At 39.8% G+C, this 491,064-nt stretch overlaps 1 protein-coding gene and 2 non-coding genes across 3 annotated transcripts; all 3 read right to left on the bottom strand.

Annotated features, from left to right (window-relative positions):
- Positions 1-37,915: 37,915 nt before the first annotated feature.
- UTRN (utrophin) lies at positions 37,916-437,811 on the bottom strand. The gene is made up of 75 exons (XM_087817673.1): positions 437,374-437,811; positions 432,605-432,747; positions 352,331-352,392; positions 339,037-339,129; positions 337,544-337,621; positions 337,102-337,194; positions 335,011-335,183; positions 334,150-334,265; positions 333,293-333,453; positions 328,687-328,890; positions 327,606-327,787; positions 326,743-326,893; positions 325,461-325,580; positions 323,493-323,594; positions 320,700-320,807; positions 320,238-320,417; positions 319,242-319,411; positions 317,228-317,351; positions 315,349-315,436; positions 312,419-312,648; positions 312,078-312,258; positions 310,014-310,159; positions 309,170-309,382; positions 299,928-300,041; positions 299,144-299,299; positions 295,316-295,486; positions 293,086-293,265; positions 289,716-289,850; positions 287,091-287,240; positions 286,001-286,162; positions 285,445-285,573; positions 284,638-284,811; positions 282,813-282,968; positions 282,223-282,393; positions 277,924-278,103; positions 276,496-276,624; positions 276,016-276,186; positions 275,402-275,563; positions 274,847-274,984; positions 273,235-273,426; positions 272,198-272,370; positions 266,320-266,470; positions 264,953-265,128; positions 260,700-260,835; positions 259,215-259,364; positions 255,820-255,895; positions 253,626-253,840; positions 251,774-251,891; positions 248,590-248,795; positions 246,900-247,054; positions 234,329-234,518; positions 167,335-167,507; positions 155,842-155,998; positions 138,928-139,057; positions 126,029-126,297; positions 121,007-121,153; positions 117,950-118,028; positions 114,778-114,838; positions 102,433-102,494; positions 100,253-100,327; positions 92,471-92,672; positions 86,655-86,740; positions 82,222-82,379; positions 80,054-80,220; positions 75,168-75,279; positions 62,704-62,840; positions 57,254-57,292; positions 56,963-57,028; positions 55,807-55,872; positions 51,975-52,133; positions 51,355-51,595; positions 48,555-48,663; positions 47,290-47,379; positions 42,099-42,121; positions 37,916-39,930 (listed from the first exon to the last, which is right to left on the bottom strand). The coding sequence occupies exons 2-75, from the start codon at positions 432,681-432,683 to the stop codon at positions 39,922-39,924; spliced, it is 10,287 nt and encodes a 3,428-aa protein (XP_087673799.1). The 5' UTR covers positions 432,684-432,747; positions 437,374-437,811; the 3' UTR covers positions 37,916-39,921.
- On the bottom strand, positions 94,870-94,972 carry LOC148093144 (small nucleolar RNA U13). Its single transcript, XR_015714615.1, has one exon. It is a non-coding gene; the product is annotated as a small nucleolar RNA U13 (small nucleolar RNA).
- Positions 437,812-478,602: 40,791 nt separating the features above from the next.
- On the bottom strand, positions 478,603-478,685 carry TRNAL-UAA (transfer RNA leucine (anticodon UAA)). Its single transcript has one exon. It is a non-coding gene; the product is annotated as a tRNA-Leu (tRNA).
- Between the last annotated feature and the right edge of the window lie 12,379 nt (positions 478,686-491,064).

Here is a 491,064-nt window from a genome sequence, read left to right as displayed (position 1 = left end):
TAAGAAGAAATTTAGAGTAAAAAAAATCACATTTCTAAGGGCAGAACTCTCAGAAATAGAAAAGTGATGGGCAGAAGGAATGAAGGCATCAGGGAGGAAGGAAGATAATCAAAGGACGGTGGTGTTGCAGAAGCCAAGGGAGGACCCGATCTGCAGAAGGAGAGGATCTGTGGGAGGAGAGGCCATTGACTGCATCAAATCTCACAACCCTAATGAGAAAGTGGCCTTTGATTTGTCAAATGGAAGATTAAACATCTACTTCTAAGTGCAGAGTGAATAGACTCTGAAAAAGTGAAGATGGAAAACAGGGACTTCTTTTTCAATAATCTTAGTTGCCAAGGGGTGTAATGAAGGAATATATGGGTATAAATGAAGGAATACAAAAGACTGATCACAGGATTAATTTTAAAGTGAGAAGAGCTTTAGCATGTTCCCAAGGTGTTGAGAAGCCAGTGAAGAGGGTAAGTTTAAATAGACAGAGGAGGGATAAATATAGAAGAGATGGGATAGGATGCAGGCGCTCACTGTCAGCTATGAATAGCAGCTTCCCTTCCTAAGGCTGGAGAGGAAGATGCGGTGAGCGTGGGGTTTATCCCACTTCAACTTCAATTATCTTTGGGATGCGGATGGCAGCTCCACCCGCTGAAAGAGGAAAGGGCAGATGTGGAATAAGGGGCTTGAACAGAGTAGTTAAAATCTGATAATCACGGGTGAGCAGGAAAGGAAATTGACCAGGGGCAGATGAAGGCCTTGATTAAATGGTCCGGGACCACAGACTTGGGCAAGCAAAGCTACTGATTTTCCCTATTTACTTCGTACCAAATTTTTCACTATTAGCAGACACGGCTACAGATTTTCACCTCCTTCCCCAAATTGATTCTTCCTCCTCTGGAAGTAAAGCTTTTGGGTTCTGTGGCCATTTCCAAACTGGTAAATCTATAATTCTTGCCAACTGCGCTGCGTGGGAGAGAAGGGGAGAGTAGTCCAAGCAAAAAGCCCACAGAATATTGCTGTTCTTACCCAAAACACTCTTTTAAAAAATAATAATAATAATACATACTTGTCAAATTGTGGTCTACACACAAAATTTGGGCTCTGTGGTCCAGAGCCCTGATATATTTTTCCTTTTAAAATTTTGTCCAATTTGTCTGAAAGAATTCATCACCTTCTTCATACTGTCCTAACTGGAAGTCCCTCTTCTTTTAAAATTACTTTAGGCTGACGTCACCAGTCTGGCTCCCACATTTGGTCCCTAGAACTCATCCACTCTGATCTACTGCTGGAAGAAAGGCAGTTCTTTTCCAGACACAGCCTGTTTCCATGCTACCAGCTGCTTTAGCTTTCTCAAGTATGAATCAAGCCCCACTCATCTGGGTCCTACAGATTCCCTGTCAACCTCACAATGTAACGTCCTTAAGGTTCCTTTCATTAGACTTGGGATCAGGAAGCATCTGCCCCCTGCATACAGACACTCTTAGGGAAGGCGGACTCAACAGGGTAGGTGTCTCCAACGAAATCCTCTCCAAATTCTTTTTATGCCGAATAACTGAACACTTTTTAGACCTTCAATGTGGTTTAAGAATGAATTCAGCCCAGATATCTTGACTTACATTCATTTTAGAAGGAAGAATCTATTGTCTTTGGCTTCAATTGCAATTGAGATAAGAAAAGCTCTATTTTAAGATCCTGTTACAACAGCAATCTGATGAAATACTTGCAAATTCATAGGGGAGGTTACATGGCAACAAAAGTGCTATAACACGGGGTCTTATACATTGAGGGTTTACTTAATCCAAAAAGGAAGTGATTCTTCCCATTTTGACACCTGCCACCCTTAGAAATTCATTAACATTCCCTTTCCCTTGTGGAGGGAGGCAACTGTCTTCTGTCTTCATGTGCTGCTCCTGGGGAGAGCTAATTAAATGAAACATAAGTGACCACAAACACAGAAAGTTTCATCAAGGGGCCCCTGTGGATGCTTCAAGTGATTAAGCCTGTCAAGGGAAGACACTGTAGGAAGGGTGTTACGTTCAAAGAGTACACAGTGCTCTTAGTGTTACATTTTGGCGGCCTGAGACCTGGCGCACCCTTAATGCATCGCTGCCCTTCCAGGATCAAAGGAGAGGGAGCCTCTCTGCCTGCGCTCTTCACAGCTTAGAAGACATTTAAAAATGGAAGAGCTCAGTTGTAATGCAGTAAGTGAACAAGGTTATAAGAACCTAGTCATTCCTGTCTTTACTTTTTTTATTCACGTAAGAACTCATTAATTAGGCAAAGGCAAGAGCTGTATCTTTCAGAAGGCCCTGCTTCAATACCACCCGTGTTGTCAAGAAAGGTTTATTATGTGAAATGTGTCTTCAGTTTCCCTGGGTTTATTTTCAATCAGAAAAAAACGACTTGAGATAAACAGTCATCTGTATGTGTAGGGGCAGGGAAGATGTTAGGGGGGTGGCCAGCACGTTCACAAGAATGTTTGTTTCACACACATGGGCATTCAGCTCTCTGCTTGGGTAGTTTTGACACCCACTGAGGACACTAAGCAGACTGTTAGACAAATCAATTTTCAGGGTCTCAGTTTCTCCATCTCTATAATGAGAAGTTTTAACTAAAATCACAGATGGGAAATGAAGTTTACTCACTAAAACTGAACAGGGGTAGATATATGAGTATCATAAAGAAAAGGATTTTGAGGCTATAGAAGGGCTTAGTGGATCAGCAATATTTTCCATGGTCAAAGGATAGGAGACTGGTAGTTAAATTGTAATTTTGCTATCCTTGGAACTATATCTAAGGATTCTTTTACTTTAACATCCTGTAATTCTATAACTCTACGTTGCAGTCTATGTTATATCTTCTGGAAAAAGGCAGTCCAGTTTTGTAAACAGAAATAGAACCACTCCATAGACTACTGAGGATAAAGCTGGTTTCATTTGTAGATAGATTAGTCACTCATTTATATAAAGAGATTTGGGGAAGGAGAATGGACAGAGGTTCTCTTGCATCATTAATTCTAGACATGTTTTCAATAGGTAAAGTATTTTTTTTCTACAGTTTATACACAATCACCCTATGAAATTAATTCGCCACACCAAAATGTAACTGAATAATCCCAATCTACTCATATACTCTTACTGAAATTTTTACTCTATAAAATGCTTTCACAGTCATTCTTCTCTGTGTTGTTGTTATGTCCCAGCAACCTTGTAAGGCAAATATCCTTACTCTTATTTCAGGGGAGGCATGGAGGGTAAGCAAGTGGGTGGCCAAGACCCCCTGGCTAAAGATGGAAAGCGTTAGAGAGGGCACCTGAACTTGCCATAATTTAACACCAAGTCCAGAGATTTTTATACAGCACAGCTAAAAACATTTTAAAAGTAGTTTTCAGTAAGAAGATGAGAAATGGCAGAAGAGCAGTAGGTACTGACGAGGCAGGAGGGGGTGCTAGCCGTGAGAGTATAGTCAGATGTTTAGGGGAAAAAAGAAATCAAAGTGTCCAAGCCACACACTACTGACTCCCACATTTGTATCTCAATATCCTTTACCTTGATTTTTTTAGATTCATGTAGCCACCCACTAGCTTCCAAATCTTGTCTTCAGCAGGGCCAGAATTAAGGCCGCTGCCCATAGTTTCTGTTCCACATTAAAGTACAGTCCAGTCCAACATCTGGCACTATCTGGTATGGTAGCCACTAGCCACATGTGACTATTTAAATTTAAATTAATTAAAGTTAAGTAAAATTTAAAGTTCAGCTGCTCTGTCACATGAGCTACATTTCAAGCATTTAATAGCCACACGTGGCTAATGGACTATGAATTAGGTAGTGCAGATATAGAACGGTTTTGTCATTGCCGAAAGTTCAGTTGAACAATAAAAGAGATAACAAAATGCTTTTACAACGTTGTTTGTTAGCCTTCCAAACAGCTCTAGGAATAGGCAAGCACCATTATCACCCTTCTGGAAAATTTCCACCTTCTCCATTCTCCCTCTGAGTCTCATTTATTCTGTTTTTCACAACTTTACATTCTCCATTCTCTTTCTTAATAACCAGACTGTGCCTTTGCCCTCTTGAATGCTTTCCCAGTTTGCCGGGCTGATGCTTTCCTTTTTTCACAAATTTGAAAAGTTCCTCTAGAGAGCACTTATTGAATTATCTGACTAACCCTTCTTTCCTAGAAATACCCCTTTTCCTCTGCTACCCACAAGGTTATCCTAGGAGCTGACACCCTCTTACAGCGTGTCACCCTCACCTCCACATCCTCTGGTCTTACTGATTGGGGACCTGGCACAGCTGGGCAATCCGTCTCTTCCCCGGGAATTGGAAAGCAATTCCTTAGCTTAAGGGAGCAAGAGCTCTGTTTCCTACTGAGTCACCAGTCTGCAATAAGTAACTATCCTTGGGAGAGGGAGGTGCCAGCCATTTTCTACCAGGCCATGCAGCTAATGAGAAAGCAGAGAGAGAGAGTAATGAAACAGATGTACACACAGGGAGAAGCAGAAATGAGAGAAGGCGCTCTGGGTTCCCTGCAGCACTGCAATCCTGACTTTCCTAAGGTTTTCAACTGCTTCATTGTCTTCAAATTCAATGACATAGTCCATTATCCCTCCAATAAATTTTCTTTTTGCCTTAGAGTAGTTTGAATTGATTTTTCTGTTATGTGCAAGCAAAAGAGTTCTAATCAATGTTAACTATAATCAAGGGAAATTGGAACTTGCCTATTTAGACCCATTTTCCTTCTCAGAACATCACACATGATTACCAAGCCCTCTGTTACCGCTCACTGGTACAAGATGTGTTATGGTTAATGGCTAATCTCTTGCAAAGAAATAAAGGAACACAGGACATAATATGCAAAGTTAGATAGAATTGGTTTTAGAATAAAGTAGCTCAATTAATAATGTTTACTTCACAATTTCTACCAGTACAAATTGGGGAAAAAAGGATGGGTTGGGAGTATAATATTATGTAAATCATTCAAGTTCCATAATCATTTCCTGAAAATAAATAAAAAAATTAAATTCTTATCTTTTTATTTATTTATTAGTTAGTTATTCAATAAACATTTCTTGAACATCTGTTATGTGCTAGATACTATGAAAGATACTGGGATTTCTAAAGTTTAATTTTCAAAAAGCTAAAATTTGCCTTTTGTATACAGACATACCTCATTTTATTGCAGTTAACTTTATTGTGCTTCACAGATGTTGAATTTTTTTAATAAATTGAAGGCAAGACCCTTCACCAACAAAAACGTTATGACACTTTATTGAGATCTTTGTTTATTGCGGGGTCTGACACCAAATGCACAATATCTTCGAGGTATGTTTGTATTTATAAAATGAAGAGATGTCAAAGATGTTACTTAGCTCATTAATGAGGGAATCGATGTTGACAAGCCCCTTATTCCTATACCACGTGAGCCTCCTAAGCATTGAAATTGACATGCTGTAATGATAGAGTGTTTCCCCGGAACCATTTGCTTTTCCCATTTTAAGTGTATTGTACATGAGTTCCTTGCCTCCTTTATGGTAGAGGCATTGGCTCCCATACAAAGATTAAGAAAATTGTTCTTATTGTTGCCGATGGATGTGGGGTTCTTGTGGTGTCGTGAGGAAAAGCATTTCCAGGGACTCACAAGAGGATAAGGTCTGGTGACAAGGTTTATTCAGGAAGCAAAATTAAAGGACTTCCCATCTGTCCATCTGGACATGGAAAATCAGGGCCAGAAATAGAGCCGAAGTCCAGAGATCCTGTGCCATATTAAAGCTTAGCCCCAGTCCAGCAATTGGTGAGCTTAGCTTGTGTTCCTGGCTGCAGTCCGTTGCTTTGCTGCTATACCCAGGCTCCCACCTGGAGCATGTGCCTGGGGGCCACGCGGCCACGTGGCTTCTAGGCCACATGGCTAGGCAGAGAGAATAGGTAAGCACACTCAAATGTGAGTCACGAGGAAGAGAGGGAGATCTTCTTGGTTCACCTGGAGTTACGTATTCTCGGGCTTGGGAGGAACCAGAAGCTTTTTCAAAACAACCAATCAGTTTCCCAAACTTTCAAGGACTTGCATTGACTCCACCCCTCTTGCCAATGATCTTTTCCCCAGGTTAGACTGACAGGCCTCTACGGTCCAACACCTCCCCCTGCACCATTTTGACTTTATTGCACTGTCTTTATCTTCCCATGTTTCCCCCTCCTTCACACACATTCTGGTACTGGAGGGGTGGAAAAAGGGGTGTCTACCCCCTTGGAGGGGCAATGCTAAGATTTCTTGTGGTGTGACGCTGGCCTCTGCTCCCCACCAGAATATGTTCAACAATGTCTGACTCTCCCTTTGCTTCCTTTCTGTTCATAACTAAAGGGTAGAGGCCAAGAGAAGACTCACCCACAATCTGAGTAAAATGATCGCTCTCTTTCTCTACAGGGCAGGAGTAGAGGGTGTTCCAGCTCTTACCTAAGCACCGAGATTCATAGTTTTGGAGTTTTCCTCCTGTGCTACCACCTCCTGCACGCATTGGTGCACCCATCTGACTCTCAATACATCACCCACAAGGTGTTGGGCACGAGGAACCAGTGCTATACCATTCTTGCTCTGAATAACAAAGGTGTGACTTCCTATTCCCAGGCAGGTGTTTCTGCAAGTAAGGGGACAGCTCAGACCTTCCCAGTTTCTGACTTAATAGGAAGTAGCAAAATGTTAAACACAGACTTGAAAGCGATTTGAAAAATCATCATAGATATATTATCTATATGTATTATATATTATGTACTTATAACATAAATAATATATAAGTACATTTATATTATCCATAATATGAAGACAAGGAAAAAAATTTTTTAATTAAAAAAATTTGGAAAATCATGCAAATTATAACACAGTGCATAAAAATAAGTTATTATTATTATCTACATTAGGACAGAAAAGGAGTCATAAAGAAAAAGAGCAATGCAACTGGGACACCAGCAAAGCCGTAGGTGCTGCAGGGACAGGGCAAGGCAGTGCGGGAACATGCTTCCTTTCTCCGCAGGCCTCCCTCCCTGAGCAAGTAGGTTTGTAAAAAGCAATCGTCTATCAGAAGCAACTGAAAGAGATCATTTAAGGAGGAAAGCAGGAGTAGGAAACTCAATCTTGGTTTAATTACTTCAAAACAAAAGCCTGAGAGGAGAAGTCTCCAAATGAATGACTAAGTATGCATTCGCAGTCCAAGTGTTAAGGGCCTGCACAGAATCCTTGAATGGGTGTAGTTGCGGTAGCCTGTAGGCCTGATGTTATTTTGAAGTACCATCCTACTCAGCCTTTTCCTGGGGAAAGAGCATTTCACCATAAATGCAAACTCTGAGTCCTTGGCTAAAGCTTCTGCAGAGTAGTCTCTTTTGAGGGCCAAACGTTATTTTATTTTTAAGACGCAGTATTATTAAGTGAAATAAAAGTTATAATATCAGCTCTCCTCATGTGTACAGCACCACACAAAATACTTTCAAACTATTAAACAAAAAACCACAGGCCCCAAATGGCATCACTCATGCTAAAGGCTCATGATACCAAACCTAGATTTAATACCTGATCTAATTGCAGTTTCAACCTCTTCTAGAAATATAATCTTAACCAGTAGGGAATCTTCTGGTCAAGTAAATTAATCTGTTTTGTAGGCCCTCTCCATCCCCGCTAGAAAGAAGAGGCAATCTGCATAATAAAAACCCTTCCTTATCCCCGCCCCCCAAGAAAACAAGCATTTCTTTTCTTTTGTTAATAGCTCCCTTGCCCCACCCTTCTTCTTATATAAACCTGTCCTTCTGTTCAACCCCTCTGAGTGCCCTTCTAGTTGCTAGATGAGTTGCCTCCCATTCACGAATTGATTAATAAAGCCAGTTAGATCTTCCAATTCACTAGTTGAATTTTGTTTTTCAACAAATCTATTTTATTTTAAATATTTTTATATTGATTTCGGAGAGAGGAAGGGATAGAAAGAAATAGAAACATCAATGATGAGAGAGGGTCATTGATTGACTGCCTCCTGCACACCCCCTACTGGGGATCAAGCCTGCAACCCAGGCATGTTCCCTGACTAGGAATTGAATCTCAACCTCCTGGATCTTAGGTTGATGCTCAACTGCTGAGCCATGCCAGCCAAGCAACAAATCTATTTTTAACCAAATATGTGAAAAATATATAACAATTGTACACACACACACAAATCTTTTTTTCCAAGTGCGAGCCATTCAACAAAAAAAGATGTACTGTGCCCTCTCCTATGTGCCAAATGCTGGGAGCTCAGTCTTGGGCGGAGTAACCAAGCAGATGACTAGCAAGGGTATTCCAACCAGAAGAATCTTTTGGTGAGAATTATTAGAATTAACATGACTAAACTGCTTTGAAAGCAAGAGTCTAGGACACAGACCAATAGAATAAGCAATTGAAAACATTGCAGTGTTTGACTTAGCTTTCTCCTGGTTCCACTTTTCCTCTGCAGTGATGTTCATCTTTTAAAACCCTCAGCCAAGCCATACTTTCAACTAGCTCTTGGAAAGGACTTACATATTTTTTATAGTTATAAAACCGGTGTAACTTTTTCTATTATATTTTTTCATGTTATGGATGGTGTAATGAAACATTGAATTCCCTGTGTTGTTGAGCTCGCTTTTAGACCATAGAGTTTGCCCATTTATTCTCTTAATTTGTTTCTTAAAGATGCAATATTTTCAAGTAATTTTACCTTTTGCTTTCTGATCTTCATACCCATCATTTCATCTCTCTTTCTTATCAGAAGGACCAGGACCTACACTTTGATAGTAAATAATAGTAGGAATACCAGGCATCATGTCCTATTCCTAATGAGAATCCATTCTAACACGCCCATTCAAAGTCATGTTTATTTTTAATATTTTATTTCCTTCACTGAGGTAAGAAAATCCCATTCTGCTCTTGATTTGCAAAGAGATTTTATTGCTACCATGTTTATCATTGATTGATGTTGATTTTATCAAATGCTTTTTTTCTGCATGTGGTCCTGAAACTGGACAAAATGGGTCTGAGGCCACCTGTCATTACTTGAGCCAGATTAAGCAGAGTCAGGGTTGAATCTTGTGTGAGCGTTTATTCCATTATTGCCGGCAAAAATGGGAGCAGTCAGTCAGTCACCCTGGAAATTCTGCTCTGACTCCCCTTGCCAGTTGGTTGATTATGTACCAGTGAGGGAGAAGGTGAATCCATGCAGCTGGAGCTACACGTGTAACAGAGAAAGGGGAGGGGAGGGTCTGCAGTCTGGCCTTCAGGAGCTCAAAGTCTGATAACTAGGTGGCTAATCTTCGATGATGCTACAAACAGCTCAGCCAGGTCCTAGGACAGAAGCATGGTCACCATTCCTGAGGCAAACTCCCGGAGGGGGTCAGGGTCCAGGCACAGCAACCAACTCAAAGCGTATCCTGTCCTTGGTCTGTTCTCAAAATGTATTTCTTTTCTGAGTAATGGACCCGCCAAGGCATCTTATCTTTTTACAGCCTTGTTTTACCCTCCAGTTTCCCAGGGCCTGTAAGAAAACTTCTTATCTATAGGTAGTAAGGTAAATACTTATTAAACAACTGTGGTTCTATTCTTATTAGTGCCCTTCCCTGCTATCGGTTCTCCTTTATTAACCTCCAGGTAATGTGGTGCATTATATTGACAGAAATTCTAATGTTGAACTGTCATTTCATTCTTCAGTTGACCAACTCTTTTATGATTATTATTCGTAATAGGTTGTCAGATTCAATTTCTTGGCCTATAATTTTATTTTCTTGTACTGTGTTTTTCCAGGTTTTTATTTTTATAAAATAAAGTAATAAAAATGAGTCAGATAGCTTTAGCTCTATTTATATTGTCCAGTACATTTTCTATCAGCTATCATCTAACCACTCTTTGAAAATTTGCAAAAAAATGCCCATAAAATGAGGCCTGATGTATTTTTGGGGGTGGGTGAATAGGTAAAGGAGAATTTTTGGTTACAGTTTTGACTTCTCTAATGGTTATTAGTCTATGCAGGTCTTCTGTTTGTTTCTTTTAAGCCAATTATGCCAATTTATCACTTTCCTTTAAAAACTGCTCATTTTGCCCAGCCGGGCATGGCTCAGCAGTTGAGCGTCAACCTAGGATCCAGGTGATCGGGGTTTGATTCCCAATCAGGGCACATGCCCAGGTTGTGGGCTCAATCAATGACTCTCTCATCATTGATGTTTCTATCTCTCTCTCTCCCCTTTCCTTTCTCTGAAATCAATAAAGATAAGTTTTTAAAAAATAAAATAAAATAAAATAAAAATAAAAAATGCTCATTTTATCTGTTTTCCATTTTTTCACAGTCTTCTTTCATCTGACCACAATAAACCTGATCCGTGTCTCAATGTTTGTTCTCATGCTGTTAGCAGATATTAAACTGTGACAACTATCTAGCTGAGTTTTCTCTTGGTCTATACCCAATATTAACCAGTTTGTGTTTACTGCTCACTGCTGGTTGTCTGACACACTGGCTTCTTCCAAACCTATGGGTGAATGTTGTATAACCCAACTGTTGTCCCAGGATTTGTGACTGTAAACCAGAGAGCTTCTTTAAGGAGATTTTTAGTCTCCAACTACCAAAAGAAGTGATGTGGCTTCAACTAAGAGAGAAAACTTTTTTTCTCCACACTTTTTTATGTTTTGCATTTACAAGGGCACATTGATTTTCATGAGGCAGGTCAAAGGCAATGTCACACATTTTATCAATAATATGCAGATATGCAGCTAACCTATGCTTTACATGCTCTATATTGAATTTTAGTTTGAATTTTTGAAGAAATCAGAGCTCTTAACTACTTTTGGGGAGTAATTTGGGAATTTAAGAAGACCACTCCTTTGTATGACACATTTAAAAAGAATTGTGACCTCAAAGGAAATGTAATGAACCCAAACACAGCGTAAAAGTTCTTAACTGGACCCAGAGAGATGCATTTCATTTAGAATATTAATTTCATGGAAGGATTCAACTAAGAACAAACAGTAAATACATGCCAAGATGTCGTCAGGCGAGAGTTCCTGTTTTCTTCTTGGAAACAAAGAAAACAAAGCAAAAAATTCCACTTGCTCCCTAAAACTGAATATCAACCTAAAACAGGTAGAATAAAATGTTCTAAATATTGCTCCTACCAGAACAAATTGCTCCATCGAGTTAAATCCTGCCAGAACTGTGGCAGTTATCAATAGGTAGCTATAAAACAATGGTCCAGGACCTAACATGACTTCTTTTAAGTTTGTTTTTCAGATCTAAAGCCAAGTCACAAACCATAGAGACAAACTCAATTCTTACTTAGGAAAGTCCCTTTCTGCACCCCATAATAAATCTTACACAATCCCAGAATGCCTTGCTTTGCTGCCACGTACTCAGACTTCAGTGGGGCCCCAGTGTTCTGAAGAAGAAAAATGCCAGCCAACCTACACTCTGGTTAACCCCGGCAACTTCTGTGTTCTGAAGCAATAAAAACCCCAAAGTCCCACATTTGCAGCACAGGACCTGGGACCCTACCTCAGTGCCCTCTCCCTCTGCACAGCCTCAGTAAATCCGCCTTTGCTTTTACCAGTGTCCCTCGTCTAAATTCTTTTATATCGGGAGACACAAACTCAAACTCACTGGTAACAAGCCTACTTCAAAACCCCTAATCACTCCTAATTTGCTTCAAATATGACCCCTTAATTACCAGCACCTGCCCCCCCATCCCCATGCTCAACAATGATTTTACAAACTGCTGGACTATCTGATTTTTCACCACTATTTATTGTGATTTCGAAATCCACTTTAAACACTTTTTAGCTGCAATAATTCTCCACTCAGTCCCACCTCAGCCACGTAACTCATGGCCATACCTTGTCAACTGCACTGTTTCTAATTATCATGGCTTAATTTTTCTCTTTCTGACTCTCAGCTTCTGTATTTGAGTGTATCTAACTTCATTCCAATAATGTTCTGACCTCGCCAAGACCGCCAATAACACTACATTTTTATTAAATAATATGACATCATGCCCTAACTTCTCTGTAGCAGTTTAGGATTCAATCCAGAGCAAATGCTATTAAATTCTTTGTGCCCCTCTCCCTCCCCTGAACTCCCTCAGCGGTACCTGGCTGTGGTAACGCCCAAGCAACCCCTTCCTCTTCACCTGCGTTACTGATGGACTCACCTTAATTTTTTTTTTTAACCACAAATCTCAATTGAACGATTGATTTGGCAAAATAATACTACTGTATAGCCTTAAGAAAGTTTATCTCCCACACTTCAGAATGAACAATTTCATGTCTTCTCCCCGGGCAAAGACTCCCTCCTGACCAAACTTTAACCAGGCTCCTCTGGGCCTTTTCTCAACTTAGGCCTTGTCCTCACGCCAGCATAGCCCAGTTTTAGTAAGAACCCTGCTAAGTCAGCTGAGTGAGAATCTCTTACTCTTGATGTCTGATCACCCTCAATATCTGATCGAATAGCTCACCCTCCATCACCCCACAGTGACACACGTTCACAATAGCCTGACCTTAGCAAGGATCCTGCTGGGTCGAGTTAGCAAGAGCTCCCCCTACTCTTGATGTCTCTTTTTAGTAACTTTCTCCCACTGACCCTTACTAACCCCAAATGTTCTCCTTGGCTATAAGTCTCTCTTGTTCTTTTCATTTTGGAGCTGAGCCCACCTCTATACTGAGGTTTCTTTCCTCCTACTGCAATAGTTCCTGATTAAAATCTGTTTTTACCACTTTAATCACTCTGTGCCTCTGGTTTTGTTCAACACCTCTCAAAATTTAACATCTCATCCCCGTGTTTTCCACACTCTCAGCCGATGACAGCCCTGGTTCATGCCTAATAGAAAATTAGTTGCAGTGCATGTAAAACAGAGGTCTGCAAATTATAGCCCGCAAGTCAAATCTGGTCCCAAGCTTTTTTTTTTTTTTTTCCTGTACAGACTATTGACTGAAAAGAGATTTTATATTTTGTAAAGTTTGGGGGGAAAAATCCAAAGAAAAATTATTTCATGACACCTGAAAATTCAAATTTCCACGTCCATCAAGCAGACAGCCACACTAGTTTGTCATGTGTTGTCTGTGACTGCTCTCCTGATGCGATGGGGGGGTTGAGTAGTTACAACAGAGGCAGCGTGGCCCGCAAAGCCTGAAGTATTTACCGTCTAGCACCCTCCAAAAAAAATAAAATGTGCCGACCTGTGCCTTAGAGCAATTCCTTTCTCCCACAGAGCTCCCTGTGACACTCACTCTCCGATCGCTTTCTTCTTACATGAGAGAAACGCCCTCCTCCAGTTAACACTCCACTTGCTACGGATGCTCTCACCTTCTCGGGGATGTCACTTTTAAATTAGTTACTTCTTACTTTTTTATTAATAGATTTTTCTCTACTGGATTTTTCCCGTTGGCATAGACACACTTTCACATCACCCAGCTGGAAAGAAGAGGCCTCGGCGGCCTTGCGCCCTCCCCCAGCCACCCTTCCTCTCTGCGCCTCCTGGGGGGGGGTTGCTCCCGAGGGCTCTGGCCCGCCTGCAGCCCCGGCCCCTCCCCTCCCCCTCCCGCTGCGGGAGAGGCTTTGGAACTCAGCTATGAGCACTTGATCAGGCCCATTCTGAAGAATGAGCCAGCCCAGGAAGTCGGCTCTGGAATGATGAGCGCCTCAGTCATTCTGTTACAAAAGGCTGCACTGTCCTGTTCCCGCGTCCAGAAAAGGCCCTGGCAAGGCCAGCAGACATTAGCAACAGGGTCTCCCGCGGCTAACCATGGCCTCCTGCTTTCATTCTGTTTGTTTTTCTCTACCTGGGTTAGTTGGTGGAGTCAACAGCCAACACCTTAATCTTTTGCTCTCCAACTAATCAGTAAAATAAATAATGCATCTTTGCTTCCATAAAAAAAAAAAAAAGGCTTTGGGCCTCCCTCCCTCCCGGAGCAGCCCTTCTTGAAGCCGGCAGAGACCAACGTCTCGCCAAAGCCAAGGCAGCACCTGCGCTTTGCTCCCAATGAAGTGTCGCGTCCACTCAGCGAAACATCAGTTTGTGGTTTCGCCTTTTGTTCTTTCCTGCAGCCAGTTGCGGGCTCGAGTGACAGCAACGCTTCGCCTGTGTTTATGTCTGAATCTCGAAGTACAAATTAGGGAGTGCGTTTAACGTGTCCTCTTTTAACAACGGCACATGGAATATTATAAAATGCATTGCGTGTGATAATAGTTTTGTAGTTGTCTCAGTGAATGTTCTTTCTTTTTTTTTTTTTACAAGATTCATGCTAATGTATCTAGACATTACTTTGATATAGTTCATTAAAATATACTGTGTGTATTTGCAGGGGAGAAAAAAAATATTTCTCTTTACTCCTCTTGGATTCTTTGGCTAGGGATCTGTAAATTAGACCAACAAAAGGCAGGTTAACGAGAGAAAAGCAAATGGAAGTTTATTAACATGTGCATCGTAGGCACGAATGGGAGCACTCAGCAGGGAGTCACCCCAAGGGGTGGTTAGAACCTGTCCACAGCACCTGAACAAAAGAACAGTCCATTTTTAGAGATGTAGCAAGACAAAGACGGAAAACGACTTTGAGCTTCCAGCAGGATGGGTTGTGGGAAGGACAGTATATGGGGAAACTAATAGTAGATAAGGGAGAGTTTTAGCAAGGTTTACGTAGATTCCTCTGGTGCTGTCTTTGGGCTCATGAAAGTCTAAAGTTTTCTCCAGGGATTAACTTCTGATAGAAAGGATAGAGGAGACACCTTTACAAATTGATGTCTTGCTTTAGGGCAATAGTGGGGAGGACAGCAAGCTTTTCTTATATGTGCTTATTCTCAATTACCTTCAACTCAAAATAATCCTATGCCACAGTAGCATATTTTGTGATGACATAATCTGCTACCTGTCATTTGTGTGTGGGTGTGTTTGTGTATGTTTATGCGCACAAAGGAAAAGAGAAAGACAGACAGACAGACCCAATATGTAAAACGTTAACTAACACAAATAAAAGATATACAGCTGCTCACTAAATTATTATTTTTTATTTTTTTAATAAAATTTTCCATATAAAAAGTTGGGGGTCAGTTATATCATGGGCATCTGTATTCATCTCAGAAAAATATAGTTCAAGGAGAGGAACAATGGGGGGGGAAGGGGGCACCTGTAATACTTTCAACAATAAGGATAAATTTTAAAAATATATAGTTCAACTTTAGAAAAACTATCAATATGATTCTCAAAATCCAGATATTAACAGAGAAAAAGATAATGATTTTAACACATGCAGGAAAAACATGTAATAAATTCAAACCCATTTCTGATTTTTTTTAAAAATCTTAAGAACTTGAGATTGGAAGAGAACTTTCTTCATTTGATTAAATAAATCTACCAAAAAAATCTATATTCATCATCATTCTGAATGATAAAATTAACATTAAGTTCAAGATTGAAGGCCCTGGCAAATTAAACCATGAGAAAAATATATATATATATTTGAAAGTAAGAAATAAAATTGTCATCTGACACAGAAAATATGATTATCTATGAAAACCCAATCGACATCAGTTTCTGGCAATGCAGTATGTGCTACCAATAACTGGAAACACTCTCTTCCTTATAAAACACTAGAAATTCTGGGAAATATAATAAATATCCTCAAGAAATAAATATCTCTCAAGAAATATACATCCTTAAGGAACAAAACAAAGAGGAGACTTACGAACAAGCAGCAAGCAGAAGTTGGTGCTGTGGCTATGTGGAGTGGAGGTACTCTTCCCAGTTCCCAAGGGACTTGGGCTGTAGCAGTCACACAGGGAAAGGATTTGAGACCTTGAGCTCGTGTGAGGCAACAGGGTTGGAACAAATGACCTTCTCATGAAGCTAGGACTCTTCATGGGATAAGCCCATTAAATCGTGGATTAGAAAGACATCATCCATCTGTCCAGGGAGATGGCAAGCTCTCTTTTCTGCCCAGGGCTAGCATCGAGGTGGAAAAATAATAATTCTCCCCACAGAACTTAGGCCTCCTGTATTCCCACATTTCAAATTTGAATGCATACTATCTATGTCATCTGAGAGCCCCTAGGGTGAGAGATCGACATAAAAATTTTCCCAGATGGTGATAAGGAAATATGCATATTTGCTAGAAGAAATGACCGTCTTCAGAATACGCAGGGTCCCACAAATCATGTCCTGCCAAACACGTTCACATATAAGGAAGGAGTTTTTCACAAACAGAAGCCAGCAGGCACAACCAAAACAAACTTCATGCTTTAAGAACTTGCGATAAGCTCTGACCGGGTCGCTCCATTGGTTGGAGCACTGACACATACACCAGAAGACTGCGGCTTCAATCCCTGGTCTCAGCTCTTACAGGAGGCAACTGATCGGTGTCTATGCCCAAAATACAAAATTGTTAGTCCCATAAAATCGCTGATAAATTATGAACATCAAACAACTTAGCCATGCAGATGCTGTTAAAAATAACTCAGTGTGCCTTTTTTTTGTGTGTGGGGGTAGCAACTTTTTGCTGTGAAGCATATTTTTAAGGTAACTGGAGATGCACCACTGACAAAAGCCGGGAACTAATATTTCTGTCAATTGGAAAAATAGAAAGAAAAAGGCTTTCTTTGGAATAGAGGCTCCAATTCTCATACTGCAGGTGATTTTCAGAGTTGCGATTTGTTTTCTGTACCTGGAATGCTTTCTGTCAATCCCAGGCTATTGAAAACATTTTCAAACTGTACCTTACTATTTTTACATCATATTTCAAGGAATTGTCAAAGGGAAATAACAAGGTTTTATTAGCCCTTAGAATAGTTATGTGGATGTAGGTTTATAGAGAGGTGTATTAATTTTTATATTAAAAAATGACACTTATTTTGGATGTTAAATATAATTTTAGTGAGTGTTAAAATATAATTTTAACCTTGGGTTAGGAAAAAATTTCTTAGGACAAAAAAAGCACAAAGCATAAAAGAAACATTAATAAATTGGACTTCATCAAAATTTAAAACTTCTGCTATTTGAAAGATTACGTTAAGAAAAAGAAAAGACAAGTTACACTCTGGGAGAAAAGATTCACACTACATATATGTGACAAAAGACCTATACCTGGAACTTATAAAGAAGTTTTACAATGCAATTAGAAGATCACCTAATAAAAACGGGCAAAATATTTTAACAAACTAATTATGTTAATAAGCACATGACTAATAAGCACATAAATGACTAATAAGAATATGAAAATATGTTCAAAGGACTTAAAATAACTAATAAGCACATGAAAAGATGCTCAACATCAGTGGTCACACAAAAAATTAAAATTAAAATGAGATACCAATACAAAGCCACAATGACTAAAATTTAAAAGACTGACAATACCAAGTGTTGGTAAGGATGTGGAACAACTGGAACTCTCACACATTGCTGATGGGAATGTAAATGAAATCTTACAACCACTTTGGAAAACAGTTCACAGTTTCTTATAACATTAACTTACTCTCACCATATAACCCATTAATTTCACTCCTAAGTATTAACCTAAGGAAAAGGCAAAGATTTGAGTGTAGCATCTTTATTCAAAATTGCCGCCAAATGGAAACAACTCAACTATTTAGCAACATGAAAATGGGTTTAAAAAAAGGGGGTGGGGTAGCAATGTACATCCATGTAATGTTACTCAATATTAAAATGAAAGAAACGTTGGTTGCACATAACATCATGGAGGAATGACAAAGAACCTATGCTGTGTGAAAGAATCCAGGCGCAAGGCTATATACTGTTTAATTCTATTTATATGAAGTCTGAAACAGACAAAACTATAATTACAGAGAGACTGGTGTTGGGTGTTAGAATTAATTGCAAAGGGCAAGAAGAAACTTGGGAGATGATGAGAAGGCTCTAACTTGATTTTGGTGAGGGTTGTACATGTCTACACATTTGTTGAAACTCATTAAAATCTTCCCTTAAAATTATATATTTTATCTTTTGCAAATGATGCCTCCACAAGCTTGTTTTTTAAAAATAAGAAAAGCAGTAAGACATACATATTTAGTGCTATTTATGTAGTTAGGGCTCCCAAGAATGACTGTTTAACAAAACTATAGAGGGAGATATTTTTCCCCCCACGGTGTCTTTGCCATTTCAGGGAACCCAGAGCACTTCTCCCAGACAGACAGAAAGGAGCAAGAGGGAGGGGGGCTTTCCTTTTCATAGGTCCTTGATTCCCAACTACTTCATCAGTTACGAGAAATTTCCAGGAAGCCCCAAGAGTAGAGATCACAGTCAGATCCAAGGTTAACTTCTAACTCATCATGAAAGAAGACCTCACAAAATCAGTTTTGTCTGTGAATAAGAAAGAGTGCACTGGGACCTAAGTTACTCTTTTACTAATCAGACATACTCAGAGACTCTTTTTTGAATATTGTAACTCAAAGGTGAGGGCTATGGCATTTCAGGAAGAAAACCTCTGCATTACTGTGGAAATAACAGATGCTAACCACAACAAGCTTTGACCTTCACCAAGATCGAAAACCCCAGTGACTGAGTCCCAAGGAGCGTAAAGGACACCATTAGGTCAATAGAATCATGACAACATCCAGATGAAAACAGAATTCCTCCTCTATGCTTCTTCTCAAAAGAGGTGAGGCATTTTTGTCATCAGAAAAAGAAGAAATTATTCTGTATCCAATTGACAAATCAGTTGATCTAGTAGACGTAGAGCTGAATACATGTTTTAGAGATCTGATGAGACTTTTGAGGATTATGAGCAGAGGTGTTATTCATTCCAATTGATTTCAATCATTGATTGGTAGTTACATGGGGTAAAGAAAGCAGGGCTGGACTTGAGGCAGCACTCAGAATCATGGCTCTGTCACATGCTAGAGCTTAGGGAACTCAATCTCTTTTGTTTCATTTTTCTCATCTACAAAGGAAATCTTACTGGGCTGGGCTCTGCAGAGAAGGAACTAGAACCTGCAACCCCAGGACACACAGCATGTAGGAGGGTTGGGTTTGTAGAGCCTGAGGTCACGGGTGAAAGATAGGGCTGGAGAACAAGAGGGGCAAAGTGAGAACTGTGGCTCAGAAAGAGGTCGATTGCCAGAAAATTTCCATAGACAACCATGTGGGTGATCAATGGATGGGGTGGGCTGGATAAAGATGTGACCAGGTAGACAATCAGTACTACCATTCAAGATCATGGTGAGGAGCATGCATGCCTATCGAGCAGCTGGCACAAAAGAATACTCAGAAAAATCCTTAGGTGTCTGCTACAGACTGAATTGTGTTCATCTACCCCATATTTATATATTGAAGCCCTAACCCCTAGTATCCCAAAGTATGACTGTTTGGGGAGGTGGGGACTTCAAAGAAGCAATTAAGTCAAAATGAAGCTGATAGGGTGGGCCCTAGTCCAATCTGACTGGTGTCCTTGTAACAAGCAGAGAAAATTTGGACACACAGACACCAAGGATTCACGAGCATAAAAGAAAGGCCATGTGAGGACACAAGGAGAAGCAGCTGTCTGCAAGCCAAGGAGAGAGGCCTCAGAAGAACCAAACCTGCCAGTATTTTGGTCTTGGACTTCTAGCCTCCAGACTGTGAGAAATACACTTCTATAGTTTAAGCCACCCGGTCTGGGATATTTTATTATGACAGCCCTAGCAAACGAACACAGTGTTCGATCTGAATTGATCTGAAAAGATGGGCTGGTGTTCAAGCCATGAAGAGTATATATTTGTAAGAAATGCGAGGCACCGGAAGAGCCACTTTCCTGTGGGCATTGTGGATTCTGTAACAACAAACAAAAAAAAGAACATTCGGTGATGTTCCCATCAATAATATACTGTAAGACATAGAAAATTCCATATCCCTTAGAGTGTTTACAAGCAATGCAGGAAAGCTTGCCTTCTGGGGAGCAGTCTAAGTCATGAAAGGTAAGAATCAAGGATGAAATCCAGATTGTTTTTACAATATGCTCTAGAAGGGGTCAGGGGTTAGGGGTCAGGGTGAGCCAATCTCCTGTGTCCCAGTGTGTCCCCATGGCGTTGACCAGGTTTGTCCAGGAGCTCAAAGGTGTTTGGAACCGGATGGTGTCAGGATCTGGAGTGTCCTTTCCATTTTAATTGATGGACCAGTAAACACAAACAGTTCTGCCTAAAGAATCAAGAAAAAAAGGGGGGAGATATCAGAAGAATCCAAACCAACAAATGCCCTGCTTTTATTGAAACAAAGAAATGAAGTGGATTTCAGAATTCAAAAGCAGCTAGAATAAATGTTGATCCCTTGCAACCTCCTAGAACAGAATTATTTCTGCTTTGAATGCCAGGCCTTTCAAAGAGAACAGGAAGAGTAAGTGGGACAATTAGGCAGAGAAGGACCCTGCTGAGAACAGTGAACCGAGCAGGCTGGCAGCCTCCTTGGTCCAAGGTTGCAACTCTGTTGGGCTCTCTCTCAGGGGCGGGTGGGGAAAGGACGTCACAGACTGTCCTAGTGCGGAGGCAGTCCTGGGTCGCTGGAGACAGCTCCCTTGGGGGAGAAACGTCTGCTTCTGGTGCTCCTGCTCTGAGTGTGCCCCCAGCTCTCTAATCATGCGCATCCACAGCGCAGGCAGGGCGGTGCAGGTGTCTGGCGCTTTCCAAACCGAGTGGGGCCGGTGAAATCGCCACCTATCCATCATCCGTCCAGCCTGCGAGATAACTAATTTCTGTGAACCTGAGGGATGTTCCTTCAGAGGAATGCAGGTGACAGAAAAATACAAATGACCTGTTTACAGATGTCAGTGTCGAGCCGAGCAGCCGGCTAGGTGGCCAGCATGAAAACATTGACGGATTTTAATATCTTGCTGTCTAGCCGTGGGAGTGCGTACACGGACTCAGATTCACCCATGACCTTGGGGGGGCATCTTCTTTGTTCCTCAGCCTTCCTTAGTGTGGCGAGCAGAATAGTACTTATCTATGATGCATTTTTTCATTCTTCTCTTCAACAAATATTTGGAGAGCCAACTGTGTGCCATACCCTGGGCTAAGTGCAAAGGATCCAAACATCAATCGTCCCAGCTACTCTGCCCCAGGTGCCTAAGAAACAGCCAACATATCTGGGATATCCATAGGGTCTTAAGGACAAAATAGGAGCATCTTCTCTTGTCTTGGAGGAGAGTAGAGCAAGTTTTAATGGATCTGAGACATCCAATTTTAAAACTATCAGAAAGGGAGAAATCTTAGCATCTTCAAGAATACTGCAAGAGCCGGATCACCTGAGAGGAGTGTAATCTATTTCCTTTCATGCTCTCTTCAGTGGGGCAATCCTTGGATTCACAGACTTCCTGGAGCTTGTACCTTGTAGCAGGCATTGTGTTTCCCTCACTGGTATGCCAGGTCCTCTCTCTTCTCACCCCATCCACCAGAATGGCTCCTGGGAAAGGCTCACATGGGGAGAGGCTCATCCTTGCTAGCCCTGCAGCACAGCACAGGGACAGATGTGGAACAGACGCTGTCCTTGCTCTGAAGCTGACCCTGAGGAAAGTGGAAAGAGAAAGCAGCAGCCTGGGTCTTCAGTGACATACTTGAGCCATTAAATCCACCTAAAACAAACTCCACTCCTGGACTTGCCGTTATTTAAGATAAAAAATGTCTTTTATGTTTAAATTTGTTTGAGTTGGGCTCCTATTACCATGTAGAACCTTAGTAGGAGTTTGGCATTTTCCTTTCTTTTCAGTTCAACATTTATTATAATGATGATGATGGGGGAGTTTGGGAGCCACTGGAGTTTTCCTACAATGGGGGCCCTGGCATCCTACATCCAGGCCTGGTATTTCATCTTCATTGCGTCAGGAAGCAGGTCAGTTTTCTGGTCCATATCATGACCTTTGGCCTGAGGCTCCAAGGAAAGCACCAGTCAGTGGCTGATGCACAGGGACCACCTGGAGAGGAGCACTGTGCACATGCATCCTTCCCGGTGGCTGGCCATCCACTTAGAGCTTCAGTCCTGGGATTCATAGTAGGGACCGTGCTGAATTCAAGCGACATGTCAGTCCAGAGAAAGGGGACATTTTGAGGTCTCTTTCTCATTTACACTGAAGTAAAATATGAATTTGTGATGTTTGCTTTAAAATGAGTTTTCATATGGTAGAGAGAAAACCAGAAGGGAGAAAGCAAAGGAAAGAAAGTCCCTGATAAAGGAAAGGTATCCATTTGCTCAGGCTGTTCTAACAAAACACCACAGACTGGGTGACTTAAACATCAGAAATTTATTTTCTCAGACTGCTAGAGGCAAAAGTCCAAGATCAATGTGTCGGCAGTCTCACTTCCCTCTGAGGCCTCTCTCCTTGGCTTGCAGACGGCTGCCTTCTCCCTTTGTCCTCATGGCCTTTCCTCTGTCTACACACCCCTGATCTCTCTCTCGCTTTTCAAATGTCTTATTCTTTCTCTTTTTTTTTTAAGTTTATTTTTTATTGTTGACAGTATTACAGATACCCCCTATTTTTCCTCCATGTCCCCCCTCTACCCAACCCCCACTCCACCCCAGGCCTTTTTCTCATTTTATAAAGACACCAATCACATTGGAGTAGGGCCATCCTAATGGCCTCATTTTAACTCACTTCTTTAAAGATCCAATCCCAAATATGTTAATATTCTGAGGTCCCTGGGGGTTGGAGCTTCAACATATGAATTTAGGGGGACACAATTCAGCCCATAACAGGGAAGGAAGGAATTTGTGGCACCAGTGATAAAAATCCTTTGTGGGCACAGATAGATGACTGGGCACCTGAGACATTTAGGAGATCCATGCACATTCGGTAAGTGAGAGTCCAGGAGAGTGGCCTGAGGATCCCCTGGGGTGGCTCTGTCCAAGCTGAGCTCAAAGGCTCTGCTCCTCTCATGGTCTGCACTGTTCGTTTGTGTGCTCAGACCCCCTGCTCCTTCCCAAGTGCAATCAGCTCCTTGGCCCAGAACCACAAGGATTATTTTAAACTCATGATTTTTAACAATAGCCACTGTCAGGCTTGTAGGATTTCCTTCTGTGTTTAAAAACCATGGGCTTATTCTCTGACTGGCCAAGACACTGAACTCTGCTAAAAATGTCAGGCTCTTTGGACCCCCAGGGTCAGGTTTTGTCCCCACACACTGGGCAGTGCTGTTTCCCTAAATATTTATCAGTGCAGATGAACAACATTCAACCACGTGTCTCATTTGAAAATCTGTCTTTTGTGTCAGTTAAGCAGGATTTCTACCAAGGATTCCTCTAAGCAGGACAGGCTGACCTTGAACTCCACGAGATTTCGGAAAGCAGTGGGGTGCTTCTTGTTGGCAACCAGAGTAAACATTTTCAAAAACTGTCACAGTCTGTCTATCACGCTGAGACTCCTGGTACTGTCTCATGTCATCTGTCCCTGAGAAATCTGGTAATGACTCACATATGGAAACACTGAAGGAGGACGATTGTGTTTCTATCCGTTTATTTTCCAGTTTCTGAACACTTCATGCTGTTTCATCCATATGATATTTGCTCGGCTGTGCTTTTCCTTTTGTGTTTCCAACGAAGTGTTCAGCTCCAGGCCGGACTGGGCTTGGACACACCCTTTGCCTCAGATGTAGAGAAGAGGAGCCCCCTGGAGAGCTGCAGGGAGCCGGGCTCAGAGACAGGCAGCCAGGCGTGAGCTCCCTCAGGTCCGTCTTCCCCTTCCCCAGCTCTGCTTCGCCCAGTCCTTTTGTGGGTCCCTCTGACACTGTGCCTGTGGGCCGCACCCACACCCCCCAGTCATACCCTCCCACCCACATGTCCTTTTGGCCATCATGAGATGTTTGAGAGCCTGGTGACAAATTTGCTGTGAAACTGTGCTTTCCAAATGACCCACAACTTCATTTGAATGGAGCCGGTTTTCAGAATGTTTCTTTCTGGCTGTCTCCACATTAATGCCTCCAGAGGATTCTGTAAATACTCCCAACTGCATGTGCCGGCAGGAGAGATAACACCCGAATGTGTTGATTTGCCTCCAGGGAAGCGTCGGCTCCCCCAGGCCCTCTGTCCTTCCGCGGGTGGGCTCCAGGCAATGGCCCTAGAGAACCAGAGAGAACATCTAGCCCCATTATGTAAATTCCCATCTCCAATTAAGTAAATTTAGTAAAGAGTGGAGATAAGAGTGTAGCAATATGAGAAGGTTCCCCGGGTACTTCCTGTCCACTGAAAATGAATCATAACACTTCTGTGGCAATGAACCTGAATTGCTTCATACCCATTTCTGTCACAGCCTGCCTTGGGCCTCCGCCTCCAGGGGAGTGTGTTAAGAGAGTGTGACACGGGGAGGAAAAGTGACATTCTCATTCAGTTCTTATGCAACCCAGGCGTTGCTCCCCTGTTTTTCCCCCACATCTATTTTCTTATGGAAAATTGATAGGGGCTGAAATTACTGTTAGAAGTGAAGAGGTCAGACCACCCTCTGCTTGCAGAGGGGGCATTAGAGGCAAAGGAGAGACACTGAACAGAGACACTGCCTGCCACACTGTCCTCCTTTCAGGCATTAAAACCTGGACAGCACCAAGAGAAGGCACCAAAAATGAAACTGGCCCCTCAGCTCTCAGGAGCCTCAGAGATGGTGTGTGTCTTGGTAGGTAGCTCATTGCAAAACTGCCAGTCCCTACACCCTTGCAGTCCTTTGCATTCTATTTTTCTAATGTTTAAGATGATGCTACCATTTAAAATGTATGCTGTGTTATATAGAAGGAGAAGCTGAGCCAGGCCTCAGAAAATTGCTGCTAGCAAAGGAAGGAGGGGAGAGTAGAAATATCCAGGGTAGAGATGCATTTTCTCAGACTCACACCTATGGCCAGTCTGCTGCCCAAGTGTCTGAAAACTGCAGGGTTCTGTGCTCGCCACAGCCCTGGGCAGAGTGAAGGATTCAGGAGCTCGGAGCGCTGAGAGTCGGTTTGAACCTGCCCACCGATGGTCACCGCTGCCCAGCCCTTAGCTGTCTTCTGCAACTCAGGCTTCTGTAGAGCCATTTTTGCATCTCCTTGACTTTCTTAGTTTCCTTTCCTGCAGACGGACACGGTCCTTGTTCCTTACCTTGCCTCTCCTGGCCTCAAGGTCCCTGGGAAAGCCGGCCAGGTGGAAGCAGGGAGCTAAAGCGAAAGGAAGGGCGAGGGCGCAGCAGAGGTATTTTGGCAGATACATTCCTCCAAATTCCATTCAGAAGTTTAAGAAATTTAGGGCAACTTGGCTTTCTCCTACTCATACGGTTTGAATGTCCACTAGGGTCCTTACAGGCCAACTGACTCAAACGCTCCTGTAGGAACCCAGAGCCCGCACGTGATTCCTCCCAGTTCGTGACGGTTGGCTCACACAGGATGCCTTCTGTCTGCCCTGTGCCCGGCTGAGCTGACTGCCAAGGCTAAAGCTTCATGTTCACACGAGGCCATAACAGATGCACTCAACCGTACGGGGATCTGTCACCTTGACTGTAGCCATGGGGACTCAGGGAAGAGTCTTATCACACAATTGGCCTTCAGCAAATCTCTCATTGACTCCAGTGGCATTTTTCCATTGTCCCCTCCCTCCCCATCCCTTTTCCAGAACAACAGACACGTTTCTCCTTTTGTCTTCTATGAAACAGTTGTATTCCTTCCAGGAGACCATAAGATGTCACTGGCTATCCCTAAGCTCTGACAGGATATTTTTCCAAACACGAAAACAGTTCTCTTCTAAAGGGAATTCTGGTGCCAAATGTTTATTTAATAACATTGGCTACTTTTTACCAATTATATCGGCCATCCCAGAAATGACGTGTGTGTCCATTATGCGATGAGGCATCAGAGGGGGAAAAAGAAATGAGTTAATCCACGGCCTGCTACCCAGCCAGACTTTTCTCAGATCTTACGTTTTCTTGTTCTAGGTATTGAAGAGCAACAAATGGATTGTCTAGAATGCTGTGTTATTCTGTTGGGACACATTCTAGGAGGAACAGCTGTTGAGTCACTGGTTCTTATGAGCTACCCTCCCTTCTGGATGCTTTACCACCCTCCTGGCAGCCCTGATTCTGTGATTCGCTTCCAAAAATGCCATTTAGTACAATTATGTCCCGTAAAATGCAAATTAACTTCAAATTGAGAAGGTGTTATCATTCCAAGGTGTCAGAAACATGCAAGGGTTGGGAATTATACCTTTAAAGGTGCTCTCTTTGCATCTAAATCACGTATTACCGAGGAGTGCCTCTGTAATAGTCTGTTCAGGCTGCCATAGCAAAACACCCCAGACAGGGTGGTTTCAACAGCAGAAATTAATTTTCTCACTGTTCTGGAGGCTAGAAGTCCAAGATCGCAGTGCTGTCAGGGTTAGTTTCTGTGGGACCTACCTCTCTCCCTGCCTTGTAGTTGGCCACCTTCTCACTGTCTGCACACGGACTCTTCTCTGGTGTCTCTTCCTCTTCTTATAAGTGCATCAGCCCTATCAGACTAAGACCGAACCTCGTTAAATCTTTACTACCTCCTTATAGGCCTTATCTCCAAGTACAATCGCTGTGAGGGTTAGGGCTTCAACATAATGAGTTCTGGAGGAGTGTAATTCAGTCCATAACAACATGGAGTCAGATGTCTCCTACATGGGCCAACTTCAGCAAGTGGCCTTACTAGGACAGCTACCATTTTTCATAGCACACACGATTTCTCATATAAAACCATACATGTGAGCTTTATAGCTTTAAATGCTTTATAGCTTACAGCGTTTTACAGCTTAAAACTGTCTATAGAGTCATTATCTCATTTCCTTTTTACGATGACAAGAGGCAAGGTAGCCTTATCCTGACATTGAGATGAAGGAGCAGGATCACAGATAGCTGGCCTTGGAAATGCCTTTGGCTGCGAAGAGGCAGAGGCGGGGCTGGAGTCCACATGCTTGGCCTCTAGGATGTTTCCAGTCAGGGTCTTTGCCTCATGGTGGGGCCTGAAAACATCCACGCACTTGCACAGAAACCACAATAAGGGATTTCAAGAACATATAAAATAAGAAGATACCCTCAGACACATTAAAATGTTTGCCTTGGTTGCAGGGGGAAGACAAGGGGAAGGGGTGAATAATGGCCATAAAGGAAATAATCAGGCAGATGAAAACAGGAGAGGCTCTGGCACTAAGCTGGGCAACAGTGTGACATGAACCAGAGAGGCTGTGATTAACTCAGCCCTCCACATATGCCTAGAGAAGGAAAGAAGTGGCTCCATGGCTGGAATGACTCTCAGGTGAGGGAGTTGGGGACAATCCTTGGAACACCCAACCTGCCTTATCTAAGCCACCATCTTCTAATAAGCATGAAGGAAAACGTGAAGATTTATTAAAAACGGTTGACATCCCCTTACTTTGTGATGTCCCTGCCTCAATGGAGTATTCACCTAATTGATACTGAATTACCTGTGGCACCCTTGTTGTTTCAAGAGGCTGTTTTTTAAGGTAAGACATACTTTGGAGTAAAGCACATCTAGTTTCACAGCCCAGGCCTTCCTGTGACCTTCTGAAAAAGCAGCCTTGCTGAACAGGTTCTCTCATCTGTACAGTGGGACCAAATTGCCTACTCACAGGGTTTGGTGAGGGCTGGAGCAATGAGAGCAATGAGTCTAGCACAAGTATTTAAGATCACAGAAAGTGGTCAATAAAGGCAGGGTTTGTTATTTTACTTTCTAGTTGGGAGGAATGCATTGAGGAGCTTAGAGGTGATTAAATGAATCTTCCCGATACCAACAAGTGACCAGATCTAGTGACAGGTTTACATTGGGATATCTGCCACAATTAAATGGATTTGCATGACTTTAATAGTAATATCCCATGTTCTCTCTTAAATTTTTCAGAAAGTATGTTGTCAAGGAAATGATCTCATGGTCCCCTGAAGAAAACACCTACTTCTTGTTAATCACAGAGAAAATGGTGACCTCAGACCAAGAAATGATCGAATATGGAAGTCCTGTATTGCTCAGTGGGGACTTACTAACTTTTAAAAATGGCCAAATAAGAAAGTTTCCTCTTTAAAGGGTCACAGAATATTCCTTGCTTGAAACAAAATTTTAAAAAAAGAACCCTCTTTTTTTTTCTTTCTTTTTAAATTACTGTCCTAGCATTAGTCATTATCACCTTTTCCTCCCATTTTCCATTAAGGTTTATGGTAAATGGGGCCAAGTTGTGATGATTCCAGATAAATAAGCATTACATTTTAACTTCTATGTGGAGGGGTTTTGTTTTGTTTTGTTTTTTTGTCAATGAGAGAATTAGATCCAACTCCCTTTTACCTTTGAGTGTATGTGAGTGTGTGTGTGAGAGAGAGAGAGAGAAAGAGGGAGAGAGAGAGGGAGGGAGGAAGAGATTCACCAGTAGAATAGATAGAGGTCAACTCTCCATTAGAGAGAAGACCTGGGTCCCCAAAGCGAAGTTTCAGAGTTGCTTCTTCCTTTGCTAACTGCAAAGTCAGCAGATTCAGAATTTTCTTAAATTCCATGCTCTTCATGGAATTTAAATTGGAAGGCAAGATGCAGTCTCTCCTGCTCTGAGTTTAGCTTCTTCCTTGCCTTGGTGCTTTGCCCTTGCAGACCAGAACCCTCTGAAATGCACACCCCATCTTAAAGCAACCCATGGTTCCTGTTGCTGCTCTGTGGTTTATATTACATTTCTCTTCCCTTCTACAGTGACACTTCTTAAATGAGTTACTACAGACCATTTCTCATGACTCCCTTATTCAATTAGTCCCTGGTATCTGCATATACCTTCTAAAAATGTACTCTTGAAGTTTCTGATGATCTCCTCATAAATTTTCATGTCCATTTTTGATTTGTAATTTCCTTAAATGCATCAGACACCTATTCTTTCCCATCTATGCTTTCTCCTTCAAAAAAGTCATGAATCCACATATTTCTTAATGGCAGATCCCTAGTCTTAACCTTGTTGCTTTTGCCTCAGTCCGAAATATTCAACTGCATGGTTTTAACATCTTCAATTCTCTCATTGATTTAGTGAGTTTTATAAAAATTTTGAAATGTGTTCTTTTTATATTTGTTATGAGACTCATAATTTTACCTTTAAAAAATTGTAACAATTGTTTTCTAGCTCTATGGGTCATCAGAGATCTTTGAAAACATTTGTAAACTATAATTTGTTAATATAACAGAATGTCTCCCAGCCTCAGTTGGCTTTCTGATTGGGCTCTTCAGTCCCTGTCATCTTTGGGACCCAGAACATTCTGAAGAGATGTGTTGATCTGTGTTTCAGTGCAGTTTGATTCTGCCCTGTAGTAGGGGCTCTCAAAGTGAACCTGTATTAGGTCTGTTAAAGCAAGATCACTGAATCCAACCTGAGTTTTGAGATGGTAATTCTATGGAGGGGACCAAGAATTTGTAGTTCTAACAAGTTGCCTGGAGATGCTGATGCCAAAGGACCAGAGATAATACTTTGAGAACCACAATCTGAAATGAAGCACATTTATTGACTATATTGTTTAGAAGGGGTATCTAATGCTGGTCTGAAGACTCCACTTTACCAACAATAGCTTGTTTCCCCCCATACATTTGACAACCATTTTTTCATTTGATTAAAGTTTAATAGGATTTCTCTTAAATATATTAGACCATGGTTCCCACCACCTTCACTAAAATTCTTTATATCCAAAAGTAAGTCAATGAAATTTGTGCATTGTGTTTTTAGTATGAGTTGGTAAAATAAAATAACCCTCCTCATTCCCTCCCCAACCCATCACCCCTGACAAATAAATTACCTAGTCTATTTCTTATCCCTGGACATAAAGCTTCCTTAGATTCAAAATATAAAAATCACAGTGTAATTCTCTGGAAACATTTTTATGATGTGGAAGATGAAGGAATAGTGAAGATGTGTTATTTAAAGGCTATTAATTTCAGACTCGCTAGTTGATTTTAATATCAATGTTGCTGAGTTTATAGTTCATTTTTATCAATAATATGACAATTGCATGTGCCATCAACTTTGGATATTTATATTTTGTGTTTACGCAATGCTCTGAGATGAAGTGTAAAAATATATCTTCAAGATCTGTGTATGCACACACAACTTACTGTTTATATGACTGTACTAGTAGGCTGTCTTCACTAACATAACTTGAGCATTTGACACTCTTTGTTAATATAGTTTTACTCTTCCAAGAATCTCTTGACCAGGAAGATGAAAGTTGCAAATAACTGCATTGTCTATTCTAGGAACTTCCCCAAACACCATTTAAACGAGCATCAAACTGTTCAACTCTTCTACAGATAGCATTAAACATCTGTTTACTCCTCACAGCTCTTTCAAACCCTTGCCTTAAAATACTAACCTTGCTGTGCCCACAAATACTAAGCTATTATATCATGATACTCATCCAATCTTAATCAAACACTTGCATTGAAAGAGCCACCTTAAATCAGACTCCAAAACTCATTTATATCACTATCCAAGACTCTATCAAGCGGTGTTCTTTCTTATTATGATAAAAATTAACTCAGCTTTGTTTTAACAATAAGTTATTTTAGTGTGGTTTTTTTTCTTTCAGGGAGCCAGCATTTGGCAATCTTGGAGTTCCCCCCAACATCCAATCTAAACCATCAACAAAATGAAAAGACATCCAACAAAAGCAGAAAATTTTTGCAAACTGTATATCTGTTAAGGGGTTAATATCCAAAAAATATAAAGGACTCATATAACTCAATAGCAAAAAGCAAGAACCCAATTTTTAAAATAGGCAAAGAACCTGAATAGACATTCACCTAAAAATATATATACAAAAGGTCAACAGTTGTATGAAGACGTGCTCAACATCACTAGTCATTAGGGAAATGCAAATTAAAACCACAATAGATATCTCCTCATGCCTGTTAGAATGGCCTTCATCAAAAAAGACGAGAGACCACAGTTGCTGGCATGTGTGTGGGAAAAAAGAAACCCTTGTGCACTGCTGGTGGGAATGTAAATTGGTACAGATATTATGGAAATCAGTGCAGAGGTTTTTTAAAATATTAAAAATAAAACTACCATATGATCCAGCAATTTCACTTCTGGGAATGTATCCAAAGGAAACAAAAACACTAACCCAAAGAGATACCTGCACCCCCATGTTAACAGCAACATTTTTTACAATAGCCAAGAAATGAAAACAATCTAAGTGTCTATCAGTAGAAAAATGGGGGAAAAAGCCATGATATATTGATACACACACACACACACACACACACACAGGAATATTATTAGGCCTGCATTTTTAAAAAACAAGGAAATCCTACCATTTGCAACAACATGGATGAACCTGGAAGGCATTATGCTAAGTGAAATAAGTCAGAGAAAGACAAATACTGTATAATTTCACTTATACAGAGGTAGGTGAAAGTAGGTTTACAGTTATAAATTATTCATACAATAATTAATAAATAATAATACAAGAATAAACTCTGTGTTTCCTGTGCTCACAACTGTGGAATCTAAAATAAACAAACAAACACACAAACAAAATCCCAAACTTAAAGAAAAATGAATCGGACTTCTGGTGATGACCAGAGGTGGAAGGTGGGAGGAAGAGAACTTGGCAGGAGATGGTCAAGGGCACAGAGTTCCAGTTATAAGATAAAGAAGCACTAGGGATGAAGCGTACAGCGTGATGACAGGCTGACTCTGCGGGGTCACCCCTAGGACAGTTGGTGAGAGAGTAAACCCTATGAGCTCTAATCACGAGGATAATTTTTTTCTTTTTTTAAAATTGTATCTGTATGAGAAGATGGATGTTAGCTAAGGTAGTGTGGTTATATTTCACAACATCAGTAAATCCAGCCATCATGCTCCACGCCTTAAATTTATACAGTAACGCATGTCAATTATTTCTCAGTATAACTGGAAAAAACCAAGTGAGACGCAGGATCAATTTATGGCTTTACAGAAAACAAAAGGAAAGCAAAACCGAAAAACACCTAGAGGCTCCCACCCCAGGCATTCTGTCTGGGAAAAGACAGCCTCTTGATGAAGACGTGAGTAGTGACCCTAAACAGAAATTCATTGGAAAACAAATTATCCTGTGTTAGCCAAGAAACTAGAGAAATAAAATGAAGTGAATAAATCAGTTAAGGTGCTCCAAGGGAAAACTGAGCACCTGATTTCCTGTTTTAGCCTTAAACTACCAAGGAGAAATTTCTCTAATATTAAAGGAAAAACTTGCAAATTTTTTATTGATACAGGTGCTGCAATGTCCACCTGAAACTACCACTGTTCTACACCTCAGTTTTGCAGCGAACTATTTAGAATATATTAAAACAGAACCCAGAACCATTAGAATACTCAGGGGTGGGTGTCTCTGATAATCCTCAGGCACTCCCTGTGCCCCAGTCCTTACCTGTGGCCGTCAGATCTTTGATCAAGGAACCCCCTTTCCTCCCTAACGAACACACACACCTGCTAACTTCAAAGGGAGGGGCCTACTGTGCAAACTGGATCACCAGGCTAATAGTTCTTGTCTTGAAATCCCCAAGGGCCCCTTATTCACCACCTCAAATTGGGGTGAAATGATGGCTTGCTCGTGCTCCCAGATATTAATAATCTACCCTTCAGCTCAGGCTGAAGAGCTGAGAGCCGAGAGCAGCTACACCCACTCACCTTCGTCCACACCGTCACGCCCTCAGAAGTCCATTGTCCTCACGAACAAAGCCTCGGTGCTCCTCTGTCTTCATCACCATGATTTTATTAAACTTCATCGTTCTTTCGAGAACCTGCCTGAAAAACTCACTGATATGAACATCAAACAGTTCAGTTCTTCAACAGACATCATCAAACAACTGTATTCCCCACAATCTTCCAAACCCTGGCTCAAAGCCTTCCCGTTGCGGTGCCTACCCGCCCTAAGCTCTTGCATCACGCACCTTCCGCCTCCTAATCAAGCCCTTCGCCTCGGAGATGCCGCAGAATCTCTGTCGAGCAATCTCTCCCTTACGCTTTTACAGAGACACTCGGCTCTGCCTTGTCAACAGGTTACTTTGGGGTTCGGGAACCCAGCAGGCATGCTCCTCGGAGGTTCCTGAACTTGACCTGCAGAGCTTCGTATCCAGGAGATCTCGGGAGGACCGAATCAAACTCCAGGTGATTCCGAGGAAGGTGGTGCAGGGACCATTTACAGCTTCAATAGCCAGCTGTGTTTCATTTACAAAAACCAGTTAATCAACTAAATGATTCGTTTTTGAAGCTAGGCCAGCGACAGTGGCCTATTATTCTGGGCTTGGTCCTAAACTGTTCCGACCCAGGAATGCCACTTACACAGTTTGTGTCTCTCTCTAAAAACCTCAGAGCATGGATACTGGGTAACAAATCTCGAGAGGATCCGTTCACGTTCACAGTGCACATTTCCAGTGACTGCTACCGAGGACTCCTCTTCTGGCTATCGACAATACGTGGGAAATGAATTTAATAATCAGTGAATGTTTGCTCAATACACTAAAAAAATAGACTTAGGAAATCAAACAGGCTGTGGCAATCTAGAGCAGCAACTTTCAACCCTTTTTGTCTCAGAGCACACAGAAGCTAATTACTAAAATCCTGCGGCACACCAAAATAAATACATTTTTTGCTGATCTGACAAAAAATAGGTATAGTTTTTATTGATTTACAAAGAAAATAATAACAGGGATTACCTACCCTTTCTGCTCCGAAGTGACTTTTTAAAAAGCCAGGTGCCTATACTTGTATATAAAGGTTTCGGTACCAAGAACTGACCAATCAGAAGCAACCTTATGCGACATGGCCAATAAGGCGCAACCCTATTATGTGACCTATACATTTCTGCTTCAAAGCAGGGCGTCCACACTGGGTGGCTACCGTTGTGCTGGCTCTTGTCATTTTTAAAAATTTGACAATCTAAGGGAAAAGAGGTCAGTGCCCTTGACTAGTCAGGTACCGCATGTTTTAAAAATTCCTGCGGCCCACCAGTTGAAAATCACTGCTCTAGAGCATTGTTTTGCTTTATAAAACATTTTTATAAATAGTCCTGGGGGGAAATATGACAGTTTTTACCTGCATGCAAAGGAGTCAGATTTTAAAAGTGTTTTTTGGAGGAGAGAAAAGAAGTGGTATTTATAGCTCCATTTATTACATGGCAATCACATTCTGACTGCATGATGTTTTCTTCAGTTGTTTTTTAATCCTGATCCGAGGATATGTTTATTGATTTTAGAGAGAGAAAAGGAGAGAGAGAGAGAAAGAGAGAGAGAGAGCGAGGGCAATATATGAAAGAGAATCGTGCATCAGCTACCTCTGGTAAGCACCCCAACCTGGATCGAACCCAAACCCACACCCCAGGTATGTGCCCTGACTGGGAATCGAATCTGCAGTCTTTTGGTGCTTGGGATCATGCTCCAACCAACTGAGCCACCCGGCCAGGGCTGTTTTCATCAGATTTAGCAGAAACCAGAAATTCCCATTATTAATTAAGTCAAGAAATAAACAAACAATAGTATGGGAAAGGCGGGTGGGGGAGGCAGATTCAGGGTGGAGGGGATCAATGGGGGAGAAAAGTGGGACATCTGTAATACTTTCAACAATAAATTTTTTAAAAAAGAAAGAAACAAAAATGGGACCTCAGGGAACACGTTTGGATGCCCCAGCCATTCCCAGATCCTGCTGTTTCTGTAATTCATGCCTGGTTTGTAGTGCGTGCTATGCATGGCTCATTTAGGAAGACATGGATTTTAGAGATAGAAATTGTTTTTCTCTGGAAATATACATGTTTTCTGAGCCAAGGACAGAGCTGAGCTGAGGGCAAACTGTCTTGATGCTGACCCAGGTTTTAGCGTATCTCTTCAATGATAGGAATATATTGGTTGGCACACGAGATTACTTTCCATTTTAAAATCCTGAATTAAGACTGATAACTGTTTTACTACCCATTTGTCATTTTTGTTCTAGGCTTCATGGGATCATTGACTATATACATTTGCAAGATTAAAACCTATGGCATTAATTCAGCAGCCAAAGTACACACTGCAGGATGTTAACAGGTAAGAAGCAAAGGGTTCTGTGGTTAAATGCTTTAGAAATAAATGCAGACTGATACACAGTTTCGCAGGTTGCTTCCCTTCAGTATTTCTCAAAGCTATTAATATATTCATGTGCGTTGTCAATCTCCAAGGGCACTGGAGCATGCAGTGTTTCTCCAAACCATTTAACCAGGGCGTTATTTTATTGGGGAAAGAGTGCTACATCCACTGCATTTTAAATGATCACACTTTTATCTTCTTAGGACCCTTGACACCATCAGTAAGCACACTGAAAACATCACAGTGGAGATTCGGGGATGTGCTTCTATAGGGGATGGTTAATTCCATACATTTTTTCTTGAACTGGGTCCCTATATTTGGGTACACCACCTGTGGGGACCTAGAGTGCACTACGTGTTCTTATGGGGACCTATTAATCCGCCTTCCAGCTTCGTTATTACTGCTGTAACCGCGTGTTTACGTTGGGCTCACCCATTAGGTAAACACACTCTCCCCCCGCCACCCAGGGATTTGTTCCCTTACTGTTTGCAGCAGCAGTGCCAGGCACTTGGATATTTCGTTGTCCAGCCTGTTATAGCCACTAAATTTCAAGTCAAGGCAGGATTCTGATGCATAGTTCACATCCTCCAGTTAATCCTAAAACCCTGATTACCTTTTTAATTTTATTAATTCCTCATTGACATTTTGGGGATCTGGTGTCTAGCATGCTTTTTCTTTTTTTTTGGTGCTCAGAGGCACACATCTCGAGTAGCATGTACAGTTGACTCATTTCCCATGGGGTAAACGCAGCTCATGAGATTCAGACTATAATGAAGGAGAATGTTCTAGATTTTGACAGGCTCACTCAGGTCAGATTTACACTAGAATGACTCAGTTCTTCTCAACAGTTTTAATTATAAGAAAAATAATTAATATGAGTAAAAATCAATATTTTAATACCTCTGAAAAATGGTCTAAAAAAGTAGCATCTGGAAATATTTATAACTGCATACCATAGCAGTCTGGGAACTCTTATTTAATTATAAATTGAACATTTGTACTTTCTGGACTGAAGACAGCTAAGCTGAGGGCAAATTGTTAACTTTTCCCTTTTTTTGGTATTTTTTTTCTTTTTTAAAATTATGGAATGCTTCATAAACGTGCACATTTGAAATTCAAAACTACCAAAAATAAGCTGTCTGCAAAAGAATATCTGAACTCAAGCATACACTGTAAGTATTCTAAAATATGAAAACTATGCCAGCAATTAGAATGCCTTCAAAATGAGAGCTTAGTAACAAGCGGGTAAGTTTACAGAAAGTGAAAATAAATTGTATGCTTCTCAACAAATACTTGGCAGGGAGAGGATATCACATGTGCCTGCTCATTTGGTCAAAGTGAAGAACCTCCTACGTAATGTGTGTTTTTCCAGCTACAAATTTGCAATGAAAACAATACCCAAGGACATGGATGCTTTAGTATTCTGGCCAAAGCCCCCTCCTTTGATTACAAGTTTATATGGTGAAACCTGAGGACCCCTCTTTGAAGCTATACCCTGTGTCTTGCATCTCTTGTCTTTCTCACTACAGAATTGGAATCTGTTCCCCATGCCTAGCCTTTTAACATGCTCTGACCAACAGAATTCAGCAGAAGTGACGGTGTCCCAGTTCTCAGCAAAGCCCACTGGCATGCCCACTCATCTGCTATTGCATGAGAACATACCCAGTTAGCTTGCTCGTGGAGGAAAGAACCCAGCCAAGTTGTAGTCATCCCGGTCTCCCATCCCACATCACTCAACAGTCTGTCAACCCCACACATGCGAGCAAGTCCAGCTGGGACTAGAAGGGCCTCCCCAGATCAGCTGAATCCCAGATCCCATAGGCTAAAGAAATGCTTATCATTGAAGTTTTATGGCTGTCATGCAGCATTACTGTGGCAATAGAAAACTATTACCACAGGCAGTGGATATAATGCGACTGTGATTGGTTCCTGGCCTCCACTAGCAAGCTCACTCTTGTCACTGAATTGACCTCACACCACCACTAGCTGATGTTGTATGTCAATGAAACAGTCGGACTCTATTTACAGTGTTAGGTGGTGCGGTGTTAGTGGTGTTTTGTTGCATTTTCATTAAATTCTCAACTAATGAATTAAGAAGGATCTCTACAAAACTTGGTCTACTGAAAGAGTTGAATGGTGGTGGTGTGTGGGCGGGGAGATCCAAGAGCAAAGGTTACATTTTTCTTTTTTAAAAAAAGTAATCTCGATAGGGAGAAGTAACTGGCTGAAGACTTAGCATAAAAACCAAATGTTTCCATTTGTTCTCATTTCCTATTTTGCTGGAAACCAACAATTATTTCCTTAGGAATGCTTGATGTGAATATTACTTTGGGTTAGAAAGGGTGTTGAAAATGTGTGTTCATTAAAATGTATCAATTTTATTTATTTTAATAAATTGTATGTTTTGGGAGTTTTCTATTTCATAGATAGCTTTTACCTTTAGAATCAAGTAACATGATTCGTGACACTACTTCCCTACAAGGTGGCTTTAGAAGTAAACTTACCAGTATGGTTAAAATCCAGAGCATATATGAAAAGCACATTCTTTAAGAGCATGAGGCTGAAAGTGGATCTGAAAGGTAATCACTTAAGTTATTAAAACAAAAAAAAAGCTCAGGTACGTTTTTAATGTCCAACATTATTTTTTCCCTATTAATAAAGCCTTTCATCTGTATAGGAAATTGATAATTTTATATATATGAGAAGAGGGGAACACAGTGAAAGAGAGAGAGACAATGAGAGCAAGAGAGAATGTATGAGTGTGTATGCGAGAAACTGCAGGAAAATATGTGGATCAGGATACAGGCTCTCTGTATATGTTATTTTCATAAATGTGCATTCAAACCTCAGATTCTATCAGAGAACACAGCTGAAAATATCTGAGTCATCTTGTGTTAAAATTACTTTTATTCAGGATGAAAAATACAACATGTAACCACATTAGATGATAGTCTATGGTTAGTTCTTGACCACATATTTCCAAAGAACTACATACTTATTTCCTGTTGCTGTTACTGCAATATATTTCTCTTTACTTATTATTATTTAGAAGGTTACAATGTAGTGTTTTATGTAGCTTTTCCTTAATAGCAGATAGAATAGACATGTTGCACACAATTACAGGCAGGAAAAAATTAATACATAGCTTTTCAAAGAACAAGGAAGACACCAAATCGACAACGTGTAGTTCAGAGTTCAGGGAATTTTTTTCTTTAAATAGGTGCTTTTCGTGGGTATCATGTGGCCTGATAAAAGCTCTAGGTTTTGCAGACTGTAGCGGCGTAAAGCTATTTCTGACACGATGGATGAAGACGGGTCTGAGGTAGAAAGGTGGTCATGGCTTTCCTCTTGTATAAAACAATCTTCTTCTCAAAATATCTATGCTGCAAATAGACACCCTTGCCCCCCAACCCACCCACCATTTTCACAAAGAATAGGAATTTCTAACTTTAAGTCTCCTTCTGGCCAGATCCCAGCTCAAGAGAGCCCAAAGTTAAAATGTCCTGATGTCTTAAAAGCGCATGTGCTTGAATCAAAACATGTTATTTTAACTCTTTTTTTGTTTTGTTTTTTGGTTTCTCTACATTTGGTAATTACGTAACATGTCTAAACTGAATGAATTAAGTGCTAAATCGGAAGCTGAACCAAATGCCCAGTTGAATGCACTCGGAGTTAGGAGGGCACCACCACCCAAGCATCAGTTTCGTTCTTCGGCAGAAGCAGTGACCTGGGCTTTATCCCCAAGTGCACGGATCACAGAAGGGGTGACAGCACATCTGCTATTCACCCAAAGGGACAATGCGACGTGCACTAAATTTGTGCCTGCTTTCCAAAGAAAATAGCTGGGAGTTTCAAGAATTATAAAGGGCTTAAATATACATGAAGAACAATAAATGCTCTTCAAAGGGAACCAAAGACGACAATGTATCCAGCATTACAATGGGGTAAAGGCCTGCTGTGTATTTAACAAAGAAAATCAAGGCCTTTGAACTAGGAAAGGTTGTACCAAGTGTCGTTTCTGTGCCAAAATGAAAATATGCTTAAATAGGCAACCTTTGGTAAAATGACCTGTGAGATTGTTATAATCCTACTTTAAGTCTCCTCTATCCTATAAACTGGGGTGTGAAATAAATAAAGAAATCAAGAGCTACTTCTATAGAGCAGGGAAATAAAATGCAGGGGGGGAAAAAATCCCAACGGAAATGCCAGTTAGGCCCACAGGATTTTTATTGTGGTTATCCAAGTGGTTGCTAAAAAAAAAAAAGTAAGTGTATGGTGTCAAATAAAGTTAAAAAGTATACACAGCGCTATGGCCTAATCCATACACATATGATATAAGTGACTGAAATATATGAACTTATCAATTGGCCAAATCATGAAAACAAATATAGGAAATCTATTTGGTCATGTGGCTGATGAGTTTATAAATAACCAAAACGTAATGGTAAAAGAGCTGAAGAAATAAATGAAGTTATTGTACAAGGTTAATATAAAGGAATGTAAACTGTAAAACTGTCTTCTAGTTCTTCTGCAATTTTCATCACGGTTATTAAAAAGGTGTCACGTTAGAAAGTCCCCACCCACCTTCCCGATGCTGTGTACAGTATACAAATCTGTGACAAATGCACCACCGATCCCCAACACCGCTCTGTTCATTAATTTACAGTTGCATAGAAAGGGAAGGAGAAAACAATACTAAATGATTATTATAAAACAAAGTATCCTTCTCTCTTTGGATAGTCAGTGTTTCCCCCCTTCAGTAGGACTCGTGCTCGGTGCTCAACGGCCTGTTTCAGGGAGCCATGGGGCTTCTGATGAAATGGAGCTTGGAAACTGGCATTTGCTGGAAAGGGCAACACTGAAGGTCAGGAAATGTTTGTTGGCTGATGAATGCTTCACATTGCCTGCGGGGAGGGAAACCGTGCTGTCAGAACAACATTTACATAAACCATTACAGGTAGCAGAGGCCTGTCAACTCCTCAAGGAAACACAAGTGCCTCTCTCAGAATGAAAACCCTATTTTGCTATGTTCAGAGGGGGACCCTTTTCTCCCGCGGGACTCTTGCTCCCGGAGATGAGGTCCTTTCCTCTCATCCCGCATCACCTCGTCTGCTCTTTCTGACTGCAGCCGGTCTGGAGGAAGCCTGCTCACGCCCAGGCGGGAAAGCGAGCTCAGATTGAGAGGACTTGTCCTTTCCTGCTGGAGGTACCAACGGTGAGCGAGTTAGGCTGGTGCAAGCACCCAGGGCTCCCACAACCTCAGATACTGGATAAGTCCGTCTAGGTCCTCCTTGTGTTTTCAGGGCATTTTTTTCTCTCTCTCATCCCGGAAAACAACCATCCAACCTTCTGACAACCACCTCTACCTTTCCTGCTTACTCCCACCAGGACCCCGCTTCATCTATCCTTTGATACTACAGTGCATCGAGTCTCCTGCCTTTTTTCTGTCCCCACACCTAAGCCATCCTCACTTCCCTCCCTACACGCTTAGACACCTAGTTCAATCACTATTATTACTCCTTTGACTCCCCCCTTGAACTGCTTGCTGTATGCACTCTCTTGGCCAAACCATGACTTGAACTTCGATTAACTGCAATCCTCGCCCTACTCTGATGCCTGGGATCATGAACTTGAATGTGGCTAGAGAGCAACACACAGCCCCACACCGGCTTCACGTTAAATTCACTAACAGGCACCTAAATTGGTGCCCTTTAATGCTGCCTGGCAGTCAGTCACACTATTCCAGGCTCGACGTGCTCTCCTGATCTCCAAGAGCTATGGCGCCTTCTCTGGTCTTACCTCACACCTATGACACTCCCTCCCATCACGCTTTGCTCAAGTCTCGGCTTCTGATTCATGAAGACAACAGAAGCAATCAGAAGAGGAATTTTGCTCCCTGGGGTGAGGTCCTTCTGTCTCACCAGCTCTCATACCATACCCACTTATCTGCCTTATGTTCCTTGTCTTTCCTCAGGTTACTAAAGACAAACTGCCTGTGCTTCTCATTAAGATCCCAGCCCCTCTTGCCAATAAGACAATGGAAGAACTTTCAATGTTTCAAAAAGATTAATAAAAAAGTTCACGGAAGAAAATGTTCTCCAAAGATCTGTGGTCTTGTGGCACATTATTACTAAGAGTATCTGATAAGGAAAACACTGAAAGGTATAAGGCTGTGGCTGCCAACAGTCCTCAGCAAATTTTTAAATGAAAAGTCGACTCTCCCCACCCCCGAAGTTACAAAACCACCTTTGTGTATTGCCTAGTCACTGTTTTTAATCAGCCTTCTGTGATCACTACCTTGAGTAGGTATCTGGGAGAACAGAGGTCACCAAACCTCTCCAGGCTAACCACACATAGCATCTACGAGGCTGTTAAAAAGCTATGAGAACACAAAAGATCAGGTATCTGGGAGAACTGGTTTGGGAGGGGTCCCCCTCCCCAGACTGACAAACTGTTGTACTAAATCAGCTAACATTTAAACGTCAGGTCAGGCAAGTGTACTTATTTACATGGAAAATAAAGTAGCACTAAAATTGATAGCGGCACTGGGTTGTAATCAACACATGAGCCAACCAACCCGAAGACTTATAGGAGCTTTAATATAATTTGTGGCCCAACCGGGATTTTTGCAGTTTGAACTCTGCACCTTGGACTTGGAATGAACAGCCTCTCTGTGCTGTCTGATTTTGGTTGGCAAGTCACCCAAAGCTTTCATCCTACAAGCCTGAACCTGAGCTGGGACACTGACAAATGTCTAATCGTGTGACCCATCGTTCTCATCTCACAGCCCCACTTGCTGACCAGCGTCAGGCACCCATGGAAAGTCCAGTTGCCCCCACCAACCAGAAAACAAATAATGTTAAGTCTGTGGTCTTGTTTCTCTAGCAATCCATCCCTTTGATGGTCAGCTCCTTGCGAGTTTCACCTTTAAAAACTTTGCCCATCTCCTTGATGTTGGAACATGTCCTTGGTTCATACTGAGGGCTACATTCCTGATTTGCAAATCGTATATGAATAAAACTCTCTTTTGATATCTGTTGGAATTACTGTTAACAAAACCATGAACTCTTACCTGTGGCCTGCTGGGGACGTTTGCTGAAAGAGAAAACAAAAGAAATAAATTGAAGGTGGTGCCGTTGCTTGGCTGGTTCCCCCGCTTAGGCATGCAAAAGTGTACCGTTCCCAGCTTGTTAAATGGATGCTAATAAAATAAGAAACAGTTTTTGTTTTTTGCTAAATGCTTTAATAAGGGCTAGTTTCCCTAGTTTCTCATATTCCAAGTGCTTTAAAATACACACACTCCACCAAAATATGCAAAGCATATGCTGGCTCTGTTAAAAAGTGTACAATAAAGCATTCAGTGAATACTTAGTTTCGCAAAAAATCTCAAAATTGCCCACTGAAATCTTGCCATGTATTTGGTTTATGAATCAGAACAGAGCAAATTCTGTATATTTTGCCAAGTAGTACCAGTTCTGACCAAGAAGTCATTAGGGAAATGAAGGTGCGTGAGTCTTTCATTTCTGCCACCCTTGACTCACACTTACCCCCTACCCTGAAGACCAGGAAGATGGCGGCGACATGCTTACATCACGGAAGGGGAAGGACAGTCTCCCAGGAACTTGGGCTAATAGCTGTGCCTTCCTCGCCCCAGTTAAGAGCATCGGAGAAGTTAGAGCCTGGTGTCTAATTCACCTTTGCAGCTCGAGTCCTTCCTGGGTACAGAGAGCACTGGGCTGTACAGCTGCTCAGGTGGGCACTGTGAGGGCAGCCACTAGTAATATATTTTTTAAGGCCTCTGCTTTTCCATCCCTCCCTTTCACTGACAAATCTCACACTCAACCCTACTGCAGAGGGGGAACCCCACCCCTCCAATGATGGTAACAGCTGCTCTGGGTCAGATGAGAATTGTCCCTAATCAGCTAGCATGCTTCTCTCCTTCCCGCTCTCATTTTTCTGTGCTTAGGACAGAACAGAAGGTACTGATGACCACACAGTGAGTGCCAGTAGCTTTGTGAGAAAAAAAGAACAAAGGAGGAGACCTCCTTATAATGCCTGGAGGGAAAGTGAGCCCCAGGAGTAGTTGGGGAAGAAGCGGGCTAACACCGGCCTAGTCCTACCAGACACGTCGGTTACAACAGGGAGAAAAAGAGTGGACCTCCTCCACCTGAGCCACACCGGGGGACAGCTTTGCTGCATGAGTATTAAGCACAACATAGGAGAGTCATGCTTCTCTTCCAAGTAACAAATAACCAAACCCAAACAAGTCTAATCTATTTTGCCCCAAACCAACATTTTAAACCCTACAGCTTTTTATCAAATAAAAGGCTATGGATACTCCCCTGAACAAATCATACAAATGTATTTTTTAAAGGAAATCATTGCACTTTTGTAGGTTTTGAGCTTTTGATAATGTTGATCAAGCTTAATAATCAGGCAATTCACAGTGAAAATATGCCTAGAGGTAAAAAAAATAATTTTAAAAGCATTTGTTGCTTTTAAAGCAAAAAAATACTCAGCTTACTACTAGTATCCCACATATTTAGATGCGAAAAAACTAACAAAATATTTTACACTAAAAAAAATTGTTACATCAGTCAGTGGAAATTTTAGTAGGTACATTGGTTAATAAGCAACATAATTAAATTTCCTTCATTAACTCCTTGTCAGAAAGAGATACCTGCCTCTTTGCTCTGAAAAGTAACATAAGTGAGTAAAATATGACTTTGGAGGGCCATAATTCAAGGATGCTATCAGGACCAACTGAGAGATTAAGACAGAAGAATTCTAAAGTGTTATATGCAACAATATATAGATACAGCAAATTAAAAAATTCATGTTTAAGTAGGCAATTCATGCAATGAGAATTGATAAATACAGTTTCATTTTAATTCCAAGATTGTCAGGAGTAGAAATTTGCTTGTGACCATGCTAATTTTTAACCCACAAATGATCAAAAGTCAAGACTAACATGCAGATCAATTCATTGTATGCTAGTGACAAATAATTTTAAAGTTCTCAATAGTTTCAGGGGCTCATGAGATTGGCTCGGCCTTGGGAGGGTGCCAAGCCAATTTGCTTAGAAAAATTCTCCAAAGGTGGTCGGTAAGCTTTGGGAATTTGAAGACTTATTAAAATATTTGCTAGCTGCGCAACTTAAAAGGGAGAGCAAAGCAAATGAGTCCTACAGAACCTTCTGAGTAGCATCTGGGGAAACTTCAACAACTTAACCTTCCTAGTGAGAAAATGAAATCAGCCATCCATCCACCCACCCATCTACCCATCCATCCATCCATCCATCCATCCATCCATCCATCCATCCATCCATCCATCCATCCAATTTAGACACATGTATTTGACACCAAGTCTATGTCAGGTGCTCATTTCTATTCTACATCAATTTTTAAAAGGCTCAATCACTTTAGGCAGAATTTTAAAATTATGTATCAATTTTACAAATAAGTCAATTAAGCCTTTATTTTATGTATAGCTGCCCCTATCTTGGAAATTTTTATATTATCAAAGGAAACACAGAATATAAATACCAATAAGAGCAAACTAAACCTAAACTAATAGCAGAAATCATAAGTAATAAGGTCTAAATTTCAAAGGATTCTAAAATACACTATTATCATTTCTTACATGGGATGTACAGTGCTGGAGCTCTTAAAAAAACACACATGACTAGTAAGGCTCATCTACAGAAAACTACACATATTATAAATATCTGTGAATGAACAAACATAAGACTATGAGAACATGGGGCCAGTGTCCCGGTAATAAACCTCGGGACTCTATATCCCACTCACAACACAGAACAACACAGGAGGAGCAGGCATCAATGCAATGTAGATGCTTAACCTAGTATGTGGGTTCCACTGAAGATACACTCTCTTCTCAGGAACCAATAAAATCTATTACTAGGTAGTAAGATTTGTCTAATGGAAATTTTACACTTGCCTTTAAGGGAGGTCATAAAATTAGATGAACACACTCGCCTCTTAAGATTCATTTTTGCCCTATAATTATAATTATTATTTATTTTTAATTACATGCTCTCCTAAATTATGATAAAGATCACTCTTTTACAATATCAAGGCATAAGAATATACTGTAAAAAAAAATAAGAGTGACTGCTTTAGAAAATTAAACTTTTAAAAAGACATTATGAATTTTTAGTATAAAATTTTAAATATGGAAATTATAATTTTTATATCTGCTTATAAAGCATAAATTTAAGCATTTCTCATCCTAGCTCTCACTGCCAACTGACTTTTATTGAAACTGTCCATCATGACATTTTCTTTTTAATTTTTTTTTTTTTTTATCCTTACCTGACAATACGTTGGGTTTTTTATTGACTTTTAGAGAGAGGGGAAGGAAGAAAGACAGAAAGAAAGAAAGGGGAGAGGGAGGGGGAGAGAGAAACATCGACCAGTTGCCTCCTGTGCAGGCCCCAACCAGGGATCAAACGCACAACCTAAGTATGTGCCCTGACCAAGGACAGTCCACAATTTTTTGGTGTATGGGAAGCTGCTCCAAACAACTGAGCCACCACCTGACCAGGGCCTCCGTCATGACATCTGAATGAAAACTTCGAATTGGCTTTGACTTACATAATTTGTTTTTAATTAGTTATTAATGTATTTGGATTTAAACTGACCTAAAGGTAATTTCATTTAGAAATTTAATTTTGAAATTCTGGCATAGAAAGACTATATCTAGTCATTCAGTAACATACAACCTCAGTAACCATTTCCCTAGAAAATTCAACCTTGAAGTATAATTAATATAAAGATTTAATCTGTTCATCTTTCATGACTGTTACAAAGCCTAGAAAAAAGCAACGATCCGATAGCCTATAGACTTAATGCTTCTGTAAGTCTCTACGGGGCCAAAAATGTGTGTGTGTGTGTGTGTGTGTGTGTGTGTGTGTGTGTGTGCACACTTACATGCTCTTTTGGGGGATGAGTGTGGGGACTGACATAGAGTAAATGTGATTCAGCAAACTTTGAGAAGAACTACAAATAATAACCTGGAAAATGACACACTCCCAAATATACATATATTATGTGCTGTAGAAACTGTAATATGTCCTTCAGGCAAATACTTCTAAAGATTCAGAGATGACTATATTTCAAATAGCTGTTTCCAATTCCTGCTAGTGATGAGTTTTGTAAACTGCAGATTGGCATAAATTGAAGGATACTTTTTAAATGAAGTCAATATATCTTATTTATCCCTACTCCTGATAATGTTTTTCCTCTCATTTAGGATAGTATTTTCCAGAGACAGGGTGGAAAAGGGTAAGATGAGAGGCTGTTTATATCTGTATGTGCCACACATAAATAATATATGGCAAATAATAGTATATACTTACTAAAGTCTTAGTTTAGTGGCCACCTAGATTTAAAAATCACTTATAATTTATAAAAATTATAAGTCATATTCATATTCCTTTAAAAGAGTTTTTTAAATGTAATTGTGGTGTTAAGTAGTTTATATGCGTATTCGAGTCAACCGTTACTGTGTGAGACAGAAGTGTCTTTGGTGAGCACTCAGCAGAAACTGCAAGGTGGCAAGATGCTGAAGACAAAATGTGGGAAAAAAATCAATAACTAAGAATTATTAATAAGTTCCCCTAGGAATCGAACTGCTTCTATTTTGCTATTATGTGGCTCTGGCTGTTCACATGGAAAACTCACAGGGTGCTAATCTGGATGCCTTAAATGGCTTGCCCTCTCAACACTGACCACTTCATCCTACAGGAAAGGAAACCAGAGGAGAAAAAGACAAGAATCTGAAAATAATCCCTTTCGGTACCTGAATCTGGTGACATCAGACATTAGAGTCTGCCGAGGGAATTACACTGGAAAAGGGTATTTTCCTGCCTTTTCTAGCATACCACTAAAAGCTCTGTTTTGAAGTAATAAAATTTCTTACTTTAGCTTGCACCGAAGAGGATAATTTCTTCTTAAAACCAGCCTTATTTTATTTGCCTTCACGTTATCACTCATAAGGCCCACGGAAAAACCTTAAGGGCAAGACTGCACTGTCACTGCACCCCAGGGATGGGATGGTATCTAGGCTGAGCTTCTTGTGCTTTCCTCACATATAGAATGTTTGATTTATTTTCAAGTAATATTCAATCCGGTTTCTAATATAGGTTTTTGTTATCTTATCCAAGAAGACAGAGGGCCCACGCTGGAAAAAGAAAGGGAAGGAAAATCCGCAGTGGTGGTGTTAGGTGCAGTCATACTCACGGCAGCAGGATGGAAATGAACTGTTGATCTGCTCCATCACCTCTGTGAGGTCCGTGCTGGTGTCATGAGGCGGGGCCAACAGGTCTTCCGCTGCGGGACAGCGATGAAAAGAACAGACATTCTGAAATTAATGTCCAGCCTTTCACCAAAACCCATCTTCAGAAGAAAATACTAGCTGTGGCCTCTACATATCAATGGGAAAATAATTCTCGTACATAATGACAGTTATAGGGGAAATACCAAAACCACTTTTGTATTAATTTGCTGGCAATATAATTTTATACATAAATAAAATGTACTAGGTGTTTCTGCAGGAAAAAAATCCACATGCTAGGGAAAATTCATGAGTGAAAAATACATAATGTAGTCATATTATTTCAATTTATTGGTTGGAATTTTATTGTTTTGCATTGCAAATACTTTTTTCATATGAGAAAAATATTCTACCAATTTCTTTTTCCTTCTTTCTTTATGGAGACTTCAGCATAGGCTTGCTTATGCTAGCACAAAACCAGAAGTATCTTATAAGAGACTTCGTACTTTCATGTTTTTATTCTATAGTCAGCAAAATAATACTCTTATTTTTAAAAAATAAAAGAATATTAATATTATAGGTTTTCTTCTGATTAGTGTAGCAAAAGATATCTGATAAGCAAATTAATCTGGTTAAAGTATGTGGTCCTCAGCAGAATTTTGGAACTTGAATTTTATCAGTAACAAAATGTCATTCGGAATGCCCGGCTGACAGGGTCCTTCCTAGCAGCACTGACAGATCCTCTCTGTGATCAGTGACAGGCTGGAGGGGCCTCTGCTTCAGATGGGGTCACAGGGGTGGCAATATCTACGGGTACTGGGATGGAGAAAGCAGAACACTGAGTTCCCAGACCTGGGCAGAGAAAACCATGTTTAATATAATGTTATTTAGTATTATATTCTGAATATGTTCAAATAGGAAGTTTAAGTTATTCCCATGGCAAAAAACTTAAATTGTTGTTCATCCCAAAAGGAAAGAGCCGTTTTCCTCATCTTTCACCAAAATTCAACCCGCTGCTACATACTATATACACATCTGTATCGTAGCTACTATACTAAAATGTTTGCTTTCTTGGAATTGTTAAAATGGTTCTGTACTCATCTGAGACCACAGAGAGAACTCCTTTGAGCCCTAAGGCACCCACGGGTAAGAATGCTATTTAAAATGAAAACAATAAATGGCACAGACCAGAGCAGTGTGGGGAGGGCAGCCACGTCTCGGGGACACTGACCTGCTTGGTGGAACTGTGGGCCGGCGTCCGGATCGAGCGAGTGGCTCAGTGCAGGTCGCTGAGGGGAAGCCCAAGGGGAGACACCATTGATCCGGGGATCAGGTTCAGGCTGGAGTCACGTTCAGAGGTTAGGCCAGAGAGAGAACGAAGTTATTATTCAGGAAACCATTTCCTTTTCCCACTCCCCCTTCCCCAGCACGGACAATTAAACCAGGTGGAGTTCTTTACCCTCAGGCATTCCCAAATACATTTTACTGCCACAGATGCTAGAACTCGCTAGAACTCGCCTGAGCCCTAAGTGGTCCTGCCGTTTCAGCCTGGGCACCTGGAAGAACTCACCCGGTTTCATCCCTCAACAGTTCTCTCTCCTATTTTTATGTCAACTGAGTGAATTCAGAAAGAGGCTTAATTCATCTTTAAAAAATCAGCACTGCTTGTCACATCGTAAATGGACCCAATTTCACAATCAGCTTCTTTTAAAGTTCAAATCGATATTTAAAGACAATATTGGAGAGTGGTCCGGAGCACGATTTTGAATTCAGATGCTTAGATTTGAACTCTGTCGCTCAGAAGCTGCGTAGTTCTGGGCAAATTTTTAACCTTTTGCGCCTCGGATTCTTGATGAACTGGGGGCGCCGACAGGAGCACCTGCGTCAGGTGCGAGGCGGTCACTGAGTATTTCTGAAGCAATCGGCACAGGACCGGACACCTAGCAAAGCCTTGGTAAGTGCACTCTCACCGAGAGCTTTGAAATGATGACAGACACATTGATAAGTACGCGGTCAAATGAGAAAGTGTGACCTGTTGTAGAGGGGATGCAGGAGTTCAAATGTGTTTGATGTCAAGTTTTTCATTAAATCTGTATCAGCTGAAGCCTGGTAGTTTTGCCAGTTTTTACTTTCAGAGTTGAATTTTCTATCTCCTTCTGGCATTCATGCTGTCATTAAGCAGAGATCAGAGCCCTAGAGTCTGGGACATACTGAGACATTCAGATATCAGATATCTCTAAAAGCATTACTGTGTAATTCTGAAAACATATGAGCCATTAGGAGGCTCTGTCTAACTGATGGAGAGAGTGAAGGGGGGCGGGGCAGGGGAACGGTGAGCAAAGAGCCTCAGTCCTCCTAAAATCACCAACAGGCCATGGCAAATGAAGCTTTCTTTCGGAATATGGCTTCCTTCAGCAATGATTGTTATCCATGACTAGGTTGTTAATACTTCACATTCTAAATATGAGCTTTCACGAGAAATTTCACCCCTTTACACAGGAACCATTCAGAAACTTCAGAGTCATAATACTAACAATGCAACTGCTCCCATGTATGTGACTGGCACAGAGGTAAAAGTCAGACATTCCGGAAGACTTAGAGAGCACCAGGCCTTGGGCCATTCTTGGGGAACTATTATTTTCTACTGATGCACAATTTGGAGGCTCCAAAGTAAGCTGTCCCCAAAATAGTCTCACACCAATTCTGAAACAATGGCAGACACACAGAAAGATATATGGACAAAATATAAGGGGGGATCTTTGGCCTGCTGAGTAGGTAATGCAAAAATTACACTGTTTTGAATGATTCTGACATGTTAAAAGATACTGACAGCAAGTGTGAAAGATGGTTTTCTAAAATTTGAGAAAATCACTGAAAAGAAAGTTGTTTCTGCCTTTGATTCAAGAAATCATCTCTGGAGAAAGGCATTCCTAGTTGCTCCAGGGGGTCCCTCACTGCAGAGGCCAAAGGCGGCGGCAAAAGATGACATAAATGGTGACGTCAGGGGATCAGGAGAGAGAAGTTCCAGGCCCATCTGCTGGGATTCTCCACCCTCTGCACCTGCTGCAACGGCATCTTCATCACTAGTTCTGTGACATGACTCCCATTATTTACCTGCTAGATGAACACTAGTACTTAATTATCTACAATGTATTGTGTCTTTATATAAGAAACCATCGTGTTATATATCATACTATCTGTTACAGTCTCTAATAAGGCTGCAGGCACCCAAAAGGCAGAAAAGTCTGTATCTCAAAGAACAGTGTTGTTCAAAATTGCAGGTTATTGTCCACTGATGAGTTATAAAATTGATTTGGTAAATCAACTTGTTGATAAGCACTAAGAAAGATAGGAGAAAAATCGAACAGAGGGAGGGGAGAAGAGAGACACAGAGGAAGAGAGAGAGGAAAGAAGGAAGGAAGAAAGAAGGGAGAGAAATAGGGAGGGAGGAAGGAAGGAAAAAATATAAAAACTAGGAGAGTATTTTTAGATCAGCAATTGTTTTATATTGACCATACACATATGTATTCATCATAATGTAAATTGTATTTCTTATTGTCAAGAAATTCTGCAAGCAACTTCCATAAGACACGGCCTGGTGTCTTATGGAAAATAATAGTAGCAAATTAGTAAACATCTGTTACTTAATTTCTTGAAAATAGTTCATTGGAAGGAAGGCTTTAGAATGAAGAGTTCAGGTCACTTCCTTTCCCTTAATTGGCACAGATGTTTCCCTGATTTAATTTATGCAGACATATGCCATAAGATCTTTTTCTTTAAACTGTTCAGAGCTGTGACAGATTTCAGTGTTAGAGGAGAATGGGGAATTCCATCTGAAACTGGGCAAGCACATTTTTTTTTTGTGCCAGTGAGGATTTATTCCTCACATTGGAAGAGAGATTTCTAAGCAAGTCTAAGTTAATAATAAACTGAGAAATTGAAACTGAACCTCCCTGGTGACACTGGGACAAAGCCCGTGGGACTAGGACAAAGTGGCGTGGACAGGGGTGACGCTGAGTTCTGCATTCTACCTGCTCCAGCAGCTGTCGAAGTCGGTGGAGCTGAGACTCCAACTGCTTATTGTGATCTTCCAAAATCTGCATCCTAGCCTCCAGCCGACCTTTGTGCTGCCTGAGGAGCTTTGCTTCGGCTATAAGTTCTGAATCTTCAGATGTGTGATGAGGAGAAACGATAGAGTCTGGAGGTGAGCCGACAGGCAGCCCCCTTCTCAGGTGCTGCTCCTTTAGCTGCTCATATTCCACCTGCAAATTTCTAATACAGAAAAACAAAAACTGAAATTACCATTGTGTACGACATCTTCTACCCAAAACTGTCTATGCGCTCCTGCTTTAGCGAACGCTATTTATTTCCTCCTAGGTAAAACATTTCTCAACAGCGAGATGAGCAAGCAGGACTAAAATGGTACTTGAAGGAACTGTTCTAATAGACACCGTCCCTGGACCCAAGATGCAGCTGTAACCTAAGGCCGGCAGGCCAGCTTGGTGAAGTCCTCTAAAACTGTCACTCCCCCCTGACTCCTTGGACAATAGTTTGAAAAGAGAATGGGTAGGAGCATGTTGAAGTTGCTGTGGAAAGTTTTCCATTCCAAGTTCCCAGGATGACATGTCTTCGCCTCCCAGATCCAGCACACCTTTGTTCTTCCTCCAAGTCAGCGATGATCCGCTCCAGTTCTCCACGTTCTTCCCTTTCTACCGACTTCAGGATCTGAGCTGGACTCTGCGGCTGGCTCACCGGGGACTCCCCTCCGAGGGTCTGGCAGTACTGCTGGATGAGGGCATGCTCGTCCTCCCTGGGGAGACAAATTAAACACAGAGGCTCATGGCTGGACGTTGGTGTCCCTGAACATGAAGGGAGTAAAAGCAGTGATGATCAGGATGGCTGCCGGGCCAAGTCTGCCTTCAAGCTCAATGTCCCTGTGAATGGAAAGGAGCGCTGTAATCAATTTAACCAAAAGTGACCCCACGGGGTGATCTGATCATAAATTCCTTACTGGGCAAGTCACAGTGGGTAGTCATGCTTCAGGCCTATAAACGTCTTTAGTTAAAGGTTTAAGCAAGCCCGGCCCATTGCATGTAGGTTAACACATCTTTGAAATCCTGGAAGTAATGCTCTTTTCCAGGCCCCTCAAAAGCATAACCACCCTCAAGGGAGCACTCAGTCTTGTTAACTATCCTATACCTTGCTTTGTCCCACCTTCATGTAACCTTCCTTTGTTCCCTCCTTAATTCCAAGGGTATACCAGAAATTGCAAAACCATCATTCTCTGGAGCACTTGAGATCTTGCTTCCCAGCATGTCCTCAGTTTGGCTCAAATAAACTATTATAAAAATTCTCTACAGGTATGGATGTTTTTGACATGCAATGACATGTTTCTATGACATCCACGACCTCCTTTTAAAAATCAAGGAAGATATTTAACTAACAGTGTATGTGTACTACACATACTATCATTTCATGCTTTGCCTTATTCTAACATGTATTTATCACAGAATATAATATAGATTATATGAAAATACTATGTATGCATTTCATATAAGGCCCAATCCACGCATTGTGGGACCAATCCCCTGAGAACACAGGGGACTGTATTTGAACACGGGGCCTCGGGAGGTGATCAGGTCACAAGAGGGGAACCCTCATGAATAGAACTAGTGCCTTTACAAGGGACTGATGAGACCAGAGTGCTCCTCTTCCGCCACAGAGGAAGACACGGCAAAAAGGCCATGAACCAGGACGTGGGCTCTCATCAGAAATCGTATTTGCAGTGCCTTGATCTTAGACTTCCTGCCGCCGGAACTGTCGGGGGTAAGTATTTGTTGTTTATAAGCCACCTGGTCTGCAGCATTTCGTTACAGTGGCCCAAATGGACTAAGACATAAGCTGATGTCATTGTCTTCAGCATGTGGTTGAAAGCCACTTTATAATGCTCTGTAACCCATAGATAGGAAAATACAACCCTCATATTCTTTTATTTAAATAACTCAGCACAAATTAGAGTTATATTTAAAATTATCTACAGATATTTTACTTAATATTATCAGCATGTCATTTCTGTGATCAACCATTCTCCATTAAAATAAAAAACTATAATGAACTCACTTGGATTCTCTCTTTTCTAACTACTTGTCCAATGAACTAGACATATCAATAAGGGGGTTGAATCTAATGGCTGACAGAAACAGAAGCATAACAAATTAGACAAAGCTGATGTGTTTGTGAGAAGAAGATGCTCATGAGCAGGCCTAGAATCCCTTCGCTTCCTTTATGGGGAGATCCAGGCAGATCTCCTTGTAAACGGGCAAATGACAGACCTCCCGGCTAATGCTAGCAGGAGAGTCCTGCCATGGAATACCTTTAGCAGTTTGGACCTGGTCTGTTTCGATGGCTTTTGGGCAATAATCTAGGGCTTTATAGCATAGGGCTTCAGAAAAACCTCAGTGAAGCAAACATACACACATATGAAACAAAACTAGACTAGAGATACATTTTGTTTTCAACATTTATATAGATTCATTTCTTTTGGGAAGCTGATGGGGTTTAACACATTATTATAATTATCATCATCACCACTATCATTACATGTTTTCATTAAGGTACCCTGGAAGGGAATTAAGGCAGCTTCTATAAAAAATTGTTTATTAGAACCTATAATTTTAGTCTTAAGTGTTTTTTCACAGATTATTAGGCTGAAAAGTTCAATATAAAAATGGACACAGTCAAGTTCTTAATTATATAGTGAAAGCATATCCTTTAGATACAGACAGTACATGAGGTACCAGATTAGGGTCATTCAATGCCAATAGTGTGCCCAGTGCTAAAACAGAAAATGTTGTAAAAATACAGGTCTGTACCAACAAAATACCATTAGACGGAATATAATTACACTATGTTTAAGTCACACAGACTAGATGCTATCTAGCTACAAAATTAGTACATATCAGATGGCAAAAGAGCTGTGATTCAACCAATGAGCCTTTGAAAGCAGTGAAAACATAAATAAAAATAATCTCCTTCCTTTAAAGGATTAATCTCCTTCCTTTAAAGCATGTTTCAGGCTTCAAACATGCAAACAGCAAGGCCAGTGCAAACCATACTAGCCTACCAACTTGACCCCCACATAAAACAGTGTCACTCTAGGGCAGATGGTGGATGGAGTGAGACACCCTCCTGGCAATGGCCTTGAGTTCCTGCTACTGAGAGTCCTCAGAACTGCCCTGGGTCCTGTCTCTCTTTGAGACATGGTTGTTCAATTCCTCCTTCAAAGAAAATTAGTATCCTTAAGATTAATGCCCTTTAAATTGTCCAGGGTCAGACTTTCAAGGGAGTAAAGAGCGTTGGGATTTGGGTCTATGTGGGATAAAGAGGCGCAAGACTGAGTCAGGTCTAGGGTGGGAAAGCAGCAGCTCCTGATGCAGAGAGAAGCAACGACTAGTTAACCAGCTTCACAGAAGATGAGCGCTGCGGGGCCCAAACCACTGGCTCCACAGGCCAGTCTGAGGGGCACAGAAAAGCTCAGACTGCTTCCGAAGACACAAATGACGGAAGAGCCTTGGTAACAGAGAGAATTACAGGTTTACATCTCAAAATCCATACCTCAAAGCCTCGTGCTTTCTTTTATTGCCTATGGGGAGATCACCCAAACCAAATATAGATTGTCTGGCAGATGTTGAGTTACAAAATCTTTTACCTACTATATACTTCCTGCTACAACCTCTATTACCTACTTATCTATACTTCCTGCTGCTATAAAAGGTCCTGAAAGACACAGACAAGCTTTGACTGTGAAGCTGGAGCATGAATGGGCAATGGGATTGGGACAAGGACAGTGATAACCTCCAGGAAGACTGGATGGATCTTCAGATGCTCTGACCCCCTCCCACCTCCATCTGGAAAGCTAGACAATCCAGGATAATCTTCTCTTTTTAAGATCCTTAACTTAATTGCATGCGCAAAGTCCCCTTTGCCATATAAAGTGACATATTCAGAGAATTTCGGGGATTAGGATGTGGAATCTTTTGAGGACCATAATTCTACCACAAATGCCCTCACCATGTTCTTCCCCTGCAGGGGCACTTATCTGTCTTCCATCTAGCACATAAGAGTCACGGACACACACTATCTACATCTACAGACCTTTATAGCATTGGGGGCATGGTGTGCTGGTAACTGTTTAACAGCAGGTTCTTGAAAGATAAATAAAAAGACCCTGATTTGCAGGATTTTCAATTTTGATGATTAAAGTACTTTCATCATGGCCAATTTAAACTAATGACTTCACTGAATGGGAAGTTGGGAAAAGATACCCTGGCTTGAAAGCATAAAATCTATGTAGACACTTTTGTAAACACACATCAATCTTGATTGGCATCAAAATCCAGAGCCATGATCAGGGAAGATGATTTTCGAAAGCCATATACAAGAACTAGTCTACCCGGGCAGTGCTGATTTCATGATTTACTTACACACTTCCTGTGGTAGAGCTGCTATCAGTGAGGAAAGACCCATTGGTCCTTTCCATTTGGGCCAGTCTGAAAAATGAAAATAAGGAGGTTAGGCGATACAGCCACATAGGGCACAGTCAACTGGAGGTATAGCCCCAGTCATTCTTAAACTGTCACAAAGTCAAAATACAGAAAGGTCCAAATCTCCTAAGGAGGCTGTGACATTAAAACAACATCTAATGTTGAGTTATGTTTCTATCACCACTGACTTAAGACCTGTAGGCTTTTATCTTATACCATGTTCTATATTTTCCCAATGGACTTAGCCTCCTAACTAACCTCCCAGGCCCTCAAGTCCATCTTCATTCTCGCACAAATCTGACTATGCTCCTTTCATGCTTCAAGACTCTCCACGAAGCCCCATTACCTCAGGACACAATCCAACTCCTTAGCAAGTGGGCCCTTCATTATTGGACTTCAGCATTTGTCCATCCACTCCTTGTCCTTGACCTTTTCCCTACTTGCAGGTCTTCGAACGAGCCATTTTCTTTCCCAGCTGAATGCTTTTGAGAATGTTTTTCCATTAGTCCTTGCCTGGCTTTTCCCAGAAATGCTATTTGGTCAAGACCCAGTTCAAATGTTACAATTTTTATGATGCTTAAACTAACCTTTTTAGGTATAGCTAGTACCTAGCACCACAGACACCTATATACCTGTTTTTTTAAAGTTTCTGCACACCATCAAGACCAGCCTATTCTTTCTATTTTGGGGGGACTCTAAAAGAAACCCTGGTAATAACGCATTAACATATATTAATTACATATTGTAATTCATATGTGCACCATCTCCTGAGAACACTTTCAATCACTATTTTCATTCAATGACACTGGGTTACACTGTCTAAACCCTGCTTGTGCAGTGTTTAGATTCTCAAAGCTCGATAATCACATGCTACTGAGTAATTCTTCATACTCCTTATAAAACATGTAGCAGGTGTCTGGTACAGTGAAAATTACAACATGGAAAGATGAGAGCCCCGATTCCAAATATAATGGAATCGTGACTCCTATAAAACAACAGCCCCTAAGTCAAGGCACATTAATGGTATAGGATTAATACAGAAATCGATACACTCTAGGAGGCAGTGCAGCAGAGGGCTCTTATCAAAGTTGCTTACCGTGTGGCATACTGTTCTATTCTTGAATGGGTATCGTCATGAAACAGCTGAGGAGACTGTGAGGGGCTATAAAGGGAGATGCAAACAAACAGTTTTATACCCACATATTGCTAGCTGTTCCTATTAGAAATGTTAGCTTAGTTAAATAATGAATTTGCCATGCAAAGAAACCACTAGGATTGTTACCCAGGAGGCAGGACTATTATTTTAGAACAAAAGTTTAGTAATCACCCCCATGCTAACAAAACTGATCAGAACATCCTCTTTGCATATGGAGCCGTAAATACTCACTCATAATGCTCTGGCCACATACTGATGAGTGTGATAGGACTGCAGAGAGGGGAGAGGGAAACAAAAGTCACAGAACAAACACTTTAGAGCAAGTTAAGACAAAAGCCGTGGGAGGTGAGGGTGGGGAACATTCTCAATTGTCTTCCTCTGCTCTGTGAGGTTCTACCATCGGGAAATTAAGTCACCGAAGTCACTGTTTATTCTAGAGAAGATGTTGATATTTATGTGCCTGCCAGGGTCTTTTCACAGATATTACAGGTATTTGTACAGGAAGCAAACACATCTTTAAATATTCTTATTGAAAAAAGAGACAGAATGCTCCAAAATAGCTCAAAAGTATGGAAAAATTTTAAAGATAATATTCCATAATATACTGAGTAAAAATGCAATCATATTTTTCTTTATGTTTCTGACCAAGGAACTTAAATACCAAAGACTATATTATGTATTGATGGCAGAGCTGCAATAAAATAAGGTTTTTCTGATTCTCTGTCCAATTTTAAATGTAAACATTCAAATCCAGGTGTACACCAAGTCTCTCAACCTCATAGATACATTATCAATAAAACTGAAAACTTTTTTAGATCATGATACACTTTATTTATACAAAATTTCATCCATATGTTCACAGTATGAAACTGATAAAGAAACTTGCTCTGCTTGAATCAGGGCTTTAGTCTGGAGCATGATCATTCAGTATTACTCCTGGCCCTGGGGGTACCCTCCAACCTCACAGCCCTGCCTAGAAATCCCCAAGTCGCCATGAAATACCTTTTGAAAACCATTGATCCTAATTAAAAGCTAGTTCCAACCTTAATTTTTTTTTTTTTTTTTTTTTGGTGGGAGAGGAGAGGTACTGGTGAATGTAGAAATTTAAAAGTCTAAAGAAAATCAGTTCTCTATTTAATTAAGTCTCCTACAAAAGTTGATGCTGATTGAAACAAAGAAGGAAAGTTGAAATGATTTTAGTTCTACTTGATTCTCCTGTATCTATTAAACATATACACATAAGAAAAAGTTAATGATCTCACCTCCTACTGGGAGGCACAAATTCATGTCTAAACAGCAAAGACTAAAAAGGGATGGAAAGTCATCTTATTGGGATGGAAAACTAAGACTCTTTGGATCTACTTTCAAAAACAGGCATTTACTCAATCTGTGTTTGTCAGAATATCTATCCTGTAAATAGACTTAGTTATCCATGTATAAAACAGATACAAGAACAATGAAACAACACTGTACTATTCAACAGTCTCTTTATATCACTACTTTTCATTAACTCGGAAATATGGGTGTTAAATGTCAGGTGAATGGTTTGCTCTACACATTCCAAAAATTGTAACGGCTTGAGAGATCATTTCTAGGATCCAAGGGTATCATAACATTTACCATGAACTTTAAACACAAAGAAAACACTTATTTTTTTAAAAATCTTAATTGAACTTGGAAAGGCTTTGTAAACCTGCTAGGCTGATCCTTGTTAATTCAGTGAGCACAAAAGTAGTTCATTGAAATGAGATAAGAATGGCAAAGGAAGAGAGCTGAACTGAAGAATTTCTCAAAAGAAAACTTTTTTTATATATTGAAACATTTTCTAAGAAAAGAAAGATTTTAAAAACTTAAACTTAAGGCTTCATTCACTTCAAAGTTTTTGATTTGTAGGAAAAAAGGAAAACACCTTTAAGTGATAAGCTTTCTCATTTAACTCTGGAAGGGAAAAAAAAACTACTAAGGCAATATTCTCACTGCACAGTTAGAATCTTTGATTAAATGGAGTTAAAAATAAGATCGATCTGTGTGTTAGCCTAGATTTAATAAAGCCTTCCCTGCTTTCCAGAGTAGTGGCTGAACAGGGTGTTCTGATTAATCACCCACTAATATGCAAGGAACCACACTCTATTAAATATACTTAACAGTATGTGAAATATAACCCAGACTTTCTTTGAAGAACTTTGTGGCTCTTTTAGTCCTTATGCTTCCAGTCTTTTGCTTTGTTAAACCCATTTGTCCCAGAGCAGGGTACGTGGCGTCCTCTCGTCCTCTAACACATACACCTTCAATGGCTCCCGGGGGCTCTGAGGATAAACTCCAAACACCCTGGCATGACGTACAGGGCCCTTCATTTTCTGGTTCCTGCCTCTTTCTTCACTCTTATTTCTCGCCACTATTCCCAGCTTCCCGTCCCAGTTTCGAAAACGATCTTGACTCTGAGCCTTTGAAAATGTTTCCCTTGACCCAAAACTCGCCCTTATCTCCTCCCACATCAGTCACTGAATGCCCTTTAAATCTCTCAGGTCACGGTTTAGCTGTCACTTCCTCTTGGGACAGTGCTCCCAGGACCATCATTACATTTATCGTGAGCTGGTTTTTGCTACAGTAAGAATTTAAAAGTCCATGCAATTTATCTATTCAACCTTAGGTGTCTATATTAATTCTTTTTTAAGGTAATTTCTTCTTTTTTTTTAATGTGTCTTTATTGATTTCAGAGAGAGGGAGGGAGAGGGAGAGAGAGAGAAACATCAATGATGAGAGAGTCACTGATTGGCTGCCTTTTGCACGCCCCCTGCTGGGGATCGAGCCTGAAACCCGGGCATGAGCCCTGACCGGGAATCCAACCCTGATGGCCTGGATCCTAGGCCGATGCTCAACCGCTGAGCCACGCCGGCCGGGCTCCATTATACCTCTTATACTTCTTTCCACAATCTTCTCTACTATATAATGTAAAATTTAGGGAAAGCAGTCTAACTTTAATCAATAAAAATCTCTCACAATTCTCAAATTCCTTTTGCCACTATTTTAGATTATTTCTCAGGATTATATTCAATGGTAGCTTTTAAATCAAGCTCTCCTCATTTATTTTGATTTATTTTTTGAGAAATCTTGCAGGGTTATAAAATTAATTGAACACCTAGGCATGGGTTTGTTTACCTTCTTTTAGTAATAACTCATTTTTCCCATAAATGCCCTCCACTCATCCAAGTATAATTACTGGATAGAGGATAAGACGTTACATTTTGCAGTGATAAAGGAGAAAGAAGGAAATTCTAATCAGCTTCATAAATAACTTCAAGGCATTTACCACTTCGCTGGGCTTTCTCCAATGTTCTCCTCCCACAAATAGCAGGATAAACGAAATCAAACTCTTTTACTACCCACTCACATAAATTGTTACACCAGAAGATTAACTGGCCTTGTACTACGAAGGGCTCAGCAGAAAAATGAACTATACCAAGTACAAGAACACGTTTCAGGATTTAAAAAAAAGAAGAAAATCTGCCCACTCTAAACAGCATCTCATAAATCTTTCTCAAAATGCATCTTGTGACATCTGATTTAATCTTCTACTCTCTTTCTTTCTCTTGTTTTCCGCTCACTGAAAATGCTGGTAAATTTGTGTGAGGTGAAATGAAGCATCTTCAGAGTTACAGCCAAAAATCCTTGCACAAAATTATTGGAATGTTTTTCTGATCTTTTTCACTTTAACTGAGTCACTCAGAATAGAATGATGGATGCCAACGATTATTTTGACAACTGAAAGGCAAATTATCAAAACGACTTAAAAGGACTAGAAAAGATCTATCTATCTCCACGATTCATAGGAAGGACATGGATATTTGAGGCACAAAATGGCAATGATTTAGCAAAGGAGTGAAATGCATATCACCAGTTCAAACCTATCAATTATCCTGTAAATAAAAGCAGTGTCATAATTCTATGCTTCACGCAGCTACTCCAAAGGTGAGTTAAATCTGATCCTAAGAGTCATAAAATTTTGTCTTTCTCCTGAGGTGTTCAGCTCAGTTACACTATATATTAGACACTAAAACAAATAAGAATGTATTGTCATACTACCTGATGAAGGACAAAAACATACCCAAAAAACAAAGAGAAGACCAAAAATCTACCTTTCCTATGGATTTAAGTATTTGAACAGCTCTCTTGGAATTGGAATTGCTTACTAAAATTTGTTCTAATGTGTAGTGTGGAAGAAATGACTGGGAGCCATATATCTTAATTGTACACAGTTTGATATCAGCAAAGTTATCAAAAAGTTTAATTTTTTCACATGCTTTCAATGTGTACATGGTATTTTTGGACCTATTTACATATACAGCTGCATTATATTTCTATATACACATCCATAATACTGCCTATAATGGGATAAAGACGTCCACTATGCTTTGGCTGTGGTCTTTCTTTTACTTCTTAGCAGTTCCACAAATAAAAAATACATTTGCACATAAATGTATCAAAGCCCCTGGCCTGCAGGGCTTTATATGGAAATAAATTCAGACCAAATAGTCTATCCCTCTTTTTTGGCATCTTTGAGACATGGAGTGGCCTAATACACTGGCTATTTACTGTTCTCAGATTATGTCTCTAGGAGTTGTAAAGGTTCGAGAAAGTTTGACTTCACAAAAATTGTTCTTGAAACACTTTTTATACAATCTTCTCTACTGTGTAATGTACAAAACTGCACACTTCCCGCTTCTGAGCTTGTCAGTAGTCACTTGGGAGGGCGTGTTTCTGTAACGAGAACCTCACTATTCTTTACGACTAGGAACTAAAGTTAATTTTCCCCAAGATTCAAGCACACACACACGAATATGCCATAAATTATATTTATGCTGATATTCTAAAGATTCAAAGATTTAAATCATATCCATTTTTGATCTTTATAAATTAAAATTACTTCTTGTTTGATAATTTAAAATGACTTCTTGAATTTGTTCCAGCTCATTTTCAAAATTCTTCTTTTCATTTCAGGCTATTAATTGTTATTTTTCTTTGCTTTAAAATCCAATAGTAATTTTGTTTCCTTGAAATTTTGTTTCATATATGCTTGTGAACTTAAATGATAACATTTAAAGAAGTTGTGTCTGTTTTATGTATTCTGTAAAGCTATCTCATTTTGCTGCCTTTGTGTTCAAGACAAAAGAAATTAGAAAGGTAATGTTAGATTTTGATGAAATTTTAGAATAGGTAGCTATCTGAAGCAAGAGATTAAGTATTATTAATAAATTTATATTAAAAGTATACAAAATAAGTGTGAAACACACTATAAGAAATAGTAAAACATCCCCCAAAGAGGGAAAATTGAAAATAAATACAATAACGAAAGAACATATAATACCACAATTTGCTTTCAGTATTTTTAACAGGAAAAGAGATAACCAATGCAAAGGTTAACACATTAACACATATTTCTAAAGTTTAGGAACAAGTGCAAAATTAAACCGGAAATTTTAGCTGTAACACTGCTCAAAGCAAAGAGTAAAAATTCATGTTGTGAAGACTGATCCTCAGTTTAATTTACCTCCTTTAAAATGAAACATTTTACCAAAACACAGAGAGTTTTTGGTGTCAAACAATTTCTCGTGTCACTCACATAATAAAAGAAACTATCAGATATAAGCACACAGAAGTTCTAATATTAAAATTAAACTTACGTCTCTAAGTTGTCACCCTCGAGAACCGTCTGAACAGGCAGGTAGCCAAGCCGAGGGTGTTTGGCAAAGTATTTCTTTGATCTGAATTTATTCTTCAGCACCTTGGTGAAGTCCCGCACATCTTCCCCAGATGTTGTCTATGAGGTTGAAAAAAATGACACTTCTCTCATTAAAATGGAAGGAGAAAACTTTCTACAATAAATCAGACCAGGTGTAAGTGAAGGCAGTTAAATGACAACACTTTTAGTAGCTTTATGGATTTTTGGGGTAACACAAAATGTCATGAAAACACATGGTAACCAGGACTCATCATTAAATATGCCCAGCAACTAGTTTATAATTTTTTATTTCCTGTTAAAAATAAACCATAACCAGCTTCTTTGCCCGATATTTTAAAAATTGGCCTAAAAATTAAAATTATTTTTGGAAATATTATTGGTTGATTCCTGTCTATAAAAAAGTTGCAGTTTACTATTAAACATTTAGGGGTGATGAAGTACTATGGATATTATATGGTTTTAACTAAGGCGAAGGAACAAGGGTGAGCTTTATAGCCTATGCTGACTTCACACAAGCTGGTAAATACTGTGGTCGGGAAAAAGCGAAAGCACTAGTAAGAGACAAAGCAGCATCACACTCCTACCCTATATCGTCAAAAAGATTATCGGTTTCTCTGTCCTTTCCCAACCATACAAACACATCCAGTTTTGACATGGACTAAATTTTTACTTAGTTTTCCACTCTCTATCACCAACTCTAGTTTTTATTTGCACTATGTCATACAGACACCAACTTCATTCTGTCTTTCTGCAGATGTGTTTAAAATATTTGCATTAATTACCTGCACAGAACTGAATTAAAGCCTAAGCTGTTTGGCTCCTTGTTGGCTGTCCAATCTACAACTAGACAAACCTCACTCCAATCTCTTTACAAAACAGAACCAGAGAACTTTTCCATAATAACAAACTGAGTGCTAAACACATTGGCCTACCTGCTGCCTGCCCCCTTTTCTTGCACCCTCCCTAGTCCATCTTTTCCTTCATGACCAGCATGCCCAAGACTCATACAAAACTGTTTTGCAAGTAGAAGCTTAAAAATATATAATTATTATTTTTAAAAAACTAAATTCTGAGTCAGCCTTTATGTAGTTGTATTAACTGCTATCTGCTCCTACTCTACCTAAATATGTCTGCTTCTAGTAAACCGTTAAGGGAACTTTTGACTTTCTAGGCTTGCAGAGCAGAGAGAAAACATGAATAAGTCCCAGCTATTCATAACCTACAGTTCATCAATTTCCACTTTATTAGAAAGAAAAGAAGTATAGTGAGGACAGTCCACAGTATCACTAGGCCTGACCACCAGACCCACAGTGTCAAATCTCTTCCTGAGTAATTCTGAGAAAGAACTATATAATAACCTATAGTTCTATGGATACGGATCTTCCTAAATGTAAATAGAGAAGGACAGAAAAGCAGCTATTGACGAAAGGAAAAGGAATGTGGGGCCCTGTGCAGAGGAAAAGGGCTGCTATGCGAGATGACCGTTTGGGGGTGTTAAGGTTTAACCAGGCAGAACAGGAGGAATAAGCAGAATACCGTTGGGAGTAAAGAGGAAGCTTTTAGAAAAGAAAAGCCTGGGACTGAGAATAACAAGAGGACACATCGCCTGCCCTAAAGGACATTTAGGCCTTTTATGATGGATATGCCAACTGCAGATCATTAAGTTTATGAATATATTTACCCCGAATGTTTTGGTAAAAAAAAAAAAAAAAGAAGCTTTTCATGATAGAAATGTAAAACAAACAAACAAACAAAAGGCCCCTAAGCAAGAATAAACATTTATGACCTCATTAATTTCCATGTCTGCTCTTAACACACTGTTAATATATGGGGAAATAATAAAGTAATGGGCTCCAGCCTTTACTTGGGCCATCTCCATCTGGCAGCATATAGGTTTTCATCTCTTAGGTCAGTGGCTTTCGAGCCATATCCAGGTTTTCAGCTCAGGCGCCCCTGAGACAGGGAAATGGGGAAGGAAACGCCACGTGCACAAGGTACCAGGCTGTTCACCCCGTCTGGCTTGGCCAGGGCAGTGCACAATACAACGGCCTTTAGTATATTCACAGAACTGTGCAAATATCACCACTATGTAATTGCAGAACATTCTCATGACCCCCAGAGAAATCCTGTACCCATAGCAGTTATTCCCTCTCACGCACTGTCTTCTCCCCTCAGGCCCTTGGCAACCACTCATCTTTCTCTTTCTATGGATTTGTCTATTCTGGGTATTTCTTATAAATGGAATCATAATATATGGGTTTTTTTTTTTAAGACTGGCTTCTTTCCCTTGGCATAGTGTTCATCTAGCGTATCTATATTTGGGATTCAACATGAACTCCTGCGAGGGAAAAACATGACACACCATTCAAGAGTGCAAGTCCGATTCCACATGATACACTCTTTGGCCGAATAAACTTAGGACATGGAAGGACAAAGCAACATCAACCCATCAACAAATAAACCCCTACCTGCCTCCCAAAACGTGGTAGCAGAGGCTGGAATGAAATGTGAGTGCCTGATACAACGCCCACATTTAATATTTGAAAAAAAATTAGTTCATCATTCTCATACAGAAACGGCACATTATTTTTTCATCAATTTTCACATCACGGAAAAACAGTACCACCAACAGTTGTACTCTAAAGGCACCAAAAGCATTGCCATAAACTTTATGCAATATTAAAAGAAAAAGCGAAACGTAATTCATCCCGTGGGAACTAGATATTATATTCAGTTCAGCAGAATGTAATTCTTTCGTTGGGATAGAGCCAAGAAAATGAATTAAGCCTATTTTCCCACCAAAAAAATTAAAAGCTAGTTATGCATATTTGGTCAAATCTGCTATGTGGCGACAGTTCCTAATATTTCTCCGCTTTGAAGGGCTAGAGCAATGGTTTGTGAAGAATGAAAATGAGGACCACCCACTTCTCATAAGCACATAATCAAACTCAACTGTGTCCTCACGCGAGGTGCAAGACTCTGTTCTTTTTCTCTTTTAAGCAAGTAGCTGTTTACATTACGGCATGAAGATGAACTTGGAAGGGCCGCTCCTTACTACACAGGTTGCCCCATACTTTAAATCTATGCATTTCTTGAAAGACTAGGTCTTCATATATTTCTGTACAAAAAAAAGAAAGAGCAACAGGTTTTGCAGCTCTCCTACGACGAGACGAGGGGCGCGCACTGGCACAGATGCCCGCGCCTCCCAACAGCCCTCCTGCCATCTCTCTTTTCCTCCAAGGGCGCGGGAGCGTCATCACTTTTATGAGCCGCAGGAAACTGACTTGAGGCGGTCAGGGGTTCAGACCTACAGGCTCAGCCAAGAGAAAGCTGCTCTCGCAAACCCGAGGGGGAAAAAAAAAAAAAAAGCCATTGACTGAAACATCTGGGATTACACTCTGCATTTCCCCTTCAGTTTAAATCAAGCGCTGCTAAGATACCCTGTGGCTGATTTCTGCAAAATTTATATCGAAATAGCCAGTCTACAACTAACTAGACAGACCTCACTGCCTAGAGAAGAAAAAGGGGAAGCAAAAATTTCTAGCTCTTTGAACGTCCAGAAAGAACTACAGTCAAGTTCCTGACTGGGTCTTCTTACTTCCGGGCCTTCTCTCCTACTTCCGGGCCTTCCGTCCTACTTCCGGGCCTTCCGTCCTACTTCCGGGCCTTCCCTCCTACTTCCTGCCCGTCCTTCTGTAGCCCGGATGCAGCCTAGGAGCAGACGGAGCCAAGATGGCGGCGGCCATGGCCACGACTCCAGGTACCCAATCCCCACCCAACCCCCATGCGCATAGACGAGTCCCCAACCAGATGCTCAGCTTCTCCCCAGCGGCCTGACGAAGCTGTTGCCCCACCGTGGCCCTCGGGGTGGAAAGGGTGGATCGCTTATTTTCAAACAGCATCTTACCGTTTGGGCCTGCTCAATGAGCACCTATTTCTGTCGTGCTCTACTTATAGTGATTTTATTTTGTTCCCTTTTTCTTACAGTTGCTCTAGGTGAGATTGGATCTTGATGGTTTTTGTTGCTCCGTGTATTTTTCTCTGAAATGAGTTTTGCTAAACTTTTAGAATGAAGTGGAAATCAGAAAAGCCTTTCTAACTTCTTTTGCTTTTGTGGGGTCTTCGAAAATAGGGCAGTTGAGTGTGGGGATTCCCTGGCGCTGCCCCCCCACTTTGGACTCAGCCAGTTCTTTATGCCATCGCCACAGCTCTGACCTGCGGGCGCTGGTGCGAGTCCTAGGCCCGCGCAGTGCGAGGCTGCCCCGGGGAAAGGCCTGGGGGGCGCGGGCGCCCCAGCACCCCGAGGCCTCCCGGGCCCCGCCAGGCCCCCAGCCCTGCCCCAGAACGGGCCCTGCTAGCCGTCCACGGAAAACCTGTGGGCCTGTCTTGAGGTTCTCCAGCTCTCAGGCACCTTCGCTTCCTTCTCTTTCCTCCTGCAGGTTTTGTGCCTGCTGGGGCCTGTCCCACCTCAGATTCATGCTGGAGATACCTTGTTCAGTATCTGTCCACAGGTTCGGTTCTGCTGTCTGGTTGCTCTTTCTGTGTAACTGCTTTGCAAATGGGAGGAAAATGGCCAAGGTAAAAGAGGCTGAAAGGCGCCAAAGCCACCGCCCTCGCCTCTTCCCCAGGTCCTTCCTCGTTGGTTTTTAGCAGCTGAGGACTCACACAGCCGACCAAGAGTGTTCCTCAAACTGTCCTTTCTGGAAAACTAATGGTGGTGAGTCACTGTGAAAAAGCATTTCAGAATTAAACCCTCACATCCAGGTGGGCATGTGAATACTTAAAATTATACTTCCCTCTGCTATGCTGTTAGTAAGTAACAGTGAGATGATAATGAAAATTTGGATAATAAGAAGTGATTAGTTCTTGACTTGCTCCCCATAAACTAATACAAATAAATGAATAAAATATTTAAAAACTGTTGCTGAATTATAAAATCTACCCTGAGGCAAGTCTATCCGTGTAACTCTCTACTAAAACCCTCAAAACTCCTGTATAAGCTGGCATCAGATGCTTTTTCTTGAGTTACATTTTGCCAACTGAGGTTGGGAGTATTTTAAATTTTCCTCCATTTTATTATTTGATTGAGAATAAATATAGACACCCTATAGAGCAAAATGTAGCCTATCTTTTGCTTGTGTGTTTGTATATCTACATATAAATACATGTGTATTATTCTACATCCCTGTTCATATTTCAAACTGTATATTCTTGTCACATGCACTATTAAACTTCAGATACTGATATATGAATGAAAGTCTTTTCGTTCTCATTAATGCAAATCACAAGGAGCAATAAGGCTAAGGCGCAAAAAATCTAGACTTCAGAAATGCTAACCCTCACAGTCTTAGATCCAAATAGGTTCTTGAATAGACTGATTTACTACTTCAATCAAAAACTCCTTCACTAGAGATCCGCAAAGCAAAACATAAAAAAGGGTATTACAATGATGCCAAATAAACTAACGGCCAAAATCTCTAATTACTTAGCAGTTTAAGCAAAACACCAAAAAAGAACTGCAAATAAAGAAACAAAACCATGTTGATTTTAAACCTCCCCCAATTATTCCTGTTTAATGCATAACTTAGGATGGCAGTAAGTACTATCTAATTCCTTAACAAATACTTCTAACATTATATCTTTAACTGTTAACTATAGATATGAATAAGTTATGGACAGAGGAAAACAAGAAAGAGGAAAGTCAAGGTTGTATAAGAAATGACAGTCATTTGGCACACGAGTAGAACAATGAAACTTCATTATTTGGATCAACATAAGTGCAGAAACCATTGTTGAACAGCAGCCTCGTTAGCAAGATTTAGTTCTTAAATATGGAAGTCAGTAGTCCTGAATGGTATATGCATACTACTAAGGAGTACATTTCATTATCATAGAACTTAGTTTAAAGACATTCCAATAGTTTTTAAAAATTGCAAAACTACTTCTGAGTTTTAAGTTTCATTGATTTTAACAAGTTGAAATTCAGATATATTAAATTCCATGGACACTATGAGATCATTAGGATAAGCTCGGAGCCTTTTTACAAGTTCTAATGGGAAAATATGGAACCAAAAAATTAGCATTAATTAACAGAATTACCAAGGCATCAAGAATAAGTGGGGTAATAAGTCATCCAAAGCAAAATGGATTTGGGCCAAAACTCTCCTTAAAACCTAATGGCACACTCTAAATGAACTCAACTTATGGGGAAAACAATGTAGAGTGGGCATGAACTGAAAAACACTTCTGAATGCTGAGGTCAGAGAAATCGCAGTGATGCCGTGTTTTTAGCGTATTGGTAAACATCTCAAGTCTCATCCAAAGAAGCAAGACTGCCAAAAACAAACTACTAAGTCAGTGGAGAGCTCGCCAAAGGATGAGTCAGCACTCTCTGATACTTGATTTGTACAGCCTTACAGCATTGATGCCAGCAGCAGTGGGCAGAAGCGGACAACACAACTATTTCTAGTTTTTCTCTTCGTTCTGTGTTTCGGTTTGTTTCTTCCCAACAATATATAGCTGTTGTTTTTTAAAGATGTGATTTTACTTCACACAAAAAGAAAATCTTTTTCCCCCAGTAGCGAACTGTGATTTTTCTACAGTTTCTGCAAACCTTGAAAATATTTGGTTTATTTCTCCACATAGTAACCAATATCGTCAAGAATATGCTTGAGCCTGTTGCTTTAAAAGTACCATGCATTTGCTTTACAAATGCAATACAAATCTGTCTTAGGTGTTATTAACTTAATAAGCTGTTTCCCATTGAGGTCATTTTCTCTTGCCCTCCCCTCTTCCCACCAAAATATTAACCACACTGTCAGTACAAACTAATCCCATCCAAAACAAGCGTGTAAGTAGCAAATTGTGCAGTGATCCCACCCCAACAAGATGAATGCTGGGAGTAGCTGCTGCTGCTGACCTTTCTGGCAGTAAAATTTTGCAAATACCCCATCCCTTCTCCCTGAGCTAACGGAGTTAACATGTCTCTCCGACCACCCTCCTATGCTGGCCAGACCAGTTCCCGACTATGTACTGACCAACGGGGAAGTTCTCGACTGCTTTCCCCATTTCTGCTTTTCCCTGCGTGGATCGGGCCACTCTCTCACCAGATGCTCACAGTCTTTGTCTGTTTACCCTCTGTCCCTGCTATCGTGGACTCTGTTCGTCCTAGGAACACATTTCCCTACCTCTTGTTCATAACTGGAATTTGAACCTTTCTCCTTCAATGAACCCTGATGCTCCCTTGATAACACCCTCTCCCCTACAATCATCTCAATCATAGGCTGTATAATCTTTCCCTCACAAACGCCAAGAACAAAAAGTTCACCCCACTTTCCCCTTAGCCTCAGCCTGACCACCCATTAGTACTGACTGTACTTGACCAGGCACAGTATCATCTGTCACTTTTAGAGACTGGCGATCTTCTAAAGTCCATCTCATCTCTACAACCTTTCATGCCCCACTTCAATCACACACTGGGATATGGCCATGCCTTAGGTCTCATCATAACTCAACACATCTTTCAGTCCCAAATCTCTATCTTGGAGAAATCGTTCACTGACGAACCTTCTGACCCTTGCTCCTGCTTTTTAAATATGGGTAAACCCATTCTTGCCCCCATGATCTCGATCTCTAGCCCCTCAACCCCCTTTGGGATTTCTTCAGCATGGGGGTAGCTCAAGTCCATTCCGGTATCACCCCTTTGAACCATTTACCCCCTTGGACATCAACTATACGTACCACCTTTTAATTCCAAAGCAGCTGAGCCATGACGGAGTCACAGACTGCAAACCCTTGCCAATTAACCTCAGCTGCACTCTGTGGCAGTGTAGCAGTCAGTTTACTCAATTCCTAGTGACTCATGCTTGCCCCCAGCAGCAGTTCCAACCATTTTCCATTCCCCACCGTATTTAACCCTATCCAACCCTGAAAGCAACTGCAAAAACTCCTATAAATCATATGTAACATTCACCCTCTCATTTAAAGGACTATCGCGTGTTCTAACATACAAAAATGTTTCTAATTTTAATTCAATTTAGGTTATTTGTGACATCAAATATAGGTGATTTTTTAAAAAGACCCAATTAGGGTAATTTTCATTGTAAAACTAAATGAAAATAATATGAAATGTAGCTATTTTTAAAATAAGTGATAATCCGCAAATTCAAACATGGAGTGCACAGGTAAAAAGAAAGCATTCTGACTGTTATCTTGATCAATAAGCTTAATCATTTTAAAAAAATATTACAGTCGTTTGTTGAAACTCTCCACATAGAGGTCTTCTCTCCTTCATTATATTTTCTCTGTATCTCCAGTCCCAACATGCCTGGTATGGAACAGGGTCCCCACTGAATATAATACTCCAGCAAGCATACAGAAAACAGTGTTTACTTACGTGCTAAATTGTGTATATATTTGTCCAGTGGAGTTAAATCATAAATCTATGCCACTAACTTTGAACAAATTACCTTCTGTAAGATTTTGTTTTTTCTTTAAAATGAGAATGAGTTAGATGACCTCTTAGATCCTTTCTAGTTTTAATATTCTATAATTAGTATTTATAACAGCAGATGTGAGCTCATCTAGCTTTTATGGACCAGAATTATCAAGCGTAGTAAAAAATAGAGTCCTCAAGGAATTAAAAAGACATTTGAGGCAAAAGTACCACATGAAAAACAATACGAGATAACAGAGACTCAAATATTAACTGGTGAAGTAGGGGCTATTAGTAGAAATCACAGAATAACATCGTTTTGGTGAGGGGAAACTAGAGGAGCTTGGGGAGATTTCACACACAAAGTAAGAATTGAGCTCTTTTTGTGAAAAGGTGGGATATAAATGAATAGAGAGAATGGTGATAGGCATTACATATAGTCTATGTCTGTTTTAAACTCGAGCCTAATGAACTAATTCTTAAATGAACAAATTTGGAGTACAGAATGATCAGGGAAAATAAGAGTTAAAAAATTATTTCTCAGAAAGAGAAAAATTCCACTTCATTACTATATATAAATGTTTAATTATCAATTTCACAAAATACCTTCATAAATTATGATAGCTAATTCATACACCATTAGTCTTCCTACATCTAAAGACAAACATTGCCATAGATAATAAGCTGATATGTTCCAAGAACTATTTCTGGAGCTCTGAGGGTTTAAGATAAGGCTTATAAGCTTCAAAAAGCTTTTAACACAGAAACGTTGAGATTCAGCTAAAAAAGGAACTTAAAGGGGAAAGAAATCAAGTCAGTACTAATGTAATTAGAGCACTTTCTAGTTACAAATGTAGATGTGCTATGAGAATTGCAAACATGAAGATCTGTATGGAAAGGTCTAATGCATTTAATACTCAAGTGGTGTTTATTATCATTGCACTGAAAATTTTACATTGGAGTTCATTTTCTAAAGCACACATCAAATGCATTTAGGGAATGCTGAGTAAAAGATGGATGCACCATAAATAAAGTTCACTTAAAAGAAAAAGAAAGAAAAGCTGTTAAATCAAGTAATTCATTACTATTAAATTCAAGGCTATGCCTTTCAAAGTCTCAACTTACATGCATTTCTAATCATTTTATCAAAAGTTGTGGGATCAAATGCAGAAAATAACCAATCATAAGAGATGATTTTATGAGTAGGCTGCTGATTAAGATCACTATGAAAACTTCAGAAATGGGCAAAGGACTTCCCAATGCATGAATGCAGAAAGGGGGCCAACCTGTACAATGCAGGGCAAGCAGTAATCTTAGATATAAGAACAATAACTCTGGGAAGACTATATAACAAGAAGGGCTTTAGGTAATTTACAACTTTAATTTAAACTGATACTTGGAGAGTGAAATCCATCAGTGTATCAGTGCTACTCAAGCATGCCCCCACTGGCCAATGACTGACAGGGAAGAGAGGTAGATTTCAAATTCTGTGGGTATTTTGCAAAATCATTAGGGATTACTATATTTAAGACCAAGAAAAATATTATACATATTTTCCATCTTTGTAATACTATACATCTTTGCTTACTTTATAAATTTTTGAATATGTAGTCATTTTATACATCTTTAACATATACTTGCTCTAAGATTTTTCCTATTTTGACATCAACTTTTTATACGGTTTCCTAAATTTCTAACTTTGATCATGTAAATATTAATACTGTCTTTCTCCCCAATCCAAATCCCTTACAATGACCCACAGGGTTCTGCAAATCTGATACCTGCCTTTCTTTTTAATCCCATCTCCTCCTACTTTCCCTTTTGTGATGGGAGAAATTCACTCTTCATGAAATCCACTCTAGTTTCTTGTGGTCCCCAGGTCATTTCCACCTCTTTCTGACCCTCAGGGCCAGCTTCGTGGATGTGTGACCTCTGCAGGTGCACCGGGTCCCACACCCAGAAGAGATCTGAACTTGGCTTAATACTCTGCTTCTGCCATCTTGAAAATCGCAATAATTTTTTAACAAGGGCCCCACATTTTCATTTTGCTCTGATCACTTCAAAGTAGACAGCCAGTGCTGCCTCCTACACTCCCCTGTGGAATATGCTCCCCTCTCTCCTGTGCCCCAATCATGCCAACCTCCTTTCCACCTCCAGACCCCCTCGTATGTTGTCTCTTCCCTCCACTAGTTCTTTACACAGCTGATTCTTCCTCTTCCTTCAGTCTCAACACAAATGTTAACATCTCAGAGAGATTCTCCCTGATTTCTTTACTTAAAGTGCTTCCCCTAATCTTCTATCTCATTAGCCATTTATTTCTTTAAAGGCACTCACTACAATCTGTAATGATCTCATTTGCTTCCTTGCTTATTGTCAAAGGCCCCCTCCTCCTAAATGGAAAGTATCAAGAGACTCATAATCTTGTCTGTTTTGATACTACACTGATGAATTATCAGAGCTGGGAACAGTGTCTGACACATGGTTAGTACTCAGTATTTTTTGTTGCATGAATAAATATGTTAGTCATAATAATAAATGTCGCTTCACACATTTTCTTGAGGGAATTTTTTTCCTAGTTGAAGTTAGTGTACACTGTGGGTATTTCATCTGTATAATTCTGCTACATTGTCTAGAGGCTTCCTTTCCCCTTACAGGGCACCTATTTATTTGAGAAGATACCTAAGAATGTGAGTGAGATTTATATGTGTATATTTTATAAGTATTGCTGCCTTTCTGTCAATTTTTGATACAAATAGTAACTCAATTCCTTAAACCAAAGAAAATGTATAGCTCTATGAATACATTTTGGTTTGCTATTTGGGAGGAAGCTAAAAAATAGCTGTTGACAGAAAACGAAGGTAACTTCAGAAAGCATAGCTTTAGATCAAAGGAACAATATGAATTAACAGCCAGCACTAGTGAGGCTGTGGTAAAATCAGGACATTAACAAAATAGGGTAATAATATAGCCTAAACCTCTTTTGGAAAAGAACTTGGCATGAAGTATTTTGGCCATGAAAATACTCTTATTCTGCCTGGCCGGGCGTGGCTCAGCGGTTGAGCATCAACCTAGGATCCAGGCGATCAGGGTTTGATTCCCGGTCAGGGCACATGCCCGGGTTGCAGGCTCGATCAATGACTCTCTCATCATAGTTGTTTCCATCTCTCTCTCTCCTTCTCCTTTCCTCTCTCTGAAATCAATAAAGATATATTTTAAAAAAAGAAAAAAAAGAAAATACTCATATTCACCCATTTTTAGTACTTTATTCTATGGAAATGTAATTTATGTAAAATATGGAGTTATCTTCACAACCATATTTATGAGTGTTGTTTATAATATCATATAATTGAAAATAAGCTAAATGTCCAAATTGAAGGGAATGGTTAGATAAATTAGAGTAATTTACTGATTTAAATAATCTGTTACAAAGAAAAATTATACTGTGTGACAACAGAGGGGAAAACTTATACCATATGCTCACTGAAAACACCAGGATCAAAGTTACATAAATATAAAAATAAAATCAGAGACATGGAAAAATATTGGAAGGTAGCTTATTCAGGAGCTAGATTTATAGATTTTTTTACTCTTTTCATTTTCTACATTTTTGTTAATGTAAATACATAACTATAAAAAGATATTTTAAATATGTCTGAAAGAAACATTATTTCCCATCACATAGTATCATTTTCAATGTAGGTCAGCATGAGCTCTTAAAAGAGTTTGCTGCCAAGAAAGTTATTTAAAACCAAAACACAGATATAAATAAATGTAATTAATTTTTCTGAAAAATGTATAACGATTCTGTTAATGAATACAATATAGATATTTACTTAAAACAACAAAAATCACTAAGACATCTTAAAAATGATTTTCCCCCCAAAAGTTGTCTAAACTGAATAATTTTTGATGCTAGTTAATTCAAAAGCAGTATATTAAAACAAACAAACAAACAATGGCTCAGTACTCACAGGTATACAATATTCCACCATCGGATAATGTAATTTGTGACCTTTTGCTGTTCGACCTGAAAAAAAGCAGCTCTGGCAGACATCATAGTTAAAATGCTTCAGGCTTCTGTACCTAGAGAGAAGAAAAGAAAACTCATTGGCTTGCATGCCTATATTTAGTCCAAATCAATCACCTGTGGAAGGAATTTCATTCATCCAAATCACCACAAAAGTATATTGGCCACCAATGTGCAATTTGCTTAGTGACAGTGTACCTTGTCCTTCATTTGAAGAATGACAGATTTGAAGTTTCTATGGGTCAGAGGGGAAAACATCTCCCAGATCCCCCATCTGCCAGAATGGCAGGGAGTAACTAAGAACATACGTATATTCATATCCACAGAAAAAAATTAAAGAACAGGATTAACAGAATGAAAATGGAAACAGAATGCAAAGGCTACGTGAGATTAATATTGTAAACCATTAAGTGCTGAGTAGCTTCTAAAATGACCTGTGAAAATCACTTGCAAATCGATCTCAAGAAAATAAATGGGCATATACTACATCTAGCTTACTTTGGCAAGGGAGCAGCCTGGTCTGAAACATTCACCTACACTAATAATATTTCTTGACCTATCAGCACGGCTTGACAAATATGACTGACATCTTGCCTTCTAAATGGAGTTTTGCCTGTTTCTGAACACTCCTTGGCAGAAAGCCACTCTTTTCTTCATTTGGTGCCAGACCCTTGTACTATTAGTGGGCCCTGCACCCTGCTAAAAATATGTTTTTCAGATTCTCTTGCTGATTGATGGTGGTGACCAGTGGAATACAAGTCAAAGTCACTGAGTGGGATTTCTAGTCGGGATTCCAAGGGACTGACTCAGTCGTGAAGGGGCACAGTTCCACTTCCTCCTTCCTGGAAAATGACCCTGCCATCTAGAAGAGCCCTTCTGATAGGGGGATAAAAGGTGATGGAAGGAGGCTTCCCTTGGGTGGTGCACACACAAGGCAATATACAGATGATGTATTATACAACTGTACACCTGAAACCCATGCGATTTTATTAACCAATATCACCCCCAAAATTCAAATAAAAAGGGCCATTCAGTTAGCATGGGGCAACCTTGAAGATGGAAGCCACGTGTTAAGGATAACAGAGCATAAAGCCAGAACTATGAAAAGGGGGGTGTTGGTCAAAGGGTACAGACTTCCAGTTGTAAGAGGAATAAGTTCCAGGAATCTAATGCGTAGCATAGTGAGTGTAGTTAATCATACTGTATTATACACTTGAAAGTTGCTAAGAGAGTAGATTTTCAATGTTCTCATCTCAAAAAGGACATGGTGATTATGGGACATGATGCAGGTGTTCCCTAACACCACGGAGGTAATCATTTTACAGAGAGTGTATCGAATCAACAGGAAAGAAACTTTAAATTTACATAATGTTATATGTCAATTTTATCTCAATAGAACTAGAAAAAAAGAACAGTGAACTCAGATGTCAGGGAAGCCACCATTCAGTCTTGGATTCCTATCTTTGGACTCTTCTTTTTACATGAAAAGTAACTAAACTTCTATTTTGTTTATGCTTCTATTAAGCAGCTGAACGTAATCCTAACTGAAACAATTCCTAGTTTGTAAAACATTCTGCAAATCTGAGATTTCATTAAAATTTAATTTGGAAGTAATTACAGAAAAACTCTAGCAGTATGTATAAAAGTTCAGGGGAAATAAATGAAAAAAAAAAGTATATAAAGTGGTAGCAGAGTCAACCAGGACAAAATTAGCATCACTCCACAGTGCCCATACTCCTCTATCTTTAGTTCTGGAGTTGGCATTTCCTTCTTCCTCATAGCTCAGAGAAAGAGAGAGCCCTTCACCTGAGAGCTAATCAGGACCAGCTCTCTTGGCCCTGCCTTATTATTGGGGTGTCCTTGCTTTATTTCCTCTATGGGTAATCTTTGTGCAATCATTAAGTTGATTAGTTTGAAGAAATCTTTGCTTGGTCTCATCCCTAAACCAGATACCCACTCTAGACCTGTTTCCCCTCCGTTCAGAAATTAAACATTTTAAATGGACTACGTTCTCAAAATAGAAAACTGGGAAATACATATGCAAGTAAAAGGGAGATGATAATACTGACATAATTTCTTCAAGTTACAGCTAGCCTCCTCGAGCAAGTGTACCGCACATGCTAACCTGCTTATCTTCTGAGCCGGAGACGTGCCTTCCAACCGTATCATGACATGGAGAGTTCTTTCTAAAATAACCCATGACTTCTCCTGAGTCAAGGGTCAGTTCTCGCATGCGATGCTTAGAATCTCCCTGCTGCACTTAACATCTCTACCATCTTTCTAAAGCCCTCTTTCTGATTTCTGCAACACTATGATTCTTTGCTTCTCTTGAGAACCGTGATCATCTTTCCTATCTCGCCTTCTCCTGAGCGTCGTCATTGCTCAGGCTGTTCAGTAAACAGTGCCCTATCACCTTTAGGCTGATCTCCTATCCCACTAATGCTTATTAGTTATTGGTAATGAGAAAAAGATCTAATATTAATGAATGCCTGTTCTTTTTGTGATAGGGACTGCCCTAGTCTCTTTTCATGCATTAATTATTCCCTGGGCAGGGGGGGAATGCTCGCAGGATTTGAAGTTGAAGATACTCAGATTCAGGAAGGCCAAGTAACTTATCCAAAGTCACACAGTCAAACGGTAGATTCAGGATTCAAACCTAAGCAGCCGGACTCCAGAGCTAGTTCTCAGTACACTACCTCCTGCACGTCCTGCTATAACCTTGACCTCTGACCACCCACCTGGTCGACTCCACATCTTTTCATTAGAGACATCTACATATAAATTTTATATTAAATACCTGAAATTCAACATTTAACATCATTCACCTTTTGTAACTGCTCTTTCATTTTTCTCTTATGAAATATTTCAAGCTTATTCAAAAGTAGAGAGTATAACATAAACATCTATGCATCCATATCTCAGCTTTGTTGAATATAATGTTGTGCTACAGTCGTTTCAGGTTTTTGTCTATTTAAGTAATAAAATGTTAAAGGTACAGTCAAATGCTAATAATTTTTAGTCTTTTGTCCTGTCCTTCACTCTCCATATCCACAGCCTTTGAGAAATCTGGTCCCTCTACACCTCTCCGGGCTACAGCAATGGCTGTATGTGGCCTGTTTCACATAAGCCAGTCTTCCCAAATCCGTTAATCTGGATGTTTCCTGTGGTGTCACATTACTTTTTATATACAGCATATTACTTTTGGTCTAATAGTCAATGTCCTAAACCACTTGTTCTGTTCAGTATCATCTACTCGCTTCTTAATGTCAAATCTCACCTCTTCTAAAAAAATCTAATCTTTTTTTTTAAAAAAAAATACCCTATTGACTAAGAGCATGAACTCCAAGGTCAAAAACACTGTATCTGAATCACAGTTTTGTCTTCACTTATTAGCTATCTGGCCTTGGGCAGGTTGCCTAATCTCTGAGTCTTAGTTCTTTCATGTGTAAAGTAGAGATAATCCTACCAATTTTACAGGGTTTTTATGGAGAGTAAATGAAATGACAAACGCAGAATGTTTCAGCACAGTGCCTGGCATCCAGTAAGCACAGATAACCAGCAGTGATTATTAGTTCTGATGGTTGTACCTCATCTGGATTATCTTCCCACTCGTATCCTGAGCTTGCTACATTCCAGCTTTTCCTTTCCTCTCCGTCCATCTGTCTACCAGGTGCTTCAAACGCGGCCTCGCTGAGAAACCTGCTGCGTGTAAAGGTACCTTTCCCATCGTTCCCTTCCAGGGCTGGGCCTCTGACTTGCACTGGCTGTCAGGCTCATGCTGATTCTGCCTCCCACGCACTACTTGCCTTTCCATCTCTTAAACTGCACAGCCTCGCTGGCACAAGGCACTCGGGACTTGTCACTCTGTAGACTGGCTCCCCTGCCAGGAAATTTACATTCAATTTCTTAGTTTGCCATCCACAGAAAATACGATACTCTTTCAAAAACCTATGCTGGCAAAGTCAGTCAAATGAAAGCAACTTGTTTAGTTCAGGATATACTGACACAGGTACTATATACCACAAAACCAATCCTAGCCACCCTGACTGGCCTCCATCAGCAAATCACCATCTTAGTTAACTCCTCTGAGGGATGAATGAAAGGCGCATACAGAGCCTTGAGTTCCACTGCTGAGGAGGCTTGTGTTTTTTCATAACTGATTCCCAAATGAAACTGGGGTCATTTTCTAGATTCCTCCCCAAAGAGAAACTTACACGTTCTAATGTATATCTATCTTAAGAAAAAGAGGCGACAGGACCGTGACAGCCAAGACACTTCATCCTGGGGCCAACCAGAGACCCTCTCTGCTTTGGGGCCACATACTGATGAATCCGACATTGATTACATTAAAGTGTGGTGCTGAGCAACGCTCCTTGTGTGTGGATAAATAGGGTTTACCTACTTCACACCAAACCTGGCAGAAGTAGAACAAAGTAACTCAATTACTTCTCAGTTATTATTTAAATTTTGCTCTCTGCTTACCAAGTTTGATCCCAAAGGCTCAGAACATGACCCAATCCCATCAGGGCCATAGATATATAAGGAGCTGTGCAATTAACATGCATGAACATTTCTGTGAAGTGTGTGATAGGAATTCAGAAAAGTCCTTGGTTCCAGAGCAAAATAACATTAGTAATAATAATATAACAAGCTTCATGTACTGGCTGAAGAAGAAATGCCATTTTTAGATAGATGGAATATGCTGAGCATCTCACTGACTTAGGAGGCAACCCCTCAATGGGAATGAAGGGAAGGGATGATACACATACACTGAGATGACATACACAGAGCAGAAAATCGTCTCCTGTCACCACTGGCGGTAGATCTTACCGGAATCCAACAATCGGACATTCTTTACAGATGTTGCATTTGGCCTGATGTTTTGCAGTCTCTGCTGCTGCCACTCGGTGTAACACCGGCAGCCAAACCATGGACTGTGGTTCCAGGCGCATCCAGTCTATAAACTCCTTCACACTTATCTCTGGCTTGTTGTTATTCTGGGGATGAAACAAATACGTGAAAAGTGAAGAACATTTCTTCGTTTAAATAGCAGCACATGTTGCTGCTTCATAAGCTTCTGAAAAATCTGTGCACAACTAAAAGTTATGTAGTACTTCCCAGGTCCATTAAATCATGACGTATCTAAGGTTTTTCAAGGAAAGAAAATTCTAGAATTTAAAAAGATAAAAAGCAGAAATTGTCATATAGGAAGAAGAAAAAAAATCCCAATATCTGCATATACTCAGATTTAAAGAAAACTAAAACAAAACCTACCCTATTCCAGTTCTTCTTTTCACATATATACTTTAATCCCATAAAGTTCACTCATCTGACACAGTAAAAATTTGTGAAACTAAAAACTCCCTGATTACTTTCCAGACTTGAAGGCCATTATAAATGCTACTTAAAAGCTGTTATTGTTGCGTCCTGCTCCAGTCCTGCTCCAGCATCATGCTGGGGTCACAGTACCATGAATGGACCTGGCAAGATTTCAAAATTTATAACAAAATGTATGAAACATCTTAGTCCCCCTGTAAATCTTACCACTAATTTATTTTCATATGTGCAAAATTAAATTTGTACCAATGCCTTTCTTCTGCTGTTGTCAAGGTCATTCTATGAACTGGCACACGGGAAATTACATTTAGAATTTTCAATTGGTATTTTTTTTTCCTATCTCTAAAACAAGAAAAGGGGCCATTATAAAACGTAATAACCCGTAACATCAATTCGCCTTAAAGAGAGGGTGAGAGCATTTTTTCTCCCTGCAATGATGAATCACTGAATTTGCTCTGAGAAAATATCTCTAGTCTGTACTTTATGTAAATGTACAATATCAGTAGTAACAGTTCTAACTAAAATGCTTTATGTACAGTGAGCCTTAAAAAGAAACAAAAATGCTTTTCCAGTTTAACATTAGTTACAGACCAGTATAACACTCTACATATATCATTCCCCTTTTGTACATAAGCTCTCAAAGAAAAGATCTTATTTTAGTAAGTTTAAATTTATATTTTTAAAAATCTTGCCTCCAAGGAACTCAGGGCTTTTTATTAATTTATGAGGCAAATATTTATTAAGTAGCTGTGATGTTCAAGGCATTGTGCACAGGGATACAATAATAAAAAGATAAAAATTATCCCTGTTCACCATGCTTAGGTTTATATGAAAGAAAAAACGAAACAGGCAATTATACAACTTGGTACATAGTTATAACTGTAACGAGCATCCCAAGAAGGCAGAGGAGATCCAGGTGAATACAGTGAGATGCACAACCTCACCTGAAGGGGCAGAGAAGGATTTTCAGAGGGGGTGAGATTTAGGCAAAGATCTAAAGAATAAATAAGGTTAGCGATGAGAAGGGAGTATCACATGGTGGGTGGAGGGTATGGAAGAACATTCTGAACAGAGGGATATGTCCAAAGGCGCTAAGGCAAGAATGGAGGAACTAAAACAGTGTGGGTAGAAAGCAGGGAGCAAGGGGACAAGTGACAAAGGATGAAGCCAGGGTAAAGGCAGGGCCAGATCACAGCAATCTGATAGCACATGTTAAAGATTTTGGATTTTATACACTGAGAAGCGGTACGTCTCCTTGAGGCGGTAGCTATTCCTTGAATCAAATATGCCTTAAGAAACAACATACAAACTTAACTGAGATGGGACCCAATGTCCTCCACCATTTGGCTCCAGCACAGTCCCCTGTTCCATTTCTTGGAACATTCTCAGAACCCTATATACCAGTGATCCTAGCACCCTATATACCAGTGATCCTAGCACCCTATATACCAGTGATCCTAGCACCCTATATACCAGTGATCCTAGCACCCTATATACCAGTGATCCTAGCACCCTATATACCAGTGATCCTAGCACCCTATATACCAGTGATCCTAGCACCCTATATACCAGTGATCCTAGCACCCTATATACCAGTGATCCTAGCACCCTATATACCAGTGATCCTAGCACCCTATATACCAGTGATCCTGTGTGTTCACCTGTTGGAAGCAGCTGCGAACACTGGGTTCAATGTTACTGCCTCCAAAAGCTGCTACTTCTCCCAGCTGCCGGGGGATCTGGATGGCATCGTGGAGTAAGAGGCCAAGCTGCCTCTGGTCACACATTTCTGTTGGTCCTGCCACTTCCTTAAAGAGATCTGCAAGGAGGAGAGGCAAGAGGTTAACTTCCATCTGCCCGCAGCGTTCTTTTATATCTTTGATTATGGGGATTGAACAATGTAGATTAAGAAAAATTCATGGGGTCGTGAATCAATTAGTCGTCTCCTGCATCCTGACCACCTTGATATTCTGTGCATCTGTAATCAGGAGCTGGTTCACCACATGCTTCTTAGAACAACCTCCTGTTGTACATCAATACATTTAAGTAGACCAGTAACTACAAATTTCTTTTACAAATGGTACAATAAATGCATTGGGTTTCACTCAATGGTTTCAATCGGGATTTCCCTTCTTATTGAGAAAGACAGTGAGCCACACAAAGTCTCATCATGACTTGTCAAGGGAATGAATGTGCCTTAAGGAGCAAATCTTTACATTTTAACAGATTTGTTTACTAACTTTTTGTGTTCACTTCTAGATTTAATATTCTATTAAACATATATACTTCTTTTAAAGATCACTGTACTCAAATCTATTTTATATATCAAACATTAAGAAGTACAAAGAGGTATATTTTATTTTTAGGTTTGTTTCCTTTAGGTACAATCAGTCTCATTCCTTATTAACTATAAAAATTATTTTTGTTTTACTTTATTTCATGTAGTAAAATACATTTATTCAAATTTTAAGGGCATATTAACAAAATTCATGCTTACTTTCACACAGTTCTTTAGGCTTTTCTATTCATTAAAAAAACACACACAACACTAATTTATTTTATAACTTGATTCAATAAAATTAAAACTCTTCTTTCCATTTCAACATTGGCTTATCTTCTATTCACCACTTGAAACATTTTGAAGATTAAAATTATTAGCTTGTTTCCAGCAATAAAGCTAATATGTTGAAATAAGTTGCTTTAAAAATAGGGAGAAATTTCAGGTAGAAACAACCCACTTTGTTGTAGAAACTAATACTTTTTGGAAAGAAGTTTCCAAGTTCTGAAAATTCATAACCACACAAACTCTAAATGCTTTTCGTGTTATGTTTCCAAGAACAGAAGAAAGGAGAGTAAATATTTATTGGATCCTAAAAACCATTTTCAAAAAATACCTGATAAATGAATATCAGATCAAAATGTATATTCCCTTTATTTTAAAGGGGAATAATGCTGGATCTAACACTGTCAACAGTGAATTTTCAAGCAACTGAACCAAGCTTAGTGATATTGACACCATAATTATAATGAAATATGACTTTAATCATAGTATACACAGGGAAAGCAAATTCAATTAAGATAAATTTAATTTTTATTATCATTTGCTCACTTAGATTTGGTTAGAGTTCTACTTGTTACTTTTCATTTGTCAAAAATTAGACTATCATAGCCAGAAAATATTTGCCCAGGATTCTTACTATGGAGCTCATTTTAAACCTGTTCCTGGGAATTGGCCTCTTAGGTAAATAAAGTTGCATATCATATGTATAATCTGTACAGAGGAGTGCACATTTTCAACAAGATCCATTGTGCCCAACTTTCCTCTTTTGAGGCAGGCAGCTACACTGCTATGCCACCATTAAGGTAAAACTATACACAAAACATAAAAGATAATGTTTATTAACATTAGAAATTTTGACATATTTCTAAATTTTTCTAGAAGTTCACATTTTTGATGTTGTAGTCAGAAATAAAAAGGGGTGTCAGAATGTGGGAATGGGTCAGAGAAAAATCACAATCTAAATCCCAAGTTCCAATAAATTAGGACAGAAGAAATGCAAAAGGCCTCTGAAGAGGATCTTTGTAAATGTGTTTTTTGATGAGGCAAAGAAGCCACCAGCTATAAACAGGAAGGCCAGGGTGTTGTTAGAACCTAATCAAGGGATATTCTCTGGAAGGTATGAAGAGAGAGGGAGGTGTCACCAGGCTAAAGACACAGACATTAGTCATTGCAAAATCCAGGTTCAGATAGATACCAAATAACCCAGGATGGCACCTTTGCCATTGAGTCTGGAAAACAAATTGTCTTGAATATTAATTCTAACCAAGGAAGTTATAATGAGGAAATGTTCTGCTATTATTGGAAAATCATAACTGGAATCAGAGTTGCTAAGGACCTCAAGGTAAAAAATAAAACAAAACCTCAGAACATTTCCTGAGTCTCAAGACTCCCCAGAAAGATTTAGACTAAAGATTTCAACCCAAGGGGTTTCTTATTAAGTCCTAAAATGGTGTACTTTCAGGGATTCAATCACGTATCAGAAATTTTCAGGGGCTCCTGCTTTTCCTGCATAATCTGAAATTTTAATGTTAAATTGTACACTGTATTACGTTTCCCAACATTTGTAGGAAGTGAGTCCAGTGCAGTACAAGTGTCTGAGTATGTGTACGCTGAAACACCCTCAATTTAAAGACTGCATTTCACAAAGACGTTTGAAGGTATATGTAAAGATAAAAGACATCTTTTATACATAATATTGTGTAGAGCTTGTTTGTTTTTGTTCTATAACTACAGCCACTGTGTTGTAGCTCTTTCTTTTGGTCTCGGGTTACTCCCTGATAACCAGCTTCAAAAAGAGAGGTGGGAATGAAAGAGGGAGGAAAACAGACCACACTGCTGTTCACGGTTCAGGATAAACTGTGAGGCTGAATCTGCATTCGCTTCAGAGCAGGTTGAGCACCAGGACGTAACTGTTACCTTGAGAACCCCCCATCCTGTCAGGAGCAAGTGAAACCCCAAAGCGCAGGCGTGGAAAAAGCCCTCTTTTAATTTTGGTACCCTGATGCTTTCATTCACATTTTCCTTTCCCACTCATTATAGAAATCACTTTTTTCGCTTTGAAAATGGTATCTTTTGACAACTATGATGCTGAAGATGATTTAAATTCCGGGTGAAATGCCAGCAAACAAAAGCCTTGTGCAAAGCGCTGCCCTGCACTAGGTTCGGACTCCACGAAGGCACCTCGCCTGCCCATCCTGCCGTCAGCTTTCCCTCGCATAGAATCTACGTCTTCTGTCACTGACATTCTTGTAAACTGTGTAAGAAAATCGGCCTTCATGGTCTAGACCTAAAACTGAAAATCAAATCATACAGCCATCCCAGAAAACAAACTTTTTTTTTAAAGGTATATTCACGTAAGATGCAAAACTTGAATAAGTTTATAGGACTTGTGAGCAAATATCCTCCTGCTTTCGGAATCTCTCCATTCCTGAAGAATCCCTGTCCCTCTCTCCCAAATGTATGGACACGTCTGTAAAGAATCATCTGGGAATATATATGGCAGGATCAAGTAACTCACATTTTATGGACAAAATTAAATCAAAAGATATTTTAAGAGTCTTGAGACAGCAGCAATTGCTACCATTTATTCAACAACGATTTCTAGGTACGTTCCAGATATTATCTCTAATTGCTTTCAAAGCAAGAATTACTAGCTTCATTCTGTAGTTGAAGAAAATTCACTAGATTTCAGCTTCCCGAAGCATGAAATGGAAGTAATATTACCTCTTGGCTGCACTCAGCATTCAATGGGATCTTGTAACCTGCCCAAAGCCACTCAGCCACTAAGTGGTAGAGCTGAGGTTTGAAGGCAGGTCTCTCTGGCCCATGAGCCTGTCCGTTTCCAAATGGCACGATGCCCTTTGTTAACTAACAGATAAAGGGACACCACTAACTTATTCGATGAATAGAAAGAAACATAAAATAAAAAAGATTTTTATCATTTTATTTTTTCACACTGTACAATTATTTGTCTAACTACATCTACAACAGTCCTAGTCCGTCTTGATTTTTTTTTTTTTTTTAAGTATTGGAAGTGCTCAAGGTTCTAGTATAAACTATAGTATAGAGGTTCTAGTCTATCTTAAATTTTTTTAAGCATTGGAAGTATACAGAAATAGAAAAGGCTTGGGCTTAGAGTCAGAAAACTCAGTGATCTAATTCTAGCCCCACGATTATTGTCACTACAGTCTTTGACTAGGTTTTTAACCTACCTCAGCAGCAATTTTTTTCATTTGGAAAATGGATGTCACAATGCCTACATCATCATGGGGTGATTCTTCTAAGAATTAAGTGAGATACAACTTGTAGTTGATTCTCACTTCATCAAGGCACCTCACCTCTTGATCCTATTATCAGCTCTTCATTACACACAAGTCCACTACTTACTGACACCCTCAGTCTAGCCTGGACATGTAGAGTAAGGGTTAAAAAAATGGGAACTTTTATTACTAGCCAGTCATCTAAAGTAAGTCTCCAACAAATTATCATTACCATTACTAAACACACTATTGGTATAGGAACGGTCTTACATACATCTGTATTTTTCTTCTAAGAGGCCTTTAGAGAGAGACATCAATCCAATCTTCAGACTCTGCACTCTGATTTTTCCAGTCCGACCCCTGAAATTATAAGAATCTCAATGCGTTACATGAATTTAAAACAGTATGTAAAATACTTCTGAATAACTATTTTCTTGAGGGTAAACCATTAAAAAATAATTGCATCTTAACGATATAACTTTTCTATTCATGTCTAATAATTAATGCTAAACCCACACCATAAGTTCATGACATATTGTAATAGTATGTTCAACCTAGTCCCAAAGAATATACAGCCTGAAGTCACATTACACACCACATATGAACCAGGAAGAACAAATTAAGGCAAAATAAAAACTTTAATCATAAAGCTGAAAAGATTTCATTTTTATAAATACTATGAATTAAAATGTATTTGTTAATAACTATAAATGCAAGATTCAAAACATACATATAATATGCACATGAGTTAATTCAGCAAGATCTAAGATCAAATGTAAGAAAACTGACTGAAAAATTAACTAGTGAGGGCTTATAACTGCTGAATACTTAAAATGTATTGTCTTTATTGATGGTCTCTGTCAATGCAATTTTTATATTACTATTGCAATTATTATACTAGTCAGTGATCTTTGACAGGTGTAGACTCTGTATTTGGGGAAGTAGTAAATTATAATTAAATTTAAATGTATTGATTAATCAACAAGGAAATAGCTTTACACTAATGAGAGACCATTTCAATTTCACTTATAAGCAGACTAAAGGAAAAAATTTATTTTATTTTAAAGCAGAAAGTTGTCTTTGTCCCATCATTTATCAAAGAATCACTGAGTTATCTATCAAATGTTAGTCACTATACTAGATCCTGGGGATGGGGAGAGGTAAATGTAGAAACTATAAAAATTAACAATATTATGATCCCTGCTATGGAATAGTACACAGTCAAGAAAAAGTCCTTAATGCTATCTTTATTATTTCATACTCAGAATCAGTTTTCAGTTTAATTTTATTGTTAATTTTCTTAAAATATGTTTTTAATTTACAAGTGGAGTACAGTTAAAACCTATAAATAAATTTTTGCATAATTATATGAATAAATAAAATTTAGTAATTCATGCTATTTTTAAAAGGTAAATATTTGTATTATGAAACTTTAATTTTAGGTAGTCTTATTGCCAAACTGCATTTAAATCTTGATCTTATTGATATTTTTACTATTAACATTCCCTGATATCTTCCATTCTCAAACTATACTCAGATAAATTTCTGTATACAAACCATGACATATAAAGTACAAAATACATTTTATAAAACATGCTTAGGGATTGGTAAGACATATTTTCAAAACAGTCTTTCAACAGTTTAGAGTCAATATCTGTATTAAATCATATGCAACAAATTTCTTGAACCCTTACTATGTATGTGTACAACATTCAGAATTGACCTATGAAATAAGTAATACTTACATTTAAAAATAAATATAGCTATTACAAGAAGAATTTCTAAGTTAATATATACAGCATATTCCAGTTTCTCACAATCACAGAAATACTCATTTCAGAATAACCTTAAACTGAGCTATGCTGGAAATTTTGTTTCTATTTCATATTTTTTAGGCATTTCCTAATTATCACATAAAAATAGACAATGTCTCTTTTCTTTCCTCCAGAAATCAGGAAATTTTATTTTTTGGACACAATGAGACAGTGGACTTGCAGAAGATAACAAAAGGCTGTGAATAGACTCGTACATGAATGTAGCTAAGGACAAAGCAATCCCTACAGGGAAAAGATCAAAATGATAGGCATTAGAGGATGACCTCTACTCTGTGGTGTCAACACAAGAAAAGAAAATCATCAGAAAGACTACTGAAAATGTCAGTCATCCGTCATCACACCATCAACGGTTATGAAGGCTTACTGTGATCCTAGCATTGTTCTCCGTACCACAGGGACCCACAGAAAGGCACGAGACATAATCCCTCCCCACGATATGCTCACACTAGCTGGGGAAGCGAGACAAGAAAACAACTAGAGAATCGTAAGAAAATATACCAACCTTTATGTGTGGAAATAATCAAGTACAAGATAATTGTAGATGACTAATTAATGATTGGTGATTCATCTGAGTAGTCCTTAGTGTAACAGCATTTGATAAAGGAGATAAGTCGGACACTGAAAGCATGACACGGCTCACCTGTCCCAAGTAGGAGAAGTATCACAGGAAAAGCTTAGGCGAGGGAACAGAGGGAAGTGTGTGAGCACCAGCGACAAGACTCATTCAGGTAGCAAGGACTGGCATCAAGGCTAAACTGTTTATAAAGTTCTCCAGGTGATCTGGGGCCAGATGATGTTAAAAAAATGTATTTGGATGTGAAAGACAATAGGGAGCTAATGAAATTTATTACTGAGTGATAAAGCCCAATACTTAACTATTTGGTTCCCTGACAGTTTTCATAATTAACATCTGACATTAGTTTAACTGGAAAGCTATGCACCTTACAAATTATATCCTTCTTGGAAAAGTGGGGAAAAAGTAACCTCACGCTGCAGCAAGTGAGGTTAACATTTTCTGTAGAGACAAAAGAATGTGAACCAAGTATTCTAGATTACTGCATTAAATAATAATTTAAATAATTTTGATTTCCATTAAATCTAGAAGAAAGATTGTGCAATTAAGACTTTTTACCTTGGGAAGATACAGACTGAGCAAGGCTGTGAACTCATATAAATGGAATCAATTTCACTTTTATTATTTATAAAGACCTTTCTACCTATTCGTTTATTTGCTTTTTATAGTCATCTATGGATGGTAAACCAAGCAGGTATTTTATCTGTTTTTCAGATGAGAAATTAAGGCGTCAAAAGTGAAGTGGTTACCAAATCACACAGCAACCAGAACCACATATTTGGATTCTTGTTATCCACAACAAAAGAGAACAGATTTTTTAAAACAAAATTTAGAATATTAGGAGAAGTGGGGTACATGTTAAAACTTAAAAGAAACAGTAACCTTAGAATAATTTACCAACTACTGTTTTTCTTAGGTATGGCGATATGGTAAGAGTAATTGAGTCATTATAAAGAAAAATGGAGTATTATTGCTACATCTACCACTAATATGCAATCGGTGGCCAAGGATAAGTTGTCTTGTCTCGCTGGGCCAGTTTCTCAATCAGTAAAGCAAAAAGGGGAAAATGGTAGATCGTCAAAGTCCTCCTAGACTTCTGTGACCTGCTGCCAGTGCTCACTCGTTATTTCAAGAGCTGGATGAACAGACTTTAAGAGCTGCAAATGCCAGTGTGGGCTGCATCATAAAGCAAGGCAGGCAAAAAGATATGGCTCACGAATGAATGTCAGATAGCTGGCATCTAATCCTTTGAATGAAGGGGTTAGATCATGGTGCCATTTCCAAGGTTCAGAGACTTCTTAGGGGTCCATTATTTTGGTGCATTGGAAGGAGTAGGTTATAATTTCTATCAGATTCTCAAAGGGAGCTAATAGCCTGAAAAGAGTTAAACAGCCTTGCTCAGATAAATGCGTAAGTCATAGTTATTAGAGAAATTCGGGCAATCAACGCTGGCCATCGGACATTACCGTCATATAAGTGACCATGTTTTTTTCCTAAGGTTAATTCATATTTCTCCCCAAGATGGAAAAACTAGACACATCGTCTGACCCAGCATGGTCTTTGCTATATTTTTTGACATGAAAGGGAGATATATCCTAAAAGCTTTTTTCCCTTCAGAATGGAGAATTTCAAGATATTGTCTTTCTAAATAAGAAACAGTATCTTAGTTGAGCATTTCTCATGTGTTCATATTTGATGGTGGAAAATAGAAATATAAAAACATGTAACTCCCTAGAATATGAATCACAGCATTTCGCACACTGCTTCCTTCCCATCTAAGTGACACTATTCCCTTTGGGCTGTCCAGTGAAAACAGCACATATATGGGTCATAGGCTGAATTATATATCTCCCTAGAATTCACTCTTGAAATCCTAACCCCAGTACCTCAGGATGCAACGGTATTTGGGGATAGAATCTTTAACGAGGTAATTAAGTTAAAATGAGGTTATTCGGGTGGGCCCTGATGCAGTCTGACTGGGGCCCTTATAAGAACGCAGGAGATTAGGGCACAGACACACGCAGAAGAAAGAGCATCTGAAGACGCAGCGGGGAGACAGCCTCTATGAGACAAGGCGAGGGGCCGCGGGAGAAGCACCCAGCTGCCACCTTGGTCTCGGGCTTCCCGTCTCCAGGGCCGTGAGGAAAGAAATGCCTGTTGTTTACGCCGCTCGGTGGCGGCGCTCTGTATGGCTGCCAGGCGGACTAAAGCAGTGTGGAGCCACAGACGGTCCGAGGCTGCGGTCTGACGTCTCCGCCAGCTCTTCCTTTAAGCATGGCTCAAGATGTGCGCCTCTACCACACTCGACCGGGCTTAAGAAGGTCCTAAGTATCCTATGCATTCAGCCTTCTTCCTGGGATGTAAAATTAAGTTATAGGCTTTGTAGTTAGCATACCTAATTGACCAGCTATGTTGGTGAATTTACTATAGAAGATGTCTCTTTTGGAGGTTTGAAAAAATTGACTTAACAGCTCATAATTGCTCAGTTTTCTTTTACCATGGGAGGATAGGTTTGCATTAAAATGAAATGTATTAAAACATGTCAGATAGGGATTTAGTAAATCCCACGTTCATTATGGTAATTGAGATTCATGCTATCTGTTCTCAGGGCATTTCTTAAGAACCCTCTAGCACACAAAGGCTATTTGAGTACTTAAAAAACAACAACAATTTTATGATATTTGTGAATATTAAAAAAGAAAATATTTTTATAATCAAAAGTCTAAGCAAATTTTAATTAAATCATCACTAGAGCTATTGTCACCACCATTTACTTATACAGAATCAGCGGCTAAATGTGCGCATTTATGAACTATCACCTGTCTTCTTTTTCTCTAAATCAAATGAAAGGCTGATAAACACACATTTCCATACAGCTAATTAATGGAAAATAACTTTTAGGGTCTCAGAGAAGAACAACGGTCCTCATGTTCTTATTTCATCTTTGCATATTTTAACCCCCTACCAGAAGAATGAATAATTCCGAATGTTTTAGAAATGTCAGCCCACAGCAGGTCTTTCTAGAATGATTTCACAAATGCATTGTCACATTCAAAACATCAAATCAGTGGCAACTGAGTTATTCTGTGAGTTTAGCGTGCTCTTTAGGTAACTGTGAGAATCTAATTACAGGTATTAGGGCCCTAGAGCATAGATTATTTAAAACACCATATACACACATAACCACTAAGTAAAATCAATACCAAAAGAGACATTAAATGCCTTTAATTGCCATTCAAGTTGCTCTTGTCACACAAAAATCGCAGAGTACATTATTATGAGCCAATAAATTATTTTAATAACAATAACTACAAAATATTATCTTTTGAAAAATATACTGTAAGAAATTCCAGAAAGAGAAGGAAATCGAACTTATTTATATTATGTTTCCTCTAGCACTGTGACAATAAACAAACAGAAAACCCTACAAATTTGAAAGCTTTTGTAACTGAAGCAAAATCTTAAAATAGTGGATGGACATTCTTTTTTGTTTTATTTTTGGTTAATTGCTCAATTTTTGGAAAGTTATTCATTTTTTACAATTAACATAAATATTTCCACTGGATAAAGCACTTTGAAAGTAGTACTTTTAGAAAATTCACTTTAAAACTGTGCATATTTTATATTATTAACATATTTCATTCAATAATTGTACTTTAATGGGAACAAATAAAAACTTACGTGTCATAAACATTAAGCAGCCAGTTGAGACACATATCCACACAGAGCGGGACATTGACCAGGTCCTTATGCATTTGTTCAAGGCCGTCGTACGTGGTTGTCAGACAGTTGATGACATCTGGGACACTGAGGAGCTGATCATTTTGGTTCAGCTTGTGCTGTTTGAAAACTTCATTGGTTGTATTCAACTCTAAGAGGTCCACTAATCAAGTGAGAAAAAGGGGTATGTACAGTCATGACATTATATAATAGCATTGGAACAAAAACATTTCTAGTCTTAAGTATTTGGCTTGTTCTTTAAGAATCTAACCTTTTTAGCTAATTTCAGTTTTTAAGTAATAAATAGCATTTCCATTCTTACATTTCTAACCTCTTCTTTTATCCACATTTCCATGCTTTTGAATCTGAGCTCTGTCACTTTTCAACAGGATTCCATTTTTACTCTTTGGAATATCAATTTTTCCTGCTTTCTTGTTCTGGCTTTTTTTTTTAATCTCTCCCAAGTTCTTTCTACTTTTAAATATAGAAAGGCGTAAATCTCTAAATCTCCTCCAAATGGTAGGAAGCCCCAGATGTTACAATGCTTTCTTTCTCTTAATTCCTGAGAACAGCCTGCTCATTACCCTCCCAAGTCATCCTTTCTATCACTGTCAAACTAGTCATTTTTAAACAGTTCCTCAACATGTACATCATAAGATACAAAGTTGACTAAAGATGTTCAGTTAAAAAAAAAAAAGGCAGAAAAATGGGCTTTGCAGTATGCAAAACAGCATGATCATTCCTCAACATATTAAGAATAGAATTACTATATAATCTAGCAGTTCCTCTTCTAGGTACTTATCCAAACACAATAAAAACTCTAATAAAAAAGATATATGCAGCCTTGTGTTTATTGCAGCACTGTTCACAACTGCCAAGATATGGAAACAACCTATGTGACAATCAGCAGATGAATGACTAAAGAAGATCTGGTATATACATATATAAAACGGAATGCTACTTAACCATAAAACTGATGAAATACTGCCATTTGTGACATAGATGCATCACGAGATTATGTTAAGTGAAATAAGTTGAAAAGAACAGGATAAAAACCATATGATTTCACTCATACATGGAATACGAAACGAAAAGGAAACAAACGAAAAAACAAAACAAAAACATAGATACAGACAGACAACAGATTGGTGGTTACAAGGGGGAAAGGGGGGCAGGCATTGGGCAAAGGGGGTAAAGGGGGGAAAATATATGGTGACAGATGGAAAATAGACTTTAGTGGCGAACACACAAGAGTGTATACAGATATCGAAATATAATGTATATCTGAAACTTATATAGTGTTATACACATGTTACCTCAATAGAAAATTAAACAAGCAAACAAATGAGCTGTGTAGAAAAATATTCGTTCTCCTCTGCCTGCCGATGTTCAGGGTCCTCCTGATCGGCCCTAACTTCGTCTGCTTCCCATGAAGCCTTGGCATACAGGCAACTTGCTGTGGGTAGGCTTCGTGGGGTTCGCCCTGAAGGCCCATCCGCGTGGGGCTTCCCGTATCTGCCCCCGCCCTTACTCTTCATGTTAGATCATCTACAGTGGGCATGGCCGGAGCCAGAGCACAGGGTGAGCAAAGAAGGGTGCCCTCGAGGATGGGCAGCCTGAGGGCGACCAGCAGCCTGGTCACTGCTGAAAGGAGTGGGGTGCCCCAGGAGAAAAGACATCAATCTCCATGGCAGCCAATCCTGCAAGGGAGTGGGAGGTCAACTGGAGAGGGCCCTGTGAGGGTGGGCACGAAATGGGCCTCAAGAATAGAGCAGGCACAAGAGAGCCATGTAAAACAAGGAAAGAACTCCAGGACGACAGAGCTGCTTGAGGAAAGGCAAGAAATCAGAGAGCTCCATGGGCGGGATGTGGTCACCGTGAGCCAGACGCACAGGGCTCAAGGGGCCAGGCAGCATTGCCCCAGCGGAGGCCCTCAAAGGCCAGAAGTAAGATTTTAGACAAAAAAGAAATGAATCTTACATATCTTTCTTTTACATCAACGTTGAGTCATTCACTACCTAACTAAAAACAGGGAAACATAGATGATCAAACTACCATGTAATTTATATATTTATTAAGTGTGGAGACGATTCCTCTAATTCTAAATTCTAAACAAATGGGTTTAGAAAATTACAGAATTTAAGGTCTGCCCATGGAAATTATGGCCTTATAAAATTCTTCCCCTATCTCCATATTTAACTTGTAAGATGAAAAGAAATCAGCTTAGGGAACTTTAAAAAATAATGTAACCAACTAATTCTTCTTTGCCAGATGCAAAACTGTCCCATCAAAAAATATAATGACAACTCTGACAGTTAAATAAAATGAACAGCTTCTTTTGTATTTACCTTTTTTTTTCATGTCAGACAAATAATGAGTTGATGTCATAACAAGGTTTGAGGGAGGCACAGCTCACACAAGAGCGTGAACACCCAACATCACTCTTATGAACTACAAAAGGATTGTATTTACTTATTTTTAACTATTGAATAACCACTAATTTTGAAATGTTAAGACATTTATGAAATGCGTCCACTCTAGCTGTTTAAACACCACAGAATGATTTATTTTTTCAAGGTATCTACAACGGCAAAGAACTACTTTAAAAAAATACAGATTAAAATTATCTCTAAAACAACTCATTATTTAGAAAGAGAGAAAAATATAAAACACAACTGTGGATAACAGGTCAACCCATTTCCTTCAGATGCCAAATATATCACTGGCAAAATTTCAGCTAATATATAAAATAACTGTGTGAGGTTCACTTGAGTTAGACATGGTGTCAAAAAACAAAACAAAACTGAGACCCATCGAAACTTTCATTGTCTCATTTTCTTGGCACGGTTTTCAATGATAAATTCCAGGACGGCAGAACAAAATTCAAATTCACTCTTTCTAGGGCATGATAAAAGGAAGGGCTCAGTAACGATAGTAGCTACAGAAGACAATTCCACTCAGATACAAAGAAACATATTCAAATGCTGCCAAAGTGCTCTAAGTTTCTGAATTTCAGCACTAATTATACCAACACGGCTGCTGCTGTGCTCTCCCGCGTGGCACACAGTGATCGTGAGACCAAATTCCAAAACGATGGTTTCCTGCATGAGGCTGTCCTTACATTCCTTCCAGAAAAGTCTCCTTTGTAATACACGTTGTAAATATGACAGTAATTTGCCACATCCCACAGCCTATGATGTCTTCAATTTTTGGCGATTTGCTCTAACACTTTGTCTTCGTGCCTAAGCAAGGCATATATCTTCCTGAAGTGCGTTACATTTAGGTACCTTTAAAAACTGACTGCATTCAGATCACAGAAAATTACGATCTTCTCTCTTCACAGGAAGACGAATGACAGCTCAGCCATGTGGCAAATGAAACAAACAGCAGAATCATTTTCTAACCAGCTTTTTCTTTAATCCCACATAGGAGGCACAGGATATCAAATGAAAATGGATCATAATCCTCTGTAAAAACACATACTGTACAGCACCCGCCCTTGGGCCTCTGTGACTCCCCGGCTCTGGAACTGTCTGACCATCCCTGATTAGCACCTTTCCCACCCCCTCTTCCCCAGACATGGGAGAAACACAGGTGGCGCTCGGGTCTCCTCCCTGTAAGCCTCACCGACTTTCATCACCGCAGTTATTCCTTCCCTCTGGATGCCCCGCTATCCTGTTCCCTCCCGCCTGAACTCCTGATCTGATTTCCGCTGCTCTGTTCCCAGCTAGAGCTGTACTATTCCCTTTCAGGAACCTCCACCTTAGTATGTTCCAAGCAAAGGTCTTGCCCTCTTATGATGCTGAAATCCAGTAACAGAGTTACTACCTTCCATAGATCATCAGTCTGCAAATCCTGAGCTATCCTAACACTCTCCTTCTTTTACCCTCTGCAATTTGTCAACCACCAAATCCCCCCCGTCATCAGTTCCTCCTCTTCACAGATCCGAACCCTCATCTCCCCTCCTCTCCCGGCAGCCAGCTCAGCCCCCGCAGTCCTTCACCTGCACTATTTCTTGGTCCTCTGCTCCCTCTGTTTTTTGATCTGCTAAAGATATTGTCGAAAGCATCTCCTAAATTCCGTAAAACAGGACATAGTTATACAGCGCTCTGCTACACACACACACACACACACACACACACACACACAAAATCCAAACATTAAATACAACATTAGGAAAGCTCAAGGAACAAAACCCAAAAAAAACCCATCAGAACAGGTTTTATAAAAGAAATGACCTTTGAACTGGGCCTAAACTGATTTTAAGAGCATTTCTGATGACTGGACAAATAGCTCATAAGCTATTCCATTTAGACTCTACCACTGGCTGATGTCTCCTGAACTCCACCAGGCCTCTGAGGGCCGTGCATGTAAGTCCTTCCCCTCACCCTGGAGTGCAGCCGCCGCCGAAGTCCTGCGTGGCTTCTGGGCCTGGCTAATGTGCTTCCTACTCAAGGAAGCTCCCTTGGTCCTTCATGGTGAAGGGGATGTCTCCCTCCCCCAACAGCACTTCCCTTTGGATTCTCTGTTATTGCCTATCACATAAAGCTTTCTAAAATCAAAATACAAAAGAATACATATAACACATGTGTGGTCTAAAGAAAAAAACAGAGCAAACACCCATCAATCCATCACACACTTGAAGAAACAGATTGCTACTCACATCTTGGAAATCTCTTGGAAAAACTCAATTTAATCCCCTCACAATCACAGGAGAAGTAATCTTTTTAGCTCACTTTCAGTTACTGAATGCGTATCTGTGTCCCTAAATAATAAAGCATTTAGTGTGCATGGTTTTGAACTACATATGAATGAACTAGAACTCTGCGATTTCTTCTGCTATGTGATTTTTTCATTCACTTTACGGTTCTAAGAGTCAGCCACGCGGATGCTGATTACTCATTCATTTGTGTTTGCGGCTGTGTCATATCCCATTCGGGAATACGCCAAAGTTGAACAAATTTTACTATTAAAAAGTGCAGCTATAAACCTTCTGATACATATTTTCTGGTGCACCCCTCTAACTTTCAAACGCAAATCGTTCACTCAACATGTCCTAGCAGAATGCTCTGTGCCAGAAGTTGTACGAGGCCCACAGCTGAGAAGAAAACAGATTCGTCCCCCACATGAAAGCTTAGTTCATTTAGAGAGATGGACCATAAACAACCAGAATATCACGCGCGATGGCAAGCGCCGCATAAGACCTGCATCCCCGAGATGAGATATCAGGGGTGACCTCCTTTAAGTAGCCAAAAAAGCCTCATGAAAGCCAGGCAACAGTTAAACAAGGACCTAGAGGAAGAAGGTAGCAGCCAGGGAAAGGGGACAAGCACAGAGAGCTAAGACAAGAGCTCTTTGGCCCGAGGAAGGGAATCCGAGCTTGGCCTTTCAACCGGGAAGAGCCACAGCGGAGCCCAGGGAACAGGGCGCATGGGGGGAGAAGCCAAGGCCAAGGCCAAGGCCGCTCCATTGGAGGGCAACCGAATCAGCTGTAAGTAGGAGGGAAGTGTCCATAAGGTGCTCTCTCCAAGTTTCAGTTCCTCCAGTGTGGGAAGCAGTCTCTTTATTGCCTCATCTCCTGCACAATCTGGGAGCCCAATGAATGAATGAAGAGCGACACAGAGGACGGTGCGCCCTCTACTTCAGGACATTACGGCGGGGGGGAGGTGTACACAAAGTGGAAGACAGCCCTTGGCCTAAAGCAGTTCTCTGTGAAGCCGGGGCCATGGTCCTGACATTATAGTGCAAAGGTGCACACACTCACTAGGTGAGACGCAGCCGCCACGAGCCATCACAGTGCTGGAAAAACTGGCTGCCGGTGGAATTACCTTGTAAACGTTTCCAAAGGAGCACATTTCTAACAGCGTTTGGGAGGAATAAAGGGTTACAGACCATTGCCGAGGGAGGGTCAGGGAACTGCAAGCAGACAGAAAGGATGGGAGAGGAAGGAGCAGATTAATCATGAACAGGCGAGCTTGACAAACGGCGCAGAGGCCCGGGGCGAGGGAGCAGTGGGGGTAGAGCCGGGGAAAGTAGAGGCCAGGGGCTCTCAGAACATCACCCCAAATATTTATAATCCGGCACAAACCAGCACTTTCCTAAGTGTTACTAAATGCCGTTGTTTAGTTTATAAGTGGGAGGCATCGCTCTTCTGCTCCTCTTAGGTTTGAAGAGATGAGCTGAAAGGGGGCAAGTTTTTCTTTGGGAGTTAAAACAACAATAACAAAACACCAAATGCATTAATGTTTGCCCACCCAAAAGCATTAGTGAAAACGGGGCTGTGCTCATAATGAACTTGTACAAGGCAGGCTCTTGTCAGTGGAGATTCTGCGGCTGAGTCATTTGTCCCTCATTTCATAGCTCATCAGGCCCGAGAAGACCTTCCAGATCTGTCAGCTGGATGCTGGACCTGCAGCTGAGCCTCTTTCAAAACTGCTCTCACCAGGGACTCACTGGGCTCAGAACATCTCTTTTGTGTGTTCCTAATTCACTTCCTATTTCTTCTGGCTCAACACCCAGACCACTAGCCAGAGTGCTGGCTTTTTTTTTCCCACCGATAATTTTGCAACCCTTGCTGCCATCACTACAACCTGCCAGTTGTTTGGGGCTCCCTGAGCTATGTGATGTGCAGTACAGTCAGCTCATCCTTTCTTCTATCGCCTAATCTAGAGGTGTTTTTCAGCCCTTCACAGGCTTTTCTTCCACACGTAGCTTACGCTTTTCTTATTTTAAAGCTCTGCATTGCTGTATTTTTTCTGAGTGATTCTACACTGTATTTCCTCAACTCCTCTCAGGTCACCAGCTTAAAATGCATTTCCAATTTCTACTGACTTTTAAGGAGCAGATTTTTAACCTTAACATATCATTTTCCTAAGGGTTATTTTCAAAGCTTCACTGAACTGCCTAGACATATAACAACTGTTAGCAAAAGGCAGCAAATAAGAATCCTTGGAATTATTCAAATTACCCTCTTAAAAGTATAGGCAAATGCCACTTTCCACATTAACCATATGATAAGACCTAAATGGTCTTTGAATAGACTCAATCATTAAAACTACAACCCCAAATTGAATCCAGACAGCTTAAATCTATACTCAATAATAAGTGTTATATTTCATACTTCTACTTAAATTTCAGTTATTTGGGGGGAATGGCCCTTTATTAAAATGATTATTAAAAAAATCACTCTGAATATACTCTCTGTAGGAAAAGTTCATATTGATAACACTAAATGTTTCAAGACATATTTAAATGAACACAGAGCCTTTTATCTAATTTTCTAAAGTGACAGTTCAAATTTGGATCTGGAATGCAATTCTTTTAGTGTTTACCGTATGATTGTATTGAATGAAATTGGTTCAAACTCTACACTTCCAAAGAGATACAAAGTCCTAAAAAGGCAATGATCTACCACATACATACTTTGATTCCTTGCTTTTAACCCTTTTAAATTGGGTGGCAGCATACTTTTTTGAAAACGTGTTACTTTTATGTTACTGCTGTATTTTGGTTAATTTGGTTCTCCAAATGAGAATGGCATACATTCATTTGTTTATGACTGTGTTCATGCTCATGGGGCAAATAATAGAGCATTTATAGAATCACAGCTAACTCCTTGACTAAGTCACGCTGAAAATCAGATTAACTCTACAAACACATCACCCTCTTCATTTATCTTTGTCTAAAAAAAAAAAAATAGGCAACTCAAAGAACAGAGTGATTAGCTTTGGTAAAATGACTCACAACACAGTGCTTTCTGTAGTCTTCGGATTTTGATGGCCGTACGGTAGGCCGAGAAACGTACGTTATTCAGGTCAGCTGTAAAGGAAAAGGGAACACATTAAAAAGCATGCTGATTACTTAACTTATATTACATGGCAAGAAGGTATTTGTTTACTTCAGATGTGTATTCACATTAAAAAGTTTTCTCCTAAAATCCATAGCCCTTATTTAAGGAAATAATTAAATGTTCATTAGCACTGTGGTGAGATATATTCCAAAGCAGTGAACAGAAAATTCCAAGAAAGGAAAAGGAAGGAAATGAGGGAAAGGAAACACACCCAGCCTGTGAGCTTTCAAGGGCTTAATAAACACCTGGCATTGTAGAGGGCCCTTCCTCTGAACAGCTGGGAGGAACTCTCCTCCTGGGGCATTTTCCCCAAGGACAGTTCTGCCAGCCTGGCCGTCCATGTCCCTACCTAGAAAGCGAGTCTTATTTCTATATTCCTCCATTCAGATCTATTTGCTTCTTCTGCCCTTTCATAGATCTGGTCAAAATTATCCTACAGTCAATATTCAAACCTTTGGAAGTAACAAATACTGCAATTTCTTTCTCTGTCCCCTAAAGACAGAGTATCAGTATTAGAGAAGAGTGGAGTTAGAAGAAAATTCAGAAACCATCAAAATTTACCCTCTCCTTTTGCTAACTAAACAAACCAGTGGCTTTTCTCTCACTTGTTCAATCTTTGAAGCCATCCACACTCACCCAAATGAATATCCACATAGGAGCCTGATATTTAAAGAGATAAAAAGGGGTCAAACCACTGTAATGAGCTAGTTATTAATAATAGGAAAGGGGCAAAAGGGAGGCCAGGCATTTTAGGCATGTCATTTGGGCAGCTTCACCAGGAAGATGCAACTTTACACTCCCCAGGGAACCACTGGTCCATTCCCTGCAGATTACTGGGGGAAGGGACTGCACAAAGGGGAAGATGAACACATGTGCAGTGAATGTGGGGTGACAGAGAGAAGGTGCCTGTCAGTCAAACCTGGGAACAGAGAGGGTGGGGCCACTACAAGCCTGAGAAAACTTAGGACTACATAATTCCCAAAACAAAGGAGTTCACACTCTCTCTTGGCTCTCTGGTTCCTTTAGCTTTGCTCCTGCCCATGTTCCCTCCATAGCCATGTGGCCAAACAGACCCCACATGCCATGGACTGATGGACTACAGCGGGGAACACAAACTAAACTAGCCTGATGCTGGATGGGACTGTGAAAATAGGGAGCAAAAACTCTGGGAAACAGCTTTCATCCTAGCTCTGCTGAAGCCATAGCTATACTTCTTCTATGGCAGGACAGAGGGAAATGGACCCTGGAGACCCAGGGGTGTAATCCCACAGAAATAAAGCTTTTTACAATATTTCATCTTCCTTGCGAGTCTCAGAAAACTCCTTTTCTCAGAGTATCGCAAGAAACCCACTCCCACTAGCAACTGGTGGGAACAAGGAGTTCTCCCCGCCAATAAAAGGGGTGCTGTGCTCCCCACTTGTTAAAATTGGAGTGGGCATGGGAATCTTAGGAAAATACCCTTCCCTCTGCAGCAGCCCCTCTGTTCCCCAAAGAGAAAACTCTTTCAAAACGACTGGACCAACCAAGGAAGCAGGATATATATATCATCAAAGTCATATTCTACCTGAAATCTACAAGGTCAAAATTCTTATCTCACGAGTTTTCTTGCATTTTTATATTAAAATGAATTTAGCTCTTCATCTCAACTTAGGAGAAATAAAATTAAGCTAGCTAATTTAATAAGGTTTATTAAACAAAGAGTGAGCTAAAAACAAATGTAAAAGCAGTGGATTAGAGGTTGCTGTAATGTAACTGTTTTTGTTTCTGTTTTCACACAAAATTGGAGATTAAGATGACCCAATATGAGGGAGGTAAAACCTCCAATTATATTCCTCCTTTTAAAATCATGCTTTTTGGGATCATGCTATTTCAAACTTTACATTCTCTTTTAAGAAGAAAGGTAAAACCTGTTTACTTTATTGCCCTTAGAAATTCAACTGCTTTTATATGTCACTGTAATGATTCTGTAAACATAATGTGCCATGTAGAAAAAAGCTGGTGATTAGTTTTCATTCAAGAATATGCCCTTTTCAGTTTAAGTTAACTCATCACTATTAAATAAAACAATACTCACCAAGGGATTGAAAGAGTTCGGTCATTTTAGGATGATCCCAACAGGTTGTCTGTGTCTGATGGCTGGGGAAAAAAAGGTAATAAATTTAAATAAAACAACATACAAATAATACGTTACACAGAAAATACACAAGTAGAAATTTATTCAAATTTTAAAAATACATGCAAAATATCCCCATGATGGATCACTCAGAAACCTGGTGCCTAATTATCACCTAATATTTGAACAACAACAACACATTTTTATCTGGGCAATTATATTGTGAAAATGTAGAAGAAAAATTTTGTTTTATTTCAAAAAGAATTACAACTAAAAATTAAAACTTAGATATAAAGTGAGACTGTCGTGGACACTGGGGCCTCAGGCTTGATAAAGCCAGGTCAGTAGAGGCTCCAGAGTCATTCTAGTTGTGTTAGGAAGATGTAGGTTCTCATTCAGAACAAATCCTCCAAGAGCAGCAGTGCTGTGAAGAGTCTTTAAACTTTAGGAGTCCTAACCAAATTCCCGAAGAATGGAGGAATGAAGAGTTTAACTCTGAATAGCATCGGATCACAATCGACTGAGCCTCCCTCGCCTTCAACCTGAGTCTCTCCTTCCTCTGTATACATTTTCTCCTTTCCTCTGCAGGGACCCACTCAGAACCCTAGTGTTGGGATAAGAGTTATTTTAAGCCACAGACTTTTGCAGTTCAACAGAGGTAGAAAGAAACCTTCTCACAGCTCCCTTTATCTGACTAAAAGCAGCAGCTCCTGGGAAATGAGGCTGCCATAAACTCCCTCTCCGATGGGGAGTTTCATGGGCCTGAAGGCAGAAAAACCACCCGCACCTGCATAAACAGGCATCATCACAAACTTTCTTTTTTCATGTTTGTTCTCTTTAAAAAGAAAAATAGTCTTTCCTAAAGAAACATATCAGGTTTTCTCACAGGAGCCTGTTCTCCCATCCCTCTCCCCTTCTCCGTTAAGTGTACAAGCCCCAAATTCTAGCCCCCCTTTGAGTGACCTACCACTGGGCCTTCCTGCAGGCACGTGCACTGCACGCAGGAGTGAACACTTTCTTTTCTCTTGCTAACCTGTCTTTCCTGTTTAATTCACAGGCCCTCAGAAACTGAACCCATGAAAGCAGAACGAAAGATGCTTCCTTCCCAGACACCCTCTTCATTGGTATCTGGAGTCCCCACTCCCCTGAGGTATGTGTCTCTCTTTTGCCAATTTGACTTCACCACCCTCCCTCGCTCGGCCTCCCTCAGCTAACCAGTACTGGGTTTTTTTAAAGTATAGATATTGAACACTTTTTTCTCATGATCCCTATTCTTCACTTTAAAAGAGAGGTTCATGTTTTCTCTTTTTCTATAAATTCGAAAACCAACAAAGAATTAGAAGTCTTCGGGGAATGAGATGGTAAAAGAGATCAATGTAATGCTTAAATTGGGTCCTTTGAGTGTGCATGTGAGCTGATTAGCTCTTAGCTTCAATGGGCCAATGGCCTTATATTTAAAAATAGTTTACTGTCCCTTATCTGGGTCAGAATAGAGTAATAACATTTTATAGTGCTCCAAAGACTTCCTGGATAACACTCAGTTCTTATAACTGTTTAGTAAGCTAGGTGAAATGGCACAGGGCACGAGAGAGAGATATATTAAAATATTCATACAATTGCATTTAAGAGCAATTGTTTTTGAAACCTGTGTAATATATCAAGAGGTGGGGCATGTCACTGGGAAAGGATGCAGTTGCTGTCACGTGCACACAGGTAACAGAACCCCCACATTACTCATGATTTGCTTTGAAAAATATTAGCTTTGAAATTGACTTTGTAGAATATACTGGAAATTCCAAAATCTCAAATAAAATCTCATACCTACAATGTGAAGATATGTACTGGAAGAGTTGGAAAGTCATCTGGCTCCTTACCTGGTTCTTGACACTAATGCAGAAGCAAATACTTCCACTTCGTGTTCTGCTACTGAACACCAACAAAACCACTCTAGCCACTTACTATCTAAATTGCTCCAAAAGCACAAAGTAAGTACTGGAGTTGATTCACCTAAGGTCCTCACTACTGACAGTATGGCCCAGAGCTGGACAGAAATGCAGAACCTTGGACTCCTGCTGAATCAGAATCCTTGTCTTAACAAAATCGCAGGTGATTCATGTGCACATTGAAGTTTGAGAAGCACTGACCTAAAAAGCTCCTATAGCATGACTGAAAATGAAAACCAAAAAAAATAACAAAATAAAGAAAAACACCTCCAAATTTTGCTAATAAAACAACTGCTTCCCTACCATCACAAAGAATTAAAGAAGGATTTGCTGAAAATAGAGAGTAATTCCAACAATTTTATCATGGGCTTCTCCGACAGTCTACCAGCATTCACTTGATCTCGTCTCTTCATGTGATTAATTTCAATCCCCATGGCAACACTACAGTCCAGAGACAGACAACCCATCCTGAAGGACCAAGCCAAGGCTCAAGAACCAGACAAAGCTATGAGTAATGCAGAGCCACACTTTATACTTAAGCAACAAATGTAAATAATTACGCTTTCTCTAGTGGGTGCTTTGGCCAGCAACCCCTATGGAACCATGAGAGGAAAACACCTCTGTGCAGACAGGCAGTGGCCTGAGAATTCAGTGAGAACAAGGCTTGCTAATAGCTCTTTTTAGTGAAACCAGTAGTAGGAGCTCAGGGAGCACACACATTTGGCAAACAGATGGAGGGAGGGAAAAGGCATCCCCCTTTGTGAATTCAATACCAGTTGATTCATTAGGCGGAACTGCCAACACTGAAAATAAACACAGCCTCTGGTTGCAAACGTATAACTGCGGCTTACCAAACAACAGCTACAAAAAAACAGTAGTAGACGCAGTTGGCTGTTGGATTTTTCTTTCTTTCTTTTTAAATTTTTTTTTTAAGTGGGGGGAGGATTTTAAAACAAAATCCACAATCCACTCATAGGCTCAAAGTATTTGAACAGCTGCAGATTGCTCAGCTCATGGAGCCAAAATGCTGCCAGTCAGTCCAGAGTAGGCAACCAAACAGAAACATAAGTAGCATTTTTCCTCCCCAAATACAACAGGTTAGGTTCTGGCCAATCTCAAATAGGAGAGAGGAATGGGACTTAATATTACACAGCTTGATAAACTGTAAAATTAAAGTGTAATTCTGTTATAAAAATCCTCTTTTTAAGAGGGAACAGACACAGAATAAAACAAAAAAATGTAAAACCTAACAAAGCAGCAATTAGCAGCTAAATCCAAAATCATAGGAAGCAACAGTAATGAGAATCTGTGACATTAACTAGGGTGCCCAGCCAGGCCACTTTTGCTTGTGTAGGGAAAACGGTGAAGACTTCTGACATGGACAAAAAATTAAGTGTGTGTCCTGTGAAGTTAAAATTGTTTTTGAGCTATCTGAAACTGGAACACTAAAGAAAACGGATAGTAATGCAAATGATATTTTGTCCATAGAAATGCAAATTGTGTCCACTGGAATGCAACTGATTACTGTCCAGTGGATACTGACTAGCTTTGCATCTGCCTGTCAATTCATTGAGCAACCCTTGACTATAAAGATGCAGTTCTCAGTATTCTCCTTGGAGCCTGTCATAACTTCTTGCTCATTCCCTTATTAACTAGTGGGTTAAATGAAATCTTTGACATGTGTTCTTTTTATATTTGTATGAGTCGAGCTTTTATCCATTTTTATTGTATTCTCTTTACTTAATTTTTAAAATTTTTATTTTTTGAGATAATTGACATATAACATTGTGTAAATTTAAGGTATACACCCTGTTGATTTGATACATTTATATATTGCAATATGATTACCACTGTAACCTTAGCTAACATCTCCATCGCACTACATGATTACATTTTCTTTTTTGTAGTGAGAACATTTAAGATCTAGTCTCTTAGCAGCTTGGAAGGAGATGACACAGTATTGTTGTCTGTCATCACTGCGCTGTGCATTACATCTCCATTCCCTATTTTTAAAGTTATTTTTCACCATCTGGGACAGTCCTGGTTCAGAGCTGCTATCCTCCATAATCATTAGAAGTGTCCCTTTTCTGGTGTCCCAGTTAGGATAACCTGTGGTCCCTGTATTAAATGGGCTTTAATGAAAATTAATCAATAAGACTAATAAGTAGTATATCCTTCTACCTATTATGATCCATAATGTATTCTGATAAGTCACACAAAATAAAACACAAGGTTATACACCACCAAATAGAACACAAAAATGCTGTTTCATAAAACTGTCCAGTATATGAGTTAATGAACCAACAGCAAAGTACATGCAGTTTTGATAGATTAATAACATAAAATGGACCCTCAGCCAAACACACTTACTTGTTACTTATCCAGCCAGACTTCTACCTGAAACTGAACTTTGTGAGTTTTACTATTTATCATTCGATTACAATTATAATTATAAAGGCGTATAAAAGAAAAAAATCGAAGGTGAGTTCATTAAAAATGCAAATGTGGGAAAAAGAACTATGTATGCTGCATCGTGATAAGACAATTTCGGAAAGAGGAAGATTTCTTCTTTGCTGTGCAGAGTTAAAGACGCCACGCACTAGGTCAGGGTGTAGAGTGGTAATTATGGCAATAGCCTATTATTTCAGTGCTCAGTTTCTACCAGGTGATCTTCTAAACCAGTGATTTTCAGTCGGGGTGCTGCAAGAATTTTTACAACATGAAATGCCTGACTATTTAGTCAGGGGCACTGACTTCTTTTCCCTTAGATCGTCAAATTAAAAAAAAATGACCATGGCCAACACAACAATAGTCGTCCAGTGTGACTGAATCAAAATTATACCCGGTTTGTTTTATGTCAGATCAGCAAAAAATATATTTTTTGGTGTGCCGCAGAATTTTAGTAATTAGTTGATGTGTGCCAGGAGATTAAAAAGGTTGAAAATCTCTGTTCTAAACTCTTTCTATGTGTAAACCTAACCTGATAACTCTATGAGTTACATGCCAATATTATCCCCATTTTTCGCTTAGATCACCTGTTCGAAATCACATAATTAGTAAATGGTACAAATGGGATTTGAACCCAGATGGACGGATCATAACCCTGATTTCTTAATAGGAAAGTATACTTGCATGACTGAGGTTTTAAATGATTTCTGATGAAATCTGTCTAAGTTTGAGCCCATCATTATAATCATTACAAACAACCTCATCTCCCCGGCTCCTCTCTCCCTCGCGGCAAAACCCAAGCATGGATCAGCTCAATTACTTGCCTTCTCCAGATGCGATCAGCTGCACATGAACACAGCTGGAGAAAACCGCTCCACAGACAGACTGAGTTTACTCTAAACATGTGACTTCAAACCTCACATGTCCAACGGCTGGCGACTGCGCTGCATGGCCTAATAAGCGGGCTTTCCCAGGCCCCAAGACAACAGTTTCCTGCTGCCTTCTTTTCCCCGGGCCTACGTAGGTGTCTCTCCCCGCCTTTGCATCCTTTAACTTGATCTCATGCTTTATTGAAAAACCAAAAACCACCAGATTAAAATTCCTTCCTCTTCCTACCATGAAATCAATACCCCTCTCTCCATCTACCAGACTGTGCTCTTCTCTCCTCCAATAACCGAGGAATTCGTCACAGGGATTTCTTAGGAACTCCTGCACTGCACTATCAACCCCTCTTTCAATAACTACTTTTACTATATAAATATTTAAGGATCTGCCATCTGCACGCACACTCACACGCACACACACACTTTGTCACCCCTACCTGGAATCTCTATTCCTGCAGCCACAGGATTCTCAGCTCAGTAAGCACATCCTTACGTCCCACTCACTACTCGGCCCGCTCCTACTAGGCTGCCGGTTTCACTCCTCCACCCAAACTCGTCTGTCAAAATTATCAGTGAGCTCTGTCGCTGAGTGGAATGGCTGCTCCCCTTTCTGCATCTCATTAGACCCCTCTCTCCTCAGGGCGGGGAGAAATAGGGACGAGACCCCAGACTTCTTAAGGAAAGTCTACAGTGTGGTAGAAGCTGAGAGGTGCTGTGAAAACAACCAACCTGCAGAAAATAAAGACGACACAGACAGAATGCGGGCTCTGCCAACACCCTCTTCACAGATGCTTTGAAAGTTATATATAGCAGTCAAGCAGGGGCTCCCAAATAATCAAATGTGCAATCAGATGACTAAAGTATAAAGAGTGAAGACAAATCTTGGCAATCTGATGTGACGCGGTTTATCGAAGTTGTATCTTCTTAAAGATGTAAGAGGTGATATTTTCATTTTGGAATTCAGAATCCCTTCCATCTTTGTTTCACTGGAGACCGGAATATATGAAGAATATGGCGTATTTCCATCAGTAATGTTGATTATGCCTCTGAGTGCGTGTGTGTGCGTGTGTGTTACGTGTGTGTCTGCGTTGGGGCCCCTGGGGAGGGGTGGGGGGCAGTAGATAGGAAGCTCTGTGGGGAGTAAACCTCTATGTTTCTCTGGTCATATGTAACTTCATGAACCTTCACAAACACTTTCTACCATAATCTAGGCTTTTAATGGCAAGAAATCCAAGGTTATACTTTTGGAAACAGAAGCATAAATCTGAGGGAAAACAAACCTTTCTGTTCAAAATCCAAATAAGATATATGTTCCTACTTGATAACAGTGTAAAAGCATGCAGTCGTCCTTAAAAGGGCATTAGCTTGTCATAATAATGAAGACACAAGGCAAGAAAACCAGACTGTAAACAATGGATAACCCCAAATCTGTTGGATTTGACTATAAACTGCACTTAAAAATTTCACTCATCAGTAGAGACAGCATGTAGGGGGCTGCAGAGAAACAGAGGCTACAGCACACCCCAAAATACAATGTCAATATGCCAGGCATCCTTGATAGAACATTTGTTACGAGACAATAAGGCAAGGCTTGTGCATGTTTATTTTTATTTTATTTATTTTTTTAAATATGTTTTTTATTGATTTGAGAGAGAGAGAGGAAGAGAGAGAGAAACATCAATGAGATGAATTGGCTGCCTCCTGTACCTCCCCCACTGGGGATCGAGCCCACAACCCGGGCATGTGCCCTGACAAGAAATCAAACCAGTGACCTCTCGGCGCATGGGATGATTCTCAACCAACTGAGCCACACTGGCCAGGGCTGTTTGCGTTTAATTTTGTAAACAAGTAGAATCAATGACGGGAATGGATGTGCCTGGGTGTGAGGGGAGGGATAGGTGATGCTTGCTTTGAGGGCACCGAAAGATGGTCTGGAAGAATTAAGATGCATACCTTCAATAAACACAAGGGAGCCTCCATCTGGTAGCACCTCTACTTGGGCCCAGAACTCGTAGGGAGCTCTCCACCCACCCATCTCTCCCTGGAGCTCAGGAGAATCAGGCCATCAAGCAGCACTGCCACAGGTCTGTGGGTGCACTGGCCCTGGGAGCCCTAGATGCCCCTGCCCGGGGGTTTGACCCCAGTATTACGTTCCCACCAGAGTTCAGCTTATGACAGTATCCCTTTAGTTTGTTTTTCAAAGTTAATTTATATCATTTAATTTTTTAAAACTTTACTACTTAACTGTTTCCTCTATATTTTAAAGGAGGAATTAATTCTATTTTTTTGCCTATGGCTGTATTGGCTCTACTGTATTATTTCACTTTACAATCAGTACAGAAAAAGATATTCTATTTATCTCACAATTTATTTGACAATTATTAGTTCTGTACTTTTGTTCATTTTAAAGACTATTTTAAAAGTATAATCTTTATAAATTAAAGTACAATTACCACTTTTCCTCCCTTCATGGCCACACAGTGATCCTTTCTGTACCTTATGGTAGACTTTTATTAATTGCATCTCTGACCCTAAAAATCACACTGTACAGTAGGGCTGAAGGTGTTATTATAATGCAATGGAGCTGAGTCATCTAGAAGATTCCAAGCCAAAATTCCTCATATTAATAATAACTCTGGCCCCAGCAATGTACAGATAAAAGGCAGGAAAGGTAGTGTCTTCTTAAGTCTTGAAATGGTGAATATCTTTCTAAGACAATGTCCACGCCACATAAATTATCTCCATAAACCAGGACACTGGTAAACACACTAGAAGTTGGCCTGCTGCGGTTTGCGGGCGTCTGGCTGCTGCAGGGCCGCTGTCTGCGTTAGTTTTCCAGTTGCCGCAGTGAGCTCCTGTCTGAGGCCGCCTCCGAGCCCCGGAGGCTTAGTGATCCCAAGGTGCTTACGTTCTCTCATAAAGCAATTTCACTCTTACCCCCTCATCAGCAGAGTTGGCCCAGTGAGCTTTAAATATTTATTTTCAATAAAGATAGAGCCACAGACCATTTCTTGGAAAAATAGACTCTCCAGTACGTCTCTTATGCTTCGATTTCATTTATTTCTTTATCATTAAAGTTCCACTTCAGGAAATGGACTCAAAGCGTGCCCCCAGAGCTCCAGTTAAAAAGCCAGGAATCGATAGGATGCTGCTCCTCATTTGATGAAGGCAGAAGAGAGAGAAGATTTCTGCAGGAAGCCTTTCAGAGGGAGCTACATTCACCTTTCATGGTTAATTACACCTTGGTGTTAGGATTTATTTGGCTCTGGAATGAGCTATCTGTAAACTTTAAAGATAAAACACTTTATGTTCATTTTTTTGGTTAGTGTTTCATCTATACCTCTGTTAGCTTTGACCTTCCTGTTATTTGGATATCCCATTGCTGCCTCTTTCCTCTGCTCATATTTAGGGAGTGACTGTTTCCCCTACATCATCTAAGTGGGGTCCATGATTCCTCTAAAGAAATAAGCATGAATACCCTCCTCTGGACTGCACATGTACACCCAGACTGGTATGTGCAGTTTATGCAAATTGATAGCACGAATGGATAAAAAACAGCTACCTGTTCTCCAAGATTTCATTTACAGCCATAAACTTAATTTTTTTCAGCAATTGATGGATTAGAGCCGTAGAGGTGTCCTTGGCAGGCGAGAAGGGTGTCTAGGAGAGTACTGCGGGGTTATCCATAATGCGCACAACACCAGAAAAGGAAAACTACAAACTAGATCTTGATTTAGACCTGCTCCTAAGGGGAAGTTCGAGCACATCAGAGAAGGCGAGGTAGTCATGTTTGTGGAAACAGATTAGTTCATTCTGGTTGGTGCATCTGTAATACTAGGAAATGTCAGCTTTGGAGAATGTGATATGTGTTGTTCGTATAATCAGAGATTACAAATATGTCCATGTCAAAGCCGTGTGTGGGACTGCAGTTGGGATGCTATGAAGAGCTGAGGTTTGCACTTCAGATTCCAGGGGGGAAACAGCCATAGAACTGGGAGGAGGTGAGCAGGGAGCCTGTCAGGGGGAAGGAGTAACCGTTTGTACCAAGACAAAGGCCTGCTGGAAAGTTGTGCCCTGAGGTTTAGAGAAGACACTGTAGGGGAAGAAAGGAACACCTATTTCTTAACTACACCTTAGTAAATTCTATGAAACAGTGTGGCTTACCAACAAGCTGGGCCTGTGTACAGAACCATCTACTCGAAAAGCCCTGGGGACCCATGAGCCAGCTTCATCGACAGAATGACAGGACCCTCCCGACCATGAGAATGAGGAAGGAGAATGGGGGGCCATAGGTTGTCTCCCCAGCTCAGGACTGCCAAGATCTGCTGGGCCAGGCTGTGGAGAATGGCACCTTCCCATTTATAGGAAAGCACCTTTGTCCGTTACCAGACCACACTGTATATGTTATATCAAAATGCACACCTAAATACTGAAAATATCTAGCACTTCTACCTGAATATTATTTTCTTTGTGGTCAAATTAATTCATTCTAATATGCTCCAAGAAATTCTAATTGCATGAAATGAATGCTAAAATTGTTTTTAAATTTTTCTTCTATTTACTTGTGCAGCCATGCAAAGGGAGGTATATATTAAAAGGCTCTTCATTCATTATTAACCTGCTAATTAATTTGTTTGGAAATTACATTTTGTTTTCAAAACAATTCTTCATCTGGAGATACTGGCTCACATAATGCTACCTCTCAAGATTGATGTTAATTCTTTATGCGGAAATAAACTGATAAGTTACACAACAGAGCAAGTAATGTAAAAATCTCAGTAAACAAGCTTTCTAAAAAAGAAGAGAATTCATTCTCTGCACGTGGGGAGATTTCTAAATATTTGAGAGCCATAAAAGACATTTAACACTAAAACTATACATATTTCAGAAAATCCAATCTTTCACTAATGATGTTGAAGGTATTTTAGGATGCTACAATGCTGCAGGTCATCATTAAAAATATTCGCCATCATTATATTATACTCAGCCAATGAGATACCAGATAAGCTAGCTTTTACTCTACTGATCTGCCCCATAAAGGATGCATAGACTGAGCGAGGATATGATCCTGCTACATCCCACCAAAACTATAAAAATTCTGAATTAGTGAAATTCTAACTTAGACAATGTAATTCTGTCATATATATCAACCTGGACATACAGAAATCCCTTTTAATAGTAGTGCTAAAATTAAGGATGGATTTTTAAAGTGCCAAATCAAACAGATAACCATTGTAGTACATAATCAAGCAAGAGATTTAATATTGTCTTTACCTAGTAAATAAACAAAAATATGCCTTACTGGATCTAATTTACATTTTTTAAAAATCAGATGATGTGGATTCTAGGTTAATTCAGTAGGTTGATTTCAATTAATTTGCATGGACTTCTAGATTTTATACAGCATATGTATTAGTTTTCTGTTGCTGCTGGAACAAATTGCCACAATATAAAATATCTCCTTGGGCTAAAATCAAGGTTGTCTGGGCTACATTCTTCTCTGGAGGTTCTAGGAGAGAATCTCATTTCCTTGCCTCTTCCAGCTTCTAGAGGCTGCCTGCATTTCCTGGCTCACACCTCCTGCTTCCATCTTCATGCAACCTAACATAATCCCATTCAGAATGTGGGTCGTCTTTATGTGGCCATGATTCTGCCTACATCAGGTTTATGCCTAAACCTGTACCACTTAAGTCAATATTCACCCAGTAAATTAAAATTCTCCATTGTTATTATTATTACTCTTATTATTTTCAATGAAAATTTAAAATTAAGAAATGTAAATCTGGATCAGATTATCACATCTCTCTCAATAGACGTGTCCATTTTCCCAGCCTCTAATTTCTTCCCATTCACGCTTGCACAAAGTTGAACTTTATCCATAATTTTATCACAACTCAGTACATTATAAATTGTACAGCTATAAAAGTATTAAATTCCCTTAAGACAATGTAACACATATTGCTTACTATATCTGTTATGTGTTATCGCAACATTGCTTATCTCTGTTACCCTGAGGCTACATCTCAGATGCAGTAAAAGCTTCATAAGGAAATACTCTTCCAAAAATACTGGCTTCACACACAGGTTTTTCAGGAAGAGGGAGTCAGGAAGAGTCGATTGTGCGTGTTGGCATGGATTCCGGAGACTCACATGCTGTGTTAGGGTATAGAGGAAACTTGGCCCAGAGATCTTCACCGTCTTGCTTGAGGTCACTGGGCTAATCTGACACAGATCTGTCTCCTGATAAAATAAGTCAGCATTTCCCTCCACAATTATAATGACATTCATGTTGATGGGAAATAGTCAACTATGACTCTTCATCACCTTAACACGTTGTAAATCAAGCTCTGCTAACTTACACCTCAAGGGACTGAAGAAGTTGTATTTTATCATTCTGTCCTGTGACAACATGTAGACTACCCCTAAAACCCTAAGCGGACCCTGTGTAAATCATACAAAATTTATAAAACGTTCACCATAAGGAGAAACTTAGTATGTGAAAAGGAGAAACTGTCAAGTTGACAACAAAAATGAAGTATCAGAAGCCTAAACTGATATTGCAGATAATTTCCATAAATCAAAGAAAAACTTGAAAATATTGAACTTTTTCATGATAAAAACACTGTTTCTTTTTGGTGGATTAAAATGAGAAGCGTACAAGAGCTTTTGAAATGGATTTTCTTGGAGGAATAAAAATGCTTTAGAATCAGTACAATTTCAGCAACATCATTATGTCAAGAGTATTATAGAAATTATGTCATTTTCCCCAAATATTTTAAAACCTGCTCTTAAAAAAATCAGCTAAACACAGCCATAGCCCTAACTTAATAAACTACAATTATCACTCTGGTTTTTAAACTAATTTTGTTGAAATATTAAATATATATTATCTCTATAAATATATAGATATATAATTTCCTTCAGATAATAGCACTGAATTCCACTTTTAAAAGTTATAGGATAAAAAGCCTCTTAAGCTATCAACATAACTTTATTTTTTGGTTGGTAAAGGAGAATTAAAATCAACTTACTTGATGTAATAGGGCACTTTATTATGTGAAATGGATCTTTGCCACGGCAGCTGGACTGAAGCTGAGGAAACAAAGGGAGGTTATTGGAAACACTGCTAACTCCACAGCCTCATGCCTTAATGCAAAACAACTGAACACATTTTACAGCGAATTCAGTGAGAACTGCTCTGGTTTCTGAGCTGGGTTCCTATAATTATGAAATCTGCAAGCCCAAAAAAACAATCACTTTAAAAATTCACTCAAAGCAAGGAAAGAACAACACAGGTTCAATTTCCAATGCCACCCCTTACTATTGGACCTGTTGATAAAATACTTTTTAAAAAATCAAGTCTTATTGTTTATAGTCAACACAGTTTAAAATTTAGTGCTATTTGGAAACTGTAATATATATGTTATATATATTATATATGTATATAACATACGTCCTATAAAGTTAAAACCAAAGTTAATTTCACCTGGTATATCCAGACTATAAACTAGATTTCTCAAGACTGAAATTTCCAAATTACCAGTAACATTCTTTTCTTTGCTTTATTTTATACTCACAGGAATAACTATTAAGAACAGATGACATTTAAACAAACTCAATTATATGAATTTTAAAATAAACATAGGTAAAGGGTTATAAAGAATCAAGGCAATTATATGGATAGAAGAATCCCAAATATGTATTTTCATCTTAAATGCACAGAAAATAGAGTTTCCTACTTTTTACACTCGACACCACTCTCATGGAGACTTTGTGTTTTGTTTCACTGAGGTAGTCTTTTTTATAATTCCAGTTACTCCCGATTTATAAAAATATATTATCCCTACATTAAGCCGATTATTTTAAGACTTATTTAAGAAGAGTTACACATGTGAATCTAGAGCTCTTAAGGAATTTTGCTAAATGAACTAATAAGCAAATTTGAAAAAATAAAACTTTGCAACTATCACTAGACTCTCATGTAACCAGTTTTCATCAATGATTCTTTTCTGAATTTCATGTCATATTACTACCTTGAAAACATACAGCATTCTCAACTTTGCAGAGCATTTGCGAATATATCTGTAATAAGGAAGCCAACAAGATAGATATTAATGCCCTATTTGATTAATGAGGAACTAAACACTCAAGAGATGGGATAACATGCCCAAGTAAAGGGCTGGGCGAGCACAGGAATCTCCGGATTTCTGACTAGTTCAGCAATTTTTCTGTTCAGTGATTCTTCCTCTCTTCATAAGATGTGAGGACTCCCTTCTCCAACTACGTCTGTGAAAGTATAAAAAGGGGATGAAGGTGTGGAACAAGGTGTATTACATTTCTCATTAGAGCCAACCTCACCTCATTGTTGGCACCAGGCTATTAGGTCAGTTTCTACTTTGTGCCTAACTAAACAGGCTCCTTTTATAACCACAGCTAATGTCCAAGAAATATAATAAAGCCAAAAATGCCAAGCAGCAAGGGATAACAATTGTTAAATTTATCAATTGGGATTTTGTTTACACATCTAGATTCATTTTCATAACTGTTCTGATTTGAATAACTTTGACCTCCTTGGACTGTCAGTGCCAGACAATAAAAGGCAATAGGCAATGTGTGTGAGGTTCACAATTTTTATAATGTTTTTTCCCCCTAGAAACATGAGTTTGATTTTTATTATGAAAGAATGGTTGCTAAGTGTAGAGTTTCATCAGTACTAATAGATGACTAATCCTTATAACAGAACTGTAAATAGAGTCTCAGTTCCTTATTAAATTCCTCTTTAATTTGATCTTAGTACATGGCTTTACATTCTATAAAATTAACTTTAAGAAATCTGGAGTGCTTCATACCAAATGAGTGGACTGCGAGCCTATTTACTTCATCAACATTGATGGTATCCAAACTTTAGAAATGCATCCCGGCACCCAGGCAGCCAGTGTCTTCCAGGAGGGCCTACAGATCACTCCAAGATGGGCCGTCTAAGGGCTCGGGTGTGTGAACCTCTCAGTGGGAGAGGAGGAAGGGGGTGGGGGCAGAGAGAGCTTGGGCACTAGGGGGGTGTAGGGCAGGAAGGGCAGGAAATGACTGATTAGGATTGTTCTTGAAGTTGTGAAAGAAAAGCCTGACCTTGAGTTGAGGTAAAGCAGACAAAAGATTAAGAGAAAATAGAACTGCAATCAATTTCGTTGGAAGACATGGTAATACTTCAGTGTCCTCAATGGTTCTACATACAAAGAAGGTATCATAATTGGGAAAGAAGCTTTGCCTTAACTTTTTAAACTTCACTTAAATTGAATTAAACAAACTGTTTTCTTATATATCTTTGCCAGGAGCAATGAAAGGAAAGAAATTAACATTTAGTGAAAGCATCTGTGCCAAGAACTGTGTTAGGTGCTTCGTGTAACTCAGTATGTTTTCTCATTTAATTCTGACAGTGATCAGAGGAACTGAGTATTATCATAGTAATTTTAAAATAAAGAAATTGACTTTCAGGGATCACAGGTCTGGTAAAAAGCAGAAATATTATTTTAACCCCAACCTGGGTGACTATGAATCCTAATTTCTCTAGTTTATAGTGAATGATAAAGTAGGGGTTCCAATTATTTATTCAAGATCTCATGAACAGTCCATAAAATTTTAAAAAATTCAGTTGGGAGAATATTACATAAAAATCTACATATGTGCTTTGGCTAAGTCTGCAATACCTGATCAGCAGAAAAGCTAAATATAATTATAGTGAGCCTAATAAACCCAAATCTTCTCATTTAAAGATTTGTGGGGAATAAAGTTTTACTTTTAAAGGTACAGGCGCATTTTAAACTAATAAGCACTTTTTAAGGAGAAAAATTAATTTGAAATCATAAAATACAAAAATGGTTTCTCTGTTGTGAAAAAGTTCATAACCTTTGCAATATGACATAGCAACGATGGTGTGATACTACGGTAGTTATCCCAGCAGATGGTTCCGGGCAGAGCCACAGCTACAGGCAGCTTCCTGTGGCTCCACTTCAAAGACGGACTGATTGTGGCCAGGTGATTACAAATAAGGAGCAATAAACAATACTGTCATAAATGTTCATACATCCTTTTATATACTTATCTAATACAATTAAATGTATTTATATCGCAGAATATGGCTTCTTGAGTGAAAAAGTATGCTGATTCATTCATTCACTGAGAGCAGTGAGGTTGATCAGTACTTACTCGAGAGAAAATGCTGAGAGGAGGGTCCAAAATCTCTATGGGCTTCCTGAAGCTGCTTAAGGCGATCGTCCACAGAAACCTGCATATCGTACCCCAAAAATAATTTTATTTCAAAACAATCACTTTAATAATGTCCTTGATTTAAGTATTATCATAAATAACATCACTGTCCAAGATATGAATGCTTTCAGAGACTCTTTTTCTATTTCTGAAATCAAAACACTGTGACGGAAACAGACCCCTTCTGGCACCAAGTGACAGCAAATAGTGCCAGGCACTCTTCTGAGCAATTCATATGAATGAACTCTTTTAATCCGCACAACAACCACTCTGGCATCATTTATTATGATCAGTATCTTACAGATGAAGACACCGAGACATACAGAGGTGTCCAGGACATAAAGTGCGTAGCAGCAGTGCCAGTATTCACACCCAGCTCACTGGGCACCAGGGTCTATGCCTTTACTATTGTTCTGCTTTGCCTCGAAAGCAGGAAAGGTCTAAAACATCTTAAGTCAAGATGTGGCCATGGGGTCAGTGGCTATGCTCATCTCTGTTTTGTAAGGAAGGCAGCAAAAAGCGCTACAGGGAGTAAATGGAAGTCTAAAATATTCTAAGGGAGAAAACAAATAGATGGACATGTAGAAAGGTGGCTGGATTAGATGACAGAAGACAGAGATAGATGATAGATGATGATAGATGATAGATAGATAGATAGATGATAGATAGATAGATAGATAGATAGATAGATAGATAGATAGATAGATGATAGATAGATGATGATAGATAGATAGATGATGATAGATAGATAGATAGATAGATAGAGAGATAGAGAGATAGAGAGATAGAGAGATAGATGATAGATGATAGATAGATGATGATAGATGATAGATAGATAGATAGATAGATAGATAGATAGATAGATAGATAGATAGATAGATAGATAGAGATAGATAGATGATAGATAGATGATAGATAGATAGACAGATGATGATAGATGATAGATAGATAGATGATAGATAGATAGATAGATAGATAGATAGATAGATAGATGATAGATAGATAGATAGATAGATAGATAGATAGATAGATAGATAGATAGATGATAGATAGATAAATAGATGATGATAGATAGATAGATAGATAGATAGATAGATAGATAGATAGATGATAGATATAGATAGATGATAGATAGATGGTAGATAGATGATGATAGAGATAGATAGATGATAGATAGATAGATAGATAGATAGATAGATAGATAGATAGATAGATAGATAGATGATAGATAGATGATATAAGGAAGACAGATTAGTATGGAATATGTTCTTTTCCTCCAAGTTTGTGTCCAATTATCTTGATTTGGGGGTATTAATATACCAGTAGATTAATATATTCTATATATTTGTTTGCACACATTATATGGTTAACTCTCTACATTATGAAAATGCAAAGAGTTGGTGCACCTAGAAACTACTGCCAGTCAATAACGATTGCACACAGCCTACTGACATTTCCCTGTCTTTTTCCCGGTCTTTGCCTCTGTAGTGCTAGTAAGCTGTTCCACTTAGACTGCCGATCTTATTTTCAGCCGCCTTTAAATGAAACGTGTATATCTCTGGCTCACTGGGCAGCTTGAGTTCCTCCTGGTTGGCTATTTAAGTTGCATTAGCAAGTTTGTTTTTTTGGTAAGGCCAAAAGGCATTCAATATGTCACACTTTACATTCGGGAGGAGAAAACAAGCTGCTACTTCTGAAATTGAACACTGTCGCCTGGCAGCACAGATTTCCCCCTCTCATTCAGACAACAACTAACATCTGAGCCCTAGCGGTCACCAGGCTCAGAGACAAGGGAGGCAGGACACATATCGTCCTTTGGGCAGAACAGACTCCCTGACTCCTCAGCTTTGCAGATGGTGGCAACAGACGCAGAATGGGAAGGAAAGCAAGACGGACCACAGGGATGCCTACATAAAAAGGATGAATTAGAGAATTAAAGCAGAAGAGAAAGGGGTAGAGGTCAAACATTTCCGTCTCCAGTCACCAGAAAAGCAAGTTTGAGTTTAACATCTCCTGCCTTACAAATCTCAGATTACTAATACTCTTTCAACGACAGAAAAGACTGTCTAATGCTATACAACTCACTTTGTACCACTTCAATTTCATGAAGAAAACAGAAACCCATTGTGTGTTTCAATGTTTGAATTCATTCAGGAAACCTATTATACCTTAAAAGGTTTCTGTGTGCCACCTTGAAATTACATATTTATCTTATTAAATATCACATTTTAGGCCCAGAATATAGAGAAATTAGTAAGAATTATTTTTTTTTCAATCTCCCACTCAAATTATCCTGCTAGTTTTCTGGGGAAAAGAAATGTTATTATGACTCTTGGGAACTGGCCATTGAATGTGACAAAGCTCCACAAAGATGAGCCAAAAATTATTGATTAGCATGAGCAGCAGCTTGAAAATGCTGATACCCAGTAACACTCAGAGGGTCCTTCCTGGTTGGGCTCTATTAAATCTGGGACAAGCAAGTAAGATCTAGAGTCGTTAAAATAACTGCATTACATCAGCTAAGATCTCAGAGCTAAAGGCAAACACCACAATAATATCAGTGTGTCGGCTGGAAAAACTGAGCAAGACACCTAAAGAGCAAGCAGTTGGAATAAGAAAGGTGGAGACTTTAACGTTTCAAAAGAAATAAAAAATGCACGATTAAAGTAAGAAAAATGACTCCTTTGTAAGCCATTATGGGGGAAATGTTTCTGTGACCTACCATACGTTTCAATTACTGTGATTTATTTGACTTTTCGCAACTTTCTACAAATACCATACGAGCAGTACATCAACAATTACATTAAAACGTACACTCATAAATAAATGAGGCCTTTGGGTTCAAGATACTGAAAGACGACTGACGTCACACGCTCTGAATCCGTGACCAAACACAACCAATAAAAGAAAAAATGATGGTGGGTGGTAGAAGAGTGAGGATGGGTTAAAGGCCCACCAAGGTCTAACCCTGGACTCAGAAGAGGTCCAAGCTGATACCTGCAAAAGCTTCCAGCGCATATTGAGGTCATCTAGCTGGCGAGACATCTTCAGGGATGGGTGCAGGTCAAGCGGAGACAGCTGGCTCGATAAATCATTCACGGTTTTAACTTTTAAGTTGATCGGCGCAATTTCTTCTCTAAATGCCTGGAAGAAAAAGACAGTCATAATAATGTCATCAGAAAAGAATATAACCAAAGTAGCATTTTGAACTTTGCTTCAAAAACATGACAAGATCAGCTGAGAGGCCAACCACAGTTGCTCAGTCAACAACGGCGGGCCGGACTGAGCCCGGGTTTCAGCGACCAAGGCCACCAGCTGGAGGGTCTCCCTTCGTATCGCAGACAAGCTAACGTGGAGCGTGAAGAGAGAAGTTACAGTGATGCAAACGCATGTAAGCGGCTGTGTTTCCTTCCAGGTTTTCATGATACGCAACTCAGTCTGGAAAATGTTTGCCACTGGGCTAATTTCTAGTCTTGATTCTATCTTTAAATTTCTGTCCCATTTTCTTTCTTCATATGGCTGCCTGAATATTTTTTCACCTGATGCAACGACTCGATTTCTGCAAGTTTCCACTTAAAATTAAGTTTCAAAATGGCCAGTAAAAACATCTTCCCTAGCCACAATACCCGCGCCTATATTCCTGGAGAGGTAAGGTGTCCCTTTCGAAAGCATCTGTGACCACTGTGGTTAGAGGTGGGGCAGGAGGAGTAGAGCCTAGAGGAAAAGAGGTAAGTGAAGCTCAGAACTGACAAATGCCACCCCTGGCACAGTGCAGACCCGGTATGGGTTGGGATGGGCAGTGTATGTGAAGAGGGGGAGGAAAAACACATACACAAACACACACACAAACACACATTCTTGGGGCCAATGACAGTCCTGTCCTGTGACAGCAAACAGAACAAGGAAAACATTACATTTTCTACATTCTGCACATAATTTTACCGGCCTCTATGTTCATGTTCTCTTTTTCCAACATCCCTGCCTAGATCCTTTAAGACTCAACTCAGGTGCCCACCCACGTGCCCCATTTCAGAAAAGATTTCCCTGAGGCCCCTGCCATGGGTTCCCCAGCATTATCTCCGCCAAGACATTCGGTTGGCATACGTCAGACACACAAGCTGGGTTTTATGCTGGAGGCCACTCTGGTTGCCTGGTGCTGTACCATTCAGTTATTATGTGTTTTAAATATAATTCCTTCTTTGAGCTTTCAGTACATGGCATTATAAGCATTCATATTCTTGATGTCCCCCACGCAGAATGGACGCTTCTTGAGACAGACACCTGGCAGTATTCAGCACAGTTTGCAATACAGGAAGAGCAGAATTCCTTTCTTTTGACGAAGGCCCACAAAAATTATATTTGAGGCAAGATTAAGCCAATATGGAATTGGGAACAGAATTGGGTTCTAAAACAGAACTGTTTATTTTTATCTTTTGGTACAGCCCAAGATTAGAGGTGCTGTGAACATCCTACTAGCATCAGCCCTCAGGTTTTATCGTTGCTACAATCCCCCCCCTTAAGACCCTAGGCATTCGCCTGTGAGCCCCCTCTCTTCTCCTCCTTCGCCACTCCAAGTTTAATGAAGCGACATATATTAAAGTGCTTTGGGTACTATAACATTTTATTAAAACACTACAAGTATTAATTTGGCTTCTGTCTTAGGAGTATAAAAAGAGAGCCCCTTTAACCACTTAACTCCTTCCTTCTCTCCTCCAACATTTTTCTAGTTAACCTATATAACTGCCTTATATAACATATACAGGCTAAAAATAATCATTATGACTGATAAACATCAAAATAATATTAAGAACATAACTCTTTTTAAAAAGAAATTAATTCTAGGTAAATCAGAGAATAAGCTTTAGTGTTTCAAAATTCTTAAACATGCCCAAAAGCCACACACAGAAGCTCAAGGCGGAGAGTCAGAAGGGAGAGTTGCGACAGTTCTCTCCATGGCTGACGTCGGAAAGTGCACACGACAACAGACGCACAAATACAGCCCAGCTAGAAAAGCAGTTATATGATAACAAAGGCATTTCACTAACAACACAGGCCTGAGGGACGAATCATCAAAGCAGAAGCATGGGACAGAGAGAAGCGGGTGGGAAAGAGAATTTTGCAGCCTGGACTTTGAAGAGACCTGGTGTCCCTCAGATTCAGTTTGAGAATAACTGTAGAGAACTCAAACCCTTCAAGCTTTCTTCAGTGATGGTTTTAATACTTTTTATACATTAATATTCTCTCCTCGAGCACCTTGGAGGACTCAAGAATTTTAATCAGCTTTTAAAATCAATATCTTTGTAAAATACCAAACTATAGATATTGAAGATTAAAAATGAAATGCTAGAAAATATTCTCAAATTTATAAAATTTTAAATGACCAGTTTTCCTTCAAAAGATGATTTTTAAATTTTAATTAGATTATAACAATTTTTAAATCTTCTAGAATAAAGGATTTTTCATTTTTCCTCTATAAAAATTTTTCTCTTACAAGCCACAGGTAAGAACATGAAAAGACCTGTGACAAACAAGGTCTGTAGGTTTTGTTTTGGTTGCGGTGGTCAGTGTTTTATGGGAACAAGAAATCTCTTAAGGAAGCTTGTATTTTGGTTTGTAGGCACTTCCGAATGAAGGAGCTTGAAATAAAGCAAGTTTTAAAATGACCTCAGATCTGCCATGTGTTCCATTATAAAGAAGCAATTTATCACGTTCTGGCTGTGCTTTCCTATAGCAGAATAAAAATCTATGTGGTCTTCTTGCTGGAAAAACAGAAACATCTGCTAGTATTAAAGGCACTGCCTGGCAGCCTGTTGGCAGATGTGAATCCCAGACTGGTCTCCTGTCAAGAGGTGTGCATTATGCAAATGAGAATGACAAGATAATTTTAGAAAGTTAAAATTATTTGATTACCCCAAAGATTTAGTTTCCCACTTGCTTTGGCATATTTAATAATAGTTAGCAATAATCAGTACTTATTTTCACCTGCCTATAGCTTCGATGGGATTGGGGGTGTATGTCAGAACACACGTAAAACACCCCAGATTGTGAATCCATTTTATTTGACTTAATTAGATTTGGGCTTTTCTAATAAGATGTTAAAGTATTTTAATCCACAGTTTATTCCTCTCTCTTAAATATTAATTGTAACTTTCCTAGCTTTCCAAGTAAGCAGAGATTTGAACAAAAGGATTTGCATATAGCGATGGCTACTTTCGTTAATCAAATGGGGTTAACAGCTCCAAAACAGTTAGGCCTTTAATAACCTGTACAAGTTTTTATTTTCATCCAACACTAATCATCCTATATTAAAAACTTACACTTTCAAATTCAAATGGATACATTCTGGCTCTAAGCAAGAGGCATCGCAGTTCAAAAGAACATACTTTTGTAAACCACTAACTTGAAGATCTTCAGTGTTTAAAACCATCTTTGAAAGTCCAAGAAGTAGGCAACTTCCAAAGAAGCTTTATTTTCCGTTGATTATTTGAAACTCAGATCCCCCCAGGCTAATGGTTTTTAGGAGACTAGAGTTATAAGCCTACTTAATTCTTAGGGTTGCTGGAAACTTATGTTTATTTAAAACATAAGATGTCAGGCACCAATACTCTTTCAATGATATGTTTAAGTTTAAAATTTAATCCATAACTTTTAAAACTCTGAATTGAAATAGATGATCAAAATTGTGCTTAATTACATTATTGTGAATGAGGTCTCGACAATGAGAGAGAAGAGCAACAAAGAAATCACGAAAACTCTACCACTCGCTAGCCGTGCAGGCTTGAGCAATATCATTGATAAGTGGGCATCGTAATAACACCTATCTTGCTGTTAGTGTGAGGATTAAAAGAGATACGCATGCAAACTGTGAAGAACAGTTCTTAGCACACAGTAGGCCTCAATAAATGCTACTATGTTATTCGTATACACACACACACATACACACACAAGTAATTTACCTAAGCATGCATTTGATTACCTGGACCATTCTTCCCTCCCTGTTGAGCCACATGCATACGAACAAAGGAAAGCACTGCCCCATGTCTATGCACAAAAGAGGGATGTCTTTTGCAATAAACGTCCCAGTCATGATAGGACACTGTCAGTCTAACACCTTCCGGTTTTTCACTGGTTTATTCTTTGATTTGATTTCTAACTACCTGGTATACAGCTTACTACGCTATTACAGACTGCAGGATACTCGAAATCAGTTATTTGTATCTCTTATTGTCCAAATCTCATTAACTTCTTTCCTGGATGTTTTAGAATACTAGAGCCAGAGGGAGTCCAGAAGATAAGTCTAACATCCTTAACTGTGGGCAATTCCTGACTACAAAAAGAATTTACAGCTAAACTAATCATTAATATAATCAAATCCATATTTGAGTATATTACATAGTATATTTATACTATTTATAGTATATTTATACTATATAATATACACAATATATAGTATACCTATTGTGTATATACAATGAGAAAAAATGTATAGATAAGAATTCCCAGTAAAACAGTATACGTTTGATTAAAACTTAAACTACCAATTTACAGGAAATACAAAGTAGACAGGAATCTGCCAGACTACACCATGTGGATGACATTCTGCAAAATCCAAGCTGTGAGAAACACTACAAAACAAACAATCAACTGTCTTAACAAATGCATTGCACACAAAAAAAGGAAAGGAATATTGGAGATTAAAAGGGACTTTAAAATATTTCTTAAAAACCAAGTAAGTGTTTAGGAATGCAAAGTTAAGTGAAAAATATATAAATGAAAGTAAATTATTGTAAAAGTCAGAGTTGTTATTTGGGGGAGGGATTCTGATAGTGAAGGGCACAGGAAAACACATGTTGCTACTGGAAATCTTCTATATCGTGATTTTGGCATGGGCTGTAATGGCATTGACCTTTTAACAATTCCTTATATCCCTTATGACAAGTTATATATTTGGCTCTCTTTCCTTGTGCTGTATTTAATAATAAAACATTTCTGAAACTCCTTTATCTGGGTGATGCTGACCATGGTTTTTTCAATGTGGTCCTGCAGGGAGTCGATGAGTAAGTCGCCCACGGGCTTCCAGCCATTCCTCACGGCCTCCGCCTCCTTCATGTCAGCATCCAGGTCATCCATGGCTCCCTGCAGGTCTCTGAGCTTCTCCAACGCCTTGTCCACTTGCTTCTGCCAGTTACTAGTAACAGCATTTAGACTTTCCCACTTCTCTTTAACTTCTGAAGACTGTTTGCGCATGGCTTTGGCAATCTTTTGGGCTCTCTCCTCGGGAGTCAATTCTGTGATAAAAAAAAGAATTTCATAAGGCTGATCAATATTTTACATATATGTTTGTTTTAATTGACTTCAGAGAGAGAAAGAGAGGGAGGGAGATAGAGAAATATCAATGATGAGTCATTGATCAGCTGCCTCTTGCACGCCCCCTACTGGGGATCGAACCCGAAGCAGCTGCCCCTTGCACGCCCCCTACTGGGGATCGAACCCGAAGCCCAGGCATGTGCCCTGACAGGGAATCAAACTGTGATCTTCTAGTTCATGGGTCAACTCTCAACCACTGAGCCATGCCGGCTGGGCTCAACTTGACAGCCAAGTGTGAAGACCACCTTTTGAGAAGACGTTACCAGGGTACATGGAGACAGAACTACACTAAACAGGGGAAGAAAAGTTTCTCTATCCTTCTTCCACTAATGCCCTGCTACTTCTCAAAAGAAGAAAACAGTTACAGAGTAATAAGTGGCCCAGTGGTTTGGGTGACTTTTGAATTTTAATATATTTGCAAACCTTGAAATGTCACAAGATAAGTAAAAACATTAACATTTTTTCTTTTACATAAATTTAGTTATGTAAAATCCAGAGACAGTTTTTCATTCCATTGCCCTCAAGAGAAATGGGGAGTATAATTAGGAGAGAAATAGCTTTAAGTTATGAGGAATAAACTCTGCAAAAATAAGATTAATGTATCATGTTCCTCAAAAAGAAAAAAAAGAAAACAGGGAACTGAAGACCAGTAAATTATCTTAGCTGAGTTTGCTTGGCAGTTCATTGTTAATGCAGGGTGTTTTCTGTAATCCAGAATGAGTGTGGCACATAACAAACATTTCAAGAGAAAGAGCAAGATTTCAAGGACCATCCTAAATACTTAATAGACAAGTGGGCTTCCAGAATGTCTCAAGTAAAGTTAGATTTTCAGACAGGAAAGGGCAGGTATGTCAAGACCAGCCATAGGACAGGGGCAGGAAGGCAGAGTAAGAGTCTAGAAGGCAAGGAAAAGATATCGACAGAAATGAAAGTTAAGTTCAAAGCCCAGGGTCAGAAACATAGAGGAATGTGATGGACACAGAGCAGACCCTCTTAGAGCAGGTTAGAGAGACCACCAGCTGAGCCCTCCTGGGCCTCACTGCGCTCGGCACCCGAGGATGCCTCCTTTCCTATCCAGCTGGTTCGATGGTTTTCCTGCTCGTCCATTCGAAACCGAGAGACAGGTTAGAAACATACAATCAAGGTGAAATGTAAATTAATCTGATAGACATGCACATTGTTCTTTGTGATAATATCCCATCTTTTAGTATCAGTCACATTAACAACTTCCTCTTCACCTCAAAATATTTCAGATCACTATATAATGAACTGAAGTTCATCAAACTTCCTGGTAAGATAAATTCAGCAAACTCTTCTTTACTACAACTTTCATATTCAACATAAATTTGTCTGCCTATCTTTATTTAAATATTATTTAGAAGTCAAGTTAAAGGGGACAGAACACATGTTTTTATCTATCTAAATTTCCAAATATTCTACATATCAATACTTAGACTTAAAAGCAGCTAGAGTAAATCTCAGGGAACCAAAGAGACTCAAGAATTTAGTAACCACAGGACTTTGAGTTCTACTGCTTAAGTGCTATGAGGCTGTAGAGAGAGACTTAAAAAATCCCTTGGCAACTAGATTGATCATAAGAAGAGAATATGTTATGATAGGTAGACTAAATATACTGGCACATGTAAATATGGAAAAGTAAGTGAATTAGAGAGCCAGCAACACATCAGGATTTCAAGGTTCCTGAGAAAAAACTTTGGAAGAGACATGATGTCATTAGGCAAACCTTATTGAAATCTTTACACCTTCAAGATACTGAGAAAATGGTAAGCATATAATATTTGTATTATACACAATTTATTTTTATATAAATATAAAACTATTTGTGAGATGAAATAATCATTCATAAATGGCCTGATGAGAAAGGGAGTTGGCCATTTCTATAATGGCAACACCTGTGTTCGTTAATAAGTCACTTGGGCTTTTTCAAAGATAAAATTTCATTGCTAATGATTCACTTTTATAAAAAGACAATACAGTACCAATTTCAGAAAAGACAATCTAATTATGATCATTTTCCTTGGATAAAATAAAAACTGTGTCTGAGTCAGTCACTGAATTACCTGACGCAGCTTCTTTCTCCTATGACAAAAGACCTGACACTGGCTGTGACTTTTTGTCTTCTCTTAATGTAAAATCTTTTGATGGAGCAGTCCGTTTGTAGTATACATTATAGACTCCCTACTCAAGCAGCTACTCAGAAAAAACAGAAAAGCTCTATTTCACCATCTGTCTGCCAGAAAGGAAACATATTAACTAATAACAAAGTCAGAATAAAAGTGCCTCCTACTGCAGCAACAAACTCAGTTCATTATTATTATTATTTTTATTGACTTGAGAGAGAGAGAGACAGAGAGAGAGAGAGAGAAATCAATCAGTTGCCTACTGCACTCGCCCCAAATGGGGACTGAACCCTCAACCTAGGTTTGTGCCCTGATTGGGAATGGAACCCGTCACCTTCTGGTGAACTAGACGATGCTCCGACCACCTCAGCCACACCGGTCAGGGAAACAATCTCAGTTTAATGAAGACTTTAAACCAAGAACAGAGCGTGGTATCTAACCAAGCAAAAGCTTTCCAGAACATCTGTGAAACAGGTAACGAGAAGCTGCATGTGAAGCACCAACTGATGGCAATCCAGAGTAAGAAAATAAAACAAACCAAAGCAGCGAAATAGCAGAAAAGACGAAAATAAAAAGAAATGATTACATTTAAAAATCCCCTCGTTTTCAGAAATCAAAGAACAAGAATTTGTTTCAAATGTGAAGAGCTATTTTGTGGGAAATTCCAAGAACCCTCCCGCAGGACCGGAGAACCCTCAGGCCCCGTGGGTCTGAATGCTGCTGACGGGTTAGAACCCACCTGTGAGTTCGCGTGTTTGTTTTCAAAGGCTGCCCCCCTACCCCAAAATACTAGAAGACCCTGACTTGGTCACGAGTGAGTGTCCCCACAGACATATTGCCAAAGCCCTGCAAGTGAATGTAACGTGTTACTGGGTCAGAGCTTATAGACTGACCACTCTGGTGCCTGCTGCTGACACTCGACAGACTCTCTCGGCTCCTGAGCTGTGTCCTCCCACTGGGGGCAGCGCCAGGGAAACAAGGCCCGAGAGCAAAGGCCCATTTGCATTTGAAAAGGCAGCATAGGGGCCAACCCCAGGCGCAGCAGGCGCAGGGGAAAGCCGAAGAGGTGTACTGACCCTTCTCACAGGCGCACTCTTCCTGCCACGCTCAGCTCGCGCGTGCGTGCGTGCGTGCGTGTGTGTGTGCGTGTGTGTGTGTGTTTTGGGGGAGAAGCACTTTGTTTCACTCGTCACTCTTCCATTCCCCTCCTTTCAGGTCTTCCATTTAACTGGCCAGACATTGAGGGTGGAATCACATTTAATTTCTATATTTATATCCTTATATGTATATTATGTACGTGGCATACTATATTGTAAATATTACTACATTTATTTTATATTTATATATTTTAAAACAGCAACTTATTTAGTGTGTTACGGAGCTCTCCGAGGAAGGACACCTTTCAGGAAGAAGGCAGAGCAAAGGAAAGGGAGGAGAGAGGGCGCCAACCCCGGCGCTGGCTCTCGGGTCCAGCCGTCTATTCTTCCACTACGCCACCAGCCGGGTGGCACTTACACCACGCTTTCCTTTACCTCGGGGGACAGTAATAGGGCTCACTGGGACACAGGGAAACCAGCGGGGCCAGGAGCAGAGGCTGGGACTTGTCATCAGCCCTGCTCCGGCCCTGACCTTCTGGAAGCAAGCTTTATGACCCGCGCTTCCCAGCTGCGTCAGGTGGGAGCCCTATTTTCTCACGCTGGGAAAGCATTTTAAACCAAGGGACACTTTTACCTCTAAAATTCAATTATATAAGAAAGGCAAAGCTGCCCTAAGAAATCTTAACAGTTGAGGGGACAAAAACATCTCCCCTTGTGTGTTTATGCAAAGTAAAAATTTTTTAATTAAAAAAATGAAAGTATATGTTTCTCCCATGAAATAATGATAGAAATCTCTTACAATCAGCCTGTGTTGTTTTTAAGAAAGACGTCCCATGTTTATTGTACTTTCTTTCTCAATTGTGGCACTGGCAATTACTATCTCTGTTGTGACTTTTTACTTGATAGGTAGCAAAGCTTTATGTCATTCGTCTTTTATTTGTATCCATCTTGGCTGTGCAGGCCTCAGTCTAGAGACTGATTGTCCTCAACATATAATTACTGCATTGAGTTGAACTGAATGGAATTTTTAGCTTTAGTCTTTATTGAAGATGCTCAACTTCATAATTTAAGTGGAAATCTTCCTTCTTATTTTTTGTTCCTCCTCACACCCATGTAAAGCATTTATAAAAAATGTTTTACTGTCAAAGAGAAGGTTTTAAAAAGTATTTCAAGTGTGGTAATTTCGACTGTCTTGTTTGTACTATTTGCTTTTTATTACATGCGTGTATATTCTTACTGTTGTATTTCACCAAGAGATTGAAAAAATGTTAAGAAAAACACATACAGTAAAAAAAATTCTTCAGAGTAGCCTCTTCACTCCTGGATAATTTGGAGCAAGAAAAGATGCGAGATTATATGCTAGTTCCAACACTAACGAGTTATGTAATCAAAGGTACATCCCTTATCTCTTTGAACCTCAGTTAATATCTATAAAGCTATTGGCCCATACCTGGCAGCAGTAGGGCCTCAAAAGAGTTAATTTCTTTCATTCCTTCTATTGTTATATTATTAAGTGTAGGAAGCTTATTTAGACATCTGTAGAGATTTTCAGGTAAGCAAACCAAGTTAATCAGCCAACAGGAATTCAAGGGCAAAAACAACACATGCCCATTTCTCCAGAGCCCCGACCCGCCTTGCTGTCTCTCTCTCTCTTTCTTCAGCCCCTCCGTCCCTCCCTGCTCCTCTCTTTCTTTCCTTCCCCTTCCTCATGACCCAAAGATGCTTCTGATTAAAATAATGGGGAATAACGTCTTTTGAAATTTTCTTCTGATTACATGATTAAGATCAACTTAATTTCTTTGAAATGATCGGCGTTTAAGAGGACCCTGCCCATTGCCTATTCTGTATGGTGACAAACGACAACAATTCATTATGAACCTGAGTACAAGTCCAGCAGCAAGCACCATTAGCTGATTACTTTAATGCTTCTAATTGCATTCATCTAATAAATTGTTAAGATGACAACAGTAAGAGGCTACCCCGAGTAGATTAACCTACTCGTGTGCAGCCCAAATCTTTCAGCAGGGATATGATAAAGATGATATGCATCCATCCAGCTGCCAAGGGGTTTCTCAAAGCGGGGGGTGAGGGCAGTGAACATGAACAGATGCATTTAGGAAAAAGAAAACTCCAAAGAAAACAATGTTTTCCACAATACCAAACTGCAAGGTATCCATGTGGGGGTGGGAGGAGGGAGGGAGAGGAAAGAGTGCAGATCACGCTACGCAGGGAGGTAAATGGCATTTCTGACCAGAAGTTAATGAAGGCAGAGAGAGAGAGAGCAAACACTTGCAAGTTATGCTCTTCCTGTAAAGTAGGCCAAGTAAATAAAGCCAGCACCGCGCTGAGAAAGCAGGAGGAACAGACTATTAGGAAGGTTAACCTTTAAGGGAAGGAGCAGGAACAGCAGAGAGGCCCTGGAACAAACCCAGCTAAGCAACCTGAGATCCAGCTTTCAATTTTCTGTAACTGAATATTCCTCAAACTTCCTCACACTAAGGGTAGTTTGGTAAGTCATTCAAGCCAGGGATTTGTGCAAGGCAGCAGGAGGCAGGTCACGGGGGGCGGGAGGGTGACACCGAAAGGGAGGAGGGGAAGCTGGCGAGGAAAGTCTAGGACGGCAAGGATATGTTTCGCCCGCTGCTCCATCCTCAGGATGTATCTAGAATATCACCCGGCCCACGGTAGGCATTCCGTAAGTACTTGCTAAATAAATGAATAAATTTCTGCATAATATGAATGACTTGAAAAAATAAATTCTGTCCCTCCTCCTTCAAGAGTCAAAGGGCAAGAGCCTTAGATTAAAAGTCTTCCCTTTCTTGCTACACTACTGCCCATCTCGCCCCCGGCTGCTTCCCCGACCGACACGCCAGCTAACGACTGAGCGAGCTACGAAAGAAGTCCTAAGCTTTCTACCCAAGCTTAGCTTAGCTTAGCTTAGCTTAGCTTGGCCATTGTCCTAAAAGATCTTGAGTATGTCTCATATTTATGAACTGCCCAGATAAGGAGCTGAATTTGGCAAACCCTCTAATACACTCAAGAAGAGCCCACATGCCAAGAGGAACAACAAAATAAGCTCACCACAGCATTAAAAGAGTTTAGCACCCTCCTATTGTTTATGTTTAAATCTGAAAATAACATCCCAGATGTTGATTACAATACAATACATACATGTAGATTATTACCATCTTTTTTATTAGACAAATGTGATTTATGGATGGTTGTAACCGTGATTAGAGAACACAACAGATGTGAACAATTAATTTAAAATGCTGTGTCCATCAAACCAACCTTTGTTATCATACCATTTTTCATCAAGAATTTGTTTCTTTAAATCGGATTTCATTACTAAGGTATTCATTAGCAGGCCAAAAAGGTTTTGCAATTTTTACCCAATCAATGGGCTTACTGAGCTGGCTCATTATATTAAAGACTCGATTTATTACATCCACCCATACATTGTAGAACTTTAAATTGGGAAGGAACACATTGCTGCTCTGTAGTTAAGAACACTGGGAAAGAAAGCAACAGTATATTTTTTTCTGTGCTTTTTCACGCATTCCATCTTTACTAATCTAATTTGGACTTGAGGAGCTAATTAAATTATTGTCTTGGTCTATGGGCCTGAAAGCAATTAATATTCCAAGTTCTCATGTGAAAATTAAAAAGACAAAGTCTAATATTGCCTAAACGCCTTCTTCTTCGGTGCTAGGAAATCCGTAAACTGGTATGTCATTCTGTTAAGTAGCCTGATATTTCAGTAAAGAAAAACAACAGTAAGGGCAAAGCAAAGAGTTATAAACATTTAGTTATTATTATTATTTTTATACTCACTCAAGGATATGTTTTCTTGCTGATTTTAGAGAGAGAGGAAGGGAGAAAGAGAAACATGGATGTGAGAGAGAAACATGGATCACCTGTCTCCCGTATGAGCCCCAACCAAGGATTGAATAGCAACCTGGGCATGTGCCCTGCCCAGGAATCAAACCCACAACCTTCTGGTGTATGGGATGATGCTCCAGCCAACTGGACTAAACAAAATCTTATTTCTACGGAATGTCTAGAAGCATTTATGATTATTGGGGTAAATTAGTATAAGACGGTGGTGAAGAGCAGCAAGTTTAGTGACAACTCTGAGCTGGTGTTCCAACTCTGTCACATGGGTGACAGTATCTTCCAAACCTCTCAAAAACTCAGTTCTTTCATCTGTCAAATGGGTGGTAAGAGTATTCCCATTTCAAAGAGTTATCATGATAATTAAAGGAATCACGGTGGGCGAGGTGTCAGCACTGGATCAATGTTGGCTCGTGAACATCTATGTTTACAAACATTTCTCTTCTCTTCCTTTCTGGGTGTTGATTCTTCCTCCATCTAACATCATGTTGACACAAGGGGCCTGCCAATCCCACCGGTCTCTCAGCTCCATGCTCCTCAGGCTGTCGGTGAGAGCCCGGCCTGGAATGTGCTGGATGTAAACAAAGGCTCTCCCTCCCTGGTAGGAGGGTGTGAGTAAGGCAGATGGTGACAGGAAAGCAAAGCTAAGTACTGAAAATGAAAACCTGGGGAGAGAGGCAGAAGGGAAAACATGAAGAGGCCTCTCGGTGGCATTTCTGCGGCTGTGGCCAGCTGTGTCCTTGCCCTGACTGTAATTTGGTTACGGGGGTTAATACATTCCCCTCATGCCATGATTATAGAAGCAGGGTGTCTGTCATTCACAATGAATGGGGTTCTCATTAATCAAGCTGTTATTAGTAAAACAAAAAAATGCAGTGTGGAAACATGCCCATTAGTTTTACTAGCCTAAATACTTAGGTTATGTGTAACTTGGTCTCATTTAATGAGATGCAAAGAAATAATTACTGCCATCTTTTTCATGGAACCTTAAGTTATAGTGAGAATCAGTACAAAAGCAACTTCTACTAAACTATATGTTAATTTCATATTTTTACTCACTTAATGACCTTGAAATTTTATTTGCACAAGTTTGCTAACACTGGCATAGAATGGACTGACATAGTAGACTAAAAATGTCATTTATTTCTTTGTTATACCGTAAAATATATGAGATTTCACATAGGAGAAAAACAGTTCTAATAATTGGCTTTCTAAAATATCATGAACATTTATTAATTAAGCATTTAATAGTTAAACGTTTAATGATTGAAATAGTATACCCTGAATTAAAATATTAACTACTAGTAAATATACACAGCCAGCTGTCACAGACAAAAGAGGAAAAACAATAGCCCATATATACTATTTTATCTGAAAAGATGATTGTTATTAACCAGTAATCACAGGTACAACCATATGCAACTATATGAAGTTGTGGGTAAATAAACACATACACAAGATACACATTACACGTAATTATAAAAGCATGAACGCACTGAAATATTATTCTATTATTGAAATGAAGCAAAGTAAACTAATCAGCTACACCAGGCTAAAAAGAAATAATGTTCAGGCAGCCTGGAATAAAACAATAGTCACAGTTACAGTAAAGCCTTGACTGCCAAGTGTCACAAAGACCAGGGGAAAATTTATGAACAAAATAATGCAAACTTTTTTATCTTAAAAGCAAAAGCTGAACAAAGTAGAAGAGCTTTCCTACACCTACCTATACCACGGGCTGTACAATTTTCTGAACACTATTAGAGGTGAAATGTCTTGTTAAGGTATTAGCACTTTTATTTAGAAACTGATGCCATAAGCTCAAGTCATAAAATGTGTGTGTGTGCACGTCCCTGGCAGACGCGCCTGCTGCATCTGTATGTGGCGTGGAGAGCGACGCAGGCCTAAAGCTCTAATTCCTCTATGCACATTTGACTTTTAACCTGAGCTGTAGGTGATGAAGAGTTAAGAAGGCACAAGTGTTCCCTGATAACCTCAAGAGGTTTGGGGCAGGAATGGGCTAAGGCTGACTGTGGCTGGGTCCCACAGAGCTCTTGCTATACAGCTGTGTGTTTTTCAAAGGAATTCAAATTCGGGATTAAGAAGAGCAAAGGGAGGTTGGAAGAACACGGGAGAAGCCAAGAAACATTGGTGCAGGTTCAGGAGATTCTTGACACTGAAAGTCAAGAAGGAGCCAGGAGGTCAGCGGCCAATGAGCAGAGAGAGAGGAGATAAAAATGAAGGGGTTTGTTAGAAGCCAGTCAAAAAATGGGGGGTGGCCGGGCCGGGGAGTGGCTCAGCGGTTGAGCGTTGACCTGGGATCCAGGCGATCGGGGTTCGATTCCTGGTCAGGGCACATGCCTGGGTTGCGGGCTCGATCAATGACTCTCTCATCACTGATGTTTCTATCTCTCTCTCTCCCTCTCCTTTCCTCTCTCTGAAATCAATAAAGATATATTTTTAAAAAAACAAACAAACAAAAAAAACGAAAAAAAAAAAACGGGGGGTTAACAAGGTCACCAACATAGATTAGTGCTCTCTTCCTGGATCTACCCGACTTTAGCTGATGACCTTGCCCAGCACACAATATTTTATTGGACTTTGTGATTTTATTTTTATTTTTAGAAGAGAAGCCATACTGTAGGATCTGCCCAACTCATCGAAATAGTCAGGAGAAGCAGAAAGCAGTGTAAGAAGTGCAAGAACAATACAAAGGATCAGGAGAGGTTTACTGTCCTATTGTTCCACTTTTAACACATAAATCAGGTGATGAAAATAAAATGGAAACAATCCGATGGCATTAAATGTGGTACACCTTGAAACTTACTCAACTTTACATATCAATTATGTGTCTGTAAAACTGGGGAGGGGGCATACTAGCAAAGCGTACCCGATGGGATTCTCTGTCAGCAACGAATCATTCAGTTGAAACAGTTTGCTTGTTTTTAATGGTATTTATCAATTAACAGATGTCTGAGAACAGTTCATGCTTGTGCTACTCAGTAATAACCTAAAATTCCATAGGCTACCATTAAAAAATATAAACATACATATAACACTATAATTGATAATAGAACAAATGAAGGGAAAAAAAAGAGCTGGAAGAAAAAAAGACACTGGGAAAGAATAATCATGGCAGGAAGTATTTTCTGGAATAGTTACTTACAAATAGATGGCTCCATTTTGGTGTCCCCCATGGCACAGAACACATAGCACATACTCAGTAAATAAATGCTTACTAGAAAGAATTTTTTAAAATCATGATTTGATTCCATCCCCTGTAACAATGAGTGCCCTAGGCAGCATCACCCAAGGTAACTAATGTGTCAGAAATGCTCTCTATTTCTGATAGCAGTGGCACGGAGTCATGATAAACAACAAAAGTATAAAAGCCATTATGGATAATTTTCTTTCATTTACTTTTAGCAGCAGGTAAAATCTGCCAGCATTACAAAAAATAATAATAATACCAGGAAAGGAGAAAGTATGAAAATTGCCAATCATAAAAAACCAACGAAACACACAAAAATGTCATAGTTACAGTGACATGACTTTCTTCCTTGCCTCCCAAAAATAGTATGTGAAATTGGGCTAGAGACATCCAGAATGGAACAGCAAAATAAGAATTCAAGAAGCAATTTTTTTAACCCTTTAAACTGATCGCTGAGGAGGAAAATTTAGAGTGAAGCTTTAGTGATATCATAAGACTTTTTTACTGCTATGAATTAGCTTATTGTGAAAACGTTTCCTCTACTCTCTGGAAAGTTCTGGGGAAGCAAGGAGATGAGAAAAGATTGAAGGTCGACTGGAAGTTGGATAAGGAGAGACGAGTGAACTTCGCATGTTTCCTTCCAAGCTTAAAAACATTCGGCGACGGTAGCACCTTCTTTCTCGCTGCATTACCTGCGCGTGTTGTGCTGTGCTTCCCAGGGCCTCCGTCATCTGAGCCAGGCGGCACGGCCAAGCTCCGCGCCTCCGGCCCCGGCACGAGCCCTGTCCCCCAGGCACCTGACTGTCCCCCGACACAGCCGCTCCGCCCTCCCCGCTGCGCCGCTGCTTCTGATGGTGCCCAGCACGGTCGCCCCTCTGCCCTGAACCTGGTCACTTCCCACCCACCAGACAGTGCTCAGCTCAGGCCTCCACCGACGCAACAGCTACGCGGTAAGCGCCTACTATGTGCGCGTCTGCACGTGCACGTGTGCACATGTGTGTGCTGTGTGTGTGTATGACTCCTATCTAACTGAGTCCTCAGAAGTAGTAATTCTTCAAAGATCAACATAACAATGTTGAGTGATCTGCAGACTCTGGGGGTTGCTGAAAGGTGGAGACTGGACAACGACTCAGGTCCCCAGTGGGCTGAGTGGAAAGAGTGACATCACCAGCAGCAAATACAAGCGAATGCTAACAAAGATAGCAAGTGTGCTTGCTGCATGTGTGTCCCACAGACACACATACAAAACTAGGTTTAAAAGAGTCGAGAAAATCATGACCTTATGGGAAATTTATTCAGACTGAAGCAGAACTTCGCCGAGAAAGGCTGAGTAGGAAAATGGCTGTCTGTCCAAATGTCTGATCCAGCTCCAGCTGCAGTCAAAGAAAGCATTTTCCAAATGTACTTCCCTCACAAGAAAAAAATGCTCTTGAATCACACTGCTGGACACAGCAGGAGGCAGGCTCTCAGGTCTGCTTTTACTACGTGAATGGCTGAGAACTATTTTGAATGGCCTGTTTATTTTTAAAAATGCATCAAAATGCTTTTATTGCCAACAGTGAAATATCATAATAAAGACATATGCTGGCGCCAAAATTTATGTGATTTATTGCTACCTGCTAGTAAGGTAGTTACTATTTCAATTTTAAACCAAAGTACATAAATGGTACAGCTTGTTATTTTTAAATTAAATAAATTCTGTTCTGTGCTTGTAAAAGAAAAGCACTTTAATGTCTTATTTTAAACAGTAATCTTGAAAAACAGAAGTTTAAAACAATCTTATTTTATAGATATTTAAATATTTCATCTATGTACTATTGTATTTAAATACCATTTTTCTACTTGCAGTTATTTGCCATAGAATTTGTTTAAATATAAGAAATGTACATTTTTATTTCTTAAAGAAATTATTTTTAGCTCCAAGGTGCTTTTTAATAAGTCAAACTTTCTGCAGTTACTTCCCTTTTAAAAAAATGATATTGAAATATATAGGCCCTTCATCTTGTAATTTACAGCCTAGACATTTGTTAAATAATAAAATTTGATTCAATTATTTCCAGAAGAAAACAAATTAATGTCAAATCCTGAAATACTGGAAGAACATTTTTAACTATCAGATGCTGAAATGCTCTAGGGACACGTCCTACGTGATTTTGGTTATGTGTCCTCAGGTGGGTTTTCACGGCGCACGGAGGAAACCAGTCTCACCTGCTTTCGACTGCAGGTTTCTTCTTGGCTCTTCAGGGGCCTCGATGGGCTGATCAGCCAGGAAAACTCGAGCTTGGTCTATGGCGTTCAGGACGGAGCACTCTTTCTCCTTTAACTCACGTCTCAGTGCCTTGGCAAAGAGAAGCAAAAGTTGCATTTGTAAACTAATGTGCTCAGCAAGTAATGAGGCATCCTGAATTAGACCGCTTCCCACCACGCTCGTCCCGGGGATGACTAATAAGCAGCATTTAAGCAAAGTCAGAGGTGAAAACTGTAAATTTTACACATATGAATGATGAAATACATGAATAAAAGCAAAAACACGATTCCTGTCGAACTTAAATGTGCAAAAAACAACAACCACCACTTTGCAAGAAATTGTGACAGTGTATTTGAACTTACACAAAATGTACTTTTAGGTCAGATTGCTAAAATATAATAATAGGCTGTTCTAGAACACTTTTTCTAATAAGACTGACTGACAAAAAAATTACATGCAATGGCACAGAAGAAAGCAATTTCATAAGTAGTAATGAGATCCTCAGAAGTGTTTTACATTCTTTAGAATATATTAAGAAAAAAAATTAGGAGATTGAAACAAATTAAAGTACATGAAGTCAAAACTAAACCAGAGAACACATAAAAGACAGTCTCCAATTATCTTAAAATATGTTCCATTTCTCATGCTGAGGCAATTATAGTTTTTCCCCAGTGAGGTTTTTCATGCAAATCTATGATTCTCAGTAAAGTCTGTCTTCAGTACTTTTGTTCTTTTAAGTAGGGTTAAATAAACTTTCACCATGCTCCTATAAAATGTTTGGTGATTAAAACTCTAATCGACTAAAAACAACAAAACTCAGCCCATGGCTATTGCAAAGTAAGAGTAAATGAAGATTTCCTCATGTGCTATCTGATGCTGTAGCTAAATAAAAATTGTTGTTAGTGTTGTTATTCTCTTAAACTACGCACGTAAACACCTCCCGGCTCTAATATGTTGCTTTCAATGCAGTTCCCTGGCAACACATTATGAAAATTTATTTTTTCATTTTCTAAGATATCACACTCTAGTAGTATTTTAGAATCAATACAGTCTTTCCTTCTAAACACAACTGTTGTTATTAATAGCATTTGACATACTATGTTGCGACGATGAAATATTTCCAGGCTAAATCCACACTTTTCCACAGTAAGTAAAAAATAAACATTAAAAATCAGAATATTCGTCTGATGTCAAAAACTGGAGCTAAACACCTGAAAATACTGGTAATGAAGCTGAAGAAGACCATCAGGTGGGGAGGGATGAGAAGAGCTGGTGAGGAGTAGACTGAGATGGAGTGACAGAATATTGGTTTTTTGTGATAAGCGTTGTAAATATTTTTGACTTCTAAATTATGTACAATTATGACTTTAATATTTTAAACTGAAAGAATAAAAGTGAACACCAACCCACACCCTAGACACAGTAATAATGTACAGGATATGAGATGAAATAAAACTTTCTCTAAAATCCATAGATAACATTTACGTGTTCTTCCCATCATTTATATAACCAAAGACTGACCATTAAACAAGCACAAGACAATAAATTCCAGATCAATTATCACCTATGAGCATGAAATGACTACATTGGGGGGGAAATGATAAAACCTCCACCACCTCATTTAAGAAATGCAGGTTGCAAAGAAGTCCCAAGGTGTGACACCCAGGAAAATAAGATGATCTTCGGACATTTAAAGTTTCTGATATACAGAAATAAAGGAGACACAAGAGAAACGGGGAATATATATTTGCAATCTAGAAATATATATACACATTCATGGGTCTCAAGTCAGTTATTCCTTTAACACAGATTATTGTTAGAGCAAGAAGCTCCAGATGAATGCAAATACCAGTATTTACTTCCAAAACCAAATGGAAATGTAAAATGATGATATGAGAAAGTATGCTACCTAAAAGGTTGCTAGCAGTGAAAACCAGTAGGGAATATAGAAGTATTTCTAAAAATTGTAGTGGTCAAGAGTATATATCTCCCAAACCCAAACCTAACCAGTAAATGTGGGAGCAGTAAAGATTTTTACATGATGTTCAAGGGCTGTGCTAGATTTCTTCTTTCCGAAAGGGAAGGACCAGGAATGCACCTACTGAACACAAGCTGCTAGAAGGAGCTGGTTTATCCAATAGTATGGAGGATTCACAGACACTATTTAGAGACTTGGCACAAATGAGAAAACAGGAAACACCAACTGGTTGATGATGTGGAAGGAAGTTTAAAGCTAAAAGAAGACAGAACATAAAGGAATGTGACTGGAGAAAGAAGAACAAAAGCAGGACTGGTCCCAGGGGAACAATTATGGGGCATCTATTTCGTAGAGGCTGAATCCAGCTCTGTGGAGAAAGAAGATAGGATTCACAGGATTCCAGCGTACAGAAGTTTCTCACGGGGGGGTTCTAGATTATTACTAGTTCTCAAAGTGTACATTGGGTAGGGGTGTGGGGTAGGGAGATGGCAAAAAGAGATTTATCTTGAGACTCTTTAGAATTTCAAAAATCCAAATGGAAAAATATATTTGTCTACAGAAGGGATACTGGGGAAAGCTGACCGGTCAACTTCCTTGATGGCTGGAATTTTACAAATTTCACACGGATGCTGTCACCATGGATCTTCCCACTGGCTGGTAGTTGGCTCTGCCTGGAAAGCTCTTTCCTCGGAAATCCACATGGCAGATCCCTCATCCGTGAGGCCCCAGTGAGGCCCACCCACCCACCTCATTCAGCGGAGCATTCTACCTTTCCACCACCTGTCCCATGCCCGTCACTCTGCGTCACCGTTAGTGTGTTTCCTACACTTATTGCCTGTACTGTGCAAGGCAGGTATTTAGTTATTATATCTATTGTTTATTTTCTGTCTCTCAGATAAAACGTAATCTCCACAAGGCCAAGGATCTTTTCTGTTTTTGTCCACTGCAGTGAAAAAGGCACCCACATCGATGCCTTGGGACCTAGCAGAGCTTGGGCGGCTCTGAAATTGAGCCTTGCAGAGACAAGGGAACTCCCAACAGAGGACACTAGACACGAGCAGAAGAATAAGGCCGTGTGACAGTGAGCGCTCAGGGAATGGCAAACATTTAATGCAGATAAAGCGGCAGCCGAGGTTGGAGAGGGGAGCAGACGATGCTCACAAAGACCACTGCACAGTGTGCTGCGCACTGAGACCCACCCAGCAATGGGCACTGGGAAGCCACTGGAGAGCTGGGCAAGGGGGCTGGGGAGTGACTGTCAGACTTGCAATTTTGTTTTTTATAATATCATTGTCAGGTCTCCTAGATTCGTGAAAAACAAATCTGAGTCTCAGAAAGCTGCATGGGTCTGGAGAATCGAATTTTCCTTCCTGACCACATTAAACTCCAGCACTTCATAAACAATGTGCTCTAAACAGGGTGTTGTCGGGAGCTGTCTCGTGAACTCCTCTGATATGCCAAGGGAGGTAGGGAGGTAGGGGAGGCAGGTGTGGGCAGGTGGGAACCACGCCAAGTAGGAAAAATGTTGGGCTCGAGCCCCATTGCCAACTCAGTACCCCAATACCCGAGAGAACAGCATACACAGAATAAAATCTGCGCATACCCTATTTGGCAAGTTTAATTTTGTTATTGAATTTGTTCTGTCTCAATTATATTTAATTGCATGTCAGAAATGGGCTTAACTTTCAACAGCATTACACATAGAATCATTTCACCACCCTTTCCCTCTCAATTAGACATGAAAAAAGCAGCATTGCCTAGCCACCTGGTGAACATTAATGATAAGACAATTAGGCTCCAACAGAGTTGTTTTGTATACAGAGCTACAAAGTGGCATTCAGCTTTAGGTTCTGATATCACGTGACTTATACATGGGTTGCCTTCAATGAGCATAACATAAACTAATTGGAATTTTTCCTATTTTAATGACTTTGTATTTTCATTCAAAACAATTCGGTCTCAGACAGTAACAATCATTGGCGAGGATGTGAAGAAGCTGGAACCCTCATATGCTGCTGGTGGCATGATGCAGTGGTACAGCCACTTTGAAAAATAATTTGGTAATTCCTTAAAATGTTAAAAGTAGAGTTACCACATGACCCAGCAATTCCACTCCTAGGGTATATGCCCAAGAGACCTGAAAGTATGGGTCCACACAAAAACTTGTACATGAATGTTCACAGCAATATTACTCATAATAGCCAAAATGTGGACACAACCTAAACATCCATCAGTTGGTGAATGGATGAATAAAATATTGTATATCCATATACCAGAATCTTACTCAGCAATAAAAACGAAATACTGGCACATGCTACAACATGGGTGAGTCTTGAAAGCATCATGCTAAGTGAAAAAAGCCAGACCCAAATGCTCATTACTACGACATGCCCAAACAGGTCAACGTAGAGAGACAGAAAGTAGACAAGTGCTTGCTCAGGACAGGGAGACAGGGGGAGGGAGGAGTCACTGCTCATGGGTATGAGGTTTCTTTCTGGGATAAAGAAAATGTCCTAAACTAGACTGTGAGGCTGGCCATACGACTGGAAATACACCAGGAACCACTGCTGTACAATTCAACAGTGTGAATTTGATGGTTGGTGAACAACATCTCAAAATTGTTCTTAAAATAATTCTGTTCTTTCTTCTACAAAGGTGCTGTAGGTAATGTTTATTTTCTAACCTCTATGCCCACCCACCTGCAAAGTAATGGCTCACCCCATACATTTAGGATGCTCTCACCTCAGTGTTTCCAGAGCATTCTGTATTCCTAACACAGCTTGTCCTGATACATTGTGAGTTCTTCCAAGGTAAGGCTCATGTCTTAACCATCCGAAGGTTTCCTCAATGCCTGCCTATATATATGTACAGTACTCAACATATGCTTGAGAAATAATGAATAAAAGAAGGAATGCTTTCGGGATTAAGTACTACGTAAAACCTTAAAATGTGGCCAAGCAAAATATGCCAGAGTCCCTGAATCTTATTATTCTATATTGGCGTAACTATTGAATTCCATGGAATAACTACTGATCATCTGAACTACCTACTTTGCAAATTATTGATAAATAATTTTCAGATGCAAAGTTAGTTTTCTACTATCATCTGTCAGCCAATAAGTACTAAGTATTTCAGTTTGCTGAAATTTTATTTGGCCACTATTTTATTAATAGCAAATATCCTTTTCTTTCCCTAAAAAAAGAACTGATCTCACTAAAAAAACTGGTATGAGCTCATTCCATCTGCCCTCTTTGTACCACATCCTAATCATGAGGTAACTGCATAGGGCATAGTTTCAAACAGTTTCAAAACTACCACAGTGATTAGATTGAAAGTTATATCCATTATCACTATTGTGTATCAAACTCATGCAAAATTACTGGCTTAAAACAATGATGGTTTATTTTTCATGATTCTATAGGCTGGCAATTTGACCAGCAGCCCAGCTGATGCCAGCAGTGATTACTTCTGAGGCTGTAGTCATCTGTGGTTTGAATGGGGTTGGAAGTCCAAGATGGCCTTACTCACATGTCTGGAAATTATCACTGGACAGTGGCTAGAGCACCTGGGTTCCCTCTACATGGTCTCAAATTGCCCAGTAGGCTGGATTTGGGCTTCTTCAAAGCATGGTGATTAGTGTTCCCAAAGGGCAGAGTGAAAGCTGCAAGATTTCCATGGCACAGGCTCTAGTACAGCTCTGCCCAATAAAACTTTCTGCAGTGACAGATATGCTTTAAAACTATGCTGTCCAATATGGTAACCATTAGGTGCTTATGCTGTTTTGAACTTGAAATATAACTAGTACAACTGAGAAACTAAACTTTAAGTTTTCTCTAATTGTAATTAAGTATAAACAGTCACATGTGGCTAAAGGTTAGCATATAAGTTAGTGCAGTTCTAGAATCGGCACATCACTTCCACCACATCCCACTGTTTGAAGCAAGTCATGAGGTTCAAGGCAGTGAGGAAATATGGTGACTCCCTTGAGGAGGGGAATAGCAATGATCCTCGGCACAGGGTCCTAGAGACAAAGAAGCATGGTTCGTTATTATAGCAATCTACCATGCAGGATAAGAGGGAATGGGAGGGTTTGGGAAGGTGTGGGGATGAGTAATATTTTATATAAGTGGTCACAAAGGCATCTCAAGGACAGTGGTATTTGAAGAAAGATCTCCATACAGCTGACATCTGGCTCCCTTGCTGACTCAAGCCTTGGCCATTGACATAAAAGTGCTCTGTGTGGCAACCTGTCACAAAGCTCACGCATTTTCCCTTCTAGTGCACCTAGATGGAAAGAGCTTCAAGCCTCCTGTGGACAAATCCATGTAAAATGAAGCTTTGGCCACAAGCGGTAGACTATAATTGATTTAACAGGAAGAGAGATACAAAACAATTTCAAAAAATAAAACTGAAATTCTGTTTTAACAGTTGTATGCTCTAAGGTGTTTCATATAAGGGAGTATAGTCTCAGATACCTCGGGAGCCAAGAATAATAAATGGAGAGCACCATGATTGTCCCATGGCTGTAAGAAAATATTCCTCTTCTCTCCTATCCTAAGGTGGCATGAGAGTGTAACAGAATTTTCCAACAAAGATTTCCACCAAAATAAAAATTTCAAGACAGATACTAAATTCATACAGTCTATAAGGAAATATGCCAGGCACAAGAGAAACAACAATTAGTAAGCCATGATCCTAACTCTTAAGGAATTTATACTAAAGAGGAAAGAATAATGCTAGTGAGGATGCAGAAAGTGCCACAAACCTCTGAGAGAGTATAGACAGGGCACTGGGGAGAGAGATACACAGGGCAGGGAGGGAGGCGGAGGGGGCCGTGAGCTACCTGATCAAAAATATGTGCGCTGCTTATGACAAAGAAATTGGAAATAGATTTAAAGGTAATTAGGGGAAAAGCAATTGAAGTAAACAGAATAAACAGGCGAGGTAATGTGGTCTCTCATTGTTTTCCCTGCTACAAGTGGTGTCTGCATGCTCACTGAAGGCAAATGAAGCTCTGAAATATCGGCTTAGTGAAGGCCTGATTCCAATAGCAGAATTTAACTACACAAAATCAGAGTTTTCCTTCACAACGATTCCTAGGAGCCAGCCTTTAGCAGAGCCCACTTTTCCTGCCACTTCTCTGCCCCCTTCAAAGTCAGACAGCAGAGAAAATCAGCCCTCATTCAACTCGAACTGCCTGAAGAGAGATTCTCAGTGATCCTTCTGCAGTGGCCTGGGGACATTTCTCAATTTAGTGGGAAAAGCAGGGAATTAAGGGATAAGAAGGTATATAAAGAAGCGACTGGCTGTGGCTTAAGACAGAAAGTCTCACAAGTCAATCAGCTGCTCTTCGTTTCCGCCATGAACATGGCACTGGCCCAGCAAACGGCCGTAATGTATCAGTTATTCCTGTGAGCACCGAAATGGGCGGATCCTGCAAGTCTCTTAGTAAGAAAGTGGGGTGTGAGGGAGCCTGGAGGAAGAGGCGAGTCGGTGCCATCTTCTTCCAGCCTAAACCGGCAGCCTGTCACACTGGACAAACAGGGAAGAAGAACCGTGAGGATGTAGATGTCCTAAACCCTGGTGCCATCCCCTCTTTAAATCACACCTGTCTCCTCTCCTTTCTCTAACCTAAAGCCAGCACCCAAGTTGTCTGCATATCAAGTGCCAAAATCAACTGGGAAGCACTTTTCTTTACATTTTCCAGATGATATTAAAATTATAGATAAATCAGATCCTTTTGCTCTTTTGCCTAAAACCCTCCAATGGTTGCCTGGTGCACTCAGAACAAATTCTAAACTGACCAAGATCTGGACCTTCCTTGATCTCCAAGCCTGATTTTTAGCCTAAATGTCTTTATTTCCATTCCTAGAATATGCCCAGCTTTTGCTGCCTCATGGCCTTTGCAATTCAGAAAGCTTTTGCGTCAAATCTCTAATGGCTGGCTCCTTTTCATTATTTAGATTGTAACACTCAATACATATATCTGTTGGGTGAAGGAATGAAGATGTAAGTAAACTGACTTGAAAGAAAAAGTGGGAATCAAGGAAGAAAACTCCTGGGGAATGGGAGTAGCTCATATAAAGCTGATTTGTAGAAGAAATCAGCATGAAATAACTCTGAGCAGTAAAGCAGAGAAGTAGCCATCTCCTAGTATCTCTTTATAGAAAAAGTTATTTCTCAGGACACAATATCTGTGTGCTTTCTTAGCAATGTCACTGACACTCACTGGTCAAAGTCAAAGAGATCCACTAGGGTCATCCTTCCTACCAGTAGGGACCCAGCTCCAATACTACCTCACTATAGTATAAACATCACCGGCTCCCCTGCACAGCCAGCCCTCCCTCCCCTACGCTTCTACAGCTCCTGGCATCTGCTTTGCTGGAACATTCAGCACGCATGCCTGTCCTGGCCTCTCTGCAGACCTGACTCCTACATCAGACTGAACCTTCTCTGAAGGCTCGCATCTATGCCCCGGAGGGTAGAATGGAAACTCAATGTACTGTATTTGTGTATAAAACAGTAAGGAGACAGTTAAAATTTTTTTGTAGTGTAGTAAAACCAGAGAGAAATTGCAACCCAAAAACTTGTGTTACAGCCCAGTAGGTACCATGTAGGCACACCCTTACCCACCATGAGTCCTTGGGTTTGCCCCATAACTTCTCTGCATGGTAATAATGAAATTCTCTCACTCTATGTAACTGCACAGGTGAGACAGTGAATTTAAACATATGTTAAAACTATTCAGTGCTGTCGAATAACCAGCTACTGTTAAAACACACTAATCTAATATCTTACCATCATTCTCTGAGCCTGAATTTTTCTCTTCAACCTCTATGAAGTTACACGTGGAGGAAAGTTCTAGCTGTTTTATCTAGTTTGAGTACCCAACCCTCCGTTAGCAGCAACAACTGAATTTAACAATTCTATGAGACAAATTCTTTCTTTCTTTTTCTTTTTTTTAATATGTTTTTATTGATTTCAGAGAGAGGAAGGAAAAGAGAGAGAGATAGAAACATCAATGATGAGAGAGTCATCAATTGCCTGCCTCCTGCACGCCCCTGACTGGGGATGGAGCCCGCAACCCGGGCATGTGCCCTGACTGGGAGTCAAACCGAAATCTCCTGGATCCTAGGTCGATGCTCAACCGCTGAGCCACGCTGGCTGGGTGGGGCAAATTATTTCTTTATGAGAAAAATGGAATTACGTGATCCTCCAAGATTAAGCCAAAGTATTCATTAAGCATAAAACTGAGTTGCAAGACTCTTATGTCACTTTTGATTTTTAGATTAGCAAACAAATAAATGTAGGATCTTTCTGTAAACCAATCTGTACCAGAATAAAATAATAATGTTAATCTCTTTGGTGGTAAGGGGGAAAAAAATAGCCAGATTACATCACACACTCTAATTTGATATAAATACCAAATTTCTCCAACTGATCATTCAACAAACAATGGACCACTTTTTCCCTACCCTTCTAGGCCCAACTAAATCAAAGCACCCAATCAGTTCACCTCTTCCTTCTCTTTGGGAGAGAAACTTGAGTCAGACATCTGACATCCTAAACCTGCTCTCTAAATTCCCATACTGACATGAAATACAAGCATTTTTAATCCAAAAAATACAACATGCACCATAAAGTGGCCCCAAAATGAGAAACCACAGGCAAGAATGGAGTGAACCTTCACTTTCATATGTTGCTGGAGGCAGAAATTGGTTCAATCATTTGGGAAAGTAGACTGGCAATATGACAAGAGTCATTACTATGTGCATATTGTGTGAAACAAGAATTTCAGCTTTGGGAATATATCCTAAGAAAATAATCCAGAAAAAAGCTACAAACACAAAACTTTTCATTATAACATTATTTATGATTCATAAAAATTGAAACCAACTTAAATACCTAACACCTGGAAAATATTTAGGTTCACTAAGGTATGGCTACACTAGAGACCATTATGTAACTTTGAAAAATTATTGTAATAATGACTACATAGCAATGTGAAGAAACAGGAATGACATATATATCTAAGTGAATATAAGTATATAGAATAAAAACCTATATACTCTATTAAAACTGTGTGAAAGGTGAATATGCAAAAAAGAAATAATGCAAAATGAAAATATTTGTGTTACAGTGGTAAAATTATGACCAACTTTTTGTTCTTGATATTACAAAATCTATAATACAATATTATTTGCATAATTAAAAATTATACTTTTAAGAAAGGATTGCCAAATGAAATCAAGATCATTTATCATTGAACAAATTACTACTTTTCAAGAACAGCATTATTAAGAATTGCAAATATGTTTAGAAGCATACTTCTATTATCTGTAACAATCATAAAACTTTTCCTTATGTTTTACTTCAGTAAAATCTCTGAAGCTACATTATTTATAAATTGTAATACATGACACCATAGTTACTGAGTGAGAGAGTCCATGTGTTTAAGCTACACCCTAGGTTTGTTAGGAATCATAAATCATCAAGTTCTCAAGTTGTCAAATTTCTACATAAGAGAGAAGCACAAACACTGGGAGAATCTGGCAGTATTCAGCACAAAAAGGTAAAGTAATAAGCTACATTTTAAATGCTATCTCAGCAATCAACACATGCCAATTCTTTCCCCTTCATACAAAAATCTTTCCATCTCTTGTTCTGAATAATTTAGGCAGTATTAAGACAGGGAAATAGATAACCCCTTAGCTGACAACAATATTAAAGCATAAAGTATAATGGTGTTGATTAATTTTCTTACAACTTCAAGTATGTCATGTAATTGAAATTAGGTCTAGCTCTTGAGAAAAGACTGCTGCTTACTTTTTTGTAGGCTTTTACCTTTATTAAAGATTCAACTATTTAAAGTAGAAATATTACCAAAACGTAATATATTTTCAAACATGAATAAGTAAAAAGGGATTAAATAGAGATGAAAAGGAACATTCATACCAAAGGACATATTATCTTTGGGTATATTTCATTCATCCAACATTCAACAAATATTTCTTGGGCATCTAGAGTACCAGGTGTAGTAAAAGAGACAACAGAAAATAAGTAATTATATTAGAAGATGACAAATGCTAGAGAAAAAGAAAAATGTAGAACAGTGTCAGAGAGATTAAGGATGCTGGGAAGGGGGTTACAATTAAATAAAGAAATGTGGGTAGCATTCATTGGGAAGGTGCCATGGAGGAAATATTTGAAAACACTGGACTTAATCATGTGGATATCAGGGAAAGAGAATTCTAGACATAGAAGGCACCGTGGAGCTATGACTGAAGGCACACCAAGAGGCCAGAGTGGCTGAAACCAAGGTGTAAGAGAGGAAATAGTAATAGTGAGGGGAGCAGATCATGGAGGTAGGTCAGATCATGTAGTGTCTGAAAAACCATGAGGACTGTGGCTTTTATTCTGAATTAGACAGAGAACCACCAAAGACTTCTGATTTACTTGAATGGGAAAACTCTGGCCGTTGTGCTAAAAAACACACACAAACTGATCACTGTAGCTATGAAGAATTTGTCATAGGTAGTAGGTAGTCAAATTCAGATTCTGTACTTTGAACATAGAACCAATAAGATTTCCTAACAAACTGAATATGAGAGGGAGACAATGTTGAAGTAATTATTGTTTTTTACCTAACAATTGGAATAGAATTCTACCCATGGAAATGGGGATGACTGGGTAAAAGAAGTTTTAGGGGCAAGTTCAGGAATTCGGTATGGGCATATTAATATTAAGTTGGAGGTGCCTATTAGGTTTCCATGTAGAGATGACATGTAAATAGATATAAATTTCGGAGTGGTTGGCATATAGATGGCTTAGAAAAAACCAGGGGACCAGACAAGTTCAAAAAGGAACAGGAGGAGAGAAGTTGGCACGGCCTGACCCCCGGCGCATCCCAATTTTAGGCAGCTGAGGGGAAAGGGGGGAACCAGCAAAGGAGACTGAGCAGGAGCTACCAGTGAGGTGAGAGTCCGGGCTGGCGTAGTGGCCTAAAAGTCAAGTAAAGAGACAGAACAGAAGAGTCAGTGAGTCAACAGGAAAGGGGGGACCAAAAAGAAACCACTAATCACAACCCAGCCAGCACGAAGCTAACAAGGAGACATCGCAGGTCACAATGAGGGGCATGTGGGTGAGCGTGGGGCTCGGATGGTTTACTGACTTGAGCAGAAAGGCTTTCGTTACAGTAGAAGTGCTGGCTCACGGATGCCAAAACATACACGTGACCTTCTTCCCTCCTGATGCAAGCAGGTCTGGCTATCTCACTTGCAAACCCTGTGCGAAGTGAAATCACAGGACCCCTGGTCCAACAGTGCTCAGAATTTCAAGATGCTGGCGGCAGAGCAGAAGGCTGAGCACAGGGCCCTTCTAAGGGCAAAGCCTGAGTGACCGTGACTGCATGGGACACACCCATGAAGCTGGCCCTAGATGCAAGGCCTCTGAGCTAGAGCAACAGAAGTGTCGCTGCTACGGCAGGCTTCCTTAGCTTTTGGGTTCACAAAAGCACTGCTTCTCGAAGCACGCAAGCAATACATAAATAAATAAATGAGACCACCATAAGGAGAATCTGTTAAAATGTAATTGGCTTTCTCTTCCAACTTGCTTTCAAAGCTAAATCAGCATATATGGATCTGAAATCATTATAATATGACAGTAAAAAAAAAAAAGGGGGCAGAAGAGTCATTAAATTTGATAGCACTAGTAAAACCACATGAAAAAGAGAATGAAAACAGGCTTACTTTTCATCAGTATGCAGATGAAATGTTTTAAAAAATCTCCCTTCGTAGTGCTTTAGAAGTTTTGGTCAATGTCCCTAAATGAACATATAATGTATAAATTTATTTTGGTTCCATCCCATTGACATAAAAAATGATGCCTCAATCAGAATACTAAATACGATGCTAAAACTAAGGCATCCTCCAGTTTCTCAGGGTGATAAAGAAGTATTCTTCCCTACATATTTAAAATGCATGCACACATGAATGTATTTCTTTACCCAGCAAGTATATTCAGTATTCACTACTGTAAAGTATGGTACTAGGTGCTGAACTTGTATTTTCTTTCTCTTTCAGTCTTGTTCTATATATAATGGAAAAGGGAAATGAGCAATACCTCTTCCTCTACTGCATACTCCAAGTCATACCAGGGCTCACTTGGAGGATTTTCCTAACAGAAGTTATGGTAAAAATCTGTAGTGAATTCTTATTCCACGGTCTCTCTCTAGCTCAAAGGCTACTTGCTCTACGGAGTGCAACCCAATCTTCCCAAGTACAAATAACCATGATTCACCTGTGCCTGCTTGGCCTGTGTTCATGCTCACATTACAGTGCTTTTGATATCTACTGTCGTTACTTCTTTCCAAACTTTTCTCTGCTGCTAGAGGGTGACATCTGTGACAGCAAAAACAGTCACAAACTGATGCATGCCCAGTACCTAGCAAAGTGTCTGGCAAATATCAGGTGTAACATAGAAGTTTCCTGAATAAAGAAATAAACTGCTAGATAAATGACATTGTCTCTGGGCTAAATAAGTCCAGAGGCAGTTGATCAGCAATGGGCTGAATAAAGGGGTGGACTATACCTCTTGGTTTTACAGACCTCTATCTCTTGACTACACTTGTGGTCCACTGTTAATTTCACCACCAGCGGGTGACTGCTCTTCAGCTGCCTTGATTCTCCCTCTAGACTTAGATAAACCCTTTGGGGTGAGGTTCCACATATACCTATCAGGTTTAGGTGACAGGCTAGACTGCACACAACTGAATGGAGTGTGGCAGGTACAGAACTGCTGCTTCTCTTTACTAACAGACTGTATGGGGCTGAGCATTTGATGTTTGATAAGAAGGAAGTCAACATAGATGGAAAAGTAGGAGGGGAACCTGGAAATTAATTTGAAGCAATTTTAGCAAAAAGCCAATTTCCCACATAGTTAGCCTTGTAACACAGCAAGACCTTGAAATGACAGGTTTGTAGGAGGAATCTCAGATTGCTTTACCAGGGAAAACACACAAACACACACACACACACACACGCGCGCGCACGCACACACAGAAAATTTTATTGTGGAGTGTTGCTGTTTTAAAGAAAATGTTCACATTTGTTATTTTAATGAGTAAGTTTGCTTATCTCTCTTGGCAATTCAGTTTAAGGCCCTAATATAATCTTACATAATGAGATTTGAATATAGGAATTACAGTGCACTAAGGAAACAACAGAGCAGTCCTGAGGGAATGGACAAACACACAAGAAATTTTACATTTTCAATTATTCTAGGTGGTTTACTTTTTACAATCAAACATGCCTCCTATCGGAGAAAGCGTGTTAAATCTCTGGTAACTGCCCCCACGTAACTTACTATTTACATTGGTATGAAAGTGAAGTAAAAGCTGTATAGCAAGACCTGCACCTGCAATTTTATCCAAACTTCAAGTATCTGACTGAAGCAAATCCATAACATCACACATGAACGCTACACACGTTGTAGGCACTTTCCAAGTAATTGTTGATTGAATGACAATATCACACTCTCAAAAGTGAACCTGTGTATAAGTGACGCTGATTTCTATAAAAGTTTTAAAATACTAAAATTTTAAGTCATTATATATAAAATTCAACTACCCATTTATTCCAAAATAGCCATTAATATTATATATTTTAAAGTAGTAATTTATTTTTACATTCAAGGGAATTAAATATGTACTCAGATGAGAAAAAAATGACTGTGTTATTTACAAACTAACATTTGTAAGGACTGGAAGGTGACCACTGTCTAATTTAACAGGTTAATCCTAGATGGTGAGGTGAAGTTACTTCTCCTGGGCTGTCCTAGATGGTAAATAACAGGTATTAGTACCCTTTTATTTAATTAAAATAACTCATTTAGCCTTAGTTTTATACAAAACAAAAATGATCAGAACTGTCCTGACAGCCCAGCTGGTGTGGCTCAGCGGTTGAGCGTCGACCTAGGATCCAGGAGATCAAGGTTCAATTCCCGGTCAGGGCACATGCCCGGGTTGCGGGCTCGATCCCCAGTCGGGGGCATGCAGGAGGCAGCCGATCAATGACTCTCTCATCATTGATGTTTCTATCTCTCTCTCCCTCTCCTTTCCTCTCTCTGAAATCAATAAAAATATAATTAAAAAAACAATCAAACAAAAAAACTGTCCCGACAGATTCACTGCTTACTGAGAGTTTCCTGTGTGCCAGGCCCCATGCCGAACATTTGACTGTCAGGGCCCTTTGACTTACTATTATTATTATTTAATGAGTCTGCCTAAGTGTACATTTTGTTAAATATTAAACCAAGTATTTATTATTGTTGTTGCTGAAAACCTATAATGTTCTGAGTCACTGGTTAAGACATCCAAGAAAGTATAAGCATTTAATTAAGGATTCAAAATACAGTGATGCTTCATAATATCAGTCCCTGAGACACATTACAGAAGGAAATGATGCCATCACTCATTTCAATGTGTAACAGACTGTGAGGCTAGGCTCTGCTAGGGGCTTTCTGCTTACTCAACACCCAGGACAGCTACAGCTTTTTACTCCATACACAATGACATCACTGGACATTTTAATGTAAAGCTTAAGTGCTTATTCATGTAGTCTCCACACAGGTGGTTTTTAGATGCCTCTATGGATGTGTATTTGTCTTTCCACAGCTGAACGACATATTGCTTTTTAAATTCATCTCTAAAAAGTTGTGTGCAATGACATTCAAGGCTTGCATTTATGTGACTATATTTCCCAGAATAATTAGCAAATCAGTGTTAAATGTCTTTGTCTCCTTAAAAAAAAAAATCATCTCGTAATCTGTAAACATTCTGATTTAGCATTAACTTCTCTAAATATTACTGTGTGGTTCAAAATAAAGTAATTCCGATTCAGACAGCTACCTGTTAAATGGATGAACTCTTTGCCATTCTACTGAAGACCAACTGCTCCACTTGTAACTGGACCCACCCGTCACTGTTCCCGGATGGTACCCTCCCCCCGGCATCACTGACTTTTCATTTCACTTGTTACCATGGGACATATTATGTATTTATTGTTTGTCTATTGTCTGTCTCCCTTACTACTCAGAATGAGGCAAGAACTTTGTTCATTGTTGCTCCACCACTGACTGACAGTGCCTACTGCACACTGGGCACTCAATAAGTCCTTGCTGAATGAAAGAACCAACATTGTCATCACAATCATAATTGATATTGTCTTTATTAACTAAATGCCTGGGTCTAAAGGGTCGAAGGATACCAAATGCATACAGTGCTCTAAGATAGACGGAAACAGCATCAAACAGGGTGACCTTGCTGGGGGCGGGGGTTGGCGTGGAAAATAGCTAGACTTATTGGAAATGCTGAGATGCACCTTACTTGCTAAAGCCAGACTACAGTAGTCATTTCATACCTTAAGATTGCGGTTTTAATAAAAAGTAAGACTTAAGTCCATTCTGTTTTCTTACTGCCACAAGTCCTTATTTTTTTTTTACCTTCATTTATTATAAATTTTGTTAAGTCTTTATGACTCTATGGCTTTTGAATTTAAGATTAACTTGTAGTACAAAAAATTTCCCCAATATAATATATTAATATCTTAAAACTATTGGAAAGTTAGATAAATTTCATAATTACTTAAAAACAATATTATGCTTTAGATATCTGTAATTTTTTTTAAAAAAAGTTTAGTTAAATATGAAAAGAATAATTAATTTGAAACAAATGGAAGCAATGGATATAATTTAAAATAAGTGCCTAAATACTGAAATTTAGAAGTGGGGGCTGTGATAATTGGTTCAACTGACATTTATCTAGAATTTTATTCTCATTATTTACTTCACCAAAATAAAAATTAATTTAAAAACTACCCACCATATGCTGTCAACTTACTTTACAATGATCGTACTGGAGCTGTAAGGCCGGAACATCCCCCCCAATAGGCATTTGGTTTTTGATCTCTTCATCTTTCACATTCAGCCACTTGATCAGCTCTTCCAAGGACATCAGCAACCTGTTCCACTTCTCAGCACTGGCCTCCAGATGGGCCCTGTTGAGAGAATGCTGATCACATTTAGATGTTTGAGTTGCATCCAAAAAATTACATATTTTCTTTTAGCCTAATAATTTTGTACGACCGACTGATGTTCATGTCCAAGAAAGAGGCTGACTCTTTGTAAAAAATAAAACTAATAATAAAATTATAGTTATTACAGTACTATCGAATATATTATTTCCCTGTGAGAAAGTTATTTTGAATTCAAAGGGTATGTTGGTACTATCTATCAAAACTTAAAATGTATAGCTCCACACCACAAAAGCATAAACATGAGACTTTCAAGAAAAATGTCCATAATAAAATGTAAAATTATAAAAACAAGTTTCAGTAGTTTATGTGTAGTATATATGCATATTCAGAATAACATTTTCTCATTTCATCTATTAACATGAAGAGAGGGATAGAGCAGAAAGAAATTATATGTATAAACAATGTTTAGAAAGATATATACCAGCTGTGGTTACACTGAGAACACAGTAAACACTTATTTTTTATGTGTTTTTGTACTAACTGAGTATTTACAACAGGCAATATTATTTTTCTTTCCAAAAAAAACTACTTAATTTTTAGAAAAGGAAATTACCAATGTCCTGATTTCTTTTGCAACCAAATAAATTACTGAAAGCAGAACATCACCAACAATGACATCGAAAAGTTGGAAAACGATAAGGCATTTCTTGGACAGAATGCTATTTGGCTTAAGGCTGACCGACATCCAGTGACAAATGTCCACTGTAAATAGAAACAATTGAGCAGAAATCACTGACTGCAGTACTTTATAGTCTGATGTAAAAGTAAGTCTTTGTTTCAATAATAATTTCTGTTTTTCACACAGAAAAGTACACTCAGATACTTAAATTATGAACTTCATAGTCTGGAAACCATGTTTAAGAAATACATCTTTATATGATGAAGACTCCAATAACAGCCAAGGCTTTTGAGAATAGCAATGCAAACAAAAGAACAATTCGTTAGTTGTTCCTATAAGGGCCTTGGAGAAATCCCACTTATCCAGTCTCCAGCCCATACCACATGGGCTGGATTTGAAATGAAAGATCCATTGGAAACAACTGCAGAGACTCAAGAAATCAGCATTTACTCGATCCTACTTCACCCCAGTGGGCAGACTGAATGTGGACTTAAGCTCTAAACTGTATGAAATGGAATTACCTTGGCCTTTCAGATCAAAGGGGCAAGGCTACAGAGACAGACATGAGCCTTGTTATGCAATAGTTTGCAAAGACTAAAGACATGATGAGAAAAGATTTGGGGCAACTCCTGGTGCAAGAAACCTCTGTTGATCAGTCTTCATACCCTCTCAGACAACAATTCCCACCTTGACATTGGTATTAGGATTCCCACTTCCACAAAGCTGCTTTTACTGAGTGATACCAGGCACGGCCACTACTGTCCCTCAGGCCTACCAGTGATTTTTTTCCATTTTTTTGGACATCTGATCTACTTGAGGCTGTCTCATAACTCAGCTCTAAATAATTCAAACACATATTTCCCCATTGATCACATTAGGTGGTACTCCCAGAAACAGAGCAACAATATCTTAAGTCTTTGTTTAGAAATTCATAATGTTTTCAGAACTATAAATCATTAATCTCTAGTTCATCTGCAATTCAAAAAATAATAACCACAGTCTATCAGCCAATATTCTAGGTTAAAAGAAAAATCATGGAGTTCTGCATATCTCTAAAATAGCATGAACCAGCTATTCAGTCACATACAAAAGGCCAATTGTCCTGTAATCTATTTCCAGTTCCATTGTCATCTGGCTAATAGAAAAGAAATTAAAATTCTATGTTTTATTCAAAGGAGCTAGGTATAAAAGAATAAAAAATAATTTTTAAATACAAAAAGAAGTTTGAGGTATTTTACAATTCTTTGACAATTACGTGATTAAAAATTTTATTCTCTTGCACTTAGTCTTTTCTATTCATTCTACAGATGCTAAAATTGACCTCATTTTACAAAACTGTTCCTTTCTTTGAGTCGCCTCTTTTTTATAGTTGTCTTTTTAAAAATTATTTTTCAATTATAGTTGACATAATTATTATATTAGTTTCAGATGTAAAACATAGTGATTAGACATTTATACACCTGACAAAAGTGGTCACCCTGACAGGTCTAGGACTCATCCGACACCATATATAATATTTATAATACTATTGACTATATTCCCTATGCTGTATAAAATTGTTCTTTAATGAGATTCCAATTCTGCTCAAGCACCAGCTTTTCTGTGTTCATATTGATTAATTTTAGGCCAAATATGTAATTACCTATCCCTGATAAACAATGATTTTACTCCTCACGGAGCAGAACTAATTTCAATTATATTAACTAGAAACTCTCTCTGACAGTTAAAAAACGATTCTGCCAATAAGTATGTTTGACTGACCTGATGCAATTCCTTTCCAGTATTTTTAAATGCAAATTTTTTAAAAAGACCGCTAGAAATCAGAGTGGAAATCAGAGGTCTTTAGTAGATCAGGAAGTGCTGGAGTTTCTCTGTATGAAACACTTATGCATATCCCCTGCCTCTTAGTTTAGACTTGGCCCTGCATCTTCAATGTCTGTAGCTTCGCTCTGTAATCAATAACAAAGCAGGCATTCCTTTTATTTCCAGTTACACACTCATTGTTTTTGGAGAGCATGCAAATGTCTTTTTCAATGCAATTAACTCTTTTGACTAAATAGAAATAATGAAATCGACCATTGAAATCTAAGGCACTCAGCACCTGAAGAACTATTTATAAAGATGAAGACAATACTTTTATAAAAGAGATACTGAAGTGACTCTGAAATTTAAAAAAAGATGACATGATATATGTACTTTCCTGCATCTTTCTTTTTCCATAGTATAAAGCAACCTGATCTGGCAGAATCTCTGCCTGGAAATCTGTCTTGGTTACCCTCCAATAGGCTATAACTGTGTCTAGTGGATTACTACCATATGCCCAATTAAATGCGTGCTTCCTTAGTAGCCTTCAGTGTTCTAGTTTCGATTTAATTCTTTCATCTTTCAAGATGAAAGCTTTTTCTTGGGCAATGGGTTGAATGCTCTGCAAGAAGAAACCTTAAATGTGTGTATGGTGTTAATTATACTTTCTCAGTTTGACTCTAAACATTTTAAAGCTTACATTTCCCATAGACTTTAGAACCAGTCATCAATCATGTTTCCAGAATCTTCACTTAAAACATTTCTTCATTCGACACATACCCGTGGCCCACTGACATCATGGATAATTGACTCGTTATCTGAACTCTCACCTGCTTCAGTTCATTTTTTGGGCACTTGACACGGGCAAAATAATAAATACCCTCATTGAATGTGTTACCAACCTAGGATGATGTCTACTGAACAATATGCTTTCTAAAAATTCTCTCTTTGGGGGTTGAATCATATATTTTACAACTGTCTAAACATTTTTAAGTGACAAATTACTTATAAAAATATGCAAAAAGTTTTTAGAAGGTGAAGATTCATAAAAATTATAATTATTTAACTATAGTAGAATGTCTCCTGCCATTTATTTTTAAAATTTGTTTTATTTTTCAAATGCAGATGACATGCGATATTATATTAGTTTCAGATGTCTAGCATAGTGGTTAGACATTTATATGAAGTGACCCCCCCCATAAGTCTAGTACCCATCTGATACCATACACAGTTATTACAATATTATTGACTGTATTCCCTATGCTATACGTTATGTCCAAGAAATAAAGAAAGAGGGAGAGAGCAAGAGAGAAAGTGAGAGAGAGAGAGAAAGAAAGGATGGAAGGATGGAAGAAACGGTGTATTATTTATTTTAAATCACCAGATGCCTCTACCTTCCAATGCTTTTTCAAATAAGTTTTTAGTGCTTCTCCCAGTGTACAGATATGAAAAAGTAAAGAAATTTTGTGAGTAAGAAGGGAAATTTATTAAAATAAAACTTTTTTTTTTCATTTATTCAATACAAACAAACATTTATGGAGCAACCACTCTGACATTGGGTACTACACTGCTTCAGAGATAGAAAGTTCTGGGGTGAAGTCAGGGAAAATACTCTGAAGCAGGAAACCTATCAACAACTCCAAGAGGGAAAAATGGCTCAGAGAAGGAAGGAACTTGCTCAGGAAGCCATGGTGAGAATTTAGAATCCAATCTAAAGTCCAAGCTCTTTCCACTACATTGCTTCCATCACAGGCAGCCCTTAAGAGAGCGCATAGAAACTACCCAGAAATGTTTGTAGACATTTGGGAAGCAGGTCTACCAAAGAACAGAATGACCCAAAGGTAAGAGGCGCAAAGACATACTATCCCCTACTGTGCAAGGACTTTAGAATTAGATGTCCAATTCTCACTACAAATCAAATTTAGTTTTAGTGTATGTTGACACTCATAGATTATAAGTTAAAGATATAATAAAAGAAAATACCTTTGTTAGTACAAGAATAACCAGCAACATTAAAAGAGGATTACTCCTGCTTCTAGAAAGAGAATGAAGGCCCATTAGGAGAAAAAAGTGAAGTCCTCAGAATTCAGCCTGTGCAGAAGAAACAATAAAGCTGGGCTTCCAATATGGTAGCCACCGGCACCATGTGGCTATTTCAATTAAATTTCAGTTAATTAAAATAAATGCAATTTGAAATTCAGTTCATCAGTTGCACTAGCTACATTTCTAGGGCTCGCCATGCCACACGTGGCTAGTGGCTGCCATACTGAATGGTGCTGACAGAGGACATTAGCATCACTGTAGAAGGTTGCACGGCAGAGCACTGAATCAGAGCAAGAAAGAAAGGAGCTCAGCAGAGCCTTCCTCTACCAGATCTGGGAAAAGGAAATTTTAGTAGTTTTACAACATGCTTAGCAAAATCAACTACCTAAGGTTAAAAGTGGAGTCAGTGACATTGTAAAATGTGATAACATTCAATGTAATGATGATGTTAAAGGTTAATCTTCTCTAACGGCTTTTTAAAAGGTGTCCTGAATTTCTAAGAGGCTCATAAAAGAATAGGATGATAGAATTTTGTCTTTGAACTCTGTTTTCATTAGATTTGACGATTCCACTGGCCTTTGAAACCATATGTTAATAAGGACTTATATTAAACATCACTAAACTGATAAGTGGATATTTAATTAACACAATCCTAAATTAAATAAATGTCATATAAAAATTTAAGCCATGTCATTCCCATTATTGAATTTATTAGTATATTTCCAATTCACATTTTCCCAGGGAGAAAAAAATATTGTTAAAATTCCTAAGAGCGTATCTTCTAACTAAGTTTCAAGTCATTAGCTATCTCTTCTTACGCTGTTCCAAGTATAATATACAATACTATGTATTGTGTTTTGATCACAAAAGAATATTTGGGACCTTGGATTTTAGTATTTAAAAAGTTTAATCATACTCATCCAAAAAGACTGCAAAATAAAGTTTAAGATATTAACCAAGGTATTGAGCCAAATACTATTACATAGTTCAGTGACCACACCATGGTCAAAGGAGGTAATGTCTCTAAAGCACTTAGTGCAGGTTTGGCACATGAATGTTCAATAAATATTAATTGTTATTATGATCTCTGGCAGATATTCTCTCTTAAAAATGATGATACATTAGAGCAAATGGCCCCTGCTTGAGAATATTAACATTATCGCAATTAAAACACAGTTGGAAATTGAGAACCCACAGAAGGGGCATTCATCAGATGGCCTCACTCTCAGAAAAATTAAGCAAGACCACCCACAGAGGGGGAGTTTGGGGAGCAGTTTGGGAGCTAACGAGGAGTCAAAATCTTTTCAAAATAGGCATGGTGGTGAACATGATAGAAAATCATTCAGAATCACACACCAATTCTAAGCAGAAAGGAACAAACTAGAGTAAAGAAATGTTATTCTTTTTCACTTTCTAGTGTAACACTAAGTAGACCAGAATTAAGAGCAGGGGGAAAAAGAGGGTGCGGTCATCAGAGTGTCAGAGATCTGAAAAGCAGACAGAAAATTCAAGGGGGGGGAGGAAATTCAAGATGTGTGTTTTTAAAAAAATCTAGTTGTAATATGTTAGGTGAATTACATATACAGGACAACACTATCAAGTTAGATAATAGTATAGAGATGGTCCTGGTATATAGTAAGGTAACGAAAGAAGGTACCCTCTTCAGAAGATCCAAAACTTTAATGTGATGGAGAGTTGATTTATCAATGACATTGTAAGCAATTCGTATTTGATACAACAGAGGGCTCTTCTCTACCTAACATGGCAAATCAGTGGCATTCGGATGCAGGTGGCCAGGTGGAACGTAGTAAAATAAAACATGTGCTCTTTTTCCTGGAGATCAGTCATCTCAGGGATGCCAGGATGACATGGGGCATTAGCTGAGTCTCAGGTAGGGCCAAGTCTCTGGGACGTGGAAACAGGATGGGGTAAAGGCTTTTCTTTTTTAAAAATAAATCTTTATTGATTTCAGAGAGAGGAAGGGAGAGGGAGGAGAGAGAAACATCAATGCTGAGAGAGTCACTGATCTGCTGTGTCCTGTATGCCCCTGACTGGGGATCGAGCCCGCAACCTGGGCATGTGCCCTGACCGGGAATCAAACCGAGATCTCCTGGCTACTAGGTCGATGCTCAACCGCTGAACCACACCAGCCAGGCAGGATAAAGGCTTTATCTCTTTTAGAGATAAAGTAAAAACTGAAACTTGGAAGTGAAAATATAAAAAGTTATCAACATGGATATCGACATCAAGAATGACAACTGAAGGAAAGATGAAGGAGGGGGACGTCAGATGCTCGAATCAGTGAGGAAAGTAGAGGAGGGCCCTGCAGACAGGAGGAAGCAGGGATTAGCTGGTGCGAGCGTAGACTAATGGATGCTCCACTTCTAAGGAGAAGCTGGGTGCAGATGGCAAAGCAACGCTTTACCAGCTGCGTGGCAGGGCTCCTGTTCAGCCAGCATGCCAGGGTGCCACAGCAGAAGTCTACGGTTGCCATTCTGATTGTTTGGTGTCCATACCAGTTGTTAAATATGCAGATTATTCCCACAGTCTGCCAGGTGAGGAAAATGGGCAAGTTAAACTTAAATTTAATTAAATTTAAGAAAACCGGGCAATTAAGGGGAAAGCCAGCTTTCAATTATAAAGAAAAGTGGTGTTAGAGCTTATGGAAATATTAAAGGCACAGGGGACTTTGTTCAGAAGAGAAGCCAGTGTTAAGGGTAGACTTTAAAGGAATGAGAGGGAAAAACAGAGACGCAGAAATTCAGTGTGCTTAACAGGCATCATTTTCAGTAAGGACTGAAGGGGGCAGGTGGCTGGGAGACTGGCTGTCTCTGCGTATTTGCCAATGAGAACAGTCCCTGCCACAGGTAGGGGTTTTCTCACTAAGCACCTCCCGGCCTCTTCCCCGCCCCTTTACTCTCTCAGTCCCTGTAGAGGTGGAGGGAGGGGTCTGATCTGTAATCTGGGGATCACTGATGTGCTTAGCTCAGCCCACCCTTACCTCCTGATAACAGGTGTGCAGATGCTGAGTTCTCCCTATTCTTCCATGCAGGGCGCCCCACTCCGGAGACCACCTTGACCAGTGACTGCTGGTGATTTCTGCCTCATTCTGGGGTGCAGTGAACAGCCCCATTTAGCTCTTACTCTAACCTCTAGCCTCCAAGCTCAGTAACTCACATGGCACTGTTATTCTCTCTTGGCCATACTTTTGGTTCGTATTTGTTCAGGATGCAGTCTTCTTGGGGACCTTCTCAGAATTTCCCAGTATTAGTGAATAAAGACAGAAAAAGATGGAGTAGAGAGAATTTCTATGTCCTTTGAACTGCTCAGTGCCAAACAGAATGGTAATCAATGGGACCAATAATAGGCTAAGCAACCTCCCCACAGTGCCACGGCTGCTAGGTGGCAAAGCCAGGTTTAAACCCAGGCAGTCTAGCTCGGGAGTATAACATGAAACACTGTCCTCTACCGCTTCTCTCTGAGGTGTGCTTCCTACATGAGGGTCCACTACTGAGAATAATAAACCATTTTATCTTTTATAAATGTCTACGTAATGATGAATATGTTCATAAAATTTATCTTGTCCACTTTTTGAAGATAAAAATGAAGACTACATTACTCATTACTTTGAACATACTTTATCTGTATGAAAGCAGAGAAAGGTCAATAGAGATATAGATGTAGCCTGCCAGCTGTTACACACTTACGATAGTGTTATGGGTAATAATACAGTTATAGCAATGTGTTCTCTCTCTCCCCTTCCCTTCAGGGCAGTTACTTGAGAAAAAGAGACTGTGCTCACTCAGTTCTGTTTCCAGTGCCTCACTTCCCACTGACTCTTTAGTCCCCTGCAATCAGATTTTTGCCTCACTCACAAAATGACCTGGCAAAGAGTCATCAAAGCCCTTCTACTTACAGCTGGACTCTGCAGCCCTGATCTTACTCGACTTCTTCAAGCAGCCGAGCCCCCCTTTCTGAAACTCTCTCCTCTTGGCTCATGACAACACCCTCCAGGTTGTCTTCCTTCAAGGATGGACACTTCTCGGGTTCTTCGCTGGCTCCTCTTTCCTTCCCCTATTCCTTAGGCATCGGGTTTTCCTGGGATTCTGTACTGAGCCCTCTTCTGTTTTCCACCCTCTTGCCTACTCACAACGCCTACCTGCCTCCTCTACCTGGATACTCCCCACCCACCATCTGTTTGGCCTACAGCTCTCTTCTGAAGGTATCTCCATCCAAAGGTGGCTGGCTATTTGTTTCTAGATGGTCCACCAGTGCCTCAACAACATGAATTAAGTATCTATTCAGTCTCTCTTTTCTTTCCTGGAGACTGAAAGGATCTCGTAACAAGTCTCCCCGTCTTCAGAACTGTGCTCATCTAATGCATCCTCATAATTGTGTGGGAGGGGTCGTGACAAACTCAAATCTACTTATGTCTCCCTAAAAGTGTTCAAATTCCATTAGCGATGGAATGGAGCATGGTGCACACAGGTGTTCCAGGGTTTATGTCTTACCTCTTTCTCTCCCTTTTTCTCTAGCCACAATCTTTCCTCTCTACACCAACAGCAAATTCTGTTCTTAACCAGGCTGAACTTTTTAACTGCTCCATGAAAGCACAGTGCTACTTCAAGCTTCCTGCTGATAAGCCCTTCTCCAGTCCTCTCCCAGTCCATAGGAGAAATAACACACATCTTTCAAGGCTCGACTTAAGAAATTGCCTCTTTTGTGAAGCCTTTGACGACTGTCTGAAAAAAAACATTAACCTTCCTCCTTTGGGTCCATCTTAATCTGGACAGAACTGTGAATCCCCTATGGGCAGGGGTTATATCTTATTTAAGATTAGAAGTGCCTTAAATATAGAAATGAGTTCTTACTAAATGCGTGAATAAATGCCTGAATCTCCAGAGGCGGGTAATAAAGGTAAAAATTGTTTTAATTCATCATCACATTAATCACACATTTTACTGGAATGTGAGCTCTACTGTGAGGCAGAAGTCCACTGACAAAGCTTATTCTCCCAACAACATTAAGTTATGCATGAGACAATAATCCAAATGAAGTTTATAATGTAATTTCTTTCTGGAGTAGAAAAAAATGTGAATTGATAGGCTTGGGCAATAACAGCCATGGAAGGCCAAAGATGATTTTTTTTGTCTGTAGCTTTCTATTTGACCTGTATGTACAGATGCAGCCTTCCTTAAGTTCTCTTTCCTAAAGAACTCATCCGCAAGACTCCCAAAATTCCACCACCATGTGCACAACTGTCACCGGGGCCACCCCTGTGACTATTAGCTCATTAGACTAGATGTCGGTTTCCCTAGAACCTCAGTGAATGTCACTGTATTAACATTGAAAACCTTTCCACTAATTTGTATTTATGGGGAACAGAAAAGTGCAACCAAATGGGATCTGGCCAGTTGAAAACTCACATCTTCAACAAGCATAAGTATATTCTCTCACTCTACAATAGTCCATAATTTCCCTCTTATTAAAAAATAGTTGGCTGACACTGACATGGTTTTCAATGAGATCCTTACACAGAGGCTTTCATAGTCATGCTACATGTTATATTTAAGTATAACAAGAAGTGCAAATCTCCCTCTATAAACCCCAGAAAAACAAACACCTTTGGACATTTCTTGAGAAAAAAATGTTTTCAAAAATTAATTCACAATAATAATCACTGAAGATTTCCACTCTCTATAAACAAGTTCTATGAAATCCAGAAACCAACTGAAGCAAATCAACTGAGACCCTTTATGTAAAAACTTAAAATCAACTACATGCTATACTGAATGGGTTTTATGTAGATTAAGGAACTATCAGATTATTCTATTCAATCTTCACAGCAATCACATAAATTAAATATTTTTATTCTGTAAATTAAAAAAACTAAGGCTCAGAGAGACTAAGTGACTTGCTCAAGACCGGTGAGTAAAGTTAAAAAGTCAAATTCAGGATCATTTGGTTTAAGGTTGCACATTTTTCAATATGTCATATAGTTTATGAATTTAAAAAAAAAACAACTCACCCAGGTGCAAGATCTCGATCTTTCCCCAACATTTTCTTTTGAATCTTTGCTCAGCAACATGATCTCAGTTTTCTCTAAACTTACATTCACCATCTATTAAATATAATCCTAAAGAATTCTTGGCTCCCAATAATATTAATAATTGTCACAGCAGGTAATTTCCCGAGGCCTTTTCCTAGTCAGCATTCTGATCCTCAGACTCCTCCTTACTTAATTTCACTCTCTCCAAATGCAGATGTGAATCATCAGTTTTCCAATTTAGTGTCCATAAGCAATATTTAATTTCTATAAAATATCTTCAAATTGGATATACAAATAGCATGATGAGGCAAAACCTGTTCACTGCCAAGAGTCCAAAAGATCTAGACTTGAACCCTGGCTTAGCACTTATTAGCTCAAATTCTTGGTAAGTTTCTCACATTCATTGAGCCTCTGTTTCCTCATGTTAAGAAAGAATTTTACTACTCACTTTACTAGAATGTTCTAAATATTAAATAAAGTAATGTTTGCAAGGATTCTAATACAGTACTTGGTCAAGGTAAACAAAAATCATCAGGTGTGGGTAACATTATTAGTAGTATTAGGTTGAATAAATTCAAATTTGTAAATAGTCAAGAACAGATGGCAGGTGGCACTGGACATTAATGGAGCTAAAAGTAGAACTTTAGGAAAATAGTCTTTGCATTTAAATCTTAGGGAATTTCTGGGGAAGTAGCATGGTGATAAGGCTTCTTGTTCTCTGACATACAAGATTCATAAAACCCCCTCCCCCATTAGTTTTATTCTGATATTGACGATTCTGACCTGATGCTAGCAGATTTTGCTTTCAAGTCGTTCCATCTTTGGTTCATATCATCGAGTCGATGCTGAAGCATAGTAGCCTCTTCAGAATTTCCCAGAGCTTTTACCATCTTCTGCCTGTTTCCATCAATACTTTTAAATATGTCATTGTGGGCATCAATTTCTGCCTGGATGTCCTAAAGAGGGAAACAAGACAGTGCAAATGTTAGGCATTAGTGTCAACATTACTTGGGATTGCTAGACCAAGTTCTATCTTTTTATATTCCACAGGTGAGGGGTTTTTTTAAAAGCAAAATATTTAATTTCACCTTAAAGGATAACAAATTCAAGTGTTTCCACAATTCTTGCATTAAAAATAATTATCTTTAAATCTTCGATACATTGATTCCCCAGTTCTCAAAAATAAAATGTATTAGAATCTGAATTTCATGTATCAGCTAGTCAGATTCAATCAAATTCTTTCTCTCCTTTACACATGAGTAAAACTCCCCTCAAAATTGAAGGTTGCTAGATATCACATCATTTTAGTTGCTATTTTTTTACATTGAGACAAATTTAATAATTGTTCATTCTTTCAATCTAATAAAGTTTATTTCTAAAATTTTTAAAGAACACTTTCATAAAAATGTCCTCATTAGAAAATAAACACTCATGGCAAATTAATACTTCTCCTATTAAATAGGAAAATATTTTGCTTATTTATATAAAGTAAATTTTAGCATAGTAAAAGTAAAATAATAATTATTATAAATTAATAATAAAAATTGGTTCAGACTTTGAAGAAGCATTTTGGCAATATGTATCAAGAGCCTTAAAACTGTAAAATTGTGTATCCTAGGAAGCTTTATTAAGAAACACGTTTATCACATTGATCATTTTTAAAGTAAGAAAGTGGAAGCAATCAAGTAATTCCAGTTCTGGGAATATATCCAAAGGAAATGAAAACACTAACTCAAAAAGATATCTGTACCCCCATGTTCATAGCAGCATTATCTGCACTTGCCATGACACAGATAAAACCTAGGTGTCCATTGGCGGATGAACTGATACAGTAGTTGTGAAATATACATACAAGTAATGTTATTCAGTCATTAAAAAAAGAAGAAGAAGAAGAAATCCCATCATTTGTGGCAACATGATGGACCCTGAAGGCGTTATGTTAAGTGAAATAAGTCAGCAGAGAAAGACACATACTGTACGATCTCATGTGGAAGCACAAATTAACTCATGGAAAAAGAAATCAGACTTTTTCGATTAGCAGAGGTAAAAAGTAGGACAAGGAGAAATTGGAGGCACAAAGTTCCACTTATAAGACAAGTACTAGGGATGCAATACACAATGTAATGACTACAGTTAACACTGTGTGTGACACATAGAAAAGTTGAGAGTAAATCCTAACAGTTCTCATCACAAGGAGAAAACCTATCCTTTCTCTTCCTTGTATTGTATCTATATGAGAAGATAGATGTTAGCTTAACCAACTGTGGTCATATATTTGTAAATCAAACCATCACACTGTACACCTTAAACTTACACAAAGATGTATGTCAATTATTCCTCAATAAAACTGAAAACAAGTGGAAACAATTATAACACATAATATCAAATTTAAAAATGGAGGTTACAGAACTATATATTATGTTAATGTTAAAGTAGGTTTAAATCAGCACATGTACCTCACATCACTGCATACACATACATGAAAAAACAGTGAACAATAAACCAAAATACTGTCATCTCTGTATAAGAGGATCGACGGTGATTTTAGTTTTCTTCGTTACCCTTCTCTGAGTTTCCAAGTCTCTACAAAAAAATTAGTTTCTTTTTGTAACTAGATAAGCATTAGAATTTAAAAATTTAAAATACAGAGGGTCTTTTCAGTTTTTAACAGTCTCCCGTTATAAGGCTGTTGACGTCTGTACTAATTTGGCGATCACCGTTTCTTCCTGAATAAAAAGGAAGCAACCTAGTTGTAGCTCATGTGACAGCTGCCAATCGCAACACGAGTGTGAACTTACAGACAGAACAGGCACCCGACGGGGCCGTGACGGGGGAGGGGGGGGGTGTAAGTCCCCACCACACGGCCTGGTGACTTACTGCAAAATATATTTCAGGTAATGAATCTGAATTAGTAAAGGGGGAACAAACCCTTAAACACTGTAGTTTTATTGCCCTTCTTATATTTGGTTTTCCTTCATAAGCCTAATTCTTCTAAAGTTTCTCTAGTTCTAAAGGAGCATGACAAAAATTTTAATTTAGAAATTATTTGAATATTCAGAATGCTTTTATTAACTTGGAACTCAACCCTGATAAGCACCCTGTGTCATCCATCGAGAACAGAGGCTTAGGGACCAGCATCTGGGTGATGGTTCTTCCAGCAGCTGCAGAGCCACGCTGACCAGGGGATGCATGGAAAGGCCTCTGCACCTCATTATCTGTCCAATCAGCACGGTAGGAAGGCACCACTTGCATAAGGTTAAGGGGCAGAACAGCTTAATTACAGTTTCTGAGGAGATCTGTGACATCTAATATGTCACTAATTGGATCACATTTGTGAGGTGGGAGAGATGAACACCAAGTCTGATAGACAGCTTCTGCAAATTTATGCTACACATTTGCAAAGCCCTTGGTCTCTGGGGTTACCTGACTCTAATGACCAAGCCAAATCAGGTTCACCTGTAGAGGGTGATCTGGGTACACCCAGAATTAGGGTTAACCACTGAACAAAAACTGAGAGTATTGATTCTTCTGTATTTCACTAGCAAATATCTCAAGAGCTCCTAAAGGTAGAAAATCATCGTAATATTTCTTCTGTGTCCTTCACAGTCTCTGAGTCTAATATAAAATAGATACGAAGAGAAAAACACAGAGAGGTAGACAGATAAATAGAAAGATAAACAGATGACAGACAGATGGGTTGATGGATGTATAAATGCATGAATGAATGTATGGATAAGCTCATCTTGACTGTCTGGCATATTAGCCACTCTAGTGCCATGAAAAATCAGATAATTAAAGAGTTATAAGGGAATGTAGTAATCCTTTTGTTTAATCTCTTCATTTAAAAAATTTAACATGGGAAATCTAAAATTATTTAGAAGCCTGTACTGCAAAGTCTTGCCTAAGCATTTTGGGAGAAATTCAGAATTAAACACAATTAATGCATCATGCTCCTTCAGAGATCACTATGCAATGATGCACTGGTTTTAAAATCAAGACACCAACATGAGAGGCTGTCCGATTATGGCCCTGATGTGGCATCAAATTCTAAAATAATGTTCCATGAAAGAGGGTTTACTCTCACTGCGCAGCTGGGAGACTTGCCCCAGTAACGCTTACCTCTGTCCCCCGAAAGGCTTTCTGAACATTACACAGCACAGGATGGTTGCTGATAATTCGTTATGGGAATGGGATCCATCCAGAATCACAAAGTGATGCTCTTCCGAGCATTTAACATAAGCAAGTTACATGCACAGAGGGGCCACAGCAAGGTATTCAAGCGGTTAAATTAACACTTGAAAACAGAAGAAATATTTTAAAGCTTCACTTGCGAGGCTTGTAACCCACCTTCAAACAATGTAAACAGAATATGGAAGGTTAAGAAAAGCCAGGGGTTTAGAATAAAAGAACTACATATTTTTCTGTAAGTCAAAACACCATCAAAAGCCTAAAATGCGCCCTTTCAGAAGAATCTTCCAGACGACGGTTACAAAACCTCATATCGGCACATAATCAACGATTAGTCTTTCTGTATACAACATCCAGTACTCAGGACAAAACAAATTCACAAATAAACAAAAACATTTATTTATTTACTTAATTCCTTAATCATTGATATTTGAATACCAATTTTGCCCTTAACTGGGCATTTCTTTAATGATACAACCCACAGAGATAATATAGGCAAACACTTTATAATGTATATCACATACATTTCATTTCTTTACAATGTTCTCTAACCAAGTAGTGGCCCTAACTATGGAAGCAAAAATATTTCTTTAGATTATGATAAACAGGACTATTTGAACCCTCTGATAGGAAACAGATTTAGAAAAGTACCACCAGGAAGTCTTCAGCAACTAAATTGGTGCTAGAATGGATTCATCTTCTCTGGGCCTCGTTGACATAATTTTGGTTTATTTTTGCACAGCATGTTTACCTAACCCTACATGGACACGGCAATGTTTTCCCTGAAGGAGTCCTGACCCTTTTCCTGAAGGTGAGTAAGTGAGGTCAGCAACAACTTCCCTACTGTACCCCAAGGCACAGGCTAGATCAACAATGTTGACCATTCAGGGAAAGCAGATCCACTGTTCCTTTCAGAGTGAAACTGGACTTCAAAGACAGTCAGGATTGATGATCAGGAGCTCGGCAGGATTACAACCAGAGGTTTAGGTTTTGAAAACCAGGAATCACAACATTTACACAAAAAAAAAAAATAGGTATTACCTAAAAAATAATCCAACCAGATAATATCATCAAGGGTCATTACTGATATGCAAATATGCTTTGAGACAGTTTGTAAGGCATCTGGTGAGTTATTGCAGTTAATTAGTCTATTCATAATTTAATTTATTGACTTCAATGAATTATTCAATTAATAATTGATAGACTACATATTCTTTCAACAATTAGTCTCAGAGGTTTTAACTGCTCTATTAATAATTATGAAATCACCACTTGGTCTGCAGCAGCATTTACTAAGTAAGAAATCAATGCCAGTAATGTTTTTTCCCATTTTCTGTGATTATAAATAGATGTTAGACAATAGAATAGAAAAAAAGTTTAATTACTAAGTGGAACAAGTTTACAATTAACTGCACTTTCAAGATAATTTGAACAAGACAACTTTCAATGACAAAGAATCAATAAATAAACAAACGACATTTTAAATTCCAGTGTAGCAAACACTGCTATTGACAAAAATATTTTTCACAGAAAAAAGTTCCAAATTCTTGACTCTATACCAATTGCTACTAAAACACACAAACATCCTAGTGAATTAAAATAACAGTGGCTTTCCTTCCAAGATGCACTTTATATAAGCAGGTCTAATCTGCATACGAACACAAGTTTCTTAAAAGCAGTTGTTAAACGTTACCTATGGCCAAACTATTGCCCCACCTTAATTATCAAAACCAGATAGTATAATCAAAACTGAACAGGCCTGAAAACCTAGTCAGGGATTTTGCATATTAAATGTTTGAATTGACAATCCTGGGGCACCCAACTCCTCAACTGTGTAAAAACAGTTCTTACTGTCCAGAAAGCTCTCGATTTTTCCCCCAACACACACACACACACACACACACACACACACACACACACCAAACACAATCTCAGTTATTTTAATATTTTAAACTCATGTTTTAAAGGTAATTTCTTCAGGAAAGACTTCACCATACCCCAATTAAATTAGGGCTGCCTACTATTCTATAGCTCCTTCTACTTTGCTGAATCACATCCTTGGACTGGAACACTTTCTTGTTTAATGTCTGTGTCCTCGCACTAGGCTGGAAGCTCCATAAGGGGAAGCCTCCCTGTTCTCCGCTCCAACCCTGAACTCAGCCCAGTGCCTGCTACAAGCACCTTATGAATATTTACTAAACATTGAATGAAGGAATGGGCCTTGAAATTGAAAGTTTACTGTGTCTTCAAGGACACACTTGTTTTAAAATTAGATACTGCAAATTGAGCCGTAAAATATAGCTTCAAATTCTAATTTTAAGTTAGTCATTGTAAAGGAGGTAAGTGCCATAAAGGAAATTTGGCACTGACTGGCTTCTCTCCCTGTGGTCACTATGGGAAGCATCTTTTCACAAAAAGAGTGGTATTCAGATTCAGACCCGTGTGCGCACACACCCTTAAAGAACTACCATTATCATTTATCATCTAGTAGCAGAACTACATAAATTAATAAAAGGCAACGGTCACTCAAAATGTCACTGAGCTAAAATTGCCCATGACTCTATCTTCTTTGACTACTAAATAAATGGGACTGTACACAATGCCAATGGCTGAAGTAGGACAGTATATCAACGGCCACTGAAGCCATCAGATACTCCCTTTATGAAGCAGTTTCAAGCAGAAACTTAATTCATTAAAGTCGGATGGCAATAAAACCAACTCAGGCTGGATTTTGGAGAGGCGTGTTGGTGACCAGCTTCCTGTGTCAAGTCAACTTTGAGTCTGAACTCTTCAGACATAGTCGCCTGAATACACTGTCCAGATGCTCACCCCCCATCACTGGGGTAGGTGATTAGGGCCCGGTTGTTGGCAGGTGCTTGTCACAAGGTCATCCTCTTCTGGTGAGAAGTTCATCTCAGCCTCCCTTTAGGACCACTCTGGGTACATGTGGTTCCTATTAATTGAGGTTTCCTGATCCTTGGTGAGCTGTCACCTTGAGGAAACAGTAGAGAACATTCCTGACTCCTGGATCCCAAGGACTCCCAGCACTGCCTTTCTTGGTCCTAGGAGATTAGGAATGAGAACCAAGTGCAACTTATCCTTCCTGTCTATGCTACCAAATCACAACCCATGCATCACACATTTTGGGACTAGATGACCAAATATAGATCTCAACCATTTGCCAAACATTCATTTATGAACAAATACCCAAAATCAATCACAGCACCACTGGGTTTCTCTAAAACTCAATAATATCAACCATAATTTACCTCACAAACTTCTGTCTAGAAGGTCTAGAAGTTAGGCTGAAGGTCTGCTGTCTCTGGGAATCTCAATGATCGACGAGTCTACAACTTTGCAGACTAACCATCACTGGAAGGCCACCACTATCCCAACCTTGGACCCTAGTTTTCTTAAAGCCTGAAATGGCGTCAAGAGTCCAGCAAACTTACCTTTAGGCTAAGACCACCTAAACATCAGACTGAACAATTACCACTGCTGACATGAAGAGCAAGGTGTGGAATCACTGAGGTTAGTACTATCTCTAGAAGCAGGTCACCAATACCAGGAAAAGACAGGACTAAGGGAACTGAGAGTAAAGAGACTAAGGAAAGACTGTTACTCAGCTTCTGAAGGTGTCGCGTGGCTCTTGCATTAAAGCAGTAAGCCTTGGCCTTTCCCTAGAAGTGGCATTACTGCTTTCAGAGGTGGGGGAAGGTGCGTAGCTGAATTGGAGATTGTGAGGCGCCAGTACCTCTCTGTAATACCAGCTTTCCTGGCAATGAATCAGTGTAGCAAGGGCTAAATATAGGAGACGGCTTTTGTGAAAATACACAAAGGATTTTTTTTAATACCTGAATTGAAAAAAATACATTCATGTCTGACAACTTCCTACAAATGAAATATGGCAAAGAGATTAAGTTTCACATAGATTTTTATAACGGCGTCTAAGGCAAAAATAAACACATGAGGAGAACTTCAGACTGTGAATTGCAGCATAATGGTTTCTTTAAATCGGCTCTTTGTCTCCAAAAAAAACCAAAAAACAACACAACTAAAAACAATACAGGTCCCAGATCAAGCCTTCGAGAGGAATAGCCAGGAACCACTTTTACTGTCAATACAATGACTAAAATAAGGATAAGAAATACGCAGATACTAAGGTTTGGGAGTTAAAAGAGGAAACATACTCATAGGACCAGAACTTGTCACTTTGTCAATAAAATGGCCAACCGGCGGTGGCAGGTTCCTAACCTCTGGTATCTGACCTAGGCTTTTAAGACTACTAGTGGCAATTACAATACAAAAGTCCAACTATTGCCCACAATTACTACCTCTCAGGGGGTCTATGTAATGAATTATTCATGTAACATATGCCCTATACCTTTTTCAGGAAGAAACAGACAAATCCATACAAACCAAGCTGACAGACCTCCTTATGGTCATAAAGTCTGTCACCTGCTGTTACCAGCTGCCATAAAGAGGATATTCTCTCCCTCCTCCACGCCTTCTAAACTGTGAACAAGTAGACCGGGAGCCATCCTTTACTCTCAGGAATCTGGGTGCTTAACAGCATATTAAAGTGAGAGGTCAAAGAGCACCCTGCTTTACAATCCTTACTCCTGCAGTTAGGGGCTGCAGGGAGAGATGGGTGCATCCAACCAGAAGCTAAATTCTTCTTTCTCTATATTCCGCCCATACACCCCTTCCATCATCAGGAGGCAAGCAATAACTGCAACTGTTTTGGAAAAGTTTTCAAAGTTTTCAAACCTTTCAAATGACGTGGTTTTACGCCTTTCTCCTCTGACAACTGCAGTTTTGTAAGAAAAAGCCCATTGATTCCTTTAATGACTTCACACGGTCTTGCTTATATTTGTTCTTGCAATGAACCACAGAGCATTCGCGGTGAAAAACCACTGAACACATTTTTAACAACTGATAATTGATTTATGCCCATAACGACAGCCCTTTGCCTTTTCCCGTTTCTTTAAAGACTGGAAGTTGAAAGAAGATAGAGGCTTGGCATCCAAAGTCTAAGGCGGGCAGGAGCCCCTGAGCTACACGTTGAAGTTTTCTGTTTTGTTTAACTATAAATGTAAGGTAGCATTTGGCAGGCTACGCTCAGCCCTAGAGTGTGCCAAGAACTTTCCTATGGAAAAAGGAGCTAAATGCAAAATTAATGATCCAAGCACTCAATCTCCACAGTGCATGCAAGCACTGTGTTTAAAACAGACACAGGGGGGAAAGAAAAAAAAAGAAGGGATCTAAGGTCAGATGTGCCATCGTCACTATGAGGCATCTTCTCCTGACTCTCAGAACTGAATCTTCAGGAAAAAGGGCTGGAAGAGGCAGTGCTGGGCCACTGCAGGGAGATAAAGCTGAGGGGCAAGGAAAACAGAGTCCGTGCCTGATGAAGTCAGACTCTGGCATGAAAACACGGTGTTGTTGCTGCTCTTTTTTTTTTTTTTTTTCCTCCAAAATAACTTTCAGTTAAATTACCAGCGGACTTGAGTACAAAAGATCTCTTCTGATGTGGAATTCTGAAACTGACAGGCACCCTGAGAAGCCTCCTGACCAGAGGAAAGAATTGCTAATTTGCTCTTTAGTTGGGAAAAAAAAAAATTCTAAGCAGATATCAAATCAAGAATGCCTTAGAAATTACATTAAATAAGCAGAGTCAGTAGAATGTATGCCATCTAAATGTATAGTTAAAAAAAATCAAAAAAGACAAGAAAAGGAAGAAGGGAGGAAGTACATTTAGGAAGTCGCCTTCTGCATACCTTTTCAAATTTTGTCAGCAATTCCCGTAAGCTGAAGTTCAGACCAATCATCGTCCAGTAGCCCTTGAAGTTTACATCTTTCCGGCAAACTTCCTTCAGACAAACAGCGTTCAACTTCCACAAACCGTATCTTTTCTGGCTATACTTTAAAATCCTTTGTAAAATCCTTTACAAGCCTTGCCCTTGAGCTATGGTCCATGAGCAGCAGCAGCTTGCGCTGGGACATGTTAGCTACCCCTCAGAGGGTCCCTTCTTTCATGAGCTTTGGAGTTTGCAAGAAATAGACCTGCTTGTACAGTTCCTGGGAGCTGAGACCCACGAGGCTGGCATGCTCTCCCCTTTTTCTCTGGGAAGCCCAGGATTCCCTTTTGCTCACCTCACTAATGACCTGCAGCCCACAACTGGTCTCTCCTGGGCCCCAAAGCTTAGAATTTGGTCTCAATTACACACAGCAAAAAGAAGCTATGTCCTGGAAACTTGCATGAGAGAAGGCAAGAAAAAAAAAAAAAAAGAAAAAAAAAGAGCCAAGTATTACCAACTTCCTCCATTCAGACTGGTTTCAGAAAGAACAAGAGAGGGAAAAAAAAAAATCCTGTGTAAAGAGCCAGTTTTCAAAGAGCATGACTTATGTGGAGTTCGAACAGCAAGGAGCGGACTCTTGTCTGAAGAAACACCCAAACCCGGGACAAGAGGCCACCGGTTCGCACTCTCCCAGACACCGCAGCCGGCGTTGCTATGGTGACCACCAAGCCGGTTTCAGCCCATTTCCCCAGGTCAGGCTGTGCCTAAGGGATGCTGTCAGTGCAGCAGAGCCGAGCCTCGGAGACTCGTGCTATCTGTCCCGAGAAAGCTGCAGCAGCGGGTCTCGCGGCAGGGGGTCATGTGCAGAGTCTGCGGCAGGGCGGCAAGGGGCCAGCTCCAGCAGCACCCCTCGCTGCTCTGGCAGTGGCGTGGTGATCCACTGCTCTTTCCAGCAGTTGTTTATTATTTTAATCAGCATCCTCCCTTCCACCACCCCTTACACAGTTTGAAGTGAAGCTCACTCCCACTTCCTGGAGGCCTCCTGGCCCCAAAATGCAGAACTTAGCTCTCAAATTGTCTCGATCCTGAATGGATCCCAGGATTCATATTCCAATTTGGAGCCCACCCATGAAAACAAAAGGGGGTAGGTGGACAAGACAGTACCAGTCACAGAACAAAATATGTGATCAACTGGATTATTTCTGAAAAGGTTTTGAACAGTACGAGGATGGGGAAAATAAAGGGAAGTTTATTTGATCTCATTGATGACTCTAAGAGCCATTCAGACCTGTTTTCATGTGGGGAGTTGACTTGTTTGTGAAATAAAACTTAAGTGAAACTACTCAAAATGTGAGTAATAGCCAGTTACTTTTAAATTGTTGTTATTATTGGTGCACAGAGAAACACTATCTCCCACAAAGTTTTAAGTGTAATTGCTTTAAAAGGAAAAAGCTCAATCCAAAGGATATATTCTTTGCTCTGCTATCACGGACATCATGCCAAGGCAAAACTGTGATTCTGCTCTTTGCATTACACAGCTATTTAGTGTACCAATAAAAGTTAAGTGTGACAGACATGTCCATATGAAACATATTTCTCTAGCTGTGTGCAGAATGTTGTTATAAATATATAATGCTTTTAAAAGTGACACCATCACAAATGGAATGCTAATCTTAATATAACTAAGTTTACTCTTTGCATCAGGGCATGGAACAAAGGGGATAAAAAACCACACCTGAAATTAGAATATCTATCTCCTGAAAAGCTATTTGAATTACTTAAATATCAAATTTGTTAGCATTCATTTAATCACATATAGAAAGAGATTCCACTAACAAAGTAAAGAACTACACCCTATCAGAGAACAGTATACAATAGGGTCACTACTATTTGAATTTACACACCATTTTCTTTCCATTGCATTCCCAACTTATTTTCATATCAGCATTTAAATGGCATGTGTTTTACATATGCGGATCTATACAAAATTTAACAAGCTTTTAAAATATTTTCATCATTTATTCATAAAACTCAACATGCCCCCAGGGGCAAAATGGCTTTATGGGGTTTCTAGCAGAGTGTGTTCCACCTCCAAGTGCCCAATTCAGATTTACGCACAGACACTGTTAATTTCCAAAAGCACGTGTTGTAAACCAATGATAACCCAGAAGTTTATAAGTAAAAACGATCTGTACACTTTGGATAAAAATAAAAAGCAAAAGACATTGACATCAGCATGAAGACCAATCATCAGAAAGGTGTGAAGAAGCCCACAGAAACTGACCAGGCTGACCCTGTCTGGGAGGGCTCTGGGGCCACATGCTGAGATCTTTCAGCAGCAACAAATAAACTTTTTACATAAATACAAAACAAAAGGAACCACCAGCACCACCACCACCAAAAATAAATAAAGGAGAGAGAAAGAGAGAGGGAGAGAGAGAGAGAGAACAGTCTTTCTCAGCTGGGCAAACTTCCAGCTACCACCCAGGGTGCTGGATGGCTGTGATCAGAGACTTGTGCAAACACGCAATCCCCCATGCATGTATCCGAAGACAGAATTAAATAAAAACTCTGAAACAGCAGAGACTACCATAGTCTTTCTCTCTGGTACACTCAGGTTTAAAGGGTTCTTGTGCCAGCACAAGGAGGACGTGTCTTTACTAGAGCTGCCACTATCCTGTATCCTGGTACAAGGCGGATCTTTCTGAGGGAAAAGGTTTTGAACAGCATCCTACACGTGAGGGAGTCTTCCCAAACAGATAAGAGCAAGGCCATTTTTATCACAAGATAGGTACCTGCGCTCTAGACGGGACAAAGACAGGGTGAGGAGAGAGTGGAGGAGTATGTCCCCACGTGGAATTCGGGGGTGGTGCCCAGGAGTCAGTGCCCCTGCAAACTACCAGCTTCCCCGGCATCCGGCGAGTGCCTGTACCCATTTCTCAGAACTCGGCTCAGGCAGGAAAGAACGCAAAATAAAGCTTCCTCACTGACATTCCTAAAATATCAAGAAGGAAGGTATCCATGAACCTGGCTATGATCACGCACTCTTTAGGAGAATTAGGGGGAAAATACTTTGTGGATCTATAAGGAACCATCCAAAAATAATTTTTTTCTTAATTCTCACCTAATTTTAATAACAGCGTAATTATACTCTCAAGAAAACACCAGAAAGCAACTAAAACTGTGATTTTTAAAATGTCAAAGACAAATAGATTATTTATGTAAAATCCAAAAATATTCTACAAAATTCAAGTAGCTAAATATTTAATGTATTACTCTGAAGTACTGTGCTCTTTGATGCCCGAGTGACATATTAAAAGTGAGACTTATAAAATGCAAATGCGACTTGCTTTAATAACAGTGAGCACATTTTACTATGCATTTGTGTTTGATACTTATAAATAAATAAACTTTCTAAGCAGAAACTCTGTATACAAAATATCACCTTGGTAATATACTTTACATCTCCACAGCCTCTTCTTTTTAAAACCAAGCACCTCTGTGATACATTATCTTCTGTAATCATTAAAACAAAAAATAGAGGCTTCTAGCGACAGCAACACATCACCGGAGAGACAATAAACTGAATGACAAAATTTGAAGAGTTGGCATGTTGCAAGTCTACACTAGTGTGTAAATAAATAAATGAGGGACTAATCTTCAAGAGGTAGAATAAACATGATCCCTAAAACAGATCCCAGCATAACCCCTACAACACTGAGTATCCTAAGATTCTATAGCAAAATGAGCCATGTCTCAAACATAGACACCTAGATGCACAGGGAAGTGAAGGTTACAGAACCATCAAGCAGCACAGAAAAACTCAGCAATGGAATCAATAAAATCTAAACCTAAATGACTTAATAAAAACCATACTCCACTGCCCAAAGAGAGTTATATGTCTATATGGCTTTGGGAAAAACTTTCAAAGGCCAGGCTAATTTTAAAACTTTTTATGCTTAGACACTGTATTTCACTTAACTTTTAAAAAATGACTTATTAGCAATTTCATCGTGACAATAAGACATGTTTAGGGTTCAGTCAAATATAAGCAAAAAGAACAGTCTCAAGGCTCTGTTGAAAAATAATCTATGTCTCACCCATATGGTGGATCTTAAAGTACCTTTCCTACTACACATAAAGCTAAAATTTTTAAAAACTGTAAAGATAAAGTATGTATTCTATTCAAAACCTAACAGCTTTCTTTCTCTTTATATCGGTCAATATGTAGAAAAGAAGAGAGAAAGTAAAGAAAAAACTTCTTGGGAGCCTCTAAGGCAAAGCATATGGAGGTCAATAACTGATTACAAATAAATTGGTACATCATGGCCTTATTGAAAATGAAGCGCTTCAGGCACGGGTAGAAACATTTACTTGTTATAATCCCATTCTGACTCAAGGAAAAATCATTATAATCTTTTAAAGGTTATAATGCCTTTAAAAGGAATATGCACAATTCTCCTTTTCATAACGTTTCTAGATCGGCGTTTATAATTCAAAAATAAAATAGCTTCGAGACCTTAATCACGATCTGAAATTTCAAATTCGTTGTCTACTGCCGCGGTAGTTCTATTACGGGAGACTACGCAACACATTGCAGCTTTCTAGTTAACATCAGCCAGCAACCAAGTCTGTCAGCTGGTAGCTATTTAAAGTAATATACAGCCCTAAAGGGCAGAAGGTTCAATCTGAAATGGAGCCCCGAGCCCCCTGATGAAAGGGGAGCTCTCCTTTTATCCCAGGAAGCTCAGACAATGCGCTTTGTACACAAAGAATTATTCTTAATGTTCATCTCTTCAATAATGTCATCTATTTTGATAATTACACAGGTGGCAGTTGGGAAAAATTGTAATTCAGAAGGAAAAAAATTCAACAGTTTATATATTTCCATAATCTACAGCCAGAAGATTCTACTAGACATTTTAAAGGCACAAAGAGCTTTTTCTTCTAAAGGGAGTGGATGGGTGGGGAAGGGAAACCCCAGCTGATCTGCTGCTGAATTAGCCAACCAGGTGCAGGGGTCAGCGTTCAGCAACCTTCGAAATATTTAATGATTCAGAGAGCACTTTATTAGGTGACTAAAAATAATGCCAAGACAAGTTAATGTTTCAAACCCATATCCCTCCTAAGAAATATGCAGCATGAGACAAGAGTGAAACCATCTCAGGCCGCCAAGCCTCACAATTCCAGATGTCTACTGACGGCACAAGCCTGGGGGATACACACCGAAGTCACACAGGGCTTTGGAGAAGGTTAGTGAAGGCTTCGAAAGGGTTTTTTCCCCAACTTTCCTCAGTTATCCAGATTTAGACAAATTAAAGCCAAAATTAAAATACAAAATTGTAATAACGAAGACAAAAGTGTCAAGATAAATCAAAACTGAAGGTGCTGTTTTCACTCACAAGTTAAAAAAAAAAAGTACCTTCCCCAGGGGAGCATTATTCCTATAATCTGCATGTGTGTCAGGAACTGGACATTGGGGGAACCCAGAGGAAGCTGGCACTAAACCCACACTTCTGTGTGCAATACTAGCTTTTCTGATGCCAGCCGGCCAATCCATTCAGAGCCCACTTACTGCTTCAACTCTGATCCATCCCAAGTGGAATTCTCTGCAAAATCACAATGAAACCTTCTTCGACACTTTAATCACGATTTGCCTTCACTAATCACACCAATAACCAGTCAATACACTCAAACATGAACGCTATATACTTACAAATACGGCTTCCCCAAAGTCATGGGCATCATCACCTTTTTCCCTATGTATCTTTAGTGATATATACTTTCTGTACCTTTATCTCACTTTCCTCATTTGTTTATTCTGAGCATTGAGTTCTGTGATGACTGTTCCTTTCCAAAAAGTTTCGAATAAAGTCATCTATAGACAGTGAACCCAGACAATGTATTGTGCAGGTAATAATAAAGTCAGTAGGCTGACTACAGAGGGGGACTTCCTATGTTTGACAGAGTTAAGTCAAGTCATTACATTTCCTGGAGATCGTGAGAAGCAGCAGAGTTGACTTTTAAAAATCTGCCAAATTTGAGGATAGAGTTAGAAATTCTATCCCTAGGAATTTAATTTGCAAACATGTGTGCAGACATAGGTACAAGGATGCTCAATAAGTTCTATTTGACATAGCAAAATGCTAAAAACAATCTAAATGTCCATCAGTAGGTAACTATGTAAATAAATTATAGCAGATTCCCACAATGGAATGCTGTTGGGCTATGGAAAAGAGGGAATGGTGCCTACATGCTGATAAGAAATAATCTCTAATACATATGGATGTAGTAGGTAGGTTATCTATGTAGATGCCCCAAAGGGGGATACTGACGTAGATGCATAAAGGTGCAATATATGGAATACAAACGATATTTCTGGAGAGACATAGAAGAAGATAAATGTAGCTACCTCTGAGAGAGGGACTGGAGAGGTGTGTCTAGAATGGGACACTTTACGTCTTTTATACTGTGTGAAAATTGTATCACAGGAACATGGTACATATTCCACACAAAATTACATCAATCAATAGATGGAAAATTCCCAAGTAAAACACACTTATCTTTCTAGGTAGAAATCTATTCCCCCAAATGGTGGCATCATTAGATTTGGAGGTAAATGCCACCAGGGACCATCATTTGTGTCTGAAAGATTCAGAAGTTTTGAAGTGCCAGATGGTCTGACATTACAACAAATCAGCCCTCAACAGAAACACGCCTTCAGCACAGTGGGCTGGTCAATGGTAAACTTTTCTAAAGGGGACAGAGACAAAACCTTTTTGTCCTCTTAAGTTACTCTATAACTAGCCATTCCAGTTTCTTTAAATAATAACTTTGTGTCTAAATAGGCAGTATATAGTTTAAGTCATTCTCATTCCAAGGAAACCAGCACTGCTCTTTTCATCTAATACTGTGACATTCAATGGTATACAATTTTTCACAATATTTATAAAATTAGTTGATATACACCAAAAAAAAAAAAAAAGAATAAGTAACCTGATTTCTTCAAGACAACTGAAGTATGGCTTCATCATTCAAGTTGGCTAAGTGAGCGGCAGAGGGAAAGCACCAGGGTCTACTGAAGAGCTCAAGAGAGGCTGCAGTTCCAACAGCAATTTTGTTAATGGGTCTAAGTCACAGTAGTGAGAGAGAAAACACCATGGACCCTGCCCTGCTTGTCATGTCTGGAGAAGGTATGCTTGATGTATGAAGGTTGCTCTAACAAAATACTGAAGGAGATGCACGCTACAGGTCATGCAACCATTGGACACCAAGATCAGGTACCTTCTTATTTAGGTCTGTATCAAATGGTAGAAGGAGGTTTATAATCTCTAGCTCTATACTAAACATTGTCAAACCAAGGAATTCAAAGCACAATTGAAATCTAGAATTTGTTCTGGCAGATGTTTTAATGTTAAAATTAGAATATGGGATGGCTGTAGTAACGGAGCTTTTAAAAACACAACCTACAAAATAAGTACATATCAAAGTCATAACCTTGGGAAGCTAAACCCAAGTGATGTTACTATTGCACAAAACCTTTTTGGAATATTACTTCAGAGATACCTTCATAATTAATTAAAAATCCATATAATAAAATGGATCATTTTTTTTCAATTATATTGCCACTTTTACCAAAATTATTAACACTCATCTTGATCACCAGCTTAATAACTGCTGGTGATGTGTATACTTATAATACACACTAAGAAGTCTAATACCTATCATTACTAGGTGGATTTACAACACAATGTATGTTATTAAGGATGCTGCAGACTACATAATATTGAAAAATATGAAACTAACTTAGAAAACTTAAATGCAACCTAAATGTGGCTACAAAATAGTTTGAAGCATAATATATTCTTTGACACATCCTACCCCACCTCTAGTCTCACTTCCAGAGCTATCGGTGGCTCCTTTTTAGCTGTGGCATTTTTAAAATGCCTCTTCATTACCTTACAGCCAATAGTACAAACTCTTATAGAAAAGATTATATTTCAGAATGTCAAGATTTAAATCATTAGAATATAACTTTCTCATTAGAAACTATGAATCACATCACACTACCACTATGATAGTCTGAAAAGCGATATAGAACCTGTTCAATCCTATGAGAAAGTAATAACTAACATTACATAAGAACTAGATTACTTGTTTGTATTATTACCTCCAGCTCTGTTATATTATATCTTTCATTGGAAAAATAAAAGAGAATAATATTCTTGGAGTCAAGGGGCCTGGGTTGTGATTTCATCTAGAACACTTATCTAACTGCTTGACACAGAAACAAACACTTGAACCCTTGTCTGGACTTTGACTTTCCTTCGTAAAGCAATCCTGTGACACTTCAGCAAACACTCAAATGCCCTTATGCAGAAAGACATTCACTAGCACTAAATTATTGATTGGTCGTTAGGTTCAACAAAAATTCACTGATAGCTAAATAATTTTATTTATAGCACAATTAAGACTTTCATACAATTCTATGCAACACCAGTAGTACACTGGGTTTTCTAGGAGTGAAAGTAAGTGTTCTACTAAGTTTTCAAACATTTCCAAAACATTGATAAAAACTCTGAAAAGTATATTATTACCATAGAGTATTTTGAGAAGCATGTGTAAGTTTTCTTAATATTTCTGCATATTTTCACCAAAAAGCTCATAACATGTTAAGTGTTAACATAGGCTATCATTAGCATAAAATTTTTAAAATATAAATTATTTAAAAGTTCATCACTAATCACTAATTATTAAAAATCAATATTATATAATGAAATATTTGTCACATTAGTGAAATGGTTCATGAAACTGCCATATGCTATTCTATTTTGTTTACTGATATATCCCAGAGATTACAACAGTCCCTGGCGCATAGTAGACAACCAAAATATAGTCATTGAATTCCTGAATCAATGTCCTACAGTCTCTACAGAACCTCATAAAATGTTGAGACTTCACACAACTAGGAATCACCAATAAATACACCTTAATTACCAACTGTTTAAATATCAAAATCTCTTAATATTTTTGGTACTCTTACTTCAGTCCTCTCACTCACCTCCTAACAGAATTACTTCAAGCCATCCAAACCTTCTTGACACCCTTCTCTCTCCTCAAATTATCTTCTGTATCCTAACAGCATGACAAGCCAAAATAAATTCTTTTCAAAAATGACTTTAATTAAAAAGTCACTTAATCTCACCCTCTATATTCTCATCTATAAAACTAGTATAATAATAGAAAATCAAAAGTAAATTAACCATGACTCGTTTTTAATTTATTTTTTTAGTTTTAAAAAACTGGTATTACATTTGTTGGGGTGTCATTGGTTAATAAGATTATATAGGTTTCAAGTGTGCAGTTCTGACACATCATCTGTGCACTGCACTGTTTGCCTACCACCCTCGGTCAATCTTCCATCAGCATATACTTGACCAATTATGACAAGATTCTCAGAACACGTATACACTTAGTACATCTGGCAAGCTGCATCTGGTCCATATAAAGCACTTAATAATAATAACAATAAATAAAAAGTTCACTCCCTGCTTACAGTTTTTAATTTCAAAAGTTCTTGACACAATCACATCAGTCCCTCTGCCTTTCCTTAATGGCTCTCCACATCCCAACCCCAAAATATCTAAACTGCAATGTAGCCCTGTCCCACTGAACTTTCTGCGACAATGGAAATGTTCTTTATCTTTGATGTCCAACAGAGTAGTATGGTGATTGAAATGTAGCTAGTGTGACTGAAAAACTAAATTGCGATTTTGTTTCATTTTAATCAATTTAAATTTAAACGCATATAGTCACGTGTGGCTAGTGGCCTTGCTCTACACTCCAGGCATGATTTCCTTACAATGTTCTGAAGGATAGGGTTTTCTAACTTTCTCGAATACACACTCTTACTTTTTCTCCATTGATAGACTTCATTTCTCTTAAATAATAGCCTCTCTTTTTTTCTATCCATTCAAATGTTATCCAGGCATTGAGGTGCAATTCAGTTTCCACCCTGTACTAAAACCCTTGTATGGCAGCTTCAGTTCAAGTTTCCGATCCACATTGGTCATCTCCATTATTTACATGTTGCCTTGTTTTGTTTACAAGTTGTTTTGTCAGTTTGTTTTACCTTCCCTCGAACCCCACTAGGCAGTAAGCTCTTCAAGAGAAGGAAAGAAAGTTGAATTTATTTGTCCCTCAAACGACCTGAAGAATGAGACACATAGAACTATTGTTCAATAGTTTTTCATTGGCAAGAATAAAACAATTGGAATGTATTAAAATTTTACATCCTTACTGTGATTTTACAATTAAAAAAAAAAGTACCATGATCTTGGCAGAACATACATTTACAAAGTTACCGGAATAGTTCATCTAATTCAACTTTCAAGCAAAAAATTCTAGGGGTTATTTTAATTATTTTTCCATTTCCTGAAAGGATTCCAAGTTACTCTAAAGTTTGCACGTATCTGACCCATACATTTCTCCAAAGAAAGGGGTTTCAGTCCTTCTGTAAACCACTCAAGCTTAACTTGACAGAAAAATTAATTTAAATATATTTTTTAAGAGTCACACTTTAAATTTTAAAAGAAAGTGCTGCCCTCTTGTGAAATGAGGTAGAAGATTTATCATTTCACTGACTATTGAGTAAATATCGCAAAGGAATTAAAAGTTAAAATTTAACATTACAACTAAATAGAGTTTATCTCACAGTTGTATGTGTTTCCCCTGAGGTCTATCCCTCATGCTTTTGGTTAATTTTCCAACCAAATGAAGAATGGATCATCAGGTTAAACTGCTCACAGCTGTATAATAGCTGGAAAATAACGAATGACTGGAATATTTTCACTATAATCGAAACGAAAGATGTAGTTTTTATACTGTGTTACTCAGGAGGCAATGGGAGCAAAGTCAGTGAAGAAGCAGATGAGCCAATGACAATATGAGAAGTCACAAGTCAACTCACTTTCTGACCTTGGGCAGGAGTTTAAGCTAAGCGCCTTCAGTCCACTTATTTACATATAAAGTGAGTATTTTAATAATACCGCAAACTACATAGATTTGCGTTGAGATTCAGTGACACAGCAGAGGTAAAATCATTAGTATAGTCCTTGTCACATGGTAAGTGCTTATTGAAGATTATTGAACCAATAGTAATAATATTACCATATATAAGATTACATTCGTACAGGCATTTAAACAATACAGTTCCTCAGAAAGTCTAACAATTGCGTTATATGTTGTCCTTTATTTGGGCATCTATTACGTGGGACAGGTATGAGGTACCATGAAAAAAGACATGAAAGTATTTACTTTCAAGAAATTTGCATTCTGAGCTATCATGAAAATACATGGAAGAAAACACACAAAATATTCCAGAATCTCATGAAGAACATATGTGAGCAGATTTACAACTCACAAAAATGACTACTCTAAATACAATAGGCCTCAAGGATCCAATTAGACATCAGTTTACTAAAAACTTACTTGAGTGACAAACAGTAGATGATCTCAATGTTAAGGATACCAAGAGCGAGAAAACAAACCCCACAAACTTAGCGTGAACCGAGCGTGTGCTCTCGTTCCACAGAGCACGCCTTCTAGCATGAGCCTTCCCGCCCGTCCTCTCCTCGGAGGCTGGAATGGGAAAGCTGAGAGGCTGGCTGGACAACACAGTACAGCAAGAACAGACTAAACCACCTTGGCTATTTCTCCAATCAGCAAACAGAAGTATTCACAAGCTGGTTTCATTTACCCACCACTTTGGGACTCACAGGTAAATAGCCACCATTTACATATGAATATTAGGAGCAGGTGTGCCTATAAAAGAATGTGTTTAAAATTTAGAACATTCTTGGATTCCATTCTCAGCACTCTAATCCTCAGGATATTCTTTTGTCATGTAGAGGATCTTTTGTCAAATTAAAAGCCACCACCAACCTGTATTTTTAGCAGTTTGAGTTTTTATGCCTGAGAGGTTTCCTCCACTCTTGCCACATCCACTTCTAGATTGAAATTACAATAAAGAATTAAGGTCGGATAAAGACGTGGAGAGGTGCCAGGCAGCAGAGTGCGAACGTTTTATTTAGTAATATGATACAGTTTCGGTACAGCTCCCTTTAAAGAGAATTCTCTTTTTGCAAAGGCCTGTAAAATGCAGGGATGACAATCATGCTGTTCTATTATTCTAATTAGCTGTCTCTCTGTTCAAACAGCAGACAGCCACAGAGGAGCCCAGCAACACTTTGGTGAGCTGAGAAAACGTTTCCAGTTAAATGTTAAGGGAAGACTATTATCATGCACATGATTTATATCATTTTAAATGAAATAATTTGATTTTACTGCATTTACGCAAATGAAATGTTGATTCATCATACACGCACGTAAGGGAAGCCTTCCAAACAAATAAATGAAGGTTTAAAAGGTGGGAAAATACATGCCTCAATAACTTCTCAAGCTGAACAGAGTTGCATTACACTGTAACCACGAATTTTCTTAATCTTGTAGAGGGGGTGGAAGTTTGACAAAGTGAACTGTTAAGTGCAGTAAAACAGAAGTCCTTGACCTAAGTCTTGTTACCATTTATTTAATCAGGTAAAACAAATCTGTTCATTGACCCATATTAAGATCAACAAGAGCAAGTTTTCAAGTTCACAGACTAAGAGAAATGGGCCCCCACAGCGTGTGCTAAATAATCAGTTTTCAGCAAAGGTGTGTTGATTCAATGTGAAGGCCCACTGAACACCATTTTGACATAAATTTTTTTAAAGAGGTAATTCCTCCCTCCTCCCCTCACTAGCAGTCAGTGTTTCTGTGGCATCTCCCACTTGCTGGCAAAGTCAGAACCATGCTCTGGAGTAGCTCAGAACACAGTTTTCTATACGTCGCCTGCCCCTTCACCCACCGCCCCCTGACTCTGCTAGCCTTAAGCTCCAACATCTCCTGCGTTCGCACACATCTCTTGATCAACAAATTTAAAGATGCTTTCTCTAGCTCATTTTATTTTATTTATTTTTTCATATTTTCATATATTTCCTCTAAACCTTCAAATTCTGTCTCCAGTTGTTAATCAAAGATCCAGGGTCAACCTACCTGTAGACATGTATTAACTACCTTGTTAATATTGTAAGGCACCATTCTACCACATAGATCACATTTCCATCATTTAACTAAATTTTTGTATTTTCTCTATACTTTTGACCTAGAAGCAAGGGCCAAGGAGAAATACAACAGCTGTTCTTGGAGCCATTACATCTAAACATATCTTCAAAATAAAATATTTTATAACTAAACAGTATCTAAGTCCTATGATTACTTTAAAAACGTAAACTACAATTTTATTGCACTAAATAAACAAAACTACTCATAGTTACTAGGACAGACAAAAATAACTATTTAAACTACAGTATCCTCAAGAAAAAAATTACATGAGAATAAGAATTCTAGAATTCAAGTTGATGATCACTGGCATATCTATATTTCCAGGGCTTTAGAGAAATCAGTATCAGCTAGGTTTGCATTCATTATCACTATTTACTAAAATTGAGATGAAGTTTTTTTTCTGAAAAACTAAGATTTATAAAATGATAGTTATTCTTTTTAAATAAAACACTATGAAAAATATAACCAAAAAACTGTTAGAGAAAAATAAAAAGAAGGCCTCTAAAAATAAATGTATGACTAATACATAACCAAGTACATATTTAAATATATACCTAGTCGTCACAATTTTCTCTTTATTTTTAAAGCCTTTTTGGATTATTAGCATATTAACAGTTTGTAAAACTGAATATCACATTATACATGTCATGTTACCCTCCCCCCCGAAACCCTGTTATTGAATCAGTGTTTTATCTCACAACAGATGGTGTCCTATAATTAAGAGAAAAAAAAAGAGTGCTATCATGACACCCAATTTAAGAATAATAGCCATATACAAATTTGTAGGATTGGCTGATAAGAGAGTTTTTTACTGGTTTATTATTCTTAAGTGGATTAATAATATATGTTTTGTTCTGATATCTTTATAGGCATATTAGAAATCACCTGTATTATGCTGTGTCATCTAATCCAAGGGAAATAAAGCATGGACATTTGTAGGCTGAAGGATGAAGATTGGGAATTTTTACTAAAGTATTTAGTTTTGTACATGGTTGCATAGGATTTTGCCTTTCCTAGACATGCATTGCTATGCTTTAGCAACTGGGGAGCCATGCTTCCATTCACATACACCTCTCCTTTGCAAATGTGAACACAAATTAGAGTCATATGTGACACAATATTGAGGAGAAAAATTCCCCACTGATTTTGCCCTTTTCAGAAATATGGTGAAACTAATTCACTAAACCACAAATATGGCAAGGCATAGATACCACAGACTCAGTGTTACATGTAAAACATCATTGTAAGAAACTGTGTGCATGTGTGTGGAAGTACACAGTAATACAATTTTTAATCCAGTCTCAGGAACACTTCAGCAAAATTAACACAAATTTTTAACAAAACCCAATTATTTACAAAATAAACAGAAACTTCCAAATTTCCATCAAAACTATTCAATCCAACCCACTCTCTCTCTCTGAAGAAAATTAAACTCATTTCCTTCCTGTCTTGCCCACATGCAACACTTTAAACCTTAACCTAGACTGAGTATTTGTAGTTCCCTTATAATAATACATTATTTTCCAGCCCATTCTGATAAATCAAAATGTAAATGTCCACCTTTAAAGCCTCCTCTCCACTTCTTCCATGAAATTTCCTCTCCTTCTAAAGTGCTGATCACTCATGTATTTTACTTTCTAGACCCCATCACTCCCTGATAAAGACAAAAGCCCTTTGACTCAGTATCTTTAACTTTTGCCTTGGACTTTACCTACACGCATCAACAAATTTTCCAGGGCAATTATTTTTCCCTAAAGCTACGTGATTATGTTGGATGAAAGGAGAACTGAGACAGAGTACTCTGGGTGCTGGGAAAATTACTTTTGTCTGTGTAAACCCAGAAGGAGCCAAAAAGTACTAAATTAGGCTCAGGGTCAAAAATGTCCTGATTATATAACATCTGTTTAAGAACCACATGCCACAATACAATGCACAGTTTTAAATATAATCCAGGCGGGGATAGCAATATAATAAAACCATACTAATATGTATTCCCCTAATCTAGGGGAGGCTACAATTTATATTCAGAATAAAACAACTGCCTTGTTGGAAAAAGATCTCCTCCTTCGTGGCTGGGGATACCGTATCAGTATGTCTTTAATTTTCCCAAAACAAAGAAAGCATTTCCAGTTAGAAAGAGTAAAATTTCAGAAGCTGCAGAGTTCCTTGAGAGGATGGAAGAGATGGTAGATTTGTGACCTTATATTTCTAAGCCAACCTGCTGTGACTATTGCATAAAACAGTTGGGATTTGGCCATAAGCAGAACAACTTGTCTGAGCAGGAAGAAAGCAAGCATGTAACTCAGAAATTAAGAAACGTCCCTCCCAAATCCCTCACAATATATCAATTTTGCGTCTTAGGATTGGGTTAGGAGAATAAAAGATCACATAAAAACTGATTATGGTGAAAACGATGTCGGGTTAGCAAGAAAATAAAGAGAAATAACTGGAAAGAAGATCTAAAAATGACTAGGACAACTAAGAAAAAAAACATGAAGCTGTGTACAACCTGTAAGGATCCGCATCACAAATTAAAACCATGCCTGTAAAAGTTCCTCGCTCATAATACAGGATATTTGTACAAGTAGTATAAAATTAAAGAAAAATTAGCCACTATTAAAAAAAAGAGTTCAGACCATGCTTTGGCAGCCTTTTGAACTGAGTTAAAATTGGCTAACCCACACACAGGCAGTAATTAGAAAAACAGCATCATCTTTTCAAAAAGGAACATACACTCTGCCTTGTTGGAGATCGCATTAACTGGGAATAAGTTCCAGTCAAAGACCAACAGGTTTTATACACCTGCCCTAGATTCTAATTACTGCTAAATATGGTTGATAATTTTATATTCGTGTAAACACCTGCACTTCCTGTGCCAAGATTCCTGAGCAATAAGATGGCTGTGAACCTAACAGCATAAAATCAACCAATCACAAACTAATTACCTTACTCATGGAAATAGTAGTCATGCCTTGAGTATTTTGTCCTTAATAACTGGGTTCTGCTCATTGAATTTACTGAAAGCATAAGAAAACCTCAAACTCTAAAACTAGTACTTTGCTATTATATCACTTAATAAAAGCATGGTATCCAAATCCACAATTATCTTAGGGCACAGGAGCAATTTCCATAGTGAGTCATTACCATTAGTGAGAATGTGTTAAGATCACTAGGACAGTAACATTTAGGGGCATTGGTATTATTTTATTAACTCACCTTCTTCAGTTCCAAAGAAATCTTATTTCATTTTATTTACTTATTAGTAGATATTCTTTATCCAAGAACTTCGGGTCTTTAAATAAATGAGGGACAAAACTGGCAATAGAAACTATTTCAACTACATTAAAAGAAAATAACTTTAGTACGTTTTGGATTTTAAAAACAACAAAGATCACAGATGAGAAGCAGCTCTTTTCAAAACATTTTGATCTATACTATAAATATTGGGACCATGTTGGCAGACTTTCATACAAACCCCTGATAACAACAGTTGTTAAAACGAGTATTTATTTAGTAATTTAAATGAGACCAGAGCTTTGAACAAATAAATATAAACTGTACTCACGATTATATACCTTCCTGTCTCATATCTGTATGTTACAAGATATTCTTCAAGCAATATAAAAGCTAAATAAGACATTTTTTTTCTGGCAATTCAAGAAACTGTAAGCTAATAATCCTAGAGAATAAACAGATGTAAAACAGAGTTGAGACATTGTTTATTGAGTAGCATATTCTTACAAATATTTTCAAGCTTAAGAGTAAACTGTACATTTTCTGAGGTGTTTTTAGTTTTATACTGACAGATACTCTCAATATATTATGTTTGGGATGAACCTTAGAGTTCCTCTAGTTTACTTAATATAATGACTCAATTAGCACCATGGTTCCATATTTTATTATTATTTTAGTTGCAGTATGATCACTATAATTATCACTATAATGATTCCATCTATAAATACTTGCTAAGTAATTCTTCCATTTTCTCTATGAACTTTGACACAATGAAGAATTGCCTCTCCATGCGTCAGATTCCAAAATTCCTTCTCTATATTAAAGCAGGAAAAAAGTGCCTCCATCGTATTCTTACCTTCTTCCCTTTCTGCTGATATCGCAGAACCTATTTTCAAAAGATGGTCCTTTCTCTATTTGAATGTAATGTAACTATCATGACTCCTTAGTTTTCTCTCTTTATTTTTAAGCCTAAAGTACTTTCACAAAGCCATTTTCCCCATATTCCTTTTTAGTGCTAGGTTTTATGGCTTTATCTTAATGTTGCCTGCACAGTCTCTGGCACAAGCTGAAGCCTCTCCTGGGAACGGTCCTTCTCCTTCCTTCTGCTGATAATGCTTCAGGCCTCTTTGGCCAGGATAATGTCAACACATTCTTCGGAACTGTCTGCCAGTGATCACTTCTGGGAAGTCTGTTCTGGCATCTAAAAACTTGGTTAAATGTCTCCCTTTCTTCCACACAGAAACTCCCACAGCAGCATCCTACAGACAGCCTTACTACAAAATACACCTGCCACCTTGTCTGTTTATATGGCTTCATGATTCAAGAAATATTGATGGTAAAGCAATAAGACAAGAAAATATAAGTAAGAAGCAATAGGACTTGGTGTCTGATTGATTGAATGTGGGAGTGATGGAGAGAAAGTATTTAAAAATGATACCTAAATTTCTGGCTTGGTTAATTGGACAAGATTAACCAAACAACAGAGTACAAGAAGAGAAATGGATTCGGGTTTTAAAGGGTCTGTGAAATCACCAATGTAAATTTCCATTAAGCAATTAAACATAAGAATATAGAGCTTGCACCATCCTATATGGAGGCCAAAAAGGCCAGTACAAACTGGGATACGCTGTAATTGTAAAATACAGGCCAGATTTCACAGACTGAGTGCACAAAAATAAAAATCTCTCAGAAATAATTGTTATGTCACATGTTCAAGTAAAATTTCAGATACACTGGGTCAAGTAAAACATATTAACACTTAAAATTTTTTGAGATCAATAAAAATACAGGCTGGATATAATAACATAAAAATTTGGGAGTCATCAGCAAATAGATATTTACAGAGGCCAGGGAAGAGTTCATCAAATGAAAATAAAGAGGTTTGAGGACAGAACCCTGGGAAGTTAGTTAAATATTGAACAAAGGGAAGAAAGCCAACAAAAATAAAGGGAAAGGATAGCCAACTGCAGCAATAAAATTAAGAGTATGTGATACACCAAAAGATGAGAACACTTGAAGGAGAATATCATCAGTGACCCTGGCAATGGCAATGTGGTTGTAGCTGAAGCAAAGGCTAGACTGCATTATGTTGAGGGCAAATGGAAAGTGAGAATGTCCAAACAATGTGAGTAGAAACTGTTTCAATAAGTTTGTGAAAGAAATGATGAATGAATGAGTGAATAAATATTATAGACCAGCTTATTCTGACTGATTCAGAAAACACTAAAAACTACAGTTGGATGAGTTAACCATTAAAAAATGTGAGAATTTAAGAACAGTAATTCTAGTTCTAGCTCCTTTAATTAAACAACTGGAATCCCAGCCCGAAAGTTCCTTGATAGTGATAGACTGGCCAGTTCACCTCATCGCCCTCAAACCAGATCACAACCAAGAGCCACAATTTAATGCATGGGCATTCTGTCACATAAAAAAATGAAAACAACACACACACACACACACACATAAGTTAAAAATAACTTTTAAATACCATTGGCAATCCAGAGCACTAATTAGTAACTCTGATTAACTGAAAATCACTTCTAATTTTCCAAACAGCTATGTCCTAGGCCTAATCTCCTTGCTAAGAAAATGGATATGTGCTACTAAGAAATTCTATATACAATGGCAAACAAGGGTAGATCTATAGTAAGTGACCTCTTTCATTGCTGAACAAACATTCTAGCGATTTACCATCTGTGAATCCATGTTTAAGGGAAGCACCTGGGGTTTAGAGATAAGCAGTCCTAAGGGTAATGACATTAATATTTACAACATTCAAAATAAGACACTGCAGACTGAGAAAACAACAAAAACCATGAAATATATTTTCTATTTAAATAGGAAGCCAAAGAATAAAAGTAGTGTAATAACATCAATAAAGATGATGACAGATGCACAAGAGCTTATCTTAAGGAGAAATGGCCACTGCCTTTGAAAAAAATTACCCTGCACTTCAAAACTATTTTAAATGTTTCAACTAGAAAATCTTTAATGTTATTTTTTAAAAATAGTGCACTTGTTAGGTAAAAAGCTTTCCCAAGTTTATGAACTACATTAACCCTGTGGAGTATTTCATTACCAACTGGCATGTTGAAAAAGGAAATATCTTGATATTTAGAGCTTCCAAAGTGCCAAAACTATACAAACACAGAGTAGCATCTGCCACGGTCTGGGGCATAAGGTCAATTATATCTCTCTTATTAATCATAATTATTAAATTATCCTATTCACTAAAACAGTTTCAATAACTCACATACAGAAGACATAATAACTGCTCCCACCAATTTTTTTTTTTTAAAGAGAGAGACAAATTAAACCAGAAAATTGAGGTTATGGTAGGCATCTGAGCACAGGTCTCCTTGGCTGCCATGGCAAACAGAAAAGCAGAAAATTAGTTACATCACTATCCAAAGTCAATGATAGGGGTGAGCGGGGCAAGATGTGTATGTCATATATAGAACAGTGTATGTAATATGTAGAATAACACCATTTCTTTTTTTGAAAAACACATATATTCCTGAAGATCATATAGGAAACTTGTTGTTCTGGGTTGTGGTACTTGGAAAATAGAGAATCTGTGCAGGAGAGATTTCACTTTATAATATCTATATACTGCTATATTCATGTTTTTCTTACAAGACATATGCATCAGTTTATAATTTAAAAATCTAATATAAATAAATGCAAAATGATAGCGAAAATAGTGGATGCAAGTAGAACTTAAGGGCCAATTAACTGCTTTAGCTTCTGAACATGACAATGCGATAAAAATTTTAAAAGCATGATTTCAACCACACCATTACAGAACAGTTACCATCAAAAACTCCACGTTACTCTCTTATAGTTTGGAACCAAATTTTAAAATGGCTCAGAGCAGAAACCCAATCATGTTCTTTCACAAGACGAGCGAGAGACAGAACGAAAGAAGAGCGAGGAGAAAAGGGAGCGGCCGAGGGGAAGGAAAGGGAAGAGTCCTTCCCGGAATCACGCAGGCAGCGAAGCAAACCCACAAACAGAAAAGTCCAACAGCGATGGGCCAAGTCACGGCGCCGGAGTAAACCAGAAGATGGCCATGGAAATGTCTGGAAATATGGAGAAGGGGATAATCCTGCTGCTGCAGTCTACCTTTTTTATTACTTTCATTATTAAGGGGAAACTCTGTTGGAGAAACTAGTGAGAAATGATTAATCTCAATACAAGCATAATAAAGTCACAAATCAAATCGAAAGAGTTTGCATTTCAAGGGAAAGGAAGTATTTATTAATAACTTATAGTATGCCAGAATTTTCAATTTTTAAAAATACTATCACATATATTATCATTTTGAAGATACTTAAAATTCATGCATATAAATTACAAGCGAGCACCCAGATACGGTGCCAAAAGTCATCCCATTCTTATGTAAAAAGTAACAAAATAATTGTCTAAGAGGTCACCGGCCAAAGAAATTGAGAGCTGGGCTTAAGTATTTTAATAAGTTGAGGAGAAAAAAGCTAGCTCTTAATAGTAGTGAGAGGTCTATCAATTCAGAAAACATTATTGTATTAAAAGAAAAATGTAAAAGCATTTTATTGGCAACCACAATCAACTGGAGGTTTTATGTTTTTAATTGTATTTAAAAGCAGTTTCACACTAGCTGACAATGTTCCCAAATATATGCAAAAAAATGAAAAACATATTAACTGGCCAGCACTTCTACTCCTAGGTGAAATACCCAAGAGAAATGAAAACACATGTCCACACAAAAACTTGTCACAAGTGTTCAGGGCAGCATTATTTATAATAGCCAAAGGAGGAAATAAAACAAATATCCATCAACTGATAAATGAAATATGGCATATCCATACAATGAAATTATTATTCAGCATTAAAAAAAGAAATACTGTTACAAACTACAAGATGGACATATCTTGAAAACATGATGCTAAGTGAAAAAAGCCAGCCACAAAGGACCACAAATTGTATAATTCCATTTATATGAAATATGCAGAATGGCAAATCTATAGAAACAGAAAGCAGATTTGGGGCTGCCAGGGGCTGGTGCATTATGGGGATTAAGAAATACTGGCAAGGGGGTATAGGATTTCTTTTGGGATGATAAAAATGTTCTAGAATAGACTGGTCATGGTTAAGCAAATCCATGAATATACTAAGTACCGCTGAACTGCACGATTTAAAAGGGTAAGTTACACTGTGTGTGAATTATAGCTTATAAAGCTGTTAAAAAATAAAAGACATATTAACAAGTCAAGAGTCTCTGACGTTGCGTTCACTGATCTCAACCTCATAAACCCTATTCCTGAGCAAACACTGCCAGTCAGGAAGACTCTAAACCAGCCCAGTCATGAATCTCTGGGGAATTAGTGTCACATCCTCTCGTGAACACCCACACGGCAGGTCTAACCAGGGATGATCGGCAGATTCCCCCAGTGCAAAGGCTCAAAGTGACAGGTACCTGGAGTAATTCCAGCTGATAACAGGGCCCTGTGCCCAAAATCCTCAGTGCAAGATACTTCTTGGTACCCCACCTGCAGGATTTTCCTAAACACCAGTCCTCATGGCCTATTTACCCTATTTATGGGCTTGAAATTCCTGAGTTCTTGAGCACTGGAAAGACTGCCCATCCACAAACCCCATGCCTGAATTTGTCCCTGTATCCCACCCATCGGCTTGGGCACTGTTTCCACAGTGTGATCCTATACTCGGCCTGAATGTGGCCGGGAGAAGCAAGTTCCTACAGGCTACCTGATCTGACCGCCACGCTCGGCCTCTATGCTCCTCCGTGCTGCTGGACATCCAGAAGAGGACAGAATGCCTATCCCTGCGCTTTAGCCCCAGAACCTTCCACCTAAGGAGGAGACACCACACTGGCAAGGGCTGAGATTACAAGACAACCAAGACTTGATCAAACATTTTCTGACAAACTGCAGAATGAGATTTTTCTTTCATTTATTTTCAGTTTCATGGGTTTGAATAAAATAATTTTGAAAGAATTTATCATACTGAAGGGAAGAAAAAGAGTGAAAATTGTCCTCAAGATTAATATAAATACCCAGTCGATTCCTCAAACAGAACTGAAAAGAACATTCTTATAGCACAGCCCGTTAAATGGTGCTGCTTTTCCTTTAATGATTATTCTGATGACTATCTGGAAAAAAAAGTGTGATCACTGAGATCATGTCCTCACTACAAAATAGTGAATAATTCTATACCACTCTGTAAAAAAAGTGTGACTAAAACGGAGAAGCAGCAGGTTATATTTCAAGTTTCTTTACTCCTCAAGAAATACCTTATCTGATTGAACAGGTAAAAGAATTATAAATATGCATCCCATATATTTTGTTCAATGCCTCATTGTAAACAATTTTTAACTTAAAATGGTAAAAATGTGGAATATAAAATGATGTATATTCTTACACAACACTTCAAACATTTGCAAAAACTAATCATTAGGATGCTCTCATTATTATCAGAGGGTGAAAATAAGCATGTAAGACTAAGTAGTTTTAGACATCGAGAAATGAGTTTCCCTGGTTCAATATTGAAAACAATATAGAATTTCCTGAAGCTGCTGTTAAGAAACACCATTTTAAGGTCTGAAGACATGGGAGCCATGTTTGCTCTTACTTCATTCATATTTCTGGAACTTTCCAGGGAAAAAGCAATTAAGATGAAAACCATACCTTAATCTGTCTGCAAGTTTCCATTATTTTCTAGAACTTATATCTGGGGAGATGTCCATCTCTTACTGAGACTCTGTAACTATATCCACAAATGTTTCTCAACTCTTGATTTCCTCTTAAATTACAATATATTTAGAAAAGATTTGTTTAACTGTTAGATACAATTTTTCATACAGAATATAGGCAATATTAATAACCAAAAACCAATTTTAAAAAAAGATTCATGCCCGGCTGGGTGTGGCTCAGCAGTTTAGCATCGACCTAGGATCCAGGTGATCGGGGTTCGATTCCCGGTCAGGGCACATGCCCGGTTGTGGGCTTGATCAATGACTCTCTCATCATTGATGTTTCTATCTCTCTCTCTCCCTCCCTTTCCATTCCTCTCTCTGAAATCAATAAAGATATATTTTTTTAAAAAAAAGATTCATTTTCATATCCTTCAGAGCAGTTGAGATTTAAGTTGTTTTCAAACAGCGTTAAGGGGAATTGAGTTTTATCACTGCAACTTTGTTTCTCAAGATACACTGAAGGCTGGATGATCCCCAAAGAACTCAGGCAGTTTTGGGGGGAGGTTCTAATGAATTTCTTTACATACTGATGTATTCTGGGGCCTCCTCAGGCCCGTCAGAAGCCAAGGCATCTGAGAGACTTCTTCTTAACATCTGGATGTCAGTCCTTTAGGATGGCTGGGAAAAGTCCAGGATTACTTCACCATGGGATATTTAGCTTGTATTCCCTCTACATTCTTTTACTCTTTTTGTTTTCTTTTCAGAGTATTAGTATGCCACAGTGAAATATAAGCCACTATTGTCTTACCAACCCTAACTGGAATATCATTTAAAACAAAACAAAAGGACTTAATTTTTTAAAAGAAAAAAGCCCAAAGCCCTCACAGACAAGAAATGGGAGAAGAGAATTAGAGAACTACCCACAGTGAGTGAACTGAAAGAAAATATTCCACACACCCCTAGAAATCACAACAAGCACCTCTCAACACTGTTGATTACCTGCTATGGTAATTACCGGGATTTTCCGATCCATATGCCAAGCTCTGCTCTGCATGCTCCTCCTTTCCAGCACAAACCTTTTTCCCCTTAATTATTTGCTCCCACAAATTACCCAGTCATTTTTAGAATTTAAAGAATGACAAACCAGGAATATTTTACAAGTTCTGTAAAATGAAATTTCTTTACAGGCTTCTTCTCTTTGCTCCAACATTTGGAACAAGCACAAGTTTGTGGTAAGATATCCAAGGATCGGCATGGCTGGAGTTTGCCAGGTGAAGCCAGTGAATTTCTATAAGATGGTACTCGGAAACAGTCCTGTGGCACCTTAAAAAAATAGTTATAAACTCACGCTCACACTTTTGTTGAGATGGATGGTGGTGATGGTCACACAACAATGTAAATGTACTTAATACCACTGAAGCTGTTCACCTGACAATGGTTAAGATGTTAAATTTTATGTTTTGTTTACTACACACAAATTTTTTTAAAAATCAGCCAATATGGTGTCAAAAGCAATTATTTTGTAGCATACTTGTTATTAAAATTATATGTATAAATTAATATATACATAAAATCTATAATAATTAAAAATAGGTTTATTTCCTCTGGTGGCTACCTGCAAAATAAATATTAATATATTTGGTGTTTAATGTTAAAAAAAGGAATGAAATTCTTAATACATGCTATAACATGGCTGAAACCTGAAAACATTACGCTAAGTGAAATAAGCCAGACACAAAAAGACAAACATAGTATAAAACCACTAACATGAGGTGCCTAGAGTGGCCAGATTTATAGAGACAGGACATAGAATGGTGGTGATCAGGGGCTGGGAGAAGCAGGAATAGGGGCTATGATTAATGGTACAGACTTTCAGTTTCAGATGATGCAAAAATTTTAGAGATGGACAGTGGGGATGGCCGCACAACACTGTGAATGCACTTAATGCCACTGAACTGGACACTTGGAAATGGTATATTTTATATTATGTGGATTTTACCAAAATAAAAAACGTCATGTTTATAGTCAGAGTAACCAAATAGAGCTATGATAAAGGTTTATAAACATTATTCAAAATATAGATCTTATTTGAAACCAAGAGTAAAGTAAAGAAAGAGTGTAAACTGATAATTAATGCACAAGCTATTTGTCTTGAACAAGTCTTTGGTCTTTACAACGGGATTGTCACCACTTAGGTGTGATGCCCTTGCTCACGGCACAACTGTAGCCAACTGCCCTTTTCCTGGAGACGAGCCCAGCGCCAACTCCACCCTCACTCATTCCCCCCCATGCCTGCGTGCACGCACACAGGGATGGAGCAAAAGATCGCTGACACGAGACTGAAACTGGGTCAGTGTTCCATTTGTGCCCATCAAAGTTCCTTTCTCAGTGAGCTACTCGGACATGAGCTATACACCAGAGGCTGCAAACTGAAACACAGGTACCGTAGATGCACAAAGTGATCTATGTGTAAGAAAAACAACAGCACAACCTTGGTGTTAAACAGGTGACAACCTCAGTGTTGGGGAAAACACAGTGGCTGGAGCAGCAGTCCACAGGAACCATCTGCTCACCTCCAGGCAGTTGCTGTCTTGTATCAGTCCACTGTTACCCAAACTGCCAATTTTCTAAGATAAATTATATTGAACTATTGGAAACGAAGCTTCTCATAAAATACAGCCCTTGGGTTTATCTTGAAGGTGAATTAGAATTATAGAAAGTGGAGAAAGAGAATAGATGACATGTTTGAGGCAGGACACCCTTTGGGTACCCATAAACCCTGGTGCTTAACCTAGTGGGAGATCCTGAGTTAGAGGAGATAGGAGAGGGGTACCTTGTGGACAAAAAATCTGCAAATGTTCCTGAAAGCCACGCTAAGAAGAGTGGACTGTTTGTTACTGACGTATCATCAGGGTTTATCAGATTTAGAGAAATAACTTTTGTAATACCATGCCAGAAAAACTGAAAAGGTGAGAGATAATAGGGAGACAGGCTTAAAAATGCAAATCATGGTTCTCATTAATTCTTTAAATATCCATCACTTAACATATATTTAAATCAATAACTGTCCAAATCCATATTTGCATTTCAAAAGCTTGAAGCAATAAAAATGAACTATTTACTGGCCACTGCTAGGCCTCTGTATCTGTAATGCAGCTACAGAAATACTGTCTGGAAAAAAATTGTTTACTTGGCCCAGTGTCAACAGAAAGATTTCCAGCCAGGAATTGATTTTTTTCCACCAACTTCATTTTTAGAAATAGGCTTTATAAATCTCCAATTTTGTTTATATTTTCAAAATAATTAGCATCATTCAATGCTGCTTGGTCATTTTTGACATATGTGCACACATAAAAGGAATGTGGAATATATCCTATACAATTGATCCAGAGAAAGCAAAAAGAACCGGAGCTGAGTTGTGCATTTAGATTTTGTTCCACGTTACATAGGGTGGATTTGAATAAGCAATAGAAAACTAAAGAACATAGGAAAAATATTTAGACCACATCAATTCATAAACATTTTTACCATTACCTTTCCTCAAAAATTTGGCAGCTTTTCACTGAACAAAGTACACCAGTTTCTTTACCATAATCTTCAAGTTTTTCAACCATCTCCACTGAAGCATTTAAGAGAATTCTACAACTAGTGATTTTGCATCTGGTATTCTTTACAAACTAAAAATAAACAAAACACTTTCTTAACAAAGATGAAAATTTTAATTCTGAAAACTAACAAAGTCAATCAACCACAGGTAAGCTAAGAAATCAAACATACAAATAAATGCTTCACCAATTAATTATCCTATCAAATTTCTCCATGGAAAGTATAAACCATTCAAATACAACTCAGAATTGTACAATTATGTAGCTTTTCATTTGCCAAGCAGTGTACGGGTATCTGAAATACCTGATGAACATTTCCTATTTCTGTAACTTGCAGGCTACTAGAACCTCTAATACCCAGAATTTCAAACAGCTGAGTTAGTAATCTACCTAAAAATGGGACTGTACTTTTCTTCCCTAAATTCTCTGTGCCATAATGAAATTTTAAAACCCCTTCTCCAGTGCCCTAAAAAGGATCCATCTCCATCTATGAATGAAACAAAGTAATAGGTACTTAGAATCATTTCATGTCATTTGCAAAACATGCTTAAATACAATCACCATCACTTACAAACACAATGCTCTGTACAGAATTTGAAAGGCATATTTTGTATCCAAGTTTCTTAAATGACTGAAATCATGACTGTATCGGTTGCAGCTTTACCGATGTCACTAATGTTTCCATTAAGGGTGACAAAATGGGAGTGCTAAATCAATGATTTCATGCTTTCTCCTCTGGGGCTCAGAGAACTTAAGTGACTTGACCCAACTCATGCAGCTGGTAAAGTTGCCAAATCAAGACAAACACCCACGTGCTCAATCCTCTATTCAACAGAGCCACTACTTCCGGTGATAAAATATAAGAGTAAGAAAACAGTTTATACGGAAGATTCCTTTACAATTTTCTGGAAGAAATTGGGCTGATTGAACACACTGTCCACCACAGTATTTCTTTATAATGCCTCTCCTACTTGGTGCTCCAAATATACTTTTATACTAATATTCATGGAGTTGCTAATAAGCTTACTCTTACATACCCATATTACATTACTCTTACATACTCATATTAGTTTTATCTAATATTTATATAGAGGTGATTCAAAATGAAAACAGATGTCACCTGCAACGACCATTGGCCCAATATGAGAGCGAAAGTTACTTTCCAAAGCAGATGGGAGTTTCTACAGCCTTTCCTGTTTCCTAGAGCTAAATGGCCTCTACGTGAGGAAACATATCTAAAAGATCCATTTATAAATAAAAGCCTATAAATGCCCATGCTTTATTTCCCTCAGATTAGATGACACAGCATAATACAGGTGATTTCCAATATGCCTATAAAGATATCAGAACAAAACACATATTATTAATCCACTTAATAATAATAAACCAGTAAAAAACTCTTATCAGCCAACCCCACAAATTTGTATATGGCTATTATTCTTAAATTGGGTGTCATGATAGCACTCTTTTTTTTTTCTTAATTATAGACACCTTCTGTTGTGAGATAAAACACTGATTCAATACAGAGTTTGGGGGGGGTAATATAACATGTATATATAAGTAGTTTATAAACAGAAAATACTGAACCAGTTATTCATTCAAATTTCATGAAAAATATGATAAAATATTTCATGAATATAATGAAAATCTATTTATACTAAAATTAAATAAAATCTCTAAATGGATGAGCAAAAATAAACAGGAGCTTTAAGTAAACTAACTGTACCCATCCTACCACCCACCACCTTCCCCCCACACCCCCTTCCTTACCCTCCCCCCGAAAGGAGGAAGGGCAGCGAAGAGAAAGGAGAGGAAGGGAAGGAGATGGAAAGGAGGGAGTCCGGAGGAAGGGCAGGGGGAGGAAAAATAAATAAATATTTCTCTTCCATAACTACCCAGATCAGCTTCCCTGTATTTCCTAAGAAATGCAGCAGATATTTATAACACTCTCGAAATGGGATCTCACGTGCAGGGTAAAAGGCAGGGAGGTGATCCAAGTATTAGGAAAACCTTACCTGTGAGCACTAAGAGAATCCTAAACCTTCCTAGTCAAACATCAGTGACATCCACCTGTTTCACATCCCAGACTACACAGGTTGATGATTAAAATGATCAGACCCTGTATCTGTCCCCAAGGTGGGAATACACACCTGTAAGAAGATCATCTCACTGTAATGAGATAAGTGCCATATTAAAGATATTAACTTCGTAAGTGCCACGGGGTCGGGGGGGGGGGGGGCTAATTCTGCCTGGAGGCATTCAAGAAGAATTCACTAGGAAGATGGCAGTTGAGATGACCCCTCAATAATGTTTCTAGGAGAAAGGCATTCTAGTCAAAAGGAGAGGCCCAAAGTCAGAAAAGTACATGGTTTCTTTGGAGACCCATAAAAAGTTTGATAACCTATATGGTCTGTTCACATTAGCAATAAAAATTCTATTTCTATCTAAAATGGTTCCTAATGCTTGTTTTATAAAACTTACCCACATTGCTATTCCCATCCTAATAAATTGCTATTAAATATGAATATTAAATTAAATGAGCGTCTAAGCACTTTCCCAATAATAGCTCATTTACTCCTCACAACAGCCCTAGAGGTAAACACTAGTATTATCCCCATTTTACAGAAGACAATGAGGCCCAGAGAGATGGACTGATTGGCCAAGGTCTCCCAGCCTGACTTCAGGACGCCCTTAGAGCAATGATTTTCAAGCTTTTCCATCTCAGGGCACAAATAAACTAATTACTAAAATTCTACAGCATACTAAAAAATACATTTTTTGCTGATCGAACCAAAAAATACGTTAAACTCTGATTCATTCACACCGGATGGCTATTGTTGTGTTGGCCGTTGTCATTTTTTTTGACAGTCTGAGGGAAAAGAGGTCCGTGCCCCTGACGAAACAGTCCGGAATTGCACGTTTTAAACATCCTTGGGGCTCACTGGTGGAAAGCGGGTCTTAGAGCCGCGTTACAGCCCACGTCCCGAGGCATCAGCCCGAGTTCAGGGCGCCGGGGGCCCCCACTCCGCACGCATCTGCTCGTGCCTGCCAGACCTCGGTACACACTGGACCGAGAGAAGGGCCATCCCAGGTCTCAAACCCACCTTCTGCCGCCAGCTGAAATCCTTCCCTACGCCTCCCCCTTCCTGCTTTCCTCCCAGTTTCAGACCTTAAAGCTCCCATTCCGCTTACACGAATGCCTCAGTCCCCCCTCATTCTCGTGGTAATGTCACCAACAGGTGACAGGGCACAGCAGGAGTAAGAAAGAAAGAGTAGAGTCCGACTGAGACAGGTCAATCCCCAGAGCTCTCGCCTCCAGCTCACCAAGTCTTCACTGAGAAGGCAGGTTTCCCATGAAATGCAGAAACCGATGCACACAAGATGGGAAAAGGTAGTAAAAACACCCAAAACAACAAACACAGCATTGTTTCGGACGCTATTTCTCATTCACTACAATTCAGCGCATCAGCAGCAGAAACTGAACATCTCCCAAATAACAGGTTTGAAAGTGTTACAGTTCTTCTTGCTCTTTAGAAACCATGCTTTTTTAAATCGATGTTTAAAGTTGGGAAGGCCTGATGGTGACAGATGGTTACTACACTGATGTGATCACTTTGTAAGGGATATAAATGTCGGATCGTTATGTTGTACACCTGAAACTAATATAATATTGTAGGTCAACTATAATTTTAAAAAATTTCTAATAATAAAAATTTTTTTAATTTAAATAAAATAAGAAAGGCGTATATGTCTAGCAATTAAGCAGCTGGTGCCTTTATTAGAACAAGAATAGAGGCTGAAGGGCAACAGCACACATCCCCAGATGAGTTTACCTACCTGTGGGAGTTAAAGGAACTGAAGCTGGAGTGAAAACATATTAGCCAATAAAATTCAAATGGAGAGTTCAGCAGCACAGGTGGGTACTTAAAACTGATTTAAAGGAACGGGCACGTAGTAGTGGCATTTTCCAGTCTGCAGTCATGGCTGTCACAATGTGTTATGATCTTATTAAATTCACAAGCTTAACCCCAAATAAGCCAGGCTCAATATAAGCAGAAGGTAACTAAACTAATGATACAAAAGGAATTCAATATATTACATTCCTTTTGCATCATAGCAAAAACACAGAGAGACAGACACTCATATAGACATACAGGATATCTGGCATAGGGCTCCGGCTGAAGGGAAGTCCACACTTAAACAATACATGTGATGAGCTACTCCAAGTTGAAAGACATTTTTTTTTAGACACCAAATGCCTTTTCTGGGTGGTCTAGAGTTTAATCACCCACAACATGCTTCCTTATTTCTAGGTCAACTGTAATATAAATATTAATTCACAAAATCACACTCAGAATTGGGAGAGATCTTAAGAGGTCATTTAAATTCTCTTCTTTCTATGAAGCCAGTCTAACTTTGTCTTCTCCAGATTATGTGCTACAAATCATCGACATGAGATAATTTACAATTTTGGTACACTTTGGCAAACTCAACCAAAGCCAGGGCAACTTCACACAGGTTAAATAAACTCTCTGGAAATAAATTATGTAGAACGAGAAATATATTCACCATTGTGGACTCCTTGAGAAATGTCACAAGGCACATTAACACTTTTTTCCATGTAGACACCAAAACAGTTTAAAGGTAAACTGGACTTGTCCCATATGCTGGCTTAAGAAGTAGTAAAGTTGGAATCTGCCTCAATAAGTAGTTATTCTATTTCATCCTATAATGAGTTGCATTTCGAGAATCACCAAATTGATAGGAAGAGTTTTCAAATGATAATAGCATCATTTAAAATAGAAAGTACTGCATAAATGCCAAATTATCCTAATGGCTTAAAACACAATGGTACTTTATTAATGAATATAAAATTGTGGTCATGCTTCCACTTATTGATTTAAAAAACGAATAATAATAATCATAGTAACAACCAAAAAGCTGATCGGTCTATTGGCACAGTAATAAAACGTGTGTATTGACCAATTTAATATGAATTGGCTGTGCTCATTTAATCACATAGACAGCAAATTTGTAATAGGCTCTAAGACCTTGCGTGAGTCATTTATGATTTTAAACGTACTATGATTACAATGGGTTATTTTCTAAGTGTCAAAATCAAATGGTTCAACTTTTAAAAACTAAATAGTTGAACTCCATCAAGAATTGTGTGTGGTCAATTTCATGCTCATCTTAATGGTTTTTCTTAAAAGGATATAAATTCTGATAGAACATAAAACGTATTAAATATTACATCTAAATATGTCATATTAAATCTTTGAGTAGAACTAAAACATATTTGGTGCATTCTGCCCTTTTTTGGCTAATTGTGTTTGAAGATACAGCTTTAGGCATAGCTCTAACTAATAAATGTGTGTAAGCATAAAGTATTCTAATCTCTAAACATTAAATAATTATTGCAGAGAAAAAGAACTGAGCAAGGGTTTTCATAGTGCCAGGCACATAGTAGGAACAAAAATAAATATTTGTAAAATGAATGAACAGCTGGACAAATAAAATTGAAATGGGTGTCATTTTTTAAAATTTCCTGGTTAACCATTGAGTACTAAAGTTATTTGGAGCAAGTGGAATTCAAAAATCAACTCTAAAGATTTTTAGTCTGTAACAAAAATGCAGTTATTAATTTCCTATGTTTTCTACTTATCTGATTATTACACAAAAGTATAAATTCATATTTCAAGTAGAACATTGGCTGTAGCACAGTATTTACATAAAGTGAAGAAATTTTTATTAAGGAATATCATATGTAAAATGCATTCTTCCCAGCAGTATTAATAATTAAAAATGAATATAATTTAAAAATTGGAAGAAAAATATTCAGCCAAACAGATTTCCAAACTTTGAAGTAGTGTGATATTACACAAGGAGAGCACCTCCAATTGATGTCCCAAAGTTTTTCTTTTCCAACGTATGACAATGATATTAAAAATTATGATCCTAATTATAACTTTCAAATAGTGACAGATGGCTTCTCTAAATAATCGCTATACCTTTTAATTTAGTTTGCGAAAAAGATCCATCTTCTGAATTACAATGTAAGTGCATTTACACTCATATATATTCTCTTTTTAAACCACCAAGGTCCAATTTAATCAAAGCAAGCTTTTAGAGGACAACAGGATACAGTCAAAGTAGGGACTACCCAAGGATCTGCTAAATCCAGGGATAGATTTGGGTTATCTGGAGAAATGGTTGGACTGCGTATTTCAGAGGATCCTCCCTAAATTCTCAGGCAAGTTTTGAATGGTACGGAGTGGGTGGCAATAAATTTGAGATCATGTTCCCCTGCAAACCTGGGTACCAAACTGAGACAACTTGCTTTTTCAGACTTCCAGTTGAACTAGTAAATACAGGGAGGGAACATCAAGTGGAATCACAACAATGGCTTTAGAACAGTGATTTTCAAATACAGGGAGGGAACATCAAGTGGAATCACAACGATGGCTTTAGAACAGTGATTTTCAAATACAGGGAGGGAACATCAAGTGGAATCACAATGATGGCTTTAGAACAGTGATTTTCTACCATTTTCTTCTCACGGCACACATAAAGTACTGACTAAAATTCTGCAGCACACCAAAAATATATGTTTTGCCAATCTGACCAAAAAATAGATGTAATTTTGATTCATTCACACCAGACAGCTATTGTCATGTTGGCTGTTGTCATTTTTTTATTTGACAGTGAAAAGAGGTCAGTGCCCCTGATTAAATAGTCAGGTATCACATGTTTTAAACATCCTTGCAGCACACCAAGGATGTGCTGCAAACAACTGGCACACCGGTTGAAAATCCTGCTTTAGGATAATGAATCGATGGCAGGCCTGGGACAGCTAGGTCACAGTGGACAATCAAAAATATTCATAGTTTCTGTTACTAAACATGTCATCTGCATGCTGCAGAATGCTTCCCTTTCTATTCAGCAGAGTAGGGATGGAGTGGATCCGATTCATCCAAAAGTGCTATTAAATCATTAAGAACTTAAAACATGTGGAGGCTGGAAGAAAGAACCCGTTCCTGTCTAATCCCATGAGAATGTCCCTCGGATTTCTCAAGAGATCATGGCTATTGACCCTGAATGGAACCAGCAGTACAGCCGTAGATGACACTAGTTCTGCTTGGAAATCAATAAATGCAGAGTCTGAACTGAATTCATGCTGTTTCATTCAATCATGGGTTTCTGGTCGTAGATGCAAAGGCAAAGGGACAGTCTAGATAAGCCGCAGCAGTCTCCTGTTCCTGACAGATTTCTTCACCAGGTGGTGGAGCGCCCGGGGGTGGGCTGCGCCGGGCCCACCTGCGCCCGGAGCAGGGCCTGGCACGAGAAAGCGGGCTCACGAGTTACAAGGGCAGAACTGGCACGGATTCAGGCAGACTGTCCAATGAGCCAGTGGGCATATGATTTGGGGACGCAAAAGAATCCCTCTGAAACACTGGAAACACATTCCAGTCTTTTTAGAGACTCTGAAATAACTGTAGCAATAAACACGGGAACCAAACTGTAAATCCTATCAGAAATGTTCATTTTGCTTAATTTTCTGTTCTGTGAATTTCACCTCAATTTTTAAAACTTGAAAAAAAAAAGGCTCTCAAAGAAAAACCTAACAGAGAAAATGCAAACATCCAAAGCAACCGCTGATCCATGACCGGGTAAGAAACAAATATAACTGATTCACAACTGTGATTAGGGTTATAACACCTGCTGCAGCAAATTATTATGGCCTGCGGCCTAATTCAAGGAGAGTTGCTAATAGTTCTCCCGCTCATCTGTGTTACTCATTTTTATGATTTGAAGATATCCAATACATCGTCTTTAAATCTTAGCCCCAAACCTTGCATTCCTAAGCAGTTCTTAAACAACAATGCTAATTACAGTTAACTGAGGATTAGTTAAGTGATAATTGGGAGTCATAAATTTTTTTTAATGGTTCAAGATTTCACAGTGTATGCTGCACGGCCCATTGCAGATCTAGTTCAGAAGAACCGAATTAAACACAATGAAATGGTGACATCGAGGGCCCCAGGCTACTACTGATGAGGAATTACCGAATGAAGGTCAGTGAAAACTGCTTCAGGATAAGGGACAGTGGTGCCGAGGTTGGTGGTGGATACTCTGGGGTGTGCAGGAAAAAGCAAAAGGGTCGCTGTGGCCCAGATGTGGCACGGGTGTGATTTTTGTAAATAATGAGGTTGGAGAGACCAATGAACGCCTGACCAAGCAGGGCCTGGCGGGGCAGGTGAAGGGGTTCGGCTTCATTCTGTGTGCCAGGAAGCCTGCGGGCTGTTTCAAGCACAGCACTGGCATGGCTTGATTTATGTTTCTAAAAGGTCACTGAGGCTGCTGGTCAGACTGTGAGGGAGCAATAACAAAGCAGAAAAACACCTAGGTGGCTACTACACTTGTCCAGTTAAACGGCCTGGCTCTGACCGATGAACAACGAGGGTGAAGAGAAATGACTGAGAGCACACTGTGGGCGCTGACCAATGTGTGCTGATGTGGACGAACAGGAACGGAGCTTAAGACGGGTGAAAAACTCAGCAACTGAGCATCGCTCACAGGGTTTGGTTTTGAGCTGAAAGTTTCAGAAACTAACCAAGAGAAAGATGACAGGGTGGGAAAAGGTGTCACGTGAGCCCAGAGAAGCTCCTAGGCCAGGTGTCTAAAGGGGAAGGCAGCTGGGATGGGCTTCCTAGAAGTTATATCTGAATTATCAACTGAGACAATTAGACAAGAACCCTCTAAAGAGAACAATCTACATGGACAGAGGGAGTAATATTTATTATGGCTCAGAATTAAATGACGAGCTCCATACATTTGAGAAACTGAATTAATACATGATTATAGCTAAGTAGTAAAGGAAATGACTTCTGGAAGGAAACCATTGAGAAGTGTGCAGTTTTATACAATAGATACACTAACTCCTCACTGAAACTATAGATCTCCCAGTTTGGCACATTCCTTCAATAGAAGTATTTCTGAATAATTATAAGTGTTTCATAAACGGAAACACTTCTGATTGATTTGTAACAATATTTTATAACAACTTAGATTTTTTTTCCTGTATCTTAAATTCTCTATCAAATAGTTTACACCCTGTAAATGAACACCAGGAAAGAGCACCCCCCTATTTATGCTAACCAAGGTGAAGCCTTTGATTAAAGGAAATAAAGTGCTCTAACTTGGATTGCCTCTGGACCCGAGTTACAGGGTTTCCTAAAGATTCACATATTGAAAGATTGAAGCTATTTTTGTTTATATCAGAATTGCTTCTGAACTCTTACAATTAAACTCCCCTGGTAGGGACAACTTAGAAGGTTATATTTCTAACCTTGTACAGACTTCATAGGTCAAAGTACTGAGAGGAATTTATCCTTCATCACATCTCATATGTTTTGAAGAAGACATTCAACTACTGTAATTCATTTACGAGTGACTTGGTAGGATGCATCCTGAGCAACCTGCCGCTGGTGATGGAAGCACCACAAGCCAAAGGAAGCTGACAACCAGGCTCCTTTCATTCATTCACTCACTCAATCATTTATTTATTCATTGCTTCAGGAACATGCAACTAACAGATAATCTACATATCTGAGAAAAAATATAACTATTTTTGAATTTCTATTTATTTAGGAGGATTGGCTGAAATAAAATAGCATATTTAACTTAATGGTTAGGTTCAAAACTCAGGGGAAACCCTCCCAGGAATCCTTCCTTGGGGGAGGGTTCTGAGAGCCTTTTGTATCTTTTCACTCATTTTTCTCCATCATTTGTTCATTCTGGAATCTGTTGGCTCTTTTCTCCATGCTTTATTGTTTCTGTTTTAAGAAAACATTTGAATTTGTGTTCCTGTTTACCATCAAGAGTCTCATTCAACACATTTGAAAACAGCACATTTGGAACAGGCAGAAAGCATTAAATACCAGCATTATACTATATAATATATTATATATATATATATATATATATATATATATATTATAACCCATTAAAAAACTAATGATGGGCAAAGCAGGCTGCCGAGAGCACTTCTAGTGCTAAGACATTATTGAAAATTCAGGGAAAAAAGAAAAAGGCTCTGGGTTCTAACAAAAGAGCCCATTTCTTCCTATAGTAACCAGGTGGGGGAGGTCAATCCTGCCACAAAAATGTCCTCAAAATCACAAAGAGTGGAGAAGCCCATTACAAGTCGGACAATTAACCTTTACCCAGAAGCCCTTTCTGCAGCCTTCCACAAGCATGAAGCTGTGGGATGGCCATAACAACATTTTCTAAACCGGTTTCCATGATAAACTGGTTCAGGAAAAAAAATGTTTCAAAAAACAGTGACATGAACAAAGTTAAATATGTTCCTTTACTGCAGGACTCTTCATAGCCTTGAACATATAATGTGAATCATGCAACACCAAAAAAAGACATAACTTGCAGAATTTTCCAAACTAATTGGACCACAGAAAGCACTTTTTAAGGTACACATTTTAACACCACCTAGAACAGGGTTCAAAAGGTAACCAGTTTGTTAAACACAGGACTAACAAGATATAAATAAATGGGAAATATTTCAGCTCATCCAAGTATTTCCAGAAACATAGTTTCTGGCTCTGCATTTATTCTCATAAGCAATTACGCAGACTCCAGTTTTGTTTTGTATCTTAGCATATGATTCACATGGTGATTCACTGGTGAGTTCCACCTTTAAAGAAAATATGGATTGCTTTTCTCTGCTCGCTTTGACAAACTCCCAAGTCAGCAAACAAGTGTCCAGCAAAGGCTACGCAATGAGATTAAGGACCCCACAGGCTGGAGCAGAAGCCCCTCACTTCCCTCCTCCCAAGAGAGGCTCGCCTGAGGCTTGGTGGGCGCACACCCCTCTACAAGTGAGGAGTCACAGGTCAGGGTCAATGTGCTACCTGTGGAATTAATCTAACGACTCATGCTCCACTAATTAAACCTCAAACAGGAACTCTGAGATGAAAAAATCAAGAATAATAAGAGAATAAGACTGGAGGAAAATGTGTGTTTCAGGTTGGGGGGCATTTCTAACTCAGTGGTGATCTAAGTCAAGGAGAATCAAATTCACAGCGAGATCCATTCATGGGTGTTGGATAATATATGTCTACGACAATTCGCATCAACATGACTTTGACCCACTGGAAATACAAGCTTCAGCCCCAGCTCAATTTGGAGACGTTTGAAGAACATTTCTAATATTATACAAGGCATTCATACAAACTCTAAAACACATATTTATTGGAATGAGAACACGCAAAACTAGTAAAAATATTGAAAATGTCAGTACATTGTGTGGCACTTAAACTGAGCATTAGCTAATTTTAATGATTGCTTTCTCCTACAATACTGCCAATATTGCCAGCAACAGATGTTGTTACTGAAAAATGCTAATTATTATATGCCCTAACCACCATCTAGCTCTCACTCCCTGTCTTTCTTTTTTGGCTGTATTAGTAATTACATCTGTGCATGTATAAACTGCATGTGATTTGAAGTTGTGTTTTGTGTATGAGGATGTCACCACACCAAAATAGCAGAGATCAGTTATTTTATTTCCAAATTTTAAATACCATTTTTATAAATAGTACTGAATAAAATAAAGTTCATCTATAACTTCTGTTCATTGTCACATTTCAGGTCGATGGATTACAATCAAATTCATTTCCATTATGTTCTAACAAGCAAATACCTTCAATTTAAGAAGACATGAAAAAAAAAATCACAAAAATATACTCTATGTTAACTTTCCAAGAAAGTTAACTGCACTTCAATACCACTAAAACAGGATTACTACTTGAGAATTTTTCTTTTTAGCAATTTTCACAGGCAAACACTTACAAAGAAAGAAAAGGGAGATCCAAAGTGAGAATAAAAGCTAATCCTCAAAATAATTTCTTCAGCTTAATTTCTAAACATTCTAGATATCAGGAACCTTACCTTTACCTGAATTTATACTGATGAAATATGAAAATGAGTAACTTACTTCATATATTAAGTTCAGTTGCTAGATATAAAAGATGGAAGGCAAAAAAATCGGTACACACACTAAAGCTACATAATTCTGAGAAACAGTTGCAAGAAACAGGGCTGTAGCCTCTCAAAGTAGAGGCAACACAATAAATAGAATATCGACTCATTTCTATGTAATTTTCTACAAGTAATTGATAGGTTATCTCTTTCCAAACTGATAATAAGGGAAAAGTTATTCAGTCACAATACAAGAAGAGTGGGAACAGATCTGGAATTGGACTTTAACAATGACTTACAAGGGAAGTTCTATCATCAATGCCCTGCCTTGCAAACTGATATTCTATCCTAATTCATTTCATCAAATATTTTTCGATATCTTATGTACCAATGCTGAATATCAAAGTTGTGATTTTCAGTGCACAGCAAACCTTTGACAGATGTGCTATAGAATTCTGATTGATGGAAAAATCTATTTTCATTAAAAAATTTTGTACCTTGCTGTCAGAAATAAATGATGAATTGAGTAGGTCCTATAAGTTTGTACAAAGGCAATACAATCAAGTCTAAGAACCAAGAAGTATCCAAAGAGAGATCTTGCATTCACTGGGAACTTGGGAGAACTCTTCCAGAATGGCAGAATTTTACCCAATAGCAACAAAGCTATGGGGGAGCCAAGCACAGACTGTGATGAATGGGTCCCTCCAAACATTACAAGAGATCAGCCTCAGATAAAATATTGTCAAACTTTAGTGATTTCATCTTTTGTCTTTTAAAGCCTTCAAACAGCCCACCAAACCATAATATTTTAAATTGAGCAACAATTACAAAATGTCCCACTCATTACACTAGGGAAGCACATGGTGGAAAATGACAAATTCTCATAACATAAAGACCTTTCCTTGAGTGGAAAACAGTAAGTCACTTGTAGTGCTGTATGATCTCACTTACATGTGAAACCTAAAGACACTAAACTTGCCAAAACCGAGAGCAGAAAGATGGTTGCTGTGGAGTGGGGGAAATGGGGAAATGTCGATTAAAGGGTACAAATTTCCAGGTGCAAGATGAATACATTCCGGGGATCTAATGTACAGCATGGTGACTAGAGTTAACAACACTGCATTTATACACTTGAAAGCTGCTAAACGTACATAATGTTATATGTCAGTTATATCTGGAGATCAGCCTATCATTTTATAAAGTGTTCAAATAACATTCAATTTTTAATTATTTAACCTCTTAAAATCAGGTCATTGATTTCTGAAGATCATTCGTAATTGAGTAAAAGTTACTTCCACTTTCCGCTCTTCTTTCTCTCTCAGCATCCTGTTTGGTCTTCCTGAAGACCATTAAGGTGGGTGTAACTACAACATGGGTTACTTCCTACGTGTGTAAACAGTGTGTTATGCAGGTTATTACCAGGCACAGTCTATCTTATGGACAACTCTCAGAGATATGAATTATTGTTTCTACCACACAGATGTAAAAAAAGAGGGTTCATCCAGTGAAAGTGACAAAATATAGTGTGAAGTAGTGTCCAACTTCAAAGATTAAAGGCTCGGAAGTTACATGGAAACAGAGGAGTGGAGATAAAGATGCAGAGGTGGACATAGTTCATATTCGGGAAAGTCTTCTATTTCAAACACACCCCAAGTCATTTCATTCAAACATATTTTATTTATTTAAATCTTATGAGAATATGAATATCGATACACTACTGCTATATCAAGTGGATTAAACCCTTTTGGAATGAGTTAAAAATATAATCATGAATTCCTCAGAAAATATTAATTATTTAAGTAATGCTGAGACTATGTAACTTCTGGTTTCATTTTGGGCACCAATGAACATACCTGTGAACTGGCATTTTTTAAATAAATCATTGGAATGTCTGATTTTTTTTCAAAAGATATCAAAAATAGTTTACTATAGGGTCTATGACTTGTTATTTTGCTCTCACATACTTAGGAAAATATTTATTTCATAATTTCAATGACAGAATCACTTCCTAACTAATTTGAATTCTCTAGGATCAAACAGATGCTGATGAGCTGTAAAAACATCAAATGGATGTACACCAGCTCAAAAAAAATTAAAATTTTGTCATAGAAAAAAAAGCTAATAAATACAATAAAAATATTCTTACAAGTAGTCAGTGATGGCAATGTAAAACTATCGAATTGACAAATATTTTAAAATTATAAAATCCAAGGCAAACAAGAGTATGATGAAGCTAATATTCTCATACACTATAGGAGCATGGCTTGGGACAGTCTTTCTGGAAAGCCCCCTGGCAGTGCAGAACCTTGGATCCAGCAGAGCTACTTACAGAAACTCAACCTAACAAAAAGAAACTATGAGTTATAGTCAAAGATTCATACACAAACAATCTGTTGCAGCTTTATGAGGTCAAAATGAGAAAAAAGTTATTTGTCTATTTTATAAAATACAATGGAATACTTAACACCGCCATAAAAATCTTAATTTTTAAAATAAAGAAATATAAAATACTGTTAGGAGAGGTGGGCACACTCGGTACTCAAAAAGGCAAAAAGCTTTCTGTAAAATGATTCCAAATTTGTATAAATATGCTTTTATACAAATAAATACATATGCCACAAAGAAGAGCGAAAGGACATAGAGAAAGACATTAATAGAGCAGAATTAACTGATGAATGTTATGTTCTTCTTCCTTTTTTTCAGCATTTTACAAAAGGAGCACTTTGGGTTTAATATATCTAGGAGTAAAAATGTAAGTGCCAGTTTTAAAACTAATGAAATCTGATTTAACTTGCCAAACAAAAGATGATTTGAGACACATGCATATTCAAAAGCTGACTGTCATTATACTTCTTTGACAGTATAATTCACAAATTTTTCTAAAAAACACTTTTTTATACCAACTTCAAGATGCAAAACCAAGGCTCAGCAATGGTAAGTGACATCCCATTATGCTCAATACAGTTGAAGGTGTGTCCAGAAAGATGACCTCACTTCCCACTCCAGGGCCCCCTCCCCTACCATTCACTGCTTCCCAAGCACCTTCATTCGTTATTTAACCTCCCAAGGGATTTTTTTCAATGTAAAATGATATTACAAAAAACTATTTAAATAAGCGCCCTTGCTCGCTTCCTTCTGGCACTAATCAACCCGCCCACTCCCCAATACAGAGCTGTCCCCTGACAGGTCCCTGTCTGGAGGACTCCACTCTTCCATTTCTGGCTTCATTAAAGCCAACCTTCTACTGCTCTATACAGTGCTTTAAGCACTAAGTGAGGTTTCTCCCAGACTGCAATAAATATTTGTTAATTTTGATTTAATTTAAAGAGCAGGGAGGTTCATCAAGAGCAATTAATCAAGAGCACAAGCTATATGTTATAAACAAATACACACATTTTGAAATCTCCCAACAACTCTTTCAGTTATTTACAGTCTCAAGAATATGCCATTCCAATTCATTCTTGGAAAACAGCATCAAATGTGTTCCCTACAATTTTCAGTAAATACGAACTCTAGGTTTCAAATATTATAATTTCTATCACTCTTTCACCAATGAAAAAATTCAGTTTATCTGGCAATGTGAAAAGTGTTATATATATTGTTATAAAAGACTTAAAAAGCTTAAATATACTAGGATGTGTCCTTAAAAGAACCACACCATATAGGACTAAGTCAATTTATAAAACAGCAGCTTTACGTAGCAACTCAGAAAAAAATGGGAAAAACAAAAGGATGAAATAAAAATGGCTTTTGCAGTAACCTATTATGAGCAATTGTTCCTTTGGCAAAGCTTATGTTTCATTCCTAAATAAAGACAAGGAGAGTCTCAGAGTTGAAGAATTGTGTCTTGATAAATTTCTACTCACCTCGACAAACGTGAAAGACAAAGACATTTTATCAACACGCCAAAGAAAAGAGTCCCTTAGCCTACTGGACAAAATTATCAGTTCCAAACAGGCTTTGGAAAATCTTGTTAAATAGTGGTGCAAGCCAAACTTTGCTATTATATTGAATTTTAAATAATGAATGCTTTCACGAAGGACATTTTTCTTTCCAATCTCTGCAGGAATTAGTAGACTATAATAAATGAAGGTATCAACACTGCATATTTCAGAGCTGGGGAAGTCACAAACCTGAGTAATAGACATGTGCAGCTTTGTAAAGGAAATACAAGTTTTTAAAAATGACTTTTGTCCGATTTAAATGAGCTAAAAGAAAGAAAGGCTACAGACTCAGTAAATATTTATCAGCAGGTAAGTCAAGACACTTTTAAACTATTTTTGCATTAGTCATAGTCTTAAGTTAACAAAACGTGAAGAATACACAAAGAGGATGATTACATTTTTTTATGATTCTCAACAGTTAAGCTTTCAGAGTTTCAAGTCATCTCTCCAACATTTATCATAGTCGAGTTGCTATTACTTTGGAACATTTTATCATGAAAATGTTCGAGCACACAGAATAGTTGAAAGATAGTTAAATAAACACCCATATACTGACAACCAGATTTAACAACTGTTAAGACGTTGCCATGTGGGTTTTATCTAAGAGAGATATTTTATTTATTTATTTTCCAGAACCACCTCCAAATAAATCATTCACATCAACAACTTGATTCATTTGGTATTAATAGTCCATTTCAGAAACCTATAAAATACACTTTTATAAAATAGTCCCCTAAAATCCAAAAATAGAATATATCCTTATGAAAGCAGTTCAGCCACTGCCACTATTAATACATCCCAGGACAGGTCACTTAACCCATCCAAACCTGTGTCCTCATCTTTAAAAAATGAACTGAACTTGAAAATATCCAAAGTCACCATTGGTAATTAAGTTTGATGAGTTCAATGCCCACAAGAAAACTCTACTCTCACTGTCTTGTTCAATCTGCAACATGGAATTCGGAGAAACCATAAGACACCTGCCCGAACCAGCCCTCTACTCCACTCTCGGTGCTCTACATGCATTTCTAGAAATCACTCCAGCTTGTTAAATAACGATGATGACACTGGCCAAGTGAATTACTGAATTATTCAACTGTCGTATTGATTCTCAACCACATGGGACTTCCTGAAATTTTTGGTTTACATCATAATTTCTCAGATCTTTCACTAGCTTCCTATCAAGCTTTGCTGCTCAACTTTTAGAAATACGCATTTAGATCATTAGGCTTCCATTAGAAGCAATTATTTGAAAAAGAGCAAATGTTTCCCTTTCTTTCCCACCACACCAAGTAGGGATCTTCCGCAATGACAGGCCATGTAATGAAGTGATTTAGGATTCGCTTCGAGAATTAATGGAAAAGAGCACTCAGCCCTTATGGTCATTAATTCAGGTTATTCAGATCCTATCAAAACCTCTTTCTCCAAATAGAGATTATTAAATTATCATCTTGGAATTACCGGAATGTTTAATTATTATTGAAATTCAAGAAAGATCTTCAAGATCTTTCCAAGTTTTACATGTGCTCACCAGCATCCAAGATCAGTAACATATAGATTATAAAAATTATGGCTGCCCTAATTTTAGATTAAATAACAATTCAATCTAAATGGGTGGAGGAAGGCAAAGGGGGGAAGGGAATGGGGACATCTATAATAGTGTCACCAAGAGAAATAAAGAAAAGTATTGTTCAGAATATTTCTTTTGACTAGATAACTGTCCCTCAGGGGCCATTAGTCATGTTCTGAAGATATAGTTCCTTTCATGGAGCCCCAACACGAATCTCAGTTGTTTGGAAATTGTATGATTTGACTGGCAGAGAATGTACCTTAATATAAAAGCTGGCTTGGTGCCTCAGGAAAGAAGAAAAATGAAATGACCCTGCACTGCAGAAAGACATGAGATGGTTGGTAGTCAACATTCTGCTGCTTGAATTGAGACAAACAGCAGCTTTTCGTTAGTATGTTCTGCTGTTTCAAAAATTATTGCAGCAGCAAACTGTGGTAAAAGCATATGTGAATAAATATTGTCATTGTGCTTGTTTGGCTGGGTTAGAGAACAAAAAATTACATAAATTTTAATATTTTAATTTTAGTAATACCTTAGCCCCGTATAGCAAATTCAAAAACATCAACTTATCGGTCCTATAATACCTTTCTAAAATAATAGAATGCGTAGTATTTTCACTGTCCAGATGAAGAAACTGATGATTGATATGTCACTTGAGCATCACAACAGATCAAACAGCAAGTAAGACAATCAAACCCAGGTCTTCTGATCCCAAATTCAGCATTTTCGCATTATACTTGTTTTTATGGTACTCTAAAAAATTAATATGAAAAATAAACTGCAAAATTTATAATGTTATGAGATTTATGAATCACTTTAAAAAAGCTATCCTAATTAATATTAATAACTAAAACTCAAAAACTATCAAACTCTATGAGATACAGTAATAAATTCATCACAGTAAATTAGAATTATTTTTCCATCCCTTTTACCTAACACTTATATTTTCAAGTGCTTACTCTCAAGCTCATGTTAAAAAAAAATAGATCAGTGCCTGCCGAGGGCTGGGAGAGCAGACAGGATAAAAGAGGGAGCAGCTCTCACTGATGTAGGGTTTCTCTCGGTGGCGTAACGACAAACACGGTCCAAAACTTAACTGTGACAATAGTTGTGCAGCCCTGTGAAAATATTAAAGACCACTGAACTGTACACTTTCAAAGACTGAATTCTATTGTATATGAATTATATCTCAATAAAATTATTTTTAAAAGACTACATGGGACCAAAGTATAGCATTTCTGCTATATTATAACATTGTAAATCTAAAAAAAAAAAAAAAAAAAACCTTAAAATTTGGTTAATTTATTCAACATTTACAAACATTTGCTCTGTTCAAATGACTCTTCTAAAATAAGATATGGCCCCAAGTTCATGAAATTGACATTGAAAAATAAGAAGCAAACTATAATTCTGGGGAAATTTAAATGCAAATCCCCCAAAATTAGTACAATAAATAGAACAAAATGCCATGAACACTGGAGCAATCTCCTGCCAGTACCACTTGGCTGTGTGACCTTGGGCAGCCTGAAATATTATGTAAAAGCACAGTAAGAACAGGCCTCCACAGCAATGTTAAGGCATCATTTCCTCATTTGTAAAATGAAGCTGGTCAAATAATTTTCATAATTTCTATCAATTCTGAAGTTCTATAAATCTATAATTTAATACTAGATTGACTGACCTCTCCTGGGAATTATTTTCCCTTTTTTGCCTGAAATACTGTGTCTTTCACTCAACGTTAATAGCATAACATTTTTTTTGTCACTCATACCAAAATGACTTACATCCAAAGGAAGGTGGTTCTGTTTCAAGGAGGCATTCAGAAGAATTATGTTCCTATTTCAAAGAATTCACTTCAGGACTCCCTTTTGGAGATGCTCTCTATGTTTGAAAATCTCAAGATTCATGAACATTTTTCCTTTAAAACTGGACTAAATTTTGGAAATAGTCAAAGGTCATTGGTGATCTGGCGTACAGAGCTGGCACTCAAAGGGGTAATTTTTTATTGAGAAGAAAATGTAAATGCTAATGAGTGATTTTCACAGCCATTTCTGATAAACAAGGACTCAATGTTCTCTGATACAATGAGCACACTTTGTGCCCTATGTCTTTGTTCATTCAGTTGCTATTCTCAGAATTATCTACTCTATTAAATTCTACCTGCTTCTTAGGATCCCTAACTATCTTTTCTCTAAACACTCCCCTGACATTTTCAAGCCAGAATTGACTTTCTTTCTTCCGTGTTCACACAACTTTTAGCTTTATTACATGGTACTTGTCACATCCCATTTTAGACACTAGTGTTTGGCTTCCCAGCTCAGCATCTGGATTTCAGACACTTTTGAAATAGACTGTTTGGTCCCACACTTTAGGGAAATCAGTTAAACTCACTAGGTTTTAGTTTATAGTCTACAGCATGGTTGCATTTTTCACCTAACAATTTCATAAAATATTTTTAATTGGTATCACCTATTTTCGGGGAGGGTACAGGAAATTAGGCATTCAAGTTGCTACTGGGTATGTAAATAGTACTGCCTTGTAAGAGAGAAACTTGGCAATAGATAGCAAACATCATTAAATGTTCATTTGGTCCAGTTAGTGAATTCTAAAAACATATCCTGGAAATCATCAGGATGCACTCTATGATTTTTTATGATGTTCATCAAGAAACATTTATCATGAGAACACTGGTAACAATGCAGCTATCGAACCACAGTGGATTGCTTAAATTATCCTGTAGCCATTCAATAGAAATTTATTTACACTATTAAAAATCTCATATAAGAAATGTTTAATAACATGGAAAAACTTTCATGATGTGTCAAGTTTAAAAGGAAGGCTATAAAATCCCAAAAGAAACCTAATTGCAAACAATACTTCCTTGCTTCCATATCACAGCCATTCAATACATGATCTTGAAGTTTAATTGTTCTTCTGTTGTTATTTTATTGAATTTATTGGGATGATACTGGTTAATAAAATTACATAGGTTTCGAGTGTACAATTCTATAATACATCATTTGTATATTGTGTTCACCACTCCAATTAGAGTTGAATTGTTTTTTAAAAATTTCTTAATAGAAAAGACCCAGTCTAGCAAATTAGTTAACTGACTTTTCAATTTATTTTTTAAGGAGCTATTATGCCCTTTTACATATAATGATAAAAATATACATTTGAGTATAGAGAATTAGGTCATTGAATACATAACTCAATACTTGTGGTATGGAGACTTAAACCAAACTAAATTATGACTCAAACCAGAACCAACAATATTAATTTGCATTAAGATGAATCAATCTATCTTTTTTATAAAACTGAAGAATGAACCCATTAAAGAAGCATCCAATATATAAGTTTAAACTATAAGAAAATCTTTGTTCTCTTCAAATTATGTAGCCAGAACTCAAATATCAAGGTAGTTTTGAAAATAACATGTTTCCATTATGTTTAAACTTCCAGGAGAAAACAAGTACTCTCCACCTCACAAAACTAGAAGCGATAAATATTCCTAAAACTGTCTGAAATTAAGTGTAAAGAGGCACTGGAGCCCGGCCAGGCCTGGCTCAGCAGTTGAGCATCGACCTAGGATCCAGGAGATCGAGGTTCAATTCCCGGTCAGGGCACATGCCCGGGTTGCGGGCTCGATCCCCAGCAGGGGGCGTGCAGGAGGCAGCCGATCAATGACTTTCATCATTGATGTTTCTCTCTCTCTCCCCCTCTCTTCCTCTCTCTGAAATCAATAAAGATATATTTTTTTTAAAAAACTTTAAAAAACAAAAAAAGAGGCAATGGATCTAGAATCAGAAAGCCTATGTTTAGTCCAAGCTGTGCCACATACTAGCTGAGCAATTAATGACATGTTCCCGCACCTACCAACTTACAAAACCCATCTCACCATTTGTCCAAGGGGAATAATGACAATTTCTTTGCTATCTATCTCTTAAAGATAAATAATAATATAATTATTCATTAATACTCTATGTATTAATGATGAAATATATGAGAAAACACTCCAAAAATTAAAGGAAATTGTATCAGTGGTAACAAGACTTTTTTCAGTCATGAAAGCTTGTGGTTATTTTATTGCTGTATTTGGCCGTTTTTCTTTCCATTTTCTTAAAGCAAAGTTAAATATTGTATTGTGAACCAGGTCAATGTCTTCTTTATTTGCTATTTTTCCAAAATTCTTGCTTAAGCTCTATCAAGTTATACTTTCATATCTGCTTCTTATTTATTAAGGAGGAAAAGGTCCCGCCTGCTTTTATAGGTGAACTTTGTTATGAATGAATCATCTAGAATTCCATAGGACTGAACGAACTAGAAGAAAAAATAAAAGAAACCCTTGAATGCACTTCATGTCCCTTCCAGTTTCAGTTATTTGTACTCATTTACCTTGTCCAGACATGAACAGACTTTGTAAAACTGAGGAAGATACCATAGCATGAAATTTTCTATATTCTTCTATCTCTATGGTACAAGTTCTACTAATTGCTTATTTTAGAGAGCTACAAATAAAGTGCCAAGTATTCTAAGAGAAGTTGACAATGTTCACAGTGACTGGTAAGAGGACGTGGATAATGTCTGAACGTTCAAAATCCAGCTGTACATTCAGCTTAGAAATTTCCCCTTGAAATTTAACAAACTTTACCCCTAGGTAAACATACGTCATTAACATGTTAGTCACAATTATCAAATTATAAAAATAAAGGACGTCTTTTATCCATGCCCATAATGCTATTCTAACACTAACCTAGACTTAAACGAATATTATCTTGACTGTTAAAGAACTATTTAAAGTGCAATCTTGTACAACAGTTTTAATTATTTTTTTAGCTAAGTGACAACACATTATATCACATCTAATTATACAGCTTTTAGCTTAAAGTCATTGATAGCATGAGTTTTCTGATTAACAAAATGTTCGTAAATAAGATAATTGCTTTTTTAAAAATAATTTTCAAATATATATTGTCTTGGGAAGCTATGGCAAAATAGAGATCAGGGGGTCATCTAAAATAGCACTGCATTTTTTGGAAGCCACAAGAAAATACAGTAGACTCTCCTTATCTGCAGGGGATAGATTCTAAGAGCCCCCAGTGGATTCATGAAACCACAGATAGTACCAAAACCTATATATTCTGTGTTTTTTTCTGTACATTCATACCTATGGTAAAGTTTAATTTATAAGTCAGGCACAGCAAGAGATTAATAACAATAACTAATAATAAAATAAAACAATTACAACAATATACTGTAACAAAAGTTATGGGGATGTGGTGTCTCTCTCAAAATATTATACCGTATGCACAGCATGGATATGCTGGACCAAGGGATAATTAACCTCCCAGGCAGGGCAGAGTTGGATGGTGCAAGAGTTCATCATGCTACTAAGAATGAAGCAAAATTTAAAACTTATAAATTGTTTACTTCTGGAGTTTTCCATTTAATATTTTCAGACCACGGTTGCCCGTGGATAACTGAGAAAAGCAAAAGCACAGATGAGGGGGATTCCCGTACCTGATAACAAATAGGGATGCAGGTGTTGTCTGTCTTGACTCACTTACTTTTATCTGTAATCTCAACCCACTGAGGGGGTGCAGAAATAGGGGAGTAAGGGATGGCACCTACCCAGGCACCCATACAGCTCTTACACAACAGGCCTAAGGCATCGACGAAGACACATGAGATGTAGCCAAATCCTTACACACTTGGCTTTTTTTTTTCTTTTAAATACCTCAAGTTGCACAAATGTTCTGAACTAACCAAAACAAGAATTTCTCATAAAACCAAGAAGAAGCAATGTTCATAAGATCAACTAGAGTTCTAAGTCCAGGCTACGGACCATGATTCTGACCATTTCTGTGGTTCAAACAATATGTGTGATTTGATTATGGAAAGATGTGGAGGGAGTCTGAGAGCTGACCTTAAAATATATACATCTCAACATTCAGATGATGACAAAGAAAAGCCCCAGTGCCCCAAAACATTTGAGGATTTAATTATTAAAGATAGGATAGTTTTCCATCTAAAAAAAAACGGGTGGGGGAACTTGGGGAAATAAAAAATACAATTTAACTATAGGGTGCAAATCATTCGAAAACACACCATTGCATTCTGTCTTGTTTAAAAACACCCTCAACCTTAACTGCCTCTAAATAAAGAGGCCCACATGTAGACGAAAAATGCCGTGTGCACTTACTTCGCCAGTGAGTCTGAAAATCTGTTCGGAGACTGGGCCATGGTGGTCGCACACTCAGCCTCACATAGCTCTCTACTTTCTCTCCGTGGGAACACCCACGCACGAACACAGCCACACGCCAGCACACGCCCACACGCCCACATTGCAGGCATGGCCGTCAGTCGGACTGGCTGGTGGCACCCCCTGGTCTACTTCCCTCTTTCAAAGAGCGCTCAGAGGCAGCTGCTCTGCACACGAGTTTTCAGGCATGACTCTGGGATCAGCACATTCACTGTGTGTGTGAATCAGAAGTCACCAAAATGGCATGTGTACACCACACAGAGAAAGAGACAACCAACGGGGGTGCAGGAAGAGGCCAGCAGAAAGTAAGAACAAAACTGTGCTCTACTAATATTGAATATGTGACTTTACCATGGCATATGTGTATAGTTTCTAAATGGACAGAAGAAAAGATGTTTAAAATATGTCTTACTGATAGGACTACATGATCAAAAGAGTTTGGAGATTATTAAAACCATGCAAACTAAAGCAATTTTCATATACATGCAGGCAAATAAAAGTTATATTACTTAAATATGCATAACCCATGAACACAGACCATAGTGAGGTGAAGGCCTGGGGTGGGGGAGGGCAGGAGCGGGGTGGGGGGGCTACTGGGGGGAAAAAGGGGGAACATCTGCAATACTTTAAACAATGTAAATTTTATAAAATAATAACATTACACTTGAAAAAAATAAAAGCAAGCAATAAAAATTCTTTTTAATGTTTAAATCACGAGAAATTCAATTTATAACACTAATTTTATATTTTTCTCAATTTTGTTTAAGGGTTCATATCTCAATCTACTCTACACAAAGCTGCTTTTACCATGTCCTCAGTAAATAAATATTTTATGAAAACTGGCACTACGAAAGAAATCTGGACTTACAAAATTCCTTTCAGATTCAACATAATTCAATCAGCTTTTAATCCAAAGCTTTAATGAAAAATATCCCAAAATAAACAGACAATAAAAACAAATTAAAACCAATTTTGATTTTTTTTAATCATTTACTGTGCTGTATTTGATGAAAAATTATTTTTAAAGTCAATATTTTAAAGGAGCTAAGCAATGAAAACCAAATCTGGAAAAATTAGCATCCAGCATAAGGTAATTTTAGGTCATCAGGGCGATTTCAATGCTGCTAATTATATCTCCAAGAAAGCAGCACTTATGCTTCCAAATTTTATGGGATGTATAATCAGGAGGAAATCTTTTTAAAAGCAAAAAATACAAGTGAATGTGTGAATAGGGTGAGAGGGGAAAAGCATATTTTAACTCTATGAGCTGTGAATTCCAAGGGCCTCTTTTCATTTCTCCCCTCTTCAAAACATACAATGGGGGGAAAAACAGAAAATGAGAGTATTCAACATGAATTTTCAATTGTGTAACACATAAACTATTTTCTGACACTCAAGACAAGTATGAAAATAAGTGAAAAAAGACAAGGTGCCACGAAGGAAAAAGCCTGATAAAAGACAGAATTTCCCAATAAATTTAAATTTTTAAAAAGACAGAATTTCCATATAATATGTAAAATGAGAGAGTCTAAAAAGAAAAAAGGGATAGATTAAAATGCCAATAAAAATTTAAAAGTCATGTCTCCCTTAGATTATGCAACATTTTTTCTCATTCATGTCAGTCTGTAATGTATTTATGACAGACTGCCTCTATGTTTTTATGAAGAAACACTGAAACTTAAAGCATTTCCTTTCTAAGAAACTGAATTTAGAGAATGTAGGAGGTATAGGTAGAGATAAAATCATTAGAGCATTTACAATTTAAGAACAGAATTTATAGTATCTTAAGGCAAATAAATGCTAAACTTATTTAAACCTTTAAGTACTACAATTAACTATTTGTAGTTGGTATAGATATCTGTGTCAGTATTTGAGATGGCAACTGTTAATATTTAATTCTGCAACTAAACTTTTATTTATATCATATGAGTTAACACAGTCAATAACTAAGATCAGTTTTCAAAATATAACCAAGCAAATAAGTTATGTACGTCATGAGCTGATTTATTTCATAGTAATTGTGCCACTTCCTATTCTGGATTTGCAGTTCTTTAGACAAATTCTCATATATCATTGCCTTATATCGACACCTGCTGGAAAGTACTGGAATTGTATATTTCCCATTTCATTATCTGGGCACTTGTTAATTTTACATCTGTGAAAAGAAATGTGGAAGATATCTTTTCAACTCAAATTTTAATTTTCTAAAAGAAAAAAGTACCATCTATTCTAAACATTTTAATTTTAATGGTTTCTTTAGGAAATTGTAAATCTCAAGAAGTCTGCCCAAAGAGTATTTCTAATGGGAATTAATTTTCCCAATGATTTCAGTAACTAAACTTCTGTTTATTTGGGGTATAATTATGAAACAAATTACACAACTTTGTCCAGTATTTGAACTTCTTCTGCTTCATACCTCAGACTTTGGTCACATGACTTGAGAAAAAAATACTTGATTTTGTGAAAGTATGCATACAAATGAATTGGAAAAATGACCCAGCTAATAAAAAAAAGGATGTTTTACACATTCACATTTGTAGTTAAAAAGATAAAATAACATTCATTAGCAAATGTGCTTTTCTTCTCTATTATCAAAACTACCTGTTTATATAATACGTAAATGTTTTGTCAGAATAAATTTATTCTCTAAAGTGGACCAAAACACAACACATTGAAATAATTAATTTACAAATTTTTACAACTAAATTATTAATTCATTAAGTTTTCATTAACTTCTTATGCAAACAAAACACATCTAAGTATTTCTGCAAATACGCCACTACCTTATTCTGTCGCCTAAAACTTTTCAAAGAAAATAAATTTTCAGACAGAAATACATTTAATTGACCAAACTGTAAGAAGTAAAAATATGATATGATAAAGTTAATAAAATACTGCCTTCCTCCCCCACCCCCTATCTGCTTCCATACAACACGCACTGTTTAGGTGCTTGGAAATGTCATATTTTGCATCATCATGAACATAATATTGTCCTAGAGACAGTTGTTCCAATTATAAATGAGTTTGGGAAGCTAAGGGGACAGTAAGCTACATTCTTGGAAATGGCACTAAAACATGACATGAAGGAAAAATATTGTACTGAGGTACCACATAAAATGCATTAACATTCCTGTTACAATTCCTCTTATACCACATCGCTCCAATTTTTAACAAAAGTAATGAGCTAGTGTAAACATAGTTCAAGTAAACAAAGCAATGACCAAAATATAACAGCTAACTTGAAATAATACAAGCGCTCCCTCAATTGTTTATGTTTAGGATGACGTAGTATCTGAAATGTGCACCTGTCAAACAAGTTGTCTCCTGCCAGTGCGCTTAATCCACCTGTCCAAATAAAATTAAGCTCTTTAAGGAGGAGAATAAGTCTAAGAGTTTTCAAGATGTGCTTTCATTTTTCAAACTGAAATAAAACAATTAGCTGCGAAGACATGGACAGGTTTTAAGTAACGTACTGAAAGATTATTTTAAACTCTTCTCTAATTTACTGGAATTTCCATAAGGCTAACGGGTCCCTCAGTCTTAAGACACTGCAAAGTGTCACAGAGGTAACAGGTCTTGATGAAGGTAGTTTTGCTGTATTCTCTTCAAACAGTTCACTAGCCCTTCTCAGAAGACAAGGTTTTCAGTTGCAAAATAAGATAAGCACAAAACAGAACTTGTTCCTGATTCTTAAACAAAATGTAATTAGCAAGTCACTTTACCGGCTTTAACGGTCACTACGAAAAGGAGTCCCTGCTGGGTAAGGACGCTGGAGGATTAGTTCTGAGCGCCTGGCGCTGCCAGACACCCAGAGACCCTTATTTTCAACCACCAGTCAGTTACCTTACAGAGCTTCTGATACCGAGGAGAAGAAACTGCCATCCTCTGCAAACGATGTAACAAAACCACAACTTTCTGCAGAGACGTTCTCACCACAGCCATCATTTTAAGTTTACCACACTTCTGGAGACACCTCAGAATTTGCATTATAAATGAAGAGCAATGATCGTTTCCTCCTGGTCACTGGACAATGATTTGCCAGTTCTCTGAGCATGCTCGTTTCCAGGAACGCATTTGAAAGATACAGGGGCTCGGGCTCTTGGCAAAAGGACGCTGCAATTCCTTCAACTTCTTCCCAATTTAAAAAACGTATGCAAACGCCCCCAGAAAGCCCCCCCGCCCCCCAGATGCTCAGAGCCAGCGCTCGCTCCGCCCGGCGGGGCCGGGGAACCAGGCAAGTTGAGCAGCCAAACGCGCCTGCTGCTGGAGAGGAGCGCGCTCCGGAGCCAAAACGGATATTAAGTGAAACATGAAAGCTGCAGATACAAAGCAGACATCCCCTGGGAACCGAGACTGAAGCATCACCACCTCGGTGCAGGCCTCCTGGCGGGTTTCTATTAAGAGATCAAGCAGCATTCACTCTCTGGCGGCAGAGAGGGATGCGATGCGTTCACCCCGACTAAACGCAGCTCTGGCCGGCTCTGAGCGATGCGTGAACAGACCCTGTTATAAATCGGGAGCCGGGCAGAAGGGTACCTGACCCTAATGATATCGGCCCATCCGTTAAGTGCTAATAAATCAGCTCCAGACGGGTCTCAGAACAAGATCATCTAAAACAAAACAAAACAAAACAGAAATACCTGCAGGGGGCATGTGGCTTTACTCAGACACCCTAAAAGCAGAGTGGAAGATGCTGCCTAGGAAGAAAGCCATTCAAAATCAAAACCTAACTTTAGGTCAGGACCCCTCTAATTAAACAAAGTTAATACAACAAAAAAGCCTGTAACTGACTACTGAGCATTCTAAATGACCACATTTCCCCTTAGACGGCATCTTCATGATCTCATTTTATCTGTCATAAAGCTGCTTTAATTTAATCAGGAAGAAATGTAAGACACGGTTATATGATGTAAAAACCAAGCACCGAATTTTTGAGTTTTATAGGCATGTGTACAGCTGGAGATGCATTTTCTCAAACTGCAGCTGGAAGATCACTGTATGTATCCAGTGGGAGAAAGTACTATTAGGAAGTCAGCAAAATAACCCAGAATGATTAAATAGCTGAGTCAAAGGGCACAGCCAAAAATAGAACCCAGACGTTCCTCATTATCAGTGTCCTGCTCAAACTAATAACGCAGGGAATGTCGCATGTTCACCTGTCTCCATTATTATCATGATTCTTTACAAGAAACACAGTATTTAAAGTGTGTGTTTCTCTTGTAATACTTCTTCTGCCTTTGCAGTCCTTGATTTTAGCCTGAGTTAAAGTCCTCTACTGGGTCTTACCGAGTTGTGTTTATCAAGCAGTGTTTTGGTGGGCTTTTGCTTGTGATTGGTTTTTCCCCTGTAGGTCTATACTGAGAACCTACACTGCCTCCTTCTGGATAGGCTAACAATGTCAAAATAGCTACGCAAAGGCAAATCGGAAGAGGTAGTTAAATTGATGATATAGTTAAAAATATTAAGTTATTAAGCAAATATATAGAAACAGAAAGTAGATTAGTGATTGCTCAGGGGTGGGGGATCAGGGAGTTGCAAATGGGAGGTTGATAGCTAAGGGGTGCAGAAGTGATGAAAATGTTCTAATTTGACTGTGATGATGGCTGCACCACTGTGAATATACTAAAAATAAATTGTACTTTTTAAATGGGTGAATTGTATGCCATATGAATTATATGTCAATAAAGCTGTTATCAAAAAAGATGTAATTCCTATCCCTAAACCATCAGGCACGTTTCCATGGTACAGGTATGTATGCCCTCCCCCCTTCTCAACACTATGCTGGGGATGGAGCTGGGTACAGGGGAAGATTTGAAACAATCTAAACAATCGAAGTATGAACTTATAGAATAAGAGGATGAAAATTAGACTGAAAGAGAGTACAGGAGATGAAAATTTAATAAGCCCAAACACATACTGTCAAGGAGCAAAAACAGCCACCTGGTATAACACCACCCCAGAAAAGCTCCAGGGCGGTGTGATTTTACCCAGGAGATAATCAGAGCATCTTAGACCATTGGTACTGCTAAAATGTAAAACTCACATTAAAAAAAATTATTAAAATGATAATGTGTTAGAATGTGGGTGTGAAAATCATGAATAAATGCATTTGAATTAAGAGATAAACTGGGAAGTCAATAATAGACTTTCATTCAAAAACAACAAAATGTTTCTGCATCTTAGGCCAAGCCAAAGTCTCTCATCTGAATATCGACCCATAGTGACAACTGCATTTCCTCCTGGATATCACTCATGTCAACATAGTCAGAATGAAATGTGCCAGCCCATCACCTTGCACTTCTGCCCTGACATTTCCTTTTCCTGTATTCCCAATTGCAGGCTCTAATGTCACCCACAATCCTCTTTGTCTCTACCTCCTCCCCTTCCCTCAGTGGACCCATACTATCAAGTCATTAGGTCTATGCACCCTGCTATTGCCTCATTCCTGATCACTGTCACCTCTGACCAGTTGGCTACAAGCATATCCTAACAGCCTGCTCTGGTCAGTCCTGCCCAGGTCAAACCCATTCCTCATATATACCATCAGCTAGATTCCTATAAAATACAAATCCATTGCATTGCTCTCATTCTTAATATCCTTTAATGACTTTTCCCCATTGCCACCAGGTCAAAATATAAAATAGCAAGGAGACTTCTCCATCAAAATAGATTTTAAAGCAAGTTCTAAGTGAGAAGGCCTGTGATTGGCAAGAGGAGGTCATTCTACACACACACAAAAAATGGAAGTTCAAGGACACTACCCCAGCTGTACTTGGGGATAGGAAAGGGAAGCAGATGTGCTTTATAAGAGTCCTCATAAATTTTTTAAAGGAAATATTTTGTATTACCACATTTTGTGTAGAAGGAAAACTTGAACCTCAGAATGAATGTCATATTATCAAGCTAGAGACATAAAAGTAATACCTTCAAGCCCAATGTTCTTAGTTGTAAACTGAGCCATAGAGCCTTTACAGCTTTTATATTAAGTATTTATAATAATTGGAGAAAAAAACAACTTCATATTAAGAGGAAATGTTCTTATAATGTAAGATTCAATAAGGCTAACTGTAATAGAGCTTAAAATGACAGAAAACAGAATAGCTATGAGGCTGGAAGTCTAAATAAACAATTATTACTTGCATAAAACAAAGTGTTTTCCCCCAATTATTAAGTAAATGTATTTTACAGATCTTATTTCCAGAAACCAATTCTTTACAGCAGAGGATGGATATCATAAAAGAAAAAGGTGACAACCTTACCTGTCAATGGTAATCAATTTTAATGGTAAATAAAGACTGGTTGCATTTTTCTGGGCACTTGCCTGCATCTGCTGTGTGAGTTCCTTGGCCAAGACAGTGTCCTGAAGAGCATTCTCGCGCTGAGAGGCATCCGCGAGCACATTCACTGTGGTTTCTGCTTCTTGTAGCCACTTCAGGAAGTTCTCCAGGTCCCTGCGAGAGGCCTGCACTGTCCTCAGCTCAGCCTCCAAGGCGCTCTGTCTGTCAGCAATGCTGCAAGTAACAAGACAGACACATTTCCATTACTTACAGTGTGACAGTCCTCATCGTACACACACTGAAGAAAAAATCAGCAGACGGCATCAAAGGACCTGTATTTATTTAAGCACTGAACTGGGAGATTTATTCATATGTGTGTCTTGAATAATCCTTAATGGAGGGCTATTGTGAACTGTGAGAAGAGGGAGAGTGACATATAACTATTAACAAAAACCACATCCATATCATAAAATAATTACGACTATATTTTATAACTCGTAACTGTATGTTATACCCCATATGTTTTATTTCAATACCTTGGTATGATGCCTGACACTCAAAAGGCAATACCAGTAAATATACACAGAACAAGTGACTAAATGAATTCTAGAAGAATAGCTGAAGAAACTTTTAAGGTAAAATAAAAATAATTTAAAGGGTTTACTTTATATATTTTAAATAATTTAGATCAATACAAACTGGTTTTTTAAGTTGATTTAATTATATTATTTTCAGAAGACATTGGGTAATCAAGCTTTTATAAACCATTCATTAAAACTACATTAAAATTAAAACACAGGACTATCCTGGAGATGCATGATTTAAGAGATACACACATCTGTAACCTCAACCTTTAAAACTTTATATACCTCCATAATAAGAAGACAAACAACTTAATTTTTTAAATGGGTACAGTTTTGCTCTCAGGTATTTAAACCCAAGAGAACTGAAAATATATGTCCACTCAAAAACTTGTAAGCAAATGTTTATAGCAGCATTATTTATAATAGCTGAATGGTAGAATTGACCCAAATATTCATCAATGGAAAGGGGAACTGATATAGAAAATGTAATATATTCATACAAGAAATATTATTCAGCCAAAAAAAGGAATGAAGTACCGATACATGCTACAATGTGGATGAACCTTGAAAACATTATGCCAAGTGAGAGAAGACATAAAAGGCCACATATTGTGCAATTTCATTTATATGAAATATCACAAAAAGAGGTGAATCCATAGAGAGGCTGATTAGCTGTTGACTAGGACTGGGGGATAGAGGCAATAGAGACTGACTGCTAATGAGTGGTGGGTTCCTTTTAGGGGTGATAAAATATACAAAAATTAAGAGTGTGATGATGTTTTTGCAACATGGTAAATATACTAAAAGCCACTCATTTGTACACTTAAATGGTGACTTTCATGATATGTAAACTACATCACAATTTTTAAAATTAGCACATGTGATATCTCATTTATAAATATTTTCTAATTGTCCATACACACATCCATCCATTCATCACCATCCATCCAATCCATCCATCTGTCTTCCTATTTGCATGTTAACTCAATATTAAAATGGTTATTTCTGGGTGCTTCAACTAAGGTGGTTTACTTTCTTATTTGTACTTTTCTGCATTCTTTGAATTTATAATGAACAGTTTATCATTTTTACATATCAATAAACACAATCTTTAAAAAAATGGGTAAAAGATTTAAACAGATACATCATCAGAGAAGATATATGGATGTCAAATAAACACATAAAAAGATGCTCAGCATCATTAATCATGAGAGAAACGTAAATTCAAACCACAATGCAATATCACTACATATTAGAATGGCTTTAAAAATCAAGTGCTTGTGAGAATGTAGAGTAACTGCAACGCTCACACATTGCAAGCAGGAGTGGAAAATGGTACTGCCATTTTGAATAACAGTTTGGCATTTTTAAAATAAAATTAACCATGCACTTAAGATATAATCCAACAATCATTTTATCAGAGAGAAATGGAAACATGTCCACACAAAACCCACATGCAAATATTTATAGCAGCTTTATTCACAATGGCCCCAAACTGATACTAACCCAAAAGTCATTAACTGGGAAAAGCTGAACTGTGGTACATGCATATAATGAAACACTGCTGAGCAATGGGAATAAACTACCGACAGATGAAACACACGATGCAAACCCCAATGCATTCTGCCACGTGAAAGAGGCCAGGCACAAGAGCTGCACACCTTGATTCCATTTATATGACATTCTGGAATATCAGTAACCTCGTCTCCGCGTTTACTTACTAAAAACCTCCCACAGTGCTTGGCTGCCTGCAGAATAAACTCACATTGCTTCTCCCGGGACTCAGCACCCTCCACAGTCTATCACTAATTTACTTTTCCAGCTTTATCCCTGAGTTCCCCCCAATACTCTTTGTTCAGGTCAAGGTGGTATGCTCCTTTTTCTCCAGAATATTCTTAACACCATGTTCACATAAAAAATTTATGTCCACATATAAATGTCATTCCGATCACCTCCACTTATCAAAATCCTACCAATCCTTTAAAGGTTAATGACCGTCTCCTCCAAAACATCCCAGGCCAATTAGGTTTCCTAGCTCGGAGTTCATAAAAGGTCAGCACTCCTCCTCGTACAGAAATTAATCACAGGTATCCTGGGAAAGCCCTTGGACTGTGACCTTATTTCACTCTTAACTTTAACTTTATTATAGAGACTTCTTGTCCGTCCACCTATTCTGTAAACTCACTATGGGCAGAAGCAGTCTTTTATGTCTCTGTTTCTCAGTCCTTATTACAGCGTTATAATAAGCATTTATAAAATAAAAATCTATTTATAATATGCCTTTAAAATTACTTCCCAAACATCATTTTTCCAGAAGCTACTAAGCAACGTCCTCCACAATACTCAGCCTGCAAATCCAGAAAGAAGATCCAAGCAGCATGAAAATGCCACCAGCACAGGGAGGGGCTCTCACACTGATGGTGAGAGGAGACCTCAGAAAAGAGGGTGGTGAGTCGGAACTGGACCAGATGCGGCCGGCAGCACCACTCCGACTGCCGTGTTTCTTGTTTTCATTTGACAAAGTTAACAAAGGATACACCCTGACAAAGCGAAAGAATAACCCAAAATAGGAAAGGAGGGGGGGAGGGAGGGAGGGAGGGAGGGAGGGAGGGAGGGAGGCAGGCCCATGAGGTGCAGGAAATAGGGATTCCAGACCAGGAGGAAGGCACAGGCACCCCCGGATGATGGCCGTGCAGCACACCCAGAAAGCATGTATCCTAGTAAACACATTAGGAGTGACAGAGCGCTTAATACGATTGGCTTTGTGGGAAATTGTACTGTCAGGCCATCCGAAAATGCGGGAAGAATTAGCAACAGGTGCAAAGAGAAGCAAGCATATAAAAACAAAGCAATTATTTATTTCGGGTAAAACAGAGGAAACAAAATTATAGTAAACTTCAGTGCCTGGCTGTTAATGATATTTAGACAGACATAATAATGTCAACACTGAATATCTGCTTATCTGAACATTCAGTGATGAGATGGTACAGCCACTGTGGAAAATAATATAGTAGTTCCTCAAAAAAACAAATTTAATATATCACCCAGCAATTCCACTTCTGGGTATATACCCAAAAGAATTGAAAGCAGGGTCTCAAAGAGTTATCTGTACACCTACGTTCATGGCAGCACTATTCACAACAGCTAAAATGTGGAAACAACTCAAGTGTCCATCAATGAATGGATGCAAAACAAAATGTTGTATATACAAAGGACACAAATTATTCAGCCTTAAAAAGAAAGGAAATTCTGACAGATGCTACAACATGGATGAACCTCAAAGACATTAAATCACTAAGTATTATATGCCAGTCACAAAGGGACAAATACTGTAGGATTCCACTTATATGAAGTACTTAGAGTAGTCAAGTGCATAAAGATAGAAAGTTGAATGGTGGCTGCCAGGAGCTGGGGTGAGGGGAGAATTGAGAGTTAAGTGTTTAATGGATGTGGGGCTTCAGTCTACAAGACAGAGGGATGTGGGGATGATGGTGATGATGGTTTTGCAACAATGTGAATGTATTTAACACCACTGAACTGTATAATCAAAAACAGTTATGATGGTAAATTATATGCTATGTGTATTTTACCACCATAAAAAAGTGGAAAAAAATCAGTGATGAGGAAGGGAAGGGAAGAGAATAGAATGGTGGCACAGGACAGCTATATCCTAGGTACATATTTACCAGAATACGATGCCCACAGACAACGTCTCACACTGATGAGTTGGAATACAATGGCACACAGTACTCATTTTATTTAGAACATGAAAATGTACAAATGACATCAGGAGAAGCTGAAAGAAGAGAACGTAGTTGCCCCGATGGAGGGGAATGGTGGTGAGTAGTGAGAGAATTACAATATTCTGTTATAAACCTTTCAGTAATTTTTAAATTTGGGGTAATCATGTGCCTATATTTCTTTAATTTTTAAAATTTAGAAGTTACCTACCAGAATTTGGGTGGTTCCTTTTGTTCGTGGTTTTATCTTCCACCTAAGCCTGCCCACATTTACAATTTTTAAAACATTAGAAATAGCCAAATAAAGGCTGTGCAAAACATCAAAGGAGTACACATGTGCAATTAATCAACCATGAACTGATGATTCTTATTTCAAAAACACTCTTATAAAATTTAATAATTATAAAACTTAGTCAAGTCACACACATTCATTTTACATAATCAGTATCCTTTATTTTTAAGAATTTTCATATGCACATAATAGGTTATGTGGCAAACAGCTAATGTAAAAACAGATCATTATACATTAGTTCTATTAAAACCTAAAAATGCCCAGTCCAGAGATAAATATGCAAATGCCTGAGAGCCCCATGGGTGAAGTCAGAGGATTCCTTAAACACAACAGACAATCATACACCCAGCAAGCATCCAGCACCAGGCTAGCAGGGGAGGTGGAAACCGAAAGTGATGCGCAAAAGGACAAATTATCTACTGGTCATCAGTGGGAAAAGAGATTCTGCTTTAAAAATATTCACTTTGTAGGAAAATGCAGAAAACAACTGTTAGATGATGAAAGAAAATTCTACTTTGTCAGTTAGGAAAGGCAAAGAAAAAGTGTTTTGGATCAAGGCAGACAAGGCTCCCCCAGGGACTAGCTGCGGCAGCCTGGAGCTGGCTGCCCGTCTCCTCAGCACCAGTTTCATTAACCCTGAACCCTGCTCGGCACAAGGTTCTCCGTGGTGGGCGTCTTTGCTTACCTCCTCAAGATCATCCCAGCACTCCAAGCCTCATGCTTTATTTACCTAAAGAATGAATCAATTCCTAATCCTCAAAGTGGCCACTGTTTCTGCCAGATCCAGAGCTTTACTTTTTACTCCTTTTACCTTAAATGCCCCCCTCCACCCCCCATGACTAACCTTCCTCTCCACGTTGTGTTCATTTTTACTTACCCTGCAGAACTTGCTGCAGACACCTTCCAAACCTGTATGGTCTGAAGATGGAAGAAGAGGCCATGACACCGCATCCCGGAGCTCCCGTGATTTCCCTTACCACGGCCACTGCCCTGTAACAGAGCACTAAAACCGAGCGCCTACAGCAACCACTGTCTCACAGTGCGTAAGCTGGTTTCTGAGGGGGGCCTCGCTGGACTAAAATCACGTTATCAGCAGGCAGGACTGTGGTTTTTCCCGAGAGGCTCCAGAGGTGAATCCATTCCCTTGCCATTTCCAGCTTTGAGAGGTCGCCCACATTCCTTGGCTCGTGGCCCCTTATTCCATCTTCAAAATCAGCAGTAGAGGGCTGAGCCCTCACACCGCATCTCCCTGACCCACTCTTCTCTTCCCTCCTCCACTTTTAAGGACCTGTGAATGGAACTGGCCCACCCAGATGATCCAAGATAGTCTCTCCACCTTTGCGGCCATGATTCTGCCTGCCTCATTACACTGTACCTCCGATCACAACTCAAAGGGACTGCTTTCTTGTGTGTTTAAAGTTTCTGAATCATCAGTTCACCTGGTACCCCCAGGACCTACACAGAGTAGCAACACAACAAATATTTGTTGAATAAACTAATACCGAAATAGGAATAACATCTCCCTTCCTGCAATATTTTAATAAATGTATCAAAACATAGTAAACACTCAATAAATAGCATTTTCCCTAACCTTAGATAACAATTTGGTGAAATACTGGGAAGTTAATTTTGCTTATAGCATACAAATGTGCATTTCAATCATAAATGTCCTTTTTAAATTCGCATATATCTGGTGTCAGATGTTTTATCATGAATATAATCAACTACTAAAAATAATGAACATACTAAAAACTAAACTCATTTACAGCAGTCCAAATTATCTTCATGTTATTATAATAAATGCACATTTTAAATTTTTATAATCATAGTATATAAGTATATTAATTTATAGTTTGATTTTTGAAATTAATATAATTTTATGTGAAATTGCTAATAGAATACAGCTCAAACGTATCAGTTCTCCATACCACCCATTTTTTGTCATTTTAAAATTTAGATCTAATGCTAGAGTATGTTATATTAGACACCACAAGAATCTTTTATCCATTTTCAAGGAATTTCACATGATGTATAGTACTACCATAAAGCCAAAATTAACTGCTAAAATTAGAGACTCAGGAGTGTGTGTGCACACTTTGCTAAACAGGCTGATAAGTTACCATTCATGCCATTGGGGCACTGCTCCCAGAAGAAAACCTAATTCTACACCTCTGCCATTGACTAGCTATAAGGCTTAGGTAAAACATTTTAATTCTCCAATTGTTTTTTTCATCCTTAAAATAAGTTGTTTGGACTGGATGACTAAAGGACCCATTTCAGATTCTCAAGGGTCCTTTTATGACTACAAAAACCATCACATCCCAGAGATTATAAAACCCGCTAGAAGAGTCCCTCCATTCTCTCCCCCATCTCTAGCTTCAAATTCAGCTTCATTAACAATCCCTGCAGGTAAATGAAATGTTACTGACGGGAGTGGCTGAGCGGTGTGCAGAGAGCAAAAAGGCTGGGAAGTATGAAGGTAGAAGTTTCCTGAGATGACACCCAGCACTGAACTGGCATTAGTAAACGGTTCGCAGAGTTTATATCTGGCAGTTCCAGTTGCTGCATCTCAAGAAAGACCAGGGCAGAGTGAGAGGAAGCGCTGAGAAATGTAATGAGACAATACAGGGGAATGAGCACTATTATAGAAAAAAGTCACTTCAAGTTTAGGAAGTTGTGGCTTCTGGACAAAGGCAGAGAATTTCGTAAAAATCTTTTATAACCTACAAATCATAAAGAATAGGAACAGGCTGAAAACCTAAAAGATAAAACACTTGAAGTACAAGGGGAACTTTAGCAGAAATAAGATTTTTTACTTCAAACAGAAGTGACAAACTATAGAATTCTTTAGAAGAAAAAATGCTACAGACTAAAAATATAAATAGCTTCTCATAAAAGATTAAAGGAATTCACTGGTGACAGATTTATAATAGTTTACATTAAAGGGAACTGGGGTTTTAAAAATGTAAACTCTTAGCTTTTAAAGAGATTTATGTTATAAAAGCAACTGATATGTTATAAAATAGCTTATATTGATCAATCAAAATATATTTATTTTGTAGCATAAAACATGGCCACCCACATAACTGCCTTGTTTAAATATTATTTTAAAGATGTTAAATAATACTTGACATTTTAAGCTATAAGATATATTGGTGAATCAAATGTGCATGTGATTATAATTGGTCAAGGGAGTGTTTGAACATAAATAGATATGTCTTCTTTTTAGACTTTAAAAGAAAAGAGCATCTCAGAAAAACCACAAATATGTGTTACTCAATTTTTGTATACTTAAAAGGTGATTTAACGTACATGAGATTTAAATATATTTATCTTTTTTAGAGCAGAAAAATGGTAGCATCAGTAGTTTGAATGGCATATAGAAAACTTTCAAGGAAACACTATTTAAGCTTTCCAACGGTTACCTCTCACAAGGTAATTTTGTTATTTGGTAAATAGAATAAGATTTAGCTGGGAAATATATTAAAACACCCTTTGGGGAAATGCAGTTGATTTAATGAAGAATCAGTCACTGCAGATATCCCCCTCGTTACACAGAGACTGGGTCATCATCGAGCACTTTAAAAATTCACCCCATGGGATTTAAATCTGTTCTAAGCTGCTAGCCCTGCCCCCTTGCGCGCCCCATGATGCCTGCCCGTGACCTTATATAACCCAAAGGAGCAGCTCTCCCTCGGGCTGCCATTGACAGCAAGTAAATATTCAAGACCACAGAGCTATTCTCGTGAGAGGATTAATCTCACCACTTCCTAGCTAAAAGGGAAATTCTCTTAGCTAAGTCACTACCAGACATTCGGTCTCCGTTAGCCAAACAGTATCCGGCTGTAACTCTAGCACTACTCTGCCCCTTTCCCAGTTTGCCGCAATCCACCCCCATACCCTTCAGTGAGGCCCGGAACTCTAGGCCATTGCTAATGCCAGGCCACTGTTCCCTCGTCCCCAGGCAAGACCCTCCCCTCTCCAAGCAAAAGACTTTGATCCTCCGTGCTCACATCCTTACCTCCAGGTCCCTGGTCACCGCACAGGGACCACCACACTCAGCTCTGTCCTCGCCTCCCCAAGGGTTCCCTGCTGCCTTCACAATCTATCCTCCGCATAAGGCTCAGAAGGAGTAAATCTAGTGCTATGAATTAGTGTCACTCCCGTGCTTCATAACTCCAGTAGCTTGCCCTGTACTTCCAATATCCGAACTACTTTCCATGTGTCACTGAGTCCAGTGCAACCTGGCCTTTGCCTCCCTCTTCCACGGCATCTCGAGCCCTCTTACTCTTTACATTTCAGCCGCCAGTTGGGTTTCAGAATTTAAAATTTTTTGGACATTAGAAACTATTATGAATGTATCTAAGTAGAGTGTGAATCAGCAAGTACATTAATATTTGTGCACATAGGAACAAGGCTATTCACACTAAGCAGGAAATAAAGGCTATAATAAATAGTCTGTCAACTCAAAGCTTTCTGATATCTCAGCATATTGGATTTTGGCCTTGCAGATAAGGGACTGTGGACCTAAAACTATGAATGGCCAAATTACTTAGGCCAATTGCAATTCACAGAAAACATTTCCTTTGAAAGCTGGTATTAAACTTCACACATTATCCCGCAATAATAGTATTCCATTGGCAAGTATTCTAACCCTTCACCCCTCCAGCACTTGGCTGCCAATGATATATATTCAGAATACAGCGGAAATCTAATGAACAAAATAAATTGACCAACAAAATAGGTCCCGAGGCATGGAAGCATGGAACAGACTAACATATCTCAGGGGGGAGAAGGGAGTTGGAAAGAGATTAACCAAAGAACTTATATACTTATATGCATAGTCCATGGACAGACAATAATGTGGTGAAGGCCTGGGGTGGGGTAGGGGCTTGGTGGAGTGGGGCAAAGGAGGGGAAATAGTGTGTGTGTGTGTATGTATATATATATACATACACACACACATATATATATGTATTTTTTTTTAAAAAAAAAAAAACATCAATCAACACCAATCAAAAGAATAAAAAAAGAATACAGCTGGTAAGAGATGAGCCATGGTACAAAACCTCTCAGCAGCCATTACAGTGGCCACATACTGGATAGTGTTATATCATTCATAACAGAGGCACTGTATCTTTAATCGGATCTGGCTTCTAAACTCAACAAGATAAGAACTGGTAAGTGGAATCATGGGCAGATCCAAGAGGCGAGTACACAAAGCCGTCACCAGTGACAGTTGACATTCTGACAGCAAAGAAGAAAAGTAAAACTCTTTGTAAAGAAGCTCAGAGCCTCGCTGCATAGACGAAAGGCTTGGATTCCAATTCCAGCTCTGCCCACGTGAGTTGGGTGATTTTGGGCATTCCCTGACTTCTCTCTGCTCAGTTTATTCATGGACATAGAGTGGAGGAAAATGATGCCGGTCACCTATGGTTGTTGTGAGGATTTAATGAAATAATGCGTGTGTAGAGCTTAGCACAGTGCCTGACAATGAGAAGATACTCAATAAAACTTATGCACTAAAAATAAAGCACAAAATATCACAACACATAACAGCCTGAATAAGTTTACTACCAACTCTTCAGAACTTGGAACATGATCATAATTTAGTATAGAAAAATATCATCGTAGCTATGCTATGGGACTTTAAACATGGCACGGAAACTTCTCTGAGCCTCATGGCATCTGATCAGACCACGCTTTCTCCACGAAGGCAATGAGTGATTCTGCTGCAGGGCAAGGTGGAGGGGGAGTGGGGAAAATGGACTCTTTATGTATAAAGCACAACCATAAAGTACAGCAACAGACACATAGTGTACCCATGGTATTAAAACTTCACAAGGGCAGGTATCTGAAAAGGCTTCTTAGGGGGTTAATAATATAAAAAGAAAGGTTTGAGAAATACCAATTTAAATTCATCATACGGTTTCATACAGCTCTTAATGTCCCTTAAATCTATCTTCACAACAGTAATGCCAAGAATTCAAAAAATGTTTACTGTAAGTTCACACACTTTGTTTAAGAAGGCAGGGAAAGAGTTGTATATTTTAGAAAGATCTCCAATCAAAACAGGTAAAAATTGTAAATGTCATTGGTTAAAACAGAAAATCTTCTCAATACATAGAGACCCCAGCTGGCCCTTGTGAAGGGACTCTGTGAAACACAGTTCTGTTGAATTTTCCGTGCTTTCGAGATAAGAGTTTACCAAAACCATGTCTAGATGTTAGTATATTTAATTCTTTCCCCCAAAAATGGAGAAAGAAAGTAGCATAAGGACAACTATTTGTAACCACCATAAAACTGGAACAGTGTGCTGTCTTAGCTATGATAAATGAAAGATCACCTTGCAATATAATTCATTTTTAATTGCCTCTTCCATCTAATCTAACTACTGCTGTAGTCTGTCATAAAATATTTACAAAGAAAAACCAAAAAAAGAATCGGGAGTGCTAAATAAAGCAGGGCACACATTTCTACATGATCAATTTTTCGGGGTATTGTTTACAACAAAAACAAAGTCATAACTTATACATGAATTTTTGAAAATGGATAAAGTATGATAAAGGACCAGCTCTCTGTGTTAAAGCTGTGTGTGTTTTTTAAACTCAGACATAATTGATATACAACCTTGTATTAGTTTTAGGTATACAATATAGTCATTTGATATATGCATATATTGCAAAATAATTAGCATAGTAAATCTAGCTAACACCCATCACCACAGTTACAGTTTTTTTCTTGTGATAAGAACTTTTAAGATCTACCCTCTCGGCAACTTTCAAATATACAATACAGCATTGTTAACTATAGTCACCATGACGCACATTACATTCATTTTATAACTGTAAGTTTGTACCTTAAATCTGTTTTTAATTCACCTTCTTCCCTACCTTAGTTTTGGGATCCTTACTATACCCAAATAACTTGTATAAAATGCTAGGAAGATCAGTATTATAGCTATGTTCTGCTTTAACCGCGTAAGAAGTTTTGTATTTGCTACTCCAGTCTTATTTCCTCCAGAACCCTAGGTTTTTTCATGCTCATGGACTGCCCTCATAATTCTCTCTGAGTTTTCCAAAACTCCACTTTAGAAATTCTAACTGAAGATAGCATTCTAAAAACGGATAAAACGCCTCCATGTCAAACTGTTATTAAATGCTTGGCCATACTTTATTACTCGTAATGTATATCAAAGAGTGGTCTAATATTACCCATTTCATTCACTGAAAAATAAATGTGTTCTGATATCCTTGATAGCTTTTAGGCAGTGCATTTTCATACGTAAAGATGTGTGTGAAACCAAATTCCCTTAGACGCAGGCACTCCCTGTACTATGCAGGAGGCGAACACGTTTTTTACTGATGGTGAATATAAATATGCCATCTTAAAAAGATGCTAACCACTGTTTATAGGTCCTCAAATCCTAGGTGTTTAAGTGACAGAGAAATCTCTCTTATAAACTCATATGTTATTTTAGACTGTTCCAAAGATACTGACTGGACAGAGTAACAGAAAGAAAAAAATAAATTAGTTAAGCCCTAAATACACACAGCATATTTCAGGAGCCCAGCGTTGGATCCACGTGTTCTCAGCCTCGACTGAGGAAGATCCGGCCACACAGCACACATTTTACTTACCATTAGGGGTGATATCACCCCAGTGCAGCTGTGAATACCTAAGTGTCCCTAACCGTCACCGTGCTACAAGATTTACTCTAGGCAACACCAAGACGGTAAAAAAAATCAGAGCACATCAATGATCACTGGCAAGGTTTAGACTTATTTTTAAAAAAAACTCCATTGAAGAAATTCAAGTAGATATTGTATAAACATATATTCTGTATAAGTATTAATACTTGGTAGAGTGTAAAAAAGTTTGTAAATCGTAATAAAACGTACTTCCAGTAGTTGCATATCGCGGCATGTATCCATGAGAAAGTCAAAGCAACCGAATTCTCAACTTGACACCCATTCGCCGGCAGGGCCCCAGCACTCACCTTTGTCTGAGGCTGGCCCAGGACGCTTTCAGGTACTCGGTGGTCTCCTTGACGTTCCTTGTGTCGTCGCTGCCATAGTCCTCCAGGAGCTTCTGCAGCACACTGTCGAACGCCATCACGGCGCCATCGCCAGGCCCCAGCTCCTGAAGCAGCGTCTGCGGTGAGATTTCAGGCGTAAGTGTTAGACTTGGTTTTAACATCTTTTAGACACAGATGTCAAAAGAAAACAAACTATTAGACAAACTCTTGCATGGAAGCTTAAACCAAAATAATCATAGATGCGAAAATAAAAATGTCTGAGAAATGGATCAGGTACATAGCAGTTAAACAAATGATTATCCTTTCCTCTCTTAGATATTTTATTTCCTGCAAACATTTGTCTTTTTTCATTCCTTCTGCTGTACGTCTGATCCTAATAGGAACGTGCACTGTACAGGAATGAATTTACTATAGAGTTCCCCATATATGCTGAGAGAAAGGGAAGGGCCAACAATACAGAAGTATTCTGTCTCTTGCCCCCGGATCCCTGGGCATGTTACAGGAACCGCTTGAGTGGATCAAGCCCTAAGCAGGGTTCACCAGGAGTTGCCTGAATAGCTAAACTGAGGCTGAGTATGTCCCCTGGCATCGGTTCCTTGACACACTTTTTCAGTCTCTGAGAGTCCCTGGATCAAGACACTCCCCATGAAATCTAACGGACAAATGGAAGTTCCTATAGTGTTTTTTAGTAGCAATTGAGAGGAAAATCCACCCTAAAACTTTAGAAGAAAATGAGCATACTTCTGATTAGAAAAGAATATTCTGAGTACGATGACCGATACCACTTTGAATTGTATTCCTTTAGTGAAGTGCCAGGGTCTTTGCTGATGTTACTTTTGATTCACCTGGTGAAAACAATCAGCAGATGTCATAAACACAGAGAGCGACCCAGGAAATCAGGAGGCCCGGCCGCTTGCTTTCTACACGGTAATCACGGAAAGTCCATATGTGCGCAGAATGAAAACATACTTTCATGTTTTAGATTCTGACTCCCACATATTCATTATTATATTTTGCACAAATGTACACTTTCACCTTAGGCTATCTGAAGGGCAAGTAAATGTTACACTAAAATATAACCTGACAACCATAACCTCCAATTCAAGAACATTTTCCACGATCGCAGTGAGACTTTAGAATAACACCATACATGTTCAATATCATCAGCTCTGCAGCCTAACTGATCACAGAAGGTATCTGCTCTGATGACATTGATAAATCAGTTTGGTTATGGAGGTATTAAAAGAAAAGAAACTTACTTATTTTCTGATTTATTCTACTATAGTAGCCCTCAAATGAAAGTCTCAAGAAATTCCATAAACAGAAATAACCTTCAGGGTAGACATGAAGGGGACAAAAGAAGGGCTCTTGGGATCCTGAAAATGTGCTCTTCCTAGATGCTGGTTTGTGGGTGTGTTCCATTTGCGAGGAGTCAGTGAGCTGTAAATCTAAGATATATGTACATTTCTATTTACTATGCCTCCAGAAATCTTTCAGAATCTTTCCTGGTCGAATTCTTTACGTCAATTTCAAAGTGTAGTCTAAGAACTCGGGAAAGCATCATGACAAGAGTCCTAAAGTTTACAGTTAACAGAACAAAAAAGTACATCCAACAAATCGACATCACCAAGAAACATCTAATGAGTCTTACTTGATTATCAGAAATTTGCTTGATCAGCGGATCCTTTCGGGCTTGCTGAAGAATATAGAAGCGAGCCTCGTATTTTCTCATAAGCTCTTCGGTCTCCTCCCTGTGGTCATCCCACTGCAGGCTGTCGATCACCATGTCCTCCAGCTGCCGCTGACGCAGCTCGACGCCATGCTGAGTGCCGTCCCACTGGGTCTTGACCTTTTCCACTGGGGGAAGCGTTGTAAAAAAGAATTCCAGAAAGTGACGCTCAGGAAAGAGGGGAAACACCTGATACCCAATTTATTACAAATAAGACTATCCATAGAAAAGAGAAAGCGGCAAGTTGATACACACATTTTAAAGAAATGTCAGTATGTCCATCTCTATACAGTTGATATATTTCTGAAACCATTCTTGAGGAAAAACTCTTAGATTAAACTCTATTCGAAATGCACTAAAATACCTCACAATAAAAAATATCTACTGTTATAAACTGGTAAAGCAAAAAATATATAAGAAAAATAATTTCCTCTTATTTTATATTTATAGGACCTAGTTTGAGGAAGGTAGGCTTTAATAGCACTTTATGATAGGACTTGAAGACACAGACTGAGTTACTTGACATCCTCAAAGGAGATGCTCCGAAGCAGTCTTGATTGTAAAAGAAAACTCCTTAAGAATACTTTCACATTTGTTTTACTGTAGCATTACACCTCTCTAAAAGGAAGTATTTTCCCATGTTCAAGTTCAAGAGAAACACTAAAAGTAAAGTAAATTCAAGTTCTGTGTATCCAGCAGCTCTTAATCATAAAAAAAGTCCATACTGGCTCTTTTCTGCTCTTTTTTATTGTTTCTTCCTATTTCTCTTTCTTTCAATCTCTGTCTCTCTCCTCTCCTCCCCTCCCCTCCCCTTCTTTCCTTTTCTCATTTTTAACATGAAGTTAAGAAAAGAGAGATCTAAGGGAATAATTTCTGATTAATTACTTCAAGGGCAGTGTATGATCTTGAACTATAAAGTACCAGCAAGAAACTACTTTGACTATCTTCAACAACAATTGATAATAAATAGGTACGTAGAAAGTTAAAAACAAATTTATAGAAGATATTTTGAATGCCAGACAGACTGAAGGGCTGTAGTTAGGAACCAGGCCAAGAAGAGCGTAACTACAAGATAACATTTCTTTTGGTAAAATCCTTGGGATAAACCGCTAAAGCTATCAACTTAACATTGCTCAGAAAGCTACAAATTATGCTTGCATGCAATAATTCTAAAAAAGTGTTTCAATGAGATGACTTATTTTATACTGTCCGAATCAAAGTTTAAATAAATTGCTTAAGATTTTAACTCGAGAGGACGAATCTATCATAATGTTCTACTTGTCAGTTAAAAAGTTACACAGAGTACTTATGACCAAGTCTGCTACTAACAGAATCCTGAAATATCAAACAAATAAAACTAAAGACATCAAGTGACAGCAAATACCACAGGTTTATCATAAAAATAAGCAAAGTATCCTTTTATTTGTAAGAGCTAAAAGCAGGTTACTATTGGAAGTACACGCCAGCTGAGGATGGTTTTTCACATAATATTTAGTGACAAAAACCATGCAGCCTCTTTACAAGAAAATGGTGAGAAAACAAAGAGGGAGTTAAATTAGAAATGGAAGATATCTGGGAGAAGGAAAGTCTTTTTAAAACCTTATAAGAAACTTTGGACAAATACAGAGGTGGGGGGGGGGGGGAGTAAGATGGCAGAAAAAGCAAAGTGGAGATGGGTTTGCAAAGAGCCTGGTGTCACTAAACCAGAGAAGCTCCCCTGCCACGCGGTGGGAAATGGGGTCCCTCCAGAGCCCCACAGCAGGCCAGCGGTCCATCAGTTCACAGTGGGAAGGGGGAAGGAGCAAAGTGGCTAGATGGGTAAAATAAACCAACACCGTGAGACACTAAAAGTTCTTTGCTAACGCACCCCTTTAACAACCTGGCTGCCGCACTCATTTTGAAGTCGAAGCATATTTTTTATAGGAGAAGGAGTTGAACTTCTCCCCTTGAGAAATATTAAACAATGTGATAAAATGCATTCCAGTTTATATTCTGCCACAAATTAAGTCCATCCCTTGTATCGGGCACTGTGGGAGGCCCCGGAAAGGTGAATAGTCAAGGTCCGTGGTGCCGAGAACATTTATGTAACTGTGAGATCCACAGTGAAGTTCTGGGGGAGATCACAGCAGGAACTAAAGGTAGAAAACGCCAGGGACCAGAAGAGGGGGAAAGACTTCACAAAGGGGATGACATTTTACCAGCTGAGTAGAATTTCACCTGGGGAGAAAAGGCTGAGGGGAAAAATAATGCGAATAAAGGTACGGAGAGTAAGAAATGTCAGGGTGTTTTAAAGAACATACGCAGTACAGCGTAGCTACAGGAGGGGCGGAGGGCTGCAGTGGGCGAGTGATGATAAAAGCAGACTGTGACTGTCCCTAGAAGTCCCTAAAGTGTGTTTCAATTTCAAAATAAATGTGGCAACAATGAGGCTATTGTAACAGATGAGTTAGCAGAGCACTCTTAGTGTGTCACAACGTGGGGTTATTTTTCCTGAATTAGCCATTTCACTTCTTTCTCCCTCCTTTTATTAAGTATTAGGTGGCTTGTGCCTATCCATTCTCAAGAATTTAAATTTTGTTTTATATGGCATACAGATGCTTTTAATACAGAAATTAAACTCAAAACAAAAACCATGGCTGTGGTTGTTTTGTTTTATTTTGTTTTTAGCTAAAGCATTCCCAAATTACTGCCAGGCTCAGCGGTACATAGTCGTTCAATAAATATTTTTGGAATGAATTTTGAGAAGATAAGTTAAAAGACATGCTAAGATCTGGTTTTAATGAATGAATTATAATGGAAGAATGGATTTGCATCCCTATGGCTTTCTCTAATTTGTTTTCTTGGTTACTTCAAAAGGAATACAAAGTTAAAAGCCAATAATTTAATGAATCAGTAATTACATAAAAATAATTATATTAATACTTTAAAATTCATAAGGGAATTCTGACAATGTTCACAAAAAATAAAAAACAAGGAAAAGCTGTATTCATAAAGAGTATCAAATATTAAATAATATTAATTTCTGGATGAATAATCTTTGAAAATATGTGTATGTGTGTGTGTAATCAATTTCAGTGAAAGTGCATATAAATTTTTTTTAACTTACATTTTTCTGTGATTGCTGTTCTCACATCTGAACTGGAAGCTTTATTTTTCAAATTCTGAGCCAGAGTAAAAACATAATCAAGTTGAGGGTGGCGCTGTTCCAAGTCAGCCTTTGTGATCTGTTTAAGAAGAAATGATTTTTAAGACAGGTTGATAGGCTATACGATCCAAATACTAAGGAAACAAAACTGGTGTGTTGACATCACAGCTGTCTGCCTCCTACAGGGGATAGTGAGGCCTCTGCGATGTGGCAGAGAAAGCGCAGGATCTGGAGTCAGAAGTCCTAGGTTCAAATCTCAGCTCTGCCACTTATCCCTCTAGCTCAGCAGGCACTTCACCTCTCCGTGTTTTTGTTTTCACAAAAAGAAACAATAAAATACTTACAGCTCAGCTGCATGAAGTCTGAGCAGATTAAATGAAAGTCCCTTTAAAAACTTAAAAATGTTCTGCAAACGTTCACAGTGATTTCTGCAGATACCCTGCATATCGGTCCTACATCAGGTACGAACACAAACTAATGTCACCTACAGGGATGGGGGTGAGGTCTGAGGAAAACGCTAATTGGAATAATTGTAAATTAAATAATTTTAGACACGAGAAACTGTTGCTGAGAGCTTGTCTTAGTACCAATGAATGTTGGGGGAAAGTTCATGTCTGGAAAATGGTGTGTTTTAAATCTAGAACTAATAAACAGCCATCAAGACTATTTCCAATAGGTACAAATAGTCTGGCAAAGATTCTCTCCCGGTTTTTCCTCTTTATGAATTCACTGATTTTGCAGGCCTCAATTACTCCTCCAGCGTCAGATGTTATTTCTAAATGGACTGTTCACAACTTCCAGTCGTGAGTCCCACATAGACATCGCAACGAATGCTCAACATTTCCTGCTAAATGGCATAAAGCCTCTCAACACCATGTACTCAAACTAAATCTCTCCAACCCTCACCCACGATTCATTTCTTCTGTTCCTGGTTTCTGCTCATTGCCACAGGGGCATCTGAGCCGCCTGGAAGGCTCTTTTCTTTGTATTAAGCAGCTCTTGCACTATTCCCATTCTTCCTACTAACACAGACCAGTGTTAGCATAGTTCTCCAGCCACGATTTAAAAAAGCAAAAAGCAAAAGGCAAAAGGATGCCTGCCCTTGGCTTACAGATGGGAAGGCCAAGGGGCTCTGCGCGTGCCCTGCACGCTCCTGCAGTGACCGCGAGCCGCCTCGCTATCTGACTTCCCACTACACTTCTTTGCAGCACAAATGTCGCCCATGTCCCTCACACTCCCTCACTTCATGTCTCTATTCACTCTGCCCCCCACACCACGAAGGTCATTACTTGTCTCTAGATGTGAAAATCCCACCCTGCCTGCCTGGCACCACTGTGGGAATAACTCACAAAAGAACTTTACAAACGCATGACATGGTAGCTTGTGCGTGTGTGTAATTTTACATATACATGAGATTATAGATTCTTATTTCTAATGCCAGCAATTAAACAAATAAGCTCATTATGAAGTATAATTTGAAAAGGCACTTCGGGAAATTCTCCTCCATCACACAAGGCATGAACTGTAACACTAGTTTACGTTTATACTGATGGGGCTGGATTTACACTATCCGTTTCTAGATCTTAAAATACACAGAGTCTACAACTGAAGTTGGTAACGGTGATCTTGCCAAAACAGCATAAATGCAAGAAAAGCTTGACTCCTCAGAGCCCGCCTGAGATGGCAGTTGGACAGATAAAGTTTTTAAAGCTCCCTCTCCTGGAGCTCAGGATAAACAAAGGGGAGCCAAACAGGCCGCGTCTACCCGTGTGCTGCGGTGTTCCCGCGACAGGCCTTCATGCCGTGCACCTACTTTCATTCTGGAGACCGTCTTATTGATCTCCTCTACATCCCCGACAGTGACGATGTTGGACTTCAGCATCTGGTCGATCAGCACCAGCCAGTCGGCTAGCTCGGTGATGGTTCTATCCAGATCAGCAGGGACTGAAATTTCCGAAGCCCGAGGAGGCTGAGCAGGCAGGTCTGAAGCGGAGGATGCTAGCACCACCTTTAGGACACTGGGATGAGCTGAAATGAAAAATGCAGCCAAGTGTTGCAGTGTCAACAGGAGATTCTGACTGTGGTGTTGCAGCGGTGACAGGGGTCTGTGGCTTTATGTGAATTTCAGATTAGGTTAAAAAATGGTAAGAGTTTTTATTTTTTCATACGGAAGAGGCAATCGTATTTCCTGCAGTATCTATGTCTTTGGTAGCAGTAAAGCCAATTAAACACACAGTCTCAATATTCTAGGGCAGCAATAACTCAGAAGTAGCTAACACTGATACCAAGAGAAGATAAAATAAAACATGCATCCACTGTGAGAAAATTAGCACTGCTATTTTATTCTGTCAAGATGCTTGCCTTAATCGTAAAGCCAGTTTATCCAGTTTTCTGTTCTTTTTCACTTAACTTTATAACATGAGCATTAGGAGTAATTCTTCAGACACGCCACTGTGAATACCTACGCAATAATCTGCGCATATATTCACTGACTGTGAGTTAGCTCCTTCCCTACAGCTGGACACTTAGATGGCTCCTTACATTTCACTTTAGAAAAGAACTTGCAAGGAATATCCTTTTCTGTAGAGTATTTTACACATTTCTGATGAAAACTTTGGTATCGATTTGCGAAAGTAGAATGGCTGGTTCAGAAAATATGAACATAGTTCATGTATTTAATACTTATTGGCAAACTGCTTTTCCTTAGAAGTTGGAAACTGAGACTTGCAGCAAGAAGTGTGGCCCCTGAGCATCCCATATGCACACCAACGACATTCCTTCTTAACGGGTGCGCACACAGCCCTCACCATTGTGTTCATTTACTGGCTTTTGATTAACAGTGAGAGCAAACATATTTTGTTTGTTAGCCAAATACGGTATAATTTATAACTGTGTTCTTTACCTGCTTCCTTATCAATTTGAATGAACTCATTTTTATAGGAAAGATGAACCCTTGCCACATTGCTGAAAACACTGTTTCTATTTTAGGATTTTTAATGCGTGTGTTTTTTCTTTTTAACATATAGATGTCATCCAACTTGGGTGATCAAATCTACAAATCTTTCCTGGGAGATTGTTTTTCCAAATCTTTTACTTAGAGATTCTTGTCTTTTGGATAAATATTTTTTCTCTCGGCTCTTTGTGTTTGTCTTTTGTTTTTAATGATGGAAGATTGGTTGTTTTTCTTTAGTGTTACATGAGGCCGTTGAATTAATTATCACACCCATCTGGAGCCCACATCAGCATGTGGTGTATTAGGTGAGGCTTAAGTAATTTTCTAAGAAATATAGTCAATCTGTAAATTCAGCATAATTCAAATTAAAAACCTCAACAGGTTTGCATATATCTTGACAAAATCATATACTGAAATTCCTGATTCTAAAATTAATATAGAAAAGAGCCAAGAACAGTCAACAGAAAGAGAGCAGGGCACGGTGGTGCAGAGAGCTTGCCAGGCAAGGGGCAGCAGCTATGGTGCCGTAGCCCACACTCTAATCTGGACATGGAGAGAAGAAAATAGAAAACTCTGTTTCCTCCACACCTAAGTGATCAGCATTGTCAGTAATAGCTTCCCCGGGATGGAGGACTCTTCCAAATGCCCATCTCCCCCCTGGTTCCAGGATATCGAACCCTTTGCTCTCAGCCACGATCTGCACCTAATTACACACCCCCAAGGACATGTTAGCATAATGGTTATAGCTGATTTTCTAAGAAACTGCATGTCCCCAGTTTCCCCACCTTGCCCCATCCCTTCCATTCCGCAGGCTCTCTGGAGGACCATGTCCCACTCTAGTCCCAGGAAAGGCAAGAGGTCTCATGTCCCGTGAGTGCTTTGCCCACACTGGGCCGTCAAATACGCGTTGGGTTTAAAGAAGACGTTCCTTTCAAATCATTGAAAACGGAGTAACAAATCACAACTGCATTGTGTTTTCAAGTTTAAAGTTTCCTCATAATCATCATATTTTTCTATGTTTATAAAAATGGTTACGGAATAAACTGCATCTTACCAGCGACTCTGGACTGAGAAACAGAACAGGGCTCCTGGGCGCGCTCCTTCAGTGCGCTGGGCACTTCTCTGCACACCTATGGCACCCGGCCAAACACAAGGAGGAGAGCACCGTGTGAGTGACGATCCTGCTTTCAGAAGGGGCACCTGTGCCGCTCGGCTTTCCCCTCGGTGCCTAGGCTTCTGTTCCCACCTTCACTATCCACCGCAGTCTTGCTTAAACCCCACTCTACTGACGTTACCATCAAGGACGCCACCCAGTCCTTAGCTGCCCTGGCCCTTCGCAACATCTAATGCTGCCACTCCCCCTCCCTTGAACTCTGACTAGTCTGTACTCCCGACTGTCTCTCTGGCCTTCTAAGCATCCTTCATCAGCTCATTCTCCTCTGCCCACGCATCAGATGCTAACATTCTGCAAGGTAGGTTGTTTTGCTCTTTTCACCATTGACTCGGGCCTCTCTCCCCGGCTCCTGATTTCTAATGGTTTCATCTGCCACACAGAGTTTAAAGATGCAGAAGGCTCCCAAAAATGTATCTTCAGTCTGACTCTGTCTGGTGACTGGATATTCAGACATATCCAAATCCAAAGTCATCATCTGTCTCCCTGACACCCCCTTCACGAAGCTGTTTAATGACTAATTGATCTTTCCAGATCGGTCATCCTGATCTGGATGGTGGGTTTTGCTCAGAGGAGTTCCTTAACATCCTGATATCCTAGGGACATCCATCCTAGGATCACTCCATCCACTTCTCCAGTTCAACTACAGTGAGCTTTCAAAATGTAACTTTCTCCTGCTTACCCTTTGATAGCTGACCACTGCCCTCAAGGTGATGAACTGTTCTCAAGATGGAGCTTAAATTCCTGGTAATGCACTGTGGGGCCTCTAGGATCTGATGTCTGCAAGCATCACTGGTTCTTCACTTCATACTGAGCTACTTCCAGGACCCAAGTCTGCTGTGCTCACTCGCGGTCTCTTCTAGACCCTTCACTTGCTGCTGCTTCTCCCCACAATGCCCTTTCCGCATTTTTCATCTGGCCAATTCTGACCCATCCTTTACAAATGAGCTTGGGAATGATCTCCTCCACAAAATCTTCCATGGTTAATCCCAAAGCCGGGTGTGTGCCCTACTTTTATATCCCTATGGATCCCTCTGTGTTATAATTGCTTATTTACTTGTCTCACCACAATAAGCTCTTTGGGCTAGAAGGAGTGACATACTCTTTGCCATATTCCTAGTCCTTAAAATAGTGCCCAACCTAAAAATAGAGTCTAGTGAAAACCTGTTCAGTGAGTGAATGACTGCATGAAAGAATGAAATGCCCCAGAGTAGTAGTTCCCAAAGTATGGTTGTTGAAATTCTCTGCACCATCAGCACTGCTTGTTCTTGGACAGCCGAAATTCACATAGGTAGCATAAAATCGTTGTGAAGTGCTGGCTGTATCTAACATAGTGCTCCCAAACTGTCCACCACGCCCTACTCTACACAACACCCACTGACATCCTCTGAGCTAAAGAAACATGTGTACTCTGATTGACTGCACAAGCTAAGCCTGGCATGTGACACGCGGCCAACATGTCTGGAAAAGAGTGTAGGGGTGAGAGAGAAGCAGATGAGGCCAGAGAGAGAGCAAGAAACCAGAACATTTGGGGCCTGATAGGTCATAGTAAGGACTTTAGCCTGTACTCTGAGTGAGATGGAAAACCATCTGGGTTTTTTCGCAGAGGAGTTACTTGATCTGAATTATGTTTTAACAAATACGTTGACTGCTTTGTAGAGAAAAGATTGACAGAGGACAAAGAAAGAAACAGGGAGACCAGTGAAAAGGCCTTTGCAGTGATCACAAAAAGGACTGATGATTGCCCTGGCCAGTGGTTTAGTGGTTAAGAGTGTCAGCCTGTACACCAAAGGGTCTCGGGTTCAATTCCTGATTAAGGGCACATACCTGGGTTGCAGGTTCCCTCCCCACCTCTGGTGGGGGCACATGTAGGAGGCAACCGGTCGATGTGTCTCTCTCACCCTGATGTTTCTCTCTCTCTTTCTCCCCCTAAGCCCCCCTTTTCTCTCTCTGAAAAGCAATGGAAAAAATATCCTCATGTGAGGATTAACACAAAAAAAATTAAGAAAAGGGATGGTGGTGGCTTGAAACAAGTTCGTGGAAATGGAGGTAATGAGAAGTAGTCACATTTATGAAATTTTTCAAACCTAAGAAAAGTTGAAAGAATTTTACAGGGAACACCCATGTGCCATCCAACATCTATGATTGTTAAAATTTTGCTATGTTTCCTTCATCATGTCTAATTATCTAGCCATCCATCACACCACACACCAAACTAATATGTATTTTGAAGGAGAAGTTGATAATGGTGACTCCAAGGTTTAGTTTTTACAAATTGAAATATAATCCACATGCCAAAAGACTGACTCCAAGGTTTTTGGCCTAAATGATAATAAAGATATAATTGCCAGTAACTGAGGTGGGAGACGTATATTAATGCACAAGGGGGAGGTGGAGATCAGGGGCTCAATTGTTAATGTGATTCTGAGATGCCTATTAGACATCCAAGTAGAGCTGTTGAGCAGGCAGATGTACATACAAGTCTAGGGCATGGAGAGAGGTCTCGGCCATAGATACAAGGGTGTGAGTCATCAGTAACAGTGACTCATCAAGACAGTAATTATTACCCAGAGAGGCTAGATCAATAAAGCACCTGCATCGTTAGATGTACCATAATGGCTACATTTTACGGGGACTGAGGGGGAGGAAATGACTGATACGGAGTCTATCCAAACCAGGGGCAGATGCATCCATTCAATGTCCCAAACAAACCTCATACTCTGAGACGGTATGTGCCAAACCAAAATAAGTAAAAATCTATGATTTTATCTGCCTTTAACTATTTCAACTGCGAAATAATAATAATAATAATGGTATGAGAAAAAGGCCTTATCTCCATCATATTTGAAGCCACATGCCATTACATTCCACATGGAACCTAAGAAATTTTGTTGAATGAATAAAATCATTAAGATTTACCTACATACGTGACATGTCAAGTGCAACATCAGGAAGTTATTTTCATGTCTGCATTTTCAAAATAAAACTATTGGCATTCTATTGTCCCATTCTGATATATATATTCAATATTTAATGTAGTATATAACATAGAAATCCCATAGGTCAAAAAATATAAGTAAAATAAAAAACATTCTTTGGAAATATATGCTTCTGTCCATGACAGATGCAAAAATAATAACTACAAACATTTTATTAGTAAGCATTAATAAAATGTGCCCATATTTGGATATCCTTAAAAGTAAAATATATGATCCTACTTCTTTGACAACAAAATCAATAAATATGAGAAAGATGTGACAGTACTTCTTAATGCACACCTTATTCCATGTTGAATTTACAGTTCTTAAGCTTTCTGAAGTCTTCTCTCTTTCATGTAAACTCAGACTTTTATCTGAAAGCATTTCCAGTTCAGCTCGATTCAGCCATTTGAGCTTCTCAGCTTGTACGTCCATCTCCTGGCTTAAGTCCTAAAGGTGTCAGGACAGAGGTTGTGATTAGAAGGTTGTCATACTCGAGAAAGTTCAAGAACTGTATTAGAAAGTGACTTAGTTTGGTAAGTATTTTTCAAATGTGGACTTTGAATTTCTTAAGTAGAAAATAAACTTATAAGGAGCCTGAACTTGTGTGAACAAACTGTAACTGACGTGAGGATGACCACCCACCTCAGTGTGACCGGGTGCTCCCACCCCCACCCTGTCTCTTAACAGGGTCATATCCAATCACATCGCCATTGATAATTTAACATTCTGCTCTTAGGTGATGAAAATGGTGTCTGTTCTAATGAAAGGCCGAAACAAACCAAAGAAACCCAGCTGGAGTCTTTTATGCATCTATTCCTACTTTATCTCTGTCTACCCTACTGTGCTGTCCAACCCTTTGCAATGGCCCCCGAACTGTCTACAGAAGGGATATTCCAAGAAAACTACTGAAATTTTTAGTTAAAACAGGAACAAGTTTGTTAGATATTTGTTGTCGCATTTTGAAAATAAAACAATAATTGTTTCCGACATAATATTTTTTTGTCATTACTAATAGTTTCCCAAAATGCCTCAATCTTATTCCTTTAGAGAAAACCTCTTTTCGAATCAGTGGGTAACCTTTTAGGCTACTTGGATACAGTCCCATGTGTTTATCCACATACACACCCAATTTCTTTTTTTTAAATAAAAATATGAACGCATCATGCTTATGTTCTGCAACAAGTCTTTTAACACAAAAAATATAAAATTTATGGATATTTGAGTATACTTATATGTCTATATATCTTTATGAATTTTACATATAGCATAAATAAACAACTATAAACAATCCTTGTAGGTTGTAGATCAACAAAAAATTTTGATTAATACAACCATGACACTGAGTCTAGACTAACCTGTGGTGAGCACTCTCAAGTCACCTAGAGTTTCCTCTAGTTTCTATAAAACTCAATTTTATAGATAGTAATGAGCAATTTACTCCACAGCAGTACTGTCTTCTAAATCTAAAAGCAAAAACTTTACTTCACAGCAGTATTATATTCTACAATGATGAAGTCTGTTTAAAATATCTTAAGAACCTTAGGTCTAATATCAAGACCACGTGATTTATCATTTTTGTGCGAAGGAAGCCTTACCTCTGCAGGGACAAAATACAGCTGCTCTTTAAAAGAAAAGGAAATGATATTCCTCTTTAAAGTGCACCACATATACCACAAAGTACAAAGTTTCTTCCCCTTTTCTTCTTCTAATATTTTATCTTATTTTTAGTGTAAATGTTCATGCATCAAAAAGTATTAGCAAATATAGACACAACGCACTTACTGTTAATTCTTTCAGGTTTTCTTCCAGCTCAGTGGCTGATCTCTTCTGCACAGCATTCTCGGCCTTTGTTAACCAGCAGATAATCTCATCTAGTCTCTTTCTATATTCCATCACCTGCTTACTTTCTCCTTTTAGCCTAAAAGAATATATTATTGAAAACTATTGAGAAAAATTTTCCAATTAAGCAGAATGTCATATATTTATTTTGTATATCTGCACTAAATAAACCATTAAGGAAATGACTCTTAATAATTATTTTAATATGCATCTCAAATGTGTCAATAATAATATACATTCTGCAATACCAGAGATTCTTTGATAATGTAAGAATTCTTCCTTCATTAAAGTGAAAAACATTGAAACTAAAGACTATTATCTTCTCTCATCATGAAAATTACATAGACATTTAATAGAAAGAATTTTTTAAGCGAGATACCACTGTACAACATAATAAACTTTTAAAAAAACATGAAAAGGGTCTTGATCTAAGATTATAATACAAAGCACATAATTACTCCATGGAGACATCAAGGTATCATTATATGACATATTATTCACATTAGGTGGCAACTACTACTCTACTTCATTTACAGGAAAGAAAGACTAAGATCAGGGCAAGATACTGAGAATGGAAATTTTTTACAAGTATTAGAAAATGCAAGAAAAATGGACATTTAGTTGGTTCATTAAAATAAAGCACATTTGAATATAGACAAGTTATAAAAAGAGATCTAGAAAATAAAGCAAACGTTTTAAAGGACATAAGGAAACAAAGAGTCATTAGAGTATAAAAAAGGAACTGCCTTAATTAGATCTTTTAAATGTTAAAAGAATAACATTTATAAGTATATAAACCATGTGTCAGAAGATGTGAATATGACTAGAACCTATATGATAAACAGATTATGTATTTTTTAGAAAGGGTTTGAAAGCTATTTAGAGCTTGGCGGTGGTACCACTATTTTTATAGCTGCTGCTACTAGCTGATGATTTAAAAATAGAATCCAATTTTTTAATAAATTACATTGTGTCATCTCCTAATAAGAATTTACATTTTTATGGCTATGACTTTGTTTTTTTAGTCACAAAAAGACTTAACATATTGATATACATATATAATAAAATGCTAAATAAATACTTATATATTTAGTAGAGAACCAGTAATATTTGGAGGAGAGTATTTTAATATTTAAAAAAAAAAATAATGAAAATCACAAGTTTTCATTTTTAAGTACCCATCAGGAGAGAACACTGCTTCAAAATTAAAAACAAAAAAATCAAGTAACAGTACAGATTGTTAAGACTAACCATACCAAAACAGGTAATTTACCGTCTGTATCACAGAGTATTTAACTAAAATAGCAACTTTAGAAACACCTAAAATGGTATTCTAGACTTGTATTTCAAAAAAAAAAAGAAGCTGGAATTTAAATTTTTCATGTTTCATAATCATGACTAATCTGGTATTTTGAAAATCTATCTATGAAGGCGAAAAACATTATCAAGCAATTTCAATAACACATATTCAAGTCACGCAAAATTTTCATCTGCAAACTAGCTAAATATAATCTACATTTTAAATGTTATCCCTAAGAGTAAAAACAAGCTTTAAATTCATGTTCAAACAGTAGATAACAATTGCTCATTAAGAAATAACACCACGAGTTGTTGAACTGTGCAAACAGATTGAACTGTGCGCTATTTCTCTGTGACTATGATAACAGTACACATATAAGCTCTCAAAGTGCCAACGTGGCCCCAATTTAAGATAAATGACTCCGTGAAGTGAAGTCAAACATGAATTTATGAAAACAAGCATTGCTTTAGTTAAAATATCAGATGCTGGAGAAGGGGTGCATTATTCTTTTCTCTCCCAAAAAATGACTAAAATATGTAGTGGCTTCCCCTTATTAGTTCTGGGAGCAATAATTAGCACACTCCACAGAGGTCCATTGAAAGTCTTTAGGGGAGTTTCTGCATTATTGCTAACACCATGTCAGCAGGTACATCTTTATTCTTAAGAACACCTGGGAGATATGCCATTTTCTAGTCAGAAAGATTCTCCATGCAAACTCATCAGCATGGCTTAGAAGATTCCATATGACCTCCATTTTCAATCCTGGCCCTGGTCCCTGAACCTTCCTCCCCATCTAACCTTGGCAGATCTCTCACCTGGCCATACTGTTTCATGCCCCCCACCTTTTCTGTTCCACTTCTTTTCCCTAGAAGGCCCTCCCTCGGAGGGATTTATGGGAAATTGCTATAAATACTTCAAAACTCAGTTTCAGATCCCTCCCCTTCGATGCCTAAATTCCACAGCCCATCACCCTGCCCCTGAGACAACACTGCATCTTCTTAACAATGTTCTTTAATCAAAACAGCATTTTTCCCATAAAATATTTTCTTCTTAGTTTCTGAGTTTCTTTGTCATATTTGTATCCCCAGTGCTAAACACAAGGCTCAAGAAATATAGATCAAATCAATCCATCAGTCGTTGGCAAAATTCAGCAATAACATGAGTGAAGAATCAGTTCTACATTAACTTGCTATTATAAGAACTAGATATTTTGAGTTTTACTATGAGTAGTCAGGGCATATGCTTTTTACAAACACTATCTTCTTTTATCCTCATGACACTCCTTTGAAAGATACCACAGTTCTCATTTACAGAGGGAAAACTTAGCCAGATGGGGTCTTTTCAAGTTTGTACAGCACAGTAGTTGAGACAGCAAGTTAGCACCATCGCTAACAGTATTAACAGTTAGTACCATCACTAACAGTACTTGTGAGACCCTGGACAAGTTACTTAACCTCACCTCTCTGAGCCTCAGTTTCCAAAGCTGTGCAATGGGCCTAACAGTCCCCTAGAGGGTAGCTGTGAGCATTAAATGGGGCAATGTGTGCAAGGCGCCTAACGCTCTCTCTGCCACGTGGCAAGCTCTCAACCAAATCACACAAGCTACAACTGCCTCTTATCAAAACACAAAATAACAGATAACTTTATTTTATAACAAGCAGCCAATGCCAATAATCATACTTGAACATTTTATGGTACACTATAATACAGGCACACCTCATTTCATTGTGCCTCACTTTACTGTGTTTCACAGAAATTGCATTTTCTTACAAATCGAAGATAAGACCCTCAGCCAGCCAAAAGATTATGACTCACTGAAGGCTCAGATGATGGTTAGTATTTATTAGCAATAAAATATTTTTAATTAAGGTTTGTAATTGGTTTTTTAGACAAAATGCTATTGCACACTTAATAGACTATACAGTACAGTGTAAACACAACTTGTATATGCACTGGAAAACAACAAAACCAAAAATGTGTGGCTCGCTTTATTGTGATAATTGCTTTATCATGGTGGTATGGACCCTAACCTGCAATATCTCCAAAGTATTAGATTGTCCTTTAACAAAACATTAGCATATTTCTAAAATAATACATCATCTACAGAGTTAAAATTAGCAGAAAAAAATATCTGGGGATTTTTAACTCATAATTACCATTAACTCTAAAACGGGTAATTTATGATATGGAATATATTAAGCAAAGTAGAAATCATCCATTAATTATGGATCATCTCAAAAAAAAACTTCAAATAATTTTAAATATGTAAAATATGTATAATGTTGAACATTATTTTCACTGGTAAACATATTTACAACCAGAAGACACCAATAAAATCTGGGGAACTGTAACATAATTTGACATAAGAACAAACAACAATTCATCATATGTATTCTATTACCTGGAAGAGGAGCTGTATTATTTACCGAGCACCGACATAGTATATGAGCCCAGCACACCCTCTGACTAAGAATGACCAAGGGAGAGGATTAGTAATGAAGACCCCAGGGCCCAGTCAGGAAATGAGCAAGTGAGGTACCTGACCCTGAACCCAGATCTTCACACTGGAAGTCCAGAGTGTTCTTTCAACTAATTTGAGTTCCTGCCACATGGGCACCATAATCATAATAAACAGTCAAGAATAAAAGCAGTGAGGCATTTTTTATGTGTGTGATATCTGCGTAGAAAAACGAGACTTTATGGACAGCATGAAAATACAGTAAAGGAAAGTGTTCTAAACTGCAGAACATGGACAGTGGAGGTCTTAAATGTCAGTAAAGCTCGCATCATAATATCAGACAATAAAAGAACTTTGAAGTCATCTGACTGTATCTTAAAAAGCCTCAGCCCAAAATATCTCTACCCTTGTGCCCTTAAATGATTGAGGCTAAATCACCTTGGCCGCCGATCCTTCACTTCTGCAAGGATCGCACTCCAGCGCTGGTTTAGGCCTGCCAGCTTGGTTTTGAAGAAGCTTCCATCTGTGGGGGAGAGTTTCTGGACAATCCCGTCCCCAGTTCTGTTTAATGCTGCAAAACTGGGCTGGTGGCTGCTGATCCCCTCTTCGAGTTCCTGCAAATAGTGGAAGCCAAGATTAATTCTACCACTAAACTAAGATGCTCTGATGCAGCGGGTCCCCCAGGTACCTGGCGCCAATTTCAGTGTCAGAGGAACAAAGCCTGGGAGGGTACATTATGTTCATGAAAAAGGCTCTTAAAAACGCTTTCATTACATTTCAGTAAACATGCTAAACAAAATCCATTTGGAAATCCCACCCACGCTTGTAAATGTCATAGAGTGAAACAGGACAGAAAAATAACATAAAATAAATAACAGCTGTTTACAACTGAGGCGTAAGCATCAATGAGGTCTGATTAAAGTGGATTGCTTGTCTTCCTCCAAATACGTGCTTGAACGCCTCTCTTAAAAAGAAAACCAAACCCATGTACCCTTATGTCCTATCATGTATAAGTAAAGCTCAATACGCATTTTCTTGAGACACTGCTTCACTGATCTCTAAATTTTTAAGCAATGAATTTAAAGAGGATATCTTAAAGTAAAATTTAAGCACTCATCTATATCTCTAAAAATAAAAATTCATTAACATGTATGTGAGGCAGATGAATGCATTTGTTAACTCCTCATTAACCTTCTACATAAAATATATTTTAAAATTTAATAAAAGAAAATATTTTCAACAATGGTAAAATTGAAAGTTTGCTCATTTTGACCATCATTTTTAAAGACCTGTTGTTATCAGCAGAACTGATTTTGCTGCTGTGTCATATTTTCCAATACTGAATTAGACTCACATGAGCAGCTGCCCTGATATAGCCCATGAATGATTTACTTTTATGATAATTGTCAATAATACAAAGTGGAAATGAGATGCCTAAGTGTTTTAAGTACAGAAAACAGAGGTGAGGTATGCTGATATCTTTCCGCCATAGTAGTGGGTACAAAATTTTACAAATGTTATTCTAAATATTAAAATTTTTAAATAAAATTGTTTTTCATATTAGTCACTAAGAAGATTTTTAATTTAAGTTTTGTTAAATTCCTAATTAAAAAGTGTAAATAACAAATTTTCTTAAGCCCTTATGACTGGAAACTAGAACTGGAACGAAAATTACAGATTGTCTGTATGCGCCTAAAAAATTAATATATTTAGCCCCTACTTTCGAAATATATCTTAAATGTCCCACACTAAACAAGTATGCCGCCTTTTTAGCAGATCCCCAGCCTCTGACAGTGAGCATTCACCTGCTGGTGTATCCTGCCTTTCTCTAAGTCCAGGCCACCATCTGGAGCCAAGGAATCCGCCAGTAACTCTTCAGCTTCCGTTATCCACTGGGTGAGGTCATTAAGGTCACAATGGAATTGTCTCCACTCTTCCACCGTCCTGTCAAAATGACTAGAGGACAACAAATACATAAAATAGGCTTCCAAACTTTCCAGGACTGTCTAAGAAGCAATTTTTCTAAGTAAGTTCAAATCTCATTTAAACTGAAAACTCCAAAATCAGTGGATTCACAGATCACTGCTCCAGGATCACTTTTTGTAATGATTACAGTTAATGATTCCTTTTAGAGAAACATGCGTCATACCAAGAGCAAAACAGTTGCACACACACCATCCTGCCCACCTCTCTCTCACATGCCTGCACACATGCACGCACACAACAGGCAGCTTATCAACTGAAAAGATAGCCTTTTCCTCCAGCTTGGAAAATTAAGATTGATTAGCTGCAGGCAGTTACCTACCCAACTTTAAACACTTAACATTTCAAATACCATGAAATGTCAAATATGATTAATTACTCTATTCTCCCAGGAAAAAATTGTGATGTTTTACTTCCTGAACATTTAGTTCCCAGGTAGAACAAAACCCAAAATGCCAAAACACTTCAAAATTTCCTTTCCCTCCATTATTCTCTGTGTGATGGACTAAATTGTGGCCCCAAAACTCATATGTTGAAGCCCTAACCCCCAAAGTGATTGTAATTGGAGATGGGCCTTTAGGGAGGTAATTTTTAAAATGAGGTCATAAGAGTGGGCCCTAATCTCACAGGTCTGGTGTCCTAATAAGAAGAGGAGGAGACACCAGCGATATCTTTCTCTGTGTCTGAGAGAGTAGAGAGAAACGGCCATGTAAGGACACTGGGAGAAGGTGGCCATCTGCAAGCCAGTAAGAGAGGCCTCAACACAAACTAACCCTGCTGGCACCTTGATCTTGGACTTACAACCTCCAGAACTGAGAGAAAGTAAATGTCTGTTGATTAAGCCACCCAGTCTGTGGTATCTTATTATGGGAGCCCTAGCAAACTAACACTCTTTGCAATGACTAATCCAGAGTGTCCCATTTATCTGAACACAGCACAGTATGGAAGTGACTGCAAAGCCCAGCTCAGACAATGAGACAAGGATTACTGAGATGCCTATTTAAACCTCACTCCTTTAGAAATGAGATTGGAAGTCAAAGTCTGATGCTTGTCATATTTGGAACATATAAGTATAAAAGAGCATAAGCTGTATTTCATTCAGATCCTAAAGAATTTCCTTCTGCCTTTTCATTTCAATAAGTGGTGCTGGGAGAGGTTTAGGAGACACCTCTGAGATTTTAATATTAATAAAATTTTTACTTTATATTAAAAAGATATTACTATTTTTTTAAAAAATAATAAAATGATCCCTGACATCTCTAACTCAAAAATAATGTTTATATTTCCTTCTCCCATGAAAATCATTTTGAAAATTTAGTTAATATTTGTTGAGTGCCCACAAGGAAGCAACATTCTATTGGGCATGACAAAAATAAGAGCATTTCAAACAAAACACTATGAGAAAATACTAAAACAATCTTTATTACTTTTGGTAAAAATGTGCAGTAACTAAATAACAATCACAGATTTCAACTTTTGAGATGCTGCAATAATGAGAAAATGTTGCTAGAAAGGCTGCTCCAAAGATTTAAAGACTCTGAGAATATAAACAGCAAGCCTAGTAAAGATCATCATCGTAACAGAACATAAATTTCAAATAAATCTCAGCAGTATAACCATAGATTAAATAGGGGGGGGGGGGGCGCGAGGGACTGGGGGGGGAATGTTCAGCTACAATTCACTAAGCCATCACCTCCTCTCTGAATACGGTCAGTTCATATGGGAGGCAGCAAGGAATTGTGAAGGACTATGAACTGCCTGAGAGTCAAAGGATTCAAAGTCAAGCCTTAATCTAGAAACATAAAAGTTTGCTGTCTTTAATATCATAACCGGCATGGATATCTGCCCCCCAAAACTCTCACCACCTATGTTCCTGGTCTCTGGCAATGGTACCATCGCCTACCTGGATCCTCAAGCCAAAGATTTGGGGTAATTTTTACTCCTCCCTCTTCCTTCCTCTAACATCCCACCGATCACCACATTTTATTGATTCAACTACTTAATTCTCAGATGTTTCCCTAGTCCCCATTTCCAGGGCCACTTTCCTAACCAAGCTACCATCATGCGTCAGGCACAGATGGATCACAGAGCTCTCAGCTTTGTCCTCTGCAAATCCCTCCTGCAAATACAATCAGCAACCTGTCATTCCCTTGTTAAGACAGGGCAACAGCTCCCTACTGTTCTCAGAGTAAGCGACAGGCTGCTCAGCATGATACGAAGGTCCTTCTGATATGGTCCCCGTGGGCCTTTCTGGTTTTCTCTCTGCTATGAGTTTCCACCACGCACCTCTGGGCCCGGGGGAAGAGAGGCCGCATCTACTGATCGCCTCTTCCTTTCAGTCCTTTGTAGCCGCTTCCACGGGGCTGCGTGGGCCTGACATCAGCCGCAACTCAACAATATGCCTGAAGTGAACGACGCGTGTGTGGATGCACAGGTGGGGACATACAGGTAGGCGGGTGGGTGAAGTGTTTTCGTGATAAAATTGAATTTCCAAAACTTTTTAAATGATGGAGAAATTAAGAAAGAAAATGACTCCTGGAAGAGAACTGAATTCTGAGTAAGAATCGGAAACCAAGACAGTAAAGAAAGCAAAGAAAATTGTCATCAAGTTTAGACGAAATGAATGAAGAAAACTTTTTATAACAATATGCGCAAGATATTAGAAATTAAGCCATCTGTTAGAAAGCTTGTAAGTTTAAGATGAGAAGACTGAACTTGGTTCACACAGCAGTGAGAGTCACCAAAGAGGACACAGTATAAAATCTGAGCCATTCTTAGAAGATACATAAGGATCCAACATGAGAAGGAAGAAATAAGTGGCTTAAAGCAAGGGAAGAAATCTGACTGGGAAAGGGGAGCTCCATTATCTAAGATGGTTCTAAAATTGCTGATTTGGAAAAATATTAAAGCGAATGCTATGAACATTAGCAAAGCAGGCATACGGGAGTTCTCAAAGAAAGATGATCTGTTTTCATGGTATTTATCTTGCCTTTCCGACAGGCCCACAAAGATTGAAAAGTTTTACAGGCAAAAAAGCGCGAAGATCTGGTATAGACAAATGGGCTCGGCGGTGACCCCTGCTGGCTCTGACTGTTTCCGCACAGGGTATCTGCCTTTGCCTCACTGCTTTATGAAAAGGACAGGACAGAAAGAAACTTCTGGCTTGTTCAATGCAGATAAATAGAGATGATGAAAAATAAACATTTTGAAACTGGTCACCGAGATTGGGAGAGAAAAACAAAGGAACATTTAGGAATAAGAAAATAACCAATTAATGCATCCCAGTACAGGGACAAATAAAATAAGAGAGACAACCTTCCAGCAAAGGAATGCAGAAAACAAAGAAAACACAATAATAAAATAAAAGACATGATAACGTAAGAGAGTCCTGTGCTTAAAATTTTGAAAACTCCCATGGAATAAACTATTTCCTAACAGGTAACATTTTTATAATCAAGAAAATAGCATAAATGTCTGCAATCAACATTACAAATCGACAATGTCCTTGAAGTTCTATCCCATCGCCAGAGGCATATATGCAAATAGGGTAACTGAAGAAAAAGTTACCATATGCAAATGATGTGTGAGATTACTGACAAAGGCTAAATAAACCCATTTTATATGCAAACACACTTGCACACACTCACAGGTACACAGACACACACAGTGCAGAAGAAAGCTACCAAATACCAACTCTACAATAACAAACAACAATAAAAGCACAAAACTACCAGGGGTGAAAAGTATACACAAACCATCAAAGCTCTTCTGAGGACACAGAAAAGGACCCAAGTAATGAGAGAAAGACTACATTTCAAATTGATCATTTTTTAACCAATTATTGAAATTACTAAAACTTTACTGGAAGAAGAAATATAGAAAAGGAATATGAATTTTAAAGACAGAATAATTACAGGAAATGTACTGTACTGAATGAAAAAAAATTATAAGAAAAATGTTATGGTAATAGACTAAAGCTGATTGTGTCATAAAACAGAATTAGCAAAACTAAATAAATATGAGATAGAAATTCATTTAAAATGATGAGAAAGGAAATATCACCAATAATAAGAGCTAAATTATTCAGGAAAAGTATTGAGAAAACTGATTGTTCACTTAAGAAAAATATAACAAAATAGAACAGATTAGTGTTTTTTATCTCAGGATATACAAAAAAATGAGCCGAGGAGTATTTGAAAAGTAGAGATGCATGAACCCGATGCTTGATACTAAAGAGTGTATAGGACTAACAACCTGGAGCCTTAACACAAAATACATTTAAAAATAAAATTCAGGTGGCTTAGTTATTAAATGTAAATTTTAAATCAGACAAAATTGTTTTTAAAGTACACATAAATATTTAACTAATATCACAAGAAAAGTAATTTGTATGCATAAAAGCAAACCAAAATTACAAAAGGAAATCGACTAGCAAGGTATAATTATATAAAATTAAACCTATATGTCAAAAGAACACCATTAACAAAATTAGACGGCGTATGAAAAGCTGTGACTAGGCAATAAACAAGAAATATGAATAGGTAATATCCTTAAAATAGAAAAAAGCTTTTGCAAGTTAATCAGAAAGTGGTAATTCCATAATAGAAAACTGAACAAAGGACATGACCTAACAGTTGACAGAAGAAATAGCACTGAGGCCAATAAACACATGTAAGAATATTGAAATGTCACCGATAATGAAAGAAATGAAAATAGCGTTGAGATGCAATCTTCGCTAGACAATTGGCAAAGGTCTTAAAAGAAAAATCCAACCTTTCACTGTTAACAAGTGCTCAGTTAACTTTCACATATACTGTTGGCAGGGGTATAATAACCAATTTCATAATGCAAGGCAGAGCCTTAAGATGTTGCTTTTTTAACAATTTCGTCTTTATCTAATAAGAAAGTCTAATTAAATAGAAGTATGCATAAAGATGTACTTAAAACAACATTCTCTAAATGTACAGAGACGGATTTAAAAACCCATGCAAAGGACTATACCAAAAGGCCATTAAAAGTTACCTTTTCAAGAACTGTATAATCACAAAAACTATGTATGCTAAAACAAAACAAAACAAAAAAGATGAAAGCATGATGCCTAATTTTTGTGTGCGTGTCTCTGAAGTTTTCCAATGCATTTTTCTGTGCTAACTTTCCTCTTACATGGTACTTTATCTTGGGCTATTTCATATCTTATTTGCCTTTCCACTACATGCCCGGCTACTGCCCAAAATCCTCTCATTGTTTCATTTCTACCTATTAATAGGCCCGGTCAAAATCTAGACAGAAGAATGCTCAAACTCATTCTCTTAAACAGAAGGTAATTTTAAAAAGGGGTTTGTGGTTATATATGGATTCCAGTTCTCTGTGCCTGTCTCTCACTCACATTAATCATCAACATGTGGAGAAAGTGAACATTAATGAAAACCCGTAAGTTATTTTAAAGAAAATGGACACTATTTAGATTTTAAAAATTAAGGTGCTTCCTTTAATTATTAAGATATTATGCTGCAAATGATCGTCTATATGTAATCTCTATTGTCTTTCTTTAAGAAACTGCACTCATCACAATACAGTAAACAAGCCTCTTCCAAGGATATGAAACATAGCCTCATTAATCTTAGTGTACATATGACTTTTGTCGTGGCTCATGAGCTTATGGGGTCTTTTCAACTAAATATTAGCTTAATTTACACGTACCCTTTACGATCATTGTACATCCTATTAATTCTGTCCCATTTTGCATTCAGTTGAGTAAGTGTATCCCGGATCTGAATGGCTTCAGGTCCAGAAGCTTCAAGGATAACATCTGGTTGTTTTTCATGAATGACTGCGATCTGCTCTCCCAGTCTGTCCAGCTGGTCTTTGGTATTCTACAAACATTCACAAAATCCAGAAAAGAGATAAAAAGAATGAAATCACAGATGAAAATTTATATTGTATAACACTTATTTAATAGGAAATGAAATATAATAATTTTTGCTATTCAAAACTGGAAACTTTAAAAAAAAATAACACCCTGTATTGGCCAAAGTGTGAGGAACACAACATGGTATGCCAATGGTGGGGGGAAAATCCTCACAGACATTCCAAGTGGCATTTGTACAGGGCATATACAAAGCTTCAATAACATTCTATAAAGGTAATAAAGTGTTTGAAGCTAAAATTATTTATATTTTCATATATCTAATAATGCTAATTTAAATGACAGAAATGAGCTGTCAAGGCTATCAAATCTATCAGCAATGCTATTGTGACATTACACATAAGTACAATCAGATTATATGAAAAGGCCTTGATGATATTTAATACTTTTGTGAATTAACTAAAAACTTCCAGATCCCTGATTAACTTACAATGAGGATGCCATCCCATACCCTAACCATTGGCCAATGTTAAATTGTTATAGATGGCAAGATGAAGGCTGACCTTTCACATCCAACTGGCAGTCAGGTTAATAAGAAATAAATATGGTTTGTGCAGGTTTTTGATTTTAAAATGTCTCTGATGATGGAAAGAATTACCTTCCCACTAAAAATCCATACCTACTTGTAAAAATTTAATTTTTTATATTATTTCCTTGGTGAATACAGGAGAGGTTTATTATTCATACACATTATTAATTCCCTGGCACAAATTTTAATAGCTATAGATCAGCTAAGTAGGCACAGTGACAAATTCCTTGTATTATTCCTACATTAACTGCAGCTATTCAAATGTCCCGCCTGGAGATTTACCTTCAGAGCATCTTCCTGAAAAGAGAAGTCTTCATACACAGCAGTGCTGAGCTCCGGAGTATTAAGTGATAATTCAGCATCATCCATGGAAAGTAAAACCTTATTAATTTCAACCAAATACTCTGCAGGGAGCGGTGATGATTTAATTCCCGAAGTTAGTTGGCCTGTTCTCCTCTGTTGAATAGGGATTGCCTGTAAAAAAAATCATTAAAAATAATAATAATGCACATCTCTTAAAATATCCCCACAATAAGAACAGCAAATTGAAAAAAACACAAGGCTATTTTGTGGAGAAGTGCAATACCCTGAACCAAATTTTTAAAAACAAAGTCTTCATTTTTTATATTTCTGCCCTGCTTTGCTAGACCCTTAACAGTCTCTATTCTAGTTTTTGCCTGCAGCTTGCTCTTAAACAGAAAGGTTTCACTTTAAGACCTATGCCACCTGAACTCACTTAGCAAACTTTATTTCTTAAAGTTCTATAGGGAATAACACATTTTAATATCATAATTATTTCACCCATTTTTTAAATCTCACAATTATATTAAACACTTCTAGGCCTCGCTGTTAAAAATGTAAATAAGCTAAACATGTATTTATAACATAAGAAATTCAATAGGGATTTTGATTAAAATAAGCTGCAGTTAATTCAGTATATAATCTTAACCTTGGAGAACAGTATTATAGAACATGAATATCCTGCGTAAGACAACAGGTCCAAACACTCTAAATTCAGACAAATTAAGCTAAGCTGAGTGGATTACTTCTCTGTCCTAATAATTGCATTTTCTGTGTCCTCTAATCAGAGCTTTCAAAATAATAAAGCAGTCTCTGGGATGGGCCACTCATTAGTCCCTAAGGAGTTGAAGTCTTTTCCTTCTAGATGGGTACAACTTAATAAATGCTGTCTGCTACTTGCAAATAGCCAAAGTTCATCTACTCACAAATTAAGGTAGCTTCTTTCATAGTTTCACTATATCTCTATGTTAAGCTTCTAAAAAATGATATTCCTCTGTAAATTCAGAGGTGATAGTAAAATAATCATAAATATATGTTTATTGAGTTAGTGACCCTGAACACAGGTAGGATTCCTAAATGAAACCAAAACTCAAAGCTGAAATCATTGAGTCAATAACATGGTGTTTAATCTAGAGGTCTGCATTCATCTGTAACAAGAGCAGACCTCTGGGGACACCAGCACATTTACAATGCGGCTGGGGATACAGCCATTGAACAGGGAGCTGGCAGTGAATCTTTTCCAGAATATAAACCATAATTTACCAATTTCACAAATTTGGTTATTTGTAAGCCAGAAATTTTTTTGATGTGGTCAAGCCTCTCCATAAAATACAGATCCGAAGGAGGAAGCCACTCCAAAAGAAAAAGATCCCTGTTAAGGTTTAGTACATTATCAGAAATCCAAGAGAGATGCCCAATAATAAGGTCTTATATTGCTATTTTCTCTTACTCTTGCCCCACCTAAAAATATAAACATATCTAGCAATACACACTAGGAAGGAGGAGACAGTATTCCAACCGCTGTGTTCTGAAGTGTCCATGGATAAAAACCAAACATCTGAATGACGTGGACAGACACTCCCCACGACAATACCTTAGTTTTGTTGTATCTTGTGTGCAAAAGCAGTAACTGCAGGCGGATCTTTTCCTTTTTACTATCCTCCGTAGGATGATGTAACATTTGTTCTCCTCTTTGTAGAACTTCCTCAATCTGGGCCCTTTCCTCATCCACCTGAATGTTTAGAAGGAAAAAATTTACTCAAAAGGAGAACAGGGTCACTTACCATCAGTTCCTAAGTGGGAGAACGAACCTACGAAGTATAAGTCAAGATATGTTCATCTAAATTATAGATAACAAAAAATTCATGTTTTCCCTAAAATATTTCACATTGGATGTTAAAACATAAAGAATGCTAGTTTAGCAGAACTTCGATAGCATCAAGATAACACTACTACTACTTTTAGTCAGAAAGTACTGTCTATTATTTTAAGCATTACATAAATCACTTACATTGGCACTCATCAGAAAATCATATTTGGACTGTTCTATCATGTTTGGCAGATATTTAGGTAAACACCACTGGTGTAAAAATATAATTAACAGAGAGGAAAAATAAGAACATTCTGGTTTTGAGAATTCTGAACCCACCTTTTCATCTTCATTACTGGATTCCAAGTGTTTTTCCACAACTTTTAACATATTTTCTATGTCATTTTCTAGTTTTTCCAAGTCAGAGAAAGGCACATCAGCTTCGAATGCTTCAGTGGTGACCAGATGTTGGTATGATAATGGTTCCTGGCCAATTAGCAACTGTGGAAGGAAAAGTGTTCTTTGAAAAGATATTCTTAAAACAAGGTAGTAGCTTTCCACATGAGGTCTAAATTGTGAAATTACCTGTATCGTTTAGAAGCATCAACACAGAAAAGCAAGTTCAGAAGTGTGTAGTGTGCACAAATGTATAAAGTATGACTATAAAATCAGGTTAATATGTATGCCTAGCTTGGGAATTAGTCTCATTATTTTAATAGCCAACTTTAACAACCCATCGAGACTCCAAAACCTTTGCTCGAATGGGTTATTTTCTTCAATACTCATCTCATATTTTCTCTCTTTCATATGCACACTCACAAATAAACAAAGACAAATGCTCCATTCAAAGAAAAACTTACTTTTACAATTATTTACTTATATACCACATAACCATTTATAATTTAGATATATAATTACATAAAATAGTTTTATATAAAAATAGAATTACTCACGTTGGCACTTTTGATGTGTTGGGACACCTTTTCAAAGTTTCTATTCAGTTCTGCTAATTTTGGTTCCACAAGCTCCCTGCTTGAGCCTCCACGCGCATTCACCAAAACGACAGCTTGATCGCGGACATTCTCAACTTGGAGTCGGGCATCATCCAGCTCAGACAGTAAACGCTGGTTGTAAGAAAACGCAGAAAAATCCCATGGGAAAACGGAAGCCAAGCATGGGTGTGATGCTAACTGAGAATTAAAGGCAGTTTAAGTAAATGCCTGGGATTCCTACTAAAAGATTTTAATACGATCAGCTTGCGTAAGAGCTGTTCACATATTAAGGCTCATGCAGGACTTTGGCTTCTCCCACCAAAATAAAGGCTGATGAATCTACTGCACGGGAAGGACGTGTGAGCAAGTAACCTGGCGCGTTCCCCAGGGGCCTGCAGCAAACCTTCCACCCCAGAAGCACTGCTGACCCCCTTTTGCTACCTTCACAACTTCTTCCTGTTTACTTGCTGGTTTTTTTTCAATCTCATCCAACAGAGCTTCAGCTTGATAAAGCCAGGTACTTATGTGAGCAACATTTCCATCAAATATTTCCAACTGGTTCTGATGGCTCTAGAAGGGAATTAAGAAAACGTTGATACAACCCTACAGAATATTTAAGATGAAAATCTTCAAAGAGATTTAAAAGACCTTCAAAGAGCTAATTATATGCTGAATTTAAAGGGTTTACACCTTACTGCAAGGCTCTTCCCAGCAAATAAACCCTCAGTCCTAAAAATGCACAGCTATGCCTAAGAAGTTCTTCAGTCTGTTGGGTTTAGGCCTCAGTACAATAAAAAGCTGAAGAACAAAAGGTGAAAGTTTCTTTTTCAGCTCGTTTTCTTTGCCTCCCCTATTCTTCATCTTACGTTGCAAATTATCCCATTTGCCTCTTGATCATATTTGTTTAAAACTCATTTAAGAAATAATAACATAAAAGGATGGTTAAAATATGGGTTGAAAAAGATTCTGCCTGTTCAACAGACTAACATCTTAGAGGACAGGGCCTGGGTCTCCTCTGACTGATTTCAGTAACTGCTCAAACACTCAATAATGTGTGTGTTTTTCCTATCTCTATCCGCTACCTAGTAATTATACAAATTTGGGGAAAGTCCTAGCTATGATATGAAAGAATAAAATAATAATTTCTACTAACAATGATTCATTGTTAGTAGAAGAGGAACAGAAAACAACAATGAAAATTAGGTGGTCACTATATCCACGAAGTAATTAACAGTGTAGTGGTATAGCCAAAGACTAACATAAAACCCTTAACAATTATCACAATCATCATACTAAAATCCAAAATTCATTGTTTTAGCTATAGCTATATAAGAGTACTATATGTTTTATGTCGTATAATCATCACAATAACTGTATGAGGTAGAAATAATAATAATGCCCATTTTACATATGAGAAAACTGAGACTTAGAGAGGATTTATGTAACTTGATCAATGTCACCCAACTAGTCAAAAGTTTTATTTAGGTCATCAGATGCTAAAGACTGTGGTCTTAACTAGTACCCTATTATTAGAACATTATAAATAATATATATAGTTTATAATAATAGGAAAATTAAATATAATAATAAATCATTAAAATGTAACAAAAAGGTACATTTACTAAGAAACTAAAGTACATATTCTATGTATATCAGAAATGGTTTATTATGTATTACAGGTATTTCAAAGTCTTTGCAGTTATCTTTTCAAAGGAAAAAATAAAATGTAATCTAATGAAATTAATTCACAAGGAACACATGATTGTGACACAGAGAAAATAGAATTTGGAATTCTAATCAAAGCTCTCTATTCATGTTTAAATAATTAAAGGAGAGAAGATTCCATCATTCACTTTTTCCCAAACATACCATTAAGGTGTTGCACCAATCCTCGGTCCAGGTGCGTACTCGGCTCCACCCGGCGTTGAGGACACAGAGCCTCTCTTCTAAAACAGGCTCGCTGCCCTCGATCAAGTTCTGGAGGGCAGCACTGCTCTCTGTGATGGAATTTAAATCAGCTTTTCTCTTTTCCAGGTCCTTCAGAATATTCTAGAAAAAAAAATACCAAGACCCTCTTGATCTTTCAGAACATTATAAAAGTTTATACAACCTTAATTTTAAAAAAATTTCTTCCACATATTCCCTTAGAAAGTTTACAATCACCAAAGGTTTACAAAATGCATAACTTATTAACATGTGAGAGTTCTTAAGTAGCTAATAAAAATTAAAATATTTAATTATGCATATAAAAGGAAATTATTAAATTCTGGTATGAAAAAGGTAATTTATTTATTTTAAGTATAAATCCATGTGTCACACACAAACATTAATTATTTTCAACATAACTCCAGATGTAAACAATCTATTTCATGTTCTATATCTATAGGCTGGCAAAGCAGAACTTTCCCAGAACTCACAATTCTAAAAAATTCATAATGAACTTATCTCCTTGATTACTTCAGGAGACAACTGGTGTGTACTATAGGTACTTGCAAGGGCTACATCCTATAACAAGATGACTTCACATATAATTTGCTGTGTAAGCACTACAAAGAATATTTCATCTTAAGTAAATCATAAGAACTAGCACGTGTAAGCTTTGGTCTCACAACTGTCATCATACACAAAGGTAATAATCTGGATGGTACGATGACAACTTGACTCTCACCTTCATAAGTCTGAGTAGGCAAGGTGTACAGTCAGAGAGTTCTCTCTCTACAGAGAACACTGGATTCCAAAATTAAACCTACAGTGTTCTTTCAATCATAAAGTGACATGTGAATATCCAACCTCCTGCTGCTGCACCTTTTTAAACCAACATGAAAACAAATCCTCTAAAGAAGCTCAAGTCTATATTTAATCTCACATCATTAAATCACATTTTGGAAGGCATAAAAATTGCAAATTCACCAGTGAGTCAAGGTTTGAACGCTTACTTGGCTATGTCAATTACTGATATTTTTAAAGACACTAAAATGTTTCTCTCAAGTGTCCTTCTCCATCAGGGAGAAACAAAAATAGAACCCACAGCCACGCTTCCTGAAGCTAAGACCTTCTGCATTCCTCCGGTGGGTATGTACCGACTGACCAGCATTGTCCTTAAGAACTATAGGAAAAAATTAACTACAAGTGGTCAAGTTAAAACAGTACCCATGCTATTTATGCTAACAGATTTTATTGTAAAGAAAATGACTACATTGAAAATAATGGCATTTAAGTTATGGAATAAAAACACTAAGTTCAGCAACAAAAATGCTATTTAAATTTTGCACTGAAAATAATGTTACCTATTTTTACATGCAAAATACATACTGATGTTTCATTCTATTTACTCTAGTGAAGAGAATGTGAATTCATGACTTATATATACTGTCTTCATTATTTCAAATCTAAAATAAGACTAAATGGGAATTTAAGAGTGAGTAGTTTCAGAAAAGACAAGCCTATTATTTAGTCTTTATCTGAAAAATTAATTGAATCTCTGTGTACAAAGATAAATGAATAAAAATTAAATGTGCAAAATTCAATAATATCTATGTACCAGCTATAAGCAATTAGTGAAAAAGAGAAAAGGCATACTTTATAAAGTATATAAAATAAATAAGTATAAATAAACTTCTTTGCATATATATGTGTGTGTGTGTGTGTGTATATATATATATATATATATATATAATGTTTATGAAGAAAATAACCAAAGCATTATGTAAGGATTTAAAAATTTTGGTGAGAAATGAGACATACCATGTGACTAAAAAGACAATATGAGAAGATGTCAATTCCCCTCCACACAAATCTATAAATTTAAGGCAATTCGCATAAAGATTTCTAACAGAACTTTTAAGAATTTGAGAATAATAATTCTAAAGTTCATATGAGTGTATACAAAAAAAGCATAAAAACAGGGAGTCCATTAAGTACATGTTCATATATATTATAAAGTCACACAGTCAAACAGCTGAAGAACATTTCAGAGGGTCCAATCAGTGAATCAGAAAACAAAGAAAATCAACAGCCAAAAAGAAGAGATGAAGTTAGCATGTCAAATCAGTGGGGAAGGGATAATTACTCAATAAATAGTGCTGAGATAGCTGGTTAACTACTCAGAAAAAAGGTTAGAGCCTTACCTCATTATATACACCAAAATAAATTCCAGAAGGATTAAAGCATTAAAGATAAAAAGATGAAACTATAAAAGAGCTAGAAGAAAATATAGTAAATAATTACAAAACCTTGGAGCAGAGTTGGACTTTCTAAGCACTAATGACATAAATAATGAAAGAAAAGATGATTTTATTGTTTAAAAATATATAATAACAGTATTTTTAAATATATATACAGAACATAAAGGGAACTGCAATGGCAAAAAATATTTTTGCAACAATAGACAGCAAAGCATTAATAATTGTAACAGGTAAAGAGCTCTAAATTAAAAGACCTAACGTAAAAAAAAAATGGTCAAAATTACAATAAAAGGGAATTTTTTAAAAATGAACTACAAATGGCCTATATACTGATGGAAAATGTTCTAATTAAATAACCAGTACATGACATTTGCCTACTGTTGTCAAAAGTCTGGTTAAAACAAGCAAGTAGGAATTCTCACTCGGAGCTGGTAGGTACAACATTTCTGTAGTACAATTTCATAATGCATATAAGCCTTTAAACTGGATACATCCCTAGACCCAATATTGTAAGGTCTAAGAATTTACCCTTGGAAAATAATTATGAATACATGCTATGAATTAGCTACCAGTATATTCATCATAGCATTTTTTACAATAGTGAAAATTGGTAATAAATTAAATGGACATGAATGGAGAAATGAAACAATAAAAAATAAAATATGCAATTAAATACTACACCTTTCTCCAATACATGACACAAAAACACCTGTAGGTAAAGGAAAATGTTAAAGATATAAGTTTTTTTTAAAGAGAGTCATGAAACACTAAATATAATACAATTCCTTTAGATACATGTTTGTGCATGTCCATATGTGCCTGTACAAAACTGGAAAGATAACAGGGTGTTCTTTGATTATAGATTATTTTTGTTCCTGTTTTTTTTCTTTTTGTATTACACTATAAAAATGGCATTCAATTAGCTCATATAACATATGTTACTAATAAGAAAACAAGGTCTTTCAAAGTGTATAAGGAAGATCATATTTCCTTGAAAAAGCTAAATTTAACAAAAAGTCTCGTGCCTGTGCTTTGCATTCATCCACAATACGCTCATAAATGCCAACATCCTTCATTTCCTTCATATATTTTCTTTCACTTCACATAGCCCATAGCATAATTATGCTTTTCCTGAACTATTTTTTAAACTAAGAATACTCTTTCTAGTGCCTAATATCTTGGCTTTCATTCAACTGTTATTCAGATTAAGAAGTTGTATCAACCTACAATCTCAAATCACCTCCTCTTCACTTCCCACAGGCTAACATGAGTACAGGATGCCAAAGCTGATCTTGTGGACTTTACAGAAATTTTTGTCACAGTGTTGATAATTTATTTTCAGTACTTATCTCTAGTATGCACGCCTCTTTCTTGGAAAATAAATTAGGGAAAAGAAAATGCCTTGGTAAAAAAATAAAAGTAAAAACTACCCTGTGTTCCATTAAATTATTTATCCATCTCAAAAGATAATTGGTAAATCCACTCTCTAATCTCTGTAATTTCAAAGTACCTAAAGGGCTAAAGAAAATTCTTGAATCTTTTATTGATTCTTTTGAAAATTCTGTTCCTACGCAATTTATATCAGTTTACAATAGAAAGATTAGTAACTAGTGCAACAGTTATTATAGAAGAATTAACAAATATATTCAGCACAATACTTTGCAAAGAATGAATACTTTAAAAAATGCCACCAACTGTGAAGGTGATAACTATCATATTTTCAAGTGCCACATAAGCAGAACGCTTATAAAGGCCAGTTGGTGATCCATCTGAGTTCAACCCTTTTGGAATCAAGACAAAAATAGCTTCTTAAAGTAGTTGTTTTTAAAATATCCTTATTGTTTTCCTTAGGACAGAGTAGTAGGAAAAATAATAGGGAAAAAAGAAAAGGCTATATTTAATATGAAATGGAGAAAATGCACTGAACAAAATGGCCCAGGTCACACTGGCGCGACGTTGGCGGTTCACCTGAACTACAGCTTACCTTAGCCCAGGAAATCTCTGCATCCAAGTCACCGAGCAAACCTTCGGAGGTGGATTTCTGCACCAGTTCCGCTTCAGTCACCGAGAGCCATTCCGAGAGAGAAGCCGCCTCTTTCCTCATTTTCCGGGCCAGATGTGAAGCTCTTTCCAGATCCTGTTTTCCCTCTGTGACCTGAGAAGGGAGGGAGAGAGAACTGAACATGAATGGGAATGAATCAGAATATTAACCGAGGACCCAAACTGACTCAGATTTAACCACAAGATGTTTTAACACTCTCAGTAGACTCTTCAATTTAAATATACAAAGACCAATAACTTGAGTTTAAACGGGCTATTATTTTTAAAGTTTCCTTAAAATAACTTCTGAAATGTCTGTAGTCTTTGAAAATACAAAGTGAATCTGGATTACAAGTTAAAAATAAGTTTCAATACAACTAGTAATCATTGTAATATTAACACAAACATCTAAAAAATTAATAAAAATTATTGGGATCACTGAAAACATTATTAATACCATAAAACCTTAGCATGCATTCTCCCAGGAGTGAAATTTTAAAATAAAAATACATAAATGGGGGGTGCGGTCCTCACCTGGGCACCCAGGTCATTGTAGAGCACCTTCAGAGATGTCAGCTGCTCATCCATCCCCTTGGGGTTGTCAGTCTGCTGCTTCTGAACAATGTGTCTTCCAGTTTTGATTACAGTCTCCACTTCAAGCTTGACTTCACTTAGAGTTTTATAGAGTTTCTTAAAAAGAAAAAAAGACAAATCATACCCATCACAGTGAAAACCTGGTAACTGGAATCATTGCAGAACATGGCTTATCCAGACTGACAGCTATGAATTAACTATGGAGATCAAAGGGCTTTATCTTTCCCAGATTTGGATTCAAAGGATGAGTAACATGACATCAAGGTTGCAATACCTTTTCAAAATCGGAGAAGAAAATAAATAGAGCTTATACTTGTTTTAAAAAACAACACTCAGATGTATATTTTCAAAATTTATGAACATTTTTCCTACACAAAATGGGAAAATATCAGGACTAAAAATTGAATGCCTATCATTTTTAAAACTACATTTTAAAAAACTCTAAATACTATTCCTAAGGAAAAAGCCAACTCTGCCTATATTTTTGGGTGTTAGAATTTGGGAGTATTAACATTCGTTTTTGTTGGTTTTCTTACAATTCTCTGAAGTATCAAGTCTACCACAATCAGTACATATTACTTATATAATGAAGAGATATATGACAACTCAACTTATCAAGATGAGTATGGCTATAAGAAATCGGAGCTATGTAAGTCAAATTCACAGCTCTCCCCATCCCAGGTACCTGGAAACCAAAAATATCTGTCTGTACCGGTTCTCTTGTCTCCATTCACGGTGATCCTGACCTGAAACGTCCCAGCTGGCTCTGTCACATAGTAACAGACCACTGGACCATGTTACACATGGTCGAGGGTGGTGCTTGCTTTGTTGGCCTCTGTATCTCAGTAAATATTTACATGGACCTGTGTGTGCACATGCACACGCACACACACACACACAGAAATGTATCCTATTTATTCGTTCTTCCACACATTTCAGCTTTTGAGTAGTCGAACAACCTTTGGTATGTAACAGACATGCGGAGATGATAGTTCTGAAAAGCACGAAGAACTCATCCTGAACTGTTCTTGTCTGAACAGGTATCATCTTCAGCTTCTTCATGAGTCTTCTCAAACAGACCACTAATTCTAAGAGTGTGTACGCTTAGCCACATTTTTAAATTTATATGCAACGGAATTTTAAAGTTCAAGACTGCAATAGCAATAAGGCCTTCTAAATAATTTCTTTCACATCTTAGTTTTAAACTTTGATTTAAAATTAATTTTCCTAGAGAATGATCTTTTTCTGCAATAATACTCCTGCTATCTATTCTAAGTATAATTTCTTCTTTCATATTTTACACTTAAACTTTATAAATTAAAATTTAACTATCCTTAAGAATAACTTTTTTACACTGTAATATTCCTAACAACCATTTTAGGTATGGTTCTTCTAGCTAACTCAAGTTTCTCCTTTCAAAGTTAGTTCATTAGTCATATTCTGCCAAAGCCTTTCCTAACTTCATACTGTGCTGTGATGTGTTTCCTTTGTTTTTCAATCATGTTTTATATACATATTTGTGTGTGTGTGTGTGTGTGTGTGTGTGTGTGTATTTTCCTCTCTCTTACCTTCTCTCCTATCTCTTGTAATTTCCTTGGAGGAAAAGACCACACTTCTCATTTTATATGCGATTTGTCATCAGTGAACCCTATTCTTAGCACACTGCAGACAAATAATTACTGAACAAGCCATGTGCATTCTGCTAGATGAGGCCATATTAGCTGCTGGAAATCCCACTGGACCCATCAGCCACCAGTGGCCTCACCATACACTTGTCCAGGTGGGTCTGGATGACATCAGGGTCCACATCCTTCACAGTCAAAACATGCAGCTCTGCTTTCACTCCGTCCAGCACGCGCTTGCAGTCGAGCATGCGCTGTTCGAAGTTCGCGGGCTTCTGGAAAAGCTGGAACTTAGTGGACACCTCTCGAAGCTTCCTCTGTTTGAAGACATGAAAATAAGGAATTCACATCAGAATGATCATCTCTCTCAGCAGACGGTATTAGTATAACACATGCTGCTAAAAGGCTGTAAAAATAAAGCACCAATAAAAACATCCCGTAAAGAAAGTCAGTGAGGTTACCCAGGGTCATACATTATTTGACACTCAGTGTCTCAGTCTGAGATATAATAAAAAGCTAAGCTGGCCTCGCTGGAATTAAAACTTCATAATTTTCTAACACGTTTGAAAAATATAGTCAGGAACCTATAACTCAAAATGCTCTTCATCATGAGCTCGGAGTGAAAGTCAATCTTGAAGCCACCATTAAGGGACTGAGTGGGCCTGCATCCCACCCACTCAGCCTGCCCATCCTGTCAGCCACACAGAACTGACAGGGGCTCTGCACTGGGGAGGAAGACCTATCAAGCTAACTTCTAAACCTAGCTCGCTATCTCTTCTCAACTATCGAATCACATTCAATATTTCCCACCCATGCCACAACTAGTTTCTGCTGCTCTGCCTGGGATGCAATGTGCTTTCAATGCATCACTCCAGTCTCACTGTTGACATCAAAAAGAAGACCAAAGGCATCCACGTAAGCACTCCCAACACATCGCTGCCCCTGCTCACCTGCAGGACATCCATCTGACTTCCTCCCTTAGCAGTCCTGCCTTCTGGGGAGGTCGGAGGCTGAGAACGAGTGTTTCTTCTCAACTCCTCTAGCGTCAGCTCATGGGCAGAGATCTCTGCTTGGATTCTCTATAAAGAGATTAGAAGGGGGGGAAATACCTTTTTTATTGAAGTTCCATATAGTCATATAATACATAAGAATATGCAGATCCCTATACAAACTTCAGTAAGTTTGCAGAATAATAATAATAACATAAACTACTATACGTTGTGCACAAACTATGGTCTTTGCATTTGTCATTTCTGATGTTCGCCACTTATTTATAAAAAAGGAATTTTCCCAATTTCACTGCTAAGAAAGCGATCATTTAAAAACAGTGGGTTTCACATAAACACCAAGAGAACTCCAAAACCCACACTCATGCCCCATAATAAGGTCAACCATTCCCACTGACTGCCGGTTTGGGACGGCAGGAGGGGCTGGTTCTCTCGCAGGGGAGGAGGCAGTTACCTAAGCTCTTCTTACGACTCCCACACCTCGGAGCCAGGGCAGTACCTGAGCTTCCTGCGGAACCTGGAAGGCGTCTATCCTGTCGGTCAGGTACGTCGTGAGCTGCTTGTCCAGCTCCCCTAAGCTCTCCTGCAAAACCTGCAGCATGTGATCAGTTTCCTGCAGGACCTGGAGCTGCTTTTCCAACGAAATCTGCTTGCTCTCTGCCTACACAGGGGACAAAATTGAACCATTAGTCACTCAGCACTAATATAAATAGCTGAATAGAAGAAAACCCTTATGTTCTGACCACCAAGAAAAAAAAATACAAGCTCTAGTTCAAGACTTTGGCCCTCAGTATAAATAAATGACTAGCAATGATAACAGTGAAAAGGTCCTTCTGGCATCTTATATATCTTGCAGTGAATTTCTCATTTTTACTTCTTTCTACATACAGTAGGAATACATAAAAATGTAAAGATTTCCTACATAACATATTAAACAGAGGATAAAAGTTTGTCATTTATTATAAATTGAGGGCATTTTTAAGAATCAGCAATAAGCCTATCAACAAGAATATAAAATATAACAAGAATGTCTATCAAAAGAGTGAACATATAAATCTTTTTTCCAAAGTCTAAGCAAGTTCCACAGATGCGCACTTTTGAATTAAGCTTCATTCTGTTCATGATCTCAGCAGCAACAGTTATTATTTAATATCATCTAATATCCACCTAACCCTCCTATAAAAGAACAGTCTCCTTGCTCTACTTACTGATACGGACATGCATGTTGTAATTCATCCTGGATATGTATCTAAGACAGTATGGCATTTTATAATGACAGCTTATGTCAAATTCTGCTGGCCTTAATATTTACTAGGACAATATGAGTTATTCTTATATACAGCTAGAATATGACCCTTAAAGGAAATTAAATAGCTCATAAATAGAGACCATCTCAAAGACAGACTTTTTAAATCATCAAGTTCTGCCTGCCTGATAAGAGTTTGGTCTACTCTTTCTCAGCTAGTATTTCAAAGCCCTCACCACCCCCGTGAATGTTGGCGACCAACTTCCCCCCTTGGTAGAAGTTCTTGAGGTCAGCTCCATCTCACAAATACCTAATCTACACCCATGCATGTCTCAGTTCTTACCAGGTGACTCAGTTCTTCATATCGACTGTTGAAGGCCTCCAGTTTCTCACTGATTATGTCATCGAGGATCCCACCATCAATCAGAGTCTGGCCAAGTTCCCGAATCTGGGTGCGATTATCCGCTGGATGTCGCAAAACAGATTCTAGGGACTGGACAGGGATGGGGGGGGGGGGATAATGCATTTGTAAAGCAAAATGTATCAAGAATCCAAAAATTCCATTTGCTAGAAATTTACCTAAGGAACAAGACTAGAAATAACTAATTTGCAAAAATATCCATCATGGAATTAAAAAGTACATAAAATTGAGAAAGCATGAATGGTGATATATGATAATATAGCTCCATAAAATAATTTTAATAATTATTAACTACATACTTAAATATTCTTTTATAGTACAGATGGGAAAACTGAAGTTCAGAGAAGTTAAGTAATTTGCCTACACACACACACAGTAAAAAGAAGAGCTAAGATTTCAACCCTTTGAAATCTAAGGGTTTTGACTCCAAAACCCTTAGATTTCAAAGCCTGTGATCTAGTTACTGTAATGTATTACTTTCCAGAGTGTTTATTAAAACATAATAATAATTAGGAAGAAATATGCCAAAATGTTTTAAAATATTTAGAGTTTGCTTTATACTTTTCTCTATTTTCCGTATTTCTAGAATGCACACGTTTTAATTCACATATTATGAAAATTCATATTTTTAAACTAAAAACTAAAAAGTTTTTCTTTTCTTTTTATTGCTCTTCATCTCTCACTCTGTTATTTTACTTGAGAAATGACATCTTCCTCCAGCAGAGCGTCCTGCTCCTGGAATTCAAGTACCACCCTGACTTACTTCTGCCCTTCAATCCGGTCATCCACCTACATGTCCCTACAACTTTTTTTTTTAAATATATCTTCATTGACTTCGGAGAGAGGAAGGGAGAGGGAGAGAGAGAGAAACACCAATGATGAGAGTCACTGATGGGCCGCCTCCTGCGCCCCCTGCTGGGGGTCAGCCGCAGCCCGGGCCTGTGCCCTGCGGAACCGAAGCCCCACCTCGCGGATCCTAGGCCGAGGCGCGGCGCCCGGCCGGCCCTACAATGTTAACAGCATATCTATCCCCTTCCTCTTTTTTTTTTTTTTAAAGCAACTCTAGCCCCTCACAGTTTAGCCCCCTTGAGAAGCGGTTATTAAGGCGTCACGCACCACACGCTGGTAACCGGGGGACGAGAAACAGCGGGTGCGCTTCTCGGCCCGGAGACGAGCTCCAGGCAGGGCCCCAGCGTCTCCCCCGCCCCCCCAGCTGCCCTCCCCCTTTCCCTTCTCAGGACAGCAGGGCAGGCCCGCTGCAAACAGCCGCCGCCGGGTCTCAGGAGCGGAAACGGCTTCATGAAGACACCCGGGCGCAGCTGCGGCCGGGGACCCGCAGGAGGCAGCGGGGACGTCACGGGAGCGCCCGGCGACGCCTAAGGCGCCCCACGTTACGGACGGGTAACAGCTGCGGAGGCCGGGTGGCGGTCCCCGGGATCGGGATCTAAGTGACGGCGCAGACCCCCGGGCCAGGCGGGCCCGCGGGCCGCAGGGACCGCGCAGGGCTCGCGCGCCCCGTCCAGTGCTCACGGGGCTGGGTCAGGACAGGCGGACAGCGGGAAGGACGGGCGGACAGCGGGAAGGACGGGCGGACAGCGGGAAGGACGGGCGGACAGCGGGAGGGACGGGCGGACAGCGGGAAGGACGGGCGGACAGCGGGAAGGACGGGCGGACAGCGGGAAGGGCGGGCGGACAGCGGGAAGGACGGGCGGACAGCGGGAAGGACGGGCGGACAGCGGGAAGGACGGGCGGACAGCGGTAAAGACGGGCGGACAGCGGGAAGGGCGGGTGGACAGCGATAAAGACGGGCGGACAGCGGGAAGGACGGGCGGACAGCGGGAAGGACGGGCGGACAGCGGTAAAGACGGGCGGACAGCGGGAAGGACGGGCGGACAGCGGGAAGGACGGGCGGACAGCGGGAAGGGCGGGCGGACAGCGGGAAGGACGGGCGGACAGCGGGAAGGGCGGGCAGACAGCGGGAAGGGCGGGCGGACAGCGGGAAGGACGGGCGGACAGCGGTAAAGACGGGCGGACAGCGGGAAGGGCGGGTGGACAGCGATAAAGACGGGCGGACAGCGGGAAGGACGGGCGGACAGCGGGAAGGACAGGCGGACAGCGGTAGGGACGGGCGGACAGCGGGAAGGGCCGGCGCACAGCGGTAGGGACGGGCGGACAGCGGGAAGGACAGGCGGACAGCGGTAGGGACGGGCGGACAGCGGGAAGGGCCGGCGCACAGCGGGAAGGGCCGGCGCACAGCGGTAGGGACGGGAGCACAGCGGGAAGGACAGGCGGACAGCGGGAAGGACAGGCGGACAGCGGTAGGGACGGGCGGACAGCGGGAAGGACGGGCGGACAGCGGGAAGGACAGGCGGACAGCGGCAGGGACGGGCGCACAGCGGGAAGGGCGGGCGGACAGCGGGAAGGACGGGCGGACAGCGGGAAGGACAGGCGGACAGCGGGAGGGACGGGCGGACAGCGGGAAGGACGGGCGGACAGCGGGAAGGACAGGCGGACAGTGGCAGGGACGGGCGCACAGCCGGCGCGCACCTCCAGCGCCTCCGCGACGGCGTCGGCCCGCGCGGGCAGGGCGTCGGCGGCCCGCGCGCGCTCCTGCAGGAGGCTCAGCCAGGCCGTCTCCAGGTCCAGGTAGTGCAGCAGCTCCATCCAGCAGGACCACACCTCCTGCGGCAGGCGGGGGACAGGGTTAGACGGCGCGGGCGCTGAGGGGCGAGGCTGGAATTTCCAACTGAACTCGAACCTCGTTCTCCCATAAATCGCATTAGGCCCGGTGGGGGACGGGAGGCGAAGGGGAACGAGCTGCCTCAGATCTACACTGAAATACATTCCAAGGATCTGGTTAAAAGTCAAGAATAAAATTATGTAATTAGGAGAAGAGACCAGGAGGAAAATATTGCCGGTTTGTTTTTTAAATAGAAAAGCAAAAGCACTCATAATTGCAACATTTTTTTTAACAGTTACATAGAAAACTGGAATTCCGTGGGGTCGTGGGGTCCATCCTACTCCAACTCGGAGCTAACGGATGTAACAATTTGCTGCATACTCTTTTCGACTTTTTTCTAAATTCATATGAATGTGCCTATGTATGCAAAAAGCCATTATTTTACTCCAAATGGAGTTATACTATACTTATTGCATTAGTGGCAATCACTCATTCCATATTCCCAATGGAGAGTTTGGGGGGGAGGTGAGAGGAGGGGATAAATTTATACCTCCCACTTCCTAAGAGAAAATTACAGGGGAGAACAGCCCCTTCCCCACAGAGGAGCCTATCTGATGGATGGATTTAGGAAGAGTTCTGGTGGAGCCTCCAGGGTCAGTTCTCCTTGGGATGCACCCACCGAGAGGAGGCCATTCTAGCCTCCATTCCAAAGGAGTTGTGTTTACCGGGCCAGGGGGAGCAACTTTTTCCATAAAAGGCCGGACAGTAAATATTTTAAGGTTTACAAGTCACATCTGGTCCCTGCTACAGATTCTTCTGTTTATGTTGTGCGTGTGTTTTGTTTGTTATTAACAACCCTTTAAAATTTAAAAACATACAAACCATTGTTAGCTCACAGGCCATAGAGGAAGCACAAACCAGACCTGAGCCTCAGCCCGTATTCTCCCAACCCTTGAATAAGACTAAACAGAAAAGGTGTGGCTGGTCCCCCAAATTTCCACAGGTGGAAAGCAGCCAGAGGAAACCTACTTGGCTGCAAGCAGAGCCCTTTGTCTTACGGGAACGGAAGATGGCTCTCAGAGCAGCACCCCCAAGGAGCAGAGCTGGCCCCTACCCGAGTCCCTGGTGCAGGGCCCTGGCTAGACTTCAGCATTCCTATTATTAGATTTCAGAGTCACTATTACCAGTGACTGATATTTAACTTCCACTGCCCCGACTTTTTTGAATGGAGTGTCCACTGAGGTTTTCCTGTGCCTAGCTCACCACTGTATGTGGGCACATGGGGCAGGATAGCTTATCATTTTAGTGCCCAAGTCACCAGACTGAGCAGTCCACACCTGAATACCTGCACTCGAAGAAACCGCCCTAAGGGGCCACATCTGTGTTTAGACCTGATGCTGGATTGCGAGCTTGATGCTGTGCTGGATATGACTGGGAGTCCCTGGGAGAGAGGACGTGCATTTTGCACATGGGAGGAATGAAATTTATGACCAGGGCTTGAACTAGGGTGGATTAAGGATGGCCACAAATTTTTAGCCCCTACTCCCATTAAGTGGTGCAATTCTTTTGCACCAGTGGGTTGGCCCTGTGACTTGCTTAGACCAAAAGAATGTCACAGATGTGATACTGAGTCCAGCTGCAGACCTAGCCTCTAAGAGGACTGGAAGCTCCCGCTTTCTCCCTCTCAAAAGCCAGCTGCCATGCTGTAGGGAAGCTGAAAAACTGAGAGGCCGCGTGGAGAGGGACCTGGAGGACGAGAGGCCACCGTGAACGCTGCCGCAGAGCTCCCAGGGGGGTGCAGCTACCTGAGTGGGCTATTCATGTACCACGCGCAGCAGAAAGCCACCCGCTGAGCCACATCAGCCACGGAATCATGAGAGAGAATAAATGGCGCTTTTGTTAGTCACAACGTTTCAGTGAGGCTGTTACATAGCAGTTGATGATGGAGACATAAGTGGGTGTATATATTAAAAATATAAGAACGTGGCCAGGAAGACTATACACCAACTTCTGGGTGGCAAGTACATCAAGAGAGTGATGGGATGGGACTGGAGTCCCTGGGATTTTTATTTTATTTTAAAAACAAGATCTGGGAAAATGTGACAATAAGTTAACACTAGTTACAGCTAAAAGACGTGTTAGTAGTACTATCTCTGATCTTCTATAAGTCTGAAGTATGTCATGATTTAACATATTTTAAAGGATTATTTTTATTCTAAAAGCAATCAAGCTCATAGAATTGGATTTCTCAGAAAAAAGGGATTCTTACGCTAACTTAGAAATTTGGGCTCTTTCTGCCCAATATCCCTTGGTAATCTCTGATATCATGTTAAAAGCATTTCCATTTTTAAGCCTCTCTTTCCTTCCTTTCATTTCTCATTTCAAAAACATCAAGGTCGTATCTTTTCTCTTTTACCGACACCATTTTTTTTCCATTTTTCCTTCTCTCAAAGTAATTCAAACTAACTTCAAAGTCATTCTAATGGTAATTCTCAGAGCAACTCCAAACCCTCAAAATATTCATTTCATTCCTCATTTTCAAATTGTCACCTCTGCGTCATAAAGGCACGGTGGTCTTTTGTTAGCTTGGGATAATTTGGGGACTCCATTCATTATGTAAACATGTTATGAGCTGTTATTTTGGCCAGAAATAAAAAGGAAAGCTAAAAAAGAGCAAAATCAAGGGCGGTTATGACAGAGAGGAAAACATGGGTAAGACTATAGTTGAAGTTCAATTCCAAGATAGTTCACCAGGACTTCAGACTAGGCCTACATAACACTACAGGTTACAGTCCAGCAAATTACCAGCACATTCAAGATCTGCTTCCTTTCAGGTGACTCTAATTTTGGATGCCAGTCTAAATAAATAAATAAAAACCTCAATTCATGTCTGTGTACTAACCAGGCAAAACAAAACAAAAAAGAGATGTTCATGGTATATTGTTCTAGAATTTTAGGGCTGGAACAGACCCTACAGATCACCTGTGATATGAAAACCTTGATTTCACATATAAAAAGTAAAGTCTGAAGATATTCAATGACTTTCCCAAGAACCTTCCATTAACTGGGGGCAGATCTTGGTCTCCTATATTTTTTATCCCCGCTTCATTTTATTTTCCTTTATGATCCAGTACTTGGGGGGGAGGGGAACGGAGGGGTTTTTTCCTAAGATAGGGAAATGGTCAGCACATTACAGAGTTTTAATCTCAGAAATGCATCACTGAAAAAATAACATACCTCTAGCGTGTGGCACTTTCCTCGAATCCTGTTGCAAAGAAGCTGGTAGTTCTCCAGCACCACGTTCAGCTCCGACGTCAATTCCTGGCCACCAGAGGGCCCCCGAGCAGCCAGTAACTTGATGTTGTCCTTCAGGATCTTCACTCTCACCTCCTTCTGCAGCACATCCTCTTTTGCCCTCTGTTCCAAGAAAGCAGAGTTTTGAAAACTCTCTCCCTTTCTCTCTAACCTATTTCCTTCTTTTTTAAAAAATAACTGAACCAAAATAAAAACATCTACCTGACTCCAACTGCCTAATGTGGAACGCTATTTAGGTAATCACTACAGAGAGCGCTGTTGAAATACGAATGCTAACTATAAAATCCCACCCATCATATGCCCCGACGTGCAAACATTTTCATTTAATAACAGGCACGTTAACACCTAAGTCATCCTAAGTGGCGTTCACTGACGTGACGTATTTTCAAAGCCTGGGCCCATGGTAAGAATCTAAGTGAATTACTGTAATTTTAATTGACCACTAGAGTTCTGAGCATTTTAAACAGAAGTAAATAAATGTTCGCAAAAGTTGCGATGCACCATGGTGGAGGTGTCGTTTAAAAATTATTCAAAAGTATTTTTCTCTCCTGGGACACAGGTACGTCTATCTTTCTGATAATGAACAGCATTTCCAAGGTGATATAGTTATACTAGGAAGAGCTGATCTAGAAATAGCTTCTTGCCTGACTCTCGCCCCGCACTTAGAATAAAGTCTCACTTTCAGGAAAACCAGCCAAACACAGCTTTTCACTTTCTCTTTCAGCTTTCTTTACTGCTTAATGGTTTTAAACTTTCCTGGGCTGGATACAATAATTAAGTGTAGTGGTTCTTAAAATCCTAATGTTTGTTTGGAAGAATAAAAATAAATTGAATGTTGCCCAATCAAGGGTGTTAATCTTATTTTTATAAACTCTCATCCCTAGAGATTTTAATAAATCACAAAACTACAATGCCAGTAGTGTAAAGAAAGAGAATATATGAAATAAGATGGTTCTTAATGTAGCAAGCTACCTTTAAAATACCTTATATACTGACTATTCTCAAGGCTTTCCAAAAAAGCTACTCTTAAAAAGATGTTTCAATGAAAATACTATGAGTACAATACAAGTCCTTCGCCGCGTTTACTTTTATTCATATACAAGAACACATGGACGGAATCTACTCCTTTTTTAAAAATATCCGCACAGAGGATTTTGGTTTCGTTACATTTTTCGGCCAGTTAACTTTGGCCTGAAACAGTCAATGTGTTGCTTAATCCCATTTTTTAAAATAGCCTTTAATCACTATCTCCTTTGGCTTGAACACTGAAGGAGACTTGAAGCAGTGTGAGAAATTTGGGAATGATGCCCAGTTCTTTTCTTTTATTAAAAAGGAGAGTGTTCAAGACTATGGGCGCAGGAATGTAAGTTCACAGGAAATATATCCTGTGGCCCCAACCGATATTAAATCCCTTGACAATGTTCCTACTGCTACCTTACCTGCTCTAACAAAAATGTTCATATACGCGTGTGCCCCGTGTAGTAACGGGAAGAACACATCTGATGAAATAAGAATAAACCCCAACCAAATGGGAAAGTCTCTCTTGTTCTTAATGAAAAATAACTCTTCCTGAAAATATCTGGAAATAGTGGTGATGGCTGTACAACACTGTGAATGTGGTGGGTGCCACTGAATTTTCAGTCATTCTCTGTGGCACCCCAAGGATCTCACATAAGAAAACATCTCAGGGCCCTTTACAATTCAACAGCTGAGCCAAGTTGAACTTCCTTTCCCTACTAGAATCATAGCAGCTCCCCTTCGTGGTTGTTTTTTTTTTTTTATTTGAAATCCTACTACGAAAGATTCTATGTACAGTTGACCCTTGAACAACACAAGTGGTCGAAATCCACGTATAGCTGTTGACTCCCCCAAAACTTAACTACTAAGAGCCTACTGTTAACCAGAAGCCTTGCTTATAATACAGTCAATGAACACATATTTTGTATGTTATATGTAAGCTAGAGAAAAGAAAATGTTATTAAGAAAGCCATAGGGAAGAGATACATGTATGAGTGGACCCATGCAGTCCAAACCGGTGTTGTTCAAGGGTCAGCTGTACAATCATAATTTACAGCCAGACAGATGACTGATCGACTGAATGAATGTTGTGAAAGGGAGAAAGGGAGAGATAGGCCTGCTGGCACAGCCTCACCTTCATTTCTTCCACAGCACTCTCAAGTTCTTCTGGTGACTTGTATTCAAAATCCCTCTCCAGGTACTCTTCTTCCGCCTGAGTCATCCATTCCTGCATCTCCGCCAAGTCTTTCTTCAAGTTCACCACTTTTTCCTGACTTTCGGACAACCTATTTTTCTGAATAGCAATCTAGAAAAGAAAGCCATTTACCCAAATAAACAAGTGTTAATATAGTAAATGCCAAGTTTCTAATAGCTAAAGGCACAGTGATAACTTTCCACAAAGAGTCTTAGGTTTTAAAATTCACGTGAAATCCTTTATACACTGTATGCTATTGTGAGATATATGCAATAATGAAAACAATAATTATAACTGGGATTCTAGTTCACATTTTAGATATTAATCTAATCTGGAAATATCTATTATGATTTTGAAAATGCATAACTTTTGACAAAGTAATCCCAAATGAAGGAATCTAACCTATAGCAATAAAAGCATATATTTCAAGGAAATTTACTGTAGCTTTATTATGGAAAAAACCCTGAATACAACCAAAATATCCATTTTCTGCTTTTTAACAGGATTCTCTGTTAAGATTTCAATTTTAACAGCAGAGAAGAGAGGGCTGCTATTAAAGATGTTCATAAAACACTGCTCTACAAAATTTGGCTTTGAAAATTTACTATACTTGTATATTCCCCAGAGACACAAAAAAGTTACATTGGAAAACAGGTATTTTTCCGAATCTGGTTCAATAACTTAAAAGTTTCAGAGAAGTCTAAAGTATTTTCAGAGAGACCCTCCCTCTAACTACAAACTCGCTTCGCTATGGGAGAGATGCTGTGCACAGAGATCATGCTCACTCGCTATTTACCCTCTGCTCAAATTCAGTCTCAGAGCAGCGGTCACCTGCCAGGGCCGCTTGGCTGTGAAGCTCATAGTGACCAAAGGCCAGGACAGGAATAGACGGCTCTCACGAGAGTAAGGGGGGCAAGACTTAGTGGCTTTCCTGTTCCTGCTCTTCCACAGGGTCACAGTCATAAAAATAGAAGGGGCTCAAACCCAGGCTTTGATTTCACTGCCAGCCTGGTGCTCTAGGAGCCTCTGCCAGCAATACACACAGCCCTGGTCCAAAGCCTGGCTGGTCAGCTTTAAACACACACACGCACACGCACACGCACACATAGATTTCCTGGACCCCACTTCCAGAAAATTCTCTTTACTAGTAGTTTCTGGACACTAGTTAGTTATGTAATTTTTATGGATCCATAGAGAAATGCAAAAAATAAAGACACTAGCAAACTTTTCAAAAAAAAACACCCAAAAGCTCAAAATTAGAATTAACTCCCTTGATATTATAAATTTTCTGTTTTCTGGTATTATAATGTTCTTCCTTTCATGAGACCATGGATATATGTAATAGATGATGTAGGCTGTCTTTAGTTTGCTGGTTGGTTGTATATGTCTGTCCTTTCTTAACAAAATAAAAACATGGCAGCACTATGTTTATCTCAGACTTCTTCAACCTTTTTACGATTCACTGAAAGGCAATAGGCTGGAGGGTTGCCTCCTGCTGAGGACACTTAAAAATGTCCTATACTTCATTCCCATGCTTTGAATCAGTAATAATTCACAACTAATTCTATGCTGTCATATGTGTGTATGTATATATGTGGATAGATAGACAGTCATCGATCTGAATGTCTATGTCTATGTCCCTACATATGTATCTATCACCTTCCTGGCTCCTCATTGCCACTTCCAAACAATTTTCCCCATTTTCTTCCCCAAACACCCCATTCAAGCATATAGCATCAGATTATAGCACATTTAGAGAAATCTCAATTTGGCTGTATTAATAGATGATATTATAAAATACTTTATCAAGTGTGATCATGGTGTGGCCGCTTTGTATAAGAGTGTCCTCATTCAGAGGTGAAGTGTCATCATATTTTAAAATCCCTGTCAAAAGTATATTTTTAACCAAAAAAAGAAAAAGAATGTACATGTCTGTATGTAAAGGGAGCTGGGGGGAAAAAATGAGAAAGCAAACATGGTAAAACATTAACAACTGGCAAGTGTAGGCATGGGTGTGTGACTGCTCCCTGTATCATTATTTCAACTTTTCCGTAAGTTTGAATATATACAAGTTAAGGATTTGGGAGGGAAACCATAAAACAAAACAAAATACTCAAGGATGCAAATTATAATTTTTGTCTACATAAACATTAACCAAAAAACACTGTGAAGAGGCATGGGCTCTCCACGGCCTGCCTGTGAAGTATTCCTGTGCCTCACACTTCTCCCACTTTCCACCCCTGCTCACTCCGCCACCGTTTCTCTAGCAAAAGGGAAGCGGGCGGGGAACGGTCGCTTTCCCTTCCATTTCCACGGGGAGACTGTGCTCGGCAAGCCTTTCACCCAGAGAGCAAACCTCATTCCCTCGCATAATCACAGGCCTCACTTCAGAAGCCATGTCCCTCAGTCTCTTCTGCATCTTTATTGTCTCCATCCAGGTGAGGTCCTTCTTGTCAGCATGCAACTATCCTGTAGCATCTCTTATTTTTAAAAATTAAACGAACATCTCTTTGGACGCCCATGTCCCCTCACGCACCCCATTTCTCGGCTCCCTTGAACAGAGAAATTTCCCCAAGCTGGTTATACTTGTTGCCCCGGTTCCTCGCTTCCCATTCTCTCCCCAACATTCTGCAGTGTCTCTTCCCCGACAATCCACTGGAATGGCTCTCTCAGGGTCTTTAGAGGCCTCCACCTTGTCAAATCTCAAGCTCGTTTCCCAGTTCCCACGGGCCTCAGCGACCCTCGGCTCTGGACACTGTGGGGACCTCAGTGTCCCCGCACTCTTCCTCTGGCCGACCCCTCCTTCTCAGCACCCTCGGCCCCTGCCCCTTCCTCTTTCCCGAGGGAAGTAATAAAGAACCCCACCTGCATGTCTAGCAAGGATCTCGACGTGGACCCTTCCAGAATGGAAACCACCATGTCGCCTGCTCCCACAAAAGCTTCTCCTCGAGTCTTCACCATTCGGTAAATGACCCACAATTCACACAAAGCAAACGCTTTGCAAAAATCCTAACCTGTCCTTGACAGTTTGCTTTTTCTTATGTCACATACCCAATCCATTACCAGACTCTCATCTCTAGTTACAAAATAGGGCCCAAACCTGACTTTCTCATGACCTCCACCACCACCTGCCTAGTCCAAGGAGCCATCCTCTCCCGAGACTGCAACAGCCTCTTGCCTTTCCAGAGCAAACTCTCCAGATGGAATCCAGGGTGTTCTTAAAAGATCTTTCCCAAGTCACTTCCCGGTTCAAAACTTTCAAATTGCTTTCTGTGTGAAGTCATCCTTGAAATAAAACCCCAAATCTTTGTCTCCAAGGCCACATACAATCCATCCCAACTATCTTCTCACCTCACGTCTCACCATTCTCTAATCCAGTGGCTCCTCTGTCCACTCTGTTCCAGCTACAATGTCTTTCTTGTTCTTTTTTAAAAAATATGTTTTCATTGATTTTATAGAGAGAGAGGAAGGGAGAGGGAGAGAGAGAAAGAGAGAGAAGCGTAGATTGGCTGCCTCCTGCACACTTCGTACTGGGGACTGGTCCGCAACTGAGGCACGTGCCCTGGCCCGAATCAAACCGGTGACCTCTTGGTGCAGGGTACAATGCTCAGCCAACTGAGCCACACACCTCAAGCTCATTCCCACTGAGCAGTCAAACTGGACAATTAGTATCCTCTCTGTTTTTCAAACTATATGGGCTATACAATCAATTTTATCAATTTTATCTACCTCTTGAAAAACCACAGGCAGTAAAGCTGAAAAACTTACCTCCCTGCTGAACTTCTCCAGTTGGGGTTGATAGTCAGCTAGTTTTGTCTGCACCCAGGTTTTGATTCCAGCAACTGGACAACTTCGAAGGTTAGTCTCTACTTCCTTCATGTCTTTCAGCGATGACTCAATTGTTTCTATTTCATTAACAAAAGCCTGAACACAGAAATGAAGCCCTTGTTGACTTCATTCCCAAAGAAGCCTATAATTAAAATTATACTTTGTTTTGACCCCTGCGAATATCATAAGAACAGATTACTTGGGAGTCACAACTTTAACTGCTTCAGAAATATTGTGCCTTAAGAAATTCAGTTCACCTGGGTGCTTCACGCAGACATCTGCCAAATTAGATTGGAAATACTTGACTCTCTTCAGGAAATAGCACTTTCAATTAATTTAGAGAAGCCTAATAATTTCACCAAATATAAATTGTAGGCAGTATTACTGGGACATTGCAATTGTTAAATATGTTTTTCTTAAAGCTTTACCATGTGACACAATAAGAGCAAGATACAGTTGGTAACTTTGATACTAAGATTGTCATCATAACACAAAATAGAAGCTCCCGTTCCCTCTCTCCAAAATTCTATGACCATGGCCAAATATAAATAATCAGTCGTTTTTTATTAACTATAAAGTCAAAGAACACTTTATAATGAAAGATATTTTATCTGGATATATTGTCATGTCATGTTCTTACATTGTTAATAACAGCTTCAAATAATAAATGGCAAGAAGAGCATGTTATTTATAACGGCAGGTCCCCCAGGTCAGCAGGACTCACCGAGCACTGGTCAAGCTGCCTTTGTAGCCCTTCGGCGTCTCCCTGGACAGCCTGCTCTTCCATTAAGAAGTCTTTCACACCATCCATCCACTTCTCAATGACTTTCGAATCAGCCTAATCGAACACAATAACAAAGGGGGATATTACTCAGTGACATCCAACCCACTACGTCTCGAAATCTATTGCTACTGGAAAAAAGACAATTTTTCAAAAATTTGATAGCATCATTTTCATTTACTTTATTCCTTTTTGTAAATCTTCAATTTTAAAGATAATGATTTTCTTCATGAGTGGCTAAAATCCCCATGAGATGACAGTTTCCTGATCATTCTAAAAATTTCAAAACACCCTCCAGTGAACCAAGCTATTTTGCCTGAATGTCAGCGATATCTATGATTAAAAGTTCAAATTACAGGAAAAATGCTTCTCTTGGTATAATCAAGTAAAAATCTTTTGTTCTCATATAAATTAGAACAAATTTTCTCCTAAGGTTATCTACTCAAAGCAGAAATAAATAGAGAGCATACTGGAGGGGAAATAGATTTTTCTTAGTTCTGCTGTTGGATGCTGTTATCTGAGAACCCAGACAGCCCGCTGCCCAGTTCCATCCTTTCATCCAAAATTCACTAACACCCACAATAGTCCGACACTGTGTATAGAGCTGGGGGGTCTAAAAGAAATAAGAAAAGAAATATTTTGCAGAAAGAAAGTGACTTCAGAGAGGCAGTAGCACTGGAAGTGGGCCCTAAAGAGCGCAAATCAGTAGGTCCAACTTGACCTCTAACGCTGGAGGAAAGCAATGGTCGTTTCTTTCCAAGGCCTCCCATTCCATCATCAGTCTGACTTACTAATTTCCCTTGTATTCAGCTGAGCTCGCTTCCTCATGCCTTCTTCAATTCTTTGCTTCTCATCTAACCCGCGGAATGAAGAGAAATTTTCTATCCTGTTCAAAAATACCTTCAGATTTGAAGGCAACCACCACGTCTGCCCTTAGCCTTCCATTGGTCCAACAGTCCCAGTTCCTTCCACGATGGCTCTAGGACATGACAGCCAAGTATGGCACTCAACACGTCTGGAAGCCACATCAACTTCTGATGTCCTTATAATAGGCCACACAGAACTGTGTTCTTATAATGTGGGGATGAATGGCAACAATGGAACCTAACTGGTATTTCACGTGCGGATAACTACACTCATAAAATGCCATCTAAAATTCTTTAAGTTTTATTTTTCCTATGGTAGGGGTTGTTTTGGGTTCTTTTGGTTTTTTTATTTGACTGTTTATAGACATATTACTCACAATAATATGGTTAGCTGAAACTCCAAAATTCCCTTAACTTCCTCAAAATTACATTTCCCCTGTCTCATATTGCTTAATTGACTTCTGTCACAAATTCAGGAGTTGATGTTTGTAAACAATAAACCCTGTCTTGTTAGTTCACAAAGTGATCTGAATTTTTAGTCTCTCCATTTTCATATCAGCTAACCCTCCCAGCTCTCTCTTATCTGCAGATCTAAGAGTGAAGTATTCCTTTTCTGTTGGGTTCTTTGGGGCAGTTAGGGTTTTGTCGGGTGAAAAATAAGGACAATGACAGTGTCTACCTGAGCATCCCCCCCTCAATAATGAATGACACCATACCATTCATTATTCAACCAATTTTTGGCTTACTTTTCAAAATATGGGAATCAACCTAACACCAGCATCCAACTATAGACTCCATCTCCCTCTTATAAGATTATAAGAGATTTTCTCAAATACTGTACTGAAACCGAGGCTTGCCAAAAATGATGGTTTGTAGCATTACTTAAACTAAATGAGCAACCATGAAATGTGAAAGTCTATGAATCTGATTTGTATAATCTAATCTCTCTCCACCAAAAAAACAAGTAAAAGAAATTTACTTGTAGTTAAAGGAAATGAGTCTGGGCAAGGCTTACAGTGGTGTCCATGTGGATTCCTGGGCACCACACAGTCTTTCCTAAGCACATGTAAGATCTCTGGTTGGTCAATTATCTACAGCCAAGAACTGACATCAATCTTACTTCAGGTCTTTAGCTTCTAAGTAATAATGCTCTCCCTTAACTAGGACATTCATCCATCTCCATTTGTCTGGTAATTTCTCACAAAATGCATGAGGTGACCTTGAGATCATGGGTAAGAATCCCATGTGACTTGGGATGTAGATTTGGCATCTGAAGGATCTTGGGCAGTTTTTCCATCTAACTCAGAATTCAGGCTCTAATGCACTCTCAGTAATGACCACTCTACCCTTTCTAGTTTGCAGGGCCATTCTCTGATGAAGATGGAAAGCAAAAAGTACCGATACAGTGAGGCCTTTCTGTCTCTATTAATATTATATCACCCTGCACAAGCACCTCCTCCCTCGTTCCACACAGCTCTGAAAGCCCGTTTCATCCCACTGCACATTTTCCACAGCTTCCCTTCCCTCTGTTCTGTGGCCTGCCTGCCCCTGTCCTCACCGTCCCTTGCTACTCTTACCCTTTCCCATTACTTTAATTGGTGATTCCAGCTCTCTAGGATCTTATCACAGAAGGCTGCTTAGGAAGACATGGTCAGCAAGGGGTGGGGCGTGCAAAAAGACAGAAGTGCAAGAAGAGAGAAAGTATAAAACACCTGAGAGTTCACGAAGCACTCTGCCCACTTCTTACACTGTCAATCTCCACTCTGAACTTTTTAAAGGTTTGAGGCAGCGTTGCTGCTATTTAACTGGCAATTCATTAAATCTAGTTTTCAATAGGAAAACTGATAGTCTCCTGGGCCAGGGGTTTTTGACACTTACAGGGAAGCATTATGTTCCAAGGAAGGTTTAGGCACAGGCAGCCTTGACTGGAGCAAGTGGCCTCAACGATCCACTTGTTGGGATGAGGGAACTTTCAGGGCATCGACCCCCATCCCCCTCCCTCTCACACACAGGCCACGTGAGCTCACCCATTCGCACACACCTGTCTTTCTTTCTTACACTTCAACTTGAGAAAAAAGAAAGAAGAAAGCAGCAGATGCAGACCGGCCAAGCAGACCCACTGATGGCCCCGGAGGGAACAGACAGGCATCTGAAAAGCTGCTTTCACCGCTAAAAGCCCTGCAGGACTCCTGACCGTGCTGAGTCCTGGGAGACGCTGTGTGGCCCCAGGAAGAGGGAGACTGAGGTCTGGATGCCAAGCTCAGCACCTTTCCAGCCAGCAGGCCTTGAGAAACTCATTTCTCTGAGCCTCAGAAGCTCAACTGTAGCATAGAGAAAATACCAAACCCCTTGCCTGGTTGTTCTGAAAAACAGAGATCATGCTTGAACAGGGCCTGGTACAGAGCTGGCACGCAAAAGTGGTAGCTATTGTCACTGAGATCTACAAACTAAGTGCTTTATGACCACGATTAACCCCATAACGGAGATACCGCTTCCAAACTCTGGTGTTTACTCCCATCAGAGACTCCGCAGGAATAAGCAAGGGTGAGTACATGTTTGCAAAAGGATGTTTAATGTTTTTAATTGCTGCCAACATTAATGCGTGTTCTATCATATAACTGTTGAAAAGTAACTGTTTAAAAATAACTGTTTGAAGAGCTGCTACTTATATTTCCTGACTGAATCCAGCTGAGCAGAAGGAAGCCAAGTAAATGAGGAAAGGCCCAACTTTAAAAATGCCTGGAGGCAGCACCATAGACTGCGCCCCCTGTGGGTCACACCAGGTGGGAGGGACACTAAGATCACCGCTAATGACCTCTGTGTGAGCAGATAGGAAGCTCTGCTCCGCCCTCCAGCGGCTCCTCTTTCCTTGGAACAAAAACATCTCAATCCATTTGTAATGTTTCCTGTGATTTAAAAAATTCCAAGCCCTGGACAGTGTGGCTCAATTGGTTGAGTGTCGTCCCCTGCACCAAAAGATTGCTGGTTTGATTCCTGGTTGGGGCACATGCCTGGGTTGTGGGCTCGATCCCCAGTAGGGGCCATGCACGAGGGAGCCAATCCATGTTCTGCTCTCACATCGATGTTTCTCTTTCTCCCTCTCCCTTTCTCTCTCATTAAAAATCAATAAAAATATTTTTTAAAAATACCAAAAGTCTGTTCAGCTTTCATTCAGTCTTCAATCATGCAGCCAAGAGGTTACCAACAAAGTGAAACGCTCACATGCAGAGTTTCTCTGTCCAGTTAAAAATCACTGAGCTGATGCACTGTGAGCTTCTAATGCACTGAGCTGATGCACTGGGAGCTTCATAAGCATTTAATGTCCTCTCCACCTCCATCCACTTGCAGAATATGAACAAATTCATTGAATCAATGAATATATGAATATATATTAGATTAGGTAAGTTCTAATGTTCTATCTTCTTTGGAGGACCTCAGTTATTTGAAAACTTACTAAGACATTTCTAAAATAAATGTCTGTCATTATTTCACACACAGAAAAAAAATGTAAACTGCATATTTGCAACAGGCAAGATACGGAAGCAAAGTGCCCATCAACAGACAAGTGGATAAAAAATTTGTGGTATATATACACAATGGAATACTACTCAGTCATCAAAAAGAGTGAAAGCTTACCTTTTGTGACAGTATGGATGGACCTAGAGGATATTATGCTATGTGAATAAGTCAGATAAAGACAAATACTTATGATTTCACTTATATGTGGAATCTAAAGAACAAAATAGAAACAGACTCATAGATACAGAGAAGAAACTGATGGGTGCCAGAGGGGAGGGGGTTGGAGGGATGAGCAAGGTGAAGGGATTAAGAAGTACAAATTGGTAGTTACAGAACAGTCCTGGGGATGTAAAGCACAGCACAGGGAATATAGTCAATAATACTGTAATAACTATGTATGGAGCCAGGTGGGCACTTGAAATATCAAGGGGAACACTTTGTGAAGTATATGATTGTCTAAGCACTATGCCCTACACTTGAATCTAATACAGAATAATATTGAATGTAAACTGTAATTGAAACTGTAAACTGTAAGTGCTACCTAGAGCAGCCATTTCTCACTCCTATTTATACTCATAAATTCTCAAATATAAAATGAATAATATGGTAGCTTTGAAAACCAAAGTATCAAATACTCTAGTTTAGGAGGGCGAAAAGCCTAAATTCTACATTGACCATTACTGCTCAAAAGCACTGATCTGTAAGCATCTAGATGGGTAGCACTTGCCGCTGGGTCGTGGAAAAGGAATGTGAGGTCACTAAGCAATTCCTTTACCCATCGCAGCCCATCGCCCGGCCCCTGAGCCGAGGGCAGAGGAAACCTGAAACTTGGCAACTCTGGGTTTAAGACAATAAGATTCCAAGGTACACAACCACCTCCCTGAGATCTTGTTTACAGCTAAATTCTTGGCATTTTATTTTGCTCCTCCCCCATCTTTTGGAATGTCCACAGCTTTTTAAACAGTCAATTTCTAACCCCAGACAAAGGTGAAAAAAATGGTGAGACCAGAATTAAAACAGTAATTTAAGGGAAGGAGGTTTCTATTTTGCTTGGTTTTATAATATTCATTAATCTATAAGACACTCTTTAAAAAAGTGTTACCGCCTTTAGTAGGGAGGACCAGGGACGACATTGCTACGACATTTCTTATCTGAAACTAACAGAGTTCTTAAATCTAAGGTTTAGGATAAATCAGTATTCCCTTTAGTGATATAAAATGAATTCAAAATGAGAAAAAAAAAACAAAAACCTTTGACATAATTATACTGATTATACGTTACCTAGAAAGAATGAAATCAGCCATACTGCATACTACTCTTAGAAATTATAGCATTGTGTTTATACCCTAAAATGTTTTCCAAAGTAAGTTGAGAACCTGGTTCGGGGCGGCCCAGAGCTCCAGCACGTCCCCTTCCACACTCTGGGTCACAGCGCAGCACACAGTCTGACCGAGGAAAGGTGTGTGACCACACAGGTGTCCCGCCACTAGGACAGCCAGGCATCTAGTTTCCTCGATCCAGCCTCACAGGAGAGGTGCGAGTGGGTAAGACGTTTGAAGGCCCTTCAAGGCAGTGACATGCGCCTCTGCGCCTTGCCGTAGGCCAGGCCAGGGGGCTGTCCTGGAAGCTCACGCCGTGGGGAGCTGCGACTGGCAGGCCAGTGTAAAGACGGCCGGCTGAGATGGGCTTACTGGGAGGGACACGGAGCGGGGAGCCCAGAGGCGGAGACAGCTGCGCCCCTGTAAGCAAGGCTAAAGGCTGCCGCCAGGGCTTCCTCCAAATGAGCGTGTGCAGAAGATGTAAACTGCCAGCGAGGCAGTGACCTTTCCAGAGACGGGCGATGGTCCGGTGGGGTGTCTGCGGCCCACCCACCACACTGTCTCCCCCAGCGCCCAGCTCAGCCCCAGGGGGGCGCAGCAGGGCTCCGGGCGGGACGGGGCGGGCGGGAGGCCTGGGGAGCATCGCATCACCACGGCCAAGACAGCCGGTGCCTTCCAGAAGCCTCACCCGGGGTGGACCACGAATTCAAGAGGGAAGGGGCCGGGAGCAGCGGTCAGATTGGAAAGGCAATGCACTGCTGAGGGCAGGGGGCTCCTGAGAGCCGGGCCCGGCAGGAAGGGGCTGCAGGCGGCTCCAGGGGGCGGGTCATGCGGGCCTTGGGGACAGCTTCGTGACAGGTGGTTACACCACAGGGCAGGAGGTCGTGAAAAGCAGGAAGGCGGTAACAGGAAACATCTTCCAGCCCCTGAACCCAAAGACAGTAGTGCTGGGGATAAGCAGCCTCAGGATTTTATCATATTCAATCCCCACAACGCAGACGAAAATCTTGTCCGTAAAAATCAGTAATTTTTAAAATTACATTTTTCATGTATTTTTAAATGTTTTGCTGCCTGGAAGGAGTGGGAGGACTTTCCATGAGGTCATTTTAAATGCACCAATTAACAGTTTAATTCTTAATTACAGGAATTGAGGTCATTACTTTGGCATGGGATAGATGAAAAAGAAAAATTTAAGAATGTATTTGAGAATAATACTGACTTAGAGCAGTGATTTTCAATGGGAGTGGCCGCAAGAATTTTTAAAACATGAGATACCTGACTATTGAGTCAGAGGCACTGATCTCTTTTCCCTTAGATTGTAAAATAAAAAAATGACAACAGCCAACACAATAGCCGTCCAGTGTGGATGAATCAAAATTATACCTATTTTTTTTTGGTCAGATCAGCCAAAACTATAATATATTTTTGGTGTGTGTGCCACAGAATTTTAGTAATTAGTTTGTGTGCCAGGAGATGACAAAGGTTGAAAATTGCTGACTTAGAGTGTGCAGGCCCATTCTCTCTATCTGTGCAAAAGGAACCAGCTGTGTAGACAAAGGAAACGTAGGCACATAAGGAAAACACTACTTGCCGAAAAATAACCAAAAACTAAAACTTGCACACAAGCAAATAATACAATTTCCTTGCAGGAATTGTAGGATGGTAGGAAGAAAGTAAGCAAAAGCTATGAGAATACTTTCCGTTTAAATGCACTGTGTCAATGACAGGCATTATTATTTGAGTAATGAAAATTCATACTCCGAGCTCATGCATTTGAGTACTATCTATTTCAGTGCCCCTCATGAAGTTCCAATATCATTTGTTTCTATTAGTGTGGGAAAAAATGATTAGAATTAGAAATATTCATGAACTTTCCTTTTTCACTTGGAATATGTTAACCTCCTGCAAGAATCATTGTTAATGCGAGCTGCCCCCAGGAAAGGAAATGGTATTGGGAAAGACAGGGAACTCTGAGTGCTAACTCTAAATACTTTGTTATTCAATGTCTTCAACAAGCGTTATTCATGTATTACTTATATAATTAAAAATGCATTTTAAAAATAAGTCATCCACTGTGTTCCTAAGAAACTTTATCATGAATTGGAACTGAATCAAAAACCTACTGTGCCTCATTCCTTAAAAACAAATAGAACTAAAATGCCTTAAAAATTATAAATCAGGTAATTAAAGGGGGGAAAGAAGGCTAACGTCAAAATGAATATTTATTGTAATTATCTTTGGGGGGGATAAAAAGTTTTCCTAAGTTATTAAGTAACAAGCAGTTCATTCAAAGCAAATAAAGGAATAAGTGTTCTTTAGAATTTAAAAATGTATCTCAATGAAAAGCTGTACAATTATCTCAAAAGCGGTCAACAATCTCATAGTTAGGACACAAAAAGTAAACTAAAAACAACTGGACGTAACAAATCTGCTACCATAAAATTTAAAAATTATAAAATCTAATTATCAAGATGCATGTTTGATGTGGAATATTTTCAGTGGAAATGAATTTGGCGTGCACTCCAATTGGCCACTTGAAGTGCCTAAATTTGCTACATGAGTAACAATAACACACTAAAGCCTAAAGCTGGATCACTGTAGCCACAGGGCTCTCTTTTGTGTTTTGAAGAACATTTATTATCTTTAAATTCCACATTAAAATATTGGCACACATTTAGCTAACTCTATAATACACTCGTAAGAATCAAAAGATCAACCTTTGGGTTAATCTTCACTTGTAAATTTCCCTAACTACATCTCAGACTTATGTTTGAAAACAAAGCAGTGATCTTTGAAAAGATGGGAAAGATTTAATCCAGCACTGCTCCGCCGTGGCACTATTGACACTGTGGGGCTGTCCTGTGCACTGTGGGAAGTTTACCTGCAACCCTAGATGCCAATAGCACCCTCCTCCCTTCCCCCACGGCTGAGACACACAAAAATGTCACCAAACAGTAACAAATATCCTCTAGGGGGCACAATCACCCCTGACTGAGAATCACTAATAATCCAACGCTTGGGCAATACCCCAAAATTTTAGAATCATGAATAAGGGTAATTCTGGTTTTTGAAGTTGGAAAGAATTACAAGTGAGACAGATAAGGGGAAGTGGATCCACTCACGATGTTAAATAAGTCAAAAATACTAAGCTACACAGAACACAGCCTCAAAGGCTCAGCTATTTGCTACTACCTGGGCACCTTCTACCACTGCAATCTAGTCACCAGTCTGTATGTCATGCAGGCTCTTCATCCCCAAAACATTCTGTTGGCCCTTTTTAAGCAATTTTCTCTTATCTTTGTGCTCTCCAGCACATTAAACGTATAGCTTTGGTAAGCAAGTTATAAATCCCAACTTAGGTACCTAATAAAGGTGACAGTAGAAAGAATGCAAAATTCTCAAGTAGTAGATATTTGAATCTTACATGATAACTGCTACTGTGTGGTCATAAACTTAAATTCCTAACGGGCTCTGCATTTACCTCAAAAGTTCTTAGTTTGGGCGTAACTTCTTCAAGCAAATGCAGATCTTTGGAAACCTTGACCTTTACTTTGTTCCACTTTCCTTCAACATCACTCAATTCTCGATTATACATTTTTTCTATATCTGGAGAAACGTTTTTCTCCAAAGCCTTTGTTTCTTCTGCAAGTTTAAATAATGTAGGTTTTTGATTCTCAAGGAGTTCATCAAGGGCCTGGAAAAAAATTTTCAAAGATTAACAATATGCACAATTTGTCTGTACAGCTGTAACAGTATGAGCTATAAACAGTCAAAAGCCACCTTTTAAAAAGCATTCAATAAAAAAACAAAACTGAAAACTCATTAAAAAAAATAAGCACAGTCAAAAAAGTTACAGTTTTCCCTTCATGAGTTGTATGTGGCCAGACGTAGTACATTCTCTACTCTGAAAACCTCGAACAATACACGCAGTGGGTGCTCTATCTCATGAACTAGTTCGGAGCCATGTATCCTAAATGGCCAGGGAAGCATTTTTCACTCAACATAGAAAAAGAACAAGTCAATTCAATTGATAGTGTTCATTTTTATTAAAGATATTTTAGTAGATTATAAACAGGTTGAGAATTTCAAGCTAATGACAATAGGAGAAACATATGGTTTCATTCTAGTAAAATATTTAACATAACTATATTTTCTTTTACCTAAGGGGCTATGTTATAGTAACTAATCTTCAAATTGTAAGAAATTTTTGGCCAATTGTGACCAAAAGTGACTAATATTTTTTTAAATAGTTGAAAAAAATATTTCAAAATATGCAATATATTAGAAAGGACTCTAGATTTTCTAAGACCTAAAATATATGTTACCTTTTTTTCTTGCAGGGCCTTTTCCACCTCTGCAAGATCATTCAAGACATCCAGCGACGTCTGGGCCTTACTTTCTGAATCATTTAGCGTATCTTTCAGTGTTTTCAACATTTCCAAATATGCGTGTCCAGGTTGGCTCTTCATTTCTGTTTATTTTAAAATACTTAGTTTGAGAAAACAAGGCTGGAAACCTTATGTTATTATAAATAACATGAATCTTCTCTATATAATAAGTGAATTATAATATTAAGAAGTTAAACTCTGTAACTAAAATTAAAAGGGATCTCAGTTACTGAAATCATTCCATTGGCATCTCTGAGAGTCAGGCAGTGAGATCATCCCTACGGATGTTGATGTTTGAAATATTAACTAGCCCACTATCATTTTTCTTCATTTTGTCATGATGAACTGGCTCTCTGAAGATGGTACTACAATGATCCTTTTGTCTCATATAATCTCTTTTTTTCTAGTAGCTACACAAAGAATAAAGAAAACAAAGATCCCTTCAGCCAGTCTTCCTCTAAGCTCAAGCGTGCAGATGAGCTGCCATGGCAGAGTGGTGGACATTGTATAGGGACACCACAGCCAGGTTACTGCAGGTACTCTGAGAAATAATGACTGCAAAGGCCAACTGGAATGAAGTCTACTGCACCCACTAATGTAAAAACCACAGGCAAGCAACACTTAGGTGGAAAGGAAGTAAGCTTATTTGAAGCACAAAGTGATGAAACCAACTAGCGGCAAAAAGTTAAGCCAGCAGCACTATTCGCAACAGCGAAAAGTGGAAACAACCCAAATGCCCACCAACAAATACATGGATAAACAAAATGTGGTGTGTACACACGATGGAATATTACTCAGCCTTAAAAAGGAAGGGAATTCTGACCCATGCTACAGCATAGATGAACTTAGAGAATTTTATACTAAGTGAAATAAGTCAGCCACAAGAAAACAAACACTATAGGATTCCGCTTATATGAGGAATCTAGAAGAATCAAACTCATTGAAACAGAAAGTAGAATGGTGGTTGCCAGGGCCTAGAGGGAGGGGGAAATGGGGAACTTGTTTACTGGGTATAGTTTCAGTTTTACAAGATGCAAAGAGCTCTGGAGATTGGTAGCACAATAATGTAAATATATTTAACACTACTGAACTCTACACTGAAAAATAAAGTGGAAAATGGATGCTCTATATAGTTTACCACAATTAATTTAAAAACAAAAAAATTAAAAACAAAAAATAAATTGAATTTTTAAATTAAGAAACATTTCAATTGCCTATGGATCCTTGTCAAAAATGAAAGCATATTTTGTAACAGTAAATTTAAAAGGAGGTACTTTCAAACATTTCACCTTCTAGGTTAACTGAACTCAGTGAACAAAGAGCATGGTATCTGAATGCCTTTCCAGAAGAAAGGACATGTGGCACATTTGCTCACCAACACGCATCTACAATTGCTGCAGGTAAGGGTATGGTTAAGTGTGCAGCTTTTTAACGTGCACTGCCCATAACATTACCTAATGCAACACAATTCCTGACTTAAACAATAGCTCAGGAGAAAAAAATATAGCATGAGGGATGGGCTCTGAAAACTTTTAACAGTTAATTTTCCAAAACCAGGTTTATTCTCAAAGTAAAAATCCTGTAAAATTTTTCAGACTTCAAAAGAGGAACATGATTTCTGTTAAAAAAAAAGAAGATGGAATTGCTAAAACTTGAACCATCTTGAGCAAACTGAAGTAACTTATCACTCTATTTAGCCCTCAGAAATGATACTGACCAGCCTCCTTCAAGGAAAAGGGAAAACAGCACCCTTTAAAAAGAGCCTTCAAATCATTATATCCTAGTAACACAACTTTAGAGCATGTGAAAGCTGTTTGCATTTTTACAAACAATTGTGAATCCAAGAAATAGTCTGAATATACTTTGAGACCTGGAAGAGTAGCAGGCACAGAGGAAAACAAAGCGAGTGTGGCGCAAAGAAGCAAATGTGCTAAAGGTGTAAATATTGGGAGTAATTTTTAAATTAGGGCAGAGAAGCAATAGAGGGCATGGTAAGTTTACCATTCTCTAGCTGCTGCTGCTGATCCTCTAAATCCTGCTGCACAGACTGGTAGTGGCCCAGAAAGCGATCGAAGGCCTGCTGCACAAAATCTGGGGCAGAAGGCCTAGACTTCAGGGCTGCACAGCTGGCACGCACCGTTTCAATTTTGGGGTGGAGGCCAAGGAGATTCGTCAGTTCCCGCTGTGGAAGAGAAAATATGGCCACATAACTCACCGAAGATGAACATCCTCACAGAAAGTTAATCAGAGCAGAATTAACCTAATGTTCACGATACAAGGAACATCCCTTTAAATAGGACTGGGCACAGAATTCTTTCATGTCCTGGACGGTGTCTCTTTACCTTGACGCTCGGCAAGGACTGCTGGGGAGATGGTGACGAGGGGGCATGTTGTACCCACTCCTCCTTTGCCTTTACGGTCTTTTCAAGCTCATCGAGTTGTTTAAAGTACGTGTTTATATCTTCCTGGAGCTGAATCTTTCTCGCCAGATCTTCCAAATGCTGAGACGCATTCTTCCATTCTGATAGTACCTTCTCCAGGGTATGTTTTATATCTTCAGTCGGAAGACCTTCTACACAGACATGAAAAATAAGGAGGCAATTCATACATTACAACAAAACTTTTTGGAATTTGTTATAAATATTCTAACATTCAAAATAATTAGGCAATCTCACATATAATGATCATTCCGTAAGTCCCTTTTAACATAACAAAAAAATTATAGTAATGAAATAATAATATAAAATAAATAAATATAAAACATAAATTATAATGATGTAATAGTAATGATGATGATGCTAATAATAACTTCGATTCCTTGACCAAAGTGAAAGAGGGGAGCTTGAAAGAGTGGTGTGACTACCACGAAAGGAGCATCAGTAGGGCTTAGAACTCCAGCCACAGCCTTTCCTGTAGAAGGTGTGTTTGCATCCTTGGCAGCCAGCACTCTGCTAGTTTCTAGTCTAAGCCTGGAAAATGAAACGGCCTGTCTGGACTTCTCTGGGGCTCTGACATCAGAAGGTATATGCTCTGAAAAAAAAACAGCTGGCTAGAAACACTCGGAGGCAGCTCAAGTCTTTGATGACCAAACCACAGTGTCATATGAATTGCAAAATGAATGGTAAGAATTCCCAGTGCTGGGAGCAACCTAGGGAGTGCGGGAACAGTCAGCCAGCAGCCAGATCTGCGAGCATCAGCAAGCCTACTGAGCACACCGCACACAGACCAGCAAGTACCACAGTATCGAGGCAGCAGTAAGATTATCTACTTTAGAGAGATAAATTTATGTTTATTCCTGACATCTTATAATTATTACTTTAAGTGGGACTATCCCAACAGTTTTATCATTTATTTACTTTGGTACATTATATCCCTAGGACTTATTTACCTTATAAATAATTTTGCTTGTCTCCCATTTTTGAGAGTTAGGGAATGTTCATAGAAATAATCAAGTTATATAAAATAATAGGTTTTGTCAGTCTATCCCTTACTATAAAATGCCATCAAATCATGTAAAAGCACTATGAAATAGCATGAGAAATCTGCAAAGGTGCCCGTATTGCCTGAGGAGAGCACACAGGTGGAGAAGATGACCTTAACATCTTTATCATTTGAGTAGGCAGCCAATAGAAACAATTGTGTTTTGTAAATATGTGCCATCAAAATCCAGGGTAAGGAGAGCGCTAAGGAAAAAAATGCAAGTACAACCAAAGTACACTTATGATCCGCAAATGATGCTATTTCAAAAATTCCGATAACACCCTGTATCCACTGAAAATTAGAAATGCAAACATGACATGATTCGAATATCACCCGTGTCGGTGGCTGAAGTTCACTGTCCCTCATGCAGGTAACAGAATATTAATTAGACCCAGGCAACATGTTCACACCATGGTCCAAGTTCAATTATCCCTGTGCATGGGGATCATCAACAAATTAACATTTTCCTGAAAAACTGAGCAATGGAAACCCAGGCTGTGCACCTGGCCGGGTCATTTCTAGTCTAAGTGGGCAAAAGAATATCAACCACTTCACTTTCATGTCAGCAATTTATGCTAAAGAAGAAAGAAAATCAAGCTGGTAAATACAAGTGTTTAAGATGAAAAAGTATCACTGCTCGTCTAGAAAACAGGCAAGAAGTCCTCACGCTGGGCACTAGGGACACTGACGCAATTTCCCAGCTCCTTTCTGTGCTCACCGACCGCATTTCATAGTCCATTCATTCTGCTCCCTTCAAACCAACTCTCAAAATTTAAATCTCCCTCCTCCGAGCCTGAGGTAATATAGGTTTGACCGATATCAAGTAGGAACAAAAGAACAGTTTGCATCATATAAAAGGGAAACTATACGTTGTTTTCTAAAATAATGGATTTGCTCCCAGAGACTTGGAGTTAGAACTTTTCTATCTCTACAAATTTCTAAGGGAGGAGAGATGGGAACAGAGAGAATCACCCAATTGTGCTTCACTTCTGTTCCGCATTTCTGGTTTTACAGCAGCAGGGTTACCAGCACAACCACACGTAGAGAAGTCAGACCAATACTGTAACATCAGAATCATGGATAACATGGGACGACAGTGGGGAGACTTTTTAAAATCATTTTCATTCTCTCACTAACTAAAAGCAAACACCCTTCAAAAAATGAGAAAATTAAACCCTGAACATATAAACCCTGTTCAGATCAATGCCCTCATTTCTCAGCTTCCCAACCCATCCTAAAAAAATCTTACTAACAGATATGCTTTTTTAAATAAGTATAATTAGGGTTCTGTAATGAATGCATTTCCAGCCCTACCAAAGCTCAAAAAATAATGCCAACACAAAATATAAAAGGTTTCTTATGAAATTAAGCAAGCATCCATTAGGTCACAAAATTCATACCTTAATATAACTTTATCTCTCCAATGTTATTAAAGTAAAATTTTCTTTTGCAACCCCCTCCCCCACACACAAAAAAATCCCCGATATACAGCCCCAAAGGAGGAGATTTTTAAATCTACACCAGTGGAATTTTACTGTTTTGCTGAGGTATCAGAGTTTTAGGTTCCCTGATCCTGTCTAAAAGCAGAACTTTGCTTTTATCAGTTTGATATAATCAGCCTCAGCATAAGATTTCAGTTGAAAAAGACATTCTGCTGACAAAAAAGTTTCTGAAAATCACTTTTCTAGCAAAGAGGGTTAGAGTATCAAAATATATATCTTTGATTTGTCAAACTAAATATTATCCAATGCCACCATCTAAAAACACATAAATAAAAAATCAAGAGTCTCACCTTTTCTCATTTGCTCCGAAAGGATTTGTCCAGTTTGGTTTAATTCATCCAGTCTGGGTCTTCTTTCTATCTGTTCTTTTTCTAGTCCCTGGAAATAAAGTCTCGATATAAGAAAGTTGCAAACTTTCTTCTCAGTGTAATGCAGATGCTATTTTAAGTTTTAATGTTTAATGTCCCTCCCACATTCTCTTTATGTGTTACAAAGTTTACCTAAGAGGATACTACAATATAAACCTAGGCGGTTCCAGGCTACCCTCCAGGACACCAGAGATGATTAACTTTGAAAAGGTAAATTCAAACAAACAATATAAAACTTTAGTTTCTTTTCAAGAACTACATTTTTACACTATAATTAAGAGTTCCTACCAAGAGGAATTAAGTACAATTAGTGTTTTAGGTCCAGGACATCCACCTATTCACATACACCACACCGTAAAAAGCAGCGTTTGCGTCCAAGTGAACTGAATGGGTTAGGGCAGAAATCACTGAACAAAAATTAATTATCAAGAAAAAAGATGAAAATCATTTGAGTCTCAGTATTCTTTTGGCTGGTGTTATATTAAGTCCAGGGATGACTGCGGTCCTGGCCTCCTCTCAATTCCCGTGGCACCCACCACTTTCTAACTTACATCAGCGATATTTACATGCATTATTCTTTAAATAAACATCCCCAGGCCCCTTACGGACAGACTCCATTGCTGATGGAGACGGCAGTCCAGGCCTGCTCTAGATGCCCAAATAGCTCACGAAAGGACCAACATCAATGGCTACAACCTCCTGGCACAACGTCAGTAACAGACACACACGTACAAAGTAGCAGAGCCAAGCTCCGGAAATTTGAATAGCATTTATGTTTAATAAAGTGAAGAAATAGAGTGAAGGAATCTGAAATACAGTGATCCCCCTTATCCTCGGGGGATCCGTTCCAAGATCCCAGTGGATGCCCGAAACCACCACGGGTAGCCACTCCAATACACGCTAGGCTTTACTTGTACATACATGCCTATGGTAACTAAGGCACAATACGAGATTAACAAGAAACTAATAATAAAACAGAACAATTATAACAATCTATTGTAATAAAGGTTATGCAAATGTGGTCTCTCTCTTTCTGTCTCTCTCAAGATATCTTACTGCCCTGTACCCACCTTTTCTCTTTGGCATGTCTGAATTGCCAGCATCACTACTCTTGCGCTTTGGGGCCATCATTAAGTAAAATAAGTATTACTTGCACATAAGCACGGTGACACCTCGACAGTCCACCTGATAACCAAGACAGCTGCTAAGTGACCAAGACAGGCTCTAGGTGACTAACGGGAGGACAGTGTATCAACGTGGATGCACTGAACAAAGGTGGGACTCACGTCCCAGGTGGCCGAAGCAGGACAGCGGGAGATTTCATCACGCCACTCAGAACAGCCTGCAATTTAAAACTTATGAACTGTTTATTTCTGGAATTATCCACTTAATATTCTTGGACTACGGTTGATTTGCAGGTAGCTGTGGATACAGAGGTACTAATGCGGTCTGTTGTATTTGGAAAGCCAAACATCTGCATACACAAAGTCACAAATTATTAGGTGCTAGATTAAGGCCTAATCAAGCTAAAAATAGAAATCATATTTAGAGGCCTTAGGAAGCAAGGGTTCCTTCCTACACAACTCAGTGGTGAAGAAGGGGGAAAAAAATCTTCTCCACGCAGGGCTCTGATACCAGCCAGCTTGACTCAGTTCATAGTTTACTACACTGGTCTAAAAGCTATGTTGTGGCTGCATTTATTCTACAGGAAGCTTTTGGATCCCGTCACATCTTTGTGCCAAAGTAAATCTATCCTGATGAAATATTTTATTCACTAGTGGGCTCTTGTTTCATGGTTTACCTTCAGCTTCTTTTTCATTTCTGAAGTCTCTTGCATCTTCTTATATTCTTTTATCTCTGTGGCCAGAATGGCAGTCTTTGATTTCAAAATCCAGTCCAACAGCTCTGCACTCAGGGCATCAAACCTGATTTAAGATTCAGATGTTACCACTTGTCATTCGCTTCCTTCTATTGTTTCACTTGGCTCAAGCAGGAGAGCAGCCAAGACACCCATCCAGCAAGTGTTTTAAACACTCCTCAGAAGCCAAACCAAAATGAAAGAGGCAACCCAGAAACGCAGAGACCACGCGAAACAAGATCATGCATTTACAATTCAAAGTACGAAAAGAGGAGTAATGTCGCCGTGTTAGTATGTAACTAAAGAAAATAAATTTTTAAATGTTGAAACTTTTTAAAGAAATCACTTGTATTTTCATAAAACGCTTGTAGAAAATGAAAAACAGATTTGGTTAGATAATGACAGAAAAGAACCCATAGGGACATTGCTCAAGTTCATGCCTTCTTTAATTTAACATGTTTCTGAGGTGAGCCTACTATGCGCCAGGCACTGGTCTGGGCTCTAGATAGGAAGGTAAGTGAGACAATCCCAGCCCTCAGGGAGCTTCCAGTCTCCTGAAGTCAATGAAGGGTAAAAGGCAGTAACTGAAAGAGTTTGCTAGGTGCCAATTCCAGGAATTCAGGGAGGGGTGGCTTCCTGGGGGAGAATGGCATTAAGCCAGGAGTCTGCCTTGCTGCAAAGAGAGATCAAAGAAAGTGAGAGCCGCACTGTGCAGGCCGCAAGTAGTCAGGTGTGGCTGGGATAGCGAGCGCTCCGTGGGAGGGAGCGCAGCCTGTTACAGGAAGGCCCTGGGGGTAGATTAAGGAGCTGGGTTTCAAAGAAGGGCCGCTGAGAGCCAGGGGAGGGTGTAAAGCCCGGGGCTGGCGGTTCCATTTACCTGGCAGCCTTCACCGAGAAGAAGGCATAAGGAGGCAAGGCCAGAGCAAAGGCTGAGGTGGGAACAGGAGCCAGAGCGAGGACAGTGGGAGAAGACAAACGTGTACAGGCTGGGGAGGCGCTGGGAAGGGACGTCAAGACCACGGCGCGAGGAGCGAGGGGGAAACGGTCACCGACTGCTGGCCACCCTCCAGGCCCTGCCTAAGCATTTTATGTGTACTCTTACCCCAAGGCGTCCTCACAGCCACCCCATGAGCTATCCACTACTATTATCCCTTTAATAACACAGGAATTGAGCTCCTGGAGGTTTTAAATAACTGACCCAGGCCACGCAGTTGATAAATGATAGAGCTGGGAGTCCAACGAGGCCATCTGTCCTCTTAATCACACTCTCAAAACAACCGCTGGATACTTTGAGGTACTTTAAGGTGAGCACAGATGGCCCTCGCTGAATCTTTGGGGAAACTTCGCTTAAAATGTTTCTAGTGAACTACAAATAGTTGTTTTTTCACCCATGTAAGTTTTCCTTGTAACTTGTACAAGATTTTGTGACACTCCAGGTACATAACCGGGGTCCGTGTGTCGCTCAAGCCACGGTACCTCCGGACTCCTTGCAATGTGAGATGATCAGCGACCTCAGAAAGAAAGAAAACGTGCAAAAAGATCGAGGGGTGAAAAAATGAAAGGAAAAAAGGAGACTAACTACTTCCCCGAATGAAGTATTTTTGACCTGCGAGAAGAGAAAGGAGCGTCACAAACGACAAGGACATGTGTCTAAAGCAGAACTGTCGGAAAGGTGAAGTGAAAGGGTAACGGAGGCGTCTCGGGGAGCAGGCCGCCGAGGCGATGGCAGGAGAGGCCAGCGCGGTTCGGCCCACGGTTCGGGGTGAACGCAGGAGAGACAAAGCCCCCCCGAGACGCTGGGGCCCAGCCAGCGAGCAGAGGGCGCTCCGAGGGCGGGGCGAGCGCTGCTAACCGCCCTGACCTCTAAGTGTGCGTGTGCTCGGTGTGAGTGTGGAAAGGTGCAGGGACCGAGCGCGCTGCGCGCGGCGCTGGGTTTGGGAAGGTCTCCTGCTCTCACTTTTTCCTAGTGTCCGTGTCCACGGGGACCTGCCTCTTCTTTGGAGGCGGGGGAGGAGGCAGCTCCTGCTTAGACCGTTTGGTGGATACTTGTTCTCGGATGTGAACAGTCTCCAGGAGGTCCTTCTGAGGAATCTGCGACATCCCCAGCTTTCCCACGGCCTGAGTCACCTGAAATACAATCGGCCAAAGTTTTAATGTTTTATTGCCGCTTTACTGAGATAGAATTCAGATGCCAGAAAATTCTTTCTTTGACGATGTACAACTCGGTGGTCATTAGTGCGTTCACAGGGTTATGCAACTGTGGCCACTTTCTAATTCCAGAATAATTTCAAAAGGAACCCTGGACCGGTTAACAGTCACCTCCTGTCCCCTCCCCTTGACTCCTGGTGACCACTAATCTGCTTTCTGTCTCTACGAATCTGTCTGCTCTGGAGAGTTCATAGAGATAGAATCAGACGGCTTATAACCTTGTTACGGGCTCCTTTTACTTGCACAGTGTGTTCAAGGTTCATCCATGTCAGAGCATGTATCGGTACATCATGTTTATTGCCAAAAAAGTATCCCACTGTATGGGTTCACCACACTTTGCTTATTCATTCATCCGTCTACCGGGCATTTGCGTTGTTTCACTTCTTGTCTATTATGAATAATGCAGCTATGAACATTTATGTACAAACCAGTTTTATTTTTTATTAATTCGCTAAAATATTTGTAAATTAATAAGATTTAAAGATCATTGAATGAATTCACATCTGATATCAGTTAGCAAGGGTTAAATAACTGGATATTACTCTTCTTTTTTGAAGATCTATTAAAATTTACTTTAGAAAACTAAAGATTTTCACATGTCGATTTTTCAATTTTATTGTAAACCAGGTATAAGGAACCAACTTTTTAGTTTAGCTACTACTCTTTTGTTTCGTAAAAACTAAAACTAACCTGAACATTTCATCGCTACTTAATGGCACAACATACTGCCCAGAGCAAAGGTTACCTGGTTGGAGGAATCTTCTAGTCTCTGCACCAGAGAATCCCACCTCTGAGTCAGTTCCTCCGAGTCACTGTTGATCTTCTTAGATGCCTTCGGATTATCAAGTAACTGACCCACATCCTGGCCAATCTCACTCAGCTGGTCCAACGCTTGACGCTTCATTTCCATGTCTTCCTTCAAAATCTAGTATTTCAGATATTTGTTAGATGACTCCCTTTTAATAAGATTTGATCTTTCTGTCCCCCCAGCCAGAAAATGTAAACATGTGTATTTTATAGTAAAATTTACCCTTGCAATTCTCTAATGCTAAAACATACGACTCCTGGTTCTAGATCATTCCATGGCAGCACTGCAGTGTTGGGTAACGTGTCCTAATCTGCATTTACTGAGTTGTATTAACTACTTATCTAAAACCCTAAAATGTCACAGGCTCACAAGACAGGTGCTGATGGTAACATTACTTACAGCCAGTCGTCGAACACTGACACTTAGTTCCTTTTGGTCTCTGAAGTTGCTCGTCTGGACTTTATTTAAAGCTTCTTCTTTTTCGGTTAGCCAAGCTTTCAGCAAGCACTACAAATGATAACAAAAGTCAGAAATATATTTGGGGGATCCTTTGGTAATCCAATATCAAGTTCCCAAATCTCTAACGTTTATGCTCTTAGAGGGTCCACCCTTATCTCGGATAAAAAGGATTTTAAACACCTAAGCAAGAGGCCTGAGTGACACAGAAAAGACACCTTATTAAAGGCATTATCATTCTCAGATTTGCAACAGATCAACCTGAAATGAGCCCCACACCTGGATAAATAAACCTAATTCGCAGGGAGGGAGGTGGATCTAGAAGACTATTCAAGTCTCTAAAAGATTCACACTGTGACACTCAGGGGCAGAAGGAATCTGAGAGATTGTCTTGTCTCAACCCCTCGTTTTAGGGAGGAAAGAGAGAAAAGCCAAGTTATACATCCAAGATCCCTTGGCTAGTTCACAGAAGAGCCAGATCAAAGACCCACGCTCCAAAGCTAATGGTTTTTCCACAGCATCGCCAGAAAACCGCACTAACGCTCAGGTTCAACAGTAATTATGGTTAGAGAAGTCTGAGGACAGTCCAAAGCCAGTATAAAGATATTTCAACTTCACTGGGCAACAATACATATGGGTTTTTTAAGGCAAAAGTAGAGAGATAAACTTGAAACAGGGTGGAAAACAGCATGGCTGTACTGGGATCATTCTTCCAAAATGCCGTGTCTACCACAGAAACCCTTTGCTATGGAAATGGGCGGGGGGGGGGGAATCTTGGCTCTGTGTTTGCAATGGAATCAATTCTTTCTCTAATTGTATTTTACCAGTGATTGTAGCTACTATTCCTTTCCTCTATACCCCACACACACACGAAAGATAAAGATTAAGAACATAAAAGACAAAAATGGGTCCTGCCCTCAGTGGAGTAAGAGTAACAAGACATGCACAGGATTAACTATGGCACAAGACACAAAGTGCAGACACCACACAAGAGATCACGTCCAGTTGGGGGGGGGGGGGGCGCCTAGATGACTTCAGGGTTCTTGATGACTGGAGAGAACCTAAAAATAAAGATGTGAGTCTAAAGGCATTCCATGGCAGATGCCAATCTTTAAACAGAAAACACAAAGGCTAGAAAACAAGTGAAATACATTTTCTCTTTCAAAAAATGAAACAACAAAAGCCACGAGGCACCTACAAGGTGCCGAGCACTGGAACAGACAGTGAAAAAGAGCCGGGACCGTTCTTGTGGCACTGGCAGCCTGGCAATGGGCTGCGAACTGGGGATTTAATATCCTCCGTGCCGCACGCAGCACAGGCCCACGCTACAAAAGCTTGGAACTAATTCTCACAGCACATGTCTGACTCTTAAAGCCTCTGCGGCTGAGTGCACAATAATCCGGGGAAGATCTTCTAATTCAGATACAGCTGACCTGGGCTCATTCCTGCAACGGCAAGTTTCTCTATATTACGTGCCCATGTTGGCATCAACCCTCCAGGATCACAAGATCCCTCCTTCCATATCACCAGCAGAAAGCCATTCAAAGGTCAGTTTTAAACCTAAAATATTGACCAAAATACTAGCTACTCCCTATTTTTAAATATTTTTATTTGGCAAACTAAAACTCTTTCCAAGTTTTAAATTATTTTACCTAGCAGAAGAGCAACACAATGGTTTTCTCTAGCAACCAATGTCTCCTACTGTCACTGTTAAAGTACAGTTTTAACTATCTGATGTTACACTTTGACATGAAAACAAGGGTCTAAGCAATAAGTAAATGTAAGTATTTGTAAAATGCTCTGTAAATAGTTCAGAAATTAGAACCAGGTCCATTATGTGATTCTTAACAGGAAGACTGTAACCAATGACTGGGGACAGGGAATAGTGATTAACAGTTTATATTTTGCACCCACTTTTGAAGATGTTCTGTCTGCACCATATTTAGTAAACCACAAAACATCTACACTTGTTTAATTGCCAGAAAAGAATATAGTTTCTTTTCTGTAGATGGAAATGAAATGCACTTAGAAGAATCAGAATGGACACTGAGATGTGGGAATAGAGTATCTGCTTATTTGCTAAACCACAACTGTTTGGTGTTTTCAGAGAAAAGTTTTGCTTATTTGAACCCTCTTTCGACGGTAGCTTTTCTGGAAGGATGGAGGGGGGCAAAGGGCCACCATTCTGACTGGAAACAAGGTGGCAGCTTTGTGCCAAAGGTTCATTTACTATGGTAATCCTATGTGGGGAAAATATACTGTTAAGCAAATGTTAAATCAATGATGTTGCTAAATAATATTTTCTAGTTAATTTCTGTACTTATTCTGTTTTAAAAATCATCAAAAATTCTTGTGAATTAAATGTCACCAAGTATTGAGTGAATTCACTCATTCATTATCTATGGAGCACAAACCATACGCTAGGCACCATTGATACAAGTTCAAACACAAATGTAATGAGATTATCATGGCAAACCCTGAAAGGAGCACATCTAAATACTAACATTCTAAATAATAAACACAGATCAAATTGTTGTTACAAAGGAACCACATAATACAATCTCTATGAATAATCTTCATGTAAAATGGATACAAATCTGACTTTAAAAATAATAAATAATTATTTGTAAATGTTCCTTTAGTAGAAAAGTGAATAAGACTTCACTCTAATGCTATAATTAAAGATGATTTACCTTCCACCATCTATTTTGACCACTGTGGATCACAGTTGCATACCTGCTCTTCCAATAACTCCTGCCACAAGATACTGATTTCGTGTAACCTGTTCCAGCGTTCTTCAGTCCATCGGCACACTGCTGTCCAACGTTCACCAAGTTTCTAGGAAAGGAAGAAACCAACCTTTGTCAACAGGGTCTTAAGAAACAGTTATCACTCTCCTTAAAGTAATTCTTGACATCTGTTGTTCTCTATTACGGAGTAACAATTTATAAAAAATATATTTTTTTATTTAAAAAACTGCTTTAAAATAAAACAGATGAATCCTATAAATTTCTAGTTCAGAAAAACTAATTTCCATAGAATATAACTAATTATTTCATATTACATAGCTAAAAAGCAGCACAACTAGGAGTCTATCCTATAACTTTCAACTCCAAATTCAATTTCCATTTTATTGTGTTTTTTATTTGAGAATTTAACATTTTTACATACATTGTCAAAATATAGCGAACATCTACTTTTTGTGCTTCAATTTGTTTCAGGCTATAATTATATTTAAAACAAAATTCAATGCATCAATAATTTCTTTTCTTTTTTTTTTAATATATCTTTACTGATTTCAGAGAGAAGAAGGGAGAGGGGGAGAGAGAGAAAGAGAGAGAGAGAAACATCAATGATGAGAGTCATTGATCCGATGCCTCCTGCATGCCCCCTGTTGGGGATCAAGCCCGAAACCCAGGAATGTACCCTGACTAGAAATCGAACCTCGATCTCCTGGATCATAGATCAATGCTCAACCTCTGAGCCACGCCAGCTGGGCATCAATAATTTCTTAACCATCTTTTATATGCCAAGAAAATTTTCATTTGTAGTACAAAAATAAAATTTTAACCTTATAAAAACTGTGTGTTTAATGAGAGAATTACTATTAAATATAATTAATTGATTTTTTGTTTACATCACATGATCCATAGAAAATTCCACAAAATTTAGCCACAGAATATGTACAAGTATTAACAATACTAAATAAATTATTTTGATTACCTTTTTAAAAAAAAATCATTCTTCATAATAACTTTCCCAATAAATTATTTTGTTACCATTTTATAAATAATGATTAACAAAGGTTCAATTTCATTTGTACATTACTTAAATATGAGCAAGAATTATTTAATTCATTTATCCTATTTTGATATTTCATACCAGAGAAAGCCTCATACAGTGCAAAGAGTAGAAGACAGAGCCAGAGTACATCAGAGCCAGTCTCATCATGAAAACTCACTGTCTAAGTAGGCTAGACACGAATGCCTACCTCTCACGTTACTAGTTACTAAGTAATAACTAAGTACTTCTGCACCAAGGCCTCAAAATCACTGGCCAACTTTAAATGAAGATACATGCGATGAAATTACAGTCTGAAAGCTTTTCTGAAAATCATAAACTGGTAACATCATAGCAGATAATCCCAGTATTATTCAAATGAAATACCAATCAATCTCTTTGAAAAGACTTTACACTATAACCTTTATGCAAAAAGAAGCAATTTGTTGGGGTTCCCAAAACTGTTGTTGAAACTCACACATTGATCCACCAAAGAAACAGGGATGTTAAACCCTACATGGCTGAAATTCTCAAACTTTAATATGCGTGGACACTTTTTTTAAAGTGCGGATCCACTGAGCCCCACTCCCAGGAATTCAGGTCGGCATGGAGCCCAGGAATCTACATTTTAACAAATTCCTCAGAAGCCTGTGGACCACTTTTGGAGATCAGTTCCTGTGCTTCCCAACCTTGTTACTATTACACACAAGGAAGCTGATGACCTGAAACAGCCCCGCCCACTCACCCCAGGGCTGATGCAAAGGAATGCTACCCAGGTTCTCCCGTAACCCACATGCTGTGGGACCCCAACCCCTAAAGTAGGTTCCTCTCCTCTTCTACACAGTGTGATGAGATGTAAAGAACAGGGTACATGTAACTGGGTCTCAGACCACAGGTCGCTTGGGATTACCCTCCCATTCTTACCTGTAACTGATCTTCTAGGACAGCTGTGGCACTCTCACCGCTGTTTTCATCAACAATTACCACCATGTGAGTTAGTGAATTTACCTTCACCTGTTCAACCTCAAGATCATTTTGCAAACTCTAGAGAGAAAAAAATGAGATATACCATTATTTCTACTCTTTCACATTTACCTATTTAAAATCCACTCGGTTGTCAATAATAATTAAGGACATTTAATAAGGCATCGTGTTTAAATTTCCAAACATTACCCTAAGTGTTCTACTAATGAAACAAGCCCATTATACAGCCTTCCGTTTCATCATGAACCAAAGCAGTTTGAAAATGCAATGTCATAACAGATTGCAAACGGGATGTCATTACTTTTATTCCAAATTCTGGCAAAAAATAATGTAGCATAAATGAGTTGAATGTCTATACTAGGAATTAAAATTAAAATGTAGAATCGGTCAATCAAAAAAAGTCCCAAATTTTCGTTTTCTCTAGTGCAGCCTGACATAAAATGAGAGATAAGTAGATGCTATCTGATGGTCGGAAGCTATTCTGATAAGTACTGTAGATGCTATTTGACTAGCTACCCAGGAAAGCAATTAAGGACACAGACGACTTTCATTCTCACCTCTTCCACAGGATGAGCATGGCAGGCCAAGACGTACAAATATAGGTAATTTATTTAAACACTACCAACAGTGCTGTCAAATGCCTTTTGAGTTGCATTTAAAGTATCCCTAAAGCTTTATTTATCAGTTATCCAGACATTTCATTGAAAAATCAGATTATTCAAACACCTTGCAGACAAGCTACTTGCTCTACTTTTCCTTGACTATGAAAAGTTACCTCCAAAATTTGTGACCAAATGAAACTGCCCACCAAATTTTTATTCTTCACCTAAGGCCCTACACTGCCCTAGACTGAAGAAGAGGCAATAGCTTTCTTTCTAGGATGAGGCGCAGATAAGGCTCAGGGTTTGCTTCTTTACCCACACACGGCACTCATGCCCACGCCCAGGGCCTCTTAAGCACTTACAGGTCCAAAACAGCCTCGAGAATCTTAGAGACGCTGTGCGCTTTCCGAAGAACACTATGCAGCACACCCATACGAAACGTCACCTGGGCACCCATCCCAGAAAAGTCGCATCCCTGGGAACTCCACCCTCTAAGATGCTGCAAAAGGGGACACGGAAGAAGTGTCCCACCGCTGCCCTGATGACAGAGGCCCCTGAGAATGCTAAGTGCTGCCAGGTCATATTTGATAAGGTATAAAAGAAACATGAACGGGATTTACTTTATGGTCTTCCAGCAGCTTTTGGAGGGACTGCAGATCCCCGTCCAGGGGGCAGGTTTCCATCTTCTGGATGCGCTCTTCCGTGAGCGTTAGCCAGGCAGAGAGCTGCTGCAGCTGCTGCTTCTGCAGTTCCATCAGCACATCGTGCAGCCTGTCCAGGAGGGCGCAGCATTAATCCCACTCGCTTTTCCCCTTTGCAAAGGCAAATGCACACAATACACACCCCGGGCAGCAAAGAAATGGGGCAAGGAAACACATTCCTGTCTAACCATTTAAAGTAGCATTTAGTCTTCAAGTACAGAATCAAGCAAACTTCCATGTCCTTCCTAAAAGGTGTCATTTAAATGCAGTCCAAAAATGCAAATAACAGCACCCACTATTCCTATCAGAATCATTGTCTCTTCAATCAGGAATTCCTGCATATTAAATAGGTGGAAATGACAAGGGAATGCAGTTTGCTCCTCAATACCCAATGCAGAAAATAAAATGACCGTGGGGGGTGGGGGACTGCTTTAGAAAATGTTACAAAACCAAACTAAATAAATACTACATAATTCTGTCTTCATATCGAGTTAATGGTTAGCCAAGGTTAATACTGCAAATCAATAACTGTCCATATGAAATGTCCTTTCCTTTTTCCTAATTTCTGTACTCCAACCTTCACCTTCTAATCTGGTTAACACATCAAAGGAGAAACAACGATCATACAAAAGTCCGGCAACATTACACAAAGAAAAGAGTCAAATTTTACAAGGCAAGCTCTGTAATTATCTTGTTTTCACAGACAGGCAGACAATGATTTCCAGCTAAATGGGGCAGCGCACTTTATGGAATAAAGTGTTAATTTCTTGGCTTCCACTCACCGGGACTGTCTGTCCATACTTTCCACCCTAAGTGCCTCCCATCTGGCATTCAGCAGGGTCATTTGTTCCTGAATTTCAAACTCCTCTTCATCTGACAGAGTTCCTTGTGTTATCAGCTGGTTTCCGGCCTGCAGGACACTCCCCACACTGCTCTGGTGTGCGGTCAGCTCCATCATAAAAGCCTAGACAGGAACATCATTATGATTTTTGAGCAGCTCATTGCAAAAAATATATAAATAAATTATTAATGCTTAATTATCAAAGCTGCAGAAAAAGGCACAGTGTAAATAACGTAGACTTTGACCCAATTTTGAATACAGGAAAGAAGCAGCTGGCCTAAGTAAAAAGGGGAATCGATGGAAGAGAGCAATATTACATCAGATAGTAGCAACTGGTTTTAAGTAAATGCTGATTATGATACTGATAGATCGTGAACATAGAATTATGAGAAAACAGAATAAATAAAACACTATGCTCACCCAAAAAGAACTACTTAAAGAATATGACAATCTCTATTATTTTCAGACCAAACCAGCAAGTAAGACCTGTCAAATTAACATGCTGGCACACACACCAAATAAACTACTTAATCAAAAAGAAATCTCCATGCAATCAAATCAATACAGTGCAATATAATATATCCTGGAAATACTAGGAAATTTTCATTATATAAAATTATACATGAACACTGGGTATGACATTTGCTTAATCATACAGTACATAAAAATAATCACTTCCTGGGGAGCACTCCAAATCTAAAGACTTGGTGTATTTGTATTAATTAGCCACCCTGTGTTTTAACTGTAACAACAGGCTTCTGAAACTAGCGGCACTGTGCATTGATTTGTGTCGGCTCCACAGAATATACAAGTTACGATAAGATTAAAATCTAAAACCTAATTCCAGTGCACAGCCAATCACCCTTCTATTTAAGCAGAACAAAGCCCTATTTAAATATCACAATGCGCCGCGGCCTTTCTGGGGAGCAGAGTTCAGTAAACGTGCAGGTCGGGGCAGAGCCCCTGATAAGGCACAGGCGCCGGGCCGGACAGATGCCACTGGCCGGCTACAGATTATTTACTTCGTGGGTGGCGAACTGCTCCTTGACTTCTTCCACATCCTCCGAGATGTCATCCTGCTCCTGGAACGTGTCCTCGGCAGAAAGCAGCCAGGTCAGCACGTCCTCCAGGGCTGTCTGATAGCTGTCCAGGTCCATGTCCACCTCGGTGACGGTGCTGGGGGTCTCAGCCCGGGGACTCCCGCGCTCCTCCTCTGGCGTTGAGCTCTAGGAAAACGAAGCCAAGAGAAAACCCACAAGCGTCGTGAAGACCGGGAGGTGACCCGTAGAGACACGCTGCAGGGAGAACCTTCGAGGGGAAGCACCCGCCGTGCCTCAGGCATTCGGCCAGCTCTGGGGAGCGGGGCGAGCCGTGCCCGGGGCCGGGCGGGCGCAACGCGTGTATTCAGGGCACTGGGATGGCACAGGGAGGAGAGCAGGAGCAGCGTGCACTCCTGGGTGCTGTGCTCACGGGGAGTCTAACATAGTCGGGAAGAGACAAATAACCCCAGGAATCACTCTGAACAAAAATAAAATGGCTTTTAGCAAAGCTATAAATTCCATGGTTCCAATAAGAGATGTTATTTGAGTTCAGCAAGGGCTAAAATAGGAAAGTTTCATGCAGGATCGTGTTGGACCTTAAAAGATAAATATAAACTACAGAAAAGCAGGTAAAAATTGGAACTCTAATGGACCCTAGTTAAACTGCTGTTATTGAAATGCATTTTAGCGTTTTATTTTTTACCCCGAAAGGCAGCCACACATGTATTGTTTTTGGAGGCGGCTACCCTTAGTTCACTTACTGGCCTTTTTTTTTTGAAAAGCCCATGGGAATAGAATAAATTTATCTCAAGCAATGCATTATTTTCTATATACTTTAGAACCTTGGAACCAAATGAACTGTCTCTCTTCTGTTCATTTGTTCCCTTTCAGGGCAAAACTTTAAAATCTGCCAGCAGCCTATCTACACTTAATTACCACTCGTCCACAATTTTTATGTATTTCAAACATACAAAAATGTATAGAGAACAATATAAGAAATGCTCATGTATGTGACAGCTACAATTCGTGAACACTCCCTTTCAGATTTGGTATTGGTCCCCACCGCTCACCTGAGAAGGCTTTTACCAGTGTCACCAATAACCTTCCCACCGACAAATCCACTTTTCTAGCATCATCTGGAGGATGACCATGTAATTAATTAACCAACAAACGAGAACATTTTTACAAAACCGGTGCTAGGATAACACACAGAAACCAGAACTGTTCCAAGCAAACCCAGAGACCTGGTCACCCTCTTTCTTTCTTAAGCTCTCAGCAGCGCTCCACGTGGCTGACGCTCCCCACCCTCCTGAAGCCCTCCTTTCCCTGCCTCAGTAACACCACCTTGGTTTTCCTCCTGGTTCCACAGCCAACCTGTAAGTAATGAATCTCCTCAAAATCTCCTCCTGGGCCCTTTCTTCTGTTCTCTGTGTACTTGGTCTGAGTGGTTTCATACATTCCCATTGGAGTTAAAGATCCATCTATATCCCACAGACATCTGCCTTTATATTTCTGGTCCTAAACTCCAAACTCCTCCGTCCAGCTGCCTTAACAACTTCATTTCAATGTCCCGGAGGCATATCAAACCATGTCTCTATTTACCCTTTATTTCCCCCCAAACTTAGTCTCCCTTGGGCTCTCCCATTTCTGTAAATGGCTCCTTCATGCACTAAACTTCTCCAGCTAAGAACCAGGGAGCCGGCCTTGGTTTCTCTCTTTCTTTCACCTCCCACATTTCATATGTAAGCAATTCCTACCTTCAAAATGTGCCTCCAAGCCATCCAGACCTTTCCATCTCCACAACCACCATCCCGTGCTCAGGCCTGCACAGCCTGCTAGCCGGTACCTTACTGCCTGCTGCCACCCACTCCCACCTCTACCATCCACGTCTCACTCAGCCACCAGAGTGATCTCTGAAAACGTAACCGCATCCCAAGACTTAAAACCTTTCACTGCTTTCCAGTGCTACAAGATACAATTTAAAATTCTTGACATAGTTTATAAAACTACTGTGACAGCAAGAAACTGAATGAGTGAGTGTGTAAGAGTGTGTAGGGTTGGATTTCAATAAGTTAATCAGGGAAGACTTCTCTGACAAAGTTCCATTGAAATTGAGGAAAGGCTGGAAGCTTGCCATGCAAACAGTGGGTGAAGGAGCATTTCATAGAGAGAAACCCACATGCACAAGACTCTTCGGGAAGCAGAGGAAACAGTCCGCCATGACTGCAGTGCGGTGGCCTGAGATGAATTGCGGAGGGAGGCTGGGTGTTGTAAACGACAAGAGAAGATGAGGTCTTCAATGAGCATGAAGGCTGAGGCAGAAAACACACACACACCAGAGACATCTTGGAGAAAGAATCAAACACAGACCCAGTAAACTGTATGCTGGCGTTTAAAAAAACAAATCAGTGAGCACACAGACAAAACACTGGATAGTTAGGAGACAGCTGGTGCCAAAGACAGAGAAGGGAAAGTGGGTTAAGTTCTGGACCTCAAATTCTGAAACTGAAGAGCCAAAATAACCCTGGAGAACTTCTAGCACCAAAGCTCTATGCTCTAATGATGCTACCTGAGAACTAGGAAACTTACTGAGTGACCAGCCAGAGGTTGCAGAGATAAGCACTAGGATCTAGGGAGGTGGGACATGGATGGAAGGCATTATCTAAATGCAAATGTCAGCAGGTATCAACTAAAACACAAGAGGAGACTTTCAACTGGGACATTCAAGAGAAATGCAGGAATTATTTGCTGACCACCCCTCAAGCTCCAGAGCACGTTTGTAGAAAGGCAGCAAGAGAGGAAGGCTGGCTGTCGGTGTTCATGGCAAAGTATCGGAAGGCCAGCTCTGTCCAACACTAAATGATCAAAACTGGACCACATTTTATTTCTTCAATGAGCTTCATGCAATCTCTAAGGCACTAATGAAAGCATGCAAATGAAGAAGTTAGTATTAATACACTTTCTCTAATTAAACAGCCAATGGGTTCTATAATTCATATCATGTCACCTTGAGCCCTAAAGAGAAGCAATCATTTTATCTCCACATCATGAAAGGCAAATGAAATCACCTTCCTCTTTAAGACAGAATAACCTTAACTATAGGAAGGAAAATATCCCAGAGTCCTATCAAAAGGAGCCCAATCCAAAAAACAAATGGCTCCAATCAAAAAGCAACCTCAGAAGATTATCTGAGCCACTCAAAAGGGTACATCGTTATTGCAGGGTAACAACTTCACCCCTAGACAATGCTTCTCAGTATTTTCAGTAAATTATAAAAAATTACAGCTTTTCCTCAGCATCATTCAGTTTCCGAAACTACTAAAAGGGGCCCTCTGTCACCATCTGGCCCCATCCCTTGCCTGTTTTCCTCAATAGGTCTTTTTCCTTTTACAAAGTCATGCTAGTTTTGAAATGAAGTCGTTAAAAGGATTGGTACCTGCTACCCCAAAAACTCTGAAATAAGTAAGTTCTCTGAACCTTGGAAAAAGAAAAAAAGATGCTATGCCAATTCCAGACCATCATCCTTATACGAGAATTAACGAACATTTTCGAAAGGAATTTGTTGGGTGAGAATGGACGCCAAGACAAAAGAAGGGAAAATTAGAATGACAGCTGCTCTTGGGGAGCGCCCATCGAGATGATTTTAAACACTCTGAGTTCCTTATCTTTATGAAGTGGGTGGTTTTATCCAGATTTCACAGATAAAACTGTGGGTGTGAGGGTAAGTAACAAATCTAAAAGAATTAGGGCAAGGAATAAAATTTAAGCCACAAAGCCCATGCTTGCCGCCTCTCTAAAATGTACTTCTTATCACTATGAAATTCACGTGTATCTCTTGGTTGATGAAATGTTGGACCAAATGACTTTTTAAGATCTCACCCAATTGTTAAGATTCTCTCATTTTTATGAATTAAGAGGACCAGTTAGACTAAAACAGAGTAAGATAAAATATGGATTCATTCAAGGCAGGAGAATTCAAGAAGAAAATTCATGACTTTATTTATATCTCCTGGGGGGGAGAAAAAACAATTTTTATCCTAATGAGTAAAACCATTATAAGCCTTGAAGTGAAGAGAGAGAAAACCCCCACCAAGTGACATATTTTCAGTTATTCTTCCTAAATGAAGAGAAAATAAAGCTTGTGTTTTGATGGCCCCTGTGGAACTATAACAGTAAAAATCCCCTTGTTATAAGAAAAAAGAGGGGGAAGAAAATCAGTAAAACAAAGCCAGGCTGACATGAGGAAAACCATCCTGAGCACAAAATGACAGTGATGAAAGATGGTGACCAGATGATGGAACAACACTGGTTCTTAAGCAGGTCACACAGCAGCATGATCACAGCCCCGGACCCCTTATTGTGTGAGACAGTGTATTTTCCTCCTTAAGGAATCAGCTCAGTTATGGCTTCCCATGACACGCGTGTGACACGTGACAGCTAGCTGATAAACCGAACTTCTCAGGCCAATGTAAGCTGACAAACCAAGATGTTCTTAGTCAAGAAAAAAAATCCCCTGAAAGTGTTTTTCTCCAGTGCTCAGAAGTAACAGATAGGGCCGGGGAGCACTTCGATATGAAGGCGCCTGTACCTGCATAGTCACGTCTCCCTCCTCGCATTCCTTCTTGTATTTCCGTGGCAGAGTCTCCACCTCCCGGATGGCGTCTATGGTGACTTGCTGAGGGAGCACCTCGAACAAAGATGTTAAATACATAATGATGGACTTCTTGTCAGGCAGCTGAACAGCAACATCTAAAATGGGAAGGAAACAAAGACAGGCTTCAATGAGATGTCCGAAATATGTGAGCTGCTCACTAGGAGATTTAAAATAACTGTCCTTAGTGCCCCTAAACAACACAATGATATAATCTTTGCAATGCTATAGCTCAGTGAGTTTCTGTTTCATGTAATAATAGATGAGCCAAAGGCAAAGACTCTTTCTTATGTTTGTTCAGGATCCCATTTCTTAAAATTCTTCCCTCAAAGCTTCCCAATGCTCAAAGATAAGCTACATTTAAGATGCTGAGACATTTTATTCACATTATGAAGTTAAGTCTAGAATTTAACTCCACAACATTTGTAACTTAAGTTTTCACACTATCTACAAGAAGCATATATAAAAATGCATCTAAATAAAATAAGCCAAATACTGAATTGTCTATCTAATAACTGTATTTTCCTAAAACTTTAAATCTCACGCTGGTACCAAATAACTGTTCAATGATGTAACTCAATTTCCGCCTAAAGGATCCTACAAATTGTTAAGTGCAAAAGTAAGAATAACTTTGCAATAAAATGACTTGCACTGTGTTTCAAAGGGAAGGACAGTACTTAATTCTCATAATTCCCTCTTTAAAAAAAAAAAAAAACAAACAAAAAAACCGATGCTCTTCAAGTATTCCAAATTGTAAAGCAAAATCAAGGTTGAAATTAAACACTGAACCATACCTTCAGGATCTAATAGCTTTTCAATTCCCAAATACGTCTGAGCCTTGCTGAAGGCATGTTCAAGTCTCTCAATGGGGGACATTTTGACAACTCTGTCCCAGCTGAAGAGGTCGGGTCTGAAAACACCATGCAAATAAAACGCAATGAAGACAAAAGATGTGGAAATGAAGTGGCCATTGTTATAATCCAGCACATTTCAGTTTTAGATTTTTTTTGCTTGTGAGTTTCAATTAACAAGTTTAATTTTATATCCCCAAAACTTGTCAAATATATAATATTTTCAAGTAACTTATAAATATGAAAACAACAGATAAAACTTTCTAAGGTTTTTATAATGGTTAAATATGCCTATTACATTTTCTAGGGTAACCACTGAAAGACTAAAAATGGTATATAATATTTCCCAAACAGTAAAAGAAAAAAAAAAGGAAGGAGGAATCTTTTATATAATTAGAATCTGTTTACAAGTTTCATGGGGAAAAAAACATTTTCTATATGTAATTGAGATTGCATTGAATTTACAGAACTTTCCCTTTGGTCTAAGAATGAATACTAGCACAGTTCTTTGTATATATTAGTGGTTAGTGCTGAATGAGTGGGTTGCAACTATGTGAATTATTTTACATTTTTTAACTTATAAATATGTAGAAGGAACCACGGACACTGCACTGTGCCATGTAAGTCCTACAGATTTGATGGGTTGTTTTTTCCATGTTATTTCTTTCCTTAATGTTTTAGTAGGACGTGTGCAGAGAGGAGAGCGGAGGTAGTGGCAAAGGAGCTCTAGGGGGTTAGCAATGAGGGAGAGAGAGAGGAGATACAAATTTGGGAATCCCACCCCCAAGTAGAGCCGTGTCTCACTTATGTCGGTGGAGCAGGGCATTGAAGGCGAGCCCATCTGTCCAGCTGGTGGTGAAGTTGAGCACGTTGACCTGGCTGTACGGCCTGGTGGACTGGCGCACCCAGCTCAGCAGGATCTTCTCACTGTTTGTCTGCTGCAAGTCTGACATGATATCCTTCATGACATCTTTTACCTGTGCGAGAGAAACCACGCCTGCCTGTAACTTAAAACAGCTACTGGAATCAAGTCCCTGAAGGAGGGATATTACATTAATTATCCACTATGGAGCAGGTCATTGGTATGCAATTTATTTCAAATTTTCCCTTAAACACTAGAAAGGTAAGTGCATTTTTAACAGTGATTATTTTGAGGCAGTAGGATTTGGAGGTGAGTTTTACCTCCAAATTCCACATTGCCCTATTTTCTATACCTGAAACAATACATGTATTAGGTTTGATTACAGCAAACAGTACTTTCATAGTCACTAAAAAAGTACTATTTTAATACTATCCATTTACAAAGAACTTTTAATAGTAAGAAAGCTCAGTTATGATTTTCTGCAAAAGATGAGGACACAAGAGAGAACTTTGGACTGACTACAAAATCAAAGAATGGGATGCCTTTCCTGATTATAATGCAGAACTAATACTTCACATTCTTACTCTAAAGTAACATATGTGTTTTAAGGAGGTGCCCAAAGAATGAGGGAGACACATCGAAAGGACGCAGGAGCTGGTGTAAGAGGGCCAATCACATGGGCCACATCTAGGAAAATTTCAGCATCAAAAGAAATAATAATAGCAAAAAATTAAAACCTATTAAATATGTAATACTCCCTGAGTGTACACTGAATATACAATGAATGAATGAATAAATAAATAAGCAGATAGCTAGAGACAGACAGATAAACAAGAGACAAGGGAAATTTCTTCCTTACAAGCAGAAAGCCAATTAATAAAATGGAGAAAGCACGACTTTAGAAAATCCCTATTTGCCAAGCATCATAATAATAACTGATGAGCTAAGAATTACGACTGGACCTTAAAATTAATGAACAAAGATTTGATAAGTAGCTGAATATTTACACAGTCTCAGAGTATATCTCACAAGGTATTTTTAGTAACACAGGGCAGTCACGTTACAGTAGAGACATGCAGATACCATATTATCCCAACCATGAAGGTTAACCCTGCCAGAAAACAACTCCTGGACAGCACATGCTTTCTGGGGAGGTCCACTAAGAACAAGTCAACGTTACTTCTGTGGCATTCCTGCCTAAAATGAATAACTTGAGTCTAATCATGAGAAAATATCAGCCAACCCCACATGGAGGGACATTCTACAAAATAACCATCCAGTACTCTTCAAAAACGGCAATATCATAAAACACAAAGAGAGACTCAGAAAATAATCTCCTTGATTTTACTAGAACAATTTGTTTTTAGAAAATACACACTGCGGTATTTAGGCAAAGAGAAAAAGAGAGAACCCAAAAGTAGCCAACAGTTAACATTTGGGGAATCTGAGGAAGGTATCTAGAAATTCTCTGACCTATTTTTGCAACTTTTTGATAAGCCTGAAATTTTTAAATTCAATATTTAAAAAAGATACTTTCTTTTTTTCCATGCCAGGAAAATAGAGCAGTCTGTCAGTCTCTTCAATTCCAAATTGTTAGGAGTTGAATTGTGTCCCCAGCAAAATTCCTACGTTGAAGTGCTAGCCCCCAGTACCTCGCAATGTGAATGCATTTGAAGATAAGGTCTTTAAAGAGGGAATTAAGGTAAACTGAAATCATATAGGGGGACCCTCATCCAATGTGACTGGTATCTTGTCATAAGAGGCAAAGATTAGGACTATGGACACACACTGAGAGAAGACCATGTGGGAACAAAGGGGAGAAGGGACCTTCTACAAGCCAAGGAGAGAGACTCCAGAAAAAAACAACCCTGCTGACACCTTGATCTCAGATTTGTAGCCTGCAGAGCTGTGAGAAAATCATTTCTGTTGTTGAAGCCACCCAGTTTATGGTACTTTGTGATGGTAGCACTAAGAAACTAATACACAAATGATATATTTAGAGTGTCTATTAATAAGGGATGAAAATGTCCCACCTGCCAGTGCAAAATGATGCTCCAAAGCAACCCCAGCGTCAGCTTGTGATTTCCATCTACAATGTCAGTTCCTCCTATATTCACTAAATCCACCTATTAAAATAAAAAAAATTAAAAGTTTAAGACAGTTTCTCCATAGAAGCTCAGGATTTTGCTTGAGCACATCTGCGCAGCAATGCGTGTGCATGACCAGAGAAATTTCACTTCAGAACATCAGGTAAACCTAAATCTCAAAAATGTATTATTTATTCATTAGATCAGTAAAGGAATCGGAGAAAGCACGACTATTCCTTCAGGCATAGGGAAGTACAAAACTTCTCCTAAGAAAAGGATTTCCCAAAAGTGAGCTGATGCCAATGCGCACGCAGAGCAGGTGGCTGCTTTCAACAATAACTAATCCTGGGGGCGCAAAAGGACCCCGAGGGTCACACGACAAACTTACATTGTTCTGGTGTAGAACCTGCAGCACTCTGTTGACGTTGTTTAAAGCATGCACCCTCGTGGAACCACGTTCCTTCGGCTGGAAAACAAAACACGAGACCAAATGAGACGGTCCCTCCACATCCTAACGAAAAACGACACTGAGATGCACAGAGATCAGCAGCAGCGGCACAGCCCCTCTGTGGCTTCTCGGCCTCTGGCACCTGTGTCGGCAGAGGGACAACGCCCCACGCCACCACCCTAAGGTTGCAGGTCCCTCGCTGGCCTGTACACGGAAACCTCCAGGGAGCGTCCAAAGACACCAATGCCGCCGTCTGACCCCACCCCCAAAGACTGTGACTTAGTGAGTCTGGGGTGTAGTCTCTGGTCTGGAATTTTTAGAATTCCCGGGTAATTCTAATGTGCAAACAAGTTTAGGGAAAGAAGCTTCTTTTTTCTAAATGGGTCTGGATGCAGAAAATTTTAGAAGTCATGTCACCTCCATATCTGTACCAGTGTGGACAGAGCAGGGGGATTCAGATGTGCTACCCCAGCTTCCTTACCAGCTGGCATTACCAGGGCCCACCGGGAAGGCAGGAATGCCACCTGGGGAAAGGTGATCTGGGTGGCGTCTTTCTGCCTCACTGGCTGGGGAATCTTATCTGAGAGAGAGACTGGCCTCTCCAACAGGGCCTACCCACCATCTGGAAAGCAAGAAAGGAATTCATCTTTGGGAGTGCATCTCTCTATACGTTTTACAGTAATTCTACCCCTGGTGTTAAAGTCTGTCTTCATAAAATGCATCCTCTTCGTTAGCCCTATTTCTACCTGCACAGTACCTTGCACATGAAGTAACAGAGTAGGATTTGATGGAGAAACAAACACAAAGACAATAATGAAATTTTGAATAAAAAGAAATGCCACAGCCCGGCCCCAGTGTGGCTCAGCAGTTGAGCATTGACCTAGGATCCAGGAGATCTCGGTTCGATTCCCGGTCAGGGCACATGCCTGGGTTGCAGGCTCCATCCCCAGCAGGGGGTGTGCAGCGGATCAATGACTCTCTCTCATCATTGACGTTTCTATCTCTCTCCCTCTCCCTTCCTCTCTCTCTGAAATCAATAAAAATATTTTTTTTAAATAATAATAATAAATGCTATAGTTTTTAAAAACTTTGTTTTAATTTTTGTTAAATAACATTTAACTGTGTCTCTAGATGTTCTGCTGCTCAAAACATGATGCCCTCTTTCCATATCCATTCTTCTTTATAATTCTCTACTGGGCTACCTGAGAGCAATAAACATTTAAAGTAATTTTATCTTTGATAAACATAGGCCCCGCCCCCCCACCCCAGAAAGCCTAAATATTGCTCTATCAAAGAATTCATTAAAATGCTTTTTTTTTAACATTCATATTTCAGCTTTTACATTTTAAGCAGCCCCAGTGGGTCCTCAAGGATCACTAATGATCAGAGACAGGCAATCCATTAGCCTGTTTCTCTAAGATGACTCCTCTCACCAGCGATGTTCCTGTGAGGCCTTCCAGAAGGTCCAACAGTTTCCTTCCATCTTTGAGGTCTGTGAACATATCACTGATGGGTGGTTTTCCACTCTGTATAAGAAACAGTAAAATAACAGTTAATTCAACAGCAAAAATTCCACACATGCCTGGCAGACAAAAGGACGGTTTATTTTTTCTGATTAAAAATTCTAGACGATCAGCTGACTCTTCAAGTTTGCCTTGTATAAAAAGAACAAATATAAATACACAGAACTTTTGAAATCTCATTACAAATGTAAGCTGACGAATTTAAATTGCATTATTTCTTAGAAAGGGGGCAAATAAAGCTGGGGTTGATGTCAATACGCCTTGATGAAGGTATATCGTCCTGAGAAGGAATCATAAAAAGATGCAGTGAAACTATAAATGAGTATACAAACACCCGGGGCAGAGGCCAACGAAAAGCGTACAGGTCCTTATTCCATCACTGCCCTTACACTCATGGTGTGAGAATGCATTTCTGTATTTCCATTGTGCGAGCATGAATTTCAGCTCTCGGGTGCTAGGTCCATACCCCTAGCTCTTAATTTCTTTCTTTTTTTTTTTAAATTTTATTATTGTTTAAAATATTACAGATGTCCCTTTTTCTCCCCAATGACCCATTCCACCCCGTTCCTTCCCCCTCCCCCATCCCTCTCCCCACCATTGTCCACGTCCTTGGGTTGTGTATATATGCACATAAATTCTTTGGTTACTCTCTCCCCCTAGCTCTTAATTTCTAAATGATTAAAACGCTTTGGGCTCTGGGTCAAAGTCCAGTATCAGTTCAGTGTTTTGAATAACAAAGCTTATAGAATTCTTAAACTCTCACACTCTTCTCCCTGACTGAAATGGCATCAGCGTCCCTGGTAAACATACTCTGGGGTCTGAACCCAGAAGGCCCACCCCACCCCAGGCACATCCTGCCCCGTCTGTGTGATCTGATGGGGGGGGTCCAACAGGACGATTACCACACACAAAATCAGGAAGCTCCGTTTTAATCCGTTTGACCATTACTTTGCCGGTGAACCTAAGTCAGCTATTTAACCCCTTTCTAAACCACAGGTTACAGTAAAGATCGAATAATGTATAATACTACGGGAAAATGTCCAGAAAACTAGAAAGCCCACTGTCATAAATACTGTATCATTCTGTTGTGTCCCATTTCTCCCTCCTAATAGGAAATCTCCACAGTGATGAACGGTCCTAGCTCCTTTCAACAATAAAGATATTTTTTGACCAATAATTATTTTACATTCTGCCCTTTTTGCTTTAAAAAACATACACACAAAGTCGTATGAAACAAACTGCTACCCGGAGCTGGCACTGGAGGAGGGGGGAGCCATCCTGAGGTTTCCTGAAGTTTCACATTTACGCCTTTTTTTCTATTCTCCTGACTCATTATGGTTGTGGGTGTAACGTGTAGTCAACTAACGATTTCTAACATTGGCCTTTCCACAGTCCAAACACTCTACGTGAGGGGAAGTATGGCAAAGTGTTCAGCACAGAATTAGTAAAGAATAAACTGACTCATTTGTAGGCTAAACAAAACTGCTCTTCTCTTTCCAGCTGCCGTTTTCTTGAGCAGCGATGGTGTCAGGGACACACAGATTATCTCCACCGATCCCGGTAACAAACAGATTTGCAGGACGCGGGAGACGCGGTCCAGAGGCAGAAGTACTTCAGGAGGCAGGGCAAGGGGACTTCGCTGCACATCAAACCTACTACGTGCCCTCAGGGAAGCAAAGGCAGAAACGGCCCTGGTCACCTGCTGCCGCCCCTTCGCGTCCCCCTTTCTCCACCCACCAAAGTCCACTTCAGCAACCTACCACCAAATAACCAGGTTCCCCTTCAGGGAGAGCTGAACCGCCCTTGGAGCAAAGAGACAAGAATAGAGGTCAAGTTCATGGGAGAAACAAACAGGGCAACCTAAGCACAGAAAGGATCTTAGGAAATAATGACGACAAGGGCAGTCAAATAACCAAGCGGCGCTTAAGCCTTTTCAAATTCTCTATCCATTTAGAAATAAGATAATATAAACCAGCATAATATAAAATAAAGTACATGTAAGTATCTGTCCATATTACAACTAACTATGAATGTCTGTCGATGACCTCGCGGTAGGCAAGGAAAGTTTCTTACCCACCATATAACTCTGGGCAAGTTACTTGACCTTTCTGTGGCTATTTGCTCATCTATTAAAAACTAAGATGACAGCCCTGCCCAGGGTGGCTCAGTTGGCTGGTGCATCATTCTGTGCACCAAAAGGTTGCCAGTTTGATTCCCATCAAGGCACATACCTAGGTTGTGGGTTTGATCCCCTGTGGTGGTGCATACAGGAGGCAACTGATCGATGTTTCTCTCATACATTGAGCTTTTTCTCTCTCTCTCTCTCTCTCTCTCTCTCCCCCCCTCTCTCTCCCCCCCTCCTTCTCCTCTCTCTACAATCAGTAAAACATAGCCCGGCCGGGCGTGGCTCAGCAGTTGAGCATCAACCTAGGATCCAGGAGATCACAGTTCGATTCCTGGTCAGGGCACATGCCCGGGTTGCGGGTTTGATCCCCAGTGTGGGGTGTGCAGGAGGCAGCCGATCAATGACTCTCATCATTGATGTTTCTATCTTTCTCTCTCCCTCGCCTCTCTCTGAAACCAATAAAGAATTGTTTAAAAACTAAAAATAAAATCAGTAAAACATATCCTCAGGAGAGGATTTTAAAAAAACACACATTAAGATGACAGATGTTCAGTATATCATTTATATTATCATTCATCTCACAGACTTTTAACTCTAATATTTCTACTGTCATAAAGGTGCCATAAAATTTCAACAATGTCTCAAAAGATAAACAAAACAAATAAGCATTTCTTCATCCCAGGAAAGAATGCAAAAGTGGGCTCTGAACCTGAGTACATGGTAGTGTCAATTCATAGAGAAATATCTTCAAGGTCTTAAATTCACTAACTGACGACAGGAAGGGACACATCCATTCAAAACTAATGAACATGCTACTAGAAGAGCACGCCTGTGCTTTAGGTATGCACCATGAGACGGCGTGACTCAGCCCACTGGGCTCTTCCCTGAGCTCCACTGCTGCTCAGTGGTGAAGTGGGAGGCATTAATTAAGAGGTAGCATTAATTTTCCTGGATGAGACACTCTTTTCATCTTTCTCTTATCTAACTCGTTCACTCATTTACTGAACAACAAATTTTGAGAAAGTTTCCCTGGGGAGCATTCTGTTGAAACAAAGATGACTAAGTCAGTCCTGTCTTTCTAGAAGTCACTCAGACAAGGGCAACCAATTCCTTTATTTTCTTTAAAACCAAAAACCCTACATTAACAACTCCTTCTTTATTCTGTTTCAAAATTTCTGACAAATATTGATGACAATAAGACATATGTTTTGTACTGTGTCCCCTCCTCCTAGCACTTTCCCACCCCACCCCCAGGGATGGTGCTATCAGTGTGTACTCCCATCTGGCACCCTCAGACAGACCACTTGGCTGACCTCCAGGAGAGCCAAAGAGGGGAAAACACAGCCTGTGAATCTCCTCCCTGACACAATGAAGGATGGTAACCTGCATCCATACAAATCCAAAACTACAGTTCAAAATTACACAAAAACACAGCCACGCTGACCACACATATGGCCAGCCAATACACAATACTACATATCCCCAACAAATACAATTTAGGATGTCCCAGATGCGGAGGGAAAGAACCAGCTTGTGCCTAACAGCAAGTTCTACCTACAACCCGGAGAGTAACACCTGCAGGTGTGGTGATTCAGTGCTTTGTGCCCTACGGCAGGGGTCAGAACATTTCCAGTGTGTGGTCCAGAGAGTACCCAAATGAGGTGCTGCTGACCAGGTGGTTGGTCTCTACTGAAACCAGTCTACCCTGCTGTAATGTGAAAGCAGCGAGAAATGGTACATAAGCAAATGAGCCAGTCAGAATGACGACTGTATTCCAATAAAACTTTATTTGCTGACTCTGAAATATGAATTTCATATAATGTCCATGTGTCACAAAACAATTATTCTTCATTTGCTGTTTTGAAACCACCTAAAAATATGAAAACCATTCTTAGCTCGTGGACCATACCAAAATGGAGAGTGGAAACATTCAATGTTCTTCAGCACAGCAACAGCCACCACCTAGACGTGTTCTAAGAGATTTAGATGTGCCATTTACCTGTATTATTTGTTTCTTCATAATAGTACTTTAAGGTAAGGAAACTGAGACATAGAGGGGACATGACAACTGAGGGTCAGAACTGGGCTCTGATAACACAAAATTCGGTTCCAAATGCAGGTTCTCAAAGTCTGTGCTAAACTGCAACTAAAATTATGAGGTCACAGGACTGCAACATACAGGGAAGGAAATAGTTAATCAGTTGGGGGGGAGGGGGTAGAGAGCAGAGGGAGCTATATTCAATGACTTTCCGAAGAGGGCAACAAGACATGTATATCACATTTATATTTTTTATCTTTACTGTTGAGAGTATTACAAATGTCCCCCCATTTCCCCCTTGCCCCCCACTGCCCAGTTCCCACCGCGCCCCAGGCGTGTCCATGGGCAATGCATATATGCACATAAGCCCTTTGGTTAATCTCTTCCCGGGGCCTTCCCTTTCCCTCTGAGACTGTCGGTCTGTAGGTATCACATTTAAATGAACTCAAGCTCACAGCTTTAAAGCACAGTGGTGCTTTCCCATCACAGGCTCTAACATGGGACCCGCCCTGAGAAAGTTTGGGAATGTCAGAAGTCATCGCTTAATAAAAATAAAAACATTCTTCTGGACAGTTAACCTCTTATTTAGATTTTTAATTGTTCACAAAGACGTATTTACAGAGGCTTCTCTGACAGAAAGAATACAGTTTAATAATTCAATCAGACAAATACTTGGCAAAAACCTCCTTTGTGCCTGGCCCTGAAGAAATGTCAAGTTCAGGTCACCCTCCCCAATCACGAGAGGGGTTTCCATAGTTTTCCAATAAACACAAAGTAATACAAATGAATAATCTTGAACTTGAAGAGCAGATAAGCCTTGGGTCACATTTAACCTTAAAACAAAATTTAAAAAGGCAGCAACATGGTATGATTCCAGAAGACAGAAACTGGAAGTAACTAGCTTTGGCTGCCCCCTCCTCTCAGCCCCTATTTCCCTGTATTGTCCTTTGCACTCCCTTAATGCCAGATTAAGTAAACTGATGAAATTAGATTCATCACAATTATAAAATGTGTAGCTTGACCAACTAGACGAAGATTGCACGATCTTCCATACCTACTTTGCAGATATCAAAGCCTAGGGTAGAGGAGTGAAAACAGAACAGCTTTTGACTGCAAGCAGAAGAGGCCTTTAAACACCTTGACAAAGGAAAACCAGCAAGACGCTTTAGGGTCGCTTAAAGAATTAGTGAGTGCAGGGCTCCGTTCCTCATTCAGCTCCTCTGTAAGAAGGCCTGCTGGTCCCCACAAGACCCTGAGAGCTGAACAAGATTCCACTTAGAAGCTTGTCTGGAAGGAGGGAGGGAGGGGAGAAAGGAAGGAGTAAGAGGAAAGGAGAAACAGGTGGCTCAGGCGGTCACACGACCACCACACCACCCACCGAGCAATGATTTACGCGGTGCTCACGTAGGAATCAGATCAATCATTAGGCATAGGCCTGAAAAATTACAGTGTGCTATAAACACAGGCTAGACCACACGATGTCTTCCAGAGCATCAGGAGTCGTAACACCAGTAAGAGAATTTTTAACCTTGAGTTTGGTAACCCAGTCCCCGAGATAGCAGACAGTGCTCATAAAACTGCAATGAGGACCCTTATGTGGGGCTCGCACGCCTGGCAGCCAGAGGCAGGGCCACGTGCGGGCCCCACGGACAAATCACCAGGCAAGGGCTGCTGGCTGAATAACCCCAACTCCACGTGCACATCGGCAAGGGCTGAAGGCAGACGAAACAAACAACACAGCTCACCCCACACACGCACGCCCGGCAAAGCGGCGGCGATGTCTTAAGGATGCATTGCCTCAAAAAGCAGGCTTCCGTGGGACCGGGGTGAGGCGCTGGTTACGGCATTGACAATGACAACTAATGTAAAGGTAACCAAACACCAGCTTCTTTGTTTAATAAAGGAGAGGCAGCTGCCCTGCCCCTTCACTTCCCTTAGAGTGTCCCCTTGAGAACATAACAGGCCCCAGCAAACCCCCTTCTGGGTACCTAGCTCAAAATTTTGAAAAAATATATGTATCCCTATGCTTATTACAGCATTATACAAAGTGGCCAAGACATGGAAACAAATTAAGTGTCCTTTGATAGATGATTGGATAAAAAAAGATGTGGTACATATATATACAATAGAATACTACTCAGCCATAAGGAAAGATGGAATACTGCCATTTGCAATATGGAAAGCTCTTGAGAATATCATTCTAAGCAAAGTAAGTCATCCAGAAAAAGTTAAGAGCCATATTATTTTACTCACACGTGAGATATAAACCTGAAAGCAACAAACGAAGACCCAAGACAAGCAAACTAAAACTCACAGACACAGAGAAGTTTACAGTGGTTACAGGAGGGAAAGGGGATGGGAGGGAGGTAGAAAAGAGTAAAGACGATCCAATATATGTTTACAGAAGAACACCTGTTGGTAAACACACAATGCAATATACAGATGACGTATTGCAGACTTGTACACCTGAAACCTATATAATTTTATTAACCAATGTCACCCCAATAAATTCAATAAAATTTTAAAATAGTAAAAAAATAAAACATAGACCCAAGTTTTGGGGCAGGGATTAAATTGACTCTAATTTCCCAATGCAAGATAACAAACACCTCTAAATTTACTCAGGAGTCTCTCAGGAGGCAGACAGGAGACCAGCGCAAGGTGCATCCATTGGTCCCCCCAGGAGACAAGCGTCGCTGCTCTTTCTTCTACGTCACCATACATTCATGTGAAAGTCTGTCCAGACTTTCTAGTCTTTTGCCACTGCCTGCATGCACCTCATCTGAACTGAATATTCAATAATAAATTATTTTCCTTCATTCTATATTGAATAGAGGTCTTTTTGTTAGCAGATTTTTCCCCAACAAGGAAAACAATAACAATGTCACCGTCACCAACACCTCAGTCTGGCTCCTCTCACGCTCAGTGGACGGCTAGCTACCTGTAGCAATTGGAACTAAAAGCTTCCTAGGCCAGGTACAGCTGAAAATGGGTCCAGTGTCCCCTAGCTCTGTTTAACAGAAAAAGCTTCTTTCCCCCCAAAACCACCACTCTTCGCCAGTCCTCTCTTTACAGCTCACTGGCCCACATTGGCTTAGGCCCCCCCTCTTTGCACTAATTGAAGCTTATACTTTAAGATCACTCCAGCCACTCTGCAGAGAGTGGAAGGAAGGGGATGGGTAAGGTGAGGCATGGAAGAACCAGTTGGCAGGCAGATTATTACAGTGATCCACGTGTTCAGGGATAGTTTTCAAAGAAAAAAAAAAATTATTTTTGCAGGGGGCAGATACACCTTGGCCATTCTGGAGTGGAACCTCCAGACACCCCAAGAGGTAGCAGCAGAAGATGCAGGTGCCTGCGGGAGAGGCCCAAGAGTCAAAGGACGGTAGCCCTTCCCCCCCCTCGGGAGGCCTCCAGCAGAGAGGCGCGTCTTTCATCAGGCCCTGCTCCTGGTGCCACAGGGCCTAAAATGCCTGCATTAGACGCGACCAGCAGGAGGTCTAGAAGAGCTGGGTACAGGATGGATTTGGGAGTTGAAGGCATGGACCACTTAACCTGGCACTGACCCAAAGCTAGCCCTGGGTGGTGAATGGAGGGAATCTGGTGACCCTGGAGTGGAGGGGAGGGAGAAATTGGGGGGAGGGAGGGTATCACACGGGCTAAATAGAAGAACACAGGTAGGTGGCTCTGCTCATCCCTTTCTACGTGGAGGGTGAAAAGTTATTTCCTCTTAGCAGATCAATCCAAAAATTGATCAATTACTAAGACTCAGCCTATAATATCAAATTTGTTTAACAACTACAAATACTACTAATAGGCTCAGTCAAAATGTACACAACACAGCATGCTAAATATTTAATTTTTTTTATTTTTTTATTTTTAGTTTCACTAGAGTAACAAGGTGAGAGTCATTTTGCAAATATAATGTTTGGAACCAAACAAACAAAAATCAAGTTGAATGACACCAAAACAAGCTGACTTACATAATACAGCCAAAGCATATCTGGAAGCTGTTTAGGGACATAAAATGCATTTTATTGTTCACTTTTGAGAGGTACTGGTGAACAGACTTAAATGGAAACTTCTTAAGGAACCATCTGAATGATTATGGTCCCTAAAACACTTAGCTGAGTGTTTTATATGCCATACACATATTCGTGAAAATAAATCAATGGTAGACCGAGTGCGTAACCGTCCAGCTCAAATCTCTACTGGAAATGCTATTTATCGTCACACAAGGAAGCCTCGACAGTCTCCTTAACGAGACTAAAAAAAGGCTTACACACCTGCAGGATGCTTTTGTTGCACCGGCCTCTACAAACCTCCCTACACATATTTCCCCACTTCTATTTCTGTGACCATCAATTTCTAAGGATAAAAGGGAAAAAAGATAGGACTCCGAAAGAATATCCCACTGTCTCCGAAAGGAACACATCTGAATAGCACTTCACACTGAAATCTATAAAAATGCTCCAGGTTTCCCCTTTTCTGTTCTATCAATTTAAATGTCAAGTTTGGAATAGTAACTAAATGAAAACGTGGCTCACCTTTATCTTCAAAAGGGGAAAAGCAGAAATCTGCCCAAGCTCAAGTTCAGCATTTTTAAGTGTTGCATGTCTTACCTAACCTTTATTGTTAAACCTTTTGTGAGAATCTCCTCACTAAACTGATAAAAGAGCTTCAGCAATTTGTACATCTCGGCTCTGCCAGATGAGAAGCTCTGAAAGTCATCCAAAGAAAATGAAGGCTTAAAGTCAGAACACATTTCCCAACAGCGAAGCAACAAGGCCGGTCCCCCAGGGGACCTGCCCACTAACAACCCAAAGGCTCTTCAAATTAGGAATGAAACCCTCACGCCTTACGCACCAGACAATGGAACAAAGTGGGCTGACTGAGCCAATGCTTTCTTCTTCCATTTCTGTCTTAAAATATATATATATAGCACAGACCAGGGATACCACAAGCTGGGGGTACGAGGTTGGGTTTTAATTTAGCATTCCTAAGTAATTATAAGCTTCCATAATGTTTCACAATAATGCCTCTCTATTTCTTAGCAATATGAGGCAAGTAGTTTTATGATCAAGTGTGTCTCATCGCTAGAGAAACAAAACTAAGCAACTTGAAAAAATTGCCTAATAATTTGCCAGAGGTCATAAATAAATGAGCAGCATATCCAGCAAGAAGGGCTTAATTTCCTAACTCTTTGCCCCTTTAGATAATCATTTTCTTCTGAGCTTTGCATAACTTTTCAAAATCCAACAACCATAAGTTTTTCTATACTGTGTGACTTCTCAGGATACCCGAAATCCAAAGCATGGTGTATTCTGTGAGACAGTAACAAGGGCTTACAGAAAAAGAGTATATATTTATAGTGAACGCTGTCTTAGCGATCATATTTCTACATATTTAGTTAAAATCAAAATACGACTTTAGATTCATATTATTCAGTATTCTCAAGCTCTTTTCCAAGTCCTTTATCAAGGAATGAATTAAGCTGGTTTCGTTTTAAATCTTATTTTCTTCACTGTTCATTTATAGGTGGATCCTACTTGAAGAATTCTATCCAGTAAACCCGGGAATGATACGTATTAAATCCAAATGGTGATTTAATAAACTTTGCAGCACAACTCCAAGAAACCAGGTAAATATGAAAACTTCACATAGCTGGATTTGTTTGTTTTTGAGAGTAAATGCGGCAAAAGCCCTGATGTATTTATATCCACGAAATAACACAGGTTATGCCGCTTAGCTCATTCCCACATTCCTCTCTTTCCAATCACCACCTCCAACTGAGATATATAGTAGAAGGCATTTAAATGTATGTTTCAGTCACTATTGTTCATTGATTTATTAAGTCTATAAATACCCTCCGGGTGCTTGCTAAATGCCTGAAGTTGTTCCACTGAACAAAATAGACAACCCTACATCCATGGAACATTCCACCATCTAGGAGAGGAGAGACAAATACTTCCAGATACAATTATTTAAATTACAGTTATGACGAGTGCTTCAAGGGGTATAACTTTAAGAGTTTGGAGCATACCTACCCTACTCTAGGAGCTCAGGAAAGGTGTCCTGACTAAGCGACGTTTAAGCTCAGGCAAGGATGGGTAGCGGTTGGCCAGGAAATGATGGAGAGAGGCGCTTATGTACACGCCGTGGGAAGATTCACGGGGTGGGGGGCGCAGACTATGTGGCCAGAGCATAAGCAGGGGGCAAGAGTAAAGTGAAATTAAGTTAGGAGTAAATTGGAGGCGGAAGGGGTAACTATTTAGCACCTCAAAGCCAGGTACTAACAATGGACAGCCACTGAAGGATTTTACTGAAAAGAAGGAGGTATCTAGGCTTACACTTTAAGCTCACCCCAGCTACTCTGTAGAAAGTGGGAGGAGGGGATGGGTAAGGAGAAGGTGGAAAGGAAGAACCAGTTGGCAAATTATTACAGTGGTCCGTGTGTTCAGGGATAATTTTTTTTTTAAGGCAAAGTAGTGAATCTCATACAAATGTAATACTAACGTGTCAAAGACTTCGACTCATTAATTAATGAGGGAACCAGTAAGGCATTAAAACTGGTGCAGAGGAGAATTCAAAAAGCCGTATGTTTACCTAAAGGAGAGCTGAAGTAAATTTATAATAGATGGAAAAACAGGCCTATCCAAGGGGCAATAATCCATTGCATTCCAAGCTACTTTACATTTTTATGAATAAGAATCATTCGCATGATTATCTGTTGTCTATAACTCACAGAGTTGTAGAGTAGCTCAAAGATAATGGAAGGCAGATAACCCAGATAGATGAGCTGGCAGGGCTCCCACTAATCTTTTCTGCCCGTCTTAAAGTCTTTCACAAATTATTCCTAACACAAATAATGGTGACTTGGCAAAAGAAGGTGTCGGTAAAGATGGAGAGAAAGGGACAATGTTGAATATATATGATACTGGAATCAACAAGACTTGGTGTTTAAGACTCTGGCTAGGGAGGGAGCCACAAAGTTTGAAATGCCTGGGGAAGGAGTTTAAAGCAAATTCCTAAATGGCAGAAGATGCCATCAGGGTCTGCTGGATTTCTCACCACATGGGGCCCTTTCTCCAGAGAGGCCCACACCACAGGTAAGCAGCAGATGCAATCACTGATTCTACTTTAAAGTCCACCATGATATACCAGAGGACATGGATAAGATAGAATGACATACAGTTCATCCCTTCCACAGGATTTTTTTTCTTGTGCTATCCTGTCAATCACCTAGTGACACCCTGCTCAAATACAACCTTAAACCAGCTTCGAGGGAGGTAAGCCCTGCAAGGAGCCTATGGAAATCTCCCAGTCTGTCCCTTCCCGATCACTAGTCTGGAAGCAGTCTGACTTATGGACTTAAGACAGCCAGAGAAAAAAATATATATACATATGTATATATATGAAGTTTAGCATAGTCCTCCACCTCATTATATCCAAATATTCATAATTTCTTTCATAAATTTCTTCTAGATGTATCCAAATTTCCTTTTTGACTCTGATTTCTTACTAGAAGTAATCTAAAAGAAAATGTTTCCAGGGTCATCTCTACTTTCAATACTGTTTCTCCAAATAAAAACAAGCCTTTAGCTTCTGTGTCAGTTTACATAACTACAACTTTTTCTAAAAGTATTTACATTACCTGGTCTTTTCATTGTCTTGGAAATAATTACAAGCCTCCTTGGGCAAATAATTTACAGGGGACTTAAAGCCCTGATTTAATATTACAAAATAATATATATAATATAAACGTATAATTTTAAATATCAAGTTCATAAAATAATCTACTCTGGTACCACTGGAAATCGAAAGCACTCATATGTTACCTGTGCCTCTACAACAAAACGAATTGAAATTCACCAAAAAAGTACCTGTGTCCGCTTTGCAATAATCCTACACAGAAAACCGCCAATTACGGAAGGGCTTCTATATTCTTGACCTCTGTCAATGTCAGACAGTGTTCACATTCCTTACATTCTCAGAGGCAAGATAAAATATCCCTCCACAAAAACTGGCAAAACCTAAATACACATTGCAAGCAAATAATCAACTGTACATATTGGGATGTGGAGCAATTTTTAATACTGTACTGCTCCTCAAAGAAATCTTAAAACAGTCTCATTTTGCTTCAAAGTAATACCAATGTTTACTTTCCTAACCTTTGCAACCTCCCCAAGTAGAAAATTTTGAAAAATAACTCAATTAAAACAGCTTTCGTACTACTTCAAATACCATAATGGTGTTTCTCTGAGAAATGTTTATTTTTCATCTTGCTATAGAGTCATCCTACAATCCATTAACCAGAAAATTTTCCTCCCATCTCAGACTCAGAGTAGAAAATTCCAGTAGCCTCTGGATTACCTAGAAACACCAGGAGGGAACCAGTTCAATAACCAGTGGATAACTCCATTGGGACAAGTTTGAAATTAGCATTGCCAAGCCCTCTCTTCTGCTCACTCTGCCCCTAACAAAAATAATCTACCAAAACCTTGACTATAACCCAAGTGGTAAGAAATACTGGGGAAGCATACATCTTTAGGGAAAGAAGTGAGGAAGTTCACAAGAAAAGAATGACATGGCAGATAAACATTAGTAGCCACAACCACAAGTATAAAACTTCCCACACCTGACTGCACAGGGTAAAGCAGTTGCCTGAGTGATAACAATTTGATCTTAATCAGGCAAAATGAAAGCATCTTTTTAGCTAAGTGAACATAAAAGTTTCCCAACAATGTGCTCATTTCCTAAATGTACCCAAGATTCTCAGAATCAAAAGGAGCAAACTGTTGGCTTGATTGATGTCCAGAGCCTGCCGGGTAAAAATAAAGAACTGTTTGCACCCTGAACTATTTACACCAGAATTTCCACTCCAACCTACTTTAAAGAAAACAAAGAGAGAATAAATGTATCATCTGTGTATTTTTATTAGATCCCATTTCATGGGGAAAATTCACTGCACTTCCAACCAAATTCCATCCATCAGAGTGAAGCACCCGAATCGTCAGGAGGTGTCTGAAAGTCTTGCTTACCTTTGAAAAGCGAGCATTTATCCATTTGGTGAAAGTTTTCTTCTGCACGTCATTGTGTTCATCTGTGGGAGGGAAAAGGAGAGGGGAGGGAAAAGTATGAGATACGGTAGTAAACAAGATCATCTCTACGCCGAGAGTTTTAAATAGTGCTATTTATTAGTAGGATTCACGAGGCACAGGGGCCCCCAGCTCACTTACGGAGCCGCCCGCTGAGGCCTGGAGCACAGGGGGCTCAGGCGCCTCTCCCTCGGAGCTGGCTCTTCACCCTCCGCCTCGGTACGGAGCTGCCAGCCATTAAGCCCACACGCGTAGGACAGAATCAGGACCTTGCTTTCACACTATTATAGGCAACACAGACTTGCATTTTGTTTAAGTAAAATTTCCGCATGATGAAAATGTCAGCATGTTCCAAACAAAAATCAAAGATATCCATTAAAAACTAAGAAATTCACGATTTCCCTCCTTTTCATACGAGTCCCATACCTTCCAGAACAAAAACTAGTATAAGGTTTAGTGTAAGTACAGCGTAAGGTTTATAGTCAGTTCCATACACAGTGTTCCTGTAGTAAGAATGACATGGCAAGGTTTTAATGATCTTGTTCCATAAAAATGACCTATATATTTTACAAGTAGAGAAATCAGCCTTTTTTTTAAATGATTACAAATTCATTTTTTAAGGCACAACCAATGAGAACTGATATTAAAAAAACTAAAGCATCCTGAACTTCTTGAACATGGGCAGTAACTGAGTGGGCTCTAAGGAGGCCGGGTGATATAAGGAAGAGATCAAAGGGCTTTAGAACCAAAAAGACCTCATCCCAATCTACTAGCCTATGGCCTGGGGTAAGTCATTATAAGGGCTCCTAGCCTCCGAGTTCTCATCTGTAAAATGGGAATAAATAGCACCCAGCTCATACGGGCACAGTGGGGATTAGTGAATATAAGGGGGAAACACTTGGCAAAGAGCTGGGGTTCAGTTCCTTGTTGTTGTTAGTGCTGTTGATATAGTATCTGTGTGATCGAAGCAGATTAACATCTGTCTTACCCCTTCTGTTACTTCCAGTCATATCCTGTTCAATTGCTCGCCGATTCTCTAATACAACCAGCAAGGGTCATTGTTGGTTAAGTCCTACAAAGCAGCCCGTTAACAACCTCTAAGTAGTTCTGAAAGCTGCCTAAGGAGCACTTGGAATGGTGCAGAAAGCTGTGGCTCTGGGTACGCATGTGCTGCTTGTTCCACTATCGCCCACGCCACCCGGCTGCCCCCTGTGATAACAGCAAAATAATAATAACAGAGGAGGCCCAAGTGTGTTCTGCCCTCCATGCATCAGTCTGAAAGGGCTGCCTCCCACCCAGACCTCCTCACTCATCTCTAGCAGCATAATCGGAAGTTCATCCCTGGCCAGTGTGGTTCAGTGCACCGAAAGGTAGCTGGTTCGATTCCCGGTCAGGGCACATGCCCAGGTTGCCGGCTCAGCCCCTGGTAGGGGCCTGCAGGAGGCAGCCAATCGATGCTTCACTCTCGCCTCGGTGTTTCTCTCCTCCTCTCTCCCTTCTCTCTCTAGAAATCAATAAAAATATTTTTTCTAAAAAAAGAGAAATTTCCCCTGACACTTCCCCACGTCTGTGGTATCTTTGGTCCTCAGTCTCTTCTGGAAGGAGAGTATGTAATGAAACGGTCATTCCTGGAATAAATATAGCAGCAGCTTCGGGAAAGAGTGCACTTCTACAGATCCATAAAGGTAATTGGAGACGGACTCCGAGGCACAAAGGGACAACTGGAGGAAAAACAAAACTGCTCTCTAAGAAACTTCTTGATGTTAATTGTGCTGAGTGGAGGCCTTCCTTCCAGAAAGGACAATTGCAGTCAGCATCAGCCCTGATTTCAGGCTCTCTGCCATCTGATCAATGCCACATCTAAGCCATTTATTAACCTAGAGGACTTGCTTACACACTCTGAATGTCCCAGCCTTGACCATCACACCCAAGAGGGACAGAGCTCAGATTATACGCAGACTATAAGGCAACCAGACGCATCAACCTGCAGAGAGCTATACCAGCTCCACCAGTATGAATACCATATTAAAATCAGTGTTCAGAGCACCTGGAAAATCCAATTATTTATCCCACTACCTCAAAAAGATTTATTTTTTGCCATATCTATTATTCTTTAGTGCCATGAACAACTATATATATCATAAATACGAAATTCTGTTAATTTCATAACATTCAAACAACTTAAGAATATTTGACCATAAAAATTAGAAAAATTCTAAGGGACAAATATTACTACATTTTGTTTTTTCTTAACCTGAAATAAGCCTTCTTATTTTCAAAAACATATTAAATTATCTAATACCATATAGCATCCTTTACAGGTATAGAGTGGAATGAAGTACCTGTCACCTTATCAAATGATAAATAAGATCTTTCAATTTTATCACATATAGAATAAAATAAAATTTTAAAAAATAGATTCCCACCATATAGAGATGTTTATAAAAATTAATAAGGTAATGTTTCTGTAACAGTCTTTGATCTTTGGGTCAAATCAAAGTCTGAATATGAGTCCAAATAACTGATATAAAATAAAGTATTGGCTTGTAAAAGATAAGTAATAAAACCCAACATTTCAAAAGCACTCCAAAATTCATAAAAATTCTTTTATATTAATGTTCTTGGTAAAGTTAAAGAGGAAAAAAATGATTCGTACCCCAATAAGCCTTGAGTTCACAGGTCACTTTTTTCAGACACATACACACCAACACACACACACACACACACACACACTCACACCCCTCTTATTTTCTGCCAGATAGGAATTCAGTTCAAGTACAGGAATTAGCCTTGGGCTTTTTGATTATGAGATTAAAAATGTAACAACTTTGGAACACTTACTAGCATAGAACTGCCTTCCACAGAACAATTATGACCTTGGCCCAGGTCTCTGTATCAGGGAGGTAAAAATACACTAGCAAAGTGGTAGCAGGACATCTCAAAATCTAAGTCACGCTATTCTGATCAATCATTTTGCCTTCCTAGAAATGTAGACAGAACTTCAAAAGTCTTAAATTCACTTAGCTCTCCATGATCAAACCAATTAATTAATTTACATATAACTAGATTATTTATATATGCATTAAATGAGTGAGTATAATTTTCAGTCTAAATATATTCTTTCAGATTTCCAAACAAGTGTTTTCTTTGGATGTGGATTTTAGAAACACACTTAGTTTCTGGAAGCCTTTCCCAACTCAGTAAATCTTACCCATTAATGACCTTTCTCCTTTAGCGGGACAAACACGAGACCGAATTAGGAGAAAAATGTGTTAAATCCCTGAAGGCTGATTTTCCAGATTCTTCCTCTAAATACTTTGCTCTTCTTAAAATGCTTCTGACATGCTCACGCAGATCTAGTGCCTTGGCTGCCGCCTGGCCTAGAATTTTATTTCTGTGACGGGTAAGGGAAATGAAGCAAGAAACATGAACACAACTGTCTTATAAATCTGCAAAGGAACGAGTCTGAAATTTATTTCACTCCACCAGCTCAAATGCATATCAAACATTCCTTTAGCAGACCTTAGCAGCAAATCTGTTTAAACTTTAAACTGGAAATGGGGCAGAGAAATTAGGAGTTGCACCCCCTATGGAAACACGCAAGCCTCAGGAACACATACACCACCGTTAAAACTCTACTATGAGAGGGAAAGCATGACCCCCTAGTACATTTTTCAAAGCAACTGAAGAGTGTCCAATTGGCTGGCAATAACCTGAGTTTCATAAAATGCAACTACTCAGAAAAGAAGTCCTTAGAATTTAGGCCAAAAAAGAAATGTCTTGCTGGATGATTTCAAACTTGGATTGACTTTATGGGAGCCTCTTTCACAAAATTTAACACAACCTAGAAAGCCAGTTTCTCATTAGTGCAAAGAGATGATTTCAGAAGCAATGAAAGAATTTCAGACCATGCTCCCACTTCTTTTTCTGGGGATGCGAATTGAACCCCAAATAAATCTTCTACTAAGGCTTAAACATGTCATTCTCTCCTGCTGTGTCACACCCGACTTGCTGCTCTCTGAAAAACCCCAATTCATTTATTCCAACACTGTGGATTAAAATGTCATACGGAAACATAAATATTATGTAATAATCGGTAAAATACCATAAATACGGAGACAAAGAAATAGAGACAGGAAGAGACAGGCTCACAGGCAGAGTGCTTAAACTCCCGAGTTTGTTTCCTCAGAGGACCTGGGGAAAAACTTAAAATTTAAAATGTGCTATTCAAAATTATCAACTACCTAAGTGTAAAAGAAATTGAGATAACATTTCAAATGATATTTTTGTAAGTTTACTGCATTTATAGTTTGAAGTTATTAAAGCTAAAAACTGCATTTAAAGCAGACCTTTGCTTCACTCCATACAAAGCAAAAAACAAACTGATGGTCTCTTTGGGAGAAGAGATCGATGGAGTGAGAAGAGGAAAACAACTCCACTTTTCAGATGAGAAGCCGAGACCCAGGGACAAAAGTCAAATGAATCACCCGTGTCACCCACGTAGCAAGCGGCAGAGTTGCAAACAGAACCAGGTCTGACCAGCTTCTGAGCCTGTGTTCAATGCACATCCAAGCACGAGGTCAAAGGGAGTTTCATGGGGGGAAAGGGCACTTACAATATATCGTGAAGGACAGATGCAGTAGGTTCATGCAAAGATGGAAAGAAGGGCATTCTAGACAGATTAAGACGTAATCGAGTAACACCCTCTCCATTTTCAGGCTCAGACTAAATACCTGACCCAAAAAAGAGCATATTTAATAAAAACATAATTGTGTATCTATGAGCAAACACAGAGGGCTGTAACATATAATGATGTCAAGACAATAATTCTAAAATAATCCAATCTTCAGAAAGCTTTCAATCCTGAAAACAGTTGACACCCATAAAGGGGATCAAGAGTACAAAATTAGAAATACATGCTCAAAAGAATGTTCTGTAAGAAAATATAGATTCCTTGAAAATCAACCTGCTTAAGCAACTGCATGCTCTGCTAGCATGACCTATGGCCTTTCTACTCTGCTCCCAAATTCATTACAAATATGGAGCTCAGAAAGTCCACAGTTCCACCTTGACTGGAAAGAGAATTTCTACTATTCTCAGCACTGGAGGAAAATGTTACAGCTCAGAGCCAACCTAACCCACCACCAGAATGCCCACCTTACTGTCACTGAATCACAGTGTACAGAGCAGGAAGGGAAGTAAAGAGGCACCTGATCAACCTCAGACCAGAGACGCCAGCAGCTTACCGACAGCATGCAGTTAGCTGGTGCCGTAAATCAAGTCAGGATCCCTGTCTCCTTATCTAATACTCCTCTAGCTCCCCAAACTGTTTGTTTTTAAACATCTTTACTCAGCCCGGCCCGGCGTGGCTCAGCGGCTGAGCGTCGACCTGGGATCCAGGCGATGGGGGTTCGATTCCCGGTCAGGGCACATGCCCGGGTTGCGGGCTCGATCAATGACTCTCTCATCATTGATGTTTCTATCTCTCTCTCCCCGTCTCCTTTCCTCTCTCCGAAATCAATAAAGATATACTTAAAAAATAAAACATCTTTATTCAACTATAATTCACATATCATACAATTCAGCCATTTAAAGTCTGCATTTCAATGGTTTTATTATTTTACATTATTAATTTTTTAAATTGTGGTAAAATATATATTACATACAATTTGCCATTATAAACCACATTAAAGTGTGCAATTCAGTGGCATCAATTACATTTACAGTGTTGTGCAACCATTGCCACTGTCTGTTTCTAAAACTTTTCATCCACTCAAACAGAAACTCTATACCATTGAGCAATAACTCTCCCACTCCCCTTTTCCCCAGCCCTGATAATCAATCACTAATCTTTCTATTTCTATGTATTTGCCTCATCTAGATATCTCATATAAGTGGAATGATACAATATCTGTTGTCCTGTGTCTGGCTTATTTCATGTAGCAGAATATGTTCAAGGTTCACCCATATTGTAACGTGTCGGAATTTTGTTCCTTTTTACTGCTGGACAAATAGTCCATTGTAGTAGATGCCACGTCTTATTTATCCATTCATCTGCTGATGGACCATTGGGTTTTCTACATTTTGGCTATTGTGAAAATGCTACAGTGAAAACTGGCATACTAGTATCTATCTGCTTTCAGTTCCTTTGCGTATACTATACCTACGAGTGGCATTGTTGGGTCATATGGCAATTCTATGTTTTGATTTTTGAGGAACTGCCAAACTGTTTTCCATAGTGGCTACACCACTTTACACTCCCACTAGCAATGCACACAGGTTTCAATTTCTCCATATCCTCACTAACACTTCTTTTTTATTATTATAACCATCCTAGGTGGTGTAAAATGGTATGTTGTGGTTTGGATTTGCATTTCCCTTACCACTAAGGGACCTTAAGACTTAGTTTTGAAAATGCAAAAACTACTAAGCAAAACCCCCCAACCATGGAGATATTCTTGAAGACGGTCTAAACTAGCCCAAGTTTAACAGCATGATACCCCAAAGTAGCCAGGGTTCAGAGACAGCTCTTTTGCATTTAACCCAACAGTGTTACAAAATGATTAATCTACTCCCCAAAGAATTACTTTCAGAATTAGATATATCCATTTAATTCCTGGCCATGTTCTAAGTTTAGAATTTACTTACGTCTTACCTATTTTTTCCTTGATGAGCTCCTCAAGTTTTTTAAACAAATGCATAGGAACACAAGAGGAAATGTGCCCCTACTTTCATTTTCCAGAGCTGCTAACCTTAACCTGAAGAATATCTGTAAGATTTATAGGCATCTGGTATTGTTTGAAACCGCTATGTAAGTATGTTTTGGAAAAACTCTTGACACCTTAATTATTAACCATAGTATATGTGTTGCAAATGCACAAGAAGGACTCAACCTATGGGGACAGGAATTGTAAACTTTACTTACAAATACTTCATTTTGGACTCTTATCCTAGAGCAAGAGTTTTATTAAAATCAGTTGAAATGTCACAGAACAAGGAGAGGTTATTTAGGAGGAACCGAATGAGTCATAAGGATGGTGAGTCATTGTCATGAAAGCCAATAGAAAACTAATTTTTTTAGTTATTGACCAAAGTTAGACTTATTAAATAAAACTTCTGTGAAATCTGATTACTCACTTTATTATTATTAAATAAAGATCTATTATCTTCTACAAACTCTACAGAAATCTCAAAAAAGAGTGACTGCTTCATAAACAGATATCTCTAGATGCATGAAGATTCATGCAAATAACTTTTCATGGGAATAGGGAACAGTTTTTTTAATGTAGAAAACATTCCAGTGATCTGACTTCAGACTTTGTCATGACAAGTTCTACTTTCCAAAACAAGAACAAAACATGCCCTTTCAAGACTGCTAAATATTCAGTGTTTTTTTGAGTTTGCTTTATTTTTCTCCATATTATGAGAAATCTAAGAGATATTTTTAGATTCCTTATAAATCCACATGATAAACAATAAAAATATCCAAGAAATAGTAATTCTCAAACAAAAAATCTTGTAGAAAAATATCAAAACAAAAAGAAAATATTTTCAGTACCCAAAAAGCTTCCTGCACTCCTATGTAGGACTATTATTATTGTCTATAGAGCTGATATAGAAAACCTTTAGAAGGTATATAGAAGACACTGTGTACCGTGTGTCTTCTATAATCACAACTTTGGGCCATCACACTCAGATAAAAATATACAAAGACTGAATACACAGACTAAATGAACGCGCATTGTAGAAACCAGTGCCAACCTTCCAAAACCAACTCCAGTGAATTAAAAAGTGTATCAATACGATTTGGCTTTCCTCCTTAGGACTACTTCAGTTTAGTTCTCTGTGTGTCAAGGCCCATATAAATACCTTTAGACAGATGGAGACCCACACAACAACCATCCGTATAAGCACGAGTGTCATCTTTCAATTCAGCTAAGCAGGAGAGTCCCCAGGTAGCCCCAAGACCAATGTGACCTCAAGGAATTCAAGGATCAAAGAAAAAGCATTTCCAGCTCATCAAGATTAGACCCTTGCAAAAGTCTAGACAACCTTAGCAGCCAGAAGGAACAGTCCCGCAAATAGAGCTAGCAGCCATCATGACCACACCCCAACATCTGCAGAATCACTGGAGCTGGGACTCTGACCCTCTTTCTTCTCTCCTCTTTGTGTTCACTACCCATTCCCTTCTTCCGCCCACCTTGCTTTTCTGAACATCCAAAGCTCCTCCTTCCATCCTGCCTCCCTGAATATTCTTTTTCAACATTCTTCCCTAGACCTGTCTTGGCCTTGGTCACCTTTCTGGAATTCTCAGCCATAAAGTCTGCCTGGCTGCACCAGTCCTGGTCACCCTACAGCAATCCAAGTGCATTGGAGTCTCTATCCAGTATTTCTTTTCTCGAATGTCTTTTTGCATCTTTTCTTTCTCCTCTTGAAACTTCCTGTATGATGTCTTTAAAAGACTTAAACATAGAAAGGATAATACTATATTTATGTCAGCTTAAGTCAGAGGTTTCAAACATTTTGTGTTCATGAACATCTAAAGCAATTCCCATGTACATTTTTTAAGTTGACAGCTAATATTAATGGTAATTTTAAATAGGTAAGAAAGTGCAATTTCCAGGATATTGTTAAGGAGCTACAAATTTAGCTCTTCAACTAATAGAAAATGTCTTCTTTATTACCTAATTGGCAAACGCTAGTCCTCACTGTCAAACTAATCAGCTAAATCAGACTTAATTTCTGACAAGAGATGTCTGATTTTAGTTTTCTGCTTAAAACCATGTCCATATATATCTCCAGGGCAACAGCTCACCTCAGAATTCTCATTCAAAGATGGATGGATGGATGGATGGATGGATGGATGGATGGATGGATGGATGGAGATGGCAGGCACAAAGTTTTGTCATAGATACAATAAGGCATAGACCATTTAAATAATTCTTCAGGGAGTGTTCTTTGTTTCGCATTTTTAAATTGTCCCCTTTTTTGATGCCTCACAGCACTGTAATGCAGTGAGATTGGGGAGGGTGAGAGGTGTTTCTTTCTGTTATAAAGTGAAGAAGGGAAATCCTGAAAGGAAAGATGGGAAAGAAGAAGGCAGGTACCTAAGAGGCCTCCTCAGGTTCCTCAGCCAGGGATAAGCTGGCCATAGGTGCAACACACATATTCCAGAGTGCAAACCACTCTAGGGGCTCAGGGTTGTCCCAACCCAGGATAATACTCCAGGGAAGGGGAGCTGTAATTTAATTAGAAAGGCTAAGCTCCAGAGGTGGCCACTCCAAAGGCATCAGCTATCTTTGTCACCATTAACACCAGAGACTAGGCCAGTTAATTTAATAAATATGAGAAACGCGTTTTTACTGTGGCTTGAGAATTGGCTTAATTAAAAGGTTAAAAACATTCTCCCACTGGTGAATTTAGTGTTATTCAATGAATGTGAATTGGTCAAAATATTTTATAGACATGCCTCACCATTGGTTAATCAGAATGAAAACCTAGAGAGGCGAGGAGGCTGGATCCCTTAAGGCCCTGTGTTCAGCCACTAACTACAGGACTTCTAATATCTGATGCTGGCCATGTCCTTTAATTAACTCCTCTCTCTAAAACAGCATTGTCCAATAGAAATGTAATGTGAGGCATATACATAATTTTCAAATTTCTAGTAGCTACATTAAGAAAGAGGAATAATTAATTTTAGTAATATGTTATTTTACCAATATGTTCAAAATATTATTTCAACATATACTCAATATTTTAAAAACTATTGATATTTTACATTCTGTTTCTTACTAAGTCAATATTTTAAATAAAATATTTTTAAACTGTATAATCATTGACTCAGAAATTCTGGAAATTTATCTTAAGGAACTAATGAGACCCACAAATATTTAGAGATATTTAAAAGGATAGTCTTCAAAGTACTCTTCATAATTGCAAAAAACTGTAAACAATCAAAATGTCCACCCATGGGGACTGCTTAAATGTATGTTTTCATGCATAAATACAACCATTAAAAGTGGTATTATAAGGAAGACTATTAAAAGACATAGAAGGATTTTCTCAATACATTAAGGAATAAAAAAGCTGGCCATTGAAGAGCATAGAGTGTGTATTTATACCCTGTGCACATAGATGACTAGAAAAACAGGAACCAAAATATTATTACTGTTTATTTCTAAGAGGACCTGGAGATTCTTGTATTGTATTTTTATTAGCTATATATTTTAATTCTTATAATAAATATGTAATACTTCCATACCATTTTTTTTCTTTAAAACACCCATCCTGCAAAAGGTGTATTTTTCTCCACTTTGATGTGGACAAGTAGGAAGGGAAGAGAATTGGCAGCTAAAAAACTAAATTGGGGTGAGAAAGGCCTGCTGTCTGCTTGCATGGGAGGGGGTGTTAAGAGTAAGGGACACTTGCATTACCTGTCATCACATGCAGACAGGAAGGATCTAGGAGGGAGGGAGAGACTGGATGCCCACACTCAATACACAAGAAGGGCTCTCTGATGGAGCCAAACCCCACAGGGTGGGTGAGAGAAATACATCGGGAGCCACGATCTTCAACCAGATGCCGTTAAGGTCACATATTTCTAAAAATGAAACTCTCCAGGTTAAATTGCTTTTCTTGTATCTGTCTTTCTAGTGAGTTTTCCACTTCAGTCTGAGAAGATAATTAGCCAGATGAAAAGAACAGTACCTATGGGGGTCCATCTCTTCCCAACTTCTAGTCTGTTCACTACGAAATACTGTTAGGGAGGTGCACCACTGTAAATACAACATTTGCAATAAATTCAAGCATTTCTAGGTAAAATTATCATGATTCTGATCAGTTACTAAGATGGAAAGACAAAAATAGAAGATTAATGCAAAACCAAATGTTAGTGATGGACACACCAAGCTTCCCAGACTTTCTCAAGGGCCTAATATTTTACTCACTTTAAGAAAATGAACATAAATCCGGGGTGGGGATAAGAAGTATCTGTTCTTTGTTCACATACTTTAATGAAATACCACCCACTCTAAATATAATTTTTAAAATAAAAAAATAGAATATTTTAGAAGTACTTTTTCATTTTTTTTTCTCTATTTTAGTGTTAAAATACTGAGCCATGACAAATTAAAACAAAGGTGCAAGATAATTTTTTTAAAAGGAAGAGTCATTGTAATAACTGAATCTTCAAAATTTCAAGTCCATTAAAATGCCATGCTTTGTCCAAGATAAATATTTATAATAAGCAGGGAAAACAAGCCAGAAAAGAACACTATGTTTCCCCCTGAAAACTCAGGGCTAAAGAATTTTTCCCATGGACCTCACAGTTAAGAAACTGGCTCATGGAGCATAGCACTCTGCTTAAAAGTATTTAACTTGAAAGCTAATGAGTAAAATAATTTAAATATTTAGTCTCATGTTGAAAAATGTATACTCTCTATTTTCTTTTCTTACTTTTTTTTATTGATTTCAGAGAGAGAAAGAGAATCAATGATGAGCGAGAATTGTCTATCACATGCCCCACTGGGGATCGAGCCCAAAGCCCGGGCATGTGCCCTGACCGGGAATCTAACCGTGATCGCCTGGTTCACAGGCTGATACTCAACCACTGAGCCACGACGGCTGGGAGACACTCTTTCATTTTCAATTTGCATGACTATGTAAAAAGTTCACATGAGCTATTAATATTTTTCACTGAAAAGCATATTCAGGTAGGAATGGACAAGGGAGATAGATAAAATCTACAATATGAACAAAAATGCAAGAAACCTCATATTCAAGCCACTCCCCAACGCACTAACGCCATCCTCTGTGATCCTTTATGCTCCAAGTCACTGCTGAAAATTCGGATCCTGCCTCAATCAGCACCATCTTTAATAGCCTTCTGTGGGTCTGACGTTTATTTGCCTTTTTAGAAATTTGTAAACTCAGTCTCTGGGTATAACAAGCGGTAATTATCTTCTGCATAACATAGCTCTTCCTTGTTTTGGTCTTAAATGTCCCTCTTTTAAACATCAAAAAGTCCATATTAATTTAACTTAGTTAAAGATTAATTTAATTAATTTAGGTGATGGTGAGAAGAACAAGTTCATGTTTGCTCTTCTGAAATAAATGTTTTTATAGCCAGTAATTATATCTTCTCTCCACTTTCATCATTTTAGACCAAAGAATCCTAATAATTTTAGTCAGTTTTATGAAAACACCACATGTATTCACTCCAGAACTTAAGTTTCCTTCACTAGACTTCCCTCACTGTTAAATTAATTCTTTGGTAGGAGACCAGAGCCTCGGAGAGTAATCCACGTGTACGGTCATCCTTAGCTTTGCAAAGGAAGGGTAATGTTCTGTTTTCTTTCCTGTTTCCTTCCTAATCACACCCTACAAAGTAGGGTCCTTTTTCATTGCACTCAAAGGCCAGTGTCTTCTGAGAACATTGCAATTACTTCCTCCCTTCCATGATCCTAGACTATATAAAATGTAATTCGTGATGACAGATTTTTCTTAAAGTTAGCAAGACACTGAGTCACACAGAAAGATTTGAACAGATAACCTTCCTTCAAAGCTTTAGCACTTCTCTCAGGACAAGGGTAAGCCAGCAAACCTGACTGAGTCTACGTGAAAAGCACATGCAGTAACAGACCCAAAAGAACTGAAAGCAGGATCTTGAAGAAACATCTGCACACCCATGTTCAAAGCAGCACTGTTGGCAAGAGCTAAAAGGTGGAAGCAACCCAAGCGTCCGTTGATGGGTGAATGAAGAAAACAAGGTATACATATACAATGGAATATTATTTAGTCTTTAAAAAGAAAGACAATTCTGACACATGCTACAAGATGGATGAACCTTAAGGACGTTTCGCTAAGCAAAATACGCCAGTCACAAAAAAGACAAATACTGTACAATTCCATTTATATGAGGTACCCACAGTGGTCAAATTTATATAGACAGAAAGTAGAATGGTGGTTGGCACAGTTTAGGCAGAGAGGAGAGTTGGGAGTTGTTGTCTAATAGAGATAAAGATGGATGGTGGTGATGGTCGTACAACAATGACAATGTACTTAATACCACGGAACCGCTAACTTATAAACGGTTATGATAGTAAACTCCATGTTATATGCAATTCACCACAATAAAAAATTGGAAAGAAGTGCGCATGCAATAAATGTTTTTCATTTCCACTTCAACTTGATTTTCAAAGAAGAGATATTTAGTATATGTCAGTCCAGATATATCCCAGCAAAATAAAGGGGGACATTTCACTAGGTTCCAATTTCACCTTTTAGAACTCTTCAACATAAATACAGGTATTCTGAATTCTAGAATCAGAATTGTTTTCATTACAACTCTGTCTCTAGACATCTTACTCAAGGGGGAACTATCTTCAAACTCATGGTGGTAGATCCTGCTGGTTTCCCACACAATCACCCTTTCTCCCCTTCTTTCTTACTAGTTACTCTCATTTTCTTTGAAGCAAGGTGGCCAGTTACAATACTCACCTCCCCTTGCAACTAGGAATAATCATATGGCTCAGTTTTGGCCAATGGTGCAAAAGGATGTTGCATGGAATGTCCACACAACCTGTTATTTCTATGACAAAGAACTAACAGATTCACCTGGTATAAACACCTGGTATAAACATTTTGCCCTTGGCCTTCCACCCTTCTCCAAGGAGACAGAAGCCGGTGGTGTCCCTGGGCAGGTAACCAGCCGCCCTGGATTGCCTACCTACAGGCTGAAGGTTACTGGAGAAAAGTGAATTCTTTCTTAATTAAACCAGTGTAGTAGGGTTGCTTTATGTTGCAGGTAAACTCAGTCTTAACCTGTCACCACTGAGATAAGTCTGAGGGAAGAAATCCTGGAATATTTCTGGCCTAGAAGATGGAGTTAGACATTCTACCTCTGTAAAAAGGATACTGATAAGACTCAAATGTACCAGCCCCCATGTCACCTCCCACATCTAAGAGGTAATACTAAAAGACAGAGATGACTGAGCATCATCCCAGGCACCGAAAGTCGCCAGTTCGACCTTTCGAGCACATGCTCAGGTGACAGGTCTGATCCCCGGTAGAAGGGTACATGTGGGAAGCAGCCAATAAATGTTTCTCTCTCACATCAATGTTACTCTCTCTCGCCCCCTCCCTTCCTCTCTCTCTAGAATCAATAAAATATATATATATATATATATATATATATAAAAGAACCACTGGTATAAAAACAGCAATTCTAACGCTCATTAGAAAACGAAATTGACCCCTGATTCATCTAAATAGGAACGCTTCATCCTGGTGTTCAGAGTTTTAATGAATAGTCATTTCTCTTTCCACAGCCAGGTGGATTTGTAAAGGCAGGAGGGTCATGATGCTGCACAAGATTCTTTTTTGATGAAGAAATCAGAGACCTGCTGAAGGGAGAACCAAGAAATACCAGCGAGGGCAAGATGAAGCCCAGAAGCCCGGGCGCTCACTCCCAGGCAGCGCTGCTCTGGCTCCTAACCGGAGACGCGCAGGGCTGGGGGCCGACTGGGCAGGCTAGGCGGCAAAGGCACACGGGGACAGTGCCACCGCAGTGCCGGCAGCAACTGGCCAGGAGAGAAACTGTGCCTGGATCTCACAGTGGAAATAAACACACAGCATGCACCAGCCTCTCCACCCACATGCACACACGCGCACCTCAGCCCAGGGCCCAGCCTAACTGCCGGGCCACGCAGGTTTCTGTGTAGGCACTAAATTGTGCCCGGCTCCGGTGAATGGGACATATTTCAGCCTAACAGACTTATGGGAATAAGTAGTGGCAGAATGTGATGAGCTCAATTACACACATAAACACATTGTGTAAGATACTACATAGTGGCACCCAGGGAAATAAATGTTACTTGGTACAGGAAAAGACTCAATAGTCGTTGAATCTGAAAAGTGACAGCTTAGGTCGTTCCACTCGTTGTGACAAATAGGTATGTGCATTTGTTTTATTGTAGCTTGGAGTACATTATTAATATTAACCATAACTTGTTTATTTTATAAGTCAGGTAACAAAGCTAGATCATTTTTACTGCAGTAAATTTTCCCCTTCACTAAAAGTGAAATTTTGATAAAAGAATTTAACCACTGACAGCCATAGTGATTGAACACATAATTCTTTGATGTATAAATTACCAGAACTCACTGATGAAACCACCTTTTCTGAATAATAACAGGTAAAGAAAATAAATTATATAAATGTTTAAGAAATAATGGTTATTCTAGAAAAATTCAACTCAGAATGACACTGGGTATCAAAACAATAACCATATATAATTTATTCATATATAAACAAATAAAATGTTGATATTAATCCTCATGTTAAATATACTACAATTTCTAAAAAGGCTGTTACACTTTGTGGGGGAAAAAGCCTGTCATTAGACTGCTATCCAGAAGGTGACAAGTGCATGAGAACAAGAGAAGGGTGTCCCAGAGCAGCACCCAAACAAGAGCTAGGCAACAAGAATACCAACACTTAGGGCATCGAGGGACACACTCCAACCAACAAGCAAGATCAAAGCATCCAAATGGCAGGGCAACCAGGTGGGTACCCACTAGGAAAGAAAGAGTCAGTGTAATGTTTTATCGAAGGTCAAAGTGAAATAGCAGATGAGTTGCCAGGCAAAGCAGAGGGGGATAGAGATCTATAACAATCGAAGACAAGTCAAACAAGGTCACACATCCAAACAAAGAGCTTGGCAAGAAAAAAAAGTCGCATGGCACCCAGCGACAAGGACACCAAAATGATATTGATGATAATGAAACAAGAACAGGGTTTAAGCCTGAGGGAGTAAACCCAGAAATGAAAGTTACAGTTCTGATCCATTTTAGATCCTATAGTAGACAGATAATGCGCATTTCCCTGGCCATGATCAAATATTCTCACATGTTACAAACTGTATTTTATTCAAGTTTATACACTTGCATAAATACCATTTAACCCTTAAAATCATGAAACTCCCCCATCCATTAATAGTTCTAAAAGGATCAGTGTGTCGGATGTGGTGCACAATATTTAGCAAACACAGTCCAGATGTTATTCCAGATAACTGACTAAAGAAAAGAGTTGATTTTACATGTACTTTATATAAAATGCATTTTTTTAAGCATACAAGTGTGGTTATGTTAGCATATTGTATGTACTACTATGTAGCTACTGCCCAGGAGAAGCTAGACCATTGTTTAATTGCAGGAGAGGAAACACTGAAAGGAAATTTCATCAAGAGTGAGGAATTCCTCTAGACTTCCCTATTCTTGGTTCCTCTGCTTTCTCTCCATTAAAGGAGCTGAGTGTGTCCAATCAGAGAAATCATATAAAACAGAGTAAAAAAGAAAAAAAAATCTATAAATGCCACATGACCTGCCAAGAAGTACTTTATTTTATCGAAGAAGATGCAGTGCAAGCAAATGGGAAAAACACAGGCACTCACAGTAATTCAGACTTTCCATCACAAAACCTGCTCACAAATGCAGATCTCCCAAAACATTTTTCAAGCACTAAATTGCTGGTACTTGTGTACTTTGAAGGAAAGAACAAGAAAAAATATAACCAAATTATAAGCAATTATCTTTTTTATAATGATGATGATGATAGCCATAGCAGAAGTAGCTAATACTTGCAGAGTTCTTGCCAGGTAAAGGCTTGGCACCAATTCCCGGGCAGTATCCTATTTTTTGTCAATTGAGATATAACTCACAGGCCATAAAATCCATCAATTTAAAGTGTACAATTCAGTGGTTTTTAGTATATTTGCAAAGTTGCGCCACGATCATCACTATCTAATTCCAGAACACATTCATTACCCCCAAAACCCCGCACTCTACAGCAGTCATTCCCCACTCCCTCCCTGCCTCCCAGCCCTAGGCAACCACTGATCTATTTTCTGTGGATTTTCCTATTCTTAACACTTCACATAAGTAGACTCATATGATTCGTGGCCTTTGGTACCAGGCCCCTTTCATTAGCATCATGTGTTCAAGGTTCACCTGTGTTGTGGCCTGTGTCAATACAGCGTTTCTTTCTCCACTGTACGGAGAGACCACATTTTGTGGATCCATTCATCAACTTTGCTTGTGTCTAATTTTTGCTTATTATGAATAACATTCCTGTGAACATCCCTGTACAAATTTCTGTTTGGACATATGTTTTCAATTTTCTTGAGCATATAACTTAGAGGGGAATTATCGGGTTAGAAGATAACACAACTTTCTGAGGAACTGCCGAGCTATCTTCCAAAGCCACTGCGCCCATTTCACATTTCCACGAACACTGTATGAGGGTCCTCATTTCTGCACATCCTTGTCAACACTTGTTCTTTCCCACAGTTTTCATTCTGCCCATCCTGGTGGGTGTGAAAGTGGAATCTCATTCTGGTTTTGATTTACATTTCCCTAAAGACTAATGATGTGGAACATCTTTTCATGAGCTTATCGGCCATTTATATATTTTTAGAGAAATGTCAATTCAAATCTTTTCCTGTTTTTCAATTGGACTACTTGTCTTCAGATAGATAGATAGATAGATAGATAGATAGATAGATAGATAGATAGATAGATAGATATAGATTTCAAAGAGAGGAAGGGAGAGCGACAGAGAGATAGAAACGTCAATGATGAGAGAGTCATTGACAGGCTGCCTCCTGCACGCCCCCAACTGGGGATCAAGCCCACAACCCGGCCATGTGCCCTGATTGGGAATTGAACCACAATCTCCTGGATCCTAGGTCGATGCTCAATTGCTGAGCCATGCCAGCTGGGCAGGACTACTTGTATTTTTATTGTGACTTGTAAGACTTCTTTATATATTCTGGACACTAGATCTTTTTATCAAATATGTGATTTGCAAATACTTTCTCCCAGTCTCTGGGTTGCCTTTTCACTTGCATTCTCTTATTTTAATCCTCACAAGAACCGTGAGACAGTACTATGAGTACCCACCATTTTATAGATGAGGAAACAGAGTTAATAAACTTGTCTGGGCTTCACAGCTAATAAGAACTGAATCAGAGATTCCAACCCGGGCATGCTGCCTCCACTCATCAGTAGGGTGTTCTGTCAGAAACACCCAGCTTGTTAGGTGCTATAGCAATAGGCACTAAATAAGGAACCAGGATTTAAAACAATTACCTTAAAAAATAAATAGTTACTGCTCCTTTGCATGGAAATACCACAGGCCCCTCCTGTTGTTTATACCAGTTTTCTTCAGAAGAAAGAGAAGCTTAAAATAAAGCACATTCAGCCTTAAAAGGCAAAATTTGGCCTCTGAACAGTGTCTATTCTTTTCAATTGTAGGAAACTTTCTTTCTTACTGAGTTATGCAGTTAAAACAAAGGAATTCAGAATACAAGTGGTATTTTTGCTGAGATTCAAGCATTGTAAGCCATCACAGTGGGTGTTCTGTTAGGTGGAGGCCTATTTCTTGGCCAAGAACCGGCTCTGTTCCAAATGCATGCCTCCCCCGGCCCACCACAGCCACCCTCTGGGGGGTGCACAGAGCAGAGCTTCAGCAAGCACGACGCCACTGCAACCAGTCGCTTCTTATCCTGCCATATTTCTGCCACATGCCACATTAAGTGTAAAAGGTAATCAAAAAATCATTTTACTTCTTCTGTAGAATTATTTTCAAATAAAGGGTGAAAGAGTGGTTTAAAGTAACATGCTAGATCTACCAATACCGGCATGGAAAGGGAGTCGACATGTACAGTCAAGGGGGAAAAGCCCTGTAAGACTATATAAAAAACAATGATCTTATATTTATTAAAATAGGCAATATGAATCCATATTATAATACATATACATACAAACCAAAAAAATGCCATCTAATGATGGGCATTGTTCCCCTGGGGAAGAGGGCATAATTGTTATATAATGAAATGTTTAACTTTTTAAACATATATACATAGTATTGTTTTTAAATGAATTTTTTTTTTAAATATATCTTTATTGATTTCAGAGAGAGGAAAGGGGAGGGAGAGAGAGAGATAGAAACATCAATGATGTGAGAGTCATTGATCGAGCCCGCAACCCGGGCATGTGCCCTGACCGGGAATCGAACCCTGATCGCCTGGATCCTAGATCGATGCTCAACTGCTGAGCCACACCAGCCAGGCGCATAGTATTGTTTTTAAAAGAACCATCGAGAGTGCCATTCTATCAGATGATCCTACAAGTCTTAAACACCGTGGGAATGAATAAACAAATATGAAAAAATAAACAAGTGAACAAAAGCTCTTATTTTGTACCTATCTGCATGTTTTAGTAACTTCATAAATGAGTCATGAAAAAAATGACACACTTGCATATGTGATTTTAAGTGGGGCAGAAACTCCATAGTTTCTATCCATTTTTAAAATGATCCTCTGACCCCCAACATGGTTAAGAACATTATCTTAAAAGAATATTATAAAGTCTCATTTTATGAAAAGTCATGATAGAAACTAAAGAATCAAATAACAACACACAATCCCTTAAGTCAAACACAGTAAAGAGACACCTTCAAAATAATGAAAGAAAAAAAAAAAAGAAAGAAAGAATAATCATTAGATCTCCTAAGTCTACCTCAATAATTCTTAGGATGACACCAAGCTAATCTTATTTTTAAGCTCAGTGATGTATAGTTCTAAATGTTAAAAATTTGTTTCTCTTTCCTTTAGATACAACACAAAAACCTTTCCTAAAGCAAAAGGAGAGAGGAAATCCACCCTATGAAAACTAACTTGAACACTTGAACACACATACAAACAAGTCACTTCATTCATTCCTTTAAAAATTTATTGAGCATCTACCATAAGCCATGCATTGTTCTTCTTTTTTTTATCACCTAATGATATGCTTATTGATTTTTAGAGAGAAAGAGGGAGAAACATCGGTGAAGGAGAGAAACATCAACCTGTTGCCTCCCCAAGGATCGAACCCACAACCTTTTGGTGTAGGAGATGATGTTCCAACCAACTAAGCCACCAGACTCGTTCTTTAATGTCACTCCTATTTGTCATATCCCAGCATTTTTCTTCTCTCTTCTACATGCTGCAGAATAAAGAAACTGGAGGAATCACTGTCCGGCATTAGGCCATCTTAGGTGTCCATGTGATAATTCCCAACTGCCCCTATGATGTCTCTTTATGGGAAATGAAAGGAAGAGTAGCAACAAACTTAAAAGACTTCAATCCTTAGCTCACTAAGGATTATCAGTAATAAAAGAAACACAAACTTCCCCTTAACACTCCTACACTTTTTCTCTTGGCCCTCCAGGAGAAATAACTGTTGGGAAAATCCAACAAATAACTGTCTCTTTGAAGATAAGTTTCCCCTTGAAAGTAAAAGCTAATCAAATTTATCCCAGGAAAACAAAAGATTATGCAGCGTCTAAGCAAGTAGGTTATTACACAGACATCTATTTGTCTAAGACAAAAACCTTACTTTAATTCTAACAGTAACCTGAGTATTTCAGAAATGTGTATTTTCTAGAAGTTATTCCAGTTGTTATTATTCTAAAAATTCTAAACATTATTCAAACTCACCCTAATTTACTACAGCAGCAACAGGAAAGGACCACACCCATTCATCTGCAACATTTCTCAGCCATTCATCCCTGCCTGTGAACCACATACTGAAATACAAACTCAGAAGTAGCAACACGGCAGCAGCTGTGCAAGCCTCTAGCCCTCGCTGGGCAAAATACACAGATCAGCACCTACAAACAAAACCTGCACGAGGGACAATCCCACACAAACTGGCCCAAAGGAATGAAATTTGGCATAAGCGCCTCCTGGTACCTTTCAAGGGAAAATAACTTGGAAAAGCACCAAAGAGACAGTGGGTCACACTCAGAAGCAACTTCTGCAGGCATCGGCTGAGCTCCTAAACTAGCAATGGATACTGTAAATACAACCAGAGGGAAGACTCTTTCACACACAGGTTCTTTCTGTCTCAGTTACACCCAAGCGAAGAGTGAGCTCAGCTTTTGGCACAGCGGAATCTTAAATATTAAAAACCATGAAGTGAGCTTTGCCATAACTCAATTTAATTCTTCAACAGAACCAAGATATTCCCCAGCTACCAAGCTCAACGTCCAGGTCCTCAGTATCCTTCCTTCGATGTATTGTAAAAACCTCCTATTTGCATCCCGAACTCCTTGGATAGATTAACTTCGTATGATCATGAAGTTCTGCACATACAGAACCGCCCAAACACCACCCACTGCCCTCAAAATCAGGTCTAGCCGTACGATACAGGGTTCGAGGCATTGGGCAAGCCTTCCTGTAGCCATCCCCCGCTCAGCCGTGCCCTCTACCTGCAACAGCTTCCTCCAGCCCCTGCTCTCCCACCAGTTTCCATATCAAATTGTACCTTCTTTCATGAAGCCTTTGGAGTTTCCTTCTCCAGCCCTGCACCCATCCCAGCCCACCTATTAAATTCACAGGATATTTTGTTCTTTACTTGTAACAGGCTATCTGGGGAGTTTGAAGGTTTAATAATATTATACACATGTATGACCATGTTGATCTCCCTCCTAATGAGATTCTTAATTCCCTGAAGGAAGAATCTCTCTTATTCCCTGGCCTCTGTCACATAGTTCCTTAAATACCATAAATATACAATAAATATTGACTGAATTACCAAAGAAATAACCTGATGTATCCTTGGGGGGGCGGGGAAAGAGAGAGAAAAATCCTGACTGTTCAGGAAAAGTAAGAATTCGCCGTGTAAGAAAACATTTTTAACAGGGATAATCCAACTCCAATGAAAGTATATATAATGTTCCAGAGTTTTCTGTGTTTGTATGCTTTAAGCAAGGAAATACTCCAATGGGAACTGCTGAGTGAGCAGTGTGGGCCCCACCCACCGGCAGTTATTCCTACTACACGACCAAGTTCCTACCAGTTGACTTGGGGCCTAAAAGCTGTCTTGGGAGAGGAGTTTGAAGACCCAGCTGGAAAGCAAGCGAATAATAACACAGGAAGGGACAGGACCCAACCAGGCCCAGCCATCCCTCAGCCATTCCACATCGCCCCAGTCCTGGGAAAACCACACTTCCTGTGTGTCCCTTTCAAAATGCATCTACCCTTATGACTGAAAGCTATAGCTGCTAGATCTTGTGGCATCTCATCACACAAATATACATATATAACTAAGAGCTGGGGCAGTTTCTTCTCCAAGGGGGAAAAGTAAAGATGAGCAGACCAGAAGCCAGTCTTTCTGACTCTGACTCAAAAGGCTAAAAACTACATCAAAAAAAATAAAAGTACAAAATTTAGTTCTATAAAATATTATATTTCATGTGCCTTGGTCTCTGTTTTTAAAGTACTGCTGGATTTTCATCAGTTATTGAGTGACTACTAAATTTTTTTGAAAGCATAACAAAATTCAGAGTGCTAAGTACTAAGAAACTTCATTCGAAATTGTATTTCAAATAGTGAACCAGTAAGATACAAAACTTAAAAATCAAGCTATTAACAAAGTAGGCTTACCTACAACTAACTCCTTAACCACATCTGTTGGCACAACAAACTCATCTGAACAACCTGGGGCACAGCAAGTCCTCCCTACACCTTTGTTTTAAAGTGTCACTCAGAGTGCAAACTCAGCCTCATTGGTAATCCTAGCGTATGGATCCAATACATCACTTGATCTAGTTGAAATTTTTCGTATCATATAAAGAATGAGGTTTCATTTTATTTGTGTGTTTTCTTTCTCTGCCTTATTTCAAAAACTATCCAGGTGTTAAAGCAGACCTTTTAACCACATCTTGGCAAAGTTTAGTTTGAACAGGCCCTTTCTCATGACCTTCAAGTCTGTGTTCAACAATGAAATCATTTGGCTTTATATCCTGTTCAGTTATTAATCACAAACAACAAAGGAAGAACTTTCACACGGAAAATGTAAAACCTATGCTGGCCAGCATGCACTCTGGGTCACTCTGGGTCATATTCACTACAGCCAGGGTCACTGAAGATCGTGTACTGACGTCCACTTTTTGAAAACTACATTCAGCATTTGCTAGTGAGAAAACAAAACCACAATGTGACTTTAACACAAGTGCTCCTGGAGGTCTGCAGTCTGAAGAGGGAGCACTGAAGGGCAGCAGCTGGGTGATGGGCAGATGGGAGGGGACGGGGGAGACAGGTGCCCATTCATTCTGACCACAGACCCTCCCTTGGGAGGACTCTTTCAGTAAGCGCCTGAGACGGAAATTTCTACCCTGGCGTGAGACACCCACATCAGAACCTCAGCATTCTGACCTCGCCCATTTAAAGAAATTTAGGTTTTACGTTCTAGCCAAACCTAACTTTTTAGAAATCAGCTCCAACAAGTTGGTTTTTTAAATTAATAAAGCAAATACTTACAACTCTATTTATTTTCCTCATTTTCTTTGTTTCCATGACTATTATTATGACTATTATTTGGGCCTTTGCTTTTTAATAAATTTATTGGGGTCTTACTAGATTATATAGGTTTCAAGTGTACAATTCTATGACGCATCATCTGTATCTTACATTGTGTAATTGGCTTTTGTTTTTATTCTCTAAATTTGAGTAAGGACATGGCAGAATAATGACAAAAATCCCTGGAATCAAACTTTAATTTAAAAGGCACTTCCCTTATCAGTCCAGTAAAGTCCCTTTTAAGATCTAAAAATAGACCCATCAGGTCTTCCCTCAACTCCAGGGTGGTTTTAATTCAAACACAGCCCTCCAGACTAAGACTGAAATTAAAACTAATATTGCCCCACCTGCCAAACTGAGGGGCCACAAGCTAAACATTTTCCTCAAGGGGTTAATAATGATCTCAAAAACAAGGGCAAAATTAGGAAAGCAATGGATGAGGGGGTTTTTTCTTCCTAACATTAAGCAGTCTCTATGTGGAGAAGCCACTAATGGAAAACCAATCTTTCTGAAATCTAGCAGGCCTCTGAGTCACTCAATGGCGTGAAGGAAGTGGGTAGAAAGTCACACTGGGCGGAGACACTAAAAGTCATCCTGCAGTGGACCGCCATGTAGTCCAGGGACTCTTTCTTGGGACACTCTGGGCAGCGTAACTAGAATAGTTACTTGTCCGAATTTTCTCTTGAATCAATGAAACTAAAGTCACCTACTTCCTATACAGGCAGCTCTTTAAAAAATTTCTATTCCCCTGATCTAATTTTTTTGTCTTCTTTCATCAAGGTCAAAGTAAAAGGTCAAGATATTGGTTGGTTAACATCTTAGTTTGGTTCCCCGCAGAAGGAACACCGAGATAAGGATTTAAGTATAAATAGATGATTTTGGAGGCGATTCCACGAAATACAGGTGGGCAGTGAAGAAGTGAGACAGGAAAGAAAAGATAGCCAATAAAACGGGTCATTTTCAAGCAAGTTACCACTGACTCAAGATCCAAATGGGAACTTGGAGAACCAGTGCAAAATACTCGTCTCAAAGGTAGCTCACTGAGATGCAAGAGAGCTCGGGGAGTTGCACTGCAGCAGGCACCCCAGAGAGCGGCGCCCTCGGGCAAAGGAACGCAGGTGCCCGCAGCGGGCAGGCCCCAGCGCCCCCGCTGCTAAAGGCAGGGCTTCTGGGCAGCGCCTCTGTTGCAGCTCGGATCGGAATTATTTCCCAAGGGGTAAACCAGAGGCAACTCCATTTATTAGGTGACCCATTTCACAGAATACAAAGTTGAGTGCTTTTCCACAAAATTACCCTTCAGAAAAAGAGGATTGCAACCTTATATTTAAATCCTGAAGGGCCTCGTATTACAGGGCGTTGTGAATTACTGTTTCTTATTCTGAGACAGCAAAGGCTGTTTGGGTAAAATATAATAATCTGAAAGGGCCTCAACAATGTTCGACTCGGATGCTTTTTAAGGTCCAGCGAAGAAATTTAATATGGGCTTGGTTATCGAGGGTATGGTTTTCAACTTCAAGCAGATAAAGCAGCTAAAAAACAAACAAAACTATAGAAAAAGGGTAGCACAGCAAAGGTGATTACCAAGTCTCCAGATATGGCAATACAAATAAAGAATAACAGGAAATGCCTGTCTTGACCTGTAATTACAGAAATTGAAAATAAAACAATTTGTGGTACTCACAATTGAATACTGGCTAGATCTCCAAGATATGGACATATTTATGTACAACTGATGGCATGCAGCTTAACACAGTCCTGCGGAGCACTTCGGAATACATGTCAGAAACCTGAAAATTAAAACTTTTGTCCCAAAAATTCTATAGTTAGGGACTTATCGGATATAAATAACTGAAATGAAGAACAATGAAAGAGCAGAAACAGTCATAGCCAATGTTTACATAGCACTCGCTAGAGCAGCGCCAGGCTGCTCTGGACGTTTTACATCGCAGGTTCTCAACTAGGACTGGTTTTAACTGGGAGCAATTTTGCCCCGTAGGAAACACTCAGCAATATCTGGAGCCTTTTTTTTTTTTTTTTTTTTTTTTTTTTTGTCAAAACTGGTGGGTAGAGGTCAGGGATGCTGTGAAACATCTTCGATGTGCAGGGCAGCTCCCACAGCAAAGACGTATCTGGCGCAATTTTTCACTGCAAGATGCTGAAATACTAGGAATAAACTCAATCCCAAAAGAGCAGGGAAAGAGTTAAATAAATAATATTATAACTACCTAATAGAAACATGGACAGTACTTATGAAATAATATAAAACTAAAGTACCAGGACCAAAAAAAAAAAAAAAAACACATCAAAAGGATTATATAATATAATTATTTTAAAATATGATTATAGACACTAAATGGGGAAATAAGACATGAAAGTTACTATGGCGTTAAGATGGAAGAAATAGGAATGGATTTTTTTCTTTTCTAATATTCTTTCATATTAATGTGGTTTTTAAAGGAAAAAACGCTCAACAATGAAGAAATTTGGAATTTTCTTTTAAAGAATACAATTTTAATGAAATATGGGATATTTTATTTTAGCAACAAAAGGGTGAACAAGCTAAGAAGACAGCTAATATTAAGAAATTTGAAACACGGATTTCCAGGGAACAGCAGCAAGTGCTAGTGCTTTAAATTCTAAAGTCACAATAACTACTGTGCAGTGAAAGGATAAATCACCTAGATTTTATATCTACCTTTCTTTCCACCTTTTCGTTATTTCATGGCTCACTATCACCTAAAGAGAATGGGCAAAAGGAATCAAATTCCAATTCAGCTAAGTCTAATTCATCTTAGCAGCTCTATTATATAAGATAGTTCAAACTATGATTTTAAATTTGTTAATAACAGTGGGAATGTTAGTGGTGGTAACCTTATTATTGTTGCTGTTATCAGCAGCATGTATTGAACACTTTCCACATGGATTAATATGTAATCTAATCCCCACATTCATTAGAGGTCAATGTTTTATGGTCCCCATTTTTCCAAAAGAGGTCACAGACACTTAAAATTAGGCAGCTTGTCTAGATTATACACAGCTAGTCAAGGAAGTGCCTGAATTGAAATTCAGACAGTGTGACTCCAATGCCCAAGCGTGCTGGGGAACATGACGGGGGAAGGGAGGTCAGGCTCTACCCTTCCTCTTCTCCCTACAGCAATGGGCTGATCATATCTGATATATGGGATGTAAAACCTGCCTTTTGAAGTATGTTTACTACTTTATCTGAGTAGACGTAACAACGATGTAACCACCAGGATCTTATATTTTAAATAATTTTCAGTTCTAAATTTAATTTTTAACCTCATATTTAAATAGTTTAAATAATTATTTTTATAGTCAGTCCATCAATATTGACAAACAAATGTTTGCCACAAATAGCTGAGTGTATTCAAAGGGGAAAAAAAAATAAGGCTGCCAGGATTACTGCAGGAAGAATCAATGATTCTAACATGAGGGATTTCATCTGATCCTCATATCCCACTGAATATTCTGTTCTCATGGATTTGAGGATTAAGAAAATAAGCCTATATCCTGTTAATAAGAAAATGGATACCTCAGGACAAGTAACAGGGGATTGTCTGTTTAAACATTTCAAGCATCTGTTTCTAAAACGCTGGAGAGGAATGGATAGGAACGTTACATATAAAACACTATTTGTGGATATTAAATTGTTGGGCTTACATGTCTCTAGTCTAGTCTCACCTACGCAGAGCACATATTACAAAATGAGGTCACTGAAAACAAAATGCTGTGATCTTCTGAGATCCCTGAAGCACAGATTAGCTCAACAAATAACAGGGATCAGGACACTAATAACATATCATCATGGGGAAATGAAGGGAATTTGGCATGAGTCAAAGTACAAGCTCCTACCCCGGCTGAGCCGCTGTCAACTCAAAGCAGGCTACAGGTTGGCACACAGGAGACTGAGAAACAACTGGTCTCCAAATCCCACACCCACCAGCCACCTTCACAGTCTCCTGGTGTCAGGAAGGAAGGTGGCAGGTGAGGCGGAGCTCCTCTGTGGATAGAGCTTACATTTCTTCCTACCCTATGTCTGCGTCTCTGATAAGTTGTGAGTAAAGTAAATATAACCTTATTGTTCATGCATGTGGTGATTTCACTATATAAAGAAATCCTGGTGAGTCTTTCTGAGCTGTATGTTTTTAACTTATTGGAAATAACTGAAATGAAGGAAGGCGACAATAATAAAAAGAATAGCAAATATTAATACAAGGTGGGGCAAAAGTAGGCTTACAGTTGTTCAGATGGAAAACAATACAGTAATCAATCAATAATAATACAAGAATGAACTGTGTTACATATACTCACAACTGGAAGCCTACTTTTGCCCCACCCTTTGTAGCTCTGTTAGAGCAGCAACAGGCTGTTCTAAATGCTTCCTAACAGGAGAGGTAAGCAAGGAATTCCTGGAAAAGGTGTACCAATGAATTCCTGGAAAAGGTGAACCTGACCAATCGTAGGAGTGATTGTTGATGACCTAATAGCAAAATAAACCAAAGGACATATCCTGCTTGCAGGGCGGATGGCTCAGTCCCCAAAACATTGGTTGCAGTGACTCTAAAAGGAACTGAACGCTGGCTAGAGTACCACCCAGAGCAGATGAGCCCAACTCAGGCCACTCACTCTCTCGCCAGAGAAAGGGGATTTGTTTTCATTCACTTGGGTCAGACAAAAATACAAGAACAGGATTCTAGAGCCTGAGGGGATGCCGCTGCCCAGGAAACCCTGCTGCCTTCCTTACTTGCTAGTTATTTCACTGGAAGAGTTTTTGTCACCTGCTAGTGGTTTTTTCCAATTTTTGCTTACTTGAGTAGCAAAAGAGAATGCCAGGTGACCCAGGCTGCTTGACGTTGAGCCTTCTGTGCTCTGTTATTTTCCATTTCCTCTACAATCAGCACATCTCATTATTGTCATCGTGTCAATTTTTAGCAGCATTCACACCTGCTACCCTTCTAATTTACTGCCCTAGACCTACAAATTGAGTACCTGAGTGGGAATTACGAAAACAGTCACTGAATGAGGACCTAAGTGTCCACAGTAATCTACATGCAGTCTGCAGGACATCCAGTGGTTTGGGCTGCTGGTGGGCAGAATCGTTAAGTTAAAATCCAGATTTCAAACACCCAGCGACCATGGGAGAACCTAGAAAACAGCAGGTCTCAATAAGTGTTCTCTAAATCATTTATTTGGGGCTGCTTATCCCCCAGTTGCTTCTAATTCTTAGCCATGTGTGGCACAATTGAGATCTACAAAAAACTGATCACTGCTCTGTTAAGAAATATGGAGATGAGAAATCTTAGAAAATTACAGGGAAATCAATTCTTACTTTCTCTCTAATACACACCCAATATGATAAGAATTGTTCATAATAAAACACCAGGCAAATGTTATCTACTGAATGACTTCCAAATTACGGGAAGTACATATCAACTCTTTATTACAGTAATCAAGGGGTAGATTTACCTTGAACACCTTTCATTTTTATTTAGATTTTATTACTAGGAGAAATTCTCTGCAGCATAAGGCCTAGCAAAAATTTCAGAATACACAGAATGCAATCGCAAGGACTTTTTTCTAATAGGGCACAGTTCATTTAGCCACAAAATAAATTCTCATCACAAACAGCAGAAGAACTGGGTAGGAAGGAGGTAGACGGATAAGAAGGGTCCTGTGGGACATGGAGGAGGAAACTGAGGACTGTTTTCTCAACCCACCTGCAAAATATTATGCGTAACCTCCCAGTTTAAAATCTGGCACTGTAAAATACACCATGGTTTGTAAAATGCATATGAACAAAGATAGAATGTAACAGTTATTTTATAGAATTTGCATGGGCAGGGGTAAAATACAGTATTTTCATTTCATGATTTTTTTCTCCTGTTCCCATAAATCACTGTCAGACACACGCACACATACACACACGCTATACATTTCCTCTTCCTCCTGTAACTCTAGTTATTCAGAGTTAGGCTATAAATATTTATTAAAAACTAACTAAACAGCTCTCAGAGTATCGTGAGATACCAGATTGCATGGAAGGGTCGGAGTTATCCAGGGAGAAAGTGAATCTTTTCTGGGAAAATAAATTTCTTCTGTCAAACACAGTCCAGGAACTACTAACACCAGAAAGGAAGCTATTGCCTAAGAGTCGAAACAGAAGCTGAAGGCACAGAATCCAGGAGGCGAACAAGAAAACAGGCCGGGTCAAAAGCCAGGAGACTCACTCTGGCAGCAGGTTCCTAGCAAGGGGCTGGCCAGGCCAGAAGAAAAGGGTCAGTGTTGGCATGATAGGAAGAGCTGTTTCTCAGAGGCCAAGAGGATCGCTATCTGATGAGGCGTTTCCATTGATGATATGCAAGTGACCTGGAAGAATTTGTGCAAGATGCCTATCTTACAACCTCAGTGTAGCCCAGCCTCTCACACTATCTGGATCAGCAGCATTAAGCTGAAATCTATCATGTTTCCAGACCATTATGACAGCTCTCCCCTATTTGGAGAAATAGTCCTCTCTGCAGACTAAATAAAGCTTTTTATATAAGGCACCAAAAGGCAAATAGGTCATACAGCACCAAGTCCTATGGGAGGCTGGGTGCCCTTTCCCTCTTCTTGCCTTGCTTGCTTGCAAACAATAAAAACCTTTCTGAACAAATGAAAGTGAACTTTGAAACCAGCAAAACATTTCGGGCACCCTGCCACGGAGATATTCTCCAAGCAACTGCGGGCCATTTGCTGTCCTGTATAGCTCTATATTTCTGGCCACGTACTGGATCTGTGGTTAAATAAGCCCAGCATAGAATTACAGCCTCAGTGCTTTGATGTGACAAATCACTAACAGATCTAGACTGAGGGATGGGGAGCGAACGTACATTTTCAGCATGATGGTACATACGGGGCCCCATTTAAACTAATATCTTCATTTAGCATCCAAGCTGTATTCTTTCTCCTGCATTAACTTTAAAAGTGTCCACCAACAAAAGCAGCCACCATTGACTATAATCCTTCCTGCCATTTGCCACGTACTGTGCAAGGGATTTTATATGCATACAACTTTTAAGACTTACAACAGCCCCATTATCTCCATTTGGCAGGTGAGGAAACTGAGATTCAAGCTGTAAATCTCTTCCTGCTAATTCTAACGTGTTCCACAAATTACATGGAAAATGGGTTATTCTATAATTAACTCTGGGATCTACTATCCCTATGAAAATAACTGATCAGAAAATGAAATTTTAATAAAGTAGTGAGGACACCTAAATAATGACCAGTTTCAGCATAGTTTGGGATGATGACAGCTTCCAGACTACCAAAAAGAGAAAGAGAAAATCCAGAATTTAAATCTAAAGATTCAAACCTCTGACCGAGAGATCGGGAAATCATGTCCGTCTTTTCAGATGGAAGATAACTGTTTCAGATCTCAAAAGAAATTCAAATAAGTAGTCACTCAAAACCTGCCATTTTCGTAGGAACTTCCTTCAGAATCAATAAAAGTTTAAAAGTCAAAGATCCAAACACCAGAAGAAAATGGGCAATATACAAAAAAGCAATTCGCTGAAGAAAATTATTGAAACAGCCAATAAACATATGCAGATAAGTTCAATTTCACAGTAAAAGAAATATAAGTCCAAATAGTTATATTCTACTTTTCAACTCTCCACTCTTTGTGGATAGTAACTTAACAGTAAAAGCCTATTTGCCCAACAATTACCCAAAAGAACTAAGATACATATACAGGTCATTATTTTGAATAATTTTAAAAATGGGGTGCCACTGCTACAGGATGGTTTAAATTTTGGTTCAAAAAGAAAAACTGAGCTTGTGGGAACTTAGATATATATTTGTACATTCATAGAAAAAAGTGTGGCAGGACAAACAAAACTGGTAATAATAATAATGGAGGGCATGAGGGAATGACAATTTTCCACTTTGTGTATTTTTTATTCCACATTGAATTTTAAGAAGGAGAATGATTACATAAGGTATTTTTTAAGATATTTTAAATACATTATTAAAAGTTAGACTGTAAATCAAAAATTTATTACAATAAAATGCTTCTTTATCTTGAGAGCAACTCTGCAAAGGGGGCCACACCAATTCCCACCCAGCTCATAACCCAAGTTTCAATACTATGTGGTTTAGACAGAAAGTTTGACCTGTGTTCCTTTAGTCTTAGACTAAAATTTCACTTCGGTACAATGTTAAAACTGGGCTATGACTCATCTTCCTCTGCAAAACAATGAAAGTTCTAGTTCAATGGGAAAAAACTACTTGAGCTGCCAGTTCACTGAACTGTTCGAATCAAGGTCAAAATATTGGATAAGAGTGAGGTGTCACTGCCCAGATCCGATCTCATTCTGGCACCAGTCCTTTCAATGGCCCTCCAACTGTTAATGTCATAACTAGCTAACTAATATTAATAATAGGAAGAAAGCAAAGGGAAGGCCTGACATTGTAAGCATGGTCATCTGGGCAGCTTCACCAGGAAGCTGCAATTTCATACTCCCCAGGGAACCACCAGTCCATTCCCTGCAAATCACTGGGGGAAGGGATCCAAAAAAGGGGAAGATGGGTGCATGCACAATAAAGTTGGGGTGACATAGGTGAGGTGCTTGTCTGTCACTCTAACCTGGGAACAAAGATCACTGGCTAGAAGGGTGGACCCCAATGCAAGCCCTCGAAGATTTGGGGATACATAATCCCTAGACAAAGGAGTTCCCTCTCTTGATCTCTTGCCTTGCTCCTGCTTCCTTGCACTTGCCTGTGCTCCCTCCATAGTCATGTCACCATGGCCCATGGCCATGGGGCCCCTATACACAATGGACTGCAGCTGGGAACACAAGCTAACCTAGCCAGATGTTGGACTAGACTGTGCAAATATGGGGCAGAAACTCAGGGCACTGGCTTTGATCTTAGCCCTGCTGAAGACAATATGGGATTTTTTCCTTGGTGAAACTAAGGGAGGTGGGGCCTTGGAAAGTCAGGGGTTTAATTCCACAGAAATAAAGCCTTCCACGATACCTCATCCTCCAAGGGGGACTCAGGAAATTCTTATTCCCACAGCACACCAAGAAGCCCATTTCCACTGGCAACAGGTGAGGACATGGAGAGCACCCCACCAATAACACAATCAAATTCTAAATTTGCAAATGGTGTGAATAGGAAGCACCTGGTGCCCTCTAAACAGGGGTCAGAGAACCCAAGTGAAACATGAAATGGATGCAGGATCCATGTAATGATCATATCTTTCAAGTAATGGCAAAGAAAACACAACTAAAAAGATGATGATTAAATACACAGATTCATATTAAATGTATTTTAAGTCATAACGGACAAAATATTTTATTTCTATTTCTAGGCTCTAGGTAGCAGGCAAAGCTCTTTACCAACTGACAGGATTTTCATAATTTTTACAGAACTTATTATTCCTTTTACTATTTACCTGGAACGGTTACCTATAGTTTTCAAGGTGCTTTAAAATGTGTTATATCATTAATCCTGACCATGACCCCCTGGGGAATCCTGCTGGTGGGGAAACCCATCGCAGAAGGTAAGTGCCTCCACAACCCTTGGCAGGTGACCCTGAAATCCAGGTCCACCCCTCAAACCACTGTTCAGCACTAGGTTAATCATATTTCTCATTTCCCCTCCAAATTCCTTTGTTTCAAACAAATCACTGTCTTTCTCCTCTCCCAACTTAATAATGTTCTCACAAGCCTCCACAAATTATATTCTTGCTGCTCTTCCTAACCATGAAATCACTTTTTTATAAACATTAAGATCAGCTAAAAATTCACAAGCTCTGAGAAAATTTTCCAAACAAACTTCACCACACTCTGATCTGAATTCTGTGTTGCTTCATTCTTATAGTCAACTGGTGGGGCAGGCGGCACCTAATATCTGCCAAAGATAATCTCACTCCCTCCTTTCAAAACTCACCCTTACCCAAGTCATTTCAGGACACCCTCCTGGTTGTGTTCCCAGTCGGCCTCACCTCCATATTCATACACATTTGCCCCCAAGCCCTTTATGAAATTCTGATTCCCAGGCTCTCAACCTGCCTTTCTTCATAATGACACAGCGAGCTGGAGCCTTGTCTGTGCTAAGAGGTCTGCTCAGCGTACCCTAAGATTTGCCTGTTCACCTGTGACTCTCCTAAGAGCTTCCCAAATGACACCTGATGTTCAGACGGGCCAGTTTCACTCTGCCACATCAACACAGATCAGGAATTAAGGGAACCTACCCTCTGTCAGCCCTCCTGTTGCTCAGAGAAATTCATTCATCCATTGCACAAGCAAATGCTGAGCCTTTCCGCATGCCAGGCACACAGTGCAGTACTGGGTACCATGCTGACAGAGCTTCTTTCTTGTCTTGTCCTCATAGGGCTTTCAGTCGAGTAGGAAATGAGTTGCCTTCCCCTGTCCTCCTCCACCTTGAGCCCACATTACAATCACTTGGAAATTTTCGAAAAGCTCTAAAATCAAGGCCTAGTCCAATTACATGTGGGCCTCCAGCACTTGAAGGATTCTAATGTGCACCCAGGGTTGAAGAGTTTAGTCTGTCCATCTGAAAAGGAAACACCTGGCAGAGTCCTATCGGCTCACGAGATAAGCAGGGCCTCCCAGAGGTGGCTTCCTGAGCAGGGCAACTTCTAGACATAAGTCATCTGTGCGTTAGTGCATGCCTACAAGTCCTATGATGCCTCCAAAAAAATCTTTATTTCACATTTCCAAGCCTTTTTTTTTAAACTTTAGTCTCCCTCAATTGCTTTATTTTTAACATTGGGTCATTTGTACAGACATCAAGATTAAGAAAAGGAAAGGAAATATTTAACAAAAATTTAGGGTAAATGTTTTAAATAAAAAGATTCTGTATCAAAGATAGATGGAGATTCATATTTCACCTACTCAGTTTTCCCCTGTTATATATCAGTGGGTGAGCTGAGAGGCAAATTCACCAAATTGGTATTCCACATTCTAGATGACAACATAGAGCAAAGAACTGACAATTTCAAAAATAACACTGAAAGGTAATTTTGACCAAATATGCCTTTTAAATCTATTATATTATTTGTTTTATTAGTCCACTCAGGATCTGCAAGAGTCATTTGAAGTATCAACCTCTGCACTATCAAAAGTTTAATGTAAAACACTTATGGTTTCACTTTCTACCTTACTTGAGGTCTGTAGATAAAGGATTCATCCCAAAGTTTAATCTATAATGGAGACTGCTTTGAAGAACAAAAAAGCCACATGTTGCAATGAAATATGCTATCCATAAAAATGTATTTCTATATCTTTATTTCTAACAGTATTGCTAAAGAGATCTACCTATAGGTACAAGGAAGCTCTCAGGTCAATAACAGTCGATGTGAAGGGAGCCTAGGCCCTTGTGGAATCTGAAATCATGTACCCACTGGTTTTCTATTTTTGTTCAAAATAACACGTAGCGAAGTTTGGGGCTTTTTTAATGCTTTCTTTTTCCTAAAGCCTTCTGACCAGTCAGAGGACAGGAAAGAAATCCCGTCTAATTGGATGAGAATTCATGTTTAAAGCTACAGTCTGCTTGCAAGTTTGCTTACTATTTAAAGGTTTATTGGTATTTTGCTTTGAATTACCTTCTGGTTTGGAGCACCAGAGTTCCTGAGCCCCTTTGTACCAAGATGATAAGACACAAAGGAGCACACTAGGGAGATTATCAATGCCAGGGGAAAAAGAGGAATGAGTGAGAGTTAAGAGGTATCCCTGAGCACGGCTGAGCGTCGACCTGGGATCCAAGAGATCACGGTTCCGTTCCCGTCAGGGCACATGCGGGGGTGGGGGGCTTGATCCCCAGCGGGGGGTGCGTGGGAGGCCACCGATCAATGACTCTCTCATCATTGATGTTTCTCTCTCTCTCCCCCTCTCCCTTCCACTCTCTCTGAAAGCAATAAAATATTTTTTTTAAAAAAGAAGTATCCCTGAAAAGTCACAATGCTGTCATTGCTACCCCCATGCATGGAGTTTTAATTCAGGTCCCTGAAAGGTATTTTAATTTTCTGTTGGGAACCACATCACTCTTTAGAAAAGAGAGAAAAGTCAATAGCCCAAGAAGAGAATTATAGGCACACTGATCTCTATTACATGTGGGGTAGAAAGTAAATTTACAAGGAAAATATGGGCTGCTCCAATCATTTCCCTTTAAATGCGCTCCACAGAGAGGCTGCCTACAAGCATGTACCCCCTCACTCATATGGGTTTATAAGGAAGAAAAACATTAAGAGGGAAAGAGTAATTCCAAAGGAAAGAAAAAAATTTTTTTTTAGTTCTAACCATCCTAAAAGTTTTCCTGTAGTGACAATGTCCAAGCATGATATATGAGATCAAATAAAACACATCCCTTGTTTTTTCTCAGAAAGTTTCTATGGCCAGTACGTGAATATATACATGAAACAAAACAGGGACGTCTGAACTGATCGAGAAAACCAGGTCGCCCTGGAGGTGAACTCCAGTGATGGAAAAGTACATGAGCGCATCCAACGTCAAGTTCTGCTCTGACATTTCTCCAGGAAAAGACTGCAGTAGAACAAAACAAAACAAAAACCCTCACCTGCATTTCCCCCCAAAGTACAAACATCCGGCTCTCCCCTTGCTCAGCTCTGAACTGTACATTTTCAGAAGTAAAATACATTTTTTTGCCAGCACAGTAAATCAAATAGAACATGGGCTGAGATCTGTCACCCTTCAACGGCAGAGGAAACCTGCTCCGTACAACAGTAAACAGTCCACATGCCAGGAGCCGCTTCGAAAATACGGGGAGGCCAAGTGAAACACACTTGTCACAACAAATTTACGGTCCCTTGCGTGCTTCCCCCAAAGAAGCTAACATGTGGCAAATCAGCACATTCTGAACAGGAGGCTGAAGCACACAGGTCGCTCTCCGCCACTCAGAGTCTGCAACAGAGGTGGAGACGGGAGGAGCAGGCCGGGCTGGCCCCTCACCGGCCCAGCCCTGCCTACAGCGTCTCAGCGACTTAACTGGACTGGTCGGTGACGCGGGGAGCTGACAGCCTCCTTCGGAAACCTCAGGCAAGCTGACGAACGTACCTGGCAGTTGCTGGTGAGCCCGGCGAGCTCCCGGCCCTGGCAAGTCAAACCGGCACCTCTTCCAGCGAAATGCGGTGGCCGCCGGGCTGGTCATCACCTACATTTGCTTGAGCGACAGGGGAAAAGATGCGGAGGAAGCGGACAACAAAGCGGCCTGCGAACTGCACACTGGGATGTCCTGTGGGGTGGCCCGTCTTTCCCATGAGAGGGTCTGACGAAACCGGGCCGGCTCCTCCACAGACCAGACAGGAAGTGACACTTAGCAGTCAGCCCAACGCCTTAGGTCACTTGGGGCTGGGGTTTTGTTTTGGTTTGTTTTTTTAGTTTTTTTGTTCTGTTTTCTTAGTTGTCACAAGTAGGAGCCTTCAAATATTTCTGATCAACTACAAAGAGATTATAACTTTGTTTCCTGTTTTGACAGCATCGGTGGCTCGTAAGGGACACCTCCACCCACCTCTCTACCCACTACGCGTATAAATAGAGGCTTCTGCCCTGGGCGTACAACTGGGCTGAAAAGTCCGGTTACATATTAACTATACTTCAAAGAATCAATTGGATTTGTTATTTCACTTTAATATGCCATATATATATATATATCATGAGGAAATGAAACTCAAAATGATTTCTTCTTAATTCCTTAGACATTGCTATTATGGAAAAAATTAACCACACAGAATTCTAAGATAACAGGCAACGATTTGACTCATTTCCAGGCCATTTTATTCTCTGTATTTGCCCTGCCCTCTTGGCTCTCGCTTACACTCATGTTATCCACACACCTACAACAAGCAAGAGAAATCATTACCCGTATCACTCACCTGTTTTCCTATTCCTACTCTTTTTCTCTCTTGCTTTGAAGTAGAAACTTCCTACTTACTTGTCAGAAAAGATTTTCATAGAACATGTACCCTTCTCAGGAAACACACAGGTTTAAATTAAAAGACATGCCCTTCCCTACTACTACTGGCTGAGGTATAGAAAAGAGAACCACCCAAGCCCTGGCCAGTGTTGCTCAATGGTTTGAGCGTCACCTGTGCACAGAAGGGTCTCGGGTTCGATTCCCCATCAAGGGCATGTACCTAGGTTGCAGGTTCAATTCCTAGCCTCAGTCTGGGCGTGTGTGGAAGGCAACCAATTGATGTGTTTCTCTCACATCAATCTCTCTCTCTTTCTCCCCCCTCCCCCACCCTTCCTTCCACTCTCTCTCTCAATCAACGGAAAAAATATCCTCAGGTGAGGACTTAAAAAAAGAAATGAAAAGAAAACCAGCCAATACCTGCCCCACTCTCCTTCTCTTTATCTGTGTATTGGCCTAGGCTAGAAGCCATATGACTGGCAAGACACTCGCTCTAAGCCTCAATCTCCAAATCTGTAAAATGGGAATAGCAACCTCACCTGTCTCCTAAGAGTCTTGTGAGAAGGAGAGAAGCACAGTGATACAGATTATGTCACATAATCATAGCGCACTTTTTTTTTGGTAACAGCTTTATAGGTTTAGAATTCACATGGTATGCAATGAACCCATTTTGAGTGTATCATTCAATGATATTTGTATATTCACAGAGTTGTGCATCCGTCACCACAATTAATTTTAGAACATTTTCATTGCCCCAAAAAGCTGTCACGCTCCACTCCACTTCCTCCTCCCACCCTCTGAGCTCTAGGCAACCATGAAAATCTACTTTCAGTCTATCGATTTGTCTCTTCTGGGCATTTCATATAAATGAAGTCATTAAATATGTACGTGGTCCTTTTTTCACTTAGCACACAATGATTTTAAGGTTCATCCGTGTTGTAGCGTGTATCAGTACTTCACTCCTTTTTATGGCTGAATAATATTCCATTGTAAGAGCATCCCACATTTTATTTATCCATTCATCAGCTCATGGATATTTGGGTTGTATCTACCTTTTGATTACGAATAACGCTGCTTTGAGCATCCACGCACAACTTTGTATGCGTCATATGTTTTCACTTCTCTTGGGTATATACACCCAGCTGCAGAATTTCTGGGTTACATAGTAACCCTATGGTGAACCTTTAGGAAAACTGCCAGACAGTTTTCCAAAGTGGCTGGACCATCTCATGTTCCCACTACCGTGCATGAAGTTTCCAATTTCTCCACATCTTCAGCCACACTTATTACCTGTCTTTTTGTTTATAGTACACCCTATTAGGTATGAAGTGATATCTCACTGTGGTTTGATTTGCAGTTTCCTGATGGTTATCAAAGCCCAGTTCTTAGCAGTAGCCCAAAAATGTTTCCATTTTTAAAGGCAAATACTCAAAATACAGAATAGAGCAAGGCATGGGGACCACTTGGTCAGAATAAATACTGACCACAGTGCTAAAGCAAGGCCTTGAAGATGTTCAGCTCTAAAAGTGGCTATTTTCAAACAGGTATACAAGAATTTCAACATTTTAACTGCCAGAGTTGTATGGATTTATACCAGCTAAGCACTGCCGGCCTTCAGCTAAGTACTATCTCTGGCAAGAAGCTGCTAACGAAGTTGGCCCTTCTTGCTCTACCAAAGAACTGCTTAGGAAAACGTATAAGAAGATGAAATTCTCAAAGGAAATGTAGCATTTCAATCACTTAAAAACCATTTCTTTCTATCGGTCTTTCTGCTCTATCTTCCTCTTAAATAGAAACAGGTCCAATTAAAAGCAGCCTTCTGTAAGTGAATAGCCATCATTATTGATGGGGAAAATTCCTAATTTTTACTTTTCAATTACAGTTGACATTCACTATCACTTTGTATTAGTTTCGGATGTACAGCATAGTGGTTACACAATCATATACTTTACAAAGTGTTCCCCCGATATTTCCAGTACCCACAGGGCCCCATTTTAGATAAAGAAACTTTAGGTCAGATGTGATTTAAGACTGAAGACATCAAAAATGTTGAAGGTAGCCAAGGGGGACAACAAATCAGGGTTCCCCCTCCCGCTGAAAAATATGATACAGTAAAAAGGACAGTAATTATTCCAATTCAAAGGGATTATCAAAACTAATTCAAAGATATCATCCATTTCAAATTCAAACTATCTAATTCGAAGGGGTGATCATTTTTTCTAATTCTAAGGGACTATCTAATCTAATTCAGAGGAATTATCCTTTTTTTCAGACTATGGTGTTTATACAAATTCATAGTCAATGTTATTTATCTCTTTCCTAAGACATTCTATTTCAGAATCTTAAATTGTTAATCCCTAAAAACAAAAAACAAAAAAAAACTACACAGAATATAATCAACATAAAACTGGTCAAACACAAAAAGGCTATAAACTTTAAAAAGTAACAACTTTTTCTTTATTTTCCAATATAAGGCCTCAGGCCTTGCAAGCATGTGCTAATAATATGATTCATGTTCTAAGAAATTTTCCACATCCCAAGCCTGCACCATGTAATCCATTGTTTTTGTTATTTCTTGGCATACGGCTGACTATGAGGCTGACCCCTGCACTTTCCTATGTCAAATAGAACTTTCCATTGCGGGAAATGTCTAAAACATTCATATAAAGCTAAGTGGAAATGTCATCACAGCTCAGGAGCAAGTATGGCCTATATCAACCTGGACAACTAACTAGATTCCACACAGGAAAGGCAAACTACTGAACGAGCACAAGTGCAAAACCTTCCCTCCAGTTTCTGTAAATGCTTGACCATGAACATCAGAAGCAACAACCAGTGTAGCAAAGTTATCTAAAGGTCCTTCTAAAAAGATCTCACAGGAGGGCACTTCTAAAAACTGCTCCGTGATGTCAGGACCCACCGTCCATCCACAGCCCCTTTGTTCTTCAGCATTACACGGTGGCCTCCTTTCTAGTTCTTGTGAAATCAATAGCCACTTACGCTGCAAGGATCTGTCTGGGGTGTGCACTTTCTTACTCAGTCTGGTGTGGACAGCAGTAATCAAATTTTGTACATACCACTAGCTCTATTATAGCTCAGCAGTAACTGGCTGTCAGCCTAGCTCTACTCTCATCAAAAAGGAAAGGAAGGGCTGGACCGGAGAGAGAATTACAGAACGAATCAGCTGAACTACAGGAGGTGGTGCAGAGGAGAGAGTGAAGCAAAGTCACTTGGAGACTAATCCCCTCTCCACTGGGGAGTCACACGTCCGCCGGCAGCATCTGTCCCGCCGAGACCAGCTGAGCCAACCTTGGCTATTAAAGGCACACACTTTTTCCTTCTTTCTGTTAGCAGCAAACCCTCTTGGCTTTGAACATCTAATTATAACTGTCAGATCTAACTAATGGAACTACATCTAACTCTGCAGAGCAGCAGACAAAAGCTAGAGACCGACCACACCCACCAACACCAGGGAGCCCACATGCAAAGGGACGCTGGAGTCACAGCACCTTCCCTCCCGGGAACGCTCTGGACGCTGTGGCTTCATCTTGTAACTCTTCTGTCTGCGCTTAAAGTGGAATCAAGCATTTTCCTCAGATCAGAATATGTTAAATTAATCTTACGATTTAAACAAGGTCAGCTTTAAAAATAAGTAGGGAGGGGGCGGAAACCTAACTTTGACATTTTACTGGGCTTGTATTTCTTGACCTTGAATCCTCAAAAAAAAAAAATACCACTCCTGCTAACAGATATTCTCTACTTAAAAGCAGCATAGAGTATGCCATTTCCTGTTATAACACGCAACTTTTTTATCATTTGTTTAAATTGTAAATAATTTTAGATTTATCAAAAAAGTTGTAAAAATAGTACACAGAGTTATCATATTTCCTTCACAGAGCTTCCCCAAATGTCACCATCTTTACATAACCAGAGTGCAATGATCAAAACCAAATAATGAGCATGGAGGCAACACTGTAAACTACTCTGCAGATCTTATGCAAATTTTGATATTTGCCCCCTTTTTCTGGATCATGATTCAATCCAAGGTCCTACATACAAGCAACTCCTCAAAACTCTAAGGTACATCCTTTCCAATAAATCATGTCCTATCTAATGAACATTTCTGAGCCCCCCAAAGTTGTTTATTTTCATGCTAATGAAGTAGTATCATCATTGACCACAGAGTCCTCCAGAATAGAGTGTTCTTTTCCTCCACAATTCTCTATCAGTCAGTCTCGTCAACCTTAACTTGTAAACAGAGCTCAAACAGTTTCACAATCCCTTGTCCAAAATCCTTGGGCCAGATGTAGTCACAAATCAGAATGTTCCCCATTTGAGAAAGTTAGACAGCATAAAGCCAAATATTCCATTAAAACAAAAAAAAACAGTGAGACCCAGAGAAATTTCCCCTAATTAAACACATTAATCCATCTGCAGCAAATATGTGTATTTTATGAATGGTGAGGTAAATAAAGATGGAAAAGCACCCCAGCCGTTCAGGTCAAATGTTGCCACCAAATGAGTTCAGGCCAAAGTCAGGTTTCTTGTCAAATGAATTAACAAAGAAAGCACCTTTTGGTATTCAGAGTTCTTTTCAGCCACTGCAATTGCAAATGAGGTGTTTGGGGCCTGTACTTATGAAATCCATGGCTTATCCATCTCCTGCGCCCCTTTACCACATCCCCTATCACTCCCTCTCCTGGCGAAACAACTGGCAGCATTCTCTTTGCCGCTAGGCTCTCTCCATCCCAATCCCCCTCCCCACGGAGCTCCTAGAGCAATCTTTGTAAAACACCTACAATTCCCTAGCTTCAAAATCCTTAAAGATTTTGCATGCAAGGATGGAAGTTTAAATCTAACCTTCATGAATTTACGAAGCTCTCCACCATCTGAGTCAACTCCCCTGAGTGCACAGACCATCTACACAGCACTACACCCAAGAACACAGAAAAAAAAACGGAGAAAATCCCTATCATCAAGTTGTCACAATCTAATTCATTCTCTTTAATATTTTCATCAAAGCAATTACTGTTTAGAATACAACTTCTCCAATATTCAAAGAGCATGTTGGGAGTTTTAACTCGTTTTTTTTCTAGCTAGAAAATTCTACCTTAATTCTTGACCACATTAACTAACATTACTATCACATTACTAACAAAACCCCACATGTTGACATAAAAGGGATTTTTCACATGATTTTAACAACACATGTCTAAAAATACTCACTATGCTACTGTTGGTATGGTTAAAACAATTACAAAAAGCAAAAGCCAGGAAAACTTTTCTAAAAACAAGCAAACCCAAAAAAGTAACGTCAAAGATGGTATTTAATGGGCTGAGTGATTTCTCATGAGATTGTTTTTCCAAGGCACAAAGATATAAATAAAATCTGAAATCATGCTTTTGTTTCCATATTAGTATATTCATGCAACCAACTGGCATTATAATCAACAGAATTACATTAGAGAGAATTAAACAAAAATCCCCACCATCGAAGAGTTTAGAGTTATCCAAAGCCACACAGAGGCTGACCTCAGATGTAGAGTGTAAGGAATGCACCAATGAAAGAGGAATGAAATCATATTTTAAGTATTATTGCTTTTATTTTCTAATGTGTAAGCAGCCAAAGACACCTACTTAGAGTGATATATCAAAAGAAAATTTCCTAGAAGTTGTGTTTCAAGATAAAATTATAACCTTTCTTACAATTCTCTCAGGAAAATTGCACAGAAATAGAAATCCCTTAATAAGGGGGGTAGAAAGGTTGTAGGAGCTGACATCTTCTCCCTACACCAAGAGCGGCGAGGAGAGCTCTGAGAAAGAATCTGGGTTCCCCCCCAGGGAGGCCTTCCTCTCACAATAGTGTGTGTGTGTCTGTGTGTGTGCATGTGTTTGTGTATATGGTTTCTCACTGGCCGAGTCACTTTCAAACAGACTAGCAACTGCCTGGAACCCACTGGTTTGGCACCCAGTGACCAACAGCAACCTGTGGTAGAACAAGCAGACACCACATGGCTGCCAGCTGATGCCACCACCTTGTAGATGCCAGGATCCAACCTGCCAGGACCCTGGGAGGAGCCCCTACAGTGCTGGCTGCTTAAGGCAAGGGTCCCTGGGACAGCCACTCCAGCTGCAAACATCTCACTCTAGCAGAAAAAAGGAAGGTCACTAAAGGGTTCTTCAGGGAGCAGAAATCATTTTTACAGGGATATTAAGAGATTAATAAAACACAAATGCTCTAAAAAAAAAAAAAAAAAGAGGAATTTTTAAACATTATTTAAAGGGGGGGGTGATTTTTCTGGATTTTCTACAGTGTTCTGTTTTTATCTATCAGGTGAAAAATAAACATTGTCTTTTCTCATTTACCTTTGTATCACCATCCCTTGGCACATTGCCTGGCACACTGTAAGGACTTAATAAATGAACAGTTACTGAAAGGAAAGAGATGAACACAGAAGACATCAACACAGAAGTAACGCTGGGCCAGGACAGTGAGAGGAGCCCGGCCAGCTCTCCCACCAGAAGGGCAGAGAGCCTGTGACAGGTCCACCTGATGCAGAAGGGGGGTGACAGGGTGAGGACAGGAGCAAAATCAGAAATAGCAGCTCTGAGGCAAGCTCAGCAACCCCAGCGCTGCAGAAAGGAACTCCGCAGGGGACTAGAGAGCTGTAGCCAGGCAAGAAAGGCACTTTCAGGAATATAAAAGGAGTCATTTGGAAATAAAAGTGCTGAAAGAGTAGAAGCAATAACACTGGCATCCTGCTGGGCTGTGGATCTAAGGTCAGCAAGTGAGTTTTCCTAAAATGTGACTGCCGGCACTGTGAGGGAACCGTCTCTAGTTTCTAGAGGGTTCTAGAACCTTCATGGGAAGGTGTGAAGAGAGAAGCATGGGGGTTATTCTTTGTTGTTAGCAATAAAACCATCTAGCGGAAGAAATGATCTAAGTGTCCCAAAAGGCACAAAGCCTATGAATGTGTCATTCATAAAATTTTGTCCCTCAGTTGCCTGCAGCGAAGATCTCAATTTAATGTCTTTCTCGTGGAGTCCTTCTGCCCTCAAGCAAACCTGAGGATGCCAGCTGCTCAGAAGATGCGGCTATTAATGTGTGAGTCATCTGTATATTCAGCCTGCAGGGGATCGTCCTAACTGTGGGCACACCCACCCACACTCCTGTGTGTCATCTTTCTCAGCTTGGGAAGGAGGCATCATCACCTACATGTGACAACTGAGGCTGAGAGTGCAGAGAAAATGAAGGAGCCAGGTGATAATTAGGCAGAACCGATGCCAAGGAACCGACAAGCAGTATTTTAAATCGGTTCCAGGTTTCCAGGAGGTAAGCAGGTGAGGAGCAGAGAATGCAAGCAACACTTATCACATGAATTTTAGCCACAGGACTCAGCAACAAGCTTCCAGGGCCCAGAAAGGAGCACTTGTGGGAGAGCCAGGCAGCTAACTGATGTGTTTACTGAGCGCCTACTTGGTTCCATACAGAACAGTGATCAGAGCCAGTTCCCAGGCCAGGCAAAGAGATGAAACACCCAGTGCCATAGTGTCGTGGCACCTACTATCACAGCCTCATGGAGGAAGCCCGAGACAGGCCAGAGCCTGCAAAAGAAATCAAGAAGAGGCAGAGGCGGAGCGAACGGGTGGGAGCAAACCCCACACAAGGCAAGAAACACCCGAGGGCCTACTAGACAGCCTACTGGTCAGGTGTTCTGAGGAGTCACAGAGAAGGCACAAGAGAGAAACCAGTGATCTGGAAATGAGGGAAGAGCAAAGCCAGGCCCTCTGGTCCTGGGGGGTCCCTGAGGGAGAGGGAGCCACCCTGGGGTTGGCAGGTGGGGACCATCTATGTGCCGTTTCACGCAAAGCTCCACTTTCGACAAAAGGCTCAGCTCCAGAGAATTTCCATGAGTAAATCTGTCTATCTATAAAAATACAAATAAAGCAAATATAACCAGGTTGGTCTGAAATTAGGAGTGTTGGACTAAAATAACTTCCTGGCGGCTGCCAATTCGGCGGCGAGCTGGAACTGCCACGCTTCCCGTTGGAGCATCGCTATGTGATTTGGTCGGTAAACGCTGACCAGCTTTCGGGACCTCTGGACTTGAAAGTCCTTCCACATTTCTTTTCATTGATGCCTGCAAAATTCTTACGAGTTAAGCTCTGTCAATACCTCAACTCGCATTTGAAAAATGAGGTAACTGAGGTTTGTTAACACGGAGTGAAAGAGCAAACCCGTGGCGTGGGTATTCCTAACCTCTCCCGGCTCCCGGCTCCCGGCTCCCGGCTCCCCGGGCTCCCAGGGCTCCGGGCTCCCGGCTCCCGGCTCCCCCGGCTCCCCGGGCTCCCCGCTCCCAGGGCTCCCGGCTCCCAGCTCCCGGCTCCCCGGGCTCCCAGGGCTCCGGGCTCCCAGGGCTCCGGGCTCCCAGGGCTCCCGGCTCCCAGCTCCCCGGGCTCCCGGCTCCCGGCTCCCCCGGCTCCCCGGGCTCCCCGGGCTCCCGGCTCCCGGCTCCCGGCTCCCGGCTCGTCTAAAGCAGCCTCCTGGCTCTCAGCAGCACTCCCTGAACCAACAGGAAGGCCAGACATTGCAAATTTACTTTCCTGAAAGTAAATGATACCATATAATACTTCCTTTCCTCCTCGGAGTCACAGCCAAAAATCAGATGAGGCCAAGAGGAAATGCATGTTCCTCAAGAGCGGGAGGTGCCAGGTGTCAGGTAGCTGCAGCAGCAGCTGTGGGAAGCGGGCCACCCCCACCGCAGTCCCCTACGGCCACCCACACAAGCCTCGGAGCCTTGAGGCCACTCAGATGGGAGTCTTTCAGCAGCAGGCCGGGAAAAGAACAGCAGATTTCCAGTCCCTGGGGCATGGAAATCATAGCCCTGCGGGATCAAGGTGGTTACTCAAGGCAGGAGTTACTCAAGGGCCCCTCCACACCGGATGGAAGGGGGAGAGAAAGGAAATGAAAGCGAATGACTCTAGGTTCTGAATTTCATTTGCAGGAATAGCCAGCAACAGGTGCTGTGTGCTGGTGACATAATGACTCTTAAAACATCCTCTGCCTCCGCCGCAGAAAACCCCACGTTAGCAAGGATGTATGAGTGCCAATCATCGTGGCCCTGCCAACAGCTATATTGGAAAAAAAACTTTAGCAAATGGACCAAACGATATTTCTCTGTTGACACATGACTTCTTTCACATAGTCCCCTCCTAAAACAGTTTACTCGAAAAAAATTTAAAAATTTAAAGTTTACTGTAAAAAAATTTAGTCATACAAAAAGGTTTTTAAATGCCTAGTGACTAGTATAGCGCCTGGCACATAGGAGGCAGGCACTAAATATTTCCTGAATGAATGAATGAAACAAGCAAGCAGGTGAACAAAAAGTTGTCATCACAAATAAAGGTAACCAAAATCTCACCTTCGGGGCAATATATAAGTATATTTTTTCCCATTTCTCCAAGAAGAGAACAAGAGGTTGGCATCAGAAGCCAAGAACAGGCCACGAATTTATATATCAGGAGGTGCCAACCCCCAAACCCCTGGCTGAAGCCCTTTGGGATTAAGAAATCTGTGCAGGGAACTCTCATTTGGAGAAGACCAAATGGGAAAAACCACCACACTCATTTGAGCAATCCACCTCCAAGGCCTTCCTTTCTTTCATCTGACGCTTCGCATAGCATTCTCCGCCTGCCATTACTGTAGAGTCTACCAAATAAAGCTTGCTGTACAATCTTTTCAACATGATAACAATAAGCCGCTGATTATATCTCATAGAAAACGTCTGGTGCTACATGTGACGAGTCTAAGAAAAACATGTGCGGATAAGGTGGAGTAGGAGTGAAGCCACATTGCGAGCTATAAAAACTGACAGGAGTGGAGGAGAGTGGCAATGAAATTGAGCCCACGTTGAAGAGTGTCTGTCACACAAGTGCTGTAGTAAATAAAAATATCAGTGTGAGAACATCACTGACTTATATCAGATAAAGGCTTACATAATGATATTAATCAATTATTTATTTACTTATTTATTTATTTAAAATATATCTTTATTGATTTCAGAGAGGAAAAGAAAGGGAGAGAGCGAGAAACATCAATGATGAGAGAGTCATTGATGGGCTGCCTCCTGCAAACTCCCTGGGGATCGAACCCGCAACCCGGGCATGTGCCCTGACCGGGAATCGAACCCCAATCTCCTGAATCCTAGGTCAATGCTCAATTGCTAAGCCATGCCTGGCCAGGCAAAATTATATTAATTATAAAAATAAGGTTTCAGAGCACAGATAAAAATAAATCATCAAAATTACCAGGAAATGTCAGAGAATTAAGAAGTACCAATAAAAATATAGAGTAGTAAATAATTTTATAGAATTACAAAAAAAGACTAATTCAATTTAATGATTCTCTTCATTCACTTTTCTTTAAATTCATGAATTTCTCTTTTGTTTATAACAGTATTAAGTATTCCCAGAAGAATTTCTCTCATCCCCATGTATTTAATTTAAGAAATCCTTAGGTTTTTCAACTCATTCCTTCCAAGATCCAAAATAACTCCCACTTTCTTTTACCTCCAGGTAAAATCCAAAGGTCTCGAGTAAAATTCTTAGCTGAGCTCCTAAGTGCCTAGTGGAGAATTACCTCAAACTTCAAGGAATAAACTGGAATAGCAAATCTCTTAAGAGTGCTTTCGGTTTTTTAAGTGACATCTTTTCATTCATTCACTCATTCATTCACTCACAAGATCTATCATCCCTACAGGCCAGGGGCTATGCCAGGCACTACAGACAGTGGTGAACTAGAAAATCTTGGTCCCTGCCCTTATGGAGATCACAGCCTAGGGACTATCAACAACCAAGTTAACAAAGCAAACAGCACTGTGATAACTTTGCTGAAGCTAGCAACAGGACAGGTGGCAGGAAATAACAGAAGGAAATCTACTTTAGGTGGGTAGTCAGGACAGGCATCTCCGATGAGGTATAATTTATCCCCATGCCCAATCCCAGAAAGAGCAGAAGGGACTAGCCAAGTGCTAGGAGTCAGATATTCCAGACAGAGAAAAGAGCCTATAAAAAGGCTGCTCCTGGAGCTATAAGCCAGCCACAGATGGGGCGATGGACGGAGAGAGAGGAGGCTCATTATAAATATGCCAACGGCATCTCACCATGTGACTCACCCAACACGCCTTTGCCTTTACACACACTTTCCCCTCGGCCTGGGATCCCTCCCTTCACTCTCTCCTCTGCCATCTCAAAGATCCCTCCCCTGGAAGACATTTCCTGACCTTCCAAGGAAGAACAGAATTCCAGGAGTTAATCCCTCCTAACCTGTGGTCCCACAGCACCTGGTACATGTCATTGTCATACCTCTTATCACACTGCACAAAATCGCTGTGTTCAAGGGCCTATCAGCAGGAATCTTGCCTTATTTGTCTGTTTCCCAGCAGTCTATTATGAAACTTAGCACCAGCAGACACGCAGTAAATGACAAGTGAGGGAGTGACCACACCAAGAAAGGAATGGACAAGTTAAATGAAGGCAGGAACGCCACCTTGGCATTGGAGATCTGGAATGGCACTATGTTCAGAACTCATTAACTCATTTGTAGTTTTGGGGACAGGATGTTTTCTATCCCCATATGATTTTCATATAACAAACACTTTGGGGCAAATCGTCTTGCATCACAGAGAAGTGACAGAAGAATTTTCAAGGAGTTTCATTAGACATCGGCACCGATCCATTCACACATGACAAGCACACATTCCAAGCCAGGCCCTACACTAGGCTCTGAGGGTGACAGTCACCCTGCCCTAGAATGTCTACAAGACTAGTAAGCAGAGCAAATCTCACATTTCCAAAATGTTGTTACTGACTCACATTATAAGATTTTTTTACATGTAACTTACTTTTTTTCATGTTATTAAGAAAAAACGCTTTTTAAAAAATGTCCAAGGTCACCCAGAGGACAAAATCATTTAGAATCTGTTGCTCAGGACCGTCCACACTAATTCGGGGCTCACTGAGTCACGCCCAGGTTTCCTTTCTACAACAACCCATGGACAAAAGGTTAGGGAACCACCACATTCTAAGCGAGTCTTCTTTACCTGCCTGCGGCTCTCTGCCGTCTCCATGCTTGAAATCAGACGCCACTTCCAGCTCTCGTTGGCTCAGCATGTCCTCCAAAGGCAGCTAAGATTCACCAACCAGCCATGCATGTTTTCTAAAGTCACTGGAGAACGTGCTTTGACACAGTCAAATTGAAAAACAAGGCCAAACAGTATGGGAACCGTGGAGGGAGGAGTCCTTCCCACCTGCCCCGACCAGAATGGTAACATTCCTGCCCCAGCACAGCCCAATCCTGGTCTGCTCCCTCTGAGCCTGAGCCTCTGCCAGGCTGGGAGCCTGTCACTTTAAAATCCGGATGTGTGACAGCACTTATCTGCCTGGGAACGTTGAGACCTGCAGTTCTGCTGTTCATATTGCTTAGAACACAGGAAAGCCAAGCACTTCCTCACTTCTCCTTGGGTTTTCCTTCCATTGGAGCCAAGTGAAAATTTGGGTAGGCAAAAATGTTTAGGAATTAAACAACTTTTTTAAATGTTCCTAAGTGTCCAGCTCTTGAAAGAGAGCTCATTCTCAGAAAATCTGCAATCAATTTTTCAACCTATATATTCCAAACGAATCTCTAAAGCTTTTAGGGAGCCATCCATCAATATCCTAAATAATACATGCCATCAAGCTAAAAGGTAAACTGTGCCTCTCTTACAGGAATTAAAAATACTATCGAGTAAAAGGCAAACTGCACCTTCCTGCCAACCTCAAGGCACCGCCCGCTGCTCGCTTCACCCCCAATCACTGTCCTCATTCACGATGGCCAGAGGCCAAGGTCCGCCCTTCTCAGGGCCTGCACACAGGCTCTGCCCTCACCCAACGCCCTCTACCCTCTTCTAGTGTTGACTCAAATGTGGCTTCTGAAAGGCCCGCCCTCACCACCAGCGCCCACGTCAGGCCAGGTGAAGGCCTATCAGGACACACACTCACAGCAGTGAGCATGCTCATCCACTAGGCAATTAGACAACTGTGTGTATATCCTGCACTTTGATCACTGTTTCTTCTACTGGTCTACACATGCCAGAGGCCAGACGTCATGTCTGTAGTGCTCATCCATTTTCTTGACCATGCCCAGTACAGTGCCTGGCACAGGGGGCACTCAATAAGGAGTTATTTCCATTCCAAATTGTTGTCTCTATAGAACTACATAGCACGCTGCGGTGACTCCCAAGCGCTAAGAAAACAAATGTCGTTTCAAACCATCAACTTCATCGGGGTTACTACAATGCAGGGGGGTCCATGAACTTGGACAGGGAAAGAAAATGATACTTTTCACTAACCTTTTACAGAAATTTGCATCACTTGTTCTAATGTCCAAAAGGCACACTATTCGTAGTACCTCTGACTGCATCACCAACAAAAATCAGAGCCATTTTCATATCACTTAGAGATAAAAGATTGTTTGGCTAATCATCACCTCAGAACAGTATGGCAGCTACTGGGTCTACGGTTAGATCTTGTCCCTGAATGCACTAATAAAAAATAAATCTTACTCTACCACAGGCTTCTTAAGTATTTTGTAACTGAATTTGTATATCATTGGTTTTCCTTTATAATGCCTTGCTTTTTATTTTATGCATTTAAAAATATTTCTCTGGATTCACCAAACTGCTAAAGGAGTCCATGGGTGGAGGAAAAAAAAAAAACAAAAAAAAAACAGGGGAGGGAGTTGAGGAGCATAAAGAATGAAAACACTGATCTACATCATTTTCAAAAGATACAAACATTGATGTACCAACAAACACATTCTGTTTTCAGTGGATTAAACATAATTTTACTCACGGGGGAAAGGAGTAAAAAAATGTTCTATAAGAAAGACAATTCAAAACAGCATGATTAAGGAGTCATTTTTACAATAAATACGAATCTCTATTTTACTAGCTTTAGTACAAAACAATAAAGAAGGAAATTCTCGAGAGACATCTACAAGTTTAATAGTTACTAAACAGTTCAGCTATCACACATCCTTGGTATATTCTTGATAAAGATAAAACTTCTCCCACTTTTCCCAAAAAGACTCACCTCTGATCCAGAGATGCCCTGTAGTTTGTAAAGTGAGAAACAAGGCAGGTAGTGTTACAAAATATATCACAACCCACGTCTGCCGGATCAGCTGGGTGAATATACGCACATACCGCCAGGAGGAAGAACGGAGAAATCATTAACACCTTGTTGAGGGTTGCTTTCATCAGTCCAGTATTAACATCCACAATAATCCAGTAAAAAAGGAGCCCTGCTGAGAAGGCAGAAGCCAGGCCTGGATGGAGTCAGCAGGCCAGTGGACAACATCAAGGGGTCACATCAGCAGAAAAAAGTTGAGAGAAGGCACATAAATTCTGCAGACCCTCGACGGCAGCCAGAGGTCCCCTTGCACCATTAGGATGGGAATGCTCAGGCAGACTAAATACCACAGCTTTTCTCTCACACAAATTAAGACGGGGTCTGGCCAGTTCAGTTCAGCAGCTCCAGTTACATTCGGCATCATTCTCATTTCTTTCCCAACAAGAGGAAAATAACCGGAAAGAAACGGTCCTTGCACCCCTGCCCATTTCTTCCCATTGGCCCTCACCCTCTCCCTGTATACCCCAAAACTCAGGACTCCAAGCCCAAGGCCTGACTGTTTTAATCCTCAGGTAGGTGTCACATCTCTTTCTGAATATTAACACAAGCCCCAAACTTCACACAGTAAATATAAAACTAAAATCTTTAAAGAGATTCACTCCCCCTGCCTCCCAGCAGAATATTTCCTGGAAATCAGTGAAAGCATTGATTCCGAGGCACCAATCCACCAGACAGCGATCGACAGAAGTGGGCGAGGCGTTTCCCCGGAGTCCGGGAGGCCCAGAGCAGCAGAAAGAAGGCTGAGTTTGGGGAGCTGTTTAATCTTGGGAAAGCCATTTCCTCCCTCTTTGACGACGTTTCCTCAATCATCATGCAAAGGAAATAGACTTAGATGGTATCCCTTACAGCATCTTCTAGCTCTAAAATTCTGGGAAGGTCCACGCTGTTGCAACAGCCATCTACGATTCTAAGTGAGCGGGAAGGGCAGGAGGAGGCCGCTCCCACCTAAAAACGGTCTGTAAGTCAGGAAAGAGACCATTTCGGCCGCAAGGTCCCATTCGCAACTCTCAGTTCCTAAATTTGTATTTCATTACCAGTAAACTAAAGATACACAACGTCTAAAGTGTCTTAACAGAATATAGTCCATGATCGCTGGCAACACAAAAAGTATGTGGCCGTAATGAGGGGAGAACCGTGCTCAAATTAACTTGGATTTTACAATCCACGCGCACATTAAGTGATTCCTAGAGCCATGAAGCCTGGCGAGCTCGGCAGACGTAGAGGAAATGTTGGGATAACCATGCCTGACAGTGGTAAGAAATCGGTGCTGAGAAAAGACAGCTACTGAAAGAATGTCGGAGACCACAGCATCCCCAGAGGTTTATGAGACTGCCAAGGTAGTAATATTGTGTAGCAGTTTCTATACCGTCAACACAGTTTTCAACAGAATTATTTCCAAAGTAAATCTCCCATTACCTAGTTCTCAATTTGTATCAAAGTCATAAATGGACATAGTTTTTTTTTTAGTCAAACAGGACTACAACGAAATTCAGCAGTTCTGCCCAGCCCTGCTTTCAAGCGGCCATCCACTTCCCTCTGTTGTTTGTTCTGACACTCGTTTACACATTTCTAAATGCTACACTTATACTACGGTTTCCAGATTGTAAGTCAGACATTAATTACAGAATTTTGTTAGCGTAATTAAGGATTTACTTCTCTTAGATCTGCTCTTCTAGTCTCTATCCAGTTTTTTGTTTACGACATCATACTTTAAATCTCCAAGGCCTTTCTCACCCCCCAAATCTGATTTTTTTATAGCATTCTGTTCTTGTTTCAAAGATGCAATCATTTTTCCCCTTCTCTGAGGATATTTATTGTATTACACATCACTTTCCTGTTTCCCCTAAATTTCTTCTTCCTGCTGTTTGTTTGGGTATACCATCAATCCTCAAATCCCTGGCTCCCAGCAGCCCCTCGCATTTTAAAAAGAGGCCGTCAAATGCTCAAGTTCCATGAGCCTGCATGTCACTTGAGGGCTGCGGAGCTCAAAGTAGGTAAGCAGTTTCCAGGCTGTAATTGTGCTGCACTCCCAATAAAAGCAACCTCTGATTTGGAGCTGGGGTAGCTTTAGGAATTCTGGGAGAGGTGTGCCAGGGGTTTCACCCTCCCAGTATCCCTTAATCTTCCTGATGTCAAACCAGAGCCTCACCATCCTCTGTGGGCCAAGGATCCCAAGCCAGCGTCCAGTTTCCCCAGAGAACATAGAAATCTCTGTCCTCCTGTGCAAATGGGGATGAAGGGCGTCAAAGTGGGCTGCTTACAGATCTCAAACAAACTCCCAGGTTTTAGCCCCAACTTCTCCCCCTTCCTGCTGATCCAACCTCAGACAGTACCAGTGACTCTGAGTCAGGGGGCTTGCAAGCTCTGGAAGGTGCATCGGGAAGCCTCTGGCCATTACCCCCTGCTCTGGACCCTGGGTAGTAACCACTCTACCACCACCTCCCAACATGGGATGCCTTGTCCACCCATAGCTACTCTCTGGACACTTTCCTCTGGACACACGAGTTCATTCCTTTTTGTTCTTTTACCCTAATTATAGTGATATCATGGCAGCAAGCAGTGATAAACACATAGATGCTCTACCGCTTTCAACTACTACAAGTTCTGCTCTCTTCCACTTATCCTTAGGAAGACACCCCAGATGGGCTCACCACCATGAGCTGGGCTCCGACTTCCCAGTGGCATATGCAGGCAGGACTTGCTTCTCACAGCCTCGAATTCTAAAAGATAATTTTGCTGAATATTTTATGGCCAAAACCAGACTTTGTACAGTAATATTCGTAACCTCAGATGTATCTGTCAGTTAGTTAGTCTCTTCATGATTAGGTCCAATTTGGAATGTGATTCAATATTTACAGTATGATACAAAATGATTTCATATGTAGCAAAATTTACAGTTATAGCATATTATATTTCTTTGCTTTATCTTCAAATGTGAAATTATATTTTATATTTAGTAATTCAGGACAGCCCAATTATAAGTGCTATGTGGGGACCACAATGCTCATTCACTTTTTAAACTGAAAATACTAAATTGCATTCAAACTTTATTAAAAATTCCAATAAATTTTATCTCTGAAAGTGTATGCTAAAATAAACACAGAAATCCAAAGCTCATCTATATTTATTAAAGAAAAAACTATATGTGGATCAAGTATATTAATAATGAAAGAAAATGTACCCAATGTAGATGGTCCTATAACCCAACCATTCAGTGCCTCACAACCAATAAAGAGGGCTGCCTGTAAGTTTTAAAAACACAAAAAGCCACTCCCATCTTGGCTGAAAGGGAACACATATGTTTCTGATAGAAACATGCTGAAATACAGAAATAATATTTCAAAACCTTCTTTTGGATCAGAAAGAAATTCACAGTTGGATGCCAATATCTCCCATAAAACCCAGGGAAATGGACTGCGGCTACCTACAAAGAGTGTGGAAACATCTCAAGCTAATAAAAGTAAGGTTTTCCAGCATATTCATAAAATTGCAAACTTTAGCATAAATTATGTGGTTTGGTAGCTCACATACAGCCAGTTTGATCAAGCCACTGGAAGTCATGGGAGCTCATAAAGTATATTTACCCAAGTCATGATATATCTTTCATGGATCACAAAAAAAGATGCTAAGCAAGGGAGAGAAAGAAAGCAAGAAATTTAAGGCGTTCTTTATTTTCTTTAAACCTTCCTGTTTCTGGATAGCTGAAGTAAGAAGTAAAGGTAATACTATCAAGTGACTTCAGACTTAAAGCAAAACAAATATTAATGCTGTGCTCCATGGATTCTGACCAGCATATTTAATAGCCCCTGGCCTAGAATTCAAAACAGTATCTTAAAAATCTACTTCCTTGCTCCTTTCCATCACATCACTAAATGGAGCAGGAGGATTATTCCGCTGTCATTCAAATGATAATAATTTTATCAATTATAATTAGTGTTGATGAAGGAATAAAGATGAGTGATGTTAAAATATTTACAAATAGTATTTATAATCCACAATTTACCTAGCAGTCATGACAATTTAATAGCCTACTGAAGGAAGTATAATTGGTCCAATCACCAAATTTAAGAATTACCAAGTTTCCTGTATAATTAATTATAAATGTCTTTATTACTTAAATGTGGGCATTAGACCTTAAAATCCTAGGGCAGTTAAAATAGTGCCACTCTCTACATTACCTTCTAATAAGATCAAAATCAAATACTCCCTGCACATTTTCCTACGTCCTAGGCCTAAACTTTCTATTCGTTAATCCTTTATACACATATCCAGTCCTTCTGTGTCAAGCAATGCTCAAGCAGTGACATAAAATGGTCCACAAAATCCTTTCACTTTGTTTCCAGCACTCTGCTCACCAAGACATCAGTCTCATCCAATGGGCCCCTGTGGAAAGTGCTTCTGAGTTAGTATCTTTCGTTTCTGACACCTACTAAGGAAAGACAGAAACCCCAGGTGATGAGTGACAACCCTGGGTTTGGTGGTAGAAATAAATTCCTGGTCCAAAAAGTCACCCGCAGGACAGCTGGTTAAAGGCCACTCACAGACTTTGGGGGATTAGCGGATACAGGTTTCCAGATGCAAGACGGCAAACCCAGTGGATACACGGGACGGGTGCTCACTACACAGGAGACACGCAGGGAGTCACAGAGAGCACATGTTACACAGACATCCAGACAACTAAAGCCTTCAGGTAACAAACAGATACAGCCAAATCTCCACCAGAGGCCACACAGGCCCAGCCACAGACACCGGGTTCCATTCTGATAACTACAGAGTTTCTTAGATTTTCTTGAAATCAGACAACTTCAGACTTATTTACTATTATTATTATTTGCTTGGAGTTACAGACTAAGAACTAAGTCCTACAGGGCAGTAATTGAGAGTGTGGTCCAGCTTCCTGGGTTTAACTCTGCCACTCAATACCTGCGCTACGTTGAGTAAGTTACTTAACCACTCTGTGTTTTGGTTTCCTGATTGTAAAACAATGATAATAGAAGTGCCCTTTCACAGGGTTTTTGTGAAATTAAATGAATTCACATGTGTATATGCCTATATGTATATATACATATATACACATATATGGGAGTGTGTGTGTGTATAAATAAATAATAGTAAAACAGCTTAATAGTGACTGGCATAAGAAGCATGCAAAAAGCAGTAAGCTACTCTTCCTGTTACTGCAATGCTTTTTATACGCCAAATTATTTCATGTATTGTTTCAGGTTAAAGTTAAGGGAACCCTAATATGTACATCTGTGTTTAATAGGATGAGATAGAGATGATTTAAAATTATCAGCTGAGCCCGGCCAGGCGTGGCTCAGCCGTTGAGCATCAACCTAGGATCCAGGCGATCAGGGTTCGATTCCCGGTCAGGGCACATGCCCGGGTTGCAGGCTCGATCAATGACTCTCTCATCGTTGATGTTTCTCTCTCTCCATCTCCCTTCCTCTCTCTGAAATCAATAAAGATATATTTTAAAAAACAAAAATAAAATTATTAGCTGATTCCAAATACCAGTGCGGTACAGTCGCTGCTGCACAGCAAGGTTATCTGAGTATCCCCGTGCTTTCAACCAGAACCTCCCCCCACCCCATCCCCACCATCAGGGGAAGGCAGTAAGAGAACCGGACAAATAAAGCACAAGTGGAATCTCCGTTGCTGGGAAAGTGCTTCGCAGATTTTTATAAAGTGACTCAGGTAAACGTTCCCAGTATTAAAGGAGCCCTCTGCGAGTCATCACCAACCAGAATTCTAACATTTCACACCATGACTGAAAAAGGAAGGGGTGATTGTTTCTGCCTACAAACTGTTCTTTGCTCCTGAAAGCCCCTCTCCCCTTAGTCTACACACTTCCTCCCTCTTGCTGCTCCCCCCACTCCCTGCCCCGTGAGGCACAACCAGAATGTCAAACTGTGTACGTCGGAGTATTTGTCAACCAACGCAGTGCTGGGAACATGGGCCGAGTCCATTCCCCAGACCTGGGAACCTGGGCCGGGAGACTTACCCTCTGTCTCCCTCAACAGCCTGCAGAAAGTCAAGGGCAAATGATGCAAAGAGAGGACGGGAGCGCAGGAACTAGGTGGGAAGTAACAAGAACAACAAGGAGAACAAAAGCAAGAGCCTCTAACAATATCAGCCCAACACTCTTAACTCATTGCATCTTCCCAGCAACTCTACAGAGCCATTAAAATAGAGCAGAATCATATTTCTCTTACTGAGTCCCCAGAATTTACATTTTAAAAAATTTACCTTAGGTAATTTGGGGCCAAAAACTAAAGATAGAGGCACATATCACCAATAAGCGTTACGGTGTAGAAGATTCCCCGGGAGAAGCTGCTGGGATCCCTTATTTGCAGAAACGGGATGGAGAAGGCAGGAAGCAGAAGGATGTCAGTGAGCCAAGTTACTCTCAAGGCGTAATCATCCAAATCCCTAGTCTCAAGTCTCATAAAATGTCTCAAAAAGCAAATAACTTAAAGCATTTTGTCAACAAATCCTTAAGTGTCAAGGTCTCCGGCGAAGGCACCAGGCAGGTACAGAAAGTCTGGCATTTCCAAGTGCAGCTCTCCCCGGGCAACGCCAGGCCCTCAACTTTGTAGCCTGATAGACAGACAAACGCCTTGGGCCAGGACAATGAAAGAGTGAAATGCGCGTGGCTTAGCTTAGACAGATACAAAAGAGTCATGAAAAAAAATCCTAATAGAACATTATAAATATTTACTTCGATTCAAAATCATTAAAAAATCGTTTCTGATTTTTCAACGGACAGTATAAAGAAAAAACTAAGCAACACCTTATGCCCTGCTGTCTTCTAAGTACACCTAGAGGAGTAAGGGAGAAGAAACACGCCGAAGACGGATTTTTCCCTCCAGCGCTGCGTGTGACAGAGGAGTCCAGGGCACCGCATCATGACCAGAAGTATTTTGCAGCCTCTTAACAGTTGCCAAGTACTTTCAGTGTCTATTACAGAGTATTTTTTTAAAAATCCTAAAAGCAGAGTGCCTAAGCCAGAAATGAAACTCAGAAAAGAGACAATAGGTCAAAAAATAAGAAAACATAAGGACTTGAGGTTTGTCAAAAAAAAAAAAAAAATCCCATCTGGAAGCTATTTCCAGGAAAGGAGGGGAGGAAAGAACAGACGCCGAAAGAATGCTTCTGTTAGGAATTACTGACTGAGAGGGTGGACATCTCTGCACCACTGCGGGAAAAGTACCATGACAAACGGTCAACTATCAAAGGGTTTCTCGACAGGAAAGTCGGAGGAACGCTTTTTAAAGAATTAACTTGTGAAAAGAAAGATAAGCTCAGGTACTATCCTCATATTATGAAAAGTTGGTAACTTACCAAGATACTAGAATCATTTAAATTAGTTGTTGATGTAAGGCAAAAGACCAGAGAACTTCCATCTGTATTGTAAAGAGTGGTTTTATAAGCTCGTACCTGGCTGACAATAACGGGCGCCACAAGCGAGAGCTCTCTTAGTCGAGACATCACGTATAGCTAAAGAGGTGTCTCTCTCCATATCACTCACTGTCCCCTTAATAAAGTTCTGGGGAAAAGGTTCGTTGGAACCTCAGGGCGAGGGGAAAAAAAGAAAACTGCACTTCACACCAGTAAATGTCTTTTTCAAAATTGATTGATAATGTCAACCTAATAACTAATCACTTTCCTCTTTGCATTGTCTAATATAACACTCAGAGACAAATTTGCATCTAGAGTTTAACAAAAGGATGGGGCACCTTGTCTAAAGCAAGCAGAATTTCTGTGCACTGGCTCCTCCTGGCCTTATCTTACTAATCAATTCATTTCTTCCTCTCTCTGCATTTTCGCTATACTTTTTTCAAATTCTACTTCCTATGTGACTTTCTGTAGGAATCTGGAATAAGACAGCGTGTAAGTCTGTTAAATGTTACAAAAACACTCACTGTAAGACCTGGCTAATAATTCAGATGTATCCTGGTCTGAAACAGGATACATCTTCCCCATAGGATATTGTAGGAAGTAAATGAAATAATGTATTTTAAACATCCCAGCACACAGGCTTAGCTCTCCCCCTCTTTCTACTCTTTTAGGAAATACTTTCTCAACCTCAAATTAGTTTTCCTCATGTGCTGTGGATTTAGCAAGCAATCAATTAGTTCACACATTGCTAACTTTTATGGTGTAGCTAACTGGCTACAATTATAAAAGGTTAATGTATATCCAGATACTTCCATAAAAAACATTGACTCTGGCTAAGACTCCTGGACCTCAATATTACATGAAGTAAAAGTTTAACAAATTATGTTTAATTTTAAATGAGGGTCACATAAATGAAGATACTGTTAACAGAGGGATTGGTGTCCTAACATTTACCCAGGCCTTCTCATCCCTGATGTTTTCTTTGAACCTAACGGCATTCCCCAATCCAATGGCACCCCAAGGAGCCCACTGTAATACAAACAACGTGAATGACAGCCATGGGCTGAGTAAGAGCCACCAGTGGTCACCTGGGTCCAAATACGAATCAATATCAGCCTGCACGTTTTTTTAAGAAAATAATGAAAGAAGAGACGTCGTGGACGATGAAACACTTGGGGGAAACAGATCCTGAAACCTCTCTGCTGTCTCTTCCATTTCGGAGGCAGTGTGCAGGGACAGACCAGGATAGCAAGGGAGCCACGAGCCACGAGCTCCTGCGATGAGCCCAAGCAGCTCACAATGCCACGAACTGCCATCTATCAAACGGTAATCACAGCTCCTCCACGGGATCATCATAAGACAATTCCCAGGATCCTAACATGGATGAAGCATGTTCCTACAGATCTTTACTCATCCCAAACTGGCCACACTCCAGCGTGAAGTCTGCCCACTGCAGGGGAACCAGGCCACGGAGGTAAAGGGGCTGAAATCCAGCCAGCACACTAACCCCGAGGAAAAGGGACAACCTCAGGGTGTCCACTAAGTGTGTCCGCAAGATTCTCTCTCCAGAGGGGCCACCTTCGTGCAACTGTCCACCCAGAAGGGCTGTTTGGACCCAATATTCATAAAGGTAAAATATCGCCAATCCGCAGTCCTGACTGATCTACACACTAAACTCTCCACCTCTATGACAGTTCCTTTTTCTGGAGCGGCCACGGCCACTGCTATGAGAACAGGAACCAGAGTCTGGAACTGGGCCCTGCCCAACGAGCGTCTGACCTCGGCCCATTCCCCCATCCCTGACCTCCGCTGCTATCATGCCAAACACCCCCAGCTTCCTCTCTCTGCCCTCCACTTCACCCACGTCCTGCCCACGCTCCCCTGGTCCTGGCCCGGGGCCCTGAGCCGCGGCCCTGCCAGGCCTGGAGGAGCCTCACGGCTGCAGGAAGGATGAGCCACAGGCCAGGGCCGGTCTCACCCTGCTCCCTGACCCCGCCGCGCGAGCTTCAGGGGCATCGGCTCAGGAAACAATGTTATAAAGGGGATCGCCTCCCATGGCACTTGTACTGCCCTGCTGTCCTTCAGCCGCCGTGAAAGGTGAAAGAGGATTCCCTGAGCTGACTTATATTCCAAAGTTTCAAACAACAAATCGGAAATGAGGGAGGAAGGGAGGGAGAAAGAGAGAGAGAGGAAAGGTACAATACCTTCCTCCTGGGTCTAGTGTGAGCACTGCAAAATGCAATACATGAACATGTCTGGCACAGAGTAAACACCAAGAAAACAGTCACCATCACACCAGGTGCACAACCCCTTATCCACGATGCCAGCGTCCGAAAAGCTGTGAAAACCAAAGGTTTTGTTCATAACCCATTTGACAGCAAAACATTACCTGAACTGACTTGAGACTATTTATAACCTTGTTTGTGTCCCATTTAGTGTGAATATTCAGACATTTTACCAAAGAAATATCAATATATTTCATTACAGGTGCAGTCCCGAACACCCCCACAGACATTGCATCTATTATGGGATCTGTACCATAAGCTCTCTGAACACCCTAAAAACAAATCATTAATTCTGACAACGCATCTGGTTCCCAGGGTTCTGGATACGGGACTGAGAGTGTATCATACCCATTCCTACACTGAAGGGGGGGTGGCTGGCTGGATCAACCCAAGAGCCGTCTCAGATGGCCGGCTGTCAGGAGGTCTGACCACAGCAGTGGCTCAGCCCTGGGGCAGGTTAGAATCAGTGTCCTGGGGCGAAGCTGGCCAAGCACAGTGGGTGGGGGAGGAGAGAGCTGGCAGGCTGAGCAGACAGGGGCCATGGAAGCCAAGCCCACCCCAGGACTTCACTGGCTCTCAGAGGGCCCAAGCCATCAAGCACATTCTTATAACTGTTCAGTCACTTTTTTCCTAGATTTTCTAAGTGAATCTAGTTTTTAGTCCCAACACTGGCTCCCTGTAGTCTGGGCAAACTGCCATTGAATCACAAGGGCCACTCAAAGGATTTTTTTCAGGCTGTTGAAAACATTCAACTAAATAAGAGAATATTCGCCAGCCTCCCTCACTGCACCCTTACCATCCATTAAAACAACACTCCATTCATTCCAAAGATATTCTACTCATAGTGGATTAAATGTATAACATGTATGCTATAAATAATAAATATGCGTCTTAATGAAGCAGGAGCATGGAGAAAGTGGAAAACTTGAAGAACTAAATCAAGTTAATGTTTCTCTTTATAGTGCCATCCTTAGACCTAGACAGGAGAGCGCCTGCCTTCAACACTGCCTTTCCAAGGGCCCTCCTCTGGCCCTCCTCCAGCTGCGTCCGTCCCCATGGGACAGAGGGCTCAGGGCCCGGACAACTGTGCACCCAGAGCCCGAGCAACCTCTTCCAAAGCACACTCTAGGGACCCAGGGTCCCAGTAGTCCTGCCCAAATGAGCTCACTTCTCAAGGGTGGGCCACACCACTGTTTGCAAGTGGGAGAGGGAAGACGGCCAGGGATGACTGGCCAGGGGGACCACCGACTTGTGTGCAAGGCCCTTCTCAATGCCGAATGGAGCCCTGTCCTGGCACAGAAGCCTGAGGAGATGGAAAATCCTCAATTTAAACCTGGCCCACCAAGTTGTCATAAGAGTATATTTGGCACTATCTGTTCTCACCTTCTTCTCTTTGGTGTCAGATATCCAGCCTTTCTGCGCTCTCTCAGTTTCAGCGCATGGCCACCTGACCACGAACCCCGTTTCTCTGCCTCCCGGGCAGCTAGATGAGCAGGTGACTACGCGGCAGCCAGCGGGACGGCAAAAGGCACCACGAAGGAAGCCTCCAGGTCGCACCCTTTACAAACGAAATGGCTTGTTTTCTACTTCCTCTCTTCCCTCTGCTGGGACTAGAACTTGGACGCCGTGTTGCGGGCCAGCCTTTACCACGATGAGACGAGACTGCACAACAGCAGAATAAGAAAGGAGACGGGATCCCTGAGAAACCTTTTGGCGCAGAGCCACCGATGCCACCGGCCAACTCTGAACTCTAATGTGAGGGAGAATAAACTTCAATCCTATTGGAGCCACGGAATTTTGAGGTTTCTCTGGTATACCAGCTTAGCCTCTCTCTAATATATTTTGCAAATGATCTAAATACACTGATTGTAAATAAGATTTGGGGAGGTATGCTAAAGCATACAATATGAGTCAACGATAGTGATCCCGGACAAAAACCGAGAGTACTAAGCCTTAGTGGAAAAAAATAAAAAGTGGAAAGAGAAGAAGAATTTTGTATGGATACAGAGTCTTTTTTTCCCTCCAAAAATCCTACCAGAAAAATGAATCAAATATATAGTTCAACACACAAGAAAAAGTAAATAAAAGAGTTCCATGGGAGAATTAATCATAGCATCTAAGGGTCTATAAAATGACCTGAAAATATTCAATCTAACTCAGAATGTCTTCTTGTTAAACAGAAAAGAGAAAAAAATTAAAAAGCAAAATTCTAGATATACTTAAGAAATAAAAACACAAAGTTTGCATGTGTGATATAATTAAAACCATTTTTACATGCTCAGTCTAAAAGACCAGAAAGCATACACTCCCACTAGAATCAATATGTACATCGTAGGAAGAGCTAACATTTCATTTATTGAGTGTTGCTATGTATCTAAGTGCTTTACCTATATTAATTTATTTCATTTTTACAACACGAGGAAGCAGGTACAAGTACTATGCCCATTTTATTGATAAGGAAGCTGAGGCACAGAGCAGCTTAGCAATTTGCCCAATATCACGCAGTCAGTAGGTGGCCACACTTATATTCCAAACCACATCATCTGTCGGACGTGGCAGTCAACCACTCCCTACGGTATGACCCCAAGAGAGTGCTAATAAAAATTTGAAACCCTTAGGAGTTTCTTAGTCTGCTTTTCAAATATTGTGTAAAATAATATCTTGCTATACTTGATACCAAACCCACTTGAAAGATAAAAGGCTTATCCCAAGTGCCCTCTTGCAATCCTTTCTATAACCCCAACAAGCCTGCTCTAAGAACCCAAGGGTGGGGGATACTTGGGAAGATGAGATCACTGCAGACAAAACCAAAATTACAGCAATGAGGAAGATGGTAAGAGAGCACAACCCTTCACTAGCACAGCTATGACCATCAGCATTAACAATTTGGTTCTCTGGAGCTTATAAAGCAATCAGTGTGAGGTTGTCCAGTCCACACTCCGTACCTTATAAACAAATCGATTAATTGTACAGAGACCGATTGATTTATTCAAGGCCACAAAGCTGGTTATTTGCAGAACCAAGACTAGAACCTAACTCTTCTCTTTTTAGTAGGGCACCCAGGCTTTCTGGAATTTATCAACTAAAGCAGTGTTATTAAACTATGTTCCAAAAACCATGAAGGATCCTCAGGGACCTGGGTAAGCAACCTGCCACTCCCCCCCCCCCCAAAAAATCCCTGCTTTATAGAAAGCTCCGCCCTGCCTCTCAGCTCTTCATTAAAGAGGAGAGCAATGTACTGTCACATTCCTAAAATGCACCTCCATCTAATACTTATTTTCAGAAAGACTTCAAGGAAGGGAGGAAGGAAAGGAGGGAGGGAAGGGAGAGGTAAGCAGGCTCCAAATCTCATAACAAAACCAAGTATTAATTCCTTACTTTCAAGAACCCTCTACTTGGGCCTTTTGGAGAGCTTAATCTGAAGACGGACTCCATCTCACAGAAAAGCTATCACCATCATTTCCTTAAGTGGGCCTTTCTGTGCAAAATAGGAAATTAACATATTCTCTAAATAAAGGACACCCTTGGAAAAGAAAAAGCAGTTGACAACCTTACACTGACATATATCTACATCACTTTGGCCTGAGTCTTATTTCCTGTCTGACTGTTGAAAACATCAAGTACCACCAGCCAGCTTTTGAGAAGCACAGTGGCAGACTAACTTAGAGCTAAGCAGTCAGTGCAAGAAGACAGAATGAAGTTTAAACGGTTATTTGTATTGGGGATTACACATTTGTTGAAAGCAACAAAAGGTGCAATTTGTTTTCTCGCTCAACATGTATTTACTGAGCATTTACTCCAAGTCAGGTACTGTTCTAGATACCAGCCATTCAGCCCAAACAAAAGACCTGCCCTCACGGACTTCACATTGCAGTGGAGAGAGACAGGCACTAGCACAGCAAATGGAAGAGTGTGCCGGGGTGATAAATGCTACGGAAAAAATAAAGCTGGGTAAAGAGGGTAGGGAGAGCTGAAGAAGGCAGGGTGTGCAGTTTGAATCAGGTGGTCAGGTGGGTTGCATAGGGGAGGGAGTCAGCCATGTGGTTACCTGAGGGAGGAGAAGGCAGGCAGGGGCCACCAGGGCAAAGGCTCTGAACTGGGAGGACACCCACCGGCTGTGAACAAGAAGCATAGAAAGCCAGGCAGGATCGCTCGGAGGCCTGCATTTCACTCTGCTGCTGGCTGAGACCTGCTGCAGTGGGGCACAGCTGGAAGCTGGGAGATCCCGAAGGAGGCGACTACAGAAATTCAGATGAGAATGACCATGGCCTAGACCAGGGTGGTGGCAGTGGAGATGGTAAAGTATGAGCAGGTTCTGTGTAAACAATATCCAAGGAATAGACTCAACACTTTTTGCTGATGGATTAGATATTGTTAAAAAAGAGAAAGGAAGGAAGGAAGGGAGGGAGGGAGGGAGGGAGGGAGGGAGGGAGGGAGGGAAGGGAGGGAGGGAGGGAGGGAGGGAGGGAGGGAGGGAGGAAGGAAGGAAGGAAGGAAGGAAGGAAGGAAGGAAGGAAGGAAGGAAGGAAGGAAGGAAGGGGAAGGAAGGAAGGAAGGAAGGAAGGAAGGAAGGAAGGAAGGAAGGAAGGAAGGAAGGAAGGAAGGAAGGAAGGAAGGAAGGAAGGGAAAGGAAGGAAGGAAGGAAGGAAGGAAGGAAGGAAGGAAGGAAGGAAGGAAGGAAGGAAGGAAGGAAGGAAAAGGAAGGAAGGAAGGAAGGAAGGAAGGAAGGAAGGAAGGAAGGAAGGAAGGAAGGAAGGAAGGAAGGAAGGAAAAGGAAGGAAGGAAGGAAAAGGAAGGAAGGAAGGAAGGAAGGAAGGAAGGAAGGAAGGAAGGAAGGAAGGAAGGAAGGAAGGGAAAGGAAGGAAGGAAGGAAGGAAGGAAGGAAGGAAGGAAGGAAGGAAGGAAGGAAGGAAGGAAGGAAGGAAGGAAGGAAGGAAGGGAAAGAAAGGAAGGAAGGAAGGAAGGAAGGAAGGAAGGAAGGAAGGAAGGAAGGAAGGAAGGAAGGAAGGAAGAAAGAAAGAAAGAAAGAAAGAAAGAAAGAAAGAAAGAAAGAAAGAAAGAAAGAAAGAAAGAAAGAAAGAAAGAAAGAAAGAAAGAAAGAGACTAAAGAGACTAAAGAGACTACGGGATGACTCCAAAATTTTTGGCCTGAAGTTTTATAGAAGAAAAATAATAGTAGTATACTGATGAAAAGGGTCCACAAAAGAAGGAAATAGCAGGGATTCAGAAGACAGAGGAGGGAGATCCTTGAGGAAGCAGGAAAGGATGGGCTTTCAGTACACTGCTGGGCTGCCCTGGGCAGGGGCCGGTTGGAGGGAGAAGTGGCGTCGAACCTTGTGGATTCCTCCTCAATTTTCTTAGACAGGAGTAGGCAAGGTCATCAGCTAACAGTCAGACACGGAGGAAGACACAAATGTTTCAGGAGAAAGGGGACCGTATGAAATACTCATCCAAGCAGCGGGAAAGTGGTTGCCAAGCAGCATTAAGGTCTCACGTGTGATCGCGGGTCACCCTGGGTAGTGGCTGTGTGCTCTCTGTCCTCCAGCCCCGCTCCTCTGCATGCAGGCCAGTGCAGAGGGGGTGGAGAGCTAGATTTAACCAGGGGTGGGGTTTGCCACAGCTCTGACGAAGCGAGGAGAGCAAGGGAACCCAAGGCATGAGCAGAATGGTGATTGCGACCAACTCTAAATCTCAGTAAAGAGCAAAGAGAGGACTTGAAGGGATGGGGGAAGCGTAACGGTCACAGGATGGATGGACTATAAACCCTGCTGGGGCCGGAGGCTGCTAGAGTTAGGGTACAGGAGGGAGGGGACTAGACACGTAAGGCGTGGTGGGTGGGAACTGCGACGCTTAAAATTTAGATTACAGAGGGGCTGCAGCCTTCAGAGATGACGTGGTTGGCCAAGAGAAGTTCAAAAACTGAGAGAGTAGAGTGTTAGGATGATCTGTGCTTATATTGAAATCACTAAAACAAAAGTAACTTTGAGAGAGAGTGACAGTGAACCAGGAGCTAAAATCTCGGAGAAATTAGAGTGATGGGGAAACGGGACAGAAAGGCATCTCAACAATGACATTGAGTTGGCGATACAATCTGATGACATGGAGAGGGTCTGATCCAGGCGTGATATGAGGAGCAAAGGGAACGAACACCACTGATCTCTCTGGGAGTGAGAGAGGGGTGGAGAAAAGAGGCGCAGGGGAGGCCATCATGGAGCAGGTGAACCATTACTCTTATCACTCCATGAGTAAAGGAGAGACTGACTGGCCTATTTTCAAATGACAAACACATCAACATTTTTGAGAAACAAATTACCTTTGGTGTAAGGAAAAATAAAGCATGTGATACCCACTCCACCAGAGCTTGATGAAGCACAGGTTCCATTAATTTAAAAAAAAAAAATCTAAACCAGATTGTTAATTAGTAATTTATGTCTGATTATTTGCCACTTTTAGCAACAAAAGGGAAAGGTTCATCAACAGATAAAAATTCATTACATGCAAAACTGGGTCAAACGTGATCAGAAATTATGCCCTTCAAACTTGTGTCTACCCACGCTGATTCTAGCAATCAGGCCTTTTGTTCCAATGGCTCCGAGACCACAGAGGCAACATAAGGTTCAGAATTTGGGTTGTGGCAAGAGTATGGGACCCTAAACTCATGCCAGACTATCAGACAGCCAAGTTAATTTCCATCAGAAAAGACGGGAACTCCACAAGAGACACAATCCTAATAAGACCCGACTTTTGATGGATCACTACCTCCTTTGAAAATATAATGAAAACTGTGCACACCTTTTCCAGAAAATACGCAGAGGCACACATGTAAAAAAAAATTTTACATATTGCATGCATTTCTCAACAACCCCCTCCATCCCTCCCCAAGCCGGCCAGGTGAGCTAGCATAACATCTGCAAGTCGGCTTCCTGTGACTCTCGGGGATAAAAATACTAAAAACCAAAAGCCACTTCTTAGCTCCTCATCTTCCACGGCCACAATCTACCACTTTCCAGTCCCCTTTCTCCAGATGCTCATTCTAAGGGCAGTCAAAACTCTCAGAAAATACAAAGAGAAATAAAACAGTTCTTGATGCAATTTTGAGAAATGTTAAGGATATGTTTAAAACAGCGCCATGGGTTACCGAGGAAAACACTCACGTAGACAGGCTTCCTCCGCCAGGTGATGCGTTGGCAAGCAGCCTTCTGCCTGGCCGCTGTGTCCCATCACATCCATCTCCTACCTAAGGCCTTCCAACTCCCCTCTCCTCCATCCCAGCCACCACGCCTCGGTTCAGGTGGACAGTGCCACTTACCCTTCGACGGTGACAGTCACACAGCGGCCCTTCAGGCCCCAGCCTTGCCCTATCACCCGTCCCAACCCAAGTCACCTCTTCTCCTGAAGAGACTATCTGATCAGATCAGCCCTCTGCTTAAAGCCTCTCTTTTTTTTTTTTTAATATATCTTTATTGATTTCAGAGAGAGGAAGGGAGAGGAGAGAGAGAGGCATCAATGATGAGAGTCATTGATGGGCTGCCTTCTGCATGCCCCAGACTGGGGATCGCGCCCGCACCCCGGGCATGTGCCCTGACGGGGGATCCAACCACGATCTCCTGGATCCTAGGTGGACACTCAACTGCTGAGCCCCGCCTGGCCGGGCTACTTAAAGCCTCTTGAAGGCAGCATCTCCAGTTGCCAGAGGGGGGAAAAAAAAGCCCACAGTAAATATGTGACCTGATATTAGAATTGGGGTTGATGTTGTGTGTGTGTGTGTTGGAGTAGTGTGAGAATTACCTAGACATTGGAAGGATTTATTTTAATGCTCAGGTTTGAAAAAATACGAAATATTTCAAGCACGCACACAGATAACAGTAAAAGGACACGATGTACATCATTGTAGGGGGTGCACAGCAGAGACTTGCCCTGCAGGACGGAGGCAACACTTGCATTCATTCCCTCAGCAGCTGGAAGTGCTGCCAGCTGAGCCGTTTGTATTTTAGGAAGTATTTATGAATACATAAACATTGCATAGTAATTTCTGTAGGTATTTGGACTTTCTATGTGGTTCCATTCAATGAATTCTGCAGCTTGATTTTTGTTTACATTCAAAATTGTTTTTAAGATTGACCCTTGCTGAGATCATTGGCTCTTTAAAATATGATCTAAGCAAGTATGTCAAAATATTAATAGCTGATAAATTTCAAATGAGGGCACACATATGTCTGGTATATCATTTCCTGTATGTTTATTTATATTATTTTTTAATAATATTAAAATTAACATTTTATATTTAAAAAACAAAACAAAAAACCTTTCAGAGTTACCCTTTAGGATACAATCGAAACTCCTGGCTGCGGCTTACTATACTCTTCAACTACTGGTCTAAGCTAAACTTTCCAGCCTTTACTCTAACCTCACGTGCCCCTCTTCTGCCACAGGGAGTCACAGTTCTCACCTCCAAACCTCTGATAAGCCACTGATTCCCTCAGTCTTAACAGTCCTCCACCTCTCCACCCTTTCTCTAATTTGTATTCATTCTTCCGATGGTATCGATGCTATCGTACATATCCATCTTCAAAGATGCCTTTCCTGAGATCCCCTCCACATCAGCTATCCTTCCAGGGGCTCACACAGCATCCTGTGCTGTTTTACTTTTTAAAACTGTGTAACTGCTTATTTAATTCACTTACTTAAAAACTTTGCAACTGCCCTCTCTAGATGAAAGACACCTGACAACTGGAACCTGTGCTGATCCGACAGCATGATACATGTTAGGAGAAATGTAACAAAATGCCATTCAAAACGTCTTCTACAAATAGGCCAGACAGATAGGTAGGTAGGTAGGTAGACAGACAGACAGATAGAGACAGATAGACAGACAGACATAGATACAGATAGAGACGGACAAATGAAGTCCTTCCTTGATGACTGCCACTGCTTAAGATAAAGCTGAATCTTAACAAAAGGTAGATTCACAGCCAAGACCGCCAATTAAACCGGTCAAATAAAAAATGTGATGTTTCGAACACCTCAGCAACACAGTGTTTTCTGATGAGACCATTTGTATTCTTAAAAGTCAAGGGGACTACCATTCTGGAATACTTGGCTTATATACTAGAATTTAAAGTTAGCCTACTGGATATAACGATTTCAAAGATGGAACTTAAAAGATAAACAACATGACAATAACAGCCTCTTCTTTCCTCAGTTCCCCAAATCTCCACAGTAGAGCTTCACATTACAAAAAGCATGTTACCTGAATAATTATGACGTCTTAGCAGCCCAGCTTTATCTACTGAACTCTGACCTTCCCATCACTTAATTATTCCGTTAATGAAGAGGTATCTCTCAATATCTGTTCTTAATTTATTTTAATCTGCATTTTCTCATCCTATCTGAAATTATAGTGACATTACATTCACAGCATCACATGAAACATCTATGCGATTAAAGACCCTCTGAAATAGTTTTCCAGGCTTTATTTGCACATATATTTTCTTTTAGCTGCCCAAGACTACTATTTTCACTTTTAGATGAGATGAATATTACCTTTCTTTGCTACCATTTCAAAGAATTTTTATATTGTACTAAATAAACATGAGTAAATTTCTTTTTTCTCTCATTTTAATTAATCTACTTTTTTTCCCCTGAAGTATGACCTTTCTTTCAGAATATTATGTAGAAAAAATACAAATGCTATTGAGACTTAATTCAATGTAAGTTTTCCTAAATAAAGTGACCAAGAGGCAATGTAGAAAAACAGCAGTAGCCCTAGCTGGTTTGGCTCAGTGGTTAGAGAATCAGCCTGGGGCCTGAAGGGTCTCAGTTCAGTTCCAGCCAAGGGCATGTACCACAGCTGCAGGCTCGATCCCTGGCCCTGGTTGGGGTGCGTGCAGGCGGCAACCAATCAATGTGTCTCACATCAGTGTTCCTCTCTCTCGCTCTCTCTTTCTCTCTCTCTCCCCCCCCTTCCACTTTCTCTGAAAAGCAATGGAAAAAATATCCTCAGGTGAGCATTAAAAGAATAAAATAACACCTGGCCGGAGGGTCTCAGTGGTTGAGCATCAACCTAGGATCCAGAAGATAGCAGTTCGATTCCCAATCTGGGCAAATGCCCGGGTTGCGGACTCGATCCCCAGTTGGGGGCTTGCAGGGGGCAGCTGATCAATGACAACTCTCTCATCATTGATGTTTCTATCTCTCCCTTTCCCTTCCTCTCTCTGAAATCAATAAAGATATGTTTTTAAAATAAACAAACAAATAAATAAATAAAATGTTAAGAAACTAATCAAGTTAAGACAATTATTTCAGGAGGAAGAGCTAATAACTGAAAGTGTTAAGAATCTGAATTACAACATGATTTGAAAAGCTATACTTCTGATTAAAAAACATAAAACAAATCCCATGCAGGTCAAGTGCACCATGAGGCTTTAGATGTGTTGTGACTCACTGCCAACCATCTTTCAGAGCCTTCTGCCTCCTCCTTCTGCACCTGCGCCACGCTGGTCCAAGCTCCCAGCATCTCTAACCTCAATTACTTTCTCAGCTCTTACCTGCTCCCTGCCTCCCTCCAACCCTGCTCCCTTCTAAATGTATCCTTCATACTGCCGACCAAGTCATCTTTCTGAAAAGCAGTAGGGAGCTTGTCATTAACACACTTCAAGCCCTGTAGTGACTCCCTACAGAGAAAAGATCACACCTCTTGGCCTGTTTCAAAAGAGCTTTCAAATCTGGCCCAACCTTTCCCATCCCCTGCCAAACCCCAGCCACACTCACCTACCAGGTAAGGACTCAAAATGCATTGCTCCCCTGCAAGTGCCCTTCCTTCACTGTCCCCATAGCTGTCTCCTACGCATCCTTCAAGGCATACCTTCAATTCCCCCCTCTTAGGGTCCTCTCTAACCAGCCCCTCATTCCCACCAAGGCAGGAACCTGTCCTTCCACCTTCGGTGTCCCCACGGCCTTGTGTATGCCACACTGCTGTTGTGCAGGGATGTCTATTGGTGCCTCTCTGCCCCAGGAGCCTGAGAGCACCTTAGGAACTGACAGACACACACCTTACTCACCACTGAGCCCATCATCTAGCAAAAGGAGTGAACAATAGCCATTTGCTAAGTGAACAAGGTGTGTATAGAAGCACACCTGATTTTTTTAAATCGTGAAAGTACACTGTAAGCCTTTACAGAGCTTAGTCTGTGGCGACTAAGCTACCTCTGGCATCGGAAAGTCAAATTAGGAAAGCATATACCCATACACAAGCAAACAGAGCCAAAAAATAGAAACAAAGAGCGAACAGGAGTGAGAGATGGGTTCTGCCTCATGATCAGAGTGTAGATGGGGGGGACAGGGTAAGCATGGGGGGGAGAGGAAGTGGGGGTGAAGAAAACAAGCAACTGAGCACAGGAAACAAAGCAAGCCATCCAGCACAGGGGCTCAATGAAGGAATCTTTCAGCGCTGAATATTCCAGTATGATCTTCGGGCTCAATGGGCCACAGTAAGAAATGCACCAAGTGCCTTCACTCTCCTGGCCCACTTTCCACAGGTTCACCTTTGCTCAGCACAACCCAAACTCCTCAAAACACAAGACAAAAGGGAAAAAAACATCCTATACCAAGATATCTGCTTCCTTTTGCAGTTGCTTAAAGGGAAGTGTTCACACAGAGAAATAATCTTGACCATTTGCCTGGAGCTCTCCTTGCTCCTCAGAAATGCACAGACCACTCTCTTTCGTTCCGGGAGCCTTAAACCTGCCTCCTTCGTCCATCAATCAATGGCAATAAACAGAATAACCCGAGGAGCTTGTTAAAACTCCAGATGCCGGGGACCTGCTCACATGACTGAGGCGGAATCCCAAGGGTGGTTGTGACATGCAGCCCGGGCTAGAAACTCCACGTGGAATGAGCCCAAAACCTGACTTTCAGAAGGAAAGCATATGCATACATCTATGTAACTACTGAGTTAATGTTGACATGATTCACACACAACGTATGAAGGGCAAGAGAACCAACCAATTAGTTTCAACCTCAAAATGCTATGCCCACCCCCACACACACAGTCTCTTCACATAAAGATCATACCAAAATCTTAACAAGAAAATGGAATAGAAGAAATTTGCAAGTATTAACACCATGGAATTAGAGAAGATCTAAACAGATAATACTTTTCCAGTTACAGTACCTGTATTGATTGCAAAGTTGTACCACTTTAGGGACATAAAGTGATTATTTTTATTGGATTCCCCTGCTACTCAGAAATGTGATTATGTGTTTTTTTCTGCCCTTTCAAAAAAGTTTTGCTTCATAATTAAATGCAAAAATTACTGAACGAGACAGAAATCAAAAGAACTAGCCAGCCACCCACCCACCAAAAAAAGCCTATTTGAGAACATTCACCTATGAAATGTTACTCACACTTTACACTTTGAGCTCAATGGCTGTAATAGACAGAATTGATTTTTCTTTTTTTTTTTTGAAGACACTGAATTCTCAAAACTGATGTGAGGTTTCACTAGGCCAGGAGTGCAAGCTTCTGACCGAGAAGCCGCACCGGCTGTAAATAAACCTCGGGCGCTGGGTTGTGCGAAGGTTCCGTGGAGCTGGCCTGTGCACATCCAGGGCCAGAAGCAGCAAGGTGGAAGGGCTGGGGCTGGAGAGCATTTCTCAGCCCACAAGCCATCACTTGGGGAGTAAATTCCCATGTATTTAAAACTCACACCAACTCGCCTTCCAAATACTGACTCCAGTGTGTCTGTCATTATACAGTTAAGACATACAAAAATAAAAATAGAGCAAATATCTCTCCCTCCACACCCAGCTTAAGGTGGGGGGTGGGGGAGGGGGGAAGCTAGCCAGTACATCCGAAAGGAAACCACCTGCACATCCTTTCATGATTAAATTTTAACTAATATTTACAACTGCTTCAATGACTTCACATGTTCCTTTGTTCCCTGAAAATCATCGTATCAGCCTCTAGTTCAAACTTCTGGCCCCGATGAAGGTTCAATAAAATGGAGTTTTCCATTCTGTCTATATAATTAATGTACATCCACTGCCCAGAACATTCTTAGCAATTCACGTTTTCCTATCGTGAACGGGTCGCCTACCAAGCTCTCACAACCACAGGAACAAGTCAGGAGAATCACTTTAATCCAGAAACTTTTCTTTGATTGCACTACAGCAGCGTAACAAGGAAACAACACAGAGATTTTACAGGCATCACAAGAATAGCTGCGCGACTCCGTCAGAGTTGAATTTCCATCGGGGCTACTTGTCCCTCCCCACAAATCCCCAGGGCTCATGGAAAAAACCAAACCTGTTCAAAGACTTTCCTTCAGAGCACAGGTATGCCAGCCATGCAAAACTTCAGGGGGAAAAAAACACAAAAACTAATTTTTAGTCCCTTAAGCTCTTTAGAAAAATCCCTGCAGAGATATTTCTTTAAATGAAACAGAAAGAAGCAGCCCAATGACTCCCTAAACACAACTTAACCACCGTCCTTCGGAAAGAAAGGCTTCTGAAAGATAAACAAATAAGCTCATGTTCCTCGTAATTTTCATAACGCTGACTCTTTCTAAGCAAGCTGACTTTATTGTAAATGTAGCACCTTTTTAGCAGGCTTGCTGTAAATGTAACCAGGTGTAATATTCCATCTTAAATAATTCATTTTCTTTTTATTTCACTGGCCTCCTCTTCTCTTGCCTCCCCTCCCCCATCTCTTACCAACTCTTTCAACCCACAGATACCCATCTGGGCATCAGACCAGGACTTGAACTGTGCCAAATCGCAGTGCATCTGAAATCCACTACCTTTTTTCACCAGCCAGTGAAAAGCCTTGAGCGGCAGTCGGAAGAAAAGAGAAAGGAGAATGCACGTCAGAAACAGATTATCAATTTCCCTGCCTTCCACCCAGAGGACTGCCTGTCCTCTGGTATTTTCCCCTTTGCTAACTCTTCACAGAGAATGACAAAGACCAGAGCCAGGGAAGGCCAGGACAGGTCTGGGAGCAGCAGGTCGCACCTCCTACAATTTGGCCCTCCCTTGGCAGAGCTATGATGACAGCTGGGGGCCCAGGAAAGCTCTACCTCACAGCCCAGGGTCCCAGCCTAGGCCATAAAGGAAGAGGCAGAGGCATGTATAAATCCAATCAATACTGTGAAAATTTTGTAAGCGATAGATTTAGGCACCAACTGAAGAAGAATCATCCACGAGCAACGAAATTAGGAGACTTGGTGCCATGCGGAGATCAAATACAGGGTTTTTGGAGTCAGATCACCTGAGAGCTCTAACCCCAGATATGGCACTTTCTAGCTCTGTAAGCCTTTTTCATTAAATAAACATTCATCGATCACTTACTAGGAGCTAGGAGCCAGGCTCACTCTCAGGGATGTATTGGTCCCTGCACCTTTGGAATTAAATTCTAGTGGGAAGGACATTAATAAATACACAAAACAAGAAAAGTGCCAGATAGTGTTAAGAATATAGAGGGAACTTAACTAGAGTGATGCAGTCAAGAGTGACTGGGAAAGCTACTCTCCTTTCCTTTTCTTATATTCCTCTCCCAAGGGCATGCTTAGAGAGAGGAAGATACATCGAAGTAAGAGAGAAACATCAGTCGGTGGCCTTCTTTATGCTCCCCAACTGGGGATCAAACCCTCAACCCAGGTATGTGCCCTGACCGAGAATCCCCGCAACGTTTCAGAGCACAGGACGATGCTCGACCAACTGACCCACTCTAGCCGGGCAAAGGAGAGCTACTTGCTAAAGATACGTTGGGAAGATCTCTCAGAGATGGCATTTAAGTCTAAATTTAGACGATAACAAGGAGCCCATCAGACAAAGGCAGGTGTAAAGGGATGTGCAAAGGCCCTGAGATAGGCAAACGGGGCCTTTGGAGAACTGGAAGGCAGGCCAGTGTGTTCAGTTACTTCTGTGTGGGTAGCTCACTTTTGCCACTTGTAAAACAGTAGTTGTGAGAATGAGACTCTTGACAACACATCTGCACACAGTCTGTGTTCAATAAATGTAAACTGCTAGAGTTTCCTCCTCATCACGGCCAAGGAGATCCCGTCATGGAGGTGTGCAGGCAGGGGCTGGGTAACCGCCTCGAGGCACGGCCGGGTTATACTGCCCCTCAAACTCCCTCAGCAGTTAGATCCCAGGACCAGTCGAGGGGAAAGAAGAAACGGTAAAACTGTTACACTCAGGCTTCCTACCCAAGGCCCTTTAAAGAAGGCACTGAATCATGCAACAGCGGGGCGCCTACCTGACTAACTCATTCCACAAGGGGCCCTTCCCATCTGAGAGCCTATGATTCGAATCCCCAGGTTGTCAAAATCCCCACAGGTAGCCAGGTGACACTGTCTTTAGCCTTGAGATCTACCCCCGCTAGGAGGCTCTAGGGTAAAACCGCAACAGAACTGACAAGAAAAGGATGGCTTGTTCTGTCTCACCAGCTTTAATACGTGTTAGCTACTGACAGAATGACGGAGCAACGAGGATATTCTTCGGCTTGACATGCATCCCAAACCATTTTATTATTTCATGTTTAACATGTTCCAAGCAGAAATGTACACATCACAGACTCCATTGGCAATATGTTTCCCTTTAAAAACAAACAAACAAGCAAACAACTCTATACCTTGGCCTACTCTCTCAAAATATTTACTTACTTGGTGAGCTTTCTGAAGCCTACTAATTCAGGCTGTCAAAGACGCAGTTGCTGATGACAAACTTGGCTTAGGTATCTTTAAGTTAGGAAAACAAAGGTCTCCGTTTACCTCGCCCCAAGATCTTAATCATTAAAGGTCATGTTCTTTCAAGTTCTCTTCAAAAGTTCACTCAAATCCAAGGTAAATGTACCACAACCATAAAGAAATGTATGGTGTCATATATCCATGAAACTATTTCACCACCTACCCTTGATAATTTCCTATGTCTGTTTAGAAGGTGGAAATCACATAAAAAATTTAAAACCTCATACAAATCATAAAGCCAAGTAATACTGAATGAGGGCAATATAAATAATCCCAATAACTAAATATAAAATGCACAAATATTCGTATTATGTCGGGCTTTGAGCCTTCCAAACTCAAGGATTTGGGGAGGGGGGAGAAGGAATCTTCATAAACCAAAAGATTAATCAATTTACTCTCAACATTAGTTTTTCCCACCCTAATCTTTGCTCCCTCCTCCATATCCAGTCCCCAAAAGGAAAAAAACCTAGAGGAGCAGACTAGAATTGAAATTCTCCTATAGAAAAGCATCCCTTTAAAACAATGAAAAGGCAACGACTTAGGCATAGAACATGTCCAGGAAAGATGTTTTTTTGAAATGTCTTATATGTAGATGATTCCTTTGACTTAATCTGAACTAAAAACCCCTATTCAGAATGTACATTTGGACATACCAAAAGACATTACCACTGTGTACCAATATTTACCTTAAAAGAATCAAAACTGTGTTTTCCAGAAAGCAGAATTGGGGCTAACAGGCCCATTCAAATCCAAATGTATCTACTGGCTTTTGCAACATAATCCAGCCAAAGGAATGTGATCCATGTCTCAGCTATGCAGCAGCTAACTTTTCAGTGTGTTTTGAAGTAGGTGCCACCAAGGGAAAAAAATGTAACAGTCAGATCCTTGGCATTAAAACACTCTAAGCAATCTGAGAGTATTTAGAAATAAGAACCACGTAATACAGGCTCATTGAAGAACTTTAGAAAATACATATGAGCAAAAAAGAAAAATAATAATCCCAAGATGCCAAGGTAGCACTATAAACATTGTAGTGTACAATCTGCTAAATTGTTCGAAAAAATAATTTGCACATAACTGAATTCATATTGCATATATTTTTTTACTTAACCATGCCAAGAACCTATTTCTATATGTATATACACATATCAATAACATTTTTATGAATGTATAATCTTCTACTTTATGAGTACACCCTCATATAATTAACTCCAATGAGATTCTCTATGTCAGTTCAGATTCACTTAGTGTATACACTAAGTGAATACAGTAAGTTGATCTCTAACTCCTAAAATTATCTGTCCATGGCACCCTATTTTAATGACACATTAGAACTTTGTGCTCTTTTCACAATACTTGGGGAAATTATGACTTAACCAGTCCTCAATACTGGATTTTTATGGTGTTTACACCATTCCTATTCTAAAAATGCTGGGATCTTGCTTGTGCATTTCTGTATATTCTAGGAAATAATTCTAAAAATAGAGTTAATGGGCCGATTGGTATACACATGTTAAAAACATGTGGCAATTTCTGCCCAACTGTCCCCCAACAGTCTATGGGAATTGTAAGTCTTTTTAAATGATAATTTTTAATCTAAAGAATAGTCTGGAAGTTACGTGCACTCATCATATACACTTAGTATTTCGAAACTTATACAATTATTTTTTTATGGGCATGGGTAAAGCACATAGTTATAAAGATCAAAGGTCTTACTGTAATAGAGGGTGACAACTATTTAAGAATATACCTCCTTACAATGTATGGAACTTGACCAGCATGGATATGTTCAACTGTCTCACTTTCACTTTCTTCTTTGTTACATTTACATAGTTCTAGATATACATTCTACTCTTACGAAGATATTGATAATCCCTTATTCTACATAGTACATTATATTACTAAATCATTTAAAACAAAAAGAATTTTAGAGGAAGAAACATCATCAGAGCATTCCTTAAAACAAGAGAGTAAGCTGTAATGTACCCTCAAGAGATCCTTCAAGCTCCATAATAGTAGCTACATATTTAGAGCCAAGACTGCAATAACCAAAATCTCTACCGATCAATCAATACCAGTATCAAAGAAAGAAATGTGAATTTTCAATGTGTATGTATGTCTATTAATTTAGAGCTTATTTTCAGTGCATATTTCTGCCATTTCATATAATAAGAAATAAGCTCCTAACATAATATAAAGATAGTACACTGAGCAAAACAGGCCATATGTTCCTTTTTTTATTTTAAAGTGACACTGGTTGTAATTTTATACCTGAGAGCAACTCTCAAGGTTACTTAAGTATAGTGTTCACACCCAGGGTGGAGTTCTGTGTAATTTTCAAAGCTCAAAAAAGCCCAGCCTGCTCAAAAATATCTCCCCTTACAGCCTGTCTCAAACTTACATTTGAAGCTTTTTAAAAATCTAGAAATTATTATTCAATACGTCTGGAGAGGAGCCAGTGCATCTGTATTTTTTTAAAAACTCCCCAGTTGATCCCTTTGAACAGTGAGAGTGGAAAAGCACTCAAGTTATATAAAAAGACTGGGGGAAGGGGTGGTATCTTAGGTCCCCAATTTAAACGTTCATATGAAAACCATTAATCTGTCTTGGTCTAGTTCATTAGATTAGATTACCTAGGTGAAAACTGTACCTTGAGAAGGTCCATAAAAAGTTTCAAAAATGAAAGCAAAGGTAGGACACCTGTTGGCCTAGCCCTGGCCACCAAAAGGAACCGGGGCAAGGACATATGGCAACCAAAGCAAAACTTCAGAAGGTCCATCCTGCCAGAAACACTGGTACGTCCTACTTTAAGCATATAATCCCTTCAACTTCATAAAATAGGCTGAAAGGGAGAAAAATAAATGCTCAGCTATATTTTTGTGTTAAAGGAGGTTAGTCTGATAAATGAACAGCTTTCAGCTGCCGGTCACAGCGTCACCCAGCAATGCCAGTCAGCGCAGAACGAGATTGAATTGGGTTGAGAAATTAAGATAGGACACTCAGAGACATTATGTTACCCTTTACAATATAATACTCCTTTGTCAGAATTATGTTTCTCAAAAGAAATCTGTCTCACAAGAACAGTGCTACACAAGCCACACACACACACACCAAAAAAAAAAAAACCACCACCTGTCTTTTATGTAGTTTATGCATAAAAACTCATCATTTTCATAGGCTTCCACTACTCACCAGATCTGGACTTGATGATGTCACTGAACTCGTTCTGCCCATCGTCTGGCCTGCCCTCCTCTTCTCCATACTTGGCCATCTTTGCTGATTTTCAATAAAATCCAAACACTTGACTAAATCTTCTTTCTTTAAGACATCAATACCTAAAGAGAAAAGGGAAAGTACTGACTTGAAAAAAATACATATATACATATTTTATTTAATATATATAGTCATATACAGTTATATATTGTAACCATTTATTCAGGAAATATTTATTCAGGGCCTACTATGTGTAAAGGCACTGATCTGGGCAATGGGAATAAGAGTATCAAAAAGCAATTAACTATATAATGAATTATTTCTGATATGCTACAAACATACAACAGAGAAGCACAGAGTAACATCATCATATAGCAGAGGAATCTAACCTGCCCTGGGCAACTAGAGAAGGCTTTCTTGAAGAAGGGACATTTGAGCCAAGTTTTCAAGGGTGAGAAGAATTTAATTAGGTAATCCTTGATTAAATTCAGAATTTTTTCAAATTACACATTTTAGGATAATTTGAAAAATCTGAATTTGGGCTGTATATTAGACAATATTATTTTATCAGCATTAAACTTCTTGAATATCAGTTAATGGTTTTGTCCTTGTACAAGGATATGCCTTTGATTGTAGAAGACACATGATGAAATATTTAACAATTAAGTGTGATATTATCTTCAACTGAAGTTCAAGCCGGACAGCATACATCCATCTATTATATGTCTATATATCTATATGTCTGTATGTCTGTACGTCTATATCTATGTACAAATGTATACATATACATGCAGAGAGAGAGAGACATGAAATATTGGAAAACGCTAAGTGGGGAATATAGTTAAAGAGCATATGGGGGTTTTAGGTTTATATTCTTTCTAGTGTAATATTACAGGCAGGAAATGATTGTGGCCTAAACAAGGGAAGATGGAAAGAAACAGGTGCATGTGTGGGATATTTAAATACTGAATAAAGAAGGTGCACAGGATCTGGGAACTGGATGGATACGAGAGGTTCAGGATACAAAGGCACAAAGTGACTGCCCAGCTTCAGCTGGGGTAACTGGGTAGAGGGTGAGTCATGCACTGAGCTGGGGCTCTGGAGCATAAGCCACTGAAGGAAGAAGTAATGAATGCAGTTTGGATTTGCTGAGTGTGAGGTGCTTCTGAAATACTTAAGTGGAAATAACAAAAAGCAGTTGGATATACAGGTCCGATCTCAGGAACGGTCTGAATCAGATACAAATCTAAATAGTTATATCATTTTAGAAGGTGTATCATATTAATTCTGCTGGGTATAGACATCACTCAATAAAATAACTTTAATCTTTAGAAACTAATTAGTTGGACACATCTTTAGAATTGAAAGAATTGAGGGTTCTATCCTCAATACCTAACCTTTTCTTTAAGAATGTGAGGGTACAGCATCACCCTAATAGTTTCTATAACACAATGCCCCCAAAACCCAAACAGAATCAGAATTCAATCAGCAATTGGGCTCTATCCTAAGAGCCCCTTAAGTAGACTCCAAATGTGAATTAAATAATCATTGCCCTGCTGGCATGGCTCAGTGGTTGAGCATCAACCTGTGATTGAGAAGATTGCAGTTGGATTCCTGGTGGGGGCACATGCCTGGATTGTGGGCTGGGCTGCTGGCTCAATCCCCAGATAGGGGCCTGCAGGAGGCAGCCAATCAATGATTCTCTCATCATTGACATGTCTGGGAATATAACAGTCAACACATCCAAGTATTAATCTGTGAATAATGGACAATATTTCACTTATTACAACATATGTCAGAACCAGAGTTTACTGCTAGCTAGGATTAGACAACTAAATTCTTTAAATTAAGGACACATCATATGGTATTATTATTTTATATTTCATTTTGCATATGTATGTACTATTCAGTATTTTCTATATTATCTTTATGACATATAATATTCAAGGAAACATCACATTACTTTATAATATAAATATGTTACACATAATAATTATTATATTTTTATCCTGATCAGTTAGAGAAAGGGTATGTTATAAAAACAAAGAGATCAAAGTTATCTTAGAGAAAAATTTTGTGTTAAGAGTTTGAGGCAGATAAAATAGTGATAGATTGTTAAATGATTGACTCTCCAGGAGGGAGGACTGTGTGGATTGTGGATCATCAGTCTGACAAAATTTATGAGTATAAAAAACTTTTTTCATTTTTTTATATTGCTCTACTACTGTGAAGACTTTAGGGATTACTATGAGATTAAGTTCCCTTTGGGGAGTACCTACCTGTAAAAGATTTCCTGAATTCTGATGTGTACTATATTATATTCAAAAACCAAAAACTTTGTTCACAGGAATGGATGTAAAATTTTATTATAGAAAGTCAGGTTTGCCCAACAAAATTCTCTTTACTGGAAAACTAACTATCCTCTTTGAGAGATATTTCTAATGCTCTCCATAACCAGTCTTAGCAAAAGGTCTTCACTCCAGTGCTTTCCAAAGACCTATCCCACCCCATAAAAAAGCAAACTGTTTACACAGGACTTTATTTCATTTGCACATTAAATTAAATTCATTATAATATTTTATTTTGGCACTCTCCTTAAGATAATTTCTCAAATTTTCCCTTCTTGATGATCAAAATCCCTTACATGCTACAAAGATACAGCAGAAAGGGGGATCAGAGGCCAAGGGGAGAATGGGAAGGAGGGAGAAACAGTGGCAGCCACCAACTGCCACCTGTTGCCAGGAGTGGTAGGGTTGAGCACCTCCTTCTAAATCGATAAATGCTGCAGCGACTTATAATTGGCTGTCAGGAGACAGAATCAAAGTTTCATCACGAACACCTTCACCTCTGGGAGATGGAGGGAAGGCCCCTTTCCACACAGGGCTGGTTGAGAAACAGAATAAATGAACGGTAGGCTGCTTTAGAAGCTTTAAGCCCTTTAACACTGTAACTTCTTGTTACGGCTGCTCTGTCTCTGGGCCCCGATAAGGATTTCTGCGAAGGTTAGCCAGGTCTTCTCACTGAAACCAATACACTAAACTCCACGTTCACCAACTGTTCTTTGGAACAGGTCTGGCTGTCCCATGGACCTGAAGCCATGACGGTGGCAATAAACCAACCTGGGGTGACAGGATAGGAGATGGTCTTAAAGGGAAAGCTAATGTTTTAATTTTAAAATAACATGGGAATTACACACTGTAAGACTACAGATATGTCCAACGATGTACAATTTTGATGGAAATGAGATGCTGATCCTTGAGTAAAAAATACTCATTCATTGACACTGGGGACCAAAACCCTCGCTAGAAACACTGGAAAGGGAAGCCGCTGGGGGGGAAAGTTTGCCACTGTGCCTGATACATAGTAAAAGGCACCACCCACTGCCAAGAACTGCCATTCACTCTGGGAAGCGCTGCCAGGGAAGGTTAATACTACAGTGATTAATACTGTTTACAGGCCCATAAATTGTATGTAAACACCCAAAGGAGAGTTAAAGAGCTGCCTCTTGGGTCCCATAAATAAGGGTGGAGGGGGTGGGAAGTGACTGCGTAACGCGGGGCCCTCGCCGCCTGGAACTCGGGAAGCTGGAGCGCCCACGAGCCGCGCTCCTCCGCGGGCCGCGTCCCCCGCGCCCACCTGCCACCAGCCAGGATGGGCCAGCCCGGCTTCCCGAGGCCGCTGCAACTTACTAAGCGGTGCCACCGCCGGTCCACGAGGCGGCGAAGCTCTGGCCCCGACGCCAGCACCCGGGGCTCCCGGGAGCTCGTGCGCTCGGGCGGCGGCACCCGCTGCACGGACCCTCGGGAGAGCCGCGTGGGACACTGACCCGCGAGGCCCCGGCGACCAAGGTGACCCGGTGGCTGGGAAACGGGAGGCTCTCCCCGGACCATCCCGGAAAGCGAAGCCCTTAGACCAGGTTAGACCCCGGGCTCTCCACTTGAACGTAAAACAAATCGCGGGTCGTCCGGCGCCAGGAGGTCCGGCGGGTTTTCTCCTTCCCTAGAACAAGTCCCTTTCCTGGCCTTGGGGGAAATTCTTTTACCAGCGAGCCTACTAGAACTTGCACAGCCTAAAATGGGTGCTTTGTTGGTTTTTCTAAGTGGCCTTGGACAACCAGAGCCTGGGAGCCGGGGCCAAAGGTGGGCATGAATGACCTTACCAGTAGCAGAAAGAGATGCCAAGACTCCGCACCACGCACCGTCCCCTCTCCGGAGCCCCACCCTCGGGAGCAGCAACCGCCGGAGGTCGGACACGTTTCCTGCCAGGCGGAAGGCTGGGAGCTGCTCCCCGGCCCGCCGACCAAGCCGCCCGCTCCTAGCGGACACCTCCTGGGCCCCGCCTTCCCGGGCTGGGCGTGGGTGACGGGCCCCGGCCCGCCCCGGAGACCACTGGCCCCGCGCCCCTCGCCGCGCCGGGCGCAGATGCGCGCCTCTCGCAGCCCAGCGGGGAGGAGGCCGCCGGGAACCTGTCGGGGGGGCGAGGGTCTTTCCTACGGATCCCCAGGACCTCCTCCTCTCTCCAAGTTTCGGTCGTTCTCTGTCCCACGCGGCGGAGCAGAGCTCGCGTCCCGGGGAAAGTGTATGTACGCAAAAGTTGGTGACATCTTAGCCTCGGTGTTGAGAAGGAGCTCGGGACGCCGATCCTGGGCGCAGGAGCCGCAGAGAAGTCCGCCTCCCCGCAGCCCGCGCCCCGCTCCCCCAGCTGGGGTCCCATCGCCCGGCGGGGGCTTCAACAGCGCACGGACTTACCTGCTCCCGGGACCCGCGCGCCCGCCTCGCCTGCCCGCCGCCGCCGTGCCCTGCGGGCCCAGGGCTCGTCTGGATGTGTTGGGGTCGTAGGAATCGCGGGGGTGGGGGTGCGAACGTGAGTTCTGTAGTGCGACTTTAAAAAAAAAAAAAAGAAAGAAAAGAAAGAACTCTAGAGACCTAGACGAGTTCCGAATGGAAAAAAGAATTTTGACACCCGGTTAAAAAGGCGCCTGACTTGTGCAATCTTCCTGCCCAGGAGTTCCGCCAACAACAAAACAGTCCCAGCGCAAAGCTGGACCGGGCGCGCGGGCACCAAGTTTGCCAAACACTAGAGAGTTTCCCGTCGGCAGAAACGACCCAAAAGGAGGGGGCGCCGCTCCCGGTGATTCCCCGGCCGGCTCGGGAGCCCGAGGCTCCGCCTCGCCCCGCGGCGGGAGGAAGCCCGCGGCTGGCAGCGGCCGCCCGCTCTGCGCCCCGGGGCCGGGCGGCTCCACAACTCGGAGCGCGCGGCTCGCTGCCCCGGCCCCTCCTCCCGCGCCGCGCCGCGGGCGGGCCCCTTTGTTGGAGCGGAGCGCTGGAGGCTGGGGAGGAAGGGTGGGGCGCTGGATCCCTCCGTGGCGCCCCCCTGGGACCGGGCTCGCGGCCGGGCACCCCGGGGCCCGCTCTCCCGAGGAGGAGGCCGAGCAGGTCCAGTTCGCGGGCCCGCGCTGCTCCAGCGCCCCCGCTCCCCGTCTCCTCCCGCGCCCCGCCGCCACCAGCCCAGCAACTTTGTTTTGGGAGATCAGCCCCTCTCGCCTCCCAGCTCGGCCCCGGCCCCGGCCCGGCCCAGGCGGCCACCGCCGGCTGGGCTCCGGGAACGTGGCGCCCGGAGTCACCTGACCGCGCGCCCGGTCAATCAGCGCCCGCCTCGCGCGCCCTCCCGGCCGGCGGCTGGCCTGGGGCTGCGCGCCCCCGCCGCTCCCGAGTCGGGAGCTGGAACCGCCGCCTCGCACAAGCACAATCCCCTTTACTCAGATTACCCCAATATGGGAGTCAATCCCCTACCCCAGGCAAACTGAGTGGTTCGGGTGATTTTTTTCTCCTGTGGAGATAAATTTCCATTTATTTGCTCCTGCGCTCACTCCATCCATCTCGGTTGGCCGACGGTGCTGATCTGTTAGCCCTAGTTTCAAGGGTACATTTATTTTATACGGTTTTCTTAGTGTCGTTTTCATATTAAGACAAACTTGAGATTTCGTTTTATATTCATTCGTACCTACAAATAGTGTTTGCGCTGACCTTATATTCCTACCTTTCCAATGTATACACACAAACATACATACACCTATTATAGAGCCTCTGTGGAGGCTGAGGGGTTGGTTAAAAAATATCCGGGGAGAAAGGAGTTTGTGCTGTGTGAGCATCTTTCTCACATATTTCATTCCCATGTGTTCCTGCTATTCTTTCATTTGATCACCAAGCTTGAGAGGGGAAAGAAAAGACCAACCTAAGTGACTAGTTGGTATAAACAAGAGGAAAGGGTGATTGACAAGCAAGCTCTGGCCTCTGGCTGATTTAGCATTTGAGAGTAAACAATTTCTGAGTTAGTAAAGATAAAACCCCTTGGAGCCTTAAGCAAATTTTTCAGAAGGAATTCACTAGCCTTTTATTAGTTATAAAGTGAAAGCTTCCCCAGTCTCTAAATGCTGTGGAGTGGTAGGAGGTCCTGAAAGATCATCTTTCTTAAAGTCTCTAGCTTAGCTTCCTTCCCTGAGGGTTTTTCTTTATATAATCCAAATAAAATCCAGAAGATTAATTTGAGATGGTTATAACTTAGTCATTCACTTTCATTCATTCATTTATTCATTCATTCAACAAGTGCCGATTCGGGGCCTGCCAGGTTCCCTGGCACTGTGAATGATACTAGTAAAAATCCCTTAGAAATCTTACTTTATAGAACTTCAAATCTAGTGAGATAAGGCATGTAAACAAGTCAGGATATGCAAGATCAGCAGTAAGTATCATAAGAAAATGACAGATCAAGTGTTACTTGAGTCTGGCTGTATTAAGGGAATCTGTGGTTTCTTTGAACTGATAATTCTACAGACCCTTAAAGCTCTCATCGGGCACTGTTATCTTGCTTGCTGAGTTGATGGAAACTCAGATTTCCTCCTTTAAAATAAAACCACATTCGAGTGTTTGAGGATTTTGTTACTTAAAATTATGTAAGTGAAAAGCACTTTGTAAATTGCAAAGTGCTAAATAAATATTACTTAACTCGAAGTTTTTGAAAAACACAATCATTTGGGGACCTAGAATTCCTGAGTATTTAAGTTCTGAGGGAATGTTTAGTTAAGCTTCCCCAAAGGCCGTAAGGAAAGGCTCATAAGGGACAAGAGCCACCGTCTGTGTGGGAGTGACTCCACCCCACACTCCAGCTTCAATGGCTAATGGTGTGTTACCAGGGGGCCTCTCTGTTTCTATATTCCCCGTTTTCCTTCTTCCGTCATGCACAGACTGATATTCTCTGTAGGCCATGGGCAAGAGAGAACACAGAACTTCCTATTGATGAGATAACCAAGAGGACCCAAGCTGGTCCTGCTCCCTATTTCCTTTGTAAGTGGGGAATCACATCTAGTGGAAGATACTGACCACAGAGGGCTACGTTTTCATAGAGCAGACAGTGTGATCTTCCTTCCAAGCCTGAGAATCGAGTTGGGGGGAAAGTGAGACAGACCACCTGCAACCAACATTCTACCCGCAAGTCACATGGCAGGGCACGGACCAGTAATGACAGTGCTCAGTGGGGTTTTCCCTGCCCACTCCAAAGATCAATGCAGAACATTCAGACAAAGTGATAGGAATGTGGCCCAAGGTCTACCATTAACCCAATAGTTGCCACAGAACAGTGAAAATTTAAGAAAATTGAACTTCTGTCATTGGGATAAAGCCTTGACATAGGAGAAACTATTATGATATGAGTAGTATATATGGCGATTCATATAAAAGATATATACACATGTACGTATATATAATAGAGACGTGATTCTACATAGATATTGTTCATATACAAGGAACAGCATCCTAATATAAAAGCCAAAAAGGAAACTTTCTCTACTAAACTTTGTGCAAGAGTACATAAATGCAGTTTCTCTATAACAACAGACACACAGTGTATTAAAAGCAAGACACTCCTTCAGTTTTACCCTTGTTGTTGACTATCAATACAGCCCTACATGGAAGCATTTAAGAGAGAAAGAAAGGTTAGGGAATTTACCTTTTCTTATCTTTTTCAGGTCAAGAAAATATACATCTGTAGCTTACATAAAATAGATACTAGAATATTTGCTGAAATTGTTGCTGAATTCCTCAGTTAAACATCTAATACCTATTTTGCAAGTTGAAGATAGATATATGTGAAATTCTTTGTGATACAATTAAGGAGATGATGATAACAATGATGATGATGATGCATGAAACTTTTAAGAATAATTAGCACAAAGGGAGAGTTTCTTACAATGTATGAGCTAAAGAATCACCCGAGCCTGGATTTCCAGTTAAGATGGTGGTTTAGGTAACTCTATGCTCCCCTCCTCCCACAACCACATCAGAATTACAACTAAATTATAGAACAACTACCCTTGAGCACCACCTAAAGTCTAGCTGAACAGAACTTCTATAACTAAGGAGATAAAAAAAGAAGCTACATGGAGACTGGTAGGAAAGGTGGAGACTTGAAATGGGCTGGTCTCCAACCTGTGTGTGGTGGTTAAGAATCAGGAGAAATATCTTGGGTGTGGAGGACCTTCTGAGGACTGAGGGGGTCACAGCCCCACACCAGGCTCCCAGCCTGGAGCACCAGTGCCAGGAAGAGGAGTCCCCACAACAGCTGTTTGTAAAAATCAGCAGCAACTCAGTCCAGGTGAGATGGAAGGCCACTGGAGACTCAGGCATTCCTCTTAAAGAGCCTGAGCACAGACTCACTTGCCCACAAATACTCACCCTAAGCTACAGAGAAGGGGCAGCAGCTTGAACAGCTACAGTGACATATGGGGAGGAACTGAATTGTTTGGCTTTGAGGGTGGGGGGAGGGGGGAGCTGGAAGGGCAGCTCTCTCTGACACAGAAGTGCTGGCAGGTAACATTATTCCTTTGTTGAGCCCTCCTCTGACAAAGCCAGCACGCACAGATGGTGCCATATCTGAGTCTCCATTAGCCTGGCTAACACCACTCTAGCCCCACCCTGGTGATTTTCTGGTGACCCCACCCCACCCATCTCAAACACCTGGCTTGAACCTCTTTCAGCAGCTGTTCTTCACAAGCTGCCTACCTCAGCTCACACTGCAGACTTTCCTAAAATCTCTCAAAGATCCACAAATCCAAACAAGCAGTGACTGGCCTCTGAATGACCTGTACCTCTTGCTAAGTGGCCTCCAACACTAACGGCAGGCAGCCTCGGTTTGCAGCATAGGCTCTCCCAGACACCTCCAAGTCCAGTATAGGGAGCTACCAGGTGTAGATCCTACCAGGTAACCTTGGGCTGAGCCCAGGCAGCAGCTGACCTGGGCCTGCACTAAAGCCACTCCCAAGAGGCCCCAGAACCAACATACCCGATGGCTGGCTTCAGACCACACCAAAGCACCACCCAATTAGCTCCACAAATGAAACATACAAAGGCACCAGTGCCCCACTAAAGCAAATCCCATTCTGTTGGGTCGGCCCCAGGAACAACAATAGCTCATCCGCCATAGCCTGAGGGTTAATCCCACTCACTGACATGCCAATAGCAATCAAGGCTCAACCCACACAAGAGACACCCCTAGAGCACTTAGCTCAAGTGACCAAGGAATCTGCACCAGACCCTACAGGACACCTACTATATAAGACCACCCTGCCAAAACTGGGAGATGTAGCAGATCTACTTATTACATAGAAACAAACACAGGGAGACAGCCAAACTGAAGGAATAAAGAAACATGTCCTAAATAAAAAAGCAGGACAAAACTCCAGGAAAAGAATTAAACAAAATTGAGGCAAACAGTGTACCAGATGCACAGTTCAAAACACTGGTTATAAGGATACTCAATGAACTTAGGGGCAAAATAGATGAAATCAGTAAGAACTTATACAAAGAGATAGAAACCATAGAGAGAACTTGTCAGAAATGAAGAATACAATAACTGAAATTAAGAATACATTAGATAACATCAACAATAGATTAGATGAAGTGGAGAATCAAATTAGCAATTTGGAAGATAGGTAGCAGAAAACATCCAATCAGAATACCAAAAAGGGATAGGAATTTTAAAATGAGGATACTTTTAGACCTCTGAGACAACATCAAGCTGAACAACAGTCACATCATAGGGGTACCAAAAGGAGAAAAGAGAGAGCAAGAAATTGAAACTCTATTTGAAGAAATAATGACTGAAAACTTCCCTAGCCTAGCAAAGGAAATAGACAAGTTCAGGAATTGCAGAGAGTTCCAAACAAAATGAACCCAAAGAGGTCCACACCAAGACATCATAATTAAAATGCCAAAAGCTAAAGACAGAGAGAATCTTAAAAGTGGCAAGAAAAAAGCAATTAGTCACATACAAGGGAACACCCATAGACTAGCATCAGATTTCTCAACAGAAACTTAGTTGGCCAGAAGGGACTGGCACAAAATATTTAAAGTGATAAAAAACAAAGACCTACAACCAAGACTACTCTACCCAGCGAGGCTATCATTTAGAATCAAAGGAGAAATAAAAAACTTCCCAGATAAGAAAATGTTAGATTGAAAGACACACACAGACTAAAAGTAAAGGAAGAGAAAAAGTTATTTCATGCAAATAAAAATGAGAAAAAAGCTGTTGTACCAATACTTATATCAGAAAAAATAGACTTTAAAGCAAAGGCTATAGCAAGTGATAAAGAAGGATATTTCATATACAATAGCCAAGATACAGAAGCAACCTAAATGTCCATTGAGAGATGATTGGATAAAGAAGATGTCGTGTGTATATATATATATATATATATATATATATACACACATACAATGGACTATTACTCGGCCATAAAAAGAATAAAATCTCACCATTTGCGACAACATGGATGGACCTAGAGGGTATTATGCTAAGTGAAATAAGTCAGACAGAGAAAGACAAATACCATATGATTACCCTTATATGTGGAATCTAAAAAACAGCATAAACAAACAGTCAAAATAGAAACAAACTCATAAATACAGAGAACAAACTGATAGTTGCCAGATAGGAGAAGGGTGAGGGGACTGGGTGAAAAAGGTGAAGGAATTAATTGTGAAGGAATTAATTAATTAAAGGTGAAGCACAAATTGGCAGTTACAAATTAGTCACTGGGGTGTAAAGTACAGCATGGGGAATATAGTCAATAATTTATAATAACGATGTATGGTGCTAGGTGGATACTAGACTTATTGGGAGATTACTTCATTAATTATATAAATGTCTAACCACCATGCTGTATACATGAAACTAATATAATATTGAATGTCAACTGTAATGTAAAAAATATATAAAGATTTTTAAATGAATCACCAAGGAGAATATTTTAAATTCAGGTTGCCTGACAGCTCTTAGCAATTCTCAATTACTAAGTCTGGCGGGGCCCAGGAAGCTACAGTTTTAACAAGTAACCCATGAGGTTAGATCAGAATGGTTGGGTCATCGAACTTTGAGCCACTGCTCCCTGGGGGCCTCAAATAGGCCACTTTGAATGAGTGGAGAGGGGTCTAGAAATTGCCCTTTTTGCAGAAAAAAACATCCAAACTGGATCAATCTTAATTTCAAAATACCCACTATTAGCCTTATCTCCTTTAATTCAAGTGTTTCATTCTGTTCTCTTCACCTTTGAGGTTACCAAGGGTCACCAACACCCCAGGAACATTCTGGACAATTCAGCCTGCATTGAGGTACAAAGCCTGGCCTGGTTCTAACCAGATGCTTTTAAGAGACATCTATCTGGTGGCAGGAGGGCAGGGAAGAGAGGACTATGGAGGCTACGGGAGCTGAAATGCAGGGTCCAAAAAAGCCTAGTACAAAATAAAAGGGCTAAGCTGCTGGGGAGAAAAGAGCAACTGATAGAACCAAAGAGGGCAATAAAGGAGGCTTTGAAAGAGGGGGGGAAGTGGAGGGGGCCCACCCACTGAGAACCAGAACCCCTTCTTGAATCACACAGGTGCCTTGTCGTGGAGTTATCACATTTGTTACTTTTACCTGGTTTCATTTACTTTGTATAATTTTATAATGTTGGTCCCGGAAGGGATTTTGCAGTCTTCCCTTCAACCCTCTAATTTTGTGGATAAAGAAACACATGAAAGATACAAAACAGGCTAGGGAGTTCATTTAGGTAAAATAAAGCAATCAATGGGGGGTGGGGATGGGGGTGTTCACATTACAAAGAACAAAACAAGAGAGCACTCCTATGTTAGATTAGCTCATTGTTAACCTGGAGGAAGAAGAGGAGGGGGAGGGGGAGGGGAAGGACAGAGAGTGCAGCTGAGAGGGAACAAGGCTGGATGGAAGCTACCTAAGTGCTAATTATTATACTGATAGCTATTAGCTGTATGATCTTGTGGGACTTATCCTTTAGCTTTCTGCCTGTACAATGGAAAGAATAGCTTCCTGATGTGCTGTTGTGAGAAGCAAGTGAATTACTTAATATAAAGCCTTTATCACGCTGTCTGCTACTTTTTTACTTTAATTTTATGTTCCTTCCCCAAGGACCTGCTGAAATTTCATTGTTAGTCTATAGGAATGCAGTGGATTTTTGTACATTGATTTTTGTATCATGCAACTTTACTGTATTTGTTCATTGTTTCTAATAGTTTTTTGGTGGAGTCTTTAGGGTTTTCTACATATAGAATCATGTCATTTGTAAAAAGTGACACATTTACTTCTTCCCAATTTGGATGCCTTTGGTTTCTTACTCTTGCCTGGTTGCTCTGGCCAGGACTTCCAGAACTATGCTGAATGACAGTGGTGAGGGCAGATGGACATCCTTGTCTTGTTCCTGGTTTTAGAAGAAAAGCTTTCAGTTTTTCACCACTGAGTATGATATTAGCTGTGGGTTTGTCATCTATGGCCTTTATTATGTTGAGGTATTTTCCTTCTATACCCATTTTTTTGAGTGTTTTAATCATAAAATGGATGTTATATCTTATCAAATGCTTTTTCTGCATCTCCTGATAAGATCATATGATTCTTATCCTTTGTTTTGTTGAGGTGATGTATTACATTGATCAATTTGCATAGACTGAGTGATCCTTGTGCCCCTGGAATGAGGCCCACTTGACCATGATGTATTTTTCTTTTAATGTGTTATTGTATTTGATCTCATCTGTATTCATGAGAGATATTGGTCTGTAGTGCTCCTTTTTTGGGTTATCCTTGCCAGGTTCCTATATAATAACAATGAAATTTCAGAAAAGGACAAGTCCTATTTGCAATTACAACAAAAAGAATAAAATACCTAGGAATAAACTTGACAACAGATGTGAAAGACCTATATACTGAAAACTACAAAGCATAGTTAAAGGAGATCGAAAAAGACACAATGAAATGAAAAGATACTCCATGTTTATGGATTGGAAGAATCAACACAGTCAAAATGTTCATCTTACCCAAAGCAATATACAGATTTAATGCAGTCACCATCAAAATCCCAGTGGCTTTTTTTTCTTTAGAGAAAACACATGAAAAATAGAAGGGGAAACATAAGCAAGTTAAAAGACTGATCCAGGAAAAGTTCCTTAAACACAGACAAGAGAAAACAATTAACTCACCAACAAAATAATTTAAGATTTCTGAAAATTACAGGATATATAGTTCCAGTGGGAAAAGGCTCACCAAGTATCAAACGATGAAACTAGACCCACACCAAGGCACATCATAGAGATATTTCAGAACATGGGGGACAAAAAGAAGATTCTATAAGTTTCCAGAGAGGTGAGAAAAAAGACAGATCGCATACAAAGTAACAGGAGTCAAATGGCTCTGACCTTTTCAACAGCAACACAGGAAGTTGGAAGAAAATTGAGCAATGAATTCAAAATTCTGAAGGGAAATGATTTCTAACTAATATTAATTATCTAGTCAACATTTCCCCTAAGTGGGAGAGTAAAGATCTTTCAGTGAAAAACTTTACCCATCCTCCACATACACACACCTTTCTCATAGACACTAAAGGATATGTATAACCAAAACAGTGAAGTAAGTCAAGAAAAAGGAAGACAAGATTTATCGGATAAAAGAGAGTCAACATAGGAGAAATGCAAAAGGAATTCTCAGACCCAGGACAATGCAGCAAGCATGGGGGCCACCCATCCAGACGTACCCAGGCCCAAATGCTCCAGAAGAGACTTACGAAGATAAAATTGATATAATCCCCGATACAAATAAATGTATCAAAAAGATATTTAAACATCTGGACATATGTACATAGAAATAATTGTGTACACTGAAAACTAGGCAAAAAATAAGACAGTTCTTAACTGAAGGAAAACTACAAGTAATCATTGTTTACTATATGACTCAACACTGAATAGCCCACAGAGTCATAATAATGTTAACCTTCAACATGGAGTCAATCAAAACTGCAATAAATCTCAGGAGCAAGAACGAACAGCTGACAAGTGTTTACGAGTGGGTTTGGTAATAGTGGAGGAGACAAGACAGCTAATCCTCGTCTTCAAGATAGGAAGTCAATAGATAATATCTAAAACTGAAAAAAAAAAACCACTCAAAAACCAAGAAATAACATTACAAGCTTGTTTCTTAGAGATATGGAGGAAATAACCGAAGAAGTAGCTTTAAAAGTTCAAAGTAGATGTTTTGGCAAAGGGATTATGGAGGAAAGGGCTTGGGAACTGATATTTGCAAACTTAGTAGAATTAACTGATTCTTAAAATTATGTATAATTTAACTTTAATAAAAATAACAAAATAGTCTTATAGAAATCATGAATTGTGCAGAACAGTACAAAAAGCAATGGTTTTTGGTTGGAACCAGAGACCCAAATCATGGGCCCTAAGCACTTTCAACTTTGAGGGCAACTACCACTACAATATCAATATTTAAAATGATTTCTGATACAATTTTAGTTTTCACCTGCATCTTTTTGGAAACAATGTGTCGATTGCCTCAACCCATTGAAATGGTAATGATTAAACTAATCACAATATATGACATACTCTAAATGAAGAATTATAAAGGTTGTAACTCAAAAGCCAATGTAAGGTTCACTTTACAACAATGGAGAAGGAATTGGAGATATAAAGGCCTTTTAATGTTGTATTCAGTTGAGAATAAGCCTATGGGAAATTGACAATACATTCAACAACTTTAATCCTGGTTTACATTAAGTTGCTGGGCTCAAGCATTTCAACATGATATTGTTGCTATGAAATAAATTTAGAAAAATCAAGAGAAAATGTTGTGTAAAACAGTTTTGTACTAACAGTGTTGGAATCAGAGCAAATAAAGGTTTATTGTTTATAAATGTTTTGAGTAATAATACTTGGCACTTCTTCAACTCTATACATTTCTCTAACTACTTTCTCTTTTTTACTTAGATGTCTTTCTATCCTTCTCAGCATATCTAAAACTGAGCTTCCCTTTAGTATTATCTCCCTCTCTTGAATTACCCAACCCATTCAATTGGTACCACAATCCTGGTCACGCTAGCTTGAACCTAGGATTCTTGCCTCTCCGCCCCATTCTCAATATCTAATTGGTTAGTAAGCTCTGTTGATTCTTCCTTTGCAATATTTCATATATCTCTGTTACCCATTCCCAGCCCTGTCTCCCCTCCTCTGTACTTGAGCTTTTGAATGGCTTCACTCATCCAGCTCTTCCTATTTCCATTTATCCTACACTTTGCCATCACATCAGCTTAACATGGTAAGTGTGCTGTTCAAGAGTCTTCAGCAGCTCCCAGTTTCCTTCAGATAAAATCAGCCATTTCAGTCCAATAGCAGACTACACTTTTGCTACTCTCAGACTTTTCTAACCACTTTTGTTGGTCTTTTATAGCCCACCTCCATGCTTTGGCCACTCTGTTCTTTCTTTCGGAGTGTCCTCTTGTGACTTCTCCCCTTTTATTAATGTGGCTCAAGTCCACCTTCCCGTTTCTTGAGTAGTTGTTTTATAATTATTGTGTCCTTTGGATTCTTAACACAGATTGTCAGTACTATTCATTTTTAAATGTGTTATATTCTGCCTTTTCTGGTTAGTATTAGCCTCCTATTCATGTATCTTGTCACCTGAACAAGTATAAGCTCCTTGGGGCCCAGAGGCTGTCTGATCTTAACATGGTGTCGGTTGCATAGTATGTTTCCAATAGTTGATTGATGAGGAGAAAATATTTTTGGCTGACCTTTTCCATTTCCACATAGATACAGGACATTATAAAATATATATATATATATATTAATATGAATATACTTAATACCACTGAACTGTACACTTAAAAATCATTAAGATGTAAATTTTATGTTACATATATTTTACAATTAAAATTATATATTTCAAAGTCCATGTTTTTTATATTTATAAATTTTAATGTACTATCTACTTGATTTATTAAATAGGAATGAGTTGAAAGAAAACACTGGATTCAAGTCCTAACTATCAGAGACCAACTATGTGATGACTGTGGGCAAGTTGCTTAACTTTTGGAGCCTTCATGGCGTGGACTGTAAAACGAGTGGGTGGATTCACTACATGATCTCCGAAGGCTCAGTCTGTGAGTCTGTAACTTTACATCTCTCTGGAGAGCACACATCATCTCCAGAATTATGGGAGAAGGCTCTCTGGCTCCCTTCCCAGATTCACAAACCAAACCCTGCTAAATGAGTGTAACCTATTCCACTCCCAGCCCTGCGGATTCTAAAAACAGTTTGGGAAACTGATAGCAGCTGTAAATTTGGAAGTCTGTGCCCCACCCCAGCCGTGCCCCTTTTTTGGGTATGCTGGCTGGGCTTATACTCCACCAGAATCCTGCCCTGGTAGCATCCACCCTGCCCAGCCCCACTGAGAAGGAATAAATCTCTCCTTTTGATGGCCCCTGACCAGGCCTCCAGCTCCAGCTCTTCCTGCCTGGTGGGGGCAGGGTGGGAAAAGGGGTCTTTTCTTCCCTCAACAACAAGGTATCCCAGAGCGCTTGGGGAAACAGATTTCCTTAATTTAACAAAATTTTTGAACAGACTTCTAACTTCAAATTTTAAGTGGTGGGATTTTGTCTGCTTTGCAGTTGTAAAATCCATTAAATATATGTATCTATGTTTAATTTTCCTGCTTTTGGGGAAAGAGTACTGTTCTGATGATGGCTGTCCTTTGAAATTTATTATGAAAGCTGAGTTGTTGGGTTTGTTTGTTTGTTTTGTTGTTGTTGTTTCAAAGTCATAGTAAGTTTTGTTTGAGTTTGCAAAAATCTCTAGTTCATCTTTTGGCTCAGGTTAGTTATAATAACTATAAATCTGTCAACCCAAAAGGCAATATTATTAATAGTCTTTAAGAGTGTTAGCATGTTGAAAAATTCCAAAGGTTCAATTTATCTATGCAAAGCTTGGGCAGAAGAGGAGAGAAGGGGATTATCATCTTAATTGTAGATCATTCCCTCACTCCAGCTTACCAAGAGTCCTGAACAAAGGGGAAAGCCAAATACTTTAGGGCTGAGATCACCAGACTGTCAACCAATCTTTGTTTTTTTAAAAAAAGAGAAGAGAGAGAGAATTTCTTGTTCTCATTGCCTTAATAAGTATTTAATTATTTAGTGACCATGGAATTAAGGTTATTTATATAACAATTAAATAAAAAATTGAAACTAAGCGGGTGAGGAAAGCTGGACCAAATTAAAATAATAGGTTAGAAAGGTAAGAGGTCAGGAAAGAGATTAAAGCACAAAGATACATGACTAAATTTTTGCTTATTTCTTGGTGTTGAGCCATAATTATTGTGAATAACAACCCTTGTTTAATAATCACAAAATACTACTTGTTACCAGGCCATTTCTAGTAGAACCTTCTCCAAGAGCTATTCCATGAAGTGGCTCAACCCAACTGTGCCTGAGCCCTACATATTTTCCTTATCTTCCTTCAGCTAATGGTGCGGTTTGTCAATATTAACTCGAGCGGTAGCTGCATCAACAGAGCCAAGATTCCTGGGGTTAACTTCTTTAAATTCTAGAAGTCTTGATGTTCATTTTTCTGTCCTTGTGATTGATTAACTGTCTGGAGCTGGCTGGATGAATAGTGAGGTTTCTCTGTGGCACCTCCCTGAACTTGACCTCCAGCCTTTCCAGTGGTTACCTGGAGCAGCCAAGTGTTCGGATTTTGCCAAACAGAGATGCAGTGGTGATATTCCTTTTTCTGGTTATGTTGGAAAAGAAGCTTTTCTGTCAGTACTTTTGTTTCTAATACCAGTTGTGTGGTTTTGTGATTACACTGCAGTTTCTTCAGAAAATTTCACTACTACTTTATATCTTTTCCAAGAATTTCATAACCAACACACTTTTAAATATTAAAAGTAATACTTTTTTTTTTTTTTAATCTAGAAACTCTTCCTAAAAAGGAAACTCAATTCCAGAGTGTTTCCCAAAAACTAAGCTTTTCTATCTTTAACAAAGATATTCATCCTGGCATGAGGTGGGAAAGGTCACAGAAGAATTCTTTCAGGGGAGAGAGTATAAATGTTTCTACACCCCTTTGATGAATCAGAGACAGAAAACTAAGGGCTGGGTGACAGCTCATACACTAAAGAATTCGGGAGCTAGAGAAGAATGTTGCCCTCAGGCTTATAATTTCAGAGCTATATTTCTCCCCTCAAAGTTGGCCTTGGGTAATAGATGTCATAAACAGAGGGTGGAAAGAAGAGAGAGACAGAAAAGAGACCATGGCTCCTAGACTCCTTTTTGGACATTTTGTCCCATTGTAAGATCATGTATCTTAATTTTTTTTTCGATGTGTGATTGACATACAAAAAAAGCTGTACATATTTAATGTATATATCTTAGTGAGTTTGAAGATACGTACATACACCCATGAGACTATAACCATAAGGATGCCACGACCATAACCATCATCTCTGAAAATTTCCTCCCTCCTTTTTTTTTTATAAGAACATTTAATGTAAGCTCTACCCAATTAACAAAGTTTTAAGTATACACTTCAGTACTGTTAACTGTACGCATTGTATGCTGTGCAGTGGATCTCAAGAACTCATTCATCTTCCATAACTGAAACTATGCACCCTCTGACCCGTATCATCCCGATTCCCCCTCCCCATGTAACCGACTTACTTTTTGGTCAGCAAAAAAGATCATCAGAAAGATGAAAGGGTTGAAATCTCTCCTTCTGAGGCTCAGAGTAAATATTTCTTGTAACCTCAGCACTCTTAGGTAAAAATATTCATTTAGATTTATTTCATGAAAAACCTTTAAATAATGAACATTCCTGTCTAAATAGAATAAGCACTATACTAGAGAACACATTCCCAGCTCTGCCGCTCACCAGTTCTGACCTCAGGAAAGTGTTTAACCTCTCAGTTTTCTCACCTATAAAATGGTGATAATAACACCTCCCTCATAAAGGTGTTAAGAAGGATTCAATGAATACAACTCCTAAATGCATTTAGCATAGTTCTGAAAACAATGTATGCAATAAATCATCATTATTCTTTAGATTTTATTCAACAGTGTCTGATACATAGTCCAAAATTTTTTTGAATGCTTTACTGTGGTTTTATTACAAGGCTGAGCAAAAGCCTTATAGAAATCTTATTTCTTTCTCAAACATTACAAGTAGGTGTAATATATATTTTGCAGATAAAAAAATAGAAGCTTAGGACTATGGACAGAATGTTTGTGTCCCTCTAAAATTCATATATTGAAGCCTTCACCCCCAACGTGATTTGAAGGTAGGACTTTTGGAAAGTAATTAGGTTTGAGGTGCAGCCCTGTAGTGGGATTAGTTTCCTTATAAAAAGAGAGACCAGATATATTTCTCTCTCTATCTCTCTCTCTCTCCCTGTCAAATGAGAATACAACAAGAAGATAGCCCTCTGTAAACTAAGAAGGGGCCTTCCACCAGGTACCAAATTGGTTGGCATCTTGATCTTGACCATCCCAGTCTCCAGATCTGTGAGAAGTAAATGTCTGTTGTTTGCAACACCAACTCTGTGGTATTTTGTCACAGCAGACTGATGTGACTAAGACACTTAAAAAGGCTAAGTAAGGTAGTTGAGTAGTTGCATCAGAATTTGAATACAGCAGACTGATGTGACTAAGACACTTAAAAAGGCTAAGTAAGCTAGAGAGTAGTTGCACCAGAATTTGAATACATGTTTGACATCAAAGCCTGGGCTTTTTCCATAAAACCATGCTGCCACCCTGTGTAAGAGACAAGCTACTTGGGTTCATCCAGGTAGAAAGTTCGCCTGAGCCAGCCTGAAACCATGCAGTACACTTTGTTATCTATTACCATGTATAAGTTCCTTGACTTCTCTGTGCCTTGGTTTCTTTATCTATAAAATGGGGATAATAGTAATACTCTATCTCATAGTTGCTGAGAGAAATATATGAAGACATATGAAGTGTTTAGGACAGTGACTGGCATGTAGTAAATTTTGATATTCTTTTTCTTATTATTAATAATACTATTTATAGCCCTGGGGTCAACCCAGATTAGTCTTTGGGAGATGGGAGAAAAAGAGCAACAAATACTGAGTTTTCAGCATGGATTGTGAGATTTTATATAGTACAATACTAGTGTATTACTCATAGAATATGAACTTTGTGGTTTCCTGAAATCATCCCTAAGAATTTTAAAGCAGAATTTAACTGGTCACCCACAGAATCACCAGCAGAGCTTTGAGAAAATAGTTGTCAATCCCCACTTCCATCTCTAAACTCGCTCCTACTCACCCCACCCCTATCGTTGTCCTCAAGCCATACCACGAATCAGAACCTGCGGGGGTGGGCCAGAGGGACCTACTTCTAACTAGTAACCCTCATGATGTACATGTGCAGTCTTCTCGTCTAGCCCATTAAAAAAAAAAAAAAAAGAAGACCCAAGAGGTTATAGGATTTTCCCAAGGTTTGGGGCTCTTTCTGCTACAAGATGCTAACATTTACACAGGTGTGCTGCCTGATTGGTTATTCCAGGTCTTTTGCCAGGACAATGTTCCGACCTTGTCAGCCAAAAGAATCATGCACACAATAGGAGCTAGTCCCACACATGCACCTCTCTACACCCGGGGTGCTAGAAAGCTGGGGATGGGAGGAAGACTGGAGTGACAGGTACCAAAGTTCCTCTGCCATCTTCCATGAGCCGGGGTGACACGCATGGAGAAAAAGTAACTCACTTCCGCGGCTTGGTTCTGGGTCTGACATAAACGCTAAGGACTCTCCATGCAAACCTGTCATTCATCTTCTGTTTGCCTTGGCCCTGCTTGAAAGATAGATAATCCTGGGTTAGCCTTTGGAAGCATCTTATCTCTCTCTCATGTTCTTCACCAGGTGTGACCCTCTTTTCTCTCTCTTTCAGCTGCTGTTGACTCTGGGGTTGAGGTTGAACCCACTGATCCTTTGGAAGATGCCTAAGTTGTTCATTTACTTTCTCTGACAAGGTTAACTGTGCTTGTGGACCCACCAAATGGTTTTCATACCAAAAATGTTTCTGTACTGTTGGCTTGTAAACATAGCCCTAAAGTCAACAGAGTCTTTTGTCTGAGAGCTCCCAGGTATTTCAAGAAATCTAAGACAAAAGAAAAAAAAAAATCTCTTCAAGGCTCTCATGGAATCAATTTGTATATATAGTTCAATAATTGCCTTAACTATTATTTAAAATCACGTGAATGCAATCTTTTTTTTTTGAGGGTAGTTTCTAAGTATCTCCCAGGCAGGGATACTTATAAAATGTGGGGAATAGCTTAGTCACCAAGAGAAAACTAAGAGAATTGTTATAAATACCTACTCTTAGGCAGTCAGCAGCGAAGCTGGAAGTATGCCTCTTGCTAAAAAGGATGTTTCTACTTTCCTAAAATGGAAGAAAAAAAATTAGTCAGAGAAACTTGTTTTTACTTCTCGATACAGATATTCCCTATGTGGAATCTTTCCTTTGGGTTGCCAGGAACAGAGTCAGAGGGAATACATTTTATAATGTGGTGGCTTTTCCTCCTGAAGCCCAGGAAGAAGTGTTCCCCTGGCACACATCGGGTACTTCCTTCATTGTTACACTCATCAAACTTATAATAGCTTGTTCAATACCTGTCTTCCCATTAGACCGTAAATTCCAATAGATTGACTACGTTTTTCTTATTTGCTGCTGTGTCTCTGGTTTAGGGCCCTGGCATATAGTTTCACATTCAATAAATCTCTTTTGAATAAAATACTAAATAAATTATGTTGAAGCCATAGTCTTCAACAGGGATGACTGGAGCCAGTAAGATTTAAATCGCAGGTGAAGCCACTAAGGTGAGTTGGAGTTGCTGAGTGTGTTGTGTACAAGGCAGCGAAGTACATGATAGAATTAATTAAATGAAAGAGGAAGAAATTCTAGTTTTGAAGGCAAAAACAGGAAATAATCTTGTGATTACATTGAACCTGGTGTGATTACATTTGTAATCATTAGGAATCAAAGAGAAAAATGCCAGATTGCACCAAAGTCTGGCTATCATCTAACATCGTTCATCCATTATGTAGCACATATTAGTGTTCTAGGTTCAGTTTGTTTTAACAAAGATTATTTAAAAGTACTAGTGTAAATGTAGTCACATCCATGGTTTCAACTATATAGTAACAACACAATTAGCTTCTTAAAAGCTCTTGAAGAATTAATCTCCAAAGTTAAATATATGAAGTATCTGCAATAATGTCATAAATGCTATCTGCTTGAAAAATTAAGAGAGTCATGTTATTCCATAGATAAAACCTCTTTTGATGGGATGGATAGCTATCTGGTAGAATGATGATGAAAGAGTCTAACTGAAAAATGCTTGAGAGCATGTATCTGTTGAACTTTAGTCCCTTGATAGTGCCGCCTCTTCTGAAGAAAACTAAAAGTAATGGACTCAGAATTATAATAGAAGATCAGGATCCAAACTGGAGAGCTATGAACATGTAAGAGACAAACTTACTCATATTGACTTAAAAAAATTTTTTTGAATAGACTACACTTAGAAAAAAATCATTTGGAATAACTGATTCTGAAAATTTAAACATTTGACTTATTTTCAGAAAATCTGCAGTTTGGCAGCTTTATTGGGATATAACGACATATAATAAATTAGACATGTGCAAAATATACAATTGGACGAGTTTTGACATATGTTTTGTCTGTGAAACTATCAGCATAGTCAAGAAAATCCATTGGCCTCAAAAGTCTCTTCATGGCCCCTCATAATCCCTCACTCTTGCTCTCTCCCCCAGACATACTAATCTGCCCTCTTTTTTTTTAAATTATGGTAACAAAAACAAAAAACAAACAAAAACCACATAAAATTTACAATGCTAAGGCTATAAGGTAGAGAGGAGATTAATGAAATTGAAAACACAAAAACAACAGAAAAATCAAGAAAGTTAAAACCTGGTGTTTTTTTTTAAAGATCAACAAAATTGAGAAACCAGTAGATTAAGTAAGAAAAAAAGAGAAAAAGGTCAAATAACTAAAATAAGAAATGAAAGAGGAGGTATTTTAACTATAAACTCCTAGAATAAAACATAGGAGAAAAGCTTCATGCATTCAATTTGCGATGGTTTCTTGTATGTGACTGATGACACCAAAAACACAGGCAACAAAGGCACAGACAGACAAATGGAACTACATCTAACTTAAGGACTTTTGTTCATCAAAAGACACAGTTAACAGGGTGAAAATCTATGGAACGCAAGAAAATATTTTCAAATTGTGTATTAAATAAGGGTTGATAGCCAGAATATATAAAGAGCTCCTAAAATTCAACAACTGGACAAAGGAATTGAGGAAACATTTCTCCAAAGATGATACACAAATGACCAACAAGCATATGAAAAAATGCTCAACATCACTAACCATCAGAGAAATGCAAATCAAAACCACAATGAGATACCACCTCAACCCATTAGGATGGCGACTGTCAACAAAAAGAAAAAGAAGGAACAGGAGGGGGGAGGGGGAGGGGGAGGGGGGAGGGGGGAGGGGGAGGGGGGAGGGGGGAGGGGGAGGAAGAGAAGTTTTGATAGGATATGAAGTTGGAACCCTTGTGCATTGTTGGTGAGACTTTTAAATGGTACAACCACCTTGGAAAATAGGATGGCAGCTCCCCATATTATTATTACTCATTTAAGTAATTACTTTAAATTTATTACTAATTTAATTATTCATAGTATTTTAATTTAAGTTACATAGAACTACCGTATGATCCAACAATACCACTTCTGGACAGATATCCAAAGAATTGAAAGCATGGCCTCGAAGAGATGTTTGCACATCCATCTTTGTAGCAGCACAATTCACAGTAGCCAAAAGGCGGCAGCGACACAAATTTCCACCAACAGATGAACAGATAAACAAAATGTGGAATACCACGCCACCTTAAAAAGAAATCTTGCCACAAGGTACTACAAGAATGACTCGAGTACATGATGCTAAGCAAAATTAGCCAGTCTCAAAAGGACTAGATACTACGATTCCACTTACATGAGGTATATAAAGTAGTCAAATTCATAGAGATAGAAAGTAGAAGGGTGGTTGCCAGGGGCTGGGGGGAGGGGCAAAGAGGAGCTGCTGTTTCGTGGGTATGGCTTCTGCAAGATGAAAAGGGTCTGGATATTTCACAATAATGTAATTATACTTAACACTACCAAACAGTACTCTTAGTAATAATCTTATTCTTTTTATCACAATTTTTTAATCCTGTAAATAAATAAATAAACAAACAAACAAATGGGACCATACCTGGTGTTGACAAGGATGTGGAGGAACTGAAACTCTCGTACACTGTGAATGGGAATATGAAATGGCACAACCACTTTGGAAAATACTTTGGCAGCTTCTTAAAAACTAAGCATATCTCTTATTCCATGCTAAGTATTTACCCAAGAGAATTTAAAGCATAAGTCTATACAAAGACTTGTATAGGATTGTTCATAAGAACTTTATTTGTACTAGTAAAAAGGCAGGCACAACCCAAATGTATGTGAACAATGAATAAACAAATTGTGTATATCCACACAATAAAATGTTACTTACAAAACAGGTATACTTTTTAGATATCATTTATTGAGTTTTTATTATGTAGCAAGGACTGTGCCAAATATGTTAAACATGTAATCACAACTCTATCATGTAGGAATAATTACCCTTATTTTACAGATGATGAAGCTGAGTTTTGGAAAAGTTGAGTAACACAGGGTTACACAGCCAAGCTACGTCAAAGCCAGGGTTTGAACTTAGGCCTAGAGTAATGCCAAAGACAGAAGGCTTAATCACCACATTGTGTTTCTTGACTCAACAGGAGCAATACACTGATTAGCTGACAGTAGACATCTCAGGTGAAGAATTCCTTAGAAAAGGGGAGCTCGGCTGTTCACCAATGGTGTTAACTGACATACAGCACAATGGGTGAGTCTGTGGACTGTAAATGTAAACAGCCTTAGTGTGAATTCCCATGGCTACCATTTCCTAGTTGTGTGAGCTATTTAATCTCTCTGTCCCCTTATCTTTAAAATGAAAGTAATAGAATCTACCTCATTCCCTGATTGCACTTATAACAATTCCTGGAATACAGTAAAACACTACCCATCTTTATTTAACATCTTAAACTTACTTTTGAATGCTTCCTGTCTCTGTCAAGAGAGATAAGCCACTTAAAAACAAAACAAAACAAAAACTTCATTCAATTTAGTGTATTAAAACCTGTTCTGTGCAATGTTCTGGGCTAGGCATTGTTGGGTACAAAAACTGAGACAGATGAGAAAATCCCCTCCTCAGGAATTCTGCAATCTGTTGAATAAAAGCCATAACTGGCACATCCAATATTCTTAATATTTATATGCCTGGTGCTCTGTGGTTGGTTTATATTTAAAAATGTGACTTTGCACCATTCTAATCTATTTTGCATTATGAAGTACTTTGTATAGGCCACTTCCCATGACCAGCCCCACTTTTTTCTTATAGCTATATTTCTCGATAATGATATTTCATTTCCTTTTACTGCTGGAAGTTAGTAAAACTTACTAAACTAAACCCATCTTGAATAAAGTTTAAGCATTCTAAGTATTATCAGACATACCTCCTACATATCATAATGTTATACACAGTAATTGCCTCCCCGATTTTGTGAGGGGTAGAGAATCACAGGCTACGTTGATGGATTCTTTTGCTTTTGCGAAAGGCTAACTAACATTAGTGTCCGGTCAACTCAATCTGTTGAAGACTGGAGCTAAAACCAGGCTTAATTTTGTCACAGTGTGACTTGTTTAAATTGACTGTTTGACCCCTCTGCGGAGTTGGTTTCAGGCTGACTACATCAGGTTCTCCGGCTCAGGGATCAGCACTGTAATAGAAGCTATGGAGTAGAAATGTGTTATTGGTTGAATTGTGTCCCTGTAATTTCATATGTTGAAGTCTTAAGCCCTGGAACCTAAGAATGTGACCTTATTTGGAAATGGGATTGCTGCACATGTAGTTAGTTAAGGTGAGGTTAGTAGGTCAGGGCCCTAAACCAATATGATTGGAGCCCTTATAACAGGGAAAATTTGGGCACAGAGACTCACACACACTTGAGAACAGCATGTGAAGATTGGAGTTATGCTCCATAAGCCAAGGAACTACCAGAGACCGAGAGAGACCCAGGACACAGCCTTCCTTCGTAGGGAGGATGGCCCTGCGGACACCTTGATCTCAGACTCCTAGCCTCCAGAACTGAGGCAATACATTTTTGCTGATTATCAACAGAAATGACCGAACAAAACCGAAACAGACTCTTAGACACAGAGAAGAGACGATGGTTACCAGAGGGGAGGGAGGTTGGGGAGCTGAGTGAAAAGGTGAAGAGATTAAGAAGTACAAACTGGTCATTACAAAATAGCCATGGGGATGTAAAGTAGAGTATGGGGGATATAGTCAATAATATTGTAATAACTATGTGTGGTGCCAGGTGAGTAGCGGAAATATTGGGATGGGGAGGAATCCTTTGTAAAGTATATGATTGTCTAACCACTATGCCGAACACCTGAAACTAATACAAAATAATATTGAATGTAAACTGTAATTGAAAAATAAAATTTAAAAAAGAAAATATATACTTAAAATAGCACCACAAAAAAATTATTTTTACATTTGCTACTTGTACAGGCTTACAAATAAACTCAAGAAAAACTCATGCATACCAATAAATAAACAAGTAAATAGCCCTGGCCAGGTGGCTCAGTTGGCTGGAGCATCATCCTGTACACCAAAAGGTTGCAGGTTCGATCCTGGGTCAGGTAGTGTACAGGAGGCAACCAATTGATGTTTCTCTCTCTCTTTCTCTCTCTCCCTCCCTCTCTCCTAAAATCAATAAACATATTCTCAGGTGAGGGTTAAAAAATAAAAAACAAATAAATACGTTTTTATTGTGTAAGCCACCTGGTTTGTGGTGCTCTGTAGGGCAGCCCTAGCAAACGAATACGAAATGGAAGGGGATTCTGTTCTCTTTTGTTTTATTTTGTCTTTTCTCCTTAGTGTTAGGCAGATGCTAGAGCTCTTCTGCAACTTGATTAAAAAAATAAATAAGTAAATAAGATAACAAAGATAAAATTGTCACTTCCCTCATATTGCTTAAGGTCTGCTATGGGAGATAAAACAGATCAACCGGGAGGACACAGTTTGAATGTCAGCTCTGTCATCTGTTGTGTGACTTTGGGCAATTTACTTAGTTTCTCCAAGTTTTAGTTTCTTCATTTATAATGTGGAGTTAATAAGATCAACCGCCAGTGTTGTTGAGTCATTTGAGATAATGTATATAAACTAATAGTGTGCACTCACAAAATGCAGTCATTGTTACTGCAAAACAACTGCAATTTAAGGCAGAATGATTAAGACAAGATCAGAAATATAGCAGATGCTTTGGGGGCTAAAAACCCAAGATCAAGGTGCTAGGAGATTCAGCTCTGATAACAACCAGCTTCCTGGGTCATAGCTCTCCTTCTCACTGTATTTTCATATACTGAGAGTGGGGAGGTCTCTTTGTGGGGTCTCTTTTATAAGGGCTCTAACTCCATTCATGAGGGCTTCACCCTTAGACTTACTTACCTCCTAAAGCCCTCACTTCCAAATACCACCATATCAGGGATTAGGTTTCAACAAATAAACTTTGGGGAACACAAACATCCAGTCTATAGCACAATCTTAGACATTCACCCACTGTTTTGCTTCTTCTAGGTTTGAGTGGAGAATTGAGCTAATGTGCTTTGAAGTAATGGGAGTCCTTGAGCAGAAATCAGAGATATAAATATTCCCACTCTACTTGGTGCCTATAGATAGATCTCAGCCTCAACCGTGAGAGTTCTTCCAAACTTCAACACACAAGTAGTCTTTTTAACAGCAGTTATTCTGGGACATTCCAGTCTGAAGCCAAAAATGATCTCCCACCCAAGAAAGGAAGTCAAAAGACCAACAGTAAATCACCACAATTGGGGGGGGGGGGAGAAAAAGACCATGCAGAAAACACACATGCATATGAACTTAGAGGAAAAAAATCTGTCCATTTAGGAAAATACTGAAGTCTATTTGTGAAGGAAATTTTTAGGATAAAGACAGAGGACTTAAGGAGTAGACACAGACCAAAATCTAATAAATCATGGAATCTGTAAACTGGTATCAGATGTTCTCTAGTCATAGAGCCAGCAGGAGTCCTAGCAACATTTCAAATTTTCCAAATAAGGTTGTCCCAGGCAAAGCTGCCACTCTTTAAGACAATTTCCTCTTACCTGATTGTCTGATTTAGAATGAACTGATTGTTTTCAGAACCAAAATACATTTATAAATGCAAGATTAGAAGACTCGTGAAGGTCTCCTTAAACACTCACACACACACACTCACACACATCATTTTTACTGAGTCAGGCTTTCCAGTGTATCAGTTGGAGAAGAGGGTAGATAGATCTAAGATGAAAGCTGTCTGGTTACATTTGGTGGTGAGGGAGCAGGGGAAATTTGTTTTCCCATTGTAACATAGCAACTTGATTTCAGCTCTGCTCCTCCATCATATGCTCGAAGGGAGATGCCAATTATCCCACAAGAGAATTTTCCAGAAGGTGCAGGAGCTCTCGAGCTCTCAGACATACATACAAAGAGTAACTACTTAAAGCACGGTGTTTGGATTCCGGAAACTTAAAGAGTAAATAATATAGAATTGTAGACTTGTAGAAAGAACTCTTGATAGAATGTTAACTGGAAGAGTGACTTGCGTGTGTCAATATATCCATCTCTTCTGCCCCAGGAGGGGTTGGAGGCAGGGTGCTGCCCGCTGGAGTCAGATGCCCCGGCCAGTGGCCTGAGGTGGTTTAATTTACCACCTCGGCTGAGCTGAGGCAGCCGCCTTATTACCCCAGCATGCCGCACAACACTGTTCCCCATGAGCGACAAAACGGGAGAAGATTGGGAGGCACTGGTGTGAATTAGGCGTAGGCCGTAGGCTTTCCAAATGCGTGAATAATGGATGATTTTAGATGACACATAAGCATGACATTAAAAACGTTGACTTACTTAGTGAGAAAAAATTCCCATTCAATTCTCTTTCAATCCTTCTGACTAGAGAAAGGGAAGGGTCAATTCACGGCTATGGCAGAGCTGGTGTCCCACGGGCAAAGCAAGCTGCTCTAGGAAACTCAGATTGCAGAGGCCGGATGCGACTCTGGGGGGAGCATGGCCAAGAAAGTCAGCTGAATCAAGAAAGTCTGCTCCTTTATATGAACTTTGTATGCTAACATGGGAGTGAGTGAGAGGTGAGTGAGAGGTGTCCTCCACTCTGAGCCTACCCCGGGGGTTGTTTCCAAGCCTCCCTCCCTGCACGGTGGAGAATGGACAGCGTTACACCAACAAGGCTTCCGCACCAAAGCGCACAGTTGAGACGAGCTGGTGAGGAGGAGCAGGAGGAAGGCTGGTTCCAGCAGAGCACACCCTGATAGCAGCCGCGGTGGCAACTGCCAGCGACAGGGGGGCCAGAGGAGCCATACCACAGAGTGACCATAAGTCAAAAAGCAGAGCTGGCGTGCCAAAAAGAGCAAAGTTCCCAACTTCGAAACTCAGTATGGAACCTCACCAATCAAGACAGCGTGGGATTGATATAAAAAAGACATAAATCAATAAAACAGAATTTCGGGCTCTGGAATATTTATGGTCCATCGATATTTGAAAAAAGGGCCGAGGCAATTCAATGTAAATTGTCTTTTTTATTTTTATTTTTTTTAAATATGTCTCTATTGATTTCAGAGAGAGGAAGGGAGAGGGAGAGAGACAGAAACATCAATGATGAGAGAGTCACTGATTGGCTGCCCCCCTCACGCACCCCAGCGGGGACCAAGCCCTGACCGGGAATCGAACCACGGTCTCCGGGATCATAGGTTGACGTTCAACCTTGGAGCCATGCTTGGCTAGGCCAGGAATTGTCTTTTTAACAAATGGTGCTGGAATAGTTGGATGCCCACATGCAAAAAGATAAATTTGGATCCTTACTTCCCATCATACATAAAAACGTAACTCAAAATATGACCCAAAGCAAATGTAAAAGCATGATAAATCGAACATCATCAAATTAAAACCTTTTGTTCTTCAAAAGACACCATTAAGAAAATGTAAAGATAAGTCACAGAAAGGGGAAAAAATATTTATAAATCATATATCTGATAAAGCACTAGACCTAGAATATATAAGGAACTCTTTCAATTAGATTCCACTTATAAGTGAGGTCATGTGATATTTGTCTTTCTCTGACTGGCTTATTTCACTCAGCATCATACTCTCCAGTCCATCCATGCAAAGGGTAAGAAATTCTTCCTTTTTACAGCTGCATAGTATTCCACTGTGTAGATGTACCACAGCTTTTTAAAAAATATATATATATCTTTATTGATTTCAGAGAGAGGAAGGGAGAGGGAGAGAGAGAGATAGAAACATCAATGAGAGAACCATTGATCGCCTGCCTCCTGCACACCCCTGACTAGGGATTGAACCTGCAACCCAGGCATGTGCCCTGACGGGGAATCGAACCTCGATCTCCTGGATCCCAGGTCCATGTTCAACAGCTGAGCGACTCCCGGCCGGGCATACCACAGCTTTTTTAGCCATTCATCTACTGATGGGCACTCCTCCAGATGATTCTAACATAACCTTCAAGCTGTGCTGCTGGCCCTGCTTTATCCCCTTAGTTTGAACTTCTAGGAACTTCTAAGATGTGTGTGTTCCTCCAAACTGACTGGAATTGCGGGTCTGGTTGCTGGAGCTCCCAACGTTCAACTTGGCTGGGGCCAGACAGCTTACGATCTAGGTCAGGTCTAGGGTTTCTCTGCCATGCAACTCCAAATGGCTCATTCATGTCATATTTATGTGGATGGCACCACTAGATGTAGGCAGTGCACCCACTACACTGTGCAGGGTGGCCATGTCTTCATCTAGTCACCACACAAGTTTGCATCAAGCAAATTTGCCAAATGACCATGTAGCAGATTTATCCATTTTACTAACTTATTAATTAGCTTTACAGGAATATTTTCACATCTCTGATAGCTTTACATTTTAAATTTAAAACCACCTAAAGTAAATCAGAATTTAGCTAAAACAATCTTGTGTATTAAGAAAAAATACATAAACGGAAAGATTCCCATATGAAATACCAAAAATGTGATAAATCAAACATTTTATAAAAGCAAATAGTAGATTTTATAAATTCATATAAATTTGGTATATCAGGTTATTCTATAAAGTAGCTTTCGGAATTGGAATTCTGCAATTTATTTTATTGGCTTCTGCTAATGATAAGCTTCCATCATCTAAAAACTTGTTTTGTGAGACTGAATTGAACCCTAATGTTTTCCACTGACCAAAATTCAACCCAGTAAACATGAAATAATTGGCTTTATTAAGTGATTCATGAATCAGGCAGCATCTTATGTAGCAACTAGAAGGGTGCTCAGAGGAGCTGCTCGAAATGGAAGGTTTTTATAGGAAGAAGGGTTGGGCAACGGAATTATTAGCAATAGAAAAGAAAAAATTATTTTGGGGCCAGGACATCTTTTCTTTGGGAGAAGGGAATGGGAAAGGTTTTGATTATTCAGATTGCCCTGCTTTCTGTGAGGAGCAGGAGAGGGCCCAAGTGACAGATTATCTTACCGGTGTTTGGCCAGACAACCCCAGACTGGTTGAGTAAGACTATGTTTATGGGAGAGGTCGAAACTGCAATTCGATCAGGTATTAAATCTAGGTTTGTTATCATGGGCTTTTAGCACGAGTGACACCATTTTGGGCCTGTGGTTTTCCCTTGAACAGCACCAACATTTCTTTGTGTAGCATGCAATTACCAGAGTGCATTTTGAAAGTGTTTAAAATAGAAATGGCAGGAGTAGAGAGGAGGAAAACCTGAACCGCTTCTGACCAGGCAAGGCTTTTTCCCTAGGGTCTGGGTGGCGCTCTGGAACAATGCACCAAGAAATTTTTTGCAGCAGAAAAAAGATTTTTTTTTAGCAGAACTTGGCAACTAATACTGGGGTAAGAGGTTGTATTTGACATTAATTAGGACCCTGATGCTGGTATATTTCCTGAATGAAAACAGTAGTTGCCTTTATACATATTATTCTTAATGAAGTCAGTTCAAGGCACTTATATGGGCTACTTTTTGTCCATCCACCTGAGGAAAAAAATTTTCAGGACACTTTTCTCTCTGCATCAGACTGGAATAGGAAATGAATTTTAGAAACTTCCTTTTTTCTGCCACCATGAAGAGAAGGGAATTCAAATTTTTAATTCTGATTTTATTTTTAGTTACATAAGAAAATTGCTAGTGAGATAAAAATGAACCAGATCAACTCAATAAAAACTTCCCCAGCCCTAGCTTTGAACCTTCCCTCTAAATCCCAAACCTCTAGTTTCCAGTTTATTTCTGAGTTTGTTGATGAGCTAACCAACCCTGAGAGTGGACAGTGTAGGACTCAACAAAAATCCTTATAAATATGTAGCTATGGTTGGCAGTCTTTGAAAAATAAGTAAGAATTTCCAACTCATTCTACAATTCTCAATTATCTGAGACTACGAGAGGATCTGGAAATACAAAGTTTAGGGTTCTGAGCAATCCATTTCCAAAGTGTCATTCGGGTGGGCTAAAGGTGCACATTAGTTTGGCTCTTACACCTCCTGCTTCTTTTCAGGAGAATAAATAATTACAGTGATTTATCTTTGAAAAGTGCAGCTTGGAGTTGGATGTAGAGAAGTCACACGATGGTGTCAGCGCTTCAGCCCGAAGTAAATAAATTGGGGAAATATATTTAGCAAGCGATAACGCCAGGCTCTGAGGAACAGAGATAAACAGAAGAAACTGCCTTTACAGGATTACAGAACTTCACAAAATACCAAGCTTTTGTAAAAAGGTAATAATTATAGAAAACACAAACCGGGGGGGGGGGAAACAGAAAGTCTTCCAAGCTCCAAATTTCCATCCCAATTCTAGCCCCCCCAAGGCAGGTCAGTGTCTCCCGCGCTTTGTCTGGGTTTCTGCTCTCCGGGCCGCCAGCCTCCCTCCTCATGCAAGTGCTCAGTTTTGGAAACGGGGCCGGCGCTTAGACCTCCAACGCCTTCCAAGGCTCGTGTGAACAATCAGGCTAGTGGTGGCTATTCTCGCTTCCCTGCCTTGCCCAGGTGCCCGTAAGAGTCCTGGGGAAAGCAGGGACACCTTGGGCAGGACCATAGTGCCTGCCAGAGCAGAAATGTCACCCTCCAGTTTTCTGATTCCTCTACCATCGTCTGGGTTTGCATACAATATTAATTTGTTTCAAAGGACTTGAAAAGTCCAATCAAACAAACAACTGACTTTGTAACTGACTTGGCCGCTGAACACAAGCCAAAAGCACCCACATTAGTTCGTGCGACAGATGGAGCCTTGGACAGGGTACACGCAGATCTGGGCCTCTCCTCCTGCGGGAACCGCTCCCCGGCCCTCAGCCCTGCCGCCTGAACCTGTCACCGTCACCAGGGATCTCCTTGTGGCCAGATCCAAGGAGTATCAACGCATAACTCATTTCCCAGATCACAGGAAGTTAACACTGCTTACCAGTTGATCAAGAAAAAACATGGATGATGTTTGAATCTCTGGCGCCTCCTTCACAGGCTTCATTAGGGTTGTCTCTGCCCACCTCCTCAAGGGCAGCTCCCAGCAGCACTGTTGGAGACCCCTCCTCACCCATCTCCTTACCCCTGCATAATTGCACCCAGCCCTTTGCTTTCATCGCCCCCCATGACTCCCATCTTCTATCTCTAGCCTGACTTTCTCCTGCATTTTCATCTGATGTATTTGAGGGCCCCTGGGAAGCAGAGAACACAGAAGGTCCGGAGGGGAAGGACATGTTAATGGGACCAGAGCCTTCGGTTTCACAAAGTCTTTTGCTCCTTCCGCGTTGTAAAGAAACAAAAAAAAAAAAGGGAGAGGTTGCTGGTTGCTTTACCTGGCACCTTAATATTAGTTTATTGGCATTTCACTTAGAAGCAAAAATAAATACATAAAAACATAAATAAATAAATAAATAAATAAATAAATAAATAAATAAATAAATAAATAATAAATAAATAAGCATGTGAACGTTTTATTTCTAGGACAATATTCCTAGAAATAAATTGACCTTTCTCTTAAACTATATGTTAGTCTTTCAGAGAAAGATGGAGAAGACATATGATAAAAAGAAAAAGGCAAAGGGTTAGTACAGGTGACAGTCAGTGACTTCTTTCTCATATTGCTTATAGGAATACTAATATTTATACTAATTTGTACTACTATCAGGTAGGCCTAGCATCAACTGCAGGTCAAGAAACCATCCCCAAATAACCATTTATTTCAGTCTTCACGGAGGTCTGAAGGTTGGTAGTCCAGAGATGGGATGGTGGCTTTGCTCTTAAGGCTTTAGGATAAACTCTTTCTAGCTCACATCTCTTCCAACCCTAGGCCGTGACCTCCATCCTAATGGCCCAATGCGGTGGTTGAAGCACCAGCCATCAAATCCATGTTCTCAGGAGCAGGCAAGGGGCATGCCACAGGGTTTTTTAAGGATCTTTTCAGTAATACTTCTACTTGTAGGTCATTGGCCAAACTTAGTCACACTGCTGCTTGCAGCTAAGAGAAGGGCTGGACAATGCGATCTTTATTTGAGGAAGCTTTGTGTCCTGTCACACACTGTGCTTCAGTTACTATGAATGAGGTGGACTATTGATGGGGGAGAGGTGCAACCAGCAGTCTCAGCAATATTGTTTTCTGAACACTAAATAAGACCAAGAGAAAATATCTAGATTTATTTGATGACAGCAACAGGCCACTTTCCTGAGAGGTGGTAGGCAGGGAGCCCTTAACCCAGAAGCTCACAGCGCCACAAGTGGCCTAGTCCGGTGGGTGGACCTGTCTGAGCTCCTGCCAGTTGGGATTGTTCGCCACAGAAGTGCCTCTTTTATTTTGCACAGTTCATCTCTTAAGTATTCCAAGGAGGACTCCCACCGCTTCTCTTGAATTTACAGACTCCTCCTTGGGGATTTTTCTCCCTGCTGGTCAACTTAAGTCTCCCTTTGTTGAGAATCTTTCTTCTCCCTCTGTTCTTACCCCTTCAACATGACCACAACCTCAAGAATGTGATCTCTGCACACAATGTTCTACCAAATCCAAAAAAAACAGCCTTACTGGACTAATCCTAGTACTGCTCCTAGTACTTAAGATTTTTGGTTGTTTCTTCTTTTTAATGTCTAGCAAAGCCACCTTCATCGAGTACATGAGTATGTCTTTTGTAGCTTCTATGGCATTTCCTAGCTGTAGTGAGCCTTAGATCGAAGGTGTTAAAAAAAGAAGAAAACAACAAAAATTATTAACTTTCCTTGAACTAAAAAGCTGCATAGAAATCCATAATGCTTAAAATGTTGCTATTCTGAGAGATAAAATAATGTTGGGTAAATATTTCACATGTAGAAATAATTTAATTTCATTATTGTGTTTTAGAAATAATTTGCTTTTAATTAAGGAGAGTTGTACCTGCTTTTCTAAGTTAGGTTTCAATCTCTACATCAAATGGGCAATTCAGTAAGACATCCTGGGAAGGGGTTCAAGACACTGTGAAGAATGGCTACCTGTGTACACCCAGGGACCTGAAGCAGTGCTAACTCCTGAGACCTACAAGTTAACCTTTGTCTTGCCCTTGGGTATAACTATGGGCCAAGACTTGCACTCTGACTACGTCATTAAAGAAGCATAATGTAAAATCGGGAAGAGGAAGTCCTTTCCCCACTCCCATGTAAACTGATGGAGGTGTTGTGACAGAGCAAGGTGTCAGAGATACACCCGCCTGGGTTCAAGTTCCACTACTTCACTTAACAGTCACACTTTGAGCAAGTTACTTAACCCTTCTGATAAGAAAGCAATGAGCAATAGAAGCCAGCATGGATTCATTAATGACATGTTAGGTCAAACTAACATATTTTATTTTTTACAATGTCACTTTACTATGCACAGACAGAATGCACTTTAATTTTGGCACACTATTAGAAAATATATCTCAAGATATCTTGTGTTTGCAACAAATAAATCCAAACTAGGTAGTCCTTAAAAGTAAGTTTGGAACTGGTTGAAAAATGACATACAAAGGGTGTATATTAATGTATCAATTCCACCTGGAAAGAATATCTCTAATAACAAGAAAGTCTCCCCCTGTTATGTTCAAGATTTTAGCAACAATTTGAATTAAAATGTATGAAATGCTTGAGTAGATCAAAAGTAGGAGGGACAATGAATGCATTTGGATGACAGATCAGATCAAAATTCAAAGTGATCTCAATAGCCTAGGAGAATAGCTGAAATAAACGCTGTTAAAATAGCTATGTCAAGTTCATAATTTAGGTTTATAGCTACTTGGGATATGGATATGGCCCAGAGTTAGAATTGGTATCAGGTCAGCATGACCAAGCAGAGCAAGTGGACTGAGCTCACTTGGTTGCCATGTATGGGGAGAGTCGGGGAGAAGAGATGACCAGCTTGCAAGGGCTACCACTAGTCAAGCCTGGAAAAATTTGAACAGCCAGATTTTAGTTAGTGATTATATGGATTATAACTAATTGAATAAAATATGAATTCATCAGTCCATATTGATATAAATAAGTAAATGAATTAATATGTGAGGGAGAAGAAGAAAGTCTCTCTTATAGTAGAATGTCAGCTAAGAAATGTAGAAGAAATGGTGAACACAGAAAAAAAAATCACCATTTGGCAAAAATCAGTAATAATTGTTTCAGACAAAAATCAACAATGGAGGCTAACATTAGTTGGTGGAAGCACAAAATACTTAGTAATTAACAGTAGAGAAACCTGTCCAATATCACTTTATCTAAGTTGTAAAAGTCAATGTCATCAAAAATAGGACAAATTGACACCCTATGCCTCCTGATAGGATGTACTATGAAGAACATGGCATCACATTTCTGATAATCCTGTCAAAAGTGAATAGTCTGGATCTCATAAGGAGACAACATAAGACAAATATAAATGGAGGGGTATTCTATCGAAAGAATGGATCTGTACCTTCAAAAGGGCCAAGGTCACAAAGGTGAAGAAAAGACTGAGAAACCATAGAAGAGCCTAGGCTGGAGACACGGACCAAAAAGGAAAGGGTGTACATAAGGACACTACTGAGGACAGGAGCTTGGATGGTAATATTATATCAATACCAATGTCCTAATTTTGATTAATATACTGTAGTAATGTAGGAGAGGATTCTTGTGCTTTAGGAAACATTTGGGAGCGATGGGGCATCATAACTATAACTTACTTGCCAATGATTTAGAAAATTAGAGAGAGAATGGGTAAAGAGAGATTAAATAAATGTAAATCTTAACAATTTGAGAATCTGGGTGAAGGATATACTATTTCTCTAGCCTTTCAGAAAGTTTTTAATTATTTCAAATAAAAGTTTTAAAAGCTCAGTTACACAAGTTCCAATGAGACCCATGAGTTAGCAGTGCTAGAGGAGACATTTAGACCTCAGGGTAGCTCACGACTCCCTCTGCTTGACTCTCAGGTCTGGAGGAGGTGGTGTGCGGATGAGGCCAGGCCGAAGGCAACCTTCTGTGCGGGGGTGGGGGGTAATCCCATCACAGGGACAGCAGCAGAGCACTCAGCCGGGCTTCCCGAAGTCTGGACCTGGGATTAGGAAATCTAGCGGGGATTCAAGCAGTTGCTCACTAGCGTCTTTTTCTCTTTGGGGCCACATGGCCACTCATCTCTGCTTTTATCCATGCACTGGCTTCATCTTTCTCTCTCTCTCTGCACATCAGATGTCTTGCTTTCTCTGTGCACGTAGCAGAAAATAACCTTAGGCATTCTTGCAGTAAATTTATAATCCAAATTGTTGGGAGAGAATGTAATGGGCCCTGTTGATTCAGGTGCCCATCCCTTGCCTAGTCAGCTGCGGCAAGGAGGCTGGGGTGATGTGATCCTGCCCACTTGGCCTCAGCGGGGTTTGGGAAACAGATGTTCCAAGAAGGGGCATGAGCAGGCAAGCTGTGCCTATCCTGGCAAAGGAACAAATGAGTCAGCGTTGGCATGAAAGCTGACTTGATGAGTGAGGAGGCTGACGACTTCTGGTTCTGCAAATATCTCAGTAGGTCAGTGCCAGAGCCTGGCCACGGAAGACGGAGGCCGGTGAGCCGCCAGGAGGACAGCAGCCCCGGGCGCATGCGAGGCCGGTGTGTCGAACCTGTGAGTCCGATATCACCAGTGCCTGCAGTGTGGGCGATGTCAATTTTCCAACATGTAAGCTAACTCGACGAAATGAACAAAACAAAGTACAATTTTCCCTTGATTTACATGGTAGTTGTATACTTGGAAAAATGCACTGCATATTGAAAGCTTGCAAAAACATTTTGTGTTTAATATGAAAAATGAAGTGAGGTTGTGGGATCAGAGAAACAGGCTTTTAACCTACAGGAATATCCTGTTGGACATCCCTAAATCTTGCAGGTGAAGGGTAATTCTTTATTGTGTGGGACTCTCACACACTGCAGATGCCCAGCATGCCCTCCCTAATGGCAGTAGACTTCACAACTTATTATGACAAGCCCAAAGTGCCCCACATTCTTCCAGAATGTCCCCCAGGGGCCGATGCTATTACTACTAAGGATCACTGGTTTACAGGCTAGTTTATTTCTGCCAAGAGTGGTCAGTGGGTTCTTTCTGCCTTATTGGAAGTTTTGTCTACATAAATCCCTCCCAACTCTAACCTTCAACAAGCCCATGATTAAATCTCATGGAGATAGTCAACTTTATACCAATACTCAAAGCCATGTCAGCCAGGACACTTGCAGCTTTAAATAACGAGAAGCCAACACAAACTTGTGTCCATTCACACACAATAGAGGAATTTACTGTCTTAACTTGGAAACACAAGTGTGCAGCTGATTCCAAAACAACTGGATCCAAGAATTCAAATCCGGTTTTGAAGAACCCCTCCTGTTCCCTCCCTTCCTTTCTTTCAGCCTTCCTTCTCTCTCTCTTTCTCTCCCTACCTCTTCTTTTTTCTCCCTCTCTCCCTTCCTGCCCCTCCCCCTCCCTTCCTCTCTGCCCTTTTCTCTCTCTTTCTGCGGGTTGAATTCAGGCTCTCTCCTGGGGTTAGGCAGATGGCTACTGACCGTCCTGCATTCACACCCTTCCCGCTCTGTGCCAGCTCCCTGCTTCCCCTCTCCTCTCTGAACCGCGCCCTGCAGCTGTAGGAAAAAACTACAACTATGAAAAAGTTAAGGTCACCGGTATTCCCTAATAAAATGTAAGATCTATGAGGTGGAACCTTGTCTTCTCTACTCACTGCTATATCTCAGCAACCAGCATAGCATTGCCCATTCTAGTCGCTTAAAAAACACTTACTGCATGAATACATTGCTCAGCTGGAACTAAAGGGGGCAGCAGCTGTATGTTCTATAAGCAGGCACTAGGCTCACTTATGGTTCTGAGATGTGGAAGCAGAACAGAGAAATCCAGTGGGAGGATCCTGTCACCCCAGATCCACCCAGGGCCTTCTCCACCCAGAGTTATGCAAGTTCATCCCCATCTCACTTTGATCTGAGGATGGGGATTAAAGCCAGCATTAAAGACATGGACTGACTGATTCAATTAACATATTATTGAGGTCATTTCAATTCATTAGGCCACTTTAAAATTTCACTGTGGTTCCATGTACACTCCTACGTGTTGTTCTTTGTAATGCACTAATAGAATCACAGTGAAAGCGCTCTCCTGCATACGGATAGACTTCAACGCCACTCTATACTCTAGGAAGCACTTTGCCACACTTAAAGACATGGCATTATATACTATTTTACACATCTTCTAAGTGATAGAAGTTTCTTCTTTTTCTTATGTGGAATAAAAAAAATTAAGTCTGATTGCACCTAAAATTGAAGTTGAACTGGGTGGGTCAGAATTGCTAGGATTTAAAAAATGTGAACAACATCCTTAATATAGTTACTTGTGACTAACCCAGTGGGTGTGACACTCGGGGGAAAACAATAAATTCACTTATCATGAATTTGAAAAGTTAGGCTTTAGAACTCTGTGTTATATTTTTCTGTGTTATTTTTTTTAACAAAACTTATTCAAGGAATTACTCAGAATTTGTTTAAGAAGAGATTTTTTCATGATGAAAAATTAGGCATTTAAAGGCTTTTAAATGGAAAACAAGTTTAATGAACAAATCAGAAGAATGCAATCTGTGCCCCTCTCCCAAATATCATGTCTTTACAAGACTGTACCTTTTGCTAAAGATCTCACTTTACTGCAATTACTATGGCAAGTACAATGTATCTCCAACAGCAGAATAAAGGCCCTAATCATTTTACCTTTGTAGCAAAACCGGTCTCATAGTCAATCCATAGGTATATTTTATAAGAATCACTAAAGTATAACAACAGATTAATCCACTGATCATCCTATATACCAGGCACCTTGTAAGCACTTCATCAACATCACACTCAATTCTCACAACGATTTGTTTGATAGGTACTTTTATCACACCCACTTTAGAGGTGAAAAAAATGAAGACTTGGAGAAGCTAAATAACTGGTTCAAAGTCACATAACTAATAAGGGTAGGAGACCGGATTAAAACTTGGGCTGGCTGACTCATAATCCCAGTTCTGTGTGCCTCATGGGACCTAGGCTGTGTATTTCACAGTATATAAAGGAGACTATAGAACTGAGACAAATATTCAACATTCTTCTTGATAATCCATCTTTCAGTACAATTTAAAAATTACCTTATTCAGTGACTCACCACTACAGCAATGAATAAAATGGCTGGAAATACAACCTAAACCCAAAGATAAATTTGAGATTTGAATGTATAACCTACCCAGGTAGGGATGACCCAAAACTACTTATACATTTGCTTCCTTGGGCTCCTGAATCTTGGTTCTCCTAACTAGATAAGGTCAAGCTTACTTGAATAAGAGAGAGGAGGAGGAGAAGAAAAAGAAGTGCAAGAAGGCCCGCATTAACTATGTTTTCTTGCTTACTGTATTCTTGATGCTCTGGCATCTGGGGCCTTGCTGACCGGGGAGGGATGGCCCATCCCAGGCTTAGCTAATTTCTAGAGATATCAGACAACTCAGGCGCAGCTTCCATTTCACTTCAGTGAGGACCCAGTGCAATTATGGCCTCTCTGCCAGGCACTGATAAGTGGTTCAGAGACATCAAAATCTCCTTGGATGAAAATGAAACCAGGTGGTTCCCAGTGAACCGGGTGGTACACAATAGCCCTCTACCCAGCACTAGAGTAGATGCGAGGGACCTGGAGCCATGCTCCTGACTCTTACATGGCATCTTTGTGACTGAACAGACTCATTAAAATGCGGGGCATCATCATTGATCTCCTTTGAACAGTAAGTAAACGTGGTACACGCATTCGAGTTATTCATGAATTAGCTTCAATTATATCTAAAAGCAAAATGTAAAACAAAGGGAATAAAGATTTCCAAACTCTAACTTGTTACTAAGGACACAAGAAATCTTCCTTTTCAGGATTTCTCAAACTGGACATGATTTCTGTGTTTTAAAGGTGATGGCTAATCCAAATCTCTATTCTTCTTCAACGTTATGGTCAGTTTTGGAGTTTGAAAAAACATATTATATTGAAGCAAACAAAGATAAGGGATATGATGAGACGAAGGCCCTATCCATACAATTAAAATAGCTTGCGCAAGTTGTGCCAGTGATTTGGGATTCTTTTTGATGGCAGATTTATCATTAATGATGGAAAGACAAAAAAGAAAGTCCATTTACTGGCTGGCTTTAACACAGCCTTAATGTGGTCTTAAACACAGAAACTGTGAAACAACACTTTATCTGGATTTTTATAGTCAGATATAAAGCAGACAGAATTTAACAAACAAATTTGCCTCAAACCAACCAGTAGATGTCACTGTTGAAATGTACTGGCAACACTTTTCCTACAGAGTTCTGCGTCAAGAAGTCCTAAGGAAAAGTCAAAACGAGTTACTCAAAACGAGTTTGAGTAACTTACAACTAGCTCAAACCCACAATAAAAGTGCTTATAAACCCATGTTCTTAAATTATAATTCAAAGTAGTGTCTTAATTTGTTATTGTTAAAATAATCATCGCAAAATCATTCTAAGCTTACTGGTGGTATACCTACAAGTGTTCCAAATTTAAGTACAAAATATTTTAAGAATTTTGAAAAATAAAGGCTCTAAAATAATAGGTCTCCTTTTCAAGGAAAAGTAAAGATTCTGCTACATTTTAGGACAGGAATTCAATTTTTAAGAATTAAGACCCTTTAGCTCTATTATGTAATTTTGAGTGAAAGAAAACATTACTTTTAATTTTTTTTCTAAGGAAAATTATGTCTAATTGTACTGACCACGTAGGTATAATGCGTCTGGGTATATCCTCTCATCTATCAAAGGACATTGTGAATGTAAAAGTGGTTTGAAAACTGCCAAGTGGTCTGCACATGAAAGGTAAGATTTCTTTGTACTTGCACAGTGTTCTACTTCCCACAGTGAATGACCCCAGAAAAGGGAAGGGAACTCAGTTACGAAACACCTCCTTTTATGAGAAGAGTGCTACAGCCTCATAACCTCTCTGTGGGGGTAAATATTATTTTCCTACTTGCAAAAGACTGGTAACCTGGGAAAGTTGGTAAATCTCTCGGACCCCAAAGCCTGAGTTCTTTCTAGGGACTCACCTTGTAATTTGAGCTTTTATAAACTAAATCACATTCTTAGATTTTGCTGCATTAAATTAAATTCACTTCGAGAGTCCTGCTAATCAGAGAAAAATCGATGTTAAGACATTTTGTAGAGGATATAACAAAGCAAAAGATCCCATCTAAATTAGCTTGTTGAGGTTGCAGTTAAGTGGGCCGCGTACACTGAGCAATAGAAAATGTGCGGGTCCATGCCCGAGGATCTGCCTGACAGCTTCTCGTTTCTAGACCAGCCGCTTTCAGACGTCATTTCATCCCTCTTGTGGCATCTCAGTGAACTGCTTGTCAGAATTTCAGCAAGCTCCAGAAGAACGCGGGCTGGTCTTTCACCGTCGGTGCTACAGCATGGTAAGTGCTTACTACTGACTAGAAGCCTGATCTACAATATAGTTTTAAAGGAACAAAGTAAAGCTCCACACTACTCCGCCTGTTCTTGGCAGTACTGTCCCATATCCGCACTTGAACACACTCACGCAAACACTTAAATGAGCTTGAGCCCCGGCATTTGGGCTGGAGAGGCTTCACGTCAATATCATTTCTCCCCTTGCTCAGCTTTTAAGGAGGAAAAGAGAGAAAGACCGAGCTCAGCCTAACTGGCCATTGACTGAGTTAAACAAATTTCACCCCAAAATATTTCCTGCCAATTCGACAGGCCTCCTCCCGAGCCTATATAGACTGAGAGTTTCTACATCGATAGGTAAGCTCCTTCCAAATGCAACACTGAGCAGATTGCTTCTGTTTCTGACCCAGGCAGCATTCTTAGCACGGTTCCAAGGCGGCTTCCCCCATCTGTATTTCTCTCCTTCCCCTCCTTAGCCCTCCCGGGGCCCTGCTCTTCTTCCATCAGTTCTCAACTGAAGCCGACTCTCAAGAGAGTTAGGGCTTCCGTACTGCTCCTGTAGCACCTTGGGCATAACTCGTATTTTCTCATTGTAGATGTCATTCATTAAAATCTCTCTCTCTTACTATCTATTAAGCTCCATGAGTCAGAGGCTGGGTTACTTGTCTGCACATCCCAAGTACCTAACAGTGACTGGTGCAGAGCCATTTCTCAGCGCTGGCAGCATGCCTCTTTCCCAGCTGTTTAGACACTTTTCCTCTTCTCTTCCCTTCTGAACAATTCAACTCTAAAGCCATTTGGCCCAAGTAAGATAGATGTTACACTTGGGGGTGCGGTAGAGAATTACAAATATGAATAGAAAAAATAAGTAAAATCTGTAGTGTTAAATCAGAATTGGAGGTATTGGTTTGAACTCCTGGAGAGAGAGATAGACAGACACACACTCCCTAATTCTGTGCACTGAGACGGCTTGGGACCAGCAACACATCAAAAGCAATGCGCACACCTAGCACTGAAATCTTGGTTTCTAAATACCATCTTCCACCCAAGGGAACCAGAGATCTTTTGAAAATGGCTGATTCTAGGGCTGCGTCCAGGAAAATACAAGGCGAACATGGAGTATCTTGGACTAGAAAGTAAGGGAGTGGTAATGAATGACAAAGACATCAAAAGTCAGCTTGAATGGGCACCCACTGGCCAAATCTGGGATACTTTGAGCACCGGAAAAAATAATTACAGAATGGATTGTAAGCGTCAATGAAAACAGGACACCAGGAGGGCATCCTTATATTACTTATGAGTCCATAAATACTTGAATAAAATGGAAAGCTTAATGAGTAATGGGATAGTTGCATAGCTTCAAAGCACTTCCCCTCAAAATATGAATTAATCACAAAGAGGGGAAAGGGTAATGTAATAGTGGAGAAGCCTGGCAGGGAAGCTTAATCGAGTGAATGAAGTTAAGATCAGTAACAGGCCACGTTAGAACCATGCCACCCGGAGGGAGCGATGCCAGCACAGAAGCCTGCCACCCTCCTGCTTAAGTAGCAGACCCCGAATCTAAAGGCGAGGGAACATCAGGCAAACCCAACCAGGCAGCGGGACCTTCCGCAGCAGGGCTGGCCTGTCACCCAGGATCACGAAGGTCGGGGAGACCGGGGATCGGTCCAAACTGAAGAGGCCTGCGGAGTCCTGACAGGTAAACGCGATGCCTGATTCCGAGCAGAAGCCCCTTCCTACCCAGGACAAGCAGCGATTAGACGGGTTTGGGGTTAGCTGGTCAATTGCCAAGGTGAGTTTCCTGACTGTAATGGTCGTAGCGCAGCATCTAATGATCAAGGTTCTTTGCACTCTACTTGCAACTTTCCCCCCTCTAGGTTTTAGATTAGTTTCCTTTTTTTAAAAGTATTTTTAAACAACTAGCCCACTCTGTTAGTATTTTAAAAGTATAAGCCACACGCAAGCTAGAGTCCCTTTTAGAACCACGACACCGGCCGTCTCGGCCGTCGAGGGCACGGAAAATTGTGTGCATGCGATTAATTTTGGCGAGAAACACAAGGGAAAGAGGTAGAGATTATCTTCCACTTTTCCGCAGTTGCAGTTTTCTAGCCGCGCTGCCGAGTTCAAGCCCCGCCCGCCCGGCCAGCGCGCAGCTCGGGGCCCGCAGCGGGGGAGCAGGGCCCCGCCCCGCCCGGCCCGCCAGCCCTGCTGGGCCGGGGAGGCGCGAGCGGGAAGCGAGGCCGCCGCCCGCGCCCCGCCCCCGCTCGGCCCCGGGGGAGCGGAGCCGCGCCCAGCCGGGTGTCGCTCTTCCCCGCCCGAAGGAGGAAATCTGGAGCCCAAGGTGTGCGGTGCTTGGTGACATTGCCATTTTAAAAAATTAATAATAATTAAGCTTTTAAAGGAAAGCGAAAACGCATCTACCAGGAGTGGGGTTCGAACCCACGCGGACATATGTCCATTGGATCTTAAGTCCAACGCCTTAACCACTCGGCCATCCTGGTGCAGACGAGTGAGGCTCCTCTCGCTCGTCCTACAAGCTTTACTGCGCCGTCCGCCGGGCTCCCTCCCGCAGGAGGGCTGAGCGGCCTTCGCCTCCGCTCCTCGGCTCTCCCACCCGGGAGCCGGGACGCCCTTCCCGTCAGGGCCTCGGCGTCGGCCGCCGCGGCTCACTGTCGCCCCCGGCCCGCCGCGGCCGCCAGGACGACTGCAGCCGAGCGCGCGCGCTGGCGGCGCGGGGGCCCCGGCGGCCCGCTCGCCCGGCCCGGGTGCTTCCGGTTTCGAGGCGCGCGGGCGCAGGAAGCGAACCCTCCGCGCCCGGGCTCCCGGGGGCACGTTCTGGAAGCTCCCGGCCTCGCCGCCCGGGGCCCGCGCGGAGCTCGGCGTTTGGTGTGTTTTACTCGAAATAGGACAAACTTCAAGAAATGAATCGCACGCGCGGCGGGAGAGCTCGTGGACCCGCGCTGGTGGCCGCTTTTCTTCTTAGCGTGTGTCGCCTGTCACACGGTCAGAAAGCTTTGGGGAAGTTTGCGTAAACACTGTGCCAGGGCAAATGCGGGGGGTGGGGGGGTGGCCCGACTGGTACTTCCTGCCGGCTTCCGGCACCCCCCCCCATTGCACCCCTCCCTGGCAGGGCTGCGGCCTCCTCTGTCCCCACGGCCCAGCCGGGCCTAGCGGTGGGCGGTCACGTGTCTTCACTGCCCAGCGCTCTGCTGCCTGCTGCCCCAGGAGCTGCGGTCCGCCCGGTCCGCTGCTGCCCCAGGACCTGCACTCCCCTCGCCGCCAGGGCCTCGGGTCCTCCATCTACCCCGAGCCGAGGCTGAGGCGTCCCCAGCATCAGGGAGCCTGGAGGCGGGGCCGGGACCTGCACCCCGCCCCGGTGCGTGCGGCGCGTGCTCGGCCTTTGACCCAGGACTTGTGTGGTCCTGGACCCCGCACAGGTCCCCGCACGCCGCTGGGACTCACCCACCCGCTCCTCACCCACTGCCCGGCCACCTTCTGGAAGTCCTGGGTCCCCGGGAACGCGGGCAGCACCCGAGGAGGCTGCCACTCCGCCTGCTGCCCTGGCTCTCAGCTCCGGCGACGCTGACTGCCCCTCAGGGTAGGGGCTGGTGCACCCGCCCGCCTGGCTCTGCCACAGGACATTGTGAGGCACCAGTGGCCTGCGCCTGTGTCCTACCCTCAGCTGCATCCCTCCTGCCGAGAGGCAGCCCTGGCCTCCAGAGCACACAGGCAGGAACACAGAGCGGTTCCTTTGGCCTGGCCTGGCCCTGCTCAGAGAAAAAGGGGAGCTTGGACTCCGCTAGGATCTAGGAGCGTTCATGGGGTGACCACACAAGGATCGCCAACTGCCACCCAGCATCTCCATCTTATTGTACCAGATTGTCAGAGGCCTCGGATTTCATAGAACTGGGCTTTCAAGATACTTATAATGGTCATAATAAAAATATGTATTGAGTACTCGCTACATGACAATCACTGCTTTAAGCACTTTACATATCTTATTTAATGTTCTTAACAACCCTGTAAAGTAAGAGTTCATATCTCCATTTTGAAATTTAGGCAACAGAAGCCCAGTTACAAACTCACTCAAATACAAGAAGCAGCCACCTAGATGTGCGCACCCCTCCCCGCCTGGAGGGCATTGCAGAGCATTGTTAATCCAACTGTTGAATTCTCCATGATCTTCTGGAACAGAGCACTATACAATTTGAATAATATTTTTATTTAACCTCAGACTTAGCCTCCAACAAGCCCCTAGTACAAGACAGTTCTGAACAACACAGCCATATCAGAGGGCACCTCTTAGTAGTAACTCTTCCAAAGCCTCAAGGTTGTATTAAGTTTCTCTGGCTGCTGTTAAGGATGGGCCTATAACACAAGTTAGTCTAATGGGAGTTACAGGAGATTCTGAACTAGTCGAAAAGAGAAGATGTCCATCTGCTGTGTGGGAGATTGTATTTTCCCAAAGAGGAGACCATAATAGTATCTCTCATTCCAATTGCTTTTCTTCTGCTGTGACTTTGACAAAACCTCTACCATCAATAGTTGGGGGTGATGAGGGGGCGAGGCCTGTGTTCTCCCTCATTGAATATGGGAAGACTTGTCTCTGTGGCAAAAGAATGCTGTGTGACTTCCAAGTCTACCTCATAAAAGGTGCTATACTTTGCCTTGTTCTCTTGGGATGCTTGAAATAGGAACCCTGCAGTCATACTGTGAGGAAGCCCAAGTAGCTACATGTACTTGTTCCAGCTGACGGCCCCAGTTAACAGTCAGTACTAACTGCTACAATTATACTTGAATGAGCCTTCAGTTGGTTCTGGTCTCTAGCCATCAGGTGACACTCTCAGCCATTAAGACTTTCCAGCTAAGTACCCAGATATCATGGAGTAGGAACAAACTGTCCCCACTGTATCATAGACTCTATGGGCAGAATAAAAATGTTACTGTTTTTGCTAGTAAGTTGCTGTTTTTTAATGAAGTAATAAATGAAAATTCTGAGACTGATAAGCTGGGATACTATAATGGAGCCCTGGGAGCACTGCACAGAGACAGGCTACCTGAAAATAAAGCCAACATGGGGAAAGCAGAGTCCTGTGATGAAGAGTCCAAGATCTGGTCCCACCACTGATCAGAGTCCTTTCCTCCATTCGTACTGGATTCTGGGTCATGCTACTATTTTCCAAATTCATATCTTACATGGGACTGACTGAAAGAATACAAGTTCTGCCCAGCCGGGCGTGGCTCAGTGGTTGAGCATTGACCTAGGATCCAGGAGATTGGGATTCGATTCCCGGTCAGGGCACATGCCCGGGTTGTGGCCTAGCAGCCGATCAATGACTCTCTCATCATTGATGTTTCTATCTCTCTCTCTCTCCTCCTTCCTTTCCTCTCTCTGAAATTAATGAAGATATGTTTAAAAAAAAAAAAAAGAATACAAGTTCCATCCCTAGGTCCTAGCTGCAAGGGAGGCTAGGAAGTGAAGTTCTGGCTTCTGCCTTCCAAAGCAAGCCTCAAAATGGAGGAAATTTTCCAAACATAGGAAGGGTGTTTAAAAGATGCTGGTGACTGCAAAGCATGACAAATATCTACTCAGGTGTTGGAATAAAATGTGAAAAGCACTGCACGATGACATCTGTTACAACTGACAATATTAGAAAATGACAATATTGTTTTTCAACTTTATTAAAGACAAATTTTGTTTTATGGAGCAGTGTTTCAGCATCACTTTACATGTATTATCTCATTTAATCTATTTAATCTAATTTTCCCCATTTTTATTTTAGTTTGCTTTTAGTGTTCTGCCCCAACCCTGTTTTCCTTTGTGGACAAAAAAGGAGCCACATGCTGAACCTTGACCAGTTCAGGGAAGGCCCTGCCTGGTGGCCTTACAAATTCAGAGACCTAAAGTAACCACATAGGATGGTCTGAAATTAAAACTTTCTAACTAAAAACGAGTCATGGCAGGTAGTCACGTATTAGGCCAGGATCCTCCCTGACAAAGGTCAGTGTCTCTCTTAACTGAGCCTGTCTATTGTCTTTTTGCATCTACAATAACATACCTTTGGAATGTCAGGGTAATTTCCTTTTTTCCTTTGTGGTCACAGAGCAGAAACCACAAAACCCCTCATTGTATTGTTACCTTGTTAATTGTTAACTGCTAACTATCATATACCCACAAATGTAAAAGAAGTGAGTGTCTATTCCTTTTACTTTTTATCGGATCCCAGAGATTTCCCTGCTTTGCTTTCTTCCGCTTCCCTAATGAATCTCATGTAACCCCCTTCCGGCTTCCCCTTTGATTCTGATGTATAAAATAAGTAGTAAAACTGCTGTTTTCCGGAGCATTTTCTCAGTCCTTGATATTTTGCTTCCTGGCAATGGTCGTCTGTTTGTCTCAAATAAACTCATAAAAATTCTTACCGGTTTGGAGGTTTCTTATGTTAAAACTTTACTTTGCCTTTATTTGTATTTTTCTTTAAAATATTATTACTCTTACATCTTATTGAAGTTATATTTATTCCTGGTTTAACTTAGAATTTTTCTTAATCTACATTCATGTGTTTATTTTTACATATCACAGCTTTTAATTTTTATTGTATAATTAAATATAATTATTTTATTTTGTAATAGTTCACTTTTCATTACATTTTTATTTTAACCCTTATATTTTAATTTCAACATTTTAGTTTCTTAATTTTCTCTCTTCCTTGTGTTATTTTACTTTAAGTATTTCTTTTTATCTTAGGAATACTTATTTTACTTTGTGGTTTTGGTAAATAAGAAATATGGCCTCGGGAAGTGGCAGTGAAGAAACAAAGGCCACATCCTCTGTCCCCACAGGCTTCACACCAAGAAGAGAGAGGAACAGTCTACCAAAAAAGGCACGGTTTTCCTGAAGCCACTCAGGATAGGGGCTCAGACTAAATTAGTTCAATATTAAAAGGCAGGGTGAACTTAGAAAATGTCCAACAAGGGCACACTCAGGCTATATATCATATATGTTGGGTGACCATATCTATAATTTATCACCCAAACGCAGACACTTGAGGAAGTGAAAGAAGGAACTATTAAAAATTGTGCGGGGACAACAGGCCTGCAAGAATCTTCTCCCAGGCAGTTTACGTATGTGAAAGAAATGAGCATGCAAGTTTGCACTAAAATGAATTAATATTAGTTCTGCACTTAACAGACATTTATTGAATGAACAACCATACTAAAAATTATATAAATTTAAATGGAAATCAAAACACAATTCCTGATGTATGAAACACTTTCTTATCGGGTCAATTAGGAAAGTTCAGATAGGAAACTGTAGCTGCCTTCACAGCTCAAGTATCTGGTGTGCTTTTTGAATTACATTGACCACATAATAGCTCACAAATATTCTTTTTTTTTTTTTTTCAAGTATCAGCAGCAATCCTGTAATTTCATTTGGTTATAGACAGAAAGCATAGAACTAAATGAAGGTCACTCTGATGTTTTGCCTCTAGATCTGGGAGAATAATCATTCCATCAACTAGAGGTCCACAGGAGGAAGAGCAGAACATGCGTTTGAGGAACCTGTGGGGCATTCACAAAGAGAGGTCAAGTAGACAGGATAAAAACAATCTGGAGCTCAGGTGACAAATCTAAGCTAAAGACATAAATTATTGAGTGACTGAGTCAGGCAAATTTCACTGGTGTCATACCCCACAGGCCAGAACCACGGGCAGAGGGGCTGCCCCAGCACAATGCCTGTGCAATCTCTGGTCACCCCACGGGATGCTTGGGCAGGACCCAGCTGGACACATTATGACCTGACACCCGCTCCTCAAAAACAATGGTTTTCAAAGGTGAGAAGAGAGCGAGCAGAAGGAAAAAAGAGTCTAGCTTGGGCGCCAGCTACTCAGGGAGGCTGCCCATCACGCCGACAGCGCCTGGGTACCTTGGGTAAAGTTGAGACTGTGTGTTTGCTTTTTGGTAGATAAACTAAAGGGAGCTGCTGGGGTCAGATTGTCACTATAAAGGTATCAAAGCCCCGGGACTCATGAGATCACCTACAAAGAACATACAGAAAAGGAAGTGTCCAGGGCAGAATCCTTGGCCATTTCACATGTGAGTGTGTAGGCTAATTTATTTGACCCAACAAGCTGAAAAATAAGTGGGGTGACTCTGATTCTTATGCAGTAACCTTTCTGCTTTCTTCTCCCCTGTTTTCCTAGCTGCCTTACCCACACCTGGGGGTTTACGGTAGCTAGGGGTGCACAGGCTCAGCGGTGGAGAAGGCAGAGCGTCACCCAGGCCCACACCAGGTACGTGGCCTGCCTCTGGCAAGTCACTTCCTCTTATTCCGTCAAACAGACCAGAGGAGCTGGTAATATCAGTTATGGATGTTTCATTTCATTGTTTTATCTTGGCTTTGCAATATACTTTAAAGAGGTGATTCAGTTGCCCAGTTACAACATGGTGTACCTATAATTCCAGGAGTTTCTATTTGTGGTGTAAACTGCAGTGATATTACTTTTAAGACCCTGTGAAAATTTTGAAAATGTAACACATACATATATATATTCTGAATAAAAAAAGCAGACTAAGCCAAAAAACAATAGACTGAATGGAATTAATAGCATCATGCTCTCTAGTGTATTTATTGTTAAAAAAAAATAATGCAGTAGTAACATGAAGAGAGGAGTGGAAATTATATTTTATCAAACTGTAAGAACAGGCAGATCTTTGTCATTTATTTAACAAAAGAAGCAAAAGGGGCCCTAACTGGTTTGGCTCAGTGGTTAGACCACTGGCCCATGGACTGAAGGGTCACGGGTTTGATTCCGGTCAAGGCCATGTGCCTGTTGCAGGCTCGCCCTGGTCAGGGCAAGTGAGGGAGGCAACCCATCGATGTGTCTCTCCCCCTCCCTTCCACTCTCTAAAAATCAATGGAAAAAAATGTCCTAGGGTGAGGATTTACAAAAAAAAAGGGAAATAAATTGATATGCAAGTGAATATAAAGGCTTTGAGTTTTCCAAAATCTACAAAGGCCTTTAGGTAATAGAAGAAATTTCCAAAATTTCCATCCCACTTAACACACTGAATTTAAGCCCAAACAAAATTGTGCCATAGAATCCTATAAAATACAATTTTACCAAATTACAGTTGAAAATTTACCAAATTTCAGTATTTTCAGCTTCCCCTTTCTAATGTTTGGTCCATTTCAGTCATGTCCCCTAATCCTATTCTGCCCTGTGCATGTCCAGGTTTATCTTGCTTTCTGACCTACCTTGTATCTAGGAACAGGTCATCCTTATTTCTTCCTTCCTTTCTTTTTATTTTCAATCTCAAGTTCATTCACACCACTGGATTATTTCTTTCAAAAATATTAATTTTAAGGCTCTTGTCTGTTATTGAGAAGGATTTCTCTTCATCGTTTTCATGTCCCCTAGTGTGTTCTGCCAGCAGCACTGAAACTCTTAGTGGGAAGAAATGTAACTTCTGCTAGTAAAGCTGTGGCTTCCTTTTGGAAATGAGAATTTGGTGCAGTTACTTCAAATACTGAGAATGACCAATGCAGAGTGTCCAACACAGGAAGCTACCCCACTGATGAGCAGTAGCGTTAAAAGAACAGGCACTTTCTGCCCATCAGTAGATGAATGGATAAAAAAGTCCTGGTACATTTATACAATGGAATACTATGCAGCTGTCAAAAAGGATCTCTTACCCTTTGAGACAGCACGGAGGGACCTGGAGAGTATAATGTTAATAGAAATAAGCCAATCGGAGATAGGCAAGTATCACATAATCTCACTTATCTGTGGAATCTAATGAACAAAATAAATTGACAAACAAAATAGGTCCAGACATGGAAGCATGGAACAGACTGGCATATCTCAGAGGGAAGGGCAGGGGTTACGGGAGTGGGAAGAGATTAACCAAAGAACTTATATGCGTATATGCATAACCAACGGACACAGACAATAGTGCGGTGAAGGACTGAGGTAGGTGGGGGGCAATAGGGGAAAAAAGAGGGACTTCTTCACTCTCAATAATAAAGATAATTTTTTTTTAAAAAAAGAACAGGCACTTTGTTTCATTTCCCAGTTTTACCTTCTCCTAGGTAAGTGCATGTTTGAACATCCTGCCACTGGTAACATTTCTTGTTTGACAAGTTTCTTCCATGAACCAGGTTACTAAGCATAGATGAAGATTATGAAAAGAATCCATGTTACCTCATTTTATGCCCTTTTAAGGGAGCATTACACTAGGGTACACCACTGGGCAGGGCAAAAGAATAAACTAGTTAAACATTCCTAGCCACAAGAGAAATTCCTGTCTTCATTACACAGAGACTAAATAATTTCTTAGACCCAGATAACAGTATGGTGGTTACCAGAGGGAAGGGGGGCGGGGTAGTAAAGGGTAAAGGGGACCAAGTATATCGTGGATTCTGTAGCATTAAAAGTGCTGGTGGGACATTTAATTGCAGATGTTTGCTAGACAGTGGGAGGTGCAGACCCAGGTCTCAGCTGAGAAGGGCTGGAGGTACAGATTTGGAAAACATCAGCATTTAGGAAAGTGGTATTTGAAATTCTGGAAGTGAGCGAAATAGCTCAGGAGATTGCGGAGACCAAGAAGAGACAAGGTCTTGAGTGCAGACTCAGCAACGAGCACTGGGAAGAGGGAGAGAAGCCTGCAAAGAAGGTTGAGGAGTTGGAGCCGAAGGCTGGGGGGAAATGCGGAGTCAGAAGGCTGAGGGAGGAACATGTTTTATTCATGTTACAGACATTAGCCAAAGAAAACACACACTCTCTCTCTCTTCACGCAATTTATGCTGCTAGACTGATGTTGACGTGAGCTTAGTAATACGAGAGTAAGAAATGGACACATGGAAGGACATAACTACTGTCAAACATTAGAGGACTGAATTCTTAGTTTCCATCTCTTAGAATCAATGAAATGGTAATATTACTTCACAGGATTGCCATAAAATAAAATAAAATAAAATAAAATAAAATAAAATAAAATAAAATAAAATAAAATAAAATAAAATAAAATAAAATAAAATAAAATAAAATAAAATAAAATAAAATAAAATAAAATAAAATAAAAAAGAGATCAAAGCACTGTTACCTGGAGAGTGTCAATGGGCTTTCTGTTGGCTGAGTGACATTCCGTTGAGGGACTGGACAACCAATGAGCAAAGAGTAGTCAGACCCAGATTAGTGTCCAAAGTGTGCATAAGTTGAAGGTCAGGGTGAAAGACAGGCAGGAAAACTTGCAGACAAACAACAGCAGTCAGGATGTAGGGTCAGAGCAAGCAGCTGAACATAAATTAGACAAACAGGAACACACGAATAGTTGGCTGTAGGGCCATAAAAATGTAAAGATATATATTACGAAAAATGGAAGAAGTCCAAGTAGCTAAGGATGCTTGCGATTAAAATGGGGTATAAAGAATACTTTTAAAACAAACACCAGGAATTAAAAAATGATAGCGCTGGGACTTGTCTCTCGCTCCTCATTTGTCAGGATATCACTGGTTTTAAAGCTTCCTGTGGAGGATCACCCAGATCAACGGTTCAGAGCCTTCCTTCTTGCAAGCAAATATGTAATCTTTACAACAAAAGCTTCCAGCGTATAGGACTCCCTTGTCTACTTCTAACACATGCTGGTAACAGAGATGTTCTATAGTTATACGATGGTGAAGTCACACCCCAGCCCCTATTCACCTCCCATTCCTAATAGCCCCATTTAATTCACTGCAGCGGTTTTCAGTTCTGCTGTCAAGAGCAAGTCAACTGTTACTCTGATTCCTGCTGGATGTTTTAAACGATCATCTTGATTGCAAGTGAGTGAACTGCATGCTACAGATAGAGACACTTATAATATTTCAAAGAGAGAAGTAGAAGTTATGTCTGAAAACAGAAAGGAGAATGGTAGGATTTGTACATAAAATCTGAGACTATAGTTACCCTATTTTATAATTTTTAAGCTATACACAACTTTTGGTAGTTTCCTGTCAAGATAGGAACTGTGTATTGTAGAGCCTGAAAAATGTTTGCATATGACATTTAACTGACATTTAACTATAGAGCATTGGGACTGTTTTTAAATCAATAGAAAGCATTAGTACAAGAACACTATTCTCTCTCCAAGTCATTATCTTGAATGGACATAAACTTGCTCCCATGATGTCAGCTTGATCAGCTTTTTTAAATTCTATAATTCAGATTATGCTGGATACTGATACTGATGCTCGTGGGTGAGCATCTTTCCTATTTCTGATATTTCTGGAGTTGTCACTGCCTATAATCTGTGGTTGTGGCTGGAAAGTGTGGCATTTGGCTAGTTGGAAGTAGTCTCAGCCTATGGTAAAATAGCTTTAAAAGATTTCCACCTTCAGCTCCTGTAGGTGCTACTGTTCTTTGTGGTGGATTTTTCCATTTCGTACACAAAATGACATTATTGTATGAATTTTGCAGATTTACAATAAAGTCTTCTTTTTGCCCAAAGTCACTCTTCAGAGTTTGCCAAGTTCAGAGCATCCCAGGATTGGGTAAACTAACGCTGCAGCATCTCTTGGTGGCGCTGGAGCACCTTTTCCTACAGAAAAAGCCAGCATTTCCCCCCCTGCTTGTCGTGATGGTCAGAGCCAAGAGGGGCTTTGGGGAAAACAGAGCAGGATATGGGAAAAGCCAACCACCTATTGTGTCCGGGCCTCCACAGCTGAACTCCTTCTGGGCTTTGTGACTCACAGCTTGGGAAGAATCGGGGGAAAGCACTTGCCAAATTGAGCAGAACAGCTGCTTCCTGCTTAACGTTTTTGAATGGAACATTTAATTTCTTTTCCAGAACATGTTTGGCTATAAGAAGGAATAGAAATGCCACCGTGAAAAATAGTTTTTTTCATTATAGAAAAAAAAGCCCTCATAGTCAAAGAAAATAGGGTCTTGGTTTCTTTATTCCACTTTATGAAAGACTTAACAGAACAGTGTTTATTTTTCCTCAGAAGTTAATAACTACTCATTTACTCAAGTCAGTAACAACTCTGTCTACGAGAAGGTTATTTAATAACAATAACAAACACATAAGCGCTGAGCATATGCCAGGCGCTTTCTAAGGGCTTTTATAGATTTAGTCATTTACTTCTTAAAACCTATGAGGTAGGTCCTAGTATATCCATTTTACAGATGAGGAAACTGAGGCACAGAGAGGTTAAGGAGCATCCCAAGTCATACAGCTAGCAAGAGAGTGGGGCCCTGAATCTGTGTTCTTAGCCACTGCCACTCCCAGGTGGTTACTAAAAAGCAGAAAGAAAAATTCTCGCCTTTTCCTAGGCAAGAGTTAATCTCTTAGTATATTAAAGTGCAGTTTTTACCTAATTCTTCAATGTGAAATATGGGGAATTCAAAAATACACAGAGCCTGCAAACTCGTTCACTTTTATGAATGGTTCTAAGCAAAGAAAATGCTTTATGGGGGTAAGCAAGTCAAATGCATGATTTATTCTCTCTAGTGGAAACTAGCTGGTGGTCTGTATGTACAGTATCTCTTCTCTTCTATGAAAGACATAGCAACGGAGCTGTATGAAGACTTATTTTGGGGGGAAAGGGAATTAGGCCAACTTAGGTCAAAGGTGAAACATCCCTGGAGTGAGCTGAGAAAGAAATCGGGAGAAATATGAGAAGAACCCGATGGGACTTGGTTTCCACAATTCTCATATTTAACCATGAAATTAAAATTAGGTGCAGGGCTAGGTTTTCACAGTCCTAAGCAGTTTAGTCAGTGAGTTACAGAGTTCACACACTGTTCTTTCTACTCCTTTGAAAACTTCACTGTCTGAAGGACCTGAGAATTATGACAGCCAAATACATTCTCATTTATTAAATAATGAGTAGAAAGAGTTCAGAGTTGACTCCGGAGAAAGACAGGAAACATGGTAAATGTGGGTAAGGACATTCCAGCGTTTTCCATTGAAAGCAAATCTCTAAAGCATGATGATTTTGCTAAACTATTGTAACTCAGGAGAGAAAGGAAGACACACCCCCATGTGAATTCTTTTTCATTTTTTTTCTTTGCTATCCAGATGTTGCAACTTTCAGCAGCTAGAATTATTTTTAACACAATTGAAAAAGTAAACTAAGACAAATACATAAAAGGGGTATTTATAATGCAATATTTATTAAACTACCTTAAAAAGAATTATTTTAATTTAAATTACACTGTTTAAATACATGAAAGGCATGGTCCACAGTAAAAACAAAAGTAATATTTGCAAGGATGTTATTTTATTATCTCTACTTCTGCATGCACTTCCAGCTGTTGACATCTGTCTTTATCACCATAACTGACAGAGTTGCTCAAGATAAAATTTCAATCCAAACTGGACTGGAAATGCAGATGGAAGTGAGATTAAAGTCAAGACAACCAACACCAATAACCAGGAAACGTGTTTTTCTTGATATTTATAGTCTACATTTACAAAAGTAAAGTGAAAACCAATTAGTCATTATACGTATGCATTAGTGAACATTAATCCTTCACATGGACATGTGTGTCCGTGCACGTGTAACAATCAAGTAAAAAAGATACATTTAAATTATTTTTATTTATGAAAAATATATAAACTGTGACTGACAACACACCTCCAGTTGAGTACCCTGTTCAATACTCAGTGCTTAAAAATATTTGGGGAAAAGCCCCCAAACTCTATTCCGACGGAAGAGAGAAAAGAGCCAGTGTTCAACGTGATTGTAACGAGCGCGGCGGTGAGCGGAGCGGACGCGCCTCGGCGGGAAGCGCACGGCCTGTGCCGGGCGGAGCCTCGGAAACCAGCGGCTGGAGATCGAGCGGAGCCAAGGGACTGCGGGGCAGGGTCAGAAGTGAGTTTGCTTCACGAGTTCAGGCC

The sequence above is a fragment of the Miniopterus natalensis genome, chromosome 5 (assembly GCF_054644295.1).
Source record: "Miniopterus natalensis isolate mMinNat1 chromosome 5, mMinNat1.hap1, whole genome shotgun sequence".
NCBI lineage: Eukaryota > Metazoa > Chordata > Mammalia > Chiroptera > Miniopteridae > Miniopterus > Miniopterus natalensis.
This window is presented reverse-complemented; position numbering and strand designations above follow the sequence as displayed.

Bases quoted from the DNA above. Each gene is read 5' to 3' on its own strand.
- UTRN (XM_087817673.1), bottom strand. From the start codon at position 432,683: ATGGCCAAGTATGGAGAAGAGGAGGGCAGGCCAGACGATGGGCAGAAC. The intron at 328,891-333,292 runs GTACAGGCGCCT...TCGTTTTCCTAG, and splicing joins AGGGAGACGTGACTATGCAG to AGCTCAACGCCAGAGGAGGA. The intron at 102,495-114,777 runs GTAAGTTGATTT...TTTTTTCCCCAG, and splicing joins AAAGTGCCCTATTACATCAA to CCATCAGACACAGACAACCT.